A 576,716-nucleotide genomic window follows, 5' to 3' on the forward strand; every position below is an offset into this window, starting at 1 on the left:
TGGGCAGGGAGCACACTCACACTTGTAAATTATAGAATACAGTGATACCTCGGTTTTCGTCGATAATCGGTCCGAAAACAATCAGCGAAATCCAAAACCGACGAAAACCGAGGCAATTATTTCTGAGCAGGAGAACGCATGGGTCGCCCTTTGTTTTTGCAAAACTAGCAACGAGGTCACATGGGCACGCCGACGAAATCCGAGACAAATTTTTCGCGGAAAAAATCGACGAAAACCAAAACTGACAATAACTGAAGTCAACGAAAACCGAGGTATTACTGTACTTTAATCTACATATGTATCTCCCCAAGCTAAGTGTAAATTTTTACACCAGCTCTATGGTTGGCATAAGTGCTCGCACTTAGGGGCCCTTTTACGAGAGGGCAATAGGGCTACTGCTGGGTTTGCACACAGCAAATCGGCCCTACCACCGGGATTGCCCAGGAACCTGGTGGTAATTCCGGGTCTACCATGCACCATTTCTGGCATTAGAAAATATATTTTTCTTATCTAGCGCCACTGGGTTACCGCCAGAGCCCTCATCACCTCCTAAATAGGAGGTGGTAAACGCTCCAGCAGCAAATGGCTACACAACAATTTTTGAAGTACCACACAGCCATTTACTGCCTCTTTAAAAATACCCCTTTTACCTGTGGTGGTTAAAGGTGGCCTTGGCACAAGGCAATCCTGTGCGCTGACGCTACCACAGGCCACCTTTTACCATTGCTTGGCGAAAGGGCCCCTTAGAGACATACATATGTATAAACCTGGTTATTCTATAAAGAAAAAGCAGGCATTTACTTCTTGGTGCCTAAAAATAGACATGCTTTTATGGAATCACCCTCATTGTACCTACATCTTCATTTAGTGCCATACATTCTAACGTTCTAGCCTTTTTTTTTTTCAAAACTTCTGGGATTGATATGCAATTTGTTGATTGCCTATCTATATTTCTAAGTCATTTACAACACAAGATAATACAATTTGACAAAAAATAAAAAATGTTTTTAGTGTATATTCATAACTTGCCTAGCAGTTGATGGGGATAATTTGGAATCACTTATCTCTCTCTGTTCTTTATTTAAATGTGTCTGGGTTACTTCAATCCTTATTAAAAAAAATCTAACCAGCATTTTGACATCATTTCAAAGTACTTTAATCTGAATCATGTACAGACCTTCTGAATGACATTCAGTTTACCCCTTGATCTAGCAATTCTATCCCCTTTTTAAACATTTGCACCAGCAGCTTGATCCTACCTGCAAAGGTGGAGCCTGGCTCTTCAGAATAGGCTCTTTTCTCCAAAATGTCGCCTAGTTCCTAAAAAATCTAAGGGTCCCTTTTACAAAGGCATGTAAGGCCCTACATGCATCCAGCATGCACCAAATCCGCATTAACACCTGGGTACCATGTGCCCCGGGCGGTAATTCTGAATTTGTTGCATGTTGAAGACACATGGTAGAAAATATTTTCTATTTTCTACTGCGTGGCGCTTACCCTTCCAGGCAAGATCAGACAACATCTTAACCATTTTTGGATGCACCTATTTTTTAGACGCCATTTACAGAATCTGGTCCAGTGTGCCTTTTACAGCAAAAATGAAAGGGTGATAAGTGCAAAGGCTGTGCGCTAATTGTTGAGGGAAGGCCCAGCATGTCTTTAGCAAATACCACACTGTCAAGTTCATTAGCACATGTAAACTTTGTTTCAGTTAGCATGAAGGGCACTTAATGCCTCCTATTGAGGAGGTTCTAAGTAAACCTGCACTAACAGTAAGTGACAACATGTAGAAAGTGCCACTGTTCTGTGATGTCTCTGCCCATTCTCCACCTACTTCCCACCCCCTATGATATGTGGTTAACGTGCAAATTTGTGCACAATAATCAGCATGACACTGCGCTAACAGTTGGTGTGCTTGTGTGGTAGCAGTTAGTGTGCACAAATTCACATGGGTTGCTGAGTGATCAAACAAAAGGGAGTAGGGGTGGCCCAACAGACTCCAGCAGGCAAAAGTAAATCAAAGCAAGTTTCATTTATAAGCACCTCTCATGGAACAGACCCACCCAATAAGGCACCGTGTTTCAATGATGTAGTGCCTGCTTCAGGGGTCATGTACACTGTCTTTTGCTGCAAACTGTTCTTGCAGGAAAGAGTAGTGCTAAGCCAACAAAAAACACCCATAAAGAGCTTTCTTGAAGCACGAGTGGGCTCTCTTATGCGTTGCTGCAAAAGACAGTGTACACGACCCCTGAGGAATGTGCTACATTACTGAAACACAGTGCCATGTCGGGTCTTGCTTTGACTTACATTTGCCTGCTGGAGTCTGTTGGCCCCACTCCTATTCCCTTCTGTTTGGACATTATTTTTGTGTAGCGTTTTTTGTTTCCTTTTTTTGGCATTTGCTGAACATATAGATCACTAAAAAAAAATCTCTCTTAAAATGTTTAAAAAGAACCATTTGATCAGCAAAAAGTTAGTCTTGTTCTATATAATGAAAAATGTCATTTCAAGAAAAAAATGCTGCAATGTGGCATAAGAGTAATGGAATAACCCTTTTTACTTTCAACTGGCTTTTATTACACATGTATTTAATTTGACAGATCTAACTGACATGGTCACTGAGGTAACAGTATTAGGTAAGTGCAGAAGATGGTGATTCATTTTAAAGAAAATCACTCACCAACTTTTCTTATTTCCTTATACTTTTCATCTTACAACAGAATCTAGGGAATAATGAAACTAAATAAAGTGCTGGAACAAAGGGAATGACTTTCTAACAAATGTCAAGAGTGTTTTTAATCATTCATTTTTTCCCTCCTAGCAGCCTTTTTCAGTAGGTCACTCAGCTTAAATTTAGCTGGCTATATTTTTTCAGCTATGTTTTGTTAAACCTTTAGTTACAACTTAACTGGGTACAGCTGAAAATTATTTTAATTGAACTTCACTAGTTATAATATAGCTGTCTCAATTTAAACTATGCACCCTACTGAAAATGTATTTTGATTCCAAATCCACAATCTTCTTCCTCTGCCCCATGCTAGATTTAAGGGTCTATGAATGAACTCCCCCACCAAATAGCAATCCCTTCTTCACCTCACCCAATGTCAAATATCCAGCTGCCAGTACACCTTAGATTCCATGTCGTGTCAAGCAGCAAAGAGCCCAGTGATCACCCTTCCTCTATCCAATGTCAAAACAGACTAAGGTCCTCAAAGCCCCCCCTCTCTTCCTACCTGATATAAAACAGAACACAGCTCCACAAAATTCTAATTGTATTACCTGACATACAGGGCATTTAATTTTGGTACAATCAGAAAATAAAAGTCAAAGCAATCCAAAAAGCTCAACATGTAGTCACTTGAAGGAAACCTGCATACATCAGGGGTTTCTTCATCACTACCACTAGCCAAAGCGTTCTTTGGAGATACATTCCCTGGGATTTACCTTTCTGGTACCCAATTCCAGATGCAGTTCACTTGTAAGTACAGATCACTCTGGTACTTGACAAAAAGGGTGAGCCTGGCTGACTCCTTAGGTGAGCATCAACTTGGTTGTAGAGTTCCAAAATGGTACTCCTTCCACTGACCCTAGCAAAATCTCCACTTTTTCCAATCAGTTAAAAAGATTTCTTAAGATAAATGAGAAGTATAAGACTAACACCCCTCTATTTATTGGGTCCTTCCAATCCTCAGCAGTGCACACAAGGACCCCACAAAATCTTTGTCTTAAAGAGGAACTGGATATACACAAACCCCCCAGATTGTATATATGGTGCCTAGATTTGCGTGCCCAAATTCATGCATGTGCTCAAGAGGGGTGTGCAGTTTAATTCTGTTACAAGCCCTTAACTATCAATAATTGAGTGCTAACAATCAATTATTGAAGTTAATTTGCACTCATTAAAATTTACGTGGGCATCTGGTTGCATTCTAGTCTATAAGGCATAGCCCCAAGCACTGAATTCTGTAATTTTCATATATTAGCAGAGTAGGCACTTTTTTCCCCTTTTTCTGTACTTCTTTATGGAATCATCAGAATGCACTGCATCAGCGCTGCTTGCTGCAATTTCATAAGGCAGTGATGTGCAAATCGTCATCGATCCACAATTTCCCTGTGAGTTCCCTTTACTTCAAACACCTTCTTATTGACATTAAGGCTCAATTTCTTAATATTACTTAACTGGCAGCAGTTTTCAGTGTAGAGAAAACCTCCACCAACATGGCCAGGTTTCGAATCTTTGTCAGGGAAGAGGTTTAATATCTAACTGCAACATCATTCTCTCATGCAGAGAAAATGACCGCCCATTTCATTGCATGAGAGAACAATGTTGCAGGGGCAAGGGGAGAGATGCTGGATGGGGAAAGAGGCAGCAAGGGGAGATGCTGGATGGGAGTGCAGGGGCAAGGGGAGAGATGCTGGATGGGGAGAGAGGGGGCAAGGGGAGAGATACTGGATTGAGAGAAAGGCGCAAAGGGAGAGATTCTGAATGTGGAGAGAGGGAGCAAGGGAGAAAATGCTGAATGGGGAGAGAGGAGGCAAGGGGAGATGCTGGATGGGAGAGAAGGGGCAAGGGGAGGGATGCTGGATGGGGAAATAGGGGGTAAGAGGAGAGGTACTGGATGGGAGAGAGGGGCAAAGGGAGAGATGTTGAATGTGGAGAGAGGGATCAAGGGTGAAAATGCTGAATGGGGAGAGAGGAGGCAAGGGGAGATGTTGGATGGGAGAGAAGGGGCAAGGGGAGAGATGCTGGATGGGGAGAGAGGAGGCAAGGAGAATAATGCTGGATAGGGAAAGAGAGGGCAAGGGGAGAAATGCTTAATGGGGACAGAGGGGGGTAAGTAGAGATAAGCCAGATTGGGATAGAGGGGGCAAGGAGATTAATGCCAGATGGAAGGGGGGGGGGCAAGGGGAGAAATGCTTGATGGGAACAGAGGGGGTAAGTAGAGAAGCCAGATTGGGATAGAGGGGACAAGGAGATTAATGTGAGATGGGAGAGGGGGTCAAGAGGACAAATGCTGGATGGGGAGAGAGGGGTCAAGGGGAGAACTGCAGTATTAGGAGAGAGGAGGCATGCAGAGAAATGCTGGATAGGGAGAGATGGCACATGGGGAGACATGGGGAGAGAGGGAAAAAGAAGAGAAATGCCAGATCGAAGTGGGGAGTAGAGAGGAGACAAATGCTGGATGGAAGTGAGGAGAAGAGAAAGGGGGAAATGCTGGTTGGGAGTGGGGAGGTGAGAGTGGGGGCAAATGCTGGATGGATGTGTGGAGGAGAGAGAGAAGGGCAAATTCTGTATGGAAGTGGGGCGGAGAGAGAGAAGGGCAGATGTTGAAAGTGAGGAGGAGAGAGGGGGTAATGCTGGATGTAAGTGGGGAAGAGAGAGGGGCAAGCTGTAGGTAGGCACAATCAAAAGAGGGGGAAATGTTAGATGGAAGGCCACAAGCAGCGTATGTGCAACATTGCCATATTGACTGGTACCCAATTAACCTCCGAGTTGCAGCACAGAAGTGTCGGCTGCCCCACTTTTCTGTATCTCATCCCACCCCTCAGGAACCATAGCACCCCTCTTCCCATCCCAATCCCTCCTCCCTCCTGAAAAAATAAGATGGCAAGCCTGATTCCCCCCCCCCCCCCCCAACACCATCACTGCAGAGCCAAAGTGTCTGTCACCTAGATATCCAGGAGCCTGTAGGTGTTTACCTCCAAATTGAATCTTCATAACGGTTAATATCTGCTTAATCTTATCAGTAAAGTGAATTTTGCAAGCCAAGTCCTCACCAATCTGGTGAGTTGCTTTGATTGACAAAGAGAATAATGAGGAACTGTTTCTAATTTTTTATGCTTGATTGGAGGAGAGGAGAACATATAGCTGGCCATGTATTTTAAGAATTTTGAAGCTGTACCCTCATCAGTTGAAGAAAGTAAAGGTTCTAGTTTTCAGCAAAAGAACCGGTATGGTCACCATATCTGTGTGAAGTGTGAAATCTGGCGCAGAGCTTGTTCAGCCTCTTAGGTACATTCCAGTCCCGCCCTGGTTCCAACCAATTAAATAATAATGTACACCACTGTTGTCCACCTTTCCCCAGGCCTAGTCTAGGCAGCTGGTGCCCAGGGCCGCCGAGAGGGGGGGACAGGGGGGACAAAAGTCCCCGGGCCCGGGCCTCCGGAGGAGGCCCAGCGTCACTGCAGTCAGGCCCGGCCGCCGTCGCTCCCAAACTAACCTTAAATGCCTCCTTCCTTTCCAAGTTTCACCAGCTTCGCGGCAAGCAGCAGTAGGGCAGGCCACCCTTCCTTCCGTGTCCCGCCCTCGCCTGACGTAACGTCCGCAAGGGCGGAGCATGGAAGGAAGGAGAGGTCTGCCCTGCTGCTGCTTGCCGCGAAGGTGGTGAAAGGAAAGGAGGGAGGCGTTTAAGGTTAGTTCAGGGCCCGGTAGCGGGTGGGGGGTGGGGGCCCGGCGGCGACGACGACGATGACCTCGGGTGGGTGGGTGGGCCCGGGGGCGGCCTTGTCCCGGGCCCGGCTCTGGCTCTCAGCGGCCCTGCTGGTGCCTAAACAGCAGGAACACAAACGGTGCCTGAACAACAGGAACCTAAAGCAAGCTGAAAGAAGAAGTAAAAACCACACCTCTGAACCAGAAGGAGTTTGTTTGCCTAATTAAACCTTTTGGATTATAAATCTTGGAGCTGGAGCAGAGTTTACCCTATGTGGCCATTGGGACTGTTCTTTCTGGCAGGGTACAGGTGAAGGAGCAGCCAGTATGCCTTGAACTGATACCACCTGCTGAGATGCAGTGTAAGGAGCAAACTGTATTTTGGAGATGCTGTTGATAATTTCCCTGTTTTTCAGGGATTCTGAATTCAAATCCTAGTCTTACCCTGGTCCCAACCAATAAATAATAGTTTGCACCCCTGTTGTCTACCCTTCCCGGGCATAGTCTAGGCAGCTGCCTAGACCACTTTAACCAAGGGCTTACACTAATGTGGAAACAAACTACCAAAAGGATTGAAAACAGCTGTATTGATCATAAAAAGGAATAGACCTACAAAGGCCTATTTTAAGTCCTTAAATAGAAAATATGCAAAGACCTATTTTAGGTCCTCAAATAAAAAATGTTCAATAGAAGGACTCGACACAGTGCCATGTATCGGCACAAACACCTGCATCAGGAGTCACAAATATCAAAAGGGTTTTGAACACATCTATAAACTACACAAGTTCAATCCAGAATGAAGATAATTTTGACTGCAGTTTTTTTTTCCTGTCAAACACACCAGTTTTTCTTTTCCTGTCAAAAACACCAGATGTGTTCAAAACCTTTTTGATATTTGTGATTTCTGATGTAGGTATTTGTGCCCAAACACGACACCCTTTCAAGTCCTTCTTTTGCATATTTTCTGAGGACCTAAAATAGGCCCTTGTAGGTCTATTCCTTTTTATGACTAATACATTTTGGCTGTTTTTCACATCCTTTTGGTGGTTTGTTTCCACATTAGGTTTCTTCATAATAACACAAAACAAAGAAGGAGAAAAAACCCTCCACGGAAGGAATGATCCAAAGATGAAACAAAAAACTGGAGCCATCTAGTCAAATATAGGAACTAGATGATTCTTTAATTGCCAATGTACAAAATATTCAAAGAACCCGACACTGCTGTGTTTCAGCATAAGAATATGCCTGCATCAGGGGCCAAAGGTCAATCTTGTCTACAGACGACAGTAGAAGAAATCAATAACTGGTTCTCAGTTCTAATGCTCTTCAGCAAAGAAGTTTAAATATAACTCAATGTGCCGCTCTAACAGAATGCCAAGCTAGCAAAGTGATGTTGCGAGCATGGTGTTCTTTTAGAGTGGCACATTGAATGACATTTAAAGTACTTTGCTGAAGAGCATTAGAACTGAGAACCAGTTATTGATTCATTCTACTATCACCTGTGGACAAGACTTTCTCCATAATAAGCCATTTGGGTCACTCCTACGTTTGTGCACCTGATTGAAGAGTAAATGAAAACAAAAGTCTGTTTCCCATTGAGTGATAACAGATTAAGGGGCCAATATTCAGCAGGAGTTAGTACACAAGTACATAAGTAATGCCATACTGGGAAAAGACCAAGGGTCCATCGAGCCCAGCATCCTGTCCACGACAGCGGCCAATCCAGGCCAAGGGCACCTGGCAAGCTTCCCAAACGTACAAACATTCTATACATGTTATTCCCGGAATTGTGGATTTTTCCCAAGTCCATTTAGTAGCGGTTTATGGACTTGTCCTTTAGGAAACAGTCCAACCCCTTTTTAAACTCTGCTAAGCTAACCGCCTTCACCACTTTCTCTGGCAACGAATTCCAGAGTTTAATTATATGTTGGGTGAAGAAACATTTTCTCTGATTTGTTTTAAATTTACTACACTGCAGTTTCATCGCATGCCCCCTAGTCCTATTATTTTTGGAAAGTGTGAACAGACGCTTCACATCCACCTGTTCCACTCCACTCATTATTTTATATACCTCTATCATGTCTCCCCTCAGTCGTCTCTTCTCCAAGCTGAATAGCCCTAACCTCCTTAATCTTTCTTCATAGGGAAGTCGTCCCATCCCCGCTATCATTTTAGTTGCCCTTCGCTGCAGCTTTTCCAATTCTACTATATCTTTCTTGAGATGTGGCGACCAGAATTGAACACAATACTCAAGGTGCGGCCGCACCATGGAGCGATACAACGGCATTATAACATCCTCACACCTGTTTTCCATACCTTTCCTAATAATACCCAACATTCTCCCGGTAGGACTGGTTCCTATCTGTTTAAATCCGGCTGACTGGGCCATACCTGGATTTTCAGCATCACTAACCTGATTAGTGCTGCTGAAAATCCAGTGAAACCACATCAGCACTATCCAGGCAATCCCAGGACAGTCTGGGGGTGGAGTATGGGCGTGGCTGCGAGTCATCTAGTTAGCAGCAATATTCATAATTACCCGATGCTAGGGTCCACCTTAGGTGTCAGCATCCAAGAAAAAGATCTAGATGTCATTGTAGACCATATGCAGAAATCTCTGCCCAGTGTGCGGCGGCAGCCAAAAAAGCAAAACGATGCTAGGAATTATTAGGAAAGGGTTGGAAAATATGACCAAGAATATTATAATGCCTTAGTATCTCTCTATGGTGCAACCTCACCTCGAGTATTGTGTTCAGTTCAGTTCTGGTCGTCGTATCTCAAAAAAGATATTGCAGAATTAGAAAATGTTAAAAACAGAGAGACCAAAATTATTAAGAGGATGGAATGCTTCTCATATAAGGAAAGGCTAAATCCTGAGTGGTGTAGAACAGGTAACATAGTAACGTGGAGGGGCATAATCGAACGTCGCCGGCAAAATAGATCACCATCGATCTATTTTGGCGGCGGCGCAACAGCTGGCCGGAACCGTATTATCGAAAAAGGTAGCCGGCCATCTTTTTTTCGATAATATGGTTTAGCCCGGCCAAATGCCAGAGTTCGCCGGGTTGAGATCGCCAGCTTTGTTTTTCAGCGATAATGGAAAAAAGTGCCGGCCATCTCAACCCTGGTGAAATCCAAGGCATTTGGTCATGGGAGGAGCCAGCATTTGTAGTGCACTGGTCCCCCCGACATGCCAGGACACCAACCGGGCACCCTAGGGGGCATTTCTAAAAAAATTTTAAAAATACCAAAAAAGCTCCCAGGTGCATAGCTCCCTTACCTTGGGTGCTGAGCCCCCAAAATCCCCCCAAACCCACTTCCCACAACTCTACACCATTACCATAGCCCTTATGGGTGAAGGGGGGCACCTACATGTGGGTACAGTGGGTTTTGGGGGGTTTGGAGGGCTTAACATTTACCACCACAAGTGTAACAGGTAGGGGTGGGGGGTGGACCTGGGTCTGCCTGCCTGAAGTGCACTGCACCCATTAAAAACTGCTCTAGGAACCTGCATACTGCTGTCAGGGAGCTGGGTATGAAATTTGAGGCTGGCATACAGGCTGGTAAAAAAAGGTTTTGATTTGTATTTTTTTTAGTGTGGGAGGGGTTGGTGACCACTGGGGGAGTACGGGGAGGTCATCCCCCATTCCCTCCGGTAGACATCTGGTCAGTTGGGGGCACCTTTTTGAGGCTTGGTCGTGAAAATAAAAGGACCAAGTAAACCCGGGGAAATACTGCTTAATGCCGCTTTTTTTTCCCATTATCCGTGAAAGCTGGCCATCTGGTAGCCACGCCCATGCCCGTCCATGACCCGCCTTTGCTACGCCGCTGGCATGCCCCCTTGAACTTTCGCTGGCAAGGCGACGGAAAAGCGGCAATGGTGTCAAAAAAGCAGCTTTCGATTATACCGATTTCACCGCTTTGAGAGATTGCCAGCCATCTTCCAATTTATGTCGGGAAATGGCCGGCGATCACTTTCGAAAATAAGCCTGATAGTAACATAGTAGATGATGGCAGAAAAAACCTGCACGGTCCATCTAGTCTGCCCAACAAGATAAACTCACTCTTTCAAAAAGTACAAGACCAAGGGACACTCGATGAAATTACATGGAAATACTTTTAGGAAATATTTTTTCAGTCAATGAAGAGTTAAGCTTTGGAACTCATTGCAGGAGAAGGTGGTAACAGGGGTTAGTATATCTGGGTTTAAAAAAGGTTTGGACAAGTTCCTGGAAGAAAAGTCCATAGTCTGCTATGGCGTAGACACAAGGGAAACCATTGCTTGCCCTGGGATTGGTAGCATGGAATATTGCTACTATTTGGGTTTCTGCCAGGTATTTGTGACCTGCCTTGGCCACTGTTGGAAGCAGGATACTGGGCTAGATAGACCATTGGTCTGACCTAGTATGGGAATCCTTATGTTCTTAAAGATGAATTAGTTCCCCCTCTCCCCCCCCCCCCCCCCCCAACACCAAAAGTGTGTTCCACTGCTCTTAACAGGATTTACAAAAGCATAAAAAGTATTTTTTCTTTTCTCTTTTGTTCTGAGAACCCCTGTAATGGTCTCGTGCATCCCAGGAGTCCAAAGACCACAGGTCGGGAACCATTGCACTAAATTATTCAATTTCTACATTCCGTCTCCTAGGTTACAAAGACTGATGTTCAAAAATCTAACACTGTTTCATTTTTCATTTATTAGCATTTATATTCCGCTCTTATCCAGAGTTGAGTACAATGTATCACATATAATTAAAAATACATCAAACAAAAAACATATGCATGAAAACAAAGCTAGACTTATCACACAACTGTGTCCTCATTATACTGTTTATGCCATAACAAAATTGCTTGTTAATCCTCACCTCTGAAAACAATATAGTCCAAAATAAACTAAATGTTTATGTTTATTTTAAAATTTGCTATACCACTTTAGCTAATAAAAGGTCAAAACGGTTTGCAATAATATATAACTGAATAGAAATGGAAAGCAACTCCAATTAAGATAGAATAGATCGCATGCATACAAAGGTACATACATTCTGAAAATAGATTTAAAAAACCAATATTAAATACTAAAAGCAGGCTGTATCTCTAAAGAACCGTGTGGGCTATACATCGCAACCAGTGACGCAGGGGCGTAGCTACGGGTGCATCCAATTTCGGCTCAGGCCTGCCCACCCAAGCGCACACACTGCAGCAGCCTTTTTTCACATGTTTTCTACTGTGTGAGTCATCGCGTAGCGTACCACGGCAGACTGCACCCGCTCAGCTGATCTCCAGGCTCCACCTTTCTGGCTTGCAGAGGCAGACTCGGCAGTCGGCACTGCAATGGAGTGGAGGAGTGGCCTAGTGGTTAGGGTGGTGGACTTTGGTCCTGGGGAACTGCAGAACTGAGTTCAATTCCCACTTCAGGCAGAGCAGCTCCTTGTGACTCTGGGCAAGTCACTTAACCCTTCATTGCCCCATGTAAGCTGCATTGAGCCTGCCATGAGTGGGAAAGCGCAGGGTACAAATGTAACAAAAAAAAATGCAGGTTGCGTTGCGCAGCTCGTTGTTCCATCCTACGCGGTATGACCATATGACGTGGCTGTGCACGGCAGCATGCTCAGCCTCGCTCTGCTCCAGTGTCTAGCAGCAGTGGTTCAGGAACAGTGTTGTCGGCTGCCCAAGAAGTAAGCTCGTTTGGCGGGAAGGAGGTCTTCAACTGGCGAGTGCTTGGGGATACCCATCAGCTCAGGTATTCCATTTGCTTTGGGAGGGAGAGAGAGAGGGCACTGGGAGGGGAGGCGGAAGTTAAATCTGGGATTTACTTTGGGAGAGTGGAGGCAGCAGCAGCAGACATGAAATTTTTGGCCCACTGAACTTCTATAATCCAATGGGTTGCAAGATCCAAGGCAGCATGCTTTTAGCAAAGGAAGATCATTCCAAATGAATCACTGGGTGACTAGAAACCTAGATCAAGGGTATGTGGTAGATGCTATTTACTTAGATATCATAGCCTACATAGATATCATAGCCTTTGATATTATTCCTCATAGAAGTCTAATGAATAACCTGAGCAGCCTGAGGCTGAGACCAAGGTAGTGAAGTCGATCAAAAATTGACTGACAGATGACAGAGGGTAGTGGTAAAGGGAATTTACTTGGAAGAAAAGTGAGTAGTGGAGTTCAAGGATAAGTCCTGGGACCTAGTCTGTTCTATATCTTTGTGAGCGATGTTACCAAGGAGAAAGAAAGGTTTGTCTTTCTATGGATGGCTTGAAGATTTGCAACAAAGTGGACACCCCAGAGACAGTAAACAGTATGAGAAGTGATCTACAAAAATTGGAAGCATTGGCTAATGCTTAGCAGCTGAGCTTTATTGTGAGGAAGTGCAGAATGATGCATTTTGGGTGCAGGAATCCAAAGAAGCTATCTGGGGAAAGGGTGACAGGCTAATGTGCATGGACCAGGAAAGGGACCTCATGATGATAGCAGCTAAGGATCACAAAGTTGCAAAATAATGGTACAAGGCAGTGGCCAAAGACAGAAGGATGTCTGGCTGCATTCAGAGGGGCACAACTAGCAGAAAGGATGATGTACTAATGCCCCTGTACAAAGTCATTGGTGACGCCTCACTTCGAGTAAGGTGTTCACTTTTAGAGGCCATATCTTACTAAAGATTATTATTATTATTAGCATTTGTATAGCACTACCAGACGCATGCAGCATTGAACACCTGACACAGAGAGACAGTCCCTGCTCAATAGAGCTTACAATCTAAAAATACAGACAGACAAGACAATTAAGGGCAAGGGAAGTACTGGGTGAGAAGGAACAAGGGGAGGGCAATTGAGTAGTGGCTAGGAGCCAAAAGCAGTGGTAAAAAGGTGGGTTTTCAGCATAGATTTGAAAACAGGTAGAGATGGAGCTAGACGTACTGTAATTCATTTGGAATTTAAGATTAGTATCTAAAGTGTTTAACCAATTATGAAAATCTTTCAAATCACTTTCTGTTCCCTTCCAAATCATTCGCACCATCTATTGCCAACCTATATGTAGCAGGGTTTGAAAAAAACATTTTACCAGGAAATAAATATATGGCTAATGTATTTCTGTGGAAAAGATATATAGATGACATCTTAATGATTTGGAAGGGAACAGAAAGTGATTTGAAAGATTTTCATAATTGGTTAAACACTTTAGATACTAATCTTAAATTCCAAATGAATTACAGTAATAGAACCATCCCTTTCCTGGACATCAATATACATATCAAACAGAATAAATTTACTACAGATGTCTACCGTAAACCAACAGATGTTAATAAATATCTACATTATACAAGCTGTCACAGTAAGAGTTTAAAAACCAATCTACCTTATAGCCAGTTTCTGAGACTGAGACGATTATGCTCAGACTCAGGAACATATGTACAAAGATCTAAAGATATGTCTAAACGGTTTATAGAAAAGGGTTATCCACAGAAGTGCATAAGAGAAGGTTTTCAGAAAGCCTCGAAATTCACAAGAGAAGCACTACTTAGACCAAGTCCTAAAGGAAACAAAGATAAGATTGTATGCACACTACCTTTTACCAACATGTCCTATTCTATTGTCAGTATAATTAAAAAGCACTGGCATTTATTGGAAAGTTTAGAAACATTTGACCAAAAAAAACTTATTGTTGCTTATAAACGAGAGAAGAATCTGAGAGATCTTCTCGTTCCATCTACACTACCAGGTACAGATGCATCATTAAGTAATCTTCCTAAAGGACATTTTCGGTGTGGTAAATGCTCTGTATGTAATGTAAATATTAAAACTAAAAGTCTGTACATACAATCAGCTAATAAAGAAATCAATTTATACCATTTTTCAAATTGCCAAACAAGTAAAGTGATATATATTGCTATATGTCCCTGTGGACTAGCCTATATAGGCAAAACCAAAAGAAAACTTAACACTAGAATTATAGAACATAGGAGCGCTCTAAAGAATAAATCATTAGAAAAACCACTAGTAGCACATTCACTGGCTTTTGACCATAAATTTGAAGAGTATAAATTTTGTGCTATTTATGTATATAAGAACAAGTGGAGAGGTGGTTCAGCAGATACATTTTTGTTACGAAAAGAGCAAGAATTTATCTATAACTTAAATACCCTTCACCCACATGGCTTAAATGCTGACACAGATTTGTCTGTTTTTCTATAACCTCTTATGATAGCTGCCTTCTAAGAATTAATATTATATTATATGTAAGATAGGCATCTAAGACATCCACCATACATCTATTTTTTACTTAGTGTATTCGCTATGTCATTCAGACCTTTTATTCAAAATCCATTCATTTTATATTTATATGAATATTTATCACTTTTTAAATTAAAAGGAAAAGTATATTAGTAACACGCCGCTGACAACTGGTGCTCTTTCAATAAAGGTGGCACGTCGCTATTTATTTAATTATTTTTTTGCTCCGTTTGAAACAGTGACGTTTTTTTTGACCTTTGACCTTTTTAGTTTCGTTTCGCCGGCTATTTAACCTTTCCCTTTTTATATATAAAAAATAGAGATATAGGCAAGATTAATCCATTAAAAGGATAATATTTTACATTATCCCTTAGCCATCCAAATTCTTTTTAAGTAAGCTAGAGTAACGAATATTGTGATGTCATCAGCTATCAACGATACTCTTATATCTATATGTTTTAATATATTCCGTTGTTGAATATACTTCACTTTACATGGTCCACTCTTCCCTCGGTTGTCATTATATATTATTGATCCCAAATACAAAATACTGCGGGACCATCGCGTCCTTGAGGTTGACCTATGACCCCCTGCTTCCTGTTTTAAGCTTCCTCTGTTTGCTGTGAGCTTTTTTTCAGCAAACTCAGAGATACGCGACCGAAGCGCTGGCTTTATGTAAGTAGAATCCTTGTTTTAATGCTCTTTCAACGGCGAATTTGAAATTGAGTTAAACAAATAAGCTAACACTATCGATCTTTTTATAAACCATGCACAGAATTACGTTATTGATTATACATAGAGACAAATACATTACTGTCTCCACCTCTTTTTAGATCAGTGGACCATGTTTTGAAATCTCTGACTCAGCTGTTTTTTTCCAAACCAAACCTTGATGAATGTGAGTCCAATATATATTTTTTATAACAAGTCTGGCTCTTCACTTTAGTATATAACAGTGATACTCACTCATACAAATCTTTTTAAATTAACAGGATTTCTACAGTTTGCCTTAGATTTGGCAACAAAGGATTTTCTGTATAGGTGGGTGTCTTAGCCTATGTTAATCTAATTTACTCTTATGTATACATAGGGTATAGCTGTTCCTTTTCTTTTGATTTCTTTTGAGTTCTGTTTTATCAATATTTGATATAATTTTAGATGATGTTCTCTATATATGTATTGCCCAAGCGATAAGTATTATATATAGGGCATGTTTTATGAGATACATATGATTATGTATGTATATACATGATATATCTGTTGTACGTGCATATACATGTATGTGTATATATTTTATATATTTTATATATGTTACCTAGATATGTAATATTATAGCAGATTACTCACCAATTTTATTTATTTTTTTAAATATCTTTTATAGCCCCTGAAGCAGCCCAGTTGGGCGAAACACGGCCTGTGTCGGGCTGTTTGTACTCATATAAATATTGTTGTATTGTTTAAATAAATTGTATTTCATTTCCACACGATCTGCTCTTTTTGTTTTCCATCTTGGAGTTTGCAGACCGTCTGCCTTCGTGCTTTCTTGGACCCTAGCTTTAGATACATAAAGATATGTATTTTTAAACGGTTCAGAGGAAAGTTCCCAAAAATGTCATGGGGTCTAAATCAGAAGGCATATGAGAAAAGACTTGAAGACCTGAATATGCATACTCTAGAGGAGTGAAGGGATGGGGAAATATGCTACAAATGTATAATGCCTTGAAATATGTTAAATAAATGAACCTTTTCCAAATACAGAAAAGGTATAAAAATAGATGACATGAAATGAATGTGCAATGGAGATAAACAAAAGCAGTAGTCACAGAAAGAGTGTTGGATGCCAGTGGAAGTGGGGATAAAAACAGTGATGGAATTCAAGGATTAAGACAGAGCAGGGCCGTGCTGACACGGTAAGCGAGGTAAGCAATGCAGGGGGGCGCAGACCTCTAGAGGGCGCCACTCACTTGCAAAATCTTTTACCTGAAGTTGTGATTCTCCTCTCTCCCCGCATCAGGAAGTGAAGGTAGCCCAGCAGTGCTGAGACAGACACTCTGCTAAAGCTACTTCAAAAGATACAACCAGCAGCTATTTATGGCTTTGGTGTGTGAACAACTTTCATTCAGGGTGAGCTGGAACAACATTCATATTAAAGAGAAGAGGTTTGGAAGCAGGTGTGCAAGTGAGACTGGGGAGAAATAAAAAAATAAACAGTGTAATTGTTATCTGTAAGTGGTTCAAAGTTTTTGTTTTTTGAGCATGTACACTGAGAGGAGGGCATGACTGCAATGATGTGTACATAATTATCATAGCTACAGCTAAAATCCATTTAATTGGCTGAGGAAGTTTAGCTGACGTATAGTCTAGAATAGCTGGTAAGTAAAAATCTGATTGCTTTTTTTGTGTGTGTGTTTGTTTTTATATAAAACATTCTGCTTGGATAGGGAGAGTTTGTGATATTTGAAAATACATTTTGCTTTAATGAAATTGCTAAACTTTAGAGTCAGAGACTTATCAATGAGGGATACATACAGTGGAAAGGAAGCCCTGGAAACAGAGTTAAGAGGACAGATACCAGCAACAGAATCAGATACTGGGCCAACATGATCAGAAAAAGAAAGTCACCAGCCAACAAAGGTAGAAAAAAATCGTTTTATTTTCATTTTAGTGTTTGGAATATGTCCACTTTGAGAATTTACATCTGCTATCTTATTTTGCAATGTATAGCAGTCTCCAAGAGACTGGGCTCCCAGTGAGCCAGGGAGGTCAGACTGTGTAAATGAGATGAAGAGACCCCCCCCCCCCCCCCCCCACTGTAACAAAGACAGGAACATGCATAATCAAAGCTTAGGTCTCTGCAGTTACAAGGGCTGGTCATTCCTAATTATGCTAATAGTTTTTAATAGGCTAAGTCCCACTGAAAAGCCTCTTTATAAAGGCAGTGCTTTCTCTGGAGAGCAGTGTTAAGAAACAGCAGGAATTGTGTTTATTTTTTTAAACTGCTTTCCTGTGTAAGCTAATTTACAGTTTTCTAGTATATGCTTGACATTGAAGGGCCTGGTAGACCCTTTTGTCAGGTCTGGCTGGGCCTGTAGTTTTCAGTCTAAAGGAAAGACAGGTAGCAATGGAGAAACATCTAATGAAGAAGCGAGATGGGGGGGGGGGGGGCACCAACTGATAGTCTGCAGGGGGGCACCAGAGACCCTTGGCAGGGCCCTGAGACAGAGGATCTATATACTGTATAGCAAGAGGATGGAATCAGTGTATAGAACATTTCCATATAAAGCAAAACCTAAATGACTTTTACACTATAAAAACAGGGCAGAAGAGAGTGGAAGGTACAACCCTAAAAACAAAGGCACAGAAGGAGGAGAGGAAAATGCATGGAGTGGCAATTACAGCTCTAAACAAAAGGCATAGAGGGGTAACTTGCACAGAGTGGCGGGTACAACCACAGCCACCATACTGGGCAGACTGGCCATGGTGGTCTTTATCTGTCATCATTTATGTGGTTACTATTTACAATTCTTGATTTATCACAGAATGCAACCAGAAAATGGCAATTAGTGCTAAAGAAGGTGTGATTGGTGGCAGCTCTGCTGGCAGGGGCTGTATGACTAAAGGATGCACTGTTTATTCTCGGTCACATAAACATGTCATGATTTTCAGCCCACTGCCACTGTTTTGTTCTCCAAACCGATAGTTTTATTTGCTAACTCTTTTCACTTAAATGTGCAGTGACTAGAACTATGTATTCAAAGAAGGTCTGAGAAGTAAATCAATGTGATTTGTCAAGGAGTCGGTCAGCTTTTTAGAAGAAACTGATAGCACAGTGTTTGTCCTGTCACTTCACAAGCATAAGATAATCACTGTACTATGATTATTGCATTGGAAGGAAACAAGGCTTATGCGATCACAGTACTGATATATGTCTCAATAACTTTTGTGTTTAGTATGTTATCTATACCAAATTGCCAGTGCTTGTCAGAAGATCCATAGCAATCCTAACAGGGTATTTCTTTTAACCCATTTATACACATTGACGTGTGCAAGCATCGTTAGTTCTGCATTCTTGTTTTTATCTGAAAAAAAAATCCAATGAAAGCTGAGAATATGACCTAGCCTTTTCAGTTTTAGGTGCCTAAAGTTGAGTGAATTGTCAGCCAAATCATAGATGCATAACTTTTTTGGATGAAAATTTAATAAGATCCTAAAGTTAAGTCTGTTTAATTTCTTGGATGTTGGCATAGAAAATTAGATACCTAGCACAGGAAAATCAATGCAAGACAATTATCATGTTTCACACAACTAGGCCTGTCTCCTAGTCCTGTCCATATTTTAGGCACCTAATATCTAGGGACCTAAATTTAGGTACTTAAAAAGGAATTTTCATTCAGGAAATTCTAGGAGCCTAACTCCTAAAGGGGTCCTTTTACAAAGCTGTGGTAAAAAGTGGCCTGTGGTAGTGTGAGCACATTTTTACACGCGCGCTGGGCCACTTTTTAGCTCAGCTGGGAAAAAGAACATTTTTTAATGGGCTGGAAAATGGGTGTGCAGAAAAATTAAAACTAGTGCACGCCTATATTTGGCCGGAGTCCTTACCGCCAGCCATTGACTTACTATTACTTATCACTTCTATAACGCTACAAGGCATACACAGTGCTGTACACCATACATGAAAAGACAGCCCCTGCTTAAAGAGCTCACAATCTAAATAGGACAGACAAACAGACAGAACAACTAAGAGGTAAGGGAATTAAAGAGGTGGAGATAAAAGGGTACAGGGCAAGTGAGTAGTGGTTAGGAGTCAAAAGCAGCGTTAAAGAGGTGGGCTTTTAGCCTGGATTTGAAGACGGGGCTAGACGTACAGGCTCGGGAAGTCTATTCCAGGCGTGAGGTGCAGCGAGGTAAAAGGAACGGAGTCTGGAATTAGCAGTAGAGGAGAAGGGGACAAACAAGAGAGATTTATCCACAGAATGGAGTACCCGAGGGGGGGCGTAGGGAGAGACAAGAGTGGAGAGGTTCTGGGGAGCAGTAGAGTGAATGCGCTTATAGGTCAGTAAGAGAAGTTTGAATTGAATGCGGAAATGGATAGGGAGCCAGTGAAGTGGCTTGAAGAGAGGGCTAATGTGAGCATAGCGACTTTGGCAGTAAGGGCTCACGTTCTACCCATGCGGTAACCGTGCAGCACATGCCAATGTGACTGTGCTGCTGATTACCACCGGGAACTCCTCCTGTGGTAGAAAATAGAAACATATTGTGCTGCTGATTACCACCGGGAACTCCCCCTGTGATAGAAAATAGAAACATATTTTCTACCGTTGGATTCGGTGCATGCCACACTTGGACTTGCAACTGGGCGCATGCGCTACCCCGGCGGTAGAGGTGATTTGAATTACCCGTACCTTAACCCTTCTGCAGCTTTGTAAAAGGGCCCCTATATAAGGTGCCCACATCTTTTGATTATCAGCCCATATGCTTACAAATCAGGCTATCTTGGTTCAATATTTGAACCTCTTCGCTCAATGTACCTGAATATTCAGAGGCCAGTATTGAAAAGTACTTATATACGTAGTTAACAGTAACATGAAGAACAAATAACGGATGGCCACTTAGAGGGCAATTCTATAACTGGGGCCTCCTTTTAGGCATTATGAGGTCGTGCAGTATGGAAATGTATGTATGTTTTATATTGTAATCCACCTAGGTTGTAGGCAGAATATAAGTGAGTAAATAAACATTCTATAATAGAATCAAGGAACTAGGCTGTGTTATACAATAATATCATAACCTAGTATCATCGCACCTAACATGTAGGTGCCCACACTTATGCCAGCCATAGAACTGGTATAGTGCAAGTACCAAATGCTGAAAGGACATGCTTAACTTACAGTATTCTGTAAATTACATGGGTAAGAGGGAGTTCTACATCTTTGCATACCTTCCTTGCAAATGCATACTATGTAAGTTTAGTGGGTATTTACAGAATACTGTTTTTGTAGAATATTGGAATTTTTACACACATGTGTGTGCACAGATGTGCATATTTGCCATTATTCGAAACATTTACATAGGTAGTGTGCAAATAAATGTGAGCATCTGGTTTGACCTTCCCTTTTTTTTATAAAGCCAAGATAGCAGCTGCTGGTGCGGTAGTGGCGACACAGCTTATTCAAAGTGAATAGGCTGTGTCGGTATTGCCGTGCGGCTTTGTAAAAGAGGAGGTTAGAGAACTACCACTTTTAGAGGGTAATTTTATAAAAGGGTGCCTAGGATAGAGAGCAAGAAAATGCTTATTTTGGCACTATTTTATGAAGACCTGTACAGTATAGTTTGTGTGCATTTGTAAATCAGTAAAGCAGATCAACAGCCACCATGCCTATATTCAAGGTGCAGAAAACAGACTGGTAAGCAGTCTATAAATTCCAAAAGGAATGAAGGCGTCTGAACATACATAGTGGTGATAGCAAGAGAGACTTTACTGCTAAACAAATTATTAAAAAACAAAATGTAACACTTTGGCTAAGTGGGAAGCCATTTGGGATCCATTTCTGAAGCATTGTTCTTATTAAATGATGGTAGGGGGTTAGGAAGATTTGGTTTATACTGGGGGTGGGGGTGGGGGGGGTTCTTGAAGGATGATGTTGGGGTGGGGTCAAGGGGGAGGGGGATGGGGGTAGGGGGTAGGGGGTTCATGTTTGGAGAGAGGGGGGAATACTGGGGGAAACATTTATAAACTCTAGAAGTTATAGGTTTTTTCCACTTTGTTAAATGGTCAAGCTGTAGCAAGTTGCACACATTGTGTTTATCTTCATGTGTTTGATGAATGGTAAGTGGTTGCATCAATATCTAATAAAGACTTTATTAGATATTGATGCAATGAAAAAATTTAAAATTAAAATTTTTTTTTAATTAAATTTTTTTTTTTTAAACGCCCAGGTTACATCATCTCTTATTAGCCACAATAGGCCAGATTTTATATTTGGTACAGAAAAGGATCAGTGCAGATGGAAAAATGCACCGCATATTCTAGAAACCACACCTAAAGGCACAGTTTATAGAATACACGTAGTGTCGTCCACACAATTCAAATTTAGGCACAGCCTTTTACACCAATGAAAAGCTGGTGTAAATGATCACGCCTAACTTTAGGCACAGAATGGGTTATTCTGTAACACTGCATGTAAATTTTAGGATCACCCACACCCACCCATGCTCCTCCAATAGCCATACCTACTTTTGAGATCCATGCGGTAGAATTTATGTGAATTACTTTAAAGAATACACTTAGCGAGTAGTGTGCATAAATTCTAATTAGTGCCGATAATTGTTTATTAACATCCAGTTATCAGTGATGATTGTCTTGTTAACCAATTGAGTTGCATGTGCAAATCAGAATACGACGAGATTTGCGCGCAACTCTATTCATACTGTATAGAATTTGCAGGAATCAGTCTCGTATTGTTAAAGTGATCTAGATGGCTGTATAATGTACCAGTGCTTTCTGATGATCTTATTGATGTCACTTGAAAGATGTGTAAATGGGAGAGTAGGTACGTAAAGAGCAAAAAACATGAACGCGAACCTTCCACAAACAATCAATAATCAAACAAAGGAATGGAAGACACCATGAAAAAGTACCAGGGCGGCCAATGGCTCAATTTATTCTTCAGATCCATAAAGTATGTTCATAATTTAGTCTTCAGATACAATATGCAAGATGCGCTGAAAAGAGATACCCAACGCAGGCCATGTTTCAGCACATAGGCCTTCGTCAGGGGTCCACATCAGTGGCGTAGCAAGGGGGGGCGGGAGGGGTGGTCCGCCCCAGGTGTCAGCTCGGGGGGGGGGGGTGCTCTCTGCCAGCTCCCCCCCTCGGCAAATCGACACCCCCTCACCTTTAAAAAGAATATCGGGAGTCGCGCCTGCCCTGCACGTACAAGAAATGTGGACCATCGGGTCTTCCCTCGCTCTGTCTGTCCCGCCCTTGCGGAAATAGGAAGTTGCGTCAGTGGAGGGCGGGACAGACAGAGCGAGAGAAGACCCGGTCCACATTTCTTGTACGTGCAGGGCAGGCGCGACTCCCGATATTCTTTTTAAAGGTAGGGTGCGGGAGCTGGTCGTTGGGGGGGGGGGGTGTCATCGTGCTGCACCCGGGGGGGGGGGGGGGTGCAACGGTGAACCGCCCCGCCCCGGGTGGCAGCCCCCCCTGCTACGCCACTGGTCCACATGAAAGAATATAACAAAATATAAATCTCACAGCGTAACATGAACAAAATATATGAAAGAAATATGAGAAAATATAAGATCTATGTTATGTGATGTATGAGGGAATAAAATTAACATAAATAAAAAAGTGACATAGTTAAAAACATGCATAATTGTCTAATAATAAACAAATAATAAAATATTATCAATAGTGTACATAGGGGCTCTTTTACAAAAGCATATTAATTTTTAGTTCAAGCTAATGATTAGAGCACACTAACCTGCTTATAATCGAAAGAGAAAAACGCCTATATTGCGACCCAGATCGGGAGATGGGCGTCTTTCTCCCGTGGGCGCCCAAATCGGTATAATCGAAAGCCGATTTTGGGCGTTTCCAACTGCAATCCGTCGCGGAAACGGGTAAAGTTGACGGGGGCGTGTCGGAGGCGTGGTGAAGGCAGAACTGGGGCGTGGTTATCGGCCGAGGAGAGATGGGCATCTTTAGCTGATAATCGAAAAAAAAAGGTGTTTTTACCGCAATTTTGGGTCACTTTTTGGACCCTTTTTTTTCACGAACAAGTCCCAAAAAAGTGCCACAACTGCCCAGATGACCACCGGAGGGAATCGGGGATGACCTCCCCGGACTCCCCCAGTGGTCACTAACCCCCTCCCACCCAAGAAAACCCACTTTAATAACTTTTTTTCCAGCCTCAAATGCCGTACCTACCTCTATGACAGCAGAATGTGTTCTATCCTCTGACAGCCTTTCCCTGGTTCTGATGTGGCTCTCGGGTGAGCGTGACACCTTTTCTGTTATGCGCACTGCAGAGTCACATCAGCAATGCATTGTGGTGGGTGTAGGGTATTGGGCTCCGTGATTCCACTAGCTTGTGGCAAATGCTCACGATGTTGGTAGTTGGTAGGCTCTACTCCCATGGTGCTTTCCCCCCTGCTTACTGGGTCAGAGTGTGCCCTGTTTTGTTTCCGGTAGTCCATGAGGTAGTGGCCATTTTTGTAAGCCAGTTTTAGATCCCTTTCACATGTTAGCCACATTACAGAACTTAGTTCTTACCTTGAATGTGGCTGAAAGAGGGCATTGTACACCATTCTGCCAGCTCTGACCTACTGCTAATCTCAGTACCAGCGAGACTCGTTGCCAGTGGGGCACAACCTCTGATCTGCAGTTAACTGTGAGTAAGCATGCCTATTCCAATAAAGGACGTTTTCGGAAAGATTAGTCTTCAGGTGTCAACTGCTGTGCCAATGTTATATAGCAGCAACAAGTCCTAGAGGCCTGCGTGTATGCAGGTCCCTGGAGCACTTTTAGTGGGTACCGCAGTGCACTTCAGCCAGGTGGACCCAGGCCCATCCCCCCCCACCTGTAACACTTGTGCTGGTAAATGGGAGGCCTCCAAAACCCACTGTACCCACATGTAGGTGCCCCCTTCACCCCTAAGAGCTATGGTAGTGTTGTACATTTGTGGGTAGTGGGTTTTGGGGGGGGGGGGGTTGGGGGCTCAGCACCCGTGGTAAGGGAGCTATGCATGTGGGAGCATTGTCTGCAGTCCACCGCACTAACCTCTAGGGTGCCCAGTTGGTGTCCTGGCATGTCAGGGGGGACGAGTGTACTATGAATCGTGGCCCCTCCCACGACCAAATGGCTCGGATTAGGACGTTTTTGAGCTGCGCGTTTTTAGTTTCCATTATCGCTAAAAAAACAAACGCCCAGCTGAAAAACGTCCATTTTTTCGAAAATACGGTCTGTCCCGCCTCTTCACGTACCCGTTTTCGGACATAGACGCCCATGGAGATAGGCGTTCGCGTTCGATTATGCCCCTCCACATGCTAGAGATGCCTATAGGAATATATGGGCATCTCTAGCATTTAATGCATACTTATTTTTAGTGTGCACTAAAATTGCTAGCACGCCTTTGTAAAAGGTCCCCATAGTGTGAAAAAGGTATATGTGTATACATTTCAGTGAAGGCAGAAAAAAAGTGCATGTACACATTTAACAGAGGCACAGAATTAAAAAGTGTACATCAAAAAGCTTGAAATTTAAACAATGTGTTATGTGAAAAAAAGGGGATAATGAGTATAGAATCCTGTACTACCTATCAATTCTGCAATCCAATCTTAAGATCCTACTATATATAAACTGATACTGGATGCAATGAGTGTGGGCATAGCATGCACCACACTATAGGAATGAACCATAAATATAATTGATGAATATAAACATCAGCTGTTTCAACTGGATAAAAAGTGTCAGTCTTGGGAGTAGGCAAAGGAACAAGTACCCAATATTAGTAATATGAATAAACCCTGAAGACACATGTAACATTTTATATAACTTGATTATAAAGAGATAAACCAACTAGCAAAATGTCATTCAAAATGGATGCAGTGGCCGATGCGCCTAATGATAAATAATCTACCGATAAACTTACTTTTCAAACAGGTTAAAAATAAGTTCTGACATAACTGACAGCATAAATGCTGTTAGGACAAACATCAAAGAACTACGAAGAGCTACAATTACCATACCTTAAACTATAGAGAATAGTATCTTCAAGAGCGAAGTGGCATTTCAACATAAAAAAGCACACCAGCATAAATGCGATCGAACACGAACACCAAAAATACTATTACCATACCTTAAACTGTAGAAAATAATGGAATTAGCAGGAGCCAAGTGGCGTCATGCCTTTAGCAAACAGCAGCTTAAATATCCAATTGTATCCTTGTAACATAAAACATTGTGTGTAAAGATACATCATTCTCATCCATATGTAAAATAGATGAGTGACGTACAGGATGCACCAGGCAGGGAGGGAAGCCGCCATTTTGGGAAGGTGTTCGAAGAGGAGGAAGGGAGTGCTAGTCCCTCCCTCCGCCACTTACTACTACCATGAACAGGCAAGGCTGCCGGGGGGAGGAAGGGCGGGATAGTTAGTTAGTAGTCCCATTGGACCATCAGGACGTTTTTGTTCGATGTGGGTGGAGGGAATCTAGTGGTCCCACTGGATCACCAGGTTATTTTGTTTTTGGGGTGGGGGGGCCTGGAGGTTTGATGTGTAAATGTGTCAAACAACTTCTGCGGGAGGAGTGTGCCTTGGGCGCATACCCAGGCACAATCCTCCCACAAAAGTACCCCTATGATCAGAGCTAATAGCACGCATAAATTTGCATGCTATCAGCTTTGATCATAGGGGTGTTATAGCCCCGCGCTGTTCCGGCACTATTTGGAACAGCGCAGGGCTTCTGATCACTGGCCCATCTGCTAACTGGCTAAGTAAGAAGATAAAATTACTACAGCAGAAAAGCTGTCCTTACCTTATCTGCCAAGTTAACTGGGCCACTGTTTATCTCTAGCTGCTTTATGGGATCTTATCAGGTATTAGTGACTTGGATTGGCCACTGTTGGAAACAAGATACTGGACTTGATGGACCTTTTGTCTGATCCAGGATGATGATTCTTATGCTCTTACTGCTGAAGACTCTAGAGCCTCAAGATTAGCGTGATCTCCAAATTATCCACCGAGACCTGTGAAGCCTTCACTGAAGCCCATTTTCCTCCTGTGGAAACACCCTAAATACTTTTTAGGTAGTAGATAAAAACACATACAATGGTGCTTTTTTTAAACACCAGCTGTGGCATTCAAAACATTATCTAGATAGTAGGGTTGAGCAAGCCAAAAAGTGTTTGTTTTGTTTAGTTTTCAATGCCCATTTATGGAAATTTTCATTTTGTTTTATGTGTGTGTGTGCGCGCGTGCGTGTGTGTCATTTCGGGCAACCTCATATATAGTGCACCCTTTTTGTTAAGAGTGCACACTCTATTTTTGAACAGATGTACATACTTTTTTCAATAATACATACTCTTTAATTCTATTAAAGAGCACACACTATGTAAGATAGGAAAAAAATCTTACATTTTAGGGCTTTTTTCTTTTGTATTGCAATAAAAAGGACATGGGTTCTCTCAAACAAATTCACACCCCTAACAGACAGTGGCCACTGCTGACTATTAAGATAATGTGATCAGCAGCCGAACCTATCCAGATAATGACAATAGAGGACTGTCATAAGCTATCTGGACAGTGGTCAGAATATTGCCATTATCTGGATAAATTCCAAGACTGCCTTCCCCTACCCAAGCTCTGGCCCAACATGAGACCCAGTACTGGTGTGCCTAATGTTCATGCACTCACAGATCTGGCATAATTGTAGCCTTGTAAGTGTGGCAAGGACACACATAATTTCCAGCATTCTGTAAGTTAAGTGCATAAGTGGAGCCCTGCCATTATCTATCTATATATAGGTCTGCCTGCATTTACATTCTATGTAGGTTTGTGTGCAGTTGTAGAACAGTACTTAGGTGCCCTTCTGGCACTTTCATGGGTGAGTGTATACTTATGCACACAAGTACTAGTGTTCTATACATTTTTTGAACATAAATACAGGCACCTAGACTATAGAACTTCCCCCATTCTCTATTTCTGACGACAACACGCTCATTCTTCCTGTCTCGTCTGCTCGCAACCTTGGGGTCATCTTCGACTCCTCCCTCTCCTTCTCTGCCCATATTCAACAGATTGCTAAAACCTGTCGTTTCTTCCTTTATAACATCGCCAGAATTCGCCCTTTCCTTTCTGAACACACTATCAGAACCCTCATCCAAACTCTCATGACCTCTCGCTTAGACTACTGCAACTTGCTTCTCTCAGGTCTTCCACTCAGCCATCTCTCTCCTCTTCAATCTGTTCAAAACTCTGCCGCACGACTAATATTTCGCCAAAGTCGTTATGCCCATATCAGCCCTCTCCTGAAATCACTTCACTGGCTCCCTATCCGTTTCCGTATACAATTTAAGCTACTCACGTCGACCTATAGGTGCATTCATTCTGCAGCCCCTCACTACCTCTCCACCCTCATCTCTCCCTACACTCCTTCCCTATAACTCCGTTCACTAGGCAAATCTCTCCTAATTGCACCCTTCTCCTCCATCGCTAACTCCAGACTCCGCTCCTTCTATCTTGCCGCACCTTATGCCTGGAATAGGCTTCCTGAGCCATTATGTCTAGCTCTATCCCTGGCTGCCTTCAAATCCGGGCTAAAGGCCTACCTGATTGATGCTGCTTTCGACTCCTGACTTGTAACTTTTATCTTATCCTTATGTGTCCTTCTGTCTGTCCTTCCCTTCTCCTTTTTGGTCCTGTCTGTTTGTCCTGATTTAGATTGTAAGCTCTTTTGAGCAGGGACTGTCTTCTTCATGTTCAATTGTAAAGCGCTGCGTACGACTGGTAGCGCTATAGAAGTGATTTATAGTAGTAGTAGTAGAACTGTCCTTCACATGCTGATGGTGGCTGGCATTTAACAAAACACTGAACATCATGGACTGAAAACTGACTTGTTTCTTTTTAAAGCTTTCCTCTGGACTCTCAGTTTATTTACGATAGGTCAACATTTGTATATGGGAACTATTAAATCTAGTATGAATCATCATGTTCTATAAGTGTCATGAAAAGTGTTTCTCTGTCAGTTAAGATTGTCTTTGAAAAACCTGTATGACAGAATACTTTTTAACAATTCCCAAGTGATTACCCTGGCTGATAGAATGTAAGTGTATCATATTGATATCCCCTTCTCTAAAGGCCTGTCAATGCCGAATTCTATCAAAAGAAGTCATGTACTAATAGAAAAGCAGCAGTAAGGGAGTTTCAGTGGGCCTTTGGCCTTGTGGGCAGAATTCACAATAATCTCAACTCCTCAGTGTATCTCCAGCCAGAACTGCTGTGTTATTCATGCTAAGCTGCTATGAAACTCCCATGTGTTCCACTGAATGATGTGTCTGAACAAGGGCTATAAATATTTTATGGGATAGCCAGGGCACTATTAGTTGCCTCTGTGCGCAGAGCCCTTGCTTATTCAGTGAATCAATTTAAAGTATAGCTGCCATAAATTTACATTATCAGTACACACTATTTCTTTCACAAAAACTTGCTTAAATTCTCATTTCAGATTTTCATCTATCTTCTTTTGGCTTAAATTCCAGGAACTTTATTATTACTTCTTCTTCTAATAAGACCTCTGTCCCTAATGGTCGTCCACTGGGATCAGTCTATTGCTTTCTTCTTCATTCTGATGGGACCTCAATTTCATTTCTCTGCCTGGTGGGTTGATCACATCATCCAACTCAGATTCTTGCTTTTCCCCATGGGCTCTAGTGCTAATCTATGATTCCTTTTCCTGGATTTTTCCTTTTTAGACCCTGCCCATCTCTCCTGAGTACCAGGGGTTCCAGTAACCTCTCTACTACTACCAATCAAATCTGGTCTTTGCCACCCAGCTACTTCTAATTTGATATAGATTTTGGGTACTTATAAGAGTGTCCATTTACACATTGTACCTTGAGCACCTCATTATGCAAAGCTTCTCTTCAGCCCAGCCATCTTCTGCCACTAAAGTCTGATTACTCCAAGTACCTATTATGGTCCTTGCCATCACCATGACTCTAAATACAATCTGTATGTACATGTTATCCTCCTAGATGTATAGATTACCTGAGTTCAACTAGTGTCTGTTTGGAATATACCATCAGAGGGGAAAGAGTGACTAGGGGTTACTCCTGCTCTGTTTGAACCATTAGATAGTATAAGACAGGAGGCATGGGATATAGCAGGGGGAGGGAGAGGGCAATTTATTTTCACATGTTAGATAGGCAGGACACTATTTTCTTTGCATTTTGTTTTGAAAAATAAAAAAATACCCAACAAATTAACAAAACAGGAAAAAAAGGAAACTGTTTCCAGTATTTACACATTGGCAGAAAAGAAAAAGTAGATGAAAAAAGTGAGACAGCAAAATGTCACTTTTTCATTAGAGCTTATCTATCCATTTTGTCCTCTTCTGAAACTTATCTTCAGTTTAATTGGATCTTATTATGAAAGGATAAAGGTACAAGTTCCATTTCCTAACATATCTGGGGCATTTTACCTCAGTAAACAACTTACATAAAGTGCATTAAAAGCTTTAGATAAAACCTTTAAAAGCCCTAAAGATTTTCTCACTGCAGGTAATTTTAAAAAAGTTATAGTTAAAAAATAACTCTGTTCTTCTATTAATACTTACATATTCAGTCAGCTTAGGTCTACCCTTTTAATCATGCATATATAATTTGACCAGTTACCCAATGTACCAGCTCTATAAAAGGAGTTTCAGCAGACAGAAAACTTAAGTTGCTAACAATGCCATCGTGGGGATGGTTTTCAAACTATCCATTTCAGGACAAAGCCTCTGGGTGCATTTTACTCAGAGTCTTTGCATCAGTTTCCAAAGAGAGAGTACATATAGGGCTATATTATATATATATGGCACCAAAAAATCAGCGCCAAAAGAGCGCTATTCTTTAAGCCATGCTTAAAGTTAGAAGCGGTTTATAGAATAGCGCTTATACCTAGGAATCATGCCTAACTTTAGGTGTGGCCATTCACACCAACTGAAATGAGAGGCAAATGTACGTGCCTACATTTGGTGTATATCCCCGTTATTCTGTAACATCGTGTGTAACTTTCTGTAACATTACTCCCATGAACCTCCCATTTCTGATCATGTGCATATTTTAGGTGAGGATTCTGTGTCTAAATGCCAACAAAATCTAATTAATGCCAATAATTGCTTGTTAAAGTCAATTATTGACACTAATCAGCTCATTATTCAATTAAATTGTGCAACAAATCTGGTGTGCACTCAAATTTGCATATCCAGTTTTTGGTGACTTTTATAGAATTAGGGGGATACTGTCCTTTCCAACTTTGCCATGGTTACAAAATATCCAAGGACTAGGGATGTGGATTTGTTAGCATACATTTGGTTCATTAGCACACTTTAAAAAAAATGATAGTACATGCAAAATTAATTTAACACATTAACCTTGGAATTAACACATATGCAATCAAAGAGTGCATGTTAAAAAGTTCTAAGACATTAAAAACTTTATTAAAATGAATGAAAAAAAATCAAAGAAAAATCGAGAAAAACTCTCCAAATCTTTAGAAGACAAGTCCAACTTTTTTTTCCTATTCACATCTCTACTGAGGACATTTGCACCTGTTTTCTGCTGTTAGTTTTTCTAATGCAAAATAATGTACATATACTTGAAAATGCATTGTTTCCCTCACACTCCTGGGAGTATGTCTTCAAAGCAGCTGAAAGCACACATTGTGGAACAATATGCATACCTTTAGCAATAATTGGCATAATTCTATAAAGGTAGGTGCTAACATTTACAGGTGTTTGAAGAACATTTTGAAGCCATTTTACTAAGTTACATTAATACAACATGTTCTTGCATTGTTTTATTATACAAAAATTTCCCACAGGATTTATTACACTGCAATACATTGAGTTCTGGTTTTAATAGTACCATAAGCCCCTGTTGAATTCCCTTTCACCCCATTCCCCATGTTCAAATAAGCTACAGTGAGTGATCCATGATGCCATATCTGTCCTGCCCCTCAGCCTGATCTGCACCAAGAATTAACCTCACCCTTTTCATCAATCCCTTCTCCAGCTGCCATAACTGGTTCCACTTTCAAGCCATACCATCAGCTTACCACAAGATGCAGGGAGTGATTCTTACTGGTGCTGAATTTCAAAATTGCATCAACTGACCTGCTGCTCCTTTGCCCTACATAACAGGAGCAAATGGGGATTGCTTCTGCCCCATGTGAACCCAAAGCACTCAGGTAAATTGGAAGGGAGGAGAGTCATAGGGATGAAGGTGGTGTTTTGAGAAGACCATTTTTGAGGCAAGGGGTGGAGATAATGGCCAGTAGGGATGGGCAGTCATGGTCAATAACATATCCAATGTCATTACATGTTGTTAACAAATGAAAGAGAGCAAAAAAAAAAAGATTTTGTGGTTTACCTTTTGCTGATTATCGTGCACACTCTTTCAAAACAGTGCACATATTTTCAAGGAGGGAACACTCTTTTTGAAAGTGTCCACACTTTTCCTCATAGTGTACCCATTCAAATCACTGTGCATATGCAAACCATCACACATGCACCACTGCATGTTCCCAAATAGGGCACATTATCTGGTATGGGCCTTAATAGATACTATACTTGGCAAGGGTAATGTGGTAGCAGGGTAGGAGAAAGTGTTTGCATTGAACTAGAAATGTCGAAAGTGGGTGTGATCTATGTTCTGCAAAATGAAGAAAAAGAGATTACATTCTCAGTTTGAAGTAGAGAAGCAAATGTCAGAAAGACACGTTTGCACTGTTAGAAATAGTGCATATTCATTTGCAAAAACACACACTCATAAACACAGCAGGTTTAAATGCGAAGCCAAACAATTTATTAAGATGAAGGGAAAAGAGGTGACCTATTCTTTTCACATGCAAGGAGAAATCAACAAAAAAGTCTGTCCTTGCTCTAAAAACTCTTACCTAAAGAACCCTCTTCTGTGGCATGCTCCCACAGAGCCATAGCATGCACTAGTCTGTCTCTCAAAAGGCAGCACAAACAACTTGTCTCTGGTCGGGAGTCCCAGAGTTAAAGTTAGCTCTGTCTCTAGTCAACACAAATGGGCTAGACTTGGACCTGAGTTCCCAAGATACAGTTTCAGCAGGGTTCTAAGACAAACTTGGCCTACATGAGTAGAGCTTCTGCAGCTTACACTTCTGTGGTGAGTCATAGGATGGAAGGCTTCACTCCTCCGGGCCTCCCTGACCCAGAGACACCAAGGGTAGCCCATCCCAAAGCAGACTTACCACTGCAATGCTGGAGATTTAAGGCCAATGAGTGAGATTTCTCTCATGGGCCCCTGCCAAGCTTTAAACTGTTCTAGCATATGTACATTCCAAAAACTGGCATATTCTAATCAATATATAGAAACACCACCACCACTCCCTTTTTCTACCTTTGTTGAATGGTAATTTTACTATTCTAATTGTGTTGGTTCCAGGCTCTGGTTTCTGCTTTCCTCTGTCTTTTCTGAGTCCCACCCCATGGGCCCAGTATGTCTCCCTCTTCCCCGCAGATCCTGACATCATTTGGCTCTCTCCCCTTGTGGTGTGGTATGGCAGCTCTCTCCTTTCCCCTTTCTCTCTCCTCTAGTATAGCAGCTCAGTTCTTTCCCTCCCCTCTCCTCCCTTACCTTCATAGTATGACAGCTCAGTCCTTTCCTTTTCCCCCTTCCTTGTTGTAAGGCAGCACTCTCCCTTCCCCAGTTCAGCAACACATTCTCTCCCTCCACCCCCGGTCCTTTAAGTGTCTCACCTTATTTCACCAGCAGCAGCACTGAGAACAGGCTACATTAGCCAGCTCGCGGGATCTTCCCTCTGCCGGTCCCACCTCTTCCGATTATACTTCCTGTTTCAGGAGGAGGTGGGACCAGCAGAGGGAAGGTCCCGCAAGCTGGCTGATGTAGCCCGTTCTCAGCGCTCCTGCTACTGCTGCTGCCGGCAGTCTAGGAGATATGCTTAAAGGATTGAGGGGGAGGAAGCCAGAGAGAGTGACAGTGTTGCCAAACAGGGGAAGGGAGATTGCTGTCTTACCGCAAGGGGAGGGGGAAAGCAAAGCACCAATGCTTGAGAAAAGGGCACTTGTGCATGTGAGCTGGAGAAAGGGGTCCAATGCATGTGTTACACACCTGATATGTGTGACTTGGCATGTGTGCTGACCAAGCTGTGCTGTGGGGTTTTATCCTGCCTGACCACACCCTATCTGCTCTCTTCCTGCTGAGCCATTTTTTCTCTGCTCTGTAGCTTATGAGAGGGTGCTGTTAAGTCGGAGTGGTAACTTCCTATAGACTCCCTCACAATGGCCAAATGAAAACAGATAACAAATGCTCCCAGAATTAGGCTTTCCAGCTGCCAATCCCTAATAGCCAGGAATGGGGTTATTTATTTATCTCATTTGTACCCCACAGTTTCCCAACAGTGTCAGGCTCAATGTGGCTTACAACGGACCACAGAGGCAGGCGCCAATGCAGTAAAATGAAGCTAATACAGCAGAAAAACCTACAAGAGATATTGGGGAAGAGTAGGAATGGACGGAAGGATTAGGGAAACCTGGAGGGAAGAGGGAAGGGGAAAGTGTCCAAAATGTCTCTAAATCGATGTGCTTCCAACAGTGGAGACACATGCAGTGACATTGGGATAAGCACTTCCAAATAACATGGTCTTTAGAGATTTCCTGAAAGTTAGATGGTTGGTGATGGTTTTAATGGTCTTCGGCAAAGAGTTCCAAAGCTGAGTGCTGATAAAAGAGAAGGAGGTAGCATACGTGGATTTGTACTTGATGCTGTTGCATTTTGGATAATGAAGGGTAAGATATGAACGGGAGAGTCTAAATGTATTCCGGAGAGGTAGGATGATGAGATCTATCAAGTAGCCAGGTACTTCACCATATAGGATTTTGTGAACTAGAGAGCAGAGTTTAAAGGCGATTCGATCTTTGACAGGTAGCCAATGTAGTTTCTCTCATAGGGGCGTGGCACTTTCAAACTTTAACTTTCCACAAACCAATCTTGCCGCTGTATTTTGGGCCATCTGCAGTTTCTTAATTAGTTGCTGCTTACATCCAGCATAGACTCCGTTACAGTAATCCAGATTACTCTACTGATTATTCATATGCCAGCCAGGTGGGGTGGGGGATGTTGCATCATATGCTATCAGGGCTTCTTTGGAAATGAGGGAGATGGAAGGGAGATTTAAAGGGACCACAAGGTCCTATTCAGCTTGAAAGTCCTGGAAACATTTCAACTTAATGTCATCTGGCAATACACCAGGGCAGTATTATCTACATCTCTTGAAATATGGCTACCTTTTTCAGAGTAGCACAGTGATCAAAATTTTCTACAGCCAGGCTAGTTCATAGCTATTGTAATCAGCTACTTTGTATGAATTTGTATACAATGGAGCTCATTAATTTTAACTCAGGTTGCGCTTGATTTCATTTAGAGTTCAGCTGTGAAATCCCCAAATAATGCATGTTACAACAAATAGTTCACATTAATTGAAAAATAATGTTTGTTATTGGCTGGCCGCACAAGTTATTGAGATTTCACAGTTTAGTAAAACAGCTATGCTGTCTTAATACTGACAAATTTGGCCTCAGGAATCCTAATAACAATAAATAAACTGTTAATCAACATATAATGAGGCATTTGGGGTCTAGCCAACTCTGAGTTGCAGAATACTATTTCGGCTTGATTAAAATAAGAATATATTTCATTGTTCTTTCGGCAAGAAAAGAGATCTCAGATAGAGGAAAACAGACAAGGATATATAGTTAAGTTGAAATAGGTGGAAAAAATTATCAGGATGACAAAGGTGTACGTAGAAAAAAAGAGCTAAAGTGAAGAAAACTGACAAGCCTTTTTTTCAGGGATGTCACTGAAAAGTAGAGTTGATTTTGTGAGACTAAGATAAAAGGAGACATGTGGAAAGGAATGAGAAAAAAATATAGAAATGATAAATAAATACTGCTGTTTGATATCCACTAAAGAGAGAAATAGGACTGTAGACAGTGGTCTATTTAGCAACACCGGATATGAAGTAAAGTGTCTTAACATTTGGTATCTTGCATTATTAGTGAATAGGCCACCGTGCCAATAGTTGGAACCAGGTAAGTAGTGCACTTTACCCTAAGCTAATATGTGTTTTTACTGTACCACAGGCTAGTAATGTAACAAAAATAAATAAATAAAATAAGTATTTGTATAGAACTAGAAATGCTTAAAGTAGTGGAGATTTTATATATGATAGATAATCACCACTAGAGGTTGCCTAACACGCACCCCAGTGACAATGACGATCCTGGCAGAGATGACTGGACTTGAAGGCATGTGAAGCAGATTTGGAGGATGGTGTGAAAGAACTGTAGCTTCCCCCACTACTCTGTCTCTCTCTCCCTTCCCCACCCAATCCAGCCTGACACTGCCTTATATGAGGTTTCCTCCAAATAACCCTCCACCCCTGTGGGTGGGCTTTGTTGATAATAGCGAGAGAAAAGAAATCCTGGTAAACTGCTTTAAAACAGGTTTATTCTTTCTGAGTTCATAACTGCCAGTTTGCTTGCCATAATAGAGCTGCACATGAATATGGCTGTTTGAACATTGTTACATTGCAGGAGGGGGATGGGTCCCATAGCTCTGCCTGCATGTAAATAGAGACATAGGCAGAATGCTGGGAACTTGTTTACACATTATGAGTGGATTAATTCAGTGAAGGGAATAAAGCTTGTGGGATCCATGATGCACAAACACTGAATAGAGAAAACTGGATGAGAGGAAGGGAGTAGCTCAGGCACTGCATTTATTTGGCTGGCGGGGCCTCGGCATCCCTGCTAGCAAAAGTATAGCACGCATAGATGGGGAGGTGGAATAAGAGGAAGGAGGAATGTATTGCCTCCCCATCCCATCCCCGGGCACCCCCAAAATTGGAGGGCTGGCTACATCCTTTAAATATGTGCTTCTACAGTATTTTCTGCCTCTGCATAGTATCTGGGGTCACCATGGGGACACAAAGGAGTTAATTTATGTATCTGTCTTTCTATATCTATAGATTATGGCAATCATTTTGGAAGAACTATTCGTGTTTACAACGTGGATATTCTGGCACATTGATGTCTAAAGTGCAATCTCAGAATAGGTTGGAGCAAAAACGGATTCAGCAAAAATGTAGAAAATGGTCAAAGGTGTGTTGAGGCAGTTCAGGGGTTTGTCATGTTCAATGTGGCATCATAAACCAGATATTCAATGCTGAAGCGTAGACACAGCCCAGCATTGAATATCTGGGTAGAACCCCAGCAGCAATCAGCAAATTGCTGATCACCGCCGGTTGAATACTAACCCCTAAATTTATACCGCTAATTTAGCCTCCTAAATTTGTGCCCTATTTTCAGCCAAACTTAGGAGCATAACTTCTCAGTTGAAAATTCATCTTAATTTAGGAGCTTAAAATTTATGCTCATAAATTAAGGCTTGGCATATATTTGCCTAGATTTATGAGGCTAATACTGGAAATCAATGCTAAGCTCCTAACTTCTTTTCCTCACGCTAAATCCACCCCTGTTGCCACCCACATTTTTGCACCTAAATTTAAGAGTTTAGTGAAATTTTGACTATAAAGTTAGGCACTCAGCCCTAGTACATTTTCAAAGAGGCCAATTTATGAGCATAACTCTCAATAGGGTTCTTTTACTAAACTGTGGTAAAAAGTGGCCTTGGTGGACCCTTAAGTAGGTCTTTTCCCACACGGTGCCATTTTTACCACAACCATAAAAATGTTCTTTTAAAACATTTTTTTCTATTAATGGCCATGTGCTAATGTTCCCAGTAACACATGTCAAAATTCGGAACCAGAGTGTAGTGAAGTGGAAACAAAATATAGATAGAAGATTGACCCCACACTTAGAAAACAAATAACTAACAACTTTTTAAATAGATTTGGAGAGTTCTCAGAGTATTAACTCACCCAAGCGAGATTACACGCAAGTGATTTATATCTCTAAGGGTGGCTGAGCATCTCAATCATAGAACTTCTCCGTGGTTTTTATATTTATATATTGTGTTTACAAATCTTTCACAAAACCACACAGTAGTGCTCAAATCACATAATAGTGAATAACTAAATAAAGATTTTTCCAAAATAACCAAAAAGTATAAAAGTCAATCACTTCTATCTATTGTTCCACTCAACCTCAATCTCAAATATTTCAAAAGTATATATGACCTAGAAGAGGTCTAATAAACTTATAATTCACAATGAGGCACTTATCGTATTATGTCAGATATTATGTCAGATGACTCTCCTTCAGAATGTTCAAAGGGTTGCTCGTATATTTTCATCCATCTTGCTTTGCACAAAAACACCGGATCTTTGTCGCTTTGTTCTCAACTTTTTCACGGTGTATCCTGATCCTTGTGAGGGCTATCAATCAGCCTCACAAAAGTGTACTTATATTCTCTCCTTAAATCATAAAGAGTCCGACTCTGCAGGGTTTCGTGAAAAACTTCCTCAGGAACTCCAATATGATTTCTAATAACAAAAGTAAAGCAAAGAAAGGTGCCTCTGCTATAGTGAAACCCTGCAGAGTCGGACTCTTTATGATCCGATTTTTGATATTTGATGATTTTTACCAGGGAGTTAATTCTGGGATCAATTTTTGATTACCCAGTAACACATGGCCATTTAGAAAAATTACTGCGTACACTTATAACTACTCATTTTGTAGACAGTAAGGGCTCATGCGCTATCTATGCTCAAAGCAGTTAGCATATGGTAATGTAGCTGCACTGTGGGGTCCTTTTACCAAGCTGTGTGAAAAATGGCCCTGTAGTAGCGGTGGGGGCCATTTTTCCCACGCACCAGGGTAAAAAGCCCCCAAAGCAAAATGGCCATGTGGTAAGAAAACTCTTATTACGTGGCCATGCAGCAAGGAGCCCTTATTGCCACCCACTGAGGTGTAGGTAAGAGCTCCAGTGGTAACCAGGCAGTACGTGGCAATACCCGGGTTTTCCCCCAGAAATGGTGAGCGCTTGACCCGGAACTGCTGCCAGCAGCTGCGTTGGGCCAGTGGTAGTCCAGGAATAGTGGACTTACTGTCGCTCTGAAAAGGGCCCCTAACTGATTAGCATAGGAATGCCTAATCTCCACCACCTGACACGCCCCCTCAAAAAATACATTTTGTAGCATGCAGTTAGCATGTGCATGTTTGGCAGGTACTGTAGGATGCCAGAGCGCATCTCATGGTACACCATTTATGCTGTGTTAGGTGTACTTTAGCACCTAATGCAGCTTAGTAAAAAGACGCCAATGTTAGGAGCATAAATTCTTTGAATATCAGGCCCACAATCCAGCTTGTTTTCGAAAGAGAAAGATGCCCATATTTCGACCCAAATCGGGAGATGGGCGTCCGTATCCCGTGGGCGCCCAAATCAGTATAATCGAAACCCGATTTTTGGCGTCCTCAACTGCAGTCCATCATGGAGATGAACAAAGATCACGGGGGCGTGTCGGAGGCGTGGCGAAGGTGGGACTGGGGCGTGGTTATCGACCGAGGAGAGATGTGGGTCTTTAGCTGATAATTGAAACAAGAAGGGCGTTTTTGACGAGAATTTGATCCGCTTTATTTGGACCCTTTTTTTTCAGGTCCAAGTCCCAAAAAAGGGCCCAAACTGACCAGATGACCACCGGAGGGAATCAGGAATCACCTCCCCTGACTCCCTCAGTGGTCACTAACCCCCTCCCACAAAAAAAAACCACTTTACAAACTTTTTTTCCCAGCCTGTATGCCAGCCTCAAATGCAGTACCCACCTCCTTGACAGCAGAATGTGTTCTATCCTCTGACAGCCTTTCCCTCGTTCTGATGTGGGTCTCGGGTGAGTGTGACACCTTATCTGTTAAGGGCACTGCAGAGTCACATCAGCAATGCATTGTGGTGGGTGTAGGGTATTGGGCTCCGTGATTCCACTAGCTTGTGTTAAATGCTCACGATGTTGGTAGTTGGTAGGCTCTACTCCCATGGTGCTTTTCCCTCTCCTTACTGGGTCAGAGTGTGCCCTGTTTTGTTTCTGGTAGTCCATGAGGTAGTGGCCATTTGTGTAAGACACTTTTAGATCCTTTCATGTGTTAGCCACGTTACAGCACTTAGTTCTTACCTTGAATGTTGCTGAAAGAGGGCATTGTACACCATTCTGCCAGCTCGGACCTACTGCTAATCTCAGTACCAGTGAGACTTGTTGCCAGTGGGGCACAACCACTGATCTGCAGTTAACTGTGTGTAAACGTGCTTATTCAAATAAAGGACGTTTTCAGCGAGATTAGTCTTCAGGTGTGAACTGCTGTGCCAAGGTTATACAGCAGCAATAAGTCCTGTCCCTGGAGCACTTTTAGTGGGTACTGCAGTGCACTTCAGGCAGGCAGACCCAGGCCCATCCCCCCCCACACCCGTACCACTTGTGGTGGTAAATGGGAGGCCTCTAAAACCCACTGTACCCACATGTAGTTGCCCCCTTCACCCCTAAGAGCCATGGTAGTGTTGTACATTTGTCCCTCCCACGACCAAATGGCTTGGATTAGGACGTTTCTGAGCTGGGCATTTTTAGTTTCCATTATCGCTAAAAAAAAAAAAATGCCCATCTCAGAAAGGACCAAATCCATGGCATTTGGTCTGTCCAAACCGTATTTTTGAAACAAAAGATGGACGCCCATCTTTTTCGATAATATGGTCTGTCCCGCCTCTTCACATACCCGTTTTCGGACATAGACGCCCATGGAGATGGGCGTTCGCGTTCGATTATGCCCCTCAATTTCTCCCTTCAGCAGCCATACCTTCTTTCTTGTGGAGTCAAGGATTAAAGACAAACTCTGCCTTGTACCTCTTTTACTGGAGGACAAAATGCGCAAACTCTGCCTTCAACGGCTGTACAAGTCCACTAGTTCTTTCCATTTTGCCATCTAACCACCTGCTTCTGTTGCCACTAAACAGAATATAGAATCCCCACAGTAGCTGCACATGTGCAACAGTTTTTTGCAAGAGCATGTCAGAGAGAAACGGAGAGTATGTCGCCCAAGGCATTTTGTTCCAAGATAATATTCTCATGATTGTTGGAAAAACGCCTACATCTATATGAAGCAAGTTCTATACTGTTATTTAATATATGTGAAAAATACAAGTATTTATCTTTGCATTGTTTGCAGAATTTTTTAGTGCCATAATTTTGAATTTTTTGACACCTATTTCCTTGGGGTGTAATTATTAGTCACCTGAAGAACCAAAATACGGAGCATGAATTGACTTCTGTGTAACTAGTCATATTCTACTGTGGTTTCTGCTTCTGAGATGACTATCCTATCTTGTGCTAAGTGCCAATCAAAAATCTTTTAGCAGATTCTCAGTTGACTGCATTCACAAAGTTGTGTTTCTAAGGATATCTTAGGTTTCAATGAAGTGACTGCTATTATAAACATCTGCTTCTTTATAGTTCTGAACAGCATAAACCAAACTGGATAAACATACAATTAAATGCAGTAGCTAATTTTAATTTTATAAGCTTAAAAAATGCAAGTCAGAGGGATACTACATCATTTTTCCACTGTTCTAAACTGTGTATGGCAATGGCTCATACTTTGTAAGTGAACTTGTATTTGCCAGAAGAGCTCAGTGATTTTTCAGCTTTTACTAAACTGACTGTTTACACCTTCTAGTAGGTTCACGTTTCCCAAAATCAGGATTTATTTTACAGAATGTAATACCTCATTTTAGCCATTCTAGTTAACTAATCCTTCCCCATAAAGGAATACGGCATGAGTAAAGACAAAAAAACATATACGGCAGTAGTGAGACAGCTGGCTTCACTCCTGTGGAAGCGATGGAATAGGTGCTTTTCCTTCCTTGGTCCTCTCTTTCTTTTAGCAGTATTGGAGTATGTTGTCCCTCCTCTCTGGCTTGTGTTTGGGAGGATGGTGGGGAGAGGAAGTTTCACTTGTTCTTGGCTCCTCCCTTTGAAAATTTCCTACTGGGTGTGCATTTACAAAGTAACTATGTGCTTTTGCCATTTCACTGCAACATGGATTATCTGGTGAACTGTGAGGCTGTCCTCAATGATGCTTTTACCACATTTTCAATATGCACCTGTTTTAACTTCTGAATGGATTCTATGGCTCATTGCTAGACCAGTCCACCAGACAATCCATGCTGCAGTGAAACAGTGTACATGCCCTGAGTGTGGTAAAGGCTTTAGGCAGAAGGCAGACCTCACAATATACAAGCAAATCCACAACAGAGTGAAACCATTTACATGTTCTGAGTGTGGTAAAAGCTTTGGTTAGAAAGAAAGCCTCACATGGCATCAGAGAATCCACACAGGGATGAAACCATTTACATGCACTGAGGAGGTAAAAGCTTCAGTTGCATTGGGACAGGTAATTAGGGAATGTACACTCTTGCTATGAAGTATGGAAAAATAGCACTCTGGTATTTAGATATATGTAATGAGACCTCCTTTTTGCTATAGATCTGAATTCAAAGCCCAAATCTACCGATAAACGATAGACACAAGGCTCAGGTGTTATAAAAAATAGAAAGCTTGGCATCAGGTAGAATAATGGAAAAGTGACATCCCAGGAAAGCAATAAGGCACCCTAGGAGGCACTGCAGTGGATGTCATAAAATGCTCCTAGGTATACATCTCACCATTGCTCCCTTACCTTGTCTGTTAAGCCCCCAAAACCCACCTAAAACCCACTACTCCCAACTGTACACCACTACCATAGCCCTTACTGATGAAGGGGGCACCTATATGTGGGTTTCTGGTGAGTTTTGGAGGGTTCACAGTTTCCTCTACAAGTGTAACAGGTAGGGGGAGGTAGGAACCTGGGTCCACCTGACTACAGTGCATTGCACCCACCACTAAACTACCCCAGGGACATGCATGCTATTCTGATGGACCTGAGTATAATATCTGAGGGTGGCACAGAAGCTGGCAAGTAATGCTTTCATCACATTTTTTGGGGGGTGGGATGGGGGTTAGTGACCACTGGGGAAATAAGGGGAGGTCATTCCTGATTCCCTCCAGTGGTCATCTGGTTATTTGTACCTTATTCATTATAAAAACAGGTCTAGCTCTGGACGGTTTTGTTTTGTTCCATTATGTCTGAAAAACATCTAAGTCTTAGGAATGCCCAAATTATACCCTGAACGTGCCCCGGCACACTCTCTTGAGATTTGGATGCAGTTCTGAAGGACTTCAGAGAAAAAAAAAACATCTAAAAATATGTTTCGAAAATGCTGATTTGGACATTTTTGTGAGAGAAACGTCCAAATGCAGACATGCCACTTTTTGGACATTTTTCTCTTTTCAAAATGAGCCCAAAAAGCACACAGTCACGTTCTGACTCAGAAAACTCATCAGATTCTGAGCAATCACGTTCCTGTATGCCAGAGTCTAATTCACCCGAAAGAAACAAGCTTAAGGTAAAGCACACTACAGAGGCAACCCGCCACCACAGTGATCCACATGCTCCCATACAAAGAGATGCACTACCATGGGTTCTCACTTCAGGAAAATGTACAAAGAGAAATGCTTCCTTTCAGAGCTACCCAGGAACTGGGCTGACAAAAGTTGAGCAGGTACGCCCTGCAAAACACCCTGTGATTAAGCAACAGCTACCTGAACATCCACCCTCCTTGCCTGACTTCAGACAAACCCCAGCAAACAGCCAGTCATAAGCACCTACTGCCAATGTGCTGGAAAGTTCAGAAAAGGAAGATCTAGCAACATACATGGCACTCAAAAATATGGCAAATATGAGGCTTTCAAGCTCATTTTCAAAGCACTTAGCCTCCCAAAGTTCCATAGAAACCTATGGAACTTAGCCTCCCAAAGTGCTTTGAAAATATGCCTCCATACCAGTTCAAAGACTGCCCAGAAAAGTATAGATGATGGAAATCAAACTTTAAGGATACCATGGCAATCATGAAGCCCACCCCAAATCAAGAAGTAAACCTGATAATAAAATGGCTGGGAACAGAGTCAGTCAAGCGTGTTCAGGGTTTACCAGATGCATATTTGCACGACGCCTCCAGAGGATTGAAAAAAAATGTAGGAGAGACTTGACCAGTGCTATGGCAGCCCAGAAGCTAACCAACAGGCCTTGTTGAAAAGAATAATGAGTTTCCCAAAGGTGATGAAGATAATAACAAGTTACAGGGATTGGGAGACTTTCACGGAGAGAGTAGTGGATGCTTGGAATGCCCTCCCGCGGGAGGTGGTGGAAATGAAAACGGTAACGGAATTCAAACATGCGTGGGATAAGCATAAAGGAATCCTGTGCTGAAGGAATGGATCCTCAGGAGCTTAGTCAAGATCGGGAGGCGGGGCTGGTGGTTGGGAGGCGGGGATAGGGCTGGGCAGACTTATACGGTCTGTGCCAGAGCCGGTGGTGGGAAGCGGGACTGGTGGTTGGGAGGCGGGGATAGTGCTGGACAGACTTGTACGGTCTGTGCCAGAGCCGGGGTTGGGAGGCAGGGCTGGGGAGGCGAGGATAGTGCTGGGCAGACTTATACGGTCTGTGCCTGTGCCTGAGCCGGTGGTTGGGAGGCGGGGATAGTGCGGGGCAGACTTATACGGTCTGTGCCCTGAAGAGCATAGGTACAAATCAAAGTAGGGTATACACAAAAAGCAGCAAATATGAGTTATCTTGTTGGGCAGACTGGATGGACCGTGCAGGTCTTTTTCTGCCGTCATCTACTATGTTACTATGTTACAGGAACTGGAAGCACTTAAAGCTGATCCGAATCTTCCTTTACTGTACTACTTGAATATAGTTTAGGGAATAAATGAGATTATGAGCGGTTTCCTCCCTTCACAGTCTCTGTGAAGTTCATCTGAGATTTGGCAAAGAGGAGAAACAATCCCAGCTTCATGTCTGATGTACCTGGAGCACTCAAGAAAGGCTGCTTCCTGAGTGCCTGGAAACAAACATCGCGTGCACCAACCTCCACCCCCCCATCCCTGCCCTCCTCCGCATCGGGCCCCCTGCACTGACCTGACAGCGTCTCTCACCTCCGTGTGGAAGCGCTGCAGGCAGCAGCAAAGCGATCTACTGCTGCCTGCAGTGCTTTCACACGGAGGTGAGAGGCGCTGTCAGGTCAGTGCAGGGGGCCTGGCATGGAGGGGGAGGGAGCGACGGCGAGGAGGGTAGCTGGAAATCTCGCCTGTTTTTACGGGCTTAACGGCTAGTCTTATCAATAAAGAACTTTTAATCTTCACTTTTGGATCCCCTCTTCCTTTATCTGCATTGTCTGTGGATTTGTAGAGCCTCTTTCTACTTACTACAGTTAAATCGTTTGTTCAGGGATATCCAGTGGCATTGCTACGGGGGGGGGGGGGGGGGGGGGGGGGCAATGGGAGCCTAGGCCCCTCCCCCCAAATTGGCTCTGGGGCTCTTGGTTTTGTCCCACTCTGGTCTCATCGTATTGCCTGCCCTGCTCTTCTCAGTCACGCTGTGCACACTCGTTTTAGTGAAACTGAGCATGCACAACTCTTTGCATATAATCAGTTTCATTAAAACGAGCATGCATGGTGCGACTGAAAAGAGCAGGGCAGGCAATGCAAGACCAGCGTGGGACAAACACTTCAGCTGGAGGAGGTTGGGGACCCCTACAGGTCAAGGAATGATGATGCAGCTGAGGCGGCAGCGCTGGGGTGGGGTGTGGCGGAGGGTGCGGCAGGGAGGTGGGCCAAAATGTGCCCCCCACCTTGGGCTCTGGCTTCCCCCCCCCCCCCCCCCCCCCCCCCCCCCCATGGTGAGGTCTGGCTACGCCACTGGGGATAACTAGTCATATTCAACAACACTTAACCAGACTGTGCCGCTGAAAATGCTCGGTTCACGCCCAGCTCAAAACCGGCTATTTTTACTGGCTCCGTATCCCTGGAAATACAGTGTCGGAGCCTGGACGTGGCCCGGCACTAAATTTCTGGGGATAATGCCAGCGGCAGTCAGCAAAATGCTGATCGCCCCTGGCTGAATATCAGGCCCAATGTGTCTAAAACATGTATTTACTTGTGAACATTTATGACTATTCCCATTCTCAAGCAGGCATAATAGTTTGCTATTCTAATTTAGATTTAATTCCAGCTGCCTTACTTTAATTTTTTTTATAAAGAGACGTGGAGGGGCATTTTTGATAGAACGTCTAAATCTGAATTTAGACATTTTACAGAAAACATCCAAATTCTGAACAGGAAAGAAGGTCATTTTCGAAAAAGAAAACGTCTATCTTTTGTTTTTGAAAATACTATGGATGTTTTGGTTTTTGGATGTTTTGTGATTTGGATATGGGTTTTTTTTTTTGGACCATTTAAAAAAAAAAAAAAAACGTCCAAGTGCAAAACGTCCAAAATCAAGCCATTGGGACATAGGAGGAGCCATTGGGACGTAGGAGGATGTCCCCTTGACATCCCAGGACAGCAATAGGGCACCCTAGGGGGGCACTGCAGTGGACTTCCTAAAATGCTCCCAGGTACACATCTGACCATTGCTCCCTTACCTTGTGTGCTGAGCCCCCCAAAACCCACCCCAAACCCACTACCCCCAACTGTACACCACTATCATAGACCTTATGGGTGAAGGGGGCACCTATATGTGGGTATAGTGGGTTTATGGTGAGTTTTGGAGGGCTCACAGTTTCCTCCACAAGTTTAACAGGTAGGGGGGGGATAGGAGCCTGGGTCCACCTGTCTAAAGTGCACTGCACCTACTACTAAACTACTTCAGGGACCTGCATGCTGCTGCAATGGACCTGAGTATGATATCTGAGGCTGGCATAGAGGTTGGCAAGTAATGTTCTTAATCACAATTTTTTGAGGTGGGGGGTGGGCTTAGTGACCACTAGGGGAGTAAGGGGAGGTCATCCCTGATTCCCTCCAGTGGTCATCTGGTCATTTGGAGCACATTTTTGTGCCTTATTCGTAATAAAAACAGGTCTAGCTCAAAACGTCTAAGTTTTAGTCCTGGACGTTTTTGTTTTGTTCTATTACAGCTGAAAAACATCTAAGTCTTAGGAACACTCAAGTCCCACCTTGAACACGCCCCTGGCTCTCCCCCTTGAGATTTAGACATACTTCTGATGGACTTCAGAGAAAAAAACATCTAAAAAGAGGTTTTGAAAGTACTGATATGGATGTTTTTGTGAGATAAATGTCCAAATGCAGACATGCCACTTTTTGGATATTTTTCTCTTTTGAAAATGAGCCCTATAGTGTATTTTCAAAGCACTTAGATTTGCAAAGTTCCATAGTAAGTCTAAGTGCTTTGAAAATGAGCCCTAAGACACTTACATGTCTTTATAAAACAGGTACCTACATAGGCAAACTATTATATTATCCTCCACTAATGTTGATTACTTTAGGTTCTTCCAGTGAATGCCTGTGTGGTTTGACTGATTCTGGGGTTCTGAAATCTTATCCTTGATGTCTCTTTATGACCTCTCTTCCTTTAGCTCCTTCTCATTGTTGGAATGGGGGGTCATACTTTCCTGCTGTAGTACTGGATGGGCACTTTTCTCCTTGCCTTCAAGATTTGTCTGGATAACAGAGGAATTACTGACTGTGCAAACCTGAAACTGCAGCTGCAAGTTCCCGACTACATTACTGGAAAGCTTCCAACAACACAAAAATCTCTAAAAATAAAAAAGAACAATAAACTCGGAGGACAAAGGATTTCTTCCAAGTTTCAAACACAAAAGGAGGTTCAATTGGGAAGCCTTTAATCCTTAAACAAAGGATTTGTAGCTGTAATTCCAGTTCAAGGGTAGAAAAGTGAATAGTTTACCTCTCCCAAGCAAAAGTTCTCAACCCAATCCTCGAGACACATCAAGCCAGTCTGATTGTTTTAGATATCCACAATGAATATGAATGAGCTAAATTTGCATGCACTGCCTCTCTTGTATGCAAATCTGCCTCATGCATATTCATTGTGTTTGTCCTGAAAACTTGATGTGGACTAGGTTTAGGACCTATGCTCTTGACAGTAAAAGGTCATAATTCAAAGCGATTTAACTGGCCAGAAATATCCCGGCACTGAATTTCCAGGGATAATGCCGATGGCACTCGGCAAAACACTGATCACTGCTGGCTAAATATCGAGCCCTAAGATAAAAGTTAGTTGCCGAATAGACCTCTTAATGCATTGATTCAACCCTGGAGGGTACTACTGGAAATGGCTCTGTTCTTTGGGATCTATCAGGTACTTCTTAGTGACATGGACTGACTACTGTTGAAGACAGGATTCTGGGGTCAATGGATCTTTTGCACTGTTCCCATGTGGGCACCAGAACTGATTTACATGGCTGCTCTGCTTCCTTGAAGCACAGAAAACGATAATGGAATACTATTATGGAATGTTCCACTAGAAATTAAACCATGGGTAACAGGCACAAATCCCCAGATTCTAAAAATATGCATGAGCTAAGAAAAGCTTAGTGGAGAACTTTGCATACACATGTTACAGAATAAGGGCATTTACATACACAAATACATTTAATTGGCTTTAACAAGCAATGCCACTAATGAGCAGCAGTTGACATTTTGACATGTACATGCCCTTGGTCATTATTCTATAAAGTCTACATCCTAATACAATGCGCTCAATGACAGGGTGGGATTAGCAGTAGGAGGGGACATGAACAGGCTGGGAGTATGCTGGGAATTAGCATGTGGACGTGGACTTTATGGAACAGTAGCTTATGTGCAGCTAACTGGCATCAGTTAGCTGCTGCCATTTAGACCTACCCTAGAACAAGCATAAGTGGGAGCACCTAAACTTATGCATGCTAAACCACACGTATTGTAGTACTCCATAAGGTCAATTTCAAATGCAATTCATGCTTACTGCGTTCTGTCCTATCACTTAACTTTAGGTGTCCTTCTGAGAACTTACCCCAAAGAAGGTCATTTGATAAACTCTTTCATGTTCCCAAGCCAACAATTTAGGTGCTTTTCCTAAAGGATTTATGCTAGCATTTTATAAAGATGTATGGGTGTCTATGACACTCATTTTCAAAGCAGATGGATGTCTCAACATGCCCGAAAAAAAGGCCACCTGCCAAAAAACATCCAAACTGCGATTTTTCAACAGGAAACCCTGATGTTTTTCCTGTTCGAAAATGGCTATGAGATGGATGCTTTTTTATTTGGATGTTATGAGTGGGATGTCCCAATTCTGACTTGGTTCAAAGAAACAAATAGGCAAGCGATCCGCAATATCCAGAACGGAGCAAAAAAGGAGCAGATCACAGGAAAGCCAAAATGTCCAATTTATTCACCACACATAAAAAAAAATCAAATCATAAGTGCAAAGCCCAACAAGATCTTTATTTATTTATTTATTTGGATTTTGCTCACACCTTTTGCAGTAGCAGCTCAAGGTGAGTTACATTCAGGTACACTAGGTATGTCTCTGTCCCAGGAGGGCTTACAATCTAAGTTTGTACCTGAGGCAATAGAGGGTTAAGTGACTTGCCCAAGATTACAAGGAACAGCGGTGGGATCTGAACCAGCCGCTGCTGGATGTGAAGACTGGTGCTCTAACTACTAGGCCACTCCTCTACTTGTTTGACTCTAACCAAGGCTGCGTCAGGGGCTTCAATAACAATCTGAAGGTGGTCCCACAAAGTATCACCTACAGGTTAAAACAGCTTTACTTCCAGAGAAGCAACAAAAAGTCCAGTGGTGAATCCCCGGATGCAGCCCTGGTTAGGGTGAAACAAGATCTTGTTGGACTTTTCATTTATGATTTGATTTTTATATGTGTGGTGAACAAATTGGACATTTTCAGGCTTATATTCGAAAGAGAAGGGCGCCCATCTTTCGACACAAATCAGGAGATGGGCGTTTTTCTCTCAGGGTCGCCCAAATCGGCATAATCGAAAGCCAATTTTGGGTGTCCTCAACCGCTTCCCATCGTGGGGACAACCAAAGTTCCCGGGGGCGTGTTGGAGGCGGGATTGGGGGTGCCTAACAGATGGGCATCCTCGAGCGATAATGGAAAAAAGAAGGGCGTCCCTGATGAGCACTTGGCCGACTTTACTTGGTCCATTTTTTCTTATGACCAAGCCTCAAAAGGGTACCCGAACTGACCAGAGGATCACCGGAGGGAATCGGGGATGACCTCCCCTGACTCCCCCAGTGGTGACTAACCCCCTCCCACCCTGAAAAAAACAACTTTAAAAACTTTTTTTGCCAGCCTCAAATATCCAGTCTGCGCAACCATGCCATCTATAATCCTTTCCTCTCCCTTAGAGATCCTATGTACTTGCCCCAAGCTTGCTTGAACTCAGATACAGTCTTTGTCTCCATCACTGCCACAGAGAGGCCATTTCATGAATTTTCATCACCCTTTCTGTGAAGAAGTATTTCCTTAGGTTATTCCTGAGTCTGTCCCCTTTCACCTTCATTCTATGCTATGTCCCCTCAATTCAGAACTTTCTTGAAACTGAAAGAGACTCGCTTCCTGTGCATTTATATATCAGAGGTATGTAATTGTCTCTATTATATCTCCTCTCTCTATCTTCCTTTCATTACTCTCATAAAGGGGTTTAACTTGCAAAGTTTGAAACTTGTGAGAGGAAATGCTTGTCATCAAGGATAAGGCAGATGCCTTGAAGATTGGCACTGCTGCTCACAAATTTAAACCAGTGATAATTGAACCCCTTTTTATGTCTGTTTTTGGCTCTGCAGCATTTGCTTCGGGATCACCCCGCCCTTTCCTTCCTGGTCCCTACAAAAGAATAATGGAGATAACAGAGGACAAGATAGGATGGACATGGGAACAGAGTGGCTGTTCTGTGTTCTGCTCCAGGCTCACTCCCTGTTTTTTACAACTCTCCAGATTGCCCGGAAGGGAAAGGTAAAAGCAGAGAACCTCTGCTGTTCTAGCTGTGGAATCTGAAAAGAAGTGGTGGAACTTTTTTTTCCAGACCATTCCTTGAAAAATTAAGCCCTGCTTCCACTCTGTTTTATTTTCTCCTATCTTTCCAATCATTTTGTGTCCCATCCTCTTATTCCTCCGTCTGTGCCAGCAGACGTTTCAAAACAAATGTACAGGACTTCTTGACAGCTGACCTCATGCAGGGATTGTAGTTTCTTCATAATACAGATGAAAGGTTTCTGTTCAAGCCATTTTCTCTTGTGACAAAGGATCCTATTTGAACTTTTTGAGTCCATGTAATGGCACCTAAGCTGTGTTTGCGTTCCTTGATTTACCAAGGGCTAGGATTATCTCTCAGTTGGAAGATGCAGAAAATTTACTTGCAGGGTTTACTGATTTTTGGCTTAGTCCCCAGACAGTAGATCTTTCACATCTGAAAGTAAACCCTCTAGTGCCCTTTATTCAGTTTGTTTTAAAATGTTTCAAAAGCAATTGAAAGGGTCCAACAGCTCTAGGAGTAGCCAAGTGCCATTTTTCAGGCAGGACTGTCTTATTATTATTATTTCTTTTTTTAAATAAATTATCCAATGCCATGCTTAGGCAGGAGAAGAATGAACAATTGCTCTGCTTTTTTGTCTGGTCATAAGTACATTACATAAGTATTGCCATATTGGGACAGACCAAAAGGTCCATCAAGCCCAGCATCCTGTTTCCAACAGTGGCCGATCCAGGTCACAAATACCTGGCAAGAAACCAAAAAGTACAAAACATTTTAAACTGCTTATCCTAGAAATAGTGGATTTTCCCCAAGTCCAATTTAATAATGATCTATGGACTCTTCCTTTAGGAAGCCGTCCAAACCATTTTAAACCCCGCTATGCTAACCACCTTTACCACATTCTCTGGCAACGAATTCCAGACATTAATTACTCGTTGAATGAAGAAACTTTTTCTCTGAATCATTTTTAATTTACTCCCTTGTAGCTTCATTGAATGCCACCTAGGCCTAGTATTTTTGGAAAAAGTAAACAGACACTTCACGTCTACCCTTTCCACTCCACTCATTATTTTATAGCCTTCTATCATATCTCCCCTCAGCCGTCTTTTCTCCAAGCTGAAGAGCCCTAGCCACTTTAGCCTTTCCTTATAGAGAAGTCGTCCCATTCACTTTATCATTTTCGTTGCCCTTCTCTGCACCTTTTCTAGTTCCACTATATCTTTTTTGAGATGCGTTGACCAGAATTGAACACAATATTCAAGGTTCGGTCGCACCATGGAGCGATACAAGGTCATACTAGAAAAGAAAAGTAATGTCATATATGGGACATCTGTTCAGACTGAGGATTTTGAAAAGGGACACTAATGATAGTATCCTTCATCATTCCCCTACTACACATTGCCCTCTATCTTTTTCTTACTGATACTCACCCCCTCCCCATACACATACACATTTCTTCCATCTTCTATCCTCACTCTTATATTGAGTTCTGTCCTTCCCCAGGAAACTGTCCTTTTCTCCCTTCCTTTACTACTTGTGCCTCTTTCTATCTTCCCATACATTGTATATTCTGGGGATGTGTCATTTGCCGTTCTACCCACCTCAAAAGTATTATTCACCCATTTAGGCACAAACTTTAATACAACTCATCGAAGTCTCTACTGTAGTGCTTCCTAATCTTTTTGTGGCTGTGACCCCATGATTTTGGCCAAATAAAACTGTGTGACCCCCTGCAGGTGCAAAATAATGATGCACCTATGGAGAGCCTACCTAGTTTATGACCCAAAGGCAGGTTTGGTGACCCCATTTGGAGTCCCAACCCATAGTTTGGGAAGCTCTGCTCTACCGTGAAAAGACTCTTGCTCTGAGCATACAAATAGCTAATTTATGCACACTTAAATATTTTGGGCACAATATTCAGAAGCAATATTGCTTCTGCATCAGATGCTGATGACATAAGTGTTTATATCTGTATTTCCAGCAGCAGCAGCCATTGGATAGAATTTGATCATATACATCTCTATATGTGCAAATTGTATCCATTTACAAGAGGCAACATTCGAGGTGGACCAGGTCTAGAAAATGTCTGCTTAGTGGCAATATTCAGCTGCTGAAGGGCTAAGCTACCTGTTTCAGTTGAGTCCAAGAAAAAGCAGAACTAACTTAAAAGAATACCAAATACATGCCCCTGCCCTTCCCCTCACTTCTCTATGGTGTGCAAAATATATATTTTTTAATTGTCCTGTAGTCCTCTTCCTTTTCTTGTATTTATTCTGAGGTGGAAAGTAGTTTAAAAAAATTAAGGGGTCCTTACACTAAGGTGTGCTAATGCATTTAGCATGTGCTAACGATTATTGCGCTAAATGCTAAGAAGCCCATAGGTATAAAATGGGCTTCTTAGCATTTAGTGCATGCTAATTGTTAGCATGGCCCAAAATCCATTGGCACACTTTAGTAAAAGGACCCCTAACTTCCTTTTCTCTCCCTTCCTATGATGTGTAAAATATTTCTAAAAATTGGCCCCAGCACAGTCTTAGGCTGTCACCTTTTTTTCAGCAGGCAGTCAGCTGTACTGCAAAATCATCATGCATCCAGTACATCTTGATGAAGGAGTAAAAGATTCAAATAAAACGTTCTCTAAGGTGCTTAAGGGGTCCTTTTACTAAGCTGCAGTCAAAGATAGCCTGAGCATATCCTTACACAGGTTTTTCCTGCATGCTAAGGCCATTTTTACCGTGAAGGTAAAGTAGCCGGTTTTCCATTTTTTCAATTAATGGCCATGCGCTAATGTTGCCATTAATGCACAGCCATTTCAAAAAGTGTGTGTGCACTTACCAACATCTATTTTGTAGGTGATAAGGGCTCATACACTAAACCTGCATAAGAAGATAAGCATTGCCATACTGAGACAGACCAAAAGTTCATCAAGCCCAGTATCTTGTTTCCAACAGTGGCCAATCCAGTTCACAAGTACCTGGCAAGATCCTAAAAAAGTAAAACAGATTTTATGCTGTATGACTGGTAGTGCTATAGAAATGATTTGTGGTAGTAGTTATCCTAGAAATAAGCAGTGGGTTTTCTCTAGTCCATCTTAATAATGTCTTATGGACCTTTCTCTTAGGAAATTATTGAAACCTTTTTTAAACCCTGCTAAGCTAACTGCAGAATCTGCAGATGTTTGTGGCACCAGTTTTTTCTCTGTTTGCTGTAAACCATCCATAATCTGCTGTCCTGGGCTGCAACTATCAATCACTCATCCTTAGGTTTCAATTAATCTCTCCTTAACCATTCATATGTTCAGTGTTATCAATGAATGGTTCCTGGAGTAACACTTTGTATTTCTTGCTGTACTTATACATCTGTCACTTGTTGTTCCTCACCTGTTGATTCTGTTCCTTGAAGAGTTTTTTTCTCCTTCCCTCACAAATTCTGTCACTTTCTTCCCTTTTGGTACTGGTGGATTCTCACTCATTCCTTTCACTTGTCTGAACATTTGTCCAAGTTTAATGATGGAGATGGATTCTGGAAGTTTCCTTTCATTTTTCAGCACCTATTGTGCATTTGGATCTGATGATGCTGTTAAATAAGCCTAGAGGCCTATGATAGTAGCGCAATAGGTATAATCTATTTCTCTGAGACCCATTCCTCCTTCATCTCTGGAAATATACAGTCTTGTCTTACACTGATTCTTATAAATAACCTCATGGGCATGGAGGAGTTTTCTCATTTGCACATCCAATTTTTCAAGATCTTTAAGAGGCCAGACCACAGTTCTAAAGCTGTATGAGAGTGCAGGAATTGCCATCTGATTAATGGCCTTTATCTTATTCTGTGATGTTAATGTACTCTTCAATGCCAATTTTAATCTTCTATAATATGCTTTACTGATTTTATCTGTCAGGGATTTCTGCTTGATTGTTGCTCCTTCCTCCATTACTAGATATTTATACACACCTTCCTATTCAAGTTCCTTTATCTCACAGTCATCAATCAGAGGGATATTTCAGTTTTGCTCAACTTTCCCCTAAAGAAAGTTGGCCTTGCACATTTGTCCAAAGTCATTTTGATGTAATCTGCAAAGCTTTTCATTATTCAAAGTTGTGCTGCTAATTTCTGGTCACTGGAACTATAGAGCTTCAGGTCATCCACAAACAGTAAGTGTGACATAACCTCTGGAAGGTTGGAATCATATGCCGATGGGAATAGTTTAGGTGTGTATCTGTGGCAATGTGGTATGTATAAATGTGTGTGTGTGTGTGTGTGTGTGTGTGTGTGTGTGCATATATATATATATATATATATATATATATATGTGGAGAGGGTACATCCTTATGTCAGGGAGTTCTGTGAGTGTGTTGAGAGCGATGTCAGGTGTTTGTGTAATTTGTGTGTATGTGTTGTGGTGGTGGTGGGGGGGGGGAGGGGGAGGGGGTTGGACATTGTGATAGGGCTGGTAACCGAGGCCCTAGGGAGAAGCAATAACCCCCAGAACTACAATACCCAGAACCAGTGGCGTACCAAGGGGGGGGGGGCGGGGGGGGGGCGGTCCGCCCTGGGTGCACGCCGTTGGGGGGGTGCCAAGCGCCAGTCAGCGTCGTTGGGTTCCATGCTCCCTCTGCCCCGGAACAGGAAGTAACCTGTTCCGGGGCAGAGGGAGCATGGAAACCGACGACGCTGACCGGCGTGCGGCACCCCCCCCCAGCAGTGTGTACCCGGGGGGTTCTTACGCCGGGGTGGGGGGGTGTCCCTTCACCGGGGGGGGTCACACTGCATGGGGGGGTGCTGCACCTGGGGGGGCGGGGTGCATCAGCGATCCGCCCCGGGTGTCAGCGCCCCTCGGAACGCCACTGCCCAGAACCCCTTGGGAGACTGAAAGAGAAGGGCAGGCCCGAAACCAGGAGAGGAAGTAGCTCAGGGAAAGGTGGACCATTTACCCCATTCACCAGTAGGGGGGGGGCAGAAGAGAAGGAGCCCAATTCCCGTGGCTGCGAAAGCAATATATAATTCCACCCAACTGTGAAAAGAGCAGGGTGGATTTTTTTGAAAGCTCCCAGAAGCCAGAGAAGGGAGAATACATACTCAGAGGAAAGGGAATCCATGGAGTACATGGAGAAGGGAAAGGACCTGCCTCCAGAACTTCCCGACCTAGAGGAGCAAGCAATCATTGCTTGGGAAAATACAAATCCAGACCTCTCCAGCACTTAAAGGCAGTGTGGGAGGCCACAGAAGTTTTGTTGCTGTGAAGTGGGAGATGAACTGCCTGCCCTGATTGTTGTAGGGCACCTGAAGTGCACTGGAGAAGGAAAGGTGATTTAATTGTTTTTTTTTCCTTGATGAACGTTCTGAGTTGAATTGTCTAAACTGTCTGGGACACAGAGAAGGGGGAGAACTGGTAATAAGCCCTTTTCAGGGGCTCCTCTTGGAAAGGTGGTTGGGGGTGTGTGGGGAGAACACCACACTGAATTCTTAGAGTGCTTTTGAACTGAGTTTTGAATTAAGTTTTTGAACTGAGCTGGAACCCTGTGAGTGGAACAGGCTTTCCGTGGACAACCCCTAGTGGCATCAGAAGACCCCCCCCCCCCCCTTACACCATTCAGGCTTATTTTCTTTAGTTGCTGGTGAATACCTCCACCAGTATTACTGTTCTTCTACTCTTCTTGTCCTGGTAGGACTTAGGTCCCCACTGGCATGTTACTCTATTTTTCACTGTGGCTCTTCTTCTTGTCCTATGCCATTAAGGTCTAGATAGCTGCTAGCTTACTACTCCATTCTTCATGGTGCCCATAGATCTGATCATATTCCTTTGTCAATAGGGGTTGGTTCCCTATTGGTACACTGCTCAATTCTTCACCATGATCATGTCTCTGTTCTTCAGGTGGCACAACCTGACTTGCTCACCATCCACCTGCATTTATTCTTATGCATTGATTTAATTGCACTTACAGGAACAAATTTATGCATACAGTTGAATAGATAGAGAAAAACAGTCAGAACCTGTTCAACAGATGTTATCACTTTAGCAAAATGCTTCCAAAAAAAGATAGAGAGAAATGGAACGGAGAATGAGAAAAGAAAGAGTAGCACAGCATAAATCAAAACTAGAGAAACTATTTCTGAAGGAGAAAATTAATTAAATAGTAAAGAATCTGAGGATCACATTTAGCGGGGCATTTTTGATACGGTGTCCAAATCCGATTTTAGACATTTCAAAAAAGAAAAAAAAGTCCAAAAATCCAGTGCCAAACATGGTCATTTTTGAACCAGAAAAAATGTCTATCTTTTTGGTTCAAAAATCTCCCTATTTTAGTTGTTTTTGTGCTCATCATGTCTTTCTTTAAGGGCCATTTTCAAACAAAAAATATCCAAGGAAAAAAGCACAAAAACAAGCCATTGGGATGTCTGGGAGCCAGTAGTCTTACTAGACTGGCCACACAGACATCCCAGCAGAGCAGTGAGGTAGCCTAGAGGCTACTGCGGTGAACTTCACAAAAAAGGTACTAGGTACACATCACATCATAACCCCCGTATGTTGTATAGTGAGCCCTCCAGGAATTGCAAAAAATGTACTGTACCCAACTGCATAGGAGCCAACTTTTCAAAATTATTGGGGGTGCTAGGCCCAATGAAAATAACCCCTCCCTGGAAACATATAAGGAATTTTTTCAATATTGGGGGTGCTCAAGCACCCCCAGCACCCACAGAGTCGGCTCCTATGCCCAACTGTACACCATTACAATAGTCTTTATGCCTGCAGGTGTCATCCATATGGGAGATCAGTAGGTATTTTGTGGTTTTTGGGGCATTCACACTTTCTACCACAAGTGTAACAATTGGAGTGGGATGGGCCTGTGGCCCCTTCTCTGCAGTCCACTGCTCTGACCACTAGACTACTCCAGGGACCTGCTTGCTGATCTAAGAGGAATGGCCATTATATTGGCAGCTGTCAAAGTGTGTTACTTTTACCTCTTTGGGAGGTGGGAGGGGTTCAGTGACCACTAATGGATTAAAGGAGGGGAGTCATGCCTTTATCCCTTCAGTGGTCATCTGGTCAGTTTGGACACCTTTTTGGCCCTTAGTTGTTATTGAAACATGTCTAGCCAAAAACATCTGATTTTTTTTAGAACATAAGAATATAAGAGTAGCCATACTGGATCAGACTAATGGTCCATCTAGCCCAGTATCCCGTTTTCCAAACAGTGTCCAAGCCAGGTCACAAGTACCTAGCAGAAACTCAATTAGCAGCAACATTCCATGCTACCAATCCTTGGGCAAGCAGTTGCTTCCCCATGTCTGTCTCAATAGCAGGCTATGGACTTTGCCTCCAGGAATTTGTCCAAACCTTTTTTAAACCCAGATACGCTAACCGCTGTTACCACATCCTCTGGCAAAGAGTTCCAGAGCTTAACTATTCATTGAGTGAGTGAAAAAATATTTCCTCTTATTTGTTTTGAAAGTATTTCCATGTACCTTCCTCCAGTGTCACCTATTCTTTGTACTTTTGGAACGAGTAAAAAATTGATTTACTCATTCTACACTACTCAGGATTTTGTAGACCTCAATCCTATCTCTACTCATCCATCTCTTTTCCAAGCTGAAGAACCTTAACCTCTTTAGCCTTTCTTCATATGAGAGGAGTTCCATCTCCTTTATCATTTTGGTCGCTTTCTTTGAACCTTTTCTAATTCCGCTATATCTTTTTTGAGATACAGCAACCAGAACTGAATTGAATTTTCAAGGTGCAGTTGCATCAAGAAGCGATACAAAGACATTATAGCATTTTCAGTCTTATTCACCACCCCTTTCCTAATAATTCCTAGCATTCTGTTTACTTTTATGTCCACCACAGCACACTGAGCTGAAGATTTCATCATATTATCTATGACGACACCTAAATCTTTTTCTTGAGTGCTGCCCCTCTTCCCCCCCCCCCCCCCCCCCCAAGGTGAACCCTAGTATCAGGGAACTATGATTCGGTTTAGTCTTTCCAATATGCATCACTTTGCATCTGTCCACATTAAATTTCATCTGCCATTTGGATGCCTAGTCTTCCAATTTCCTAAGGTCTTCTTGCAATTTTTCACAGTCAGCACATGTTTTAACAACCTTGAATAGTTTTGTGTTATCTGCAAATGTAATCACCTCACTTGTCCCGATTTCCATATAATTTATAAATATGTTAAATAGCACCGGCCCCAATATAGATCCCTGTGGTACGCCACTGTTCACCCTGCTCTATTGAAAGAAATGACCATTTAGCCCTACCCTCTGTTTCATGTCTAATAACCAATTCCTAATCCACACCGGAACCTTGTCTTCTGTCCCATGACTCTAATTTTCTCAGAAGTCTCTCATGAGGAACTTTATCAAAAGCTTTCTGAAAATCTAGATATACTACGTCAACAGGCTCACCTTTAGCCACATGTTTATTCATGCCTTCAAAGAAATGAAGCACATTGGTGAGGCAAGACTTCCCTCGGTTGAACCCATGCTGAGTCTGTCCCATTAAACCATGTTTGTCTACATGTTATGTAATTTTATTCTTTATAATAGTTTCCACTATTTTGCCTGGCACCGACATCAGGCTTACTAGCCTGTAATTTCCAGGATCACCCCTAGAACCCTTTTTAAAAATCGGCGTCACATTGGCCACACTCCAATCTTCAGGTACTATGGATGATTTTAGCGACAGGTTAAATATTACTAACAGCAGATCAGCAATTTCATGCTTTAGTTCTTTGAGTACCCTTGGATGAATGCCATCCAGTCTAGGTGATTTACTACTCTATTTGTGAATTTGGCTCAGTATATCTTCCAGGTTCACTGAGATTTCTTTCAGTTCCTCCGCATCATCATACTTGAAAATCATTTCTGGTACAGGCAGATCTCTTACATCTTCTGTAAAGACAGAAGCAAAGAATTCATTCAGTTTCTACACTATTACCTTGTCCTCCCTAAGTGCCCCTTTTGATCCTTTGTGAGCTAATGGTCCCACAGGTTTCCTCACAGACTTTCTGCTTCAGATGTACCTGAACCTTACTATGAGTTTTAGCATCTGTGGCAAGTTTCTCTTCATAGTCTTTTTTAGCCTTCTTTATTAATGCTTTGCATCTGACTCAGTGGCATAGCAAGGGGGGCTGCCACCCAGGGCGGGGCGGTTCGCCGTTGCACCCCTCCCCCGGGTGCAGCACGATGACACCCCCCCTTGGTGCATCGACACCCCCCTCCCGACCCAGTGCCTACCCTCCTCCGTGCAACCAGCTCCCTACCTTTAAAAAAATATTGGAATCCGAGGCGAGGTGCAGTGCCTCGTGCCTGCACGTAAAAGAAATGTGGACCGTCTCATCGGACCTTCTCTCGCTCTGTCTGTCCCACCCTTGCGGAAATAGGAAGTTGCATCAGCAGAGCAAGGGTGGGACAGATAGAGCGAGGGAAGGCCCGATGAGACGGTCCTCATTTCTCTTACGTGCAGGCGCGAGGCGCTGCGCCTCGCCTCGGATTCCGATATTTTTTTAAAGGTAGGGAGCTGGTCCCTGTTCCCTTCTCCACTACTGCCAACTCCAGACTTTGCGCCTTCTGTCTCGCTGCACCCTACGCCTGGAATAAACTTCCTGAGCCCCTACGTCTTGCCCCATCCTTGGCCACCTTTAAATCTAGACTGAAAGCCCACCTCTTTAACATTGCTTTTGACTCGTAACCACTTGTAACCACTCGCCTCCACCTACCCTCCTCTCCTCCTTCCTGTACACATTAATTGATTTGATTACTTTATTTTTTTGTCTATTAGATTGTAAGCTCTTTGAGCAGGGACTGTCTTTCTTCTAAGTTTGTGCAGCGCTGCGTACGCCTTGTAGCGCTATAGAAATGCTAAATAGTAGTAGTAGTAGTACTGGTTGGACGGAGGAGGGTAGGCACTGGGTCGGGGGGTGTCATCGTGCTGCACCTGGGGGGGGGAGCTGGCAGGGAGCACCCCCCTGAGCTGGCACCCAGGGCGGACAGCCCCTCCCGCCCCCCCTTGCTACGCTACTGATCTGACTTGCCAGTGCTTATGTTGCTTCTTATTTTCTTCATTTGGATCCTTTTTCCATTCTTTGAAGGACAATTGCTTTAGCTGTAATAGCCTCTTTTACTTCACCTTTTAACCACGCTGGCTGTCATTTTCTTTCCACCTTTGCAAATATGTGGAATGCATCTGGACTGGGCTTCCACAATGGTTTTTTGAATAACATCCACACCTGATTTAGTGTCCTAACCTTAGCAGCCAATCTTTTTAGTTTCTTTTTAGCCATTTTCCTCATTTTGCTATAATTACCCTTTCGAAAATTAAATGCAACTACAGTAGATTTCCTTTGTGGGTTCATCCTAGATAGTAGCTCAAACTCGATCATGTTATTTCCCAGGGGACCCAACACTGCTGCCTCTCACTATGCCCTGCATGCTACCAAACACCAGATCCAAAATGGCTCCATCTCTTGTCAGTTCCTGGACCAGTTGCTCCAAGAAGCAGTTGTTTATTACATTTAGAAATTTTATCTCCCTGGTACTCCCTGATGTAATATTTATCCATTCAATATTGGTGTAATTGAAATTACCCATTATTATAGCCTTGCCCAATTTGCCAGCTTTCCTAATCTCTGTAAATATTTTTTCATCTGTCTGTTCGTTCTTTCCTGGCAGATGGTAGTACAGCCCTACAAGAATACTCCTTCCCTTCGCACATGGAATTTCTATCCATAATGATTCCACACTGCTATCTGTGTCATGTGGAACGTTTATTTTATTTGGCTCAATTCCCCCTTTAACATATAGCATAAACCTCCCACCCTCCAATTTGATCCTCTCTATCACTGAGATACAATTTGTACCCTGTTAACACATTGTCCCATTAATTGTCCTCTTTCCATCAAGTCTCTGAGATGCCTATTATATCTGTCTCATCATTTAGTGCTTTATACTCTAACTCTCCCATCTTATTTTTTAGGCTTCTAGCATTTGTATACAGGCACATCAAATTGTGTTTTTTCCTGTTATCTATAAGCTACTTAGAAGTTGAAGGGAATAATTCGTATCCTTTATCTTGCTCTCTCATTAAGCATATCTGGCTTACTTCCAGCATTGTTGAAACCTCTCTACTGGGGTTCCCTAAATGTCCTATTTCAATAGTATCCTTCAAGGATACTCCACACCAAACCATGCGCTCCTGGGCGATTCTTGGCTTCCCCCCCATTCTAGTTTAAAAGTTGGTGTATCTCCTTTTTAAAAGTTAGCGCCTTGGATGTTTTTACAAAGTTCCATCTCAGATAACGTTCAAATCATAAGCCTGCTCTAGTCCCAACCAAAACACACCTCCAACATGCCTCCCTGGTGACTTAGATGAACTACATAGAAAAAGATCTTAAAAATGAGTTTCAAAATATCAGTTTGGATGTTTTTGCGAAAATGTCTATCTGCCACTTTGTGCTGTTTTTTGGACGTTTTTCTATTTTGAAAATGAGCCCCTTAGGTCTACACCTATGCTGAATTTTACAGAGGCATTCAAAACAAAAGCGGGGGGGGGGGGGGGGAGGTTCTACAATTAACAAACTGAACATAGCATCATCTTTAATCTCTTGTCAATAAATGTGCTTATATTTGTTCATGATTTTAATGGTTTTATACATTCAAAATAGTAAAAATCTACACTTATTTATTTATTCTTTAGAGGTTATCAATTATTATATTTTCTACAGATTAGTTCAAAGGACTACCATATGGTGGAATATTCTCTTAGTTCATATCAGCTCTCATATGTTCAATCATCTGCTCTTACTCTTCTTAAAAATTCATACCAGTGCTCCTTTACCAGTTGTTCTTCTATAATGTCCTGTAGACAGCTTTTTATATTGCTGTCTCATGCACATATATATTTCTCTAGTCTCTATTGTGATTAATTACTCGTAGTTATTTATATTGGGGAATTGTGCAGTTGGCTGTAGTTTGTGAGATGTGCAGCTTCTCATTCAACAACAAAATATAGGAAATGGCATTTTCCGTAGAAAAGAAACTCAAAGAAAAAGGGTTGTGATATGATGTTGCAGAGAGAGAGAACCTCAAAGGAGGCATGTGGGAATACTTATTTGCTGAAAGAGTAGAAAACATGAGGAATAAGTTGTCAGCAAAGGTAGTAGTAATGAAAACTGTAACATTTTATGAGTGCTTGGGATTTATGAAGAGGGCAGTCAGAAGGTTAAAGCAGTAGTTAATAATAATAAGGGGACTGATTGTTAAACTACATAGAGAACATAGATGCTAACCTACCTGGAGTGAACAAGAGTCAAAAAAGAAAGATAGCAAAGCCTATTTGCAGGAGCAGGGGTACAGGTGACTTTGAGGTTCCGAGAAAAGGAGGCAAGGTCAACTGACAGAATGTTCTCAGATCTAGGTGTCATCGTTGATGATATGTTGAAATCTTCTGCTCGATGTGCCGCGGTGGCTAAGAAATCAAATAAAATGTTAAGTATTATTAGGAAAGGAATGGAAAACAAAATGAGAATGTTATAATGCTTTTTGATGCTGCTTTTAACTCCTAACCCTTATTTACTTGTTCAGAACCCTTATTTTATCACCCTCACTTTAATATTCCCTTATCTCTTGTTTGTCCTGTTTGTCTGCCCTAATTAGATTGTAAGCTCTGTCGAGCAGGGACTGTCTCTTCATGTTCAAGTGTACAGCGCTGCGTATGTCTAGTAGCGCTATAGAAATGATAAGTAGTAGTAGTACATCTCAAAAAAGATATGGAGGGGCATAATTGAACGAAAACGCCTATCTCCATGGGCGTTTATCTCCAAGAACGGGTCCGTGAAGGGGTGGACCGAACCGTATTTTGGGAAAAAATAGACGCCCATGTTTTATTCAACAATGTGTGAGCTGGGCGTTTTTGTTTTTCAGTGATAATGAAAAATGAAAGCGCCCAGCTCAAAAACGAATAAATCCAAGGCATTTGTTCGTGGGAGGGGCCAGGATTCGTAGTGCACTGGTCCCCCTCACATGTCAGGACATCAACCGGGCACCCTAGGGGGCACTTTTACAAACAAAAAAAAAAGGTAAAAGAGCTCCCAGGTGCATAGCACCCTTCCCTTGTGTGTTGAGCCCCCCAATCCCCCTCACAACCCACTGCCCACAAGTCTACACCATTACTATAGCCCTAAGGGGTGAAGGGGGGCACCTACATGTGGGTACAGTGGGTTTGGGGGGGTTGGACGACTAATAAGCATTAAGCAGCACAATTGTAACAGGTAGGGGGGATGGGCCTGGGTCCACCTGCCTGAAGTCCACTGCACCCCCTAACAACTCCTCCAGTGACCTGCATACTGCTGTCAGGGAGCTGGGTATGACATTTGAGGGTGAAAATAAAAAGTTGTGAAACATCATTTTTTGTGGTGGGAGGGGGTTAGTGACCACTGGGGGAGTCAGGGGAGGTCATCCCCGATTCCCTCCAGTGGTCATCTGGTCATTTAGGGCACTTTTTGGGGCCTTATTCGTGAAAAAACACGGTCCAGGAAAAGTGTCCTAAATTCTAGCTTAAAACGCATACTTTTTTCCCATTATTGGTGAAATGCGCCCATCTTTGTTCGGCAGATAACCACGCCCCAGTTCCGCCTTCGCCACACCTCTGACACGCCCCCATCAACTTTGTCCGCATCCGCGACGGAGTGCAGTTGAAAACGTCCAAAAATCGGCTTTCGATTATACCGCTTTATTCGTTTTTGTGAGATAAACGTCCATCTCCCGATTTAGGTCGGAACTTGGGCGTTTTTCTCGTTCGATTATAAGCAGGATAGTGGAATTAAAAAAGGTTCAGAGAAGGGTGACAAAAATGATAAAGGGGATGGGATGACTTCCCTATGAGGAAAGGCTAAAGCAGATAGGGCTGTTCAGCTTGGAGAAAAGATGGCTCACGTGGAGATATAATAGAGATCTATAGAATGATGAGTGGAGTGGAATGGGTAAACATTAATCGTTGGTTTACTCTTTCCAAAAATACTAGGACTAGGGTTCACGCAATAAAGGCACAAAGTAGTAAATTAAAAATGAATCAAAGAAAATATTTCTTCACTCAATGTGTAATTAATCTCTGGAATTCATTGCCAGAGAATGTAGTAAAAGCAGTTAGCTTAGTGGGGCTTAAAAAAGGTTTGGATAGCTCCCTAAAAAAAAGTCCATAAGCCATTATTAAAATGGACTTGGGGAAAATCCACTTCTTATTTCTAGGATAAGCAGCATAAAATGTATTGTACTGTTTTAGGATCTTGCCAGGTGCTTGTAACTTGGATTGGCCAGTGTTGGAAACAGGATGCTGGACTTGATGGAACTTCGGTCTGCCCAGTATGGCAATACTTATGTTCTTAGATGTGTCTTATCATTTAGCACATGGTAATCTTTAATGCACACTAAGGGCCCTGTTCACTAAGCTGTGCCATAGGTGTGCTAGCATTTTATCTCATGCTAATGCTAGAGACACCCATAGGAATATATGGATGTCTCTAGTGTTAGCATGCGCTAGAAACGCTAGCGCACCTTAGTAAACAGGGCCCTAAATCTGTTAGTGTACCTTAGTAAAAGGACCCCTAAATGTGAACTTCCAATTCAAAGTCGAGCTTCTAGCACACTGAATTCAACAGCGGAATGCTTAAAAGCCAAAATCACCATAGTGGAGGCTTGAAAAACCAAGATCACCAATGTGATCACATATCAAGCAATCTGTTCCTCTGCTTCAGGGTGAAAGCATATCTTGAAGCATAGCTGGAAAGCTCTATTTAAAGATATATTCTTTGAAAGTGAATTTTGCTTCTTAATATGATGGTACTTAATAAATAAATATTGGAGAGAGAGTTCATTTGGGGATATTTTATAAAGGCAACATACACCGGTGTGTGTCTTTGAAAAAATATGCTCCTAGAATAATCTCCAGTAGCACACAGACGCTCCTGTGCACAATCAGAATTCTGCTCAGGGGCGGACTGACCATTCGGGTAACCAGGCAGTTCCTAAGGGCCCAGTGGCTCTAGGGGTCCCAGAGGTTCTGCCCGGATGCTCGCCACACACTACAGCCCTCCCCCTAAAGGCGTGCCACTGGTGATCTACTGGTCTCTGCGGGAGGGGGGAACATGTTCTTTCCTGCCTATTGTGCTGCCACTATTCCCCCTACCTGGAACCGCTGTAATTTAAAAATGGCAGCCAAGACTCCCTGCAGAAGTCTCTCCAGACTGTTGATACCCACGAGACTACTGTAGGAAGTCTTAGCCACCATTTTGAAAGCATGGCAACGCTGGCAGGTGGGGGAATAGCGGCAGCATAGCAGGCAGGAAAGAACATGCTCCTTCCTCCGCAGAGACCACTAGCACACCAGGGCCCTTCAGGCAGGACCGGGACAGCAGGGGCATTGGCTGCGGTGGTAGGGGGATGTTGGGCAGCAGTCAGGCAGGGGGCCCAGTCTACCCTCTGTGCTAGGGGGCCCAGACCACTGTCAGTCCGCCCCTGCCCCAGTGTTTCCCAAGCTATAATGTACTTCCAACAATGCCTACTTATGGTCCATGTAAAAGTATGCATGATATTGTAAGCCATGTACCAGGGGCGTAGCCACGGGTGGGCCTGGGTGGGCCCAGGCCCACCCAGTTTTGGTTCAGGCCCACCCAGCAGTGGAGGCAGCGGAGCGGAGGGAGCAGGCTGAGCTCCGATCCCGCATCTGCCTCCCCAGCCTGCCACTGCCCCGCCGCCGCCGCCCGCCGTACCTTTAAATATTACAGTTTTGCTGGAGTCGTGGGCAGCCGGCATTGAAGACATCGGCAGGCTTACGCCGGTTCCAGCAGCCTTCCCTCTTCCCTCGTTGCAAGTCGGATGATGGCTCCGCCCTCTTCTGACGTATTTCCTGTATCTACAAGGGCGGAGCCATCATCCGACTTGCAACGAGGGAAGAGGGAAGGCTGCTAGAACCGGCGTAAGCCTGCCGATGTCTTCAATGCCGGCTGCCCGCGACTCCAGCAAAACTGTAATATTTAAAGGTACGGCGGGGGGGGGGGGGGGGGCAGGAAGGAAACAGGGCAGACGGGAGAGGAGGGTTGCTGCACATGGTGGAAGAAGGGGAGAGGAGGGTTGCTGGATGGAGGGAAGGGGAGAGGAGGGTTGCTGGACATGGTGGAAGAAGAGGAGAGGGCAGGGGAGAGGAGGGTTGCTGGATGGAGGGAAGGAAGGGGAGAGGAGGTTTGCTGGACATGGTGGAAGAAGGGCAGAGGGCAGGGGAGAGGAGAGTTGCTGGACATGGGTGGATGGAGGGGAGGGTAGGGGGGAGAGGAGGGTTGCTGGACATGGAGGGGGAGGGAGGAGTGAGGAAGGAGATGAGATAACATAAAAGGAAGAGAGTAGAAAAACTGCACATGGATGAAGAAAATAGGCAAAAGCTGGATCCACTGGACAGTCAAGTTTGCGGAGGACCCAGCTTTTACTTACGGATGTAGGACAATAAATGAAGAAGAAAGGCGGAAAGTAAACAAATAAATGGAAAGGAAGCCCTGGAAACGGAGTTAAGAGGACAGATAGCAGCAGAATCGGATACTGGGCCAGCACAATCAGAAAAACAAAGTCACCAGACAACAAAGGTAGAAAAGATAATTTTATTTTCATTATAGTGTTTGGAATATGTCCACTTTGAGAATTAGGTGTTCAACATTAAAAGTTTATTTACTTATTTATGACATTTTATCCCACATTAAACATGAATTAGGATGTTTTGTGGCTCTACATGAGAATTGTGATATTATGATCCCTTATTTCAATATTGTTGACGGTCTGCATTTTCCGTATGGGTGGTATATTGGTGTATTAGGTTCTGCCCAGTGGAATATTTATGGTACAGTAAGGTTCTGAGTGTGTTTTTGCACAAAGTTGTGCATAGTGTTTTGCAGTTGAGCGATTGTGGTTAGTATATGCTTTGAGCAACCACTTTATTCTTTGACATATGATACATAGCTAATATCTAAATTTAATAAAAGGTATTAATTGTGACATTTATTTATTTATTTTTTCTGTGTGTGATCAGACAATTATGGATTTAAGCTCCACCCCTGGCCCCACCCCTAACCCCGCCCCTTTAGCCTCCCCAAACAGTTGGGCCACCGACCGCCTATGCACGGCAGCGCTTCCCAAACGCTGCCCACCGCCGCCACGATCGCAGGATTTACCTCCCTCCGTCTCAGCACTCAGCAGTAGCGGTAGCGAATCATACACGCTGCCTCCTTCTAACCCGGAAGCGGCAGAGGAGACGCTTCCAGGTTAGAAGGAGGCAGCGTGTATGATTCGCTACCGCTGCTGCTGAGTGCTTGGACAGAGGGAGGTAGATCCTGCGATCGTGGCGGTGGTGAGCAGCATTTGGGAAGTGCTGCCGTGAGAGTGAGGGAGGCAGATGCGGGAACGGAGCTCAACCTGCACTGTAAATTTTTTTTTGGGGGGAGAAGAGGGCTCCGGGCGGGCAGGTAGAATCGCAGGACATGGATGGGAGCGGGAGGGGCGAGAGGAGAATCTCTGATGGCTGGAGGGAGGGGACAGGGGAGAAAAGAGAATTGCTGGGTAGGGTATAGATGGATAGAGGGGGGCAGGGGCAAGAACAGAATTGCTGGGTATGGCTGGATAGGGGCAGGGCAGAGAGGAGAATTGCTGGGTATGGATGAATGGAGGGGGGCAGGGGAGGGAAGAGAATTGCTGGGGATGGATGGATGGAGGGGACAAGGGGAGAGAGAAGAGAATTGCTGGGTATGGATGGATAGAGGGGGGCAGGGGAGAGAAAAGAAGGAAAGTAAAGAAATAAATGGAAAGGAAGCCCTGGAAACGGAGTTAAGAGGACAGATAGCAGCAGAATCGGATACTGGGCCAGCATGATCAGTAAAACAGTCACCAGACAACAAAGGTAGAAAAAAATCATTTTATTTTCATTATAGTGTTTGGAATATGTCCACTTTGAGAATCAGGTGCTCAACATTAAAAGTTTATATTTATTTACTTATTTATGGCATTTTATCCCACATTAAACATGAATTAAATTGGAACCTGGGATCATTTAATTTTTTTTTCCTGGAGACAGTAATGCATTTCCCCCCCCCCCCTCCCCCAGGCTCTCTCCCCGGCTATAGCCAGCTCTGCAATTTTGAGGGGAGGTGGACGGGGGGAGGGGGGGGCGCAGAGGTGGACCGGGGAGAGAGCCTGTTGTTAAACATTTACCAGCACACCACTGTCTAGTGCCCACCCATCCAACCTGTTGGCCCACCCAAAAATTGACTTCTGGCTACGCCACTGCCATGTACTAATACATAGGGATTGCCAGCTGAAACTTTTTCATTTCATATTGTTTACTCTTCATTTTTGTTTTGGGTGCAATGTTGTTAAGAATGCACCCTCTTTCCAAATAGTGTGTGCATGCGTGAACCATGGTGTGCTATCAGTAAAGAGGGCAGATTATTATTGGCAAGTGAAAAACACAAAGTATCATGTTTTTCCTGCTTTGTCATTTGTTAATGGCCTGTAACAATATGGGATAGATCATTGACATTTCCTATGTCATTGCAAACAACAGCCCATCCCTGCTAGTTCAGGTACATAATCTCTTATCTGAAATTCTGAAATCCGAAAGGCTCGAGGTTACCTATATACCAAAGCTCACATTTGATGCCGAACATGCCCCAATATGACACACACTCAACCAAAAGAGCTGCAGATTCCCCTATGGGTAATAGTGAGAAGTAGAAAAAGAACAATACTTTCTAATTAGTACTGACAGCTGTGCAATACTTTCACTAAACTCCTAATCCCTAATCTTCCTGATTACCATTGCGAAATACAAAAAATTCCAAATCTGAAATGCGTCCAGCTGCAAGGATTTTGGATAAAGAATTGTGTAGCCGTACATGCATGCTTTACTAGTGGATAATGAATTATTCCCACAGTGAACAATCAGTGCAGTTGGTGAGTAGGGAATATAGGAAAGCTATTTTAGAGGATGGAGTTTGGGACAAGAGGAAGCAGTTTCTAAAATTCAGGAGACCTTACACCTTTCCCTTCTCTTCTCTAAGCCTTGACCTCTTCTTTTCCTTCTGCCAAGGTGTAGTTGTTCTTCTGCCCCCTATATGCCAGATTCAGGTGAGGTAGATACTGGTCTGAACCTGGACTCCCTAGTGTATTGGTTCCCAAACCTGGTCCTGGAGGCTCCCCAGCCAGCCTGGTTTTCAGGATATCCACAATGAATATTCTTGAGAGAGATTTGCATGCAGTAGAGGCAGTATATATATATATATATATATATATATATATATATATATATATATATATATATATATATATATACACACACACAATGCAATCCACTTAAGTGCAAGGGTCTGGGACCAAAGAAAATGCATGCAGTTAATCGGATCGTGCACTTAACCGTTGTGACCCAAAGAAGCTTGACATATGTACAGTACTGTTTATTATTATACATACAGTATACAGTCTCCATTAACTGAAGTTATACAGTCTCCGTTAACTGACGTTAGGCTTACTTGAAGTAATCAGTTATAGTCCTCTACACTATTGGGTCTGTGAGTTCCATAGACTACATCTGCCAGACGGTAAAAACTGTCATAGCACTGACATGTGGCCTCCAGATAGGCCTGCAAGGTGTTGAGACTCTCCAACGCTCCTGCAAAAGTGACAGGAGGAGGTTGTTAATTTCGTCAGCATGTGCCTCGCTGCTCATTTCATCATGATCTACAAACAGCTGACGACAGCACTGATGTTGAGATATGCGCCTACACGCAGGCAACGGCTGATGATGAAACAGATGATGAAAATGTTGCACATCATGGGGGTCTCGTTTACTTCTGAGCCCCGATCCCAGCCGTTGGTTTTCGCCTGCCTTACCTGTCTTGTTCGGCGGTGTCCGCTTTCCAGTCAGCTGTTTTAATTTGCAGAAGACTATGAGTGGCGGATGAAGAGAGCAGAATCGGTACCAGAATCAGTCACAATGAGTCAACACTTGCTTCATAGCATATAAATGGACAATTTTGGTCTCCTTTCTTTCTTTCTTTCTTTCTTTCTTTCTTTCTTTCTTTCTTTCTTTCTTTCTTTCTTATTCTCCCCTCTGTTTACTTATCTATTTAAATATTGTAGTTGTATATTCACTGGTTTGGCGATAGCCTTTCCAGTCTGTTGTAAGCCACTTTGAGCCTGCATCCTGTGGGAAAAGGTGGCGTATAAATGCAATAAATAAATAAATTAATTAATTAAGCTTCTTTGGGTCACAATGGTTAAGTGCACGCTCCGGTTAATTGCATGCATTTCTTAGGTCCCAGACCCTTGCACTTAAGCGGATTGCACTGTATATGTATGTGTGTGTGTACATATGTTTGTGTGTATATCTATCTATCTATCTATCTATCTATCTATCTATCTATCTATCTATCTATCTATCTATCTATCTATCTATCTATCTATAAGCAGGCACAGCAAGCAGACTGTGTGCAGAGAAACTGGATTGTTCCAATACATCTTCCTCTAGGACCATGAAAAAGCCTCTTGCTCATTACTGTCAAGCGACCAGTGGCTGTCCTCATCTCCCACTTATACATGGTTCCAGCTCCTTTCTCTCCCCGTCTCTTTTTCTTTGCTTCTCTCCCTCCCTCATGGACGGATTACTACGGATTATATATATATATGTTATTTCCCAGTTGTCAGGACCGAGCAGGCACAGCAAGCAGACTGTGTGCAGAGAAACTGGATTGTTCCAATACATCTTTCTCTAGGACCATGAAGAAGCCTCTGGCTCATTACTGTCAAGCGACCAGTGGCTGCCCTCATGCCCCACTTATACATGGTTCCAGCTCCTCTTTCTCTCTGCCCATCTCTTTTTCTTTGCTTCTCTCCCTCCCTCATGGACGGATTACTGCTGAGCTATGTGAAGGGCAGCAGATTTACTAAGAGCAAGGGTGCAGCAGAGGAAAAGTTGTCTCATTCTTGCCGTGCAGTGTTTTTGAGTCATCCTGCTAGTTCTCCAATACTAGGTTGCAGTCAAGTCTGAAGGCGTGCAGAAAGACCCTGCCAGGGCATTTTTGAAAAGAAAACAATATACATCCAGCCATTTTCAAAGTTTTATTTTTTTTTCTTTCACTTTTTATCTTTTGCTTTCCTCTTATTACTTGTCAGATCAATTGGTGGATCCGTTTCCCCCCATTGCCTGCTCGTTGTGTTTTAGTTGCATACAGCGTGGGTACAGTACTGTGTGCTGGTGTGCTTGTGACAGGCACAAGAAGAAAGAGCCTTGGGGGGATAATATGGACCATACATTCTTCACTAGTTAATGAAAAGGAAAAAAAAGAGAACCCCTCAACTCTGCCTGATTTTGATCGTTTCACCGTGGAAAAGGTAAGTTTCTTTACATTATTGATAATCCAATCACGAGCTTCTGCTGTACTCTGCAAATATGCACCAAAGAGCGTTCACAATGGAAAATCAAACGGATTTAATAGCAACGGGTTAGGTTTTATTCGTGCATAGTAAGTTTGGCATACGGGATCTTCTTAATCCTTAATATGCTGTGTTGTTGAATTGAACCTAGATTGCATTTTTGAATATTGATCCTTGGTTTTTATTTTTTTTTTTCGACACAGCCTTCTCAATTCACTGTGTAGTAGCTAGACAGCGTGGCGGAATGCAATACCAATCTGCCAGAGCTGTCTATACGAGCGAGATCGTTAAAGCAGGGGGAGGGAGAAGAAAATGATGTCTTTGCTTCTGCTTGACATATTTGGGTTTTCAAGGGAATGTGGACACAAGTCATCCTCAAGCTTTACAGAGCTGTCATCTGTAAGATTGCGATTTGTTGAATGTTTTTCATCAGATCTCGGAGTGCATTCGCTAGTGTTTGGGATCGTGGGTCAAAACGAGAGTAGCAGCTGGCAGGCTGGTGTCCTTGCTTTTGATGCAGAATGTGCATTCTCAGCGTGCCATGATACTTGGTTTTCTTGCAGAGTCCCCTGCCCTGTGTGACCAGAATTGTTATGCAGCAGGAGGTTTAGTATTCATAGCTGTCTCTGCCATGGATGGTCTTCTTCCTAACAAAGTTTGTCATTTTTCCTCTGTCCGGGGGAGATAAAAATAATAAATTGACAGAACACTATAGACCAGACCTCTGGGGTATATATAGAAAGCAGAGTAGTTAAGAGCCCAGAATATAGTGGGGTCCAGTCCAAGGCACATGCAAGTGTGGTTGAATTTGGACTGCTATTAGGAAGTCTAGATGAGACAGACCTGAAGAGAGACAAAAGGAGTAAAAGGTACAAGAGTGTGAAGGAAGAAGAGAGAGAATTTTGGTGAGTGAGGACTAGTAAGAAGAGAATAGAGAAACACAAACAGAGGAAAAGAAGGGATGAATGGAAAGAAACTAGATAGACTAAAGGAAAGAGAATGGAGAGAATGCAGGTGAGTGATGAACAGACAGAAAACCAAATGTAAGGAACAGGAAAAATTTAGATCAAAAAGTACAAAGCCTCAGCAAGCCAGTTTGCCAGTTTAATGTGAAACAGCTAATCTTTCAACCAAGACTTGAAATTTTTAAAACTTTCTAAAGGAAAAAAATGCACAAAATAAAAAAGAACTACGAACAAAACATACAAAAAAAAAAAAAAAAACCTACACTATTCCTAAAGTTTAACCCTGAGACATGAAGGAAAGCATCCTGTTGGGAAATGAGGAGTAGGAGGAATAAGAGACAAATCAAAGATATGGGAAGTGATGCAAGGAGTGGAAATGGTGAAGAAATGGTGGTAAGGAAGAGAGGTAGAAAAGAAAGAGTTGGGGTGAAGTGACAAAAAAGATAAAAATTGCTGTTAAGAAAGCAGATTCATATGGAGATATTGAGACTAGAGAAAAAGAAACACACAGAAATATAAAGATAATAAGAAAAAAGGAATATGGAAAACCAGGTAAGATGAAAGGTAAAAGAGAGAATGAGAACAGAATGACAAGATAAAGGAGAACAAAGGTAGAAAAACATATATTTTAACAATTTTTTGATGAGATTTGAAGGATTTGTATCATTGTCCCAGGTTTCTAAAGGTGGCCAAAATGGGTGTCAGCATTAATTAGATACATGACACATTTTTCAGATATACCAGGCCATGCCTCTAAATATCTAAGACATCTAACTGCCTGGGGTCTGATTAACTCAACCGTTGTCCCATAGACTCAGAATCAGGTAAAAGCCTCAGTTAATCTAGTATAGAGGGTAATCTGAAGATATATTTTTCCTTTACACATATAGATGCCATTTACAGAATACTGAACAGCTATATGCGATTGCATTTACATGTTTAAACCTACACCACTATTAAAGAGACAGGCTGGCAGGGTGTTTTTCCTTAAAAGATTTTTTGTTTAGATTTCTTGCTCTGGAATACACCATTTTAGATAAAATAGTATCCCACTGTTTACAAATCCGCACTAGTGGCTGCTGTGTGCTAATGCCGACAATTTGAATGGGCGCTGCTTAGTAAGCAAGGGCGTTTGTTTGCACTGATTGTATAGATTTTGTATATATATACTTTATGGCATTAAAAGAAAATAAAGACACAATGAGGGCAGTTCTACCTAAATGCCTGAGATATGTACATAGGGCCAGATTCTATGTACGGCACAAAAAAAAAAAACCCTAGCACATAGCGGCATTCTATAAACCTTACCTAAAGTTAGGCACAGTTTACAGAATACGCATAGCGGCCATCCCATGACTAAAATTTCAGCTCAGGCATTTACGCCAACTAAAACCTGGTGTAAATGTACACATCTTATTTAGATATGGATTGGTCATATTCTGTACCAGGGCACGTACATTTTTGGAGTGCCCAATACCTGCCCATGACCCTCCCATGGCCATGCCCCCCTTTGAGATCCACATGGTCCAATTTATGCCAATGACTGTATAGAATACGCTTAGCGAGCTATGCGTGTAAATCCTAATTAGTGCAAATTAGTACTGATAATTGCTTGTTAACATCCAATTGGCACTGATTGGCTTGTTAACCAATTAAGTTCCATGTGCAAATTAGCTATGAATGCTGATTTGTGTGTGGAACTTTAGTTGCCGTTATAGAATCTGGAGGATAACTTATAGTATAGTATTCCATACATTATGTGCATGTGGGCCCTGCCAGTGCTCCACCCAGACTCCGCCCATGTGTGTGCCTACTTGAGTTCAATTCCCACTTCAGGCACAGGCAGCTCCTTGTGACTCTGGGCAAGTCACTTAACCCTCCATTGCCCCATGTAAGCCGCGCTGAGCCTGCCATGAGTGGGAAAGCGCGGGGTACAAATATAACAAAAATAAATAAAAAATATGTAAGGTATGTGTATATTTACTGAATAGTGCTTAGGCCAGTGTTCTTAGATGCAAGGACTGCATGAAAATGGCAGCCCCTGCCATCATTCAGCTTTTTTTTTCGCCATTGGCTTCAGGCTGCGGACCTTGCACTGAAGAACATTGTCAGTTCACTTCCTCCACCAGCCAACATGCAGCAGGTGTGGCTGCAGGCCAGGCTCTTCCTCTGCTGTGCCTGGAAAAATTATTATCCCTCTACTTCTATATAGAGCGCTCAAACTTGCATGCTCAAAATTTTGCATTCACCCAAATTGTGCAATTTAATTGCTTAATGAGCCATTGGTGCTGATAATTGGGTGCTAATAATTGGCACTAATTGGCAATAATTGGAGTTTATGCATGCATCTTTATAATCACTATTCTACAAAGATATGTGCATAATTTTTTCTGTGCAGATCTGAAAATGGGGCACAGCCATGGGAGGGACAGGGCATTTCTAGCATTTGCATATAGTGTTTTAGAATTCAGTAGATCTGCACCTAATTTAGGCACAGGGATTTACACCAGGGTTTAGTTGGTGTAAATCCTCACACCTAAAATTCGGCATGTATCCCAGCGCTAAGCGCTTTCTACTCGGAGCTATGCAGAAATGAACTTCCTTCTGTCTGCTTGGTGTGTTCACAATGCATGTTGTGCCTGAGGTTCCTTCTTTGAGGCGTTCTCTCCCTGCTCCTGCTCCCCTGTCCTTGTGGTCAGTATCTCTCGTTCTCTCTCTTTCCTCTCTTCCTGTGACTCTGGCATCTCTCCCTACCTCCCTCCTTACTTCTCTTCCTCCCATGGACCTCCAAACTTTTCTAGCACTGTGTAGGGTTGGTCGTGAGCCCTTGGGTCCTGGCCAAGGCCAGCAGGGCACCGACCCAGGCCAAGGGGAGACCGACCCACCACCGCACACCCCAGCTACACAATACCCCCTAAGCTACCCCTCCCCACAGTCCCTCAGGAAGAAGGGAAATAGGCATACAGGCGGGCCTCGCGGCCGAACCAGAACCCACGCAGACAGAGCCACTCGTGCGAGCCTCACGGCTGAACTGGAACCCAATCACACACAGGGAGGGGTGAAAGAACCCAGAGGGCCCCAAGATGCCAGACACGCGCTGAACACCAGCAATAGGGCAGAGGGGGAAACAAAGGACCAGAGCGGGCCACGCCCACGCAGGGGACTAGCGCAGGACAGGGGAACTAACAGAGCAACCCCCCCCCCCCCACCAGGGTAGGAGCCCCAGGCAGAAGCCAGAGGAAGAGAGATCAGAGAGGAGAATGTGGACTCAAGAAGGGACAGAAACTCAACAAGGAGGACAGAGAGGGGGCATAGGGAAAGGGACTCAGTGGGGCAATCCTGGGAAAAAAGGAGATGGGGGACTGAGGGGTAATGCTGAATGGAGGGGAAAGGAAGAAAAGAGAAGATAAAGGGGTAAATGCTGCTCATGGATGGAAGGGAAGAGGAGAAAGAGGAAATGTTGTACATGGATGGAGGAGAGGGGAAGAGAGAGAGGGAGGAGTTGCTGCACATGGATGGAGGGGAGGGATGGAAATTTAGATAAAGAAGAAAGCTGAACATAAAAGATTAGTGTCAAAGATGGATGTAGGGCAGGAAGTGAAGAAGGAAGAAAGATAGAAAAGAAATAGCAAATGGACAGGAGGCCCTGTAAACAAGAGTTAATGCATTTTTTTCTATTTCTCTGATGATGCACTGCATACAGAGTCTGGCATCTTAAGGTTTCAGTTTAATTTTTGCTTGCATTTGTACTTTGTTTGTGAACATTTACCCAATATCTGCATGTTTGACTCAGGTGAGCTGCTCTGGTGCAAAGAGATGTCATCACACATTGGTTCATGTCATGGCCCTGAATAGAAAGATATTTGTTAGCTCTTTTGGACCCAACTTAAAAATTAGCAAAGACCACTGGCTTAGGTGGATTTTCAGCATTTAAATAAGTATGTGCGCATATATGCTGGTATTCTCATCCAGTATTTCTCAACCCTTTCCTAGAGGCACACCTAGCCAGTCTGGTTTTCAAGGATTACCATACTGAATATGCACAAAATATGCTTGCATTTCTTTGAAGGCATGAATAAACAAGTCAATAAAGGTGAGCAGGTTGAGGAATTTTGTCAAAAGCTTTCTGAAAATCTAGATACACTACGAGAGACTCCTGAGAAAATTAAGGAGTCATGGGATAGGAGTCAGAGTGCTTCTGTGGATTAAGAATTGGTTATTGGACAGAAAACAGAGGGTAGGGTTAAATGGCCATTTTTCTCAGTGGAGAAGGTAAATAGTAGACTGCTGCAGTGATCTGTACTGGGACCGGTGTTATTTAACAAGTTTATAAATGATCTGGAAATTGAAACGATGAGTGAGGGTGATTAAATTTGCAGATGACACAAAACTATTCAAAGTTGTCAAACCACATGCGGAAAGTGAAAATCTTAAGAAACTGGAAGACTAGGCATCCAAATGGCAGATTCAATTTAATGTAGACAAATGCAAAGTGATACATATTGGGAAGAATAGCTCAAATCATAGTTATCTGATGCTAGGGTCCACTCTAGGAGTCAGTACATGAGAAAAAACCCAGCTGTTATTGTAGACAATATGCTGAAATCTTCTGCCCAGTGAGCGGTTCCAGCCAAAAAAGCAAACAGGATGCTAGGAATTATTAGGAGAGGGATGCAAAATAAGACCAAAAATATTATAATGCCTCTTTATCACTCAATTGTGTAATCTCACCTTGTGTATTTTGTTCAATTGTGGTCACCATATCTCAAAAAAGATATAGGAGAATTAGAAAAGGTTCAAAGAAGAGCGACCAAAATGATAGAGGGGATAGAAAGGCTAAAGAGGTTAGGGCTCTTCACCTTGGAAAAGAGACAGCTGAGGGGGAATATGATTGAGGTCTTCAAAATCCTGAGTGGTGTGGAGCGGGTGGAGGTTCAAAAAGTACAAAGACCAGGGAACACTCAATGAAATTACATGAAATACTTTAAAAACAAATAGGAAGGATCTGCCAGAGGATATGGTAAGGGCAGTTAATATATCTAGGTTTAAAAAAAAGGTTTGGATAAGTTCCTGGAGGAAAAATCCATAGTCTGTTATTGAGATGGACATGGGGGAAGCCACTGCTTGCCCTGGGATTGGTAGTATGGAATGGTGCTACTAACTGGGTTTCTGCCAGGTACTTGTGACTTGGATTGACCACTGCTGATAGCAAGACACAGGGCTAGATGGACCATTGGTCTGACCCAGTATGGCTATTCTTATGTTCTTATACAAGGGGTTCCCAATATATACAAATGGGTCTCATGCATATTCATTGTGGTAAGCTTGAAAATCTGATTGGCTGGATGTGCCTTTAGGAGAGGATTGAGAATCACTGTTCTAATCATTTATGTGTGTAATTGCTAAGTAAATGTTAATACAGTGATACCTCGGTTTTCGTCGATAATCTGTCCGAAAACAATCGGCGAAATCCGAAACCGACGAAAACTGAGGCAATTATTTCCATATGGAATTGGTTGGCTAGACGCGCGGGGTAATGCTCACACAACGAGAAACAACATCACACTGAGCAGGAGAACACATGGGTCGCCCTTTGTTTTCGCAAAATTAGCAGCGAGCTCATGTGGGCACGTCGACGAAATCCGAGGCAACTGACGAAATCAGAGACAAATTTTTCATGGAAAAAATCGACGAAAACTGAAACCGACGATAACCCAAGTCAACGAAAACCGAGATATTACTGTACCCTCTTTATAGAATTACTGCCAATGGGGGTATAGGCCAAGTGATAATGCAACTGCATTGCAATTGATATTTGTTGCTATATGGAATTTTTGGATACAGCCTATAGATTAGATGAATGATTTATACCATAAAAAATAGTTTGTAGTAAAGAAGTCTGTTTAAGGGCTGTTCACTATTAAATTCACTACTAAAAAGAAGATAAAACATTCTTTAAAGAACTGATGAATATATTTTTTAGTGAAGATAAGCTTTTGAAGTGGGCTGCTCTAAGTGATTTCCTTTATATGATGGCACTAATCTAACATTAAGTATTAATATAATAATAATAGTTACGGCTGCCATTCATCTTTTCAATATCAGTGAAGTGTTTGAATCAGGGGCGTAGCCAGATAGCCAAATTTGGGTGGGCCTGAGCCCAAGGTGGGTGGGCATGGAATTCCCCCCTCCCCGGCCCCTCGAGTTTGCTCTTCTCTCTACCCCTCCCTGCCCACAAACCCCAAATATTAAATACTTGAGCTGGTGGGGTCCCTAAACTCTGCCAGCTAAAGATTTCCTACTACTGCTTGAGCAGCCAGCACTCTTCCAAATGGTAGCCGGCAGCACTTGCCTCAAATTGATGCTGCTGCTGGCAGGCCATGCATGCTCAGTGCTTTTGCATGTGTGAAAACTGAGCATGTGCAGAAGGGCCGGTCTTAGCGTCAGCTCAAGGCAAGTGCTGCTGGCTAACATTTGGAAGAGCACTGGCTGCCCAAGGACAGAAACTCTTCAGCTGGCAAGGTTTGGGAATACCCACCAGCCATAGCAAGAGTGTCACAATTTTGGGTGGGCCTGAGCCCAAAGTGGGTGGGCCCTGGCCCACCCAGGCCCACCTGTGGCTACGCCACTGGTTTGAATGGTGACAATTTTAAATTGATGGAATTTTTTTAAAACTTCTTTCACTAACTGGGTTCTTTGGTAATATTATAAAATCATTTTCATGTGTATGTGGGTCAGACTAATGGTCCATCTAGTCCAGTATCCTTTTTCCAAACAGTGGCCAATCCAGCTCACATGTACCTGGCAGAAGTCATTGTTCAGCAACTACTAGCATGTCCCCTAGGCTTTGTACTTTTGGAACGAGTAAAAAATGGAGTTACTCCTACTCATTCTACACCACTCAGGGTTTTTTAGACCTCAATCATATCTCCCCTCATCCATCTCATTTCCAAGCTGAACAGCCCTAACCTCTTTAGTCTTTGCTCATATGAGAGGAGTTCCATCCCCTTTATCATTTTGGTCACTCTTCTTTGAACCTTTTCTAATTGTTGGTAGTAACATTTCTTCCCATGTTCACAAAAGGGTCTAGCAGTTTGATCACAGTATGTTCTGAAATAGACTGGTCAGCAGGTTGGTGATTGTCTTTACCTAAGTATGAGAAGCTGTTCAAAAGGCTTTTGGGTTTGGAGACTGCTGCAAGTCCGTATTTGATTCCACATTTATCAAGTTTGCATTCCATATACTGGATAAATGAACACCTTGTTTTAAGAAGAAAAAGCTGCTTGTAGATCATCATGTTTTCTGCTAGATTGTAGCAAGCAATGCAATTCTCAGTGAAACTAATGGAGATATAGCTGTCTTCCACCTAACTGATTTAGTTGACTTTAAGTCAAACCACACATCATAAAATTTCCTGGAATCTATTTTGTAGCATAGAGTCAGGGAAAAATCTTTGTCCCCATACAGTTAACCAAAGGCTTTCCACAGAAAGGCCATTTGCATTGTAGATGCTAAGGGCATATAAAATTACAATGAAGGCATCAAGTTCCTTGCAAGAAATTGTCCAGTTCTTATCTCGGAGCTGCTACATTTTCAGTACACTTTTTTTAATATGGCAGAGGATAGCTTCATCTTTAAGCAACCGCCAGATACTTTCCATGCCTTCTTTTATTTCAGGTTTGGGATAGGGCATTAGTCTAGGAGTTTTTTTTTTGAAGTACATTTTGTTGGGCCTGTCTTCCCAGAGCAGAAGTGCTGTCGATTACTTGCCCTACCATTCCATCAGAACCAGTTGACATTTCACTGACTAGAGAGGGATTTTATATGTTATGTCATCTTCCAGGCCATCCTTGAACTTGCAAAGATTGTCCTAGATCTTGCAAATATTGTTTTAGACTCGTTCTCTTAGATGCATGGGATGGCTGACTGTGTTCGCACACACCTGTCATGCTCATTGATGAAGACCTTGAATCATATCACTTGCTTTCCAAAAGACTGTCATATTATTGAATGTTGTCACTTGCCAAAATGTTTGGGTTAGGCGTATATTCCTCATGACTCTTGGAATCTGATCTACTACTGTTTGTGCTTTCTTTGTACAATTCTTCATCCAGATCTTGAGGTTGTTTTAGAAAATTCTTCAACCATAAATCGATGTCCATGAGGCATGTTTACCAAAAAATAAGTGGGCATGATATTGGTCAAGCACTATAGAGTATAGAAAGTTCTTTAAAAAAACCTGATAACTAATAGGATAAAAGGGTGCATGACAGAATTTCTAGAAGAAACTAGAAATTGCTGGTGTCCATTTTTAGTCTAAGCAGAAAGCATCAAAGGTCTCCACATAGAAAAAAGTCTGGCAACCACTCATACAAAAGGAAAATCAATACCCAGTACCAACAACCTCATCTGCACTTCAAAGTTCAAATTATTTAGGCTCCGATGCTCTAAAGCAAATGCGGGTGCTAGAGGCATTAGCACTGGGCTAGCACCTGCATTTGCTCCTGTGGAATGCTCAGAGCCAATGAAAACGTCAAACAACGAGTTTGCCAGCTCTAGGTGCAATGAGCATGCAAATGCATGCAAAAGAGGGCCTCCCACATTTCTCCCCAATGCTCAGTGGGCAGCGTGCCAAACAAGGGAGTTCCTCCCGCGGTAAACCCTACACCAGCTCAGAGCTGGTGTTAGGGTTGTGTCAAGCAGGGGAGGAAGAGGGAGACCGATGCTACTGTATGTCACTAGCCCTGGTGATCCAGTGAACCCCAGACCCGGACATCTCTAAAATAAATAAAACCCTAGTGGTCCAGTGGGATGCACTGGTTGGGGTATAACTACCATGTAATGGAGAAACATGTGTTTACAGGGTGGGGGTTCTGGGATCCACCGGACCACCAAGCCCTTACATGTTTAGGGGGATGGGGGTCTGGGGTCCACCATACCACCAGGGCCTTTGGCATTTGGGGGGGGGGTTGGGGGTCTGGGTTCCATTGGACCACTAGGTTTGCTTGGACATGCATGCAAGAGCTGTGCTTAACACACAGCTCTTGAGTGCATGCCCAGGCACAATTCTCCCACAGAACTCAAAACAGCTCAGTAATGCTTAGCGCTGACATCACGCCTAAATTTGCATGTCATTAGTGCTCAGCATTAGGGAGCTGTGTTGCAGTGCTGTTGTGGCAGTATTTTTCCAGCACTATACTGAACAATGCCAAAGTTTTGAGTATCTGCCCCTTAGTGATCAATAGTTAACTGAATAAAGACCCCCTCCCTTCCTTTTCCTTCAGAGATCAATGACTTTTCCCACATCAAACTTTAAACATCAAACAAAATTCAACTAGTGTGTGCTAAGCTTTAGTAAAGGGACCCTATCAGGGGCATTTTCAAAACAGAAGGACGCCCATCTTTTGACACAAATCGGGAGATGGGCATCCTTCTGTCAGGGTCGCCCAAATCGGCATAATCAAAAGCCGATTTTGGGCGTCCCCAACTGTAGTCCATCGCGAGGAGGACCAAAGGTCCTAGGGGCATGTCGGAGGCATAGCGAAGGTAGGACTGGGGCGTGCTTAAGAGATGGGCGTCCTCGGCCGATAATGGAAAAAAGAAGGGTGTCCCTGATGAGCATTTGATCGACTTGGTCTATTTGTTTTCACGACAAAGCTTCAAAAAGGTGCACACACTGACTACATGACCACCGGAAGGAATCGGGGATGACCACCGGAAGGAATCGGGGATGACCTCCCCTTACTCCCCCAGTGGTCATCATGATTTGGGCGTCCCCGACTGTATTATCGAAATGAAAGATGGACGTCCATCTTGTTTTGATAAAACGGGTTGCCCCGCCCCTTTACGGGGTCGTCCAGCGAGGACGCCCTCATGAAAACTTGAGTGCCCCGTTCGATTATGCCCCTCCACGTAAATTAAAGGTAAATAATTTAGTTTCCTTAGTGTCAAGATTACCTCTGTGGTTGTTACTAGTGTTAACTGCCACTCTCTGTAAGTTACTCCCCTCACCCCATGCCTTCCAATCCAATCAATAAACATAAGTAAAACAACAAAAACTACCTGTTAGTAATCTCACAAATTCATTAGATGTTTCAGTTACCTGCAAAGTTCACTGAAAGATTAATGCATTAGGGGACTAGTTATTAATATAGGCCACATTTAAGACATGCCATTTTACTAGTAAGATAACACATCTTAATGGTAACACACGTTTGACAACGTCCCCCTTAATCTTTCTTCTAAATTTTAGCGAATCTTCTTCCAAATGCAGCTCTGATGGCACAGTATTCCACAGATATAGAGCAGCACTTGAGCGTACCCACAAATGGTTTTCAGCCTTCTGTAAAGATTTATAGTAGCAACATGCAACAGACCTTGATTTCAAGAATGATAAATGTGAAGTGACATAATCATATTTATGAATTCCAAAAATCAACCTTACAGCTGTATTTTGCAGAAGCTGCAGAACCCTCAGGGAACTTCTTGGAAGACCTAATAAAGGGGCCTTTTAACTAAGGCACATAGGTGCCTACGTGCGTCCAATGTGCATCAGTTTGGAACTACCGCCTGGCTACTGTGAGCCCCAGGCAGTAATTCTATTTTTTACGTATGACCGATACGCGCGGCAGAAAATACTTTTTATTTTCTACCACGTGGTGCTAACTGGGCGGTAATCAGCAGTGTATATGTGCTGATGATTACTGCCCAGTTAACACGTGAGATCTTACCGCTAATGGGTGGCGGTGAGGTCTCAGGCCCAAAATGGACACGCGCCAATTTTTATTTTGCCGCAAGTCCATTTGCGGCCAAAAAAGGCCTTTTTTTGCTGGTGCACTGAAAAATGGACCTGGGTATGTCCAATACATGCGTCTGCAACAGCGCAGGCCATTTTCAGCGCACCTTAGTAAAAGGACCACAAAGAGAATTACAATAATCCAGCAATGACAGAAAATGTGATTGCACATATGAAAATCAGTATCCAATAAATAAGGCTTCTCTGTCCAGATTCATATATTTCATAAATATATGCAACATTTTCATCCCCTATTTTTTTTCTTTTGCGTTGATTTTCATCTGATCCATACCAACCTTTTACCTCATGTCCAGGGGCCCATGATGATAATGACAGAGAATTTTGAGGTGGAGCCACAAATTCAAAGAATACCTGCTAATAACCTTTGGGTTTTCATTCCAAGCCAGTTCTACATCAGATTTTCAGGACATATAAAGGGTCTGCGAGAATCATAAGAGGGATATTTTTTGTTGAGCGAGTCACATATCCAGTGAATACACACACACACACACACACACACACACACAATCACGTCAGCCAATAATTCTTTAGTGCCTGCATCTGATCCACAGCAAATTTCAGGAGATGTCAGTGGGGAAGAGAAATACAGCCATTTTTTTCCCAGAGCCTATGAATGTACCAAGATAAAGTTCTCTTTTTAAATATTTCAAGAATCAGTGATGTGTAACAGAAGTGCACATAAAGGGTTAATCAAAGATCCTGCTGAGGCTTCTGAGCTGAGCTAGAGAGGAGCTAGGGGTAGTGGAATCAGTGCCTGCCTATGAAAGAGGGGGTGCTGAGAAAGGGTAGAAGTTATGTGAGGGAGTATGAAGAAGGGCTAGCAGGAAGCATAAACCTTTTATATGATGCCAGCTGGGAGTAAGAGAAATTTGCTGAGCGACTGCATGAGCAGCAGCACAGAATTAGATAGCCTGTGTGTCTGTCTTTCTGAGAAGTATGTGTGTCAGTGTGTATGGAGGGAGAATATGTGCAGCGTTAACCCTCTGGTGGGCAAATCACATGGGGCCTCTCACCAACAGCATATGTATTCCCACTCTGGGGAGGGGATATATAATAATTAATTCCCTCTCAGTGAATAGACTTCTGAGTTGGTGTCCCTGAAATGAGTACAGGTATCCTAGTAGTTAAATCAGCCCTTTTACTTGTCAAGTCAGTGAACTCACCAAGGTAAAATAACATTATTTAGATACCAGGGTTTCAGTATGAGAACTATCTAGGAAAGGTTATAACCGTAGCCAAGTATGATTTATGTAACTTTATACTGCCAAGTATGATTTATGTAACTGTATCTGCTGATACCAACACATGGTATATTTTTAAATTATCAGTGAGCTCATTATAATTCTATCATCATAACAGTATATACCGGTATAAACACACAGAATTGCATTCTGAGGAAAATTGTTGTAATATATATGGAGAGGCATTTTCAATACTATGTCTAAGTTGGACTTTGGACATTTTGCGGTAAATTTACCAAATCTGAATAGGAAATATACCCATTTTTGAAAAAAGAAAAACGTCTCCTTTTTTTTTTTTTTTTAAATACTGTTTTGAACAAGGTTTTGCGCTTTGTGTGTTTTTCTTTTTAGGCCATTAAACACACACACACACACACACACACACACACACACACACACACACACACACACACACACACAAAATCAAGCCATTGGGATGTAGGTGGGGCCAGCATTTTCAGCAGACTGGTCCCCCCCAGACATTCCAGGAGAGTAATAGGGCACCTATTGTCAGCAAGGTGGCTTTCCTGGGTCTACGTACTCCTGTATCTAGTCCTGCTGTAGTAATGCAACTTGCAAGGCCTAGGAAATTCACTCCCACAGCAATATAAAAGTCAGCAATCACTGGCAGGAGTGCCATGTGCTCGATAGTTCTGAATTGCCTTGGTTCTCTGCACTGGGTTTCTGTAGAATCTGTCCTTTTGTTGCACTATTAGCTAGGCAACACCTTGTTTTCAGTAATCCAAACAATGAGGCATAGGAGCCAACTTTTCAAAATGATTGGGGGTGCTAAGCCCAATGAAAATAACCCCTCCCTGGACACATACAAGGAATTTTCTCAATATTGGGGGTGCTCAAGCACCCACAGAGTCGGCTCCAATGCAATGAGGCTTGGGTACAAGTAACTATGTATTGTTCCAATGAGCCATGCCTTATGCTTCTTTAAGTTTATAAGCATGCAAATAAAAGTTCAAAAAATACTTGCTCTTCATCTAAGGACTCCAGATCATTTCCTCCATGATCCTGAACAGTCTTTAGAAAGGTGTTCAGTTTATCACACAAATCCAAAAGAAAACGCAGACATCCCTGGCTTTCCAGGTCATAGCCAAGGGCTGCTGCACACGCTTCCCTTGAAGTGTTCCGTAGCACAATAACCCTTCTACTGCTGCTTACCAAAAAAAAAAAAAACAAACAAACCACACACCTTCAAGTAAAGCCTTTCTCTGACTACGACAATCTCAGATACTGAAGTTAAAAAAAGGACTTGTTTCCATACTATCTTGTTTCTCCAGGACAGGAATGTTCTCCAAATTTATTGAGTTTGCACTGGCTTCTTCCATCTCCATGGGTTGTATCGGATCATTTGAGTTTGACTCAGTTGCCTCCACCTCCATGGGTTGGGCAGAGTCTTCTACAGCAGGTATTCTCAATCCAGTCCTCAGGGCACTCCTAGCCACAGGTTTTCCGGATATCCACAATGAATATGCATGAGATAGATTTGCATACCAAGGAGGGTATGTTGATATACAGTTATGCTAGTATTCTATACAGGAACATAAGTGCCTATGTTCTTTGATAGAATAGGCTCCTATCATGCTTTGTTTGGATGCCTAATTCTAGGTACCCTGTTATAACATTTCCCTCTTACCATGTCCTGATGAGATATATAGCCAGTAGACAAAAGAAAATTGAAATCTCCCATTATGATTATTCTCTCCTGCCTGCTTAAATTGCTTCCCGTTGCCTAAATGGTGATATTCAGCGGTAGTTAACCAGAGAGTGGCATTGAATATCCTCACAGATGCATGACAAAAAATGGGCAGATCAGGGGTGATGTTGGGTAGGAGCCAGGGGTTATGTAGGTGCCAGCAATATATTTTTTTGTTATATTTGTACCCTGCGCTTTCCCACTCATGGCAGGCTCAATGCGGCTTACATATTGTATACAGGTACTTATTTGTACCTGGGGCAATGGAGGGTTAAGTGACTTGCCCAGAGTCACAAGGAGCTGCCTGTGCCTGAAGTGAGAATTGAACTCACTTCCTCAGTTCCCCAGGACCAAAGTCCACCACCCTAACCACTAGGCCACTCCTCCACTCCACTCCACTCAGTGCTGGTACCTATATAACTAAGTGGCTTAATTTAGGATAGCTCGAGAGCTGTCTTAAATTAACCCACTTAACTATGTAGGCCCCAGCACTGAATATTGGCTGGGAACCACATAACAATCTGATGCCTCTAAAGTCTCCTTGATTCCTTTCCCCTCCTACCCCCTACCCCAATCCTGCCAGATTGAAAGTGCTCCTGCCCCCTGAGCCTACCTCATGTCCCTGGTGGTCTGTGGGGATCACTGGGGGCAGGTGCAAATTCCCTCACTCCTCCCCCTTGTGGCAGGCCTCTGCATAATGGCTACCATGACCTCTCACGGGCAGCTCTCCTTATGCCTCGAGAGTTCATGGCAGCCACTTTGCAGAGGCCTGCTGCAAGGAGCAGGGGCAAAGGGGACTCACTCCTGCCCCCAACAAACCCACGGACCATGAAAGACATAAGGTTAGGCCCAGAGGGGCCTACCTTGACACTGGGGGGGGGGGGGGGGGGGAAGGGCTAATTCCAGAGGTGAGGGGCAGGAGCACTTTCAGTCTGGCGACCCTCAGGGGGAGGAATGCTGGCTTCGGCCTAACCCCTGGTAAGCTTTTCCTCAGCTGAGAGGTGCCCAGCTCTACCACCGGCTGCCTTTCGGGTGCTGTGGAGGACTTGCAGCTTATCTGCATATCCTTACAGCCTTCTCCGGGGTGACACCCAGGTCCACTCAGGGCCTCCGCTCTAGGTGCCCAGCGCTCCCACCAGGTGCTATGGAGGACTTGCAGTCCTTCTGCATTTCCTCAAAGCTGTATCTGGGGTGACTCCAGGTCCACCCCGATCTTCCCAGGGCCCTCACTTCAAGTGCACAGAGTTTCCAGGTGCTTTTTGGCTAGGATCAGGTGACCCTCAGGGGGAGGAATGCTGGCTTCGGCCTAACCCCTGGTAAGCCTTTCCTCAGCTGAGAGGTGCCCAGCTCTACCACCGGCTGCCTTTCAGGTGCTGTGGAGGACTTGCAGCTCATCTGCATATCCTTACAGCCTTCTCCGGGGTGACACCCAGGTCCACTCCGATCCACTCAGGGCATCTGCTCTAGGTGCTGCGCGCCAGGGCATTTTTCTCTTTACATCTAATCTTCTTCCCGGTTGCTAAAGTACCTCAGTCGTTTATGGCCCCTATTCACATTCTCTTCCTAGCCCTGTCCCTTCCTAATCTTTTCCCTCACCCCCTACCTCTCTCCGCTACAGGAACTCACTGCCCATCCATTGACTTCATCACCTCACCTTCTCTCCTACTCTCTTCCTCCCTCTTGGCTTTTAATCTCCGTCTCTTTCTTCCCTCCATTTTGCCTTCCCCATTCCACCTAAATACCTCTCGCCTTCGACGCCTTCGTGGCCACACCTCTCCTACTCTCCTCTACTCTCTCTTTTACTCCTTCTCTTACTCTCAGACGGTGACATCAATCCCAATCCTGGCCCTCCTCACCAACTATTATCCCAACCCTACAGATCTCACCGCGACCTCTCTAACCTCATCTCTATTCCTCTACTCCCCTCCTCTTCACTGCCCTTCTCTTGTGCCCTATGGAATGCCCGCTCTATCTGTAACAAACTCCCCTATATCCAGGACCTCTTTATCTCGCATCACCTCCATCTGCTTGCCATAACAGAAACCTGGCTCTGCCCTGATAACTCTGCTTCAGTCGCAGTCCTCTGCCATGGTGGTTATCTTTTTTCACATACTCCTCGCCCTGCTGGTCACGGGGGCGGTGTTGGACTACTTCTCTTTCCCTCCTCCAGATTTCAACCCCTTCTTACACCTCAATCTCACTGTTTTTCCTCCTTTGAAGTCCACTCTATCCGCCTTTTCTCTCCTCTGCCTCTTCGAATAGTGGTCATTTATTGTCCCCCTGATAAGTCCCTTTTATCCTTTCTCAGTGACTTTGATGCCTGGCTTGCCTTTTTCCATGATCCTTCCTCCCCCTCTCTCATCCTTGGTGACTTTAATATTCCTGCTAATGATCCTTCCAACTCTTATATTTCCAAGTTACTCGCTTTAACATCCTCCTTTAATCTCCAACTATGCTCCACCTCCCCCACTCATCAAAATGGTCACTGTCTTGATCTCATCTTCTCCTCCAACTGTTCACCCTCTAGTTTCCTTGCCTCTGATCTTCCCCTCTCTGATCACCATCTTATAGCTTTCACACTTAAATCTCCTCCCTCCCAGTCCCGTCCTATCTTATCTAATTTATCTAGGAATCTTCACGATATTGACCCTTCATCTCTATCCTCCCATGTTTCAAACCTCAGGGTTCTGTTCTTGGTCCCCTCCTCTTTTCTATCTACACTTCTTCCCTTGGTTCATTAATCTCATCCCATGGCTTTTCCTACCATCTCTATGCTGATGACTCCCAAATCTACCTTTCTACCCCTGATATCTCACCTTGCATCCAAACCAAAGTTTCAGTGTGCTTGTCTGACATTGCTGTCTGGATGTCTCAACGCCACCTGAAATTAAACATGACCAAAACCGAGCTTCTCATTTTTCACCCCAAACCCACCTCCCCACTCCCCCCGTTTTCTATTTCTGTTGATGGCTCTCTCATTCTCCCTGTCTCCTCAGCTCGAAACCTTGGGGTCATCTTTGACTCTTCTCTCTCCTTCTCTTCTTATATCCAGCAGATCGCCAAGACCTGTCATTTCTTTCTTTACAACATCCTTAAAACCCGCCCCTTTCTTTCCGAGCAGTCTACCAAAACCCTCATCCACACCCTTGTCACCTCTCGTTTAGACTACTGCAATCTGCTTCTTGCTGGCCTCCCACTTAGTCACCTCTCCCCTCTCCAATTGGTTCAAAACTCTGCTGCCCATCTCGTCTTCCGCCAGGGTCGCTTTACTCATACTACCCCTCTCCTCAAGTCGCTTCACTGGCTCCCTATCCGTTTTCGCATCCTGTTCAAACTTCTTCTACTAACCTATAAATGTACTCACTCTGCTGCTCCCCAGTATCTCTCCACACTCGTCCATCCCTACACCCCTTCCCGTGCACTCCGCTCCATGTATAAATCCTTCTTATCTGTTCCCTTCTCCACTACTACCAACTCCAGACTTCGCGCCTTCTGTCTCGCTGCACCCTATGCCTGGAATAAACTTCCTGAGCCCCTACGTCTTGCCCCATCCTTGGCCACCTTTAAATCTAGACTGAAAGCCCACCTCTTTAACATTGCTTTTGACTCGTAACCACTAGTAACCACTCGCCTCCACCTACCCTCCTCTCCTCCTTCCTGTACACATTAATTGATTTGATTTGCTTACTTTATTTTTTGTCTATTAGATTGTAAGCTCTTTGAGCAGGGATTGTCTTTCTTCTATGTTTGTGCAGCGCTGCGTATGCCTTGTAGCGCTATAGAAATGCTAAATAGTAGTAGTAGTAGTAGTAGGAAGGAGGGGAGCTATGAGAGGGGCTGGGAAGGGGATCAGGGGGACTTTATAAGCATATTCACCCAGGACCACATAACTGTCCTATGTGGACCCTGGCTGAATGTCATGCACTGACATGCACTGAATATTGGGGGCTGTTCTAGCCAACAATGGTAAGCGTTAAAAAATAATGTTGACCGCTGCCAGGTGAATATTGGGGGGAAGTTCTATATTTCTTGATATACTGCCTATCAAAATAATATCTAATTGGTTGACAAGCAATGTTATATGCAAATAAAAATGCAGAAATAAGTTACATAACCAATAAAAATAAACAGATAAATTAGCTTCATAAAGTGTAAGCAGGCTCAAACCCCCTTTAGGCACCCTAATGTCATGCAGTGAGAGCATATTCCAGAACAGTTATCCATTATAGAATACCATCATAATCTGACATTGGCGTGCTTAAAATGTAGGTGCTCACAGTTACAGCAGCCATAGACCTGATGTAATTGTGCGTATCTAACAGCGGCAAAGGCATGCGTAACTGACAGTATTTTGTAAGTTGGCGTGTAAATGGCCGCCCTGACTTTGCCCTACCCAACTCTACCTATGTAAATGCTCCCCTTGCATTTATGTGTATTGCCACTTACCTTTACCCTTACAAAATAGCATTTGTGTGTGTGTGTGGGTGGGGGGTGGGGGGGGGGGATTATCAATGTAGGCTACTGTTAAGATAGGTTATTTTAGCACAGGGTCCTATTTTATTGCAATGAGACCCTGTGCTAAAATAACCAGTCTTAGTGATAGCTCACATTGATAACTATGGGGTCCTTTTACTAAGCCGTGATAAAAAGTGATAGTGTGAGCGTGTGTTTTGAGATCAGTGTAATAGAAACAAGATAAGTCTAGTTATATTTAAAATATACCCTTTGCATATGGAGATTGATTTGTCATTCACCTACCCAGGGCTTTTTTGAGGGGGTTCTTGGGGGTACTGAGTACCGGCACCTTTTCCATTGTCTGCTAAAATTGACCCACGGACCCCAAGTTTTAATGAAAGAGCTCAGGCTCTACATACCAATTCTGCCTTGCTATAGATTCTATGACTGGTTGCAGGGGGCCTGGCAATTATGGGTTGGGTCCCTCAGTGATCACTCCACCCCTGAAGGGTGGTCTAGCATTTGAGTACCGGCACCTTTTTTACTAGAAAAAATGCACTGCACCTACCTGACCTATATATTATAGGTGGCTTGCTATTAGGCAGGGAGTAGCCTAGTGATTAGTGCAGCTGCCTGAAAAACCTAGGGAACTGGGTTCCATTCCTACTGCAGCTCCTTGTGACTCTGGGCAAGTCACTTAACCCACCATTGCCCCAGGTTAAAAAAAAAATAGGTACCTGTGGGGCCCTTTTACTAAGCTGTGTAAGCATCTATGCATGGCAAAATGGAGTTCCTGCATGGCTCTTACAGCAATTTCATTTTTGGTGCGCGTCTGATACGTGTGGGTGAGAAAAAGATTTTTCTGCCGCCTGTATCGGACGTGTGCCAAGTGGCATTTGGTGCGCATAGGTCATTACTGCCTGGTTACCATGTGAGACTTTACCACTAGGTCAATGGCTAGCGGTAAGGTCTCAGTCCCAAAATGGCTACGCGGCAATTTTGATTTTGCTGCACGCCCAGTTTCTGCAAAAATTTTAAAAGGGCCTTTTTTACGGGTGCGTTGAAAAATGATTCTGCGAGCACCCAAAGCCCACGCCTACACTACCGCAGGCCATTTTCAGTGCACCTTAATAAAAGGACCCCTGTATAAAATATGTAAACTGCTTTGATTGTAACCACAGAAATGCTGTATATCAAGTCATATCCCCAATCCTTAAAACAAAGGAGCCACAGGAGATTGATGTGTTTCCACAGATTCGCTCGAAGTCTGAGTCAAGTTCAGGGCTGGCAATAGTTTTCCTAATGTCATATTTTTTTATGTTTGTTACATTTGTACCTCGCGCTTTCCCACTCATGGCAGGCTCAATGCGGCGGGCAATGGAGGGTTAAGTGACTTGCCAGCTGCCTGTGCCCGGAATCGAACTCAAAGCATATTTATTTCAAAAATATTACTGAAGACTCATTATGGCTATGATATTTGATTATATCAGATGTGAACGATCGTCTGTTGTAAAGCTTTGTTATCATAATCTATATATATAAAAGGCACCTCCAGCGTTCCAATGAAGCCTCAAGCCGGAAACCTGAGGCGCTAGAGATATCCGGTTTGGCCTGCAGTAAGTGTTGCTCCGCCCTCGTGTCAAAACACGATGATGTAGAGGGCGGGGCGGGCCTGCAGTCACTGTACCTCCGCCCTCGTGTCAAAACGCGATGACGTAGAGGGCATGGCGGGGAAGGCACAACGCACGAGTTCCACAGATTCTGTGACAGCAGCGGGGAGAGCGCTGCAAACTTTAATCACAAACTCGCAACCAAGTGACTGAGGGACGGAGGAAGGGAGAGGGGGGTGAGGAAATCGGAAGGGAGGGACGGGGGGGGGGGGGTCTGGAACTCGGGAGGGAGGGAGGATGTTGGGAGGGGGGGATTACCTTGCTAGCACCCGTTTCATTTTTATCCGAAACGGGCATTTCTCACTAGTTAGATATAACTTTTATTACATGTTTAGCTTTCCATTGATTTAATTTTGTCTTTTGTTTTTTATGATTATATTGTATATGAATGTTTTTTCTTACCCTTTTAGATTATTTGGATAGTATGGGCTATAAAATTGATAAATAAATAAATAGACTGTAGAGGCTATGATTTATTCTCGTGTGTGACCTCTATCTGTTGCAATCTTAGCCTGGTTTCACTGGTTTGAATGTTGTTTTAAGTTTATATGAGATACCTGAAGTGAAGCAATTCACTTATTTCTATAGCAACAATGGAAAAATTCTGGTTATATTAATCCTACACTGAATGAGAAATTTATGTGCTATTATTTTAAACTAAATAAGTAATCCTGATGCTTAGTGATCATTCGGCATGTTAAGATGTTGCCAATACCTATGCTGGCTTGATTTTAATATTACAGCAAATGTGGTATAGATCTGTGATGTAAATGTCTGCTGAATAGAGTCGAATATGCTATCCCACAAATTTTATAAATGGCACTTTAAGGTCTGTGCACTACTTTGGCCACACAGCCAATTTATGTGTACAACTTAATTGATTAACAAGCCAATCAGCGCCGATAATTGGTACTTAACAACCAAGTAGGAGCATTAATTGGCTTTAATTAGAATTTTATATGTACAGCTTTCTAGGCGCATTCTATAACGCGGTGCATGTAAATTCTAATACGCACAGCCAATAAAGGGGACGTGGATATAGGCTTGGAATGGGCGTGTTGTGGGCATTTTAAAAAACTATGTGCACTATTACAGAATACACCTGATCTGTGCCTAACTTGCATGTGGAGAGGCATTTTACAAAAGACATCCAGCTCAGAATATGGATGTCCAAATCAGAACTTCACACATAGACATCCATCTCACATGTATGCTAGAACAGGATATAGCCTGTTCTAAAATACATGTGAGATAAATGTCCTGCATGAATATCCATTTTACAAAATGAAATATTCAGATTAAGAATGGGGGAAAACAAGAGATATGGATGTCTGTGTGGCAGCATAGGACTGTCCATCTTATAATATTGCCATACAGACTTCTATGCAGAGCAGAGGGGTAACCTAATTGTTAGCAGTGGGTTGAGACTTGGAGGGGGGGGGGGGGGGGCTCAGGTTCAAATCTCACTTCAGCTGTTTGTGGGGTTTTTTTCCTTTTAAATTGTGAGCCTTCTTGAAACAGGAAAATACTGTACCTGAATATACACCACTTCAATAGCCTTCAAGCTTGCAGGTGTCTTATATATTCAGGTACAGTAGGTATTTTTCTGTCTCTCGAGGGCTTATAATAATAAAACAACAAAAAAAGCTGACTTTGAACCCAGGCCCCTTGGGTCTTAGTCCACTGCACTAACCATTAGGCTACTCCTCATATCTGCATGTTGTTTTGTTAAGAATGTACATAATACCTGGTATACCTTGCCAGTTTCAGATGTAGGGGAGAGGAAGTGGGATAGCATTTGTTACGATTTGGGTCGTGACCCCTCTCAAACTTACCTTATTTCTGGTGGTCATCTTCTTAGCTGGCTTCGGTCTGTTCTTCCTGAGTTAGCTCAGTCTCTGTGTGCTGGTTGCTTCCAGCGTGACTCTGATTGCTTCACTATACTACACCTGTGTGTGTTGCCTGAGTTAGCTCTGCCTCTGTCTCTGTGTGCTGGCTGCTTCCAGCGTGGCTTTAATTACTCCACTCTACTGCACCTGTGTGGGTTAAGCCTCTCAGTGCTTTAGTATGCTTGCTGCCTGTGTCCAGGAGTTGTGACATCATCAGTCAGGGCCTTGATAAGGAAGTGGTGTTCTTCCTTTCAATGCCTTTGCAAACGCTAAAGGTCCAGGTTAGTGTTTGGTGCAGTTAGCACTTCTGCGTTGTTTTGCTTAGCCTTGCTTTATAGTCTTGCTCTAGTTTGGATTCCTTGTTGTTTGTCTCCTGTTTCCTTTCTGGAATCCAGTTCAGTTGGTTCCCTTTCCTTTCTGTCTGAGTTCCCTGAACCCCTTGTGCTGTTAGCACTGCAGCCCTGCTTTTGCCTAGGTGCCTGTGGGCACTTCTGAATCCTGTCTGCGTTTGGCTTCCTTTCCCTCCTGTCTGAGAACCCTGAACCCCTTGTGCAGTTAGCACTGCAGCTGTGCTTTTGCCTAGGTGCCTGTGGGCACTTCTGAACCCTGTCTGCTTTTGGCTTCCTTTCCCTTCTGTCTGAGAACCTGATTCCCCAGTGCAGGTTGCACTTCAGCCTTGCTTTTGTCTGGGTGCCTGTGGGCACTTCTGTATCCTGGTTCCCTGTTCACCTTGGGCTTCTACCCTACCCTGGTTAGTCAAGCTTGTCTGTTGTCCTTTACCCTGTATAGTATCTGTCCTTCCTCTGTTTGTGGCTGGCTGTCTTCAGCTTCAGTTCCCCTCCTGCTTGTGTCTGCCCTGCTTGCTTTCAGTTTCCTTCCAGTCTGATCTGTTGGGAAATCCTGTATCTTGATTCCTATCCTGACCCCTGTTTTGGCCAAGCTTGTTTGTGTACCTTCTTGTGTGAGTTTTCTGGTGTTCCAGCCTGCTAGTTCCAGTACCAGTTTTCCTTCAAGTCCTGCCAGCTGCCTGCACCCAGGGGCTCAACCCCTGGGGAATGGCGGCTAAGTGTAGGTGAAGCTTGATTCTAGCCCCGTGTGTTCCAGTCCAGTGCATACCAGTCCGGTGCGTTCCAGTCCAGTGTGTTCCAGCTCGTTGGTCTGCGTCTGCAGTCCTAGCCTTGCCGGTGTGCTAGCCCAGTGTTGGTTGGTGGGTTTTGCCTGCTGCTGCCACTCCTCAACAGCAGCCCAAGGGCTCACAATTGCTCCAGAGTCCGTGCCTGCGTGCTCTGAACCTGAGAACCTAACAGCATCCACTGGGGGATTAAGGAGGTGTCATGTCTTAATTCCTCCAGTGGACAACTCTTCATTCAGAGCAACTTTCTGTAACCTGGATGCAACAAGTACCAGGTCTAAATATGGCAGGGCTGCCGAGAGGGGGGGGGGCAGGGGGGACAAAATTCCGCAGGCCCGGGCCTCCAAGGGGGGCCCGACGCCGCAGTCCCCGGTCTCACCCACCCGCCCTCAGCTCCGTCGACCATCTGCCACTGGGCCAGGCCTCCTGCATTCAAATCACAGTGCCTCACCTCTGCGTGAAAGCGCAGTAGTGGCAGATCGCCTCCCTTCGGGCCTTCCCTACACAGGGAGGGAAGGCCCGAAGGGAGGCGATCTGCTACTGCTGCGTTTTCACATGGAGGTGAGGCGCTATGATTTGAATGCAGGGGGCCCAGCCCAGTGGAGGAAGGAGGGGGGCTGTCGACGTGGCTGGGGGTGGGCGAGTGGAGACTAGGGACTGCGGCGGCCTGGGGGGGGGGCATGGTGGGGGCGGTGCCCCGGGGGCAGTCTTGCCCCTGGCCCAGTCCAGTCTCTCAGTGTCCCTAAAATATGGATGTCCATCTTTTTAGACTTGGATACCCCTTACCCTTCTGTGATTGAGTTGGTAGTCCATATTTTGGGTCCTCCCTAGTCCTACCCAAAACATGCCCAGATAATGCCCCTTGCTATATGGATGTATTGCAGTGTTAGATTTCCATATCCTACTTTGTAAAACTGAGATTTGGATGTCCCTGCAATATGAATATCTAAATGCCATTTTTCATATATCCAAAATAAGAATAGAGCTTCACAATAACCACCATAGGTAACTATGTGATTTTATAAAATAGCCTCAAAATGGGCAAATTGGCCTTCATTCATAAGCAGCCTGTTATAAAATTAACCTCTGAATCAACCATGTGTTTGTTTACACCTTCTAACAAATTTAGTAAATTGGCATGAGAAAGACTTCCCTTTGCTAAACCCATGATGACTCATTAAGATGTATCTATACAGTCAATAATTTTTATTTTATTATTATTTTATTTTTGCTTAGAATAGCTTCAACCATTTTGCCCCAACTGATTTAAGGCTTATTGGTCTATATTTTTCCAGATTACCCCGAGCCCTTTTTAAAAATATTGATATTACATTGACCATTACCACTTTTCAGGTACTGTGCCTGTTTTAATTGATAGGTCACACATTATTTGTAACAGCTTAGCAATTTCATTTTTGAGCTCCTTCAGAATTCTGGTGTGAATACCACGTGGTCTTATCTGTTTCTTGATTTTCTCTATTATAGCTCCTAGTTTTACAGTGGTTTACATACATTTTTCTTCATCAATACTATTTACAGAGGAGCACGTGAAAAGAATGCTCCTCACAACCTATGAGACCCTTTTACTCAAGGGCATTAAGCCCTTATAACACAGGGTTAATGCGCACAAACAGGCTACTGTGTGACCACATTAAGGGGTTATGCACTAGTTTGCCTGTTTCCTTGTGTTAAACTGCGTATTGCAGGATTTTATTGAAATTTTCTGTCAGAAAGCGTGGCATGGGCAGCGAGTGGGTGTGGAACAGTTAGTCAGCTAGTGCCTTACACTTATCACGTACTAAGGGCTAGATTCTATATATAGTGCTTGAAAATCCACGCAATAAAAATCTATGCCTAGGCATGTTCTCTAAAGTACGGCTACATTTTATAGAATAGGCATAAACTTCCATGCAGTATATAGAATACGCCGAGCGCCTCTGCACATGACCAAATCTGGTTGCGTCCATTTAGGCCATGTTTTATTTGGGGTAAATCCCGATGCCTATATTAGGTGCAGACTGCTGGATTCTATATAGCGTACCTAGAGTTATACGATGTTCTGCACGTAAATCTAGGCATATTCTATAACAATGTGCGTAGATTAATTGTTTTAACAAGCTGTTAAGTGTTGTTAACAACTCTTAACAAGCAATAACAAGCACTAACAAAAATTAGAATTTATGTGCGTACATTGCTAAGCATATTCTGTAATGTACTGTGCATAAATTCTAATGCATGCAGGCATAAAGGAGCATGCGTAAGGGCATAGAAATGGGCATTTTGTGGGCGTTCCAAAATCTACATGCATTGTTATAAAATATGGGCAGTGCACAGGGATTTACACCAGTTTTTAATTGATGTAAATGGATGCGCATAGATTTAATTGCATGAAATTTGCCTAAGCATATTCTAAATACCGCATATAGATTTACGTGAGGTATTTAGAATACACTTAGGCGTAATTGCCTAATGTGCATTAAATTTAGGCGCCATATATAGAACCAGCCCCAGAGCAGTTATATTCTATAATGTGCATAGATTTCAGAAACACCCATTCCACATCCTTCAACACGTCCATTTTCAACTGTGCTACTTGGAATTTACGCGCACCATGTTACAGAATGCGCGTAGTGAGTTGTGCATGCGTAAATTGTAACTAATGCCAATTAGTGCTGATAATTGCTTGTTAACATTCAATTGACAGCGTTGATTAGCTAATTAACCAATTACGATAGTGCATTGTTATAGAATACGTTTCAATTTCCATACAGAAATTAAGGAGCAATATATAGAATTTAGGGGTAACTGACTAATGTACAGTTAATGCAGGAGCAGTTAGTGAATGTTTAGTAGAAGGCAGCAAGTAAGTTTTCCTACATTAATATTGCATTAGTGCTGGGTGTTAATGTCAGCATTAACACATTACTACTACTACTACTATTTAACATTTCTAGAGCGCTACAAAGTGTACGCAGCGCTGTACAAACACAGAAGAAAGACAGTCCCTGCTCAAAGAGCTTACAATCTAATAGACAAAAAGTAAAGCATTTAAATTTGCCTGAAATTTGACAAAAAGTAAAGCATTTAAATTTGCCTGAATAGCAAAAACTAGGGAACATCCCTTCTAGTGCTGCACTAGATATGGGCTTTGTGCATGGTAAAATCCTGCATTACAGCACGTTAAGCCAGATCTTAGCACACTTTTGTATTTCAGGCAATGGAGGGTTAAGTGACTTGCTCAAAGTCATAAGAAGCCACAGTGAGATTTGAACTGGGCTCTCTTTGAACTAGGCTACTCTTGGTGTCTGGCTTGTTTGTAAATTAGAAGAAAATATGGAGAAAATATTTGTACTGTAATATCATTCTCCACAGAAATGTCTTCTACATGATCTCAATAAGACAAGGAAGATCTCAGTTCAACTACTTTAACAGGGTAAGAATAATGTCTGTATAGGAACTATTGTAGTTTGGGAAGCCAAGTTAAAAGATGAAACTAAACCTAAAAAATCTGAGAAAATTTGGGATCTCTGTGGACCAGATTCAGTAAATGGTGCTCAAATTTAGGTGCCGGGCAAATGTTTTACTAAGTGTGACACTATAAAGGGCTCTCCAGAATAACGCTTAGAGCGGATTCCTCTGCCCAACCTTGGGTGTGAGGATTTACACCAGATGAAATCTGGCATAAATCCAGGTGTGCAAGTTGGGTGCTTAACCCAGTATTCTATAGCACCGCTCCTAAATATTTAGAATGCCTCTGACTTTCCATGGCCATACCACCTGTTGGGCTGCATGCAAGACATTTCGGGCTCACAGCATTATAGCATGTAAGTAGATGCATGCATAAATCCAAATTAATGCCAGATTAATGCTAATTGTAGCACCCAATTAGCTAATTAGTTTACACATGCATCTGGACTTCGTGCCCTAATTTGGGTGACCTCTATAGAATCTGAAGGTATGTGTTTCTCTATCAGGTCCTGTTGTACAATTTTTATATGTTGCACATAGTATGATCTGGGTGCCAGTTAAACTATATAAAGTAGGTAAGGATTCAGATAATAAATATTGCTCTTGTAAAATAGTATCTGGTACATTTGAGCTTATGCCATTTTGAGATCATTGTCTGGAATCATATTTGGTATTCTACATCTTCAGGTAATGTTTTTATAAAAATCAATAGCTATTCCGGCGCCACTGTCTACTGTTGAAGATTAGTTACTTGACTTATTGCTTTCAATGGATATAAAGTTAATTTAAATAATTTGAGTGATAATACAGTTTTAGAGTTGAACATGCAGTGGAATCTAATATGCATTATTCATTGGTATGAAAAGGTGGCTGCAGGAAAAAAAGGAGATTGTAAATATGTTGTCTAGTCTGGGTACTCCTAGGGTATAGATATCAATGTGGGCTACTGTTAAGGTGGGTTATTTTACCCCTAACTCATGCTATTATAGCACAGACCCCAATTTTATGCAATGGAACCTAGTTACTAATAACCAAGATTAACAGTAAAACAGTACATTTTAATGGTAGCTCACATTGATAACTTTCCCTTTTATCCACTGAATTCGATATATGGCACATTGAGTCACACACATTAAACTGTGTGCGTGGCCAATTTATGTGCGCTACTCAATTAGTTAATGAGCTTATATTAGTGTTGATAATGACCAACTATCAACATTAATTGGCAATAATTGGAATTTACGCACGCATCTTTTTAGGCATTCTAAAAAGAAGCATATATAAATTCCAGTGCATATAACCAAAAAGGGGGTGCAGCAATGGGAGGCGTTATGGGCATGTCAGAGCAATCAATCAAATTTATGCGCATGGTTATAGAATTTGGTGAAGCCTGCCTGGATTTAAGCACAGGCATTTACACTAGCTTTCCAGTGGCATAATTGACTATGCCTATATCTAAGTGCATCCACCTGTGCTATGCGCTATTCTATAAACCTCATCCGAATTTAGACATGGCTTAAAGAATACTGCTAGCCACATAATAAGACGTGCCAAGATTTTACTTGCCATATATAGAATCTAGCCCTAAGGACTAGATTCTATATATCACACCTAAAATATTGGTGCCTACATTTAGGCATACTTTATAGAATAAGGCCTAAATTTCCATGTAGTTTATAGAAGACGCTGAGTGCCCATTCACGCGACTAAATGTAGTCATGGGTTAAATGTTGGTGCCTAAATTAAGCGTGGATGAGGTGTATTCTATAACAATGCACATATATTTTAGAAATGCCCTCAACCTGCCCATTCCATGGCCACGCCCCTTTTTAACTGAATTTACGCGCATCATGTTATAGAATACGCTTAGACAGTTCTGTGCATAAATTCTAATTAATGCCAATTAGTGTTAATGCTTGTTAAGTGGCAATTATTGGCTCTGACTGGACTGGATTTACGCACAACTTAAGTTGCGCTATATAGAATACGGGCTATAAGTATAAAAAGGGTATCGCTTAACTTACATGTTAAGTGCCAACACTTAGATGTGTTTATCTGCCAGTTTAAAAATCTACACATGTAAATGTCCTTAATTAAGTACAGAGGCTGCAATCTTTCTGCACTTTTGTGGGGTTAAATCCCAGTGGGGAATTAAGGAGGAGACCTTCCTTACTCACTGCTGTAAAGGGCTGCCCAAAATGAGCACTTTTATTAAAAAAAATTCATAAAATTGGTATAACTTATGTGCGTACTGCTATACAAGGTAGGTGAATCCTAGCTGTACTAAAGTCATACTACTACTACTACTACTACTAGGGGGATGGGTGCCACTTTGAATCTGGGTGCCCATGGAGCAGGAGGAGCTGACAATCATTCCTGCCCAACCATTTTCAAATGGAGAAACACCAGTAGGTGCCGGCATGGTTCAGGTGTGGGAAGACTCAACAATTAGGCTATCCAGAAGGTGTGTGTGTGGGGGAGGGGGGGGGGGTGGGGGGGGATAGGTAGTTTGTGGATCTTGTACCAGCATTGAATATTTGGGGATAACTGGCTGTATCGTATGATATAGTCTATTATCTCCTAGGCGCTAACCGGTAATATTCAGTGGAGGGATAACTGGCTATCTCCAAATAGTCAATTTATATCCGGCTATCGTAAGTGGCCACATGGAGCCACTTAACTAGCTGGTATATCTTTAGCCGGTTTAATGTTATCTGGCTATATTTGAACATCGACGTAGCTGGAATGGAATCCAATTTTAGTCAGCTGACTGTCAGTAATCAAGGTTAAAATTCAATAGTAGTCAATAAGTCAGTCATAAAAGTCCAGCCAATATTGGTTAACAGTAAATATAATACAGCTTACACATATATACTGAATTCTGATTACATATGCAATGTTCTCAGGGTCAAAGATATGTAGGTTAAAATGCATAAAGAACTCTTAGTTCCTTGTTCTTTGTTCTTGCCTGCATAAGAAATGCTTACAATTTTAGACAATTTCTAACATCTGCACCGCATATTAGCTACATGGCGAAACTTACAAATCTGCAATGTATAACAGAAATGCTTGCCCTCTTTAGTTCCGCTGTCCTTGCATTTAACCCTTGATATTCTTCTCTAGAAAGGGGGATCTTATTCTTATAAATAATTTCAGGGTCATCAGATAAGTACATAAGTACATAAGTACATAAGTAGTGCCATACTGGGAAAGACCAAAGGTCCATCTAGCCCAGCATCCTGTCACCGACAGTGGCCAATCCAGGTCAAGGGCACCTGGCACGCTCCCCAAACGTAAAAACATTCCAGACAAGTTATACCTAAAAATGCGGAATTTTTCCAAGTCCATTTAATAGCGGTCTATGGACTTGTCCTTTAGGAATCTATCTAACCCCTTTTTAAACTCCGTCAAGCTAACCGCCCGTACCACGTTCTCCGGCAATGAATTCCAGAGTCTAATTACACGTTGGGTGAAGAAAAATTTTCTCCGATTCGTTTTAAATTTACCACACTGTAGCTTCAACTCATGCCCTCTAGTCCTAGTATTTTTGGATAGCGTGAACAGTCGCTTCACATCCACCCGATCCATTCCACTCATTATTTTATACACTTCTATCATATCTCCCCTCAGCCGTCTCTTCTCCAAGCTGAAAAGCCCTAGCCTTCTCAGCCTCTCTTCATAGGAAAGTCGTCCCATCCCCACTATCATTTTCGTCGCCCTTCGCTGTACCTTTTCCAATTCTACTATATCTTTTTTGAGATACGGAGACCAGTACTGAACACAATACTCCAGGTGCGGTCGCACCATGGAGCGATACAACGGCATTATAACATCCGCACACCTGGACTCCATACCCTTCCTAATAACACCCAACATTCTATTCGCTTTCCTAGCCGCAGCAGCACACTGAGCAGAAGGTTTCAGCGTATCATCGACGACGACACCCAGATCCCTTTCTTGATCCGTAACTCCTAACGCGGAACCTTGCAAGACGTAGCTATAATTCGGGTTCCTCTTACCCACATGCATCACTTTGCACTTGTCAACATTGAACTTCATCTGCCACTTGCACGCCCATTCTCCCAGTCTCGCAAGGTCCTCCTGTAATCGTTCACATTCCTCCTGCGACTTGACGACCCTGAATAATTTTGTGTCATCGGCGAATTTAATTACCTCACTAGTTATTCCCATCTCTAGGTCATTTATAAATACATTAAAAAGCAACGGACCCAGCACAGACCCCTGCGGGACCCCACTAACTACCCTCCTCCACTGAGAATACTGGCCACGCAATCCTACTCTCTGCTTCCTATCTTTCAACCAGTTGTTAATCCATAATAATACCCTACCTCCGATTCCATGACTCTGCAATTTCTTCAGGAGTCTTTCGTGCGGCACTTTGTCAAACGCCTTCTGAAAATCCAGATATACAATATCAACCGGCTCCCCATTGTCCACATGTTTGCTTACCCCCTCAAAAAAATGCATTAGATTGGTGAGGCAAGACTTCCCTTCACTAAATCCGTGCTGACTTTGTCTCATCAGTCCATGTTTTTGTATATGCTCTGCAATTTTATTCTTAATAATAGCCTCCACCATCTTGCCTGGCACCGACGTCAGACTCACCGGTCTATAATTTCCCGGATCTCCTCTGGAACCTTTCTTAAAAATCGGAGTAACATTGGCTACCCTCCAGTCTTCCGGTATTACACTCGATTTTAGGGACAGATTGCATATTTCTAACAGTAGCTCCGCAAGTTCATTTTTTAGTTCTATTAATACTCTGGGATGAATACCATCAGGTCCCGGTGATTTACTACTCTTCAGCTTGCTGAACTGACCCATTACATCCTCCAAGGTTACAGAGAATTTGTTTAGTTTCTCCGACTCCCCCGCTTCAAATATTCTTTCCGGCACCGGTGTCCCCCCCAAATCCTCCTCGGTGAAGACCGAAGCAAAGAATTCATTTAATTTCTCCGCTACGGCTTTGTCCTCCTTGATCGCCCCTTTAACACCATTTTCGTCCAGCGGCCCAACCGACTCTTTGGCCGGTTTCCTGCTTTTAATGTATCTAAAAAAGTTTTTACTATGTATTTTTGCTTCCAACGCTAATTTCTTCTCAAAGTCCTTTTTTGCCCTCCTTATCTCCGCTTTGCATTTGGCTTGGCATTCCTTATGATCTATCCTGTTACTTTCAGTTGGTTCTCTTCTCCACTTTCTGAAGGATTGTTTTTTGGCTCTAATGATTTCCTTTATCTTACTGTTTAGCCACGCCGGCTGACGTTTAGTCTTTTTTCCCTTTTTTCTAATACGTGGAATATATTTGTCCTGAACCTCCAGGATGGTGTTTTTAAACAGCATCCACGCCTGATGCAAGTTTTTTACTCTGCGAGCTGCTCCTTTCAGTCTTTTTTTCACCATTTTTCTCATTTTGTCGTAATCACCTTTTCTATAGTTAAACGCTAGCGTACTTGATTTCCTAGTTTCACTTCCTTCAATGCCAATATCAAAACCGATCATATTATGATCACTGTTATCAAGCGGCCCTCGTATCGTTACCCCCTGCACTAGATCATGAGCACCACTAAGGACTAAGTCTAGTATTTTTCCTTCTCTTGTCGGCTCCTGAACTAGCTGTTCCATGAAGCTGTCCTTGATTTCATCAAGAAATCTTATGTCCCTTACGTGTACAGATGTTACATTAACCCAGTCTATATGCGGGTAATTGAAATCCCCCATTATTATTGTGTTGCCCAGTTTGTTTGCGTCCCTGATTTCCTTTAACATTTCCGCATCCGTCTGTTCGTCCTGGCCAGGCGGACGGTAGTACACTCCTATCACTATCCTTTTCCCCTTTGCACATGGAATTTCAATCCACAGTGATTCCAAGGAGTGTTTTGCTTCCTGCAGAATTTTCAATCTATTTGATTCAAGGCTCTCGTTAATATACAATGCTACCCCTCCACCAATCCGATTCACCCTATCACTACGATATAATTTGTACCCCGGTATGACAGTGTCCCACTGGTTATCCTCCTTCCACCAGGTCTCAGAGATGCCTATTATATCTAATTTTTCATTTAGTGCAATATATTCTAACTCCCCCATCTTATTTCTTAGGCTCCTGGCATTCGCATATAGACATTTCAAACTATGTTTGTTGTTCCTAAGTACATCATGCTTAGTACTTGACAGTATTAACTGGCAATCTTTTGTCTGATTTTTATTGTTATTTAAAGATACCCGATCTACTACAAAAGTAAAAAAGTTTATATCATGTAAATCATTTGTAAGATGTCTAACGTAATAGTTTGGGATATAAGACAAAGAAGGAGAAGCAAACCTCATAAGTGTGCAACAGCAAGAAAAAAGAATGAGGCACCAAAGGCAAGGATTCAGATAGTTCTAAGTCAAGTGAGTTTTCATTGAAGAGTCTCAATTCCACTTGTTGAGAGGACTCAACAAGGCCATATTTCGGCAACACTGCCTGTGTCAGGAGTCTTTTAACCTTGTAAATAACATAAAAATAAATAAAAAGTAATAAAATCTACTATAATAAAACTCACCCTCAACGTTCTGAAGACAACGTTCTGAAGTCACTCAGTCACTCCCTGAAGGGTTCGTTACTTCATGGTGGTGAAGCCACCTCACTGACCATGTCTGCCCCGCCCTCGCGTCATGACGTCGAGGGCGGAAAACCTACAGAAAACTGAAAGAAGGGATCGCACCCAGGCAGGGGGAGGAGTCCGCGTGTTTCCCTACTCCTCCCCCTGCCTAGGAAACGCTGGCTACCAACCTCCCGACCCACCTGTGGACAAACTGTGCAGGGAAACCACTTCCAAAGCTCCGGAGTCCCAATGAAGCCCCGCCCACAGAATGTTCCAGGTCCACAACCCACCCCCGCGCCGCACCCCCCCAAACCACCCACAAAAGCTCCGGAGATCAAAAGAAGCCCCGCCCATAGAATGCTGGAGGTGCAACACCCACCCCCCGCGCCGCCCCCCCCAAGCCACCCACCGTCGCGTTGCTTTGCTAGTGGGGGACCCGAAACCCCGCCAGCACAAGTCCTTTCTTCTGACTACGGCGTGATCTTCGGCATTGCTGGCCTCTGCAGGCCTCTGCAGGCAGGGCTTCTGTGCGTCTGACGTCCTAATGGGGAAACAGATCTGAAATTGTATATCTGTGGAGCGGCAGCAGTGCTAGATTGACATCTTCAGTGTGTGATAATGTCAGGAGACAATGTGATGAAAAAAATGGAACTTAGCATCTTACAGTCTGATTCTGAGGGATTGTTCCAGTCCTTCTAGTGGACTCCTGGAAAATGGGGTGGGGGAAGAGGATTACAAGTTTGAAGTTTCTGTATTGATTATACAAGTTGGAAATGTATGTTGAAAATCTAAAACTGCAAATAAATTAAAAAAAAAAGCTACATCATCATTACTTGTAAGATGGTCAGTGTTAATTTATAGATCTTTATTGTATTACCAGTTGGACCCTGTAGCAGGGCATGCTTTTATTCTTATCAAGCTTCTCACTATGGAGTCTGTTCTGCTCCATGTTGCCTGACTTTTCTCTGGCATGCAAACTTAAGAGTAGGAAGGAGCATTTGTTAGTGCACATTTTGATTCTTTAGTGTACCATAAAATGTTAATGTGATCTAAATTGATTTAATTTGGACTGATGAATTAATGCAAATTTGATTAGTGCACATTAAAAAGCTATAGCAAGTGTCAAAAATTTTATGTTAAGACAAATGTGTGAAATTAACTGAAAAAAACAGTGTAAAATCATAAAAAATTAATGAACCTAAAATGAACTGAAAAATGTTTAACTGTGTACATCCGTATTAAGAAGTGCTGAGCCCCTGTATAAGAGGGCCCTGCGCTCTTTTCTTTCTTTCTGTCTGTCCCTAAACTTGATAATTTTCACCTTTTTTACCACCTGAAGCACCTTCCTAACACAATCAGATCGGGCCCTACCATTGAGTGAGTATGCTTTTCACATAAGACCTTATTTTTCTGTCCTGCTTTTCAGCACCTTATTGCCTTAGGCAAATAAGGTGCTGCAATAAATCTTTGCACATGTTCCTGCATCCCTCTGCATTCCCATGTGCCTGAACACAAGCTTCTCTCCCTATGAACTATGAGAAATGGCAAGAAAATGTTGCTAGTTTTAGATTCATGATGGCAACATCAGCCATGGGATATGCAATAAGTGAGGCTAGGATAGGCTTGTTTGGCAAACCATTTCAACACGATCAGGTAATTCCTAAATTTTCCTTATCCCTTCCCAAGGGTGACCCCCCTCCCAAAAAAAAAAAAAAAAATTAAACTATTGAAAAACAGCTGGTAGTTGCCCAGGAGTTAAACTACATTTTCAGAAGTTAATTACTATGTAGTTTAGCTACATTTTAATTAACAAAAAAAATAAAAAAAAACTCAGTTGTGTTCTGTTCACTAGGATGCCAAAGAAAAGGGAAACCATACAGAACAAAAACATTGTTGAAGATTTCAATATGGTAATTTTCTCCCATATGTTATGTAAGCAAAAGACATTCTCATTACAGAGGTAAATGCACTACTCCCCTCCCCGTTTAGCTTTCCCCATTTAGTCAGACAAGGAAGACCGATGCATTGTAAAAACCTTCCTGGAAAAAAATTACAAGTTCTTTATAGAATGTTGTTTAAACCTAAGCACTGGTACTTTGTTAGGTTCCTCCTCTACCTATCTGATTAAATCCTTTCTCAAATATCTACATCCTTCATGCTTTTCTGGCAACCATTGTATGGCATTGGGGTATTGTCCGTAATGGAGATTATGGTGGTATTAAGTTCTTCTGCACTGCTTGCTTACAGACCACCCCAGCTAGTGTAGATCTCTTGTGGTATAATATCTTTGGTTCTGGAGCAAATGATTGGATAAAATGAGAAACAACACTGGGATTGGATGGATAGGGAAGAAGCATTGTGATTGGATAAAATGAGAAACTGCATTGGGGTATTTCTTTTCTTTTGTGTTATGGAATAGCTAGTGTTTGTTATTGATTTAGGGATCAATTAATGTTTAAATAAGCCAGTTTAGTAGTGAAAGAAGTTTATGAGAAACCAAGATTGAAAAGTGATAAATTGAATGAGAAACATTTTGTGTATTAAACTGTAAACTCTGGGAGATTGGTGGCAATATCACTTCAAGCACCAACATCATCAAGCATCTCAAGGTGAGTATTGTAGGCTACTGATGCACTGATTGTCCATTTGTTAGTGTCTCATTTTCATATAATTTTCATTTATATGGTGCTTGTTTGGCGACAGCGCATATTTCACCAACTGCCACAATTTGTTAAAATGTTTTTGTGATTTATAACTATCTGACAAATGATTTAAAAATCTAAGTCTAATCCTGCTGCAATTCAGTTATGTAAAAATTTATGTAAAAATGAAATTTAAAATCACTTAATCTGAGCCTTAATTGCATTCCTTCATGTATGCATTATGTTCTCTTCAGTGAGACTAAGGATGTGTGGAGGCTCATTTTCAAAGCACAGACTTACAAAGCTACATAGGTTACTATCAGGCTTATTTTCGAAAGTGATCGCCGGCCATTTCCCGACATAAATCGGGAGATGGCCGGCGATCTTTCAAAAGCGGTGAAATTGGTATAATCGAAAGCGCCGTTTTGGACAGCATCGCCACTTTCCTGTCGCCGTGCCAGCGAAAGTGCAAGGGGGCGTGTCAGCGGCAAAGCGAAGGCGCGGCATGGGCGGGCATGGGCGTGGCTACCAGATGGCTGGCTTTTGCGGATAATGGAAAACAAAAAAGCGGCATTAAGCAGTATTTCACCAGGTTTACTTGGTCCTTTAATTTTCACAACCAAGCCTCAAAAAGGTGCCCCAATTGACCAGATGACCACCGGAAGGAATGGGGGATGATCTCCCCATACTCCCCCAGTGGTCACCAACCCCCTCCCACACTAAAAAAATAAAAATAAAACACTTTTTTGCCAGCCTCTATGCCAGCCTCAAATGTCATACCCAGCTCCATGACAGCAGTATGCAGGTCTCTGGAGAGGTTTTAATGGGTGCAGTGCACTTCAGGCAGGCAGGCAGACCCAGGTCCATCCCCCCCTACCTGTTACACTTGTGGTGCTAAGTTTTGAGCCCTCCAAACTCCCCCCCCCAAAACCCACTGTACCCACATGTAGGTGCCCCCCTTTGCCCATAACAGCTATAGTAATGGTGTAGAGTTGTGGGGAGTGGGTTTTGTGGGGATTTGGGGGGCTCAGCACCCAAGGCAAGGGAGCTATGGACCTGGGAGCTATTTGTATATATTTTATTAATTTTTTGAAGTGCCCCTTAGGGTACCCGGCTGGTGTCCTGGCATGTCAGGGGGACCAGTGCACTACAAATGCTGGCTCCTCCCACGACCAAATGCCTTGGATTTCGCCGGGTTTGAGATGGCCGGCATTTTTTTCCATTATTGCTGAAAAACAAAACCGGCGATCTCAAACCCGGCGAACTCTGGCATTTGGCTGGCCTAAACCGTATTATCGAAAAAAAAGATGGCCGGCCATCTTTTTCGAACATACGGTTCCGGCCAGCTGTTGCGCCGCCGCCAAAATAGTTCGCCGTTTGATTATGCCCCTCTATGGGTCTCATTTTCAAAAGAGAAAAACATTTTGAAGGGCGGGCTTAGGGCATGCCTAACACTTGGACAGTTTACAGCTATAATGGAACAAAATGAAAATGTCTAGGGCAAAAACTTCCAACATTTTGGTCTAGACCTGTTTTCAGAATGAATACGGAACAAAAAAGGTGCCCTAAATGAACAGATGATCACTGGAGGGAATCGGGGATGACTACCTCCCACCTTCAAAAAAATGTGAATAAAAATAGTACTTACCAGCCTCTATGACAGTCTCAGATGCTATAGCCATGTCCATTAGAGCAGCATGCAGGTCCCTGGAGTAGTATAATGGTGGGTGCACTGCACTGTAGACAGGTGAACCCAGGCCCATGCCTCTCCCTACCTATTACACTTGTGGTGGAAACTGTGAACCCTCCAAAACTCACCGGAAACCCACTGTACCCACATATATTTGCCCCTTTCATTCATAAAGGCTATTGTAGTGGTGTACAGTTGGGAGTTGGAAGTTTTGGGTGTGTTTTGGAGGGCTCAGCAGACAAGATACAGGAGCAACGGTGATGTGTGTACCTGCGAGCATATATATGAAGTCCATAGCAATGCCCATTAGGGAGCCCCATTGTTCTCTTGGGAGGTCTGGGGGACAAGCAGTGGCGTAGCCACAGGTGGGCCTGGGTGGGCTCAGGCCCACCCAACAGTAGCACACGTTTGGTGGTAGCTGTGGGATCCCAAGCTCGGCCAGCTGAAGACTTCCTCCCGATGGTAACAAAAACGCTACTCTCCATGATACCGGCACCTGCGTATGTTCAGTTTTCAGCACATGCCTGCTGCAGACTGCCAAGGTGGAAAGAAGCGTTTTCCCACTAGCTGAGATATTTTTTGGGTGGTGGTTGGGGGGGGGGGGGGGGGAGAACAATTGGTGCCCACCCACTTCTTCCCTAGGCCCACCCAAAATCTGTTGTCTGGCTACACCCTTGGGGACAAGTCTGCTAAAAATGCTGGCCCCCTCCTACATCCCAATGGCTTGATTTTCTACATTTTGCACAGATGAACACAGAGAGCACAAAACCTTGTTACAAATGGTATTTCGAAAAAAGAAGAAGATGTTTTGTGGTTTCAAAAATGGTCATGCTTGCTGTTCAGATTTGGGATGTTTAGTGCAAAATGTCCAAAGTCATATCGAATATGCCCCTCTATGTAACTTTGTAAGTATATGTGCTTTGAAAATGAGCACATTAGTCTAACTTCCATAAATTAACTTATATGCAAAACATTGCATTAAAACAGGAACAACATCCTAGTTATCATGCAAGATTCAAGGCCATGAAGTCAACAATTCTAACAAAGAACAGCAAGAAGCAGAAGGAGGTGATCAATCCAAGAAACCAGAGCCACAAGTGAAAAAATGTATCCAAGTTGCACTCAACAGTACTCTGCCCAGAGAAGGAAATATTTCACAGAAAGGTGCCCTTTTACTAAGGTGCACTGAAAAATGGGCTGCGCTAGTTTAGGTGCATATTTGGGTGCGTGCAGATCCATTTTTCAGTGTGTCTGTAAAAACGGTCTTTTCAAAATTTTTGGCAAAAATGGACATACGGCAAAATAAAAATTGGTGTACGTCCATTTTAGGTCTGAGACCTTACCGCCACCCATTGACTTAGCAATAAGGTCTCACGTGGTAACTGTGGTAACGCACGTAAAAACAAATTACCGCCTCAGCCAAGCGGTAGCTCCAAACTGATGCCCCTAGGGTTTGGGTACACACCTATGCAGCTTAGTAAAAGGGCCCCAAAGTTTGATCATGAAGTCTTGTTCATGATTGCAAAAGATATGATGCCGCGCTGAATGAAGTGCCTTCAGAAAGTTTTGCCAGTGATGTATGTTTGCTGTCCAACTTCCAAGTAGATGCAATCTAATATGAAGCTTAGGCAAACTGTATGACATTCACAAGAACTTGCTTATTACAGAACTAGAACAGGTGGAATATGTTTCTGTAACAGCAGATCTTTGAAGCAGCCACGAGCACAGCTTTTTTGGAATGTCCATTCATTATATAAGCAAGGAGACACTATTGTGTGATTTCCACACTTTGGCTATTCAAAGGTTTAAACATTTCCACATTGGGGAGAAGAGTGCTCAAATGATGGATGAACTGTTCACAGAATTCCACATAGCAACTAAGATTATCTTCTGTGTTACTGACAATGCAGCAAATATTACAAAAGCCTTGCATCTTCTGAACAACATTTGCACTTGTGGCAATGAAGAGAATGGAAGTTCATGCTCAATAGAGTCCAACAGCCAGTCACTTTCGAGTCAGAGGTGATCAAAGATGTTGATGTCGGATCTCTGTTTGTTGCAGTTGAAGATGAATCATGCTTTGATGACATTGACTCCAACTGATTTCATCACACACTCAATCTTGAAGTAGCTGTTGATAGCCGTGAAGCACAAAAAGATTTGCACTACAAGCGAATGTTTGACAAGGCCACGGGGAAAGTACCAGTTCTTAGCAATGCAGTCAATCGGAGTACCAAATATGCAGATGTTGAAGAGGTGGCTGGTCTTACATTCCTCAATCCAGCCTGCACAAGGTGGGTTTCAGATTACTTAGCTGTCAGTCGATTGGTTACAGTTGGAGTGGAGAAGACAAGAGAATGTCACAAAAAATTGGACTAAAACTGATGGACTACATCAGTGTCATGAAGCCTCACGATAATGGGAATTCAGTCAAAATGACAGGGATTGGCTGATGATGTCAACTTGGATAAGACAATGTAGCCACTAAAAGAATTGCTTCAAGGTTTGGGCCAGTGTTTGACTATCTTATTGCAATGATGCTTGCTCCGAAGTTCAAGTTGAGATATTTACCAGAACAAAATGGTATGAGAAGATGCAACTACTCGTTTGTGCTGTGGCTGCAACAAAAACTAAAGTCAGAGCTAGTGGTGTAGTTCCACTTTCATTGTGCAGGAGTTACAGTCAGAATTCAAGGAAAGACTGCTTCTGGAGGTGAAAACTTATTTGATTTTCTGCTCACTGCAAAGAATAACCTTCCAGCAGCTGACCTTGGAAGAGGTTGAGCTGACATTACCTGGAATGTTCAAACACGTCTACAGACAGCTTGCTTGCATTTACCAAAATGGCAAAAGCTTTTATCAAGTTCAATGCTGCACCTCCCAGCAGTGCAGCAATAGAACGGTTATTTAGTTGCTCAGGACAAATCTTAGTGCCATGACAATGCTCTCTTAGTGATGATAACTTTGAGAAACTGTTTTTAATGTGGTATAAACTGAAGTGACACATTGGGAATTGAGACTTTAACCATAAAGCAGAGTAATCCATAAAAATTTAACATTAATTAATTAGGACTTCCTTTAACAAAGTGGCGCTACTGATTAGTGGCATACTGAATGTGAAGAAGCCCATTCAATTCCCATGGACTTCTTCGCCATTCAGCACACGCTGATTGGTAGTGACACTTTGTAAAAGGAGCCCTTAGTGATTTGCTGAGAATTTATCAATTCTGCTTTAAACACTAAGCACATTTTTTCCTAAGTGCAATGGTTTTTCAATTGGTTTTAAGGCAAATTAAAATGCCATTCAAGTAATCTACTTTTGCAGTAGAGATGGTCGACCTAAATGTTGAGATGGTCGGCCCGGTTTTCGCCGATAATGGAAACCGAGGACGCCCATCTCAAAAACGACCAAATCCACGGCATTTGGTCATGGGAGGAGCCAGAATTCATAGTGCACTGGTCCTCCTCACATGCCAGGACACCAACCGGGCACCCTAGGGGGCACTGCAGTAGACTTCAGAAATTGCTCCCAGATGCATAGCTCCCTTACCTTCGGTGCTGAGCCCCCCAACCCCACTCCCCACAACTGTACACCACTACCATAGCCCTTAGGGATGAAGGGGGGCACCTACATGTGGGTACAGTGGGTTTCGGGTGGGTTTTGGAGGGCTCACATTTACCATCACAAGTGTAACAGGTGTGGGGGGGATGGGCCTGGGTCCGCCTGCAAGAAGTGCACTGCACCCACTAAAAACTGCTCCAGGGACCTGCATACTGCTGTGATGGAGCTGGGTATGACATTTGAGGCTGGCTTAGAGGATGGAAAAATGTTTTAAAATTTTTTGGGGGGGTGGGGGGTGGGAGGGGGTTGGTGACCACTGTGGGCGTAAGGGGAGGTCATCCCTGATTCCCTCCAGTGGCCATATGGTCAGTTTGGGCACCTTTTCGAGGCTTGGTCGTGAAAAATAATGGGCCAAGTAAAGTCGGCCAAATGCTCGTCAGGGACGCCCTTCTTTTTTTCCATTATTGGCCGAAGACACCCATCTCTTAACCACGCCCCCGTCTTGCCTTCGCTACGCTGCCAACACGCCCCCGTGAACTTTGGTCGTCCCCTGCGACGGAAAGCAGTTGAGGATGCCCAAAATCGGCTTTCAATTAAGCCGATTTGGGCGACCCTAAGAGAAGGACGCCCATCTCCCGATTTGTGTCAAAAGATGGGCGCCCTTCTCTTTCAATTATGCCCCTAATAGTGTCTCCTATATAGGAGGTAATAAGTGCTTCCACATTAACCCCTAAGTATACATACAATGTCCCAAACACTTAACTCTAGAAATACTTGTCAAATAGTTTCACATCCACAAGCAGTTTTTATCAGTATAGATGAGTACAATTTTTTTAGAAGAGGATCATCAGAGTATACTGCAACATTTTGTTCCTTTGAAGTAATGGTTGTGGCACAAATTGTCATTGATCCACTTTTTTATTTTGTTAATTTTTAAATTGCTTTCTGTGTATTTAAACTTCATTTCCAAAATCATGCCAAAATTATACTATTAGCGTATAACATCACTTAACTGGCAGCAAATTTTCACCAGAGGAGAACCTCCACCAACTTGGCTAGGTTTCGATTACTTCTTCAGGGAAGATGTTCTCTGGAGAAAAAGATGAAATAAGTAAAAATGTTATAACTCCATATTACATGTCATACTCCTTAGCAGATTACCAAAAGTCGAGCAACACTTACAAATGCATCTTGTATATCGCTCCTACATAGGGAGAAAAATGGCTGCGGCGTCTAAGCGCAGGCTTATTCTTTAAATAGCATATAGCTGATCGTAAAACCACACTCCTGATTGGACCACATCATTGCGGTTGCAGCCAATCAGATCAGAGACCACCAATCGATTTCAGAATTCAATCCCGAAGGTTGCAATGATTGTAGTTGGAAAATCCAACGTTGTTCCTTATAGCTTAGTAACTGTCCAATGTTCCCACTGTCCCACCCTAGTTGGACACAATCTAGAATTCTCAATTTATATCATTCAATTGATGGTGAAGATCCAGCCAGTGTTGAACTAACGGCGCTGTTAGTACCCGATTCTTAATTCTAGATTTATGTTTGTTGAGGCGAGCCTTGACAGGGCAGCTCAATCGTCCTATGTAAATTAATTGACAAGGGCAAATGATGACAGACTTCATTATTAGTCGAACAGATGGTACAAGAATGAGCATAAATAGGACGTGAAGTAATAGGATGTTTCCACATTTAAAGTGACCCAAGGCTCCTGGTGGAATCTGGTTATAGTCCAGGTGCTTGTAGCATCTCACCTATGGTTTTATTCCATCTGAAAGCACAGATTGGGTGGTCAGAAAAACATTCATAAATTTGCAACATCCTCCAATGAGAGTGAACACTCTTGTCAATTCTAGAGTTTAGAGGAGAGTAGGGAATTACCAACGTCAATTTTTCTTCTTCCATTTTTATCGATATTGTAATAGCCATTCTCTCTGAGAGAATTTTGCTCTCAGGTAAGCTTTTCTGACAATAGTCCTGAAATAGTCTCTTTCCAGGAAACGTGTGGTCATCCTAGATGCTTGGGTCTCAAAGGATGTATCATTAGAACAGATCCTCTTCAGTTGCAGAAATTGATAGGCAAGCTAGCCTTAAGGTGGTAGAGATGAGAGCTAGAAAAGTGGAGTAAGGTGTTCCATGTGGTAGGCTTCTGAAAAAGAGTGGTGTGTATCTGGTTATCAACACTGTATACCCAAACACCTAAAAATTCTAAACCTTGAGAATGGTAATGTGACGTGAAATTCAGATTTGATTGAAAAGAGTTCAATTTCTCCATAAATTGCAGCAAGGTTTGAGAAGGTCCATTCCAGATAAAAAAAAGATGTGGGACATCGGGGACAGGGACTTGAGGGGGGGAGAGGAGGAAGGGTGGAGATACAGGGAGGGGGAGAGGAGGAATGAGGGGGGAGGATAAAGGGGGGAGGGGGATTCCATAAGGGTTGGCTACATGTTATGACTTGCAGATATCGATGGGGAGGCAGTTTGAATTTGATCCTTGCAAGAAGCTTGGAAGATAATAAAAAAAAGGGGTGGGTTGGGGATAAAAAGCTAAAAGATTGGTGCCGGTAAGCAATGACACATAATTGCGCAGTGTACTTTAATATAGGAATTTTTCTTGTGTATCATCAGACTGTGGATCTTGTAAATCTCAGTATGTCACCAATAAAAATGTTGAAACATAAAAAAAGATGTCATCTAGGTAGCATTTCCAGAGGAAACTGTGTTGAAATTCCTCAGACCCATACACATAAGTTTCTTCAAATTTCGCCAGGTAAAGCATTGCTAACGAGGGGGCAAGGGGCGCCCCCATAGCAACACCTTGTATTTGTTCATAAAAATCCTTTTGGAAAATAGCAGGTTTTTTGATAATTTTGGGGGGGATATGTTGTGACGGAGGACATTTTTCAAGTACCTCAGCAATTATTTGCAGGGCTTCATTTTGCGGAATGACAGTGTAAAGCAAAGTAACATCAACTGTCACAAAAAATGGACTTCTCTGAAAGAACCACAAGATTGGTGGCTGGTTTCAAGAAAAAAATCTAAAAGGTATCATCTTATTTTCTTTTCCATGTTTTATTTTGTTTTATTGATTACCTCAAAAAGTGGACTAACACGGCTACCACATCTCTCTACTCAAGAAAAAATCTAAGAATTTGGACAGCGGCTCCAGGATCGTATTACACAGAGCCACTATGGGGTGACCTGGAGGGTCCTGGACATTCTTATGAACCTTCGGAAGGAAGTAAATTCTGGGTGTGTTTGGATGTTCAAGAACTAGAAAACGTGCTTCCCTAGAGGTTAATATCAAATTAGTCGTGGCCTCCAGTGTGAGTTCTTTAATCATAGCTTGTAATTCAGAGGTAGGGTCCATAGATAATTTCTTATAGGTTGTCTCATCCTGCAGCTACCTCTGGCCTTCTAAAAGATATTTTTGTTTGTCCCATAATGTCACCGCTCCCCCTTTATCTGCTCGGAGAATCAAAACTTCCAATTGGTTTTGTAGAGATACAAGTGCATCCCGCTGTACTTTGGATAAATTTTGTATGGTAAATTCCAGCTCATGGTGTTTTTCAAGTTGCTCTAAATTGTATAATATACACTGCTGTAACACAAGAATGGAAGGATCAAGATTTTCAAAGGGCATCCAGGTATATTTAGGCTGCATTATAGAGATGTCTAGAGAGGATGGATGAGTCAAAAATACCTTTTCAGATGCAACTTTCTGAAGAATTTAAATAATGCTACTTGCATAGCGAAGGAATCGTATTTAGATGTTGGTACAAAACTTAAACCAAGATTAAGGAGTTGTTCCTGAGCCGCTGTTAAAGCATATGTAGATATATTAATTATTGCTGATTCTGTGTTGAGTGAGCCCGTGTTTGATAATGGCACCCTGATGTTGATGGGTCGCTGTAATTTTCTTGTGGTTGGAATCTCACTTGTTGGGTATGTCTTCCCCGATTGTACAGATGACTATTTTCTAAAAACGCCTTGTGGTCATGATGAAACAGGTGGCCTGGGTCTCCTAGTGTCTTCCCCATTTGAATCGCTGTCGCTCATTGTGCCACTGAATACAGTATCAGATGTATACTTTTGCATCCAGTAGTATACTTGATTGGTCGCATAGTCTCTCTCATCTCTTTTGAATATGTTGACTTTGAATTGTCGTATGGATTTCCGGGCAGCTTTCAACTTATTAGATAACTCAATCTGAAGCTTTGAGTAATCATCTGGAGGGACATTCTGTTGGAGCTGGTCAGAAATCTCTGTCGCCTTATATTAACCCCAGCAGGTAGCATGCATGCCAATTTATTTATTACATTTGTACCCCGCACTTTCCCACACACGGCAGGCTCAATGCGGCTTACATAGTAAAAAAACATTACAAAGGACATGTAAGAAGAATATTATAAACTGTGATAAAACATAGTGGCAACAGTGCCCAATAATATATGAATTGGAATATGGGGAGGTAGACAAGGATAGGATAGGTAAAAGGGGAAGGAAATTGGGAGGGGACAAGGATAGGATTGGTAAGAGGGGAATGAAATTGGGAGGGATATGGTATAAAGGATGGAGAAGAAAAGATTAGAGGTTATATAACATAGTGGCAACAGTGCCCAAGAATATATGAATTGCAATATGGGGAGGTAGAAGAGGATAGGATAGGTAAAATGGGAATGGCTACATTAGCGAACATCCTGAATAAAAATATTTGTTAAAAGTCTAAAACATGCTGCATAAAATTTAGGTTTAGTGCATGAGAAAATCCCATGTTAAAAAGAACTCAGCCCAGATTTCAGCGCACTGTGGGGTCCTTTTACTATGGTGTGCTGAAAAATGGCTTGCAGTAGTGTAGGCGCAGGTTTTGGGCACGCACCAATCCATTTTTTAGCACGCCTGTAAAAAAGGCCTTTTTTTCTTTTGCCCAAAATGGATGTGCAGCAAAATCATTTCTTAGGCACATTATAGTTCAGGAATAGAACTGTTTTAAGGCTTTTCTAATTAAAAAAATAATAATTTAGGGGGTCTTTTACAAAGCATCAGTAAGCCCAACGCAGGTTTACTGAACGCTAAATTGGGACTACCGCTGGCCCAACGTGGCCTCCGGCGGTAGCTCTGCCCTGAGTGCATGCCATTTCCAGGGGAAAAGGCATGCGTGGCGGTAACCCGGCGGTAACTGATACTGCCCGTTTACCACTGGGTGATTGCGGGAGCCCTTATCGCCATCTCAATGAGTGGCCATGCGGTAAGAGTTCTCTTATCACATGGCCATGTTTGTCTGGGGTTTTTTTTTACCTGTTTCCTGCAGCTTGGTATGAGGACCCCTTAGTTCTGAAGTTACCTTTGTGAAAAAAGAATTCCATGTCTTTGAGCTTAAAATATTCCATCGTTCACACAGGAGTAAGCACCTCCTGGCTGTAGTGGGACTGGAGCATTAATGACTTCAATCCTGCTCAACCAAAAAAGTCAAAAATCAAGATATTGATACAGGAAAAATATATTATCATATGAAACATATCTGAAATTAAATCCAATGTGCTCCACTGCAGTAGGTACTCACAATTCTGCACAAAGTCTGAACTGGCCATTAGTTTCAACACATACAGAGGCTTTCTCAGATTGTTTAAAACATAGGGGTTGATATTTAAAGCGATTTAACCGGCCAGAAATGGCTTTTGGCCAGTTAAATCACCTGTTCAGGGATAACTGGCCATTTTCAGTGGCACTTAATCGGTTAGTGCTGTTGAAAAGCACCGGTTAATGCTTAAAGCAAAACCGACTATTTTGGTGGGGTGCCAGGGATGGTGTCAGCACTTGGCTAGTTAAGTGACGATATTCTGCACTTAACAAGCAAAGGTCACTGCATAAACAGGACCACATGAAATTCAGTCCTATCTTTATCGCTCTTAGGGGTCCTTTTACAAAGGTGCGCTAGTGTTTATAGCACAAATTAAAAATAAGCGTGCGCTAAACGCTAGAGATTCCCATATATTTCTATGGGGGTCTCTAGTGTTTAGTGCATGCTGATCATTAGCATGCGTTAAAAATACTAGTGCACCTTTCTAAAAGGACCACTTAACCAGCTATGGTGTAGCTGGTTCAGTGAACCCCAAAATTTAGGAGTCCTTTTACAAAAGCATGGTACAAAGTGGCCTGCTGTAGTGTGGGTGTGTCTTTTTGGAGCGCGCTGGTCCACTTTTTACCGCGGCTTTGAAAAAGGCCATTTTTAATGGGCCGGGAAATGGGCGTGCGCAAAAATGAAAACTAGCGTATGCCTATTTCCGGTCTGAGCCCTTACCACCAACCACCGAACTAGCAGTAAGGGCTCACGCGCTACCCGCGTGGTAACAGTGCAGCACGCACCAACATGGCTGCCACAGTAGAAAATAGATTTGGCACGTTCTAGCCAGGTGGTGGCTTTGTAAAACGGCCCCTCAATGCTGAAATCCAGATATGGCCCGGCATTGAATTTCTAAGCATAAAGCTAAGCTGCGCCGGCTGAATATCGACCCCATAGGATTTTGAAAAATGCATATCAGTCAAGATAATGCATATTTCAAGAAATAAAATTACTCTCAGGACATCCACACATTCACATGCATACAATATGTGACAATTTCTTCCTTAAAGTAGGTATAACTTTATGCAGGAGTTTTCAGGTAGGCTGTTTTATAAAGCCACGTGGGCACATATGTTGCTTTTATAAAATAGGTGCGACAATTGTGCCTATGTGCCTTCCTTCCCTTTTTATCCAGTTATAAAACTACACACCACATTTTGAGACGTTTATCCCCATTTTGTGTATAGGCTGAAATTGGTTTGAAAATAGGCTCTCTAAAATATGCAAATATATTGCAAAAAATAAATATGTGGGATGTTGCATAAATATTCAATATCTTAGACTGCCAACTCCATAGTTATTTTTTTGTTATGTGACATAATATAGTAAAATAAACCATTAATTACCTTCTGGCATTATCTCTTTTACCAAAATAAAAACTGAGGCCTGATCCTAGATAGAATTATCTGCCCTACAGATGGAAAATTTCAGCTGTCACCTATCCTTAGACGGCTTTAATTAGTCTAATTGTTTTATTCAAGATTTTCATTTGTGTAACTGAATTTTTTAATTTGCATCTGAATTTATGCTTTGCAAGATATAATACAATTCAAAATATGACATTTTTGCAATCTCTATGCATCCCGGAACACTTTCAATCATGGTAAAAAAAAAGTCACATTATTCTTGTTTATTTCAGAAGCCCTATTCACGTTTTTAGATGTGCATAAACTGGCATTTAGATGTACATATTGCATACATGTCTAAATCTCAATTTTAAAAAGGTGGGATATACATACCCAAACTTCAATACATGCGTTTGATGAGAAGGTGTGGTTTGGGTGTGTTTTGGGCAGGACTGTGGCAAATCTACTACTATTCAGCATTTCTATAGCGCTATAAGGCGTACGCAGCGCTGCACAAACATAGAAGAAAGACAGTCCCTGCTCAAAGAGCTTACAATCTAATAGACAAAAAGTAAAGTAAGCAAATCAAATCAATTAATGTGTACAGGAAGGAGGAGAGGAGGGTAGGTGGAGGCGAGTGGTTACAAGTGGTTACGAGTCAAAAGCAATGTTAAAGAGGTGGGCTTTCAGTCTAGATTTAAAGGTGGCCAAGGATGGGGCAAGACGTAGGAAGTTTATTCCAGGCGTAGGGTGCAGCGAGACAGAAGGCGCGAAGTCTGGAGTTGGCAGTAGTGGAGAAGGGAACAGATAAGAAGGATTTATCCATGGAGCAGAGTGCATGGGAAGGGGTGTAGGGAAGGACGAGTGTGGAGAGATACATGTATGTTCCCCTTTTCAGAAGGGGAATGCATGTTTACGTCCTGGTTTTAGAAAGTTGCTTGTTTTGTTCAGTGCTGTACTGGAGGATTAAGGGGGGGGGGGGGGTCATCCCTAATCTTCTAGTGTTATTTGTATGTTATCAGCAAGGAATATCAGGATCTGTGACACTGTTGGGAAAAAATACATGTACATTTCAAAATTGGCTGACAGAATGGATGTGGAGTGCACATTGCAGTTAGTGCATAATGCCTAATGTATGCTAGCTGTCAATTGTGCAGTCAGCCTGGCTGCACACTGCCTCCTCAAACAGGTAGATACATGAGTCTTCACTGAGTCCTGTTGAGACAATTTAGTAACTGCCTCTTGTGAAAAAGAGGAAACCTGTTGAAGAAAGTCTTGCAGCACAGTATAAATACCAGAAACAATTGTCCAAATGTCTTTAAAAGAAACTTCAGACCCAGCTGTACTCTCAGAATGAACTCATGTAATCCCTGTGGTCCCAAGGAAAGAATCTGAGGAGGGGAATACTTCCACTGGATGAGGTATTGACAATGTAAGTAGATGTTGTGGCAATACTGGGAGAGTTCTGACCCAAAGTTGGGAACAATTCCTCAATCACTCCCTGAAGGATGCACCATAGGGGAGGGAGATTCCTTCAAGTGGGTCTTAAATAACCCCTCTGAGAGTGAAGGAGAAACTTCTGTCCCTTGGTCAAGGAAGCATTAGGCAATGAGGACACAGATCAAACATGCTTATCCATTTGACTGCTAATCATAGTACTTGCAATGACACCGGAGTCCTTGTTCTTTAACTTTCAATTAACCCATACTAACTCAACCATATGCTGACGGACCCCAGACACCTGGTGGCACCTCAGTTGCACCAAAGGGGCACTCCCCTTTGGTAATGTCCCCTCAGTCATGAGCCTGTGGTCATGCAGCTGTGCCACGAGAGACTAGATTTCTTTTATTATCTATGCCAGCACTTTTCTAAAGATATCAGAGAGGGGGTGCACTCTACCCAGCAGACCCAGTCACATTCCTGTCAACTCTGCCAAGCTCCAGAAACCATGCTGACTGGCTCTTATTCGGTGTTCAGGATCCACTAGCAGGCCAGGCATCTCCTCTTGTAATTGTCAGATGGATTTTTTTTAAGATCTCTCTCTCTCTATATATATATATATTGGAAGAAAGGCGGGAGAGGGGGATATGATGGAGGCATTTAAATACCTATGCAGCATAAATGCACAGGAGGCGAGTCTCTTTCAATTGAAAGGAAGTTCTGGAACAAGAAGGCATAGGATGAAAGTGAAAGAGGATAGACTCAGAAGTAATCTGAGGAAATACTTCTTAACGGAAAGGGTGGTAAATTCATGGAACAGCTTCCCGGTGGAAGTAGTGGAGATGAAAAGAGTATCTGAATTCAAGAGAGCATGAGACAAGTAGATAGGATCTCTAAGAGAGTGATAGGAAGAGTAGATGGCATGGATGGAAAGCCTGGATAAGCCGTATGGTCTTTATCTGCCTACATTTTTCTCTGTTTTATATTTTGGTTTAGAGTGTCACAGATGCCATTGTCAAGTTAGTGCCCTGACCAGCAGATGGAAGACTAGAAATACAAAAGTTTGCACATTGTTGTAGTCTCCCCCAGAAATACCTCACTAAAGTGAGCATAATCCACCACATTCTATAAATGGTGCCTAATGATAGAAACTCAAGAGTGCCCCTTTATAGAATAGGGCCAGTTATGTATAGCATAATTAGGGGCCCTTATACTAAAGCTTAGAGTGTGCTAATCTGTAGTAAAAGGGCCCCTTAGTTAATTGGCATTAAATTGGCACTTGGAGATGGTATGAATAATTGGCCTTAACAAGCACTAATTGTCAGCTGCATGTGTCACTTACTTACATCTTTATTCTGTAAACCGAGCATATAACTTCTCTTGAGTTCAATTGCAAAGGGAGTATGGCCTTGGGATGGCAGGTCAGCATTACACCAGGTTTTAGCAGGTGTAAATCTAGTGCCCAAAGTTAGGTGTGAAAATCATGCTAACTTGTATTCTGCAAAGGATGCTTTGCGCAGCACACCCTTTGCAGAATACAAGTTTAGCACAGATGTTCCCAGTGCAATGTTTGGGTGCCATTCACTGACTTCCTCCCAATACGTGCACTGATGTACTGTGCACATAGTAGTTTTATATGCATACAGGCTGAACACTTTTCAGAAAGCCAGTGCACATGGTGAAATTATACCTGCGGAATTTTCTTTGAAAACTGTCTTATCTTGTATCCCAGTAGGCATCTGGTCCAGCTCCATCACCATATTAAGTTTCAAGTTTGCCAGTTTCATGCCAAATCTCTCTTCTCTATATGGAGTGGCATCCCTGCACTGCCCTGCACACCTCTCAATTATCCATGATCTTTCTTCAATCATTTCCCTGGTGAACACTGAACTAAGCTATTTGTATGATGTGTGTGCCTTTAACTTGTCACTCTCCTCACTTCACATTGTCCTTCCAACTCACATGTTCTTAATCCCAGCTTTGCCAGGCATCTTTTGATTGGCATACCTGAAATAGGTTTTGCCAGCTTGATTTATATCCTTAGCTGTTTTTCTTCTGCTCATGCTTTTGCACTCCTAATTATATTTTTGAGTTTATTTTCCTATATAGGTGTTCCAAAGGCTGCCAAGCCTGTTTTTCTTAGCTTTCTCAGATCTCCTACTTTCTGTCTTCCTCTGAGGCTCCATGTACTTTTTTGAATGGTAATCTTTTTGTCTTTACTGTTTTTTTTTTAGTTATTTAACTATACTGATACTCTGAATTCTGATCTGTCAAATGCACTGGGGATTGCTTTGTAAAGCAATTCTATTTTTCTTACCTCAACAATCACCCCATAATCTTGACACTTTATGAGATTCCTGATAGGGATGATTCTATTGTTAGAATTCAAAATTTCACATTTTTAGGGATGAAGATAAACTGTCCTTATTTAGTGTGATCACTCTCCCCCCTTTGGCTATGTCTTCTAACCTGTATCAACCACTCTCTCCCCTATTTACTGCCATAGTTGTGGTCTCTGTATATATTTTCATCTAATGTTGGATTTCCTTCTGCACTATCCTTCGTGGTGTACTTTGTGAGGATGCTTTACTTATTAGTTCTAAAATTAGAGCATTCCCTGATGTTGCAAAGGCAACATGAAAAAGCAGAGATTTGTTTTTCTTTTTGCAGCTTTTGATCCAGAGCCTTGCAATTTCTTTCCAATTGTAAATTAAAATGTCATTATAAATGTGTTCTAATTTCAGAGAATTCAGTGTATTTTCTTTGAGCCCTCATGTTTTATTTGATAAGGTATTTTAATCAGCCCCTCTAATCCTGTTAACTTTCTTACCAGCCTGTTCACTGTTATCACTCCATTTATGTTAGAGTATAAAATGATAGTATTTAAAAGGAAAAAAACACACACACACACACATACTCAGAGTCAATGCAGAAAGCTAGTGCAGAGGGAAGTGCGTGGTTAGCAAGATGTCTGCCTGCATTTTTATGGCTGCACGATGCAGAGAAGTGTCTCGCACAGAAATAATGCTGAACAAATCCATTCATAGGACATTGGGGCACAACATATTAAAATAAATGGTAGTGAGGTTTTTAGAAAGTCAGACGTAGTGCAGAGAAGTAGACAAGAAGACTTTAAGGTAAGCACAATGCAGAACTTGGACACCAGGTCTAAGGAGGTGTAGAAGGTTTAGTTCATTCTTCTGCAGTAGGGTTTCAGAGAGAGTTCAATGTCAGTTTTTTTTTGTTTTGTTTTTTTGCTGCAAGCGTAACAGTGCTAGCGACTTTTAAGATAGGGTTCATATTTCAGTATAAGTGGTAGTACTGCAAGACTACTGCTAAAGGTGCCATTTTGGAGACAACATGGCCAGGGCAGGAAATTTGGGGGAGTCAACGTTAAAAAGAATGTATGTGATTGGCCCCAGTGTCAACTACATAGTCAGAGCATCTGAATACATACTAGTCAATATTTACCCACTAGTGGTCGGCTTTTTTTTTTTAACACTGATCACCATAGGCTGAATTAGACCTGAATATATATAGTGCTAGCACCTATCCAGGTATCACACTGAACATACACGTTTTTTGCAGCAGACAGAAGTTATTAAGGTGCGGCCAATATTCACTCCTGCTATGATTAATTTTTTTGCAGTCCTGCTTGCTTGGATAATTATTGAGCACTGGCATGAGTATCAGTGGTGCCTGGATAACTTAAAGGTCTACCCCGACTTAAACCCTGGAATTAGCCTGAAGAGTGCCACAGAACCTCCCCTGAGACTCCTCCAGCACAGGAGCCAGCCGGGACCACGGTGCGGCTCGGACAACGGCGCTTTCCTCTGCCCCTGACATCACAGGCTGGAGGTGGCGCCCCTCCGCACGTTGGGAGGTGAGCGAACGGCCCGAACCCTCCTAGCGACCCGATACGAGAAGGGCCGGGCGGGCAGATCTCCAGCGTGTCCAGCACTGCCGCCACATTCCCCGTCCGGAACGGCCCGGGCATGGCCTCGCTGGCCACGGATCGTGGCGCCCACGCTGCTCGTCCTGCCGCGGCCTGCCCCCCATCGTATGGCTGAGTCCTTGAGATCGGGGCAGTCGTAGTGGGGCATTGTGGATCCCAGCGGGGCAGACTTCTGCGGTGCCTTCACGGTGCTTTTGCTTGCTGCTCTGAAGGCAGTGTGTGTAGCTGCCCAACTATTCCAGCCTGCACGGTCCACTCGCTCCAGCTTCTCCCTCACTCCAGCTTCTCCCTCGCTCCAGCTTATCCCTGCTTGCCCGCTCCAGCCTCTCCATGCTTGCCTGCTCCAGCTCGTTCCAGCTCTCCTGATCCCTGCTTGTTCCAGTCCGCATTATCCAGCTTCCTACCTGCTTGTTCCAGTCTATCGGCTCCTGTGTGTCCCAGCCTGATCCCAGGCAAGCTCCAGCTTCTCCCTGCTTGCTCCAGTCCGCTGATCCAGCGTCTCCCTGCTTGCTCCAGTCCATTGGCTCCAGCGTGTTCCAGCTTGTTCCAGTCCGCCTGATCCAGTTTTCCCCCTGCTTGTTCCAGTCTATCGGCTCCACTGTGTTCCAGTCCGCCTGATCCAGCTTCTCCCTGTTTGTTCCAGTCCACTGGTTCCAGCATGTTCCAGCTCATTCCAGTCCGCCTGATCCAGCTTCTCCGTGTTTGCTCCAGTCCACTGGCTCCAGCATATTCCAGCTTGTTCCAGTCCGCCTGATCCAGCTTGTTCCAGTCCGCCGATCCAGCCTTCCCCCTGCCTGTTCCAGTCCATTGGCTCCAGTGTGTCCCGGTCCGCCTGATCCAGCTTCTCCCTGCTTGCTCCAGTCAATCCGCTCCAGCGTGTTCAAGCTTGTTCCAGTCCTCCTGATCCCAGTTTGTTCCAGTTTGCCTGACCCAGCTTCCCCCTCTTGTTCCAGTCCATCGGCTCCAGCATGTTCCAGCCCGCTTGTTCCAGTCCATTGGCTCCAGCGTGTTGCAGCCCGCCTGATCCAGCCAGCGTGTTCCAGCTCATTCCAGTTCTCCTGAGCCCAGCTTGTTCCAGCCCGCCTGATCCTGTATCGGCTCCAGAGTGTTCCAGTCCACCTGATTCAACTTCTTCCTGCTTGCCCCAGTTCACTGGATCCAGCGTGTCCAGCTAGTTCCAGTCCACCGATCCAGCCTTCCCCCTGCTGTCCATCGGCTTCAGTGTGTTCCAGCCTACCTGACCCAGCCTCGCCTTGCCTACTTTCAGTTCTTCTGCTCCAGCGTGTTCCAGCTCTCTCCAGTCTTCCTGATCCCAGCTCGTTCCAGTCTTCCTGATCCCAGCCTGTCCATCTGCTCATCCTGACACAGTTCATCTGTTCCTGCTTGTTCCAGCTTGTCCATCTGTTCCTGCCTGTTCCGGCTTGTTCCAGCTTGTTTCAGCTTGTCCCGGCTTGCTCCAATCCATCTGCCTGTTAACACATCGAGTAATCAGCCTGCCTGCTTGCGAGCCTCTCAGCCATTGACTTACCTAGTCGCCAACCCAAAACCTAGCTTCAAGCCCTAGCTATCTGCTTAACACTTCAGTCATTACATAGTCACCTATTAACACCTGTTAACTGCTTAACACCTCAGTCACTACATAGTCACCTGTTACACCTCAGTCACCACCTATGGCCCCTGTCCATGTTCTCTTCCTTGCCCTGTCCCTTCCTAATCTTCTTTCCCCCCCACTCCCACTGTCTACCATTAGAACCCGCTGCCCTCCCACCCTGCCCACCACCGCAATACCCTATTCACCTCCATCCCTCACCTCACCATCCCTCTTGCCCCCTCCTTCCTGGCGCTCAACCTTCGGCACTTCCTCCCTGCCATTAACCCATCCCCATTCCTCCTAAGTACACCCCGTCTTCGTCGCCCGACCTCCCCCACCCTCCTCCCACTCTCTTGCTCCTCCTCCTGCTATCCACGGGAGACATTAACCCTAATCCAGGTCCCCCTCACCTGTCCCCGTCCTATCCTTGCGTACGATCCCGGGATGTCTCCAATCTCGTCTCTATTCCCCTCCTTCCCCCCTCCTCCCTCCCCTTCTCATGCGCCTTGTGGAATGCCCACTCAGTCTGCAACAAACTGTCTCTCACCCACGATCTCTTTATCTCTCGCTCCCTTCAACTGCTCGCCCTAACCGAAACCTGGATCTCCCCGGAAGACTCTGCCTCAGTTGCAGCCCTCTGCCATGGAGGCTATCTCTTCTCCCACACGCCCCGCCCAGTTGGCCGCGGCGGAGGCGTTGGGCTACTACTCTCACCCTCCTGTAGTTTCCAACCCCTCCACCTACCGCAGTCTCACTGCTTCTCATCCTTTGAAGCCCATTCCATCCGGCTATTCTACCTGCTACCACTCAGAGTGGCAGTCATTTACCGCCCCCCTGATAAATCCTTCCCTTTCTTCCTCACCAACTTTGATGCTTGGCTCTCCGTCTTTCTTGACCCTTCATCTCCGTCCCTCATTCTCGGAGACTTTAACGTACACGCTGACGACCTATCTGACCCCCATGCTTCTAAGTTCCTCACCCTAACATTCTCCTTCAACCTCCAGCTGTGTTCCACCACCCCTACTCACCGTGACTGCCATTGTCTTGACCTCGTCCTCTCCTCCTCCGGCTCACCCTCCAATTTCCACGTCTCAGCTCTTCCTCTCTCCGTTCATCACCTGATCACATTCACACTTCTTCACCCCCCCCCTCCACCCCGTCCAACTTTAACCACCACCTCCAGGAACCTCCAGGCTATTGACCCCTCCACCTTATCATCTACTATCTCCAATCTCCTCCCCTCCATCACGTCCTCCGAAACTGTCGACAAAGCGGTCTCCGCTTACAACACTGCTCTCTCCTCTGCTTTGGACACCCTCGCACCATCCATCTCCCGTCCCACAAAGCGCACCGATCCCCAGCCCTGGCTGACTCCTTGCATCCGTTACCTTCGCTCCTGCACCCGATCCGCTGAGCGCCTCTGGAGGAAATCTCGTACCCTTTCAGACTTCCTCCACTACAAATTCATGCTATCCTCCCTCCACTCCTCCCTATTCCGTGCAAAACAGGACTATTACACCCAATTGACCAATTCTCTCAGCTCCAACCCTCGTCGTCTTTTCACCACCCTTAACTCCCTCCTAAAAGTGCCCCCCACTCCTACTCCCCCTTCTCTCTCTCCTCAATCACTGGCCGACTATTTCCGCGACAAAGTGCAAAAGATCAACCTTAAGTTCACGACCAAGCCACCACCTCCTCTTCACCCTTTAACCCTCTCCCTCAACCAACCTACCCAGGCCTCTTTCTCCTCTTTTCCTGAGATCACCGAGGATGAAACTTCCCGCCTTCTTTCCTCCTCGAAATGCACCACCTGTTCCTCTGATCCCATCCCCACCAACCTACTCAACACCATCTCCCATACTGTCACCCCCTCCATCTGTCGCATCCTCAACCTTTCTCTCTCCATTGCAACTGTCCCTGACACCTTCAAGCACGCCGTTGTCACACCTCTCCTCAAAAAACCTTCACTTGACCCTACCTGCCCCTCCAACTACCGCCCCATCTCTCTTTTACCCTTCCTCTCCAAAATACTTGAGCGCGCCGTTCACAGCCGCTGCCTTGATTTTCTCTCCTCTCATGCCATCCTCGATCCACTTCAATCCGGTTTTCGCCCTCTGCACTCGACAGAAACGGCACTCTCTAAAGTTTGCAACGACCTGCTCCTGGCCAAATTCAGAGGTCACTACTCCATCCTCATCCTCCTCGATCTTTCCGCCGCGTTTGACACTGTCAATCATGATTTACTTCTTGCCACGCTGTCCTCTTTTGGGTTCCAAGGCCCTGTCCTCTTCTGGTTCTCCTCTTATCTCTCCCACCGCACCTTCAGGGTACACTCCCATGGATCTTCCTCCACTCCCATCCCACTATCTGTTGGAGTTCCCCAGGGATCTGTCCTTGGACCCCTTCTCTTCTCAATCTACACCTCTTCCCTGGGCTCACTGATCTCGTCTCATGGTTTTCAGTATCATCTTTATGCTGATGACACCCAGCTATACCTCTCCACACCTGACATCACCGTGGAGACCCAGGCCAAGGTATCGGCCTGTTTATCCGATATTGCGGCATGGATGTCCAACCGCCACCTGAAGCTGAACATGTCCAAGACCGAGCTCCTCGTCTTTCCTCCTAAACCCACTTCTCCTCTTCCTCCACTCTCTATCTCAGTTGATAACACCCTCATCCTCCCCGTCCCATCTGCCCGCAACCTCGGAGTCATCTTCGACTCCTCCCTCTCCTTCGCTGCGCATATCCAACAGACTGCCAAGACCTGTCGCTTCTTCCTCTTCAACATCAGCAAAATTCGCCCTTTCCTCTCTGAGCACACCACCAGAACTCTCGTCCACGCTCTCATTACCTCTCGCCTTGATTACTGCAACTTACTCCTCACCGGCCTCCCACTCAGCCATCTATCCCCCCTTCAATCCGTTCAGAATGCTGCTGCACGTCTTATATTCCGCCAGAACCGATATACTCATATCACCCCTCTCCTCAAATCACTTCATTGGCTTCCGATCAGATATAGCATACAATTCAAGCTCCTCCTCCTTACCTACAAATGCACTCAGTCTGTGGCTCCTCACTATCTCTCCACCCTCATCTCCCCCTATGTTCCCGCCCGTAACCTCCGCTCACAGGACAAAGCCCTTCTCTCAGTAACCTTCTCCACCACTGCCAACTCCAGGCTCCGCTCATTCTGCCTTGCCTCACCCTATGCCTGGAACAATCTTCCTTTACCCATACGCCTTGCCCCCTCCCTACCCATCTTCAAATCTCTGCTTAAAACTCACCTCTTTAATGCTGCCTTCGGCGCCTAACCGCTTGAGAAATATAGAATGCCCCAATCTATTCACCCTATCAGATTAACTCGTCCTCTAGATTGTACACTTGTCTTTAGATTGTTCTCTTGTCTTTTAGATTGTAAGCTCTTTGAGCAGGGACTGTCCTTCTATGTTTAAATTGTACAGTGCTGCGTAACCCTAGTAGCGCTTTAGAAATGTTAGTTAGTAGTAGTAGTAGTAGTAGACCAGATGTTCAGATAGGTACCATTTGTTCTAGGTTCCTGGAGTCTCTCCTGCCCAGTTAAACCATGCTGAATATCTATTTCATAATTCTGGAAATCTGCACTGCCTAAATGGATAGTGTCATTGAATATATATATATATATATATATATATATATATATATATATATATATATATATATATATATATATATATTTCATTGTTTCAAACTATATGCTGACCAGCCTGCTGAATGTTGGCCTTTTCAGATCAGTGAGATTGCCTATCCCCCCCCCCCCTTTTTTTTTCTTCAGTTTGTAGAAGCATGAGCCATGATTTGGTTCTCAAAGAAACTGGACACGTAACATCACCCTCTTATCTCTGGGCTCAATTATCAATAAGGATTGGGAGTGTGTGTGTGTTCTCTATTCCACCTAAACTTCCTACAGTCCCTGATACCGGAGCATAAGCAAGCACATCCCACTGAGATCACTCAGTTTTGGTCTCGCACATTATTGGCAAATTCCTGACAGAGGCCCCTGAGGTAGACCTTCCCCATATCCCACTACTGACACAATAAGAAAAAGTTCACCTCATAGCTATGCATTTGTTCCATAACCTCTGGACTCCCATTACAAGGCCACATTCTTCATTTCTAATAGATGGCCCAGGGTACAGATGGCATTAACATCACCATTCTGGAAACAAAGCTGTGATCCATGAATTGTTCTGATGAACTTGGCTCATGGTATCAAATGGTTAGATATATAGAGCAGGTTTGTATTTATTTATTTACGTCAATTTATATACTGTATCTTATTGCTACTGCAAGACAGAACGGTTTACAATTTATAAAAAAGAAGCAATACAATATGTACAGGTTGGACAAACATTAGAACTCCAGTCATTACAGGAAAGCACAGCAAACCCACAAACTAGCTACATAAGATGAAAAACAGTATAACTCATTATTTAGTATACAGGAGAACACCGCAAATACAAGATTAAATACATAATATAATCTACACAGACAAACAATACAGTTTTGATTTAATATATATTACAGATGCCCATTTATAACCTTTCTTCCATTATTCTAAATTCTGTTCTACATAATTGATAAAGTAGAAGGTTTTCGAAAGTTTCCGAAAATGAAAGTAAGATTTCTCAAGTCTGAGCTCTTTTGGAAGGCCATTCCAAAGAGAGGGAGACAAACAGAAAAAAGCCGAATTCTGTGTAGATTCCCATCTAGCCCTAGCGAGAGGAGGAATCACTAACCTGTTGATTTTTTTTTGGAGGGGGGGGGTGACAGTAAGATGTAGAGTACAAAGAACGCAAGGCAGCAAGATAATCAACACTCCAACAATGGCGAAATAGCTACTCCTGCCCATTGATGCCTACACAGTGTGAGTTCCCAAGAAAGCAAAAAATAATATTGGGGTCGATATTCAAAGTAATTTAGCTGTGGCTCCTGACCAGTTAAATTGCTTGCTTGGGGCTCACTACTGATATTCAGCAACACTTAATCAGTTAGAAAAATATTCAATAGATTATGCAAAATGCTCACTATTACCAAAAGGAAAAGTTGTCTTCAAACTTAAAGAGAAAGCCAGTAAGGCTCCATCCAGTTTCATATTTCAATCACTGTATCAAATTTCTCCAATTTATGAATTTAAAAAATTGTATGTGAAAAAAATGGACTGTCCAATATTATCAAATTCATAGCTCATATATTGTAAAAGCCAACTTATATATAAGCCAACTTATCTTTTGCTGGAGCTGAACTTGGGTGTGAGACTCAGTGTTAGAAATCTAATAAATGAAAAATCTTTGCCTTGAAGCCACTTGTAAACACTTCAAAGCTAGAAAACCGGAACAGCTCTTGCATCCAAAGCCAGTACTGGTTTTGTAAGCACTGTTTCAGGGATCAGTGTTCCTTATGATTAATAGAAAAACCTTGTCATCCTGCTTCGACAAATAGAACAACATAGTACACGGTGGCATGATGGCATATAAACACCAACAAACCCCATCTGGTCTGCCCTTATTGAGTAGGCTGGATGGGCTGAAGATGCAGCAGGTGCCTTGGCATGGTAGATTTTACATTAAACAAGACAGGCTGGAAGGACTCAGTGAACAGTGTAATCATCCCAAATATGTAGAAGTAAGATGATTAAAAAAGACACTGCCGTATCACTCCAGCAACTGAACGGGTTTCATCTGCTGGAATGTAATAGGTCTCCTGGAAATGACTCGCAGCACATTTCTCCTTTTTCAGTACAAATATCTGGAGTCATCCTCCATCAGCTATAACTCTACAAGGGCCCCTTTTACAAAGGCGTGCTAGCGTTTTTAGGTCACACTAAAAGTAAGCCTGTGCTAAACATTAGAAATGCCCATATATTCCTATGGATGTCTCCAGTGGTGTAGCTAGGTGGGGTGCCAGGGGACCGGCTGCTTCCCCAAACGGAGTTCTGCCGGTGCCAGCACCTATTTTTTTTCTCGTCGTGTTGCATTGAAAATGTGTGCCAGCGCCGGCGGAAGTCCACTCTCGCACCGCTTTCGCTCCCCTGCGCCGTCAACCTGGCTCCGCTTCTGGGTGTCTCTAGCACTTAGCATGCGCTAATGATTAGTGTGCACTAAAAACGCTAGTGCGCCTTTGTAAAAGACCCCCCCCTCAACAAGTGTCTTATTTAAGGGGTCTCCCATAGAGACATGTTTGCCTGTGCTGAATATTAAACTTGACAGTTTCCCCACTAAGGACTAGATTCTGTAGGTGGCGCTGAAAAATCAGCACTGAAAAATTTAAGCACTGAGTGCTATTCTATAAAGGATCAGTGCCATTTATAAAATAGGCATTTTGTTTATCTGCTTAGCGCTATCTTTAGGTGCCAGCAATTATGCCTGCTGAAAGCAGGTGTATAAATGCTGGTGCCTAAGTAACAATGTGTGTAAATTCTGGGAACGCCCCTGTCCATGCCCCTTGAAATTACGTGCTATAGGAATTCCATGCACAGCATTATAGAATATGATGTGTATGTAACTCCCAATTAAGGCCAATTAACCCAAATAATTGGTTGTTAGCAGCCAATTATCGGAGCTGATTGGCTTATTAATCAATTAAGTTGCGTGTGCAAATCGGCAATGTGTGCTGATATACACACACAAATTTACTTGCCATATATAGAATGGGGAGAATTGCTCAGACTAAGCATTAAAACTGTGTTAGTGTAGGGTCCCCTCTAAAAAAAGAAAAGAAGGGTCTCCAGTGCCAGAATGATAGTCTCTCTAAAGTTGCAGAGGCTGTATTATCTACAGACCTGCTGTGAGGTCATTCATCATCTCCTGTCTCCTCAGTACTCAGGATTTTAAAGTCCTATCCATATGGTGAGAGAGACATCCTCCTTAAGTTTGATTTTAATGGTCCCTGGGATGGTGTGCTGAAAGTGGAAGGATCTCTTCTGTGATAGAAGTAGAAACATAAGAACATAAGAATAGCCGTACTGGGTCACACCAATGGTCCATCTAGCTTGTTTTCAATTCGGTGTCACTTTCCCTGAAGGTACTGATCATTGCTTTTTAACTAGGATCACTTTGAGTCTGTGTGACCATCAGAGCCTTCCCATGGAAAAGCAAGATGATGGCAAAGGTATTGTTGGATAATTAGAAATTTGTTTTTATTGTGTGTTTTACTGCCTAATAGATTGTGTATGTTTTTTTTTTATCTGCAATAATCATAGATTGTGCAGACTATACATTTTTTTAATAAATACATTTCTTTGTCCATAGGAAAGGTAATTTTATAACATGGCACGTGAGGCTGTCAAGGCACCTTCACATGGTTGCCTCCACTTAGAATTCTGGAAGTAATTTTGGATAGTTACCTTACTTTTGAATTACAGATATCTGCCATATCTATTAATGTTTTCTGTCTGTTATGGAAATTAAGAAGAATCAGAGTCTGTCTATATCAGTCTTCTTTCAGGCTGATCATACAATCCATGTTGCTTACTCACCTGGACTATTATAACTTGATTTTTATAGAGGTAAAAGATTAAATTTAAAAAAATGCAAACATTGCAAAATACAACTGCTCACTTCATTTATAGATCCTCCAAATTTGAAAGGGTAACACCATTGTCTTTGAAACTCCATTGGTTACTAGTTAGAGCCTGTGTTGTTTTTAAAGTTTGTTCTCTGGTTCATTGGATAGTATCCGGGCTAGCCCCTAGTGTTTCAACTGATTGATTTACCAGCCAGAAATTCTAAGTTTTTTGCAAGATCTTAAATGATGCTACACTATCCTCATTCCAAGAAGGTCAGATATAAAATAACTTTTGCATCTTGTTTTTCCTACCAAGCTACCTTTTGGTTTAATTCTTTACCTCTGACCTTAAGATCTTAGCAGAATCATAATCGACGTAGAAAAACTGTTAAATATTTTTGTTATTAAGTAAGTTCTTATAATGAATTTCAGTTTAGGAATTTTTCTTTGTCACCAAAATGTCTGTAAAAACATTATCTATCTGTCATTTTTCTCTTTGGTGATATATTTTGCTGGGTATGCCTGGCTTTTCTTGTTGTAAACCACATTGAACCCTTTGGGACAAATCGTGGGTTAGAAATATTAAATTGTATTGTATCACCTGTATGTATAAAACATTAAAAAGTGAGCTTTGTGTCAGTAGCACATAGTTTTATATCTACATACCTCCACCCCCAGACAATTTTATGAGAACCTATTTCTGAATGAAAAGTGCTCTTTTACACACACAATAGACTATACAATTAAGCCCGTAAGGTGGATTCCACAAGAGAGCTGGTCTCCATGGTTATATCTGGAACTTCTGATGTGTGTGAAGATTCCATCTTCTCTGCCATTTCTATCTGCCATCTGTCTCTGAAGTCACTTCTGTAATCTCTATTTTAAGGGTCTGGCCTAGTTCCATTTCCTTGTCATGCATCAGTTCTAAAGAAATCTCTCCCTCCTCTATAACTGCCTAAGGATCGGTGATCTAAGGTTAGCCCGTGGTGAATGGGAAGGAGGAGGAAAGGCTACCTTTGCACCTGTAACTTGAGGAGACATCTCTATCCCAAATATATGCTTAAAGAGAAGAAAGGAGGTTGGAAAAATAAGTCATCTGGAGAACTGGATTCTCCCAAATGTTTGTCTGGGCATTGAACCTCCAGTGAATTCTGCCTTTCTGTTAAGATTCTGAATTCAGGATCACTATAGCAGGAAGACCTGGCCCTTATGATTCAGACACCAGTTCTGATCCAAATTGGTTGACCTTTTTAGGACTACAAACCTCCCCACTTGGAGCAAGATGGGTTTGGCCCTCTCATGTTTTTTTTTTTTTTTTTTTTGCACAACTGCCTCCTCCTGATTGTTGATCACATCTATTCTTTCTCTGTTAGGTCTCTTCTCTCCAACAATCTTGGCCTCTCCCCAGAGATACAGTAATGGAAAACACAGGGCCTGGGCAGGGAAATTCAATTTAAAACTTATGGAGAGTGCAAGTTTGTGTGTGTCAGTCTGGTGGAGGGTGAGATTTAAAATCCTGGCACCCATAGACAGAGTTGGAGAGCAATGGGGAGGGACAGTTTCTCTCACAGAGATTATAGACCACAATTCTGAAGCAGTTGGAATTAGGCTCCTTTTTAGTGCAAGAGCAACTCTGTAGCACTACATCCATATTTACAGTACTGGATAGTGGTACTTTTGAAATATACACTTACGCATATAAATGACAGCAAAGCAACTAAACACTATTCTGTAAAGTTGGATATATGTTTCATAGGGCATAAATGGAAAGAGGGCATCCTGTGGGTGGAGCCTAGGAGGGACATGGGCAGTGCTGTCACTTATTCATGCAACTTATCGAGTACCATAAGTTACATGTCCTTGCCACATTAACATGATTGCAGTTATGATGGGTCTGTGGCTGATGTAACTACGATTGCTTAAATGTTAGGTGTGCCAATGCCGAGGTTGTGCTAGTATTCTATGACGGAATCTGGGCATGAAGGTGCCTTTCTAGAATAGGCTTTTACCATAAGGCATTGGGGTGCCTAAAAGATGGCACCCACTAATGGAATTGCCCCCGTATTGCCTTCAAAACTTGGAACCCTAGCAGTTGCCTGTGCCTAAGTACTTGCTTTGGCAGTTGGAGGAAAGATAAAGGGCAGGATCTACCACTCACAAACAATTTTTCAACCAACCTGTTCTGTTTTTGTTGTTGTTGTTGTTGTTGCTACTGTTGTTTTTTGTTTGTTGGTGTGCTTCTGTTATACCCTGGAAGTTTTTGAGTCAGCTGTGTATAGAATTTCAGAGACTCATTACCCATAGGCTGAAATGGTTCCTGTTTAAAAAAAAAAAAAACGTCTCAGGCAGTTATACAGAAGCTCACAACACACTTTAGAAAAGAATAGGGGCTCGGCTTGTTTACCATTTGAGTTCTTACTGTGCTACTAAGGGGAATAGATATTAATGTGGGCTACCATTATGACATGTTATTTTACCACTATCTCATGCTATTTTAGCACTGGTCCCATTTTATGCAATGAGTACTAGTTATTAATAACTGGGATTAACAGTAAAATAGCACATTTTAACAGTAGCCCACATCAATAACTTTCCTCCTGAGTCATTAAGCTCAAAGCTCAGCTCTTGCTTGGGGTGTATTTTCTGCTGGGACAATATTAAAAGTCGTTTATGCATTCACCAACATCTAGGAAATGCATAATTACACTCTTTGTGTATTTTTAAAAGTAATACAATAGCATCAGCCATTTAAATCATTGAATAACTCAATACTATCCATAGAAAAAGAGGTCAGGTTAGGGATGGGGTGAGGGCAGGAGAAATAATTATCTGAATAGCAGTGGTGCAGATAAGCGATGCATTTATTTTAGGTCTGCTGAAAAGCAGGAATAAATTAGATAATGCCCGCAAGGTTTCCATTATAGCTGTATATTCAGTGCTGGTTCTTATATGAATAGCGGTGCTGAATATACATACTAAGTTAAGTGCCAGAGCCTGCTCTTAAGCTAGGATGGCCATCATGCTGGCTGAAAACCTGGTACTTATTTTCTATATGAATTGTAAGCCACATTGAGCCTGCAAAGAGGTGGGATAATGTGGGATACAAATGCAATAAATAATAATAATAATATATATGTGTAATATGCAGCATATTTTACTGTGTATCTGTCAGTGTCACTTCACTATTATAGTGACAGAATAGCCCTAAGAACAAACAGCCCAATCACAGTTCATGTTTTAAATATGAAAATCTATATGATAATGATCATGTTCATGGATGTTGTTTAGGGACTGAGGGGTGGCATTGCTGTCCCTCAAACACTGTAGGATGGGGTGCCTCCTTCTCTCTCCCTTTCTTATATAGTCCAGCATTTGTTCCTCTTTTTCCCATGCCTATCCAGAATCTCACCCCATGGTCCACCCCTTCCCTCAAACCTGCTCTTGTACTATGGCTCCTTTCCATTGCCACAACCATCAGCACTAAAAAAAAAAGAAGCAAAAAAACAAAAGAGCAACCATGAATTTTGTGCTCATGCAGTCAGCCAGGCTCTCCTGTTCTCACGCCCTCTGATACACATGTCCTGCTGTCATGGGGGCAGGACCAACAGATCCCGACTGAATGCTTGAGGACAATGCTCAAGGCCAATTGCTCATTTTTTCTTTTTTTTTTTTGCTTTTGTTTTATAATGCTGACAGTCACAGCAATAGAAAGGAACCACAGGATGAGGGGAGGCAGCAAGAGGTTGTGAGGAGTGAGGGCAAAAGGAGGTAATGCTAGAAGAGGAGAGAGAAGGGAAGATGATGGACCACATGGGGAGGCGGGGAAAAGAAAAATGCTGGACCATTTTGGGGTGGGAAATCAGAGATGCTAGACATGGGAGAGGAGAATAGGGAAATGGGGAGATGCTAGATTGTGGGAGTCAAGGGGAAGTCACAAGAAAGCTGACATTAACACATGATAGGGTAGAAAAAAGGTCCGATATGGGGGCTGGGAGAAGGAGTGACTGGCAAATGCTGGGGTGGGCAGAAGAGGCCAGATGCTGGTGTTCAGGGCTGAGCTGGGTGAAAGGGGCAGATTTAAGGAGAAGGATCTGATGTTGGGGCTGGGAGAAGAGGACTGATGGCAGACATAGAGGCTGAGGATTGGATTCAGAGAGAAGGCAGAAGATGTAACAGTGGGAAAAAGAAAGAAGCAGAGGACAGACAGTGTGATGGGGGCATTGCAAGGTCATATGCTGAAGAAAAATTTGATGAAGGAGCAGATGAATGGATGGATGGATGCTGGGACAATGATTATTGGAGGAGGGGTAGATAGGAGGATGCTGGGGAAGGAGGTATGTGGGAAGAGATGGGGGAATGGATGCTAGAGTTGGGAGAGAGGTGGGACAATAGATGGGAGAAAAGAAGAGAAAGAGAGAACTATGAAGAGGGTGAGGTACAAAAGAAGAGACAGGTTTTTAAAGAAGATGAGAGAGGGTAAAAAGGTGGAATGGGAGCCTGTATAAGGGGATAAGATATAAGAAAGGGCCTGTAGTGGAGAGGAGATGATTAACAGGGAAGGGACAGGGTTGGTGAGGGGATGTGAAGCAGATGTAGATAAGGCTGGGTAGGCTATGAGTACAGAGGATGGAAATGGGGATCTAGAAGGTACTGAAAGATAAATGAGAGACTTAGGTGAAAATAGGACTAGAGAAGTAAGCATAGAAAGTAGAGGGACATAGAGTTGGAAGAGGGAAAGGAGGAATAAAAGCTAGCAAAATGAAGATAAAAAGGAAGATAAGAGAAATGGAAGGAAAAGCTGAAACAAAAGGATTAGTGTCAGATACAGATGAAAGATGAGTGAAAAAATAGAAATGAGATCCTGAAAAAGGACTTGAGCAAAAACAAGAGGAAGTGCTAAGGATAGATCAGGACCAACCCAGCTAGAAACATTAAATGATGAAAAGGTACAAAATACATATTTTCAATTTTTAAAGCATAAAAAATATCAACATTAAAAATGTGGTATTACTTATATTTTGTTCTGTATAGGAGGAAACACATTTCTCTTTTTCTTTTCTTCAGTGTTCCACTGTTGGCAGAGTTTTGGCATTTCTAGCAGTTTCTATATATCTGTATATTTTTTTCTAATTTGCAGTTTCTTATTCTTTAGTTGGTGATGCTCTGTGTTTTGCCTGTGTAACTGCAGTGAGGGATTCTGTTAACATGTAGGTTGGGTATAAGGAATAGTCCAACTTATCCTCTTTTCGAACAGGAGGTGTACTGCTGACATATCATTGGTATGGTTGTTGCAGTCTGAGTTCTTGGACTTGGTGCTGTTAATGTATGGTAAGCTTCTGAGTGTCCATTTGCAGAGATTTATGATACTCTACATATTGTCTGACAGTGGAAAGAGAAGGAAAGCATGCTGGGAGAGGGGAAGAGAACAAGAGTATAGGCAGCAGAATTGATCATGACCTTACTAATTTTTTCTGTAGACATCGGTATGGGGGGAGGGGCAGGAAAAGAGCTTGATTTATTTGGCCCTCCCAAGTAAAAAGATGTCCCACTGCTCTTGAGGAAGAATGCCAGTAGAATAGAGGAAAAGAAAGTGTTCTGCCCCCATATTCATGGAGGCAGGGTGCATTGAATTCAGATATATTTAATATATCTATATTCAATAGCATTATCTGGGTAATAGCACTGTGTATTAGGACTGATTTTCCTATAGTTTGCAGAATGCTGTGATTGACTCCTGGGGAGCTTTCCCAATTGGCTGTTAGCTCTGAGCTAGGGTCAGCCTTCACTCTCTGCCCCTGTGGACTATGTGAAAAAGCCCAGTCTTCCTAGCATGCTTTGTGATCAGCAGCTGTTCTAGGGCTGATTCCTCCTTAACCTACTGTAATTCCATCAAGATTTTTCACGATCTTCCCAAGTTATTCCATTTTTATTTACCCTGAGTTTCTCCCCTTTATTTTCTTAGACTTAAAGCTTTTCCTCTCAGCTGGGCTGAGGTTCTAGCCAACTCCTTGCGTCTGGATTGGCTAGATGCAGACTCTGTGCAGAAGGCAACAATTCTGTCTAAGCAACTGAACTGTAAATTGGATTTTCGTTGTTTATTCTGAGTACTACCATAAAGAAGATTTGCTTAAGAATTGAGAGTCTACTGGTAAAGCTTCTACTTGGGGATGGTTTAAGCTAGCTGTTGAATCTACTCTATACTTTGCCTAGAATAGCATAGAAAGAGAGGAGGAGTGTAACATGGGGTTAGGGAAAGAAGAAAAAACAAAGTTGTAAAATGGGGATTTACTTGTGCTGGTGAACATTCTGCTGGTCAGCAATGTAGCTTGGAATTTTGAGAAGGGTTTGGAATGGGAAGCTAAGGAGGGGTTTCCTGGGAGATGGGGCTGGTTGGCAGTTGCAGAGAGGATCTGACAGCTAAATAGAGTGGGTGTGCTGTTCGGTGTGGGAGAGGCAGTGTGGGATTGAATGAAATTAAAAGTTTTTGAAGTGAAATTGGCTGGCAGTGAAAGCATTGAGGTGAGAGTGGTAGTAAAGGTGAGATTGAGAAGGGAGTAGATTAAGGTTTCACAATTTTTGGGAATTTTGTGTGTAAATGTGGAGTGAATGGTGAAGAGAGAAAATGCTTAAGAGACAAGGTAACTGTGGCAGGGGAATATTTAAAGTAACAGAAAACGGGAAGCTGTGAAAGCAGGTTGATTGGTTAGGAAAACATTTGGAAAGTAATGGAAAAGAAGGTGATAAGTTAAAATAGGGAGCTGTGCATGGAATGTTGAGAGTGTTGTGCATATGACTGAAGGGTTGTCAGTCACTCTCAGCTTAGGGAACTAAAAAATATCAGTACAGGCCTGGAAAGAAAAGGGAATTTTGCTTAATTTTATTTTAATAGATTAATTTGGCCACAGTTTTTGTAATATTTCCCAGTAGCAGTTTAGGAAGAAGCTTCGACTGAATAAGACTGCCAGACTTACAGAAAGCAACAAGGGCCCCTCCGCAAGAAAGTCTACGCTGCCAACGAGTGGGAACCGGTATCAGCTAAGTGACTTTTGAGAACGCAGGGAAAACTTAAGTAGAGAAAGACATTTAGGAAAAGAAAAGGAAAAAACATACTTACCTTGTTCCTTAGGAATAGTGAACAGAGTACCTATGAAAACAATGAAAAGGGATACACAAAGAATCAATTCTTAAAGGTTATTAAAAAATAAATAATATATTTTATATCTAATTTGAGGAATTGATTATTGCTAAAGGGAGATACTTATCTGAAAAGTGCTCTGTAAAGACGAAGGTGGTTTCTGTGAAAAGAATACAAGTAAAATAAGGTTATTATTGGGAGACCAGGTTGGAAGGAAACAAAGTTAATATTTAAGGGGGAAGGGGAAATCCTGGTGTGCCATGTAATTGATTTGTTGCTCTTTCCATAAGTAAAAGAATGTTTTAATAAAATTGTTATATTGTTTCTGAAGATCTAATCCCTCCTTATTGCCACCCAAGAAGTTAAAGGAAATCCTGAATTTAATTTATTTTCCTCCTTGGTTTCTAGGGAGCCAAGGACGTGGTTAGTTTTTGTTACTCCCTCCTCCTTCCTGAGAACTGAATTCCGGAAAGGTTGCCACGACTACCTACATCCGACCAACCAGAACCCAGGTCATCATACTCAGGCAGGAGGGGCGGAGTCACAGGAGATTAGCAGTGAGGAGAAAAGGCTAGAAGGAGAGAGAGAGCCAGGGAGGATGGAGGGAAGAGAATGTGCCAAAAGGAGCAAGTCAGAGAGAGAGAGAGAGAGAGAGAGAGAGAGAGAGAGAGTATGTGGTCCTGGGGAGGGGGGAAGCTGAGAGATGGGAGAGATATAAGGTGAGTATACTAGGAGTGAGAAGGAAAGAGACATAAAGGAGGGAGAGAAGGTGGAGGGAAGAGAGAGAGAATAAAGCAAGATAGGGAGGGTAAGGAAGGGGGAAAGAAGAGAGATGAGAAGGACTGAACTTCTAGTGAATTGGAAGGCCAAAAATGGAGAGAAAGAAGGAGGAAGAGGATAGTGTAGAGAAGAAAAACAGGAAGGGAACTGGAAAGAAAAATGAAGGAAAAAGGTGAAAGATAAGGAAATTATGGAGAGGTGAGGAAGAAGAATGTGTGGGGGGGGGGGGGTGTGAGGAGGAGGAGGAGAAGAAGTGAATGAAAGATATATGTGGGATAAAGGGAAACACAAGCAAAAGCTGAAAACAAAAGAAATGGAATCTATATATAAGGTAAAGAAAGATGACGAGAAAATGAGAGAATCTAAAGAGAATGCTGAGAGAATAAGATGGGTGATAGAAGAAAAAAACTTAGAAATGAGAGGGGAGAGGAAATATGGAAAAAGAAAAAAAATGCTAATCAATGGCTGGAGGGAGAGAGGGAGGGAAATTCACCCTCTGTCTCTAAGCTGAGCCCCCTCCCGCTTTCCTCCTGCAAACAAATGAGACAAACTACACCTATGACCCTGCACACTGTCTTTGCTCTGTCTTTTCCTCTATGTTTCAGAGAAACAGCACTGCAGCAGACAATCAACTCAGGAGATATTTTTTATAAAGCTTTACTGCAGATAAACAGTGTTTTCCATACTAAAATAGGCACTTATGAAATTGCCTGGGGGATATACACAAGCAAAAGGACATGTTAATGAGCACAGTCATTTCTGGGGGAGTTGAGTGCAGTTGGAGCAGAGTTTCAAGATATAAAATACAAATATATCTGTGCAACTTAGGCACATTATTTATACCTGTCTTTAACAGGTGTGCATATCTGTGCCTGCTTTTTTTTAATAGGGGAGGGGACTATTTATAATGGCATGGAAGCACCTGTGTGACATTTCTGTAAGTGTTGCCCTGTTATATATTTTCCCTTTCAGCACTCAGTTGGAAGTAGAGGGCAGTGTGCTTCTAAAGACAACTAGTAGACAGGGCCGTGCCTAGGGTCTCTGGTGCCCCCCTGCAGACTATCAGTTGGTGCCCCCCCTCCGTCTAGCAGAGCAGGAACAGGACGCAGGCAAGTAAGCCAGACCTCAGGAAAAAATAGCACTGTATGTATCCCTCATTGATAAGTCTCTGACTCTAATGTTTAGCAATTTCATTAAAGCGAAATGTATTTTCATAACACTTCAAAGATTTCCAACTCAAAATAGGAATGCTAATTCAAAATGTGAGCAAAGTCCTCTTAGTTTCCAAAGATTCTTTTTCTAATCTCCTTTGCACCAAAGGATATAATTCAGATCAAACATTTATCTCTGATCAACTATCTCAGATCAAATATTTATTTCAGATCAAATATTAAGGTTTCCTTGCTTACAGTCACTTAAATCTACCTAGCCTTTATATAGCTTATAGGATTTAAACACTCTTAAACTGAAATTCACCCTTTTCTATTCTTCATAAACTTCAAGTAATCCTGAAATATTCAGATCCTTTTCTCACTAGAGATACCTCAACCTTCAATCTCCACCAAACTCTTTTCATTCATATTTTCTCATTTACCACATAATCAGGCACTCTTTTATAATTTCAGTCAACACACATAGGAACTCACAGCTACATGTCTCTCTTGGCCAAACCAACGGTCAGTTACTGTCTCACTCTGTTCCCTTCCCTGCAGATTGCTAACAGAAGCTGATCATCCAATCAGTGAGCTCTATTTGAATGCAGGTTAACATACAGACACTGTAATGGGAAGTTTTAGTCAAAAACACTAGATAAACCCTTCGTTTTTGGATAAAACTTCACACTTTTGATCAGAGCCATGACCTAACATTAAGGCTGTAAACATTTCCATCATTTTTTAATCCTTAAATATGCAAATGAGAACTTCCCAAAAACGGACTAATTTGCATATGATTTAAACAAATCTGAGCATATGACAACCAAGTACAGACTCCCAGCACCTGAATTCTGCAATTAGATTTAATGCAAATACTTTTAAAACTTATTTTTAGCACTTTTAAAATTTCAGGTTCTCTTTAATTTGAATGCTGTTCAAGCTCCTTTTTAATTCATCAATCATATGCCTCAAAGCTAATGGTGCAAATTCAATTTTTGTACAATTTCATTTCATTCAAAATAATAGAACAGCTAAAAAATAATAAAATGTCAAAAGATAGCAGTTACTTATTTCAAAACCGCAAACAGCGATTACAGTGCTGTAAGGTATTTAAAAAGCTCCTGACGCCCTCTGCAGTGGAACAAGGCGTTTCAGACTAAATCAACCTGCCTTGGGGGATCAAAAGGAGCCACAAAACATCATCTTTAAGGCTCACTAATGAGCAACATCACGGCAGGCTTCCTAAAAAATTCATTGGGCAGTGTTTTTTTGTTTTCCCCTTTTCATCCACAGAAACCCAAATAGTAGCAACATTCCATGCAAACAATCCCAAGGTGAGCACTGGCTTCCCCGTGTCTGTCTCAATAGAAAGCTATGGACTTTTTCTCCAGGAACTTGTCCAAACCTTTTTTAAACTCAGGTACACTAACCGCTGTTACTGCATCCTCCAACAAAGAGTTTCAGAGCTTAACTATTTTTGGGGTGAAAAAATATTTTCTCCTATTTGTTTTTAAAGTATTTCTATGTAACTTCATTGAGTGTCCTCTAGTCTTTGTACTTTTTGAAAGAGTAAAAAATCACTTCTATTCGTTCTACATCACTCAGGATTTTGTAGACTTCAATCATATCTCCTCTCAGCCATTTCTTTTCCACTCATATGAGAGGAGTTCCATACTCTTTATCATTTTGTTTACTCTTCTTTGAACCTTTTCTAATTCCGCTATAACTTTTTTGAGATACAGCGACCAGAACTGAATGCAATACTCAAGGTGAGGTCGCACCATGGAGCGATACAAAGACATTATAGTATTTTTAGTTTTATTTATCATCCCTTTCCTAATAATTCCTAGCATCCTGTTTGCTTCTTTGGTTGCTGCCGCACACTGGGCAGAAGATTTCAGTGAATTGTCTTCAACAACACCTAGATCTTTTTCTTGGGTGCTGACCTCCAAGGTGGACCCTAGCATCAGGTAACTATGATTCAGATTATTCTTCTCAATGTGCATCGTTTTGCATTTGTCCACATTAAATTTCATCTGCCATTTGCACTTGCTTTATCTTGGCCAGTGTAAGATTCTTAGTGGATCACACCCAGAGACTTGCAACTGAAGTCAAAGAAGCTACATGGTCAAAGTAATAGCTAGTGAATAGTACTAGGCATCAGGAGAGAAGACTATTCATTGCATTCTCCCTTGTAAATCTCCAGCCTCTGTTATAGTGTATCATGTAACCACCTCCTATTGAGCCTGGCAATCAAACAAATTGAGCTATCTTGGAATGGGGCAATGAAGAAGCAGGAGTTATGTGACCTACTGCACTGAAACGTTTTGCCAAACATACTTCGCCCCAGACTCAATTCTTTCAAATCTCACAGCTGATGTTATCACAAATCTAAAACTGGTAAATTATCTTTGCCATTTCTTTCTTAGATTTCAGAGGGAGAGTAGCTTGTGTTTAGAAAGTGTAGTATTCAGAGAGAAAAGGGGTGAAAAAGATCAGGCTTTGAGACACAGGGAAAACAGAGAAGCACTCGGAGGGCTTGGAAACAGAGAGACTAGGCACTGAGTCTGTGTGTCAGAGAAAGTCAGACGTTGTGATGAAGAACACACACATTCCATAGTGAGAAGTTGATAAAAAATAAATAAACTGAAAAGAGCACAGCAGAGATAGAGCCAGGGATATTCAGTGGCACTCCTGGTTAAGTGCCACTCAATATCTTCTCTCAACCCTCTCTGTGCGATGTAGCGAGGAAGGAGCCTCTCCTGCCTCGTTCAGTCGTTTGAATATTGGGCCCTCAATTTTTTGGCTCGTGTTTGACTTCAAACAAAGAAAGATTATATACTAAAGTTTATTTGGCTGAATATTAAAATAACCTTAACATGATTGATTTATACAGCTAATATGGTTTGCAGCATGACTGCAGTTTTGACTGCAATTTCTGAAGTTTCTACGTCTTTAAAAGACCATAGCCATAGTTTCTTTATTATATGGGGGTTGATATTCAAAGTAATGAGGAGGGGCATTTTTGATATGACGTCTAAATTCGATTTTGGATGTTTGGCAGAATCCCAAATAGTAGTAGTAATTATAGAAACGTGGCAAAATTGGCTCAATATGACTAACACATAAATATTCAATATGCATCATTGCATATAAAAACTATTTTGTTCATTGATAAACTCCCAAATGGGGCTGGGAGGAATCAGGCATTCAAACCACAACAAGCTATTGGATCACCTATAGTGCAAAGCTATTCCAGATCCGGAGCTTCAAACCACCGTCAATTATTTGCCTCAGATAGCCTAACTTAATCTTTAAAACAATGGGAGAAGTATTCCAAAAAATAATAGTGAAAAATAATGAAATAAACAATAAAAAATACTCTTTGAAGATGGCACTGTGCAGACCCCCTTTTGCCGCAGCTTAGTAAAAGGACCCCTAAGTGTGGCTGAATATCTGCGGGTCAGACAGAAGGGTTTAGCTAGGCAGCAGCCTCTCCTGTCTGGTTAAACCCCTTTGAATATTGACCCAGTGTGTCTATCCCATACTTCGATTTATCTGGTAATTAATCAGTGTCCACTTCTCTAAATCTATATCGTGAATTTATACCCTAATGATTTTCAGAAACTGAACAAAAGTTTGTTAAACATGGCATCTCTCTGTATGTTTTCATTGGTGGTACAGTTGCATTTGGATATTTGCTCTGAATTCCTTAATGGTTGAAAAATGACTTTAGGTTACTGTTGTAGTCAGTGTTTAGCATAATATTGAAAGCACTAGCTACTCTGTTTTCTATGTGTGGTTGCAAATTCTTTTAGTAAATTGAACAGCATACTGTGACTTGCTTTGAGGGATTTTTACACTGTGGCATTATTCATGTCTTCATAATCAAATTATACAGTTTCAGCATGTGCTGGTGGAATCTCTTGGGTTTTGAACACTCTTTACCGTGTTGTGGACTGATGACATGAATGTGCTTTTATTCTGCTACTCCATATGCTGTTCTTCATTGTGGGCAATCTACTCTTTTTTTTCCTCTCAAAATCTATTATTGTTATTTGGTCAGCAGCTAATGTCCAAGTTTTAGCAAATGGCAGAATATGTGATGCCGTGTAGCAAGCATCACATTCAACATTTGCAGAGTACTTTGGCAGACTTTGGATGTTGTGGAAGATTGTTTAAATTCCATTTGGAGTTTAATGAAGGTGATAGAATACTAGTTTTCATGGGTTTGCTCTTAGCCTTGCTATTTCCTTTGCTGAGGCATCTGTAGGGCTTAGGGGCAAAAAGCAGGTGTGAAATTCTTTTAGCAGATAGTCTTAAGGAGCTATGTGCTCTTGTTTATGACACATAGAGGACTGCTCTAGACATTAGTTTTAGATAGACTATTATGGTGCTATAAGTTCCACCTTGGTTCTTATGATCAGAATTCTTTCCACTAAAATGAGAGGATATTGGCACTCGGTTACTTGCAAGCTGCCAGTTTTTCTTCTGTGAAGGACATGAGTGGTTGTGTCTACCAATGAAACACAGAAGAACAAAGTCCTTCGCAAGGCACAGAAGTAACAAACACTGCAAAGGTGACACCAAAAGAGAGAGAGACTAGATAATGTTAATAAACAAATACAGCTTTAATAAAAACATCCAAAGACTCAACACAAATCGTGTTTTGACCACACAGCCTGCCTCAAGAGTCTTAAGAAAGGATGAGTTCAAATGCTCTACTTCTTAATTCTCATGTGGTAATGTAATGCACCTTGAAAACAATTGAAAAATGCACCAATGGTTCTCTCTGTTTACTATAAAGTAAGTTTTTGTTACTTTATAGTAAACAGAGAGACGACCACCAGTGTGATTTAAGAAGTAGAGCATTTGAACGCATCCTTTCTTAAGACTCCTGAGGCAGGCCATGTGGCCAAAACACGATTTGTGTCAAGTCTTTTGACATGTCTACCAGTGTCTGTGAGCTTGGAAACATTTCTTAGTATCTATTGTAGTAGCATTTTATATGCTTTTTCTCCTACATGAGACCCAATGTAACATGATTTTTTATTATCCAATGGTCTCTGAATTGTATTTTCCTTAGCCTTTCTTTATGTATTGCATCATTGACCAGGCCATCACTAGCATCTAAATCTGGGATGTCCACCCTTGATTTTCAAGGGCCACAACCCATTAAGTTTTCAGGATTTCCCCAGTGAATGTCTATTTGCTTTCACTGCCTGTATTGTCTGCAAATAGATCTCGTGCATAGTCACTGTGGAGCTCCTGAAAACCCAACTGGGAGAGAGCCAAGATTAGACACCCCTGATATATATTGTTCAGTATCATCTACTTCGCTGCTATTTTAATAAGATGGAGGTCCGTAATCCCTATATTTCAGTGACTTTTTTAAAATTGTGCCTTGTTCCAAAGCAATCTGAAATGAATTTGCATTATATAACTTTACTGCCATTTTGGGCTCCTGGGGAAGGTTTGGGGTTGTAGAGCAAAGTGATATGTGACTTGATTAATATACTATCAACAGGGGCCCAATATTCCAAAATGATTTAAATGGCCAGAAGATGCTCCTGGCTACTTAAACCATCTGTCCGGGACTAGTTGGGCATTTTCAGTGGCACTTAATTGGATAGTACTGCTGAAAATGCCCAGTTAGCACTCAAGTCGAAACTGGCTATTTTGGGTATGTTTTGGAGCAGAGTTGGCACTTAGCTAGTTAATTTGAGATTTTCAGCACTTAACCAGATAAGATGACCAAATAATAGGACCGCATAAAATGCAGTCCTAGCTTTATGTGGTTTTCCGTAAGCAGTTACGTGTCAAATATTGCACTTAATTGGTTATGTTTTTGCCAACTTCCTATAATTGGAAATTCAATACCAAAGTCCAGACATGACCTGGCATTGAATTTCTGGATATAATGCTGGCATAGTTTAGCAGAAAGCTGATCACTGCCATCTGAATATTTGGCCCTATGTTAATGGTATGTTATCATTTTGATTCATATTTCCATTAGTTCATATATTTTAATCATTTCATAAAACAAAAGGTTGCCCTGGTAATTGGCCTGGGACATCTGACGAGCTGGGTTTGAAGATGAGATTTTTCCCCTCCTGGTGGAAGGTATCTAAAATGTCAAAGAAAAAAAAAATGATAAATCCTAGAAATGTTTCTTTATTTCTAATATGGTTTACAGATATTGATATTGTGGTGTAGCATTCATGGACCTTCCATGGATAGCTCATCAGTAATTATGGCTTTTGTCTTCACAATTGTGACTGCTAGAATATTTGATAAACCTGCAGAGAGGTATACAATTTTCCTAGGAGGATGATTCTGTATGCAATGTCATCCATTCAATATTGTAGGCGGCTAGTTGGTGCATACTTTGATTTCATGAGGATGTGTGCTATTTTTTTATGATGATTATTATTATAGAAGTCAAAGAGATTGACTGATGGAATAAAACAGTTTCTCAACTGATCAACTAATGATAGGCTTGAGAAAGCCAACTCCTGATTTCAATTCAAATTCAATTCAAATCAATTCTTGTATACCGCTAATTTCCCCTTCCCAGGGCTCAGTGCAGTTTATATTCTAGATGAGACAAAAGCAAATAGTGTTAGTGTGAGGTATGAGAAACATTAGATCCCATTGGATTACTGCATGAGACTAAAAACATTAAGGAAAGGATAATGGATGATACTACAGTAGGAGGTAGAAGTCATGATGGATTGTTATAACCATCTGACTTACAGATCATGCATGCAGGCAGGGAGCTGTATGGAGAGGTTGAGAGGACCCTGACTTCGCGGGGAGGGGGGGGGGAGAGGGGAGGTGGGACCCGGACCTCACGGAGGGGGGGGGGGAGATGAACCCATGAAGAAGCTGGATCTCGCAGGGGTGAGAGAGAGGGACCTGGGGAAGAAGATGGACCTCATCAAGGGAGGGATGGTGACTGGGAAAGGGACAGACTTTGCCAAAGGGGGGAGGGAGACCCAGGGAAGAAGATGGACCTCACCGGGGGTGGGGGGAGGAGGAGGATTTACTGGTAGTGTCTGGGCAGGCAGGAGCATGTGTCTGGGCCGGGCAGCAAGAACAGCAGAGTCCAGTGGGCGGGTAGGCAGTAGCAGTGGCATCAAACGGTGATCAGAGGAGAAGCCTGTAGGGAGCATGTGCTGATATGTAGCACACTCCCCAGTAGGGACGCTCCTCATTGGCTCCCTGTGCAAAGAGGCAATCAGGAGTGCTGAGTGGAGAGGAAGGGTAGGAACTAGGAAGGAAAGGGGAACATAATGTCAGCTGCTATGAAGCTAATGCACTGGGTAGATTAATTTTATTAGTCACTATTTTTTTTTAATCACCATGAATGAATCTCCATTAATCGCGGCATTTGTTGTGATTAATGTGCAGCCTTACTTCTTATAGAACACTAGCATAATTCAGCATCAATGCACCAACATTTAGGTGCAAGAGTGGCATTATTATTAAAAAAAGGTGTTACATTTCATATTGATTTGGATCTCTTTCTCATCCAAGATTGTATGGTAGTCTGGTATCTATTTTTCAGTTCTGTAGAAAATTCACTCTTGGAGACTTTTACTGACTGGAAATAAGCTAAAACTTCTTGTCCATGCGTTAGTCTTAAAGAAGCTTGACTACTGTTACTTACTTTACTGAGGACTAAGACAGATGTCTCTAAAAAGAATACAGAGAGAGAAGACAGTGGGAATGACCAGACAGGAATCAGGAATTCATCAAGAGATGTCTTTTATTCAGTAGTGGCGCACAATTAACATACGTTCAGGATAATATATGGTGGAGAGACATGGAGGGGCATTTTCGATATGACATCTAAATCCAACTTTGGACGTTTTGTAAAAAAAAGTCCCAAATCCAAATAGGAAAAAAGGTCATTTTCAAAAAAGAAAAAAGTTTATCTTTTGTTTTCGAAAATTCTGTTGCGAACAAGGTTTTGTGATTTGGACGTTTTGTTTTTTGGTCCATTTTCGAAAAAAAAAAAAAAAACGTCCAAGTGCAAAACATACAAAATCAAGCCATTGGGATGTAGGAGGAGCCAACATTTTTAGTAGACTGGTCCCCCTGACATCCCAGGACAGCAATAGGGCACCCTAGGGGGCACTGCAGTGGACTTCATAAAATGCTCCCAGGTACACATCTCACCATTGCTCCTTTACCTTGTGTGCTGAGCCCCCCAAAACCCACTACCACCCACTGTACACCACTACTAAAGCCCTTACAGGTGAAGGGTGCACCTATATGTGGGTACAGTGGGTTTCTGGTGAGTTTGGGAGGGCTCACATTCCTCCACAAGTGTAACAGGTAGGGGGAGGTAGTAGGGGGAGGTAGGAGCCTGGGTCCACCTGTCTGCAGTGCACTGCACCCAACACTAGACTACTCCAGGGACTTGTATGCTGTTCTAATGGACCAGAGTATAACATCTGAGGCTGGCAGGTAATGTTTTTCATCACATTTTTGGTGGATGGGAGGGGTTAGTGAGTACTGAGGGAATAAGGGGAGGTCATCCCTGATTCCCTCCAGTGGCCATCTGGTTAATTAGGGCACCTTTTTGTGCATTATTCATTATAAAAACAGGCTAGCTCAAAACATCTTAGTTTTAGTCCTGGACGGTTTGGTTTTGTTCCATTATGGCTGAAAACCATCTAAGTCTAGGAATGCCCAAGTCCCAGTCTGAACATGCCCCTGACATGTCCCCTTGAGAAAATCCTGCTTGATGTCCCTTCATTCCATCACATTAGACTGGAAGAGTCCCCTGCCTCAATAGTTTATGTTGCTGGTCTATTGTAGAGCTCACTTCCTTTTGCGATTTGCTATACTACAAACTATCAGCTCCATTGTAGACAGGTCATAGAGGCAGGAATTGAAATGTGCAGATTAGAGTGTGTCGTTTCACTAGCATTTTAGAACAGAATCTGCTGACATGGAACCTGTTCTAAAATACAGCATAAATATCTATTTTAGAAAAATAAACATATATAATATTGACATGTTCAAAGCCCGCACATAACCGGTTATGTGCCAGCACATACTTGGCTCTGTTGTACAATGGCTACATAACTGGGTATATATATATTAACACATAATTGGTTATCTCATTTGAGGGGCATAAAAACCTCTAGGGGATTAAGGGGGCAACCACTCCCCCCCCCCTGTCTCTCCAGCGGAACACTGCTCAATAGCAGCTGTTTCTAAATCCTAACCATGCATGGTAGCAGGTGTTAATGCCTGACGTCGATCGTTTAGGACCCAGACATTTAGTTCCCTTCTAAAGTAAGGAATAAACATCAGTGATGTTGCCATGCCCTTGTTCTGCCCAAAATGCACCCAGACTTTAGAAAATGGAAACTTAGACATGTACGCAAGATAAACGTTTAAGTGTCGGTTTATGCATGTATCCAATACAATTAGGGCTTGTAAAATGAGGGCCAATATCCATTTTAGAAAGCAATTAAAGGCTTCTTATTCAGAAACACTTTTAACTAATAATCCTGCTGTTTACTGTTCATATCATGAAGATTGGTGGCATTTACTCTTGTATGTCCTGTTTTTCTATCTTCTCGTTGGAGTTGTCTGTATATTGTTTTTGATTTTAATTTGTATGAGGTCAATAGTCAAAGCAATTTAACCGGGCAGGCGAAGCTCTCACCTGAATAAATCACTTGGGCGGGGCTTTACGCTGATATTCAGCAGCACTTAATTGGTTAGTGCCACTGAACAGGGGCAGCCCAAGGCAAGATGCCACCTGAGGCAGGGCTGAGATGCTGCCGCCAACTCCTTCCCGCCACCCCAGGCCATGATCTGGCATCTCCTCCTTCATTCCTCCACCCCCTTCCCCGAGTTTACCTTCTTTTCCCATTTTCCAAAAGAAGGTGGTGGCAGGAATTTCCATGCGCTGCCGTGCCGCCCAATGGCACCAGCCTCTTCTCTACTGCGGCCTGCCTCTGATGAAACAAGAAGTTATATTATGGAGGCGAGCTACAGTAAAGAGAACAGACTGATGCCGGCAGCAGGGCAGTGTATGGGAGCCACCGCCGCCGTCTTTTGGAAAATGGACAAAGAAGGTAAATTTGGGGAATGGGGTGGAGGAAGGAAGGGGGAGATGCTGCCCCAGGAAGAGTGCTGCAGGTAGCCTAAACTCAAACGCGTGAAACCATTCTTCCTGAGGGAAACATTTCACAACCTGATACAATCAATGGTTCTAAGCCATGTAGACTATTGCAATGGAATTAATGCGGGATGTAAAGAACAACTCATAAAGAAACTTCAGACCGCTCAAAACACGGCAGCCAGGCTTATATTTTGAAAAATGCAATTCGAAGGCGCCAAACTCCTCCGAGAAAAATTGCACTGGCTCCCAATCGAAGAACGTATTGCTTTCAAACTCTGCACACTGGTTCATAAAATTATCTACGGTGAGGCCCTGGGATACATGACAGACTTCATCGACCTACCAATCAGAAATACAACCGGATCAACATGAACAAAACTAAACCTCCACTACCCAAGCTGCAAATCAACTTATGCATCCAGCTTTTCCTACATAAGCACACAACTATGGAACGTATTACCAAAAGCCGTGAAAACAACGTATAACCACCTAAACTTCCGGAAATCACTGAAAATTTACCTGTTCAAAAAGGCATACCCTACCGACCCTACTTAAATACCTGAACCTTGCAACACTACGAAACCAAAGAACGTAATGGACATAACTTAACTCTTCCTCTATACGATTCCCTAATATGTTTGTTCCACATGAATCCTATTCTACCATAACATCACTGTGTAACTGTTTATACTGGAATTGGCAAACGCCTTTACGGTACTATGTAAGCCACATTGAGCCTGCAAATAGGTGGGAATATGTGGGATACAAATGTAACAAATAAATAAATAAATATCATTTTGCTGGTTCACAATGTACTGGTCTACCCTTATATCTCTCCAGGCTCCTTATCCCATATACGTCTGTTTGGGTACTTAGATCCTCTCAAGGCAATCTCCTTGCCATCCATCCTCCCCCCCCCCCCCCCCCACCGCCTCCATTCATTTGAAAATGAAATGGAGAACTTGCTTCACATATCTCTCTGTGGAATAAGCTTAGATTCCAGGGTTCTTAACTATATTTCAAAGCAGGTTTCAGGACCTGGAACTTTGCACAAATCTTCTCTCCTTCAACCATCCCAAATGGTTGCCCTGCTTTAGGAGGAATTGAGGTGGACAGCTACTGTTCTCTCTTCTGTGATACTTTGATTCTCTCTGGTATCATGTCTGTGTGGCCCTGCCTAGTATCTAATCAAGTGTCCTACGTATTGATTGTCTAGCCTAATTATTTGCGCTTCTATGTTATTGAACACCACCTTGCTGTTGTATTGAAAGGAGATTAATTAAATCTTGTAAACATGTGGAAAGTAATTCTATAACAGAGCACCTAGTAAAGGCACAGCTTATGGCGCCTATTTTAAGCCTATTGTATTAAAATAAATTAGGTGTATTAACTCAAGTGGCCAAAACCATGCATATTTTTAAGGCACAAGCACTTACTTCAGCCCAACAGTGTAAGAGCCCGAGCTTAATTGTGCCTAATTGTGAACTAGAAAGTGCATACATTGGTTGCTAGTGGAGGCATGGGCGAAGGTTAAAATTTGCATGATTATATTTAAAATTTTGCACAGTGTGGCTCCAGAACATATGAAGTCTATGATTCAAATATTATCAGGGGGAAATAAATGTGGTCTCCAAAATCAAATAATTGTAAGTTTTCCTAGTTCATCAAAGAAGTCTAAGAAACTATTTTTCTGTGTCCATATGATATCAAGAGGTCAGGACCCGGAATGTGCTGCCTTCTTCTATATGTGCAATATATGACTATAGTGTTTTTAGAAGAGCAGTGAAAACTTTCTTATTTCATATAAGCTCTTGACTGGGCATGATCAGTGACTTTTATTTGTGATTTTATGATTATATATGTTTTTCTTTTCTTATACTCCCATCTAGTTGTAGGCAGCTTAGAAATGTTTAAATAAATAATAGTAAAGGTTAGTTCCTTGTTATTATGGATTCCAGTGGGTATTGAGGATAAAGGGTCAATATGTATCAATGTGTTTCCCTGGTATTGTCCAGGTCTTCATGGGTGTAATCAGCACTGAACCCAATTAGGGAAGTAGCAGGCTATAAGAATTGTAAAAATGTAATGTAATAATAATGTAACACATAGAGGGGCATAATCAAACTGGGCGCCCAAGTTTTCCTGAAGACGTCCTCGCAGGATGTCCCGGCGTAGGGGCGTGGAAACCTGTATTATCAAAACAAGATGGGCGGCCATCTTTTGTTTCAATAATGGAAATGGAAATGGGACTTGATATACTGCCTTTCTGTGGTATTTTTGCAACTACATTCAAAGTGGTTTACATATATACAGGTACTTATTTTGTATCTGGGGCAATGGAGGATTAAGTGACTTGCCCACAGTCACAAGGAGCTGCAGGGGGAATTGAACTCAGTTCCCCAGGATCAAAGTCCACTGCACTAACCACTAGGCTACGCCCAAATCTCAACATTTAGGTCGACCTTAGAGATGGTCGTCCTTAGAGATGGTTGACCCCGATTTTCGGCCATAATGGAAACCGAGGACGTCCATCTCAGAAATGACCAACTCTAAGCCATTTGGTCGTGGGAGGAGCCAGCATTCATAGTGCACGAGTCTTCCTCACATGCCAGGACACCAATCGGGCACCCTAGGGGGCACTGCAGTGGACTTCATAAAAAGCTCTCAGGTGCATAGCTCCCTTACCTTGTGTGCTGAGCCCCCCAACCCCCACCCCCAAAACCCACTCCCCACAACTGTACACCACTACCATAGCCCTTATGGGTGAAGGGGTGCATCTAGATGTGGGTACAGTGGGTTTGTGGTGGGTTTTGGAGGGCTTACATTTACCACCACAAGTGTAACAGGTGGGGGGGGGGGGGGGGGGGGGGGATGGGCCTCGGTCTGCCTGCCTGAAGTGCATTGCAGTACCCACTAAAACTGCTCCAGGGACCTGCATACTGCTGTCATGGAGCTGGGTATGATATTTGAGGCTCGCATAGAGGCTGGAAAAATATTATTTTTTTTTTAGGGTGGGAGGGGGTTAGTGACCAATGGGGGAGTAAGGGGAGGTCATCCCCGATTCCCTCCTGTTGTCATCTGGTCATTTAGGGCACATTTTTGTGGCTTGGTCGTAAAAAAAAAGGACCAAGTAAAGTCACCCAAGTGTTCGTCAGGGACGCCCTTCTTTTTTCCATTATCAGCCAAGGATGCTCATGCGTTAAACACTACTACTACTGCCATGGGCGTAGACTGGGGGGGCAAGGGGGGCAATGCCTCCCCAAATGACGACGAGGCGCCGCCGTGCCAGTAGTAAAAAAAAAAAAAAAAAAAAAAAGCAGGCACGCGCTCCTCTCCGTCCGCTTGGCTTCCCTGCCTTCTCTGTTTGCGTCCCGCCTTCCTCTGATGTCATTTCCTTTCGGGCGGGACGCAGACAGAGAGGGCAGGGAAGCCAAGCGGATGGAGAGGAGCGTGTCCGTCTACCCCCCTCTCTTCCTCCCTCCCTCCATCCGGGGCAGGCAGCAGTCTTTTTCAGCGTTCCTGGCAGCGGTAGCGATGTACACACTGCCTTCGGCTCTGCCCCGAAGCCTTCTCTTCAAGTTCCTGTTCCCGCATAGGTGGGAACAGGAACTTGAAGAGAAGCTTCCGGGGCAGACCGAAGGCAGCATGTACATCGCTACCGCTGCCAGGAACGCTGAAAAAGACTGCTGCCTGCGCCGGAGGGAGGGAGGGAGGAAGAGAGGGGGGTAGACGGAGACACGATCTTGGACCTCGCGGGGGGGGCAGCAGAAGGAAGATGGATGGAACTGGGAGGGGTGGGGAGCAGAGGGAAGGAGCAAGAGATGGATGGGACTGGGAGGGGTGGGGAGCAGAGGGAAGATGGATGGGACTGGGAGGGGTGGGGATCAGGGAATGAGCAAGAGATGGTTGGGACTGGGAGGGGTGGGGAGCAGAGGGAAGATGGATGGGACTTGGAGGGGTGGGGAGCAGAGGGATGGACCAGGAGATGGATGGGATTGGGAGAGGTCAGGCACAGCAGAGGGAAGGAGCAGAAGATGGATGTGACGGAGGGATGGTGAGCAGAGGGAAGGAACAGAAGATGGATGGGAATGGGAGGGGTGGGGAGCAGAGGGAAGGAGCAAGAGATGGATGGGACTGGGAGGGTGGGGAGCAGAGGGAAGCCTACTGGAAAGAAGACACTGCATAAAACAGAAGACACTGGGACCAAAGCGAATAGAAAAACTAAATGATCAGACAACAAAGGTAGATAAAAGTATTTTATTCAGAATTTATTAATTGAAATATGTCAGCTTTTTGAAATGTGCATCTGTGATATTTTGCCTGTAAATTTCAATTCCTTCCTCCATATTAGCATATTCATTTGCATATGTATATATGCAAATGAATATGCTAATATGCTCCGCCCATCCTTTGCCCCCCCAAATGAAACAGTCAAACTACGCCTATGACTACTGCTACTTATCATTTCACGCCCCAGTCCCGCCTTCGCTATGCTTCTGACACGCCCCCTAAAATTAATGCATGTAGTTATAGAATAAGGGGGAAATGTGCCTAATTTAGACACAAAGATTTGCACCATTTTTTAGTGTGTGCACACGGCCGCACCTAAAGTTAGGCACAATTCCCAGGCATAAGCACTGTTCTATAAACTATGCCTAACTTTAAGTGTGGCTTATAGAATAGAACTTTTTTCAGCACTGATTTTTTTTTCGCCACCATGTATAGAATTCACCCCTATATGCATTACAGCATATTTAATAATACATGCATAAAGATTGCTCTTCTCCTACACATGGCCCAGATTCTGCCCCAGAACACTTCTAAACTACAGTCATGTACAAGTATCACAAAGTACTGCTAGAGGTGACATCAGCCAGTTTGAAGAGGCAGCCATGATGAGCAGGAGCGAGTAGGCATCACTTCTGCATGTTCCTCGCTAGACCACCAGGGATCAGGCAGGTAGGCCGGGGGTGAGGGAGGGGGAGGTTGTTGATGTTCTGAGAGGGGTGGGAGGGGGAACATAAGGGGGGCTTTCTTCATGTTCTGGAGTGGGGAGAGGGGATCAGAATCTTAGCGGTGTCGGAACCTGGCAAGATACCCTTATATGGATCCTGGCTGATTTTCAGCCAGGAGCTACATAAATGTCTTATTGTAGGTCCCAGTTGGATATTGTCCTGGACCTGCATAAGACCCAGTGCCTAGCACTTGCCAAATTAGCCCCAGATGGGGCCTGGACATTGCCTAGCATTGAATAGCCAAAGATAATTCTGCCTGCAGCACTCAGGATTAAAAAAAAATACTGATCACTGCAGTCTGAATATAGACAATTCACATAAATAACAAACACCAAAAAAAATCAATAAACAACATGTTCAGGCAAAGTTCTTCAATAAGAAAAATAGATAATTACAATTATGTTCCAAAAGGTCCATACTTCCCAGGCAGCCTAGGTATACCCATCAGGGACGTGATAAGCCAAGCATAAGTGAGCTTTCAAGCGATGCTTGAATATCAATAAGTGAAGTTCATTTTTCAGTCCACAGGGCAGTTTGTTCCATTCAGTTGGTGCAGTTATTGAAAAAGTCCCCTTCCTTGTTACATCCAAACACAATTGATTCAAGGCAGCCACTACTAAATCACAAGCCACCATTGACCTCAACTCTCGTGATGAAACATACTTTTGAACTGCGTGAGGAATCAGCATACAATGGATCATCAATAACAACTTGAATTTCATACGATATGCAATGGGCAACCATCTCAATCTCTTCAGATAGTCAGATCTTAAGCCTTCCAGGGATAGGGAAATTCCTAGTGTAGCGATATGTTGCTTGTCTTGAACTATTTCTAAAAGAGCATGTGCTCAATCAATCCCTATATATTGTCATTTAGCTCCCTACCTATTAGCATGGCACAGTGTAGGCACTTTTTTTCTCAAAGAGGAGGATGACAGTTTTCAAGCTCTCATTTTACTCAGGAGACTGCTTAGTTATCCAGTTAAAATCATTTGAAAATGTCCTTTCTTTGGGCATAAATAGTGCACAAGAGGCAAATCTATTCCAGTGCTCTAAGAGGGTATGTTCAAGGGTAACATATTATTTCACAGAGACCACTATAGATATATGAAATGGCCTTCTGGAAGCACTATGTATAGCACAGTATGGAAAGGATGGGATAGACACAGAAGATAGCAGGGAAGTGCATTCATAAAACCCCCAGATTCTCTATCAGGCTTATTTTTGAAAGAGAAGGGCGCCCATCTTTTGACACAAATCGCAAGATGGACGTCCTTCTCACAGGGTCACCCAAATCTGCATAATCAAAAGCCAATTTTGGGCATCCTCAACTGCTTTCTGTCGCGGGGATGACCAAAGTTCACGGGGGCATGTCGGAAGCATAGCGAAGGCGGGACTGGGGCGTGCCTAACACATGGGCGTGCTCGACCGATAATGGAAAAAAGAAGGGCGTCCCTGATGAACACTTGGACAACTTTACCTGGTCCTTCTTTTCTTATGACCAAGCCACAAAAATGTGCCCTAAATGAACAGATGACCTCCCCTTAGTCCCCTAGTGGTCACTAACCCCCTCCCACCCTCAAAAGAAGTTTTTTAAAATATTTTTTCCAGCCTCTATGCGAGCCTCAAATAACATACCCAGCTCCATGACAGCAGTATGCAGGTCCCTGGAATAGTTTTAATGGGTACTGCAGTGCGCTTCAGTTAGGCGGACACAGGCCCTTCAAAACCCACCTGAAAACCCACTGTACCCACATCTAGGTGCCCCCCTAGATGTGGGTACAGTGGTGTACATTTGTGGGGAGTGGGTTTTGTGGGGCTCAGCACACAAGGTAAGGGAACTATGCACCTGGGAGCAATTTATGAAGTCCACTGCGGTGCCCCCTAGGGTGCCCGGTTGGTGTCTTGGTATGTCAGGGGGACCAGTGCACTATGAATGCTGACTCCTCCCACAACCAAATGGCTTGGATTTGGTCGTTTCTGAGATGGGCGTCCTCGGTTTCCATTATGGCCAAAAATTGGGGACGACCATCTCTAAAGATGACCATCTCTAAAGTCGACCTAAATGTTGAGATTTGGGCATCCCCGACTGTATTATCGAAATGAAAGATGGCCGCCCATCTTGTTTTGATAATACGGGTTTACCCGTCCCTTCGCCGGGACGGCCTGCGAGGACGTCCTCAGCAAAACTTGGGCGCCCCTTTCGATTATGCCCCTCCATGTGATACTTTGAGTTGCATGCATGAATTCAGACGTGATCCCAATTTGTGCACGCAACTGAATTGAATAACAAGCCAGTGAATGCTGATATTTGGCTGATAACAAGCAATTATCACTGGCAATAATTAGAATTTATGCATGCATGCATGCATATTTTTAGGCGTACTGTATAAAGAGGTGTGCTTAAATTCTAGTGCTCGGACCCCAAAAGGGGACATGGCCATGGGAAAAGCATGGGTGGGTTGGGGATGTTCTTGCAATTTATGCGTGCTGCAACTTTAAGCGCGGTTTATAGAATAGCATAAAGCGCTATTTTTTTTTTGTTCCGATTTTTAGGCCCATTTATAGAATCTAGTCCAACGTGTGCATTATTCAGTTCATTAACATGCATTAGAAGTTTTAGTGCATGCAAAATTAATCTAATGCATATTAACCTCTGAATTAGCATGCATACAATCAATTTTCAAGTAACAATTATTTAAATGAATGAAACATAAAAAGTCTGAACATTGGGAAAAATCAGAAAACACATTTATTTAGAGGCCCTGTTACTAAAGCTTAACATGTGCTAACGGACATTAGCATATACTAAATGTCACATGGTCCATAGGTATAAAATAGGACATGCAGCTTTTAGCACATGCTAATATTCGTTAGTGCATGCTAAGCTTTAGTAAAAGGGCACCTTATGTATGTACTCATTCACTCATTACATTTGATTACTTGCCTCAGCAAAAAAGTCTGAAATGTGATACAGAGCAACAAATATAAAGTGCAATAATCCCCCCTTACCTTCTCCCCAACCAACACCAAAACCTCAGTCACCTCCTATCCGAAAACCCTGTACAAAAGCCATCCCTTAGTCCTTTTCTGGAAGTCTGGGTAGTCTGTATACGATTGCAGTTCCAGTGGAGGTACACAACTGAATGGCACGTCAATGAGTACACTGAAGGCACACCCTATTGAGCATCTGCAAGAGAGCTTAGTCATAAAGAAGGAAAGGATAACTTCAGTTAAAGAGCTGTAAATTGTACATAGCCTTGCAGTCCTTATCTGTCATCACATTCTATGTTTGAAGAAACCAGACAGCAACAATTAAAATACTTCCTGAAACAGCTCTTGATGGGTTTCAGTCATGCTTAAACACAGTAACACACATCATGAAACATTGTGGGATTCACTCTTTTGCATGATATACATTGGCTGCTAGAATTTCAATAACAGTAGATTTAATTACATCAGGGGAAAATATTACATTTTGCGTGGCCTAACCAAGGAATTAATGAGGTTGTTAAGTCAGAGATGCATGGGAAGAAACACACAGAAATGAAAACAAGCCTGATGTATGACCTTTACTACATGTCAACATGTCCAATAGCTGTGTAGAGCTGTGTAACAGGGTCGATATTCAAAGCAATTTAACTGGTCAGAAATGGTTCTTGGCTGGTTAAATCACTTGTTCGGGGGCTAACTGGTCATATTCAGCAGCACTTAATTGGACGGTGTCGCTGAAAATGCCCAGTCAGTGTCTAACAGAAAACCAACTATTTGTGGGGTTTCTATGGGCAGAGTTAGCACTTGGCCAATTAAGTACCGATATTCAGCACTTAACCAGTCAAGATAATTGCATAAATTGGACTGTATAAAAGTCAGTCATATCTTTATGCTGTTTGCCATAGCCGGTAAACTGAATATGGCCCTTTACGGCTTTGTTTTTGCTGGCTCTGTAAACCCAGAAATTCAATGCCAGAACCCACACATATCCTGGCATTAAATTTCTGGGGATATCGCTGCCAGCTAAATATCGGACCCAACATACATTTCATAAAATCATTCACTACAGGTTCAGTTAAACTCCCATCTAGTTGTGCATTGTATTCACCTATAATCAATAATCTGTAAAAATTACTATTGATACCCACTACTATAACTAACATTTGCTAAATATCTGACTCATTATTTCCATAGGATAGTATATAACACTGAGGCTGTGTGATACGGATATTTACCAACAGAAACTGAAAATCAGATTGTACATCAGGTCTCATCTCTTGCATGGTGCCCCTTGATTTATTAGTACCAGTATTCCATTCCCTTTTCCATGAATGGACCACTGAAGGATGAGTAAGAGGGAGGGAATATCTAATTCAGGACAGCATCAATAGGAAGCACCAGAATTTGATTTTAAAAAAATCAAATCAGACATCACGTACATAATAAGTAAAAAATCAATGTTGTCTTATTGCATCATGATCTGGCATTAATTAAATAGAAAGAAGTAGACTGGCAGGCAATCCATCATATACAAAGGTAACAAATGACCAAGTTGTGTTTGAATTCTCTCTCTTCATTACTGGAGCAATCCCACCAGCCCATCCATGTTGGCCACATCCCCAAACTTTTGGAATGCTAAAAGGATTCACACAATAGAAATTCTAGAGTGTCATTAAAATTGGTTCAGAGTAAGAAAAGCTAGTCCCATTGTCATGAACTCAGGGAAGGTGAGCCATTGGGCCACCAGCAGGTACCAGCTACCAGCAGGCGAATCACCTGGGCTAGATTCAACACAAGGCAAGGAAATAGGTTAGGCTGGCTCGGACTCAAGACAAGCAAGGCAAGCACTTCCTACTTCTAGCTCTTTAACCTGGGGCCATGGCATGCATGCTCATAAGGAAGCAGGCTGTGTGGCCACCCCAACGGGCTCGAGGAAGACCTGAGGTCCTGGCAAGGCCTGCGGGAACTGAGCCCAGTGCTTCTCTTGGGAGCGGTGGCCATGACAGTACCCCTTCCTCAATGGACCTCCTATCCTAAGTCCTGGGTAGATTCTGAAGTGATGGAGGCATCTCAGAAGTAATGGAATGGGACAGTGGCTAGCAGGCTTCCAAGATTCATCCTTTGAACCATAGGCCTTCCTGGAATTGGGTTCTGAACCACACTCTCATGGTCCAGTCTTCAGGCATGGTACATGATGTTGGCAGTTCCTTTGGTATATCTCTAGTCATGGAGCCAAGCATGGCCAGGTCTGGGATGCTAGGAGCATGCAAGCTTTACTTCAAAGGAGCCTCCCTCCTGGTATTAGATCCACAGCACCCTTGTTCTCCTGGCAAGGACATATCTCAGCTTGCTGCTTGGGGTATGCCTTGGCCAGAATACCAATGGTCTGGAGCAAGTCAGCAGGGATACTAACAGTGGCTAAAGCGACAGCAGATGTCACAAAATCCAAACACTGTTGGTGACAGCTATCACTCCAGGTGGTAATTTCACCTCTCTTCCAGTCTAAATAAGGTTGTGTTTCTGTAGCCAGGGCAACCCTAAGATGATGGGCCTCATGTATGTCTAGAGGACATATAGAGTGATGTCCTCCCTATGATCATCAATGCACAGGAGTACTGGAACTATCTGGGTTTTCAAATGTCCTTGAATGTTTGCATAGACTGAGGAGACCGGAATGGTCTTAGATAAATCCTGGGTAGGAGTTTTGAAATGCCAGACAAGGGTTTCATCTATGAAGTTCCCGCCTGCTCCAGAATCCAAGAAGATCTTGACACTTTTCTTTCCTTGATCTAGATCAAGCACTTCTGGAATTAGAAATTGAGTACTAGAAGCCCCGGGGGTTGGATCCAGCATCACACCCTCCGACCAGGACTAGGCTTGAAGACCCTTACTTGTTGGGGCACTTTAGTATACAGTGTCCTTTTTCCCCCACAGTAGAGGTATAATCCAATGCCTGTGTCTTCTGAATAGAAATAGGAGTGTGATCCACCTACATGGGTTCTTCAGGATCAGGGGGTGGGGGTACAGGTAGCTAGACACCTTCAAAGGTGTCTTCTCTGAGGAGCACTGTTCTTGAGCTCACTCCTGGAAACAGATATCAATCATGTTACAGAGACCGATAGTCATCCAATGTAGTAGGGAGGTCTTGCCCAGCCAGTTCATCCTTGATTTGTGCTGCCAACCCCTGCCAAAAAACTGTGATAAGGCTCTCATTATTCTAACTCAATTCAGAAGCTAAAGTACGGAACTGTATAGCATAATTGCCCAAAGTCTGTGTCCACTGCATTAGTCTAAGAAGCTTGGAAGCTGCAGATGTGATTCTTCAGGTTCTTCAAAGACCCTCTTGAACTGTCCCAAGAAACTGTGGAGGTCATTGAGCACTGAGTCATTCCATTCCCAGAGTAGAGATGTCCATGACAGGGCTTGGCCAGCCAGCATGGAAATAATATAGGGCACCAGAGCCCTATTGGAGGGGAAGTCTCTAGCTTGAAGCTCAAAAATTATTCAACACTGGTTAATAATTCCTCTAAAGTCTTTAGGGTTCCCATTGTCCCTTGGGGGAGCCACGAGATCATTGCCTTGAATTGTGGACATGGGCACCGAAGCAAGGTCTGAAGAAGAAGAGGCCGAGGTCTGGGATTCCGCAGACATCTGGTGGTCCAAGTGATTGGACAGGGCCTGAACAATGCCTGCAAGTTTTTGGAACTGGTCCATACAAGAAGCTAAGCCCTGTACAGAACTAGACAGGTGCTGCAGCTGTTGAGCTAGTTGCTGGAGCAGTCGCAAGGTGGGTGACTCGTCTGAGCTCAATGCCTTTGCAATCTGTCACAAACTCGCAAGTGGGTGACTCGTCTGAGCTCAATGCCTTTGCAATCTGTCACAAACTCAGGGAAGGTGTATATGATAATGATGCTAACTAGCATGTGACAGAGTACAGCTAGTCTTTCAGCTCCCATGGCCCCAATGGAAACAAAAGCACTGGAGCACAAAGCATTCACTTCCAAAAGGTAGAATGATCCAAATTAGTGTGTGACATCAGTGAATGGGCAAATCTAGACTTTCAGCTCCCACATCACCAAAGGGAATGACAGCACTGAAGTACAAAGCATTCACAACTGTCTCTCAGTTTTCTTATCAGTACAATTTCTTTTTTTACCTCTACAACTCTTTAATTGCAGGTCTGACGTTCACAAATGCTAAATAGCTGTATTTCATATAGAATACAGCAGTGAATCTTCTGTACAGTACTAAAATATTTGAATATGTAACCCCATTACTTAAGGAGCAGCATTGGCTGACCATAAGTGACAGAGAACGCAAGGATGCACAGAGATCACAGAAGTTGACTAAGAACACATCTTATAATTCTGTGTAAAGCTGGTGAACTGCTGTGCATCCCTGAAGATAAGAGAAAAAGCTGTTCTTGTCAAGTCTTGTTAAGTACCTTCATGTGGCAACCACTACAATCCAAGTATGACAGGAAGCAAAAAGAAATATTTACATTGGCTGCATATCTTCCAGAATAAAAATGTACCCTCTCCTAGCTTAAGCACTACAGGGGCTGATGCCATAAGACTGTTAGAACCATGTACTGATGACTTTGTATACAGTTTCCTAATGTTATTCTGTGTATAAAAGTTTTGCAATACTAATATTTATGCATAGACCACTGTTCTCTCTAAGCTGAGCAGGAGTCCTCCACCTACAGTTCTGCCAGAAGGGGGGTGATGTTGCACAATCAAATTTTCAGCAGTAAGGGACAGGCAAGCTCTGCAGGACCCCAGGGAACCTGCTTGTCCCTAGCAATTGAAAATATAATATTGAAGCACCAACCCCCACTGGCAGCAATGCAGTTTCAGAACTCTTGCTCAGCTTAGAGGGAACAGTGATATAGAGGTTCCAGCACAGAGGCAGTTGGGTGCCAATATAATTTTTTTGTGCTCAGCTGGTAAAGCAGAACTGCATGATTGCAGAAAAATGAGCATATATCCCCTTCAGTTGTCATTTTTTTTTTGTTACTGTGCTTTTAAGTTGCTAGTATTATACGTTGGCAGTAAAGAGAGGAAACAGACATGAAATTCCCACTAACATGACTGTAGAAGAATAAGCTAAATCTTTTAAACCACTCCAAACTTGAGGGTCCTTTTACAAAGGTGCACTGAAAAATGGCCTGCGGTAGTGTAGATGTGTGTTTTGGGTGCGCGCAGAATTATTTTTTTTAGCACACCTACAAAAAATGCCTTTAAAGTTTTGCAAAAAATGGATTTGCGGCAAAATGAAAATTGCCGCATGTCCGTTTTGGGTCTGAGACCTTACCGCAAGCCATTGCCCTAGCGGTAATGTCTCATGCGGTAACTGGGTGGTGATGGTCTATGCATTATTTTTTCAATGAGCATAGCGGACGCGTGCCAAAATTGAAATTACCACAAGAGCCACATGGTAACCGGTGGTAACTTCAATTTGGCATGTGTTGGACGCACGTAGGCACCTATGCAGCTTAGTAAAATGGCCCCTTAGTGTTAAAACCCCGGTTGGTCTCAGCCTTTGAATCTTCCACGCACTTCTCTGCATCTGGGCAGAAAAGCTAATAAAGACCATCACACAACATATTAAAATCAATGGTAATGAGGCTAACGCAGGGCTTTGCACAGGGTTAGCTTCTATGCAAAACCCTTGTCTGCATCTCTGTACCCATAACATTTTACACTAAATCACCCTGCGCAAACCCTCTGCAAAGCCTTACACACTTTACTGCATCATTCTCTAGGGCAGAGCTTCCCAAACTGTGGGTTAGGACCCAAAATGGGGTAACAAAAGCCACATTTGGGATCATGACCTGGGTGGGCTTCTCCAGTGGTTTTCTGGGCCTTTTTTATTGCCCTCCATGACTTTCTTTGATGATGTGGGATACTGTTTATCTGGCGATTGCCGATTTGGTGACTAATTTCAGGGATGATCTAATTTTGGAAGATTTTAATATTCAATATGATAGGGACATTAATCCTTGCACTGTTAGTTTTAAATCATATGTTAGGGAGCCTGGTTTAAAACATATGGATTAAGAGTCCCACTGATATAGGAGGGCATATTTTGGATCTTATTCTAACTGATGTACACAGTAATTTTGATCTTGTGGATTTTACCATATTCTTGGACAGATCATTTAAAATAAAATTTTTGTTGGGTTTTAAGCAAGTAGAACGATGATTGGTTTATGATATAGTTTATACGAGGGGGGTTAAGTAATATTGATCCAGAAACTCTACCACCACTCTGCAGTCTATTTCCAGAGGATCTCTTTATGAATCCTGAGTGGTGTAGAATGGATAAAACTTATCGTTTTTTCACTCTTTCAAAACCTATAGACTAGAGGACACTCAATGAAATTACATGGAAATACTTTTAAAACAAATAGGAGGAAATATTTTTTCACTCAAAGAATAGTTAAGCTCTGGAACTTGTTGCTGAAGGATGTGGTATCAGCTGTTAGTGTGTCTGGATTTAAAAAAGGTTTAGACAATTTCCTGGAGGAAAAGTCCATAGTCTGCTATTGAGATAGACTTGGGGAAGCCACTGATTGCCCTGGATTGGTAGCATGGAATGTTGCTGCTGATTGGGTTTCTGCCAGGTACTTGTGATCTGGATTGGCCCACTGTTGGAAACAGGATACTGGGCTAAATGGACCATTGGTTCTGACCCAGTATGGCTACTCTTATGTTCTAATTCACTTGAATCTCAAACGGAGGATAGGTTTAAGATTTTAAATGCAGAGATGAATGTAATGGCTCCTAGAATACAAGTTATATAAAAATGAGGAATTTAAATGGGTGGTACCATAAGGGTCTACAAGTATTAAAAAGATAGTATAGACATTATGAGAGAATTTGGCATAAAAAGAGAACATTGGAGGCATATCAGGTATGTAAATCTCATAGGAGATATTATAATCAGAAGATTAGGATGGCTAAGGAGACATGTTATGGTAAATTAATTAGTACTAGTGATAACTCAGCACATTGTTTCAAATTTTTAATACTCCTATGGAAAAAATCCTAGAAAATTAAAAATTGCAGCAGCAGATGAATCAGGTTGTTTCTTTTTTTTTTTTTTCAGCAGAAAATAGAGGTGTTAACATCAAGTATGGTGATAGTGAATCGGAAACCTATAGTGGATGAGTCTGTAGGACAAGATATACAAAATGTAGCAATGGGCAGGAATATTCTTTGGTTGTGTTTTCTAAGCTGTTAAAAACTAAGAATCTTGATCCTATTTTTGATCCAATCCCATTGATATGGATTAAAATTAATAAACATGGGTTTATCTCATTGTTGCTTTTTTCTGGTAAATCAGTTTGAGTACTTGGGTGGTGCCATCAGTTTGGAAACATGTTGGTTTACATCCAGTCCTAAAATCCCCTTTGGGGGATATTGAGGGTAAATTATAGGCCTAATTCTAATCTACCTCTTCCAGCTAAATTGGCAGCTGTCTTAGAACAGCTAGTGGAATTTATAGAAAGAATGAATGTTTTCCATCCACGTCAAGCGGGTTTCAGGGCAAGCCACAGTACAAAAACAATAATAACTTTGCTTTTGAGTGAGACACATGAAATTCTTGATCAAGGAGATGTCACATTGGCAATCTCATTTGATTTAGCTTCTTCCGTTCGTCTGGTGGATAAGCTTCTGATTCAAAGATTGAGATCTGTTGGGGTTAAGGATGTAGCCTTATCATGGTTTTCATCCTTTCTCACTCAGAGAACATTTCAGGTCTTTGTTGAATCTAAAAGGTCAAAACATTTTAATGTAAAATGTGGACTGCCACAGGGGTCAGCACTTTCACCACTTTTATTCAACCTATTTCTTAATCTATTAATTGAGATCATTCAAAATTTTGGGCTTAATGTATATTGTTATGTGTCCGATATACTTATTGTTGCTAAGGTGAATGTGTTGAAGCCAAGTTTGTTAAATCTGCAGTTAAGATTGTTGGCAGTGGCCAACTGGCTACAGGAGTATAGGTTGATTTTGAATATTGAAAAAAAAATAAAACTTTGTTGGATTACTGGGCGGTTACAACCTCCCAACATTAGTGTTTTGTTTGGTAAAGCTATGACTCCAGTGTGTGGTTTTAAATATCGGGGGGGGGGGGGGGGGGTCACTGTGGATGCTAATTTCAGTTTTGGTGAGCAAATGTCAAGTATGGTTAAAAAGGGTTTTTATGCCTTTAGGCAATTAAGATCAGTGAAGCATTATTTGGATGAAGGCCATTGCACACATTAATCCATGCTTTTGTAGTTTCTAGGATCGATTATGCAAATATAGAATATGCATGATTGTCTCAGGTGAATTTGAAGAAACTTCGATAGGGATCTCAGTTCCATCAAAGGAGAAATAATCAGGAAAATCTGGAGTCCTGAAACCTGACAAAAAAGAAATTGTATTTTTGCTTTGTTTAAACTAAATTTATTATAGCCAGGTTTTCACTATACACAGGCAAAGACTCAAGAAAGTGCAAGTATTGAAAAGCGTGTTTTTAAACAATATTGCAGAAAGAGATGATCCTTGAGGTACTCCTGATTGAATTATTTTCCATGATGATGTTTTAAAGTCAATCCATGATTTTCATAGTGCCTTTTTAACAAAATGTATGCAATTTTAACATACATATCACAAGTATTCACTTAAGAAATACAGAAAGAAAAAGCTTTCAAAAAAACTTGAAAATCTTCTTTAGACCACAATAAATGGGAAAGTGACAACTAGAAAGATAAGGAGATCAAATTATGCAAAAGAAAAGAAAGAAAGGACTTAACATGAATTATTATTTGCAACCAAAAATCCAACATACAGTCCAATTATAATATCTTCTACATCTCAGTGAATGCCTTGAGCTGCTCAAGAACAAAAAATACGTTTAGTCTCTACTACTACTATTTATCATTTCTAAAGCGCTACTAGACGTTCGCAGCACTGTACACTTGAACATGAAGAGACAGTCCCTGTTCGATAAAGCTTACAATCTAATTAGGACAGACAAACAGGACAAACAAAAGATAAGGGAATATTAAAGTGAATAACAAGTTCTGAACAAGTGAATAAGGGTTAGGAGTTAAAAGCAGCATCAAAAAGGTGGGCTTTTAGCTTAGATTTGAAGACGGCCAGAGATGGAACTTGACGTACCGGCTCAGGAAGTCTACTCCAGGCATATGGTGCAGCAAGATAAAAGGAACAGAGTCTGGAGTTAGCGGTGGAGGAGAAGGGTGCAGATAAGAGAGATTTACCCAGTGAACGGAGTTCCCGGGGAGGAATGTAGGGAGAGATGAGAGTGGAGAGGTACTGAGGAGCTGCAGAGTGAATGCACTTATAAGTCGATAAGAGGAGTTTGAACTGTGTACGGAAACGGATAGGAAGCCAGTGAAGTGACTTGAGGAGAGGGCTAATATGAGCATAACGACTCTGGCGGAATATTAGTCGTGCAGCAGAATTTGACTTATAGGTCAATAAGAGGAGTTTGAACTGTATGCGGAAATGGATGGGAAACCAATGAAGTGACTTGAAGAGAGGACTAATATGAGCATAACGACACTGGTGGAATATTAGTCGTACAGTAGAATTTTGAACAGCTTGACGAGGAGAGAGATGGCTAAGTGGGAGACCTGTGAGAAGCAAGTTGCAATAGTCTAAGCGAGAAGTGATAAGAGTGTGGATGAGGGTTCTGGTAGTGTGCTCAGAAAGGAAAGGGCAGATAGATTTTGGTGATATTATAGAGAATGAAATGACAGGTTTTAGCAGTCTGCTGAATATGTGCAGAGAAGGAGAGGGAGGAGTCAAAGATGATCCCAAGGTTATGAGCTGATGAGACAGGAAGGATGAGAGTATGGGGGAGGAGGAGAGGTTGGTTTAGGGGGAAAGATATGAAGCTCAGTCTTGGTCATGTTTAGTTTCAGATTGCCCTGGGACATCCAGGCAGCAATGTCAGACAGGCAGGCTGATACTTTTGCCTGGACTTTGGCTGAGATTTCTGGTGTGGAGAGGTAGATCTGGGAGTCATCAGCGTAAAGGTGATACTGAAAACCATGGGATGAGATCAGAGTGCCAAGGGAAGAAGTATAGATGGAGAAAAGAAGAGGTCCCAGGATAGATCCGTGAGGTATACCAACTGACAGTGGGATAGAAGTAGAGGAGGATTCACTGGTGGAATATTAGTCGTACAGTAGAATTTTGAACAGCTTGACGAGGAGAGAGATGGCTCTAAACTCTAAAGGTACACTGGGAGAGATAAGAAGAAAACCAGGAAAGAACAGAGCCCTGAAATCCAAGTGAGGACACCGTATCAAGGAGTAGGCTGTGATCAACAGTGTCAAAAGCAGCAGACAGATCGAGAAGGATGAGGATAGAATAGAGACCTTTGGATCTGGCCAGGAACAGATCATTGGAGACTTTAGCAAGTGCTGTTTCAGTTGAATGAAGGGGGTGAAAGCCAGATTGAACTGGATCAAGAATAGCTTGAGATGAAAGAAAGTCAAGGCAAAGGCGGTGAACAGCACGTTCAAGTATCTTGGATAGGAAAGGGAGGAGGGAGATGGGGCGATAGTTGGAAGGACAGGTAGGGTCAAATGAAGGCTTTTTAAGGAGTGGTGTGACTACAGCATGTTTGAAGGCATCAGGAACAGTCGCAGTGGACAGTGAAAGATTGAGGATATGACAGATAAAAGGAATGACAGTAGGAGAGATAGTGTTAAGTATATGGGTGGGAATAGGATCAGAGGAACAGGTAGTTAGTTTTGAGGAGGAAATAAGATGTGTAGTTTCCTCTTCAGTGATTTCAGAAAAGGAAGAAAAGGAGGCAGGGGTTGGAGGGTTGAGAGAATGGACTAAGGCAAGGAGAGGTGGAGGTGACCTGGTTGAGAATTCAAGTTTAATCTTGTGAACCTTATCATGGAAGTACTCAGCCAGAGTCTGGGGGAAGTGAAGGGGGGGGGGGGGGGGGTTGGAGGTGAAGGTTTTTTTTGAGGAGAGAGTTCAGTGTGGCAAAGAGACATCGAGGGTTTGAGCCAAGATAATTTGTCAACTGGATGCAATAGTCCTGTTTGGCAAGTAAAAGAGCAGACTGGAAGGAGGTCAGCAAGAATTTGAAATGTATGAAGTCTGCATGGGCACGGGATTTCAGCCAAAGAGTGGGCACAGGAACATAGGTAGTGGATTCTAGAGGTCAGCCAAGGCTGGGGTTTGGTATGTTTTACAGAACGGTGAATGGGAGGAGTGAAAGTATCCAGAGCAGAGGAGAGAATAGTATTATAGGAAGAGATAGCCTCATTGACATTGATAGTGGTAGAGAAGAGATTTGAAACACTGGAGGACAGAGTAGAAGGGTCAATAGCCTGAAGATTTCTAAATGTATTGGTTAAGATTGGACGGGACTGGGGAGGAGGGTGTTTAAGTGTGAAAGTTATCAGATGATGGTCAGAGAGGGGAAGAGTTGAGGCACAGTAACTGGAGAATGAGCAGTTGAGAAGAGGATAAGATCAAGACAGTGGCCTTTCTGGTGAGTGGGGCAGTGGAGCACAGTTGAAGATTGAAAGAGGATGTTAAAGCAAGAAACTGAGAAGCATAAGAGTCAGAGGGATCATTAGCATGAATGTTAAAATCCCCAAGAATGGGGAAGGAGATGAAGGTTCAAGGAAGAAGGAAAGCCAGGCATTAAAGTCGGTGAGAAAGGAAGAAAGGGACTTATCAGAGGGTCGATAAATGACTGCTACTCGGAGAGGCAGAGGACCAAATACACGGATGGAGTGGACTTCGAAGGAAGAAAAACAGTGAGACTGAGGTAGAAGAAGAGGTTGAAATCTACAAGAGGGTGAAAGTAGTAACCAGACACCACCTCCGCAGCCAACCGGGCGAGGAGTATGGGAGAAAAGATAACCTCCATGACATAGGGCCACGACTGAAGCAGAGTTTTCAGGGTAAAGCCAAGTTTCAGTTAAGGCAAGCAGATGGAGAGTAAGAGAGATAAAGAGGTCATGAATGTAGGAAAGTTTGTTACAGACAGAGCGGGCATTCCACAGAGCGCATGAGAAAGGCAGGGAAGAAGGGGGGAGGAGAGGAACAGAAATTAGATTGGAGATATCACGGTGTGACCTGCACAAATAGGATGAGAGCTGATGTGGGGGGCTAGGATTGGGATTAATGTCCCCAGCGGAGAGCAGGAGAAGGAGTAAGAGAGTATGGAGAAGAGTAGGAGAGGTATGACGACAGCGACGAAGGTGAGATGTACTCAGATAGAAAGGAGATGGATGAATGGAAGGAAGGAAATGTTGAAGGTTGAGAGCTGAAAAAAAGGAAGATGAAAAAAGAGATGGTGATAGGATGAATACAATGTGTTCCTGCAGTGTACAGTGGTTTCAGATGGAGAAACAGATTAGGAAGGGACAGTACCAAAAAGAAAAAGTGTACTGGAGCCATAAGTAGTAACTGGGAGAGAAATAAATGTAAAGAAAAAAATGCACCGTGCGCCTGACGGCGTGCGGAACCTAGAGCACAGGCCCTGAGTGGATCGGAGTGGACCTGGGAGTCACCCCAGAGAAGGCTGTAAAGGATATGCAGATGAGCTGCAAGTCTTCCACAGCACCTGAAATGCAGTCTCACCAAGTCTGAGCAGACATTTACCTCATAGTGCCTTATTAGCCTCAAATGGTTCTCTCTTCTCAAAAGGTTAGCTGTTCTACCTCCTTGCATGCTATTCCAATTCCCAGTGCTGCTAACTCAACAAGAGGGCTGTCTTATTCATCCAGACCTGAAGTCTCTGGCACTCATAGTCTGGAAATTGAGCAGTCTCTGTTCTCTTCTTTCAATGTTCTACAGCCTATCCAGGACATCTTCATAGATGCTGAAAACTTCTACCAGGTGAACGTATGCTTTCAAGTAGAAGATATTTTGAAACTCGTGCACTACTAATGGTCATGGCCATTTCTCATGTCCTTCTGTAATGATACCACAGTATTTATGCCATTTTCATTAACTTAATATTTTCAGCACCCTAGGACGTTCACACAGGAGGGGGTAAACATATATCACATTAACATACCCAGCTCCCTACATACTATTCATTCAACACAGTAGCAAAGAAATGTTATTGGATTCGTCAGAATCGCATGCTACCACCAAATTGGCATTATACTTAAGCCACAACACTGATCTAGGTGGGCATGTGAATTCTGACAGATCCAAAAAACATTTCTTTGCTACTGTGTTGAATGAGTAGTACGTAGGGAGCTGGGTATGTTAATGTGATAGCTTGGCATTCAAACCTTTTCTATTCAAGAACATCTCAGTATGTGGTCAGCTATCATGCTCCACTGGATAACCTTCAACATCACAATTGCTTATGTGGCTTATTTCATGTATAGTCTGCTTTCTGGCAAAGCCTCCACTGCGAAAACCACCTGTGCCTTGGGATCTAAAATTTAGCTTTCACTTTGCTCGTGAAGATTCTTTCTGAATCTCTAGATGTAAAGTCTCTGAAATTTCTAACTTAGAATGTAGAACTTAGAATGTACTCTTCCTAGTAGCAATCACTTTAGCTAGAAGAATAAGTGAACTCCAAGCATTGGTAACATACAAACTATATAGCCAATAACGTTATTACAAAGTTGTTCTTTGGATACATTCCAAGTTCTTGCCTCAAACTGTCATACTTGTTCATCTAAATGAAGAAATAGTGATTCCTACCTTCTGCCCATTTATCCAAAGTCCCATTCAGATCCCGGTGAGAAAGCCCTGCATATGCTAGACTATAAATGGCTCTTGCCTGATACTTAAAAATAACTCAATCATTTAAAAAAATGACTCAACTTTCCATCTTATTTGGTTCTTATAGAACTAGTGTGCCAATTGCAAAAAAAAAAAAAAAAAGGAAAAAAACCCAAGCAAATTTGCTGGCTTCTTGTTTACAATTCTGCTATGAACAAGTAGATATTCCTCTCAGCTATAAGGTCAAGTCTCATCAGAATAGATCTACTGCAGTTAAAGTGGCCCTCCTGAAGTCTGTCTTGCTGAGCTCTGCAAAGCAGCTGCACGGTCCTCTCGTCATTCTTTCACTGCACAGAACTATTTGAACAAGGCTTCAGCACAGGACAGTACCTTTGGTCAAGCGGTGCTTGCCAATCTGTTCCTATAATCTAACAACTTTTGCTTTTAATTGTGCCGGTTGCTCAGAAGACTACAATTTAAGACCGAGCATCCCTAAGCTTGGAAGTCACTAACTTGTGTGTCTTATTCAATCTTTGTTGAAGAACAAGCAATGTTGGTCACATATAACAGATATTTTCTGTTAACAGCAGGATTGATATAGCACACAATCCCACCCACTTCCCCAAAGGTTGCTTACACTGAGCTTTAGAACCAATGGAGAGCTGAGGAGGCCAATGTGCATAGGAAGGACTGCACATGCTCAGAGGTTTTCATTGAGCTCTCAGCTCTGGGATAGCAGTTCCAATCCTGGCACCATTGGATGGTGTCATCTATTTTGTGCCTCATCAGTCCTGCTGTCTATGAAAACATATGTTACAGCAAACATCACTCTGGGGTCCTTTTGCTAAGCTGCACTGAAAAATGGCTTGCGGTAGTGTAGGCACAGGTTCTGGGCGCGCACCAATCCGCTTTTCAGCGCACCTGTAAAAAAAAAACCCTTTTTAAAATTTTTGCCGAAAATGAACGTGCAGCAAAATAAAAATTGCCGTGTGTCCATTTTGGGTCTGAGACCTTACCGCCAGCCTTTGACCTAGTGGCAAAGTCTTACGCGGTAACCGGGCGGTAATGATCTACGCAAACCAGAAAATAAAAAACATTTTTGGGGGGCTAGCGTAGCGGATTCACGCCAAAAATGAAATTACCGCAAAGGTCACGTGAGAGCTGTGCAGTAGCTCCATTTTGGCGCTCACTGGGCACGCATTGACCCTTATGCCGCTTAGCAAAATGGCCCCTCTATTACCAATCTACTGTCGGCTGCACAATGGCAGAAGAGCTTCAAATACGAAAGGGGCTATTCTTTTGTCTTATGACATTTATAATATGTTTTGAATGTTTATGTACTGCTAGAAACCTAATGAGGGCTCTGGAATAGCTTTCGGATGAGGTAGGTTTCATGTGTATTGTATTAAAGTAATCATGCTGAGGCTAAGAATTCAAATTCCTGCTTTGCCTAAGCACTCTTCAAGTCATTGAAATTAATGAGAAACAGTGTGTCTCCTTTCATGTATTTAGTCAATTAGCAACAAAATCACTTAGCTTTCATGTACTGTATCATGAAAGGGCATCATTTCCAAAATAAATTGCTAAAAGACAGAGATAAGCAGTTAATTAGAGGAAATGAATAACCCTCTAGCTTCACACTGGTTAAATATGCTGCTTTTGTGCAAGATAATTGCAAAGATTACAAGTTTGCTAAACCATTTCCGATTTTAGTTTTACTGTAACTAAATAGTTTTGCCCATGACAGAATTATCATAAAATAAAATTCAGTTTGGTCTCATGACTTGGTTTACTTTTGATTTTGAAGACTTAGGCCCATGTAAGCTGTCATAGCTATTATTATAACACAGGAATCACAGCATTAACAGTGAAGTGCCACATAAACAGTTAACATAATGCACAATTTGCCACATTAAACAGGTAATTCAGAAAACACTATTCAGCACCTTGCAATTGACAAACATCCTTACTGCTTATTAATTGCTAACATGGCAGATAAAGCGATGTGGTTAACTGCACCTCAAGAGTTGTAACTGCCTGCATTCTGCATCATCTGCCATGCATTAGCAATCTTTGTCTTGGGTTAATTACATGGCAACCCTCCAAAAACCGCTAGGCATGCTCCGACAGTTACTGTAGTTATTTGGCAGTTACTGTGCATTAATTTTGACTATTACCATGCAGGAACTGGAAAAGCTTAGCACACCTTAGTAAATAAGGCCCTAAATATTTTTGTATATTGTAGACATGGGGGGAAATACACCAAAGTCCCGGTAAAGCACCGATCACTATTTCCACCTCAGTAAAAATTACTGAGCTGGAAATAGCGAGAGATGCTCAAAATAATCGGCATGCAGAAACTGTGAGCAGCTTGGCAGGGGGGAAGCCAATCAGTCACCTGAACATGCGCACATGCTACAGACATCTTTCATACACGCATACAAACTGAGTGTTTGAATGCAGTGTTTTTTTTAAAAAAAATTTCAGAAGTTTTTTTTTAAATCACCATTAGACCCTTGGCAGCAGTACAGGCAGGGAGGGAAGCATGAGAGAGCGAGGTGACGGAGAGAGTGAAGGGATGCTCAAAAGAATCGGCATGCAAATGAGCTGCTCGCAAAAACAGTGAGCAGCTCAGCATGGGGGGAAGCCAATCCGTCACCAGAACATGCACACATGCTACAGACGTCTTTCATGCATGCGTACAAGCTGAGTGTATGAAAGCTGTTTTTTTCTTTTTCAAACTTGTATTATCACTGCCAGACCCCCGGCAGCAGCACAGGCAAGGAGGGAAGCAAGGGAGAGCAAGGCGAAGGAGAGAGTGAAGGGCTGCCGTGCATGCTTGGCGAGCAGGGATGAGGGTGATCTCTACAGATGCTGCAGCTCCCCTTAGCCATCAGACAGCTGCTATTTCAGTGGAAATGGGAAGGAAAAAGCAGTACTGGCAGCTCCTGACCACCCATAAAAATTTCATCATAAAGGTAGGCGGTCCTCTCTGTGCATTGCTAGGAAAATGGCTATGCATCACACAGAATACACATTTGAATAGTAATTAGCTCATTAAAATAGCTTTGCATGCAATTTTTGTTAGCTGCTACCATGACAGGAAAAAAGGCTGCAGAACCCTTTTATGCATGTCTCGCTGAACTCCGTGCTCACTAAACTGGCTAGAACCATTATAAAAAGCACGTTGCCAGATCATTAAGTTTTGTCCATCTGGTTCATGGAGGCAATTCTATAAGTGGGTGCCTCATCCTGATGCTGCATGGTGACAGCCTATTCTACAATGGTATCTGGGCACCCAGATTCCATTATAGAAGACTAGCTTAACCCAGTACTGGCGTGCCTAGCATTTACACGCCTGCAGTTACATCAGCCAGACACCGGGCATAATTGCAGGCACCTAAATGCATCAAATTCATGTGTCATGTACTGCATTCTGTAAGTTGCAGTTCGCCCATGCCCTCCTATGCTCCACCCATATGAACACCCCTTGCTTTCAAGTGCTAAGCCACTTACATGTGCCCTTATAGAATTGCAAACAGTTGATTTACTGCAACTTACGTGCATAAGTACATTTACATACACAAGCGACATAACTGAAAGCATAGGCACCGACTCCGTGGGTGCTGTGGGTGCTCAAGCACCCCCAATAATTGAGGCAGTGGCATGTGGGCATAAAGTGCCTATCCCTCCCGCTCCCTGCACCGTCCCAACTCCCACTCCCTGCCCTGCACCGCTGTCCGCACTCCGCTGTCCTTCAATGTATCCGGGCCGCCATGCTGTCAGAGACTCAGTGTCAGTGGAGTAAGCATACTGCCTTCGGCAGTCCCTCTGTTACAGTTTCCTGTCCCGCATAGGCAGGATGCTGCAACAGAGGGAGAGCTTCCGGAGCCAACGAAGGTAGTGTGTGCTTAGTGCTTACCGCCCAATAATTGAGGCAGCAGTGGTGGCGAGAGGGCATAAAGTGCCTGTCCCTCCCGCTCCAGTCCCTACACCGTCCCGCTCCCTGCCCTGCACCAATGTCCGCTGTACTTCAATGTTCCGAGCCACCGGCAGTGTCAATGCAGTAAGCACACTGCCTTCGGCAGCCCGGAAGCTTTCCCTATGTTACAGTTTCCTGTCCTTTACAGGCGAGATGCTGCAACAGAGGGAGAGCTTCCGGAGTCGCCGAAGGTAGTGTGTGCTTACCGTGTTGATGCTGCCAGCGGCCTGGAACATTGAAGAAGGGCAGACAGTGAGCCATAGAGGTACAGGTTAGGGAGCCAGCCCACCCTAGAACAGAGCCAGCCAGTCAGCCACCAGACAACGTTAAAAAGCTGAAGAAGGTAACTTTTCCTTAATTCCCTCTCCTCCGCGCAGCTGTTGGGTCAAAGTTTGTTTTCAGGCCAAAAAGCACTTGCTGTTTATAGCTTTATTTAAAGTAAGCTTGCTTCACTCTGAAATGTGGAATTTTTTGTAAAGCAAAAATGTAGGAACGTGCTCCTTTTTGTTTTATGGAATGCAATGGTTATTATAAAAATGCACTTGCCTTTTTTTATTACTGCTGTTTCACAGAGAGATATTGAATAATGAGGTAGGGGGAGGAGGGGAGGAGGGTGGGAGGTGGGAGGAGGGGGATGGGGGGAAATGCACTACCTGTAAAAAAAAATTCTGCACCCCCAATCATTTTGAAAAGTTGGCTTCTATGACTGCAAGCACCCTGTTATAGAACTGCCGTTCAAATGTGTGGAATCAAACGTATTCATTCTGTCTGTGAATGTTAAATGCATAATTCATTGTTTTCCTGTCCTGCTTGCTTACTCTTCATTTTATTTCCAATTCAAGATTCTATTTCATGTGTTAAATTACAAAATGCCCCTAACTATAAAATTTAACTTAATATGTAATATTTTGATTTGCTTTGTTTTCTTAGTCTCCACTGTTCTGAAACCCCATTCTTCCTTGTCAGTACTGCACAAAGCACACAACATGAAGTGTGAGAAATTACCTGGTCTCATAGGAAAGCAAAATAAATTTTAAAAATGAAGAAAATGGTTCCTAAGCCATTTGCTTTATTTATGACTAAGTGGGACCCTGGACATGAAAGCAAATTCCTTCCTCATCTCTGGAATATGCTTCATCTTTGTCTCAGCAAAGCATCTTAGGAGGAGGAGAAGGAACTGGAAGAGAAAGCAAGATATTATTTTACTTTTTAATGTAAATAAAAAGAAGTTACTGGCTAGACCAGTGGGGCAGAAAATTGTCCTCTGCTGAATGGATAAATATAGCTGCCTGGTTTTATTATATTTAGCTGCTTAAGAAATGGACATTGGTTGAAACAGAATGCTAGGAATTATTAGGAAAGGGATAGAAAATAAAGACAAAGAATACTATAATGCCCTTGAGTATTGTGTGCAATTCTGGTCACCGTATCTCAAAAAAGATAAAGCAGAATTCGAAAAGGTTCAAAGAGTGACCAAAAAGATACAGGGCATGGTACTTCTCTCACATGAGGAAAGGCTAAAGAGGTCATGGCTCTTCAGCTTGGCAAAGAGACGGCTAAGGGGGGATAAGATAGAGGTGTACAAAATCCTGAGTGGTGTAGAACAGGTAAACATGATTCTTTCAAAAAGTAGGGGATGCTCGATGAAGTACATAAGACGAATAGGAGGAATTGTTTTTTTCACTCAATGATTAGTTAAACTCTGGAACTCATTGCCGGAGGATGTGGTAACCATGGTTAGTGTATGTGGGTTTAAAGAAGGTTTGCACAATTTCCTGGAGGAAAAGTCCATAGTCTGCTATTGAGATAGACATTTCACTGCTTGCCCTGGGATTGGTAGCTTGGGATTTTGCCAGGTACTTGTGACCTTGATTAGCCACTGTTGGAAGCAGGATACTGGGCTAGATGGACCATCGGTCTGCCCCAGTATGTCTATTCTTAAGTATGTCTAGCAGAGGTGGTTGATGCAGATGTTTGAACAGCTGAGAGATGCTGAAGAACAGAACAGTGATCTTGAATTATGTCCATTGTCTCCTGGAGTTATTAACTCTCTGTATACAATCTACTAGGAAAGTCACCTTTGTGGTTTACAATGATCAATAATAACATAGTCATAGGAGAAAGGAGAGGAGGAAATATGTGGTTGAGCATGAGGAACAAATGTACAATATGTAAGGGGGCAGACTAGAGAGAGGGGGGAAGGGAACTAAGAAGTAATTTGCTGTGTATTCCAGATCCAGGCTCCCCATCCAGCTTATAATTGAAAAAGAAAAACGCCTATATTGCGACCCAAATTGGGAGATAGACGTTTATCTCACAAAAATGAATAAAGTGGTGTAATCGAAAGCCGAATTTGGACGTTTTCAACTGCACTCCGTCGTGGATGCAGACAAAGTTGATGGGGGCGTGTCGAAGGCGTGGTGAAGGTGGAACTGGGGCGTGGTTATCGGCCGATCAGAGATGGGCGCCTTTCGCCGATAATGGAAAAAAAATATGCATTTTTAGCGAGAATTTAGGGCACTTTTCCTGGACCCTGTTTTTCCACGAATAAGGCCCCAAAAAGTGCCCTAAATGACCAGATGACCACTGGAGGGAATCGGGGATGACCTCCCCTGACTCCCCCAGTGGTCACAAACCCCCTCCCACCACAAAATATGCCGTTTCACAACTTTTTATTTTCACCCTCAAATGTCATACCCACCTCCCTGGCAGCAGTATGCAGGTCACTGGAGCAGTTATTAGGGGGTGCAGTGGACTTCAGGCAGGTGGACCCAGGCCCATCCCCCCCACCTGTTACACTTGTGCTGGTAAATGGGAGCCCTCCGAACCGCCCCCCAAACCCACTGTACCCACATGTAGGTGCCCCCCTTCACCCCTTAGGGCTATAGTAATGGTGTAGACTTGTGGGCGGTGGGTTTTGAGGGGGATTTGGGGGGCTCAACACCCAAGGGAAGGGTGCTATGCACCTGGGAGCTCTTTTATCTTTTTTTTTTGTTTTTGTAAAAGTGCCCCCTAGGGTGCCCGGTTGGTGTCCTGGCATGTGAGGGGGACCAGTGCACTACGACTCCTGGCCCCTCCCACGAACAAATGCCTTGGATTTATTCGTTTTTGAGCTGGGCGCTTTCATTTTCCATTATCACTGAAAAACAAAAACGCCCAGCTCACAAATTGTCGAATAAAACATGGACGTCTATTTTTTCCGAAAATTCAGTTCGGTCCGCCCCTTCACAGACCCGTTCTCGGAGATAAACGCCCATGGAGATAGACGTTTTTGTTCAATTATGCCCCTCCATGTCACTTCATAGCAGCTAGAAAAAGGGGAACAATTATGTTCAAAAGGATTTTTTGAAGAAGTATATTTTCAAGCCTATGTTAAGTTTCTTGAAAGGATGTTTCAAGTTGTTTGATATGGATGAATCAATGAAGATAGAATTGCAGATTAAGTCTAGTTGGATTTGCCATAATGAGAGGATTACTAGTAGGTTTTGTTGGGTAGATCTGAGAGTCCTGGAGAGCACATATGGAATTAGAGGACATGATAGTGGAAAGCTTGTATAGTGTATCTCAGGGGTGAGAAACCTGCAGCTCAAGAGCCAAATGTGGCCTGCCATTGAATTTTATGTGGCCCCCAAGACCATAGGAAGTATTCACAAAACTTCCAGATTCTAGATAGTGTGACCTAAGTTGCATGTGCAAATCCGGTCATATTCTGTATTTGCGCATGCAACTTAATTAGCTAACAAGCCAATTACTGCGGCACTTATTGACATTAATTAGAATTTACAGCACAACTGTCTAAAAGTATTCTGTAAAGTGATGCACGTATAAATTCTAAGGTTCATAGCTGAAAAATGGACATGGAATGGGCAGATCATGGGCATTTCTAAAATCTATGGGCATTGTTAAAGAATACACTCGGTCTGCATTTAATTTAGGTGTCGGCATTTACACCAAGTTTTACTTGGAGTAACTGCCCATGACTACATTTAATCGCATGGACAAGTGCTAGGTGTATTCTATAAACTGCGCCAAAATTTAGGCATATTCTATAAAGTATGCCTAAATTTAGGTGTATTTTAAACAGATCATACCATGAATCAAATAACACACTAGTAGACCACTTCTATTGTTTGTGTCAAAATGAGAGGAAAAGCCTCATACTACCGTGGCTCAACTCAGTATTTTGACCGGACTTGTTGCATAACACTTGCAAAGTGAGGTCCCGACGGACCCGTTTCGCTCAGGCTTCTTCAAGAGTCCTCACCGTTTTACCCTGGAACAGCAACCAAAATGTATACTTCTTTGCCAGATAAGTTTTTCAACAAAACAACTTCGGTATACAAATGTGTATGAACGCCAATCTCCTATACCTTGAGAGATGCAATTCTTTGACTTGTAAAGCCAACAAACAGACTGAGAAAATGGCGCCCAGGCAATTTATAGGCACCTGTTTCTAAATACACATCATTGCATCATGATGTCCTTACGTTGTTCTTACACAAACAAAACAAAACAAAAGCAGAAACAAAACCAAGACGTGGAAGCTCCGTCTGTGATTTCTGATCTCCCAAAAAGACTTCCATAAGATCAAGATTACCCATGGAAAATAAAACGTTGTTATATTGTTGATTGTAAGTTTTTTATTTTTTATTTTTATTTTCTGTTTTTTATTTCCCATGAATGAGACCACATAGGGCCCTGAAAAAATATATATTCTTGATTTCTTGAAATTTCTTTTAGTTCTTTTATCAGTGAAATATCTGTTGATACTCTTTATTAATAAAAAGCAGACCAATATATCAGAGAATTTAGTTCCTTGGGTTCAAGGGTGTCCAGTCTAAAGATCCACCATTGTTCACACTAGCATTACCCCGATCCCCCCCCCCCTCATTTATCAGGCTGGACATTGTCAATTATCCAACCCTTAAACTCATTAAAAGAATGTCCCCGATCTCTACAATGGGCCACCAGTGGTGCTTCAAATTTGTTATTAGATATACATGATTTGTGTTCACTCAAGCGCACAGAAAATTTATGCTTTGTCTTCCCTACATACCACATCCAACATGGACATTGCAGTATGTAAACCATATATTCTGACGAGCAAGTTGTGGAAAACCGCAACTTGTACACTTTGCCATCTCTGAAATTGGTGAATTCTGTGCGTTCTATGGACATCTCACAAAATCGACAGCAGCCGCACTTGGAATGGCCTCCGGAACATCCCACATCATGCTTCACTAAGTCAGCTGGACCCACAATTTCCTTCAGATTACGATCACGAGAAAATGCTATACACAGGGTGGAGGAGTGGCCTAATGGTTAGGGTGGTGGACTTTGGTCCTGAGTAACTGAGTTCAATTCCCACTTCAGGCACAGGCAGCTCCTTGTGACTCTGGGCAAGTCACTTAACCCTCCATTGCCCCATGTAAGCCGCATTGAGCCTGCCATGAGTGGGAAAGCATGGGGTACAAATGTAACAAAAAAAATGTTGCTGGAATAACTTATTTGATTGGATGATGTCCCTGTTTTTTCGAATGATACCAGCCACCTCTTCTCCTCCTGTCATGTATCACACCACAAAAGTCTCACACAGGTCCCCCAGGTTAGATTGGCTGTTGGTATTAAGCAAAAGGTCCCGGTTGTTATATTTTGCTCTAGTATATGAATGTCTGAGAATGTGGGTGGGATATCCCCAAGTGACCAATGATTTTAACAGTTCTCCAGCCTGCGCTTTATAGTCGTCCATATTACTGCAAATTCGTCGATGCCTTAGAAATTGTGAAAAAGGCAGACTACACTTTAAAGGAACTGAATGATTGCTGTGAAATTGCAGCAATGTATTCCGGTCAGTCGGGTTCTTAAACACCTTTGTTCTGATAGCATTAGAATGTTTGATGACCAATACGTCTAAAAAGGTTATCTGTTCTTTAGATGCTTCATATGTAAATTGAATGGAGGGCTTCCTGGTGTTCAACCATTCGAAAAACTCTGTCAGGACTCCCTGATCATGATCCCGAAGTAGGAAAACATCGTCTATGTAACGTTTCCATAGTAAGATGTGGGACTGAAAAGGATAGAAGTACCCACAGGATTTCTATTGGAATTAACCAAGTTGGCTTTGAAACGGAACTTTTTTTGGTTCCAAGATGAACTTTTTTGGCAAATATCTGGGGTAGCAATGGGAGCAACCTTTGCTCCTTCTATTGCCAATCTTTTCATGATGGACTTTGAGAACAAAAAGGGGTTGAAGACTTATTTATTCATGAAGGTGTTTCCTGACTGATTTTTGTGTCATGGAGTGGCTTGGTTGGTGCTTGACTACCCCAGTATTCTGTATCTTTTATCTTTATCTTTACCTTTGTCTTTCTATACTCTGGTCTTTTCCTTGTCTACACTGCTTTATTTCTTCTTTCCTATTAATTATTGTATTTCTTTTCTTGGCTTCTATGATTTGTTATTGTAAACCACTCAGAAGGATTGCCAGTGGTGTGGTATATCAAATTTTAATAAGCTTGGTATCAACACAACTTTACCCCTTCAAACCTAGCCAAGCCAGTCAAATGCCAACCATTTGACAGCCCAATGTACTCCTGTAGGCTGAAGTCAAATATCCACCAACCCAGCCCAAATATATTTTTGTAGCATAATAAAAAAATGCAATGATTGGATTATCTCTAGCTATTTGCAATGCACATTGAGGACTGTGTACATATGCAGTACTGTTTTTCTGTCAGTACTAGGGCAGACCTGATTGACACTTTATGCTCAAGTGCCTTTATCTGTCTGATAAAACTTGAGGCAGGCATCAGCTGAAACACAGGACGTGTTGGGTCTATTAATAAACATTGTTTTCTGCACTCTCCTTGTGGCTGACCATGCTCTTTTTGTGAAAAAGACTGATGTCGGCCACGTGACCCAAATTTATTTGCTGTGTCTTGGGATGTGGAACTGTGTTGCAAAGGAACTGCAGGGAGAGGAAACTATTTAAGGTTTCAACTAAACTGCAAGCCTGTGGATAAGAATTCAATTAGAACAATGGCTGTCTAGTAACTAAGAAAACTGGGGCTTTTCTTAAACCAAGTGATATCATTTGCATTAGGACCAATGCTGACTTTGAAAATCTGGTGTTCTTTATTAAGTTACAGGATTACATGAGGGCACTGGGAAATTAGAGTTAAAATTTGAAAGGAGAGGTTTGGGGTTTATAAATGTTACTTTGATGCAAGGAATTAAAATAGCTAGTAGACCTTTTTGCTATTTAGGCTATACATTTCAAATGACTTGTTATTTTATACAGATTTACCACTTTGATGCTTATAGTTCTGAGATGAATTAAAAAATGAAATGAAAGAAAACAAATAATAAATTACAGCTAGAGTTACTAAGGTGTGCTACAAGATGTTATAAGTAACCAGGTCACACTGCCTAAATGGGACATGTGGTAACATAATGTGCTTGAATGGCATTATTGTCTTAATGTAATAGTGCACATCAGTCACTCTAGCTGTTAAATAATCAGAAATTTGTCCCAATGATTTTATGGGGGTATCCTGAACAGGAGGAGGTAGAAGGACTTCAGCGCTGCCAAATTACCCAATTCCAGTAGAGAGACTTTTTGGCCAGTCCTGGTTTGAACTTAATGCTAAAGCATAAGTACACAAGTATTGCCATACTGGGACAGACCAAAGGTTCATCAAGCCCAGCATCCTGTTTCCAACAGTGGCCAATCCAGGTCACAAGTACCTGGCAAGATCCCAAAAAAGTACAAAACATTTTATACTGCTTATCCACAGAAACAGTGCATTTTCCCCAAGTCCAGTTTAATAATGGTCTATGGACTTTTCCTTTAGGAAGGCGTCCAAACCTTTTTAAAAGTCTGCTAAGCTAACCTCCTTTACCACATTCTCTGACAACGAATTCCAGAGTTTAATTACACGTTAAGTGAAGAAACATTTTCTCCGATTAGTTTTAAATTTAGTACTTTGTAGCTTCATTGCATGCTCCCTAGTCCTGGTATTTTTAGAAAGCATAAACAGACTACCCGTTCAACTCCACTCATTATTTTATAGACCTCTATCATATCTCCCCTCAGCCAACTTTTCTCCAAGCTGAAGAGCCCTAGTCACTTTAGCCTTTCCTCATAGGGAAGTGGTCCCATCCCCTTTATCATTTTCGTTGCCCTTTTCTGCACCTTTTCTAATTCCACTATATCTTTTTTGAGATGTGGCGACTAGAATTGAACACAATATTTGAGGTTCGGTCGCACCATGTAGCAATACAAAGGCATTATAACATCCTCATTTTTGTTTTCCATTCCTTTCCTAATAATACCTAACATTCTATTTGCTTTCTTAGCCGCAGCAGCACACCGAGCAGAAGGTCTCAACGTATCATTAACAATGACACCTCGATCCCTTTCTTGGTCAGTGACTCCAAACGTGGAACCATGACATAGCTATAATTCGGGTTCCTCTTTTTCACAAGCATCACTTTGCACTTGCTCACATTAAACATCATCTGCCATTTAGACTCCCAGTCTCCCAGTCTTGTAAGGTCCTCTTGTAATTTTTCAGAATCCTCCCGTGATTTAACGACTTTGAATAACTCCCATCTCTAGGTTATTTATAAAAGTCCCAGCACTGACCCCTGGGGAACCCCACTAGCTAACCTTCTCCATTGAGAATACTGACCATTTAACCCTACTCTCTGTTTTCTTTTAACCAGTTTTTAATCCACAATAGGACACTACCTCCTATCCCATGACTCTCCAATTTCTTCTCGAGTCTTACATGAGGAACTTTGTCAAACACCTTCATAAAATCCAGATACACAATATCAACCGGGTCACCTTTAGCCACATGTTTGTTCACCCCTTCAAAGAAATGTAATAGATTGGTGAGGCAAGATTTCCCTTCACTAAATCCATGTTGACTTTGTCTCATTAATCCATGCTTTTGAATATGCTCTGTAATTTTGTTCTTTATAATAGTCTCTATCATTTTGCCCAGCACCTACGTCAGATGCACCGGTCTATAATTTCCCGGATCTCCTCTGGAAACCTTTTTAAAAATCGGTGTTGGGGTATTTGCAGTCTGATTTTAGACACTGGAATTTCTTTTAATGTCATATAAATATTTATAGTTTCTGCTCTTTAACCCTGTAGGAAATATAGGGTGAATTACTACAACATAAATGCAATGCATTAAAATTGTGAACAACACATAACACTACAACAGAAATTAGAATTTATAATACAAATAAAGCAGAAAATCTCAGGCACCTTAAATCTGTCCAACACTAAACACAATTTTGAGAGAAATGGGCAAAAAAAAAATCTCATATAATTTGATTCTTCAATTCCAATTTCAGTTCAATAAGAAGTATATTCCTGAAGCTTCATATACCACCGCTGAAGGAATGACATAGGAGGTCTTTTGCTAAAGATTAGCTTGTGTTATCTGTAGCAGGGCCCATTAGAATAAAATGGGCCTTGCTGCAGATAACTCGAGCTAATCTTTAGTAAAAGACCCCCCATAGTAGTGATTTTACAATAATCCTTTCAACATGGTGCAACCAAGCTAAAAGCTTGAAATGAACACAAAGACTGAGTACAAATAAATTTAATAAGTCTTGTCTTCAGACAAGTAGGCCCAGTGCCTTGTAGGGTACAAAACAACCAACATAGCAATTTATAAGAAATATGTATGCTGACTGGTGTTCAATGCAAGGCATACAACAAAAGAGAGACACTATCCCAACAGGCGCTAAGAATAACAGTCTAAACAGCAAGATTTTGAATTCTTTCAAGGTACCCACCATGTTTTGAAATAAGCCTAGACACAGAGCGTTACAATAATCCAGATGGCTAATTACAGCAGCCTGATTTAAAATTTTGAAAAGCTGAAGATTCAAGACTGACTGCAAATGATTGACCAGACTCAATTGAACAAAAGGAGTGGGCCGTGGACCAAAGCTGATGAACCACAGGGAATTTGGTCCATGGTTCTTTCCTTTTGTTCCAGTGATTGTTCATCTTTGGGTGTTGTATCCCTCTCGTCTGTAACTGCAAGCCTCAACCGAAGCCAGAATTTTTTTTTTTCAAATAATCTAGAACTCTATATTCAAGGAGGAGTCTAGTACAACCCTAAGACACACATTGAATTATAGTAGGAGGAAAAGCTCACTTATCTGCATGGTTGCCAAATCCACTGGCATAGGAGAAATTTGTACCCATATCATCTCAGTTTTCTCTATGTTTACTTGCAAGCCAAGTGCCCCAGCCATTTATGCAGTGTCATCAAACAGGCAGAAACCGGAGTAGTAATATATGAAACATCCTTGTTAAAAGACCAAAACTCTGAATATTGTCTGCATAAATGAATAGTTGAAGGTCAAAAGAATGGATCACATCTCCTATTGAATGATTATAAATATTAAAAAGAATGGGTGGCAGAGAGGACTTCTTCAATAAAACAGAATCAAATTGCTGCCCTGATAAAACAAGGCCGCAGTGTTCCCCCGGATGCCAATAGATAAAGTCCATCCAACAGGATAGCATGATTTACAGTGTTGAAAGCAGCTGAGAGATTGAGGAGGATCAAAAAATGTTTTCCTCAATCCAACAAACATTGCATATCATCCACTAGCACCAACACCGTCTCAGTAATATTCATGGAAAGAAATCCAGACCATACTTGGTCAAGAGCCTGCATCATTTCCAGATAACCTGCAATTGAAATAATATACAACCCTCAATTATCTTGTGAAATCTTTGATGCAAGTGCCATAATGCATCAGGATAGGGCTGTTACAAATCCAGGACTGTTTCAAAATCTCCCTCTTAGATCTGATTAAATTGGCAGCTGTAGGACTTGTGTAATATCATTGTATTGCCAAATATTTTTGAAAATAAGTAAAATTATTTCAGCTATAGATGTGTGCTGCTGATTTTTGGTGAATGTATTTAACTCCCTTCCCCCACCAAAACACCAAGAAAGATATCAAAAAACAGAAAACACTTGGCAATAATTAACACTACACTGAAATTAACAAAATATATGACAGATTTCATGAGCTCCTTGAGGGAAAAATGAACAAATCTGACAGCTTGTCACATAGGAAGTTGAGGGGGAAAAAAGAACAGTGAAAGAAAAATAAATAATGCCTAATTTATATATAAAACAGTTCGTACTCTTTTCCAACAGGCAGGGAGTATTTTAAGGCTTTGACAATATAGCAGTAAGGGGCATTACTATTTTTGCTTTCATTACTAGCACACCTTAGTTTAATTTTAGTGTACAGGTTTAATTAAAGTGTCTTTTTACTTGTCATGATGTTGTTAAACTTTCATGTGAAACATGGATGAGTCAAAAGGGTATCCAGCTATTTCCCATAGACAAATATGGTATCAACGCTTATAAATAATTCATATTTATAAAGCAGAATTATTCACAGGTTGCCATGGAAGTCCATTATGACTCCATCAGTAACAGGCTGCAAGTTTAGAATTGGCCTAAAGAAATGCTAAGTGGTGCATATAGATGTAGCAATATAAAGACTATTTCTGAAAAAAAACAACCCCAAAACCATGGAATGCCTTTCAAAATATTGATTCCAATGGCAATGGTCTGCTCTTTTGGCTCTTGAATTATATAATATATGCAAACCCCCTCATTCTATAATATATGCCCACCTGTGCTCTAGAATTATAGAATACCAACACTTATGCATGTGAATGTAACATTCAAATGCATAAGTGCTATGTGCAAGCTCAGAGGTATTCTATAATAGTGAGTGCACAATTCGCATTGGGCCAGATTCAGTAAATGATGTCGAAAGGTAGATGTTGGGAAAAATTTGCGCTCAGCACTGTTCTATAAAGGACACTCTGGGCTGAGCAGTATTAATAGAACTAGTGCTTACCCCGAAATTCTATATATTGTGTCTTAATTTCTGTGTGGAAATCGAAGCGTATTATATAACTGTGCTCATAACTTAATTGGTTAACTATCTAATCCAGAGGTTCCCAAACCTGCTCCTGGCAGTGCATGCAAATCTATCTCCTGAATATTCATTGTGCATATCCTGAAAATCTGACTGGCTAGAGTGCCGCCAGGACAAAGTTTGGGAACCACCGAGCTAATCATTGCTATCAATTGGATGCTAACAAGCAATTATCAGCACTAATTGGCATTAAGATTTATGTGCACAATTCACTAAGTGTATTCTGTACTGTACAAGCAATTATCAGCACTAATTGGCATTAAGATTTATGTGCACAATTCACTAAGTGTATTCTGTACTGTGGTATGCGTAAATTCCAAGTTCCATGGCTAAAAAGGGGGTGTTTCTAAAATCTATGAGTATTATTATAGAATACATTGCTCTGCGCCTAATATAGACATCAGGATTTATGCCAAGTAAAACATGGTCTAAATGAATGCAACTAAATTCAGTCGGCAGACTGAACGGAGTAATACTTGACCAGTGGTTTTGATGCAGCAGTGGCAAAATGGAGGCCAACGTTGACCACGGTCTAAATAACGGAGGAGTTTCAGAGAAGATCAGCGTTTCTCAAGTTAAGCACCTCCTCTATTCATCAACATAAGAAAAAGCTCAGTAAATTAGCAAGTATATTTTCTGAATTTGTTATTTAATTGATGTTTTGATAAGAAGGCAAGCTAAGAACACCAGGAGGTTTTTTTCCGATGGTGAAGAAGCCCTAGCCCTTTACCCGCCTTTTTAGTGGGATAAAGGTGCTTCTTGAGGTTTTTTCCTCCTGATATACTCACACATTTGCTTACTATATTACTTGTTTCCAAGTGTTATACTAAAAGGATTTTCCTGTATATGGAAACTAGCCTTATATTAATTTGGTTTATAAATGATGACATACACTATTATTCTATAATAGAATCTGGGCACCTAAATGCTATTATAGAATTCATGCTCAGCTGTTGCATTTAGGCACAGGGCTAGATTCTGTATATGGCGACTAAAATCTAGGTGTGTCCGATTTACGTGCCTAGCCGTGTCTACATTCAGGATGTGCCTAGATTTAGAAGCAGCCATTTATGCCAGTGCAAAGCTGGTGTAAATTCCTGCGCCTAAATCTAGGCATATTCCACCAAATTCTATAACCACGCGTGTAGATTTGATGGCCCTGACACACCAACACTCCTCTCATTGCTGTGCCCTCTTTTTGGCAACGCGCACTGCAATTTACATGCACCTCTTTTTAGAATATGCCTAAAATGATGTGTGCGTAAATTCCAGTTATTGCCAATTAGTGTTGATAATTGGTCATGATCAGCCAATTATCAACACTAATACGCTTAGTAACTAATAAGCGTGTGTAAATTGGCCATGTGCACAATTTAACACGCGCTACTCGACTCACCATATATAGAATCCAGAGGATAACTTTTGGTGCTGTTTATTGAATTGCCACCTTTAGCTTTGCATTACTGCAAAACTAAATCATGTGGTCATGTACAGATAAAAACAAAATCACACAGAAATCTGTAGGGTATGGCACACCACACAATGAACAAATGTCTTCCAAAGTCTATTAATATGACACTGAATTATTTATCCAAAAGCCATAAGCACATGGTCCTGACCTTATATTGTGCCATACTGTACATGTAAGATAAATTTGTGCCTAGATGTTTATAACAAAGAATAAATACATTTTAATCACCCAGAGGAAATTTTGAAGACATGTTTCTTCTTCCTGTAGGGTAAATTATGATATTTCCTTCTACCGTCATCTAAAAGTTGGAACCTCCATCTTGGATACAGTTTTAAATTTATATGGGCGAATTTTCAAACTGTTCACATTAGGACATAGGACTAAATTTACTAAAGTGGCTGCCATTTTATTGCATGCTAAAGCTGTTAATGTGCATTATTAGCAAATAGATCCCGTTTCAGAATATGGGACCTGTGGTAAATAAGATTTGTTAATTGTGTTAGTGAATGGTAATATAGTAGCACACATTAGTAGACCTAGCCAAATTCCACAGGTAGATTTTACTCTCTAAAGGGCTTTTTTTTTTTTTTTACAAAGCCACACTAATGATTCCCATGCATCAAATGAGAGGAAGCCCATAGGAATTGAATGGGCTTCCTCTCATTTGCTGCACCGGGAATCGGTAGCACAGCTTTGTAAAAGAGGCCCTAATTTTGCACTGATTTTCAAAGGGGTCCTTTTACTAAGACATGCTAAAAAGTGGCCAGTGATAGTTTTAGCGCATGGGTTTCCCACTCACTCTAGCCACTTTTTACCACGGGTGTAAAACCCCTTGTTTTCAATGGAGGCAATGAATGGATGTGTGCTAATAAAAACTTTGGTGCATGGCCATTTACTGCCTGAGCCCCTTACCGCCTCCTATTTAGGAGGCGGTAAGGGCTCATGCGCTACTCATACCATTACTGCTGGGCACACCCTCCCCCCACCCGCACTAGAAAATAAAATTAACTTTTTGTGGGCATGGGAAACAGCACACGCTGAACACAGTACTACTGCTGGGTACCTGGGTGTGCCCAGCAGCAGTGCTGTTTTCCTGTGTGCTACCCCCACTGCCCTTTAATAAAAGGGCCTCAAAGTGAACACACATTGATACCTTTCACTTTGAAACTTGCTATAGGAGTGAAGAGTATCCATGGATATTTACACCTGCTGTCTGGGCAGGTATTCTTTTTATGGAAAATAATGCATGCAGATTTTTAAAATCAGTTTACACATGTTCCTTTCTTCCTCTATGTAAAATATATCTGAAGGCACTCTTTTCTAAATGATACCTAAGAGCACTATGATTACCGTTATACTCAATGAGGGAGGGCAGTTTTCAGTCAGTCCATTTATACATAGAAAATGGCTTTGAAAAACTATCCTCAAACTCCAACCAGCCCAGGCAGTCCCTTATTCCAGGTACTTGTACTGTGTATGAAGTATGGACACCCCTGCCATTATTTATGTAAGAAATCCATCCCATGCTCCCTGCTACAGTTCGTGCAGCAAGACAGCGAAGATGACACAAAAATGGGCGGATGACGTTCCAGTCAATCAAAACGTTTATTGCAGATAGTTCTAGATTAAACAGCTACAATTCCCCAGATCTCGCTAGGATATGGCAGTTGGATTACTAAGCTGAAAATTAGCTTCTCTTTCTCATCCTGCTGTTTCTTAAAGTCCCTGCTGCTCTACCTCCCAATATTCTTCAGCTGGAACCTAACTAAAGACTAGCTGTTCACACTAGTCTTTAATTCCTCTTTCCGTTTTTTTCCTTTACCAACTGATCCTAGTCTTCTTAAAGCATACACATGCTATAGTATCCAGGCAGTATAACCTTAGCACATCAGCACACACAAGAAGTCTCTGTTCTTTTCTAAAATTTACTTTATTGAATAAATGTAGCTAATTTACTCACAGTTTGTAGATTCTCAGAACTTATTGTCATAAGTCAAGAGACTTCATAGTTCTGAATGCCTCAGCAGTGGGTGGAGGTGGATTTCTGAAGAGAAAGGCTTTATGGCAGAGGTGGGAGAGTTGGAAGGCAGACGGAAGCAGTTTCAAGGTGCTGAGTTGTGCAGTATTGGTAAAAAGGCAAGTTCACTCCAGGGGAGCAGAGAAGAATATGTTTCTGAGGCAAGATGGAAGTGTCTGAGTTCACAGGAACAGAGGGACCAAGAAGAACACCCACAAGGCCAGAGGGCGAGGTAAAGGGACCAATAGGGATAGAGCCTGAGACCAGGCTACAGAGGAGGTCATAGAGGGTAGTCCTTGATTGGAAAGAGAGGTCAAACACTTGATGATCCATCAGAACAAAGATAGTAGAGATAATCAGGAAATAACAGCAGGTAGACAAAGGACTCAATCTCGGCTTAAAAAAAGAGGAGGCCTGTGCAGGAGAAAAGGCCACTAGTAGTAAAGCTTATACGGATAAGCAGAGGTGGCTGCAGTACGTGTGAGACGCAAAACCGAAGTTGTAGGAAAATTCCATTAAACCTAAACCCGTGTACCCACACTATAAACAAAAAGTGGAAATCACTGGTAAATACCTGAAAAAATATTTGTTTGTTTTTATTTATAATTGTGTAATGTTCCACAAAAGGCAAAATTTTGAGGAGGAAAAAGACCTCAGCGGGTTTTAGGCAAATGGGATTGTGGTCCTATAAATCACTTACACAACCCCTATTTATAATCATAGGTCTAAAACCACCAAACAATATATGTGTATTCTAAAATGTCTGCAACAAAAACCTCTCTAATAGAAACATAAAAAAAAAAAAACTTTAACAGTAATTCTTCACCCAAGGACCTTACATAGTACTTCTGGCCAGCAATCAGCCTTCTCTTAGCAAGTTTCTTTGACAAACTGTCTTTTAACCAGAGTCCAACTTGAACCTTTATGTTTAAACACAGATTGCAATCACAGACCTGTGATTCAACAAATGGAGCGACTTTGCATTTCTGAAGCAACCTTAGTAATACAGCTTCGGCACGTAGGCAAATCCCAATGGGGACCTTCATTTCACAAAGGCTTCTTCAGGAGATATATAAGTGCAACAATCCTGCCACCAAATCTAGGCTACACAGCATGACACAATGCCGCTATTTCCTCTTCGCAGCCTGGATTTAGCTCGCACATTTTCCGTAGTAATTCAAGGTAAGTTACATTCAGATATAGTAGGTATTTCCCTGTCCTTGCAATCTAAGGAGCCCTTTTACTAAGCCCTTAATGTGGGGTTAACATGTAGAAATAGGCTACTACATGACCGCATTAAGGGACTTTGTGGTATATAAAACACTTAAGGCCCTGTTTACTAAGGTGTGCTAGCGTTTTTAGCGCATGCACAAAATTAGCTCATGCTAACTGTGTAGGCGCCCATAGGAATATTGTGGGTGCCTACACTGCGCAATAGTGGTTAGTGTGCACTAAAAGCACTAACGCGCCTCTAGCCTGGCTTAGTAAACGGGGCCCTTAAATTTATAACTGTTTGAGGTTTGTGTGGATGGAATCAGACAGAGCTTGCAGGGTTGAGGATGGGATGGGGACAAACTTTGTCCCTGTGTCATTTGCTACTCTGCACAGTTTAGGTAAATGTGTATATAAGCTTTATGCACATAAGTTTACATACACCCATATCAAGAAGTCAGTTTTATGAATACCTATTTCTATGTGCTATATAACATACTATCATAGTAGATGACAGACTTTCCAGCAATTTGCTAGGGATGCCAGGTGAGGTCGTATTTCAGATAGCAGTCAACCTAAATGCATCATCTTTATTTTCTCATTCATAAAATTCAAAACATGGTTTTCAATGTAGGCGTGACATAAGCAACAGAAGTGGAGGAGCAGCCTAATGGTTAGTGCAGCAGGCTTTGATCCTTTTGATATGGGTTTGATTTCCACTGCAGCTGCTTGTGACCTTGGGCAAATCACTCAACCCTCCAATGCCCCAGGTACAATAACTTAGGGGCCCTTTTTCAAAGGTGTGCTAGCATTTTTACTGCACACTAATGATTAGCACACACTAAATGCTAGAGACACCCATAGAAATATATAGGCATCTCTAATGTTTAGCGCATGTTTATTTTTAGTGCGCACTAAAAATGCTAGCGCACCTTTGTAAAAGGACCCCTTAGATTATGAGCCCTGTAGGGACAAACTACCTACATATAATGTATACAGCACTGTGTACATCTAGTAGTGCTATACAAATAATTATTAATAGTAAAATAGCAGGAAGGCTGACAAAGGACACTAGATAATTCAACCAGACATTAAAAAAACTAAAATAATTGAAGTCTCCATTTTGTGTTTGTTTTCTTTTTCCTGCAGAGTGTTTTTAAAGTACTAGTCTTTTTTTATCACCTCCCCAAATTAGTACTCACCAACCACCCGCAATTTAGAGAGATAAAAGACTAGGAAGGCCATGTTTTATGAGAAAAGCAATTCTTTAATTTCTTACCAAGAGAAGGTTACAATTACAAATGCCAGTTTCTCATGTGGAGAGCAGGGGATACAAACATGTGGTCTGCCTCTGCCTCTCCAACGTAATGCTCTGATTCAATTGTTTATATACCTTTTGTGTTAAGCAAGGCTTCACATACTTCAGCACTTATCTTCCTGAGAGATCATTCTGTTCTCTGTTCTCACAATATATTTTTCCCTTAGGTTGCTAAATCACATTCTTCTGTCCATCCATAATTGCACCTTTCCCACGCCAGCTTGCCCGTAATGATATCATAATAGATCATAAATTCCTGAGTTTACACAGGCTTATGTTCTTTAATAAATTATAGACTTCTCAATCTCTGATAGATTCTAGAGTCGCACTGGCTTGTCAGCCTCTGCCCTTTTTGACCTGTGCTGGGGTGCTGACCTGTGCTCATGATTCTACAAGAGCTATTAATGTTTAAAGTTTCTGCCAATTTCCACTTCTTAGCCTCATTCCCCATTATGATTCAAGGGGTTTCCTTTTTCTAACATGTATTAAATGGTTAGTATGCATTCATTTGAGTTACGTGCATAGTTAGTAATTAGGGCCTATTGAAAGTAATGGGGACTGAATTATTTCATTTATATTAAATTACATTAATGAGCATTTGTATTTTTTGCTTTGTTAAAACATTGCTGATAACCGAATTCTGCATTACGTGGAGAAGGAAGGTGGAGGGAGTTTGGGTTTACCTTGCACCTTTTTCAGTACCAGTAGAAGGTATTGCCTTGTCCCCACAGAGCCAGCAATTTAAGCTGCCCTTTTACTAAAGCTTAGCGTGTGCTACCAGACATTAGCGCTTGCTAAATGCTATGTCTCCTATTTTATACTTATGAGCGACGTGACACTTAGCGCACACTAATGTGCTAAGCTTTAGTAAAAGGGCCCCTAAGTGTGCACCTGAGGTAGTGGAAGGTTAACTAACGTACTGAAGATCAGAAGGAATGTTGGTGGAGGTTCAACCCAGGCTTTCCAGGTTCTCAGTAGGGATGTGTATTTATTTGAAACAACATAAGAAATGTCACCATGTCATTTCATGTTATTAGCAAACAAAAAACAGGCAGAAAAATAAATGAAATTTTTTGGGTGTGGGTGTGTGGGAAGGTGTTTCATGCGCCATAAATAGTGTGCATTGTTTTGAAAGAGTCTGTACTATTCACAAAGATGTTTGGCTTAGTGGTTTGGTTTCAAAAGAAAGAGTCTGTACTATTCACGAAGAGTATGTACTCTTTCCTGATGGTTTGCGCACGTGTAAACCATTATGCATATGCAAATAATGTGTGCATGAAAGCACTATTTGGAAAGAGTGTGCACTGTTTTGAAAGAGTATGCACTCTTTCAAAAGTGCATGCATTCTTTCTGAAAGAGTACACATTGCTTCGTTCATGATATAATAAAACAAACAAACAAACAAACAAAATGGGCATTCCTGGAACACAAAATTAAACTTCTCTGGCTGCACACTTCTAGTTCTCAGCCCAGAGCCCATTAGACTGTCCCTCCTGCTGAGTCTCCTTTTAAGCCACTTTTATTTACTTTGCTTCTACTGACCTCCATTATACTTGTCTTACAAGTAGATATCATTGAATGTAAATCTCAGCCAAGGCTGAATATATGCCAGGAAAATCTAAAATAAACTAAACCTTTGAAGCTCACCTTTGTATTATGGTGATGTCACATTCCAAGATATTACTGCATGGTTTCAGTTGAGACTTTTGTCCATTCCCCTTATTTGTCACCAATAGTCTAGTACTACAGAAATTCTGAATGTCTTTAAAAAATCAATTTTTCCCGATGTGTTAATATTGTTATGTTATGATGGTCAATCCACAGAATACGCAATCAAAAATATCCTTGTCTCTGGTAACATACAATAGAACGTAGCCACCAAAATTGTACTATATATGTCACACAGTATAACTATTTGCAAAAGATGACATATAATATAATATTTTTTGAGTACCCTCAGATATAACCCACTGTTCAGTGCAGACAATCAACTTTTTTGGGAGGGTATTTCTTGTGTGTAATTCATACACCATCACCCAAGTGCTATAAATGTCATTAAACCACTTTGCAATAATGAATATCGTGAAATATAGTGTACTTAGAATTGTCTCGCTGAGAGTAGAATCTAACAAAAGATTTCCAACAGACGCCTTCCCCTGAAACCGTCCGACTCCGTGGGTTTCAAACACTTTCATCAGGGACGAGGGTTAAGGCCATGATCTCTCTTCATATGAATCCTTTAGAAGCGCTGGTCTCGCTCATTATCACATCATCTTTACACATATTAAAGCTCTGAATTAATGTGTTTAGTTGATTTAGCATGTGCACATTTAATTTTACACATTTTAACCAAACTTTAAGTGCAGTAAGAATGAAAAATTTAATTTAATTTGAACGCTTATATTTTGCTTTATTGCAAGCAGAAATACCCTCCCAAAAAAAGCTCACAAGTAACCCGATGAAAGAAGTGCTATACCACTGATTAGCAGCTTGATTGTCTGCACTGAACAGTGGGTTATATCTGAGGGTACTCAAAAATATTATATTATATTATATGTCATCTTTTGCAAATAGTTATACTGTGTGACATATATAGTACAATTTTGGTGGCTACAGTCCTGGTTTTTGTAGTAGTTATGATGTTCCATCCAGCATATCTGTTTAAAAAAAAAGAACAGCTTCTGGGCATTTGTTATTTCTTCATGTTTTCAGCAGTGCACTTTAAAAAAGAAAAAAAAAATCTTCAAAGTCAATTTAATGGATGCCATGTTTTCTTCCACCAGTGCTTTGATGTACAATTTAGAAAGCATACACAGTCCCTTGTTTTCTCATTTGCTACTGCTGCTTTTTGGCAAAAGCATTTCACTTGTTGGCTACATGCCTTCATGTCTAAAGGAAAGTGTCATTAATATAGTCAATGACTCTCATACTCTCTCAACAACAACAAAAAAACTATTCATGTTGGGAGCCTTAAGTCAAGCCTGGTTTCTCATGGGTCTAGCTAAAAATATCTCATTGCCTTATACCGCCTATAGTCATATTTCCCCAGATTCTACATAGCATGCCTAGAGATCCGCGCCAAAATCCAAGCCGATTGTATAACAATGCACACAACTTAACAAGCTTAGAGGTATGTTTACTAAGGTGCATTAGCATTTCTAATGCACCTTTAAATTTAAGGCGCGTTAAACGCTAATGTGCCTATACATTTCTATGGGCGCATTAGCGTTTAATGTGCGTAAACCATTTACACATGTTAAAAATGCTAATGCACCATAGCGCATCTTAGTAAACCATAGGCATTAATAAGCTAATGAGCACTGATAATAGCACTTAATAAGCAATAATAAGCATTAATTGGCACAAGTTAGAATTTACGTGCACAACTCACTAATCATATTCTGTAACAAAGTAAGCCAAACTTCTAACATGCACAGGCAAAAATGGGTGTGGTTGTAGGTGGGGAAATGGGCATTCTGTGGGCATTCCAAAATTTACATGCGTAGTTATAGAATATGGCCCAGTGCACATAAATTTGGTAAATCCGGATTTGACCGCATCAAACCCCTACGAGAAAAATTGCATTGGCTCCCTATCAAAGAATGTATTACTTTCAAAATCTGCACCCTGGTCCACAAGATTATCTATGATGATGCCCCGAGTTACATGGCTGATTTCATAGACCTACCAACCAGAAACACAATTAGAACATTACGAACATACCTAAATCTTAACTACCCTAGCTGCAAGGGACTCAAGTACAAATCAATTTATGGATCCAGCTTCTCCTATATAAGCACGCAACTATGGAACGCAGGATCACCTCAGTTTCCGGAAATCACTAAAGACTGATCTGTTCGAAAAGGCATACACTACTGATCCAACTTAAATAACTGAACTCAGCAACACAACAAAGCCATAACCTGCAATGAACAATATATCACTCTTCTTCTCTTGATTCTCTAATGTTCTGTAACAACATCACTCTGTATTAGTTTCACCACCAGAGGTGGCTAACACCTCATGGTATTATGTAAGCTACATTGAGCCTGCAAAGAGGTTGGAAAATGTGGGGTACAAATGCACAAATAAATAAATAAATGTACTTGCCAGGATTTATGCCATGTTTTCGTTGGTGTAAATAGATGCATATAGTTTTAGGCGCTAAAATATCAACTCAGTGTATTCTATATACTGCGCCTAAATTTAGGCACCGATTATAGTATATGCTTAGTTAGCACTGATTTCAGTGCTGATTTTTTAGGCACCACATAAAGAATTTCTCCCATTATGCTAGGGATTCAAGGACTAATAATAGTAAAACCAGCGATAATTCACAGCTGACATAAGTGTTTAAACCAAAATAATAATATGCATATTGCAGTAAGTGTCCTTCTTATAGAGTATAAGAACATATTGGTAAATATTTCTTTAAACTAATATACCATCTCTGAGAAAGACACTGCCTGTACAAGTTGGACCTGCTGCCATACCTCTTCTCACCTCGCTGCCTTAAATTGGATATTTTCCTTTTTCTGGTGGGCTCTACTAGATCTACAGCTGACCTCACTTCCTGGCCAAACACAATTTCCCAAAGTTCAACTCTTAAACGGCAAACTTTTAACGAGCACCCATACCCATTTGACTGCCCCTTAGAGAGCCATTAGAGTGGAGGAGTAGTCTAGTGGTTAGTGCAGCGGACTTTGATCCTGGGGAACTGGGTTCAATTCCCACTGCAGTTCTTTGTGACTGTGGGCAAGTCACTTAACCCTCCATTGTCCCAGGTACAAAATAAGTACCTGTATATATGTAAACCGCTTTGAATGTAGTTGCAAAATACCACAGAAAGGCAGTATATCAAGTCCCATTTCCCTTCCTTAATTAATAAAATTTAGACACAGTAAGTTACACCTTCCAAACTGGATTACTTTAATTTGTTTCTCCTGTCCCCTCGAAAACAGCAATTTTAGGGAGTAATTTTTTTAACAGATTTTCCGTGTGGAAAGTCTTTTTATAAGGAAAAAGGAAAAAGCCTTCTACAAAATTGTGTGGTGATATGCCCATGTATATGTATGCACAATGACAAGATAGAAAGTACTTATTTGGGCATGCCAATTATATCTTTCTCCTTTGTACTCCACCATCATAGATAGGTTATTGTCTCTTCTGATGACTTACTAGCCGCTTGAAGTAAAATTTTCTTCAAGACAATGAAAGGAGTGAGGGCTTTATCCTTTAATTCTCTTTGTCCAAATACACAGAATAATGTGGTGATGCTCCAAACTGAAAGCCCTGAATTTTGGGAAGAAGGCCCTTTCACCTCTGTAGATCTCTTACTTCACAGATGAATATCACTAGTCCAGCCCCTGTGGTACAAAGATAATTTGTTCATATGGCAGAGGCCATTTACTCCCAGGCTAGCACAGCTTTCCTACAGCAACCAAAACAGTCCTTTCCATGATGCTCTGCAGAGCAGCTTTGGTCCCAAATCATCTGATATGAAAATAGCCCATGGTGGTAACCTGACTTGCAGCTGGCTAGGACCTCACAGGCAAAGGGCAGTATAAAGTCAAAGAAAAAACTTTATTGGTGAACAAGTAATCAAAGCATGACCTGTTCGTCTAGTTGTTCCACTAAGTGCCTGCCTCAGGGGTTTTGAGACACTGATGTATCGAAAAAAAAAAATGTATAACTATAACACAGGGTAATGTTTCGATAATAGCCAAATGGTCTTTAAAAAGACCTTAGTGAGGGCGAAGCACCTGTAACAAACTGCAGTATAAACACTTCATACATGACCCCTGAGGCAGGCACTGAGTATACGCAATCAAGTGTTTTTGCTGTTGATGACCATCCAGCATCCCTGTGTTTTTCTCAAGTCTTCTCCACCTTCCCTACTTTTCAGTGCCATTTACTAAATCTGGCCCATAGAGATGAATATTGCCAGTTATCTGTATAGAGATGAGACATGCTGCTGTTCACGCATTTTCAGCATTGCCACTAAGGATTGTGGCACTGAAAATACATAAAACATTTCAATGCTGCAACCAGTGTTTTAAATAGATGGTGACTATGGTGTTTGAATATTGGCTTGAAAGCATTTAATAATCTAACTACTGACATAAGCAATAACTAGTGTTACCTTGGATTTTACGATCCAGCTGACCATGGCAGTGATTTATGGACCATACTGCTCTATCTATGGAATAATACAGTATTTAAAAAAAGATTCATAATTGTATTGCAGCTGTTTTCCTTATTCTGATTCTTTACTCAGACAATCCTGTTGCCTGTGGCCATATTGCCTGAATGTGTTCTATTATCAAATCTGACCTGTACTGTTACTGAAAGGGTCTTTTCTATCTTAATTATCAGAATTCTGCTTTGTAATGGGGGGGGGGGGGGGGGTAATTGTAACAATCTATTGAGCTTGTTCAGCCATAGAAGGGTAATTTTTTAGGTAACTTGGGATGTATAACACTGGGGTTTATGCACTCAAGTGTCCTTTTTCCAAGCTGCAGGAAAAATGGCTCTGTGTTAGCAGCAGGGGCTCTTTTTGCCATGCACCAAGGCTCTTTTTAGTGCAGAGGGTTAAAAAAAACCCAGACACACATGGCCATGCAGCGGGGAGCCCTTACCGCCACCCATTGAGGTGGCGATGAGGGTTCTCGCGCTAACCCGGTGGTGATGCCCAATTACCGCCGGGTTATCGCTGCGTAAGCCATTTCTGGGAGTTTTCTTTTCCCCCGGAAATGGCACGCACTTCGGGCGGGACTACCCCTTGTGGCCATGTTGGGCCAGCAGTAGTCCCAGAAAAGCGAGCTGTAAGCCCACGTTAGGCTTACTGCCACTCTGTAAAAGGGCCTCTCAAGTAGGAATTTCTAAGATTGTGTACACATAAAAGTAGATGCACAGGAAATGTAGCAATTACTTTCATACAATATACATATAGGTTCTGGATTTCAATTTACCCCTAAAATCTTAAATTTAGGGGAGCAGCTGTTAAGGTACAGTAAATGTCAAGCTTTTACCACACCTTAGTTTACTGCAGGTTAGTGACTCCCATGGCATATGAATAACACAGCTTGCCATCAGTCCGGTGTACCCTTACATAGTATGAATTGCACAACTTCCATCAGTCTTGGAAGTGGTATGAACTGCACAATGTAAGGGTGCACTAAGGCCAGATTTTCTTCTGTGAACACTGAACAGAACTATCCTGTTTGTTATGTTTTCCTAGTAAGAGACGTGTTGATATTCTAGGGACTAATGTAATATTTTTCAATGATGCCTTTTTATATGCTTCATGGCTGGTAAAAGGGGTGTGGCTATTGTAGGGGCAGGGCTATATATAGTGGCCTTGCCCCTAAGGTTCCCCTATATGAGTACTGGTACCTTTTTTTCCTACAAAAAAAAATCACTGTATACAAAAAAATCTTAGATTGGGACCTTTATGTCAAAAATTGATCTACTGGCACAAATGGAAACATAAGCATCCCGATTTTCCTGTGCAAGAGTAAGCAGGTACTTGCATTGGGCAGCCTTCAATTGTTCAAATAAAGCCAGAAACTGATGGTCCTGTTCTTTATACTCATAACTAACATAAGAAATAATGCAGCCCCCACAGGACAACCTTAGCTGTCTCCCAGTGGGTAATAGGGCTAACCTGGCCGTATAGTTTAATTGTAAGAAATCCTGCCACTCCTTCCTCAAAAAGGCCAAAGGTTTTTATTATGATACAAGAAAGAATTAAATTTCCAGATCCCAGAATGACACCCATCTGCAAGCTGAAGAGTGATCTCCACCACTGCATAGTTTGACCATCATGGTTCTATAGTAGCCTGTTGCAGATGGAAAAAGCAGCGCACTGGAATCAAGAAATAATCCAACCTGGCATAGACCTGGTGGATCTGGAAAAAATAAGTACATTTTGTATCAACTGGGTTCAAAGTGTGCCAGGTATTGAGGAGACCCAACTGCTGCAAATCTGCACTTCCCAAGCTGCAAAGGACTTACAAAACAACTTACGCATCTAGTTTTTCCTACATAAGCACACAACTGTGGAACACATTATCAAAAGCCTTGAAAATGACATATGACCACCTAAAATTCCGGAAGTCACTAAAACTCAACCTGTTTAAAAAGGCATACCCTACCGATCCAACTTAAATGCCTAATCTCTGCAACACAACCAAACTAAAGCACGTAATGGACATAACACAACTCTTCCGTTCTCTGATTCCCTAATGTGGCTGTGCCACATGAACTTGATCTTACCACAACATCACCCTGTATTTGTTCACACCGGAGCCTGCAAAGGCCTCTCTGGTACTATGTAAGCCACATCGAACCTACGAATAGGTGGGAAAATGTGGGATACAAATGTAACAAATAAATCATAAAATTAATCCCTTTATGTCCATGATCTATACCTGGTGATTTAGGTGGCTTACAATCAATAAGGGGATCAGAAGTAATATTAAAATAACCACCCAACAACTGGTAATCCTGATATTGCATCATCAGTGCCACTAACAGGGGAAAAAAGCTATGCTCATAAATATTAGGGGCATACATACTACACAGCAGGACCTTACAGCCCATATGTACCCCCAGCGCTGTAACCATCTGTCCCTGAAGGTCTTTGATGACCTTATGTAACTGTTCAAGACTGTAAATAAACATGAACAGTCCAAATAATAATAATGTCCACCAAGTTTATTCTGTGGTTTAATAGGTGATAAAGTTTCTTTTTATTCATCTGTGCAAGGATTTAGATAGACCCCTGAAGAAGGCTTCCACACCAAAACACAGCCCGTGTTGGGCCTTATTCCTGTTATTGAATTGAGGTTTTACCAACTATGGATGAATAAATTTGATGGACATGATTATTAATTGGACTGTTTATGTTTATTTACAGTCTTGAGCAGCAAAACCACCAAGGTGGAAAAGAACAATGATATTCAACTGGTAATCTCAGGAGCAGAGGAGGAGTGAGAACAGAACCAGGTTCTTCAAAGAACAGACCAAGACATCCAATGTTTGAAGTTTAAGTTTATTGAGGGAAGACTCTACAAGTTACCCTGTTTCGGCACAAGGAGTGCCTTCTTCAGGAGTCTTGGTACATTATTGCCAAGAGTTAGTAGAAAGAACTTCTGGGGATAGAGTCTCTGGTGAATGATGTTCTGGTCTTGGTACATAGTTGAAAATGTGGCTACTAGATGCCGCTAGCTAGTAGTAGAAGTCTTCCCTCAATAAATTTAAACTTCAAACATTGGACGTCTTTGGTCTGTTCTTTGAAGAGCCTGTTTCTGTTCCCACTTATTTACAGTCTTGAACATTTACATTTGGATGACTTCTATTTTTGTTTTGTTTGTCTTTTTGTGGCAGATTTTGGTTTTCCTTCTTTTTTTGTGAACTTATGTAACTGCCAGTCCAGTTGTTTTTTAAATTAGAATGGCCACCCCCTCTCTGATGATTATTGAAAGTAGAAGAAAGCACGTCACCCACCCAGAGTCTGCACAGTTTACCATGCTCCACCTCAGACACATATGTCTCTTGCATAAAAGCTACAGCTGCTCCATGCTGTCATAAATATGTCAAACGTTTAGTGCACTTAATCAGAGAATGAATACCATTAACATTTAAGGAAATGACCTTAATATCACCCACAGTCCCATATCAGAATATAGCCCAACCACAAGATAATCCAGCATATGCTGTGGAGCAGAGGAGTCCCAGCCTGCCCCCCACCCCACTCACTGCAAAACACACCCAGGACACCACCATATATCTTTTCATTTCTACAGTGGCGTACCTAGGGTAGTTGACACCCGGGGCCGGTCATTTTTTAACACCCCCCCCCCCCAAATCCAGTACTAGGCATACCGAGAATACAAAACATCAGGACCTATAGAGCGATTCTACCATACCATAAGCAGTAATTTCTACGAGTCACACAAGGAAAAGGAAAGCATCTTAAACACTACAGTGAGCACTAGAACATCAATTCACCTATTGTAAAACGAAACCAGACAGAATAATACAGATCGTCGATCCTGCACAGTCAATGCCAACTGAAAGCCATGTCTTTTTCACAAACACAGATACACCCTAATCCACTATAGAATAAGTAGTAATATTTAAACTTTCTATTTAGACAAAAATTAAACTGAACCCCCAAGATGCCAGACTGTGCATACAATGCAACACCACAGAAACAGAAAACGTCCCCTAGTACTGTGCAAAATATAAAGACAGCAGATGTAAATTTGAAAAAACTAACAAATACCAATCACCACTTTACAAATTAACAAATAGAAATAAAACAAATAATATAATTTTATTGGACTAATACATTTAGCTTTCAGAGACCAAAATCTCCTTCCTCAGGTCAATACAGTATAGTGCTGTTACATTATTCTATCCTGACCTGAGGAAGGGGGTTTTGTTCTCTGAAACTTAAGTCAAAATGTATTAAAATTAGTCCAATAAAAAGATGACCTTATTTACATGTTCTACTTATAAACATTTATTAACACACCTACAATACTATATCCTAAAGCAAAATAATTAAAATATATATTTACAGTTTGTTGTCTCTGGTTTCTGCTTTCCTCATCTTGTTTTCACTGTCTTCCTTCCATCCAGCATGTCTTCGTTCACTCTCTGCCATCCAGTGTCTGCCCTCTCTAATGTCCCTTCCATCCAGTGTCTGCCCTCTCTCTCTGCCCCTTCCATCCACCATCTGCCCCAGTCTGCCATCTCTCTCTCCCTTCCATCCACATCTGCCCTCTATCTCTGCCCCTTCCATCCACCATTTACCCCAGTCTGCCCTCTTTCTCTCTCCCCCTTCCACCCACCATCTGCCCTTTCTCTCTGCCCCTTCAATCCGTCTGCCCTCCCTCTCCCATCCATCCAAGGTCTGCCCTCCCTCACTCTCCCCACTTCCATCCAGGGTCTGTCCCTCTCTCTCTGCCCCTCTTTTCAGCCCCCTTATTCCACCTGCCCCTAGTTCCAGCCCCAGCCCACATCTCCCACCTGCCCCCCTTTTCAGCCCCACTATCCCACCAGTCCCCAGCCCTTTTCTCCCATCAGTCCTGAGCTTCAGCCCCAGCCAGTTCTCCCTGTCCCCTTTAAAGCCCCCAGTTTCAGCCCCTGCCCCGTTTCAGCCCCCAGTTCCAGTACTAGCCCCCTTATCCCAAATACCCTCCTTTTCAGCCCCCAGTTCCAGCCCCCTTCATCCACCACATGCCTTGCATCCCCCCTTTTCAGTCCCAGACCATTCTCCCACCTGCCCCAGGCATGGACCCATTTTCCCTCCTGCCCCCTTGTCAGACCCCCAGACCCCTTCTCCCATCTGAGCACTCCCCTCCCCAATCCCCTTCTCCCCTATGACCACCCCCACCCTCCCCAATCCCCTTCTTCCCTCTGAGCACCCTCACCCTCCCCAATCCCCTTCTCCCCTCTGAGCTCACCAATCCCCTTCTCCCCTCTAAACACCCTCCCCAATCCCCTTCTCCCCTATGAGCAACCCCCACCCTCCCCAATCCCCTTCTCCCTATGACCACCCTCCCCAATCCCCTTCTCCCCTATGAGCACCCCCACCCTCTCCAATCCCCTTCTCCCCTATGAGCACCCTCCCCAATCCCCTCTCCCCTACGGTATGAGCACCCCCACCCTCTCCAATCCCCTTCTCCCCTCTGAGCACCCTCCCCAATCCCCTTCTCCCCTATGAGCACCCCCACCCTCCCCAATCCCCTTCTCCCCTACGGTATGAGCACCCCCACCCTCTCCAATCCCCTTGTCCCCTATGAGCACCCCCACCCTCCCCAATCCCCTTCTCCCTTATGACCACCCTCCCCAATCCCCTTCTCCCCTATGAGTACCCCCACCCTCTCCAATCCCCTTCTCCCCTCTGAGCACCCTCCCCAATCCCCTTCTCCCCTATGAGCACCCCCACCCTCCCCAATCCCCTTCTCCCCTATGACCACCCTCCCCAATCCCTTCTCCCCTATGAGCACCCCCACCCTCTCCAATCCCCTTCTCCCCTATGACCACCCTCCCCAATCCCCTTCTTCCCTCTGAGCACCTCACCAATCCCCTTCTCCCCTCTGAGCCCCCCCTCCGTCGAGAGGCCTGAGCCCTCGTCACCCTAAAGCCACCACCCTGCTTTTTTTTTTTTAAATCCGTGCAGCGATGCAGGCAGCGCCTCGCGTCTGCCCTGCATGAACTGAAAAAGAGGAAATCGCTTTGCTGACGTCGGGCCTTCCCTCGCTTGTTGTCCCGCACTCTTTTGAGGTAACTTCCTATTTCCTCGAGGGCGGGACAACAAGCGAGGGAAGGCCCGACGTCAGCAAAGCGATTTCCTCTTTTCAGTTCATGCAGGGCAGACGCGAGGCGCTGCCTGCATCGGCGATCGCGTGCATGGATTAAAAAAAACTGTCGGCTCTCGCGGAGCACCCCCCACCCGCTGACAACCCGGGCGGACCGCCCCCACCGCCCCCCCCCCCTTGGTACGCCACCTGCATTCTAGCCATTTTTTACTTCCACCTGTGCTTTTGCTAACCATATTAGTCTCTATTGGCTATCACCATGTACATGGCTATTTCAAGAAATTTTATCTAATTAGGTTATCATTTATATAATTTTTATTTATATTTACTATAAATAAAACTTAGGATTGAGTTTCCAATGGTTTGTGATAATTGGTTTTTTTTCCCCATCTGTAATCTGCCTTGACCTGCTTGAGATAAAGCAAAATATAAAAGTTCAAATTAAATTGTTTCATTCTTACTGCACTTAAAGTTTGGTTAAAACGTGTAAAATTAAATGTACACATGCTAAATCTAAACACATTAATTCAGAGCTTTAATATGTGTAAAGATGATGTGATAATGAGCATTCTTTAAACAGAAAAAAAACTAATGAACTGAATATATATAAACAAATGCACATCCAAATTAATTTAATGCAATTAATGTTCTGTAAAAGGCCCTAACTTGGTTAGCCATTCTTCATAACAGAGCCATTCCATTTCCTTAATCATTTGTGCTGCCTTTCTCTGATTTTCTTTCTAATTTTCTTGTATCCTTTTGCAATGTGATGACTAGAACAGAACACAATGCTCAGGGTGTAGTTGTGGTGCAAGAGCGAGGGAGTAGCGAGATCAACAGGACTCTTCCAAAGACCAAAGGAGATGGGAAGATGATATATAAAAGGATCTTTTGTTGAAGTAGACTCGACACGGCACTGTGTTTCGGCAGCACTGCCTGCCTCAGGAGTCTGAATGTTGTGGTTCAAGGACAAATGTAAAATCCAGGCACGAATCTTTAAAAAGACTGACAATGCCCCAGTAAAGTGTGAGAAATAATCAAAAACACCAGCAAGCTGAAGTCTTAAAATACTGGGTAGATTGTGAGGTACCAAAGTGGAGTGCTGTGTGAAGTCTACTTCATTAAAGGACCCTTTTATATTTCATCTACCCATCTCTTTTGGTCATTGGAAGAGTCCTGTTGATCTTGCTACTTTCTCGCTCTTGCACAGGGTGTAGTTGCAACATGGATTAATACAGTGGTGTTATGATTCTCCCTGGGGTGCCTTTTAGAACAATCTGTAGCATTCCACTCGTGCTGTTTACCCCATTTTACCCTCACCAATGTCCATTTGTTGCATCACTCTACTACTAGACTTTTACATTCATCAATATTAATACATGTCATTCCTCCCCTATAAAACTTTCAAATTCCTTTCCATTCATTCAATATCATATGGCTTTTTTCTTTCTAACTATGATTCTGGTAGATATATTTTTCTCATCAATTCAAAGACTGTTGAATTGATTTTGCAAACAAAATCAAATGAGACAAAAAGAGCCTCAATGTTCTAGAAATCTTTGGGGGTCAGTATTCAAAAACACATCCTTAGAGCAGCAGCTGCAGTAAGGGTAAGTGCCCTGTGGATTTTTAGCAACGGTATCTAGACTTTGCCGCTGAAAATTCTTACAGACTGCGTCAGCACTATCTGGATACTGCTGGGGCAGAGCATAGGTATTCCACCTAACTCTACATATAGTCAATAATATTCAGCCACTGTGAGGGTAACTCTATAACAGGATGACTGGTAGAAGCCTATTCTATAAAGATATCTAGGGGCCTATTTTCCTTTATAAAATACTAGCTTAACTGAGTATATATATGTGCATAAAAATTAGGTGTGAGCACTTATAGCAGCCATTGTAAGTGTTAGGTGGCAAGACTAGAAAGTTCAAGTTGCTGTTTATTTGATATACTGCCAAGGTTCAAGGTATCATAGCAGTTTACAATTCAATAAAGGAAGCAAATAATAGAAAGGAACTGCATTATATACAGGACAGAGGAAAAGAGAAGTATACAAAGCAGTATGGGAGGGAGAGGAGAGGGGATATGAAGGGTCAATGGACAGAAAGGGAAAGGAGATAAAAGAGTAGCAAGTCATGCACTAGCAATAACCTCTCCAACAGAGGCACCAAACAATGTTCTAGCCATCTCATACACCTCTCTAAACAAATAGGTCTTAAGAACTATTCTAAATTCAGAATGGGAGGGCTGCAATCGAAGATCCTCGGGATGGCTATTCCAAAGGGTACATCATCCTTTGAAGGGAGGCCAACAGAATCTGTTGACTAGTGGGAATCACCAAGAGGTGCTGATTGGAGGAGTGAATATAGGCACCAAAAGGGATACCCTATAGTGACATTAGGGTGCGTCTAACTCATTAGAAAATATTAGCATAAAGTGGCCTTGGAACGCGAATATCTAGGTGTGACTGCTTATGCCATGTCAATGGCAGGAGTAAGTTGCCATGTGTAGTGTTCCTTGCAGTGTATACACTCACAGCATTCTATATTTTGGGGCCGTTGTCAAGCAGAACACCCATGACACACCCAGCCTACTTGCAGTTGCACTTTAAGTGACATGAATGCCATATTTACCGAATAGCACCTAGCACTTAAGTGCATATTTTCAAATTAAAGGCACCAATCTCATGCATAAGTGCTAGTGTTACGCAAACAGCACAAAACTGTCATCTTAATTTAGGCATGCCATATAGAATTGTCCTTTTAGCACCTATTCTATAAGTTATCCCCTAAATTCTATAAATAGCACCTTGAGTTCCACGTATTGGATGTGTGCCCAATTTACGTGCATAACGTAACTGAAAAACAAGCCAATCAGCTCTGATAATTGGGTGGTAACAACCAATTAGCACTAATTGGGTTTAATTAGGTGTTAGGCACACATCAGATCTGTGCCTATAATTTTACAAATGCATCAGATCTGCGCCTAACTTCTATCATGTGTAACTATATGGAGGCATGGTTAGGCGTTCTAGGGATGTTCCTAAAATTTGCATATAAATATAGAATCACGCCTAAATTTAGGCGTCTGTATTTAGGCTTGGTCAGAGCAGGCCTAATTCCAGATGCCTACATTTAGGCATGGTTAGATGCTAAGCTCGATTCTGTAAAGGATGCATACCCCTTATAGAATCGCAGAAAGTACGGGTTTTTGGGGGTGATTTATAAAATTTGGACCTATGTGTGTAAGTTTGAGCCCTGTCTATGCTGCACCCAAGCTTAACTCCTGTTCACACCCCTTTTCAAATACATGCTATGCAGGTTAAGGGGCATTTACAGAATAGCACCGAAGCAGAATTTTAGCAGGTATTTGCATATTTGAACATTAGGAATGGTTGTCTTTTGCAGCAGGATGTCATTTACCAATAATATTGCTCACTCTTCTTAAAGAGTGTGTGTTGTGTGCAAAGAGGGCACTATCTTCTTAAGAAGTGTGTCCTCATTCCTGACAGTGTGTGCATGCACATGCATGTGTGATGGGTTCAGCATGCATGCTCATGCTCTGTATGAAGAGTGCATCCTTTTAATATAGTGCACAATTTTGAAAAAGAGTGTGTCCTCTTGCACCTACTGCAAAGAGTGTGCACGCTTGACAACATTTGTTCCAGAATGAAGCCCCCACCCCCCCCAAATAAAAACAAATGACACAAATAGTTTTTTGGCTGCCCATCCCTAGTGCACATATACATGCATACATGCCATTATTCTAAATATTTTGGAAAATCAGTATGTAAATTCTATAATGTAGGTGCTGTCCCCCTGATTCTATAAAGGTTACCAAAAATTGTGCATGCAAATTTAGCACATTCCAATCTGAGTGCATAATTTAATAGAATAGTGAGCCAATTAGTGCCAATAATTGGCTTTTTAACAAGCAATTATTGACACTGATTAGATTTAATTGGGACTTACATGCTTAAAGTGAGGCATGGAATCCATGCCTAAAATTTACACAGGATCCAAAAAAGGAGGCACAGAAATGGGAGGGTTATGGGCATTTTGGGGCAGAACGGGGCATGGTTTTAAATTACACATGTAATTACAGAATAAGGGTGCTCTGAGTGTAAATTTAGGCGTGGGTATTAGCTGCACTGTCTACTTTCATTTTAGAAAATGGTCTTTCCTCAAAAATCAAACTTTTTATTAATTCTACTTTGCATGTACAGACACCACTAAAGTTTCAAATGAACTATACATGGACAGATAAAATATGCAAACACATATAAAGTATAAATACTTTCATGTTCGAAAATCAAAAAAAAGATTTGCTCCGCTGTTTTATTTAAATATTTTATGGTAGCAGGAGGAGAGGGCTAGGTCAGTCAGGGAGACAGGCTTCAGTTTGTCTCTATATTCTGATTGAAAGGTAATACATAGAAAATAAAACAAAACATAGAAAAGAAAATAGGATGATAACTCTTTTAGTGGACTAACAATACATTCTTGAATTAGCAACACCTTTTTCAGATCAGAAATGAGCAAATGTTGACAAACATCAGAACATATGAAACATAAAAACATTACAATGACAGTCTCACAGGAAAGGGTGAGGTCGGTTAGGTGAGAAACAGGGAGAGCCAGGAGGGTAAGAGATAGGGAGAAACAGATAGGTAATAAGAGGGTGATAAGGCAGTATAATTTTATAGTTTATAATGGGATAGAAAACCCAGATCTTTGTTAAATCCTGTTTGGTGACTGTCGAAATATTTCATCATTTTGACTTCAAAGGTCTTACATTCCTGAATTGTCTTAAAATTTCCTTTAAGTATCCTTACCATAAAATCATTGATGCAGTGTTCTGGTTTTGCAAAGTGTCATCCCACAGAGGTGGCATCCTGGTTGGCAATATGTGTAATATGGTGTCCGTATACTGATTGAAAAGGAAACTGCTGGGTCCATTCCTGTTGAAAGAACGCTGTCAACAAGCACAGGGCCTGTGAAAGAAAACATCTACTTTTTACTTCCTTACTAAGGGCCTCTTTTACTAAGGCGCACTAGCGTTTTTAGTGCATGCTAAAATTTAGGAATATATGGACCTCGCTAATGTTTAGTGCACACTAAATATTAGTGATCACTAAAAATACTAGTGTGCCTTAGTAAAAGACCCCCTAAGACCCAGGCCAGCCTAGATCGAGCCCTGAGTAGAAGTCAATGATATTCCCTCTCTCAAGCTCATAGTTCACTGGCATTACACAGAAATACTTATTAAGAAAATATTTCAGGCAGATCAAGCACAGATAAACTGAAACAGAAACTAAAGTATGGAAAACAACAGAATTAAACTTTGTTTATTAATTTGATAGAAGTTTTACAAGAGCAGAATACATCTTCAAGAAACAAATACTTTTTCTTCATTGTAATCTCTAGTATGCAGGCAATGATATTTTGTTTCAAGTTACACTGAACATATTTTGTACAAACAGATTCTATTTTTGGCACATTCCATTGCTGCTCCACACAGACGTTATTATCTAAGAAATGTAGATGGAAAATCTGTGCTTTATGAGGACATTTTCGAATGCCTATGCAATAAACCTTAGTAAAATCTAATCATACAGTCAAAATAAGATTTAACAGCTATTTCAAGAGTTGAACTAATGTTACTAACATTTGTCCTCAACAGAGGGGCATTGGTAAGAAACAAAGTGTACAACATCCATGCTGAGAAAGTCTTCATGCTATCCAGGTTGATGAAAGGGGGGAGGGGGAGTTAGAAGGAGGAGTTCCAAGCCTCAAACTCTTCCTACAAAATCTTTGCCAACTCCTGGGTCCCCCAACTGCAAAACATGCGCATGTTAATTGGTGTGTCATGTGTGTGTGTGTGTGTGGGGGGGGGGGGGGGCAGTATGTAGGTACGGAAGATGTTTACAATGTATTTGTAATGAAATCCACCCCTGTGAAATGAAGAAGCAACCCCCCCCCCCCCCCCACACACACACACACTTTGAGGACAGTAGGGTTGTATACAGACAAGGAAAATGTGGTTTGTTTTCATATTTTTCACAAATGTTTTCAGGCTTTCAGGTGTTCCTGTTGAAGTACCCTTGTACATTCTAGTTGAAGTACCCTTGTAGATGTGTTGTTAAGTTTAAAGATAAGAAATATGTATCCTTTGAGTCATCGCAATTGGCTTTCTTTCTTGCTGATGAGTCTCCTGTTGAGACATCTACAGTGGGCTAGCAGGGTATTGTTTTGCATATTTTGAGTGCTAGGGTTTACAATGTCCTGATGGTGTGACCGGCAGAAGGATAGTGGTTAGTCCTTTCTTCCCTTTTTTCTTTTAGGTTTATACCCTCAGGCTTAATGTATACTCCTCTTTCCCGTTGATGGTGGACTTTAATATGGGAAGGGAAGTTAATTTTTTTTTCTTTCGTATATTGTAAGGATGTTACCTCTATTTGTTCTGTTACATACTCTCATGTTCTTTTCAAAATGTTATATTATAACTAATTCTGAAATTTCATAAATAAAATTTTTTTTTTAATGTGTTTTAACCGTTAAGATGGGGTTATTTTACCACTGAACGGTGCTATTTTAGCATAGGTTCCATTTTATGCAATGGTATCTAGTTACTAATAACGGGTTAACAATACTTTCCCTTATAGAACACTAGTGCAACGGACCAGATATGTACCAGTAGCTTAGGTGAGCACTTAAAGCAGCCATACAGCTGTAAGTGTAAGTACGGGCCAGTGGCGTAGCTAGGTGGGGCCATGGGAACCTGGGCCCCCCAAATTTGTTCTGGGCCCCTGGTTGTCAGGAGGGGGTCCCCAACCTCCTCCAGCTGAAGACTTTGTCCAGTGCTGGTCTGCGGTGGCAGTGCCGCATTGCCTGCCCTGCTCTCTTAATTTCACTAAAAGAAGCGTGCTCAACATGAGAGGAAGAGAGAGCAGGGCAGGCAATGCGGCAGCGCCGGAGACCAGCGCTGGACGAAGTATTCAGCTGGCAGGGGTTTGGGACCCCTGCCAGCCAAGATGTTAAAGTGGGGCAGTGAGGCGGGGGGCGGTGGCAGGGCCAAAATGTGCCCCCCCCCACTTGGGCTCTGGCCCCCTTCCACCTCGAGGTCTGGCTACGTCCTTGGTAAGTTCTAGGCAATAACTGATACTATTCTAAAAGTTACACATGTAACTTTATCCAGACTCTGCCTATGTGTATGTCCCCTTCTCAATACTACTACTACTACTACTTAACATTTCTAGAGTGCTACTAGGGTTACGCAGCGCTGTACAATTTTAACAAAGAGAGACAGTCCCTGCTCAAAGAGCTTACAATCTAATAGAATAAGCTATTGAGGATAGAGGTTGTGGTATTATTTTGAACTTGGAGCAGCACAGGCCAGCAGCGACTGGGGAGTTCTGCTTTCTGTCCTAGCCTAGACCACCAGAAACTTCCTTCATGTAGGGCCAATGGATTACAGTGGGGTTGGGAGGAGAAGTCCTTAGGAGGAGGACTGGTTAGCAGATTGAATATCACTGCTAATCAGGTAACTCTTAGCTCTGACTTAGCTCTGGAGTGTCCTAGTACTATCAGGATAGCACCAGGCAGGTCAGTGGTATTATTAGCTAATGCTGCTGAAAATTAGTGGCTGGACCAGGTGAGTTGCACTTTATTCAGATAGGACCAACTCCTACAGGGGGTAAATGTATCTGAATAGTGACTCCTAAGTTAAAGCTAGAATCAATCCACTTCTGTGTTGCAGAATTACTGGTAATTTTTAAATATTGAATATATTTTTTCATCAAAACATTCTGATAGTATATTACTACTGTTGTTGGATTTGAAATTGCTCATTGCTATTTTCATGTTCTCACAAAATTGGTTTTCCACTTTAAATGTTGTATGGATCTATAGCCATGAAATGCAATCAGGCTATTGATTTGTCTGAGGGATATGCAAATTATGTGTTGCTAACGTCACAACAGGCAAAACAGTCTGGAGTTTGATAGATAATGCATTTTCTCAAGATATGCTGTATAGATGGGAACCTAGAGAATGTTCATGAGTCTTTTTCATTGTGATTTTTAAATTTTCTAATAAATGTCATTAATAGCATGCCTCTTCTAAGAGTGAGTTTGCAGATGTGGCCTAGGGGACAAAGAGTTTGCATTCTGCTGGATTCTATATATCGCACCTAGCGTTTTGCGCCTAAATCTAAGCATATTCCATAAACATGTACTTTTTAATTGGATTAACAAGCCAATCAGTGTTGTTAATGGCACTTAACAAGCAATAACGAGCACTAATTGGCAATAATTTACACGCATAACTTGCTAAGCTTATGCTGTAACTCACTGTGCCTAAATTCTAATGCGTGCAGGCAAAAAGGGGTATGTTATAGGCGGGGAAATGTGTTGTTCTATGTGTTGTTATAGAATATGGCCCAGTCCGCCTAAATCTATGTGCAGAGATTTACACAACATGTTCGTTTGTATAAATGGATGTGCGTAGTTTCAGGCGCTGGGATACCAACTAAACGTATTCTATATACTGTGCCTAAATCTTATAGAATATGCTTAGGTGAAAATGACTCCCGTGTGGATTTTCTAGACACTATATAAAGAATCTCGCCCATTATGTGCAAAGAGGGCACACTGTATAGACATAGGACCAGATTCAGTAAATGGCACTCAAAATTGGGTGTAAAAAAAAAATCGATTTTAAGCTCGATTCTATAAAGGGCACCCTTTATAGAATTGCTCATAGCGCCAATTGCCATGCTTAACTTCAGGCGCCAGACTTACACCTGCTGAAATCTGGTTGTAAATGCTGGCACCCAAGAGGCCCTTTACTAAGCCTAGTAGGCACTTATGTGTGCCCAGTGCGTGCCAAGGCCCTGGCGGTAATTTTGATTTTTATGCGCGTCCACTATGCGTGCCGGAAAATAATTTTTATTTTCTGGCATGCGGCAGAACCTGGGCGGTAATTGTCATTCTACGTGCGTAGAACATTACTGCCTGGTTAATGCGTGAGACCTTACCGCTAAATGGTGGTAAGGTCTCAGGCCCAAAATGGATGCTTGCCAATTTTTATTTTGCCACACGTCCGTTTTTGGCAAAAAAAGAGGCATGTACACTGAAAAATGGACCTGCGCACGTCCAATACATGTGTCTACACCAGTGCAGGCCATTTTTCAGCGCACTTTAGTAAAAGGACCCCTTAGGTGCACTGAGATCATATTCTCTAATTATGCATGAAACTTTTCAGAATGCCCTCAACACGCTCATGGTCATGCCCCCTTTTGAGTTACATGCAAGTAAAGTTGGGTACTATGCTCTATAGAATAGCATGCAGCCAGGTGAGTGCACACATTTTAATCAGTGCCAATTAACTCCAATAATTGGTTGCTAGCACCTGATTATTGATAGTTAAGGGCTCAAGACTCAATTAAATTGCATATGCATCTTGGGCGCATAGACAAATTTGGGCACCATATATAGAATCTGGGTGATAGTGCACACCATTTAAGAACAGGGCATACTATTAGCACCACACAACATTTGTTTCAAACAATAGTCTATCCCTAATATGCCGTTGACATCTCTTCCTGCTGGTCTTGCAGAAACTGTCTGTTAAAACTGAATGAAGAGCTAGCAATTTGCAAAATTCAGGGCAGGATTTATATAGATCTATGAAAATATAGAAACACTTACCCGTGAAGGACAGATAAAGCTGTTTCAGGAGCTCTGTGCTGAATATGCCCTGCCGTCCTCCGATGAGTTCTATTATGCACAGCTAAAGCATTATATACGTTCCTTGTCCTGGGAGGCGCTGGCGGAGGAAGTCCAGGAAGAGTTGGCAACAGCATTCTCTTTAGAGGCACAGCAAAAAGTGCCCCTCATGTTCCATCACAGGCACATCAGGGACACAGTTACCGAACTGGACTATGCCAAGTTACTGGCTGCCTGGAAACGAGATATCCCCAAGGCCCTTACATTGCCTCAGTTCAAGTCCCATGTGCTTACAATGTGCAAAACAATGAACATGACACAGCACTGGGAGCTACAATACAAATTTGCTCTTTGACTCTACATTTCTCCCAGAAGAGCCTTTCACATGGGACTCTCGCCTTGGGGAGAGTGCCTCAAATGCAGGGATCAGGGGGCCACCCTGGGCACATGTTTTGGTCCTGCAAGGGCATAGTCCGATTTTGGAAGGAGCTAGTACAATATGTTTCTGAGATGTGGAAGGCGGGTTGGAAGTATGACTCGGCACTGCTCCTGGACCATCCTGTTCTCATACACCCTGTCCCATCAGGATTTACCGCTTTTGTACGCAAAGCTATTGTAGTGGCTAAAAAAGCAATACTGTCAGAATGGCTTACATACAACTACCCTACAGTATCGCAGTGGCGTGTGCATATGATAACGTTACTGCGGGTAGAGACGGTGGGAATTACTTTAAAACGAAGACTGGAGTGCATTTCCAACTCACTTGGACTCCCTTTTGGAATACTCTGACTCTAACTGCCAGGAGTAGACTGTTAAACTTCTAGATATTGCCCTGTACCCTGCGTTATTATGTTCATTTGATGCCATAGCAAGGGAAACAAAGGGGGGGGGGGGGGAAGGGGAAGGGAATGGGAGAGAAGGTTAAGTCCTATTTGTTGGGGTAGAAGTACTATGTGTTAGTTTAGCCACATGGGGGGAAAATATCAGTCGTTCATACATGATGATGTTAACTTTTCTTCTTAAGTTTTGAATAAAAATGATTGAAACGAAAATATAGAAACATAGAACATGATGGCAGAAAGGCCTTACGGCCATCCGTACTGCCTGTCCACACCAGTTGCTTAATCCTCAGGCCCCCCATTTCCCTCAGAGATCCTTGGTGCTTGTCCTTTACTAATTTGAATTCAGATGTTATGTTATATTGTACTTATGATACCACCTTCTTTAAGGCAGACTTCATCCTAAGCCAGTTTACAAACTAATCAAATACATGAAAAATACAGGGGCCCTCTTACAAAGGTATGCTGAAAAATGGCCTGTGGTAGTATAGACGCGTGTTTTGGGTGCGCGCAGAATCATTTTTCAGTGCACCTGTAAAAAATGCCTTTTTATATTTTGCCGAAAATGGATGTGCGGCAAAATGAAAATTGTTGCGCTTCCATTTTGGATCTGGGACCTTACTGCCAGCCATTGACCAAGCGGTAAGGTCTCACGCGGTAACAGGGCAGTAATGGTCTACATGTGTAAAATGCTGATTACCGCTTGAGCGCCAGAAAATAAAAATATTTTGCAGCGTGCGTAGCGGACACGCGTCAAAAATGAAATTAAGGCCATGCGGTAACTCAAAATTGATGCATGTTGGGCGCATGTAGGCACCTACGCAGCTTAGTAAAAGGGCCCCACAATAAATTGCAGGAAAGCCAGAGCTCAAATTCCACTGCTGTACCTTGTGATCTTCTGCAAATTAGTTAACCTTTCATTGCCTCAGATACAAACAGGGAAATACTTACTATACCTGAATGTAACTCATCTTGAAAAAAAAAGGTGTGAACTAAATCCAAATGAAATCAAATTACATCAAAAAAGGACATCCTATTCCTCCAGACATCTGGAGTAGCCATGGCAGCCACCTTTGCCCCGTCTTTGGCTAACTTGTTTATGGGTGAGTTTGAACAACAGTGGCTCCTACATTCTCCTTTTAAAGATTTGATTTTTTTATGGTGCCATTGTATTGATGACATTTTCCTGCTGTGGAAGGGCTCAGAATCTGATTTACATAAATTTGTTAATTGGCTTAATAATTGTGATACTGCCATACAATTTACCTTTGACTATTCCTTTCATTCAATACATTTTTTAGATGTACGTATTGAACAAAAAGGGCATTTATTCATGACAGAAGCATACATGAAATCTATAGATTGTAGCACCTTATTAGAGTACAGCAGCTGTCATCCCAAGACTCTTAAGAAACGTTTACCTTTTTCACAGTTTTTAAGATATCAGTAGAATCTGTTCTGATGATGAAGATTTCAAGAAACATGCTAGTAAATTATTTAATGATTTATTATTGAGGGGTTATCCCCATAAATGTTTGAAATCAGCATACAAACAAGCCAAATACAACAACAGGAGTTTGTTATTAACTTCTACAAACAAGTCTCCTGATAATTCAAAAGAAGTGTGCATGGTATGATATATGAAGGGTGACGATGTAGTGGCCAAGATTTTACATATGAATTGGGAGATTATGAAGATGCATCTATTATTCATTCTACAAGATCTTTTGATTGCTTTTTCCAGAGGAAGCAAAATGAAGGAAATTCTGAGTCCAGCTATGTTATTCATGAATTCTATGCTTCGGTCTTCACCGAGGAAGATTTGGGAGAGAGACTGATGTCAGAAATGTTTTTCAAAGCTGACGAGTCGAAAAAACTGAATGAAATCTCTATAAACCTGGAGGATGTAATTGGGCAATTTGACAAATTGAACAGTAGCAAATCTCCTAAACCGGATGGTATTCATTCCAGAGTACTGATAGAATTAAAAAATGAACTGGCGGAACTATTGTTAGTAATTTGTAATTAATCTTTAAAATCAAGCATGGTACCGGAAGATTGGAGGTTGGCCAATGTAAGGCCGATTTTTATAAAAGGTTCCAGAGGAGATCCGTGAAATTATAGACCGGTGAGCCTGACGTCGGTGCTGGGCAAAATGGTAGAGACTATTAGGAGTGGAGGAGTGGCCTAATGGTTAGGGTGGTGGACTTTGGTCCTGGGGAACTGAGTTCAATTCCCACTTCAGGCACAAGCAGCTCCTTGTGACTCTGGGCAAGTCACTTAACCCTCCATTGCCTCATGTAAGCCGCATTGAGCCTGCCATGAGTGGGAAAGCGCGGGGTACAAATGTAACAAAAAAAGAACAAAATTACAGATCATATTCAAAAGCATGGATTAATGAGACAAAGCCAACATGGATTTTGTGAAATCTTGCTTCACCAATTTATTACATTTCTTTGAAGGGGTGAACAAACATGTGGATAAAGGTGAGTTGGTAGATATAGAGGGGCATAATCGAACACGAACGCCCATCTCCATGGGCGTCTATCTCCGAGGACAGGTCCGCGAAGGGGCAGGCCAGATCGTATTTTCGAAAAAGATGGGCGTCCATCTTTTGTTTCGATAATACTATTGGTGCTGGGCAAATGCATCGGATTTGGGCGGATTTGAGCTGGGCGGTATCGGTTTTCAGCAATAATGGAAATCGAAGACACCCAGCTCAAAAACGAACAACTCCAAGGCATCTGGTCATGGGAGGGGCCAGGATTTGTAGTGCACTGGTCCCCCTCACATGCCAGGACACCAACCGGGCACCCTAGGGGGCACTTGTAACAATTAAAAAAAATGTAAAATACCTCCGAAGTCCATAACTCCCTTACCTTGGGTGCTGAGCCCCCTCAACTCCCCCCCAAAACCCACTCCTCAGAACTCTACACCATTGCCATAGCACTTATGGGTGAAGGGAGGGCACCTAGATGTGGGTACATTGGGTTTTGGGGGCGGTTTGGAGAGCTCCTATTTACCAGCACAAGTGTAACAGGTAGGGGGGGATGGGCCTGGGTCCACCTGCCTGAAGTCCACTGCACCCACTAACAACTGCTCCAGCGACCTGCATACTGCTGTGATGGAGCTGGGTATGACATTTGAGGCTGGCATACAGGCTGGAAAAAAAAAGTTTTTAAAGTTCTTTTTTTTTTGGTGGGAGGGGGTTAGTGACCACTGGGGGAGTCAGGGGAGGTCATCCCCTATTCCCTACGGTGGTCATCTGGGCAGTTGGGGCACTTTTTGGGGACTTGTTCGTGAAAAAAAAGGGTGCAAAAAAGTGGTCCAAATTCTCGCTTCTGCCGCCCTTCTTTTTTCCATTATCGGCCGAGCGCTCCCATCTCTCCTTGGCCAATAAACATGCCCCAGTCCCGCCTTCACCACGCCTCCGACACGCCCCCGTCAACTTTGTCCGTTCCCACGACAGACTGCAGTTGGAGGCGCCCAAAATCGGCTTTCGATTATATCGATTTGGGCGCCCATGAGAGAAAGGCGCCCATCTCCCGATTTGGGTCGAAATATGGGCGTCTTTCTCTTTCGAAAATAAACCTGATTGTGTATCTAGATTTTCAAAAGGCAATTGACAAAGTACCTCATGAAAGACTCCGGAGGAAATTGGAAAGTCATGAGATAGAAGGTAGTTTCCTTTTGTGGACTAAAGACTGGTTAAAAGATAGAAAACAGGAAGTAGGGTTAAATGGACTGTATTCTCAATAGAGAAGGGTAGTTATCGGGGTTCCCCAGGGGTCTGTGCTGGGGCCTCTGCTTTTTAACATACTGTATTTATAAATGATCTAAAGATGGGAGTAACTAGTGAGGTAATGAAACTTGCTGACGACACAAAGTTATTCAAAGTTAAATTGCAAGAGGATTGTGAAAGAGGACCTTACGAGACTTGGAGACTGGGCATCTAAATGGCAGCTGGCGTTTAATGTGCGCAAGTGCAAAGTGATGCATGTGGGAAAGAGGAACCTGAATTATAGCTATGTAATGCAAGGTTTCATGTTAGGAGTCACTGACCAGGAAAGGGATCTAGGCGTCATCATTGATATGTTGAAACCCTATGCTCAGTGTGCTGCAGCGGCTAATAAAGCAAATAGAATGTTAGGCATTATTAGGAAAGGAATAGAAAACAAAAATGATGATGTTATAAAGCCTTTGTATCGCTCCATGGTGCGACAGCACCTTGAATATTGTATTCAATTCTGGTCGCCGCATCTCAAAAAAGTGATAGTGGAATTAGAAAAGGTACAGAGAAGGGCGACAAAAAATGGTAAAGGGGATGGGATGACTTCCCTATGAGGAAAGGCTGAAACAGCTAGGGCTCTTCAGCTTGGAGAAAAGATGGCTGAGGGGAGATATGATAAAGGTCTATAAAATAATGAGTGGAGTGGAACAGGTAGACGTGAATCGCTTGTTTACTCTTTCCAATGAAGCTACAAAGTAGTAAATTTAAAATGAATTGGAGAAAACTTTTCTTCACTCAATGTGTACTTAAATTCTGGAATTCATTGCCAGAGAATGTGGTAAAGGCAGTTAGCTCAGTGGGGTTTCAAAAAGGTTTGAATAGCTTCCTAAAGGAAAAGTCCATTATTAAAATGGACTTGGGGAATATCCACTGCTTATTTCTAGGAAAAGTAGCATATAATGTTTTGTACGTTTTGGGGATCTTGTCAGGTACTTGTGACCTGGATTGGCCAGTGTTGGAAACAGGGTACTGGGCTTGTTGGACCTTTGGCAAAACTTACGTACTTATGTACTTATATGCAGAATATGGCACTGAGAAGTGGTGACAATTTAAAGTAACTAAATATAATCAGACAACTTAAACACTGTGGTCAGCATTTAAAACAATTGCTGACTGCATCATTTTAATACTGACCCATTATTTTTTAGTTTATAAACCATAGTGAAAATTCCAAACTCAGATGAATAATAACCCACAGTCTGAAATGTCATGAAATAAACTAATGTTAGATTTGGATGGATGCCTGTTCTAAATCTAAGTCTACATTTCAGACATCTGCTTCTCTTCTGGCTTGTAAACAGTAGCAATATAGCTCCATACTTTAACAATTTTTATAATCTAGAGGCTTATTCACAATTTTGATGAGCAGGTGCATTATATTAATCACTGAGAATAATTATTTTTAAATGATGGATTTTCATAGCAACATGGAAGATTTAGGTTGCTTTTAACAAAAGCTTTAATGTTAAGGTCTTTTAGTTACATTGATCCTGGAAAAAAAATGATTCTTTGTAGGCTGGATCAGCATGTGGACAATTCAAAGATGTTACAGTTAAGAGGCCTTGAGGACCACATAGAATGTAAATTGTAAGACTATAAATTTGGGACAGCAAGGGGGCTGCTCATATGACAGCAAGATGATTGGTGCAATTTCTTGGAAGCAGCAGATGAGCAATAAGAGAGAGCAAGAGGTTAAAAAAAAAGTTTGAAAAAGGAGAAAGGGAATTGGATTTAGCTCACATATTTCTTAGAAGTTCAAGGTGAATTACATTCAGGTACTGTGGGTATTTTTCCTGAGCCTATGTTGCTTAAGGGCGTAGTTGTCAATGTGGGTCACCAATAAGACATGTCATTTTACTACTAACTCATGATACTTTAGCACAGGTTTCATTTTCAAAAGAGAAAAATGTCCAAAAAGTGTCCTAAAGCACCATTCGGATGGATCTCTTTTCAAAATGTCCAAATTGGTATTTTCAAAACCTATTTTGCATTTATCTATACAATTCATCTGCAGTGTGTCCAAATCACAAAGGGGGGGGGGGGGGGCATGTCAGGGGTGTTTCAAGATGGGATTAGGGTGTGCCTAAGACTTGGAATTTTACAGCCATAATGGAATAAAACAAAAATGTCCAGGGCTAAAATTGGTCTAGACCTGTTTTCAGAATAAATAAGGCACAAAAAGATACACTAAATGACCAGATGACCACTGGAAGGAATCAAGGGTGACCCCCAGTGGTGTGCTGGAGCAGGCTCTCACAGGCTCGCAAGAGCTGGTTGTTAAGTTTTTAAGAATTTTGGGAGCCGGTTGTTAAAGTAAGGCCCTCCATGGCTACTTTAACAACTGGCTCCCAAAATGTGGGCTTGGGCCCACTGCTGAATTATCTTTTACTTTGCTGGTGGGGATGCTGAGCCCTGCCAGACAAGTAAATAGACTACTGCTGCTCCCTGCTCCTTGTTTCCAGCTCTGGGCAGCAGGCTGAGACTTCTCGAGCATGTGAGAGAAGTTCCAGCATGCTGCTCAGAGCAAGACGTTGGGAGTGGTGGCTGCCAGCAAAGGTATGCCTAGCGTGCCCGCACGAAGGGAGGGAGGAGAGAGAGGCAAGTGTTGCTCCCCCCCCCCCCCCCCCGGCCACCCCTGGCCCTTCCAACTGCAGAGCTGGCTACGTCCGGAGAAAGAGCCTGTTGTTAAAAATTTACCAGCACACCCCTGGTGACCCCCAATACCCCCCCCCCAGTGGTCACTGACCCCCTCCCACCCCCCCAAAATGTAATAAAATGTGATCATATTGGTATGCTGTAGTAGTAAACTTCATCTTACCTTATTATATTTTGGACATTTTTGGAAATTACCAGCCTCTGTGACAAACCTAACTTGGCTATTAGAGCATTCAGGTCTCTGGAGTAGTGTAATGGTTGGTGCAGTGCACTATCTCCCTCTCCCTGTCTCACTTGTGGTGGAAACTGTGACCCCTCCCAAAGTCACCAGAACCCTACTGTACCCACATATAGGTGCCCCCATCATCCATAAGGGCTACTGTAGTGGTGTATAGTGAGACAGTATGTTTTGAGTGAGGTCTGTAGGGTTTATGGGACAAGATAAGGGAGCAAAACTCTGTTGCCCGTCTCGTCTTCCGCCAGGGCCGCTTTACTCATACTACCCCTCTCCTCAAGACCCTTCACTGGCTCCCTATTCATTTTCGCATCCTGTTCAAACTTCTTCTACTAACCTATAAATGTACTCACTCTGCTGCTCCCCAGTATCTCTCCACACTCGTCCTTCCCTACACCCCTTCCCGTGCACTCCGCTCCATGGATAAATCCTTCTTATCTGTTCCCTTCTCCACTACTGCCAACTCCAGACTTCGCGCCTTCTGTCTCGCTGCACCCTACGCCTGGAATAAACTTCCTGAGCCCCTACGTCTTGCCCCATCCTTGGCCACCTTTAAATCTAGACTGAAAGCCCACCTCTTTAACATTGCTTTTGACTCGTAACCACTTGTAACCACTCGCCTCCACCTACCCTCCTCTCTTCCTTCCCGTTCACATTAATTGATTTGATTTGCTTACTTTATTTATTTTTTGTCTATTAGATTGTAAGCTCTTTGAGCAGGGACTGTCTTTCTTCTATGTTTGTGCAGCGCTGCGAACGCCTTGTAGCACTATAGAAATGCTAAATAGTAGTAGTAGTAGATATGCATCTGGGAGAATTTTTCGTGAAGTTCACAGAAGTGCCATCTAGAGTGCCTCATTGCTCTCCTGGGATGTCTGAGTCTAGTAAAATTGCTGGCTCCTCCTACATCCCAATGGCCTGAATCTCTACGTTTTGTACTTTTTTTCTCGAAAATGGACCAAACAACAAAACGTCCAAAGCACAAAACCTTGTTTGAAACAGTATTTTTGAAAAATAAAAAAGACATTTTTCTTTTTCGAAAATGACATTTCATATTCAGATTTTGGAAATTTTGTGCAAAATGTCCAAAGCTGGATTTAGACGTCATATCAAAAATGCCCCTCCATGTAACTATATAAATCTAAATGCTTTGAAAATATGCCTCCATATTTCCTATTCCTAATTTTTTTTGTTTAAACCTTATGCATTGTTCTTCATATTTAAAAGTCTTTAACATAAAGAATGTACTTTAAGCCACGCTTGTAGATCATTGCAATAGTACTTTTAAGTATAAAAATCTAATCTATGCAATAGTGTTTTTACATATTATAGTGTATACATATGACTTCCGGAAACACAGGGGCCCTTTTACTAAGCTGCGTAAGCATCCACGCATGCCCAATGCACGCCAAACTGGAGTTACCGCCCAACTACAGCATGGCTCTTACGGTAATTTCATTTTTGGCACGGGTCCGATACGCGCATCTGAAAAATATTTTTTATTTTTGGGCGCGTGTAACAGACGCGCGCCAAGTGGCATTTGGCATGTGTAGGTCATTTCCGCCCGGTTACCACATGAGTCTTTACCGCTAGGTCAATGGCTGCCAGTAAGGTCTCAGACCCCAAATGGACACGCGGCAATTTTCATTTTGCTGCACCTCCATTTTTGGCAAAAATTAAAAAGAGGCTTTTTTTTTTACAGGTGCACTAAAAAAATGGATCGTTGCGTGCCCAAAACCCGCGCCTACACTATCACAAGCCATTTTTCAGCTCACCTTTGTAAAAGGACCCCACAAACTCTATACTGTCTGAATGTAATGATCATCCAAGATCATTTTAACATCAGCAAATTGGAAAACACATGCTCCTAAAACATTCCACTGATTGTCAGGGATCTGACAAAAATGACAGCAGGAAAGATATCAAATAATGTTGTGACTGTTTGCAACTTCCTCTTTATGGAAAGAAAATAAACAGATTTTTTTTTCTTTTTCAAAAAAGCAAGACAGCTCCTGGAGTGGTGGTTGTTTTTTCATTGCTGAAAGGGATGACTATCTCCTTATGGCAATTGAAATTTTACCTTGAAGATGAAGAGCCATTGCTTTAAGCATACTTCAGCACAGATCACCTCCTTTGAACATTGCTACCACTTTGCTTCTTTCCTGTTTAGTTAGAAATCAAGGTTAGATGAATTAAATAGAAAAGTATCTCAGGAGCCTCACAGTTCTGAATTGATGATATTGTATGAAATGTTAAAAACAGCAAGGCAAGGGAAAGCATTAGCTGCCAAGAAGAAGAGAGAAAAGAAAAGAGATGGAATAAATATAGAAGGGTGTGGAACAGAAAAGTTGAAGCAAACTCAAAAGTTAGTGGCCCTTTTACTAAGCCACGTAGGCGCCTACGCGCGCCCAATGCACATCAGTTTGGTATTACCCCTTGGCTAACGCTTGGCCCGGGTGGTAATTTCATTTTTTACACACATCCACTACACGCGCTGGAAAATAATTTTTATATTCTGGCACGTGGTGCTAACTGGGTGGTAAAAGGCATTCTATGCGCATTGACCATTACCGCCAGGTTAATGCACGAGAGCTTACCGCTAAGTCAAAGGGTGGCGGCAAGGTCTCAGACCTAAAATGGGCGCGCCAATTTTCATTTTGCCGCATGTCCATTTTCAGTCAAAAATTTTAAAAGACATTTTTTACAGGTGCGCTGAAAAATGGATCTGCACACGTCCAATGGTGCGCGCCTACACTAGCACACGCCATTTTTCAGTGTGACTTTGTAAAAGGACCCCTCAGTTTGATTGGCCAGTATATGTGCACAAAGGGGGTAATTCTATGAAGCAGGCACCAAGATTTAGTACCAAGAATACACATAAATAACCCCAATACTGGCATTTATGTACATTAGCCCTCAGATTCTATATAAGGCACCTAGATTCTGAGATGTGCATGCAACTGAATTGGTTAACAAGCTATTAGTCATCGATAATTGGATGGGAACAACTAATTATTGATGTTATTGTGTAGGCGTCTATTCCCATAGCAAGCAACCCCAAAGGGTGTGTGGCCATGAGAGGTCAGGAGTGTTCCAAAAAGTTGCACACAGTGTTATAGGATAATGGGTCTCCACTCTTAATTTGTGCACCGGGACTTATAGGTTTGAGCAGGTGTAAGTCTGGTGCCCAGAGCTGGATGAAGGAACCAGCGCTAAGTGCTATCCTATAAAAGACATGCAACCTTTACAGATCTTTTCTGGTGCCTATTCACATTCCTGTTATGCACCCTTCCGTAAAATACCACATAAATGTAATGACATATAGTTTGGGCAGCGTTTGAGCACAGCATGGGCAGGGCACACATTTAGATTATAGAATTCTATAACTTATGTGTGTTCTTGGCATGTTACACTGGTATTCTATATGGAAAAGTAGGCATCATCTTTTCTTTATAGAATAAGCTTCAAGTAAGCATGTTAAAGCATCTAAATGTAGGTGCTTCTTTATAGATGGACAAGCTGGGTTGGAAAAACTCACTGGGATAATAGACAGATGGTTAAATTGAAGGCAATTTATATGTACAGTTGATTAAGGTATGAGGGACTGTTTTAGTTACTGGGCTGTGGCTAGTCCAGATGTGGAGTGGACAGTCATTTGCCACATGTAATAAAGGCCTGGGAGAAGAACCAGGTTTTCACCTGCTTCCTGAGTTAGAGGTAGTCATGGGTTAAGTGTAGCTCCTCTGCAAGTGAGTTCCAGAGTGTGGGAGCTAATCCTGAGTAGGATCACTAGAGGGTATCGCATTAAGTGGTTTCTTTTGATGAGGGTACAGATAGTGAGGCTCCACGAGAGGACCTTAGAGGCCTTAAAGTGTGTCTGCAGACATGCTGCTTGCAGCCCTTTATCAGTTGTGCAGCAGAATTATAAATTAGTTGTAGCTGGTGCAAAATCTTTTTGGATTGACCTATTTTATTTATTTATTTTATTTATTAGGATTTATTTACCGTCTTTTTGAAGGAATTCACTCAAGGTGGTGTACAATAAGAATAGATCAAACATGAGCAGGAGGCAATTAGAGCAGTAAAAATATTTGAACAACAATACAAAGTATGGCATGGTATACTACTTGCAATGATAACACAATCTAGCTTATTTTCGAAGAAGGACGCCCATCTTCCGACACAAATCGGGAGATGGGCGTCCTTCTCCCGAGGTCGCAAAATTGGCATAATCGAAAGCCGATTTTTTGCGTCCTCAACTGCTTTCTGTCACGGGGATGACCACAGTTACCTGGGGCATGTCGGCAGTGTACCAAAGGCAGGACAGGGTGTGGTTAAGAGATGGGCGTCCTTGGCCAATAATGGAAAACAGAAGGGTGTCCCTCACAACCATTTGGTTGACTTTACTTGGTCCCATTTTTTTCACAACCAAGCCTTGAAAAGGTGCCCGAACTGACCAGATGACCACCGGAGGGAATCAGGGATGACCTCCCCTTACTACCCCAGTGGTCACCAACTCCCTCCCATCCTAAAAAAAAATTAAAAAACATTTTTTCCAGCCTCTATGCCAGCCTCAAATGTCATACCCATCTCCATCACAGCAGTATGCAGGTCCCTGGAGCAGTTTTTAGGGGGTGCAGTGCACTTTAGGCAGGAGGACCCAGGCCCATCCCCCCTGCTGTTACACTTGTGGTGGCAAATGTGAGCCCTCCAAAACCCACCCGAAACCCATTGTACCCACATGTAGGTATCCCCCTTCATCCCTAAGGGTTATGGTAGTGGTGTACAGTTGTGGGGAGTGGGTTTTAGGGGGGGTTGGGGGGCTCAGCACCCAAGGTAAGGGAGCTATGCACCTGGGAGCAATTTGTGAAATCCACTGCAGTGCCCCCTAGGGTGCCCGGTTGGTGTCCTGGCATGTGAGGAGGACCAGTGTACTATGAATACTGGCTCCTCCCATATCCAAAGGTTTTGGATTTGGTCGTTTTTGAGATGGGTGTCCTCGGTTTCCATTATGGCCGAAAACCGGGGACGACCATCTTTAAGGTCGACCATCTCAACATTTAGGTCGACCATCTCTAAGGTCGACCTAAATGTTGAGATTTGGGTGTCCTCGACCGTATTATCGAAATGAAAGATGGACGTCCATCTTCTTTCGATAATATGGGTTTCCCCGCCCCTTCGCCGGAACGTCCTTAGAGATGGATGCCCTTAGAGATGGTTGTCCCCGTTTGATTATGTCCCTCTATATGTACTAGAACATTATAATTGGTAGTGAAGGGTAAGGCAAAGTTGTAACATATAGATGAGTAAGAAAGTAGGAAGGATTAGAAAGTAAGGTGATTGATTTGAAGAAAGTTGCATGTGAGGTCAGAGAGATGGTTAAATATTATCTCAGCTAGGGTAGGAGTGGATAAACATGTCCTGCTGCAGTATGTGCAATGTACAGTTATTCTCAAGATGTCTAGGTGGTATTCACTGATGGTATCATGAATAATAGGAAGTTTTTTGTTGGCTGAGCTGCGATTTACTGGACCCAGGTTTCCTAGTAGTTAACTGTTAGTGGTAGGGGTAACTAGATGGTGGTACACAGGCAGTCATGTGGGTATGGTTAGGTAGGTGTTTTGCCTCTTGGTTTCTGTGCACTTTGTAGATAGGGAAGCTATAGTTTCCTCTTCCCCAAACTACTAGGATGTATGAGGATCTTTGCGTTACTGGGCCGAAGCAAATTCTTGTTGATAAGATAGATGAAGGATGTTTCACTGTGTACAGAGACATCTTGGGAATAACAGACTTAGTTGGATGAAAGCGGAGGAGTACCATTGGCTAGGAGTGGAGGAGTGGCCTAGTGGTTAGGGTGGTGGACTTTGGTCCTGGGGAACTGAGGAACTGAGTTCGATTCTCGGCACAGGCAGCTCCTTGTGACTCTGGGCAAGTCACTTAACCCTCCATTGCCCGCCGCATTGAGCCTGACATGAGTGGGAAAGCGCGGGGTACAAATATAACAAAAATAATAAATAAATAAATAAAATAAACTATGCCCCACAGGATTTACTATCCTGCACCAACCAAGACAAGGGAAGCGGGGTGGAGGGGTAGCAGTCCTGTTCCGAGAGACAATCAAACTGTGCAGAATCTCTATCCTCCATCTATCTGAGACAGAATGCCTGCTAATTCAGCTGGAAGACAAGGAACCAATGTGGCTGCTTGTGGTCTACAGAGCACTTTGCAACACCACATCATCTGTGGAAGAACTGCTGAATCTGGTGACTGAGGTAAGCCTGAGCTACCCTAGCTTACGGATCATGGGAGACTTTAACCTACACATCAAAATTCCAGACACCACTATTGCTGCCTTCTTTGATTCGAGGACAGCTCTAGGATTCATTCAGGTGATCAAATCTCCAACCAACTTGGTGTTCTGCAAAGGGGTCGACATCTTGGAACTCAAGGCTGGTGTTCCATGATGACTGATCATCGACTGATCATTTCCTAATCAAATTTTCTATTAAGGACTACATAAAACAGATAGGCCCAATCAAAGTTTGGAAGAAAATCCAAGACATGAGAAATCTGACTGCTGAAAACTTCCTAGAGGCCTTGTCCTGCCCCCATATAGATGAAAAGATGATGACATTGTCAGAACAGGTTGATATCTGGAATGCATGCTTAGCAATGGCATTAGAAAAAATGGCCCCTCTAAAGAAGGTCCTTTGCTCCACAATCAAATGTTCCCCGTGGTTCTCCCCAAAACTATGGATCCTTAAGAGTCAAGGATGTCAACTTGAAAGAAAATGGAAAAAAATCTCGCCTAGATGAAGACAGGCACAACTGTAAGAAATGCATGGCAATGTACTTCCAGGCCATTACAGCAACCAAAAAACAATATTCTCAACACATAGAATAAGCTGCAAATTCAACAAAGCAGCTATTTAAAATGATAAACAGCCTACTGCAAACCCCACAACAGAACCAGCCTTCCCAGTCACAACTAACCAACAATGACTTTGCCATTTACTATGCCAACATAATTAAAGGTCTTCATCAGGACCTACATATAGTCCCATCAAAACTCCTACCAGCTAATGAAGAGAACACTTATTGCTTTATCAAATTGTTTTGTTATCAACCTGAATATCATCAGCCAATGAGAATTTTGTCATTGAGACAGCCATTGGGCTTTATTGGGCTTCTCCTGAAGAAGCGGAAGTGAAACAGGTTCCCCGCTGGGACAGCCCAGACATAAGTTAAGTTTTTCTCAGTCTTTTTCAAGCTCGCTTTATGCTATTTTGAGTATTGTGATTCAAATTATGGCTAAGTAATAATGAACATTGTTATGATGCCAATCATATCGGCTGGTGATATTCAGGTTGATAAGAAAACAATTTGATAAAGTAAAAAGAAAAAAGTAAAAAAGAACATTTCTGTTCATTTCAATAAATCCAAATGTGGAGGTTTTTATGAGCCAATGATAGAATCCAGCTGATTGAAGGAATTTTTCAACAAGATTGTTATCCCTGATCTCTGCACCAACTGAGGCTCTTTTTCCTCCTTTCTAGGATGTGGTTGTTTATCTCCTGAGTATGCTAGCTGGTATTTTGATCACTATTTTTTGTTTTGAGGGGGAACTATTTGTAAGGGATCTTTTTCTTCGTCAATTATTGTTTGACAGAGCCAATATTCAGCAACACTACCCATTTAAAAGCACATCAGCTGATGGTCTGCTCACTGCGGTTTAAGTGAGCAGGAGCCTCTCCTCCTCCAATATCATGGATTGCTGGTATATCACTTGAGAAGTAGACTGAGGTTCCATGGTCAAAAATTGAAGCCTGTCTTCCTAAAAGTCAGTATCAACTTGAAAGCTCTTGTAATAGTATGCTGAAATATTTTGTTTGAAAGATAAAAGTCTTCTGCTTGGACTCATAATGCAATAATCTAATTATTTAAATAGTATGAGATTGAGCAATTTTCCAGAAGTGCATACTTTTCCAGTTTATTTTCAACTGACCTTCTGTGATCTTAGCAATCATCATTGTGTGGCCTAAAAGATTTAGAATGGAGCATTTGAGTGCTTTAGTTCTCAGTAAAAAGGAATATATCACTCTTACTGGCGTTCAATAGGGGTCATGAACCTAAGCAACCATTTACTAAACCACATTAAGCGCTAATGTGTGCTTAATGCGGAGACGAAAGGCTTACCACAAAACACGTTAAAGATTTTTTGCAGTAGTTTGCCTGTCAGCACATGCTAACTTGCCCATTAGCTTTTTTTTTTTTTTGCTGGAGGCATGTTGTGGGCAGAGAATGGGCATACAAGCGTTAACCAGCGTTCGCATTAGCATGTGCTAACAGGTTAGTGCAGAGTTAACACAGGGGCGCTGAAGAGTCCTTTTACTAAAGGGTTGCCTTGCGGCAACCCGGAACTACTGCTGGCCCAATGCGGCCTCCAGAGGTAGTTCCGCCTTGAGCGTGCACCATTTCTGATGTAATGAAAAATATTTTTGTAATTTTTACTGCAGTGCTAACCTGGATTACTGCCACCTCAGTGGGTTGGCGGTAAGTGCTCTCCGCTTCATGGCCATGTGGTAAGAATAATCTTGCCTCATGGCCATTTTTTTTAAAGAGGCTTTTTACCCACTGAGGGAAAAAGGGCCCTGATGTGCAGGGAAAATGGCCCCCGCTGCTACCATAGGGACCTTTTTACTGTATCTTGGTAAAGGACACCTTAGTGCCTCCAGAATAGAAGGCAGTAAATGCTCCTGCGTAACTTTTTTCAGATAGTGCGCGCTAATGCAAACGTTGACGTATGACTGGGAAAAAATAATTTTAAAATGTCTGCAATACTGCTACATTAGAAATGGGCCTAGCGCTTGGGAAAATCTTTCATTAAAATGTGCTAAGCCTATATTCTAATGTGGCTTAGTAAAAGGATCCATGAAAGTTATGAGAAAATATCTTTGGGCCAACATTGAACCAGCAGTGGTGTTTTTCATTACTGCTGGTTAATTTAGACCTGGATATTCAGTACCAGACATGTCCAACACCAGCACTGAATATCCAAGTTGGTGGCAGTACTCAGAAGCTATGTGGGTACAGCTTATATTCAGTTTAATACCAGCCTAGCTAACTGGGCAGTTAGGACTGCTATTAAAGTGGTCCTATTTGCCCAGTTAGCTAGGCAGGTACTGGCACTGAATATTGCTTTTGCCGCCTAACACCTAGGATGGCCCTGACTCCGGCCCAGACTGTCCCATCCCAGCTCAGCCCAGCCCATACAGTGCCATGGTGGTCAGAGGGAATATTCAGTAGCATTGCCCAGATAATTGCTACTGAATATTCCATCTTGATCCAATCAGTGCCATTTATTCAGGCTGGAACCTCTCCTGACTGGTTAAAATTGTTTTGAATATTGGACCCTTCTCTTTTGGGGTTAATCTGCTGCTTGTGCTTCCTCAGAAACTTCCTCTCTGCCGATTCCACCAAGAGAAGACTATACTGGCATTGTCAAATCTTTTCAGGTAACCTTAATTTTCCCCTAAATCAGTTCTTGGCTTTGTAAATCCTTAGTAATGTGAACCAATGTCCCTATTTATTTATAGCTGAAACAAAGAGTACCCAAATTCCAGAGTGTCTCTGTCTGTCTCTCTCTCAGGACTGCTTTTAGTTACTACAGCTGCAAAGTCCAAGCATACAGTACCTTTTCCTTGCAGTTATAAACAGTATTTTCCTCTCCAACAAAATAAACACAGCACCAGGAATTTTATTCCAGCAAAGCTTCCTTTAATTTGAAACAGCTGCAAAGTTCCAGCTAATCGTGCCTTTTCTTTTTCTTGCTGTTTGAAACACTAATTTTGTCTTGCAGTTTTAAATAGTGCTTTTAGCTTACAGCTTCCCAGCCAAATAAACAAGGCAGAACTGACCTGAAGTTTTCTGTCACTAGCCATTTGTGGTATGTTTCTTTCTTCTCCTCTTTCTGGAGTCATGTTAGATAAATTGCACTTTGCCTTTCTTTACTTTCTTAAATCAACTACATAAGGAAAAAACCCATATCACTTCCACCCATGGTGGATTCTTCACCTGATTCTCTTTTCTCCTACTGTTGTTAACAGCTCCTTGTAGCTCTGATCTATTCCACTTTAATTCAGTCTAAACTCGCATTTTTGTTTCCATCTGTTGTACTAATGAGGTATCCATATCAGACAGGGAATCTCCACCTTCCCTTCTCTTACAGATTTCTCCACCTGCAAAACCCCCTCACCCATTGTTGGTAGATCTAATTTCTTCCTTCTGTTCTTTTCCTCATTCTGGAGGCATTTCCCCTTTCCGACTTTCCCTGTTTTTAAGAATTTTTCTTCTCCCTTTGATAGAATATAAATTTCATCACAGCACAGTAAGGAATGTTCTCTAAACATACATTTTTTACCACATGATGGGCAATTCTATAACTAGGAGCTCACATTTATATACCACTTGTGTGCATACATTTATAGAATACTAGCATGGTCGTGGATAATTGTTAGCAAGGTGCTATTCTGTAAGGGCATGCGTGAGCTACATAGTGCATGAATGCAAAGTGGTGTACACAGGGGCAGAGCATGGGAGGGACAATGGGCGGGGCTCCCACTTATATAAATAACTTACAGAATACTGTAAGTTATGCACATCCCTGCTGCATTTACACGACTGCAGTAACACTAGCTCTATGGCTGGTGTAAAGGTAAGGCACACCGGATGCTGGGTTATGGCGTGGAGGACTGGCCTAGTGGTTAGAGCACCAGTCTTGAAATCCAGAGGAGGCCGGTTCAAATCTCACTGCCACTCCTTGTGATCTTGGGCAAGTCACTTAACCCTCCATTGCCTCAGGTACAAACCTAGATTGTGAGCCCTCCTGGGACAGAGAAATATCCAGTGTACCTGAATGTAACTCACCTCGAGCTACTGCTGAAAAAGTACGTAAGTAATGCCACACTGGGAAAAGACTAAGGGTCCATCAAGCCCAGCATCCTGTCCATGACAGCAGCCAATCCAGGCCAAGGGCACCTGGCAAGCTTCCCAAACGTACAAGGATTCTATACATGTTATTCCTGGAATTGTGGATTTTTCCCAAGTCCATAGATGGTCGGTGGCCCAACTGTTTGGGGAGGTTAAAGGGGGCGGGGTTAGGGGTGGAGCCATGGGTGGAGCTTAAATCCATAATTGTCTGATAACACACAGAAAAAATAAATAAATAAAAATAAGTCACAATTAATACCTTTTATTAAATATAGATATTAGATATGTATCATATGTCAAAGAATAAAGTGGTTGCTCAAAGCATATACTAACCACAATCACTCACCTGCAAAACACTATGCACAACTTTGTGCAAAAACACACTCAGAACCTTACTGTACCATAAATATTACACTGGGCAGAACCTAATACACCAATATACCACCCATACGGAAAATGCAGACCGTCAACAATATGAAACAAGGTGATAGGGTGAATCGGATTGGTGGAGGGGTAGCATTGTATATTAACGAGAGCCTTGAATCAAATAGATTGAAAATTCTGCAGGAAACAAAACAATCCTTGGAATCACTGTGGATTGAAATTCCATGTGCAAAGGGGAAAAGGATAGTGATAGGAGTGTACTACCGTCCGCCTGGCCAGGACGAACAGACGGATGCGGAAATGTTAAAGGAAATCAGGGACGCAAACAAACTGGGCAACACAATAATAATGGGGGATTTCAATTACCCGCATATAGACTGGGTTAATGTAACATCTGTACACGCAAGGGACATAGGATTTCTTGATGAAATCAAGGACAGCTTCATGGAACAGCTAGTTCAGGAGCCGACAAGAGAAGGAAAAATACTAGACTTAGTCCTTAGTGGTGCTCATGATCTAGTGCAGGGGGTAACGATACGAGGGCCGCTTGATAACAGTGATCATAATATGATCGGTTTTGATATTGGCATTGAAGGAAGTGAAACTAGGAAATCAAGTACGCTAGCGTTTAACTATAGAAAAGGTGATTACGACAAAATGAGAAAAATGGTGAAAAAAAGACTGAAAGGAGCAGCTCGCAGAGTAAAAAACTTGCATCAGGCGTGGATGCTGTTTAAAAACACCATCCTGGAGGTTCAGGACAAATATATTCCACGTATTAGAAAAAAGGGAAAAAAAGACTAAACGTCAGCCGGCGTGGCTAAACAGTAAGATAAAGGAAATCATTAGAGCCAAAAAACAATCCTTCAGAAAGTGGAGAAGAGAACCAACTGAAAGTAACAGGATAGATCATAAGGAATGCCAAGCCAAATGCAAAGCGGAGATAAGGAGGGCAAAAAAGGACTTTGAGAAGAAATTAGCGTTGGAAGCAAAAATACATAGTAAAAATTTTTTTAGATACATTAAAAGCAGGAAACCGGCCAAAGAGTCGGTTGGGGCCGCTGGACGAAAATGGTGTTAAAGGGGCGATCAAGGAGGACAAAGCCGTAGCGGAGAAATTAAATGAATTCTTTGCTTCGGTCTTCACCGAGGAGGATTTGGGGGGGACACCGGTGCCAGAAAGAATATTTGAAGCGGGGGAGTCGGAGAAACTAAACAAATTCTCTGTAACCTTGGAGGATGTAATGGGTCAGTTCAGCAAGCTGAAGAGTAGTAAATCACCGGGACCTGATGGTATTCATCCCAGAGTATTAATAGAACTAAAAAATGAACTTGCGGAGCTACTGTTAGAAATATGCAATCTGTCCCTAAAATCGAGTGTAGTACCGGAAGACTGGAGGGTAGCCAATGTTACTCCGATTTTTAAGAAGGGTTACAGAGGAGATCCGGGAAATTATAGACCGGTGAGTCTGACGTCGGTGCCGGGCAAGATGGTGGAGGCTATTATTAAGAATAAAATTGCAGAGCATATACAAAAACATGGACTGATGAGACAAAGTCAGCACGGATTTAGTGAAGGGAAGTCTTGCCTCACCAATCTAATGCATTTTTTTGAGGGGGTAAGCAAACATGTGGACAATGGGGAGCCGGTTGATATTGTATATCTGGATTTTCAGAAGGCGTTTGACAAAGTGCCGCACGAAAGACTCCTGAAGAAATTGCAGAGTCATGGAATCGGAGGTAGGGTATTATTATGGATTAAGAACTGGTTGAAAGATAGGAAGCAGAGAGTAGGATTGCGTGGCCAGTATTCTCAGTGGAGGAGGGTAGTTAGTGGGGTCCTGCAGGGGTCTGTGCTGGGTCCGTTGCTTTTTAATGTATTTATAAATGACCTAGAGATGGGAATAACTAGTGAGGTAATTAAATTCGCCGATGACACAAAATTATTCAGGGTCGTCAAGTCGCAGGAGGAATGTGAACGATTACAGGAGGACCTTGCGAGACTGGGAGAATGGGCGTGCAAGTGGCAGATGAAGTTCAATGTTGACAAGTGCAAAGTGATGCATGTGGGTAAGAGGAACCCGAATTATAGCTACGTCTTGCAAGGTTCCGCGTTAGGAGTTACGGATCAAGAAAGGGATCTGGGTGTCGTCGTCGATGATACGCTGAAACCTTCTGCTCAGTGTGCTGCTGCGGCTAGGAAAGCGAATAGAATGTTGGGTGTTATTAGGAAGGGTATGGAGTCCAGGTGTGCAGATGTTATAATGCCGTTGTATCGCTCCATGGTGCGACCGCACCTGGAGTATTGTGTTCAGTACTGGTCTCCGTATCTCAAAAAAGATATAGTAGAATTGGAAAAGGTACAGCGAAGGGCGACGAAAATGATAGTGGGGATGGGATGACTTTCCTATGAAGAGAGGCTGAGAAGGCTAGGGCTTTTCAGCTTGGAGAAGAGACGGCTGAGGGGAGATATGATAGAAGTGTATAAAATAATGAGTGGAATGGATCGGGTGGATGTGAAGCGACTGTTCACGCTATCCAAAAATACTAGGACTAGAGGGCATGAGTTGAAGCTACAGTGTGGTAAATTTAAAACGAATCGGAGAAAATTTTTCTTCACCCAACGTGTAATTAGACTCTGGAATTCGTTGCCGGAGAACGTGGTACGGGCGGTTAGCTTGACGGAGTTTAAAAAGGGGTTAGATAGATTCCTAAAGGACAAGTCCATAGACCGCTATTAAATGGACTTGGAAAAATTCCGCATTTTTAGGTATAACTTGTCTGGAATGTTTTTACGTTTGGGGAGCGTGCCAGGTGCCCTTGACCTGGTTTGGCCACTGTCGGTGACAGGATGCTGGGCTAGATGGACCTTTGGTCTTTCCCAGTATGGCACTACTTATGTACTTATGTACTTATATCATCACAATTCTCATGCAGAGCCACAAAACACCCTAATTCATGTTTAATGTGCAATAAAATGCCATAAATAAGTAAATAAATATAAACTTTTAATGTTGAGCACCTGATTCTCAAAGTGGACATATTCCAAACACTAAAATGAAAATAAAATTATTTTTTCTACCTTTGTTGTCTGGTAACTGTTTTTCTGATCATGCTGGCCCAGTATCCGATTCTGCTGCTATCTGTCCTCTTAACTCCGTTTCCAGGGCTTCCTTTCCATTTCTTTCTTTCCTTTCCTCCTTTCTTCTTCATTTCTGGTCCTCAGCTTCTGCCTATTTTCTTCATCCATGTGTTTTTCTCCTCTCATCTCCTTCCTCACTCTTCCCTTCCCTCTATCCATGTCCAGCATTTCTTCTCTCTCCCCTCCTCTCCCCTCCTCTCCCCTGCCCTCCATGCACCCATGTCCAGTAGTGATCCTCCTCTCCCCTGCCCTGCATGCACCCATACCCGGTGACCCTCCTTCCCCTGCCCTCCATCCACCCATGTCTAGCAGTGACCCTCCTCTCCCCTGCCCTGCATGAACCCATTATATTATACCCAGCGACCTTTCTCTCCCCTCCATCCACAAATGCCCTGCAACTCCCTTCTCTCCCCTGCCACCCCCTCCCGAGTTCTACGGTGAATTCTCTCTCTCCCTCCCTCCCGATCCGGTCCCTCACACCAACCTGACTCTTCGAATTCTTCGGGGCAGGCAATCTTGCCTGCCCACTGGCGCTGCCGGTGTTCGCGCTTCAAAATGGCCACCGAGACTTTCAGTGCGGCCTCCAAGACTTCAGCAGAAGTCTTGCGAGGCCGCCTCTGGAAGTCTCGGCGGCCATTTTTAAAGCACGAATGCCAGCAGCGCCAGCAGGGGAGAGATAGCGCTGACAGCTGAGCTCCGAAGAGTCGGGTCGGTAACGTGAGGGACAGGACGGGACCAGATCCGGAGGGAGGGGGAGGAGCTGGCTCGCTGCGGCTGGTGAGGCTTAGCCTCCCCAAGCCTTCGATACCGGGCGCCTATGCCCAAGTCCATTTAGTAGTGGTGTATGGACTTGTTCTTTAGGAAACCGTCTAACCCCTTTTTAAACTCTGCTAAGCTAACCGCCTTCACTACGTTCTCCAGCAACGAATTCCAGAGTTTAATTATGCATTGGGTGAAGAAAAATTTTCTCCGAATTGTTTTAAATTTACTACACTGTAGTTTCATCACATGCCCCCTAGTCCTAGTATTTTTGGAAAGCATGAACAGACGCTTCACATAAGGAAGTCGTCCCATCCCCGCTATCATTTTAGTTGCCCTTGGCTGCACCTTTTCCAATTCTACTATATCTTTCTTGAGATGCAGCAACGAGAATTGAACACAATACTCAAGGTGCAGTCGCACCATGGAGTGATACAACGGCATTATAACATCCTCACACCTGTTTTCCATACCTTTCCTAATAATACCCAACATTCTATTCGCTTTCGTAGCCACAGCAGCACACTGAGCAGAAGGTTTCAGTGTATTATCGACGACGACACCCAGATCCCTTTCTTGGTCCGTAACTCCTAACGTGGAACCTTGAATGACGTAGCTATAATTCAGGTTCTTTTTTCCCACATGCATCACCTTGCACTTGCTCACATTAAACGTCATCTGCCATTTAGCCGCCCAGTCTTCCAGTCTCGTAAGGTCCTTCTGTAATTTTTCACAATCCTGTCGCGAGTTAACAACTTTGAATAACTTTGTGTCATCAGCAAATTTAATTACCTTGCTAGTTACTCCCATCTCTAAATCATCTACTATAATAAAACTCACCCTCAACGTTCTGAGGACACTGATGTCAGTGAAGCCAAGCCCTGACTTCCTTCAAAAAGGTTTGAAGGTTCGTGGTGGTGAAGCCACCAAAACCGCTCCGGGCCCCGCCCTCGAGGGTGGAGCAATGGCAGAACAACGAACGGGTTGGCAGGGAGGGAGGCAGGGAGGTGGGGGTGGGTGGGAAATCACTCCGGGCCCCGCCCTCGCGTCAAACGTCATGACGTTGGGGGCGGAGCAATGGCAGAACAACGAAGGGGTTGGCCAGGGAGGGAGGGGGGGGGTGTTGGCGACGAAAACCTTGCTAGCGCCCATTTCATTTGCTCTGAAACGGGCCTCTTTTACTAGTTTATAAATATATTAAAAAGCAGCAGTCCTAGCACAGACCCCTGAGGAACCCCACTAACTATCCTTCTCCATTGTGAATACTGCCCATTTAACCCCACTCTCTGTTCCCTATCCTTCAACCAGTTTTTAATCCACAGTAGGCCATTTCCTCCTATCCCATGACCCTCCAATTTCCTCTGTAGCCTTTCAGGTGTGAGCAAAATCTAAATAATAAATAAATAAATAGTATTCTATAATGGAATCTGTGTGCCCAGATTCTATTCTAGAATAGGATCTCAGCCAGTTATAGAATTGCTCCTATGAGGTATTGAGATGCATGTGTGCAATAAAAAGTGCATTAATACAAGAAAAATATGTGCTACATAAGTACATAACTAATGCCACACTGGGAAAAGACCAAGGGTCCATCGAGCCCAGCATCCCGTCCACGACAGCGGCCACTCCAGGCCAAGGGCACCTGGCAAGCTTCCCAAACGTACAAACATTCTATACATGTTATTCCTGGAATTGTGGATTTTTCCCAAGTCCATTTAGTAGTGGTTTATAGACTTGTCCTTTAGGAAACTGTCTAACCCCTTTTTAAACTCTGCTAAGCTAACCACCTTCACCACGTTCTCCGGCAATGAATTCCAGAGTTTAATTATGCATTGGGTGAAGAAATATTTTCTCCGATTTGTTTTAAATTTACTACCCTGTAGTTTCATCGCATGCCCCCTAGTCCTAGTATTTTTGGAAAGCGTGAACAGACGCTTCACATCCACCTGTTCCATTCCACTCATTATTTTATATATCTCTATCATGTCTCCTCTCAGCCCTTTCTTCTCCAAGCTGAAAAGCCCTAGCCTCCTCAGTCTTTCTTCATAGGGAAGTCGTCCCTCCCTGCTATTATTTTAGTCGCCCTTCGCTGCACCTTTTCAAATTCTACTATATCTTTCTTGAGATGCGGCGACCAGAATTGATCACAATACTCCAGGTGCGGTCGCTAGACTTAGAGCAGTTATAGTATAGCATATGTTAAGACCGTTTCCTGGAGCATGCATGTGCCAAAGTCTGTGAAAACCAGGAGAGTGGAACAGTCCGTGGTAAGCCTTGGGCAACACTCTCCATAGCTAGTGTAAGCCCCGCCCCCTCTCAGGCAGTTTGAATCAGATGAATCAGAGTACTCTGTATCAGTAGTCCTGCCAATGACTCTGAATCCTCTGCTGGAGTAGGGCGAGGGATACAAAAAAAAAAACCTAGAAAAATGGAGCTGATTTTAAGGTTTTTTATTATTTAGGACAATTATTAACCCAACATTTCAATCATTTTTAACATACACACTAAATGGTATTTTACTGCTTGTTCTCTATGCTTAAAATTGTAAAAGTCACTTAAGCTACTATGTTTCCATTTCTCAATTCAATTTTGTTTCTTTTAACAACTCTTAACCTTTTCCAGAATAAACACTGTGACTATTAACATATCAGTTAAATATCAGGTAAGTATTTCTTCTTTTTCTTTCCTCTTTAATGGTGAGGCAGATGTCACTTAGCTGTGAAGAACTCAGTCTCGCAGTCGGTATAAGTAGAAAACTTTCTTGCATGGGGGCCCAGACTGTCTTCAACCGCCAGCTCCTTTGGAACTTTTTCTTCTCCCTAAAACTTCCCTTAAATAAATAAATGGGAGGCAACACCCTCTCTCCCCATCTGAAAATAGTGTTTCCCTGCCAGTGACATTACATTTACTTGATCAACACTGGGGCCTCTTGCTAATCAAAAGAAAATTCAAATAAAGTACCCTTGCTTGCAAATCCTGATCTCACTTTGTTACCCTATTCTTACAGAAGCAGGACTGAAGCATATTCACACTGTTTCTGCTGCAGCATTCACCTTCTACATTCCTGCTCCCATAACATTCTATTACAGTCCCCACTACTTTTCCCATGCACAGACACAGCAGCCCTGGTGTAACCTTTAAATACACCTGAGACCAGATTTAGGTCTATACAGTTAATTCCCCACCAATTTACATTCAATCCCTCCTATTATTCTTATTCTGTCACCCCTCAGACATGCAGAACTTAATATTACTAATTCTCAATCCAAACAAAAATAATAACCCCAAACCCTCAGAGAACTGGAACTCACACTCTCACCACAACCCCTTTTGCTCACTCCAAATTCCTATTACTGTCAATTAGTGACTTAAACACTCCTACAAGAGCCAGTCAGTCTCAGCCACACTGCAGCACACAACCTCTCCCTCTTCTGCTTCAACTGCTTCTCCTGCTCAACTCTCAACTGAACAGCAAGCTGTTGCCAAGGCAACCAGGACTCAGCTTGCTCAGCTGTTGTCCCATAGTGATGTCACTTTAGAACCATTATTTTTTCTTCTGGAGGAGCACAGGTAAGATTATTTTAACTCCTTAGGGTTACACTAGGCCCAAGACAGTCTAAGCGAAATTTAGTTGAAATCTATTTTATTGATATAATAACTACTACTACTACTACTATTTAGCATTTCTATAGTGCTACAAGGCGTACACAGCGCTGCACAAACATAGAAGAAAGACAGTCCCTGTTCAAAGAGACTAATAATAAATAATAATAATAAAACAAAGAACATCAATATCCAAAGCAAAATACATAGTCAAATCTTAAAAACAAACGTGTTCCTTCATTTTATAGAGCATACCACAAGTTTTGTGTTTAGTAATCTCCTTAACCTAACTATGAACTTAGGGGCCCTCTTATTAAGCCACATAAGCGTCTATGTGCGCCCAACGCGCACCAAAATGGAGTTACCGCCCAACTACAGCGTGGCTCTTGTGGTAATTTCATTTTTGGCGTGCGTCTGATACGCGTATCTGAAAAATATTTTTTATTTTCAGGCACACGTAATGAACGCGCGCAGGTCATTACCTCCCGGATTCTTTACCGCTAGGTCAATGGCTGGCGGTAAGGTCTCAGACCCAAAATGGATGCGTGGCAATTTTGATTTTGCCGCACGTCCATTTTCGGCAAAAAAAGGCATTTTTTAAATGGATCGGTGCATGCCCAAAACCCGCGTCTACACTAACATAAGCCATTTTTCAGTGCGCCTTTGTAAAAGGACCCCTTAGGCGGGAGAAAGAGCAAGGGTGGTGCTCACCCAGCAGCCATCCATCCACATACCTGTCAGCCTCAGAAGGAAAAGGCTGAGTGTGACAGGCAGATACCTCATGGCAAAGCATTGCATTCAGAATGTGTATGTGCACATCACTGTGAGGGAGTCTATAGCATACTGCCACTTCTTAAGGATACTCCCTTACCGTTTCAAAACCACCTTAAAATTCATAGTCCTGCTCAAAGGGGAAATGACAAGAGATGGGTGGAGTCAGGAAGGCATGATCCCGGAAGTAAAAATGTTCAGGGCACAGCTATGTTAAGGAGGTCCAGAGGGAAGCAGCGATGCCCAACGGCACATATCCCTCAACTTTACTTTATAAGACATATAAAATACCTGTATTAATAAAAATAAGTCTTCTTGTCCCTTCCTCTGGTTCTATTGCTTACTCTGCTTTCTGAAGCTGACATGAACCAGTTCAAGTCCCTGGCAGTGTTCCTTCCACACCCTTCTCCTTATGAAAGAGCAGACAAATAAAGGATTGTGTACCAAATTGCTTGGTGAAGTAACACTAAATCCTGCAAAGAAGCTTCTCAGAGCCTATGTAGCAAGCTTAACAGCACCAATTCTGAACACACAAATATCAGTAACTGTATCTTTAAAAAGGCAGCAGTGAATATACAGAACCACAATATGCTTCCTATTGGAAAAGCCAGACAAATCAGACTCCTATGGATCTACGCACAAATTACATGCCACTTTGGTCACTCACAGAACACAGACCAATCCTCACCAATTACAGAATAAAGGACCAAACTTAGAAAAGGAAACACTGAGAAATCACATTCTCTGTAAGCAGTACAGCACAGGAGAAATAAAAATAAAAAGGGATTATCTACTGTATGGAGCTTTCTACCCCAAAATAAAACCCACAAATAAATTATCTGGATACCTAATAAAAGTTAAAAATTTGTGGGACAACAGTGACTCCAGCCAATTTATGAGTGAAACATAACCAGACAGGCATGGTATGGTCACATTTTTAATATGGTAAGAAACAGGTTATTTTGAGTTAGTTTTCACTGGACCAAACTTGCTTTCCTTGTGCCATCACCATCCAGCTGGATAAACAGTGTCTTAAAAGGTGGAGGATAAAGGATTTTTTTTTTTTTTTTTACATTTATATTCCATATTATCCCAAGCAAACTCTGGTTCAATGTGGCTTACATTTGAAAATACAGCGAAACAGAATAATAGAGTGGAGGAGTGGCCTAGTGGTTAGGGTGGTGGAATCTGGTCCTGGGGAGCTGAGGAACTGAGTTCGATTCCCACTTCAGGCACAGCTCCTTGTGACTCTGGGCAAGTCACTTAACCCTCCATTGCCCCAGGTACAAATAAGTACCTGTATATGTAAGCCACATTGAGCCTGCTGTGAGTGGGAAAGCGCGGGGTACAAATGTAACTAAAATAAAAATAAATTATATCAGGATATGTCTGAAACATTTAACAAAGATGAGGTTAGCATATATACCCAACTGGGCATTTAAGAGTCTGTCCCTTAATGATGCCACATGTACAGAATCATAGCCATATGTATAAACACACACACACACCAGAACAAGCATCTATACACATACTGCAAAAGTAAACAACTTCTAAAGAGTACATCCAAAGCTTAATTTCTATCCCATTATAAACCATAAAATTATAGTGATTTGTCACGTCTCTCCCCCACCTAGCTCTCCCTGTTTCTCACCTAACCCACCCCACCCTCTTCCTGTGAGACTATCATTGGAATGCTTTTGTGTTTCACTTATATATTCTGATATTTGTCAACATTTGCTTATTTCTGATTGAAGAAGGGCTACCTTTGAAAGCTAATAAAAAAAATGCATTGTTAGCCCAATAAAAAAGGTATCATGTTATTTTATTTTATGTATTTTGATTTATTTCTATTTATTACTGTTAAACATCAAAATCCCTTTTTTGCCTTTTGTCTTGGTGTCTTATTTGTCTTGACTAGACTGTAAGCTCCACACTGAATGAAGAATGTTGTAACTGTGCAGCGCTGTTGTAGATAAGTATTCCTTTTGAAACATTTATAATGGAATATTGATTTAGTGTTGTGAAGCTTTATGGAAAGTGGACTCATAATTACTTTCTGGAATTACCATTAAAGGAAGATTATGACTGTTGTCTAGATTTTATTGTGAGAGTCATAGCGGGATTATGGACTGGTGAGGCAAATCATTATTTTTTTTTCTTTTAAGAGAACTGTTGGTGTGTTTTAAGAGTATTTGATTGAGTCTACACATATAAGTAAACTCTAGACAGTTTGAAATGAGAGCTTCAGTAGGTCTTGTGAACTTAGAAATCAATATTTCTGATACCCTTCAATATATCTTTATATTAAATATGTTTTGAGTGATTTTTAAAGTAGTACAAATGCCATGAAAATCCTGAAGTTGGTGACTATAACTTTTGAAAGGCATATTTATGTATATATGACAGTATACAGACAAAATTTCTTCCCACATAGTTGTGTACAAGTATACACTAGAGCAGTGGTCCCCAAACCTGGTCTTGGATGTACCCCAGCCAGTCAGGTTTTCAGTATATCCACAATGAATATTCATGAGATAGATATGCATGCAGTGGTGCCGGGAAGGCAGTTCATGCAACTCTGTCTCATAATATTCATTGTGGGTACCCTGAAAACCTGACTGACTGGGGTGCCTCCAGAACCAGGTTTGGGAACCACTGCACTAGAGTCAAATATTTCTACATGACTCTAATATAGGTATATTCAAGTGAGGGTTTTGGGTGGAATATGGGCGGAGTCTCTGTTTATATGAATACTTATTAACTACATGCATTTGCGCTTATTTTACAGCCATGGGGGGTTGAGGGGTCTACCTCCCCCCCCCCCCCCCCCCACCACTTTGGCCTCAGGTTCCCTCAAAATTGTTACATTGTTGTTATGGCTGGTGGGGATCCCCAAGCCCTATCAGTGGAAGAGGTCTTTCTCCGGCAACTGGAAACTCCCAAACATTTGTAGTTGGCAGCACTTTATTTAGTCACACCAGCCCCCCCCCCCATGCATGCCCAGTTTTCATGCATACACAAACACTGAGCATGTGTGTGGGGGAGAAGTGGGGGTAGGCATGGTGGCAGCCCATGGAAAGTGCCACCGACTGGCAGGATAAGGGAAGTTTTTGGCCACTGGAGGAAGACCTCTTCAGATGGCGGGGCTTGGGGATCCCTGCCAGCTCAGGTATTTAATGGTTCAGTTAGGGGTTGTGTGCAGGAAGGGTTGACACAGATCAGGGAAGGGGCAGAGGGTGGGGCAAAATTTTGTGACCCATGTCCACTCTACCTTGGCCTCAGGCCCCTCCAAAATTGAACATCTGTCTTTGCCATTGCCTGCTCCAGAGTTGTTGTAAATGACCATGACTTCATTTTAGCCACTATTTCTGTAGCTTTTCAGAACAAATTTTATAAATATACATAGGTGCTCATATGTCTTTATAAACTTGGCTAAAATAGATGCTCACTTGCCTTCTCAGCCTAGGCAACCTATTCTAGCAATATTTTCCATTTTTATATTTTTAAGTTGATTTATTGTTTATATTTTTAGGTTGATCTATTGTGTGCATTGTTTTCTTATGTTAACTTGTATTGTGCCCGATATTCAGCTAGCAGCAATCAGCGTTTTGCTGACCACGGCTGGTGTAAACCCAGAAATTCAATACCAGGCTGGATAAGGGGCCCTTTTACCAAACAGTGGTAAAAAGTGGCCTTTATGAGCCTTTAAGCAGGTCATTAACATACGTTAAGACCATTTTTACTGCTGGGGTCAAATGGCTGATTTTTCTATTTTTCTTAATAATGGTCACATGCTAATTTTCCCATTAGAGAGTGACCATTAGTGCATGAGCCCTACTGCCAGCCATTATGTAGGTGGTAAGGACTCACATACTAAGCACATGCTAATAGGTTAGCACACAGCAATATAGCTGCACTAACTGATTAGTGTAGATCACACCAACTCTCTGGCGCTAGACCTGCCCCCAGCACTAAAATATTTAGCATGTGGGTAGTGTGTGCTGATCCTAAAATTACCACAGGACACCTGAACGTGTCCAGCAGTAAGGCATTTTTTTCTGCGATAAGCACTCGTTAGAGCAGCAGAGATTATGAAATGAGTATTTTATTGAAAAATGGTTAACTAACTAGGCAACACACATTACAAATTCAGGTCACTGTGACTGGCATACAGACCAAGACACAGTTGGCATGATCTGTTATATTTCAGTCTAATATAAACTGTTTGACCCCTTGACAGGTGGTGTGTAATTCTTACAAGCTGAATAAAAATGAAAAATGAGACTATTATTTATAAAAACAGGAGAAAAGTTCTTCACAAAAGTGACCAGTCCAGTTTCATCTTTTCTATGGAAAAATGAAACAAGAAATTTGATTGGTCACTATGGGCAAGTTCTTCACTTTTGTGAAGTACATTTGCTTCCTTTTGTTTTTTATAAATAGGCCCTAATGAATCAAGGCACCTGTCTATGCATATACCAAATGAAAATGAAAATTAAATAGCATATAGTAATGAAATATAACTACACGTTCTTGCTTTTACAGTTTTAATGGGAGATCTGGGGGGGGGGGGGGGTTGGATGAAATTAGCATTCTGAATCTTGGTTTCAGAGAACTGGTTTCCACAATCAAGTCTCTTTACAGACATAAGTGATATCTCATTTTACCTTGGAGAGCTATTAAATGGGAGAAGTTGTTTTCATATAAGTACAGTACACTGAAGCAAAAGGAAGAAGTTCTGTAAGAGCTATTTTTGTTAGCTGTGGATATTCCCTTTTCTGCATCTGCCAAAATATTCTAATATTTTCCAGGTTCTCATTTTACAGTTTTTTTTCAGTGCGGCAGAGGAAAGGCATCATAGTCTTTGGAGGTAGTAATTGAATTAAAGAGGATTGAAAAAAGTGTTCCTAGATGATGCCTACACCTCCATTGAGGCCTGCAGCCAGTCTGTCCCTCTCTCTCTCTCTCTCTCTTCCTCACATTTCACCTGCCTTCAGCCAATCTGCCCTTTCTCTCTCACATTTTGCCTGCCCTCAGCCGGTCTGTCCCTCTTTCTCTCTCTCTCTCTCTTTGAGAATCCGAGCCCTACAGCCTTAGAAGCATTTAGAATGCAACAGCAGTTCACATAAACAGTCTATTCTAAGCCGACAGGAGAGGAGGAAGTGACCCGATGTGCAGCGGTTCACTTCCTCCTCCTCCTCCTGCCATGTGATCTCTCTGGGGGGAGGAGAGAGGTCCAGTGCCGGCACTGAACAGAATTCTGCACAATAATTGCAGAAGTTTGTGTATTTTGTGGAACAGGGGAATTCTGTGTACATTCTGTGCTGTGCAGTTGCACAGAATTCCCCCAGGAGTAAGTTTGTTTAATACTCACATGTAATGCTCTGGAAGCAAAATCCAAAAGGTGAACTGGAGTGAAAGCTCAAGTGAATTAAACCTTGGAAAGTATTTAAGTGGTTATCCAAGGAGAATAAAAACCCCAGTACCATGCTCTTCATTACCCCCATGGCAACATTTTAGCAGTAGTCCATTTTGATAACTTCCTCCTTAAATGGCAAGATCTTATTGCAGTTTACTAAATAGGCAACTTAGGCGCTCTTTTATTAAACAACTAGTAAAAAAGGCCCGTTTCTGAGACAAATGAAACGGGCGCTAGCAAGGTTTTCCTCGGAGTGTGTATGTTTGGGAGAGTGTATGTGAGAGTGACTGTTTGAGAGTCAGAGTGAAAGTGTGAGTGTGTGAGAGAGAGTGAGTCTGGGTGTGAGTGTGAGAATGAGAGTGTGTGCAAGTGTGTATGTGAGACACAGTGTGATAGAGAGTGTGTGTGTGTGGCCATCCATGCTCCTCTGTCCCCTGCCCCCTCCATTCATCCCTTTCCAGCATTTCCCCTCTTTGCCTGAGGCCTGCCCTGCAATCCATATCCATCCATGCCCATCTGTCCCCTCCATTCATCCCTATCCAGCAATTCCCCTTTCCCTGAGCCCTGCCGTCCCAATCCATGGCCATCCATGTTACTCTGTCACCTGCCGCCTCCATTCATCCCTATCCAGCATTTGCCCTCTCTGCCTGAGGCCTGCCCTGCAATCCATGCTCCTCTGTCCCCTGCCCCCTGCATTCATCCTTTTCCAGCATTTCCCCTCTCTGCCTGAGGCCTGTCCTGCAATCCATATCCATCCATGGCCATCTGTCCCCTTCATTCATCCTTATCCAGCAATTCGCCTTTCCCTGAGCCCTGCCCTCCCAATCCATGGCCATCCATGTTACTCTGTCCCCTGCCCCCTCCATTCATCCCTTTCCAGCATTTCCCCTCTGTGCCTGAGGCCTGCCCTGCAATCCATATCCATCCATGCCCATCTGTCCCCTCCATTCATCCGTATCCAGCAATTTCCCTTTCCCTGAGCCCTGCCGTCCCAATCCATGGCCATCTATGTTACTCTGTCACCTGCCCCCTCCATTCATCCCTATCCAGCATTTCCCCTCTCTGCCTGAGGCCTGCCCTGCAATCCATGCTCCTCTGTCCCCTGCCCCCTCCATTCATCCCTTTCCAGCATTTCCCCTCTCTGCCTGAGGCCTGGCCTGCAATCCATATCCATCCATGCCCATCTGTCCCCTCCATTCATCCCTATCCAGCAATTCCCCTTTCCCTGAGCCCTGCCGTCCCAATCCATGGCCATCCATGTTACTCTGTCACCTGGCCCCTCCATTCATCCCTATCCAGCATTTCCCCTCTCTGCCTGAGGCCTGCCCTGCAATCCATGCTCCTCTGTCCCCTGCCCCCTCCATTCATCCCTTTCCAGCATTTCCCCTCTCTGCCTGAGGCCTGTCCTGCAATCCATATCCATCCATGCCCATCTGTCCCCTTCATTCATCCCTATCCAGCAATTCCCCTTTCCCTGAGCCCTGCCCTCCCAATCCATGGCCATCCATGTTACTCTGTCCCCTGCCCCCTCCATTCATCCCTTTCCAGCATTTCCCCTCTCTGCCTGAGGCCTGCCCTGCAATCCATATCCATCCATGCCCATCTGTCCCCTCCATTCATCCCTATCCAGCAATTCCCCTTTCCCTGAGCCCTGCCGTCCCAATCCATGGCCATCCATGTTACTCTGTCACCTGCCCCCTCCATTCATCCCTATCCAGCATTTCCCCTCTCTGCCTGAGGCCTGCCCTGCAATCCATGCTCCTCTGTCCCCTGCCGCCTCCATTCATCCTTTTCCAGCAAGTCCCCTCTCTCCCTTCCATGACCCCCCCCTCGCATCCATGCTCCTCTCTCTCCCATGTCCCAGCCTGGCCCGCCCTCTTCTTCTTCCCCCCCCCCCCCCCCCTTCGTATCCATGCATCCGTTTTTTTTTTCTTCTTTTAAAATGTACCTCCGTGGCGGTTCCGGCAGCGAAGCGTCAGGGAAGGAGGCGGCGCTCCCGATGTCTAGGTTTCCCTTCGCTGTGTTCCGCCTTCTTTTGACGTCATCCTTGACGTCAGAAGAAGGCGGAACACAGCGAAGGGAAGGCTAGACGTCGAGAGCGCCGCCTCCTTCCCTGACGCTTCGCTGCCGAGCGATGCGATTGGTTGAGTGTCATTGCTCCGCCCTCGACGTCATCACGTTTGACGCGTGGGCGGGGCAGACACAATGCGATCTCACCCCCTTCACTTTTGGCTAAAAGAGGCTTCATAGAACGTTGGAGGTGCGTTTTATATAGAGAGATGTTAAGTGCTAATGTGTGCTTAATGAGGGAAAAATGGCCTAACACAGGACATGTTAGAGTTTTGTGCTAGTTTTGCCATCTGTGTGTACTAGCCTTGTAGTATTTGTTTAAAAAAAATTTTTGGAACAGGTGTGTCAGGCACTGGTGTAGCTACGTGGGGCCATGGGGGCCTAGACCACCTCAAATTTCCTCTGGGCCCCTGTTTTTGCTGGCGGGGGTCCCCAACCCCTGCCAGTTGAAGCCTTGTTCAGCGCCAGTCTCTGGCACCACTGCGTTGGCTGTCCTGCTCTTTCTTTCCCCTCATGTCCCAAACGCTTCATTTAATGAAATAGAGCATGCTCAGTTTCACTAAAAGGAGCATACAGGACATGAGGGGGAAGAGAAAGCAGGCAGGAAACGTGGCGGCGCTGGAGAAGGCTTCAGCTGGTGGGGGTTAGGGACCCCCGCCAGCCAATGTATTTGCTGTAGCAATGGGTGGGGAGTGGCGGGGGGCAGCAGTGGGGCAGACCAAAAATTGCCCCCCTACCTCAGGCTCTGGCCCCCTTCCACCGCAAGGTCTGGCTATGCCCCTGGTGTCAAGGGCAAAGAATGGGCGTGAAAGTGCTATTCAGAGAACACCTATTAATGTCAGCATGCTAACTGAATAATGCTGGCTTAGGATGGGAGCTCTTAACACCTCCTAAATAGAAGGTAGTAAGGGCTCCAGTGTTAATTTTTTTTTCAGCGGCCCCTGCTAATGATAACAGTGCAGAAAAAGAAATAATTGAAAGGCCGAATTTATGGCTGCATTAGAAATGAGCTTAGGGCTAGGTTCTATATATGGTGCCTGAAAAACTCCACATGGAAAAAAAATGGGAGCCCTTACTGCCAATAATACTATCACACTCCTACCAGTTATGCAACGTGTTTGAGGGACACTTTAATAAAACAACAAAAAAGGAACAAAAAAGTGGAGAAAAAAAGACATGTACAAGTGTTAGCCCTTACTGCCACCCATTGAGATAAGTGTGCGGTGCTGCCCGATTATCGCCATGTTAGCACCACGCTAGAAAATAGCCAGCTATTTTCCCTAGCGCGTCACATGGTGAGTGTTGGGGCTGGAGCTACCACGGCGCCCTCATTGGACCTATGCAATTCTCTAAAATATGCCAAAATTTTATAGAATAGGCATAAATTTCTGTGTGATATATAAAATATGCTGAGCGCCTCTCCACTTGACCAAAATTGGTCACATCCATTTAGGCCATGTTTTCCTTGGCGTAAATCCCGATGCCTACGTTAGGCACAGAGCGAGTGTTCTCTAATAATGTGCATAGATTTTAGAAATGCCCATTCCATGCCATTAACCATGCCTCCTTTTTCAACTGTGTAACTTGGAATTTACGTGCACCATGTTACAGAATACGCTTAGCGAGTTGTGCATGTAAATCATAATTAATGCGTTAATGCTGCTAATTGCTTTTTAACTTTCAATTGACAGCACTAATTAGCTAAAACCAATTGTTATAGATTAAGACACGATATATAGAATTTGGGGGTTAGTGCACAGGAAAGTCCTGCAGTAGGACGAGCTAAGCACTGATACTAGTACAGCTTAGTAAAAGGTCCTTTAGTGAATTAAGGGAAAACAAGTTTTTTCTTTTTTTTCCCCATTTCATCTGTTTCTTGTACTTGGAATTATTGTCTGATCTTATTGAGGAAGACCTGTTTAAAGTATTGAGTTTATTGGGTTAAACTTATTTGAGCCTGATATTCAAAAGAGTTTAGCTGACCTAGCCTATTAAATTGCTTGGTTGGGGCTAGTTACTAATATTCAGTGGTGCTTAACCAGCTAAGGGGCCCTTTTACTAAGATGGATAGGCACCTACGCGTGTATAACGTGCATCAATTTAGAACTATCACCTGGCTACCAGGAGGAAATTCTAATTTTGATGCGCGGCAGAAAATAATTTCTATTTTCTTCCCTGTGGCGCTAACCGGGCAGTAATTGGCAGTGTACATGCGCTGATGATTACCACCTGGATAACGCGTGAGACCTTACTGCTTACCCAATGGGTGACGGTAAGGTCTCAGGCCCAAAATAGATTAGCGCGCTGATTTTTTATTTTGCCACACAGCCATTTTCGGCAAAAAAAGGCTTTGTTTGCAGGTGCACTGAAAAATGGACTTGCATGCGTCCATTACACGTGCCTACACCCATGCAGGCCATTTTTCGACATGCCTTAGTAAAGGGGCCCCTAAGTGTAAGCATTGGGTAAGCAGTAAGGTCTCATGCGTTATCTAAGTGGTAATCGTCAGTGCATGTACAAGTGTTGCTGAATATTGTGGTTAGTGCCGAACACAAAGCCAGATACCTTGGGGGCATTCTGGGGGCGGAGTCAGCACTTGGCTGTTTAAGTGCTGATCTTCAGAACTGAAGCAGCCAGGATTAGCGCATAAATGGGACTACATGAATGTCCATCCTATTTTTATGTGGTAAGCAAACATGTGGACAATGGGGAGCCGGTTGATATTGTATATCTGGATTTTCAGAAGGCGTTTGACAAAGTGCCGCACGAAAGACTCCTGAAGAAATTGCAGAGTCATGGAATCGGAGGTAGGGTATTATTATGGATTAAGAACTGGTTGAAAGATAGGAAGCAGAGAGTAGGATTGCGTGGCCAGTATTCTCAGTGGAGGAGGGTAGTTAGTGGGGTCCCGCAGGGGTCTGTGCTGGGTCCGTTGCTTTTTAATGTATTTATAAATGACCTAGAGATGGGAATAACTAGTGAGGTAATTAAATTCGCCGATGACACAAAATTATTCAGGGTCGTCAAGTCGCAGGAGGAATGTGAACGATTACAGGAGGACCTTGCGAGACTGGGAGAATGGGCGTGCAAATGGCAGATGAAGTTCAATGTTGACAAGTGCAAAGTGATGCATGTGGGTAAGAGGAACCCGAATTATAGCTACGTCTTGCAAGGTTCCGCGTTAGGAGTTACGGATCAAGAAAGGGATCTGGGTGTCGTCGTCGATGATACGCTGAAACCTTCTGCTCAGTGTGCTGCTGCGGCTAGGAAAGCGAATAGAATGTTGGGTGTTATTAGGAAGGGTATGGAGTCCAGGTGTGCGGATGTTATAATGCCGTTGTATCGCTCCATGGTGCGACCGCACCTGGAGTATTGTGTTCAGTACTGGTCTCCGTATCTCAAAAAAGATATAGTAGAATTGGAAAAGGTACAGCGAAGGGCGACGAAAATGATAGTGGGGATGGGACGACTTTCCTATGAAGAGAGGCTGAGAAGGCTAGGGCTTTTCAGCTTGGAGAAGAGACGGCTGAGGGGAGATATGATAGAAGTGTATAAAATAATGAGTGGAATGGATCGGGTGGATGTGAAGCGACTGTTCACGCTATCCAAAAATACTAGGACTAGAGGGCATGAGTTGAAGCTACAGTGTGGTAAATTTAAAACGAATCGAAGAAAATTTTTCTTCACCCAACGTGTAATTAGACTCTGGAATTCATTGCCGGAGAACGTGGTATGGGCGGTTAGCTTGACGGAGTTTAAAAAGGGGTTAGATAGATTCCTAAAGGACAAGTCCATAGACCGCTATTAAATGGACTGGAAAAATTCCTCATTTTTAGGTATAACTTGTCTGGAATGTTTTTACGTTTGGGGAGCGTGCCAGGTGCCCTTGACCTGGATTGGCCACTGTCGGTGACAGGATGCTGGGCTAGATGGACCTTTGGTCTTTCCCAGTATGGCACTACTTATGTACTTATGTACTTATGACCATTTAAGTGATGATTAGCCACTTATGTGACTATGGAGTCCTTTTAATAAGCTGCAGTAAAAAGGGCCCTGCGCTAGTGGCGGGGGCCATTTTTGCTGTGCACTGCGGCCATTTTTACTGCAGAGGGTAAAAGTGCCTGAAAATAGCCACGGCCGTGCAGGAACATTGCTCTTACTGCGTGGCCATGCGAGGGAGAGCACTTACTGCCACCTACTGAGGTGGCGGTAAGGGCTTCCGCAGTAACCAGGTAGTATGCGGTGCTGCCTGATTACTGCCACATTAGCGCCACGCTAGAAAATAGCTGGCTATTTTCCCTAGTGAGGAAAATGGTGCGCGCTAGGGCTGGAAATACCGTCACAGCTCACGTTGGCCCGGAGGTAGTTCCAGATTAGCAGTGGTATGCCTGCGATGGGCTTACCACCACTTTGTAAAAGGTCCCTTTTTGTGTTAACCAGCTTAAGAATAACCGAATATTCAAAGCCGAAACCCGCACAGGTTTCTGCTTTGAATATCCGGGAATAACGTTCACTGCCAACGGTGTTTAATGACGTTCTTGAACTATATAATACCAGGTTTCACTTTTGTTCCTTCACTTGAGATAACATTTTGCTCAGTTCTTTATTGTTTGTCATTTTTTTTCTAATATTGCTTTTTTCTGTTTTCAGAAAATGGGAACCATTAGGCAAATGTGACCTGCATTTCCAACTTACTAACACTCCAGGAAGAAGAAAAGCAATATGGATGGTTTAATTGAACAGAACACTGTACTAATGCATAATAAAATCAGTGAAGCCAGCAAAAGAAATGGCTTGATCAACACAAGGAACATCATGACAGAAAACAGAGATGGTATGGTATCAGTTTACCCAACTCCGCAATATCAGAGCCATATAGTGGGAAATATTGCCTCTCAGACCTGCCTGGATAATAATAGAAATGACCCTGTACAACAACTGCTTGATCCAAACATGCTTCAACAAACTGTGGAGTCCCACTATCGCCCTAATATTATCCTGTACTCGGAAAACATGCTGCATTCTTGGGGGGAGAACCTGAGCTCTGAATGCTGTGAAACTACTTTCATTGAAGATAGGTCACCCACCAAAGACAGCCTGGAGTACCCTGATGGAAAATTCATCGACTTATCAGCTGATGATATTAAAATTCACACGCTGTCTTATGATGTGGAAGAGGAGGAAGATTTCCAAGAGTTAGAGGTCTGAGATTTATTTTTAAATGATTTGCCATTTTAGTAGTAGGCCATGAAAGTTGATGAAAGTCTGCCTTGGGTTAATTGGGTTCAATAAAGAATGTTTCACTGTGAAATGTAAGAAGGTATTAATGATAAAGGGTGAATGGCTTAGATGTTTCATAATATCATTTGCCATGCCTAGCACTTAGGCGAGTGTTGTATATTCTTACAGTATGAAGCTCTTGAAGGCCAAGATACTAACCTATAATATTTCCTGCAGCCTTGTTCATGTGCAAGTCTGCTACCCATATAAATGATAGGAATGTGTTGTCATCTAATGTGGAAAAAGGAAATGTCAGACAGCATGTTTTTCTTGTTGTTTTTTTGTTTTTGAAATGAAAAGATAGAAAACCAAACCGGCTGATATTCAGCCTGCGGCAGTTAGCGAACGTTGACTGTGGCAGGCTAAATTAGCACCAGATATTCAGTGCCAGGCCATGTTTGAGCCCTAGCACTAAATATCTGGGGCTAGATGCTGGCCGCTCAGTTTTATGTGAGTCCTGTCCATTATTCAGCTGAGGCCCACATAAGCCCCCTTCCCTAATCCCCTGCCTAGACTCTGAATAATCTCCCCTCCTTCCCTTCCCTTCCCGCTGCCATTTAGAACACCCACCCTCCTGAACATTCCCCAACAGCCCCCCCCCCCCCCCCCGCAGTCTAGGTAGGCACCTGCAGGGCCTATCTGATATCCCTGGTGGTCCAAGAAGGGTTGATGGGGGGGGGGGGGGTAGCCTTTGTGGCTGCCATAGGAAAATGGCTACCGCAACCTCTCACGTTCATTTTCCAATGGCAGCCACAAGAGGCGAGTGGTCTTCACTTCTGCCCCAACCACCCCACTTAAACCACCAAAGATATCAGGTAGGCCTGGGTTAGGGGGATTCTAAATGGTTGCAGACTGAGATAGGGGAGAGGAGAGAACAGGGGGGGGGGGGGGGGTGAACTGGGAATGGGATTTGGGGACTTTTTAAAGGAAAAATAGTTGTGCTGTCCTACCATGGCTGGGCTAGCTATGCAGGTCCCGGCACTGAATAATGCTGGCGCCCACATAACTGCTGGCTCCTCCTCAGTGGCGTAGGAAGGGGGGGCGGTGGGGCGGTCTGCCCCAGGTGCACGCCGCTGGGGGGGTGTTGGCTCACTGGTTCCCTGCTCTTTCTGCCCCGGAACAGGTTACTTCCTGTTCCAGGGCAGAGAAAGCAGGGAAGCAGCAGAGCCGACGCAGCTCCCAGTGACGTGCACTGGGGCGGATCGGCCCTCCCGCCTGCCCCCGCTGCAAGGTAAGAGTGTGTTTCGGGGGGAGGGTGCATTTCGGGGGGGTGCGCTCTGGAGGGGGGGGGGGGGTGCGCCTTGCCCTGCACCCGGGGGGGGGGGGGGGTGCACAGCGGCAACCCGCCCGGGTGTCAGGCACCCTCGCTACGGCACTGCTCCTCCCCAGTGCCACCGCTGACCTGCCCACAATTAACATGGGTGGTCAGAGACGATATTCAGCTGCATTGCCCGGTTTAGTGCTGCAGAGTTTCGGTGATTGAGTTGCTCAAGGATATAGCCTTTTCTGCCTGCTCAAATCGCTCTGAATATTGACTGGAAAGTTTTTTCTTGGGGTGGTGGTGGGGGGGGGGGGGGGGGTTGATGCAGTTTTGTTTCATTATAGATGTCCACCATTTGTAAAAATTTACTCAAGCCACATCTCATAGGCTGTCCCCACTACGTAACTTAGCATTGCTTCTATGAGGTCCACGGGCCTTCTATTGACAGGAGCCATTCTGAATTGCTCCTGCCCCACTGATATTAGCTTTAAAAATAATATTGGGCCTTAGGTCAGCTGGTAAACTAATAGTGGTGGGGTAGGAGCGATGGGGGATCACTTTTTGTTTGTACAAGACCCATAGGCTACATCACATCAGAGACAGAGTATGTACTACAATGGATGAATCAAAGAGGGATGGGGGGAGGGAATATTTTTTAATATTGCTGATGGGAGATATTTAGTCATTTTCATTTTTTTTTTCTTTGTTGTTAAATGGAACAAAACAATCAATAATAACAACCCCTAGCAAATGTGGTGGGCAACACACTGATACCCACTGAGGCATGTTTTTGTTTTTATAAAAACTGGTCTGTGAAGCCTGTGAGTAGCTCATGAATAATACATTTAAAGAAATTTTTGTGCATAATGCATAATACATGAAATTTTGCTTTTGCTACAAGAAACAGGTGAAAACTTTTTCAAAAAGGATGCTAAAGGATTTCAGGATTCGCCTGTACTTCAGTGCACAAATTCCCTTTCAGAGACATTTCAGCATCAGCATCTAGAGTTTAAAAAATAATGAATGTTGTGCTTTTTTTAAAATAAACCTTTGAGTTTCTACAGGTTTTTTCTTCTAGATAAATTAAAAAGGACTGACCCCAGTTAAGGGAGTCTAGCCCTATTCTTCGACAAATACCCATGATTGGCCTTGATTTGGGAGGGGAAGAGGCGCCTTAAACTTTAAAAAGCAATACTGTAACAGGGTGCCTGCAGTTACTTATGCCTTGTCAGCAAACAAGCAGACCAACAGTTCTGAGGTGTTGTTTTATTTATTCAAACAGTATCCCCGATATGGGCACATTTTACCCTCAGGCTGTGTCAGGGGTAATAACTAATAAAAACAAACAACGTTTAAATATCTCGGTGGCGTTAATGCACAGGAGGTGAGCCTTTTCCAAATTAAGGAAAACTCTGGAATGAGAGGGCATAGGATGAAGTTAAGAGGAAATAGGTTTAGGAAGAATCTAAGAAAACACTAGTTCATGGAAAGGGTGGTGGATACGTGCAATGGCCTCCCGTTGGAGGTTGTGGAGACGAGGACTGTGTTGGAATTTAAGAAACCGTGGGACAGGCACCTGGGATCCCTTAGGAAAAGGAGGAACTAGTGGTTATTGAGGAAGGGCAGACTGGATGGGCCATTTGGCCATTATTTGCCATCATGATTCTATGTTTCTGTGTTTCTATGTTGCTATGTTTCTAAAATCATATAGCAAACAAAATCACAAAGCATAATAAATAATAACTAAAACAACTTAATAAAACACATAGTGGAACGCCAATACAGTGGCTTAAAATAAGTGACCACTATCAGGCTCATTTTCGAAAGAGAAGGACGCCCATCTACCGACACAAATCGAGAGATGGTGTCCTTCTCTCAAGGTCGCCCAAATCGGCATAATCGAAAGCTGATTTTGGGCATCCGCAACTGCTTTCCGTCGCGGGGGTGACCAAAATTCACGGGGGCGTGTCGGCACTGTACCGAAGGTGGGATTGGGGCGTGATTTAGAGATGGGCGTCCTCGGCGGATAATGGAAAAAAGAAGGGCATCCCTGATGAGCATTTGGCCGACTTTACTTGGTCCATTTATTTCACGACCAAGCCTCGAAAAGGTGCCTGAACTGACCAGATGACCACCAGAGGGAAAGGAGGATGATCTCCCCTTACTCCCCCAGTGGTCACCAGTCCCCTCCCACCCCAAAAATATGTAAAAACATTTTTTCCAGCCTCTATGCCAGCCTCAAATGTCATACCCAGCTCCATCACAGCAGTATACAGGTCCCTGGAGCAGTTTTTAGTGGGTGCAGTGCACTTCAGGCAGGCAGACCCAGGCCCATCCCCCTGATATCTCTTACACTTGTGGTGGTAAATGTTGAGCCCTCCAACCCCCCCCCCCAAAAAAACCCACTGTACCCACATGTAGGTGCCCCCTTCACCCCTTAGGGCTATGGTAGTGGTGCACAGTTGTGGGGAGTGGGTTTGGGGGGGGGGGGTGGGGGGCTCAGCACTGAAGGTAAGGGAGCTATGCAGCTGGGAGCAATTTGTGAAGTCCACTGCAGTGCCCCCTAGGGTGCCCGGTTGGTGTCCTGGCATGTGAGGGGGACCAGTGCACTACAAATACTGGCTCCTCCCATGACCAAATAGCTTGGATTTAGTCATTTTTGAGATGGGCATCCTCGGTTTCCATTATGGTCGAAAACCGGGGACGACCATCTCAAAAATGACCTAAGGACGACCATCTCTAAGGTCGACCTAAATTTCATGATTTAGGTGTCCCCGACTGTATTATTGAAATGAAAGATGGATGCCCATCTTGTTTCGATAATATGGGTATCCCCGCCCCTTTACGGGGCCATTCTGCGAGGACGCCCTCATTACAACTTGGGTGCCCCGTTCGATTATGCCCCTCTATATGTCACTTATTTTAAGCCTCTATATTGGTGTTCCACTATGTGTTTTATTAAGTTGTTTTAGTTATTATTTATTATGGTTTGTGATTTTGTTTGTTATATGATTTTAATTGGGTTGTTTGTTTTTATCAGTTATTACCCCTGAAGCAGCCTGAGGGCGAAACATGTCAGGATACTGTTTGAATAAATATAGTAAGTTAGCATAGTAACAGAACTGTTGGTTTGCTTGTTTGCTGACATCTATTTCTGATTGTGGAGCATTGCCTCTTTTTCTGTCTGTTACATGTGTCTTGTGTACGTAAGTGTTGAAAAATTGGCACTATGAGCTATTTAGAACAGAGCACGTAAACATCTTAGCGTGTAACTGCATGGGCAGAATATCCTGGCACACAGATGCTATTATAGAATTGGTGCTCAGCAAACAGCATTGGCGCACCTAACAGTGTCACATTATAGAATTACCCCCTTACTCTCAGATTCTATAGAGGGTGTGAATCCCAGATTGGCACCCAAAATAATTGATTAATGGGCTTCAATGATTTTATTATTGGTGTTAACCAGCACTTAATTTGCACTAATTATGATTTGGGCACCAATCTGGCATGCGCTACACCTAAATTGGATCACGTGCAACTCAAAATGGGATGTGGCCATGGGAGAGGCATGGGTGATTTAGGGATGTCCACAAAGATGCATGCAGTGTTACAGAATAGCAGGGATCTGAGCCTAACATGCACATCTGGATTTACCAGAGCAAGCAAAAGTAGAAGCTGATCAAAGACGAGTCAACACTGGAGATGTGAATCCCCCAGTCTTTAATATAACAAATGACTAAAAGACCCGACACAGGCCATGTTTCGACGCACACAAGCGTTTACATCAGGAGTCAAACAGTAAACTCTAAACGAGGATGAAGGAAGACAGCAATATGCGAAATTATAGCTGTACAAACGTGCCAGAATGTTTATATATTCAAAGCTAATAGAACAAACTTCTTGCATCGACTGTGGAAGCAAAAAACAAAAAAAAAGCTTGTGTACGTCGAAACACGACCTGTGTCGGGTCTTTTAGTCATTTGTTATATTAAAGACTGGTGGATTCATATCTTCAGTGTTGACTCGTCTTTGATCAGCCTCTACTTTTGCTTGCTCTGGTTTGTTGACGTAGAGGATTTTTCCTGTTGTGTACCTTGCCTCTGGATTTAAACCAGGTTTCAGCTGGTGCAAGCCCTTGTGCCCAAAGTTGAGTGTGGAGTTTGTCCCTATTCTATAAAGAGTGTTCATCTCAGAGCGCTCTTTATAGAACATTGACCCCTGGATTCTATATAGCACACCTAGTGTTCCGCTCCAAAATGCAAGCAGATTCTATAGCAGCGCACGTAATTTAATTGGCTTCACAAATCAATCAGCATTGTTAACAGCACTTAAAAAGCAATAATGAGCACTAATTGATAATAATTAGAATTTACACGCACAAATTCCTAAGCATATTCTGTAACGCAGAACGCGTAAATTTTAATGCGTGCAGACAAAAGGGGTGTAGTTATGGATTGGGAAATGGGTGTTTCGTGGGCGATCCAAAATTTACATGCACTGTTATAGAATATGGCCCTCTGCATCAAAAACTTACTTATTAAGATCATCTCTCATTAACAAAAGCAAATAATTTACTGTTAAGTCTTTTGCATTCTATTATTGTTGTTAGATTGTATTCACATAAGTTTCTGTCTTTATAACTAATGTAACCTGGATTTGTTATCACATATTCTACTTTTAAGGTGAGCCACTATTAGGTTTTCAAGGCAGAAACTAGGTTCGTGAGCCGTTGGGCCACTGCCGAGGAGCGGCAGTGGCAGGCAAAACCACCCCACACCAGCGACAAGGCAGAACTCTGACTGAAACAGCTAGACTTCACCTGCACTTGACCGCCCTTCCCCAGGAGTTGAGCCCCTGGGTGCAGGCGGCCGGCAGGACTTACCGGACAGGGCAGGAACCGAATACCAACTAGGCTGAACAGGGACTGAGGGTCAGAGGGGAAAGGAATAAACATGGGCAGCAAGGCAGGAAACTGAGCTAGCAGTCACAGACAGACAAAACTACACAAAGCAGGAAATGGACACGCTAAAGGACAGGAACTGAAAGCTGACAAGCAGCCACTGAAACAGGGTACAAACACTGACAGAAAAGAGACAGGACTGAAAGCTGCAGAGCAGCCACTAAGCAAGAGACACATACAAACAGAAACTAGACCAAGAATACAAACCAGAAACAAGACTAAGAAATAAGAAATAAACCTAAGCTAAACTACACACAGACTAACTAGAATCAGACAAGGAACTCTACAAGAAACCAGACTAGGCAGAAGTGCAACAAAGCACCAACAAACCAGGGACCTTAGATGATGCAAAGGCAAACACAGAAGTTTCTAGGTGATTAATAAAGCCCCTCAGCTGCTAAAGTTCAGCTGCAGGAATCACAAAGCAGCTACGGGTGCTGTTCAGGCACAAACAAGAGAAGCAAGTCTGGCAGCCCGGAAGATCCAGACCGGACTGGGCTAAAGTCTGAAATGGGTTCACAGCAGCCACCGGTTCTGGCCACCAGAGGGCGAGGTGAGCACAGACAAGGAAACATTCACCTATGTGACAGCCACATTAAACCCGAACTTGTTTGGGATAATTCTGGGATACAAATGCCATAAATAAATAAATAAATCTGATTATTATCTATCTATGCGCCAGGATTTATGCAATGTTTTCATTGGTGTAAATGGAGGTGTTTAGATTTAGGCACTGGGATATCAACTAAGCATATTCTATATACCGCGCCTAAAAGTAGGTGCCACCTATAGAATACGCTTACAGATTTTTTAGGTGTCATATATAGAATCTGGCCCTGAGCACCTATTTTTTATCACTGCCTAATTCTCTGTGCCATTTATAGAATTTCTCCTTTAATAGAATTTATAACTGTTAAAAAAACTCTGTTATCACTTTCAGGTCAATATTCATTGGCGTAGCCACCGGTTAATTTTAAACTTATGAGATATACGTTAAAGTAATATTTATTTTCAGTGTCAGAAAAATGTGTGTGTTGCTTTGAAAATACATGTATAACTTGAAATAGGTAATGTTATGCCTGTTTAATTTATCCATCAGCATTTATCCATGTAATTTTGTAAAGGTTTCCACATCTAGGGTTAGATTCTCTGTATTTGGCACCTAAAAAATTGGTGCTGAAAAAAGTGCTATTCTGTAAGCTGAGCTTAAAGGGGTCCTTTTACCAAGCTGATGGAAAGGGGCCCTGCGGTAGCGGCGGTGGCCTTTTTTCCGTGTGCTGAGGCTCTTATTACTGAAGTAGGTAAAAGGGACCATCAAAGAAATGACCATGCGTAAGACTGCACTTACCGTGTGGCCATGTGGGAGGGGAGCACTTACTGCCACCCATTGAGGTGGCCGTAAGGGCTCCCAAGCTATCAGGGCCGTCAAGAGACTGGGCCAGGCCTGGCCCCTGCCCCCGCCGACCCCCCGAGGTCGCTGCCGCCACTCCCCCTCCCCCCGCCCCCCTCCGTCCGCCACCGGGATGGGCCCCCTGCATTGAAATCACAGCACCTCTCACCTCCGTGTGAAAGCGCTGCAGGCAGCAGGGCAACAGATTGCCTCCCTTTGGCCCTCCTTCCTTCCTTGTGTCCTGCCCTCGCGGAAGTTACGTCAGATGAGGGCGGGACACAGGGAGGGAAGGAGGCCCAAAGGGAGGCAATCTGCTGCCCTGATGCCTGCAGCGCTTTCTCACGGAGGTGAGAGGCACTGTGATTTCAATGCAGGGGGCCCGGCCTGGTGGCAGACGGTTGATGACGGAGGGCAGGTGGGACTGCAACACCGGGCCCCCCTTGGAGGCCCGGGGAATTTTGTCCCCCCTGCTACCCCCTCTCAGCAGCTATGCAAGCTATTACCACCAGGTAACTGCAGCACTAAAAAATAGGGACATATTTTCCCTAGCACGGGAAATGCCATGCGCTGGGGCTGGAACTACCACCGGCACCCACATTGGGCAGGCGGTAACTCCAGATTGGCGCATGGTATGCCCACAGTGGGTTTACTGACACTTTGTAAAAGGACTCCAAAGCTAGGCACAGTTTATAGAATAGCACTTACGCCCTGGAGTCATTCCTAAGTTTAGGCTTGGTCATTTACACCAACTAAAATGTGGTGGAAATGTGCGCACCTATATTACCTGTGTATCCTCGTTATTCTAAAACAAAGTGCCTTCATTTTAGGAACACCCCCATGTCCATCCCATTTCCACACCCTGTTTTTCAGATCACGCCAAAATTATAGGTGCATGCGGATCCTGCGCCTAAATTTATACACGTAAATGCCAATTAAATATAATTAGTGCCAATAATTGCTTGTTAAGCCCATTATTGGAACTAATTGGCTCGTTATTCAGTTAAATTATTGTATACAAGCAAATTGGGCACATGACCAAATTTGCACAAGCAATTTTTGACAACATTTATAGAAATAGTGGCATAAGGGACTTTTGTAAAATTGCAAAACAGCATACATGTGTAAAAAGTAAGCATACAGGAAAGTGTGCACTTTGATGTGAGCTGCGCATCAGTGCTCCTGGGGTGCAGTTATGGATGAGCAGAGGTAGGGTTGTAACATACATGAATATTTTATATATGCTCTAGTACATGCATAGTGCACTTACACACACATTTATACCTTCCTTGAATCAGATCTAAATTTGTGCATTGGCAGTTTTGTGTTATGGGAACCTAGAGACGAATATTCATAAAAGCTGATCTCCTAAATTTGGACTCCTATGTTAGGCTCCAAAATTTGTGCCCAATAGGAAGCCAAACTGTGAATCTGCAGTGGTTGGCGATTGCTACAGCACTAGCCAACGCAAAGAGAACATAACTTGATTTTCAGTGCTTGGCCTAATTCAGCAACTGGCATTGAATATCCAGGTCTTTGGCAGCTGCCAAAAGTTATCCAGCTACTGGCTGATATTCAGACTGGCACTCAGATAACAATCTGGATAAAGTTAGGAAAGCCTTTTTTGCTGTCCTAACTTTATCTGGGCACTTACCCAGTTAGCAGAGTGAAAATTGCTGCTAACCGGTAAATCCCAGCTCCACCCTGCCTCTGCTCTGGGCCTCTCTGGCAATCTGGAGATAGCCCAGTTCCTGCATATCTCCCTATCAATATCAGCCCCTAAGCTTTATGCTAAAATATTATCTTAATGTAGGAGTTAAAAGTTACACTTATAAATCCAGGACTGCCATATCTTTGTCTGCATTTATAAGCATAATTTATAATCCTAGTGCTGAAATTAGTGTAAAGCTCATAACCCTTTTCCTGCCCTAAATCCACTCCTGTTGCCACCAATTTTTTATGCTACTAAATTTAAGAGTTCAGTGATATTTTGGGCATAAATTTAGGAACACACAGTCCTAATAAATTTTCAAAGAGGCCAATTTAGGAGCATAACTCTCAAAGATGGAAACATAAATCTTTTAATATTAGGCATTTGTTTTATAAAGGCACATAGATGTGCTTTAAATAGGTACTATTTTGGACTTCTCACATAGGCAGTCCTGTTTCTAAATTGAGCCTTTCAGTTCTCTGTTTAGTGGCTGAAGTTTGCTGCTGAACATACTAAGGAGGGCCCTGAGAATTATCTGAGGGCTAATAACCTTGGCTGAAGGTGTCGCTAGGGGGGAGGGGGAAAGGAGGATAGAGGATGAATAGGCAGAGGATGATTTGATAGGTCAGGTAAATGTGAGGAATACAAGTGTAATCCCCCATTATATGGAGATTACTGAGTGGTGACAGTTTTTCTCTGTGGGAAGAGTATGGGATTCCTTAGGTAAGAATAAAGCCCAGTCCAAGGAGTGTGTTGTGGAAATAAACTGCAGGGAGAACAAACAGCAGGGAGAAAGTGGGTTTGTTATTTGATTGACAAGGTAGGTGGAGCTGGAGGTAATAAAGGATCTGACTTGTGGAGGCAAGGGGTCTTTGGTTGCCTGTACCTCCGCCAGGCAGGGCCGCTGAGAGACTGAGCCGGGCCTGGGGCAGGACCACCGCTGCTGCCCCCCCCCCCCCGGATGCCGCGTAGCCAGACTTTAAAAAGGGGGGGGAGCTCAAAGTGTATATTTGGGGGGGGGGCACATTTTGCCCCACCTCCCTACCCCCCGCCTCTGGTTCAGCTTGGGGACCCCCACCAACCAAACCAGAGGCCCCCGAAGCCAAACCAAATTTGTAATCCTGTGTCTGCTCCTCACCAACCTTCAAGGGGGGCCCGGTTCCAGAGTCTATCTCTCTACTGCTCCTGTTGGGACCCGGGTGTTGGCGTTTATGATCAGGAGTAGGAGAGAGACGGACCCCGGCGCTGGATCCCCTTGGAGGCTGGGCCCAGTGGAATCTTGCCCCCCTCTCAGCGGCCCTGCCGCCAAGACCCTTGGAAGAGGGGGATACCAAGGTGGCTACATAAACAGGCTGAATTGAGGAGTAGTTGCTTCCCCATAAAGTGGCAGTTGTGAAGGTGTGAGAACTTAGGGTGGGTAAAGCAGGAACCAGGACAGGGAAAACTTGTTCAAGGCCAGGCTGCAGCTCAAAAAGTGCATTGCTGGAAGAAGGACAGCCTAAAGGGACTGTGCTTGAGGGAAGTGGATTGTGATCAGAGGAGTTCAGGAACAGCCTTGGATTATTAATAGCCTCTGGGACGGGTAAAGGAGAGCTGGTGTGTGTAAATGTGGTCACCGCATCTCAAAAAAGATATAGTGGAATTAGAAAAGGTGCAGAGAAGGGCGACGAAAATGATAAAGGGGATGGGATGACTTTCCTATGAGGAAAGGCTAAAGCGGCTAGGGCTCTTCAGCTTGGAGAAAAGGCAGCTGAGGGGAAATATGATAGAGGTCTATAAAATAACGAGTGGAGTTGAACGGGTAGATGTGAAGCGTCTGTTCACGCTTTCCAAATATACTAGGATTAGGGGGCATGCAATGAAGCTACAATGTAGTAAATTTAAAATGATTCAGAGAAAATGTTTCTTCACTCAAGGTGTAATTAAACTCTGGAATTCGTTGCCAGAGAATGTGGTAAAGGCGGTTAGCTTAGTGGAGTTTATAAAAGGTTTGGATGGCTTCCTAATGGAAAAGTCCATACACCATTATTAAATGGACTTGGGGAAAATCCACTATTTCTGGGATAAGCAGTATAAAATGTTTTGTACTTTTTGGGGATCTTGCCAGGTATTTGTGACCTGGATTGGCCACTGTTGGAAACAGGATGCTGGGCTTGATGGACCTTTGGTCTTTCCCAGTATGGCAATACTGATGTACTTATGCAGAGAAGATCAGGCTTGAAAAGGGTTGAGGTTGTAATACACAATCTTGAATGGAAAGAAGGAGCCTACAGTACAGACGGAGTTATAAAGTTTGTTTCACCTGCCATTTGCAGAAAGTTTAGTAAAAATCCTTGGAGTACTGTGTGGTTCTTTGAAGCAGGAGTAAAGATGTTTGCTCACCGGACTGGTAAGACCTTACAGTGAAGCCTCACTTGATTTCCTAATACCCTGGATCTCTGTTCCAGACCTTGACCAACATCCAAGCTTGAACTGGAAAGACTATGCTGAATGGAATGTGCAGAATAAGTGAATGTGGAGGTTAGAGGACTTATCCCTGTGACCCAGGTCAGAGGTGGGAACTGAGCTAGTGGTAGCGTTGTGGCAAGACCTGGATTACATAGGGATGGAAGTTGCTAGGGGATAGGGGAGAGAGTGGACTAGACTGGTGATTTGGGGGGAAATAGGAGGAGGGCAAGGGAAAAGGAGTTTTTGTAGTTAGGGTTTGCCGGTTTAGGTGGTGTGGGTGGCAGGAGCAGTGGACTGAGGGAGTTTTTCTAAGGGAAGGTGTGGGAATTGACTTTTGTTTATTGTAATTGGGTTTTGGTTTTGTGCAGTTCATGTTGTTGTTGGTACCTGTTTGCAGGACCTGAGATGCACACTGAAACAATCAGTCTGGTGTGGCAGCTCAGTTAGCAGGTCTGTCTGTGATGTGGCTTGGTGATAGTGTTGTGTCCCGCATGGCAGCACGGCTCTACCTGTGGGCTAGTTCCATATTGGATGGGTTTGCACCAAGCTCAGTGATCCTGGGGGGGGGGGGGGGGGGGGAGTAAGTGAGCGGGAGCAGTTGCTTTCTGTTACATACTCGATGTCTTCAGTCTCCCAGAATTGTTGGGGCCTTGTTTTTCTGGTGGGTCGGGTACTTGGGGCCTTATTTTACAGCTTGCTGGCTGTGGGATCCTGCTCTGAGATTGGCTGCATGTGTGCCTGTTCTTGGGGGCGTGTTCTGTTATTATTCCCATGCTATTTTGGGTACTTTTAGGATGGCTCCCCATAAAGGTCTAGATAGGCAGGCAAAGGAGGTTCTCAGGTGGACAAGGGACAACGTGAGGGAAAAAAAGCAAAAGGTGGGGGGGGGGGGGAGCAGGGGGTGTGGGGGTTTGTGGCCCAAAATAGAGAAACTCCAGAGTCAGGAGTTTGGTCCAAGGCTCTGGGTGTCAAGCATTGGGCTAAGGCAAGCGGCTCAGGCTTGCCTGCAAGACCTGGTAGGACACCAGTGAGTGCGATCGGTGAATTGATGCCAATTTGCCAGGTCTATGCCGGAGGGAGCCCACTGCTACTGTACCTGTTCTAGAGTGTCTTGGTGAGATGGGGACAGATGTGTTTGATTTTCTGGGTGGGTCAGGTTTTGAGGGTTGTGAAATGCAGGGGTTCAAGTGGGTGCGCCTGGGGTGGGAAAATCTAAATCTTTGGGTTGCCACTTGAGGGATTGCAAATTTTTACAGTGTTTGCAACATGTTGTGAAGCATATGTCAACGGGTGCCCCTTTATAGGTGTAGGAGTCATCAGATTCATGGGACTCCTCTTTGTCTTCTTCTTCCATGTGCTCTTTGGATGACATGCTGGAAGGTGCTGGCATAAGCTCAGCACCTGTGGTGTTGAGGCAATCAGGGAGTTCTATGTCAGTGGTGTGTCAGGTGCATATGCTTTGTGAGTTTGCCCCAGTGAGCTCTCTCAGAAGCTGCATCAGAGGATACTGGTGGTGTAGATATGTGGATTTGTTTTTTTTATTAGAAGGGGAGAGGAGTGAGCACAGGAAATGGAAAGAATCTAAGGGAGAAGGGAAGAAGAAAAAAGGACATGTATGCCATACTATCTTATTTGGCTGTTGGCATTTAATATCTATGTGAGTTCCTTGGGAAAAGTTGGTCTTATATCTGGGTTTATTGTGTCACATGGATTTGATTTTTCGTGCATATTTCAATTTCAGTTTCAATTTATTAGTGCTTCTACACCACATTATACAACCAAGTCATTTCAATGTGGAGGGGCATATTCGAAAGGGGCACCCAAGTTTTCCTGAGGATGTCCTCGCAGGACGTCCCAGCGAAGGGACGGGGAAACCCGTATTATCGAAACAAGATGGGCGTCCATCTTTTGTTTCGATAATACGGTCGGGGACGCCCAATTCTTGAAATTTAGGTCGTCCCTAGAGATGGTCATCCTTAGACTTGGTTGTTTCTGATTTTCGGTAATAATGGAAACTAAGGACGCCCATCTCAGAAACGACCAAATGCAAGCCCTTTGGTCGTGGGAAGAGCCAGCATTCATAGTGTACTGGCCCCCTTGACATGCCAGGATATCAACCGGGCACCCTAGTGGGCACTGCAGTGGACATCAGAAAAAGCTCCCAGGTACATAGCTCCCTTACCTTGTGTGCTGAGCCTTCCAAAACCCACTCCCTACAACTGTACACCACTACCATAGCCCTTAGGGGTGAAGGGGGGCACCTATGGTAGCGCTATAGAAATGATTTGTAGTAGTAGTAGTAGATTTGGGTACAGTGGGTTTCTGGTGGGTATTGAAGGGCTCACATTTACCACAACAAGTGTAACAGATAGGGGGGTGGGCCTGGGTCCGCCTGCCTGAAGTGCACTGCACCCATTAAAACTGCTCCAGGGACCTGCATACTGCTGTCATGGAGCTGGGTATGATATATGAGGCTGACATAGAGGCTGGCAAAAAATATTTTTTTAATTTTTTTTGAGGGTGGGAGGGGGTTAGTGACCACTGGGGTAGTAAGGGGAGGTCATCCCCAATTCCCTCTGGTGGTCATCTGGTCAGTTCAGGCACCTTTTTGTGGCTTGGCCGTAAGAAAAAAAGGACCAAGTAAAGTTGTTCAAGTGTTTGTCAAGGACGCTCTTTTTTTCCATTATGGGTCGAAGACGCCCATGTGTTAGGCACGCCCAAGTCCTGCCTTCACTACGCCTCCGACACGCCCCCGGGAACTTTGGTCGTCCCTGCAATGGAAAGCAGTTGGGGACGCCCAAAATCTGATCAATGTGCCAAGCTCATGGTGGTTTTTCATAGTGTGGCACAAGAGCTTGGGATACCATTGACTGAGGAGAAGAAAGAAGGCCATTGCTCTAAGCTGGTTTTCTTGGGGGTGGAATTGGATTCTGTGAATATGGAGTCTTGGTTACCAGGTGACAAGGTAAGGGCATTGAGGAAAACCTATTTAGAGGGCTTGCAGGAGAAAGAAGTTAACTTTGCATGATATCCAATCTTTAGTCAGTAGTTTTAATTTTGCTTTGAGGTCATATCCCTGGCTAAAGTGTTTTCCCGTCGATTGGCATTGCTAACCAATGGCTTGCGGAAGAAGTGTTATCTCCATATTCCTCAGGAGGTGAAGGATGATCTAGATTTGTGGCAGACTTTTTTGGCTCAGCTCAGTGGTGTGTGGTTCTGTCCATAGTCTCTGGTGTCTAACATAGATTTGTAGTTGTTCACTGATGCTGAAGGAAGTAAAGAGATTTCTATTTTCAGGGTTTGTAGTGTGCCCAGGTGTGTGTGTGTGTGTGGGGGGGGGGGGGGGGGGAGGGGCTGGTGTCAAAATGTGGCATTGCTTGAGCTCTTTCCAATCTGGGTGGCTCTTGTCCTCTGGGATAAGAGTCTCTGTAAGAGAAGGTTGATTTTATATTCTAACATTGTGGTGTTACATGCAGTTAACAGGCAGTCTGCATGGTGTCCACTGCTGGTAGAGTTGCTGCACCTGGTCGTGTTATACTGTCTGCAGTTGAATCTGTCATGGAGGGCTAGGCACGCCCCTGGTATCAATAATGGAATTGCTGATACCATCTTTTGGCTTTTAGTGGGCTCATATTGTGGCATTGGTTCCTGAGGCAGATTGTGCATCGGCAGAGATGCCAGCAGAATTGTGGCAGCGTTTGTGAAGACCTCCTTGGCTTCCAGTATTTGGAAAGCACATCAGGCTGGTTGGTGCCAAATTCAGACTTTTGCTATTACAGCATAAAGTTCAGGCTTCTCTGCCAGTGGAGGAGCTAGGGTGGCAGTTTGATTTGCATGCCAAGGCCTTTGGTTGGTCCCATGGAGTAGTGACACGGGCCTTGGCCAGACTGGCCTTTTTTTCTCCAAGCTGCATGGATTTTGGAATCCCTACCTATCCTTATTCCACCCAAAACTGTGCCCCACTTAAAAATGTATAATAAGAATATGCATTCATTAATCTGCATGTGTCAACAGCATGCACAAACTTTGACTTCATGTATATTAACTTACAATGTATGTAGCAACCAATTTCTGCATATGTAACAGGCTTGATGTGCATTAAAAAAAGGTTTAAACTTAAAAAGTTTTAACTATGTATTTTTTGTTACATTTGTACCCTGCGCTTTCCCACTCATGGCAGGCTCAATGGGGCTTACATATTATATACAGGTACTTATTTGTACCTGGGGCAATGGAGGGTTAAGTGACTTGCCCAGAGTCACAAGGAGCTGCCTGTGCCTGAAGTGGGAATTAAACTCACTTCCTCAGGACCAGAGTCCACCACCCTAACCACTAGGCCACTCCTCCTAACTAAACCAAAAATGTTTGGAAATTTGCTAAAAAGATAATGATCCGAGAACAGAACAAAAATGTTTCTATAAAGATTCATAAAGTATATAACTGCAACAAATGTTTTTGAAAAAACATTCTTTCATTTGGCCCTGTCACCAACTCCATAAATACTTTAGTAAATTGACCTCTGAGATTTTTTAGAAAGGAAGAAACTGCAAAAATGAGAAATTGATTGTTATAATGCCACAGACTCTGACTGTATATTTGCTCTAGGGGGAGATGCAGAAATCATTCTTTTCAGATAGCAATTTGCATCTATTTGCATATAAAGGAATTTTGAGTAATTGGAACTGTAATTCATTGTGAAGTTAGTTTTTGAAATTGTTCTCTCTCGTGTTCCAACATATAATTGCATTGCTTTTTTATTCTATAATTGCACATGTAATAAGAAGCCTGAAATAGTTCTGGATTTAAGAGCGTTCCTCCTCAAAAAACATTCTACGAGATAAGGAGCCAGCTGCAATCAGCACTGTTAGATACAGGACAATACTTATATGTGACTTTATGTTAAAGGTTTGGGCATTCCAGATGGAAGTAGACCATCAGAAGTAAACATATTCTGCCCAATATTTAAAGTAAAATGGCCGCTAAAATGGCACTTAGGTGGCTATCTGACACTGAATATTACCAGTTAGTGGCTTAAAGATAGCCGGTTATATTGCCCAATTTAACTGGTTATCCTCTGATTTTTAAAAGTGGGCAGGCCAAGTTTGGCATCCATATTTGGCCGCCACAATAGGTACAATAACTTTAGCTGGTCTGACTTTAACCGGCCAGTGCTGAATATCAGTTAAAGTCAGACTGACCAAAGCTAAACCGAATATTCAATGCAGAAGTCCAGAAATGGCTCGGCATTGAATAACCAGGTTTAGCGGGGACTGCGAGAGACAGCTCGGTTATCTCCCATGATCTGAATATTGGGCGGATTGGGCCCAATATTCAGCTAGCGGGAGGCAATCCACATAAGTGCCGTTGTCGATGCTGACCCCACACATTCAATGCTAGACAATTTCCAGTGACTGGCATTGAGTATCCAGGTATTTTTTGGGCCAGTTTTAACATAACCAGCTATGATAATATTCAGCGTTGGCCAGTTAAGTTAATAGCAGGCAAAGATAAGACTGTTATTTATGAAGTCTGATTTGTCCACTAAACTTAGCTGGCCAGCACTTGAATATTCATGGATAGCCTTCTATATCGCGTGATATAGCCAGTTAGCTGCTATGCACTAACCGCAAATATATAGTGCAGATAACTGTCTATCTCCTGCTGAATTTCAGTGGTTAGCCGACTAAACACTATTTAACTGGCCAGGAGCTGTTTCTGGCTGGTTAAATTGCACTAAATATCAAGGGAACTGATAGCAAGTAAAAAAAGGTGTCTTAGACTAAAAAAAAGTTTTTGAAAGCAGTTACAGGGCTTGAATTTATAATAGAATTCAGAGGTGAGAAGTCCTAAAAGGTACCTATTTTATGAAAAGAACATAGGTATCTGTATTACATATAGAACAAACTCCCAGAATGAGCCCCAATAATGCACATGCCAATACCTGTTTTCTTAACAATTGATATTCATGATATATTCCACCTTTTCTTCCCCCCCCCCCCCCATCTACAGACCTTTTGTTGTCTAATGAATCTGCTTTTGATTTTTGTCTGTTTTTTAATCCTATGTTACTTTAGTATAATTATGGATTGTATTTCTCAATCAAGTGGATGCTTGTAAGATCATTTTTGCAAATAATAAAAAGAAAATAAAAAAAAAAGAAAATTTAATTAATCCTACTAAATCTGAAGTCATTTATTTCTCTAGTCCTGTTTTCTATATTATTCTTTCCTATCAAGTCTTCTGTAAAAGTTTTGGAGATCATCTTTGATAACAGATTGACCTTTAAGGCCCATATCTCAGAACTAACCAAAAAATCTTTTCTTGCTCTGTGAAATATTCGTGCTTTAAAACTCTATTTAGCTGTCACTTATTCTTGCCTTTGTAATTTCTCATCTTGATTATTGTAATTTTCTATTCATTCGTCTCCTTCCTTTTGAAACGGCTCCAATTGATTCAAAATACTGCAGTTAAACTTATCTGTAATGCAAAGAAATGGGATCATGCCATTCTTCTCTTGCTTAATGAGCGTTGACTTTCTAGTTCTTCCTAGAATTTGCTTTAAAAATTTGGGGCCCTTTTACTAAGCAACAGTAAGCACTAACACATGCTTACTGCAGAGTAAAAACCACTACTGCAGGGCACACTTAGGTGTCCTACAGTAGTTTCAAGTTTGACGCTCACTTCCCATTTGCTAAAAAAGACCTTTTTTTAACACTGGGGGCATGTGTGTGGGCACAGAGTAGACATGTACTGTGCTAAACGGTTAGGTCAGCTACATTGCCATACGCTAACCCCTGGATTCTATATAATGCACTTAGATTTAGGTGCCAAATTGGCACAGATTCTATAACACCACACATAACTTAATTGGTTTAACAAACTAATGAGTGCTGACAACAGCAATTGACAAGCAATAATGAGCACCAATTGGCACTGATTAGAATTTAGGCACACAACTCGCTAAGCGTATTTTGTAATGATGTGCGCCAAAATTCTAACGCATGCAGGCAAAAAGGGGCATGGTTGTGGGCAGGGAAATGGGCATTTCATGGGTGTTCCAAAATTTAGGTGCCTAATTATAGAATACTAGTAAAAAAGGCCCGTATCTGAAAGTGTGTATGTTTGAGGAGTGTGTGCGAGAGTGACTGTGTGAGAGAGTGAGAGAGTGAATGTGCGAGTGTGTGTGTGTGTGACAGAGAGTGAGAGAGACTGGGTGCGAGTGTGTCTGTGAGAGAGAGAGAGTGTGTGCCGCCACCCCCTCCCTCCCTCCCTTCGAGTTCCAGGGTCATCCCCTCCCTCCCTCCGAGTTCCAGGGTCCCCCTTCCCTCCCTCCCAGTTCCAGAGTCATCGTCCTTCCCTTCCTCCCTCCCTCCCTCCCTTCCAGTTCCAGGCCCCCTCCCTACGAAGTTTGAAAGTCATCTTGACTTACCTCGTTGGGCTTATGGCGGCCACCAGCAGCAGTAAAAGGCGTGCAGGCTCGGCCCTTTTCTCTCTCTCAGCTGTGGTCCCGCCCTCATTTCCTGTTTCCTCAAGGGCGGGACCACAGCTGAAAGAGAGAAAAGGGCTGAGCCTGCACGCCTTTTACCGCTGCTGGCGGCCGCCATAACCCTGACTTGGTAAGTGAAGATGGAATGACCGGCACCGATACCTGAGCGGGAAGTGAGAGGGACGTGGGGTTGAGGAGGAGAGTGGCAGCGATTCAGAGTCTGAAGACAGTGAGACAGAGGCGACCACAGTAACATCTCCTGATGTCAGGCATGCAGGCATCTACTGCGGGAGAGTGACATCAGAAGATGGTTACGAACCCAGTGAGACACATTGGAATGTTGAAGGAGCAAATTATTATATTAGATGGCCCAGTGCACCTAAATCTATGCGCTGAGATTTACACCAGGTTTTTGTTAGCGTAAATGGATATGTGCCTAGGTGCCGATTACAGAATATGCTTAGTGGGCACTGATTTCAGTGCCAATTTTTAGGCGGACAACTTAACCAGCTTTCGCAAATCTTTGAAGACACATCTCTTCAACAAGGCCTACAAAAGTCATTCATAATGAAACAAATCACTCCTTATACCACCCAAGTGCTTTAAAACACCTCTCACACGACCTTACCTAACACCTTTCCATCTAAATCCTCATCTACCTTCAGCTTATTATCGACTGTATCTAAGATTGTGTAATGACTATATCATATTAACACCCTGTAAGCCACATTGAGCCTGCAAAAAGGTGGGATAATGTGGGGTACAAATGCAATAAATAATAATCTCCTCCTAATGATTAGCGCATGATTAGCACGTAAACCCTTACCACCTAGAAAGTAGGTGTAAGTAACAGCTCAGGTGCTCATGGGGAAATTAGTGCATGGCCATTAATAGGGAAAATGGGGCCATTGTACTGCAAACTAAAAGTGGCCTGAGCATGCAAGAAAGCCCCACACTGGGGATAGCGCTGGCCACTTTTATTTTTAGCACAGTTTAATAAAAGGACCCCTGAATTATTAGCACTTTGGGCTTACTATACTGGTTTCCCTATTTATCTGAATATTGTTCTGACTTCCTGTGTACCTACGTGCTCTTTTCAGCCTTCCCAGGATAGGGAATAGGCTTAGGAGTAACCTAAGGAAGCATTATTTCACAGAAAGGTTGGTGGAGGCGTGGAATGGCCTCCCAGTGGAAGTGGTGGAGTTGAGGACTGTTCCAGAATTTAAAAAGGCATGGGATCAGCATGTGGGATCACTTAGGAACAGGAAGAATTAGAGGTTACAGAGGATGGGCAGACTGAATGGGCCATATGGCCTATATCTGCCGTCATGTTTCTATGTTTCTTTCTTGTCTGTTCCACCCTCATGTATTAGATTTGACTACACTGGTTATTCAGCTATTTCTTTCATTGTGCTAGTTCTGTGGAGTTCTCCTCCTTTGCATTTCTGTAATGAATTTTAAAAATTTCCTAAGGCATGGTTCTTTTCTTTAGCTTTTGGAAATTATTAGTCACTCCCCATGGTTGCAATTGCTTATTTGTTGTTTTTTTGGCATCTGTTTATTACCAAATAGTAAGTTTGTTATGATCCTTGATTAATTTTATACTATTATTAATGTGTTTTTGTTTCTGCTACTAATTATCTGGTTTAACTGTAAACCACCATAATATACTTTGGATGGCAGTATATCAAGTACTATAAATAAATAAATAGCATAGCAACATAGTAGATGACAGCCAATAAAGACCTGAATGGTCAGTCTTGTCTGCCCAGCAGTCACATTCATTATCAGATCATGATTAAACCAACAATAAGGGGGAGGTTATCAACATGGGCTACCACGTCAGGGTATTTTTACCGCCAAGTCATGCTATTTTGTCGCAGGGTCTCATTGCATAAAATGGGATCTTCTGCTAAAATAGCCTGACTTGTGGTAAAATAACTGATATTAATATTAGCCTACATTGACAACTTCCCCTTGAATGTGGTATACAATAAGTACATTTGATTTTGATCTTTCTTTGCCATTTTCAGGACATAGAATGTAGAAGTCCACCTGGTACTGTCCTTACGTTCCAACTACTGGAGTTGCCATCGAAGCCCACTCCAATGCATCCTGATTTGTCTTGCCGTTTATGGGACAGAGTCTATAGAAATCTGCCAGGCAATGGCCTTAGCTCCTCACAGCTGCAGTTGTCATCTAAGCACCAATCCTGCCCATCATAACATATCAACATCCATGTACATTTTGATACGATACCATCTTCTTTCTATTTAGGGATCCTCTGTTTTCTTCTCATGCCTTTTTGAATTTCATCACTGTTTTTGCCTCCATCACCTCCACTGGGAGGGCATTCAAGGCATTGCCCACCTTCTTCGTGAAAAAGTATTTCCTGACATTACTCCTAAGTCTACCACCTCACAACCTCGGTTCATGTCCTCCATTCTAAAAGACTGCTCAGATCCTTTTAGGACTTTAGTGGAAAACTAAATAGTGTTTGGAAAAAGAAGTAGTGCTTTTATTTTTCTTCATTTTGCTCCAAAACAAGACACAGAACAGATGGCCAGATGCACAAAACTTACCATGCCAGCAATGTGCAGTCTTTACTGGTTCTAGCTGATTTAGCAAGCATGGTATTCAGCGAGAAATGCACAAAGGGGTTCTGCGTGCTTTTTACTGTTTGCGGTAGCAGACAATGAGAATCCTAGGCAAACGTATTATAATTAGCTGATTTGTATTCCAATGTGCATTCTGAGCCATGCACAGCTGTTTCTGAGCAACGCACAGAAAAGAATGTCCACCCTTAATGAGAGAAATTTTACAGGAGGTCAAGTGCTTCCATAGCATGACGGTGGCTTCCCGTCGGAGCAGTCTGCTTTCATGTTTGCACATGTGTGTTGAAGAAGTTGTCTTGGAACAAACAAATAAGCTGTAGTATGTTGTGGAGGCATGTCCACGGCACCCGCAAAGCTTTCCTACACAGCTTTTACACATGGCCTTTGTACACAGCTTTTACACTTGGCTTTCATACGTGCACATAAAATCAATAAAGCCCCTGGGGTGTGAAAGTTGCCATGAAACCCTACAAAAAGAAATCACCATGGAACACTCTGGAGATGTGTCCACAACACATGCTGTTCTCGGTATGCGCATAGCATCAACGTTTTTTGAGTTACTGTTCTATGCATGTGCTAGAACGTTCCCTACCAGGCTGCTTGTTGAAATGATGTGCAGCTCATTTGTATGTGATTTCCTTCCAGCATCACTCACTATTTAGAAATCAGTAACTCTTACTGAGGATTGAAAAGCACGGGTTTTTTTTTTGGGGGGGGGGGGGGGGCTTTTGTGCATCGGCACTAGAGTCCTTTTCTGCACATACATTGCTGCAACATAATTCTCAAACAGAAAGATACACTCAGCTTTTTCACCATAGTCCTTTTCTTTTTCCCAGTCTGCCTTTTGAAAGCTCAGCACCTTTCTGGGATTCTGCCACTTTGCATGGGGTTTCTTTCACCTCCAATTACCTAGTACCCATAAACAATTTCATGCTGGCTTTAAATCATCAGGGTTTTAATACCTTCCCCCAACAGACTTGCTGGGGCATTAACCATAACATCTAGAAAACTGTTAAACTTTTGCTTTGAAGCACACAGTCATAGTAACCTTTCCTCTTCAGCCCACCTCTGGTTCTTGTGACTCTAGGCAAGTCACTTAACCCTCCATTTTGCCAGGTACAAAATACGTACTTGTATATACTATGTAAACCAGTTTGATTGTAAGAACAGAAAGGTGATATATCAAATTCTAGGGTTACTATACGTCCGGATTTACCCGGATATGTCCTCTTTTTGAGGACATGTCTGGGCGTCCGGGCGGGTTTTGCCAGTCTGCCCGTTTGTCCGGATTTCTGGATAAACGGGTGGCCAGGCAGCGGGGCGGACCTGTCCTAGTCTCCCCTTCCCTTACTTACTATCTACTGCCCTGGTGGTCTAGTGACCTCTTCGGGGCAGGAAAGATCCCCCCCTTTCCTGCCCGGAGCACTGCCCTTGCCCTGCATCCTGTTGCTGTGTAACGGTCTTGGGATTCAAAATGGCTGCCGAGAGTTGAAGCGGCCTTGTGAGACTTCAACTCTCGGTGGCCATTTTGAATCCCAAGACTGTCACAGCAACAGGATGCAGGGCAAGGGCAGGAAAGAGGGGGCTCTTTCCTGCCCCAAAGAGGTCATTAGACCACCAGGGCAGTAGATAGTAAGTAAGGGGAGGGGAGGGAAGGTGACGGGGGCAGGGGAGGGGAATATGTGATCTTGGGGAGGGGAATATGTGACAGGGGGAGGGGTGAGAGCGAGAAAGGGCAGGGTGAGGATGTGAAAGGGGCGTGGTGTGGGCGGGCAGGGGTATGGTGTGGGCGGAGCAGAGGCGTGACATGTGGCCTCTTTTTCAGAGGACAAAATAGGGTAACCCTATCAAATTCCATCCCCCCTTCTTCCCTTCCCCCCTTCTTCCCTGGTAAGTGTGCAGCTTCCAGCGTTTCTCCAGTTTCAATTCCCAACTCTCAGGCCCAGGAAAAACCAACCTATGGTTCATTTCTGTAGGGCGCTACAAACCTTGCCTGCTGGCTGGAGGATACACCCTTCCTCGTGGCTGGCTTTCATAGGGTCTGTTTCCAAAAAGCCTTGCTCCAGCTCTAGAGATACGTATTAACAAAGTACTTGTACTTTTTTACAGTACTTAAGTACAATTAGCAGTACTTTTACTTGTAACAAAGTACAAATTTGGAAAGTAGTTTTTTAAAAATAAAAGTATTTTCCATTGCTCTGCTTCCCCCTCTCTACAGGTTTTCCAAGCGATGTCAGATGCAGCTTGCAGCTGATTGGGCCCAAACCTCTGGTCCGGAAAACAGCTGACCAGAAAGTTCCGACCCGCCTCCTCTGATGTAAACTCTCGGGACTAGCATAGGAAGCACTAGCAGCACTGCAGATAGCCAAGTCCCGCATGCCTCCCATGATAGTTTAGTAATGCGGGCCTGGTGGAGGTGCACAGGAGGGAGCAAGACTATTCTGCAGGGCAACAGTGGATGGGAGGGAAGAGAGAGAGAGAGAGAGGGAGAGAGAAATTAGCACGATTGGATGGGTGGGGAGAGAGAAAGAGTGACAAAGAGAGATGGGGCGATACTGGATAAAAAGGGAAAGAGACAGAGGCTATGGGCTGGGGGGAGACAGAAATTGGAAAAGACTGGATAGGTGGGGAGGGAGAGAGAAATGGACAAGACTGGAAGGGAGGGGAGGGAGAAAGAGAATGAGAGATGGGGCGATACTGGATAAAGGGGGGAAGAGACAGAGGCTATGGGCTGTGGGAGAGAGAAATTAGGCGAGACTGGATAGGTGGGGAAGGAGAGAAAAATGAGGCAAGACTGGATGGGAGGGGAGGGAGAGAGAGAGAGTGACAGAGAGAGATGGGTTGATACTGGATAAAGAGGGGAAGACACAGTGGCTATGGGCTGGGGGAGAGAGAAATTGGGCAAGACTGAATAGGTGGGGACATAGAAGTCAACTTTTCAAAATGATTGGGGATGCTAAACCCAATAGAAATTACCCCTACCTGAATACAGCTAAAGGATTTGCTCAATATTGGGGGTGCTCAAGCACCCACCGAGCTGGAACAGATCAGTGTTGGAGTTGGTTATAGTAGAAGAGGTGAAGAAGACAGAAGAGAAAAAAATGACACATGCACTGTAGACCCTTGGAAAGAGAGTTAAAAGGAGATAGGAAAAGAGAGTTAAAAGGAGACAGGAAAGTAGTAACCCGAGACTGGAACCAACACAATTAGAAAAATTAAATGGCCAGACAGCAAAGGTAGAAAAAATAATTTAGGATGAAGTAATGCGGTAGCCCTCTTAGTCCAGTTTAAAAGGTAATAAATATAAAGAAAAGAAAAAAAATAAGGTGACATCTTTATATTGGACTATATACATTTTCTGACTAAATTTCAGAGATCAAAACTTACTTCTTCAGGTCGGGACAGAATACTGCTGCTGTATGCTTGTCCTGACTTAAGGAAGGAGGTTTTTGCTTTCAAAAACTAGTCAAAAATGTATCATTAGTCCAATAAAAATATGTCACTTATTTTTTTGTTTTTGTTTTATTTTGTTAATTTTTAATGTAGCAATTGGAATATATAAGTTTTTGAAATTTACATCTGCTCTGTTTATATTTTATGTGGTACAAAGGGTCAGGGACATGTTTGGCGATAGTTTCTTTTTAGCGAGCAGAAAGCCCGGTTTGGGCTTAACATCGCTTTGTAAAATTGGCCCTATGAGAACACGGATGGGCTTACCACGGATGCACTGAGGCATCCCGTGATAAGTTCCAAATGTGCTTGCACAAACCACAGCACTAAATAATTTTTCAGAATTTTTCTTGGAGGGGGTGTGTCTAGGGGATCAGAGAGTGGTCATGACAGTGCAAATCAGTTAGAGCAGCTACATTACTGCGCACTAACTAAGGGCGGCTTTTACTAAGGCACACTCATGTTTTTAGTGCACGCTAAAATTGTGGGCGCTCTAAATGTTAGAGACACCCATAGGCATGACCATTAATTTAAAAAATGAAAATGCAGCCATTTTCCAGCAGTGGTAAAAATAGCCTTAGCACATGGGGAAAGACCCGTGTGAGGGCACATTGAGGCCACTTTTAACGCAGCTTGGTAAAAGGATCCTTAATTGTTAATTGCTGCATGCTAAAGGAAACATTAGCGCATTAATTCAAAAAAGTGGCCATTTTCTGGCAGCAGTAAAAAGGGCCTTAGTGTTTGGAAAAAAACTGCATAAGGGCATGCTAAGGCCACTTTTTACTGCAGCTTCTTAGAAGGACCCCTAAATCAATAGTTCCTAAAGTTGTCCTTGGGGAACTCCAGCCAGTCAGATTTTCAGGATATCCACAATGAATATTCATGAATTAGATTTGCATTAAATGGAGACAGTGCATGTAAATCTAACTCATTCCCCAGGACAGATTTGGGAACCACTTCTCTAAATAAATAGAATTCTGCCTCCTGAGAATCTGGTCCTAGGTAGCTCATTCCTAGGTGTGTCTTGATTTTCTGGTAATCTTAGTTCCTGTTTCCTGATTGGCGCAATGTGAACCAGCCCAAGGTAGGTTTGGATAATTCTGCCCTGCCTCTGATCTTGTTCCCTGCTCATTCATTGCATTTGGTTCCTGTTCTTGCCTTGCTTCCTGTAACCTCAGCATTCCAGCTTCTTGTCAAGGTCTTTGTTTCCAGTAATCCTTGTTTGTCCTTTTGTCTTGGATGTATTTCTTGGGGACACAGTAGCACTAACACTTGCCTTGAACAATATTAATTCTCATATTGCTCTTGTCTAGTTGTCAAGCTTTGGGAGTCCCTGTCCAGTAACTGCCCACTCCCCAGGTAGGGACTCTGTGACACAATGAAACAGCTAAAGTAAAGGTACCGATAGATTGACTTAGGGGGGTAGTTATCAAGGTACGGTGAATGTTGAACTTTTACAGCACTTTATTCTACCGAGGGAATCACCAACCAGCTCAATACCTGCGGTACAAGAATAGCACAACTTGTGATCAAACTTGCAAGCAGCATTATTCTTCTTAAAGGAGCCAATGCTCAGCTTCTCCTCACAAATGACATCCCCCTCCCTGAAACCCCCAAGTACTTCTTCCCACCCCAAAAACAAGAATGTACCATTACCCTCTCTTAGGTTCTCCTGGGCTTATCATTTTTTTTTTGAAATATTTTTTATTGGCATAACATAGAACATAACAAAGTACCAAAGTCACAAAACATTCCACCAAATGATAACAAAACAGTATCTGTTCTGTACAATGAAAAATGCCAAACAATAAGTTTTTCGTTTTTATTTACCCCCCCTCCCCCCCTACTACTCCCGTGTGAACCCACCCCACCTATGCCCCCCCTAAACCTCCCCCCTCCCCTATCATTTTAATACCTAGTTTCTAGTGCGTTTGAGGCAGGAGCAATGCCTACTCGCGCATGCCCCTTCCAGTTCAAGGTTCAAAATGGTTCTGGTGATCAACATTGATAGTCTCATGTTACTTTTCCCCTTATAAGGCAGCTTGACACCTAGCAGTACCACAAGACTATCACTAGGGGTCACTGGTGCTAATTTGAAGCTATTGCCAGAAGGGGGAGGAGTGAGTGGAGAGTGTTACTGCCTCAAACTCACTAGATACAAGGAATTTAAAATTAAGCCTTTGGGCACCTAATGGAGTGTGGGGGATGCTTTGCCTGTACGTGGAGTGTCTTCAGTGTGAGGGGGGAAGTACTTGGGGGTGGCTTTGGTGGTGGGGGGGGGGGGATGCCATTAGGGGGTAAGGAGAATGGGAGCAGATCCTCCTTCCTGAGCACCAGTTCTTTTAAAAAGCAGCCTGGGAGCATTGGGCTGCAGCTTTGCGAACTGATGCTCATGAGATGAAAAAAGACTGTCAGCTCTTTGCTGGTGGTATCTGTCCAGGAGTAACGCAGTGTTCAGTACAAGCTGTGTCATTGAATTTACATAATAATGAGCTATTTTGCATGCATTTACAAATGTTGCATCTCATTCCTATGTAACCTGCAGCAAGTTAAACTATAGTGCATTACACTAATATAACGTTGCATTAATGCCCTTTAACATGTGTAAACGGGCAAATAACATGTGTTATTGCTGTAACACATCTTGCAATTACCTTCCATAGTCACATAAATAAAAAAACCTGGTAGAAGGACTGAGCTGAATTTAGTTACCCAAAGCAGCTTAATCAGCGTAGTTCCTGGAAGGAGACTTTTTGTCCAGTCCTGGCTTTAAACTTACATTCCAAAAAAGCAGTGTGATATTTGTAGCCCCCGATTTTACCCATTGAAATAAGTGCTGCAGGTTCCATAGCATATCAGGATGAGGTTGTCAGAAATCCAGGACTGGCTTGAAATCTTCTGGAACTAGGCAACTTAGAAGCTCTGGTTACAGAGGAAAAGAAACTCAGTTGCCTGGAGTTTTCTTTTTCTCTCCCTCTAGGTAGTTTGCTGTTCTAGCTACCTGATTGCTAATCAGCTTGCTTGCAGTTTGTATACCAAAGTTTCCCCGTCTGGTCTTGAGATCTGTTGAAATTAAAACCCTACCTGAATTTCTACAGCAGGCGTCAACAGATTCAAAAGGAAGCACTTACTCCAAAGACTTTTCTTGTACAATTTACCTAGCCCTGTAAGTTTTAGAGTACATTTTCTGTAACTCTTGTTAAAATATTTTTGTTGTTTATTTATTTATTTATTTATTTATTTATTTTATTTTGCTGCATTTATATCCCACATTTTCCCACCTATTTGCAGGCTCAATGTGGCTTACAATATAATGCAACTACAATCACAATGATGGAATAGAGAATCAGAGTAAATGTAACAGATAAGGTGCATAGGAATATTATGGCAATCATATTAACGGAAAAGAATTTCAGAATTATTGCTATTAAGGTTCATACAAAAATTATGTTGATTAAGAAGTGGGTAAGTGGATAACAACATAATATAATGATATCAGGACAAGGTATAATTGTCAGTAATTAGGATAAATGGATAACAACATAACATAATGATATCAGGACAGGGTATGATTATCCGTAATTAGGGTGTAAATAAAATAGGCAAAATAAAAGAGTTCCAATATAAAATTGTGTCTGGTGTAGTTTAGGAGTCAGATCGTTATGAGGGCTCCATTTTGTATGCTTTTTTGAACAAGTAAGTCTTCAGTAGTTTCCGGAAGGTCATCAAGTCACGTGTTTTTCTTCTAGTGGTTGGTAATTCATTCCATCGTTATGTACAGATGTATGTTGAATTATTGGACTGACAATCCTAAATTCTTGTGTGAAATTTCTAGTTAATATTATACTACTGGAGACATTTACCAAGGCTGCACCAGATCCTGATTGCCCAATTACTGATCCAGTTCAGAAATTCTGTGAAATCATGTCTAAACTACAAGCTACAAATAGTCCCTGCCTCTGGAAACCTTTAGCAAGCTTTGAGGAATCTTCTGAGCCCTTTCCTTGAAAAGTGTGATGGCACCCAACAAACAGTAGCAGAGCTGCCAAGTTAACTATCTCTAAGAGGGAGGTTTTAGGCCAGTCCTGGTTTTCTGATTGCCCTATCATGATTAATTCCTTGCCGAAAAGTATAAGATCCCAAAATGATTATTTGGTTTTTCGTAAGTTTCTAAAATCTTTTCTTTTCAAAAAATTTCTGTCAATTGATCCTGGTGCCTAATCTCCCTCTTCTATTACTACTACTATTTAACATCTATTCTACCCGTTATGCTTTTTTATTGAAATATTTATATATTTACGATTCTTTCTTTATTGATATATGTGGGTTTATGTATATTGTTTCATATTTTGTAATGACTTCTTTTTAGCTTGCTAGCCACATTGAACTCAAAGTTGTACGGGAAAATGTGGGGTATAAATGTCATAAATAAATAATGTATTTTGACATTTATACCCCACATTATCCAGAACATTCTCAAGTTCAATGTGGCTAACAGTAAATAAACAACAGATAAGGTTCACAAAGCCATAAACAAAATATCAAATATAAAACATACTTCATCAATGGATAGAATCCTCTAAAAAAGGAGAGTTTTTACGAAATGCCAAGTAATCAGGCTGATCCTTGATTGCTATTGGCAGTGAATTCCACCACTTAGCACCCTGGTATCTAAAGTCTGCAGAGAGAAATTACTTATAACACATTCTCTTGCAATCTAGAAGATGAAGTCTAAGGTAGTCCCTAGAACCAGCGGTTATATTACGTAGGGGAATAGTTATTAAGGGCTGCATATAATCCAGTGTCATGCCATGTAATATTTGAAATGACAAAAACACATAATTTAAAAATAATCCTGGCTTTAATGGGCAACCAGTGCAGCTTACAAAATAATCGAGTGGCTCCATCAAAACATGATATCTTGAGGACAAGCCTAGCTGCAGTATTTTGGGCTGTTTGTAGCCTTTTTAGGACACCCTCCTTACATTCAGCATAGATGGTGTTACACGAAAATGGAATTGCAGTAATCAAACTGAGTTAAAACCAAGGATTGAACTAGCAGTCTTAAGATGTCTGGTGAGAAATGTGATCTGATTCGCCTCAGCTTTCAAAGAGACCTGAAGGATTTTTTTCACTACTGGAAACCTGAGGCTCGAATATGAGGTGACTGTTCATTAATACACCCAGTACTCTAAACGTAGAGTCTAAGGGGTACGACAAGTTGTCAATAGTAAAATTATTATGTACAGTACGGTCAAAGGGTTTGGTTACCACAAGAAATTTAGTCTTATCTCTATTTAACTTAAATTCAGAAGCCCAGGATTCCAACAAATCCAGACCAGGCCTAATCTTAGGGACCATAAAATCCACACTGCTTTAACATATAACTTCAAAACCAGGATTGGCCAAAGAGTATCTCTTCTGGAATTTATTTTATTTTATTTAGATTTTGCTCACATCTTTTCAGTAGTAGCGCAAGGTGAGTTACATTCAGGTACACTGGGTATTTTGGGCAGCTGGGCATCTTTGTATTAAAGTGTTTCCTTGGAGTGCTTCCAGTGGTTCCTGGCACACCCAAGGAGTTTCTGACAGAAGAGGCCCAGAGGGGCTTTATTTGCTTCTTTCTCAAAGAAAAAAAAAACCTTATACTTGGTTACTCCCTCTGTTGGATGACAGGAGTCCAGTTCTGTGCAATCTGAAAGATTTTGTCATAACCCTCAGGTTTGGAATGCTCTCACTTGCTCTAACTATGGTACTTACCTATGAAAAAGTTAATATAAAAGTACATAGTGGGATATGAGCTTAGAAGCTTATTATCACTTTTTTTTTAGTTCACATGGAGGGGAATAATCGAATGTTGCCGGCGAAATAGATCGCCGGCGATCTATTTTGGCGGCGGCGCAACAGCTGGCCGGAACCGTATTTTCAAAAAAGATGGCCGGCCATCTTTTTTTCGATAATACGGTGTGGGCCGGCGAAATGCCTTGGATTTCGCAGGGTTTGAGATCGCCACTCTTGTTTTTCCGCGATAATGGAAAAAACTGCCGGCGATCTCAAACCCGGCGAAATCCAAGGCATTTGGTCGTGGGAGGAGTCAGCATTTGTAGTGCAATGGTCCCCCTCACATGCCAGGACACCAACCGGGCACCCTAGGGGGCACTTCAAACATCTTTTATAAACAACCAAATTAGCTTCCAGGTGCATAGCACCCTTCCCTTGTGTGCTGAGTCCCCTAAATCCCCTCCAAAACCCACTGCTCACAAGTGTGCACCATTACCCTAGCCCTAAGGGCTGAAGGGGGGCACCTACATGTGGGTACAGTGGGTTTTGGGGGGTTTGGGAGGGCTCAACATTACCCACCACAAGTGGAACAGGTAGGGGGGGATGGGCCTGGCTCTGCCTTTCTGCAGTCCACTGCAACCAACAACAACTGTTCCAGGGACCTGCATACTGCTGTCAGGGTGCTGGGTATGCCATTTGAGGCTGGCATACAGGCTGGCAAAAAAGGTTTGTATTTTAATAATTTTAGTGTGGGAGGGGGTTGGCGACCACTGGGGGAGTAAGGAGAGGTCATCCCCCATTCTCTCCGGTGGTCATCTGGTCAGTTGGGGCACCTTTTTGAGGCTTGGTCGTGAAAATAAAAGGACCAAGTAAACCCGGCGAAATACTGCTTATCGCCGGGATTTATTTTTCCATTATCCGCGAAAGCCGGCCATCTGGTAGCCACGGCCAAGCCTGCCCATGTCCCGCCTTCGCTTCACCGCCAACACGCCCCTTTAAACTTTCGCCAGCGCGGCGAAGGGAAAGCGGCAAAGCTATCACAAATGTAGCTTTTGATTATACGCTTTTTGCCGCTTTTGCGAAATCGCCGGCCATATCCCGATTTGTGTCGGGAAATAGCCGACGATTACTTTCGATTATAAGCTGGATACTTTGTTAATATTTTTATATTTTCAAAAATAACGGCAAATAATTCAGAATAGAATGTTCAATATTAATATATACAATAAACAGTACGTCGAGATGAGAGGTTATATTATGCTTACATTTCAGTCAGAATAGTACCTGATAGAAATACATGAGAAAAAAATTCATATGTACTAGTATTTCAAAATTTGACATGAACATGCTGAAATAAAAATATGATTATAAAAGTAAATGGCCTAATAGGGATGCCTATGAATTGTCAAGCTATATTTTGAAAGGAAAGGAGGCAATTTTATCAACAGATTTGTAGCTGTTAGTACATTCAGCAGCTCTGCATTAAATCTATGAATCATGAGAATAGTATGCCACCAAAAGGTGATATTTAGTAAAAATGCATTTTTCCAATTTGAAAAAAATCATTTGTATGGTAATGGCTACAACAATATTTAGTAAGCAAGATTGCCATATAACTAAGGGATTAGACAGAGCTATTGATCTAAACATAATCATATGAAAAGTCAAATCTTCTGCCCAAACCAATGTCCAAAAAGAATAAAGGCACAAGAATATAATCATATGTTTTAGGTCTCCACTAGGAGAGGAACAATGGCAGCAATTATCACTTAGTAGTTGACCAGCTTTAAACATTTTTCTCCTGCTTTTATAAAGGTTGCCAAAAATTGCAGGCACAAATGTAGGCATGATCCCAATTTGTGCATGCAATTTAATAGAACAATGAGCCAATTAGTGCCAATAATTGGCTTTTTAGCAAGCAATTAATGGCACTAATTAGATTTAATTGGGGACTATGGGGCCCTTTTACTAAGGTGTATAGAAAATATTTTTTATTTTCTACCGTGTGGCGCTAACCGGACGGTAATCAACAGTGTACGTGCGCTGATGATTACCGCCCATTTAATGCATGAGACCTTACCACTGAGTCAATGGGTAGTGGTAAGGTCTCAGGCCAAAAATGGATGTACACCAATTTTTATTTTGCCGCACATCCATATTCGGCCAAAAAAAGACCTTTTTTGTAGGCACCATGAAAAAGGGACCTGTGTGCATAAATACACGTGTCTACTCTAGTGCAGGCCATTTTTCAGCACACCTTAGTGAAAGGGCCTTTATGTGCGTAAAGTTAGGTGCAGCATCTGCGCCTAAAATTTACACATGGCCTGAAAAAGGGAGTGTGGAAATGGGAGGATCATGGGTGTTTCAGAGAGGATAGGGGATTTAGCTTTGAGTTATGCATGTAATTATAGAATAACAGTACTCCGTGCGTAAATTTAGGTGTGGGTATTTGCACCATGTTTTCGTTGGTGCAAATGGCAGTGCCTAAATTTATGCACAATTTGTCTGCTTAAGCGTTTATTCTATAAACCATGCCAAACTTTCAGGCACAGCTTATAGAATACCGCTTAAGCAGGGCTTTTTCTCGGTGCTGATTTTTTAGGCTGTACATATAGAATCTGATCCCTTATTTGGAGTCCATGGTGCTCTATGGAGTAACATATAATATATGGATTTAATATATTAATTATGATAAAGCTGCAGTGTTGTGTAGTAGAGTACATGTGTTTAGAGTACTTCATATTAGAACCCCTGATGAAGGCAACTCCTTGCCGAAACACTGCAGTGCTGTATACTACTTTTTATGTACACTCATATTAGATATTGTTCCTAGAAGACTGTTTTTGTTTCTTCCTTCAATAAATTGAGCCATTTTGTATCATCCTGATGTGTGGTTTTGGCTCCTTCCATTCCTTTTTTCTCTTGGTTTGTTTTATGGGAGGACTTTGTTCCCCTTTTTGTTTGGCTCTATGGATTAAAAAATACAATGTTTGTGTAAGGCTAGTGGAAAGAGTGGGCCTGTTAATACATTGAAAATAAGTGTGCCATTCTACTTCAGTACTATTCCAGTTGGAGTTTGTTTCCCAAGTTGTTCTCAAGGATGAACTGAAGGGAAATAGTTTAGTTCTCATTTTCTTGTAGAAAAAAGAGGTAGGATGACCAAATACAATAGCCAGGTTGCAATCTCTTTCTAGATCTGAAATCAGTTTAAAGATTGTTATATTAGGGAAACCTCTTTTAACGCAATGTTGTAATTGTACCCAATTATAAAATTATCTGGTAGGAAGTTTGTATTTCTCCATTAAAAACTGAAAAGATACAAATGAATTCACAATTATGATATGATTTTAAGGACCATATTCCAAGTGTATATCAAGAATGCCAATATAGGGTTTTATTGTCTATCATTATATTTGCATTACACTAAATGGGTGCAGTCAAGGATTACCAACAAGGGAGAAAGGTTGAGAGTCGAGTATATGGTAGACATTTAAGAGGCACAGTAAATAAAAGTGCCTCTTCTATTAGGAACCAGTCAGGTCTATGAATTTGGTCATTGTTAGAAATCCACTGGGCTCCATATCGTAGAAGGTGAACAAGGTGAAAGGTATAGAAATCCGGCAATCCAACTCCCCCATCTTCTTTAGCTTTAAGTGTTTTTAGTGCGATTCTGGGCTATTTATCTTTCCATAAATATTTAGTAAGTTTTATAATTAATTTTTTTATAAAAAGAGGAACATTGAAAGCATACTAATTTAGTAGTTAATGGCAGGCATAAGTATAATTTTTATTGTTTCAAGTTGACCCTGTTTTTTTAAGATTTATCCTTATTTAATTCCATCAATTGTTCTCTATCTCTATAAAAGAGTATTGCCAAGATATTTAATGCATAACGAAGACCAACAAAAATTAGTATAACCCATATCTGTCTGTGTTGTATGGACATTCATAGGTATGGCTTCAGATTTATCCCAGTTTACTTGATATCCAGACAAAGAAGAAAAACGATTCACTAAGTTTAAGAGAGATGAGATTGACATCAGGAGATGTGTTTTAAAATATCATGAGGCCATCAGCATATACCAGCAGATTGTATTCATGCTTATCAGTAACAATACCAGATATATTAGATTTGTTTCTAATGGCAATCAATAGGGGTTCCAAAGATAAATTGAACAAGAAAGGGGTTAATGGGCATTTCTAATGGGTTCCCCTAGCAAGAGTGACATTATGAGAAAGTTCACCATTTATCTGGGTTCTAGAACATGGTTTAGTATATAATAATTGTTCCCATTTAACAAACTCATTTGGATACAGAAAGTGAAAGTGCCTTGGTGCTTTGTAGCTTTTACTATATGAGACGTGGGGTAAGGAATAATATATTGTAGAGGAATATATTCGAGTTATTCCCCAAGTTTTCCACGTCATCACTGTGACCCCTGACGCAGGTGCTAGTCACCGAAACACGGCCCGTGTCGGGTCTTTTTGTCAAGGCTCATTCATTAAAGAACTGTGTTCCATTTTTAAAGGCCCGTGGTGCTGTTTTTTTTTGTTTGGACTTTAGTTTGTACTTCGTTCCCTCTCTTTTGTTATATTATGAGAAAGTTCACCATTTATCTGGGTTCTAGAACATGGTTTAGTATATAATAATTGTTCCCATTTAACAAACTCAGAGCCACATCCAACTCAATCAAGAATCCTAATTAAATAGGGCCATTCGGCCATGTCAAAAGCCTTTTCTGCATGCAAAGAGCCAAAGTGGAAGAATAGAGTTTGGTATTAATAAAACTGAAAAGGTCATGAAATGTTTTAGCATTGTCTCAAATAAATCTTCCAGACACAAATCCAACTTGATTGGTGTGAATTAAAGAGCCAAGTATAATTCTAGTCTTGACGCTAGCAATGTATCAAGATTGCATTTTTGAATAACCACAATCTCTTTAGTCACCTGGATCCACTCCAAATGATATATCAAAAGTTCTTGACCTGTAAAAAAGGTCCCCAACTGACTTATTTATACATTTGATTCTGATGAGTGCAAAATGTTTTTCTAAGAAATTTTTCTATATATGATCTACTGATAAAATTTGTATGTATGGATAAAGGTATTTAGATATTTGTAGACCGATGACGAGGTGGGTGCAAAAATCTCATTGGTATTAAGAAAGCTGTACCTTGAGTGGTACTGCTGAGGTCTTAAAGGTCAAGAACTTTTGATATATTTTTAAGTGGAATGGATCTGGGTGACTAAAATGATTGTGGTTATTGAGAAATCCCTGGATGATTTGCTTTAATACAAGCCTAGAGTGGTGAAGACTGCATTTTTTAGCCTGATTGAAAACTTTTTAAGAGTTTAGTCGGATGATTCAGTCCACTGACATGCCATGGGTTATTTTGCAGAAGGATTGCATCATATCATAACAAAGAATAATTTTTTTAAAAGTAGCATATTTCTTAAAGCTTATCATCATTAGATATGCATGAGATAGCAATAAATGTATACAAAAACTTGAAAATTTAATACTCCCATCATCACAATTATTGACATAAGAATTAAGAAAAAACAATGACATTCTATCAGCCATTTTGAGCATATGCAGGCTTAAGTTGTTCTCACTCAGTTAACTTTACCTGTCAACCCATATATGAGAGAAAATGTGAATTAATCAAAATGTGTATTATACAGTAGAAAAATAGATTAAAACATATCGCCAATGACATTATAAATTACCCAGGAGCCCTTTAATGAAGCAGCGATAGTCTTACTGCCGCATTGCCATGTGCTAAATCAACCCTACCGCCAGGCTCACTCAGAAGCCCAGTGGTAGTTCTTGCTTCCGGCACATGGCAATTAAGGCACTAGAAAATATATGTTTGTATATTTTAGGGCAGGGGGCATGCCTGGCAGTAATCAGGCAGCACTGCGCGCTGCCCGGTTACTGCCGGTTACTGCTGGAGCGCCTACCACCTCCTAAAATAGGAGGCGTAAGGCATCCCCCAGGAAATAGCTGCATAGCAAGTATTTAACTTACTACATGGCCATTTCCTATATATATATTAAAAGCCTTTTATTGGCCGCGAGAAAAGGTGCCTCAATGTGTGGCAAACCTGCATTCCGATGCCACCACAAGGCCTCTTACCACCATTTGGTAAAAGCCCCCCCTCCCCCAAGATAGTAGAGTACTGTTTTTTTCAAATCACATTTTAATAAGATTGTAAGATGCCTAGATGATTCCCCTGTAAGGCGGGATGGTAAGTATTGGAGTGGAGGAGTAGCCTAGTGGTTAGTGCAGCAGACCTTGATCTTAGGGAACTGGGTTTGATTTCCACTGCAGATCCTTGTGACTTTGGGCAAGTCACTTAACCCTCCATTGCCCCAAGTACAAAATAAGCACCTGTATATAATTTGTAAACTGCCTTGAACATAGTTGCAAAAGCCACAGAAAGGCAGTATATCAAGTCTCATTCCCTCCTAATGAAACTTGGAGAGGCATCATCTAAACATGAAAACTATCAACCTAAGTAATCAAATAAGATGTCTTTTGAAAATGAATGTAGTTTTCACATTTGATGGAAGGGAGAGAATATAAAATCTCATGTCATGTAAGGAGATAATAACCAGAATATTTATTTATGAGTATTCACTACCAAGTCCATTCACTCATGAAGATATCTGAATGGAGGAAAAAAAAGAATTCAGATGCTCAGTATTCTGTCCTGCTTTCAACTTGCTGGACTAGCGGCTGAGCAGCTAACTCACAAGTTTTAAAAACTCCTTTCTTTTAATGCTTCATGATTGTGATTATGATTACCAATCCTTTCCATAAACGTTTCTGGCTATTTTTAATATAAGATACAAAACATTTCCGATCCAGAACTTCTGTGAGTATTATATACAACAGGCACTTATCTTTGTGTCATTGATGGTTTGCTCTACAGTACATCACTGTTTCACTCTAGGCTTCTTCAGGAGCGACACCCATACTCGGCACCAACAGTCCCTTATATAAAAAAAAAAACTTAGGGCCCTGTTTACTAAGGTGCGCTAGCATTTTCAGTGCGCACTAAAAATTGGTGCACACTAATGTTAGAGAAAACCTATGAGTGTCTCTAGCATTAGCGCTCACTAATTTTTAGTGCGCATGATATACCATCTTAACTAACATATAGACCTAGGCAGTTTGCAATCTAAAACAATAGCAAAAAATAATAGAAAAAGAAAGGAACTACAATGTTCTGATAGGAAATTCACGCTCGTTAAAGCCAATTATGGATAGTTAGCACCAATGAAGTGCCAATTTAGAACAATTAAATCATTAAGGGCCCCTTTTGCCAAGTGGCGGTAAAAGGGGCCCTGCAGTGGCCATCCAGAAAAATGAAATTCTCAATGGGGAGCAGAAATGGCCGTGCGGCCATTTCCTGGGGGAATCCCTTACAGCCACCTATTAAGGAGGCAGGAAGCACTCCAACACTACCCCGGTGCAAAAAAAACCAAAAACTGATACACCGGAAATGGCATGCATTGGGGGCAGGCATTACTGCTGGGTGCATGGAAAAGAAGCGGTACCATTTATAGAATTTGGGGGAAGGTGTATATCTCTCACCAGCTGCTATGGTGCTATGCTACTGTCTTGAGTTTTATTTAATTAGTTTAGTCTTAACCTGAGTAGCATTAGCTGCAAGTCACTGTTTCTCCAGGAATGAAAGAATATGATATTGGAAGAAACTGAGTAATTTAGTTAGCTAAGAGTTTTCTATTTTCTTGTAATTTATACTTTATAATGAAGAACAGGGCACTTGAGGTGTTTCTAATACATATGTTAATAGGAGTTCATGAGCAAGAGTGATCACAGTGAATACAATGACACTGGGCAGTACGGAAGCAATCAAAGGTTGACTTATCTGGTTTGTTAATTGCATGAAAATGTTTTCTGGCTTCAAAACTGAAAAGGTGAATGACACAGTAGGTGCTATGTGAATTAATATTTCCAGCAAATAATTGAAGACTGAAAAGCAATTTTCTCTACTAAATTACATATAACAATATCTAACAATTATTTTCTATTGTTTATGTTATGCTGTAATTATAACTTTTCAAGTTTGATTTATAGGGTTGTGCATTCATTAGTGTGCATTTGGTATATTAGTATGCCTTTAAAAAATTAGTGTACAAAAATTACACAGATGTGGGACTGAGAGAGGAGATTATGAGGCTCATTTGCAAAGCACATAGACTTACAAAGATATGTAGGTTACGATCTAGCTTATTTTCGATGGAGAAGGGTGGCCATCTTCCGACACAAATTGGGAGATGGGCGCCCTTTTCCTAAGGGTGGCCAAATCGGTATAATCGAAAGCCAATATTGGCCATCCTCAACTGCTTTCCGTCACAGGGATGGCCAAAGTTCAAGGGGGCGTGTCGGCAGTGTACCGAAGGCGGGACGGGGGCGTGGTTAAGAGATGGCCGTCCTTGGCCGATAATGGAAAAAAAGAAGGACAGCCCTGACAAGCATTTGGCCGATTTTACTTGGTCCCTTTTTGTTCACAACCAAGCCTTTAAAAGGTGCCCAAACTGACCAGATGACCACCAGAGGGAATCAGGGATGACCTCCCACTACTCCCACAGTGGTCACCAACCCCCTCCCACCCTAAAAAATTTTTTTTAATATTTATTCCAGCCTCTATGCCAGCCTCAAATGTCATACCCAGCTCCATCACAGCAGTATGCAGGTCCCTGGAGCAGTTTTAGTGGGTGCAGTGCACTTCAGGCAGGCGGACCCAGGCCCATCCCCCCCTACCTGTTACACTTGTGGTGGTAAATGGGAGCCCTCCAAAACCCACCAGAAACCCACTGTACCCACATGTAGGTGCCCCCTTTACATTTTAAGAGCTATGGTAGTGTTGTACAGTTGTGGGGAGTGGGTTTTGGGGGGGGAGTTGGGGGGCCCAGCACCCAAGGTAAGGGAGCTATGCACCAGGGAGCAATTTGTGAAGTCCACTGCAGTGCCCCCTAGGGTGCCCAGTTGGTGTCCTGGCATGTTAGGGGGACCAGTGCCCTATGAATGCTGGCTCCTCCCATGACCAAATGGCTTGGATTTGGTAATTTCTGAGATGGGCGTCCTCACTTTCCATTATCGCTGAAAACCGGGGACGACCATCTCTAAGGACGACCTAAGGACGACCATCTCTAAGGTCAACCTAAATGTTGAGATTTGGGCGTCCCTGACCGTATTATCGAAGCGAAAGATGGACACCCATCTTGTTTCGATAATATGGGTTTCCCCGCCCCGTCACAGAGCCGTCCTGTGAGGACGGCCCCAGGAAAACTTGGGCGCCCCGTTCGATTATGCCCCTTCACATGCTTAGGCAATTGTGCATGTAAATTCTAACTAATGTCAATCAGTGCTGATAATTGTTTGTTAACATCCAGTTATCAGTGCAGATTAGCTAATTATGCGCATTGTTATGGAATACTCTTTGATTTCCATGTGGAAATCTCGGCACAATATATAGAATCCCTGGGTAAATGTGTACATTCAGAAGTTTTGCCTAAACAGATAGCATTGTTAAATATATGTATAATTTGAAACAAAGAGATCCTTTTACTGAAGCTTAGCACATGCTAACAAACATTAGTGCTTAGGCATAAAATAGGATGTGCAGCATTTAACATGCACTAATGTCTGTTACTGTACGTTAAGCTTTAGTAAAAGGGCCCTTAAGAAAGGTGTTTCAAATTATACATTGATAACACAGTTGAATATTGATCTCTGCATGTCACCATACCTGGAATTTCCTCTTCCAGTTTCCCCATCCCAGCCAGGCTGAGAAACACAAGCTTCATCCTTTTGGGAATCAAACAGATATTTCCTGCATGGCAGTGTGCAGCATCACAGGAGTCATTAGGCTGGTAATGTGGGCTTTATGAACACTCAGCTTTGAAAGTCTACAAAGATTTCTTCTGATCTATTGCGGAATCTTTGGCTAAAGCTGAGACTGATTTTTCTGCTTGTATTTCATGCCAATATCCTTGCTTAATTTCATATTTCTCTCTGTCTGTAACTCTTTGCCAGCATCTTCTCTATCACTGGGGTCTGCTCAGGAAATTTACACTTTGGTAGCTATTCTGAAACTGAGATGGAAACTGGCACAAGCATGAGCAGAATATGTTGCAGGAATAATGTTTCATTTACAATCACGATACAAAACTAATGCAGTCCACATTTGTGATTTGCAGATCTAAGGTATGATAATCTACCTCTTTCTGTGTTATTCTTAGGATATGGAAAATTCAATTCTGTTTCAACTAAAAATAAAGAGATTATATCAATTATGCCTACAGCACTACTGAGAATTTTAACCCATTTACAAAAAAATTATCTGTTGAGATGTTTGCCTAAAGATTCTTCTACCTTGGCGAGCTTTCCTAAACATATAAAAAAACCAATTGTTACAGGGAAAATACTATTTATTCTGGGACAATTATGTATAGCCCAACTCCATACCAAGCTTTTAAAGCTGAAAACAGGCAAGGAAAGAACAGAGTAAAGAGGAAGAAAAAAACATACCCCCCTTGCGCTAGCAGCTGCCATGCGGCAATGCTGACACAGCCCGTTCAAAGTGAATGGGCTGTGTCAGCATTAGCGCACTGGCAGCCGCTAGTGTGGCTAAGTAAACAGGATAAAGCAGTCCCACAATAGTTATGAGATCAGCATGCACTTCCCATGCACTAAAATTAGAATTAATTTGCACCGCTGGGGGCGTGTCAGGGGCGGAGAATAAGTACGTTCTGCACTAATTGATTCGAGCGGCTACATCACCATGCGCTAACCAATTAATGTGTGGTTAGCGTAGGAGCCCTTACCGCCTAGAAAATAGGTGTCGGTAAATGCTCACAGACTAATGGCCACATGCTAATGGGGAAATTAGCACGTGGCCATTAATAGGAATAATGGAAAATGAGGCCATTTTACCACCATGCTAAAAGTGGCCTTAGCGTAGGAAAGGCCTGCACTGGGGTGAACATTGGTATGAGCTTCTCTTCCTCCCCCTCCCCCAAGGTACAGTGGTGGAAATAAGTATTTGATCCCTTGCTGATTTTGTAAGTTTGCCCACTGACAAAGACATGAGCAGCCCATAATTGAAGGGTAGGTTATTGGTAACAGTGAGAGATAGCACATCACAAATTAAATCCGGAAAATCACATTGTGGAAAGTATATGAATTTATTTGCATTCTGCAGAGGGAAATAAGTATTTAATCCCTCTGGCAAACAAGACCTAATACTTGGTGGCAAAACCCTTGTTGGCAAGCACAGCGGTCAGACGTCTTCTGTAGTTGATGATGAGGTTTGCACACATGTCAGGAGGAATTTTGGTCCACTCCTCTTTGCAGATCATCTCTAAATCATTAAGAGTTCTGGGCTGTCGCTTGGCAACTCGCAGCTTCAGCTCCCTCCATAAGTTTTCAATGGGATTAAGGTCTGGTGACTGGCTAGGCCACTCCATGACCCTAATGTGCTTCTTCCTGAGCCACTCCTTTGTTGCCTTGGCTATATGTTTTGGGTCATTGTCGTGCTGGAAGACCCAGCCACGACCCATTTTTAAGGCCCTGGCGGAGGGAAGGAGGTTGTCACTCAGAATTGTACGGTACATGGCCCCATCCATTCTCCCATTGATGCGGTGAAGTAGTCCTGTGCCCTTAGCAGAGAAACACCCCCAAAACATAACATTTCCACCTCCATGCTTGACAGTGGGGACGGTGTTCTTTGGGTCATAGGCAGCATTTCTCTTCCTCCAAACACGGCGAGTTGAGTTCATGCCAAAGAGCTCAATTTTTGTCTCATCTGACCACAGCACCTTCTCCCAATCACTCTCGGCATCATCCAGGTGTTCACTGGCAAACTTCAGACGGGCCGTCACATGTGCCTTCCGGAGCAGGGGGACCTTGCGGGCACTGCAGGATTGCAATCCGTTATGTCGTAATGTGTTACCAATGGTTTTCGTGGTGACAGTGGTCCCAGCTGCCTTGAGATCATTGACAAGTTCCCCCCTTGTAGTTGTAGGCTGATTTCTAACCTTCCTCATGATCAAGGATACCCCACGAGGTGAGATTTTGCGTGGAGCCCCAGATCTTTGTCGATTGACAGTCATTTTGTACTTCTTCCATTTTCTTACTATGGCACCAACAGTTGTCTCCTTCTCGCCCAGCGTCTTACTGATGGTTTTGTAGCCCATTCCAGCCTTGTGCAGGTGTATGATCTTGTCCCTGACATCCTTAGACAGCTCCTTGCTCTTGGCCATTTTGTAGAGGTTAGAGTCTGACTGATTCACTGAGTCTGTGGACAGGTGTCTTCCATACAGGTGACCATTGCCGACAGCTGTCTGTCATGCAGGTAACGAGTTGATTTGGAGCATCTACCTGGTCTGTAGGGACCAGATCTCTTACTGGTTGGTGGGGGATCAAATACTTATTTCCCTCTGCAGAATGCAAATAAATTCATATACTTTCCACAATGTGATTTTCCGGATTTAATTTGTGATGTGCTATCTCTCACTGTTACCAATAACCTACCCTTCAATTATGGGCTGCTCATGTCTTTGTCAGTGGGCAAACTTACAAAATCAGCAAGGGATCAAATACTTATTTCCACCACTGTACATGCCCATCTTCTTCTTCCTCCTCCTCCTCTATTTCCCAGGGACCATAGGGCCTTACTGATTGACATGGGTTGTTATTCTTCCTCTCTCTGCTATCAAACCCCTGCTCCCATCTTGGTCTTGGGATTTTCGGTGAAGAAGGGCTTTCATTTTTTTTTCCTGCTTTTGAAGTGGAACTCAGTGTCCCCTTCATAGTTACTCACCTATCAACAGCATTTAAGGTTAGATCTCTGACCAAAGACTTTTATCATCAATAAGGACATTGGTATATTCTTAATATATTTTTATAATTAATTTTCATCAGATTGCTTCAGTACCAACAAGACAAACATATGTGTATACCTTACCTTGATTTGTACCTGCCTTATTCAGGGCACAGACCGTACAAGTCTGCCCAGCAGTACTTCCCGCCTCCCAACCACCAGTCCCGCCTCCCATCACCGGCTCTGGCACAGACCGTATAAGTCTGCCCTCCACTATTCTCGCCTCCCAACCACCAACCCCTCTTCCCCCCACCTGCTCCGCCACCCAATTTCGGCTAAGCTTCTGAGGATCCATTCCTTCTGCACAGGATTCCTTAATGCATATCCCACGCATGTTTGAATTCCGTTACCGTTTTCATCTCCACCACCTCCCGCGGGAGGGCATTCCAAGCATCCACCACCCTCTCCGTGAAAAAATACTTCCTGACATCTTTCCTGAGGCTGCCCCCCTTCAATCTCATTTCATGTTCTCTCGTTCTACTGCCTTCCCATCTCCGGAAAAGATTTGTTTGCGGATTAATACCTTTCAAATATTTGAACGTCTGTATCATATCACCCCTGTTCCTCCTTTCCTCCAGGGTATACATGTTCAGGTCAGCAAGTCTCTCTTCATATGTCTTGGAACGCAAATCCCGTACCAAAGCATCCCCACTTTTCTATCATTTTTCTTCCCCTCTCGTCATTTAGCATCTCCTGCCTTTCTCTCCACGCACTCCCCGTTCTCCTTCCCCTTGTATCTTCTCCTGATGAGCAACAGTGGCAGCAAAACAACAGAAAGCAAGCACAGAGCCACAGCCTTCAGGCATGCACTGTCGACTCTGCCGGCCCTCTGCCCCGGAATGGGAGGTTGACATCAGCAGGACTGTCAGCGCATGCTTGAAGGGTGCAGCTCCTCGCTTGCTTTCTGTTGTTTTGCTACTGCTGCTGCTCATGGGGAGAGGCAGCAATGGTGGTGAGGTGGTGGCAGTCTGTCTCAGCACCAGCAGGAGTATTTCTCACTTTGGCAGGAGTGTGGGAGATGACCCGCCAAAGCAGGAGTCTCCCACTCAATGGGGAAGACTTGGCAGGTTTGGACAATTACATAATATTACTTCAGCATTCTGTCTAGCAAGCTTCTACCTCTCCCTTCAGGGGTCTGAGAACTAACTGCTCCCTCAGTCCACCTCTTGTTTTTCTTTTTGTAATCCCCTGGTATTACAAATTTGGGAATTTCCTCAGGGGATTGCTAGACCTGCTTTAGAACTCTCCAGATTCACTGGGTGAGGAGGGGGGGGGGGAGAACAGTGGGAAATGTTTCTGGTTGTTGAATGACAGAGGATGTCATTGAGGGTGGTGTTAGGAGTTAATAAAACTATTGTCTTACTGAGCACATGGTCTTTGGTTGCCTTCACCCCCGCCATCCATAGTTGGGGACCCGTGAGCAGAGGGGGTGTCCTGGATAGGCCCAATAACCTAAGGCTGAATAAAGAGAAAGTTTTTGCCGATAACAGCATTAACTTTGAGGAGTGCTTCAGGTGGGTAGAAAAGGGTTAACCCAACCCAGGAGCAGAACAGGGGATCCAGAGGCAGAAACATCCGGAGGAAAAGGACAGGCAGGGAAGTCCAATCCTTAGTGAGTGGGACACAAGAGCAGCAGGCACAACCTTGGATTGTTCTGCCAGAAAGGGATGGGTATTGAAGGACTGGTGGATACTATCAAGTATATAAATACCCTAGGATTTATAGAGAGACTATTAACTTTCACCAAAAGTCTTGGATTGGCACAAAACCTCTTTTAGCAAGTTGAACTGTTTTGATATCAAGTGAACTGTATATTACAAGAAAAGTATTAAGATGAATTATCTGCTTGTTGTAGCATTCCAGTAAAGCTGAGTTTGCATTTCATACAAAACCTGGAGTAGAGCGTTTTTCTTTGAAGAGAGAGTGAAGTCATTTTACTCACAGATTGATAGAGAAAGTACACTAAATAAAAGTGAGGCTTAAAACCCTACGGCCTACCGGAATTATTCCGGCCCCGGCCTGCGCCCAGCTCAGAGAAATAAAACTTTTGTTTGTGGCTCTGGTTTAGGTTCCTGACCCAAAGAGCTAGCTGGTGCCCAGAACTTTGTGGTGAGACCAGGATTACATTCTGTGCCAACTTTTTCTCTCTGCAAAGTTTGACTTTCCTTGAGTTCACTGGGAGGTTCTCTAACTAGTTCCAGGGGCTTGATTGTCTGCTGTGAGCTCACTTCCTTTAAGTTCAGTATTCCCTGGAACTACATCTCCCAAAATTCCAATGGCATTTCCATCTCTCAGAGTTGACCTGTGCTCAATGGAGCTCTCTCTAGCATCAGACCGATATGAACATTGTGGTAAGTATTCCAGCTTACCCAAACCTACATCTAAAGCCATTTGCATGTAGAAATTCTAAAGTGAATTATTTTTAGAAAATGGCATGTTCATTCAAGGCACCAAATATACAGGCTTCATAGTGGCACTACACATAGGGTTACCATATGGCTCCAGAAAAAGGAGGACATATTGATCCAGTCTGGGTTTTGCTTCCATTGAAAGCAATGGAAGTAAAACCCAGACTGGCTCAATCTGTCCTCTTTTTTTTTGGAGCTATATGGTAACCCCAAACTACACATATCTTGGAAAAGGCTTCAAATTCACCAAGGCTTTTCTAAAATACTATGAGAGCAATATTCAGCCGCAGAGGACAGTAGATATTGAAACTGGAGCCATACTTGGATTCTGGTGCTGGATATCCCAGTATTCACACTTATCCAAGTCCCAGCAATGTGTCTTTTTAGGATAGGCTGTATTGAGGTGCCTTCTCCACCTTGAGTTCACTGCACCATATACCTGGTGCATGTTCAAGTGTACAGCACTGCGTACATCTAGTAGCGCTAAAGAAATGATAAGTAGTGGAAGTAGTAGTTCTCTACCTCCAAATGTTGACATCTTGTTATAAAATAACCCCTGTACTATTTGATCACTATTCCACTATCTCTTCCTTATCCCATGCCCTTATGAAGTTTGTTATCATTTTAACTGCAACTACTCATTTTGAGAAGGAGCTTAATGCATCTACTATTGTTTCCTGGAAAATATTGTCTGATGTTGATCCTGCGTCACCCTTCATTTATCAAGTTATTTCAAAATAGTTTTAGACTATCTTGCAGGTGCAGCCCTTTTTCAAGAATGTCTCTTTGATGAAAAAGGTTTAAGTTCTGTGCATCATTAATACTGTACATTTCAGCTATTTAAATATTTTATCAACTTCCCCCTGTATTTTCTCTCCTGTAGAGGATATATATTTAAATATTAAAGTTTCATTTCATCAGTCTTTTGGGGTAGACCAGTTTTCATTTTGATAGTTCTTCTCAAGAGGATCTCTAATCTGTCTATAACGTGTCCAGAACTACAGTCTCAAGACCTGGATTCAAAACTTCATGTGAGAATGCAGATCAATATTAAGTGATTTAACCAGCTGGAAATGGCTTCTGTCTGGTTAAATTGCTTGCTTGGGGCTAACCAGTCATTTTTAGTGACAACTGGTTAGTGCAATTGAAAATCTTGGTTAGCACCTATCTCAAAACTGGCTATTTTGGTGGTGTTCTGGGGGCAGAATTTTTCCCACGCGCCAGGGCCCTTTTTACATAAGTATTGCCATACTGGAACAGACCAAAGGTCCATCAAGCTCAGTATCCTGTTTCCAGCAGTGCCCAATGCAAATCCCAAAAAAGTACATTTTATGCTGCTTATCCTAGAAATAAGAAGTGGATTTTTCCAAAGTCCAATTTAATAATGGTCTATGGACTTTTCCTTTAGGAAGCTAGCCAAACCTTTTTTAAACCCTGCTAATCTAACTGCTTTTGCTACATTCTCTGGCAATGAATTTCAGAGTATAATTACACATGAGTGAAGAAAAATTCTCTCTGATTTGTTTTAAATTTACTACTTGTGTAGCTTCATTGCGTGCCCCCTAGTAGAGAATGACACGGGGACCCACGGTAACTGTGCAGATAGGAATGGGGAAAGAACCCGCGGGTACAGGGCAAGGACAAATCCCACAGGGACAGGGTGGGAATGGGAACAGATCCCCCGGGGATTGGGGACAAAGCCCGTGAGGATGGGAACAAACTTTGTCCCTGTGTCACTTTCTACTTTGAAGCCTGTTAATGAACTAGACTGTTACTTACGTTTGATTGATGGAGACGACAATATTTTAATTTTTTTGGGAAAAACAAGCAAACATGCTGGCCACAGCTAGCAAAATTTGCATGGGGGATCCTGTACATCCTGCTACCAGCACATCTTCTAAGAACAAATCTTCTATTGCAGGAGAGAATGTGGAAGACTGGAGAGCTAGACTGAATCCTTAGATTTTTGATGACTTATTCATCCACAGATATAAAAAATCATAACAGTGCTTTATTAGAGCATATTTCTTCCCTCTAGGCTATACAGAATGGGTTGTATTTTGTACCCCTGGACATTTGAACAGGGTGGATTAGGATTCCTTGGGGTAGTAGAAGTCAGCTGTTGTTGGGGAAGGAAGAATAGAGGGTGGTGGTGGGAAGGTTATTAAAGTTTCTCATTGTTATTATTGTTTTCTATTTGTAATTTATACATAGCAGTTGCACAGCATATTGTTCCATTTTATACTTTAATAAAAAGAATTAAATATAAAATCATAAGTGTTTGAGGCTTCTGCAGATAAGAACAGAGCCCACGGGGATGGGGACAGAACCTGCGGGGATGGGGTGGGGATGGGGACAGAACCTGTGGGGATGGGGGGAGGATGGAGATGGAGACGGGGCCTGCGGGCATGGAGATAGAACCCACAGAGATGGGTCAGGAACAGGGACAAATTTTATCCCTGTGTCATTCTCTGCCCCCTAGTTCTAGTATTTTTGGAAAGAGTAAACAAGCGATTCACATCTACTTGTTCCTCTCCACTCATTATTTTATAGACCTCTATTATATCTCCCCTCAGCCAGTGGCATACCAAGGGGGGGGGGGGGGGGCGGTGGGGGCAGTCCGCCCCGGGTGCACGCCGGTCAGCTTTGTTCATTTCCATGCTCCCTCTGTCCCAGAACAGGAAGTAACCTGTTCCGGGGCAGAGGGAGCATGGAAACGAACGAAGCTGACCGGCGCGTGGCACCCCCCCCCCCCCAGCGGCGTGCACCTGGGGGGGGGTTCTTTCACAAGGGGGGGGTCGCTGCACCTGGGGTGCGGGGCGCATCGGCGATCCACCCCGGGTGTCAGCCCCCCTAGGAACGCCACTGCCCTCAGCCATCTTTTCTCCAAGCTGAAGAGCCCTAACCGCTTTAGCCTTTTCTCATAGGGAAGTTATCCCATCCCCTTTATCATTTTCATCACTCTTCTCTGTACCTTTTCTAATTCCACTATATCTTTTTTGAGATGCGGTGACCAGAATTGAACACAATATTCAAGGTGCGGTCACACCCTGGAGTGATACAAAGGTTTTATAACATCCTCATTTTTGTTTTCCATTCCTTTCCTAATAATACCTAACATTCTATTTGCTTTCTTAGCTGCCACCACTCATTGAGCAGAGGGTTTCAACGTATCATCAACGATGATGCCAGATCCCTTTCCTGGTTGATGACTCCTAATGTGGAACCTTGCATTGCATAGCTAAAGTTCAGGTTCCTATTTCCCACATGCATCACTTTGCACTTGCTCACATTAATACCTATGTTTACTAAGGTGCACTATGGGCATGTTAGCATGTTTAATGTGCGTAAATGGTTTACGCGCATTAAATGCTAAAACACCCATAGAAATGTATAGACGCTTTAGCGTTTAACATGCCTTAAATTTAAGGGCACTTTAGAAATGATAACACACCTTAGTAAACATACCCCTAAACGTCATCTGTCATTTAGATGCCCATTGAGGTGGCGGTAAGGGCTCCCGCGGTAACCTGGCGGTAACTGGTCATCGATTACTACCTGGTTACTGCTGCGCTAACCATTTCTGAGGGTTTTTTTCCACGGAAATGGCACGCGGTCAACCCAGAACTACCTCCGGTGGTCACATTGAGCCGGTGGCAGTCCTGGAATAGGGAGCCCGCGTTGGGCTTACTGTCGCTCTGTAAATGGGCCCCTCAATTTGCTAACTGGGTAAGCAAGTGGATAAATTTAGAACAGCAAAAAGGCTGTCCTAACTTTATTCACCAGTCTGAATATTGGTTAGTGCTTGGGTTACTTTTGGGTAGTCAAACATACCTGGATATTCAAAGTTGGTACCCAAACATGGTTTGGTACTGGATATCCAGAGTTATTTCAGCCTGCAGCTGTCAGGGGCTTAAAAATCACTGATCTCTGTGAGCTGAATGTTGGTCGTCTTCTATCAAAGGTGGCAGCTGTGTGGTAGAGAGCAGAGGAGGGATTCTATGGCATCATAAATCAGTAGAGTCTGCATTTCGAGCTGAGTGCATATGTTAGATATAGGGTTGCATACATCTTATTAGTATTCCACAACAGCTGAAGCCATACGTCTCTGCATGTGTTTACTAATCATGAAAGGAATATTTAGAACCATTTGTACAGATCACATGATTAGATGATTTGCCTCATTTTAATTGTAATGTATTGCATGTTTTGTCTATGATCACTATTTATGTTCAGCTGTGCTCTGCCGATAACTGTACTGGATGAGATGATTATAAATGTTTTAACTAACTAAACAAATTAATAATGCATGCATTAGCAATGCTTTGTGCATTTTATTAAAGGCTGTGAAGCCATTAGTGAATTGTAAGCTAAAAGCAGCACTTTATGCTAAGTAATGTATCGACTTTAAAGGTGCACTTATGTTTTTGTGTTAATGGCAGTGTTAATGCTGCTGTGTTAGTAACGCAAAGTGCACAATGTTTAAATGAACTGATTTGCACATTTTAAATCTCTCATTTAATAAGAACATAAGCGTTGTCATACTGGGATGGATCGAAGGTCCATCAAGCCTATTATCCTGTTTCTAACAGTGGCCAATCCAGGCCACAAGTACCTGGCAAGATCCCAAAAGAGTAAAGCAGATTTTATGCTGCCTTATCCTATAAATATACAACCAATAAATGGTAGAATAAAGTTCAAATAGTGCCAAATGGTCACAAGGTTGATGTGTTTTGGGGAAGTCTCATACAGTCACAAAGGCAAATAATTTATCACCAATCTGGTGTGCCTGATCAATGTGACAATTATAATCATAGACAGCACCCTATGATTATAATTGTCACATTGATCAGACACAATTATTTGCCTTTGTGACTGTATGAGACTTCCCCAAAACACATCAACCTTGTGACCATTTGGCACTATTTGAATTTTATTCTACCATTTATTGGTTGTATATGGTGTATATCTTTGGTAGATTACCGCCACCACAATTTTGACAATGTATCCTATAAATAAGCAGTGGATTTTCCCAAGTCCATCTTAATAATGGCTTATGGAAAAAAAAAAAAATTTTTTTTTTGGGGGGGGGGGGGGGGAAATTATCCAAACTTTTTTTAAACCCCACTAAGCTATATGTTATTTAAAGCATGGATCTAGATTAATATTGAAAAGTAGGGGTGTGCAGCCTGAAATATTTTGTTTTGTAGTGTTTTCCATGTTGTTTATAGGAATTTTCTTTATGCTCAGGTTTTTGTTTTTTATTATTTTATTATTATGTTTCATCATGGGAGCAATATCATTAAGAGTATGCACTGTTTTTTGAAAAGCTCACACTCTTTCCTGATAGTGCATGCACTCGTGCATTATTCACACGTGCACAGTGATTCACACATAGGGAAGAAGTGTTCACTCTTTCCAAAGGCATATGCCCTCTTTTCACTCAAAAGATTGTGCACTATTAATGCCAGATGGGAAAAACCCAACATTTTGTGAATAATAAACATTAACAGGTCAATATTTAGCAGGCAGCAGTGAGTATTTTGCTGCCATCTGCCAAAGTTATTCCTGGATATTCAATGCCAGGCCCTGCCTGGGCTTTGGCTTTGAATATTTGTTTGTTTGTTTATTTTTTAGCTGGCTCGCACATAACCCATTAAGTCAATATTTGGAACTTAAGGAGGTGGAGGTGTGGCCTAGTGGTTAGGGTGGTGGACTTTGGTTCTGAGGAACTGAGTTCGATTCCCAGCACAGGCAGCTCCTTGTGACTCTGGGCAAGTCACTTAACCCTCCATTGCCTGCCGCATTGAGCCTACCATGAGTGGGAAAGCACAGGGTACAAATGTAAAAAAAAAAAAAAACAGCCATAGTCTAGCACTTAAAGATAAGACTTTGATTTCTGTGGTCACATTTATGCACTAAACCTGGCTGGTTAAGTTCTGAATATTGGAATTTAAGCAGCTAAATGCTGACTGTGCCCCCAGAATGCCCCAACATAGCGGGTTTTCACGTAGGCGCTAACTGGTCATTTCCGCAAAGATAACCAATTAAGTGCTACTGAAAATGACTGGATAGCTGCAAACAAGTGATGTAACTGGTCAGTGGCTGTTTCTGGCCAGTTAAATCATTTTTAATATTGACCAGGTGATGACATGGAAAATGTCATTTCATATGAATGCACATCCCTATGGAGAAGGGGTTTTAATATGAATATAAACCCATTATTGTCACCCATTAATGCCGGATGAACACTTTTAACACACGTTTGGCTAGATTCAGTAAATGGCGCATAAAAATTGGCGCAAAAAAAAACAGCACTCAATGCTGTTCTATAAGGGCCACTCAAAGATGAGCGGCCATTATGGAATAGTATTGAGTGCCGATTTCAGCGCATGAATCTTGATGCCAGGACTTGCGCCTCCTGAAACCACATGTAATTCCTGGTGCCCAATGTGGGCACACATCCCCAACATTCTATAAATTTGATGAACACTTCTGACCCGCCCATGCACCTCCCATGACCACATCCCCTTTGGGTTAAGCACTATGGGATTTAGGTGCACTTTTTTTAAAAAAATAACACATAGCAAGATGCGTACACAAATTGAAATTGGTGCCAATTAGCATCCAATTGGCACTAATTGGCTCATTAGCCAATTTAGTTGGGCGCATATCTTGGATTAGCGCTCAGTTTTTGCTCTCAGTTATAAGCAGGTCTCTAAGTCTAAAAATGTATGTATAGTGCTCTTTATTTGAGGGTAAGTAGCAGTAGGATAATAGACCTCTTAAGTGAAAATACTAGTTTTAGGTCAGCATTGTGGAGCAAGGATTAAAGAAGTCATTTTAGAACAGCTGTATGGCATCTACACACATACCTCTGGATTCTATATATCATGCCTAGTGTTCCTTGCCAAAATCCAAGTGTATTCTATAACAACGTGTGCAACTTAATTGGCCTAACAAGCATTAATGAGCACTAATAATTAGAATTTACATGCACAACTCGCCAAGTCTGTTCTGTAATGCAGATGTCTAAATTTAATGTGCACAACCAAAAAGGGGCATGGCTTTGGGCAGGGAAATGGATGTCTCGTGGGAGTTCCAAAATTTACACGCACTCTTATAGAATATGCCCCTCTGTGCCTAACTCTACATGCCGGTATTTACACCACATTTCCCTTGGTGTAAATGGATGTGCATAGTTTTAAGTGCTGTGATATCGACTATGTGTATTCTATATACTGTGCTTAAATCTAGGTGCCACTTATAGATTACATTTAGGTGGAAATTTATTCTGCGCAGAGTTTTCAGGTGCCATATACAGAATCTGGTCTATAATGACATTTACTCATGTAGATGCCATAGGATGAGTACATTCTAAGAAGGGGTGTTCTGATAAACCCACATTCCCAATTTTGCATAGAAATACACATATAGGGGGAGATTCTACATATGACGCCTAAAAAATCCGCACAAAAAAATTCCAACTAATCATCAAACATATAAATTGCGAGTGACCGTACTCACCCGCAAATGCACAGTACAGACTTTCCCTCTCTGTCCCGCCCCCGCGTCAATACGTGATGACGGGGGCGGGACAGAGAGGGAAACTGCGCAAAGGGGAGGGAACCACCAAGGTCACTACCGCTCCCCCCCCCAACCGGAGTCACCACCGCTGCCGCCCCCCTCCACCCGGCCTGGGCCCTCTCTTCGCAATTCAACTTACAGCACCGAAAATGCAGCAGGCATATCAGCTGAGCTGCCGTCGGCGTTCCTTCCCTGCCTCTGTCCCGCCCTCGCCGACGTTACGTCACATGAGGGCGGGACACAGGCAGAGATGGAAGGCCGACGGCAGCTCAGCTGATCTGCCTGCTGCGTTTTCGGCGCTGTAAGTTGAATTGCGAAGAGAGGGCCCGGGCCGGCGACTCTGGGGGGGGGGGCGGCGGTGGCGGCGATGACGACCTGGCGAGGAGGGTAGCTGGAAATCTCGCCTGTTTTAACGGGCATAACGGCTAGTATTCTATAAACGGTGCCTAGATTTAGGTGCGGTATATAGAATATGCTTTGTTGATATTACAGCACCTAAAACTACGCATCTCCATTTACACCAGCTAAAACATGGCATAAATCCAAGCGCATAGATTTATGCGCACTGGACCATATTCGATAATTACATGTGTAAATTTCAGAACACCTAGAAAACACCCATTTCCCCACCCATAGCCATACCACTTTTACCCTGCACATATTAAAATTTAGGCACAGTGCTTTACAGTATATTCTTAGGAAGTTGTGTGCATAAATTCTAATTAATGCTAATTAGTGCTCATTATTGCTTAAGTGCTGTTAACAATGCTGATTGGCTTGTTAAGCCAATTAACTTGTGTGTGCTATTACAGAATACGCTTGGGTTTTGGTGCAGATCTCTAGGCGCGCTATATAGAATCCAGGGGATACTGTTTAACCTCCTGTTGGCTTTTGATCCTCTTCCAAGGCATGCATAAGTGCTCATCTCAGACAGAAATGTAGAAGAGTGATTGAGGGGACAATTGTATCTAACCTTTTCTATTTAAAATGTCCTTAACATTTTGAAACATTAATGGCAATACTATAAATTAGTGCGCCTCATTTTAGGTGCCACAAAGGAGCAGCAATTCTATGCTGGCTTAAGGATGTGCCAAAAGTTAAGCATGCCTACTTATGAAAAGTCAATGCCTGGCATAAGGAAGAGTGCCTGAGTGTGCCATGCAATGTGCACAAGTGATGGTATTCTATAAATTACAGACATTGCTTGGCAACACACTCGTGACACACTCATGCTTACCCATGTGTTTGCCCCCATGTCAATCGCATGCAAACAGACTTAGGCACAGGGGCGGCCCAACCATTAGGCCACCTGAGGCAGGGGGCTCAAGCAGCACTCTTTCAGGAGCGGCATCTACCCCTTCCTTCCTCTACCCCGTTCCCTGAGTTTACCTTCTTTCTTCATGTTCCAAAAGCCGGCGGTGGCAGGCACGCTTTCCATATGTTGCCCTGCCGAGGCACCAGCCTCTTTTCTTTACTGCGGCCGCCTCTCTGATGTTTCCTCAGAGGCGGCCACAGTAGAGAAGAGGCCGGTGCCAATGGCAGGGTAGCATATGGGAATCGCTGCTACTGCAGCCTTTACAAAAATGGGAAAAGAAGGTAAACTTTGGGAAGAGGATGGAGGAAGCAAGGAGGGAGATGCCAGAACTTGCCTGGGGGGGGGGGGGGGGGGGGGGGGGAGGTGGCATCTCAGCCCTGCTTCAGGCAGAATCTTGCCTTGGGTCACCCCTGCTTAGCCACACTGGGCCTGATATTCAAAGTGTTTTGATGAGGCAAGAGAGGCTCCTGCCTGGTTAAATCACTTCTGACCACCTAAGTGCCAATATTCAGCTGTGCAGCTGAACATCGGTACAGACCTCCCCTGCACTGCACACATACCCCATGACCCCAATCTCCCCCCCTTCCACCCTTCAAGTATTCTAAGGTGGCCCTAGGCTTCCCCAGGCCTACTTTTGAAAATCTGGTGGCTCAGTGGGGTCTTATAGGTAGGGTCGATGCCCAGTCTATTGTAAAATGACTGCTACAACCTCTAGCTTATACATTGGTCACGTAAAAGTACACTTCTTGTAAACACACCTAATTTTACTCACATATACCATAATGTAATTTTCTGAAAGCCATGGAAAAACTTTTATAAAATTACCACTTATGTAGGCTGTATTAAAATGTAGTGGCATTAACACTGGATAGTACTGCAACATTATTATAAAGTAAGGATTTTATAGCATTTTATTTTAATAGCATTAGCACTTTGGGTGAAAATTAGTGTTGCCTTGTTAGCAGGACTAACACAAACATTGAGACTTTAATATATGGATGATTTCTAGGGCACATGTTTAATTTAAATTTTCGCAGTAACTGTCATTAGCACATAAACCCCTAAGTTGCTTGTTGTCAGTATGAGTCTACGGCTGCAACTATTATGTCTCTATTAATGTACATGGCTCACTCTGGTGCAATTAGAGTCAATAAATGGGTTATATCTTTACACAAACGATTATTTTTTTTTCTAAGTTGGATTTTTCTCTGATATCGTTTCCACTGTTGTTACCTTGAAAAGCAAACTTGGCAGTGTTAATTTACTTACACATGAATTTTCAAGGGAAAATCACAAAAACTCTTTTTACGTTGGTGCAATGCATCAGGATCTCATGACAGTGTTATTAGTACAAAAAATATCACAAGAGAAGTAAATAAATCAGTTATGAGATTTCTGGAAATTCCAGGGATTACAATTAACCATCATTAGCAGTCCATATTAGCCTGCATTCTCCGAGCTGTCTGAAATGCATATTTATTGAGCTCAATCAGGTCGGGTTTCAAAAATTCTCATGTGGTTGGCAGCGGGTCCTTAGCTGAAAAGAGCATCGGCAGTCAGCACTTAACCTTTGGCTTTATTAATTGTTATGGGGGCAATTCACTACAGGTCATCTAAAGCAGGGGCGTAGGCAGACAACAGATTTTGGGTGGGCCTAGACAAGAAGTGGGTGGGCACCAAGTGTTCTCCCCTTCACCCACCACCAAAAAAAAAATCTCAGCTGGCGGGAAAACGCTTCATTCCTCCTTAGCAGTCTGCAGCAGGCCCGCGCTGAAAACTGAGCATGCGCAGGTGCTGGTATTCTGGAGAATAGAGTTTTCATTACCATCAGAGGGAAGTCTTCTGCTGGCGGAGCTTAGGAACTCCACCTACTACCGCTAATACGTGTGCTGCTGTTGGGTGGGCCTGAGCCCTAATTGAGTGGGACCCGGCCCACCTGTGGCTACGCCACTGACCTAAAGTTAGGTGTCGGGATGCTGTATGCTAAGTGCAAATTCTGTCTGTAATTGCATGCATATTTGCTGTCATAGAATACTAGTGTAAGTCAGCATTTACATGCAAATGTCTAGGTACAGCTACTTACGCCATGCCAATGGCTGGAGTAAATGTCCACGACTAAATGTTACAGTTGCATGTGTATATGTTGATATTCTATAGTCTTAGGGGCCCTTTTACTAAGCTGCGGTAAAAGGAGCCCTACACTAGCGGAAGCAATCGTTTTTGCCATGCGCTGAGGCCCTTTTTACTGCAGTGGATAAAAAGCCCCAAAAAAGAAATGGCCATGCAATAAGTTTGCACTTACCGTATGGCCATTTCTGGGGGAGCACTTACCACCACCCATTGAGTTGGTGTTATGGGATCCCTCGCTAACCCGGCGGTAACTGGGCAGTGCTCGGAGCTGCCCGATTACCGCCAGATAACTCCCTATGGTAATATTTTTCTAGAATTTCCAGTTGCACCAGAAATGCTGCACACTGGGGGGTGGAACTACTGCCGGAGGCCATGTTAAACTTGCAGTAGTTCCAATTTGCCGTGCGGCAAGCCCGTTATCACACAGCATCGCCTTAGTAAAAGGGCTCCTTAGCGCACAAGTGCTGGGCTTGCCCTGACCTGCCCATGACCCTCCCATGTCCATACCCCCTTGCAATTACAAGCTTTAGAATTTGTATGCTAAAGTTATAGAATACCAGTTAGTGCAGTTACACGCATGACTGCAAATTAATGCCATTTAGCATCAATTAATTCTGATTGTTACCAATAATTGGTTCTTAGTGCCAATTAGTAGCTAATTTGTCAATTAAGTTACAAATGTTACTGTAGGTATTCTATAACCTGCAATTTTGTATACTATTCCCCAGATTCTATATATTGCAGACAAATTTCCGCATCCAACTTTGTGCACACATTGGAGAAGTGCATGCAAATAAATTGACTAATGAGCTTGGAAACATCAATAATTGGGTTCTAACAGCCAATTATTGATGTGAGTCAGCAGTCTTAAAAATTTGCATGCACATCTCGTTGCCCGCTGTTCTATAAAGCACGGTGCTTAACTTCAGTCGCATGTATCTGAAAAGGGGGTGGGTTTGGGGCTTTCCAATTAGTTGCACACAGATTTACATAATTTGGCTAAACGTACACCTGCTTTTTGCAGGCATAAGTACAGCACCCAAACGTTAGACAGCAGATCCACACCGAATGCTATTCTATAAAGGACACACCTCCTTTGTAAAACAGCGCTTAGGGCCAGATTCTATAAATGGTGCCTGAAATCTCTTTGTGGAATAACTTTCTGCCTAAGTGTATTCTATAAGCAGCACCTAGATTTAGGTGTGGTATATAGAATACGCTTAGGTGCTATCACAGTGCTTAAAACTATGCACATCCATTTACGCCAAAGGAAATGTGGCATAAATACCAGCACTTAGATTTAGGAGCACAGTGGCATATTCTATAACAGTGCCCATGAAATGCCCATTTCTCCACCCATAAACATGTCCTTTTTGGCTGCGCGCATTAGAATTTAGATGCTTTGTGTTACAGAATATGCTTAGCAAGTTGTGCGCATATATTCTAATGCCAATTAGTGCTCATTATTGCTCGTTAAAACCTGTTATGAATGCTGATTAGCTTGTTAAGCCATTCACGTTATGCGTGTTGTTATAGAATACACTTGAATTTTGGCGCGGAACACTAGGCATGATATATAAAATCCAGGGGTTAATGTTCAATTTTTGGCACCACATTTTCAGCGCCATTTATTGAATTCCTTCCTAAATATAAAATTATAGAATAAGGGGCTATTTGATCAAAACATACACAGGTTAATTTAGGCGAGATTTTGGTATAGGGCTTAACATTAAACTGACAGTGGCGAAATTCATTCATTCTCTGTATAACTAATACATTCAAGTTTGAATGCATGAAAACTAGCCTGAAAAATGTATATTCTGCTATGATTTTGTAGCATTAATTTTCAGCTTTTGCAAGCTGATCACATTTTTATAGCAACTAAATTTAATTCAGCAAGCATATACATTATTCTGAATTCAGTCAATCTGCATATTACTTAGTTAAATAAAAATCATGCTCAAGCCTGACATTTAAGGGTTGTTTACCTCTTCTGTCACTATAAATACCATACATTTGCTTATTTGAAAAGTCACTTGCATACAAAATGAAATGAATATCAGGTTTGCAGGAAGAAAAAGATTATAGTCAATCACATTTTTCCATGTGATTTTAATATCATTGTGATGGAATAATAATTAAAGTAATTCAGTAACTGGTAAAAATGTTATGCAGTAATTTATTAATCTCTCAGAGTTCCTGAAAGTAAGATAATGTATAAAAATATATATATTTCCAAATATCCTTACTCAGTGTAATTCCATAGGAGGAGGAGTAGCCTAGTGGTTAGTGCAGTGGACCTTGATTCTGGGGAATTGAGTTCAATTCCCACTGCAGCTCCTTGTGACTCTGGGCAAGTCACTTAACCCTCCATTGCCCTGGTACAAAATAAGTACCTGAATATATGTAAACCACTTTGAATGTAGTTGCAAAAACCTCAGAAAGGCAGTATATTAAGTCCCAGTTCCCTTCCCTTTAAATTTTACTCTTGCTGCCAAAAATACAATTGAAAGGATTATCACTAAATAAATATAAGAAGATTCTAATATCATCTGGATATGCAATCTTAATTTTTTGCACAGCATTCAAACAATTTTATCACTGGTCCTCAATAAAAGTCTCTTATATTTTTAATTATTTTAATCAATGTTGCTACCATTAAGATGGGTTATTTTACCACTAACTCGTGGTATTTAAGCACAGGTCTCATTTTATGCGATGAGGCCTAGTAACTAAGAAACCAGGTTAACAGTAAAATAATCTGACAAAGTAGCCCATGTTGATAACTTCCCCCTAAAAATCTTAATCATAATGCCTCTATATCGCTCCATGGTATGACCGCATCTTGAATACTATGTACAATTCTCACTGCATCTCAAGAAAGATATAGCTGAATTATAAAAGGTACACAGAAGGGCAACCAACATGATAAAGGTAAAGGGGCTGAAATAGCTCACTTATGAGGAAAGTCTAAAGAGGTTGGCTCTCTTCAACTTGGAGAAGAAATAGCTGGGGGGGGGGGGGGGTATGATAGAGGTCTATAAAATCATGAGTACAGTGGAATGGGTTAGTTTACTTTTTGTTTAGTTTATTAAGCTTTTTAATATAACGCTATTCCATCCTAATGGACGAAGGATAGAAAATGCAAAAAAAAAAAAAAAAGCAGAAACTTCAGCTCATATGATCAACTCAGATTATCTTCCAGAAATACCTTGTCAAGCAACAGAGTAGCCAACCCAGTTGCTTGACAACTTGAATCGAGGCCTAGAGAGTCATTCCATCCTCTTTATGCTGTAGTATCAAATCAGATTACCTTATGACTGGAAGCGATAGTGATTTTTTACTTGAAATGCAGAGGGCGATTGGTGGAAAAAGGAGCTAGAAGGTCTGCTAGATATACAGAAGTAACTGTAAAAAAAGGATATATATACCAAAAGCATGATTTTAAGTTGGACTGTAATATTAACAGGCAGCCAAGAAATCTTGTAAGAAGTGGCATAATGTTTTCATATCTACTTACATTGAAGAGTAAACGTGCGGCAGTGTTCTGGACTCATTACAAGCAGCGAAATGAAATATGGTTAATGCCACAGTAAAAAAAAATCCAACAAAATAACCAAAAATAGGGAATACTCAACTAAGTAAAACACAAAAATCCCCTTTGTGGAGGAATGGCAGGGGATGTACACATTGGAAATAAAAAATTCCTCAAAGAATAATTGTGAAAAGGTAATGGTTGCTTTCAGTTATCTAAGCCATGGTGGCCCCACACTTCAAGCTTCTTAGGCAAACAAGAACTATGAGCCTTTTGTATAGGGTTCTATGCCGAGATACATCCCCGAGCAAACCAAAATCTTAAAAGAAATCACCAAATATAAAGTGTATACATCCACTGCCAATCAAAAACACAGGTGTCCCCTGCAAATAAGTAAAGTGCATAGAATAAACTTTCTTGTGAAAAAAAAATGTATTTCAAAATTCTTGTGCCAAATAGCCCAACACTGGCTCTACAGAGCTCCATTTCGCAATCTTCATCAGGAGCCCCGGTCTTGAAGAGCTGATACAAACAGCATTCAAAGCAAACACGCCATCCAAAATGGCGACTGGATCAGGGGAATCCCAACTCAATTTCCTTGGGATCAGTGGATCAATCTTTCTGCTGCAGTATGCAGTGCTGCCGGTTGCATCACCGGTCTGCACTCTAGTGATCACCTGTGTTTGTGATTGGCAGTGAATGTATACACTTTTTATTTGGTGATTTCATTTAAGATTTTGGTTTGCTCGGGGATGTATCTAGGCAGCAAATGAGAGCCCCATATAAAAGGCTCATAATTCTTGTTTGCCTTAGAAGCTTAAAGTTCGGGGGCACCATGGCTTAGGTAACAGAGAGCAACCGTTATCTTTTCACAATTATTCTTTGAGGAATGTTTTGTTTCCAATGTGTACATCCCCTGCCATTCCTTCACGTAGATGATTTTTGTATTTTACACAGTAAAAAGCATTGCAGTAGTCTAAAGGGCTGAGAAGGGCAAAAAGTAAAATATGAAGGTCTGAGAAGTTGAAAAAAGACCAGACTCCAAAAATTTATCTAAGGGCATAAAAAGATGATTTTACAACAGAAAAAAATATAAGGTTCAAAAGTCAAGAAGGGTCAAAGTAAACACTCAGAATTGTAAGGATGTCACAAAGGACAATTGGTGTCTCTATGATAGAAAGATCAAAAGAAAGAACTGGAGGTTTCCTAATAACCCACATTACTTCCGTTTTAGAACTATTGGTCTATATTGAACAATCCCCATTCTACCTATGACAGAAACTTCCTCTCTTATTTCCAATCTTAATCTCACTCAGCACATTCCTTTCCCAACTCATGCTGTTACACTCTAAACCTTGTTCTTTCAGCCTTCAGGCAGAATATGTTTATTTTAGCTGATTTCTGGTCAACCTCTTTATCTTGGTCTGATAATCTCTTAATTTCCTTTACCCTTCATATTCTCCAAACTTCCACTGCAGATGGACCCCCAAAAGCTCTTTTCGGTTCTGCAAAAGCTCACCAATACAGGGCTTGTAAATACACCATTGAGCTCCCTTTCTCCTGATGCTCTAGCATCAGCCTTCATTGACAAAGTAGACCAGTTCAAATCTAAGTTTCAACCCGCTTCCCAACGCTTTGATCCTGTCTCCTTACCTTATTCTACCCCCACCTCAACACTGCCTACACAATTGACTTTTACCACTACCTCAGATAGCACTAGCTTACTGATTAGCTGTTGGCATTCCTTTTTCATTCCTAGTCTTATTCACTAAACTTCTCAATTCTTTTAGACTCACTAATTGCTCTCTTGACCCTATTCCCTCACCATGGCTCATTATTCCCCAACACTGCCTTATACCTTTTCCTTTACAAATGGTCACTAACAGTCTCTCTACTGGAGAATTTCCATTTAACTATAAACATGCAGTCATTAAATTAGTTCTAAAAAAACCAAGACTAAACACTGACCTTGCCTCCAGTTACCATCCTATCGCAAATCTCTGCATTGTTTTGAAGATTATTGTACATATTGTTTTCAAGCAACTTCTTAGTCACATTGAAGCTACCAACCTCTTGAATCCACAACAGTCAGGCTTCTGACCTGGTAATAGCTGCGAGACTATCCTCATCGCCCTTCTGAGTGAACCCCACAAGACTTTGGATACTGGTAACATCACTCTCTTAATTTCTCTAAATCTTACAACAGCATTCTACCTTGTGGATCACAATCTTTTAGTCTCTAGGTTAGAAACTCTGAACATCTCTGGTACAATTTACTTATGGCTCTCGGTATTTCCTAAGGATCATTCTTTCCATGTTTCCCATGTCTCCTCATCTTCCAAAATCTATCCTTGTCCTGTGGTGTTCCCTAGCGTTCTGTGATGGCCCCTCTCCTATTTAATATTTTCATTAGTCCACTGACCCACTTAATCCAAAAACTGGGCATGCACGCTTTCTATTATGCCATTGATATTCTACTGCTTTATGAGATTGATTGTACTAACCCTGACCTAACTAACCTCAATACAGCTTTATGCCTCATGGCTTAACAAAAATTGTCTTATTCGTAACCCAACAAAGACAGTTGCCTGCTGGATTACAGGTAGTCCCACTTCTCCATCACTCTGTCCAAGATTCTCAGGGGCCGATATTCAGTCTGCGGTAGTTAGACCAACTAATTCCCATGGTCGGCGCTGAGCCCAAATATTCAGTGCCACGCCATTTCCAGTGACCAGCACTGAATATCTGGTTTATTTTTGGCCAGTTTAAAGATAACTATGATATTTAGATGGTACTGGTTATCTTTAAACCGGCCAAAGATAACCCACGTTTTCACATGGCCAAATATGGCTACTAAACCGTTTTTAAAAATCATGGATAGCCAGTTATATCGGGCAATATAACCAGCTATCTGCTAACTGGGATATTCAGCAGGGGGATGGCTGGTTATCCCCCACTGAATACTAGCAAATTTCTGGTTAAGCACTATTTAACCGGTCAGCAGCCATTCTGGCCGGTTAAATAGCACTGAATATTGGGGGAGGAGGGGTTCAGAATCTGCTTTTCAATTAGTGCATCATTTTAAGTATCTTGGGATTATTTTGGATCAAGAACTATGCATTACTCAGAAAATTTCTGCCTTGTCACAAGCCTGTCTTTTGACCCTACGTCAACTTAAATGTCAGATCTTATTTAGACTCATCATCACAAATGACAAAGTTTTACTCATATCAAGATTAGATTAATGTAACACTATCTACTCTGGTCTCCCTCAACACTCTATTTGTCATCTTCAAACAATTCAAAATACTGTTATCTGTCTCTACACGCATGCTACTAGATTTGACTGTATAATTCCGCTACTCATCCAACACCACTGGCTTTGTTTTCCTACTGTATCCAATACAAACTTTTAGGCCTTACTCACAAAGCCCTTCACGCTGGTATCTTTTTGTACTTGTCTTTCCTAATTACCTCCTATACCCCAATTAGAGTTCTCCATTCCCTCCATGACAATCGACTTTGCATTCCACCCCCAAAAGAGGCCCATGTTAAGACCACCATGCACCAAGCTTTCTTATGAATTGCTCCATCACTCTGGAATGCTCTCCTCTCTCCTATTCAACTCGAACACTCTTACCCTATATTCAAATCTCTGTTAAAGACACACCTATTTTGAAAATCCTACTTGATCCAGCTGGGGAGGGGGGGGGGTCAGCCACCTATTTTGAAAATCCTACTTGATCCAGCTGGGGAGGGGGGGGGGGTTAGCCTTCTGGGGATTTACTAGTCTACAATCTACTATACTTATCCTTTATACCTATGATCAGCTCTCTTGATACTACTCTTCTCTTCTCTCCTCTTTCCTATTATAATGTACATAAGTACATAAGTATTGCCATACTGGGAAAGACCAAAGGTCCATCAAGCCCAGCATCCTGTTTCCAACAGTGGCCAATCCAGGTCACAAATACCTGGCAAGATCCCAAAAAAGTATAAAACATTTTATATTGCTTATCCCAGAAATAGTGGATTTTCCCCAATACAACAGTCTACGCACACCTCCTTGAGTGTCTAGACCCAATACCCGGGAAACTCCCAGCAGAACGATCATGGACTAACTTTGACACACTCTCGATAGACAGCGTCGCCCAACTGCTAAAGATATGCTAAATCGCAATGCAAACTAAACACCTGCCCTATAAACCTTTATAAAATCTGCCCCTCAACGACTCAAAACAGACCTCACGAAGCACCTAAATTACATGCTACAAAATGGCTTCTTCCCTAAGGATAAAGGAAACATTCTACTTACCCCTTTACCTAAAGATGCAAAGAAAAATACAAGTGACCTAACCAATTATCGCCCAATAGCATCTATCCCACTAATAACCAAACACATGGAAGGCGTAGTGACAAAACAACTCATGAACTACCTAAATAAATACTCAATTCTACACGAATCTCAATCAGGATTCCGTTCAAATCACAGTACTGAAACTGTACTAGTGACTTTAATGAACTCATTTAAACAAACAATCGCAACTGGTAATAACATACTCCTCCTACAATTTGACATGTCCAGTGCCTTCGACATGGTCAACCACGGAATATTACTAAACATTCTTGAATACTTTGGAGTTGGAGGTAATGTCCTCAACTGGTTCAGAGGATTCCTGACCACAAGATCATATCAAGTAATAGCGAATGAAGATATTTCAGCCCCATGGACACCTGAATGTGGAGTCCCCCAAGGATCCCCCCTCTCACCAACCCTCTTCAACCTAATGATGACACCCTTAGCCAAGTTACTAGCCAACCATAACCTCAACCCTTCTGATGTCATTCTGACGTCATTTCCTTTTTCCATGAAGGCGGGACTGAGGGAACGAACTCAACATGAAGCAAACAGGGAAGGCTAGAGATGGGCAGCAGGGCTTTAAATAAAGCGGCACTTCAACGGACGTAATAAAAAGAATCACTGGACATGGATGGGAGCGGGAGGGGAGGGCAGGGGAGGGAGGAGAATCACTCAGTATGGATCGGTAGAGGGGGCAGGGGAGAGAAGAGAATTGTTGGGAATGGATGGATAGAGGGGGTCAGGGGAGGGAGGAGAGTTTCAGGACATGGATGGAGGGGAGGGCAAGAGAAATTCTGGACATGGATGGAGGGTAGGGAAGGGAGAGAGAAGAAATGCTGGACATGGAGGGAAGATAGAGGAAGGAGATTAGATGAGGGAAAAGGAAATGAGGAGAGAAACTGCACATGGATGGAGAAAATAGGCAGAAGCTGGATCCACTGTACAGTCAAGTCTGCGGAGGACCAGAAATGAAGAAGAAAGGAGGAAAGAAAAGAAATAAATGGAAAGGAAGCCCTGGAAACGGAGTCAAGGGAACAGATAGAGAGCAGCAGAATCAGATACTGGGCCAGCATGATCAGAGAAACTATATTTTCATTATAGTGTTTGGAATATGTTCACTTTGAGAATCAGGTGCTGAACGTTAAAAGTTTATATTTATTTACTTATTTATGGCATTTTATCCCATATTAAACATGAATTAGATTGGATCCTGGGATCATTTAATTTTTTTTTCCTGGAGAGAGTAATGCATTGCCCCCCCCCCCCCCCGGCTAAAGCCAGCTCTGCAATTTTGGGGGGGCGCAGAGGTGGATGGGGGGGGGGCGCCGAGGTGGACCGGGGAGAGAGCCTGTTGTTAAAAATTTACCAGCACACCACTGTATACGCAGACGATGTCACGATTTAACATGATGTAAAGGAAATTACCAACGAGATCAATCAAAGCCTCCAAATCATGCACTCCTGGGCTGATGCATTCCAGCTAAAACTCAACGCAGAAAAAACACAATGTCTTATACTCACCTTGCAACATAACACAAGTAACTTCACCACCATATCCACACCAAACGTTTCTCTTCCAGTCTCAAACAATCTGAAAATTCTGGGAGTTACCATTGACCGAATCCTCACACTCGAAACCCACGTGAAGAATACCACGAAAAAGATGATCCACTCCATGTGGAAACTCAAACGAGATCCATTTTCCGTAACCTGGTACAGCCAATGGTGCTAAGTCAACTGGACTATTGCAATGCATTATACGCAGGCTGCAAAGAACAGACTACTAACTTCAAACAGCCTAGAATACCGCAGCCAGACTCATATTTGGCAAAGCAAAATATGAAAGTGCAAAACCCCTAAGAGAAAGACTTCACTGGCTCCCAGTCAAAGAGCATATTGCATTCAAGATCTGCACGATTGTTCACAAAATCATCCACGGAGATGCCCCGAGCTACATGCTAGACCTCGTGGACCTCCCTCCTAGAAATGCCAAAAAATCAGCCCGCAAATTCCTTGATTTGCACTTCCCCTACTGCAAAGGATTAAAGTACAAGCTAACACATGCAACTTGCTTCTCCTACATGAGCACGCAGCTATGGAATGCACTACCAACTAACTTGAGAACGATTAATGAAATAACAAACTTTCGTAAATCATTGAAAACCTATCTCTTCAACAAGGCCTACAATGAGAATTCATAGCCTATTATAACACCTAACCACTTCACCCTATTCTGATAGCCACTTTTATATAACTTTGCTCAGCCCCTTTTTTCCTCTTCCATGATATACATAGTAACGGTCCATCCAGTCTGCCCATCTTGTTATAACACCAATTGTACCTGTCTCCTGGAATGGCGATGCCATAACAGATTTTGTAAGCCACATTGAGCCTGCAAATAGGTGGGAAAATGTGGGATACAAATGCAATAAATAATAATAATAATCTCTAGGTCATTTATAAATGTGTTAAAAGAACAGCGGTCCCAGGAAAGACCCCTGGGGAACCCCACTAACTACCCTTCTCCATGGAGAATACTGACCATTTAACCCTACTCTCTGTTTTCTATCTTTTAACCAGTTTTTAATCCACAATAGAACACTACCTCCTATCCCATGACTCTCCAATTTCCTCTGGAGTCTTTCATGAGGTACTTTTAAAACGCCTTCTGAAAATCCAGAAACACAATATCAACTGGCTCACCTTTATCCACATGTTTGTTCACCCCTTCAAAGAAATGAAGTAGATTTGTGAAGCAAGATTTCCCTTCACTAAATCCATGTTGACATAGAGGGGCATAATCGAACGGGGGCGCCCATCTCTAATGATGGACCTGTAAAGCAGCATACACGACTGTATTATCGAAACAAGATGAGTGGCCATCTTCGTTTCGATAATACGGTTGGCGCTGGCCAAATCTCAACATTTGGGCTGCATTTAGAGATTGCCGCCCTTAGAGATGGCTGACATTGATTTTCGCCGATAATGGAAACTAATGGAGGCCATCTCAAAACCGGCTAAATCCAAGCCATTTGGTCGTGGGAGGAGCCAGCATTGTAGTGCACTGGTCCCCCTCATATGCCAGGACACCAACTGGGCACCCTAGGGGGCACTGCAGTGGACTTCATAAATTGCTCCCAGGTACATAGCTCCCTTACCTTGTGTGCTGAGCCCCCCAACCCCCCCCCCCAAAAAACTCCCCCAAACCTCCCCCAAACCCACTCCCCACCATTGTACACCACTACCATAGCTCTTAAAGGGTAACGGGGGGCACCTAGATGTGAGTACAGTGGGTTTCGGGTGGGTTTTGGAGGGCTCCCATTTTCCACCACAAGTGTAACAGGTAAGGGGGGATGGGCCTGGGTCCACCTGCCTGAAGTGCACTGCACTACCCACTAAAAACTGCTCCAGGGACCTGCATAGTGCTGTGATGGAGCTGTTTTTGTTTTTGAGTGGGAGGGGGTTGGTGACCACTGGGGGCGTAAGGGGAGGTGATCCCCCATTCCCTCAGGTGGTCATCTGGTCAGTTCGGGCAACTTTTCAAGGCTTGGTCGTGAACAAAAAGGGACCAAGTAAAGTCAGCCAAATGCTCGTCAGGGCCGGCCTTTTTTCCATTATGGCCAAGGCCGGCCATCTCTTAACCACACCCCCGTCCCGCCTTCAGTACATTACCGAAACGCCCCTTTGAACTTTGGCTGGCCCTGTGACAGAAAGCAGTTGAAGCCAGCCAAAATCAGCTTTTGATTATACCGATTTGGCCAGCCTTAGGAGAAGGCCGGCCATCTCCCGATTTGTGTCAGAAGATGGCCACCCTTCTCCTTCGAAAATAAGCTGGATAGTCTCATTAATCCATGCTTTTGAAATGGTGTTCCTTCTTTTTACCTTATTTGATTTTAATGTGCGTTACCTTTATTTCTTGAGGAATGACGATTCACTAAATTTTAACAACCCATAAACCATAACAAGCCAGACAGCTTCTGCCCAGTTAAACCATGCTGAATGGGCAGTGCCACTGAATATCTCCTCTGATTGCTATCTCACTGTCCAAGCAGTGCCAGTTTGGTCCAGAGCTGAAGCCAGATCAATCCCAGAAGTTATGTGTGGACCAGCAATATTCAGTGCTGGTGCCCATGTAGCTAATCTGGCAAGTAGGGCCGCTGAAATAGTGCTCTTAGCTTTGTCCTGTTTAGCTATGTGAGTACATATCAACCATAATTGCAGAATTTCTGGGTATTGTTGCTTACCCCGATATTTAATTCTGGTGCCTGCACATGGTCCGGCATTGAATATCTGGGTCTAATTGTCCATCTATAGTGATCATTTTAAAAAAATGCTCAGAGTCCCCAGCTGAATATGAAACTGTATATATGTTTATATTTATTTGAATGTAATACACACCTTTCATGCAAAGGCAGATCAAGGTGGTTTACAAACAAAAATGAAGCGAGGAGGAAATGGAACTCCACCATTCAATATTTTCTTCTTCTCATTCAAGTATTTCCATTCTCTTTGAGCACATCTCACCTTCCCCACTCTTGTAATGCCTCCCCTATTCCTCTCCGTACTCTCCTGCCCCTTCTCTCAGCTAGTCCTCCAAGCTCTTCCCCCACCTGTGCAGGTCAAGATACCGTCCCTCCAGTATTATTCCTATGCCGTTCCTTCCTCCTCTTATTCTCTATTTCTCATGTGCCCTGTGGAATATCTCATCTGTCTCCACATGCTCACCCACATTCACAACCTCTTTATCTTTTATACTGTGCATCTTCTTGTTCTAACTGGGACTTGGCTTTTTCTCGAAGACTCTGCTTCAGTATTTACTCCCAATAATAGATGCAGACATTGGTGATTTAACGATGTGGTCAATTGCTTTAGAATGCTTCAGAAGTTGCTGACTTTGTGTGCTTGTTTCTTCTACATATGTATTTGAACAATTGCTATGTGCATGCTGATAAATACACATTGCCTCCCTGCCCATACACTACTTTTACAAAAGGTTTCATATTTGGCAAAACCTTTGTATAAAATACTGCTGGAAATGAGCACATCCCAACCTGATTGTCTGATCTCAGCATTATTTATTAATTTACTCAAACAACCTGAAGCAATTTTCACCCAGTAACTTCCATCTGCCACTCTATCATTCCCACCATACCCCAACCTCTATAAAAGAAAAATACAATAGTACAGTTACAAAACTAAATATAAATAAAGCTCCAGATACCCCTTCCCTTTCTACGTCCTATGCTAAATGTGACTTTCTATGACACAGAAATTATTAATGTTAATTTATTAACAGTTTTTTTTTGTCTGTTTATATTTTAGAGTGACTACTCAAGTGACACAGAGAGTGAAGACAATTTTCTCATGATGCCACCACGAGATCATCTTGGCCTCAGTGTGTTCTCTATGCTGTGTTGCTTCTGGCCATTGGGAATTGCTGCATTTTATTTGTCTCATGAGGTAATTTGAATTATAATATAGTAACTCAGTACATATGTTTGCTATGAAGTTGGCTTTTACTCAGTTGAACTTGGCCATGATTTTTACAATAATATCTTGATATACAGTATTCTGTTTGAAAGCAATTCAATGAGTTAAACATAATTAAGCTACTTCATTTGAATTGTTTGTGATGTTCCAAAGAGCTGTGTTCATGCAATCTAAATTTAATTTAGTAAGGAAATGATTAGTTGGGAAGAAATTAAAAAGTAAAAGTGTTTTTCAGATGTTAAACATTTGGGGAATCAGGGAAGGAATGCTAATAGCAGATATTGTCCTGCTGGTGGGTAAGCGGGACTAATTACTGGTCTGCTGGGAAACTTTTAAATATTGCAAAAGAAGAAAAACTGTGGATTAAAGTAATTCTTTGGTTGTTCTCACCAATAGAGAAGTCTCAAAAACAGTGCTGGGTCCACAGACTGGTTCCTCACAGGGCATGGTATCCTGGATTCAAAGTAATTTTTTTTTCCAATGTAAACGCTTCTGGACCCCGGGGCACTCAGGGCCCGATGCACAATGCTTACCGTGCTGGTTGTAGCCAGTCTAAAGCAAATGTTATTTAGCGAGTAATGCACAAAAGGGTTTTCCATGGTTCTAATGTGTGCCGTTAGCAGCTACTTAAAACCCTATGCAAATGTATTACAAGGAACACATTAGTATTAAAATGAGCATTCCGAGTAATACATAGACAGTTCCATGCATGGAGCACCAACATTTAATGTACAAAATTTTACGGCAGGTCTGGACCTGTTGTTATGGGCAGCAGTCTGCTTGCACTGTATAGTAGTGGAAGCAGACTGCCCCCCATAAGGTAGGCACTTGACAGGGCTGCGTAAACCTAGTAGCGCTTTAGAAATGTTAATTAGTAGTAGTAGTAGTAGTAGTAGCATTGACTCCCCCACCCCCTGAACCTTTTGGCATCCCTGGTGCTCCAGTGGATTGCCTCTTGACCCTCCAGGCACTCCCTCACACTTCCTGACCCCCCCGCTAAAATGCCCTGAGGATATCAGTAGACCTGATCCCCCTCATACCCACAAATCCCTCCCTGGCCCCCCCAAAGCAAGAAAGGCCCTGGTCTAGTGACTCTGAGCCCCCCCCATGTCCACTTCCTGACCCTCACAAAAGCAACAGTGGCCTGATAGTTTAGTAACCCTCTCCCCTTCTCCCAACCCCCCATATCTGAAGAAACAGTGGGGCAGGAGGGTAGGAGCAACACCTCCCACCCTCCTGCCTCAGGGCTGGGCCTGCATAAAATGATGGTGCCCTGCCTGGTGCATCTTCGGCGCAGCCTCAGCAGGGGGAACATGTTCTTTCCTGCCCGGTCTGCTGGGCTGCCGCTATTTACCCCTGCCCGGCACCACCATATTTTAAAAATGGGGTGAGACTCTCTGCAGAAGTTTCACAAGACTATCGAGACTCGCAAGACTATCGCAGGAAGTCTCGGCCACAATTTTGAAAACACGGTGGTGCCAGGAGGCAGGGAAATAGCGGCAGAGCAGCAGGCAGGAAAGAACATCCCTCCACCACCACCACCACCACCACAGAGACCACCAGGACCTCTCAGGTAGGATTGGGGCAGCGGGGGCATCATCTGCGGCAGCAGGTGGGTGTTAGGCAGCAGCCAAGTGGGGGGGGGGGGCAGACCACCCTCAGTCCACCCCTGTCGCACTTAATTGGATAAGTTTTATCCAGTCACATGTGCCTGGATATTCAATACAAATGACATGACCCGACATTGAATATCTGGGGATAAAGCAAGCAGCAGTGAGCAAAACACTGAGTGCCACTGACTGAATATTGGGCCTATACTGCCATACTCAACAGAAAATGGAGGAATGAGGAAATATATCAAAGGAAAAGCTTTACAAGGTAACCAATGCCAATCTAAAATCCTCGATTGGACAAATTAAAGAATGGTACCTGAGTGGGGAAATTTTGAAACAGCTGAGTGATGCAGAAGAAAGGGAAACAGAAAGAGATAAAGTGGGTTCAATAAGGAATGCAGAAGAAGAGATGCCATAGCAGCCACAGCATTTGGAGGAAGCAGCAGGGAAGGTATCTGTGATAGATGAGGTGGAGGTAAAGATGGAGATGGAGAGAAGAGCTTCAGAAACACAAGATAACATGATAGAGGAAGAACAACTGAGGAGGAAGAAGAAATGCAGGAGAAAGACCCAGAGGTAGAGGAATTAGCAGCTGAGTTGCTGGCCTATATAGACATAGATAAATATGCTAGATTCCAGGAGAGGGAAAGGTTACCCAAGTTGAATTTAATCTAAAGAGTATGATAAGTAAGATGAATAAGGCAATAATCTGTATAAAAGGACAACCTATTGTTATTACAGAAATTAGCCAAATACAATACTGTGCAGACAAAATTATTTCCGAGACAGTTTTACCAATGAGGATGCAGGGCCAGAAGAAAAAGAGAAAGACAACAACGCCTCCTTTGAAAACTCGCATTGATGGAAAAATACAATTTTTGAGATCAAAGGTGTCCTTGATAGATGGGTACATAAAAGGATCAAGATCACCAAAGATATTGAGGAAGATCCAAAGTATCAAACTGAAATATGCTGTGTTAATGGAGAAAGATTTTATATTCATATGCTCCAATAATAAGTTGAAAGCAACAGCTGAAACACAAAAATTGCCAGATTTGATACCACATTGGCTAATATCAGCAAGAATGCTTTTGTTCCCAAAGAGAGATGCAAGCAACCTTCTTAAAAATTACAGGCCATTAACTTGTCTACCTATGATTTATAAGTTGTTTGTAATAGATGCTGTCCCAAAATGTGCAGCCTGGTATCTCTGCATAGGTAGGAGTGTGTCTGAGAGGGGCAGGCCCTTATTGCAGACTTGAATGGGGGGGGGGGGGGGTGTCTCTGGGCACGAGGGATATGTTTTTGCATTTTCAGCAGGGGAGGGGGCCTACTGGAGTGGAGGAGTAGCCTAATGGTTAATGCCAATGGTCTTTGATCCTGGTGAACTGGATTTAGTTCCCACTGCAGCTCCTTGTGACTCCGAGTAAGTCACTTAACCCTCCATTGCTCCAGGTACACAATAAGTACCTGTATATAATATGTAAACCACTTTGATTGTAACCACAGAAAGACAGTATATCAAGTCCATCCTTTATCCCGTTCCCTGATGGCCTTCCTACTAACTAAGCGCATGTGATGCTGGCAAGATGTAGTGTTTGCACATGGCTGATGCTGGGTTCCTAGCAGCACTGCAGAGAACTCACTATGCCTGGATCCTATGAATGAGCCTCCGGGCCCTCATGGCAATGTTGTGTGATGGCAGGTGGTGATACCTCTTCATTATTTCCCTCCAGCATCTGAGGCACAAGAGGACACGGAGCCTTAACTCTTCAGCTGAAAAATTAGGCTCTCTCCTCAGAAACATGGTTGAGGCAGTATGGAAAACGCCCTTCCATGTGCAGCACCATATAAACATGAAGAGGACATCCTGACATTGGCAGACAATCAGGCTTATTTTTGAAAGAGAAGGGCGCCCATCTTTAGACACAAATCCATAGATGGGCGTCCTTCTCTCAGGGTATCCCAAATCGGCATAAACAAAAAGCCGATTTTGGGTGTCCCCAACTGCTTCCCATCGCAGGGACGACCAAAGTTCCCGGGGGCATGTTGGAGGTGTAGCGAAGGCGGGACGGGGGTGTGCCTAACAGATGGGCATCCTCAAGCGATAATGGAAAAAAGTACGGCATCCCTGACGAACACTTGGCCAACTTTACTTGGTCCTTTTTTTTACGACCAAGCCACAAAAATGTGCCCTAAATGACCAGATGACCACCGGAGGGAATCAGGGATGACCTCCCCTGACTCCCCCAGTGGTCACTAACCACCTCCCACCCTGAAAAAAACAACTTTAAAAACTTTCGTCTTTTTTTTTTTAGAGCATAGGTGAAGGACCTCCTTCGCTATGCCTCTGTCCCTGCAACGGCAGTTGAGGACGTCTTCGCTATTTATTTATTTAGATTTTGCTCACACCTTTTTAAGTAGTAGCTCAAGGTGAGTTACATTCGGTTTCCATTATCGCCAAAAACTGGGGACGAGCATCTCTAAGGTCGAGCTAAATGTTTAGATTTGGGCGTCCCTGACCGTATTATCGAAACGCAAGATGGACGCCCATCTTGTTTTGATAATATGAGTTTCCCCGCCCCTTCGCAGGGACGTCCTGTGAGGACGCCCTCAGGAAAACTTGGGCGCCCTGTTCGATTATGCCCCTCAATCTTTTTCAGCGCGGGACCAATTTCACATGTGGACATTTCCTGAGGGTTATTTTCCATTGGCGGACACAACTGTCTGATGACGTCTAAGTCAGTTTGCAGTGCATCTTTATTTTGGGTGGTTCTTGGGGGTATTTTCTCAAGGTGGCCAAACAGGTAGAAAAGTTGTTGGTCAAAGCCAGAAGGATGCTCAGGTGCACAGGGAGAGGAATAGTCATCAGAAGAAAAGAGGTTATAGTGCCTTTTTATAAGTGTCTTGTGAGGCCTCATTTAGAATACTGTGTGCAATTCTGGAGACCACACCTATGTAAACATATAAATAGGATGAGTCGGTCCAAAGGGCAGCTATAAAATTGGTCAGTGGTCTCTGTCAAAAAGCATATGGGGACAGAGCTAAGGCTCTCAATATGTATACTTTGGAAGAAAGGCAGGAGAGAAAGGATATGATAGAGACATTTAAATATCTCTGTGACATTAATGTACAGGAGGTGAGCTCTTTCAAATGAAGGAAAACTCTGGAATGAGAGGACATAGGATGAAGTTAAGAGATTATAGGCTCAGGGGTAATCTAAGGAAATACTTTTCATGGAAAGGGTGGTGGCTGCATGGAATCTCTTCCCGGTGGAGATGGTGGAAACAAGGACTGAGAAAAAGCGTGGGACAGGTACTTGGGATCCATTAGGAAAAGGAGGAGTTAGTGATTGCTGTAGATTGGATAGGCAGACTGGATGGGACATTTGGCTCTTATCTGCCATCATGTTTCTGTGTTTCTCTGTCTTTCTGGACATTCCGTTTTACCAGTGATTTTCTGGTCATTTTCAGATAGGTGTTTACTTTGGGATTTTGGCATCATATCGAAAATGCTTATGTACATAGCCGTTCATAGCATATGCTTTTACTATTTATAGTAATGTAAATTCATATAATATGGAGAAGGCATTGAAACAGAGATTTCATATTGGTTGGTTACTATAGCAACCATCAGTCATGGGAATCCTGATTTTAAAGGCCACATCTATAGCATAAAAGTATTTAATTGTGCAATTGAGGTTCAGCACTAGAACGTCAGTGTTTTCAACACTTCATTTATCTTGCCTGGTAATAAAAGGTAACATTTCTCATCTCTTCATTTCTAAATTTAAGATTAGCTTACTTTTCAAACATCCAAACTATTAATGTGACATCAAGATATATAGGGTCTTTCAGTATATACGATCACTCACACACAATTATAGTTTAGACCATGAGGGTTCTTTTTTTTTTTTTTTTTACTTAAGTTTAACACATGACACATTGTTTATAATGTCCTGTTTCAAATAGATTGTTTTGCAATTGTTTGGTCTTTGAGAGTATTGAAACTGTGGTCTGAAAATGGCCATTGCCAGTAGTAATTGCTAATAGATACGTATGCAGGAATCCTGTTTAACACAGCAAATGCAAGCACAACGGTGCTGTGTTTTGTGTGGTTCTTTCTAAGCGCCAGTTTTAAATATTTAGTTATGCTGCTGATTCATGATAATGCAATATCATCCTGCTTTGCATTTACCTAATCTGTAACTAGTTGGATTTCTGTGCCTTGAAATTCGCAGCTGTTAGATGAGTCATACAGTATCTTGCAGCATACAAAAATGCTTCTAGACTTTAGGAGCTTAGGGGGAATTCTATATATACAGCACCAAAACCCCAACCTTTATAAAATACTAGCATAACGCGCAGGTCGTGCCTAACTTTGGGAGCCGGACTTATGCCTGATTAAAAACAGCTGTACGTCTGGTGCCCAAAGTTAGGTGCAGATTGGCCTTATTCTATAATTTGGCACCTAACTTTTGGGAACACCCATGATCTGCCTATGACCCTCCCAAGGGCACATCCCCTTTTGGGTTGTGTGCAGGAAAAGTTAGGCACCAAGGGATTTATTCTATAAAGGTTATACTCCTTAGTTTATGCTCCTAAACTTTATGCTCCTAAATTACGAGTGTAATCTGTGCTCTAAAATAGAATAGTCTCGTAATTTAGGAGCATAAATTATGCTCGTAAATTTAGAAGCGTAAATTTAGGAGCATAACCTTTATAGAATAAGGCCCAAGTTGTAGAATAGCATATAGGGGAGATCCATGGGCAACTTCAATCAAGCACCAGTTAAGTGGTCAATTAGTGCCCATTTAACTCTTTAAGTTGTGTGCGGATCTTGGATCCACAGGCAAATTCAGGTGCCCAACTTTGGTTGACCTATATAGAATCCAGGGGTTAGAGTATGAGGTTTACCCTATCTAGTATCAGTTTTGCTAGCTAATAGGTTTCTATGCAGTTGTCACAAATAACTGGTCTAGGTACCTTTATCAGTCTTCTTCCTATCATTTTACTAAAAAAAAAAAAAAAATTCCCGGCTTAGTTTGTAACTGCAGTGCTCATTTGGTCATATTTCAAAGGGCTTATCAACGACACTTTAGCAATATTTGAAAAAAAAAATTTGAAAATCAGATTTATTGTGATTCTAGTAGGATTTATATTTTACAAAATATTTGTTTGGAATACTTTATTTTGTAATGATGATTTATTGAAAGTTAATAAGTGTATATATGACATACATGTTGGTAGTTTTCTCAAATTGATATTCTCAGATTGACAATACCCTAAATTCTATAAAGTTGTGTGCTCAAATTTCTGATTAGCGCTCAAATTTGGACATGCAAGTTAAAGAATAGTGCCAGTTGTGTTAAATTAGGCACCAATTGACCTTAAGTATCAATAATAGCCCTTAAGTGGCATTAATTGGTGCTAATTAGCACTAATTTGTAGTTATGTATGAAACCAGACTTCAGCGCTATTCTATAAACATATTATTCAAAATGATTTAACTGGCCAGAAATGGACCCTGGCTGGTTAAATCACTTGTTCGTTGCTAAATGGTCATATCCAGCGGCATTTAACGGGATAGTGCTGCTGAAAATGTCCAGTCAGTGCCCAACACAGAACTGGCTATTTGGAGGGACACTCTTCCCTCTACACTAAACTGGAGCTCTCCAACTTCATTGCTGTCAGTGGGGAGGATGGTGCATCAGTATTGCATTTTCAATCACTAGGGGCAGGTATTACGTTACATTACAATATACTTCTATACCGCTGATAACTTCAGGTTCTTAGTAGCTTATAATAATTTAAAAAAACAATACAGTCTCTTGGGAAGCAAAAAACAGAGGGCCCTGTTTACTAAAGTTCATTAGTGTTTTTAATACGCCTACAATTATAGCATTCTAATCATGTAGGTGCCTATAGAGATATTATAGACGCATACACTGTTAAAATGCGTACATGGTTTACGTGTATTAAAAACGCTAATGCGCCTATAACACAGTTTAATAAACAAGGCCCAGAGAATCTTATTCAAGAATTAATTTTAACAAATTTTTTGAATATAAAAGATAACTGAGCAGTAAAACAAATTAAAATTACTCCAAGACCTTGATGCTTGAACTGCAAGAGGTCTATCAAACATTTTAAATCTCTTTACTCCCTTAATTGATGGAAGGACAAAAAGTGAATTGTGAAATGACCTTCTATCCCTATTATTGGAAATAAATTCTATATGATCTATTATATATATTGGGCATTCACCATTTAGGATCTAATATAGAATATAAAAAAATCTGAACATAATCCTCACCTCTATAGGCAACCAATGTAATTCAACAAAATATGAAGTAATTTTATCCTGCTTCTATAGTGAAAAAATTAATCAGATTGCAGTGTTCTGGATTGTGTTTGCAATCACTGGATAGCTTGTCTAGGAGCACCCAAATAGTTAATATTATAATAGTCCAATTTGGATAATAATCGGAACTGCTCAAATTCAAAATACTTTCTTATGTGTCTTAAATTCTTCAAAAGAAAAAAAAAAGAGCTCTTAGACAGAGCATTGAGTTGAGAGTCAAGGGATAAATTCTGGTCAACATAAACCCCCAGTATCTTTATAACAGAAGAAAGTGAATATCTAGTTTGATCCTCCATTATCCTTTATAATAGTCTCTACTATTTTGCACAGCAGTGGTGTACAGTTGTGGGGAGTGGGTTTTTGGGGGGGGGGTTGGGGGGCTCAGCACCCAAGGTAAGGGAGCTATGCACTTGGGAGCAATTTGTGAAGTCCACTGCAGTACCCCCTAGGGTGCCCAGTTGGTGTCCTGGCATGTGAGGGAGACCAGTGCACTACGAATGCTGGCTCCTTCCACGACCAAAGGGCTTGCATTTGGTCGTTTTTGAGATGGGCGTCCTCGGTTTCCATTATTGGCAAAAACCGAGGTTGTCCATCTCTAAGGTCGACCTAAATGTTGAGATTTGGGCGTCCCCGACTGTATTATCGAAATGAAAGATGAGCGCCCATCTTGTTTCGATAATACGGGTTTCCCCGCCCCTTCGCGGGGCCATCCTGCGAGGACGCCCTCATGAAAACTTGGGCTCCCCGTTCGATTATGCCCCTCCATGGCACCTTGCTTCAATTATAATGCTTTTCCATGCTAAAAACTTGGCGCAGAAATAACGCATCATGCTAGGCACCATATATAGAATTCTGTGGATAATGTCACTCCTCCTCCTTTTCTTTGTACCTTCCATTACTGAATAGATTATAGCCCAATAAAATATTTCTCTATGAATCACATCTGTCATAAGTACATAAGTATTGCCATACTGTGAGAGACCAAAGGTCCATCAAGCCAAGCATCCTGTTTCCAACAGTGGCTAATCTAGGTTATAAGTACCTGGCAAGATCCCAAAACAGTACAATACATTTTATGCTGCTTATCCCAGAAATAAGTAGGGGATTTTCTCCAAGTCCATTTTAATAATGGCCTATGGACTTTTCCTTTAGGAAGCCAGTACCATGGCTCCTGGAATGTTCAGGAGTTCATTAGTCTGGTTAAATGAAAGTGGATTTTACTATTCTGAAAAGGAACAATTAGACGTAGCATTGCTGCAAGAAACTAAACAAACTTCAGAAGAAACAGTTACATTACGGACTGGGGAATGGGGGGAACTAATCTTTCCTCAGGTGGCTCCAAGAAAAGGGGAGTGGTTATCTTGGTTAAGAAATTCTTATCTTTAGTAGTGACAGAGACTAAGGCAGATGCAGAGGGCAGGACAATTTGGCTCAAAGGCAGAGTGAATGATTTAAATATTACTATTCTTAATGTATACTCCCCAATAAGGGTGAAAAAGCAATTCTTTTATAAGGTGTGTGGGCAAATTTTACCCCAGATAGTAGTATATTTCTAATCGCTGGAGATTTTAATTGGACTTTGGGGGGCTCTGGATTCCACTGGTGAGCGGAACAGAGAAAACTCACAGGATAGTAAGAATCTTAGATCTCTCTTACATAAATGGAATTTGGTGGACCTTTGGCAGGAACAACACATAACTTGAAAAGAGTATACCTATTACTCAGCCGTGCACAACTCTTATTCTCATTTAGACTACATGATTAGTACTGTGTCCCAGTTGGGGAACTGGACTGGCATGGACATACACCCTATAATTCAATCAGATCATGCTTTAGTGGTCGGTACATGGACTAGAAAGGATATGACTAGTAATACACAGACCTGGAGAGTGAATGTTCAATATTTAGCCCAGCCTGAAGCCAAAAGATGGCTCCAACAGGAATGGACCAAATATCAGCAATTAAATGACACTGGTGAGATCTCTCTAAATACGATATGGGAAGTAGGAGAGGCCTATATGAGAGGGGTGTCGATTCAAAAGGGAGCCCGTATGAACAAGGAAAGGGAACAATAGAGGCAGATGTTAATGGCAGAAATAACTGCTTCAAACTAAGCATATGAACACTGGATGTCCAAAAATTCTGAAACAGCTGAAGCAAAAAAAGACCCAATTAGACTTATTAGAGACAAATCAGGTGGAATTTTTGCTGGCTTGCTCCAGATGTAAATATTTGGAGCATAACAATAAGGCTGGTAAGCTGTTAGCATGGCAGCTCAAAAAATAAAGAGAGTCTAAGTGGGTGCATTCATTAAAAAGTTTGGCGAGGGAAACTTTACTTTCTAATAAAGCGATAGGGACAGAATTTCGTTATTTTTATGAGCACTTATATACCTCTGAATCCGATGTAGCGATAGAGGCAGTAGAAAAATACTTAGATCGGTTATCTTTCCCAGCTCTAGATGACCAAGATTGCCTTTGGCTACACAGAGATATTCAGAGTGAGGAGATGAGAGTGAGCCTGCTATTACGAAGCTTAAGACTGGGAAAGCTGCAGAGGAGAATGGCTTCCCAGTAGAATACTATAAGGTGCTACCTCATACTGTTTGTGTGCTTGGATCTCTTTCTATTGTGGACTGGTATATTGGTTAAAATAGAAATATTATGTTAAACTATTTTCATGATTCAATTTAAATGTGACATTTCACTAATTTTCTGTAAGGACTAGTTCCTATAATTGTACTTAAATTCAATTAAAAAACAAATGAAAAGGTCTCTGCCACATTACAAGGGACCCTACGTCAGGTTAAGGTCAAATGGGCTCGGGTACTTTGTTAATAGGAGTTTTGTTTTTGAGGGTTTTTTTTTTTTTTTAGATGGGAGCTGTACTACTCTAATTTTAATTTTTTACTTTAAGTTAGCTTTTCTCAGCTATCTTCAGTTCTATTTTTAGGAGGGTAATGCTGTACTTTGGGACAGACACTAAGCACATTCCTATCCACGTGAATCCCAAATATGATATTGATGTTTATATAGTGATGCTTATACAGTGATGCCTATTCAAGTATAACTGTAGCTTGCTTTCTGAACACAGAATGAAGGTGGGAGGAGGGGGTGGGTTTGGGGGAAGGGGAGGAGTGGACTATAGTATAACTAGTAAAAAAGGCCCGTTTCTGTTTGTAAGGAAACAGGCGCTAGCAATGTTTTTTTTTTTTTTTTTTTTTGGTATCTGTAGAGTTGTTAGTAAAGTGTGTGTGTTTGAGTGTGTGTCACAGTGAGACACAGAGAGTGGAAAAGAGTGTGTGTGTGTGTGACACAGAGCTACAGTGTGCCAGAGTATGTGTCTGCGTGTGTGCATGACCCCTTCATTCTGTCCGATGTGCAGTTACCCCCACCTTTTGTGTTTGAAGTTCTGGGACCACAGGGGCGGGCAGTGAGTCTGAGTGTGAGTGTATGTGTGAGTGTGTGTGTATGAGAGAGTGTGTCTGTCTCTGTGTGTGTGTATTTGTGTGTGTGCATGACCCCTTCCTTCTGTCCGTGTTGCAGGGTCGTCCCCTCCCCCCCATGTGTTTGTATTTTCAGTAACTTTTCCTTGTTTAAATCCTGCGATTGTGCTCTTTTGTCCATGCCCTCCATCCATCCATGTGTAACATTTGTCCTCTCCCCTTTCCCTCTCATTCTGTTCTCTCCCCCCGCTCCATGTGTTTTTGTCTGTCTCCCCTTGAAGTTCCAGGCCCCTCTCTTTTCCTCCCCCCCTCCCTGCATGTGAGAGAGAACATGTGTGTGTGTCAGACAGAGAGTGTGTGTGTTTGAGAGTGTGTGTCACACAAAGAGTGAAAGACTGTGTTGTGTGTGTGTGTCATATTGTCTTTATTGAAACTTGCAACAAGACAAACCAAGCATACAAACAAGCGATAAAACAAGCAATAAAACCCGCTAACTAATACATAAATAAAACCTTACTGGCCAATACCCCTGCCCCTCAACAAACCCTCCCACTCAGGGAGGCTGAAACGAAAAACCCCTCCAATGCCTTGCCCACTGTAGTCCAGAACAATGCTCCTTCTCCCTCACTGCCAGCTGCTGGACAAAATGTACCACATCCCCTGCCACCTCCTGTACAGACAGCCACTTCCGATATAATGAAGCTTGGCAGCGTGCCTGCCACAGGAAGTAACAAAGGGCTGCAGCGATGATATACAGTGTCTCCCTACACCACCCCTTTCCTTTTGGAAACCCTCCATAGGCCCATTCTGCATAAGATAGCTGGTGGAAGAAAGGAATCCCTAATTGGCGGGCTACTGCCTGACAGACTTGTTGATTGAACGGGCACTTGAGGAGGAAGTGGTCCATTGTTTCATCCTCCGTCACGCACTCCCCCCTCGGGCACTTACGATCATTGCTGTTTCTATTTTTCATGTTAGCTCGAACATAAAGCCGGCTGTGGAAAGTCAGCCAGGCCATGTCCGCAATCTTCCGGGGGAGGCGTGATGAATTGAGGAAAGCCAGACCTTCCTCCTGTAGTGGACCTGGGCAGTCCCTCAAGGCTAGACGTGTTGAAAAGTGTGTCTGAATAATGCGGTGTTGTAGCTGCCTCCTGTCCTCCTTCTGGATTTCCTGTACTGTGATACCCCATCTCTTCACCAATCTCAACAGAGGTGAGATGTACTGTGGCAAGTATCCCGCCTTCCCTCGCAGGGGCATTGCCTGACCTCCCCTCACCCAATCCCTCAAGTACCGCTGAAGCCAGGAGGCCATGCAGTCTGCCCAAGCCGGCCTCCCTTCCCGCAAGACCCCTCCCAGATTTTGTTGGAAAAAGAAACAACTAAAATGTACCACAGGGTTGACCATTCCCAACCCCCCCTCCCTTTTGGGCAAATAGGTCACCTCCCTCCGGATAATATTCATCCTGTTCCCCCATAGCTGTTGGAAAAACAAGCTGTATACTCTGGCATGTAACGATATAGGCAATAAACAGACCTTGGATATGAACAGGAGAAGGGGTATCAGATAGGTCTTAATGACATGCAGTTTTTCCACAAACCGCAACTTATATGATTTCCACTGGGCCACCCTTTCCTCGACTCTCCCCAGCCCCTTCTCCCAGTTGATCGTATCATAGTCCTGTCTGCCTACCCAGAGACCCAGGATCCGTACTTCATCCCTTGCTACTGGGTACTGACTGGGAAGTTTGAAAGCTGGTCTGCCCTGTCCTACCCAAATTGCGGAGCTCTTATCCTGGTTTATCTGGGCCCCCCGCAGCCTGTGTGTATTCTGCCATCCAGGTCTGAACTCGCTCGGCTTCCTCCTTGCTACTGATTACTACTGTGACATCATCTGCGTAGGCGACACATCGCCATGTGTGTGAACCCAAAGAGATGCCCTCTAGTTGACCGCTAAACCCTCCACTCAACCTTCTGAGGAAAGGATCTAAGGAAAGGACGTACAGCAAGGGGCTGAGGGGACACCCCTGCCGTACCCCTGACCTCACTGCAAAGCTCTTGCCCACCCAACCATTTATTAGAGTGCTACTCCTTGCATTGCGATACAAAGTCTGGATCCACCCTATAAACTGGTCGGGTATCCCATAGCACCGAAGCACTAGCCATAGGTACTCCTGGGACACCCTGTCAAAAGCCTTAGACTGATCAAGGGTCAGCAAATACTTTCCCTTTGTCCCACCTTGACTCCTTTCCACTATTTCACGGATGGTACAAACTGCTTCCACTGCCCCTTTCCCCTTCACCGAGCAAAACTGTGCTGAGGACAAGAGACCACCCACTGCCCCAGCCAGGCGGTTGTAAATAATCCTGGCCATTATTTTCCTATCTACATTCAGAAGACTTATGGGTCTCCAGTTCTCGATAAGTTCCAGATTTCCCTTCTTTGCGAGGAGAACCAAAATAGAACACTGCTGTGAAGGGGCCAAACGCCCGTTCTGCAAACAATTATTAAAAATTGCAGCTAACACTGGAATCAGGACCACACGGAATTTTTTGTAGAACTCTGGGGTCAGCCCATCGGGACCCGGAGTTGTACGTGCTGATAGCGTATCAATAGCATCATCTACCTCTCCTGTGGTAATGGGCCTAAGCAGTTGTTCCATCTCCCCCTCCGAAACCTTTTCCAAGCCTGGGGCACTCTGCACGTATGATAGCATGAAGTTAGAAACCAAGCTCTCTTTCCCCCACAATTGGGTGTAAAACCGAATGACCCTGGCCTCGATTGAACGTTGGTTCGTCAATCGCTGCCCTGCTTCATCTCTCATAGCATAAATGACCTTGTGTCCTACTGCTACCTTGCAATTCTGGAAAGGATCCGGGGAATACCGATGCCCATATTCCCTTTCCAGAAGCAAAGCAGCGTATCGATCATATTGCAACAGCCTCAACTGGGCCTGCAAAGCTTCTATCTCTCCCTTCTCTAGATGGTTGGAGACCGCGTGGTCCAATTGCTTACGAAGACGACAGCACTGTGCCTGTAACCCCAGACTCTGCTTCCTGGCTAGGGACCGGAAAAGGGCCTTGACTCGCCCCTTTACCATGTCCCACCAGGCTCCCTTATCATCCATCACCTCCCATAGTGTTTCTTGGTCTGCTAAAAAACCCTCAAATATTTGTCTGTTTTCCTCTACTTCTAATAACTTTGCACTCAGTTTCCAAAATCCTGGGCCTTTCTGCGCCCCTTCGCATATTGTTAAGACTGTGGAAACTAAGGCATGATCTGAATATTCCGTCCATCTATTCGGCTGCCCCTGAAACTTAGCCAACCCGCCTACAAAGAGCCAGTCAATACGGCTCTCCGTGTCTCCCCTTCTAAAAGTGAACCCCTTCCCTCCCGCCACCTCCAGTCTTGCCTGTTTTACAATTGCTGCCAGCTGGAGGCTGTCATAACCCACCTGACGCCTGGACCCCTTTCTATCTGCTTGCTGTAAGACCATATTAAAGTCTCCTCCAAATACCACCAATTTGCTTGTATATAAATACGGTTTCACCCGGAGCAACAGCTGCTTGCGTTCCCAACTAATCTGGGGCCCATAAAAGTTAATGATTCGCACTGCTACCCCTCTAATGAAAACGTCTAAGACAACACACCTCCCTATCTCCACCTCTATTTCCCTCGTAATCTCCACTTCTCGGGTGGCAAAAAGAATAGCCACCCCTGCGCATCTTTCTTTGGCCAGAGACCAGAATGAGGGCCCCCCTTTCCAATCTCTCTTGGCCCGGTGCAGGAGCTGCAAAGAATCCAAATGAGTCTCCTGCAACAGGATGCAGTCTACCTTGCACTGGGTCAAATCGCTAAAGGCGACAAATCTAGTTCTCTCTGCCTTTATGCTGGCTACATTCAGAGTTGCAAAGATTAAGGACAAGGCAGCCATGGTTTATTTCTTAAATTTCTTACCCCTCCTCATCTCTTCACCGCAATCCCTCTTCACAGATATTCCTGCCCCCATCATTTCTTCAGGATCCTCTATAATTTCTTCTAATTCCAAATCCTCCCACTCTGAGTCATCTTCCCCGGCTTTCTTTCTACCCTTTTTTTTCTTGGTTTCCTCTGGACCAGCCCTTTCCCCTTTCATCCCTTCCTTACCCTCCTCTATTTCCTGCATGAGGCCCTTCGTTAAACTAGTAGGATGTGATGTTAGACTTGGGGGGTAACACTGCTGGCTCCTCTCTGTTAAGTCTTTCAGATGATTCATTCCTTGCTCCCCTCCCCTCCCTCCTCTTCTCCTCCAAAACCTCCCTTTGGGGTGGATTCATCTCAAGATCACCCTCTCCTTCACCTGAAACCTGAAACACTGCATATCGATTACTCTGGCTCTTCTCCAGAATATCTGTTCTCCCCGCTCGGGCTAGCCCCCTCCCCTCCTTCCTCCGACCCCCCTTCCCTCCATGTTTCCCTACCAGGGTCCATGCTTCCCCTTCTTCTCCCCCCTTCTCCCCACCTCCTTCTTCCATCCTTTCACAAATACCCCTTCTTTGAATGTGATCCAAACCTGATGCCCTTTTCTCCCCCTTTCCCTTTCCCTTAGTGCCTGCCTCTGTATGAATAGTGGTATTTGATTTATCCATTAATCCCTTTAATGCTTCCCGCTTCTGTCCTTGTATCCTTGTAGTTTCTGCTTGTGCCCCTTCCTCCCCCCTCCTCTCTTCCTCTACCTGATTGTGCGATGCTTGTGGGCACTTGCTAAAAGGGTGCCCCAAGCCTCCACACAGGTTACAGCGTATGGTAGTGCAGTCGCTGGTGTCATGATCTGTACTACCACATCGCGAGCACTTTAACACTGTACATGACATGCTTAAGTGACGGAAAGATCCGCACCTGTAGCACTGTCTGGGTTGTCCTGCATAAAAGCATTGAATTCGATCCCTTCCAATGTATGCGGCTGAAGGTATATGTTGGGTGACATAGCCTGCCTGTTTTAATTTTACAAGGGCACTCCACCCCCCCGCCCACACACGACTCTGGTCTGGTATTTTGCTTAATGGGGTCCTAATTTCGGCATACCGTCCCAACCAGTATGACAGGTCTGCAGCCATAAGAGATTCATTACGTACCAAAATGGTAATCTGGACTGCGTCCTGTCTACTGATGGGGACAGCCTTAAAATCCACCCATCTACCCTGATGCTGCACCTCTGTGTACTTTTCCCAAACAGGTCCAAACCTCTCCCTGTTAAGAAACTAATATCATATTCAGGGATTCCCACAGGGTGTATGCATGCATACAAATCTTCAGGGATAAAGCCAAGGGAGAATACCATTCTTAAAACAACCTCTCTAGGTGGTGCTACCCCTGTGCCCACCCAACGCAGCTGGACAACATTTCGACGTTTTGGGGTAACACCGCTCCCGGGACCCCACAACGGACCAGAAAATGGATTTCCCCTTGTCTCCATGTCTGACTCCTGCCTCCCCTCCTCCTTCCCTGTCTCTGCCCCTCCTCCCCGTACTACTGCTGCAAAGGATAAAGGGGCTGATACCAGTATGCTCCCCCCTTCCCCACTCCCTTCCTGCCTTCCTCCCCTCCCCCTCTCTTCCCCTCCCTCCTCTCCCATGTCCACTAACCCCACTATGTTCAGTTCACTTGTGCTGTTTCTGTCTCTTCCCCCTCTGCAATATTCTACTTCCAGTCCTTTGCCAGTTGCTGCTGTTCCCAACCAGCACTCGTTCCCTTGCTCTGCAACTGTCCCACTCAGACCAGGTCTGGGATCTGTCTCCTCTTGTAGCTGACACTCTCCTCCATGCACTTTCTCTGTTTCTGACACTGTCATACTCAGTCTGAGTCTTGGCTCCGCCTCCTGGTGCAGCTGACACTCTCCTTCATGTACTCTCTCTGTATCTGGCACTGTCTTACTCAGTCTGGGTCTTGGCTCTGCCTCCTGGTGCAGCTGACACTCTCCTCCATGCTCTGTCTTACTGGGTCTGGGACTTGGCTCCGCCCCCTGGTGCAACTGACACTCTCCTTCATGTACTCTCTCTGTCTCTGGCAATGTCTTACTCAGTCTGGGTCTTGGCTCCACCTCCTGGTGCAGCTGACACTCTCCTCCATGCCCTGTCTCACTCGATCTGGGTCTTGGCTCCGCCTCCTGGTGCAGCTGACACTCTCCACAATTCTCTCTCTCCTTTCTGGGACTCCTGCTTTGATGGGCATGAGTTTCTGAGAAGCTCCCTTCTGCTCTTTCTTCTTGTTTCTGAGTGGCAGAATCTATTGGGAGCCCCTGCCTGTCACTGAGCTTCCCCCATGATGTCATCAGCACTTCTGATTGAGATTGGATGGCAGCTCTTGGACAGCCCTGCTCAGAGGTCTGCCCTATCAATTCTGTCCATGAGTGACTGTGGTGTTCCCACGATGTTCCCGCCCTCTGTCCACCATATTTGCTCTCAGCTTCTTCCATCTCTTGTAGTACTCCACTACTCCATTCCTGTACTTTCCCATCCTCTTTAGTCTCTGTCTCCATCTGCAAAACCCCTTGTTTTTGCTCTACTTTCCCTCCCGTTGTTCCTGGTAACTTCTGTACTTGCTCAGTGTGTAGTGATTCTTCTCCTACCTCAGCATTCAAACTGTTCTGATTCTCCTCAGCATTCAAACTGTTCTGATTCTCCAGGCTGTCTTTCTTCTCTGTCTCTCCCAGCAAACCTGAGCTCTTCTCTGTGGGTTCGGCTATGCCCTGCCAGCTCTCTAAGTATAAGGGACGTTTTTGAATTTTTTTCAGTTTCATAGCTCTTTTGTGTTCCAAACTTGCCAGGCTCTCTTGCTGCATGCAGTGCTGGAGCCCCTCCTTATCCACAGTACCTGCCACAACTGGACTAGGAGCCTCTGTTCTACAAGGCTGATAAGTGGATGGAGCACCTAGCTCTTGGGAATCCTGTAGGAAATAAAATACTGGTGATAACTGGGAATTATTTGTGTCAGTCTTGTCTTTTCCTCCTTCTGGCTGCTGCTGTTTCACTTCCCCTGCTGTCCCTTCCAGCATAGCCTCTGGGGTGTCTGGAACCACGGAGTCCTGTGTGTCTCTGGGTTCTGCTTCCTGCTGGATCTGGGACTGCGTCTGGGTCTGCTGCACGCGCTCCCTGTTCAGGAAAACCTCACGAAGGGGATTATCTCTGCAGTTCTTTAGTTTTTGCAGCTGCCTTTGTTTTGCTGTAAGCCGCTTCTGGAGCGCTTCAACTCCCTTAACATACTTGTCTCGTGGGCCAGTGGAAGCCAGGTTACACATAGTTTTTGCTAGCTTCAGCCGCTTCCTCAGTACCTCTATTTCACCTTCTACTCGATTCATTTTCTTCACTGATCTAATAACCTCTTCAGGAGTCATATGCTGGGCCTCTTTCTTCTGCCAGGCCCTAGGCCTGGATTCCTTCTCCTCCTCTTCTTCCTCACTAACGTCCTCTTCAGACTCTCCGCTATTCTCTTCCACCACCTCTCCTCTGATACTGGATGCAGAGAACCCTGCTCTGGAACCCGGGCCCTGCCTTCTTGCCCCCTGTTCTTCACCCAGCTTAGGAATGTTATGGCCAGGACTTACAGTCAGGGTGAGCTGGCTCCTCAGCAAGCGCTGCTGGGCTCTGGTCCTTCCTCCGTCCACAGGCCTGGGCTCTCCTGGTTCTCCTGGTTGCATGCTTGGGGCTTGGGTGGAGGAAGCCTCCCCTTCATGGTGTTTCTCAGCTCCAAGTGTGCTAGGCCTTTCAGCCTGGGGCCCTCCTGCAGGGGGGCCCCCTCCCCTCTGCATTGTTCAGCAGCCACAGGGTACAGCAGCTCTCCTTTCAGCACCTCTTCACCACAGGTCTGTACTCTGTGTGTGTGTGTGTGTGTGTGTGTGTGTGTGTGTATGACCCCTTCCTTCTGTCTGAGGTGCAGGGTAGGTGTCCCCCCCCCCCTCCTTTGGTTTTTCAGTTCCTTTTCTTTTTTTTTTTTTAATCTCGTGATTGTGCTCTTTTTTTTTCCTGCCCTTTCTCTCCCATAAGTGTACCTGCTGTTAGGAAAGTTGGTCCGTCTGCTAGTCTTCATGCAGCTTGCGTTATAGTCGACGTCCCCTGCTGATGCGCCGGAGGCTGTGTCTTCACCTTTGTTTTTGTTTTGTTAGTGGGGGTCCAGAGGGCTGTTCAGCTTCCTGCTGCTTGCTGAGGTGCCCGGAGCCTGTGTGTTCACTTTTTTTTTTTGGTTAGTGCAGGACTGGAGGGCGATTCAGCTTCCTGCAGCTTGCAGTGTGGTCCAGATCCCCTGCTGAGTTGCCCGGAGGCTCTCTCTTCACCCTTTTGGGTTTTTTTTTTTTTGTTACTGTGGGTCTGGTGCCTTTTTTTTTCTTTTTTTTTGCACGTGCCAGCAGCCAGTTCCTGCATTCAGCTGTGTTTGTTGACGTCATTGAGTTCGATGCTGCCTAGCAGACCACCTCCGTGCTGAGGGAGCCACGGTCCCAAGCATTAGAACGTTGGAGGTGAGTTTTATTATATAGGATAGTATAATATGTTAATTCTGATAATGGTGTAACGTTTTACCATTATGATTCTTGGTGGCCGAGTTTTGTTGATGTTGTAAATTGTTGCACTGTTTCAATTAAAATTGAATGCTAACCACAGATATTAAGTGGAGGTTAGCCGGTTATCCCCCGCTGAATATTGACCGATAGCCAGTTAAGCGCTATTTAACCAGTCAGCAGCTATTCTGACTGGTTAAATAGCACTAAATATCAGACAGAGTGTCTTTTACACATTCAGTTGTGTACATTTACACATGGCGTAAGTGGGCATGCCTAAATGTTGGCACATAAATGCCACCTTACACTAGTATTCTACAACAGAATCTAGGTACCCAGATCCCATGATAGAATTTGAACTTAGCACCTAGCATTTTGATGCTTAACTTTTAACACACTTTATAGAGTTGCCCCCATAGTACCTACTGTATGTGTCTTTATTAAATACTTGGGGTAAACTGGCAAAACTCATGGCTAGATTGAAGATGCATAGGCATGATTGTTTATAAACTATGCATGTAAATCATAATTCCACCCTTACTTGACCTCAGAACACACCTAAACGTGCATGCTGTTCTGTCACCGTAAGATACTTTTATGTGTGCAACCCTCAGGGTAATTGTATTGAAGTCCTTTTGAAATTACCCCCAAACTGCACAGGAGTCTGAAACTCTGCACATTGCAAGTGTATCAGTTTAGGATCCTACTGAATCAAATGACCAGACCTTTCCTGGTATCGGCATTTAAAGTAGCACAAAGAAATTACTAGACCTATCATGAAAATATTAAAAGATGAAATAATTTTTAAAAAATGAATCCAATTCCCTTTCAGTCTAGAAAGTTCTTAGAAAATCAAACTCCTCAATTGACTGGATGGGGTGAGCTATAAAAGTTGATCTGAAAAATTGTAAGTGTTGATGAGATCTATTCAAATCCAAGTTCACAATCCACACAAATTGTATTCTCTGGATATTTCCATGATTCTACGAATGTTCAGATCACTTCCCCTTCTCTTTTTTTATAAAATCATAGCGGAGAAGGTCAGGGTCTTCAGCTTTTTGTACTTGAGTAAATGAGGTCTAGGAAAGAGCTAGTGACAATCGGGAAGGTAGCAAAAGGGCATTCACTGACTGTGAAAAATGACTGCAAAGACAATGACATTTGAAAACTGTTACATAAGTAAAAATCAAGACATAGAAGAGATAGAGGAGTTAAAATTGGCTTCAGAGATACACTCAAATCAAGCATGCCTATTCTCAGAGCCAAAACAGGGGTGAAGGGAGAGGATACACTTTATTGGTGCCCAAGAAGTCAAAGGATCTAATCCAACTTGCAACCTTATTACTATAAGGGAATATATATGGAAATTTATGTGCAGCCTACATGGGGTGTCCAATTTGTTTTAAAAATGTCCCACTGTGAATTCCTGCCTAACCCAAAGCCTTTATTTAGTTATTTATTTCCTTAAAATATTTCTAGGCCACTCACTGTCCAAGGTTTGAGGAGTTTTATACTACATTAAGGGGCCCTTTTACTAGTGCACTCCAGCGGCGTAGCCAGACCTCATGGGAGGGGGGCCAGAGCCCGAGGTGGGGTTGCACTGTTTAGCCACCTCTCCCCCGCCGCCGACCCCCCTCCCCCCGCCCGCCACTGCCGCCAGTTTGGACCTCCCTGCCTAGTACGACCCTCTTGAACCCCCCTCCCGCCACCAACCCTCCCCCTCCGTCACTGCCCGCCCTGCTGCCACATGAGGTACCTTGTTTGCTGGCGGGGGTCCCCAAACCCCGCCAGCCGAAGAGTCTTCTTCAGTGCCGGAGATAGTAGACTCCGGCGCCTTCGTTCAACGAAGTTTGTGTGAAGATCAGCTGTTTTTGACGCCTTACGTCCTGCACGGGGCTACATGCACGGTGCAGGACATAAGGCATCAAAAACAGCTGATCTTCACACGAACTTCGTTGAATGAAGGCACACCGGAGTCTACTAACTCCGGCACTAAAGAAGACTTTTCGGCTGGCGGGGTTTGGGGACCCCCGCCAGCAAACAAGGTACCTCATGCGGCGGCGGGGCGGACGGCGGGGGAGGGTTAGTGGTGGGAGGGGGGTTCAAGAGGGTCGTAAGCAGGGGGCCAGGGCTGAATCTTCGGGAGCCCAGGCCCCCCAGGCTCCATTTAGCTACGCCACTGGTGCACTCTTACTACAGCTTAAAATGGCTTAACGTAGGATGCACTCAGGTGTCCTGCATTAAGTTCCAAACCTGAAACTTAGTGCTAACCATACACTAAAAACTAATTTAAAATTTTTATTGGAGGGGCATGTCTGGGGCAGAGAGTGGGTATTCCTGCATTACTTACAGGCTTATTTTTGAAAAAGAAGGGTGCCCATCTTCCGACACAAATCGGGAGAAGGGCGTCCTTCTCCCAAGGTCACCCAAATCGACATAATTGAAAGCCGATTTTGGGCGTCCTCAACTGATTTCCGTCTCAGGGACGACCAAAGTTCATGGGGGCGTGTTGGAAGCATAGCGAAGGCGGGACTGTGGCATGCCTAACACATGGGCGTCCTCGACTGATAATGGAAAAAAGAAGGGCGTCCCTGACGAGCACTTGGCCGACTTTACTTTGTCCTTTTTTTTCTTGCAACCAAGCCTCAAAAAGGTGACCGAACTGACCAGATGACCATCAGATGGAATAGGGGATGACCTCCCCTTACTCCCCCAGTGGTCACTAACCCCCTCCCACCCTAAAAAATAAACTTTTTAAATATTTTTTGCCAGCCTCTATGCCATCCTCAAATATCATACCCAGCTCCATCACAGCAGTATGCAGGTCCCTGGAACAGTTTTAGTGGGTGTAGTGCACTTCAGCCAGGCGGACCCAGGCCCATCCCCCCGTACCTGTTACACTTGTGGTGGTAAATGTGAGCCCTTAAAAACCCACCAGAAACCCACTGTACCCACATGTAGGTGCCCCCATTCACCCCTTAGGGCTATGGTAGTGGTGTACAGTTGTGGGGAGTGGGTTTTGGGGGGGCTCAGCACCCAAGGTAAGGGAGGTATGCACCTGGGAGAACTTTGTGAAGTTCACTGCAGTGCCCCCTAGGGTGCACGATTTGTGTCCTGGCATGTCAGGGGGACCAGTGCACTACGAATGCTGGCACCTCCCACGACCAAATGGCTTGGTCGTTTCTGGAGATGGGCGTCCTCGGTTTCCATTATCGGCGAAAATCGGGGACGACCATCTCTAAGGACGCCCATCTCTAAGGTCGACCTAAATTTCCCGATTTGGGCGCCCACGATTGTATTATCAAAACAAAAGATGGACGCCCATCTTGTTTCAATAATACGGGTTTCCCCGCCTCTTCACTGGGACGTCCTGCGAGGACGTCCTCAGGAAAACTTGGGCGCCCCTTTCGATTATGCCCCTCCACGTGTAGCTACATTACCACATGCTGACTGGTTAGGGCAGGATTACTGTGTAAGCCCTTACCACTTACAAAATAGTTGTCAAGTGCTCAGTTGGTAATCCTTTTTAATGGACATGCACTAATGGCAACATTAATAGGAAAAATAGAAAATCAGTCATTTTTCAGCTGCGGTAAAAATGGCCTTAGCATGCAGGAGAAACCCATGTAAGGGCATGCTAAGGCCACCTTTTACTGCAGTTTAGTTAAAGGACCCCTAAGTGAGATGTACTGTCATGAACTACAACTCCCAGAGTTCTTTGTGCACGTGCAGGGCAATTCTATAAAGAAGGTGCCTACATGTAGGCATCCTGTTACACACATAAGATAATAGAATACCGGCATACATTCATACATACATGCAAATATCACATTTCCACAATGCATAGTTTGAGGGAGGGTGTACACACAAGTAGAGTCTAAGTGGAATGTGAGCAGGATGCATAGCTACACACATAACATATAGAATGCTCTAAGTTATGCACATACCTCTGGAACTTAGGCTTCCTTCCTTCCTTCCTTATCTGATCAGTCGAGTATGGCTCTCGGTCAGGGCCGTCGAGAGACTAGGCCGGGCCCGGGGCAAGGCCGCCCTGTCTCCGCACCCCGCTGTCCCGCCTCCTCCCCCCATCGCTCCCCTCGCTGCTGCCGCTCCCCGTCGCTCTCCCCCCACCAATGCAGTCCACGGTCTCACCTGCCTGCCTCCACGGCTCTGGGCCCCCTTCATTCAAAGCAGGAGTTGCAGATCGCGTCTCTTCTGGCCTTCCCTCCCTGTGTCCCGCCCTCATCTGATGTAACTTCCAGTTTCCACGAGGGCGGGACACAGGGAGAGAAGGCCAGAAGAGAGGCGATCTGCGACTGCCGCTTTGAATGAAGGGGGCCCAGAGCCTTGGAGGCAGGCAGGTGAGACTGGGAACTGTAGCGCCAGCGCTGGGCCCCCCTTGGAGGCCCGGGCCCGGGGAACTTTGCCCCCTGCCCCTCCTGCCCCCTCCTCTCAGCGGCCCTGCTCTCGATCACTCTATAGATCAGTGTTCGCAATGCCTTCCGATCTCTTACAGCTTCTTTGAGGTCAGCTATGTTCATTCCAGTATCTTCCTTGATAGTATCTATTCTTGGGCAGCCTCTTTTTCTTTTGCCACTAACCATTCTAAGCATGATGTCTTTTTCAAAGGACTTGTTCTGCATGATGTAACCAAAATAGGACAGCTTTTGTTTTGCTATGTTGGCTCCAACGAGATTTTTGATTTGATATGTTACAGAACTGCTTGGTTTTATTATTTTGGTTGTCCATGGGATGCGTAACAGTTGTCTCCAGCACCATAATTCAAATACATCAATTTGTCACCTGCCTGCCTTTCTCAGTGTCCAAGATTCACATGGATATGTTGCTATTAGGAAGATGATTGCACTGACTAATCTATATTTGGTTGCCAGGTTGATGTCCTTGCTCTTCCAGATATTGTTCGTGCTGACCATTGAACTTCTTCCAAGTGTCAGCTGTCTCTTGATCTCAGTGATGCATTCACCATTGTGATTAATTTTGGAGCCAAGAAAGATGAAATCTTTGTCAACTTCAATTTCTTCATTGATGATCTTGATGTCAACATTCACATTTTTTGCTGATGTCATGATCTTTGTCTTTTTGATGTTCAGGTACAGTCCAATCTTCTAACTTTTTTCTTTGACTTTCCTGATCAGATGTTCAAGATACTTCTTATTTTCAGCCAGTGGAGTGGTGTTATCAGCATATCGGAGGTTGTTGATGTTTCTGCCACCTATTTTCATGCCAATCTTGGACTCATCCAGGCCTGCTTGTCACATGATGGTTTCAGGACATGATGCATCCTTGTCATGTGCCCTTTCCAATCTTGAACAAATCTGTGTCTCCATATGGCGTTTGGTCTATAGCTTCTTGATCTTGATAGAGTGATCTTGAGTTCAACCAGATGTGGTGGTGTATCCATCTCCTTCAGGCAGGTCCAGAGCTTGTTATGCTCAAGCACATCAAATACTTTCAAATAATCAATAAAATACATGTAGAGATCTTTCTTGTACTCCCCCATCCTTTTCCATACTCCATCAAAGGTTGGCAATATGATCACGAGTGCCTCTGCCTTTCCTGAAGCCAGCTTGCACACCTGACAAGTCCTTGTTGATGGTTATACTTAAGCGCTGTTGAAAGATCTTCAGCAGGATTTTGCTTGCATGTGGTATCAGAGCTATGGTGCAGTAATTTGTGAAGTCCTTTGTATCCCCACATCTTTGGAACTGGAATGAAAACTGATCTTTTTCCATTCTTTTGGCCATTCACATGTGTTACATATACATTGGCATAATGCTGTTCATGCTACCACTGGTATGGGCTTGAGCAATTCTGTTGGTATACCATCATTTCCTGGGGCTTTTTGGTTGGCTAATAAGATGGTAAGTGCTCAAGGCAGAAGTTCTACACAGTTATCTCAGTTGTTACACTAGTATTTATAAATTAAAGCATTATTTTACTAAGTTGCATGGGATGTCCTGGTGTCCTGTGGTAACTTTGAAATCTGCACACTAAGGGCCCCTTTTACAAAGGGTCTACACACGTATAGTGAATGCCAGATCAGCACCATCACCTGTCTAGGTGTGAGCCAGGAGATAATTCTGAATTTAGCATGCGCCAAATCCCATGGTAGAAAAGTTGGTGCACACTGCATGCTTACCGCGCGGGTAGCACGGGAGACCTTACCACTAGGCCAATGGGTGGCAGTAAGGTCTCAGGCCAAAAATGGACATGTGCTGGTTTCAATTTTAGTACACATCCATTTTCTGGCCCCTTAAAAAAGGCCCTTGTTCTTAGACATGGTAAAAAATGGACCAGCGCGCCCAAAAGATGTGCTCGCACTACAGCAGACCACTTTTTACCACTGCTTAGTAAAAGGAGTCCTAAGTGCACACTAAAAAATTTCTGATTTTTGAGGAAGTGTGTCGGGGGCAGAAAGTGGGTGCATCTGTGCTGAACAGTTAGTGCATCTACATTACTGCATGCTAACATTTAAATGCATAGATACCCCGGATCCCTTATCACTACAAAATAGGTGGTAGTAAGAGCTCACAAGGTAATTTTTTAAAATGGCCATGCACTAATGGCAACATTAAGAAATGAAAAGAGCAAAACAGAGGAGGCTCTACAGATCCGCAGATGGTGCAGATGAAAGAAAAAAGCAGAACTCAGAGTAAAGCTCTCACATACAAATATTCTTTATTGATAAAAACATCTGATGTGGTCCACGTTTTGCCCACTATTGAGTTTACCTCATGGGTATGGCAATGCAACGGTCAGATATACTAAAATTGGCAGATCCCTTTCAAGCTAATGTCACACCACTTCTGAACAAAAACCAAGAGGGACAAAAAAATTGGGGGAAGACTAATCAATTTCCAACACAAGGGCAAATGTTTATTGAAATGTACAATATCAGTATGGACTCAACGCAGTCATGGGTTTCGGCGCAAGAAGTGCCTGCTTCAGGAGTCACACAATTCACTTTGATGAACAATTCAAAAATAAATGAAAATCCTGCAATCCACTAAAATGATTGTCAATATACCACCATCCAAAGATTCCAAAATCAGAACAGTGCATTGAAGTGTCATAGCATCAGTATAGGCAAAGCCAGCAGGCAGTAACCAACAGCTCAGAGGACACACAAGATTATGTGAGAACTGCACTCTGGGATCTGCTCTCTTTTTTTTTTTTTCATCTTTAGCGCATGGCCATCAATGCAGAAAATAGAAAAAAAAAAGGCATTTTTTCGGCTGCAGTAGCATGTGGGAAAAACTTGTGTAAGGGCGCACTAAGGCCACTTTTTTACTGCAGCTTAGTAAAAGCACCCCAAAAGTAGATGCCTATGTCAGAATAGAGACGTCCATCTCATAACGTCCAAAATGGACGTTCATCTCACATGTATTTTCCAATAGGAAATATGTCAGGATTCCTTGTTTGAAACATATGAGATGGATGTCTGTGTGCTGAGGATGTCCAGCATGAACAGCCATTTTACAAACTAGAATGTCCAACATATGAATGGAAAAAAAGGATGGAGAAGGACATCTGTCTGGCAGCATTCTTAGAAGAATGGTCATACAAACATCCCTGAAGAACATCAGGTATTATAGGCATTCTTAGCAAAGCTGATAGCAAGTCTGAGGGGTAGCCTAGTGCAATGGACTTTAAACCAAGGGATACAGGTTCAATACCCACTTTAACTCTTTTTGTGTATGTGTATGAGTGTGTGTAATTGTGAGCCCTCCAGGAACAGAAATATGCCAACTATAGCTGAATGTATGCCACACTGAAAGAACTCAAGCATGAAATTGCTGATCTGCTGTTAGTAATATGTAACCTGTCATTAAAATCGTCTGTAGTACCTGAAGATTGGAGGGTGACCAACGTGATGCCGATTTTTTAAAAGGGTTCCAGGAGTGATCCGAGAGATTACAGACCGGTAAGCCTGGCGTCAGTGCTGGGCAAAATAGTGGAAACTATTATAAAGAATAAAATTACAGAACACATAGACAAACGTGGTTTAATAGGACAGAATCAGAATGGGTTCAGCCAAGGGAAGTCTAGCCTCACCAGTTTGCTTCATTTCTTTGAAGGTGTGAATAAATCTGTGGATAAAGGTGAACCAGTTGATGTAGTGTATCTAGATTTTCAGAAACCTTTTGATAAAGTTCCTCATGAGAGACTCCTGTGAAAATTAGAGTCATGGGATAAGAGGCAAGGTTCTGGTGTGGATTAGGAATTGGTTATTAGACAGAAAACATAGGGTAGGGTTAAATGATCATTTCTCTCAATGGAGGAGGATGAACAGTTAAGTGCTAAAGGGATCAGTACAGGAACCAGTGCTATTAACATATTTATAAATGATATGGAATCGAAACAACTAGTGAGGTGATTACATTTGCAGATGACACAAAACTATTCAAGGTTGTTAAAACACGAGCAGACTGTGAAATATTGCAGGAAGATCTTAGGAAATTGGAAAACTAGGCATCCAAATGGCAGATGAAATTTAATGTGGACAAATGCAAGGTGATCTTCTGATGAGAGAACAGACGCTTATCTTTCATCTCATCTCAACACCTTGATTCCCTCTGGTCTGAACAGTGAAATAAATTATTGCCCTTTTCTGTAACATGCCCTGTTACCATTAGATACATTTACAACTGGATGGGTTCACAGACCATATTGTTCCACTTTTTTGAACCTACGGTCATTGACCTTTTCATGGTGTTGCATTTTATTTTATTTTTATTTATTTATTTATAATATTTCAAACCTTATTCACAAGATATATCTTGTACAAGAAACACAGAGATATTATCTGAAATAACAAAAAAATATTCTAAAGTAAATATTCCTTTTTTCTTAGACCACTAATTTAGGGGGGGGGGGGGGGTCAGTAAAGTTGAGGAGAACATATATCATATTAGTTCATAAAAGGCAATAAGGCCTGGACCTAAACCATGGGCTATTTTACAATTACTTTACTCAACACTAGTCCCGAAAGTCATTTGATAATTTTCTTTAAAGCAATAAAGCTTTTCAGCAGATCCGGTTCGTAGAAAACATATTTGTTACCCACATATCTTATCATACATTTGCACGGGTATGCCAGTAAAAAACTGGCCCCCAGTGCTTTAGTATCTTCTCTTAATGCAAGAAACTTTCTCCGTTTTTCCTGAGTTGCTCTTGTAACATCTGGGTAAATCCAGATTTGTGCGCCCAAGAATTCTTTTAAAGCATTTTTAAAATATAACTTCATTATTGAGTTCAAGTCTTGCTCGAAGACTAAAGAAACCAACAACGTAGAGCGAGTATGGATTTCGGGTAAGGATTGCTCTAGGAATGCAGTCAAATTTTATAATCCAGAAGCTTGTTGCATTTGATTCTCTGGTTTTCTCTTTTCCTCCTCTCTCCTTTTTTGCGGTATTGGAAGATAATAGATTTTGTTTACTGGGGGAATATGGTCAGAGGAGAAATTGAGAATATCAGACAAATATTTTTTAAACAATTCAAGAGCACTCAGTTCTACCATTTTAGGAAATTTCAATATTCGCAAATTGAACCGCCTGTTAAAGTTTTCAAGCTGATCGATTTTGTTATGGATAATAACTTTATCCTTAATCAGGCACTCAGTTGTAGTTTTTAATGAACTTAGTTCTTGTTGGAAAAGTATTTTCTGGCTATCAGTATCTTGCTTGATTTTTTCTACAGAGTCAGACAAAAGATCAACTTTAATCACCAAAGAGGCAGTGTCCGAAGCAGCTTTTGTAATTGTCTTATTCAAATGCTGTAACATTATCCAAATGCTTCCTAGGGTTACCTCTGTGGGAGCTAATAGCTCCTGCTGTAAATCATCTGCAGGCTTCTCGGGCGAGGCTCCGTCCCTCGAGGATTCCTCAGCCCCCCCTTCGGAGGCTTCTGAAAACTCTGCCTCACCTCTTGTGCTTGCAGGACACAGAGGAGGGTTAAGATCTGGTGAGGAAAGAGTTGTTACTAGCCCCAGGGGAGTCATCGCTCCTCCAGACGCTCCCACAGCAGGGCTCCTCGCCTCCTTCTCCCGTGGCGTGCTTGTAGTAAAACTATCGAGGGTCGACTGGACTAACTGGGTGGTTCCTGCCACGGATGGTAAGCTTTTTACCACCCCTTTCCTTTTTGTATAAGGCATCTTTCAGAGAAAACTATTATGTTTAAGACAGAAAAGGAAAAAAAATCCAGAGAGCCTCGATGCATGCTAACAGGCAACATCCGCCATCTTGAAACGCCCCTCGTGTTGCATTTTATTTAAAGACTCCTGGTGCAGGCTACCAGCCGAAACATGGTACTGTGTCAAGTCCTCACCAATAAAGTGTCCCAAATTGACTAAAGTCTCTTCTTTTGTCTCTGGATTGCCTAGTCTATTTCCCATTTCCCTGTTTTCTGCAAATACAAGGTGATGCACATTGGAAAGAATAATCCGAATCTTAGTTACCTGATGTTAGGATCCACCATGGGGGTCAGCACTCAAGAAAAAATATCTAGTTGTCATTGTAGATAATACGCTGAAATCTTCTGCTCAATGTGTGGCGATGGCCAAAAAAGCAAATAGGATGTTAAGAATTATTAGGAAAGGGATGGTGAATAAGATTGAAAATATTATAATGCCTCTGTATCACTCCATGGTGCGACCACACCTTGAGTATTGCATTCAGTTCTGGTCACTGTATCTCATAAAAGATACATCGGAATTAGAAAAGGTTCAAAGAAGAGAGACCAAAATGATAAAGGGGATGGAACTTCTCTCATACGAGGAAAGGCTAAAGAGGTTAGGGCTCTTCAGTTTGGAAAAGAGATGGATGATGGGAAATATAATTGAGGTCTACAAGATCCTGAGTGGTGTATAATGAGTACAAGTAAATCAATTTTTTACTTGTTCCAAAAGTACAAAGACTAGGGGACTCTCAAGGAAGTTACATGGAAATACTTTTAAAACAAATAGGAGGAAATATATTTTCACTCAACAAATAGTTAAGCTCTGGAACTCATACCAGAGGATACGGTAACAGTGGTTAGCGTATCTGGGTTTTAAAAAGGTTTCGACAAGTTCCTGGAGGAAAATTCTGTAGTCTGCTATTGATACAGACATGGGGAAGCAACTGCTTGCCCTAGGATTTGTAGCATGGAATGTTTCCACGATCTGGGTTTCTGCCAGGTACTTGAGATCTGGCTTGGCTACTGTTGGAAACAGGATACTGGGCTAGATGGACCATTGGTCTGACCCAGTATGGCTACTCTTATATTCCTATACTCAATCAGAGCACTTCTTTGTTCCCTAGGTGTGCCTGAAACAGGTCTAACTTACAGTAGGACATCCTTCTTTTTAGGCTTGGATGTTTCTTCCCATTCATTAATCACTGGTGGAAGTCCTGATATTGGGCCCTCCTTAGTTCTGTCCAAAACATGCCTACAACATGCCCCCTTGCTATTTGGACATACTGCAGTTTGGACATTCTTTTTCTGCCTTTGCAGAATTGGGATTTGGATGTTTCAAGCACGTGGATGTCCATATGCTTTGAAAATAAGCTATGTAGTCTCCTGCCAGGTGTATAGTTATAGAGGGACCATTCAAACATGTATTCACTTGATTAAAGGCATTGTAGGATTGTGTAGGTTAATAACTGAGGCACTTTTTCATTTCTACTTTCATATATTTGTATACTCGATGAGATGGTGACCCATACATGGCACACAGTTATAGTTATTCTTGCAATCAATTGAATACATTTTTTAATTACAAGATAATATAGGCATTCGAGATCCCAATCAATGGACAGAGATATTGAACTTGTACAAGAAGTTAATTAGATTTACATGAAGATACTCTTATAGACCATTGTAAAACTGAATTAAAAGTCTTGATTTTAAAGAATGTCACCATTCCAAATCTTGGCTATCTTTGCAAACTTACATCCTAAAAGTGTTATTTAGCTAAAGAAATTTCCAAGCAGTACTGCAGTTGGCAAAAAAAAAAAGTATTATGAATTTTCCTTTGGTCAGCCTGAGGGATGATGTGACTTGTTTATATGAACAAAATAGAACAATGCCTGCCAAAATGAGAGCTTGCATTTTGCAATCTGCAGTATCTTTATGAGGATAGCACAGATGGACAGGAGGGTAAAATGTGCTTGTGTGAAGATGATATAAAAATCTATAACAGGGCAGATATCCTAGGGGTGATGGAAAAATGAAGAAAAAGAAGACTAGACAAAAAAATGTTCAAGGGTTTCAAAATTGTGTTTCAGTGCAAACATCAGGGTAAAATCATTCATCTGCAGTACAAAAATCTATTAACCATTTGCCAGTTAAAAGGACATGAACCTACAGCTGTTATTTATGAAATGACCTGGGATAATTGTTTCACATGACCTGAAGATGGTAAGTCAATATATTAAAACAAGATGAAAAGCTAACAATATGCTTGGGTGCACACATATATATGGGAGCAGTCATTTTAAAAAGCCCTTGGGGCTTGCAGATTCAAGGGAACTCTGTATCCACAGGCCTGCAAGCTGATTTTCAAAGGGCAACTTCCCATGGAGTTTCTCTTTGAAAATGTGGGTAGCTACAAGAATTTACGCACCCTGTACTCTTGGACTTTAGCACCTGCCTGGAAGCAGGTAAAAAATATTTACACGAGAGTGTGCATGGGTGTCACAGTTCTGCCATGACTCCCGCCCCGATGTACCTGTTTTCCCGTTGGCTTCTGTGGCTTCTAGGCACCGAACTGGCTTTCTGGTGTTGTGTACCACTGTTACAACTCCCGGATTGGTCCATTGGCTTGATGGGCCACTCAGTTCTCTGTTGCTTCTGGCAGTGGCACCCTCTAGGCAGGCATGCGCGCAGGGGGGCCTCATTTTGAAGATCCTACAGTGTGAATTCCTGGGGTGCACCAGAAGTGACATCACGGGCCTGGGTGCATTTAAGGAAGGCCCAGACCCTCCTCCTGCACCTTCGCAACGAGGTCTTTTCTTGTGTGTGTTCCAGCCAAGGTCCTGCTTTGTCTTCGTGTTCCAGCCGAGCTTTTCCTTGTCTCCAAGTTCCTGCCAAGCTCCAGTCCTGTCTTGTCTCCAAGTCCCTGCCAAGCCCCAGTTATGCCTTGTCTTTGAGTTCCTTTCCTGCCTTGTCCAGTCTTAGCTTTGTCTCTCTTGTCCCGTGTTCCATTCTTTGTCCTGCTTATCTTGTCCAGCCTTGTCTTGCCTGTTTCTAGCTTCTGCCTCGTCCCTTGCCTTGTCTGGATTCAGTTCTAGCCTTGTTTGCCTTGTCCTTTCCAGTCTTGTCTGCCTTGCCCAGTTCAAGCCCTCCCTGCCTTGTCTTCTGCCAAGCCTGGCCTAGTACTTTGCCTAGCTTGATTGACTCGCCTGCCGTAGTCAGACCTGGATACGGTCCAAGGGCTCACCATCCCTTGAACTGTGACAATGGGGCATTCAAAATGAAGTTGCTGTATGTTCTTTCCCTTTGCAAACCTAATCCCTCCTTTCTATTGACTTGGGGAAAGTACCCATGCCGTACCTTTTACCACTGTGAAAGGAGCCATTTTCAAACTCCCTATTGTCCCAGGCAAAGCACTACTTTAGCCACATAAATGACTTTAAACAATTCCCCTTTCTATATGTGCAAAGCAGTTTTATGGTTGAGCCAGTGGTGTTTGCATGTTTGCACCAGCTTCTGCTCTTTGAATATGCTAGAGGACAATAGTACATTAGGTTAGCTCCACATGCACTGCACTTAATTAGAACATCCTAGCTGCAATTAGCATGCTTTAATGGCACTGAACATGAACAATAGAGTGGAAAAGTCCATAAACCTTTATTAAGGTAGACCTTGGAAGAGCAACCCCTTATCCTTGGGATTAAGCAGCATGGAATCTTGCTAGTGCTTGAGATTCTGCAAGGTACTCATGTCCTGGACTGGCCACTTTTGGAAACAGGATACTGGGCTGGGCTAGATGGAATCTTGTCTGACCCAGTATGTGTTATTCTGGACGTGAGCCCTTGAGCCCAGTATAGGATTTTGGCCAAGACCTAGGGTGGACCGAACAGGCCCTACACACCACCCCACCCACCAAATCCCGTACACTCACAACAACCAACAGGCACCACCAGAAAATGGGAGATAGAGCATTCAGGCGGGCCTCACGGCCAATCGGGAACCCACTCACGCAGAGACCAAGCAAGTGAGCCTAATGGCCGACCGGGAACCGAGTCACACTCTGGGAAGGGAGAAAGAACAACAAGGGTTCCACACGGAACTGGGCCATAAGCAGCGCACACAGTGCAGAGTAGAGTCGCAAAGGAAAGGAGGAGAGGCAGAAGCCTCTAAAGGTATACAAGGCTGTGTCACAGGCAAACAAGAACACAGGAAGCCCCAGAAGGAAACACTCTAGGCTTATACAACATGGCACTCAAGGAAAAAGGAAACCAACTATAGGAATACACTCTAGGCTGAACCATTCAGCACACAAGGGAATTAGGCTGTACCTACAGCATACAACAATATAGAGAAAGGGGATGCCACTCATAGGTACACTCTAGGCCAGTGATGGCGAAACTATGGCATGCGTGCCAGAGAGGGCACACAGAGCCCTCTCTGTTGGCACGCGCGCCTGGTCCGCCCGCCCGACCGTCTGCGCTGTCGCTGGTCCGCCCACACTCCCTCCCTCCGAGCACAAGGCCGGCCTCCCTCCCTCCCACAACCAACCAAACAAACAAGCATCAGGCCGCCCGCCCGTCCTCCCTCCCTCCCAGCACCAGGGCCCCCCTCCTCCTCCTCCTCTGAAATTTAAAAGGCATACCTCGGTTAAGGCGGCATCGGCAGCGAAAAGCATGTTCTTCGCTCGGCGCGCCTTCGGCCTTCCCTTCTGTCTCTGAAGCTCTGGTCCTGCCCTCATAGGCGGGACCAGAGCTTGAGATACAGAAGGGAAGGCCCGAAGGTGCGCCGAGCGAAGAACACGCTTTTCGCTGCCGACGCCGCCTTAACCCCGAGGTACGCCTTTTAAATTTCAGAGGAGGAGGAGGAGGGGGGCCCTGGTGCTGGGAGGGAGGGAGGACGGGCGGGCAGCCTGATGCTTGTTTGGTTGGAGGGAGGGAGGCCTGGTGCTTGGTGCTGGTGGGAGGGAGGCCTGGTGCTGGGTGCTGCTGCATGCTGGGTGGGAGGGCGGGCTGGTGCTGGGAGGGAGGGCGGGCAGGGGGGAGAGGAGGGTGGCTGGATATTTGTGGCTGGAGGGGAGAGGAGGGTTGCCGGACATGGATGGAGGGCAAGAAATTAAGAAGAAAGGAGGAAAGTAAAGAAATAAATGGAAAGGAAGCCCTGGAAACGGAGTTAAGAGAACAGATAGAGAGCAGCAGAATCAGCGACAAGGACCAATATGAATAGAAAAACAAAATCACCAGACAACAAAGGTAGAAAAAATCATTTTATTTTCATTTTAGTGTTTGGAATATGTCCAATTTGAGAATTTACATCTGTTGTCTTATTTTGCACTGGGTGTACTGGAACTGTAACAGCTTACAGAAATGATTTATAATGAAAGAAAATCATGTTATTTTTTTCTCCTATACTAGTATAATATTTTCAATGATGTCTGTTTATATGTGCCATGGCTGGTGTAAGGGGTGTGGCTATCATAGGGGTGGAGTCATATGTGGTGACCCCGCCCATAATGAGTACCGACACTTTGCGATAAATAATTAGATTTTGGGTTGCTGTTTGGGCACTCGGTCTCTGAAAGGTTCGCCATCACTGCTCTAGGCTGTACCTTACAGCACTCATGGAAAGGGAAAGCCACTCAAGGAATACTCTAGACTGTACCTTACAGCACTCAGGGGAACTAGGCTGTACCTACAGCACTCAGGGGAAAAGGGGAAGGAAAACCACCTATAGGAATACACTCTAGGCTGAACCATTCAGCACACAAGGGAACTAGGCTGTACCTACAGCATATAACAATACAGGGAAAGGGGAGAACTATCTAAGGAATATAAAAAGCTGGCCCCAGAACCCCCAAGGGAAAAAACAGGGCAGAGCTACTCAGCAGACAAAGATAAAATGGAGAGACAGCAAACAAAGGAAGCTGCCTTGACACACACACAGACCAGAAAAGAAACGCTGCTCCCCGTACACAGGAGACAGCTACAACAAAGAGAACTCAAACAAACAACAGCAAAATACAAGGACAGGGGGAGGCAGCAGGGCTGCCGAGAGCCGGAGCCAGGCCCGGGACAAGGCCGCCCCCGGGCCCCCCCACCCGAGGTCGCCACCCACCCGAGATCGCCGGGCCCTGCCCACCCGAGGTCGCCGCCCACCTGAAATCGCTGGGCCCCCCCGCCGCCCACCCACCTGAGGTTGCCGGGCCCCCCTCCACCCGCTATCGGGCCGGGCCCTCGGAACTAACCTTAAGCCTCCTTTCACTTTGCAGCAAGCAGCGGCAGGGCAGACCTCTCCTCCTTCCTTCCGTGCCCCGCCCTCGCGGATGTTACGTTAGGCGAGGGTGGGACATGGAAGGAAGGAGTGGCCTGACCTGCTGCTGCTTGCTGCGAAGTGAAAGGAGGCTTAAGGTTAGTTCCGGGAGTGACAGAGGGCAGGCCAGACGGTGACAGAGGGCGGGCCAGGCGGCGGTACCAGGCCACCCTGGAGGCCCGGGACCTGGGACTTTTGTCCCCCCTGTCCCCCCCTCTCGGCGGCCCTGGGAGGCAGAACCACAGGTAGCAGAGCAGAAGCTCAGCACAACAAAGGGAACACCTAGGGACAGAATGTTAAACAAACAAACAGTCACATGCTTACCCCAGACAGCACTACCTTAGAAAAGGAGAAAGCAAACCAGGTGTGGGGAGTGAGGCAATCAGGCTCATGGTGGGAGTACCCAGCACACACACACACACACACAGAATAAGCAAGCACTAGGAGAAAGGCTACACTCCAAGGTGAACACAAGCGACCAAGCGCAGACTGGCTTCAGCAAAGCAATCAGAGCAATCAACACCAAAGCAATGATTGCAGGGGAAAGGAAGGCTTAAATACATCAGGCTTCTGACCTGTGCTGGCTTAGCCCCTAACAAGCCAATCAGGAAAGAGTTCAAAACATTCCCCTGCCGATCCAGCAGAATCATAACAGTATGGCCATAAGTTCTTATCTGTTGTTAATATTTTCATTTATCTGGACCATCTTTCTTTCTTTTTTTTTTTTACTTTTGGTTCTTTGTAATTTTGATATTAAGTTTTTGTTGTGTATGGCTTCATTGATCCCCTCATTTTGAGCTACATTATGTTGTATTTGTTTTTCTTAATTTCTTTGTGTGTTATTCTAAAATATTAAAAAGCAAAAAAAGAATAGTTGATTGCAATACTGTTTTGAGTATGCAAAGTAAGCCTGGCATGCTTTTCATTGATGTAAATAAATGCTTTTGCCTTTTGTTCTGAACCTGAGCTTGGCTGGCCTTATTTATATCCACAAGACTCACCACAGGCCTAGTACCTCAGCCGCTTATTCACACTTCTACAAAGCTAAAGCTAAAGCAAAAGAACAGAAGTAGGAGTGGAAATTTAGGACTAGGTTCTGTAAATTACACGCAAATTTGGGCACAAAAAAAAAAATGAGCCCTAAGCACTATACTATAAACAGCACTCTGAGTTGAGTGCTGTTTATAGAATAGAACTTAACATCAGGATCCTTGCCCAATTTTGAACATGAGGATTTATACCAACTGCGGTAAAAGGGGGCCTCGGTGCATGTGTAAAACATGAGCTGATGCCAGCGCTGGCCCCCTTTTGCCGCAGCTTGGTAAAAGGTGCCATTTATGCGGACAGTTAACCAGGTACTGGTCTGAATATTGGCTGGTGCCCAGTTAACTTCTGGGTTGGCAGACATACCAGGATATTCAGTGCCCCAGCATTGAATAACCAGGGTTACTTCAACCCACAGCCAAATGTGACTTACCAACCACTTAATTTCGACCCTTAAATTCTGACGTTTTAAATGCTATGCACAATATTGAGAAGCTGAGGAAAACTACCTCCTTAATCACTCATTTCCAAGCTCTAACTGAAACAAGTACTTTGCAGTTTGTGCATACCTCAGAGGAGGTGTAAAAGCTGATGTGAAGATGTTGCATTAACCCCGATTCTATTAAAGTCGCCAAAAATTGTGCATGCAAATTTGGGGGCGGGTCTAATTTGATCTTGCAAATTAATTGAATGAGCTAATTAGCACAAATAATTGACTTAACAAGCAATTATTGGTATGAATTAGATTAAATTGGCATTTATGTGTGTAAATTTAGGTGTGGGATCTGTGCTTAAATTTTACAGATGATCTGAAAAAGGAGGAGAGGAAACGGGAGGGTCATGGGCATAATGAGGGCATTCCTAAAATTAACACACGTTGTTATAGAATAACGTGGAAATGCACTTAATGTAAGTGTGTACATTTGCACCACGTTTCAGTTGGTGTAAATGGCCATGCCTAAAATTAGATGTGAATCCCGGGCATATGCTCTATTCTATAAACTGTGCTGAACTTTAAGCGCAGCTTCTAGAATAGCACTTTTTTGGTGCCATATATAGAATCCTACCCTATCCCCCGGATTCTATATAGCACACAGAGGGTTCCGCGCTAAAATCCAAGCATATTCTGTAATGGCACATGTAACTTAATTGGCTTAACAAGCCAATCAGCGCTTAACAAGCAATAGTGAGCACTAATTGGTGATAATGAGATTCTACACGTACAACTCCCTAAGCGTATTCTGTAATGCACTGTGCCTAAATTTTAATGCGTGCAAGCAAAAACGGGCGTGATTATGGGTGGGAAAATGGATGTTTCATGGGCATTCCAAAATTTACTCATGTTATTATAGAATATGGCTCACTGCGCCTAAATCTATGTGCCAGGAATTACACCACATTTTTTGTTGGTGTAAATGGAAGCATGTAGTTTTAGGTGCTAGAATATCAACTAAGCGTATTCTATTTACTGTGCCTGCATATAGGTGCTGCTTATAGAATACGCTTAGGCGGAAATGTTTTCTGCGCAGATTTTCTAGGCACCTTATATAGAATTTAGCCCTATTTGTGTATTCCTATTGCAAAATAAGAAATACATGTATAATTTTTGTAACCAAGATGCACCCAGTTTAAGGGATGTAGTTATCAACATGGCTGCTGTTAAAACTGGTTATTTTACCACTAACATGCTAGTTTAGCACAGCTCCCATTTTATGCAATGAGACCTAGTTACTAATTACTGGGGTAAACATCTTAACATCCTAACACGTCTTAATGGTAACCCATGTTAATAACTCCCCCCCCCCCCCCCCTAAATCCAGGCCCTCTAGATGTGTAAACAGTGGCATTTTGTAATTGCCATTTGCATGAGCATCTGCACATGTAAATACTACTTTTTATATGAGTACATATCACACAAGGCTTCTAAAATGCCCTCCTTGTTTTAATAAAACTTTTAAAAAACTACTACTACTACTACTATTTAGCATTTCTATAGCGCTACAAGGCATACGCAGCGCTGCACAAACATAGAAGAAAGACAGTCCCTGCTCAAAGAGCTTACAATCTAACAGACAAAAAATAAAGTAAGCAAATCAAATCAATTATTGTGTACAGGAAGGAGGAGGGTAGGTGGAGGCAGGTGGTTACAAGTGGTTACGAGTCAAAAGCAATGTTAAAGAGGTGGGCTTTCAGTCTAGATTTAAAGGTGGCCAAGGAAGGGGCAAGACGTAGGGGCTCAGGAAGTTTATTCCAGGCGTAGGGTGCAGCGAGACAGAAGGCGCGAAGTCTGGAGTTGGCAGTAGTGGAGAAGGGAACAGATAAGAAGGATTTATCCATGGAGCGGAGTGCACGGGAAGGGGTGTAGGGAAGGACGAGTGTGGAGAGATACTGGGGAGCAGCAGAGTGAGTACATTTATAGGTTAGTAGAAGAAGTTTGAACAGGATACGAAAATGGATAGGGAGCCAGTGAAGCGACTTGAGGAGAGGGGTAGTATGAGTAAAGCGACCCTGGCGGAAGACGAGACGGGCAGCAGAGTTTTGAACCGATTGGAGAGGGGAGAGGTGACTAAGTGGGAGGCCAGCAAGAAGCAGATTGCAGTAGTCTAAACGAGAGGTGACAAGGGTGTGGATGAGGGTTTTGGTAGACTGCTCGGAAAGAAAGGGGCGGATTTTACGGATGTTGTAAAGAAAGAAAGGTCTTGGCGGTCTGCTGGATGTGAGCAGAGAAGGAGAGAGAAGAGTCAAAGATGACCCCAAGGTTTTGAGCCGAGGAGACAGGGAGAATGAGACAGCCATCAACAGAAATAGAAAACGGGGGGAGTGGGGAGGTGGGTTTGGGGGGGAAAATGAGAAGTTCGGTTTTGGTCATGTTCAATTTCAGGTGGCATTGAGACATCCAGATAGCAATGTCAGACAAGCACGCTGAAACTTTGATTTGGATGCAAGGTGAGATATCAGGGGTTGAAAGGTAGATTTGGGAGTCATCAGCATAGAGATGGTAGGAAAAGCCATGGGATGAGATTAATGAACCAAGGGAAGAAGTGTAGATAGAAAAGAGGAGGGGACCAAGAACAGAACCCTGAGGTACGCCGACAGGCAGAGGGATAGAAGTAGAAGAGGATCCACCAGAGTGAACACTAAAGGTGCGGAGGGAGAGGTAGGAAGAGAACCAGGAAAGGACAGAGCCCTGGAATCCAAGTGAAGACAGGATATCGAGGAGTATGCTATGATCGACAGTGTCAAAAGCAGCGGAAAGATCAAGAAGAATGAGGATGGAATAGAGACCTCTGGATTTAGCCAGTAATAGGTCATTGGAGACTTTAGTAAGAGCAGTTTCGGTTGAGTGGAGAGGGCGAAAACCAGATTGTAGTGGGTCAAGAATAGCATGTGAGGAGAGAAAATCAAGGCAGTGGCGGTGAACAGCACGCTCAAGTAATTTAGAGAGAAAAGGGAAGAGGGAGATGGGTCGGTAATTAGAGGGACAAGTAGGGTCGAGTGAAGGCTTCTTAAGGAGAGGTGTGACCACAGCATGTTTAAAGGCAGTAGGGACAGTTGCAGTAGAAAGTGAGAGGTTGAGAATGTGACAGATAAAAGGAATAAGAGCAGGTGAGATGGCATTAAGAAGGTGGGTGGGAATGGGATCAGAGGAACAGGTGGTACATTTTGAGGAAGAAAGGAGAAGTGTAGTTTCCTCTATAGTAACTTCAGGAAAGGAGGAAAAAGAATGTGGGGAAGGAGAGAGAGGGGAATGGACTAGTGGAGGAAGAGGTGGCGAGGTAGAGAATTCAAGGTTTATCTTTTGAACCTTGTCGTGAAAGAATTCAGCAAGGGTCTGAGGAGATAATGAAGGGGGAGTTGGGGGAGGGGGCACCTTGAGGAGAGAGTTCAATGTGGTGAAGAGAAGTCGAGGGTTAGAGCCAAGAGAGTTGGTCAGTTGGATATAATAATCCTCTTTGGCGCGTAAAAGAGCAGATTGGAAGGAGGTCAGCATGAACTTAAAGTGTAGGAAATCAGCAAGGGCCCGAGATTTCCGCCAGAGGCGTTCGGCGGAGCGGGTACAGGAACGTAGGTAGCGGATATTAGAAGTCAGCCAAGGTTGGGGTTTTGTGCGCCTTATAGGCGGTTCATCAAAGGTGCAAGAGTGTCTAAGGCAGAGGATAGAGTATTGTTGTAAGAAGAAACAGCCTCATTGACAGACGTGGATGGTGCCACAGTAGAGAGGAGGTTTGAAACATGGGAGGATAGAGATGAAGGGTCAATATCGTGAAGATTCCTAGATAAATTAGATATAATAGGACGGGACTGGGAGGGAGGAGATTTAAGTATGAAAGTTATAAGATGGTGATCAGAGAGGGGAAGATCAGAGGCAAGGAAACTAGAGGGTGAACAGTTGGAGGAGAAGATGAGATCAAGACAGTGACCATTTTGATGAGTGGGGGAGGTGGAGCATAGTTGGAGATTAAAGGAGGATGTTAAAGCGAGTAACTTGGAAATATAAGAGTTGGAAGGATCATTAGCAGGAATATTAAAGTCACCAAGGATGAGAGAGGGGGAGGAAGGATCATGGAAGAAGGCAAGCCAGGCATCAAAGTCACTGAGAAAGGATGAAAAAAACATATTAGAATTTATGTGAAAACTGATTGTAAGCATGTTATTTCATGTGTTAACATGCATTAAATCAAATTTTTTATGTCAAGCTAACAAATGCACATCCCAGCAGAAAATATTTCTTTACTGAGGGTGTGGATGCCTGAAATAACTTAAACAGCTGAGGTGGACGAAAAATATACTGCTTCACAGGATGGCACATAAGTACATCAGTACATAAGTATTGCCATACTGGGAAAGACCAAAGGTCCATCGAGCCCAGCATCCTGTTTCCAACAGTGGCCAATCCAGGTCAGAAATACATGGCAGATCCCAAAAAAGTACAAAACATTTTATACTGCTTATCCCTGAAATAGTGGATTTTCCTCCAAGTCCACTTAATAACGGTCTATGGACTTTTCCTTTAGGAAGCCGTCCAAACCTTTTTTAAACTCTGCTAAGCTAACCGCCTTTACCACATTCTCTGGCAATGAATTCCAGAGTTTAATTACACGTTGAGTGAAGAAAAAAATTTTCTCTGATTCGTTTTAAATTTACTACATTGTAGCTTCATCCCATGCCACCTAGTCCTAGTATTTTTGGAAAGCGTGAACAGATGCTTCACATCTACATTTAGGGCTGGATTCAGTAAATGGCACTGAAAATTCAGCACTGAATGGTATTTTATAATGGGCATTCCAGGATGGTTGCCCTTTATAGAAGAGTGCGTAGCCCTGGGATCTGCGGTCAACTGTGGGTGCGAGGATTTACAACAACTGAAACCAAGTATAAGTCCTGGCATGCAAGTTGGGCGCAGATCTGCACTATTCTATAACATTGAACGCATCTTAAGGGAACACGCCTGACTTACCCATGTCCCTTCCATCGTTGTGCCCTCTTTGCAGATCCACACGGAAACATTTAGGTGCTATTAGAAAAATGGGCGTGAAAGTGTGTTTTCACGCAGATCTGCCATTCCTGCTCTGTTTCAGTGCCTTGTATCTGTTAGAACGCTTTTCTGCGCAAAAAACTCAGCATGGCACTAACGCCTAACATTAGGCACCATATTTAGAATTCCCCCGTTAATGTGTTATTAACATATGCATTAATTTAACTTGATCAATGCATTAGGCTACCTGCTGCCTTGCATCACAGTCTAGCATCTCCCTCTCTTCCTTTCCTCACCCCTTCATGCCATTCAGCATTTCTCATTCCATCACCACCCCTGCAGCCCTCCACACTTGTGTTTCTGGCCAGCAGCACAAAAGACACGCTGCTTCTGGCCAGCCCGGAACCTTCCATCTGCCACATTTTGCCTTCTCTGATACAACTTACTGTTTTCAGTGGGCTAGATGTGAGAGGGAAAACTAGAGGCAGCTAGATGGACCTTTGTTGTGACTCAGGATGGCAATTCTTATGTTCCTATGGCATGGGTGATAGGGCTTGTTTGTAAGTGTTGGTCTGAATATGGGAACTTCATTTCCTCATGTGCCCAGGATGGTAGAATAATAAGGAACGAAAGCAACCAAACTGACATAAGCAGGGAGTGATAACTTGTGTGTGGCCAAGCTTTTATAGGTGACAGGCTGGAGAAATATCGATGGGAATAAGCAGGCAGATTGGATGGGCTATTTGGTCTTCATCTTTACTGTGTACAGCTAACAGGATATTTTCCCAAATAAAGCTGCAGTCTTATTGAGCAATATAAGCCTCCTGTGACCTCTTGAAACTACAGAGGACTGTCAGGCATTTAAATATCTGCAGATACACATGGTTTTAATGCACTCTTGGTAATAAAACTAATGGAATATTTTATACACTCTGCAAATAGCATCACTGACCTTTTCTCTGAGCGTGAAACCCATTATTTTAGTTCTGGCTGCATTGAAATTCTGCTCAGCTGGGTACTGATTCATTTGGCATTAGTTATCAAGCAATGCACTTAGAGCTTTGAGGTTTGATACTTGCTTTTCAACTTTTGCAAGTATCCATATCTCCCTGGACTTGATTTACTAAAGTGAACTGCAGTGTTAGCTTGCGCTAATGCTGTTAATGTGTGCTATTAATAATGATATTATGGTAGCGTTTTTTTTAGTAAATATAGCCCTCTCCCTTTCTCAAATCTCTTTCTGTTCTGAAAATCACTCAGATCAAACTTGAATACATTTAAAGTACATATTTTGGCAAGCACAATGGACTGAAAATTGTTTTGCATGGGCAATTTATAATTTGGCATGTACACTAAAAGGCTACTTCCCAGCCCTTGCAAAAATATTGCCCTCAGAGTGATCAAAGTCATTAGCATGAATGCAAACTGAAAAGGTTGACAATAGGAATTTGGATTCTTCAAATCATGCTCAAGACACTATTAGTAAAAAAGGATAAGTCTCTTCCCCAAAGCCCTTACAATCTAACGAGGTTATTTTAAAAAGATTTTTCAACATTCAAATTCTATTTTATGCACAGAAAAGGCTTTTTATACAAGTCTGTGGCTGTATACACATACCCTTAGATTCTATGTAGCACGACTAGAGATCTGTGCTGATTACAATGTGCCTAACTTAACAAGCTGATGAGCACTGATAACAGCACTTAACAAGCAATAATGAGCACTAATTGGCACTGATTAGAATTTAGGTGCAGAAGTTGCTAAGCGTATTATGTAACGATGTGCGCCAAACTTCTAACACATGCAGGCAAAGGGGGCATGGTTATGGGTGGGGAAATGGGAGTTTCATGGGCATTCCAAAATTTATATGCCTAGTTATAGAATATGGTTCAGTGCTCCTAAATCTATGTGCTGGGATTTATGACTTGTTTACACTGGTGTAAATGGGTGCACATTGATTTAAGCGCTGAAATATCAACTAGGCATATTCTATAATCATTGCCTAAATCTAGGCTCCGATTATAGAATATGCTTAGTCAGCACTGATTTGTGGGCTGATTTTTTTTAGGTGCCATATATAGAATCTCCCCCATAGCGGGGGATTCTATATATGGCGCCTTGAAAATCGGTCCAAACAAAAAAAACAGCACCACGGGCCTTTAAAAATGGAACACAGTTCTTTAATGAATGAGCCTTGACAAAAAGACCCGACACGGGCCGTGTTTCGGTGACTAGCACCTGCGTCAGGGGTCACAGTGATGACGTGGAAAACTTGGGGAATAACTCGAATATATTCCTCTACAATATATTATTCCTTACCCCACGTCTCATGTAGTAAAAGCTACAAAGCACCAAGGCACTTTCACTTTCTGTATCAAAATGGATGTTACATGAGACGTGGGGTAAGGAATAATATATTGTAGAGGAATATATTCGAGTTATTCCCCAAGTTTTCCACGTCATCACTGTGACCCCTGACGCAGGTGCTAGTCACCGAAACACGGCCCGTGTCGGGTCTTTTTGTCAAGGCTCATTCATTAAAGAACTGTGTTCCATTTTTAAAGGCCCGTGGTGCTGTTTTTTTTTGTTTGGACTTTAGTTTGTACTTTGTTCCCTCTCTTTTGTTACAGCCTTGAAAATCGGTGCCATAAAACTACACGGTTAGTGTGCTTCCATAAAGTATGTCTAAAGTTGCATGTAGTTTACTGGATACACTCATGCACTATTCTTGTAACTAAAATTTAGGCGCACCCATTTAAGCCACCTAAAACCAGCCCTAAATACCTGTGCCTAAGTTAGGCACAGATCGGGTTCCATAATAGTCTTCATAGTTTTTTGAAAGCCCACAACCCACCCATTCCATGCCCATGGCCATGCCTCCTTTTTGACTGTGTGCATTAGAATTTACGCACACCATGTTATAGAATATGACTAGAAAGTTGTGCACATTAATTCTAATTAAAGCCAATTGTTCTGCTAATTGGTTAAGTACTAATTACCAGTGCTGATAGGCTTGTAAAATCAATTAAGTTGTGTGCACAATTTGCTATGCGGCCAAATTAGCATGTACAATTTAAGGCGCTATATATAGAATTTGGGGGATATAAAATATATACACATTGAAGAATAATGCACAGTGTGTTGCAAAGGGTGTAGTTTTGTCACGCTGGTCAGGAATAGTGAGCCCTTGGACCACTACTGAGGAGCGGCAGCGGCAGGCGAATCACCCAAACAGGAGGCAAGGCAGAACAGACTGGTACCACCAGAACTGGAACAGCCGGACTGAAGCTGCTGGACTGGAACAGAAGCAATAAGCAGTAAGCAGGAGAATAGTCCACGAGCCAAGCAGAGTCTTACTGGCAGGCAGCAAAGCAGAAGGGAAACAGGAATCAAACAGCGTCTATAGGCTTGCGGCAATCAGTAGTAAACCAGGAATCAAGCAGGGACTTGGGCAGGCAGCAAACAGGAGAATAAGCCAGGAATCAAGCAGGGTCTTGGGCAGGCAGCAAACAGTAGAATAAACCAGGAAACAAGCAGGGTCAAAGGCAGGCAGCAATCAGTAGAATAATCCAGGAAAACAAGCAGGGTCAAGCTGACAAAGAAAGCTTTTAGGGCAGGAACCACAACAGACCAACAGGGAGAGGAACACAACTCAAGAGCTCTGTTGCCAAGGCAAAGTAGAAAGTTTCCAGGTGGTTAATAAAGGCAACATACAAGGGAGGTCACCAGATAAGGGTGCTGCTTAGTTCCAAAAATCCCAAGACAGTTTGGAAGGCTGGAAAATCCAGACTGAACCGACATGACTTCTGGAACATGGGAAACAGCAAACAGACAGTCCATCAGGTCTAACCACCAGGTGGTGAGATGCATGAGAGCATGAAACATGGGCACAATCGTGACAAGTTTGGGCAGAACAGAGCAGAATTGCAATGTACATGCTTATTTTAATAAAATACTTGGGTATGCTGCTAGAAAACATTCACAAATTTGCACCAGGTAATATATACAGTATGTGCATCTTGCAACAGGTACATATATGTGTATTATTGGGACTGGTTCTGGATACATGATTTTTCACGCCTTCAAAAAGTAGAAAGACCAGAGGACATTCAATGAAGTTACATGAAAATACTCTTAAAATAAATAGAAGGAAATATTTTTTCACTCAAAGAATAGTTAAGCTCTGGAACTCTTTGCCAGAGGATGTGGTGTAACAGCGATTAACATATCTTGGTTTAAAAAAAGGTTTAGACAAGTTCCTGGAGGAAACGTCCATAGTCTGCTATTGAGATAGACAAGGGGGAAGCCACTGCTTGCCCCAGGATTGGTAGCATGGAATGGTGCTACTATTTGGGTTTCTGCCAGGTACTTGTGACCTGGATTGGCCACTGTTGGAAGCAAGATACTGGGCTAGATGACCATTGGTCTGATGCAGTATAGCTATTCTTATGTCTTATAAAATCACATAGGTGTCTGTCTTGCTTTTATGGAATAGAGAGACAGAGAACCAAAGAAGGAACAAACGCTCCACAAGTAGGATAAATGAAGACAAAACAACAGTTGAGCACACAATCTAACTAGGGCAGGGCATCTGAACCCTCTCTTGGAGGCCCACCTAGACAGCCAGATTTTCAGGATTACCACAACGAATATTCATGACACAGATTTGCATGTACTGGTGACCCATTATATGTAAATCTGTTCTTTGTGGTAATCCTGAAAATCCGACTTGCTAGGTGGGCCTCCAGGGGCGAACATAAGCATTGCCATACTGAGACAGACTAAAAGTCCATAAAGCCTAGTATCCTGTTTCCAACAGTGACCAATCCATGTCCAAGAAACTGGCAAGATCCCAAAAGTGAAACCAGATTTTATGCTGTTCATCCTAGAAATAAGCAGTGGATTTTCCTCAAGTTCATCTTAATAAAAATAATAGTTTATGGACTTTTGTTTTAGGAAATTGTTCAAACCATTTTTAAACTTTGCTAAGCTTTTACCACATTATGAATTCCAGATCTTAATTACACATTGAGTGACCTGTAAAAGCAGACACCTGGGTTATTTAAACCCATGATGCAGCTTTCCTACCATCTGATCATCTTTACGCATACTACTGCAATGCTGCCTTGCCAGAGAATTTCCATCTGAGCTGGTATGTTTACCACCATGCCAGTACTCCTTGGACAGTCTCATTCGGGCATGGGAGCAAGCTCCACCCTGTGATGTCAGATTCCCAGGTTATTTACCATGGCACCTAGCAGTGTGCTGACGCACACCTTTGCACAGTGACTGGCGCAGTGACTAGGGTAGCAGTGAGTAATAAATGCATGGACATATTTATTTGATTGGTGTTTTATATTGGTTAGTGGATCAAAATGAAGCTATTTTAGTGGTTATTTTAATGCGTATGTCGAGGGAGGGGGTATGGTTTTAATGATTTTACTGGTTTTGAGGATACTAGAGAGAATTTTTATTATGTATTGACAACTCATTTTAGCATGCACAGAATGAGAGTTGGGGGAAACAAGATGAAGTTAATGTACTTCCTAATTTTGACATTTGCCAATAGAAGGAATTATTGGCAATAAGCTTCATAAAAGTAAAGGACATGAGAGGGAAAACAGTTGTAGGGTTTCTAGTTTGAAAAAGGTGGTAACAGACAGTACAAAGTTGTTTAAGGGTTCAACCAGTACTTTGTTGTTATTTTAATGCAAATATTAATAGTTAGACAACTATATTGAGATAGTTAATAGAAGAACTTGGCATTTATAACCGAATGGGATGTAGATTAGAATAGTCCGATTATAGTTAGTCTGTGCCCACCTGGTTATAAAACAGTGCATTGCCTAAGGCCTAAGAAAATCAGAGGAAGTTTGGGCTTAGTTTATAAATCCTATACCCCTATACCCAAAGACACAAAGAAAAGCGCAAGGGAAATAACCAACTACAGACCAGTAGCATCCATACCGCTAATAACCAAAATAACCGAAGGAATGGTAACTAAACAACTCACTAACTATTTAAACAAATACTCAATACTACATGATGCCCAATCAGGATTCCGATCGAATCACAGCACGGAAACAGTATTAATTACCCTCATGACTAAATTCAAACAAATGATTGCAACCGGCAACAATATACTCCTCCTACAATTTGACATGTCTAGTGCCTTCGACATGGTAGACCACGGAATCCTATTACACATACTTGAATATTTTGGCATGGGAGGAAATGTCCTAAACTGGTTCAAGGGGTTCCTAACCCAACGTTCATACCAAGTCACATCAAATTCAGCCACGTCTGCCGCATGGACACCTGAATGTGGGGTACCGCAAGGATCACCTCTCTCACCAACCATCTTCAACCTAATGATGACCCCCTTGGCAAAAATCCTATCAAACCATAACCTCAACCCATATATCTACGCCAATGATATAACAATATACATCCCTTTCAAACAAGACATCAAAGAAATCTTCAATGAAATCAACCAAAGTCTACGCATCATGAACACCTGGGCAGATGCATTTCGTTTGAAACTAAATGCAGAAAAAACTCAATGCCTGATACTTACCTCCCAATACAACACGAATGAATTTACCGCCATAAATACACCTAACCTAAGCCTTCCAATCTCAGAAACGTTAAAAATCCTTGGAGTTACTATCGACCGACACCTAACACTCCAAACCCATGCAAACAACACAACCAAAAAGATGTTCTACTGAATGTGGAAACTGAAAAGAATAAGACCATTCTTCCCAAGATCCGTCTTCCGCAGCCTAGTACAATCCCTCATACTCAGCCATCTGGATTACTGCAACTCACTGTACGCAGGCTGCAAAGAGCAAATCTTGAGGAAACGTCAAACAGCCCAGAATACAGCAGCCAGACTCATCTTCAGAATACCAAAATATGAAAGTGCAAAACCCTTACGAGAGAAGCTACACTGGCTCCCACTCAAGGAACGCATTACTTTCAAAGTATGCACATTAGTCCACAAAATCATTCACGGCGAAGCCCCAGCCTACATGTCTGAGTTAATCGACTTACCACCCAGAAACGCTAAAAGATCATCCCGAACTTTCCTCAACCTCCACTTCCCTAACTGCAAGGGCCTGAAATACAAGATGCTGCACGCATCAACCTTTACTTACATGAGCACGCAGTTCTGGAACAAACTGCTGCGGAACATGAAAACGATCTACGAACAAACCAACTTCCGTAAATCACTGAAGACACAAATTTTTGATAAAATTTACGGAAAGAACCAAAACACATAAAGCTCACACTCACTGTTCAGTAATACATCAATACATCCACTTATGAATTCTCAACCCCTAATCTCACCACACCCATACCTCTACTCACAGAAAAATGTATACCATATGCTTCATATAGCGCCCCTTAATTTCCTGTTGTCTCCTTCCAATGTCTCAATGTTCTTTTCAATTGATTTATTCCTTAACGATTTTGATTTTGTCTCGTTTAACTCTTCACAATGTAATCCATAACCTGAATTGTAACAAATTGTATTTCCATTATTCATAATGTATTGTAAGCCACACTGAGCCCGCAAAAAGGTGGGAAAATGTGGAATACAAATGCAATAAATAAATAAATAAAAATTAAGTTTATAGACTCCATTGCTATTTCAGGGTTGGTTTGGCAATTAGAGGATGACTCATTGGAGAGCTCTTTTAATATATAGACCACGTGAGAACTGGTTGTCATTCCAGGACCAAGTGTTAGATTTGATTATGCAATATTCTACTTTCTTTTCCCAAGTGTTGTTGCTGGGGGATATAAATTTACATCTTGAAGATAAGACAGATTGTACTGTTACTAATTTTCTAGGATTCTTAGAATCCTTGCAGTATCAGTTTGAAGTTGGTGTTCCAACCCATGAGAAAGGTCACACATTAGATCTAGTATCCACATTAACCACACCCGGGATGAATCCAATTAGGTCTGACATAGGTCACCTGTGCAATGGTCGGATCATTATATAGCTAATTTTACTTTGTACTTTTCTTATAGTAAGCAATTGAGTACTCAAAGAGTTAAGAACTTGTGTCCTAGAAGAAAGATTGCAGCTGACCAGTTTTGGTCTTACATTAGTGGAAATTTAGAGCTTAGTATGGTTTCTACTGATGTAATGCTAAAAGCATGGAATAGGATAGTGGGTGATGCTTTAAATCAATTTCCAGAGGAAAGTACAAAAACACACAATAGAGTACTTAAATCTTCTTGGCATACTGATTCACTTAGAGATTGAAAAGATCTTGCCATAAATTAGAAAGAGCTTGGAAGAAGTCTCAAGATCTATGGAAGACAAAATTATGGTACGCTACGATTAAAACTTATCAATTGACAGTATCTGAGGCTGAAAAATTGTACTATAAAAAGCTGATAGCTGAGGGGAATTCAAATTTGAAGATGCTCTTTAGAATTGTTTTATATTCTTACTAGATCTTTGTAAACAAAGTTGAGAAAATTAGATCATCCTTATCAGGTTCATATCTGGATCATCCTACTATTATTATGAGAGCCGATGCAGATGAAACCAATAATATTCCTGTTGATTGAGTTTGGTCCACTTTTAAAGAGGTTCAAGAAAACAAGATTTTATTAAATTAAAAACATTAGCTATTAAATCTTGTTTATTAGATTGATGTCCATCATGTTTGCTAAATTATATCCCCAAGCAAACAGTTAGTTGGCTGACTAGTTTTGTGAATGTGTTATATAAGGATGGAAATTTACCTTCAGATATGGGAGATATAATTTTAACACTAATCCTCAAATCGGAAGGAGCTGACTTATCTGTTGCTTCAAACTTTCGCCCTGTAGCTAGTATTCCCTGGCTGCCCAAACATATTGAGCCTTTGGTTGCATCTCAAACTGTGAGTTTTTTAAAGATAGTTTTTAAGTTCTACACAGTTTTCAATATGGCTATAGATCTATGCATAGTACAGAGTCATTACTTTTAACATTGATCTCCAAGATAAAATTATTACTGAGTCGGAAGGTTTCATCTGTACTTCTGCAGTTCAACGTCTCAATTTTTTCGACATAGTAGATCACGCTTTGTTGTTGGGAAGATTGAGTGGCCTTGGACTTACTGGAGTAGTTTTGAAATGGTTTAAAGAGTTCTTACAGAATAGGAAATAATGTGTGAAGAAGAATAATATTTTTTCAAAATGTTGGACTCCAAATTATGATGTTCCACAAGGGTCACCATTGTCACTAATTTTTTTTATTATCTTTGAGTACATTGTGGGGTTTTTTTTAATTGGAGTCCTCTTTGTTTATGTATTATCCTATGCAGATGATATTTTTCTTATAGTGTCTTTAGAGTTTGGTTATGAGGAAGGTCATAAATTGATTTTAGATTGTATTGACAAGACTTATTTCTGGGCTTCTCAGAATTTATTGAAGTTAAACACTACTAAAACTTGATTGTTATATTTTAGTCCAACTTTGCTAGATGTTCCTAAGGCCAATACTTTAAGGACAGGGGGAAAATGGAATTTTGATACCTCTGCCAGGGTTCAAGGAGCAATACTTGATTCTCAGCTGAATGTGAAATATCAAATAATCAATTTGAGTAAAAATATTTACTTCAAGTTGTGTCAGTTGAGAGCCATTAGTGCAAATGATTATTATTTCTCAAATTGATTATTGCATTGTTCTATATGCAGGAATTCATTAAAAACTGCTGAATAGCATACTGCAGTGAAAATGATCCATAAAGCAAAAAAACTTGATCAAGCAACACCTTTATTAAAAGACTAGTAAAAAAGCCCCGTTTCTGATGCAAATGAAACGGGGGCTAGCAATGTTTTCTTCTGTGTGCATGTGGGAGTGTGTGTGTCCCTGCCCTCTGGCCTCTCTCCCCTCCCCCCTCTGAGTCCTTCACTGTTACAGAGCCAGCGATTTGATTTCGTGCTCTGCTGTTTTCCTTCACTGACTGTGTTACAGAGAGGGCGGTGCAGACACTCATAGGGAAACCGGATATCTCGCCCCCTTCACACTTCCGGCTGGAGGCTTCATAGAACGTTGGTGTTGCTTTTTATATAGAGAGATTTGCATTGGTTGCTGGTTGGTGACTGAATTGAATTTAAAGTGGCATGTCTTGTTTTCAAGATTATTAATGGTTTTTGCCCACACTTTCTTGCCCAATTGTTATCCATTCCTTCTATTCAGTCTTCATTTCATTTTTGTTCTACACTGAGACTAATCTTTCCTACTGTTAGAGATGTCATGTTTAAGCGTTTCCATGATAGTTGATTTAGTTATCATTCCATTAGGATTTGGAATTTGATACCTATATCAATATAGACTGTATTTAACTGTTTACCATTCAGAAAATTATTGAAAATGGAATGGAAGAAATATTTTCTCCAATTTGTTTTAAATGTACTACTTAATAGCGTCATTGCATGTCCGTAGGCCATGTATTTCTGGAAAGAGTAAACAAGTGATTCACTTCAATCATATTTCCCCTCAGCTGACTCTTTTCCAAGCTGAAGGCCCCTAGCTTTTTTAGCCTTTCCTCATAGGGAAGTTGTCCTATCCCTTCTATAATTTTTGTCAGCCTTCTCTGTGCCTTTTCTTACTCTGCTATATCTTTTTTTTAGATGCAGTGACCAGAACTGTGCACAATATTCGAGGTGTGGTCACATCATGGAGCAGTACAAAGCATAATAATATTCTCAGTTTTGTTCTCCATTCATTTTCTAATAATTCCTAGCATTCTATTTGATTTCTTAGCCACCTCTGCACACTGAGCAAAGTGTCTCAATGTGTCATCAACGATGACACCTAGATTCTTTTCCTGAGCAGTGATTCCCAATTTGCAACCTTGCATCATGTACATTTCTCTTTCCTACATGCTTCACTTTGCACTTGCTCACATTAGATGTCATCTGCCATTTGAATACCCAGACTCCCAATCTAGTGAGGTCCTCTTGCAATTTTTCACAAGCCTCTTGTGATTTAACAACTTTGGATAACTTTGTGTCATCAGCAAATTTAATCACCTGACTCATCTTTGTTTCTAAATCATTTATAAATATGTTTAAAAGCAGCGGTCCCAGCACAGAGCCCTGGGGAATCCCACTATTTATGCTTCTCAATTGAGAATATTGAACATTTAACCCTACTCTCTGTTTTCTTTTGACCAGTTCTCAATCCAAAATAGGACACTGCCTCTTATCCCATGAATTTCTAATTTTCCTCAGGAGTCATTCATGAGGTACCTTGTCAAATGCTTTCTGAAAATTCAGATACACAATATCAACTGGCTAATCCATATGTTTATTAACCCCTTCAAAGAAATGTAGCAGATTGGTGAGGCAAGATTTCCCTTCACTAAATCCATGTTGGCTTTGTCCCATTAATCCATGCCTTTGTATACGCTCAGTAATTTTGTTCTTTATAATAGTCTCTACCATTTTTCCTGGCACTGAAGTACTACTACTACTACTTAGCATTTCTATAGCACTGCCAGGGTTACGCAGCGCTGTACAAGTTTAGACAAGGGGAAGGACAGTCCCTGCTCAAGAGAACTTACAATCTAAAGTCAGGTTCACCAGTCTATAATTTCCCATATTACCCCTTCTGCTGTTACATTAGCCATCCTCCAATCCTCGGGTATCATGCTTGATTTTAAATATAAAATATATATTACTAATAATAGCTCTGAAAGTTCATTTTTAAGTTATATCACTACTCTGGGATGTATACCATCTGATCCAGATGATTTGCTACTCTTTAGTTTATCAAATTTGGTTGAGAAACAATGAACTAGGGAGACTCTTTTGCCAGAAGACAAACACAAATTGGAAAGGAAGTGTGGTGGACTATAGAAGGAAGGGATCCTCAGGAGCTTAGCCTAGAATGGGTGGCAGAGCTGGTGGTCAGGAGGCGGGGCTAGTGCTGGGCAGACTTATACGGTCTGTGCCGGGGCTGGTGGTTGGGCAGCGGGGATAGTGCTGGGCAGACTTATACGGTCTGTGCCAGAGCTGGTGGTGGGAGGCGGGACTGGTAGTTGGGAGGCGAGGATAGTGCTGGGCAGACTTATACAGTATGTGCCAGAGCTGGTGGTGGGAGGCAGGGTTGGTGGTTGGGAGGCGGGGATAGGGCTGGCCAGACTTATACGGTCTGTGCCCTGAAGAGGACAGTACAAATAAAAAGTAGCACATATGAATTTATCTTCTTGGGCAGACTGGATGGACCATGCAGGTCTTTTTCTGCCGTCATCTACTATGTTACTATGTTACTACTACTACTACTTAACATTTCTAAAGCGCTACTAGGGTTACACAGCGCTGTACAGTTTAACAAAGAAGGACGGTCCCTGCTCAAAGGAGCTTACAATCTAATGGACAGCATGTGCAGACAGTCAAATTGGGGCAGTCCAGATTTCCTGGATAGAGGTGAAATGGTTAGGTGCTGAAGGTGACATTGAAGAGATGGGCTTTGAGCAAAGATTTGAAGATGGACAAGGAGGGGGTGTATGGGCTCAGAAAGTTTGTTCCAAGCATAGGGAGAGGCAAGGCAGAAAGGGCGGAGCCTGGAGTTGGCGATGGTGGAGAAGGGGACAGAGAGGAGGGATTTGCCCTGTGAGCGGAGGTTTCGGGTAGGAGCGTACGGGGAGATAAGGGTAGAGAGGTATTGAGGGGCTGCAGATTGAGTGCATTTGTAGGTTAGTAGGAGAAGCTTGAACTGTATGCGGTACCTGATTGGAAGCCAGTGAAGTGACTTGAGGAGAGGGGTGATATGGTTCAGGCAGAAGCTAAGACGTGCAGCAGAGTTCTGAATGGATTGAAGGGAGGATAGATGGCTACGTGGGAGGCCAGTGAGGAGTAGGTTGCAATAGTCAAAGTATACCTTGAACAATTCTCAGAAGAGTATGTTAGTGAAGGGCTAGCTAAACTAAAGGTGCTCAAAGGGATGGGGCCAGATGGGATACATCCAAGGGTACTGAAAAACTTAGGGAAGCTCTGGTGCTCCACTGTCTGACCTTTTCAATGATGGGAGTGTTCACAGAGGACTGGAAAAGGGCAGAGATGATCCCTCTCCACAAAAGTAGAAATACAGAGGCGGTTGGGAACTACAGATTGGTTAACCTGAACTTTGTGGTGGTAGGTCTTGTCAGACAAATCTGATTAATTTTTTAAATGGGTGACCAGATAGTTGGCTCAAGGGTGAATGCTAGATATCATTTACTTAAATTTTAGTAAATCCTTTGACACAGTTCCACATAGGTAACATAAATAAACTGAATGTTCTTGGTATGGGCCCTAAAGTGGCCGACTAGATTAGAAACTTGTTGCGAGGAAGGCAAAAAATGATAGTGGTAAATGGAGTTCACTCTGAGGAAAAGAACATTATCAGTGGTGTGCCATAAGGATCGGATCTTGCTCCCATTCTTTTAAACATTTTTGTAAGTTATATTGCAGAAGTGCTATCTGGTAAGATTTGCTTCTTTGCAGATAATACCAAAATCAGCAATGTGGGAGACACCCCTGATGATGTGGACAACATAAGGATGTATCTAGTGAAGCTTGAAGAATATTATTGATCTAGAATTTTGCAGCTAAGAATTAGTGCTAAAAAATTCAGGGTCATACATTTGGGCTGCAAAAGCCTGAGGAAGCAGTATAGTATAGGGCATGGGTACTCAAAGGGGTTCACAAGCCAGTTGGGTTTTCAGGCTATCCCTAATGAATATGCATTTATTTACATCTACTGAATACTAACTAGTGTCTAGTTACAATATTTATCTAATAATTAACTATTATAAGATTCTTTATCAATACAAAATACTTTATTAAATATCCAAAACAGATTAAAACAATCTCCTTTCCTCCGCATCAATCATGCACTCTCCACAATACAAAATACTTTATTTTGAGTTTGTACCTCATATCTGTTGGATTATTTGTAGTAAATAATTAGCAGATTTTAGTACACACAGCTTCAGCTTTAGAAATGTTAATTTCTTTCTTCATCTCTCTCTCATTCACCCCTGAATAATTCACTGCTGAGTCACTTTAAAGTTGAAGTAACAAAACATCTGTTTACTCACAGTTTGTAGTTAGATTATAATCAGACAGGCTTATATATACATATTACTATACATTTGTATTATCAGCTCCTTCCATGTGCTTAGATGGTAATGGATGCTCACACCACCATAGATCCTCTCAGGTTAGGAGAGATCATGAGCTCCATGTGCTCCATGTGCTTCATGTGCTGCATCTAACCCCCACAGGAAGTTGCATAGCTGTGTGACCTCTCTAAGTAATTCACATCAGAGGTCACAGAGTAATCACAGAGAAAAATTGGTGACAGGCAATGCATGTAAAATTACAATTACATTCCAACAAAACCCCTTCTCATGCATAACTGTCATGCAATTATTTATTCATACAAAGTCCAAGCTTTATACGCAGATTCACAAAATGTTCTCTGGGTAACGGTTTGGTCATGATGTCAGCTGTCATCTCACTGGTGTGACAATAGTGTAGACTGATGACCCCTTCTTTCGCCAACTCTCGCACGTTGTGGTATTTCGTTGCGATGTGCTTGGTGCGTGACTGAACCTTGTCATTCTGTGACAGTCGGATGCAGCTCTGATTATCTTCCATTATCTGGATTGGTCTCTTTTCAGCTATTCCAAAATCCAGCAAAAGTTTTTCAATCCACATCAGTTCTCTGCACGCTTCCGATACGGCCACGTATTCAGCTTCTGTAGAAGACAAACTCACAATACTTTGTTTATGACTGGCCCATGAAATTTGTACATTTCCATACATAAACACATATCCACTTGTGGATTTATAATCAGAATGATCCCCTGCCCAATCTGAATCACAGTAACATATTAGTTTTGGATTACTATTGGCTGAAATCTTTAATTTACAATCAATGGTACCCTTTAAATACCTTACCATCCTTTTAACTGCAGTCCAATCTGATTTGGTAGGTGAGCTGACCCTTCTGCTCAAAATTCCTACTGCATTTGCTATATCAGCCCTGTATGTGGTAGCTAGATATAAAAGCTTACCTATGGCTGATCTATATTGGATGTTATCTGGTAAAGGTTCTCTTACTGTTTCATCCTTCAGAAAATCAGTGATCATGGGAGTGCTTACAACTTGGGCATCTTGCATACCTAAACTTTCAATAAGCTCATTTATTTTCTGCTTCTGGCTTAGAAGATAAGAACCATCATTTTGTTTCTCAATTTCTATACCAAGATAGTATGACACATTACCAAGTTCTTTTATCTCAACATTCTGGTTTAAACACTTTACAATGTCCTTGTACTCTTGCTCACTTTTGCTTGCAATGAGCAGATCATCAACAAAAGCTAAAATGTATGCATATTGTCCATTTCTGCACCTAGTGTACAAGCATTTATCTGCTTCACCTTGCTTAAATCCTAAATTTGTCAATATTTCATGCAATTTATCATTCCAACATTCTGCACTTTGCTTTAATCCATAAAGACCTTTGTTTAATTTACACACTAGCTGTCTTTGTTTTGTATTTATGAAACCTGTTGGCTGTTCCATGTACAAATCTTCAGTTATTTCTCCATGAAGAAACGCTGTTTTCACATCAATGTGGTTGACTTGCATGCCTTTTGAGACTGCAATGCTCAGAAGTGTTCTTATTGTCGTGTGTTTCACTACAGGTGCAAACACTTCATCAAAATCTTCTCCATATTTTTGAAGATATCCCTTTGCCACTAATCTGGCTTTATACCTTTCCACTTTTCCTTGTGCATTCCTTTTTAACTTGAATACCCATTTGCATCCTATAGCTTTCTTGCCAGGAGGTAATTTTGTAAGAATCCAAGTATTATTTTTATCCAATGCATCAATTTCTTCTTGTGCAGCTTTATGCCATTCAGCAGCTTCTTCTGCTGGCATTTTCTCAATCTCATCCCATGTTGAGGGCTCTTGAGCTTCTGCTGACTTTGTTAGGTAAGACAGTCTTGGGGGTGGAACACCTTTGTTTTCCCTGGATGAGCGTCTGACAACAGGTTGGTCCGACCTTTCTGCATCCTCTATATCTGAGAGTCCTTCTCCAATTGATTCCCCTTCTCCAACTGTACTGTCTTCTTCAATGATCCTTTCTGTGTCTGCTTCCTCTGCCTGTTCCTCGTTAGATACAGATGAGTTGCTTTCAGACATCTGCCTTGGTATGGCATTTATATACACTGGCATGTCTATTATGGTTCTAGTTTCATATTCTGGATGATAAGGCTCATCTGGGATAATCCAGCCTTTATCAACCCTTTTGTTTTCATCAAAATATGTAACATGTCTTATGCCAACAATGCCAGTTTTCAGATTCAAAATTCTATATCCTTTGTGTCCTGGAGCATAGCCAACTAAAATGCCCCTTTCTGTTGTGGAATCCAGCTTATGCCTTCTTTGCTTTGGTACATGAGCATATGCTGTACTTCCAAATGTTCTTATGTGTGACAGGTTTGGCTTCCTACCATGCCATGTCTCATGTGGTGTGCGCTCAGCGCCTTTAGTTGGCATTCTGTTTTGTAGGTACACTGCTGTGAGAATGGCTTCCCCCCATAGTCTTTTAGGGAGATTGCTATCTGACAGCATACATCTGGTCATTTCCACAAGTGACCTAAATTTTCTCTCTGCAACAGAATTTTGCTCTGGTGTATAAGCTACTGTTGTGATATGTTGAATGCCTTCTTGTTCTATAAATGTGCGCATGCTTTGTGAAGTGAACTCACCACCATTGTCGGTCTGAAGAACCTTTGGTTTTCTTTCAAATTTATTGCTCACCATGGCTACGTATTTCTTCAGCATGTCTGTGACTTGACTTTTCTCTTTCAGCAAATAGGCCACACAATATCTAGAGAAATCATCCAAGAATATTAGCACAAATCTGTTATTTCCCAATGATGGGATATTAAACGGTCCACATAAGTCACTGTGTATTAAGTCCAGCACTTTATTACTCCTATTTCCTGTGTATGCAGGAAATGAGGGTCTCACACCTTTTTGAGTAACACAGTCTATGCATTTCTCCATTTTACCAGCATCTGCACTTATCTGAATGCCGGTGGCCAGTTGCTTACTGTAAAGATCCTGGATCACCTTAGAATCACGATGTCCCAGGCGGCGATGCCAGATTTCCAGACTACATTTACCATCATTCTTCCTTACTTGCGCCATATGTGAGGCTTCACCTGAAATGCTCAGTTTATAAACATCATTATGCATAAAAGCTTCAGCATACACTTCATCATTTTTAGAGATTGTGCACTTACTGTTTTCAAAATGAATCACAAATCCCTTCTTATCTAATGTAGATACACTAAGCATATTGCAAACTGCTTGGGGAATATACAAGACATCACTTACAGGAATTTCTTTAACTTCATTAGACACTTTGCATTTTAAGAATCCAATACCTTTTGCTTGGATCTTAGCAGTCCCTGCGTTTGCAGTTTTAAGAATTCCTTCTTCTGGACACATTTCCTGAAAGAAATCTTTACAATTGGTTAAATGGCATGTGCTCCCTGAATCCAAAATCCAAGTACTTTCATTTGAATTATTATTTACCATAGTCAAAGATTTTTCTGCCATTAGAAAGCCCTTGTGTTTATCTTTGTCCTTCATACATTTCCTGGTTTGAAAATTCTTTAGTTCCATTGGCTTAGGTGAGCTAGAGGGAGTGTTTTGTGTTTCCTTACACCATTTAGATACATGTCCCTCCTTTCCACATGAGTAGCAAATCAGCTTGCCCTTGGGTGGAGTTTTTCCATAGCTCCGCCTTCCTCTGTTCTTTGCCAAGAAATTTGTTTCATTTCTCTCTGACTGACTTTGAGAACACATCTCCTCAGAATCATTTATTATGCATTCCTGCCTTAGTTTTGATGTTGTCTGTTCAAAAGATTGCCCTTCAATGGCCTCATTTACAGACCTAAAAACATCAAACTTCTTTGATAGTGAGGTAAAAAGAAATGCTCTTTTCAATGCATCACACATGGGAATTCCAGAAAGTTCTAGCTTTTGAAATGAAGACATAAGATACATAATGTGATCATTACATTTACTTTTATCCCTTAATTTGGTTTCATTCAACTCTGCCAGCCAAATTGGTTGCTGCTTTGCATATGTAGTTGCATACATAGTTCTCAGTTTATATAAAATGTCCTTTGGTGTATCTTTTCCCTCCACTAATATGGCTTGTTTCTCTGAGAGAGCTTCCAAAAGCATGCACTTCACATAATAGTTTGCATTGTCCCATTCAGCCATATTTTCAGCTGTTCTGTCTTGGTCTAAGCATATATTTAATCTTTTTGCTCGAAGGAGACATATGAATCTTAGTTCCCACTGCTGATAATTAAACTCATTTAATTTAGGCACCTTGAGAGAATAGAACAATGGTGAATTTCTTCCCTCAGCCATTTTGTTAGCCTTCTGTCTGCTGTGTGGGGGGGGGGGGAGAGAGACAGACTGAATCTTTCCTTTAAAACTTAAGAGAAAAAATGTGGCCTTTTTTTCTGCCTGGTAATATTTCTCTTCTTTTTCAATTCCTGGACCCTGGGCCCATAACCCTTTTGTTGGATTATTTGTAGTAAATAATTAGCAGATTTTAGTACACACAGCTTCAGCTTTAGAAATGTTAATTTCTTTCTTCATCTCTCTCTCATTCACCCCTGAATAATTCACTGCTGAGTCACTTTAAAGTTGAAGTAACAAAACATCTGTTTACTCACAGTTTGTAGTTAGATTATAATCAGACAGGCTTATATATACATATTACTATACATTTGTATTATCAGCTCCTTCCATGTGCTTAGATGGTAATGGATGCTCACACCACCATAGATCCTCTCAGGTTAGGAGAGATCATGAGCTCCATGTGCTCCATGTGCTTCATGTGCTGCATCTAACCCCCACAGGAAGTTGCATAGCTGTGTGACCTCTCTAAGTAATTCACATCAGAGGTCACAGAGTAATCACAGAGAAAAATTGGTGACAGGCAATGCATGTAAAAATACAATTACATTCCAACAATATCCAGCTATTTTATTTATTCAGTCATGCCCATCCCCATTCGGACGTCTTACAGGGACATAGTAAAAAGGTGAACGGGGACATAATTCTAAGTTATCTAAGGAAATATTTCTTTACAGATAGGGTAGTGGATGCATGGGAACAGCATCACATTGGACATGGTGATAATGAAGACTGTATCTAAATTGAAGAAAGCATGAGACAAGCAAATAGGATCTCTAAGGAAGAAGAGGAAGGGATAGTAGATGGCATGAAAGGGAAAAGTGGATAGGCAATAGTGCTCATTTTTGAAACAGAAAAACATCTAAAAAAGTGGCACAGTGCAACAGCTGGACTTTTTTCACAAAAATGGCCAAATCACTATTTTTAAAACTCATTTTAAGGTGTTTTTCTATGACCCCTAACCATCACCCTAAGAGGTGAAAGCGACAGTACATACCAGGCTCTATGAAGGCTGCAGTTATAATGGCCAGTCCTCTTAGAGCAGCAAGCAAGTCCCTGGAGAAACCTAGTGGTCAGTGCAGTGGACTATAGAGAAGGGGACTCAGGCCCATATCCCACTCTAGCTAGTACAGTTGTGGTGGAAAGTGTGGGCATTCCAAAAAACACAAAATACCAACTGAACCCACCTATAGGTGACACCTGCAGGTATTAGGGCTATTGTAATGGTGTACAGTTGGGTACAGTACAATTTTGGTATTCCTGGAGGCCTCACCATACAATATAAGTGGCATTACCGTATGATGCGTACCTTGAACCTTTTGTGTAATATTCACTGCAGTGCCTTCTAGGCTGCCCCACTGCTCTGCTGGGATGTCTGTGTGGCCAGTCTAGTAAGAATGCGGACCACCAGACATCCCAACGGCTTGTTTTTGTGCATTTTCCCCTTGGATGGTTTTTTTGTTTGAAAATGGCCCTTAAAGAAAGACACTGAGCACAAAAACATCTAAAATAGGTTGATTTTAGAACCAAAAAGATAGATATTTTTCTGTTTGAAAAAGACCATGTTTGGCACTGGATGTTTGGACATTTTTTGGAAAATGTCCAGTATTGAAAATGCCCCTCTATATCGTTTTTTATCTGAAGTCCTTTAACAAAAATATTCTATGTTTCTGTGTTTTAAGAATCAAAGCTAATAGTTTTTTTTCCAGAACTTGCCAGTCAAAAACAATGGTTGCCCTAATTTTCCCATATATACAACTCAGTGCCTTCTAATGCGTCCACAGAGCCCAGGAGGATGAGGAACCCTTTAGCAAGAGGGGTAGTGAATAGAGGATGAGAGTGAGAGAACTGAGGAGCTGGAGAAATAAAGAGGTTGAACTGAGTGGGGATGCATTTGCTTCTTTCCCATGTGAGGTTTTGGCTATCTGATAGCATCCTTAGAATAGAAGATACTAGCCCTTTGTAGAAGCTGCTTCATGTTGCACTTTCACTGCAGATGCATTTCAGGCAACTTTTCAAGAGGGGCAAGCCTTTTTCTTATCGGGAACTAACAATTTTGCATTTCTAGAATGGGATAATGAGGATTAAGCATATTATAATGAGGCTTATAATACATTCTGCAGCTCAGAGCCAGCTGAGTTTCAAATGCCTCGTTATTTGCTTATTATGTGCCAGATTACCTCTGTTAAGCCTTCCATGGAGCTCTGAATCCCATTTCCTTATTGTCCTATACTTCCAGAATAACTATTCACAATAGCCTCCTTTGCAATCTCAGACTGGGTGAATTGACGCTTAGGTTATTAGATTTGATCAATATGTGGATTTAAAATAGCAAACTAGGCTATTTTCTTAGTCATGTAATACTATAATGTAGTTTAACACCAGTAAAATTGAATCTCAATAAAAACACAAGATGCCCAAAATATAGCTTTTTATTCATATGCTCTGATTTAAGGAAAAGTGCTAGTAAATATTTGGAAGGCAAGTGGGGAGGGGGTCTGGTTTGTATAGGGGTAGGGATACCCTGGGTATTCTGTGCTGAGCAGTAGGGTGAGGACGGAAGCTTGTGTCATGGAGGGGAGCGAGAGGGTTCATAGGTTGGGAAATTAGCACGTGGCCATTAGTGGAAAAAATAAATTGCAGCAATTTCATAGGGCCACCAGGGGGAGGGGAGGCAGAATGTGATTAATGCATTAAAATGATCAACATAAGTTAACAGTTTAATGCAATAAGTGTGCAGCCCTAATTCTAATTCATAATAAAATGCACCCCAAGACCTGAGAAGAAGGTAGCAGATCTGATAGTGGAGAGGGGTGATGCTTTTAAATAATTTTGGAGCACTTTATTTCTGTATTCTGGTGTAAAATAGTGAGCTCTAAAAACAAAACTTAAAAGCATAAGAACATAAAAAGTGCCATGCTGGTTCAATCCAAGGTCACAGGGGCCAATCTAGATTACAACTACCCAGTAGGATCCCAAAAAGTAGATCCATTTCTTATTGCCCACTTCCATAGATAAGTAGTGATTTTCTGAAGTCTATTTGGTTTAAGGACTTTTCCTGCAGTAACTTGTCCAAAACCTTTTTAAGCCCAGCTATGCTAGATGCCATGACCATAACCATCAGCAACATATTCTATAACTTTATAGTGCCCCTTCTCAGATTTGTTTTAGGCCTGCTTCCAGTTAGTTGTCTTAGTATTATCTGAACAGGCAAATTACTCTCCTCTATTTCCTGTTCTACTACTCATGATTATATAAATCACTACCATATCCTCTCTATCCACCAGATTCTATTTAGGTCACCCAAAGTTGGCCATAATCCCAGATCCAGATGTAAACTAATTAGTTAATGAGCTGCTAACAATCAATAAATAGTGTTAATGGGCAGTCATTTGCGTTTATTCACAGATCTGCCCTATACCCTATTCTATAAAATGTGAGTATATATATATGGATTTGGTGAACAGAATTGCATACAATTCTCAAGGTGATGTCTCATTGTGGAACTATACATAAGCATTGTGATATTCTTTGATTCATTCTCTATTCCTTTCCGAATAATTCCTAACATTCTCTTTGCTTTTTTTGACCATTTAACCCTACTCTCTCTTTTCTATCTTTTAACCAGTTCTTAATCCACAACAGAACATTCCCTCCTATCCCATGATTTATTAATTTTCTCAGAATTCTCTGATGAGGGATTTTGTCAAAAGCCTTCTGAAAATCTAGATGCAATACATCAACTGGCTCACCTTTATCTACATGTTTAAAAACAAAATCCCTGTTGATTCTGTCTCGTTGAACCATGTTTGCTTACATGTTCAGTAATTTTATTCTTTACAATAATTTCTTTATAATTTGCCTGACACTAATGTCAGGGTTATGGGCTTTTAGTTTCCCAGATCACCCCTTTAGTTCTTTTTAATAATTTGCATTGCATTGACCACCTTCCAATCTTCGGGTACCATGGATGATTTTAATGACAGGTTACAGATTACCAGTAGTAGCTCTACAATTTCATTTCTTTCAGTACTCTGGGATATAAAGCATCCAGGTCAGGTGATTTGCCGCCCTTTAACTTGTCGATTTAGTTCACCGAGATTTGCTTCAGTTAGAAACATAGAAACATAAAAAAAAGGAAGGCAGATAAAGACCATGTGGCCTATCCATTCTGCCCATCCATGCCATCTACTATTCCTCTGTATCATCACCCTCAAATATCATTTCTGGCACAGATAGCTTCCGTACATCCTCCTCAGAGTTCTGGTCTGACTACAATACTCAAGATGCAGTCATATCATGGATCTATACAGAGACAGTATGATATTTTCTATTTTATTCTCAATTCCTTTCAAAATAATTCTAAACTTTATATTTACTTTTTGATTACTGTACACACTAAGCTGAGAATTTCAGTGTATTGTCTGACTCTAAGATCCTTTTCCAGAGTAGTGACTCCTAATGTATAGTCCAGTATTGTATAATTTTGGACAGTGTTCCCTATGTGCATCACTCTGCTCATCTTCACATTAAATTTCATCTTCTATTTAGATGCCTTTTGTCACCCAGTCTCACAATGTCCTCATGCAACTCCTCACAACCTACTCAAATTTTAAATGAAAAATGTCATCAATGAAAGAAAAATAGTCTATAATTCCCTGGTCTATTTCTTGCTGGCTCTAACATGAACCTTAACAATGTTTAGTTAGATTGCATTGGACACTATGACCAATGTCTATTTTCCAATGTGAATCAATATCATATCTGTCAACATGAATCAAAAAGGTCAGATAGAAATAAAATGGAAAGAAATCAATACTGAGCAGAATTCTAAATCACAAATCCATGGTTATGAAATTTGAATCTTTTCATCCTGAATACAGAAGGCAACTTTCAAACAATGTGTATATATGTGAAGTGTGTGAGTACTTTTCAGCCACAGACTTTACAGGAGTTTTTGAAGAGGAAAAAAATATCATTTGAAAAATGACTCAGGTGAAGTGTGCACACAAACCTGTGGAAACTTAAGTGCATACGTTTTGGAAATTCAAGTGTAAGTGTGGGTGTACATGCACTGTCTTTCCAACCCCACTCTGAGGAGGCTTCTCTATATGAATGTAAAAATATATGAATATCAGCCATTACACATTGTATATGCATATGTGGTAAGCAGTTTTCTCATATGACGAATTGTAAGCCACATTGAACCTGCAAAGAGGTGGGATAATGTGGAATACAAATGCAATAAATAAAATAAAAATAAAAGTATTCTATTCTATGTGTAGAAATGCCTTTGAATCTTGCTCTCACAAATTATGGTTTGTGTTCTGTATGATCACAAACTTTTACTAAGCCACGGTAGGGTTACTGCGCGGGTAATACTTGCCAAATTGACCCTCCAGCAGGGGTAGCACTGGCGCCCTGCGGTAGTTGCAAGGTTGGTGCATGCAGTTTCTCATGATAGAAAATAATTTTCTACCATGGGGGGCGTTCCTGGCGGTAATCAACAGTGCAGCCACATTGCCTCTGCTGCCTGGCTACTGCAGGAGTAGCATGTGAGCCCTTACCACCAAGTAAATAGCACACTTGGTGGTATGGGCACACTACCAGATCCCTTATCCACTCTGTTATCACCTCTCACTTAGACTATTGCAATTTACTTCTCACAGGTCTCACACTTAGCCATCTCTCTCCGTTTCAATCTGTTCAAAATTCTGCCGCACGATTTATATTCCGCCAGTGTTGCTTTGCTCATATTAGCCCTTTCCTCAAGTCACTTCACTGGCTTCCTATCCATTTCCGCATACAGTTCAAACTCCTCTTATTTACTTATAAGTGCATTCACTCTGCAGCTCCTCAGTACCTCTCCACTCTCATCTCTCCCTACACTCCTCCCCGGGAACTCCGCTCACTGGGCAAATCTCTCTTATCTACACCCTTCTCCTCCACCTCTAACTCCAGACTCCGTTCCTTTCATCTTGCTGCACCATATGCCTGGAATAAACTTCCTGAGCTGGTCCGTCAAGCTCCATCTCTGGCCGTCTTCAAATCTAGGCTAAAAGCCCACCTTTTTGATGCTGCTTTTAACTCCTAACCCTTACTCACTTGTTCAGTACCCTTATTTTTATCATCCCCACTTTAGTAATTCCCTTAACTCTTATTTGTCCTGTTTGTCTGTCCTAATTAGATTGTAAGCTCTGTTGAGCAGGGACTGTCTCTTCATGTTCAAGTGTACAGCGCTGCGTATATCTAATAGCACTATAGAAATGATAAGTAGTAATAGTAGTGTTAAGGGCTCAGACAGTAAACAGCTGTATGCTACTTTTCCTTTTCCCAAACAGCCTTTTACTGCCCATTAAAAAAGTCCTTTTCCCAGCTGCAGTAAAAAAAAATGACCCAGTGTGCGCCAATTTCACGCACTCACACTAGTGCAGGCCACTTTTTACCACGGCTTAGTAAAAGGACCCCTTAGTTATTTATTAATTTAAGGGTGAATTCTATACATGCCCTAAAAGATAGGTGCCAAAAAGCTAGTACTCTATAATGACAGATTTGTGTGCCAAATCTGTTATAGAATTACTAGTGTAAGTCTGCAGTTATGCACCAAACTTTAGGCCAGACTTTATGCCATGTCTATGGATGGTATAAATGGTGGCACCTAAATGGGGCAGTTGGGCACATAAATGCAATTATTCTATAAAGTGCATGCAAGAATAGTTACAATGCCTGTGGCATGCCCATACACTCCCACATTAATGCCCCCATTGCATTTGTGCATGAGAAAAGTTAAGAATAATGACAGAAATCTGTTACATGCACAACTGCAAATTAGTACATAAGTATTGCCATATTGGGACAGACCGAAGGTCCATCAAGCCCATCATCCCGTTTCCAACAGTGGCCAATCCTGGTCACAAGTACCTGGCAAGATCCTAAGACAGTACAATATATGTTATACTGCTTAATCTAGAAAAAAGCAGTGGATTGTCCCCATGTCCATTTTAATAATGGTCTATGGACGTTTCCTTTAGGAAGCCATCCAAACCTTTTTTAAACCCCACTAAGCTAACTGCTTTTACTACATTCTGTGGCAATGAATTCCAGAGTTTAATTACACGTTGAGTGATGAAATATTTTCTCTGATTTGCTTTAAATTTGCTACTTTGTAGCTTCATTGCGTGCCCCCTAGTCCTAGTATTTTTGGAAAGCGTAAAGAAACGATTCACGCCTACTCATTCCTCTCCAGTTGTTATTTTATCAGTGCTTTTTTTGTTGAAAAAAAGGTGCTGGTACTCATTATGGGCGGAGTCACCACATATGGCCCCACCCATATGATAGCCACACCCACGTTAGCCACACCCCTTTTACCAGCCATGGCGCATATAAACAGACATCATTGAAAATATACTGGTATAGTAGAAAAACAATAACTTGTGATTTTTTTTCATTATAAATCATTTCTGTAAGATGTTACAGCTCCAGTATACCCAGTGCAAAATAAGACAGCAGATGTAAATTCTCAAATTGGACAAATTCCAAACACTAAAATGAAAATAAAATGATTTTTTTCTACCTTTGTTGTCTGATGACTGTTTTCTATCCATACTGGTCCAAGTGTCTGATTCTGCTGCTCTCTATCTGTTCTCTTAACTCCGTTTCCAGGGCTTCCTTTCCATTTATTTCATTACTTTCCTCCTTTATTCTTCCATGTACAGCATTTCGCCTCTCTCCCCGCCAACCCCTCCATCCATCCATGTCCAGCAATTCTCCTCTATCTCCTGCTCTCCTCTCTATCCATTTCCAGCATTTCTCCTTCCTCCCCTGCCATCTCATCCATGTGCATCTCCTTCCTATCTTACCTCCCCTCCATCCATGTCCAGCATGTCTCCTCTTTCCCCTGCCCTCCCATGTCCAGCGATTCTCCTCTGTCCCGTCCTCACCTGCCATCCATGTCCAGCGATTCTTCTCTGCCTCCTGCCATCCATGTCCAACGATTCTCTCTTCCTTGCCCTTCCCTCCCAGCAATGTCCAGCAATTCTCTGTTCCCTGCCCTCCCCTTCCAGCAATGTCCAGCAATTCTCCGTTCCCTGCCCTCCCCTCCCCTCCCCGCCATGTCCAGCAATTCTCCATTCCCTGCCCTCCCCTCCCCTCCCACCAATGTCCACCACCAATTCTCCGTTCCCTGCCCTCCCCTCCCAGCAATGTCCACCACCAATTCTCCGTTCCTTCCCCTCCCAGCAATGTCCACCACCAATTCTCCGTTCCCTCCCCTCTCAGCAATGTCCAGCAATTCTCCGTTCCCTCCCCTCCCCTCCCAGCAATGTCCACAACCAATTCTCCATTCCCTCCCCTCCCAGCAATGTCCAGCAATTCTCCGTTCCCTCCCCTCCCAGCAATGTCCACCACCAATTCTCCGTTCCCTGTCCTCTCCTCTCCCATGTCCAGCAATTCTTGGACCTTTTTTTTTGCCCCCTCCCCCCCCCCCGGCGACATTCCCGGCGAGTCCTGACCTTACTTTTTTTTTTTAAGACTCAGAACGCGCGAACGATGCAGCCGGCAGCGATTGAAAGAGGCTGTCTGGCGTCTGCGTTGGAGCTTCCCTCAAACTCTGCGAGTCCCATCTTCGTTGTTACAACTTCCTGTTTCCGCATAGGCGGGACTCGCAGAGGGTGAGGGAAGCTCCGACGCAGACGCCAGACAGCCTCTTTCAATTGCTGCCAGCTGCATCGTTCGCGCGTTCTGAGTCTTAAAAAAAAAGTAAGTGCAGGACTCACCCGGAGTGTCGCGGGGGGGGGGGAGGGGCAAAAAAAAGGTGCCGGTACGCAGTACCGTTGCGTACCAGCACAAAAAAAGCACTGTATTTTATACACCTCTATCGTATCTCCCCTCAGCAGTCTTTTCTCCAGGCTGAAGATCCCTAGCAGCTTTAGCATTTCCTCATAGGGAAGTACCAATTAGTGTTTGTTAATGTCAGTTACTGGTGTTTAACACCAATTATTTACCAATTTAGTACCAATTAATTATGTTAGGCACATAAGTGGCCCTATTTTATAACTGCGTACCCAACTGCATGCATAACTTTGGATGCCATTTATACAATTTAGGGGATAGCCCTGTCCTCAGTTAACAGACCTATGTATGTTATAATGTCAAACAAAGCAATTCTATAAAGTTGCACCTAATTTTCAGGTGCCACAAAAGGGCACACTTAGTGCCAATTCTATAACAGCTTTGGGGCACACCCAAGCCATTATATGTATTTATTCATTCAGAACTTGCTATACCGCTTGGACTAACAAGTAGGACTAAGCAGTTTACAGACTAAAAATTAAATAGGGGAAAAGACCTCTATCAATTATAGGATAGTACAGAACCAAAAGAAGAATATACACACAGTCACCAGATAATGCCCAACCTGATCCCTCTTAAGACTCATAAGCTTGTAAAAAAAAAAAAAAAGCCCTGTTTTTAATTTTTGTTTTTAAACACTTTTAAAGATAATTCACTGTGAATCTCAAGGGGAATCGAATTCCAAAGTCCTGGAGTAGTGAATTTCAGCAGTTGACTGAAATTGAGCTATACATGGCCCTGGCAGGACCATCCTTTGATCATTTAGGGACCTGATAACATGCAACGGGGATTAAGGAATAGTAAGAGATGCTAGATACGGTGGCACTCCCATCCTAAAAGCATGGAATGCCAATAATAGAATTTTAAACTTAACCTGATAGGCAACTGGGAGCCAGTGATGACTTTTAAGTAAAGAAGAAACAGGATCAGACTGACATAAATAACAGGCGAGTCAAATGGCCGAATTCTGCAAAGTTTGAAGTCTGCGAATGGAGGACTGATGTATGCCAGAATAAATGATGTTTACAGTAGTCAAGTCTGGTCATAAATAAGGCCAGCAAAGGAGATTGAAAGGCATTGTGTCTGAAAAATGAGTGACTGGAACGTAATTAATGGAATATCAGAAAGCCAGTTTTACACACAGCCGAAACTTGGACAAAGGACAAATGGGAGTCAACAAGAACACCTAGGTATTGAAAACTTTCAATAGGGGATATAATAGTGTCAAACAGAGAGAGGCACCACCAGAATAGAATAGTGGCCTGAGAGCCATCATGCCACTGTTGTTTTTTTTTTTTTTTTTTGGGGGGGGGGTTGCAGTTCAATACCAGACTGTTATTGGATAGCCATTGAGCAGTGACATCTAAACAGCGCTGTAGAGAAGAAAGATCTGGGTTGGACAGACAGGTATGTTACAGAAGTACAGTAGAGTCTCCTTTATCTGACGTAACTGGGATTGGCCCATTGTCAGATAAGTGAAAAGTTGGATAACAATGGTAACCCCTCAAACAATGCAGAAACAAAGGCAGTAAAATCAGGGTCCCGGCCCACAATAGTGGAAAAAGTAGTGTCCCGGGTTTGGAAAACGTAAAGAGAAGTCGCCTGATGTCACCGAGGATCTGTTGGATATGGCAGATGGTCGGATCAGCAAAGGTTGGATAATTAAGACTGTACTGTAATATATTATCAGCATTTATATGGAAAGAAATATTCAAACTCTGGATAACCATGGCGAATGGAGCTAAGAAAAGATTAAAAGCAGTGGTAACAGAATGGAACCTTGCGGAACACCACACAGAAGAGGTTTACTAGAAGATTCCAAAATAGCAGTAAATACCCGAAAAGAACTTTCTGTAAGAAAAGAGTGAATCCAATTAAGCATTGTACCTGATAGGCTGAAGAGTGTAATCTGGAAAGAAGACATGTATAATCAAAAGATGAAAAGCAGCGGATAAGTTGAGCGAAATTGCCAAAGCCACCTGTCCTGTATCTAAATAGGAATGGACTTCACTTAAAATTGATGTAATAATGCTACACAGAGGATGAAGCCCTGACTAATGTAAGTCCACTTTGGCACGCCTAATGGTAGTGCAGTCACTTACGCCATGTCAATGTCAGGTATAACTGAGCACGCCTAAGTGTGCCTTGCAATGCGTGCAAATGATAGTATTTTATAAGTTGCACGTGTCATCAGGTGAAACACCTATGATATGCATATGCTTCTCTCATATCAATGCCCCCTTGTAGTTACACACTACAAATTAGGCACACGTTTTATAGACTAGCACCTAACACTTACACACGTAAATGTTTGTGATGACATTCACACGCCTAAGTGCACCTATTCAATAAACTAGTGCATGCAATTGGTGTCTAAATTTAGGTGCCCTTTATAGAATTGTCCTTAAAATCATCAGATTGGTTAAATGCTTGAGCTGTAACCGTAATTCACACTATAATTTTCTAGACAATTACTACATTATTGCCACAGTGTTTATCTGAAAAATGATATAGAGGCTTATTTTCAAAGCACTTAGCCTCCCAAAGTTCCATAGAAACCTATGGAACTTAGCCTCCCAAAGTGCTTTGAAAATATGCCTCATACTGAATTGCACTGAAAAAAAGTAGTAAATTCATTCTGGCTACCACTGTAGACCAAAGAAAGGAGGAGACAGGGCAGTTAATATAGAAAGAGGAGAACTCATTTTTATGAAATAAGCCCAAGTTCAATTTCCAGAGGCCATATGTTACAATAAATTACCACCATTGTTGTCTTTCTCAGAGGAGTTCAGTAATTGAATTGGAATGGAAACTGAATGATCATCTCGCTCATTAAGAGGATTGTTTCAGGAAATTGCTCACTTGCATAAGTAGGGACTGTACTGGTAATCTTGCACTGTCAAAGGCTATACTCTGCTTGCTCATTTGATAAAAACCCAAATGCTATCAGTCTAATATCTTTAGAAAATGGAAATTCTTATCAATAAATAAAAAAGATCAATAGAACTACTTGTGGAAGCAGCAGCCATCACTGCTTGTCCTTTTGTTGGGAGGATATGAAATGAGCTAGAGTTTTGATCTGCTGAATTTCTTAAACTCAAGGTCAAATCACTTATATTATACTGTTTGCCTGTGTTTTTAAGCAAGTCACTATTAGACTTACTAAGATTGGATGTGTTAACATGAATTAAACACTAACCCCCAGATTCTACATATTGTGCCCAATTTGGGGTGTCGATTCAAGATGTGCGTCCAACTAAATGGCGCCATTTACTGATTCTAGCCCTAGGATCACAGCTCGGTTTCTTCTCCTTATTGATCTGATAGGAAATATTAGGCTCAAGTGACAAAAATTAATGAGCTGTCCTGCATTAATGTAGATCACAATAAGTACTGTGTCCTGCATTAAGCTGAAGGAATAGTTAATTATCATCAGGAATGTCGGCACACTAACCTGCCTGTTGATGCAATCAATGGTACTAAGCCATGCAGACTACTGCAATGGAATCTATGCGGGTTGCAAAGAACAAATAATAAAGAAACTTCAAACCACTCAAAACACCGCAGCCAGGCTTATATTTGGAAAAACACGTTTTGAAAGCGCCAAACCCCTCCGAGAAAAACTGCATTGGCTCCCAATCAAAGAACGTATTGCCTTCAAAATCTGCACCCTGATTCATAAAATTATCTATGGCGAAGCCCCAGGTTACATGAATGACCTCATAGACCTGCCAACCAGAAACACAACTACTAGTTCCTTATCCAGGCCTGCTTTCTGAATCCAGATGCAGGCCTGCTGTTACAGTTCACTTCCAGTCTTCTGACTTGCTAGCTGTCTCCAGTTCAAGACTTGCAGCCCCAGTCCAACTCTAGATTAGATCCAGCTCTTACTACCTGCAAGTTCCAAATCCAGGCCTCTGTCTATTGAGTATAGCTCCTGACTCCTGAGCATTTCTTAGTCCTTTCCAAGCCTTTCCTGAGCACCCATGCCTAGGGGTTAGCTACACTTCAAGTTCTGTGAAAAAAAAAAGGCAGATGTAAATGCATTCTTTAAGAAAGGTAAGTTGATAGATTTCAACTGGCAGAATGACCAAGAAGAGCCCGTTAGAGGGAAGCACAGATACTAAACCAAATGAGGATTTATATGTTATGGCTGGTATTTAATAATTTGAATTTGACAGTCAGTTAGTGTAGCTGGGTTTTAAAATGATTTGGATACATTCCTGGAGGAAAAGCCCATAAACTGTTATTAAGACAGACCCATGGAAAGCCATTGATTATCCCTGAGATTCACTAACATGTTTAATTTTATGTTTTATTAAAACTTGATATGCTACAAAATCTTTACAGTATCATGCTACTCTTCAGGATTCTGCCAGATACTTGTGACCCGGCTTGGCCACTGTTGGAAGCAGGTTACTGGGCTAGATGGACCTCTGGTCTGTCCCAATATGGCAATTCTTAACTTATGTTAAGGTATTGTAGAGACAGGTACTTCCCAGTCAGAGAGATGAGTCCAAAGTAATTGAGTTTCAAACATTTCACAAAATTGAATGGGAGGTGGGGGCTATCTCATAACACACATAACAGCACAATGTTTCATTTGCTAATTAGATATTACAATCATGTTATGACTATTTTATTATTCATATATAATAAAGTCATTACATTTTCTTTATGAATTATTTTTGTTATAAAGCAGGGGCGTAGCCAGACCTCGCTGGGAGCGGGGGCCACAGTCCTAGTTAGGGGGGCACTGTTTAGCCCCCCATCCCACCGCCGCCCCCCCAGCCGCCACTGCCGCCACATTGAACCCTCCCAATGATCCCCTTGAACCCCCCTCCCGCCACCAACCCTCCCCCGCCGTCGCCGCCCGCCCCGCCACTTCAAATACCTTGTTGTTTGCTGGCCCCGCCAAAGAGAATCTAGTTCTTCGGCGCCGGAGTAGCGCCTTCATTCAATGCAGTTTCTGGTGTGATCAGCTGTTTCTGATGCCGTACATGACGTATGGCGTCAGAAACAGCTGATCACGCCAGGAACTGCATTGAATGAAGGTGCTACTCCGGCGCCGAAGAACTAGATTCTCGGCTGGCGGGGCCAGCAAACAACAAGGTATTTGAAGCGGCGGGGTGGGCGGCGATGGCGGGGGAGGGTTGGTGGCGGGAGGGGGGTTCAAGGGGATCATCGGGAGGGGGCCAGGGCCAAATCTACGGGGGCCCAGGCCCCCTTGGGCCCCATGTAGCTATGCCACTGTTATAAAGGTAGTGTGAGGAAGGTTGCTTAATCATAAGCAGTGCACAATGAGTTACTGCTAAAATTCACTGTTCACATAGAATTCACAAATAAAATAAATGTTTAATTATAAATCCTTTTTCCACTTTCTCTGTAATTTGTCACGTTGGAATACAGTAACTATGGGAGATTTCAAATAACCCCAATATCAATTAGTTTAAGGTCTCCTCAGGAAGCATCAGAGATGTTAGGGTCGTTTCATAACATGTCATCCAACTTGTCCAGCGGGAATGTGCATAAGTTCACCATTCTTTATTTAGTCTTTATTTCTATGAATTCAAGAAGGCATTGGTCAAGTACTGAGGGAAAGAAAGGGAGTGTAGAGCTTAGTAGCTGGTGTTGATAGAAAGAGTGGATAAGCTGTATGATCTCCTTGTTTCTATATTGTAAAATAAATAATCCAGGAAATATGTGAATGCCCTATAGCTGGTGTAAATATGTACACATATTTCCATGGGGTAATATGTTCATAGTTTCTCTTTAAAATCAAAACAAAATAAGTGATATCTTTTTATTGGGGCCCTTTTACTAAGCAGCGGTAAGCCCACTGCAGGCTTACTGCGCACCAATACGGAACTACCGAAAGGCTGCCGCATGAGCCCGGCAGTATTTTCCACCCCTAGCATGGGTTTAGCGTGGAAGCCCTTACCGTCATCTCAATGGGTGGCAGTAATGGCTTCCCCACCGAATTGGCTGTGTGGTAAGTGGTTCACTTACCGCACAGCCATTTCTTTTTCACAAAAACGGACAGCCTTTTAACTGATGCGGTAAAAGGGGGCCTCTGCACACATCAAAAACGGTCCTGGCTGTGTTAGGGCAAGACAATCTGTGTTAGTCGCGTTAAGGGGCAAACAATGTGGATTATTGCCAAAATGGAGCTTAATAACTGTCCCCCTTAGTGTTTTAAAACTAAGAAAAATATATTCTAATCTTTTCCTTTTCTTTGTTCTACCATTTCATTTCCAAGCAGCTGCATCTCTTTTTTATGCACATTTAATACATCACTGCATGACTGCACTTTGACATCACACCTTAATTTAAATCTTTTCCAGCACACTTTAATGCTCTATTAAGCTTTTTTCATTGTTTCTTTTAAAGACATCCTGATCCTGTGAAACCAACTAATTTCCACATAGGGATGAATTATAATGCAGCATGCAGTTATAGCTATAAACCAGATTGCCAGTGTTCTGGCATGCTGCTATTGGGTATTTTTGTCTTGAGGCAGTTAAGTAACATCACACACAATCTCTTGGGAAGCAGATGGCCTTATAAATGTTTAAAATATGTCAGGACCAGTCTTTACTGGCTTACTCTTCCTTGTGACAAAGAATGAAATATATGAAACCACAAAATATGCAAGACACATGCAAAAGGAAGGCAAGAATTAATGAGATCTGACTCGGGGCCACTGAGCACCCCTGTTAGCAATTTAAATCAGCAATAAAGTAATGAGGTTGCTGTGCTTGCAGACCTAAGGTAGGCAGCATGGTTCTCAAAAGCTAGAGGGAGGGAGAGATACTGGATGGGAGGGCAGTTGGGAAATGAAAGGAAGAGATGATGGACTTGGGGGGGGTGAAAAGGGAGGGAGGGAAATAAATGGAATGGGAGGGCAGTTCAGAAGAAAAAGGAGAGATAGTGGATCTAGGGGTGGTGGGGAGGGAGGGAGAGATGCTGGATGGGAGGTCAGTCTGGATGAAAGTGAGAGAAGTTGGACCTGTGGATGGGAGGAAGGGAGGGAAAAGACAGGGAGAAATGTTGGGTCTGGGAGTGGAAGCGAGGGAAAGGTCCTGAACAGTGGGATGGAGGGAGGAAAGAGATGATGCATCAAGGGGGGAGTAAAAAAGAAGAACAGAGAAGAGGGAGTAATGTTGGACCATGGGGATGGGGAGAGAGAGGATGATAAACAAAACAAAATTCATTGTCAGATAATGGATGGGTCATTCAATATCAAGCATAAAAATAAGTGGATGAATCATTCACTTATCTTTAAGCAACAGCCAGGGCTCTGAACTTAACCCCAATTATATTAGATTAATCCAAAAGCATAGCCTACAACTTGTTTGTTGACCCTAATTCATTAATAAGAAATACTTTTTCAGTTTAGCACAGAAACATTGCCACCAGAAGGGGAATATATCAAAAATTTGCAAGTCCACAATATTTATAAGCAAGTGTGTATATATACCCATTTACTTTTCCAAAACCCAATGCCTAAAACATATATTCTTCTTCACTCAAGGTACGTACTAAAAACAAGTCACTCAATAAACTTTACCATGGACAGTATTTCACACAAGGACACAGCATCGTGACTTGCTGATTTAATCATTGGTCCCACTAAATCATATTTTGTCTTTTTTACATCTCATTTCATCTTTTTTTCCTAAACAATATTTTTTATCCACAATCTTAGCCTCTCATTGATAAAACTTTAGAAATTTAGGGACCCTTTTACTAAGCCACATAAGCGTCTATACGCACCTAACATGCATCAGTTTTGAACTACTGCCCGGCTACCGGAAAATATATTTTATTTTCCATCACACGGGCGATAATCGACATTGTACACCCGCTGACAATTACCACCTGGTTAATGCATGAGACCTTTCCGCTAAGTGAATGGATGGCAGTAAGGTCTGAGACCCAAAATGGACATGCACTAATTTTCATTTTGCTGTACAACCATTTTCGCCCCCCCAAGGCATTTTTTATAGGTGCACTAAAAAATGGACCTGCACACGTCCAAAACACGCACCTACAGTAGCGTAGGCCATTTTTTAGCACACCTTAGTAAAAGAACCCCTCAATGCTTATCTTTTATATGCTATGAACAACTAACAGGACCCTAGCCAACCATTAAGGAGGCTAACAAACTGAGGAACACAATAATAATGGATGATTTCAATTATCCTGATATTGACTGGGTAAATGTAACAGGGCATGCTGTGGAGGTAAAATTCCTTGCTAAAATCAAGGACTGCTTTATGGAGCAGCTGGTTCAGGAACCAACAAGAGGGGGAAGAATTCCAGACCTAGTCCTTAGTGGAGCACATGATCTGGTGCAGGAGGTAATGGTCCTGGGGCCACTTGATAACATTGATCATAATATGATCAGATTTGATATCAGCTCTAGAGTAAATAGACACAGGAAACCCAATTCATTAGCATTTAACTTTCAAAAAGGAGATTATGAGAAAACAAGGAAAATGGTTAAAAAATATATACTTAGAGGAGCAGCTGCAAAGGTCGAAAATTTACATCAGGTGTGGATGCTGTTCAAAAATACCATCCTGGAAGCGCGGGTCAGATATATAGCAAAACAACAGAGGAAAAAGATTTGCAATCTAGGCGAAATGACAAAAGACATGCAGACCAGCAGTCTGGAAAGATGTGCAGCTTTATTTTATATAATAACCCAACGTGGCCACGTTTTACCCACAGGCTGCGTCAAGGGTAGGATCTACTACTACTACTACTACTACTATTTAGCATTTCTATAGCGCTATAAGGCATACGCAGCGCTGATCTAATATTTAAATAACCAACATAATTAAAATCATATAAATAATAAAATTAAACAGCTATACAAATATTAAAATCAGATGAAATATGCATATTATCTTAAAAACTGAAAAACTAGAACTTATGCATCCAAACCAATGAAATGTATGATCATACATACAAACAAAAGTACTTTAAGGAGTATAGGTGCACGTGAAAATCATCATACAGACTGTACAATCAGTGATAATAGTCAAATAACAGCAATCCCAACTTTATATCAGTTTATGTGCATAGTATCCAAGTAAACCATGCTAGTATATAATGTTTAACATATATTTTTGTAGAAGACATCAGAAATGAAACACTGAAAGAGAATACATACTTATAGGGGAATGAAACTCACTCTCCTCAAATAGAATGTTAAGTATTATTAGGAAGGAATGGAAAGCAAAAATGAGAATGTTATAATGCCTTTGTATTGCTTCATGGTGCAACTGCACCTCAAATACTGTGTGCAATTCTGGTCACCACATCTCAAAAAAGATATAGTGGATGGGAGGTCAGTCTGGATGAAAGTGAGAGAAGTTGGACCTTAGTTCATTGTAAGCCACTTTGAGGCTGCTTTAGGTGGTATAAAGCGGGGTATAAATGTTCTGAATAAATAAATAAATGGTACCAAAGAAGGGCAACAAAAATGATAAAGGGGGAGGACAACTTCCCTATGAGGAAAGGCTAAAGCGGATAGGGTTTTTCAGCTTGGTGAAGAGACGACTGAGGGGAGATAAGATAGAGGTCTATAAAATAATGAGTGGAGTGGAACAGGTAGACTAGAATCTCTTGTTTACTGTTTCCAAAAATAATAGGAGGGGGGACTAGGGGGCCCGCAATGAAGCTATTAAGAATTAAATTTAAAACAAATCGGAGAAAATATTTCTTCACTCAGGGGTCCTTTTGCAAAGGTGCGCTAGGGATTTTAGGACACTCTATTCATTAGCGCACACTAAACGCTAGCGATGCCCATAGAAATATATGTGCATCTTTAACGTTTAGTGCATTCTTATTTTTATCACATGCTAAAAAACACTAACGCACCTTTGTAAAAGGATGCCTTAATGTATATTGAAACACTGGAATTCATTGCCAGAGAATGTGCTAAAAAAACAGTTAGCTTAGCAGGGTTTTAAAAAAGGTTTGGATAATTTCCTAAAAGAAAAGTCTATAAGCCATTATTAAAATGGACTTGGGGAAAATCCACTGCTTATTTCTAGGATATACAGAGGGGCATAATCGAACGCGAACGCCTATCTCCATGGGTGTCTATGTCCAAAAATGGGTACATGAAGAGGCGGGACAGACCGTATTTTCGAAAAAAATGGACGTTTTTCAGCTGGGTGTTTGTTTTTTTTAGTGATAATGGAAACTAAAAATGCCCAGCTCAAAAACGTCCTAATCTGAGCCATTTGGTTGTGGGAGGGGCCACGATTCATAGTACACTCGCCCCCCCCCCCCTGACATGCCAGGACACCAACTGGGCACCCTAGAAGTCAGTGCGGTGGACTTCAGATAATGCTCCCACATGCATAGCTCCCTTACCATGGGTGCTGTGCACCCAACCCCCTCCCCCAAAACCCACTACCCACAACTGTACAACACTACCATAGCTCTTAGGGGTGAGGGGGCACCTACATGTGGGTACAGTGGGTTTTGGAGACCTCCCATATACCAGCACAAGTGTTACAGGTACGGGGGGATGGGCCTGGGTCCACCTGGCTGAAGTGCACTGCGGTACCCACTAAAAGTGCTCCAGGGACCTGCATACACGCAGGCCTCTAGGACTTGTTGCTGCTATATAACATTGGCACACCAGTTGACACCTGAAGACTAATCTCTCCGAAAACGTCCTTTATTGGAATAAGCACGCTTACTCACAGTTAACTGCAGATCAGAGGTTGTGCCCCACTGGCAAAGAGTTTCCCTGGTACTGAGATGAGCAGTAGGTCAGATATGGCAGAATGCTGTACAATGCCCTCTTTCAGCCACATTCAAGGGAAGAACTAAGTTCTGTAACGTGGCTAACACGTGAAAGGGATCTAAAACTGGCTTACAAAAATGGCCACTACCTCATGGACTACCGGAAACAAAACAGGGCACACTCTGACCCAGTCAGCAGGGGGAAAAGCACCATGGGAGTAGAGCGTACCAACTACCAACATCGTGAGCATTTGCCACAAGCTAGTGGAATCACGGAGCCCAATACCCTACACCCACCACAATGCATTGCTGATGTGACTCTGCAGTGCGCATAACAGAAAAGGTGTCACACTCACCCGAGAGCCACATCAGAACCAGGGAAAGGCTGTCACAGGATAGAACACATTCTGCTATCATGGAGGTGGGTACGGCATTTGAGGCTGGCATAGAGGCTGGAAAAAAAGTTTTTAAAGTGGGGTTTTTTTGGTGGGAGGGGGTTAGTGACCACTGAGGGAGTCCGGGGAGGTCATCCCCGATTCCCTCCAGTGGTCATCTGGTCATTGGGGCACTTTTTTTGGACCTGTTCGTGAAAAAAAAGGGTCCAAAAAAAGTGACCCAAAATCACGGTAAAAACGCCTTTTTCTTTTTCGATTATCAGCTAAAGATGCCCATCTCTCCTCAGCTGATAACCACGCCCCAGTTCCGCCTTCACCACGCCTCCAACACGCCCCCATCAACTTTACCTGTTTCCGCGACGAATTGCAGTTGGAAACGCCCAAAATCGGCTTTCGATTATACCGATTTGGGTGCCCACGGGAGAAAGACGCCCATCTCCCGATTTGGATCGCAATATAGGCGTTTTTCTCTTTCGATTATAAGCAGGACAGTCTGCTAGTGATGGCACTGTTCCACTGTACCCCGATAACAATACCTCACACACTTATCAGTCGAACACAAAAAGTAATGCAGTTAGTAAAGGGTATATTTTAAAGTAGGGAAGTCTCATAAGTCGCTAGGGTTACCATTTCTGTAATACCCTTGTTTTGCGACAGTTGTAATCATCGACATACCCTACTACTACTACTACTATTTAGCATTTCTATAGCGCTACAAGGCATACGCAGCGCTGTACAAACATAGAAGAAAGACAGTCCCTGCTCAAAGAGCTTACAATCTAATAGACAAAAAATAAAGTAAGCAAATCAAATCAATTATTGTGTACAGGAAGGAGGAGGGTAGGTGGAGGCAGGTGGTTACAAGTGGTTACGAGTCAAAAGCAATGTTAAAGAGGTGGGTTTTCAGTCTAGATTTAAAGGTGGCCAAGGATGGGGCAAGACGTAGGGGCTCAGGAAGTTTATTCCAGGCGTAGGGTGCAGCGAGATAGAAGGCGCGAAGTCTGGAGTTGGCAGTAGTGGAGAAGGGAACAGATAAGAAGGATTTATCCATGGAGCGGAGTGCACGGGAAGGGGTGTAGGGAAGGACGAGTGTGGAGAGATACTGGGGAGCAGCAGAGTGAATACATTTATAGGTTAGTAGAAGAAGTTTGAACAGGATGCGAAAACGGATAGGGAGCCAGTGAAGGGTCTTGAGGAGAGGGGTAGTATGAGTAAAGCGACCCTGGCGGAAGATGAGACGGGCAGCAGAGTTTTGAACCGACTGGAGAGGGGAGAGGTGACTAAGTGGGAGGCCAGCAAGAAGCAGATTGCAGTAGTCTAAACGAGAGGTGACAAGGGTGTGGATGAGGGTTTTGGTAGAGTGCTCGGAAAGAAAGGGGCGGATTTTACGGATGTTGTAAAGAAAGAAACGACAGGTCTTGGCGGTCTGCTGGATATGAGCAGAGAAGGAGAGAGAAGAGTCAAAGATGACCCCAAGGTTTCGAGCTGAGGAGACAGGGAGAATGAGAGAGCCATCAACAGAAATAGAAAACGGGGGGAGCGGGGAGGTGGGTTTGGGGGGGAAAATGAGAAGCTCGGTTTTGGTCATATTTAATTTCAGGTGGCGTTGAGACATCCAGGCAGCAATGTCAGACAAGCACGCTGAAACTTTGGTTTGGATGCAAGGTGAGATATCAGGGGTAGAAAGGTAGATTTGGGAGTCATCAGCATAGAGATGGTAGGAAAAGCCATGGGATGAGATTAATGAACCAAGGGAAGAAGTGTAGATAGAAAAGAGGAGGGGACCAAGAACAGAACCCTGAGGTACACCGACAGGCAGAGGGATAGAAGTAGAAGAGGATCCACCAGAGTGAACACTGAAGGTGCGGAGGGAGAGGTAGGAAGAGAACCAGGAAAGGACAGAGCCCTGGAATCCAAGTGAGGACAGGGTATCGAGAAGTATGCTGTGATCGACAGTGTCAAAAGCAGCGGAAAGATCAAGAAGAATGAGGATGGAATATTGACCTCTGGATTTAGCCAGTAATAGGTCATTGGAGACTTTAGTAAGCGCAGTTTCAGTTGAGTGGAGAGGGCGAAAACCAGATTGTAATGGGTCAAGAATAGCATGTGAGGAGAGAAAATCAAGGCAGCGGCGGTGAACAGCACGCTCAAGTAATTTGGAGAGAAAAGGAAGGAGGGAGATGGGTCGGTAATTAGAGGGACAAGTAGGGTCAAGTGAAGGCTTCTTAAGGAGAGGTGTGACCACAGCATGTTTAAAGGAAGCAGGGACAGTCGCAGTGGAAAGTGAGAGGTTGAGAATGTGACAGATAAAAGGAATAAGAGTAGGAGAGATGGCATTAAGAAGGTGGGTGGGAATGGGATCAGAGGAACAGGTGGTACATTTTGAGGAAGAAAGGAGAAGTGTAGTTTCCTCAATAGTAACTTCAGGAAAGGAGGAAAGGGAATGAGGGGAAGGAGAGAGAGGGGAACGGACTAGTGGAGGGAGAGCTGGTGAGGTAGAGAAAGCAAGGTTTATCTTTTGAACCTTGTTGTGAAAGAATTCAGCAAGGGTCTGAGGAGATAATGAAGGGGGAGTTGGGGGAGGGGGCACCTTGAGGAGAGAGTTCAATGTGGTGAAGAGAAGTCGAGGATTAGAGCCAAGAGAGTTGGTCAGTTGGATATAATAATCCTGTTTGGCACGTAAAAGAGCAGATTGGAAGGAGGTCAGCATGAACTTAAAGTGTAAGAAATCAGCAAGGGCCCGAGATTTCCGCCAGAGGCGTTCGGCGGAGCGGGTACAGGAACGTAGGTAGCGGATATTAGAAGTCAGCCAAGGTTGGGGTTTTGTACGCCTTACAGGGCGGGTCATCAAAGGTGCAAGAGTGTCTAAGGCAGAGGATAGAGTATTGTTGTAAGAAGAAACAGCCTCGTTGACAGACGTGGATGGTGCCACAGTAGAGAGGAGGTTTGAAACATGGGAGGATAGAGATGAAGGGTCAATGTCGTGAAGATTCCTAGATAAATTAGATAGGATAGGACGGGACTGGGAGGGAGGAGATTTAAGTGTGAAAGTTATAAGATGGTGATCAGAGAGGGGAAGATCGGAGGCAAGGAAACTAGAGGGTGAACAGTTGGAGGAGAAGATGAGATCAAGACAGTGACCATTTTGATGAGTGGGGGAGGTGGAGCATAGTTGGAGATTAAAGGACGACGTTAAAGCGAGTAACTTGGAAATATAAGAGTTGGAAGGATCATTAGCAGGAATATTAAAGTCACCAAGGATGAGAGAGGGGGAGGAAGGATCATGGAAGAAGGCAAGCCAGGCATCAAAGTCACTGAGAAAGGATGAAAGGGACTTATCAGGGGGACGATAAATGACCGCTATTCGAAGACTTTTTTTATATTTGTACTTTTTATCTTAGTTTTACCCTTAGTAACGCTGTAAATGTATAAATAGCTCAACTTAGCTTTAAATATGCTGTGCGGGACTTTGAATAAAAGCAAGTTTAGGTTTTCAAAGTGTGCAAACAGTCACCCAAGAGCACATGGTTCGGTGTGGAGTATCCTTGAAGGATACTATTAAAATAGGATATTTAGGGGGTCTTTTACTAAAGCTTAGCTTGAGTTATCTGCAGCAAGGCCCATGGGCATAAAATAGGCCATGCTGTAGATAACTTGAGCTAAGCTTTAGTAAAAGACCCCCTTAGGAAAATAGTCTTTGGTCCTCTAAAGTCCTGTGGTAGACAGGACTTCCCCCTCCTGCCCCCTCTGCACTAATGGGAATCCTAATTGGTCAGGTCCCCCGCGACCTCCCACATAGTCTTCCCTGACTGACTGTAACCACCCACAGCAGGGTCCCAGTCTAGTCACCCTAACTGTACAGGTGGGCTATGAGACACATATTTACATACAGACACACACTCTTCTATAAATACCCACAATCTTACATTGCAAGTAGTTTGAGGGTGAGCATACATATGGGCAGATTCTGGGTGGAGCATGGGTAGGGCACAAAGTTACACATGTAACTTATGGAAAACTATGAGCTATACATGCATATCTGGATATTAGGGGGCATATATGTATGCCATAGGGTGTGTCTCACCTGTTATGATAGTATTCTGTAAAAGAAAGTAAGTACCTATATTCCTTTATAGGATAGACTGCTATCAAGCACCTTCAAGGCAGTGATATATAGGAGTCCAATTATAGGAAATCTCCTTATTTGAGCACAAGGGTGCACTATTTTGCAATAACAAGCACTCTTTCAAAATAGTATATACTATTGCAAAATAGTGTCTGATTATGTGAGACATTACCCCAAATTTAAAAAAAAAGGAAGAAAAAACAGAAATCACAAAATCAATGTGGGAAACTAAACAAAATGAAAGCTCTTGCCCATCCTGCGCAGCCCTAGTGCATATTCTCATTTACACCTGCATTGGGACTGGTAAATTTCTGTGAGAGCATTTGTGCACTACATAGAGTCATTTTATAAAGGTACACAGGCACCTATGTGGCCTTTACTACATAAGCATAACATAAAGCTATTTCATAGCTAGAGCTATTTGCCTGAGAGTCCTATTGTAAAGTTAGTTCTTGATGTGTATATCTTCTAACAATTTCCAGAGAATAACTATCCAATAGTTTACCCTTGAGAAATAGGTGCAATGTCTACATAGAAAATAAATATATATGGCTGCTATGCAGGCTATTGACAATTGCCTGATTCATAAGTAGGAATAACAGGAGAGTTATGTGGGAAAGTAGCATGCTATGTTTTGGAAACTAATTTTTAAAGATGACATTGATCATCCCTTTACTATTTTATCTCAGTAACCATAAAATATTGTCTTTCCTTCATAATGAAGGATAGGTGGAATATGTCTTTGGGTTGCCAGTATAAATTGACCTTTCCGTATTCACTGCTTCCTATAAATCACTTAAATCTACCTCCAGAAATCATGATTCATACAGCTGGAGATTGCACTTGCACACAATGTTTGCAGACGCTAGGACACTTTGTTCCAGAATTAGCAAGAACTAGGAAAAACATTACATACTAAGGTACATTGTATATTTGGTAAACCTACAAACTACAAACAAATAAATAAATAAACCTCTTAAAGAAAGCACAAGAAATAAACTATTGCTGGTACACTGAACTGCAAGAGTTTTAAAGAAGACTTTAATAAACAAATATGGCTGCTTTATTAGGTCATATAAATATGTACAGCTCAAGGTCAAATAGGGTGATGTCTTTTTGTTGAATTATCTTAATATATTTGTGACTAGCTTTTAAGAGATATGCTTTGTTCATCATGTTGGTGGAAAACAAAGTAAAGACGATGTCTGAATATAGACCTATTCATTCAATTACATTATGTTTCTATGCTCAGATCTCATTCTTAGCTCAGTTTACATTAAACTAAAGCACAAATCATGGTTAGTGAACACTATAGAGATAAACAAGAGAGAAGATCTGCGAGGCAAGAACAGCAGAACAAACGGCATGCCAGCACACATTAGAAGCAGTAGCAAGTTCTTCCAACTACTTCCAATGTGTGTTGGTCTGCTGTTTGTTCTGTTGTGAACACTATATACATATCTATTAATCGGTCCAATACAGATGTATTATTTATAACTCCTTTATCAATATATTTACACTCCTTCACGCATTCCTTAAACTGATTGATTGTGGTGGATAATACTTGATAGGATTATTTAAAATTGACCAAACATCTGACATTCTGTAAAATTCTGATGAGATTGCACTTTGGTATTATGAAATGTTGCAATCTAACAGGAAGCAACAATGCATTGGCTACTGACCTCAACGTATACCTCAATCTAAAACTGAAGGACAGTGTAGTTGGGTCAACAAGATCAGTCTGTTAGTCTTGAGGGCCAACTCCCACACCTTCAAATTGTACCTACCAACTCCATTCAAGGTGTCATCAGCAGCAGTGTTCCCTTTAAATTCTGAATTTGCTACAGTGCATAGTCACAACTGTGTATTAGTTTTGTTAGTGTTATCTGTTCATTTGCCTTTGCTTGTTAGGTCTTTTTTTCTTTGTTTTCCCTGTTGCAGTTGTGTTAGTAACCTCTGCCTGCTAGCCTTGACAGCTGCCTGCCTTCCATGACTTTAAGCTCCACTCACCTGTGCTACCCAAGGTGACATCAATAACAGTGTCTCTTTAAATGCTGAATGTACGTATTCCTCATTTCATTGGACTTTTCATGGACATTTTAGATTTGAGCCTTCTGCTGTTTTCCTTCTGTTCGTTCCATGGGCTCCACAGGATTTTAACACAGTGTATCTTTGGTGCCATTTTTAGGTAGGCTTGCTGAATTGTCATGAATTAATTTTAAAGAATAACCGCCAATTACTCTTCATTACAGAGACTTGGCTATTCCAAGACTGACGCCTCCTCCCCTCCCCCCCCCCACCTTTACCTATTTTCACAGAGAAAGAGTGAGTAGGTAAAGTAAATCACTCACCACGCAGCCATTTCGGGGAGATCCCTACCGCCACCTATTGAGGTGGTGGTAAGGGCTTCTGTGCTAATCTGGCAGTAACTAGATTACTGCTGGGCACATCTTGGCACTACAAAAATAAATATATTTTTTTAGCGCCAGATATGACAGCATGCTGGGGGTGGGAAGTACTGCCAGGCTGCTGCGGTAACCCAGTGGTATTTCCTGTTTAGCGAACAGTAAGCCCGCATTGGATTTACTGCCGCTTTGTAATAGGGGCCCTGAATTTTTTTCCCAGGTGGATTGGAATTCTCAGTCATCAGCTCACCTCACAATAGTTTGTTCTGTCTCTGGCAACTCCATTCTAGCATCCACACTCTTTACCTTTTCCTTCTCCCTGTCTTTATACTTATCCAGAGCTGTGCTATCACCAGTTTTTCATATGCAACGATAGTCAGATATTTAGTAGTGTGAATCCTTATCTCCAGATATTCATTCTCTCAGCACTTGTCTTGATACTGTTTGTTTATTTATTCCTTTGTTTATTTATTGGAATGTTATCAATCACCTTTATAAAGTGATTTACCCAAGGCGGTGTACAGCAAGTACAGCTTGACGTAAAACTTACAATTTTGTTAGCAGCATAACAATAGTAAAATGGCGAAATATAAGCATAAATACAATCAATGAGGTAAACTTGGAGATGGCAAATCAAATTCCATTAAGGACTAACATGATACAGCATGAGAAATATAAACATTTAACAGAACTGAAACATAATCCTATAACAAAAATACAGCTGTCAGCAGAATACAAATGATACTATAATAGGTAGTAAGGAAGAACATTCATATAACAGATATGATACTCCCAACGTGAGCACAATACGAATAAAGCGCCTTAATATGTACTCAGTAGAATATTCAGATAATATGAATATGATGCAAACGCTGTTTGTATAATACAATGAAACATTTAACAGTTAGCTGAGGGGGCAAGTGCAGTTGAAATATATAGACGGGACCAGATGGGTAGCACAGTCATTGAGATAAATAGATGGATGGCTAAGCTGACGGCAAAAATATACATATATTTGGAGAAGTTACATGGTGTGCAGCAAACCAGTCTAGGTGCAGAGTGAATGGATAGTCAGTCACTATTTGTATTAAAAGCTTGGGAGAAGAGCCAGGCCTTCACCTGCTTCCTGTCTGTCTCAAGAAGCACTGACAGAAGTTAAACGCTGGCAAGTAAGAAAGTAAATAAAAGGAAGAAGAAAAGGAAACCAAATAAGTGGCTGAAAAAAAAAGAAGGCAAACGAGGAAGCATTAATAAAATACAGAAGAATGCATTAAAAAAAACCACAGAAAAAATAGCTATGGGTCAGGAGGGGAGACACTATTCAAACTGTAAATCAAATTTGTAGTCTTGGAAGTATCATTATTCTGTCTTGTTATTTTAAGCCCAGACTTGTGCTGTAATTCATGACTCCTTGTTCAAATTGTGTTTCCTTAGAAAAATTAAATCCTTGATTCCACCTAAGGACTTTAGGACAGTTCTGCAAAACATGACATTATCAAGACTTGATTATTGTAATTCTGTATATCTTGAATTGATGTCAGCTAGTCTTTATTTTTACAGGCGATGTGAACCAAAATGCTGCTGTGTGGTTGCTTCTAGGGGCACCACAAACATCGTATCATCCCTATTTGGCCAGATTTGATTGGCTGCAGATCAAATATCAAATTAGGTTTCAGATTTTGCTTTTAATTCATAAAGTTGTACAAGACACTCCTTTTTACATCACAAGTGTTTTGAAAGTCTATAAACCCTCAAGGTCATTATGCACTGAAGGTATGATGCTGCTGACAAAACCTGCGTTACATAAGATACATTTTGAAGTACTGTAACTAGGGTCAGCGTGTTTTCGATTGCGGGCCCCAGGGTGTGAAACTAATTATCAATTACTATTAGAAAAATAATAGAGACTAATCGGCAGATATACAAAACCATTTAATCGTCCAGGAACAGCACTTGACTGGTTTATATAGTCTCCTGCTGAATATTGACGGTTAGCGTCTAACAGATAGCCAGTTATATCCTGCGATATAACTGGTTATCCACTTATTTCCATCACACTGCAAGCCAAGTTTGATGGCCAAATATGGCTGTGTCAATACCTGAAATATCCTGTTATCTGTTTGGCTGTCAGGGCCGGTCTTAGCAAGTGCGGGGCCCTATGCAGACCAATTTGGTGGGGCCCCATCCTAGCCCCGCCCCCACCCCCGCCCCAGCTCCACCCAATTGATTATTAAATTTTTAGAGCATTTTTTATTTATGAAATTTCAAATAAAGACAAATGAAGCTAAATTTGTACAGAAAAAATGATTGAAATAATAAGCACAATGCTATCATGAAAACCCCCCTCACCAGAAATTATTCAGTTCAAGTCCACTACAATTAGTAGTTCCAATTCTCATAACCCCGGGGGGTCAGAGGTGCAGACACACAATCTCTCCACTGCAAAACACTATACACAAACTTGTGCAAAAACACACTCATAACCTTACCAAGCCATAACAGCACTAAATCCAAGGACAGGACAAGCTACAACCTTATGCGTGGAAAGGCAGAACTGTAATTACACCAGGCTCTAAAATACCAATATACTACCTAGTGAAAAAAAGCAAAACAAAAAGGGCTGCAAATACTACACACTAGCAGGATACTGCACCTTGATCACACATGAAAAACACGTGACACAACAGATATGAAGGCAAAATACTGAACTGGAAAGTTACCTCAAGAAGTCAGACTCAGCATGCAGAAATACTAGAAAAATTGAAACTTACATGCAAAATACCACAGATGCACATTTCCAAAATCTGACATATTCCAATTAATAAATTCTGAATAAAATACTTTTTTCTACCTTTGTTGTCTGATCATTTAGTTTTTCTATTCGCTTTGGTCCCGGTGTCTTCCGTTTTATGCAGTGTCTTCTTTCCATTTGATATTTCTTCTCTCACCATGTCCACCATCCTCCTGTGTCCTTATGTGTTCTGTCTACCATCTGTAAATCCTCTCTCCCTGGGCCCTGGCCTCCCATCCATGTCCATCCTTGTTCCTCTCTCCCCTTCCCTCCTCTATCTGTCCATATCCAGCAATTCTCCTCCCTCCCCTCCATATCCAGCAATTAATCCTCTCTCCCTAGGCCCTGCCCAGTCCCATCCATATCCATCCATGCCCATCTGGCCCCGAACCCCTGCATTCATCCCTATCCAGCAATGCCCCTCTCTCCCTGAGTCCTACCCTCCCATCCATTCATGCTCATCTGTCCCCTGCCCCCTCCATTCATCCCTATCCAGCAATTTCCCTCTCTCCCTGAGCCCTGCCCAGTCCCATCCATATCCATCCATGCCCATCTGGCCCCTGCCCCCTCCATTCATCCCTATCCAGCAATGCCCCTCTCTCCCTGAGCCCTACCCTCCCATCCATCCATGCCCATCTGTCCCCTGCCCCCTCCATTCATCCCTATCCAGCAATTCCTCTCTCTCCCTTCTATGAACCCTGCCCTCCCATCCATGCTCCTCTCTCCCCTGCCCTCCCGCTCCCATGTCCCAACTGCCCACCCGCCCTCTTCTCCCCCCCTAGATCCCTTTCCTTTTTTGTTTCTTTTAAATTTACCTCCGTCCGGCAGCACAGCGTCAGTGAAGGAGGTGGTGCTTCCGAGTCCCGACGTCTCTAGCCTTCCCTTCACTCAGGGGCCCGCCTTCTTCTGACGTAATTTCCTTGACGTCAGAAGAAGGCGGAACACTGAGCGAAGGGAAGGGGGAAGGCTAGAGACGTCGGGACTCGGTAGCGCCGCCTCCTTCACTGACGCTGCGCTGCCGGACAGAGGTAAATTGAAAAGGAAGGTAAATTTAAATAGCGCTGGGAATTGGAAGCGGAGGAGGCTGACTGAGGCACACCGCGCTGGGCCCCCTTAAGCGCGGGGCCCTATGCGACCGCCTCGGTCGCCTCCCCTTAAGACCGGCCCTGTTGGCTGGTTAAGTTGGAACTGGTGAAAAATAAACCAGATGTTTATTTATTTATTTATTTATTTATTACATTTGTACCCCGCGCTTTCCCACACAATGCAGGCTCAATGCGGCTTACATAGTAATTTGAAATACAAAGTTATATAGTAGAAATTTCAAAAACAGTAGTGAAACATTGTAAAGTTGGGCTTGGTAGTGTATGATAAGTTGAGCTTGATAATGTATGATTAGGATAAGAGAGGGTAGACAGGATAGGATAGTATGAATTGGGAGAAAAGGGGTAAGGAGGGACAAAATTAAGGGGAGATGGAGAAGAGAAGGATGGGAGGTCGGTATCGAACAGAATTGGGAGTGGAGGTTGGTAAGATTAGGTTTGGACATTAGGGTAGGCTTGCTTAAAGAGATGAGCTTTCAGCATTTTTCTAAAGGGCAAGTAGTCGTTAATTAATCGTTAATTAATATTCAACTCTGGTCACTGGAAATGGCCTGACATTGAATATCCGGGCTCAGCGCTGACTGCGGGAAGCAGCTCAGCTACATTCCACAGTCTGAATATCGGCCCCTAAGACCTTTAGGGTAAAATTGAAATGTCATTTCTTTTCTGCAACATTTGGGAGCATTTGCAGGGTAGGGGACAGTGAGAGCATTTGATCAATTGATCATTCATGTCAGCTGGTAGACAATGCAGTTGCAAGCATTTATAAATAAAGGGAAGAGAATTTAGTCATAAGTGTAAGAACATTAGCTGAGCTGTGTTATTATGTTTTATCCCTTGGATTCTATATATCACGCCTAGTGTTCTATGCTGAAATCCAAACGTATTCTATAATGACACATGTAGCTTAATTGGCTTAACAAGCTAATCAGCGTTGATAACAAGTCTTAACGAGCAATAATGAGCACTAATTGGCAATAATTAAAATGTATATACACAACTCGCTAAGGGGTCCTTTTACTAAGGTGCGCAAAAAAATGGTCTTCACTGGTGTTAGACGTGTGTATTGGATGTGCACAGGTCCATTTTTCAGCGCACCTGCAAAAAAGGCCCCTTTTTTGGCTGAAAATGGACATACGGCAAAATGAAAATTGGCCGCATCCATTTTGGGCCTGAGACCTTACCGCCACCCATTGACTTAGGGGTAAGGTCTCACAAATTAACCGGGCAGTAATCATCAGCACACGTACGATGGCGATTACCGCCTGGTTAGCGCCACATGCCAGAAACATTTCTGGCGTGTGTAGCGGATGCGCATAAAAATGAAATTACCACCTGGACCACATGGTAGCCGGGCGCTAGTTCAGGACTCATGACCATAGGATGCGCGTACGCACCTACATGGCTAAGTAAAAGGGCCCCTAAGTGTATTCTGTAATGCAGAGCACCTAAATTCTAGTGCGCACAGCCAAAAAGGGGTGTGGTTGTAGGCAGGGAAATGGGCGTTTTGTGGGTGTTACAAAATTTATGCGCACTGTTATAGAATATGCCCCTGTGTGCCTAATATCTACGTGCCACATTTTTGTTGGTATAAATGGAATGCGCATAGTTTTAGGCGCTATGATATCAACTAAGCATATTCTATATACCATGCCTAAATATAGGTGCTGTTTACAGAATATGCTTAGGCAGAAATTTATTCTGCACGGAGTTTTTAGGTGTCATATATAGAATCTGTCCCTATATGTCTGTTTTATTAGTTGGGTCAATATTCAAAGCCAGGAGAGGGACTTGACTGTTTAAATCGCTTCTCTGGGGCTAACTAAGGGGCCCTTTTACTAAGCCATGGTAAAAAGTGGCCTACGGTAGTATAGGCACAAGTATTGGGTACGCATCAGGCCAGTTCTGCATCTACAAGAAATGGCTTTTTTTTAATGGGACGGGAAAAGGGCCTGTGGTAAAAATGAAACCAGCTTGTGCCCAAAACCAGCCTGAGTCCTTAACACTACCCATTGATCTAGTGGTAAAGGCTCATGCACTGCACGGGCGGTGACCAGTCGTCGCACGCCAAGTGCCGATTACCACCAGAACCAGCCTGTATAGGAGGAAATAAATACATAATTCACCCACGCTTTAAGGGCACACACCAAATCTGAAATTACCACTAGGAGGGCACGCTTGCCTGGCGGAAGTCTCATTTGGGCACACGCTGCACAGGCATAGAGCCTACCGTGGCTTAGTAAAAGGACTCCTAAGTGTATTCAGTAGCATTTAACCCAGACAGTGTCGCTGAATATGGCCGGTTAGCGCCTAAGCCAAAACTGATTATTTTGTGGGCAGTCTGGGTATGGATTTGGCACTTATGCAGTTCAGTGCCAATATTCAGTGCTTAACTGCATAAGACAATCACATAAATAAAACCACATAAAACACATTCTTATCTTTACATTGTTCACCTTATGTGGTTAAGTGCTGAATATAGCACTTAACTATATATGTGTTGGCTGGATATTCAGTGATGGTGCCCAGACATGACCCAGCATTGAATATCAGGGTATAAAGCCAGCAGTAACCAAAAAATACAATGGCTAGTGCTGGATCTATATCTACCACTGTGTTTTTAATGAGTCCAATGTTCAAAAAGAGTCAAGCTCCTAAATTTATGCTCCCAAGTTATGCTCCTAAATTTGTGCCTTATTTTCAGCCAAACTTAGGAGCAGAACTTTTCAGCTGAAAATTATTTTAATTTAAGAGCTTAAAAATTATGCTCATTGGGTCGATATTCAATGCAATTTCACCAGCCAGAAAGGTCTATAAGATAATGAGTGGAATGGAAAGGGTCGATGTGGAGCGTCTGTTTACACTTTCCAAAAATACTAGGACAAGGGGGCATACGATGAAGCTGCAGTGTAGTAAATTTAGAACGAATCGGAGGAAATTTTTCTTCACTCAACGCATAGTTAGACTCTGGAATTCGTTTCCGGAAAAAGTGGTTAAGGCAGTTGACTTAGCAGAATTTAAAAAAGGGTTTGGGCGGCTTCCTGGAGGAAAAAGCCATAGAATGTTATTGAATGGATGTGGGGAAAATCCACTATTTCTGGGATGGGCGGGACCAGCGGCGCATTAAGGGCAGGGCGGTGGGGGCGGTCCACCCTGGGTGCACGCCGCTGGAGGGGTGCAGAGAGTAGCCACGTGCCTGTCGGCTCCGCTGGTTCCCTGCTCCCTTTGCCCCAGAACAGGTTACTTCCTGTTCCGGGGCAGAGGGAGCAGGGAGCCAGAGGAGCCGAGAGCAGCATAGCTGCTCCCAGCAGCCAACAATGCACCCGGTGGGGGGGTGTTGATGCGCTGGAGGGGGGTGTTGTGCTGCACCCAGAGGTGGGGTGCGCATCGGCGATCAGCCCTGGGTGGCAGCCGACCTAGGATCGTCACTGGGCGGGACAAATTGTTTGTTCTTTTGGTCGCTGCCAAGTCCACCTTTTACTGCCACTGGTAAAAAATTTCTGCACCGCCCGATTATTGCTGGGCACCCCCCCCCCCCCCCCCCCCCCCCTCCGGCACTAGAAAATACAAAGGCTCACAATCTACGTCAAAGTGCATTCAATATTGACAACTGTAAGTTTAAACCTGTGGATCACTTTACAGATTGATACTGGGATTGATTCGGTAGATGAGTGGTTCTTTGTCTTTCAGGAAGGCATGTGTGATTGCTATATTGTTCATAGACTTGATTTCTATGGATGTATCAGATGTACATTCTTTTTATCTCAACATAAAAGCAACAGTTGGCTGGTTTTATTAAGATAGGCAAAACTGGTATGTAAAACACCTAGCCACAATGAATTCCATGCCTAGATACCAAATATGAATAGTTTCTAATTGAGATACAGCTGCTTTTTCAGTGAGAGTCACAGTTCCATCATTAGCCTATTTGTATACATGTATTAACTGAACCTTGTCTTCTAAACATCTGTTTTAAACTGTAATTCAGAGTACAACAGAGAAATTTCAGATAGAGAACATTAGAGATTTTAAGAAATATTTAACAATATTAAGAACTACAGTGGGGGAAATAAGTATTTGATCCCTTGCTGATTTTGTAAGTTTGCCCACTGACAAAGACATGAGCAGCCCATAATTGAAGGGTAGGTTATTGGTAACAGTGAGAGATAGCACATCACAAATTAAATCCGGAAAATCACATTATGGAAAGTATATGAATTTATTTGCATTCTGCAGAGGGAAATAAGTATTTGATCCCCCACCAACCAGTAAGAGATCTGGCCCCTACAGACCAGGTAGATGCTCCAAATCAACTCGTTACCTGCATGACAGACAGCTGTCGGCAATGGTCACCTGTATGAAAGACACCTGTCCACAGACTCAGTGAATCAGTCAGACTCTAACCTCTACAAAATGGCCAAGAGCAAGGAGCTGTCTAAGGATGTCAGGGACAAGATCATACACCTGCACAAGGCTGGAATGGGCTACAAAACCATCAGTAAGACGCTGGGCGAGAAGGAGACAACTGTTGGTGCCATAGTAAGAAAATGGAAGAAGTACAAAATGACTGTCAATCGACAAAGATCTGGGGCTCCACGCAAAATCTCACCTCGTGGGGTATCCTTGATCATGAGGAAGGTTAGAAATCAGCCTACAACTACAAGGGGGGAACTTGTCAATGATCTCAAGGCAGCTGGGACCACTGTCACCACGAAAACCATTGGTAACACATTACGACATAACGGATTGCAATCCTGCAGTGCCCGCAAGGTCCCCCTGCTCCGGAAGGCACATGTGACGGCCCGTCTGAAGTTTGCCAGTGAACACCTGGATGATGCCGAGAGTGATTGGGAGAAGGTGCTGTGGTCAGATGAGACAAAAATTGAGCTCTTTGGCATGAACTCAACTCGCCGTGTTTGGAGGAAGAGAAATGCTGTCTATGACCCAAAGAACACCGTCCCCACTGTCAAGCATGGAGGCGGAAATGTTATGTTTTGGGGGTGTTTCTCTGCTAAGGGCACAGGACTACTTCACCGCATCAATGGGAGAATGGATGGGGCCATGTACCGTACAATTCTGAGTGACAACCTCCTTCCCTCCGCCAGGGCCTTAAAAATGGGTCGTGGCTGGGTCTTCCAGCACGACAATGACCCAAAACATACAGCCAAGGCAACAAAGGAGTGGCTCAGGAAGAAGCACATTAGGGTCATGGAGTGGCCTAGCCAGTCACCAGACCTTAATCCCATTGAAAACTTATGGAGGGAGCTGAAGCTGCGAGTTGCCAAGCGACAGCCCAGAACTCTTAATGATTTAGAGATGATCTGCAAAGAGGAGTGGACCAAAATTCCTCCTGACATGTGTGTAAACCTCATCATCAACTACAGAAGACGTCTGACCGCTGTGCTTGCCAACAAGGGTTTTGCCACCAAGTATTAGGTCTTGTTTGCCAGAGGGATCAAATACTTATTTCCCTCTGCAGAATGCAAATAAATTCATATACTTTCCACAATGTGATTTTCCGGATTTAATTTGTGATGTGCTATCTCTCACTGTTACCAATAACCTACCCTTCAATTATGGGCTGCTCATGTCTTTGTCAGTGGGCAAACTTACAAAATCAGCAAGGGATCAAATACTTATTTCCCCCACTGTATGTACATGGCATCCAGTCAAAAACTATTTCCTATGGCTCTCACACTCCTTTCCTGATTCTAACCTCCCCAGTCATATTCTGCATTTCAAATCACTACAGACCTGAAGACCACACTACCTATTCTCTGCATTTTTCACCTCACCACCCATTTTGTCTTCTACTCTCTCCTTTGCTCATACACTTCTGTGTTCCTCTCATTTGGCCATCTCTATTCTTCTTGAGAGCATACATATCATCCTCATCACTGTCATTATAACTCTCCTTCACCATAGTCTTTTGTTCTTCCTTCTTCTTTCAGCTAGGGATATCAATTCCAGTCTTGGCCCTCCAAGACAACTCTCACACCATTTGTGCTGATCAAACTGGTACCCCTCCGATCGTATTCCTATCCCTCTTCTGCCTCCCTTTACTCTCCCTTTCCCATGCTCTCTGTGGAATGCCTGCCCTATCTTCAACAAAGTTGCTTACCTGGTTGGCCACAGCAGTGGTATTGAGCACCTACTCTCCCATCCTGTAGCTTTTAACTACTTCTACCTTACTCTTGCTCCTTTTCTTCCTCTGAAGTTCGCTTATTCTATCCACCTATTCACTCCATTTCCTTTTTGGGTAGCTGTTATTTATCAATTCCCTGATTGGTCTTTCTCTTCGTTTCTCACTGACTTTGCTGGCTTTATGTTTTTTTTTAACCATCTTCACCTTCTCTCATTTTGCGCCCTTGCTCTATGTTCCTCATTCAACTTCCAACCATGCTCTACAATGACCATTACTACTACTATTTAGCATTTCTATAGCGCTACAAGGCATACGCAGCGCTGTACAAACATATTTCTGGGATAAGCAGTATAAAATGTTTTGTACTTTTTTGGGATCTTGCCAATTTGTGACCTGGATTGGCTACTGTTGGAAACAGGATGCTGGGCTTGATAGATCTTTGGTCTTTCCCAGTACGGCAATACTTATGTACTTATGTAAAACCTGCATAGCCACTGCCTCAGTCTTGTCCTTCTCTCCAATTGCTCTCTTTCAAACTTCTCCACCTCATTTCCTCCCTTGTCTGGCAAAGTAGTCTAATAGTTAGAGCAGTAGACTGAGAACTAGGGGACCTGGGTCAAATCCTACAGCAGCTTCTTGTGATCTTATGCAAGTCACTTAACCTTTCATTGTCTCAGGTACATAAGCCCTCTGAGGACAGAAAAAATATCTAGTGTATCTGAATGTAACTCACCTTGAGCTACAATTGAAAAGGGCATGAGCTAAATCTACAATCCCTTTCCTTTCTTCACAGCCATGTTTAATCACAAATAATGCATTTATGAATCATCAGGCTAATCTTTGCACTCTCTCGACTACTGTCTCATACACATATGAGTTTATCGGTATACACATATGAGTTTATCGTGGGCAGACTAGATGGACCATGCAGGTCTTTTTCTGCCGTCATCTCTTCTCTCATCCGCTGTGTTATCAGTTTGTTGATGAGGAAGTTTTTCTATAACACAACATTCTCCTCTTCTTTGGACACTCTTGCTCCTCCCAATCCCCATCCTATAAGGTGTATCAAACCCCAGCCTTGGCTGTGATCCAAAATTTACTCCCTCTGTTCTGATGCCCTCTCTGCATGAGTACCTCTGACTAAAACTATATGCTCATTCTGAACTTCTGTTATTTCCCTCATGAAACAAAACTACTATGTCCTTTTGACAAACTCTCTTGCCCCCAACCCTCATGGTCTCTTGAATTCACTCAACTCCCTTCTTAGAATGCCTCCATAACCAGTCCCCTTTTACTCTCTGTACAGACTGTGGCTTACTACTTCCACAACAAGATTTGCAACGGTAATCTTAAGTTCTCCACCAGGTCAGCTTCATCTCTTTTCCTTCATTCTGGCACCTTTCTTTCCATCCCTTCCTCCCTTTCTTCCTTTCTAAAATCACAGAAGAGGACTCTGCACATCTTCTCTCCTCCTCCAAACATCCAATGTTGTAGCAGCATTAACAGTTAATCACATTGGGGTTAAATCTACAAGGAACCACCTAGTTTTGACTTGGAAATCTTGGCGCCTGTGTTTGTGATGTCACTTATAGTGTTTGGTACAGACTCCTGAGGCAGGCCATATGGCCGAAACATGATTTGTGTTGAGTCTTTTGTGCCAAATAATAAAGCTTTTATATCACACCACTTGATTTGGAACTTTTCTTTTTTTCCTTGACTGTCTTCGCTTTTGTTGTTGTGGTGCAAAGGCTTGTTCTGACTCAGGAAAGATGTCAGGAAGTATTTTTTCACAGAGAGGGTGGTGGACGCTTGGAATGCCCTCCCGCGGGAGGTGGTAGAGATGAAAACGGTAACGGAATTCAAACATGCGTGGGATATGCATAAAGGAATCCTGTGCAGAAGGAATGGATCCTCAGAAGCTTAGCTGAAATTGGGTGGTGGAGCAGGTGGGAGGAAGAGGGGTTGGTGGTTGGAAGGCTAGGATAGGGGAGGGCAGACTTATACGGTCTGTACCAGAGCCGGTGATGGGAGGCGGGACTGGTGGTTGGGAGGCGGGAAATACTGCTGGGCAGACTTATACGGTCTGTGCCCTGAAAAAGACAGGTACAAATTCAAGGTAAGGTATACACATATGAGTTTATCTTGGGCAGACTGGATGGACCATGCAGGTCTTTTTCTGCCGTCATCTACTATGTTACTATGTTACTATGTGTCCGTGATAGGAGAGTTTGCCATTTGAATATTTGACAGATATCTTGTCTATTAAAAACTATACCCTTGGTCTTTTCAGGATTAAGTTTCATTTATGTGTAACTAACCAGGTATCAATTATATGAAGTTTTGAGTTTAGAGATGTGTTCTAATGTATATTCTGAAAGTTGACACTAATGAGAATCTGAAAATCATCTGCATACACAAATGGCATTAGTTGCAGTGATTGAATCAATTCTAAGAGTGGGGCCATGAATATATTAAAGGAAATTGGGGTTAAAAGGGATCCCTGAGGAACCCCACAAGATAAGGAATAAGGGTCTGAATAGGAACCGTGATTGAATCAACTCTAACAGTGGGGCCATAAATATATTAAAGAAAATTGGGGCTAAAAGGGATCCCTGAGGACCCCCACAAAATAGGGAATATGGGTCTGAGTAGGAGCCATTGCAGAGTACTGAATACTGTCATTCAAGATAGGATTTTAATAATACGGTATCAGAGATACTAATAGCAGAGAAAGGCCATTTAAAAACTGCCTGAAACCATCACCAGGGAACGAAATGAGGATCAGACTGGACCTAAAAAATCAAGCACAGAGATTTTATTTAGAAATCCCACACCTGCTTTTCATGTTTTCAACTGCATATTTAGGGGGTCTTTTATAATGGTGCACTAGCATTTTTAGCATGCACTAATGATTAGTGTGCACTAGTGATGCCCATCAGAATATATAGGCATCTGTAACATTTAGTGCATGCTTATTTTTAGCGTGCACTAAAAACACTAGTGTGCCTTTGTAAAAAGGGACCCTTAATGGATTAAAAAGAAACTGGCTGGTACTGTAGGACACTGTATTTTCAAACAGAAAACAGCCTGGAGACCTATGCTGAACATTGCCCTCATTGCGGATTATTTAATAAGGAATTTCAGTATGGAAAACAGAAATTTCCAATGAGAAATGACAAATCATAAAATTGCCAGGGGTATATACTCATAAACACCCTGTATACGCGTACATTTTCCAATCTGAACAAACGCATTGCTAAGGGCAGGGTTGTGATGGATCTTGGATTTGCATACATAAGCCTAGAAATTTGAAAATATTTCATAGCAGGTATAAATGTGTTCCCTTGTGCATACTTTCCCTTTTTGAAACTGGAGTACTTTGTGCGCATCTGCCATATATATTAAACAGGCTTTTATAAAATGACTGTTCCTATGCCTATATCTTCATTTAATATCATACATTCTAACTCTTAAATCTTACTGTTAGACATCTTGCATTTCCATATGTACATCTAAATATTATTTTTATAGTTATCCATGACCTACTTATTATTGCAGTTTGAAATCGTTCATTATTTGCCTGCTCTTTATTTAAATCCAACTGAGCTAAGTCAGCTAGTTCCGTTCCCTGCCAATAAAGATATTCTAAATCCCCAGTTTTAACAGTATCTTTTAAGGAAGAGGAGAAAGGAAAGGCTTCAGATCTTCAGGTTGAATGACAGTCTAGGAGCTTAGCTTTTCTACCATTGTTTTAAGAGCTTCATTTTACACCTGTTTTCTATGAAGCTTCCTAACTCTAAAAATATTGTTGGCTTATTGGCACTAAAAGCAGCAAGTCTGAAGTGACTTTTCCCAATTTTTCTGGACATAAACAAACAAGCCGGTATCCCTGGGGGAAAAATGCCTGCTCCTTGGCGGGGATTTGACCAAACACTAACCTCTGTAATGGAAGAAGTAAAGTGCTTGATGACCATGATTCGAGCCTACAGCAATACAGCAAAGGAATTTAAACCTGATATTGCTAAGGTTGCTATGAACAGGTAGTTTAAAAATAGAGACTGATTAAACTTGAAAATTCCCTCCAGCATATAGTCACATTACAGTGATACAATGTGAGGCTGAGGGTCTCTCTAACCATACTCATAGAAATAATTTTTGTATGTTGGGAGTTCCTTAATGAGCTAGAGGCACTAATATAGCAACTCCATCAGGTAAAAGAGAGTATTCGCTATCAAGGTAGGGGTTATCTGGCAGAAGACCTACTGTATGCCTCCCCCAGTTCATTAGTCCAGGCGAAGATATGATAAAAGCAGGGGGTTCTCATCTGTAAGGGTGTCAGACAATATTTAAAATTTCTTCCAATCTAGGCCCCAGATTGCCCCAGTGTGCTTTATGTAGATTATTCCTGGGATCCAAATAGATACTGGCATCAATAAACTGCACATCAGGATAAGCGAATAGTGGCTATGGGAGGGTCAGTTGTGTGCTGTGTTTCAGAATTTGGCAGAAGCATGCCCATCTTGTGCATCAGGCTTTAGGTTTCAGCTGGCATAAGTCCTCACAACCAAAGTTGAGCATAGGAATCGGCATTCTGCACTATTCTATAAATAGCACTCATCCCAGAGTCAGGGCCGGTGTGTGGGGGGGGGGGAGGGGGCGGAGGGCAAACAGGACAGCTGCCCTGGGCTCCACAGCTCCAGGGGGCCCTCGTGGGCCAGTATGTCTTACCCTTCTCTCTACCCCCATCCGGCGTCTCTCTCACCTTCCTGGTCTAACTTTAAAAAAAAACATTTCTAAGCAGAGGGGTTTTGGCGCAGGAGCGATTGAAACAAGCTGCCTTTGGTGAAATTTGGCCTCCTTAGCACTCTTCCACTGCAGTCATGGTCTGCTCAAGTGGAAACAGGAAATTGTGTCAGAGATGGGGCATACCACGGCTGCAGAGGGAGAGTGCCGAGGAGGCCGAATTTCACCGAAGGCAAAATGTTTCAATCATTCCCGTGCTGGAAACCCTCTGCTTAGAAAAAAAACATTTTTAAGTTAGACCAGGAAGGTGAGGGAGAACGCCGGACCGAGGTGGAGAGAAGGGGAAGACATGCGGCCCACAGGGGTCACACTGGAGCAGCTGTTTTTGAACTAAACTGGGGGTGAGGTATGGTTCAAAGAGAGGGAGAGATGCCAGAATGAAGGTGGTGGGGGGAGGTGAATGGGAAGAAATAATGGGCTTAGAAACAGAAGAGAGATGGTGGACAGTAGCATGGAGGGAGGCAAGAGAAAGGGAGATACATCGGACCCGGAGTGTGGAGGGAGGGGGTCAGAGATACTGGATGGGAGGGCAGTTGAGAAGAGAAAGGAAGAGATGGTGGACCTGGGGGTAGTGCGGAGGGAGGGAGAAAGAGATACTAGATAGGAGGGCAGTTGCAAAGAGAAAGGGAGAGATGTTGGATGGGGTGCTGTGAAAGAAAGGAGAGATGCTGAATGGGAGGGCATTCTGGAAGAAAGAGAAAGAAACTGGATCTATGGATGGGAGGGAGGGAAAAGAATGGGAGAAATGTTGAGTCTGGGGGAGGAAAGGAGGGATAGGTGCTGAACAATGGGATGGAGGGAGGAAAGAGATGCTACATAAAGGGGAAGGGAAGAAGAACAGAAAAGAGAGGCAGTAATGTTGGACTATGGGGTGGGGGGAGAGAGGAGGAGAGATGACCCATGGAGGGGGACAGAAGGGAAAAGAGATGGGAGAGAAAAATGCTAGGGGGTGAAGGGAAGGGATAGGGACTGGGATGGGTTACAGGAATGGAGAGAGGGAGGGGAGATTCTGGAAATAGTGGAATTATGTGGAAGAAGTCAAAGGGGGGGGGGGGGCAAGAGAGGTGAATAGTCAGTACAGAGGTAGAAATGTGGTAATGGGGAGTAGATAGAAGGCTGGGAAAGGAGTGAGATAGGAAATGGGAGAGCTAGGGCCTGAAAGGAGATGGAAAATTGTTAGGTAGCTGAAAATTAAAAGAAGAAGGGTGAGCTAGAGATAGTGAAATTTGAGTGGTCAGAGACAGAAAAGGGAAAAAAAAGGGAAGAAATAGCAAAAAAGAGAAAAATCAATATGTTAGAGACAGGTGTAGTAAGGGAATGGAACAAGAGAGGAGAAAATAAAAATGGTCAGCAGACACTGGAAAGAGAATTAGAAGACAGACAAGAAAACAAAAAAAGAGAGACTGGGACCAAGATGAATTTATTAACTGGAATATGTTAACTTTGGGATATGTGCATCACAGATGGTTTTTGTATTGTATTCTATGGCATAGCCAGATGGCTTATCTGGGGAAAGGAGGGGGCTTGAGCCCAAAATGGATTGGCATCAAATTTTCTCCCCACCAGAATGCAAAATATAAATACTTGAGCTGGTGGGGATCCCCCAAGCTCCACCAACTGAAACCAACTCCTCCAATCTGGCAGCCAGAAATCTCTAAGCTCTGCAGTTGGTAGCAGTATCCCCAAATTGCTACTGCCCCCCACCCCACCCCACCACCACGCATGTTCAGATTTCATTAATGTGTGAAAGACGAGCAGGTGTGAGCAGGGGCGTAGCCAGACCTCACGGTGGGAGGGGGACAGGGCCCAAGGTTGAGGGCCCCGCCGCCCACCCTCACTGCCTTGCCTCCTCGCCCCTCCCCCCCCCCGCCGCTTCCCCTCACTGCTCCCCCTGCAGAAACAAATACCTTCGCTGGTGGGGGTCCCCAACCCCCCGCCAGCCGAAGCCTTCTTCAGCGCCGGTCTCCGGCATAGCCGCGTTCGCTGCCCTGCTCTTCTTTCTTCTTGCTCCTCCTGTCAGCGTCACAGGAGAAGCAAGAAGAAAGAAGAGCAGGGCAGCGAATGCGGCTGCACCAGAGACCGAAGGCTTTAGCTGGCGGGGCTTGGAGACCCCGCCAGTCAAACCAGGGGCCCGGATGAAATTTGCAGGGGCCTAGGCCCCCGTGGCCCCCCTTAGCTATGCCCCTGGGTATGAGGGAGGGGGCAGCTAGCTACGGAGCTTGGAGAGTTCTGGTCGCTGGACCTGAGGAAGGGAAGGAGGTGCTCATCAGCTGATGAGACTTGGGGAGCCCCAGCAAGGGAGACATTAATTTGGGGGAGGGTCTAAGTTCTCTCCACCCCCCCCCCCCCCCATCATGGTTATGCCACTATTGTGTTCAATAGAAAATGAAGTGCATTTCTATTTTTATTTCTCCAGTGTTGCAGTTCTTGCTGAGTTTAACTTCTCGGGGTTCCTAGTTCCATTTTGGTCTTCGTATTTCTAATTTATGATTCCATGTTCTGTATTTGGTGAAGAAGTCATTTAAGGTTGTTTTATGTGTGGTAGTAATGATGGGTAGGGAAATCGAGGGAGGAGACAGGGATGTGAGAGGATTGGGGGCCCCCTCCGTAATTTCTGCCCTGGGTCCCAGCATGTCTAACATCAGCCCTACCCAGAGCACCCTCCTTATGATCCACTGCCTTCCGCTATATTGGCCCCAGATTATGGAACGAACTGCCACTTCACACTATGAATCAACCCACTCTCTCGGGATTCAAGAAATTACTCAAATCTCATCAGTTTACTCAATCTTTTGGTCCAGATGTTAACTAGCTCTTTATTTTTCTCCTTTCATTACGGTCTCTCATTTCTCTCTCATGATCTTTTTTTTAATTAATTTAAATTATTTTATTTTTATTAATTGTAAACTGCTTTAAAGCCTAGCACAGTTTAGTTTTGTTAATTTAATCTTGATATACCGCCCTTCATGAAATCAGAGCAGTTTACAATTTAATAAAATCACCAATCAACGGAAAAGGAAAGGAACTACAACTTAAATAGGAAAGGAAAGAGGCCATGTGGTGGTATAGCAAATGGAAGTAAATAAATAAAATAACACTGAGCATTGATTTTCCCCAGCATCTAATTTTTGGCATCATTATCTGACCAAAATATTCTGCACTTAGGGACCCTTTTACTAAGCAGCGGTAAGCCAGCCAATCCGGAACTACTGCAGGAGCCCAGCAATAGTTCCCACTCCTAGCGTGTGCCATTTCCAGCACTACAAAAATATGATCTATTTTTGCAGCACCGGAACTTAACTGGCGGTAATCGGTTACCACCAGTTTCGTGTAGAAGCCCTTACCACCATCTCAGTGGGTGGTGGTAGGGTTTTCCCCCTGAAATGGCCACGTGTAAGTGTTTCACTTACCACATGGCTATTTCTTTTCCTCAAAAAGAGACAGCCTTTTACTCGCTGTGGTAAAAGGGGGCATCAGCGAGCATCCAAAACACACATTGATGCTAGCGCAGGCCCACTTTTATCGCAGCTTAGTAAAAGGGCCCCTTGGACTCATACAGCAACTGTATGGTAAATATTTAAATGATGGTGGTGGTGCCCTCAGAACATTATCTCTCCTGCTGCACAGCCTTAATATTTGCAGCCGTTTTTGGGGTGATTACGTCTGCTCGCATTCACAGGGCTATCTCAGTGTGCATAACATTAAATTAAATACTTTCTACTCAGTGTCCAGCAACTCAAACCATATGTACCTATATGTCAAATAGTGCCTTAAAATGATTTTATAAATAAAAACCAGTGGTGCCAAAGATAAACGTACTTATCTGCTTCAAAATGCCAGCAACATCCATCTAGTCAAATTGAAACAGCTCCTCTCAGTACTTGACGCCACAGTTTTCATCTTCACATCTACTTCAGGGGCTTGAGTGAGCACAGCCTCTTATATCCAAGAAATTTAAATTAGCTGGTTCCATTGCTCTTCAATATGGCATGATAGCATTCTGGCTCTTGATGAATTTTAAGATTTCCTAAAAAGTGACGTCAACAAGATTGAATAATTAAACTTTATTGAGACAAACAGTTTCCTGAACTAAAGTTGCAATTTGCAATACAAAAAAGCTAAGATTTTTTTTTACTAAGCCACGGTAATGTTTTTAGTTCGCGGTAGATATCAGCTGGCAGTAAACGCTGAAATGCCCATAGGAATGTAATGGGCGTCTCAGCGTTTATCGCCAGCTGATTTCTACCGTGACTTAGAAATGCTACTGTGGCTTAATAAAAGACCCCCTAAGAACTGAGCCGCTTGAAAAATGAAGATAACATAATTGATGATCGAAAAAGTAATGTATATTAAAATACAATAAAAAGTCATGAACAATAAAAAATTTATTGAGAATTAATTAATGAAAAAATTCTCCTGCCGTGCCTGAAACATATTGAAATAATACATTATAGGACTGACAACCCTAAATGATAGAACTCTATTCCAATCATTCATTTAAGCCCAGAGAGGTTACAGTTTGTACTTTAAAAATTCAGAACTGTTATCAGTGAGCTAATAACAAAGCTCATACTGTAAAGACTGTCCAATGTGATCATTTAAAACTGAGAGTACCTGCTGGTCGCGTAAATTGCAACCCTGGTTATAATCTATTCAAGAACGTTTTTGGAATACTTCATGAAAAGTTTAAACTTCCAGTGTTTGAAAATAATTTTTGCTATTTGAGGAGCCAAATCAGAATAATTTAAAGTGTACACAAATTTATTCTAAGATTCACATGGTTTATCCAGCAGCAAAAGAGATCTTTGCATGAACCTGGTGTGTTTATAAGCCTGACAAATGAGTCTGTGTGGGTATTCCCAATCCTACAACCTGGAGAACATAAAAAATGCATGGACACTGTGGCAAGCTTATCTTTCTATATATGGGGATAATATGTCCTACCTATAAAGAGGAGATGAGGAAAATAAGTTCCTGGAGTACATGACACCATTTGTGCCACATCCAAAAAAAATATGAAGACCAGGATCAGAAAATGAACACTGCACATCAGCATGCCACAGCCCCATCCTATCAAGTTTGCCAATGCCTGGCTTGTGAGATTCCTTATTTTGGCAGGTAATATCCTATACCTAGTTTGAGGCTGGCAAAGAACCCAGATGGTGAGGTGGGACAAGTGACAATATCCGATTAATAAGCATGTTCTCTCCTCCTCCAAGCAATTCTGAATTCAGGGGGGACCTTTAAGCTCTAAAATCATGCTTCAGGGCCCTCCAAACTACCCAGTCCAAAATGCTGCAGTGGCTAAGAGAACAACTGGCAGAGGAAGAGTGTAAGTAGGAGCCCTACAAGCATCCATACCAGAACCTGGTTGACCCTCATTCACTGATGCCAGACAAGTATGAACACATTTAAGAGACCAGTGCATCGTCATACTAAGCAGCTAGTGTACATACCCTACAGAGGATGTGCACATAGCCACAATCTTGGCAAACACTCATTTGAGGGAGATGCTAAACAATGGGACGGAGGAGAGGAAAGATATGCTGTTTCAAAGGGAAGAACAGAATAGAGAGGGTGTAATGTTGGACCATAGCGGGTGGGGAGAAAGAGAGGAGGAAAGATGGACCATGGGGGAGGGAAAAGAGGTGGTATAGAAAGATGCTAGGGGATGGAGGGAAAGGACAGGAAGATGTCAGGCAATAAGAGTGGGTGGGCTATAAGAGTGGAGACATGGAGAGGGGCTTCTGGAAATTGTGGATCCATGTGGGAGAGGTCAAAAGGGGGGTGGCAAGAAGATGATTAAGAGGAAAATAGTGAATACAAGGTAGAAATGTGGTAATGGGGAGCAGATGGAAGAAAATAGGTTAAAAATAAGATTTGGACAAGTTCCTGGAGGAAAAGTCCATAGTCTGTTATTGAGATGGACATGGGGGAATCCACTGCTTGCCCTGGGATTGGTAACATAGAATAGTGATACTAATTGGGTTTCTTCCAGGTACTTGTAACCTGGATTGGCCACTGCTGGAAGCAGATTACTGGGCTAGATGGTCCATTGGTCTGACCCAGTATGGCTATTCTTATGTTCTTATATAAAAGGAGGCTGGGAAAGGAGTTAAATGGGAAATGGGAGAGCTAGGGACTGAGAAGAGATGGAAAACTGATAGGTAGCTAAACAAATGTTAAAGGAAGAAGGGTGAGAAAGAGGGTGAAATTTGCTTGGACAGAGGCAGAAAAGAAAAATAAAGGGAGTAAAGTGCTGAAAAGGAAAAAAATCTATACATTAGAGACAGACATAGTGAGGGAATTGAACAAGAGAGGAGAAAAAGAAAAATGGACCAGAGACACTGGAAAGAGAATTAGCAGGGAAGAGACAAAAAAGCAGAAAAGAGAAACTAGGACCAAGATGATGCAAAAACAAAATGTTCAGTCAACAAAGGTAGAAAAAAGTGTTTTATTTTGAATTTATTAACTGGAATATGTTAGCTTTGGGATATGTTCATCACAGATGTTTTTGTATTGTATTCACTGGCACAGATAGACAGATGTTTATTGGATGGGAGTGGAGGTTGAGCCCAAAATGGGTGGGCATCAAATTTTCTCCCTGCCCGCATGCAAAATTTAAATACCTGAGCTGGCAGGAATCCCCAAAGTCCTGCCAACTGAAGATCTCCTCCTCTGATCTGGCAGCCAGAAATCTCTAAGCTCTAAATGCATGATGCAAGGTTCCACATTAGGAGTCACAGCCCAGGTAGAAGGATCCATGTGTCACTGTTGATCATATGTTGAAACCCTTTGCTTAGTGTGCAGCAGCAGCTAAGAAAGCAAATAGAATGTTAGGAATTATTAAGAAAGGAATGGAAAACAAAACTGAGAATATTATAATGCCTTTGTATCGCTCCATGGTGCAACTGCATCTCGAATATTGTGTGCAGTTCTGGTCACCAAATTTCAAAAAAATGGAGCAGAATTAGAAAAGGTACAGCGAAGCATGATGAAAATCATAAAGGGGATGAGATGACTTCCTATGAAGAAAGGCTAAAGAAACAAGGACTCTTCAGCATGGCAAAGAGATGGCTGAGGGGGGATATGATAGAGGTCTATAAAACACTGAGTGGAGTGGAACAAGTAGATGTGAATCACTTGTTTACTGTTTCCAAAAATACAAAGAGTAGGGGGCATGCAGTGAAACTACTAAGCAGTAAATGTAAAATAAATTGGAGAAAATATTTCTTCATTCAACATATAATTAAACTCTGGAATTCATTGCCACAGAATGTGGTAAAAGCAGTTTGCATAGCAGGGTTTAAAAGTTCCTAAAAGAAAAGTCTATGAGCCATTATTAATTTTTAATATTTTGGGATCTTGCCAGGTACTTGTGACCTGGATTGCCACAGTTAGAAACAGGATACTGGGCTTGATGCACTGTTGATTTGTCCCAGTATAGCAATGCTTATGTTCTTATGATGTTCAGTCATAGGGTAGCCTTTTAAAGATAAACAAATTTAAAAATGTAGGGTCTTTTTTACTAATGTTAATGCATGCTAATATATGAAAAAAGGTCTACTACAAGAGGCTTTAAAAGTGTTTTTCAGTAGTTTGTATATTAACACACGCTAATCCCACACTATTTGTTTTTTAAAAATATTTTTTGGGTGGGGGCATGACCTGAAAGCACTAATACTTTGTAATCCCAATTACTATGTAAGCTGCATTGAACCTGCTTTGAGTGGGAAAGCGTGGGGTACAAATGTAATAAATAAATAAATAAATAACCAGCTAGCATACTCAGGTTAGTGTACACTAACTAGCTAAAGTGGAGTTAACCTGGGAGCACTAAGTAGGAAGTGGTAAGCACTCCCGGATTATTTTTTTTTCAGATACCACATGCCAATACAAGCACAGTACACAACCTGCAAAATAAAAAATAGAAAAAGCTGTAAAATAAAAAATGTCAAAAGCTTTAAAAATAGGTCCCACTCGCACAGTTCACAGGCATTGGCTAAGCTCTATGGGTTGGACAGCCCCAGGACCAAGATGTAGAAAAACAAAGTTCAAGATGTCAAGGTGGGCACAGGCTGGGGCCAGGCTAAATTCTAGTAGGCCGAAGGGTACTGTTTTCTGGACATTGTATTTCATTCACAGCCAAAATGGGCAGCAGTCTCTGTGTTTCTGTTGGATTATTTGTAGTAAATAATTAGCAGATTTTATACACACAGCTTCAGCTTTAGAAATGTTAATTTCTTTTCTTCATCTCTCTCACATACACCCCAGAATAATTCACTGCTGAGTCACTTTAAAGTTGAAGTAACAAAACATCTGTTTACTCACAGTTTGTAGTTAGATTTATATTCAGACAGGCTTATATATACATAATACTATACTGTATTATTTGGATTATCAGCTCTTTCCATGTGCTTAGATGGTAATGGATGCTCACACCATAGATCCTCAGCTAGGAGAGACCCTTTGAGCTCCATGTGCTGTGCCTAACCCCCACAGGAAGTTGCATAGGTGTGACCTCTCTAGGCAATTCACATCAGAGGTCACAGAGTAATCACAGAGAAAAAATTGGTGACAGGCAATGCATGTAAAATACAATACATTATTCCAACAAACCCCTTCTCATGCATAACTGTCATGCAATTATTAATTCACACAAAGTCCAAGCTTTATTCGCAGATTCTCAAAACGTTCTCTGGGTAACGGTTTGGTCATGATGTCAGCTGTCATCTCACTGGTGTGACAATAGTCTAGACTGATGACCCCTTCTTTCGCCAGTGCTCGCACGTTGTGATATTTCGTTGCGATGTGCTTGGTGCGTGACTGAACCTTGTCATTCTGTGACAGTCTGATGCAGCTCTGATTATCTTCCATTATCTGGATTGGTCTCTGTTCAGCTATTCCAAAATCCAGCAAAAGTTTTTCAATCCACATCAGTTCTCTGCATGCTTCTGATACAGCCACATATTCAGCTTCTGTAGAAGACAGACTCACAATACTTTGTTTATGACTGGCCCAAGAAATTTGTACATTTCCATACATAAACACATATCCACTTGTGGATTTATAATCAGAATGATCCCCTGCCCAATCTGAATCACAGTAACATATTAGTTTTGGATTACTATTGGCTGAAATCTTTAATTTACAATCAATGGTACCTTTTAAATACCTTACCATCCTTTTAACTGCAGTCCAATCTGATTTGGTAGGTGAGCTGACCCTTCTGCTCAAAATTCCTACTGCATTTGCTATATCAGCCCTGTATGTAGTAGTCAGATATAAAAGCTTACCTATGGCTGATCTATATTGGATGTTATCTGGTAAAGGTTCTCTTACTGTTTCATCCTTCAGAAAATCAGTGATCATGGGAGTGCTTACAACTTGGGCATCTTGCATACCTAAACTTTCAATAAGCTCATTTATTTTCTGCTTCTGGCTTAGAAGATAAGAACCATCATTTTGTTTCTCAATTTCTATACCAAGATAGTATGACACATTACCAAGTTCTTTTATCTCAACATTCAGGTTTAAATATTTTACAATGTCCTTGTACTCTTGCTCACTTTCGCTTGCAATGAGCAGATCATCAACAAAAGCTAAAATGTATGCATATTGTCCATTTCTGCACCTAGTGTACAAGCATTTATCTGCTTCACCTTGCTTAAATCCTAAATTTGTCAATATTTCATGCAATTTGTCATTCCAACATTTTGCACTTTGCTTTAATCCATAAAGACCTTTGTTTAATTTACACACTAGCTGTCTTTGTTTTGTATTTATGAAACCTGTTGGCTGTTCCATGTACAAGTCTTCAGTTATATCTCCATGAAAAAATGCTGTTTTCACATCAATGTGGTTGACTTGCATGCCTTTTGAGACTGCAATGCTCAGAAGTGTTCTAATTGTTGTGTGTTTCACTACAGGTGCAAACACTTCATCAAAATCTTCTCCATATTTTTGAAGATATCCCTTTGCGACTAATCTGGCTTTATACCTTTCCACTTTTCCTTGTGCATTCCTTTTTAACTTGAATACCCATTTGCATCCTATAGCTTTCTTGCCAGGAGGTAATTTTGTAAGAATCCAAGTATTATTTTTATGCAATGCATCAATTTCTTCTTGTGCAGCTTTACGCCATTCAGCAGCTTCTTCTGCTGGCATTTTCTCAATCTGATCCCATGTTAAGGGCTCTTGAGCTTCTGCTGACTTTGTTAGGTAAGACAGTCTTGGGGGTGGAACACCTTTGTTTTCCCTGGATGAGCGTCTGACAACAGGTTGGTCTGACCTTTCCGCATCCTCTAAATCTGAAAGTCCTTCTCCAATTGATTCCCCTTCTCCAACTGTACTGTCTTCTGCAATGATCCTTTCTGTGTCTGCTTCCTCTGCCTGTTCCTCGTTAGATACAGATGAGTTGCTTTCAGACATCTGCCTTGGTATGGCATTTATATACACTGGCATGTCTATTATGGTTCTAGTTTCATATTCTGGATGATAAGGCTCATCTGGGATAATCCAGCCTTTATCAACCCTTTTGTTTTCATCAAAATATGTAACATGTCTTATTCCAACAATGCCAGTTTTCAGATTCAAAATTCTATATCCTTTGTGTCCTGGAGCATAGCCAACTAAAATGCCCCTTTCTGTTGTGGAATCCAGCTTATGCCTTCTTTGCTTTGGTACATGAGCATATGCTGTACTTCCAAATGTTCTTATGTGTGACAGGTTTGGCTTCCTACCATGCCATGTCTCATGTGGTGTGCGCTCAGCGCCTTTAGTTGGCATTCTGTTTTGTAGGTACACTGCTGTGAGAATGGCTTCCCCCCATAGTCTTTTAGGGAGATTGCTATCTGACAGCATACATCTGGTCATTTCCACAAGTGACCTAAATTTTCTCTCTGCAACAGAATTTTGCTCTGGTGTATAAGCTACTGTTGTGATATGCTGAATGCCTTCTTGTTCTAGAAATGTGCACATGCTTTGTGAAGTGAACTCACCACCATTGTCGGTCTGAAGAACCTTTGGTTTTCTTTCAAATTTATTGCTCACCATGGCTACGTATTTCTTCAGCATGTCTGTGACTTGACTTTTTTCTTTCAGCAAATAGGCCACACAGTATCTAGAGAAATCATCCAAGAATATTAGCACAAATCTGTTATTTCCCAATGATGGGATATTAAACGGTCCACATAAGTCACTGTGTATTAAGTCCAGTACTTTATTACTCCTATTTCCTGTGTATGCAGGAAATGAGGGTCTCACACCTTTTTGAGTAACACAGTCTATGCATTTCTCCATTTTACCAGTATCTGCATTTATTTCAATGCCTGTAGCAAGTTGCTTACTGTAAAGATCCTGGATCACCTTAAAATCACGATGTCCCAGGCGGCGGTGCCAGATTTCCAGACTACATTTACCATCATTCTTCCTTACTTGCGCCATATGTGAGGCTTCACCTGAAATGCTCAGTTTATAAATATCATTATGCATAAAAGCTTCAGCATACACTTCATCATTTTTAGAGATTGTGCACTTACTGTTTTCAAAATGAATCACAAATCCCTTCTTATCTAATGTAGATACACTAAGCATATTGCAAACTACTTGGGGAATATACAAGACATCACTTACAGGAATTTCTTTAACTTCATTAGACACTTTGCATTTTAAGAATCCAATGCCTTTTGCTTGGATCTGAGTAGTCCCTGCGTTTGCAGTTTGAAGAATACCTTCTTCTGGACACATTTCCTGAAAGAAATCCTTACAATTGGTTAAATGGCATGTGCTCCCCGAATCCAAAATCCAAGTACTTTCATTTGAATTATTATTTACCATAGTCAAAGATTTTTCTACCATTAGAAAACTCTTATGTTTATCATTGCTTGGAAAATTCTTTTGTTCCATTGGCTTAGGTGAGCTAGAGGGGGTGTTTTGTGTTTCCTTACACCATTTAGATACATGTCCCTCCTTTCCACATGAATAGCAAATCAGCTTGCCCTTAGGTGGAGTTTTCCCATAGCTCCGCCTTCCTCTGTTCTTTGCCAAGAGATTTGTTTCATTTCTCTCTGACTGTCTTTGAGAACACATCTCCTCAGAATCATTTATTATGCATTCCTGCCTCAGCTCTGATGCTGCCTGTTCAAAAGATTGCCCTTCAATGGCTTCATTTATAGACCTAAAAACATCAAACTTCTTTGATAGTGAGGTAAAAAGAAATGCTCTTTTCAATGCATCACACATGGGAATTCCAGAAAGTTCTAACTTTTGAAATGAAGACATAAGATGCATAATGTGATCATTACATTTACTTTTATCCCTTAATTTGGTTTCATTCAACTCTGCTAACCAAATTGGTTGCTGTTTTGCATATGTAGTTGCATACATAGTTCTCAGTTTATCTAAAATGTCGTTTGCTGTATCTTTTGCCTCCACCAATATGGCTTGTTTCTCTGAGAGAGCTTCCAAAAACATGCACTTCACATAATAGTTTGCATTGTCCCATTCAGCCATATTTTCAGCTGTTCTGTTTTGGTCTAAACATATACTTAATTTCTTTGCTTGAAGGAGACATCTGAATCTTAGTTCCCACTGCTGATAATTAAATTCAGTTAATTTAGGCACCTTGAGAGAGTAGAAAAATGGTGAATTTCCTCCCTCAGCCATTTCTTAGCCTTGCCTTCTGTTTAGTGTGTGTGGGGGAGAGAGAGACAGACTGAATCTTTCTTTTAAAACTTAAGAGAAAAATTTGGCTTTTTCACTGCCTGGTAATATTTCTCCCTTTTCAATTCCTGGGCTGGGCCCATAACCCTTTTGTTGGATTATTTGTAGTAAATAATTAGCAGATTTTATACACACAGCTTCAGCTTTAGAAATGTTAATTTCTTTTCTTCATCTCTCTCACATACACCCCAGAATAATTCACTGCTGAGTCACTTTAAAGTTGAAGTAACAAAACATCTGTTTACTCACAGTTTGTAGTTAGATTTATATTCAGACAGGCTTATATATACATAATACTATACATTTGGATTATCAGCTCTTTCCATGTGCTTAGATGGTAATGGATGCTCACACCATAGATCCTCAGCTAGGAGAGACCCTTTGAGCTCCATGTGCTGTGCCTAACCCCCACAGGAAGTTGCATAGGTGTGACCTCTCTAGGCAATTCACATCAGAGGTCACAGAGTAATCACAGAGAAAAAATTGGTGACAGGCAATGCATGTAAAATACAATACATTATTCCAACAGTTTCAACTTCAACTTGCTTTACTAAAAATAACTTAAAAAACAGTTTAGAAATTTGTTAACTTGGTCTGTACATTTCAGGTTCTTTCAGATGGGTCACCACAACTTCAGACTTAATCTCCAAATAATATCAGGGCATTCAAAATCACTGTTCAGTTCTATGTCAAATCTCCTCTATTTGCAAACCAGAACAAAGTTCTTGATAATCTCCTCTTGGCTTTCTTACAGTCCACGGTCATCTCCACATGATTATCTCAGTTCTTTCTCTCCCAACCCAGAATAGGGATCATTCACATGTGCAATAAAAGATCTGCCAGAGTGAGGCGCTCCCACTCCCACTCCTTCTATCTGGGGTGGCTTTTTTCCCCAAGCAATCCCAATCATTCCCAAATTGGGAACACTCCACAAACACTCTCTGCTCTATAGCAGGGGCTTCAATCACCACCCACAGTAAATTCCTCCTGCTTTGTTTCCCAGGGGACTTCCCCTCAGTGCTTAGTCTCAGTGTGGATGGGCTACCAAAGACCAGAATTTTCTCCATGCAGTGCCCTTCATTGGCCCTTCACAAAACCTCCCACCAGGCTGGCAGTCCCAGTCCCTGTTGTCTTAGTGACCTCCCTAAAAATCCTCCCACCTTCTGCCTGCAGCAGAGGCAATTTTCAGGGGGAGGGGGTCACATAGGCCACAGTAAATGTTTATGTCTATGTTTATTAAAAGACTTGATATCCCTCCATTTCTGAGCACAGGTCATGACAGCTCACAATAAAATACAAACTACATGAAATAGGAAAAAAATATTCCATTGGGTACATGAAAAGGAAAGAACAATCACAGAAACTAAGATAGGGAAAGTCCTGCATTAGGATGCGCTAAGCCCAGATTTTGCTGTGGTATAGTTAAAGAGGCTGTTATCCAGTTTAGTCTTCAGTCTAACTTAGAGGGGTAGTTACTAAGATACACTAAAATGCAGAATAAATTTAGCTATGGTGAAATACAATTAAGTCACTAACCTACAGTACTTCAGTATCACAATTTTGTGACTTGTGTGTTAAATATAACTTTGTGTTGCCACAGTTAGGAACATCATGCATTATGATGAGGACCTTCTATCTCTTAAAGAGGCCAATGTGAGATAAAACCCACCCAATCCCTGATATTCAAGATTACCTTCCCCACTCCCGATACGCCATGCATGTCAAGGCCCCAACCTACATCCCCCGATACCCATAACATTCTGAAGAGTCAAGGCCCCACCTCCCAACACCCCTACATGAGACTTATATTAAGGGTTGACCATTTCCATTTTGAACCCAGGCACTTGACAGGGCTGAATGACTGTGGATTGAAACTGACTGTCCACTAGAGACCCTTGAAACCCCCAGTAGATGCCAAAAAGAAGGGGGGAGGTGGAAGCTCAATTCTGTGGGGCAATAGCCCCTTTCGGAGGCTTCCTGGGAGCATCAAGCCACATATTTGCGGTTTAATGCTCCCATGCCCCGATGCTCAGAAGCAAATCTGGTCACTAAAGGCCATTAGCACTGGACTGGCACCCGCATTTACAAGCACATAGCTCAGAGCTGGCATTAGGGTGTCTGAAATGCATTCAGTTGGTCCCTTTTAATCAGATGTAGCCTGACCCCCTTGATGCACCAAAACAAGAAGTTCCTTGGCTGTTTCCAGCAGTGGTGTAGCCACAGGTGGGCTTGGGTGGGCCAGGGCCCACCCAACAGTAGCACATGTTTAGTGGTAACTGGTGGGAATCCCAAGCTCCGCCAGCTGAAGATTTCCCCCTGATGGTAACGAAAACACTACTCTCCACAACACTGGCACCTGCGCATGCTCAGTTTTCAGTGCATTCCTGCTGCCAAGGTGGAAAGAAGCGTTTTCCCCACCAGCTGAGATTTATTTTTTTTTGGGGGGGGGGGAACACTTGGTGCCCACCCAATTCTTGCCTAGGCCCACCCAAAATCTGTTGTCTGGCCAGTGGTGATCCTACCCTGCATGACACCTGGGGCGGATCGCCGATGTGCCCCCCCGGGTGCAGCGCGGCCCCCCCGCCCCGGTGAAATGACACCTCCCCCCCCCCGGCGAAATGACACCCCCCCGGGTGCACGCCGCTGGGGGGGGGGGGTGCAGCGGCACGTGCCTGTCAGCTGAGTTCGCTGACTTCGCTGCAGCTCCCTCTGCCCCAGCCGGAACAGGAAGTAACCTGTTCCGGGGCAGAGGGAGCTGCAGCGAAGTTAGCGAAGTCAGCTAACTCAGCTGACAGGCGTGCGCCGCGGCACCCCCCAGCGGCGTGCACCCGGGGCGTACCGCCCCCACCGTCCCGTCCCCCCCTTGGTACGCCACTGTGTCTGGCTATGCCCCTGGTTTCCAGGGGTATGACACTCTGGAAGAAGTAGGACTTTCTGTTGTCTCTGCAGGAAGATCAGACAGTGTTGTCAGTTGCACTCCTCCATTGAAAGCCTCCGTCTCTCCACCACCCAATTCCACCTTCCCCCTTTCCCTGCCGCCTAGGTGAAAGTTATGGGAAAAATCCCAATGTGAGCATCTTTCTTATTAGCTGTCACTATCATCTTGTAATACCACACAATATAAATCCCATCCCACTCGTCCAGACACAATCCTCCCCCTTAGGTTCCTAATGCTCAACACTAACAGCGCACAGATGATTTGCATATTATTAGCGTTTAGCATCAGGAACTTTTTTTCTGCGCTGTTCAGACGCTATTTTCCGGTGCTGTTTTGTACAGTGCTGGACTTTTGAGCATCAGGGCCCCAGAGAGGTAGGGTAATGCTAACTCAAAGCTAGCATTATCTATCCACTAATAGCACAGCTTATGAGGTTAAATACAAGCTCCTTTATTTAGTTTACATATTAATGAAGCATTTATATGCTTTGCACCTCATTATTATTTAGCTCACATTGCACTACAAAATGTGCATTAAGGGCACAATTTTGCCATATATTTATATTTGATCTCTTTATACCTGATTGCTTAATTCTACTATGTTACTCATGTTCTTTATGTAATACCACTTGTATCTCTCACTTTGGAATGGCGATCGCCATGATGGAACAGTGTAAGCCACATTGAGCCTTCAAATAGGTGGGAAAATGTGGGATACAAATGCAACAAATAAATAATAAATAAATAAATAAATAAATAAATAAATAAATATAACATTTGATATTTAGCTAAAACTGTGTGTTATTCTATAGGAGTGCCTTCTTCTCTGGGTCAAACCGTGAATTCATTTTTCAAGCCAATAGGAAACCATTAAAAACAGTGAACCAGAGAAGCGTCAATTTAAGCACAGCAGGAGGGACTATTATTTCCATGCTGTATTTTTCCACATTGATGCTGTAAATAAACCTCCTAGTACTGTAGAGTTGGGGTCGTCATGTAGGGGCATAAATAGATCTGAGTATGAAGATATCTGCAATGACTTTGTATCAAATGTAGTCACATGCATGTGGCCTAAAATGAAGGCTGATTTGCAGTTTGAAAACTATACTGCATAGTCCTCAGGATCTGATTAGGGAACTCCTGCAGCCAGCATTAAAAAGAGCATCATGGTTTTAAGTTGTAAATGCTTTTGTTTTGTTTTACTTTTTCATTCATCCAGGGCATGATAATTTCCAATAGCCTTATCATTTGTGCTTATACAACTCTTGTCAGGAGAAATCATAAATTGATCATCTCACACCTTTGTAATGAGGTGATCAATTTATGATGATCTTAATTGAAATGCAGTTCTAGATTAATATCTCTTGCTTTCATTCCACTTATGAAGTTATCATGAGGTTGTCTATGACAATAGTTTTCAACCAGTTCCTCAGAACACACCCAGCCAAGCAGGCTTTTAGGACACTCACTAGGACACAGTGCATGCAAATCTACCTCGTGCATATTTATTTATTTATTTGTTGCATTTGTACCCCACATTTTCCCACCTATTTGCAGGCTCAATGTGACTTACATAGTACCGTCAAAGGCGTTTGCCCAGTCAGTGGTTAACAAATACAAAGTTGTATAGTGATCGTATAAGGTATAAGTGGAGGGTCGGAATGGATGAAGATTGTGTGTTGTCCTGTTCAATCATAGTCATGCTATGTTGGTAGGTGAAGAGGGTTACGTGGGGTCGTTGGGGTAGGCCTTTTTGAAGAGGTTAGTTTTTAGTGATTTCCTGAAGTTCAAGTGGTAGTAGACTGTTTTCACAGCTTGTTTCCCCCATATTCATTGGGGATAGCCTGAAAACTTGATTTGTTGGATTTGCCCTGAGAACTGTGTTGAGAATCACTGATCCATAGGACAAGCATATTAAATTATGCTGATTATATTTGCCATTATTCATTTTAAATACAGTACCAGAACAAGGGCTCAAGATCCACTTCTATTCTAGCGGATTTCATTTCAGTTTGGGTACTGAGAATAGAAACTGGTCTGAAAATTAATCAGATCAGCAAAACTAGAATTAAAACATAATAAAATATGCCATGATATGAGCTACCATGTTGAAAAAGTAGACCTAAGAGATGTTCAGGCAGAACACTTTTATCTCCCTTAGAGTATTATATTTTTTCAGCTTTAATATATAAACCATTATAGTGATGCGGTTCAAGCTGAACTAGTACAGTCTATTTCAAGCAGCTTCAGGGGATTGCTTCACACCATCACTAGTTTCCCATTGCAAAATGTATCAAATCGTAAGCAATAATGCCCACAGATAAGATGCAGAAAAGTCAATCCTGAAAGCAAAATCAAAAAGCTAAAAATTCCACAATTTGGCAGAAAATGATGCTGCTTTAATCAATGAAAATGAAGGAAATTATTGATAACATCTTTTTTTGACCAAGATGAAGAAAAGTTTTAAGTAGTATCCATCTTTGAGCATCTATATGGGAAACCAAGATACAGAGACTTGTAGGGTATCTCGCTGCACATTTATTCATTAGTTGTCATGTCTGCTATGAAAAGTTTCTCTCCCTTATGTTTGAAAAAGAGAACTAAAACTGTTGTGATTTGAAGCACTTTGAACTATAACGGTCCACTTTAAACTGCAGCAAACAATCAAAAGTCAAACCCAACAAAGCCGTGACAGGCAATTTTATAAGCTGGAGCCTAAACTTAAGCATCAATAGTAAGCCCAGTTTATGGAATAGTAGCACCAATGGAATTTACATTTGCAAGTGCTAGGCACTATTCTATAAACCAGGGGTGTCCAACCTCAACCCTCACTGGGTCGGGCTTTCAGAATTTCCACAATGTATATTCATGAGATCTATTTGCGTACATTGGAGATAGTGCATGCAAATAGATTTCATGCATATTCTTTGTCTTTCAAACAACCGTTAATTTGTTTATTATCAATCTTTATTATTCTTTATATTAATCATTATATCTGTAAACATCTTTCCATTTAATGCTGTTTTCATCAAATAAGAGCAGAGGTTGATTTTCCAGTGGAATATGGTTATCCCTTATGGCCTCAATAAGGAGATCGAGTGGTTGAACCTGTGAGAGTGGGTATTTAAAGCACCAAATCCATGACGCACTATGCGTAAGCGTGGGCATTGTTTTGATGTCCCACGACGTTATGATGTGGTGTGAGTACCCAGCGGCTTTCTGGCAGCCAGTAAGCATTGCATTGTGTGGTAAAAGTTATTTTAATGTGTGGTAAGAAAGGAATAGTTGAATTGGAATATACTTTCTGCTGTTTCATTTAGAAATACTGACCCCTGAAGACGCTAATTAAGCGAAACACGTGCGTGTAGGGTCACAGCACGAAAAGGGTTACAGCAGGAAAACCCAGTATGGGTAAATTGGTGGTATCAACACATATAAAGAAGTCAACAAGAAAATGAAGACACAGTAGCATGGTTCTTGTTTTGAATGTGATTGAAAACTTGACATAAATAGTTGTCCATGGTAGTGTCATTTGGTTGAAGAACAGAGCAATTAATGCAATTTAAATATGGAGGATGGACTGTGAAAGTAAAACGGGACATTGAAACTGAACATTGAACTTTGTCAGCTTCAACTGGATGAAGTAAAGATCTATGGACTAACTTATGAAGTCAACCTCTATAGGTGGTGGATAGAAATGACAGTGAAGAATGTTTGCAAGACTGTATTAGGAATGTGGACTGTTATCTTCATTAGAGACCTGTAAAAGAGAATTGTATTAATGTGGGTATAAATGAGGTGGAATGAGTGAGATATGAATGTGGATAGTATGAATGGTTTTATTTGATGAAAACAGCATTAAATGGAAAGATATTTACAGATATAATGATTAATATAAAGAATAATAAAGATTGATAATAAACAAATTAACGGTTGTTTGAAAGATGAATGTATTACATTAAATACAATTAATTACTAAAAAATGTGTCCATGTTAGAATAGTGGTTAGATGCATATTCTTTGGGGAAATTCTGAAAAACTGACTGGACTGTGGCCCTCAAGGATCGAGGTTGGACACCCCTGCTATAAACAGTCCAGCCAATATTCAAAGCAATTTAACCAGCTATTGAGCGGTTACATCGCTTGGTTGGGGCTAGCTGCTAATTTTCAGTGGCACTTGCCGCTGAAATTCCCAGTTAGCACCTAACTCAAAGCCGGCTATGTTAGGGGTATTCTAGGGGTGGAGTCAGCACTTAGCCACTTAAGTTCTGATATTCAGCCCTTAAGAAGCCAGCACATAAATGGGACCGTGCAAATGTTCATCCTATTTTTATGTGCCACTCCATGGCCACTTAAGTGCTTAATATCGACTTAAGCAGCTATATGTTAGCTGGCTCAAAAATAACCTGGCATTCAGATACAAATTCGGGACAGTGCCCAGCTTTGAACATTCAGGAATAACTCCATTTGTGCTCAGCAAAACTCCACCAGCTGAATATCAGGCCCAGTGCACCTAGATTGCTTAGTGCACATCAGTCAGGGGGTGTACACATGAGCATTTCATGGGCATTTTGTTAAATAACACACGGAACCTTTAGAATGCTAACAGTTAGTGCTTTGCATGGCGTACTTAGGCATGCACTCTTACACTGCATGCAAATTTCTCTCATGCATATTCAGTGCTGATATCTAGAAATCCGGACTGGCTGGGGTTCCCCCAGGACAGAAGTTCTGGTTTAGACATTTACGATTCCAAAATGGGTGCTCCTGTCACACATAACCGGCACATAAACGCCCATTCCTCGATGTATTTTTCTACTCCATGTAATCACTGTTTAAGTGCTATGAAGGTGGTGATTTGATTCTTCTGATGCCTTTGTAGCAAGCTGCCACAATGAGCTTTCCTATGTAGTTCCAGGAAGAACATTCTGGGCCACTGCTTCAGAAAGGTGCCAATCAAACCTGAATAGTGGGGGAGAGAGGGAGGGAGAGAGGGGGGAGAGGGAAGAGAAGTGTGATTGCGGCACAAAAGATCTGTTTGTTCTTATGGACTATTTGCTTGCTTAATTATTTTTCTATCAGTTTTTATATTTATTTGTACATTTTGGATAGTCCAATAAATGGGATTTTTTAAATGTAATTTTTATTTTGTTTTTCCAGTTGTCTACACTCCATAAATATGTACAAAAGTTATATAGATTGATGGGGAAATTCTCTAGAAAATGATGACACAAAGGACATCAAACCCTCACATAAAGCAAAAACAAGATTGACAAATATTGTTTGTTTAAAGTGCTAACAGAATGATGCAGACACAATTTATCGTTTGACGCTGGTATGTTTTATTGAGTAAATGGTAATTTCCTTATGTTCAGAACAGCCTCCCTGCTACTTCCTTTCTAGTACTTTGCAGTGCCTATCTGATATTATCTTTACTTTTAAAGCCTTTGACAGTCTGTGTGTGTTTGGAGGACAGTTATGAGGAGATGGGTATATTTTAGCCATAGACCTCACTGAAATTGTTTATGTACCTGCCTCTGGGGTCAGCCCCATTATATGAGAGGTCTGCTACACTTAAAAGCATTTTATTTTGCCTCAGGAATGTCTTTGATTTAAAGTACAATATCACACCACTCCTGAACGTTGAATTAAAAGCATCATTTATTGTACTGGACTACAGTGCTGCTCATAGTTTCCTAATCACTACAACAGTAGGAACATGTTGGGGTTCATTAATGGGGATATTTGTTGGTTTGTTACTGGTGAACTTTTCAATCTCAAAAATCAATATCATGAAGATATAAAGGCTGGAAATTAATGTGATAGTCAAAGACTTGGATATACAGTGGTGGAAATAAGTATTTGATCCCTTGCTGATTTTGTAAGTTTGCCCACTGACAAAGACATGAGCAGCCCATAATTGAAGGGTAGGTTATTGGTAACAGTGAGAGATAGCACATCACAAATTAAATCCGGAAAATCACATTGTGGAAAGTATATGAATTTATTTGCATTCTGCAGAGGGAAATAAGTATTTGATCCCCCACCAACCAGTAAGAGATCTGGCCCCTACAGACCAGGTAGATGCTCCAAATCAACTCGTTACCTGCATGACAGACAGCTGTCGGCAATGGTCACCTGTATGAAAGACACCTGTCCACAGACTCAGTGAATCAGTCAGACTCTAACCTCTACAAAATGGCCAAGAGCAAGGAGCTGTCTAAGGATGTCAGGGACAAGATCATACACCTGCACAAGGCTGGAATGGGCTACAAAACCATCAGTAAGACGCTGGGCGAGAAGGAGACAACTGTTGGTGCCATAGTAAGAAAATGGAAGAAGTACAAAATGACTGTCAATCGACAAAGATCTGGGGCTCCACGCAAAATCTCACCTCGTGGGGTATCTTTGATCATGAGGAAGGTTAGAAATCAGCCTACAACTACAAGGGGGGAACTTGTCAATGATCTCAAGGCAGCTGGGACCACTGTCACCACGAAAACCATTGGTAACACATTACGACATAACGGATTGCAATCCTGCAGTGCCCGCAAGGTCCCCCTGCTCCGGAAGGCACATGTGACGGCCCGTCTGAAGTTTGCCAGTGAACACCTGGATGATGCCGAGAGTGATTGGGAGAAGGTGCTGTGGTCAGATGAGACAAAAATTGAGCTCTTTGGCATGAACTCAACTCGCCGTGTTTGGAGGAAGAGAAATGCTGCCTATGACCCAAAGAACACCGTCCCCACTGTCAAGCATGGAGGTGGAAATGTTATGTTTTGGGGGTGTTTCTCTGCTAAGGGCACAGGACTACTTCACCGCATCAATGGGAGAATGGATGGGGCCATGTACCGTACAATTCTGAGTGACAACCTCCTTCCCTCCGCCAGGGCCTTAAAAATGGGTCGTGGCTGGGTCTTCCAGCACGACAATGACCCAAAACATACAGCCAAGGCAACAAAGGAGTGGCTCAGGAAGAAGCACATTAGGGTCATGGAGTGGCCTAGCCAGTCACCAGACCTTAATCCCATTGAAAACTTATGGAGGGAGCTGAAGCTGCGAGTTGCCAAGCGACAGCCCAGAACTCTTAATGATTTAGAAATGATCTGCAAAGAGGAGTGGACCAAAATTCCTCCTGACATGTGTGCAAACCTCATCATCAACTACAGAAGACGTCTGACCGCTGTGCTTGCCAACAAGGGTTTTGCCACCAAGTATTAGGTCTTGTTTGCCAGAGGGATTAAATACTTATTTCCCTCTGCAGAATGCAAATAAATTCATATACTTTCCACAATGTGATTTTCCGGATTTAATTTGTGATGTGCTATCTCTCACTGTTACCAATAACCTACCCTTCAATTATGGGCTGCTCATGTCTTTGTCAGTGGGCAAACTTACAAAATCAGCAAGGGATCAAATACTTATTTCCACCACTGTAGTTCCTGACTCAGACTTGTTTTCTTCTGGGGCTAATGGAGTTGGTAATTCTGCTGATGTGGAGAAGATTGAGCCAGAAAATAGATAGTGGCTGCCAAAGAGCAGCAGTGGAAGTGTCTGCTCTCTCAAACACAGGATGTCGCACCTAGAATTTGTTTACAAATGACATGGAAAGCAGGAAGACAAATAGGAATGTAGGACACCTCTGTATAGCAGTACCCTAATGAGAACCAAACAGAATTTGCAACAGAAAAGGCCCTTGAAGACCAAAATAGTTTGAGACTAAACATGAAAAGCAGTATACAAGATTAAATCCTAACAGAAATAAATCAGCTATTAGAGTTGATTTTATCACCATTCACTTTGAAATGTTTATAGGATGTAGAATATCAAGTACTGGGGGGGGGGGGGGGGGGGGGGAGAATGGAAATTACATCTCTGAGTATGTCAAAAAAACAGGATTTGGCTAAATGCTTCAGTTGCTTAGTTCCATCTTAATGAACTGATTATTAATAATGTTCCTGAACACTAATTTGCATAATCATGCATTAAGTGGAAGTGCTCAAGTTAACCAGATGGCCCGTAAAGTACTTAAGTTACATGTATTGTCTATGAATTAGAAAAATTTCACTAGTTATAAGGAAGGATGTGCGTGGGATAAATATAAAGGAATCCTGTTCAGAAGGAAAGGATCCTCAGGAGCTTAACCGAGATTGGATAGCAGAGCCGGTAGTGGGAGGCGGGGCTGGAGGTTGGGAGGCGGGGATAGTGCGGGGCAGACTTATACGGTCTGTGCCAGAGCCAGTGGTGGGAGGCGGGACTGGAGGTTGGGAGGCAGGGATAGCGCTGGGCAGACTTATACGGTCTGTGCCAGAGCCGGTGGTGGGAGGCGGGGATAGTGCTGGGCAGACTTCTACGGTCTATGCCAGAGCCGGTGGTTGGGAGGCGGGGCTAGTGCTGGGCAGACTTATACGGTCTGTGCCCTGAAGAGCACAGGTACAAATCAAAGTAGGGTATACACAAAAGTAGCACACATGAGTTGTCTTGTTGGGCAGACTGGATGGACCGTGCAGGTCTTTTTCTGCCGTCATCTACTATGTTACTATGTTACTATATAAGAAAACAATTGATAACTATTAGGGAGACTATGGGATGGCATGGGAATTTGTTATCAATTTCCCCACTTTATTATGGGACTCTATTTTTAAAACTTCTAACATGCTTACAACCTAAGCGGCCACCATAAAAACATACATATTAAGGACCAATACACAGACATCAGTCAAAAAGAACTGCCATATACTTTTCCATCACAGTGCTGCCATATACTCTCTCCGTTAATACAGTCCCTCTTAAGCAAAAAAGGCCTGAACACAAAAAACTTTGGGGCCCTTTTACTAAGGCACACCTAAAAGTGGCCTGCACTGGTGTAGGCGCATGTTTTGGACGCTCGCAGGTCAATTTTTCAGCCTGCCTGGAAAAAAAGGCATTTTTTTGTGACCGAAACATTGACTTAGCAGTAAGGTCTCATGCACTAACCGGGCAGTAAGCAGCCAGCATGCGTTAACTGCCGATTACCACCGGGTAAGCACCATGCAGCAGAAAATTGAAAATATTTTCTACCATGTGTTTTGGGCACGCGTCAAAAATGAAATTACTGCCCGGGGCACGCGGTAGCCAGGTGGTAGTTCCATTTTGGCACTTGTTGGAAGTGCATAGGTGACTACATGCCTTAGTAAAAGGGCCCCCCTGTGTTTTTAACATTTTCTTAAAATGTGAGATACTAGCTGTCAAGCGCAGCTGACCAGGTAATGCATTCCACATAAGTGGTCCAGCAATTGAAAAAGCTGAAAATCTTGTCACAGAATATGCATAGTGGTAACTAAATCCAAGGCTAATTGTTTAGTGAAGTCAGATTTTTAACACTCTACCAAAAAAGGACAAAGTGATAACAGTCTTAAAATACTTTGGCATCTTAGAGGTACAAAACTTGATGGATAAGAGTCAACACTTTCTACTGCACCCTGTATTTTACTGGCAGCCAATGGAGTTCTCTCAGCACTGGTGTAATGTGGTCAAATTTTGAAACACCAACAACTAACCTTGCAGCAGCATTCTGTACAATTTGTAATAGTTTAGTCCTATATTCTGGGATACTCAAATAAAGGGCATTACAGTAAAATCCATAGCTTTTACCACACTCCTAAAATCAGCTAAACTTATAGGCTTCAATCAAAGCAACAGGCACAATTGATAAAAAGCTGAGGCCCCCTTTTACTAAGGCGCGCTTACGTTTTTAGCATGCATTAAAATTGTGGGTACACTAAACGTTAGAGACGCCAATGCATTCCAATGGGTGTCTCTAATGTTTAGCGTACCTACAATTTTAGCGCACGCTAAAAACGTGAGCGCGCCTTAGTAAAAGGGGGCCTGACCGAACTGCATGCACAATCTGTGCTTTCATAAGTTGAGCATCCAAGATCACACCTAGCAACTTTTATTTCCTTTTTCACAAGTATATCAATTTCACTGACATGGATAGACTAACATAGTAAATGATGGCAGATAAAGACCTGAACGGTCCATCCAGTCTGCCCAACAATCTGAGGCCAACAATCATCTAGTACTCTCCCCACAAGCAGAATCTCTGTCTTCTCAACATTCAAAGCAAGTTTATTAGAGGTTATCCATTAACCAATCTCATTCATATATGTTGTAATTTGCACAGACAATTCCTTTCCCCATGATGTTATCAGGAAAAAAAGAATTGAACATCGTCTGCATACAGACTGTACTCGGCTCCCAACAAACCAAGAATCTTACACAAAGGAGCCATATAGATATTAAACAGGAGCACCAATGGGGCAGAACTTTGTGGTACCCCTCTTAACAAGGAAATGGATTTTGACACCCCACCTCCACTCTGAACACACATTACACATCCTGAGAGGTAAGAGGCAAACCAATCATATACCTTGCCCCCTATACCTAGGTACAAAAATGACCACATCAACAGACTCAAAGGCAGATGAAACATCTAATGAAATCAAACAAAATCACCAATTCTTATCCATTCCCCTTCTTAAAGTGTCAAGAGTAGAAACCAACAAAGTCTCCACACTATCCCCTGTATTCTATATAGTGCAACTGAAACTGTGTGCACAAATCCAGTCATATTCTGGATTTGTGTATGCAATTTAATTACTTTAACAAGCCAATCAGCATCAATAATTATCAACACTAATTGGCATTAATTAGAATTTACTCACACAACTCGCTAAATGTATTCTGTAAAGTGGTGCGTGTAAATTCTAATGCACGCTGCCAAAAAGGGGGCATGGCCATGGGCATTCTGAAAAATTACATGCAGGGTTATAGAATACACCTGCTCCATGCCTAACCTAGGCACCAGTATTGTCAGACTTGTGAGTTCTTGTACCAAGTAGAGCATTGCTGAGCCTGGTACTCGGACCAGGTTCTGCTTGGCGGCCGGACAACCCCGGGTTTCACCTGCGATGACTCAATCAAAGCCACAGTGTTAATACAGAGTTCCTTCCAGCGCAGGGAAATAGGGACGGAGACAAGATTATCCGGAAGAGGTGAAAAACAACCCAGGGCCACCCCCTTCAGTGACCCTGGGTCATGGCATTTCCCGGTTTATTCAGACAATGTCTTAGGAAGTGGCCGGCCTGCCCACAGTAGAGGCAAAGTTGACTGTCCCGACAATGAGCCCTCTTCTTCTCAGAGAGGCGATGCCGTCCGATAACCATTGGCTCTTCAGGGACTCCAGAAGTAGAGCTTACCACACCTTTGGGAGAAGAAGGGCGCGGTGTCCGAGGAGATGATCTCTGAGAGCGGCGCTGAGTAGAGCATTCCAGTGACCTTTCTTGAAACCGTACGTCGTTACAGATGCAGAGGATGATCAGAGCATCCAAAGCATTCAGAAGTTCCCGGCTGGCTAGTTCATCTTTAATTCGGTCGTTGAGACCTTGCTAGAAAATGGCCGTAAGGGCATCTTGGTTCCATCTTACCTCTGAAGCTAGGGTTTGAAAGCGAACGGCATAAGCACCAACAGAACAATTGCCTTGTTGAATTCATAGAAGTTCTGCGGCTGCAGAGGAGAGCCGTCCCGGCACATCAAAAACTAACTGGAAGCGGTAAAGAAATTCTCCAAGATCAGTGAGTAAAGGGTCCTGTTGCTCCCAAAGAGGAGAGGCCCAAGCCAAGGTGGATCCAGAGAGTATAGCTGATATAGGTTATCTTGAGTCTATCCATAGAAAAGACTGCTGGTTGCATTTCAAATAGCATAAGACATTGGTTGAGGAACCCTCGGCAAGCAGAAGGGGTGCGGTCGAATCGGGGAGGCTCAGGAAGCCGCAACCCTGGATGAAGGGTTGACATCTGGGAACACACATCCTGTAGAACTCTGGACAGACGGTTTAGCTGGGTCTGTTGCTGCTGAAGAACCTGGGCCAACTCAGACAGGTTGGTTTTGTCCGGCGAACTCATGGCTTCGGCTTACTGTCAGACTTGTGAGTTCTTGTACCAAGTAGAGTGCTGCTGAGCCCGGTACTTGGACCAGGTTCTGCTTGGCTGCTGGACAACCCCGGGTTTCACCTGCGCTGACCGCCGTTCCCCAGAGGTTGAGCCCCTAGGTGCGGGCAGCCTGCAGGCCTTACGAGACGGAGCTGGAAGCGGGGTGCTGAACGTATTGGCCAAGCAGGCAGCAGGTCAAGAGAGTAATCCAGGTACAGGCAAAGTTGGTAGGCAGGCAGCAGGTCAAGAGAGTAATCCAGGTACAGGCAAGTCAGTAGGCAGGCAGCAGGCAAGAGAGTAATCCAGGCACAGGCAAAGTCAGCAACGAGGGATAAGTAGAGAAGAAGCAAACTACTGAGCTAGTAACATCTACAAAAGTAGAAGCCAAAGCATGGAGTCCAGGAAGAGCTCAGCTGATAAAGTGTTGGCGTCTGACATCAGCAGGGACCAGCAGGGAGAAGGAGCACAGCCATAGGACAAGAGCAAGGGAAGGAGGAACCGGAAGACCAATAGGAGAGAAGCAAGGGAAGCCAGGCAGAGAGAGAGCAGAGTCAGGTGTGTGGAAGCAAAGCAATCAAGGAGCCTGGAAGCCAGGCAGAGAGAGAGCAGACCCAGATTCATGGAAGCAAAGCAATCAAGAAGCCTGCAGCCAGAGAAGAACTACACACACATGACTCAGGGCTGTGCCAGTCAAGTGTGCATGTTGACGGGACCCCACGCAGCCCAAGGATGCCGCTTGCGTTGGGGTAGGGAACATGACAGGTATTTACACATAGCTTTACTTGGAGAAAATGGATGCACCTAGATTTAGGTGCAGGCATGGTCGCAAGGTGTATTCTATAAACCTGCTAGGTGAATTCTATAAACTGCACCTAGATTTAGGCACGGTTTAAAAAATACATCTAGTTGTAAAATTATTTTGTGCTGATTCTTTAGGCACCATATATAGAATCTTGTCCTATGCGCTTTTCTAAAGCCATACTGGAAATCATCCAAATATTTTCCTCCATAAACACTTCTAGTTGTTTTAAAACAGTCTGTTCAATCACTTTTCCCACAAATGGAACAACAGATATAGGTCTGTAACTTCCCATATTGGGATCCAATTTCTCATTCTTTATCAATGGTTTCACAGTTGCTTGTTTACAAATGGCCAGAAGCTCACCTTCTGTATGAGACTTATTAACAATACAAGTCAATGGTAGTGCAATCTTATCAGAAAAGTGCTGAATGACCCCAAAGGATCAAGGGTCAGATAAAGATTGAGTAATAGCAAAAACTATCCTTTCAATCTCTTGCACACCAACCTCCTCAAAATCAACCCACTCCAACTGCAATTCCTGCATATTCTGCTCCTCCTCCCTAAACTCATAAACTCTCACCTTCTTCTCCAAACTAACCATCTTAGCCATCAAAAAGATCAGCATAAGCCAATGCATCAGAACCTCCCAAATTCTTTTTCTATAATATTCATTTTTTTTCAGCTCACAAGGATTAAGATACTCAACCAAACACAGTTAATAGCTATCATGAATCATCCTGATCACATGATTTTCTTCACTTTCTTTCAGCTTGTCTTAACTCCCTCCTTACTTGTGACATTGGTTCTGTCCTCCAAGGACAGGGTCTATGTCTAATACTTCCAACCACTGTCCTCATAGGAGCTACTTTATCTAAAGCATCACCTAAAGTCCTATTCCACTTCTCCACCACTTCACCAACTCTCATCATCAATATATAAATTAAGCAAACATTAGTTATCCAGTTCCATAATCTCAAACTGGGAACGAACATGTAACACAACAAAACAAAACTTAGTATTTCCACCTGTCTTAAGACATTAAAAAGCAAATGATATTAAGAAACGATCTGACCAAGCAACAACTCTCACAGCTGGCGACTGACAAAGAGCCTGCATCAAACCTGGGCATAAAAAAAAGAAGATCCAATACACGAGCTGCCCTATGAGTGTCTTCATTAACAACCTGCTTCAAAGACAAAGCTGATAATGTACAAAAAAAGAATATGATTCCTTCTCATAAACGACTCCTCTAACGGATCAAATGAATTATTAAAATCCCCCAATTACTACTACTACTACTACTTAACATTTCTAGAGCACTACTAGGGTTGCGCAGCACTGTACAGATTAATAAAAGGACAGTCCCTGCTCCAAGAAGCTTACAATCTAATGGGAGAAATGTCAAATAGGGGCAGTCTAGATTTCCTGCATAGAGGTCTGGTGGTTAGGTGCCGAAGGCGACATTGAAGAGGTGGACTCTTTGAAGATGGGCAGGGAGGGAGTCTGGCGTATGGGCTCAGGGAGTTTATTCCAGGCATGGGGTGAGGCAAGGCAGAAAGGGCGGAGCCTGGAGTTGGCGGTGCTGGAGAAGGGTATTGAAAGGAGGGATTTGTCTTGAGAACGGAGGTTACGGGTAGGAATGTAAGGGGAGATGAGGGTAGAGAGGTAGGGAGGGGCTGTAAATCATCACACCAACACAACAAAAATTCCAACAAAAAAGAACAATCCACATTCATCACTCCCAGAGGACAATACGAAACACATATCATCACTCATTCTTTAAAACCAAAAACTCTTCAAAACTATCCACTTCCACACATACAACTTGAACATGCAGACACTCTTTAAAACAATAACCACACCCCCCTCCTGATATCTACAAGCCCATTCCCATTTATTTATTTATAACATTTGTATCCCACATTTTCCCACCTATTTGCAGGCTCAATATGGCTTACATAGCTCCGTAAGTGGTGATTACCAGTTCCGGATAGGAGAAATACATAGTTGAGGTAGAGGCACAGATTAAGTTAGGTTACAGGAGGAAAGTTCGTCCTATGATAAGAACTAAAGGTAATAGGTTAAACTTCATTCATGACAAAAATAGCTTGAACAATTAGGATCATTAGACTGGAAATCAAGATAATTAGCAAAAACAATTGAGATATAGAAAATACAAGTTGTGTAGTTGCGTTTTGTTAATCTGCATTTAGGATAAGTTGTTATTGTATGCTTTCTTAAATAAATAAGTTTTCAAAAGTTTACGGAAGGTCACTGTGTCGTGTGTTATTTTTATGGATTTTGGTAATGTATTCCAAATTTGCGTGCATATGTAGGAGAACCCAAAAGGACAGCACTGCCTTACTGTAACTAAGTCAGATTTCAACAACCAAGACTCAGTTACACATAATATATCATAATTATCCTCCTGCAGCAGATCGTAAATTAATGCAACCTTATCCTTAACAGATCTAGCATTTATTTATTTTTTTTTTGTTACATTCATACCCCATGCTTTCCCACTCATGGCAGGCTCTATGCAGTAGGCAATGGAGGGTTAAGTGACTTGCCCAGAGTCACAAGGAGCTGCCTGTGCTGGGGATCGAACTCAGTTCCTCAGGACCAAAGTCCACCACCCTAACCACTAGGCCACTCCTCCACTCATTAAACCAACCTTCTGAATATCCATACTCCCAGCACCAGCCCCACTTATTACATTTTTCAAACAGCTAGTCACACCCGGGCAGTCCAGCTTACAATTCCTAACCGAATGTTCATTATGATTCTACAGAGATCCCAAGAGAAGTACGTACCTCTTCTTCTTCCTCACTATGGGGTTAGTCCACTGTGTTAGATTTGCAGCTACCACATGTTAATTGTGTGTTTTAATCTGTAGAAACTGCAGCATCTAATGCATTTTATTAAAAGGCTTCCTATATGTAGATGACAGCTTTATCTTTCTAACATTTATCATATGACCAAAACCGAGCTTCTCATTTTCCCCCCCAAACCCACCTCCCCGCTCCCCCCGTTTTCTATTTCTGTTGATGGCTCTCTCATTCTCCCTGTCTCCTCAGCTCGAAACCTTGGGGTCATCTTTGACTCTTCTCTCTCCTTCTCTGCTCATATCCAGCAGACCGCCAAGACCTGTCGTTTCTTTCTTTACAACATCCGTAAAATCCGCCCCTTTCTTTCCGAGCACTCTACCAAAACCTTCATCCACACCCTTGTCACCTCTCGTTTAGACTACTGCAATCTGCTTCTTGCTGGCCTCCCACTTAGTCACCTCTCCCCTCTCCAGTCGGTTCAAAACTCTGCTGCCCGTCTCATCTTCCGCCAGGGTCGCTTTACTCATACTACCCCTCTCCTCAAGACCCTTCACTGGCTCCCTATCCGTTTTCGCATCCTGTTCAAACTTCTTCTACTAACCTATAAATGTATTCACTCTGCTGCTCCCCAGTATCTCTCCACACTCGTCCTTCCCTACACCCCTTCCCGTGCACTCCGCTCCATGGATAAATCCTTCTTATCTGTTCCCTTCTCCACTACTGCCAACTCCAGACTTCGCGCCTTCTATCTCGCTGCACCCTACGCCTGGAATAAACTTCCTGAGCCCCTACGTCTTGCCCCATCCTTGGCCACCTTTAAATCTAGACTGAAAACCCACCTCTTTAACATTGCTTTTGACTCGTAACCACTTGTAACCACTCGCCTCCACCTACCCTCCTCTCTTCCTTCCCGTTCACATTAATTTGATTTGATTTGCTTACTTTATTTATTTTTTGTCTATTAGATTGTAAGCTCTTTGAGCAGGGACTGTCTTTCTTCTATGTTTGTACAGCGCTGCGTATGCCTTGTAGCGCTATAGAAATGCTAAATAGTAGTAGTAGTAGTAGTAGTAGTGCTAATGCTAACCTTGCAAATATGGTACTTAACCTGGACTATTTTAAGTTGGTTACAGTGAGGGGTACAGTGAGGGAGGTACAAGACAAGTTGATTGGGATTAAAGCTATATCATGCTAGTTCATGAAGGTAGGGCATGCAAATCTCTCTCTTGCATATTCATTGTGGGTATCCTAAAAACCTAACTGGTTAGGTGTGTCCCGAGGACAGGATTGAGAACCCGTGTGCTAGTCTGCTCCAGTTCCCATGAGCTTCTTGAAAGAATGTTAATTTGAATAGCTCCCTTCTTGACTTGCTTGGTTAATTGCTGTTTGTCACAGGGTATGCTGTCTAAGGGGCCCTTTTATTAAAGGGTTGGCACTTGGCAGTGGGCTTGCCATGTGCCAATCCGGAACTACCGCCGGGCTACAGCAGGAGCCCGGTGGTAGTTCCCACCCCAGCGTGCACCATTTCTGGTGCTACAAAAACATTTTCTATTTTTATAGTGCTGGTGCTTACCTAGTGGTAATTGCTGCCCAGTTACCACCAGGTTAGTGCGGGAGCCCTTATCGCCACCTCAATGGGTGGCAGTAAGTGCTCCCCCTCGAAATGACCATACCATCCAGAAATTTCTTTTTTTTTTTTTTTAAAGAGGCAGCCTTTTACCTGCTGTGGTAAATGGTGGCCTCAGCGTGTGCTGATGTTGGCACAGGCCTCCTTTTGCCACAGCTTAGTGAAAGGACTCCTAAGTTTTTGAAACATGCTGCTGTTCAGCCTATTTTTACAGGGAGTAATCCTCTCAACTGCCATTTCTTAGTAATTTTATTGAATACTGTGTTTATCAATAACTGCTAGATTATGTGAAGTTAACTGGAGCCTTGAACAGTAGACAATAGGGATGGGCTATCATTAGAAATGAATGTCATTTGCCGATAATAATGTACACTACCCCCCAGATTCTATATAGGGTGCCCATCCAAGAGGAGCAGCCAACTAAGTTGGATAATGAGCCAATTAGTGCCAATAATTGGGTGCAAATTGGCAGTAATTGGCACCAATTTGGATTTGCACTCACATTTTGCTGTGCGCTATTCTATAACGATGTGCATCTAAATCTCATAGCGTGCAACCCAAAATGGGATGTGGCCATGGGAGGTCCATGGGCGGGTCAGGAATGTTCATAAAATGTGCGCACAGTGTTCTAGAATACTGGGGATGTGTGCCCACATTGGTTGCTGGGAATTACACCTAATTTCAGCAGGTGTAAGTCCTGGTGCCCAAATTTGGATGCCGAGATTGGCACTCAATGCTATTCTATAATGGCTGCTCATTGGGCACCAATTTTTGAGCATCATTTACTGAATCTAGCCCTTTGTGCACGTAGGGCCAAATTCTATATAGTTGCATGCCCAAATTTCCAACTAGAACGTAAATACAAGTTTTAGAATAGTGCCAGTTGTGTGCCTCACTTAATTGTTAAATTACACACCACTTGACTTTAAATACCAATAATAACCTTGTGTTAATTGGCACTAATTTGTAGTCATGCTCCTAACTGCACCTAAATGTTATTGCATGCTACTACAAAGGGTGTGTGCAGATGGGCAGATCAGGGGTGTGCCTTGCAGATGCGCATTTCAGGATACTATCTTTTAATGCGTGCAACTGCCAACCTTAAGCACAATTATTTACACCATCCTTTGACAAGGCACAAGTGCCTGCACCTAAAGTTTGGCGTGTGCATGGCAATTTTGCAAACAATTGCCACTATAGAATTGGGGTTTAGTGCCCATATTTGTGAGTCTAATTTTTGGCACACTTTCTTGAATTTACTCCATACTGTGCACTATTTCTTGATTGTGCATGTTTGCATGATGGTTCACATATGCACCCACTATCAAGAAAGTGCGCACACTATGGGCCCAATTCTATATAAGGTGCCTAAAAAATCTGCGTGTAAACATTTGCGCCTAAGCGTATTCTATAAGCAACACCTAGATTTAGGTGCAGTATATGGAATAAGCTTAGTTGATATCCCAGCTCCTAAAACTACACACCTCCATTTACACCAACAAAAACATGGTGTAAATCCCTACATGTAGACTTAAATGCACAGGTCAATATTATATAACTACGCACGTAAATTTGGGAATGCCCATGAAACGCCCATTTCCCCACCTATAACCACGCCCCTTTTGAACTATACACAACTGACAGTATTCTATATGTTGCACTTAACCACATAAGAGATAGCTGGCTGCATAAACCCAGATACACAATGCAGGTGCCTGGACATGTCCTGACATTAAATATCAGGGCATAAAGCTAATGACAGCTAAGAAAAAGCTCACCATCACCAGCTGACTATCAGCCCCTAAGAATTTGAATATTGGATTGGTACAGCTTTCTGGTATTAGGACAGAAAAATGGTTATTCTGTACATTTGCCCTCTACTGAGGTGGTTTATAATAATGACCATTGAACCAAAGATTCCTAAATATGCAAAACAGTTCTTTTTGAATACATTTGATACGTTACATTTTATATTCAAGTTCACTCAATGATATATATACATTTTTCTTTTTGACTTATAGACCAACAAGGCAGTAGCCAAAGGAGACTTTCACCAAGCAAGCTCAAGTTCCAGACGAGCACTCTTCCTGGCTGTGCTATCCATCACCATTGGAACTGGGATATACGTAGGGGTTGCTGTGGCCCTCATTGCGTACCTTTCAAAAAACAATCACTTATGAACTTTAATAGAAAAGAAAACACACTTCAGTGAGAAAGAAAAGAAAACTATGCAGAACTGAGCCTGCAGTACCAGAACTAAGAATGAGATCTTCTGGGAAAAAGGCCGACGTTACAAGGAATATTATCAATGTGACATTGCTCAAATTGTGACAACACTTCTACTAAGACAAGGTGACCATATAGCTCCATATCAGAAGGTACAGATTGAATCAGTCCTGCATTTGCCCTCAAGTATTTATTTATTGAAGCTTGATTGTACACTCCACCACTGAGCATGGATAAATATAATTTTGATCTCTCTAAGAAAAACAAGACAACGTCTCCATGCATATGATTGGGTAAACCCAGAGCTCGCTCGACCTGCGTCTTCTGATATAGAGCTATTTCACTGAATTAATGAAGCTCTGATGTTTTCTAAGCACCCAAGGTCTGTTCTTTTCAACGTGCTTGAGCACTTTATTTATCCAAAATCTGTAATCTTTCATACATTTTTAAAGATTCTGCAACAGCCGTGGGTTGTTACAACAGGCTTGCTAATGAATACTTCAGTTTGTAGTACACTCTAGAGGACTGTTTATAAGTACCAGATCTGACTTATATAGAAATGCATAAACAAGGGAATACATTTATTTTTACTGAATGGGGAATTAAGTCAACAGAGCTGAAATTAATGGGATTGCATATGTCCGTTTCTGTATTCGTAGACTAACAAAAGAACAAGTGTGTGTGTGTTTTTTTTATATAATTATTATTTAATGGTTTTTCTTTTATTATGGATTTAGCATCTCCTGCCTTCACTTTATAGGTCTTTGGTGAAAAGAAAAGAAAAAGGGAACAACAAATGGTGAATGAACATTCACAATTAAGATGGAATAATTAAGGAGTTTTGTACTCTTGGATTTGTTATGGGAGAGAGAACATGGGACCCTAATGGATATTCTGCAATTGCTATATCAGCTGTGTATCAACCAACCTGAAATAAACATCATGAGGGATACAACTTACTCAAACTTCCTCTTCTACGCTAAGAAACATCAACTACTGACTGCAACAAAAGAAATCTCACTAAATTATAACTGAGTGCAGCTGCCGGGTTGCAGGTGCAGTGTAAAGAAATGGAATGCTTCATGCCATGCTGGGTTACAAGTGCATGTACAGTACTGTAAATACTTGTTCAAGAAGCAAATGTGAACATTTGCACTGTTACTTTTTAGACACACCATTGTTCATCCTCAGGATCTAAATAACAGCTGTTGATAGAACAAAAAAAATTCAATAAAGCTTGACATTTTCTCTCACTATCATGCTCCGTGAGTATACCAACACATTGTGTACGGAATGAAGTATCCTCATACCACATTACAAAATAGATTTTTTTAAACTTACGGTTTTGGTTATTTTTGTTTTATTTCTTCTCTTTGTCATCAATTGTAAAGATGGGTATAAAAAAAATTGGTTAGTAGAAAGTTAAATAGTTGCATACATTCTTTGAATATTGAGGCCACTATTCAAGGATTGTATGCAACTAACCTTAGGCTCCTTTTACTAAGGTACACTAATGTAATTAGCACGTTAATGATTAATGTGCACTAAGAGCCTTATTCTATAAAGGTTATGTTCCTAAATTTATGCTCCTAATTTACGCTCCTAAATTAGGAGCATAATCTATTTTGGAGCATAGAGTATGTTCATAGTTTAGGAGCATAACTTTTATTGAATAAGGCTTCTTAGCATTTAGTGTGCGCTAATCATTAGTGCACACTAAATCCATTAGTGCACCTTAGTAAAAGGAGCCCTTTGAGAGTTAATCTTCACAATTGTGCTCTTTGAAAATTTACTATTGCTGAGTTCCTAAATTTATGCTCAAAATTCACTAAACTCTAAAACTTTAGGAGCCTAAAAAGTGAGTGGCATCAAGGGTGGGTTTAAGGCAGGGAAAAATGGACCTTAGCCGCGATTTTCAGCACTAGGCACTGAAATGAAGCGCCTAAATCTAGGCAAATGAATAGCCATCCTAATTATAGGAATAGAGAGCACAATTCTATAGAGGGCACTGACAGACACCAAAAATCTAAGCGATAAGGTAGTATTCTATAATGGCAAACTTATGTGCCAAATCTGTAATTGAGTAATAGCATAAGCTGGCAATTACATACTTACGCCATGTTAATAATAGGCAGAAATGCATGCCCCTAAATGTGACATCCTCATAAGGTCATAAGTGGTAGTATTGTCATACTGGGAAAGACCAAAGGTCCATTAAGCCCAGCATCCTGTTTCCAGCAGTGGCCAATCCAGGTCACAAATACCTGGCAATATCCCAAAAAAGTGCAAAACATTTTATACTGCTTATCCCAGAAATAGTGGATTTTCCCAAAGTCCATTTAATAACGGTCTATGGACTTTTCCTTTAGGAAGCAGTCCAAACCTTTTTTAAACTCCGCTAAGATAACTGCCTTTACCCCATTCTCTGGCAACAAATTCCAGAGTTTAATTACTGACAGTATTCTATATGTTGCATGCATTACTTCACAACACATCTTTGGGCTACCTATGCTCCTCCCATGTGAACACCCTCCTTGCAGTTACACACTAGAACACCCAGGTGCCAAGTCACAGAATAGCACCTAAATGCATTTATGCGCATACCTCGCAAACAAAGGAAGAAGAAAGTCCAGCAAGAGAGTCAGCCAAAGCAGGGTAGTGAAATGGACCTTCCAAATAAAACCACAAAGAGAGGGATCCAAAGAGAGCCATCTTTTTTATGCATCAATTCAATCAAGGACTCAACATGGATCCATGTTTCAGGATGGAACGTCTACTTCAGGAGTCACGTTAACTATATAGAAACATAGCAGAATACAATCCAAGTAGTTTTTTAAAAAGCAATAAATGCATAAACTAACCTGTATAGGTCACCTTTATATATTTATTTATTTATTTATTTTTATATCTGCATTTATCATTGGTGATTATTTTATTGCCATTATTCACATTTTAATTTTCCATAAATATATTTAGCGCTGGCTGTTTGTTCTTTTTATTGGTATCATCTGCTTTGTTTTTAGATGCTTATTGTAATCTATTTATTTATCAAGTCTTGTATTTGTACGTAGTTAATGTTACTCCTGAAGCAGGTGTTCCATGCCGAAACATGAATCCATTTTGAGTCCTTGACTGAATTGATGCCTAATAAAGACGATTTTCTTTGAATCCCTCTCTTTGTGATTCTATTTGGAAGATCCATTGTACCACCCTACTTTGACTGACCTTCTTATGCACAAACCTGCCATCTCACCCCATTTTGGCATGCAACTGCCACTGCAGAGAGCAAGTTATAAGCCAAATTAGCACCTAGCTTGTGGTGCACTATATGGAATGATTAAGTTCCTAAATTTAATAAGAATAATAAACAAGTCCTTCCTTCATGTGGAAGCCACATCAAAGTCAATAACCCCCAATCTGGAAATTGCTGCCTTCAAACTCCACAATGGTATCCTGCAAGGCCAACTCTGCTGTATCCTCCTCTATAGACCGCCAGGAAATTGGACAGAAGCCCAGACCGAATGTATGGATTTCATTTCTACCCTATGCGTATGTTCTGCTCATCAGAAATATCAATCTTCACTTAGAAAACAAAGAGACAATCCCTACACCAGATACTTCAAAGAATTCCTCCAACTCTGTGATCTCCAATCACTACCACCTACCTCAACTCAAACAAAAGGCCATGCCCTAGACCTAGTAGCATTCAGATTCCTCCCAAACCAAGATTTCAAATTAGGAAATCACAAATGGGAAGAGTCCCCCTGGTCTGACCATTCTAAACTGCATCTAACTCTCTATTGGAAAGAAAGCAAAGGGCCAGAGAAAAAAGCACACCCCACTTGTGTATCCCATGGAAGGATAGAACGAGAAACATTTTGGGATATACTATACAGCAATTATTGGACTTCAACTCCGGAATCCACCAACTTTCTTATAGAATGGGATGAAAGATGTAGAACCACATCAGATGCAATAGCCCTAATGAAAATGAGGAAAAGTCCTAGACAAAAAATAGCCCCCAGTTCTACAAAGAATTATGCGAACTGAAAAACAAATGTAGAAGGAAAGAAAGAATATGGACAAAACAAAACAGACAACACCAGAAAAGAATGGTAAAAAGTTATAAAGCATTACAAACAAAAAATAAGGCAGGACAAGTTGAAGTTCTACAAAGAACTAGGTCCAGATCATCCAAATATTAAAAAGTTATATAGACTGGTCAACAATATGTTAAACATATACTCCATTACATCAACAAATGACCCACACCTGACAGCAAGAAAACTGGCCAAATACTTCAAAACCATGATAATTGAGATAAAAAAGGATCTCAAGAACTCGAACACCACACTCAAGGCTTTTATTGAAGATCTCAATAACTCTCATGAACATATCATGGCAGATAGACTATGGTCAACATTTCACCCACCAACAAACCATAGGCTAAATAAGGCTATCAAAGAATCATCCAACATACACTGTATGCTAGACGCCTGTCCAATCTACCTACTGGAAGTCACTCTGACCATATTCCTGGAACAAGTCACACACCACATGAAAAACATAGTAACATAATGTTAACACCCATACCCAAAAATGAGAACCTAAGCGCAAACGTAATCACGAACTACAGGCCATGGCCTTCATATTCCATATGATCAAAATCATGGAGGATATAGTTGCCAAACAATTAATGTGTTACCTCCTGTTTTAATTCTAGTCTTTTTACCACCACCCCAAAACAATTACCGTATTTTTCGGACTATAAGACGCACTTTTTTCCCCCAAAATTTGGGAGGAAAATGGGGGGTGCGTCTTATAGTCCGAAGGTAGCGTTTTTTGACCTCCGTTCCATACTTACAGGATTCCATGTTCCCTGGTGGTCTAGTGACGTCGGGGCAGGAAAGAGCCCCCTCTTTCCTGCCCATCGCGCTGCTCTCCGTGCTTCTCAATGCTTTCCGACGGTCTCGGCGAGATTCAAAATGGCCGCCGAGATTCTCGGCGGCCATTTTGAATCTCGCCGAGACCGTCGGAAAGCATTGAGAAGCACGGAGAGCAGCGCGATGGGCAGGAAAGAGGGGGCTCTTTCCTGCCCCGACGTCACTAGACCACCAGGGAACACGGAATCCTGTAAGTACGGGACGGAGGTCCAAACCCGGACAAGACGCACCGGAGCACCTAGGTTTTAGAGGAGGGAAAGAGGAAAAAATTTTTTTTCCTCTTTCCCTCCTCTAAAACCTAGGTGCGTCTTATGGTCCGGTGCGTCTTATAGTCCGAAAAATACGGTATGTACCAGCCACAATATTTTGAAGTGATAAAAGACTAGGAAGGCTATGTATGAGAAAAGCAATTTTTATTACTTACCAAAATACAAAATTAATAGTTTCTCATGGGAAAACTGCAGCTGCTACACATAAGTGTTCTCTGCCACTGTCTCTCCGAAGTAATACAGTGCGTCAACTGTTTATATATCCTTTATTTTAAACAATGCTTCACATAGGTTTAACAACTTATCTTTCTCAAAGATCATTCTGTTTTCTTTCAGTACCATCTGTTTCCCTTCAAGTTGCTAAACCACATTTTCTTGTTTATTGTGATTGCTCTTTTCCCATGCCTGCTTGCACGCAGGAATGTCTTATCAGATCATGAGTCTCCAGCTCACATGCTTATCAGCTTTTGCCTTTTTGCCTTGTTTCAAGGTGCCTTTTCGCTCTGTTTCAAGGTGCACACCCATGCTCATTATCTACACTCCAAAACTTCTTAATCCTTCACAAATCCCAATCAGGATTCAGGCCAGGCTACAGCACTGAAACAATACTCATGGTACTAATTGTGAACTTCAGATGAGAAATTAAAGGCAAAAATATTCTCCTACTTCAATTCGACATATCGAGCACCTTTGACATGGTAGTTCACACGATACTACTCTGACTGCTAGACAAATTTGGCATCAGAGGCATCATACTAAACTGGCTAAAAGGCTTCATAACATCTCAATTATACCATTTAAAAATGGGAGCCACAACATCCCCTCCCTGGAAAGCTGAATATGGAGTACCACAAGGCTCTATTATTCAACATAATGATGGCACCTCTCGCCAACACACTAGTAAAAATGGATACAACCCATTCATCTATGCAAACGATGTTTCAATCTACGTCCCATTTGAAAAGGATTTATCTGAAATTAAACCCAAAATCCAATCAGGAATGAGGATGGAATTATGGGCAACAACTTTAAAGCTCAACTTCAATAAAGACAAAACGCAATGCCTTGTACTTACATCACCTCACTGCAAGGACAACATAACATCATTAGTTCTAGATGGAGTGAAATTACCAATAGCAGATCACTCGCAAATCCTAGGAGTCATCCTAGATCGTAATCTGAGTCTCGAAAAACAGGCCACGAAAGTCACAAAATGCATGTTCCACACAATGTGGAAATTGAAATGGATAAGAAACTGTTTTCCCACAACATCTTCCGCATGTTGGTCCAGACCATGGTATTAACCTACATAGATTATTGCAATGAAGTATACACAGGTTGCAAGGACTCAACCCTCAAAAAACTACAAACAGTTCAAAACACTGCCACTAGACTCATTTACGGCAAACCCACATTTGTCAGAGCACACCTGCTGATGAAAAAACTCCATTGGCAACCAAAGCATGGCTGGCCTTCAAACTATGTACCCTAGTTCACAAAATAGTCTACAGATTGGCACCTGACTACATGACATATTTAATTGACCTCCTGACACAAAACTCAGATCAAAAGTCTCGCATCTACCTGACTCTCCACCTCTCACAGTGCCAGGGCATCAAATACAAAACCACACATGTAGCAAACTTCACCTACATAGGCACACAACTCTGGAACTCATTACCAAAAGACATAAGGTCAGATTCCGGAAACACCTAAAAAAAACCTTCTTCAAGAAACATTTCCCCAAGGAATCTACTTAAATGAAAGAGACAACACCAAAACCAATCTACTGATGCCATACCCAAACCCCTCGCTCCAAACAGAAACTCATCCTTCTAAGGAAACTTATCCTACTAAAGGAGCAACTTATCGATCTTAATATCAATTCATCTCCACAACTAAATTTTTTCCATCATTTAATTTCACATAGTGTCTGAAGTCCTCAATTAGTAACTCAGACAAAATGCGCTCGCTCTGTAATCGATCGACACTCAAGACACATCTATCAGTTCAACTATTTCTTATTTGTAACCACACACCATGATTGTAAGTCACATTGAAACACTTGTTTATTGTATAATGTGGGATATAAATGACACTAAATAAATAAAATAAAATAAATAAAGATGTTTGTATACCATTGAATCCCTATAGCACAGTACAGTTTACAGTCAAAAAAGAGAAAGAATGGGCAGGATTACGATCCTGAAACATAACCAAATAATTATACATAATAATTTAACATAAATTTCTAGCAGAAGAGAACATCTCTTGACTTATAAAGGTAAAGAGTTCCATAAGCCAGGAAGAGTAGTTTCATATAAGATGAGACAAGGTGGGTATAAGATACAGTAGGAAGTTCACACATATAAATGCATTAAGCACTGAGAGACTAGATTTAGTCTGACCCTTCGTAACAGTAGAAGATATGATGCACTGCCTCCAGGCAATATCTTGAAAGCAAAAATTCAATATGAACAACCAGTGGTACCCAACGTAAGCTGCCATATTCATCAAGAGTTGTAGCCTTGATAATAAAGTTTTAGAAAGACTCAAATTAAAAGAATTACAGTAATCTAGTCATGAAAAAATAAAAGCATGCACCAGGTTCTGTAAATCATCCATAGAGAAAAATTGCCCTAATTTGATGTCAAATACGTAGCTTATAAAATCTGGCAGACACCAAATGCCAGACTTGAGTTTTTCCATTTAACGCAGAATCTTTCCAAATTCCTAAACTTTGAACCTGATGTACCATCTAATCTGGGACCAAACAATGGGCAAGGTATGCTTTTACTTCCTACCCAAAGGACTGTTGTATTTTCTCAATTTAACTTAGGGCCTCTTTTATCAAGCTGTGCTAGCAGCTTCCAGTGCGGTAATGCCGACAAAACCCATTTACTTTGAATGGGCTCCATCAGCATTGCCAAATGGGAACTACTAGCACAGCTTGATAAAAGAGTTCCTTGAGCAAATCATTTGTCATCCATTTAGAAATGCATTGGAAGCAGTGAGCCATGAACTGGTAGGTTTCATCGAGTGATGTAACCACAGGAAAGATAATTTGCACATCATCAGCATAAATGTAGTAATGCAAACCCACAGATTCCTGTTCATTTCACAAAGAACTGAAAAAAACATGGAGTTGGGACCCAAGTAGGAGAAATATCATTGTGTCCTTTTATTGCATAACTGCCATTCTTCAAAAATGCAGAAATTCATGATAAGACTGAGACAACAATACTAATCATATCTAGTTTTTTCAACAGTAAATTGTGATTGACTTTTCACTAAAAAACTTGGGCTCCTATGTCTGACTGAAAATAAGGGACAAATTTAGGAACCTAACTTAGTTGTCTAAATTTAGGCATGTGCCAATCAATATTCAGCAGGTGGCGGTCAGTGTTTTTTTAAAATGCTGACCGTCGCCGGCTAAATTAGCTCCAGATACTCAATGTGAGGCCATGTGCGGGGCACCAGCATTGACTATCCAGGCCTGACCAGACTGCTACTGGCCACTAAAACTTAAGCGGGTCCTAGCTGAATATTGGCTGAGACCTTCATTGGTGGAGTTCACATATCCCAAAGCAGCTCTAACCCCCACCCCCACCCAAAGCACCTCCAACACCCTTCTGCCCCCCCTCTCGAATCAGATCAAATCCCCCCACACCCGAAGCAGTACTGATCCTCCCCTGTTCTCTTAAGCAGCTCTGACACCCTGCCTACCGGCAATCATGTTCAATTAGGCACTATGAGGGGCAGGAGTGAGTGGAGTTCTCTCCTGCCTCAAGGACCACTGGACCAACACGGCCAGTATGTAGGCTCGAGAGAGCCTTCCGGGGCTCGGGGGGATGGGGCTGCTTCAGAGGGGCAGGAGAGGGATCAGAAGTGCTTGGTGTAAAAGGAGGGGGAAATATAAGCTACAGTCCAACTGACAGCTGTGTAGTGCTAGCCGATATTCAGTGCTGGCACCTGCATACCTAAGGGGCCCTTTTACTAAGCTGCGTAAGCATCTATGCACGCCCAACACGCACCAAAATGGAGTTACCACCCGGTTACCGCATGGCTCTTGCGGTAATTTCATTTTGGCATGTGTCAATGGCTGGCAGTAAAGTCTCAGACCCAAAAGGGACGTGTACCAATTTTGATTTTGCTGCATGTCCATTTTCGGCAAAAATTTGAAAAGGCATTTTTTGCAGGCGCGCTGAAAAATGGATCTGCGTACACCCAAAACACACGTCTACACTATCGCAGGCCATTTTTCAGCACACCTTAGTAAAAGGACCCCTAAAGGAACAAAGTTAGAACTAGTATTTATGTAGACCTATTTGGTCTCCTATGCAGGCACTAGTACTGAATAGTGCTTACACTTGTATAACTGCCAGCTGACCTCTGACTCCACCCTTGGAACAGCCCACTTCAAAAACGGCTGGTTAGAGCTGATATTCAGGTGTTTTTTTTAAAACATCAGGCTCTTTATTAGGTCTGGTGTAAGGGTATTAGGCACCCTAGGTAACCCTTCAGCCTAATGCCTCCTCACAATTATCTTCTAGGCCACCAGCGCCCCCCCCCCCCAAAAAAAAAAAAAAGATTTTCATAATTAAAGTCAATAAATCATTATCATCTCAATCCCATCTCTTCTAGAACAATTCTATAAAAAAAAAGCTTATTTGGACATCATATTTTTAAATATTAAACTGTGTTTTGTAAATATATACATAATGAGGAGAATTTTTAAAACCCATTAACAAGAGTAAATGAACTATTTGAAAATTGCCCATGCTTCCTGCAAGTAAAAGTAGGTGCTGTTAGTGTGGTGTCAGGGACACATTGTTTTTCTTTGACTGCAGCTGCTATTTACTGCCCTCCAGAAGTTGCTTCCTAGGCATCCGCCTTGCATGCATAACGCCTGGGCTACCACTTCCATTGTGTTCTCTGACTGCCTGTCATCTATGGGTGCCTTTGATTGGTTTTCAAAGCAAATTTTTCATTTGCTAGAGAAGGCAAACTAGGCATCTCTGAAAGTTCTAGAGTGCACTGTCCCCCTGATTCTATAAAGGTCGTCAAAAGTTGAGTGTGAAAATTTAGGTGCACTCCCAATTTGCATGTAACTTAAATTAATGTGTGTTGTCGTAATGCTATTGACTTGTAACACATATTAAGGGGCAATAACATGCTTTATGGCTATAAGACTTCTTAATAAGTACCCCTCATAATTTTAAGGTTCATTTGAACCACATACTGAACACATCCCTTTCAAATCTGTGTGCTGACGTTTCATAAATCACTATTTACACATGAATGCCCATTTACTCATGTACATCACCACTACATACACATGTAGATTGTTCATAACCCTTCTAAGATCACCTCCTACCTTTGTGAAGAATAAGGACAGAAGTAGAAAAAAAGTAGATGCATGAAATGAGGAAGGGTCCAGCTGCTGTCTGGCTTCCCTTCACTTCTTTGTATGAATGAATCCTCTGTGCCCCTCTCCAGTTTTCATGAACTCTGCTACCATTACTATCTATATCATTTCCTATAATAGGCCAACTATCCTTTCCATGAACATAGTAACACAGAAAATATTGTTTATAAAAGGTCATCCAGATTGCCCAGTTGTTGGCCACTTAATTCCCTCCAGCATCCACCTTTCTCTTTCCTATATATAGCTGCTTCCGAGTCTGCCACCTTGAAAACTCTTCCCTCTCAGAGATAGGGATCAAAATGGTTATAGTACTGGAGAAGGGCCTGCCAGACCTGGGACATCTGGCTCTGCTTCCACCTGATGATGGTAGGTGGAAAGAGGTGATCTTTCTCTACCATAATTTACTGTGGAGGTAAAATTGAGTTTCCTCACTCAGTGAGCTATGTTGCTCAAGTGGAAGTGTATGCATTTAACTTATGGGCATATACATTATGTGCATAATATACATAATGGTGCTATTATGGGAGTAATTTCATAAAGTATTTTCCATTGGTAAAGTCTATTTTATATATTTTAAAATTGCACATCTGTACACGTGCATAAAATGTACCTTTACCTTTATGCAATCTGCATATCGGTGTTTCCAAGGACACAGTTGGGATGGAGAGGAGGTAGAATGGCGAGGTAAAATACATAGGTACATGCACAGAGTACATGCACACATTTACACCTTTTACAGAATGTGCAGGCAAAATATTTCATTATTTTTAGTTTCCTGTGTTGTTTGCAATTTTATTTATTTTTTTCTATAAATTTTAATTTTGTTTTTATATATGTTTGTTTCATGGCAATTTTGTTAATTAAGAGGTAGCCACTGCTACCTTAAGCAAACAAGCAAAAAGACAGCTTATGACAAACCACCCCAACCCCCCTGCTCGAACTCCCAATAACATCCCCCCCACCACCACCACCAAAGGATCCCATCGAACCCCCCTGGTACCAACATTAGGCAAAGTATCATCGCTCACCAAGGAGGCAGCTGATCACCCCTACCTCTTACCAGATATATCGATGGTACAGTGTCAGGACAAGAGCAATCCCCCTTCACTCCAAGCCCCAGTGCACTGGAGCAAAAATAGCTGTGGCCTCTCAACAGGAATATTGGGAGCTGGAGTCCTGGAAGCAGGAAACACTTAAGCAAAGGTAGGTGTAACCTGGGGTGGAATACCAGGAGTTGGAGTTTAAAGTAGGTGGCTTAGAAACACAGCTTAAAGCCAGATATTTAGGAATCTTCAGAGCTGGTGAAAGCATCCAAACTATCATGACAGCAATGATGAATTTCATACAAGGATTCAGAATTATAAATCAAAGAATTCAAGGAGGAAAACATTTTATCAGAGGATCCAGAATATTTTCCTCAGAATTTACAGTGCTAGAAACTGTAGTACAAGGAAAGTCTTTGAAGAAAATCTCTAGAGCAGTACCAGGAGGGAGACTGTAGGTCAATCCCGGATTTCTGACAAACTCATTCTGGTACATTATGGAACCAGCTGTACTGGTTTCAGTGGGTAGAATTAAGAACTAAAAATCCCACAGTGCTTTGGAATGTAAGTTTAAATGTTTAAAACCAGAACTGGCCAAAAAGTCTCCTTCCAGGGACACAGCAACTTGGCAGTTCTGCTTAAGCTGCTGTGGGCACTCAAATTTAGTAGCTTCTATCGGGTTTTTTATTTTGCTGACTGACCTGCTTAGAATCGAAAGAGAAAAACGCCTATATTGCGACCCAAATCGGGAGATTGGCGTCTTTCTCCCGTGGGCGCCCAAATCGGTATAATCGAAAGCCGATTTTGGGCGTTTCCAACTTCAATCCGTCTCGGAAATGGGTAAAATTGACGGGGCGTATCGGAGGTGTGGTGAAGGCGGAACGGGGGCATGGTTATCAGCCGAGGAGAGATGGGCGTCTTTAGCTGATAATCGAAAAAAAAAGGTGTTTTTACCGCGATTTTGGGTCACTTTTTGTGGACCCATTTTTTCACGAACAAGTCCCAAAAAAGTGCCGCAACTGACCAGATGACCACCGGAGGGAATCGGGGATAACCTCCCCGGACTCCCCCAGTGGTCACTAACCCCCTCCCACCAAAAAAACCCCACTTAAAAAAAATTTTTTCCAGCCTGTATGCCAGCCTCAAATGCCGTACCCACCTCCATGACAGCAGAATGTGTTCTATCCTGTGACAGCCTTTCCCTGGTTCTGATGTGGCTCTCGGGTGAGTGTGACACCTTTTCTGTTATGCGCACTGCAGAGTCACATCAGCAATGCATTGTGGTGGGTGTAGGGTATTGGGCTCCGTGATTCCACTAGCTTGTGTTAAATGCTCACGATGTTGGTAGTTGGTAGGCTCTACTCCCATGGTGCTCTTCCCCCTGCTTACTGGGTCAGAGTGTGCCCTGTTTTGTTTCTGGTAGTCCATGAGGTAGTGGCCATTTTTGTAAGCCAGTTTTAGATCCCTTTCACGTGTTAGCCACGTTACAGAACTTAGTTCTTACCTTGAATGTGGCTGAAAGAGGGCATTCTACACCATTCTGCCAGCTCTGACCTACTGCTAATCTCAGTACCAGGGAGACTCGTTGCCAGTGGGGCACAACCTCTGATCTGCAGTTAACTGTGAGTAAGCGTGCTTCTTCCAATAAAGGACGTTTTCGGAGTGATTAGTCTTCAGGTGTCAACTGGTGTGCCAATGTTATATAGCAGCAACAAGTCCTAGAGGCCTGCGTGTATGCAGGTCCCTGGAGCACTTTTAGTGGGTACCGCAGTGCACTTCAGCCAAGTGGACCCAGGCCCATCCCCCCTACCTGTAACACTTGTGCTGGTAAATGGGAGCCCTCCAAAACCCACTGTACCCACATGTAGGTGCCCCCTTCACCCCTAAGAGCTATGGTAGTGTTGTACATTTGTGGGTAGTGGGTTTTGGGGGAGGGGGGTTGGGTGCTCAGCACCCGTGGTAAGGGAGCTATGCATGTGGGAGCGTTGTCTGAAGTCCACCGCACTGACCTCTACGGTGTCCAGTTGGTGTCCTGGCATGTCAGGGGGCGAGTGTACTACGAATTGTGGCCCCTCCCACGACCAAATGGCTCGGATTAGGACGTTTTTGAGCTGGGCGTGTTTAGTTTCCATTATCGCTAAAAATAACAAACGCCCAGCTGAAAAACGTCCATTTTTTTGAAAATACGGTCTGTCCCGCCTCTTCACGTACCTGTTTTCGGACATAGAGGCCCATGGAGATAGGCGTTCGCGTTCGATTAAGCCCCTCCACATCAACAAATTGCACTTCTGGACAAGAAAACAAATGGAAGCAGCAGGGACCACCGCCAGAGGTGAGGCAAAAATATCCAAGAAACAGGAATAACTAAAATTACCAGAAACACGACACAGGAATTCAGGGAATGTTTCCTGTCATTTTGGATTAGAAATGACATGAGACAAAATATTGTTGACATTTTCCCATGTTTATTTCAAAGAGTACACGTCCCTAATGTAAATGTGTGTATTGTTATTTGCATGCTATTAGAGCTGGTAATGTGAGTCTATATTGAATCTGTGAAACAAATTGGAATCAGAAGACCCTTTTATGTTTTTTTTTTAAAATTAGATATTCTGTAGATCAAGTTCAGGGAAGAGATATCCAATCCTTCTCCACAGCGAACCGTATCCAGCTAGTCTTCGCTTCCTTGCAACATTGGTAATTGCAGTATCTAAAGGGCAAGTCTGAAACACCATAGGAGTATTGCCCTGCACTCTAGAACTGATTATTCATTCCATTTAGAATTGCAAAAAAAAAAAAGAAAATGCCTGAAATAGTACTACTTGTTTCATAAACCTCCCCTCTCCCCAGTACCTCAAGGAATGAAATTATCAGTAATTCTATTGCTGCCGCGCTAAAGTGTTTCACCTCCACACAACAGTCAGACATTAATATGGATGCACTGTCAGTACTGTCTGTCAGCCAGCCAGGAGTCTAACAAGCTTTATAATCAGAGTATCACAGAAACATACGGTATGTGTCATTACTTCTCTGCGGGATAGCTTTCCAAAACGATTCTGACGTGTGGATTGAAGCTAAGAAAAAAAAATGGTCTACACTTTTTCTGAATTTAGAAAGGAGAAAATAAACTATGGTAGTTGAAAGAACACTGCACTGCAGTCATTTTCAAAGAATGTTTAAGTGTATATCCTTTCATGATAAAGAGGCATTCATTTCAAAGTTGCAAATATGGGACTGGCTAGCTACCTCAATACAACATTACAATGTAGAAAAGATACAGGGAAAGGGGGTGGGGTTTGATATACTGCCTTTCTGTGGTTACAATCACTGCGGTTTATATATTATATACAGGCACTTATTTTGTACCTGAGGCAATGGAGGAGTTGCAGTGGGAATCAAACCCAGTTCTGCAGGTTCTCAGGCCATGGCACTAACTGCTAGGCTACGAAAATGATAAAGGGGATGGGGCGACTTCCTTGTGAGGAAAGGGTAAAGCAGCTAGGTCTCTTAATCTTGAAAAAGAGATTGCTGAGGAGAGCTATGATAGAGGTCTATAAAATAGTGAGTGGAGTGGAATGGGTAGACGTGAATCACTTGTTTACTCTTACCAAAATACTAGGACTAGAGGGCACACAATGAAGCTACTAAGTAGTAAATTAAAAACAAACTGGAGAAAATATTTCTTCACTGACGGGGTCTTTTACTAAGCAATGGTAGCATTTTTAGTTTGCAGTACAAATCAGCTGGTGGTGTCTCAGCGTTTATCTCCAGCTGATTTCAACCACAAGCTAAAAACACTACCGCAGCTTAGTAAAAGACCCCCTCAATGTGTAATTAAACTCTGGAATTCATTTCCAGAGAATGTGATAAAAGCAGTTAACTTAGCAGGGTTTAAAAAAGGTTTGGATAGTTTCCTAAAAGAAAAGTCCACAAGCCATTATTAAGATGGACTTGGAGAAATCCACTTCATATTTCTAGGACAAGCAGCATAAAATCAGTTTTACTCTTTGGGATCTTGTCGGGTACTTGTGACCTTGACTGCCACTGTTGGAAACAGGATATACTGGGCTTCATGGACCTTCAGTCTGTTCCAGTATAGCAATACTTCTGTTCTTATATTCTTCAATTTAATATATACCATCTAAACTTAAGGTGATTATTTTAGAAATGCTATTCGACTTTTAGACATGCATAAACTGGCAACAGCACATTTATATTGCATAAACAATTAAATCCTGATTTTATAAAACTGGAATATACATGTCTAAAACTGGAAAATGTACATATTGCAAGAGGATATAGTCTGGGTGTGTTTGGGGCGAGATTAGGGCAGGCCAAAAAAAATAAACATGTATTCCACTTTTCAGCAGGGGAATCCATGTCTATGTCCAAAAAGATCAACGTTGGAATTTATATCTGCTACCCAAGATGTTCACTGGATGGGTTAGGGGGAGGTCACCATCTTAATCCCTCTTTGGTTGCTGTTCCACCTTAAAGTGAAACTTGCAAGGGATATTGGAATCTGACAGTTAAGGTACACTGAATGTTTACAGTATGTTTCTAAAATGGTTAGCATCAAGGTTTAAGTTCCATCACAGAAAGCATATGGGTTGGCATTTCAGAACATAAGCATTTATGTGCCCATTTTAGCCCTGTTGATATTTGGACATTTATGGAGCTTGGACAAAAGACGGCTGAGGGGAGATATGATAGAGGTCTATAAAATACCGAGTGGAGCGGCATGGCTAGACATGAATCACTTGTTTACTCTTTCCAAAAAAACTAGGACTAGGGGCCATGCAATGAAGCTACAAAGTAAAATTTTGACACCCCTATGCCCCGCCCATGGCCATCCCTGTGAATGTCCCCCTTGTATTTGCTCCCTATGAGACTTGCATGCTCGCATCATAGAATACCGCTGAGCATGCGTGTAGCATGCATGTGAATGTTACATTAACCCATATAAGTGCTGTTATTCTATTAATCAGTGCACAAATGGCACATCCATTTGGGGTCTAAGATTCTAGAACTGGGGATTAATGTCTAGGTAGGCCACACAAATAGCAGATATAACTTGAACATTCTAGTTTGGATGTTTCAGTTTATTGTGAGTATTCAGCAGTGCTAACTAAATAGATGGAGAAGCACTTTCAAAAGAGTGTCCTAGTCAGAATTGTGAATGAATGCCATGGTGTCACTGAACATATGATTTGAAACTGTCTAAATTTGGCATGTATCCCTGAATATTGACCCCTACCTGGATACATTTAGACCAGAGGCATAGCCAGACTTAGTATTTTGGATGGGCCCAGAGATATATTGGATGGGCTCTTCCACGTGTATATGCCTCCCCCCCCCCAACCACACACCAAAAATATCTTCCCGGATATGTTATATAAGAACGTAAGAGGGGGGTTTTCACCTAACCCACATCTTCTCCCTCTTCTCTGTGGCGTCCTGGCATCTGCACTCCTGTCTCTGAACTCCATCCCTCCCCGATGTCGGTACAGGTACCATCGGCACCTGCAGTAATTCATTCTGGCTGCTTGCGCTGGCCCCACAGGCTTCCATCTGCTATGTCAACCCTCGCTGACATCATTGCCTGTTTCCTGTCTGGTGAAATGTGACCGGCACAAGCAGCAAGAATGAATCGCTGCAGGCACCGAGGATACCTGTACTGGGAGGGAAGGGGTTCAGAGTCCAGACTGCAGATGCCAGGATGCCACGGAGGAGAGGGGGGAAGAGAGCAGTGTGGCGCTGCAGTTGGGTGGGCCTGAGCCAAGATTAGGTGGGCCTGTGCCCACCCATGCCCACCCATAGCTATGTCACTGATTTAGACAGTCAAATTCTTACAGGTCTGGAATTGCATTGGGGGTTGGGTGAGAAAGTTAGGAAACCAGCACTAATTTGGCATTTGGTTTGAATGTGGAATACTGTATGCAGCTGACTGAATGTTTTTATTGAAACACTTTACAGTGATGGACATTTTTACTTGCATTATAAAATCAATTAAGAAATAGAAGCACAGCAACTAAGAACTGCTAATAAAAAAAAGAACTTGTGGGACTAATGATTTTTTTTATTAGCAATTCTTCAATACAATTGTAAACAGAAAAAGTAAGGCAGAAAAATGGCATTGAAGAGAAACAAAACCGAACATAAAGAAGGAAAAAGAAGTCTATCACTAATGTCATACCTAGTCCATATAAATTGGGGAAACTGGAGCCACAAATGAAGAAAACAAATTAAATAAATAAAGTTAGGAAAATACAATCCAAAAATTTTTGTCAGTGTATTTCATCTGATATAAAACTATAAACCTCCTAACGTGGTCAGCCTTTCCATTATAGGTTTTCCAAATGAAGCAGGATCCATAAGCTGAAATAAGAATCTAGAAACTTAACTAAATATTTACACTGAAATTTAACTTCTCAAAGACAGACTACTTTCAAAAACAGAAATGCCTTACAATGGGCTTGCATTACTTAGACATATAAAATAGCTGAATGCATTGGCTACAAAAAGGTAAATCTCAACTGATAAAAGATAGCAAACTGGAAAATTTAAAAATCTTACATTCCATGATCTCAACTGGTTCTCCATTGTCTCCATTTCTGGTGTAAGGTAAGATTGTCTTTAATATCTGTTACGCAGTAAATTTTAGAGTTGATATCTGCTGTTCTGCTTGGGACACTGATCCTTCTACTCCACTAACTCTACTATCAAGTACCATCAACTGTGTCAACAGTTTCCAAAATTGTGCAAGCTGAGTTACCAATGGCTTCAAGATAGTCTCTGTCCTGGTTGCAACTGACTAGATGTCAGCAATGGGAAACCTCACAATGAACCCCTGAAGAGAATGGAGTCTCTTGTCATTAAACCGGGTCTTGAACACTGATTGGACCACAGCCACAGGCTCAAAGCAGAAGGGCTGAAAGAGGCCCCTGAGAAAGTAAAATCATTAACATCAATAGTGGCTTCCAGAAAAGGTTTGGAGATAACTATGGGGTCCTTTTAAACAAGCTGTGGGTAAAAAGATCCTAAAAAAATATATATATGGGTACGCGGTAAGATTTTCCTTACTGCATGGCTATGTGGGGGGGGGGGGGGAGTACTTAACGCCACTCATCGAGGTAGCAGTAAGGGCTCGCCGCAGTAACCCAGTGTAACCAGACAGAGTGTGTGGCGCTGCCAATTACAGCCAGGTTAGTACAGAGCTAGAAGTTAGCAGAATTATTTTCCATAGTGAGGGAAATGGCATGTGCTCAGGTGGAACTACTGCTGGCGGCCTCGTTGGGCTGGCGGTAGTTTCCCTTGCCACACAGCAACCTTTTAGTAAAAGGGCCCCGCTTTGTTTATCCGTAGGATCCTGTGGATCAACAAAAACTACAAAGGGGTTTCTCCCTTACTTTTCCTTTGAATGATGCTCATCGATAAAAAGGAAAAAATAGTACATTAAGGAACTCCAGTGCAGACTGACCACTGTACCAACAAACCACTCAGCTCTGCCGCAGCTCACCTCTTCAGGCCGGTCCCTTCAGGCACATGCCAAAGGCTGCATGTCTATGGTTGTACAACAGACAGGGATTCCTTTTGCAGTCAGCTAACCCTAAAGATGGCATCATAGATTAGCCTCAAAAATTTTCCCAACTGCAGATCACCCTTTTCAGGTGGGTCCTCACAGGCACAATTGTACCATCTCCCTGAGACTGATCATTTTAACTGTGGGTGAAAGTGTACAGCAGTGAGTGAATTGTTGCTATTCACTTCTGAAGGCTGGTGGTTCCCTTTAACACATTTATGGTATATCTTTGTTATCTGGACAATAGCAAAGTGTATCTTGCCATTTTTCTATAGGACGGGATTGGGTTTCTTGATGTACCATTGCATTAAAGTTCCACTTCTGTTCTGGTATTGCTCCCCCTGATATTCAGGGCCGGTGGCGATCAGTGTTCTTTTATGCATTGCTGGCTGAAGTAACCCAGATATTCGATGGTCTGGCCATGTCTGGGCACCAGCAATGAATATTTGAAGCTTTCCAGGTGTGTGATGACCACTGGCTTTTATGTGGGTCCCAGCTGATATTCATGCCAGGATCCACATAAGAGAATGTCAGAATTCCCCTCCCCCCTTCATTTTGATCCTTCTCTTGTTGTGAAGATTACCACACACCATCATTCAGATGCCGTCCCTCTCATTACAATCTATCCCTCCCCCTGGACTCCCTTATACTCCTTAGACTTGACATGGAAGGTGATCCATGATGTCTAGTGGGACGGACTGAAGTGGTGGTCCCATGTCCACTGGCATGGGAGGAACTCACAACCTAGCAGAATGATGGCATAGAGTGGAGAGCAGAACTAGAAGGGGATCGTATCAGGTTGGGGACTGTAACTGGGAGAGCGGTTGGGAGTAAATACCTGTTCGTCCTGCAAAAAAAAAAAAATTTTACCAAGAACGTGACATTATAAAAATGATCAACTATCCATCCATCGTTGATGACTCAAACAACTCTATTCAAACATATAGATCTTAAGCACGTGAATTGTTTGACTCGCATACAATAATCAACAAGGGCATTTTACTAGAAAGATCACTCACTTAAAATCTCAAAATTCGTTTACCTAGAAAACATGATATTTTTTCCACTTTGTAGAGGAAACATACTCCCACTGAATGCTTGAGGGCACAGTGAACATTAACTACATAAATAATGGCCTGACAGCACTGACTGTGAAACTTATGTCAACAAAATGTGCACCAGTGAATATAAAATTAGAGGGATCTGTGGAAAATAGAGTAAAGATCTACAATAACATATCATAGAATAATTTTGACTAAATAAGTACATAAGTACATAAGTAGTGCCATACTGGGAAAGACCAAAGGTCCATCTAGCCCAGCATCCTGTCACCGACAGTGGCCAATCCAGGTCAAGGGCACCTGGCACGCTCCCAAACGTAAAAAACATTCAGACAAGTTATACCTAAAAATGCGGAATTTTTCCAAGTCCATTTAATAGCGGTCTATGGACTTGTCCTTTAGGAATCTATCTAACCCCTTTTTAAACTCCGTCAAGCTAACCGCCCGTACCACGTTCTCCGGCAACGAATTCCATAGTCTAATTACACGTTGGGTGAAGAAAATTTTCTCCGATTCGTTTTAAATTTACCACACTGTAGCTTCAACTCATGCCCTCTAGTCCTAGTATTTTTGGATAGCGTGAACAGGTCGCTTCACATCCACCCGATCCATTCCACTCATTATTTTATACACTTCTATCATATCTCCCCTCAGCCGTCCTCTTCTCCAAGCTGAAAAGCCTAGCCTTCTCAGCCTCTCTTCGTAGAAAGTCGTCCCATCCCCACTATCATTTTCGTCGCCCTTCGCTGTACCTTTTCCAATTCTACTATATCTTTTTGAGATACGGAGACCAGTACTGAACACAATATTCCAGGTGCGGTCGCACCATGGAGCGATACAACGGCATTATAACATCCGCACACCTGGACTCCATACCCTTCCTAATAACACCCAACATTCTATTCGCTTTCCTAGCCGCAGCAGCACACTGAGCAGAAGGTTTCAGCGTATCATCGACGACGACACCCAGATCCCTTTCTTGATCCGTACTCCTAACGCGGAACCTTGCAAGACGTAGCTATAATTCGGGTTCCTCTTACCCACATGCATCACTTTGCACTTGTCAACATTGAACTTCATCTGCCACTTGCACGCCCATTCTCCCAGTCTCGCAAGGTCCTCCTGTAATCGTTCACATTCCTCCTGCGACTTGACGACCCTGAATAATTTTGTGTCATCGGCGAATTTAATTACCTCACTAGTTATTCCCATCTCTAGGTCATTTATAAATACATTAAAAAGCAACGGACCCAGCACAGACCCCTGCGGGACCCCACTAACTACCCTCCTCCACTGAGAATACTGGCCACGCAATCCTACTCTCTGCTTCCTATCTTTCAACCAGTTCTTAATCCATAATAATACCCTACCTCCGATTCCATGACTCTGCAATTTCTTCAGGAGTCTTTCGTGCGGCACTTTGTCAAACGCCTTCTGAAAATCCAGATATACAATATCAACCGGCTCCCCATTGTCCACATGTTTGCTTACCCCCTCAAAAAAATGCATTAGATTGGTGAGGCAAGACTTCCCTTCACTAAATCCGTGCTGACTTTGTCTCATCAGTCCATGTTTTTGTATATGCTCTGCAATTTTATTCTTAATAATAGCCTCCACCATCTTGCCCGGCACCGACGTCAGACTCACCGGTCTATAATTTCCCGGATCTCCTCTGGAACCCTTCTTAACATCCAAACCAAAAGGTAAGATGCACACAATCCTTTCTTCAGAGCTGTAGGTCCTGTGGATCACATACCAGTGAAGGCATATGCTCTGATGCAATGATTATGTGCACGTTACCTTTTGGATTGGATGTTTATTTAGATATTGTGAATCTTCACTCCATCTCTACAGATCCCCCTCGTGCACATTTTGTTGAGATAAGTTGCACAGTAACATATACATTTGTAAAATCCAATTTTAAAATGCCAGCCTTTACATACGTAGATTGCAAGGGAATATGGTTTGGGCACAGCTTGGGCAGAACTAAAATCTACAAGTGTATTCCCCAATATATCAATATCTGCTCCCTTGCATGTGTAGGTTTGTAGTGTTTGTTTGGAACAGGCTTTTATTTCCCCCTCTAATTGGAAAATAAATAAGGATCAAGGTCTCTGTTGTTAATTAGCAGCATGTTCACTTGTTGGTTTGCAAAATGGCAGGCATGCACGTGCAATTGTTGAATAGCTTAATGCTTAGAGCAGTATGTTAAGAACCAAGGGAGCCAAGATGAAATCCCTCAGTGGCTCCTTCTGATTACAGATAAGTCACATAAGGGGTCTAGCATTTTCATCTCATGCTGAAAATCAGCTGGCGCTCTGAAATGCAATTCGGAATATAATGGACGTCTCAGTGTTTAGTGCCGTCTTATTTTTAGCATGAGCTAAAAACGCTAGTGCAGCTTAGTAAAAGACCCCTCCCTAAACCCTTTATTGCCTCAGATAAAAACTTTGATTGTAAGCACTCTGGGAACATGAAAATACCTATTGTATCTGAATGCAGCTAAAAAATGTGTAGACACTTAGACGGTGTAGATTGTGGAATACCATCTTGGGCATGTAATGTGCTTTCTCCAATCAGGTTTTCAATAAGTATTTCTAAATTAATGGCTGTTTTTTTACAATACGTGTGCTTGGGAAAAGGCTTTATATTGGAAGACCTTTTTCTAAAATACTACTACTACTATTTAGCATTTCTATCGCGCTACAAAGCGTACACATCACTGCACAAACATAGAAGAAAGACAGTCCCTGCTCAAAGAGCTTACAATCTAATAGACAAAAATAAAGCAAGCAAATCAATTAATGTACTACCTGGACATATCAATTCTCATTGCTACATTCCATCTAAAATTGAGCTGCATATTAACAGGAATCAATAGCAATTCCCTGTTTCTATATATTTCTTACAGGCATTTCCAATAATTGAAGAAAGGTAACTAGGTATGTTAAACTATGCAACCATATCTCTAACTTGCATTTTAAAATCATTGGGGCCAATATTCAGACCACGGGAATTAGCCAGGGTGCCTCCCACATTCGACAGTGGACCCGAAATTCAATGCCAGGCAGTATCCAGCAACTGGCATTGAATCTTTTTGGGGGGGGTAGGGAGGTTGGTTGCTATGCACCATCTGCTGACCAGCTAAGTTATAGCGGCCACAGATAGACCTGCTATTTATGCAGGTCTATCTGGCCACTAAACTTAGCCAGTCAGCCAATGAATATTGGCACTAACCAGCTATGTCAGTGACCGGGCTATCAGCTAACCACTAATATTCATGCTTAGCTGGCTTAAGGCTATTTAACCAACCAGGAGCCATTCCTGGCCAGTTAAATAGCCTGAATATCAGGCGTATTTTCTAGCATACCTAGGGTGGGGTGGTGGGGATGGTCCATTCCAGGTGCCGACAGTGAGTAGGTGCGCAGAGCAGATGCACGGCTGTCAGCTCTGCCGGTCCAGGAAGTTGATGTCAGAGGGGGCAAGGGACCAGCAGAGCCGGTGAACAGAGGCACAGAAGGTGCCTGAATGGTAGATTCTTTTTTAAGACGTTGTGGAAGGAAACTTGAAAAATGTAACAAAGGTATTCCTATCCAAAGGTTTCCCAAAAATAGAAAGCCCAAAATGCCCAGTTTCCAAGGCAATGATAATAATGGCTTGCACAATGAGTCAACTTGAGGTTGGTATTAACCCCCAAATTCTATAAAAGTTGCTAAAAATTGTGAGAGCAAATTTGGACACATGCACAATTTACGCATTCAATGTAACTGAATAAGAAGCCAATTGGTGGCAATAATTGAATGCAATCAATTATCATTGCTAATTGGCATTGGATAAAATTTACACGTGTTAATTTACATGGCCGGATCTGCATGTAAATTTTACATGCAGATTCAAAAAGGGGCACAGCCATGGGAGGGTCATGGGTGGATCGTTGTATTCCCACAATTTATGTATGCTGTTATAGAATAATGGGGATCTAAGCCTAATTTAGGTGCAGGGATTTACACCAGGGTTTTATTGGTGTAAATGGTCACTGGTCACACCTCTTTTTTTCGCACATTTTGCTTACAGCAGCAGCAAGGAGCTTTGTGGTTATGTTCACGGTGATTTAATGACATTTATATTACCAGCATTTTCCAGCAGTTCGTTCATCCACAGCAGCACTTATAGCAGTATTGTTACCCAGAGACCAGTGTTTCCTCTAAGGAGTGGCCTGGTGTGTGCAAATATTTTTTCGTATGAGCAACAATTGTTAAAAACCAATTTTTGAGCGTCAGTATTAGCAATGCATTTCTATATATAGCACAAAAAAACACCTTTGTGAGCAACCATGTAAAATCTGTGAGCGACACTCCTAAAATGTATACGCTTCGCTTAGAGGGAACATTGCCCGAGACCCCTGATGTAGTGGCGTTGTCTGCTGAAACACAAACCCGTATCAGGTCATGTTTTGGTGCTTATCAATAAAGTTTATTTGTTCTCCTTTGATGTGTGGAGTCATGCGTCATCCTCTACTCCTTTGTTTCACACCTAAAAGTAGTCACTGTTTCCGGCGCTAAGTTCTAATCTATAAACGGCCCCTAACTTTGAGCACCATGTATAGAATAACGCTAAGCGCTATTTTTTGTTGCTGATTTTTTTAGGCGCCATATATTAAATGTAGTCCTAAGTGTATTAAGCCAAACAAAAAAAAATGTTGAGATCATCAGTGCCATCCTGAAATCACAACAAATACCATCAATATACCTGCACCATAATAAAGTCTTTTAACATTGAGGCCACCGAGTTCTCTCAAATTAGCTGACATGCAAATTAGCCACATCATGGCTGCCACGGCAGTGCCTTTAATCTGAAAAAAAAAGTAGTGCCACAGAAGCCAAAGTACATAGAAAAGAGATAGGACCTCTCATCAGCACTGTTCTTCGGTCCAGCGTTTCTTGTATAATTGAAAAAGCAGCAGCATGTGGCACATTATTATACAGAGAGTCAATGTCAGTCATTACAGAAATAAATCCTGCAAGAACTGAAGCAAAACCTTCAGACACGATAATAATGTGAACTGAATTCCAAACATAGGATGGTGCTAGGTGAACAAATACCCAACAAACAGTCTTTGGCAGAAATAATAGGATGGCTAGGTGAATTTTTCACCTCGTAAACAAGACATTTTTAAAAAATAATTCTTTATTAGGCCACATTAGACATAGCAACACGAAAATACAAAACATGCACATGCTCAAGCCCCTTATAACCCACACCCCAGCCCATTCACCCAACCTCTCTATTTCTACTTCTCCTGGCCATAATGTCCTTCAGACTTATGATGACTCACTGGGTACTCTTCACTGAGTTCCCACATTTTCCCATAACATGAAATCAATTTCTGTCTTCATTGCTTAGTGGAATCACATGTATATTTTGAAAAACAAAGTAGGAATGGAAAGATATGATACAGATATTTAGATACTTCCATATTATAAGTGCACAGGAGGTAGGTCTCTTTCTAGTGAAAACTGGAATGAAAGATCTTAAGGTGAAGGGAGGTAGGTAGACTCAGTAGTAAGCTATGGATATATTTCTTTATGTAAAGAGTGGTGGATGCATGGAACAGCCTCTCAAGGTGATGGAAATGAGAATGGTTACTGAATTTAAGGAAGCATGAGACAAGAACAGCAGATCTCTGAGGAAAAGGAAGGGATGGGAAAAGCCATATGTTCATTATGTGACATCATTTTCTCTTTCTAGAATCCCAGAAGAATTAAGGGGCCTTTTTACTAAGCAGCTATCCCCAGCCAGTAAATGGCTGAATTTCATATTTCTGCAAATAATGTTCATGCGCTAATTTTCCCATTACTCTGTGCCATCGCCAATATTTATTAGGCAATAAGGACTCACATGAAAATCCTGCATTAATCAACATGCAGCAGTGGCGAAGCCAGGAATTTTCAATAGGGGGTGCATCTGTAGCCCGGCCTGCAAAGCTCTCACAATTCCCTCTCCCCCCCCCCCCCCAAATTACAGTCTAGTATCTCTCCGTTCCCTTCCCGCCCCATGAAGCTCTCATAATTTCCACCCATGGAGGGGCATTTTAGAATGGACATCCAACTCAGAATGTGGACATCCCAGTCTGTACATCACAACTGGACGTTCATCTCACATCAGGATACAGCCTGTTGTAAAATACATGCGAGATGGATATCCATGTGCTGGAAACATCCAGCATGAACATCCATTTTTAGAAACTGAAATGCCCAAATTATGAGCAGGACAAGACACAACAAGGAGCACGGGCATCTTTGTGACAGCAAAGGAACATCCATATTTTAAAATGGCCATACAGATACCCAAGTGGAGGAGTTGTCTAGTGGTTAAAGTGATCAATATATCAATTAGGGATCAAGACTAAGTAACCTGGTGTTGGATATTAAACTAAGTATATCAGTTACACCAGAAATTCACTATTAAGTCAAATATTTATGTTATTTCTTAATTTTTATAATTTTTAACTTGCAGTGCTCAGTAATGCTGTAGTGCCTTTTCAGCCATATGTTATGGAGTAGGTACTCAGCCGCCAAACATCACAGCACTTGCCATTCCTTCCTTCCTTCCTTCCTTCCTTCCTTGCTCAACAAGACATGTTGTATCTTGAGCTAACAATCATAAATGATATAATAGTGAATTTCTGATGTAACTGATATACATAGTGGTTAAAGTGGCCAACTGAATGCCAGAGTAGAAATCTGGAGGTTACTGGTTCAAGTCCCACTACAGGTTTTCTGTAATTTTTGAGCATTCCAAGGACAGAAAAATACCTGCTATGACTTCCTTTATCTGCATTCAGTGGATAGCTGCTCAATTAGAGCACCTTTCTGTAATCTGGATCTTTTAAACATGGATGTCACTTCCCCTTCTGCAATTAGAGTTAGATGTTCATCTGTTGACCCCTTCCTATTCCTACCCAAAACATGCCCAGACCACTCCCCCTTACCATATGGATGTACTGCAGTGTTAGACATTCGTATACTCTAGGTTCTCAAACCCTTTTCCTGATTCAGTCTACCAGTGCTACCTATCAGGCCTATACCATGATCTGTGAGCCCCTGTGCCAAACAACGTCTGGCAGCCAGACAGTTCTGATCTTACCTGGAGAATCAGGACAGGAACTTCCTAAGGAAGGCAGGACTGGACGCAGGGTGGACAGCAGACAGATGGCAAAAGGCAAGGTCCAGGTCCAAACAAAGGTTCAAGGCAGGCGGCAGGCAAAAGCAAGGTCCAGGTCCAGACAAAGGTTCAAGGCAGGCGGCAGGCAAAAGCAAAGTCCAGGTCCAAACAGGTTCAAGGCGGGCGGCAGGCAAAAGGCAAATCCAGGTCCAAACAGAGGTTCAAGGCGGGCGGCAGGCCAAAGCAAATCCAGGTCCAAACAGAGGTTCAAGGCGGGCGGCAGGCAAAAGCAAATCCAGGTCCAAACAGAGGTTCAAGGCGGGCGGCAGGCAAAAGCAAAGTCCAGGTCCAAACAAGTTCAAGGCCGGTAAACAATTCAATAACACAGAACTCAGGAAACCACACTAGCAGAAGCCGAAGCAAAGTGTTCTGCCAGCGTCTGTACTTAAATAGCCCCCTCCATCAGGAAGACAACCATCAGCTGTCCGGGGGGTGGAGCCTACAACCAGCCCAAGGGCTCTGGATAGGCTGGTCACAGAGAGAGGGCGGAGTCCAGCCGCGACCAGCCAATCCGGACCCAGAAGGGGCGTTCTCCATGCTCCCGGGTCCAGCGCCCGGAAGAGACTCGCCAGCTTGTGAGCGCCGGCGCTGCCAAAATGGCCGGCGCTCTCCAGCCGCCACTGATCCATAGCGGCGAACCGGCACCGTCCAGGAGGCAGGCAAGATTCCCCTAACACGCCGCCCGTAGCCAGCGATACCCCGCTCTCTCCTGCTCGCGGAGCGAGGCATCACTACGGGCAGAGCGGCACAGGTAAGGGACGTGACACTACCTCCCTTAGGTGGCAAAGCACTGCAAGAAGAGGCTTCTCCCTTCTTCCTCTCTGTGCATCCAACATGTACTGCTCTTAATTCTTTGCACTGCTGTAATCCTTCACCATGCACTTCCAGCCATATCCTTTTGCTATTGCCAAAGGAACTAACGAGCCATCTAACTCAGCTGGAGAGAAACTAGCTCCTGGACTACCTATCCCAAGAGGCTTTGCTCTCTGTCCCCAGGTGGCTGCTGATGTACCTTCTGTGTGCCACTTCCTGCTGCTACCCCTCTCCCATGCATTCTGCTTTGCCTGATTACGGGGAGTTGTTTGGGAGTAGACTGAGAACCATACAGGTAAGGATATGTTGCTGAAAGTTTTCCTTTTGGTTTTCTTGGAAATAGAGGGTCTCCCAGGTGATAACAAGGTTTAAATCCTAATCTCCTTCTTGTTCCTGATCCAGCTTGTTGGTCACACCTGCTACAGTGTTGTTTAAATTCAGTTGCTCAACGGCTTTGGGATCACCACCTCAAACTCAGCTGCTCAAAGACAACAGTATGCTTCTGAATGCCCTATTCTTACTCCCTATGTATTTCATTCTTTTATTGCCCCGGTTGACTCTGCACTGTCTTTTGGCCCTCACATTTCCAATCTAGTCAGATCTGGATGTTTTGCCAAACGACAGCTGCAGGCTGTGCATGGTTATTTTTGTAGTGATACTATGCTTATACTGATTCATGCTTTCATGCTTTTGAATTTGGATTATTGTAACGTAGTGTACGCTGGTGTCTTTGCATAGCGGTTAAAAGGCTTATAAACTTTGCAGAACACTGCTGCGCACATTCTCTGCCAGGCTCGCCAGTTTGATCACATTCATCCTCTTTTATATCACTTACATTAGCTGCCTATTGCATACTGGTTTCAATTTGAATTGCTTCTGCTGGTTTTTAAAGCATTGTGTGACAATCCACCGAGCTATCTGACTTCCCTGATTATTCCATATCAACCTTCCCAAACGCTTGCTTAATAAAAGTGCCCAGCGCATCCCTCGCCAGCCTTTGCTCATCTTAACATTATAAGCATAGGCGGTCGGTGGCCCAACTGTTTGGGGAGGCTAAATGGGGTGGGGTTAGGGGTGGAGCCAGGGGCGGAGCTTATAGCCACAATTAACAGAAAAAAAATAAGTAAAAATAAGTCACAATTTATACGTTTTATTAAATTTAGATATTAGATATGTATCATACGTCAAAGAATAAAGTGGTTGCTCAAAGCATGTACTAACCAGAAGCGCTGAACTGTAAAACACTATGCACAAATTGTGCAAAAACACACAGAACCTTACTGTACCATAACACTAGGCAGACCCTAATACACCAATATACCACCCATATGGAAAATGCAGACCGTCAACCATATGAAACAAGGGATCATAACATCACAATTCTCATGTAGAGCCACAAAACACCCTTTTAGGGTGGATAGTGTTCACAATGAGCTCCTTTTATTAAAGAGGTAGTGTGTCATGATGTAGGCTCTAAAACCCTTTCTGATGTTTTGGTGCCACCTCAGTAAGGCCAATACACAATCTCTCCACTGCAAAACACTATACACAAACTTGTGCAAAAACACACTCATAACCTTACTAAACCATAACAGCACTAATTCCAAGGACAGGACGAGCTACAACTTTATGTGTGGAAAGGCAGCACTGTAATTACACCGGGCTCTAAAACACCAGTACACAACCCAGTGAAACAAAAAAAAAACCCAAAAGGGCTGTAAATACTACACACTAGTAGAATACTGCACCTTGATTACACATGAAAAACACATGACACAACAGGTATGAAGGCAAAACTGGAAAGTTACCTCAGGGAGTCAGACTCATCATGCAGCAATACTAGAAAAATTGAAACTTACATGCAAAATATCACAGATGCACATTTCCAAAAGCTGACATTCCCCTCCATCCATGTCCAGATTTCTCCTCTCTTCCCTCCCCTTCCTCCATCCATCCATGTCCTGCACCTTCCCTCTTTCTCTCCTACCCTTCCATCCAGTGTCATCCCTCTTTCTTTCTTTCTCCATCCTTCTACCCATTACCCTCTCCCAATCCTTCCATCTATTGTCTCCTTCTCCTTTCATCCATTATCTCCCTCTATCTCCCCTTCCTTCTAAACAGTTCTCTCTCTCCACCCTTTCCATTCAGCATGCCCTCTCTATCCCCATCCTTCCAGTGTCTTTCCTCTTTCCCTCCCTACCCTTACGCCCAGTGTCTTCCCTCTTTCTGCCCCCTTCTTCCAGCATTTTCCCTTTCTCCCTCCTTTCATTCCGCATTTCTCCATCTGACAGCTAGGGTCTCCCCAAGTTTCTCCCCAGCAGCTTCTCTATCTCGCTTGCCCATGTCCCTGCTTTCTCTCCCCATCTTTCCACTCATCTCTCTCTCTCTCTCTCTGTACCCCTCTTCCATCCAGCATCTTCTCTCTGGCTCTCCCCTGCTCTTTTCCATGTCCCCTTTTCTCTCCCCATCTCTCTCCGGCTCTCCCCTGCTCTCTTCCATGTCCCCTCTTTCTCTCCCCATCTCTCTCTGGCTCTTCCCTGCTCTTTTGCATGTCCCTGGCTCTCCCCTGCACTTTCCCACTTTCTCTCTCTCTCCTCCAGCGTCCTCACTTGAACTGTAAGCTCTTTAAGGCAGAAAAAGGGTAGTACTGTAAGGTACGTTAAACATTTGGGAAGGTCAGCTACAAGTCCAATTAAATGATGCAAATTACTTTGGGGGAACAACACAGCAAAAAAACAAACCGGCTGTTTCAAGACTATCTGGTGTGGGGGATGTGTCCATCGGTTCTACTGTGGTTCACTGTATTACTGCTGCCCAGCAAGGAATCTGCGCCCCCTGCCCCCCCCCCCCCCCCTCGAGGAACCAAGATTTCAAAATGACTGGGGATGCTAAAGCCAATGGAAATTAACTCTCCCTGGGCAGTTTAGCAGCTTGCTTAATATTTGGCAATTGGCGCCCCGCCTCACCTTTCCTCGTATATTCCGCCAAGACAGCCAAATTTTCTAAATAACTGGGAGTGCTAAACCCAACGGAAAATACCCATCCCTGGACACCTCTCTGGCCCGGCTCGAACAAAAGCAGACGGTACTCACGCTCATAGTGCTGGAGAACTCGAGAGCCTACTGCAGAGAGGGAAAAGCTGCACGGGAGCACACCTGAAGTCCAAGGGAAGAGCCAAGTCCTTTAACAACAGCTGAATCCAGGGTAAAGCAACCCGTAGCAGCAGCAGCGATGTAAGCGCTGCTTTCAGCCTGCCCCGGAAGCACTCTGTACAGCTTCCCGCGTAGGTGGGATGCTGTCCAGAGAAGGCTTCCGGGGCAGGCTGAAAGCAGCGCTTACATCATTGCTGCTGCTGCTGCTACGAAGCCTCAAATTTGAAAGACGTGACAGGAGCGGAGGGGAGAGCGATGTCGCGCTGGTCGGAGGGGGGGGGGGGGAGAAGGACAGCCCCAGCATCGATCGCACGTTCTGCATGCACCAGTCTACTACTACTACTACTACTATTTAGCATTTCTATAGCGCTACAAGGCATACGCAGCGCTGCACAAACATAGAAGAAAGACAGTCCCTGCTCAAAGAGCTTACAATCTAATAGACAAAAAATAAATAAAGTAATCAAATCAATTAATGTGAATGGGAAGGAAGAGAGGAGGGTAGGTGGAGGCGAGTGGTTACAAGTGGTTATGAGTCAAAAGCAATGTTAAAGAGGTGGGCTTTCAGTCTAGATTTAAAGGTGGCCAGGATGGGGCAAGACGTAGGGGCTCAGGAAGTTTATTCCAGGCGTAGGGTGCAGCGAGACAGAAGGCGCGAAGTCTGGAGTTGGCAGTAGTGGAGAAGGGAACAGATAAGAAGGATTTATCCATGGAGTGGAGTGCACGGGAAGGGGTGTAGGGAAGGACGAGTGTAGGGAAGGGAGATGTTCAATGCAGCACCCCTCACGAGCTGCACCCGGGGCGGTCCGCCCCCACCGCCACGCCCTTGCTGCACTTGTGGCTGGGGAGGCTTGGAGGCATATTTTCAAAGCACTTTGGGAGGCTAAGTTCCATAGGTTTCTATGGAACTTTGGGAGGCTAAGTGCTTTGAAAATATGCCTCTTAGCCTCCCCAAGCCTCTTATACCGGGCGCCTATGATTATAAGACAAAGTGCATTTTTCATTTTGGCCCCGTGGTTATAGAACAGCCTTCCACGAGAGCTCGACGCTGAGGAATCCCTTAGTAGGTTTAGGTTTCTACTGAAAGTTCATTTCTTTTGCTTAGCTTTTGGACAGGTGGAATAGGGAGACCTTACAGTGGTTGTGAGTATTTTTTTTTCTTTTCTCTACTCTTTTTGAATGCATGATTCCTTTTCTTATACTGTATTGTAGTTCCTTTCATATTTGTTTGTTTATTTGCTATTGTAAACCGCTTTGGTCTGTGAGACAGTGAATGGCAGTATTTCAAGAATAAATAACAAGCTATAAGTTTGATAAATTAGGGCCACAAGCTGAGAATTTGCTGTTAAACTTATAGACTGCAGTTTGTGCAAGAGAGAGGGCCTAATAAATACTATAGTTTGAGGAATGCACTTGCATAAATTCTGCAAGTGGCAATATTGAACTGTATGCTAACTGTGGTCTTATATGTTAGCTTGACTACTGCTAGGAGTCAACCATTGTCATTTTGAATCCTGCACCATAAAGGTCAACAGTTACTCGGGATCATAGGAGAGAGAGGTGGGAGAAAGACCACAGACTCCAGAGACACAGGTCCTCATTGTCCGTTTTAAAGATCTTTCTCAAGACCATCAGATTGAAATATATCAATTCTGAAGATTTATTTATTTATTACATTTGTACCCCACATTATCCCACCTATAGAAATCTTTTGATCTAAAAGACTCCTGATGCAGGCCTTTTTGGGCCGAAACACAGCATTGTGTCAAGTCCTTGATCAATACATTTTCTTAAGTACAAGATTGTCCTTTTCGTCTCTGGAGTTCGTGGTCTCTCTCCCGCCTCTCTCTCCTGTTTGTGTACTTTCTGTGGGTTCTTTGAGTGCTCCACTTTTGCGTTTGTTTGCTGTTTTGCCTCCATTGGACATCAGAGAGATCCCCTGCTAGGGTGAGGGGAGGGTCAGAGGTAGGAGGTCTTTGTTGAGAGTGCTTATGTATACTGTCAGGCAGGTTCTGGGAAGGGGGAATTATTAATGCTAATGCTGTCAGGTGAGGGGAGATCATTTTAATGCTGTTGGATAGTCAGGGAATTGGGGAATGGGATCATTTCTAATGCTGTTAGGGAATTTGGGGAGGGAGGGTTGGGGATGAAAGGAAGATTGATGCTGCAGGATGTAGAACTTTAAAAAGCTGCATATATGGACATTTGGGAAGAGCAGGATGCTCTTTTTCTCTACATGCATCTTTTTAAAATAGCTGTTCCTGAAAGACAAGTTAGCAGATACCTATGTGCTCTTGCACATCATTATAGTATTTTACAAAGTGAACTGTGTTTGGCAAAGCATTTGTTAAAATACCAGAGGAACTGTGAACATCAGGCAGAGGCATAGCCACCAGGCCCATCCACTTTCACTCAAAGCCCACTCAGAAATGGTGAACCCCAGCGACATAGTGTAAAGGGTTAAAAAAATATAAAAATTAAAGCATGTCCCCTTTAAAGGGGCTTACTTGTGATCCTGGGCTGCTCCGGGGTATTTTGGGGCACTCCGGGCTCTTGCTAGTTCTTTGGGGGGTTTGTGAATGTGCCCCGGGGTTCTTCTGACCCTCGTGTGGGTCCGACTGATTTTCGGGCCGTTTTTGGCCCATCCAGAGTGGTGGCCGCGTTTTTGGTGTTCCTCAGGCTTGCTCCGATGTTCTGGAGTCCCATTTCGGGACCAGAGCAAGTCCTGGGGCAGAAGAGAGACAGGAGCAGCAACGAAAAACGCGGTTGGCGCGAGTGGTGCGCCACCGTGATTTCAGCAGGAGCTGGGGAGAGGGAAAAGCCAGCTGTCTCCGGTGCGCGCGCATGCGCGATCAGAGCCTGGAGCTCCCAGTAGGCCGCAAAATGAAGCCTGAGCCTCGATTTAGATTTTTGGCCCGAAGAAAGCAGAGGAGGCGTCGGAGGACCGTCGGGGCACCGGAGAAGTGGATTGACTCCAGGGTGCACGTTAGAGGGCCAAGGTAATAGGTCCTATGGCCTTGTTTTAATTTAATTTGATCGAATTTTGAGTTTTTAAAGGTGTTTTGTTGTCGGGCCTTCCATGAATTTTTTTAAATTATTATTTTTATGGTCGGGGGGTCTGGGGGGTCTGTTTAGATGAGTTGAGTACTTTAAAATTTTTAAAAGTAATTTTAAAGGGATTTTGGGGGGTTTTCCAGTGCGGAGCGTCGTGCGCTGCTCTGGAAGTGTTTTTTAAAATTTCGACGATGGGGTTTAGGAGCGCACATGTGACTTTATACATGTGGAAATTTTGGTAATTTTGTGGTAAAGTTTTTATTGGGTTTTTGGGTGAAAATAGGTTAAAATGGTGTATATTAATGGTTTTAAAAAGAGAAAACATGGACTGGATTCAGTAAAATGTGACTGGGATGGTGGTACAATTTTTGTTAAAGTATAATGTGATTTACTATGTATTTTGTACGGAAATCCATTTTTCCCATATACTTTAATGGGAAAAATGTATTTCAAGATAGAGAATGTGCCTAGATTCTCAACTGAAAAAGTTAGCTGACATTCTGAAAGCCAGCAGCTGATTGGTCCGTATGGGTCAGATGGCCAAGCTGTGATGCTGTTGCTAGGGGAGACGAGGCTGTAAGCAGTGTTGCCAGGTGGGCGGATTTACCGCCCAATTGGGTGGTTTTCCGCGACCCGCTGCGGGAAATTTTTGCCCACGGCGGGTTGCGGTTTTTTGGGCTTCTTTTGGGTCTTTTGGGCGGTTTTTAAAGCGTTTTTTAAAGGGAAACACAGTGAGATCAGAGTAGAGAAAGGGAATAATACTTAACTGTTACTTTGAAATTAGTGAATTGGCCACCAGTTTTGACTTAAATTCCCAGAATTTCTCCTTATATTCATCAGGGAGCCAGGGTTTTTGTTCCTTTTTATTTAATTAAAGATCAGGTATCATCCACTCCATAATAACCTGGACCGGGAAAGCGAGCTCCATCGCAAGAAAGAGAAGAAGGCTGAGGAAGGTTTGCAGCTGTCTTGCAGCTAAGTACTTACCAGCACGAGCTTTGGACAAAAGGTTTAATTCAATTAAAAGATTACATGCATACTTACTTTTGGGTTCTTGACTGTGAGACCTGGAAAGAAACAACACAAAGAATCAGTCCTTTACATAGAAAAAAATAATCTTAACATTATTGTTCAATATTTTAGGTTAAACAAGTTGAATACTTATCTGATGTATTGTGTGAACGTAGTTCCAAGCTGTTGTTCATTGCTATTAAAGAAAAGAAATTGAATTTCTGTTAACACCTGAAAGAAATTGAAATGCTGAAATAATTTGAAATTAGTTTAAATAAATTTTGATTTGTAACAATTTCCTTGGTTTGGTAAAGGCTCTGATCATTTTGCGGGGAAAACACTGTGACATCTTACAGATCCTGTTTCTTCAAGTGAGCGCACTTATCACTCCTCTCTCCTCCCCCCCTCCCCAGTTCAGCAGCGGTGCTCTTCCTTTCCCTCCCTCAACCCCCGCCATGGTTCTTTCAATTTTATAATACTGGTGTTGCCTGGCAGTGATTCAACATAGGCCTGCTCTGGAGCCTTCCTTCTGCTATGTCCTGCCCCAGAGCAGGCCTGTGCACTGGCATTGTGAAATTGAATGTGCCGTGGCAGAGGTTGAGGAACGGAAAGGAATAGCAAGAGTATCGCTGCCAGATCTGCATAGGGCGGGGTTGGAGGAGGGCTGGAGAGAGGTGCAGGACCTGCAAGGGGGGTTGGAGAGAGGTGCTGGATCTGCAGCAAAGGTGGATTGGAGAGAGATGCTGGACCTGCAGGGGGAGGGGGGGCTGGAAGTGTAGGGAAGGGAGAGAGGTGTTGGACCTGCAGAGAGGGGTGGGCTGGAGGGAAGGGAGAGAGGTGCTGGACTAAGGGGATGATTACCTAAGAGGGAATTAAATGCTGAATCCATAGTGGGAGAAAGAACCAGATGCTGGAAGGGGGAGGGGGAAGAGAGAGAGAATTTGGGTGGGGTTAGAAAAGAGAGGGAAACATTGGTGTGGGGAGAGAGATGGGGAGAAGCTGGACACAGGGTGGTATATAGAAACAGAGGGGAGATGATGGGCATTGAGTGGGAGCATAGGGACTGAGAGACAAAAGGGGGTGCTGTATGGGGACTGCATATGGGCACAGAGGGGCAATACCTGATATGGGAGGGGGATATGCAAAAAGAGAGACAATGCTGAACACTTGGGGGTATATGGACACAGAGAGGAGATACTAGACATAGGGAAGAATAGGAAAACAGAAGGGAAATGCTGGACATGGGAGGGGAGCATAGGGACACAGAGGGATGAGGATGGATGTGAGAATATGAACACAGGAGATGTTGGACAGGAAATATAGGGACGTAGATGGAAGATGGATGGTGGACATGGAAAGAGAAGAAATGTCAAATGGACAGAAGACCCTGGTGCATGAGTTAAGAGAAGACAGAGGGAAAGAGAAGCTAGACACTGGGACCAAAATGATTTGAAAAATAAAATGACCAAACAAAAAAAGTAGAAAAAAATCATTTTAGTTTCTATTTTGTGAATTGAATGTGTCTGATTTGGAATGTACATCTTGCCAGAGCTGGTGTTAATCATGGCTGGGGCACAAGGCAGAAATTTGGGAAGGGTTCCTAAAGCCTATTACTAGGCTATGCTGTATTCGGCTTCCAGCAGGCTTGGGGGTCTCTGTGGCTAGTGAGCCAAGGATAATTGCCCTAGTTGCCCCCCTCCCCCCTAACACCATCCCTGGCATGTGCTAGCATTATATTTGCATAGGAAGAAATGCCTTTCTTTCTTGTTTCTCTGATGTTGTACTACATACAAGGTCTGACTTCTTGGGGTTTTGGTCTAATTTTGTTTCTAGTTTGTGGTCACTTATTCTGTATTTGGCATTTTGTGTTCTGTGTGTAAAGTGTGTTTTTTCTAGCAAAAAAGGTGCCCGTACTCAAATGCCAGGCCACCCTTTAGGGGTGGGGTGATCACTGAGGGACCCACCCCACAATAGCCAGGCCCCCTGCAACCAGTCACAGAATCTATAAAAAGACAGAATTGGTGTGTAGAGCCTGAACTCTGTCATTAAAACTTGAGGTCCATGGGTCAATTTTACCAGACAATAGAAAAGGTGCTGGTACTCAGTACCCCCAAGTACCCCCTCAAAAAAAGCCCTGTGTGTGTGTGACTGAAGCATTCTGTTAACATGAATTTTTTATGTAGCATTCTGTAGTAATTTGGCTTGTTCAGTTTTCCCAATAAATGTATTGATATTTTAGGGCCTCACTATAATATTTATCTCCCTGTTTATTAAGCCGCACGTCAGCATTAGCGTGGCTTAGTAAACAGGGAGGTTAGGTAGGCATCGTAGTTAGTGCTGGCATGGTAGATTTGCTGTAGGTTCCGAGTGACGTTTGTTTTAAAGACTTTTTTTAAAAAATTACTTTACAATATGTCTGTTATTGCAATTGCACTAAAGTAGAGGAGTGTCTCTCTTTGTTAAATTGTACAACGCTGCGTAACCCTAGTAGCGCTCTAGAAATGTTAAGTAGTAGTAATAGTAGTAGTAGTGGTAGCCGTGTTATTCCACTCTTAAGGTTATCAATAGAAATCAAACAAAATAAAACATGGAAAAGAAAATAAGATGATACCTTTTTTTTTGGACATAACTTAATACATTTCTTGCAATTGCACTAGAAACCAAAATTTGTTTTGAGAGTTTTATGGGAAAATGTCATAGCTCTGCTCTATATCTATTGTTGGGAGGGCTAGGGGATTCTGTGGATACCGAATGTATTTGGCTTCAATACTATATGGGGGGAAGCATATGTGTTGGGGGACTGTGACTACATGGGGACTGAAGATTGCATCCCTTGTACTTTCCCTAGCCCTCAATATGACCTGAAGCCTGCACTGCTACTACCTTCATTGAAGTTATTGGGAGTGGGGTAGAGGTGGAGTATGGTTGGATCAGGTGATGCTTTTTTCTTGCAGCCCTAGTGCTCACTCATCCAACCTGTTGGCCCACCCAAAAACTGCCTTCTGCCTATGCCACTGACATATCTCAACAGTCTAAGTAAAACTGAGCTTTAGTACTCCAAGACTTTTCGATTCTCTTATAACTTGCATTATCCCTTTTACGCATGTGGGGTTTTTCTTAATTGAACCTCTTTTCTGAATTCTGGAATATATTAGCAGCAGCTTTTTCAATAAGTGTGATGCTCATTATTCCTCTTCTGATGAGCAGAATTACTCTCTTAATGTGACTAATATCTGCAGTAGCAAAGGAATTATAATAAGCATTTTCACGCCATTCTATAAGTTTGAATGAAGAATAAGAACTTACAAAAGCTTCCCCATGCATCAGTCAGCAAACTCTCTCATTTAAATATGCTCCAGAGCACTTAAGCAATCCAACTCCATAGGAACCAATGAAACCAATTATGCAGTTATTGTACAAACCATGCAAGCATTTTATCTGCTTCCCTGAAGAGAAATGGGAGCTTAATTAATGAAAAGCAACACTAAGAAAGGAACCTCTTTTTTTGATGTCAGTGCCCAGAGCTGTGGAAACAATGCAAGAATTTCTAAAGTATTAATCAATAGGGGCATATCAATGGATCCATGCCTCTTCCACCAGATTACAGCCTCTTTTATTGCTCAGACCAGGCTTCCTACTGAGCAGCAAGGAGTCTACAAATCTGCTGTGGAAAAAATAGACAATATTATGATAATCATGTGAAAAGATCCCCTGATTAGGGAGAGGCTGAAGGAGATACTCCTGCAGACCTAGGGTTAATGACTCTTAGCCAGATGCACTAAACAATCGTTAGAGCCCTTCCCTTACCGATTCCCTTAGCGAATTGGTAAGGAACGGGCATGCATTAAGGAAAGGGAATGCAAATGAGCTGCTCGTTGTAGCTCACTTGCATTCTCTATTCCATCGTTAAACAGTTGGCCAATTGGCCGGTCAAGCATGCGCAGAGCAGCCAAGCGTTATGCTGGCTGCTTTGCGCATGCCAAATACGCCTCCCTGTGCCGCCCGAAGACGCCATGCTGCTCACCCCCTCCGATGCGGCTCGATCCAGAGGACAGTGCAGTTGAGGACGCCCATCCAAAAAAAAGTCCATTTTGGCCGTCATTCCCCCCCCCCCTGCAATAATAAACATAACATAGTAGATGATGGCATAAAAAGACCTGCACGGTCCATCCAGTCTGCCCAACAAGACAACTCATATGTCCTACTTTTTGTGTATACCCTACTTTGATTTGTACCTGTGCTTTTCAGGGCACAGACCGTATAAGTCTGCCCAGCACTATCCCCGCCTCCCAACCACCAGCCCTGCCCCCCAACCACCAGCTCTGGCACAGACCGTATAAGTCTGCCCAGCACTATCCCTGCCTCCCAACCACCAGTCCCGCCTCCCACCACCGGCTCTGGCACAGACCGTATAAGTCTACCCAGCATTATCCCCGCCTCCCAACCACCAGCCCCGCCTCCCGATCTCGACTTTTTTGGCAGGGCTTCACTCAGCTGAGAGACCAGGAAGTATCTGAGCCAATCACAACGTGTTTAGCTCGGCTGAATGCGTTGTGATTGGCTCAGGGACTTCCAGGTCTCAGCTGAGTGAAGCACTGCCATATTATTGCAGGGGGGGGGGGGATGACGACCAAAATGGATGCCCATCCAAAAAAATGTCCATTTTGGCCGTCATCCCTCCACCCATCCCCCCACTCCCCCCCCCCCTCCCGCAATAATAAAAACATTTTTTTTGGCAGTGCATCACTCAGCTGAGAGACCAGGAAGTCTCTGAGCCAATCACAGCGCGTTTGATGGCAAAATGGACGTTTTTTTTGGATGGGCGTCCTCAACTGCACTGTTCTCTGGATAGAGCCGCATCAGAGGAGGTGAGCAGCGTGGGTGGGAGGGGGGAATGACGGCCAAAATTGACATTTTTTTTAAAGCGGAGCACTATTTTTTTTTTTGTTATTACTTTTGTTGCAGTTTTTCAATCCCACGCAGCCCAACGAGAGGTACAGACCTCTTGTTAGATTTTCCAGCGTTAAGGCAATCGGAAAAGGTTAGTGCATCTCATTACAATAGGGTTTCTACACAATTTGCTCATCTGCATTCCGTTTTCGTTAGCTGCTACCGTCATCGGAAAAAAAGTCTTTAGTGCATGCCAGGGTTTACTACTTGCTCGCTAATGGCTCATTAAGTTTAGTGCATCTGGCCCCAGTCTTCACCTAGTCCTGATGCTCAAATGTAAACATGGGCATTAGAAGCCATCAGCCCCGTACTAACACTCGCATTTACCTGCTGTAAGTGGGTCTTCTGATGCAGCTATGGGTTGTCCACGGAAAGCCTGTTCCACTCACAGGGTTCCAGCTCAGTTCAAAAGCTTAATTCAAAACTCAGTTCAAAAGCATTCTCCTAAAAATTCAGTGTGGGGGGGTTCTCCCCCTCCCCTTTCCAAGGGGGACCCCCCCCCCCGAAAAGGGCTTATTACCAGTTCTCCCCCTTCTCTTTGTCCAAGACAGTTCAGACAATTCAACTTAGAAAGTTCATCAAGAAGAAAAACAACAACAACAACAATTAAATCACCTTTGCTTCTCCAGTTCACTTCAGGTACCCTGCAACAATCGGGGCAAACAGTTCACCTCCCACTTCACAGTAACAAAGCTTCTGTGGCCTCCCACACTACCTTTAAGTGCTGGAAAGGTCTGGATTTGTATTTTTCCAATCCATGGTTGTTTGCTTCTCTAGGTTGAGAAGTTCTGGAGGCAGGTCCTTTCCCTCCTCCACGTACTCCATGGATTCCCTTTCCTCTGAGTAGGTATTCTCTGCTCTGGCTTCTGGGAGCTTTCAAAACGTCCACCCTGCTCTCTTCACAGCTGGGTGGAATGAGATATTGCTTTCGCAGCCACAGGAATTGGGCTTCTTCCCTTCTTCTCCCCCTACTGGTGAATGGGGTAAATGGCCCACCTTTCCCTGAGCTACTCCCCCTCCTGTCAGTGCTGCGAAAGCACACATTGGTGTCTGTTTCCTGCATCTAAATATAAGCGTCCAAGCTAAAAAAAAAAAAAAAAATTAAAAACGCTTATATTTAGGCCACAGAAAACAGATACTAATGTCTGCTTCATGTTCAGGTTTTAAGAGGCACATGTGCACAGGAGTCGAGCTTACCATGGAACTCTTCTGTGCATGTGCCAAACACAATCCTTCCGCCGAACTCTGTAATGCTCAATGCAATGAGTATGTTCTTCCCAGTTGGTAAGTTAGACATAGTTATTTCATGTTGCACAGCTATGGTGACAGACTGTCTCTATAAGCCCAGTGTATTGATGGGTCTGTGTTGGTATGGAAATTACTGGATGACCTTTCTAAATGTAATGTTATATACTGGTGGTGTTTTCTAGAATTGAGTTCAGAAGGCTTGAGGATAGATAATCAGCAGTTAGTTTCATTGAATTTAAAAGATCTATCTCATCCATTAAAACAAAAGATCCTCCTTTATCTGAAGCATTTGAACACAGACATTTTTTTTACAAGAGACACGTCTTTCAAAAAGCAAAAAACTGATGGGAGGATGGGGAAGATAATGCCACTGCATACAATCTAAGAAATGGAAAAATGGGGTATTCATGAGCTTTAAAAAGGGAATAGATTTGGAAGTAATATCATAAATACCCAGCTCAGAGAATGGGTGGCTTTTTGTCACTGACATGCAAGGCTTTTTTTGTGCTGGTACGCACCTTTCCCCCTGGCGAGTCCTGCACCCTTCCTCTCACTCCCCTACTTACTGTTTTTCTAGGACTCAGCAGCGCGAACAGTGCAGGCAGCGATTAAGAGAGGCTGGCAGCGTCGGAGCTTCCCTCTGCGAGTCCCGCCTACATTGTTTCAACTTCCTGTTTCCGCATAGGCATGACTCGCAGAGGGAAGCTCCGACGCTGCCAGCCTCTCTCAATCACTGCACCATTTGCACTGCTGAGTCTGACGCTGGCAGCCTTTCTATCACTTCGCTGGCAGGCAGTGAGAAAGAGGATGGGCTGGGAGAAGAAGAATCTCTGGATATGGGAGAGGGGAGGGCAGGGCAGGGGAGAGAGGAGAATCACTGGAAATCGATGGGAGGGGAGGGCATGGAAGAGAGAATTCCTGGACATGGATGGGAGAGGAGGGCAGGGAAGAGAGAATTGCTGGACATGGATGGGAGAGGAGGGCAGGGCAGGGGAGAGAGGAGGATCGTTGGACATGGATGGGAGGGGAGGGCAGGGAAGAGAGAATTGCTGGACATGGATGGGAGGGCAGAGCAGGGAAGAGAGAATTGCTGGACATGGATGGGAGGGGAGGGCAGGGGAGAGAGGAGAATCGCTGGACAGGGATGGAAGGGGAGAGCTGGGGTGAGAGGAGAATTGCTGGACATGAATGGAAGGGGAGGACAGGGAAGAGAGATTCATTAGACATTGATGGAAGGGGAGGGCAGGGGAGAGAGGAGAATCACTGGACATGGATGGCAGGGGAGGACAGGGGACAGAGGAGAATCGCTGGACATGGGAGGGGAGGACAGGGGAGAGAGGAGACATGCTGGACATGGATGGAGGTGAGGGAAGAAAGGAAGGAGATGCATATGGATGGGAGGGCAGGGAAGACTATTACTACTACTACAAATCATTTCTATAGCGCTACAGAGGAGAATTGCTGGACATGGATGGAGGGGAGGAGTTGGCGGAGAGAGAGGAGAAATGCTGGACATGGATGGAGGGGAGGAGACAGGAGAAGTGCTGGACATGGATGGAGGGAAAGAAAGAAAAAAGAAGAAGATGCACATAGATGGAGATGAGGGAAAGGGAAGAGAGGAGAAAAAAAGCACATGGATGGAGAAAATAGGCAAAAGCTGGATTCACACATTATACCTCCTCCAGTCAATTCCACAGAGGAGAACCCAGCTTTTACTTATGAATGTATGACAAGAAATGAAGAAGAAAGGAGGAAAGTAAAGAAATAAATGGAAAGGAAGCCCTGGAAATGGAGTTAAGGGAACAGATAGAGAGCAGGAGAATCAGAGATTGGGACCAATATGGATAGAAAAACAAAGTCACGAGACAACAAAGGTAGAAAAAAATCATTTTATTTTCATTTTAGTGTTTGGAATATGTCCAATTTGAGGATTTACATCTGCTGTCTTATTTTGCACTGGGTATACTAGAGCTGTAACAGCTTACAGAAATTATTTATAATGAAAAAAAAATCACGTTATTTTTTCTCCTATACTAGCATAATATTTTCAATGATGTCTGTTTATATGCACCATGGCTGGTATAATGGGTGTGGCTAATGTGGGTGTGGCTATCATAGGCGATGGAGCCATATGTGATGACCCCGCCTATAATGAGTACCGGCATCTTTTTTCTACAAAAAAAGTACTGCTGACAATAAGACAGATGTTAGTCGCCCTGGTTAATGTGTGTGCTCCAAATTCATAATTTTTCCATGAGTTTGGGGAGACTTGAATGTTAATACCATCACATGTCACTTTCCAAAACAAAACTCATGCAGCCTTTATGGCCTCGATTAACACGCATGGCTTGGTAGATCCTTGGTAGAATCAACACCAAATGGTAAAGGACTTCACTTTTTCTTCTGTACCACATCTTACATATTCCAAAATAGATTTTTATAACCTTCTAGAGATCCGTTACCGATAAGTTTGGATTCCAGCATTTAAAACATAGTAATTTCAGATCACACAGCAACATCAATAGTTTTTAAGCAATAACAGGCTCAAGTGGTTGCTCAACTGACTGAGATCCAGGAACTCGAGTGCAACCTTGCACTTGAATATGATCACTCCTTTTTTTAGTGAAATTGCAAAAGCTTACATGGAAGTATAAGCAAAAGATTAGTCGGCTTCTGGTATAAAATCTTAGAGCAATTTACAAATGTTTTTTTCTCCCTTTTTAAATCTGACATATGACATTTCTTTGAAAGTGTAAATAAACATATGGATATAGGTGAGCTGGTTGATGTAGTGTATCTAGATTTTCAGAAATATTTTGACAAAAGTTCCTGATGAGACACTGCTGATGGGATAGGAGGTAATGTACTGTTTTGTATTAGGAACTGGTTAATGGATTGAAAACAGAGGGTAAGGTTAAATAGCCATTTTTCTCAGTGAAGGAGGATGACTGTTGGAGTGCCATAGGAATCTGTACTGGGACTGGTGCTATATAACATTTATAAATTATCTGGAAACTGGAACGACAAATGAGGTGATTAAATTTGCAGATGACACTAAAGTATTCAACATTATTAAAACACATGCAAACTGTGAAATATTACAGGAAGACCTTAGAAAATTGGAAGACTGGGCATCCAAATGGCAGATGAAATTTAATGTGGACAAATGCAAAGTGAGGCACATTGGAAAGAATAATCCAAATCATAGCTACTTGATGCTAGGGTCCACCTTAGGAGTCAGCTCCCAAGAAAAAGATCTAGGTGTCATTGCAGACAACACTCTGAAATCTTCTGCCCAGTGTGCAGTGGCAGTCAAAAAAGCAAACAGGATGCTAGGAATTATTAGGAAAGGGAAGGTAAATAAGACCAAGAATATTATAGTGCCTCTGTATTGTTCCATAGTGTGACCTCACCTTGAGTATTGTATACAATCCTGGTTGCCAACATCTCAAAAATTATATAATGGAATTAGAAAAGGTTCAAAGAAGAGCGACCCATATGGTAAAGGGGATGAAACTGTTCTCATATGAGGAAAGGCTAAAGAGGTTAGGACTCTTCAACTTTGAAAGGAGACCGCTGAGGGAAAATATGATTGAGGTCAACAAAATCCTGAGTGGTGTACAACAGGTATAAGAGAATTGATTTTGTTTTTACTGTTTCAAAAATTACAAAAACTAAGGGCACTCAATGAAGTTACATGGAAATACTTTTAAAACAAATAGGAGGAAATATTTTTTCACTGAACGAATAGTTAAGCACTGGAACTCATTGTTGGAGGATGTGGTAACAGTGGTTAGTGTATCTAGGTTTAAAGAAAGGTTTGGACAAGGTCCTGGAGGAAAAATCGAGTCTTATTAAGATGGACATGGGAGAACATGGGAGAAGCCACTGCTTACCCAGGATTGGTAGAATCAATGGCGTAGCCAGAAGTCAATTTTTGGGTGGGCCAACAGGTTGGATGGGTGGGCACTAGACAGTGGTTTGCTGGTAAATGTTTAACAACAGGCTGTCTCCCTGGTCCACCTCTGCGCCCCACCCCCTGTCCACCTCCCCTCAAAATTGCAGAGCTGGCTATAGCCGGGGAGAGAGCCTGGGGGGGGGGGGGGGGAGGCAATGCATTACTCTCTCCAGGAAAAAAAAATTTAAATGATCCCAGGTTCCAATCTAATTCATGTTTAATGAGGGATAATATGCCATAAATAAGTAAATAAATAAATATAAACTTTTAATGTTGAGCACCTGATTCTCGAAGTGGACATATTCCAAACACTATAATGAAAATAAAATGATTTTTTTCTACCTTTGTTGTCTGGTGACTTTGTTTTTCTGATCATGCTGGCCCAGTATCTGATTCTGCTGCTATCTGTCCTCTTAACTCCGTTTCCAGGGCTTCCTTTCAATTTATTTCTTTACTTTCCTCCTTTCTTCTTCATTTCTTGCTCTACATCCGTAAGTAAAAGCTGGGTCCTCCGCAGATTTGACTGTCCAGTGGATCCAGCTTCTGCCTATTTTCTCCATCCATGTGCTATTTTTCTCCTCTCTTCCTTTTCCCTCATATATCCTTCCTCTCTCTTCCCTCCCCTCCATCCATGTCAGCATTTCTTCTCTCTCCCTTCCCCTCCATCCATGTGCATCTCCTTCCTCTGTCTTCCCTCCCTGCCATCCATGTCCAGAATTTCTTCTTTCTCCACTCCATCCATGTGCATCTCCTTCCTGTCTTCCCTTCCTTCCCCTCCATCCATGTCCAACAATTCTCTCCCTGCCCTCCCCTCCATCCACCCATGTCCAGCAACCATCCTCTCTCCACTGCCCTACCCTCCATCCATGTCCAGCAACTCTCTTCTACCCTCTCCTCCACCCACCTATGGCCAGCAACTCTCCTCTCCCCTGCCCTCCCCTCTATCCACCCATGTCCAGCAACTCCCCTGCCCTCCATCCATCTATCCATCCATATCCAGAAATTCTCCTCTCTCCCCTGCCCTCCCCTCCATGTCCAGCAATTTCTCCTCTCTCCCTGGTCCTTGTCCTCCCATCCATGTCCATCGATGCTCCTCTCTCCCCTTTGACCATCTCCCTCTCATTCCCTCTCCAGCACTCCCATTCCCCCCTCTGTCTCTCCCTTACCCAGTCTCCTAAATTCCTCCCCCATCTCTCACCTACTTCATTAGCCCCCCATTCCCCATACTCTGTACTTAACACCCCTCCCAGTCCCATCTATCTCCTGCTCCTTCCTTCAGCTCACTACCCCTCCCAGTCCCATCCTTCCCTCTGCTCACCACCCTCTGCTGAATAAAGAAGACAACGTGGATGCAGGCAGCACAGCAGCTCACTGGTTTGCTTGCTGTGTTTTAAGTGAATGGCGACGGCTGCGCAGGGGAGTAGAAACACAGATTTTAAATGGCTTCCTCCTGTAGTTGCAGCAGCGAACTGGCTGGCGGCGGCACTAAAAACATAAAGCAGCGAAGCTCTTCGATTCCGTCCTTTGCTTTCCGTTTCCTGCCCTCTCAGCGTCCCGCCTTCCTTTGATGTAATTTCCTTTTGGGCGGGCGGGACGCTGAGAGGGCAGGAAACGGAAAGCAAAGGACGGAATCGAAGAGCTTCCCTGCTTTATGCTTTTAGTGCTGCCGCCCGCCAGATCGCCCCTGCTGCGAGTCTGGAGAGATCAGCTGGGTGGGCGGGCCTGAGCTGAAATTGGGTGGGCCCAGGCCCACCCGTAGCTACGCCCCTGGGTAGAATGGAATGTTACTACTATTTGCCAGGTACTTGTGACCTGGATTGGCCAGTGTTGAAAACGGGATACTGGGCTAGATGGACCATTGGTCTGACCCAGTATTGCTATTCTTATGTTCTTAATACTGACGAGTGTGCACCTAGCATACTGGATTGGCCACTGTTGTGGACAGGATGCTGGGCTCGATGGACCCTTGGTCTTTTCCCAGTGTGGCATTACTTATGTACTTATGTACTTATACATAACTGTTACTGTTAAACACATAAATGCTAGTAGTTTATAACTTATTTGCACAATTACAGGGGAATTCTATAACTAGAGCTTAAAATTGTGCATGCAAATTTGGGCACAAGCCCTACACAATTTAATTGAGTAACAAGCCTATTAGCACCAATAATTGGGCATTAACAATCAATTACTGGCGTTAATTGGAGGCAATTTGGATTTAGGCGAACATCTCGCTAAGAGCTATTCTGTAAAGTTAAGTGCACAAATCCTTTAGTGTGCAACTGAAAGGGTTGTGGCCATGGGATGGGCATAGGCAGGTCAGGGCTGTTCATTAAAGATGCAGCAATATTATAGAATTCGGGAGATCTGTGTTTAATTTACATGTGGGGATTTACACCAGGTGTCAGTCCCCTGTGCCTAAAGGTTGGGCGCAGATCCATTTATTGGATAGCGCTCGGCGTGCATTTTTGTCGGTTGACATTTACTGAGTTTAGTCCTTAATGCCTAAAATGAGGTGATCTGTTATAGAATAATGTGGCATGTGCCAGTTCCCCTATGCTTGGAATAAACTCCCTGAGCCCATAAGCCAAGCCCCCCTCCCTGCCCTTCTTCAAATCCTTGCTCAAAGCCCACCTCTGCAATGTCGCTTTCGGCACCTAACCATTGTACCTCTATCCAGGAAATCTAGACTGCCCCCCAATTTGATTGACTGCACTTTTTGTCCTTTAGATTGTAAGCTCCTTTGAGCAGGGACTGTCCTTCTTTGTTAGATTGTACAGCGCTGCGTAACCCTGGTAGCGCTTTAGAAATGTTAAATAGTAGTAGTAGTAGTATGACTTCAGTACTCTTCTCTAACCCAAAGACCTCTACCTGTTTTTATAAAATAGTATTTATGTAGCACTCTGCAGGTACCTATCCATGGTGTCCTGTTATAAATTTACTCTCTTAATTTGTATTGCTGGTATATATATTTTATAAAATGTTATTTAGTAATTCTTGGCTTCATACAATCTATTATCATAATAAAGCATGCCACAAATATGCAGATCTTGCTATAATCTGTACATGAGAGATATTTTTTTTTTTGCACCTCTTTTGTAATCTGCTTTGTAGCAGTTAAACTCATGGATTAGAAATTTAAATTTAATTAAATGTTCTTCTCTGCCTACTGTGTCATAACAGCTCAGATTTAGATGGATTAAGCCTTAATTTATGATGATGAAGCCACCCTACCGTGGCTGTCAAACCAGTGTTTTAAGTTCTGCACAACGGAAAGTCAGTCTCTCTCATCTATTGCACATAGCTTTATGTCACCTGCAAACAAATGACACTTGACATGGTAACTTCTAATGATATTTATGTATTTATTATTAGGATGTGACTCATTTCATATTTCAGTTGTAGCTCACGGAGACTTACATTCAGATATAGTAGATATTTCCCTGCCCTGGAGGATTTGTAATCTCAGGGCCCAATCAGGGCCGGATTAACACTATATTGGGTCCTAGGTAAACATATGCTTGTGCCTCCCTCACCCCCTACCAGGGACTTCCTCCCCCACTATCATTTCACCTCTCCAGAAGTAGCAGGGGAAAGTGCATGGCCTAACTGTGGGTATGATAGCAGTAATAGTTATTTTTTATTTTTGTTACATTTGTACCCCGCGCTTTCCCACTCATGGCAGGCTCAATGTGGCTTACATGGGGCAATGGAGGGTTAAGTGACTTGCCCAGAGTCACAAGGAGGTGCCTGTGCCTGAAGTGGGAATCAAACTCAGTTCTTCAGTTCCCCAGAACCAAAGTCCACCACCCTAACCACTAGGCCACTCCTCCAGAGGCTTAATGGGTAGAGATGGCAGGTCTTAATTTCTGGAGGAACTGCCTGGAACACAGTTCTTCCACTTCTTTTCCTACTGGAGTTTTCTGCTCCAGCCTCTCACTTCCAGGCAGCCTGCAGGGAATAAGGTGATGAGCAGAGCAGGAAAGTCACTTTGCTCCATAATTCAGCCCCTCTTCTCTCCTTATTCCTGCCCACTATTCCAGCTCCACTTCCTTTTTGTCTAGAAATGAAGCCCTGAGAAATGGAGAGCTGCCAAGTTACCTACTTCCAGGAGGGAACAGCGTGGTTTTTAAAAATCAGATTGCTACTCAGTAAGGAACCTTTTTACTGTTTTAGCTTTTTGAGTATTAAATCATTTTTTTCATTATCAGCCATCTTAACTACTGTAATGCACCATACTTGGGTTTACGAGCCATCGACGTTAAATGACTTCATATACTCTAAAACATGGCCGTAAAATATGACTATGTGATTCCACTACTCAAAGCAGAACACTGGCTTCCTACCAATTACCATATAACTTTTAAGATCTTGTCCTTGGTCTATAAGGTTTATCTTACAGGTATTCCACATTATCTGTCTAGATTATTAATTCTTTATTCACCAGAAAGATCTTTGTGATCTGCATCACAGACCCAGTTGGTAGAGCCATTACTGCATGTTCTTGGGTTGAACTCAGTTAGACAGAGGATTTTTAGTGTTATAGGGCCTTCACTCTGGAACGCTATACACCATTGTCATTTCGTCAAGCTGATTCACTGGAACATTTTAAGAGACAGCTAAAATCATTTTTATTTTATGAAGCTTATGGCAGATGATTTTTATTTTGTTTTGTTGATAGGTATTAGTAGGGTTACCATGTGTCTTCTTTTTGAACATCTTCAGATATGTCTTCCAGGATTTTCAATTTTTAGGGAAATGTCCTCTTTTTCTTTTATGTGCCTATGACTAACACACCTACCCACATAATGAGAGAAACCATCTCTGGCCTATTAATCGGTGGGAGTGCTAAAGTGAGAGGGGTCCTTTTATTAAGGTGTGCTGAAAAATGGCTTGCGGTAGTGTAGACGTGGGTTTTGGACATGCGCCAATGCATTTATCAGCGCGCTTTTTAAAAATTTTTGCCGAAAATGGGTGTGCAGTAAAATCGAAATTGCTGCGCATCTATTTTGGGTCTGAGACCTTACCTCCAGCCATTGATCCAGCAGTAAAGTCTCATGCAGTAACTGGGCAGTAATGACCTACGCACGTCAAATGCCACTTGGCGCGCATCAGATACGCGTGTCCAAAAATTATTTTTCGGCCACGTGCATCGGACACTTTCCAAAAATGAAATTACCGCAAAAGCCATGCGGTAGCCACATTTTGGCGCGCATAGACTCTTATGTGGTTTAGTAAAAGGGCTCCAGAGAGAGGCATTGTTGATCCCCTCTCTATTCCCCTGCTGGTTGAATCTGTCAAAGGAATTTTGTTCGTGCAGCACAACTTTAAGCATACGCTTGGGCTCAGACTTGGTCAAACTTAAATCCAGAAGTTCTTGAAAAGTAGTTTGTTTACTGCTGTACTGTAAGTAAGTTTGATGTATGTTCATTAACTAAGGCTATGATTAAATATTTCTTTAGCAAAGGTAGCAACCATTTTTAATTTTTCTGTCCTCTTTTTTTTTTTTTTGTTACAAATATGGTAACTCTAGCTATTAGCCTTTGAGTCCTGGTTTTTAGGTTCTGGGCTAGAGGCTTGGCCTGGTTAACACCAGATATGTTTTTGTGTGCTTTTTGCATTTTTTATGAGTGCTTGTATAAGACTGCTTGAAAAGTGAATATTTAATCTGTTCATCTGTGTCTTTGTGTGGTTTACTGTTTTTAATTCTTCCACTGTCCTAATGTAGTACAACAGGACAGGGTAAATTCCCTGAACTGAACATTTCTTTTCACTTGAACTTCTTCATTGCAGCCCAGATTTTCAGTAGGAAGCTTTATGTTTAAATCTTCTTTATTCATATATCCAAAGGCAAATGCAATACAAATAGACAATATTTCTAACAAAGATAACCTCCCTTACCAGACCCCTCCCTCTCTCCCCCTCCCTCCCCGCCCAGTGCCCCCTTTCCCTCCCCTTCCCCCCTCCCCCCAGTCTCCCCAACTCCCTTCCCCTTCCCGCCCTTCAGCACAGATATTATTTATATGAAACTGTCCTCACCTGATATACAGAAGCATACACAAGTACATGCACTTTCTAGGTCTCTTTTCTAGTGCTGTCCTGCTGCTCATGTGCTCATTCAGGAAGCGCCCCTTCCCCCCACCAGGTGGGCACACCATCAAATAAAATGCTAGTATTTGCTGCCAGTCATTTTCCTCAACTGACAACAGACACTTCACACTTTCCACCATTCTTCAGTCCTACTTTTTTGCAATCAACATTCACTGGTTCCACTGGGGTTCTCTCCAAAGAGGTCAGCTTCCTCCATATCCCTTGCAACTCAGCCCCACCTTCCTGAGACTAGAAGCCTTCCCAATGGCTGGATCCTACCACAGCCTGTGCACTGGAAGAGGGTATATTGGAGAGCTGAAGTGGGCTTAAACTCTGATAAATATCTACACACTTAGCCACTGACAGAATTGAAAAATGAACTTGAAGAACTATTGTTAGTAATATATAATTTATCTTTAAAATCAAGCATCGTTCCAGAACATTGGAGGGTGACCAATGTAACACCAATTTTTTTAAAGGTTCTAGAGGTGATCTGGGAAATTATAGACCATTGAGCCTAATGTCGGTGCTAGGCAAAATGGTAGAGACTAATAAAGAACAAAATTACAGAGCATATTCAAAAGCATGGATTAATGAGACAAAGCCAACAAGGATTTAGTGAACGGAAATCTTGCCTCACCAATCTACTACATTTCTTTGAACAAACGTGGATAAAGGTGAGCCGGTCGATATTGTGTATCTGGATTTTCAAAAGGCGTTTGACAATTATCTCATGAAACACTCCAGAAGTTATTGGAGAGTCATGGGATAGGAGGTAGTGTTCTATTATTTTATTTTAGTTACATTTGTACCCCGCGCTTTCCCACTCATGGCAGGCTCAATGCGGCTTACATATACAGGTACTTATTTGTACCTGGGGCAATGGAGGGTTAAGTGCCTTGCCCAGAGTCACAAGGAGCTGCCTGTGCCTGAAGTGGGAATCGAACTCAGTTCCTCAGTTCCCCAGGACCAGAGTCCACCACCCTAACCACTAAGATAGAAAACGGAGAGTAGGGTTAAATGGTCAGTATTCTCAACAGAGAAGGGTAGATAGTGGGATTCCGCTGGGATCTGTGTTGGGACCACTGCTTTTTAACATATTTATAAATGATCTAAAGATGGGAGTAACTAGTGAGGTAATTAAATTTACTGATGCCACAAAGTTATTCAAAGTTGTAAAATCACAAGAGGATTGTGAAAAATTACAAGAGGACCTTGTAAGACTGGGAGACTGAGCATCCAAAAGGCAAATGACATTTATTGTGAGCAAGTGCAAAGTGATGCATGTAGGAAAGAGGAACCCAAACTATAGCTACATAATGCAAGGCTCCACTTTAGGAGGCAGCGGCTAAGAAAGCAAATAGAATGTTAAGTAATATTAGGAAAGGAATGAAAAACAACAATGAGGACATTATAATGCCTTTGTATCGCTCCATGATGGGACTGCACCTCAAATATTGTGTGCAGTTCTAGTCGCTGCATCTCAAAAAATATATAGTGGAATTAGAAAAGATATAGAGAAGGGCGACGAAAATGATAAAGGGGATGGGATGACTTCTCTATGAGGAAAGGCTAAAGCGGCTAGGGCTCTTCAGCTTGGAGAAAAAACAGTTGAGGGGAGATATGATAGAGGTCTATAAAATAATGAGTGGAGTGGACGGGTAGACGTGAATCGCTTGTTTACTCTTTCCAAAAATACTAGGACTAGGGGGCATGCAATGAAGCTGCAAAGTAGTAAATTTAAAATAAATTGGAGAAAACATTTTTTCACTCAACATGTAATTAAACTCTGGAATTTGTTCCCAGAGAATGTAGTAAAAGCAGCTAGCTTAAGGGGTTTAAAAAGGGTTTGAATAGCTTCCTAAAAGAAAAGTCGATAAGCCATTATTGAAATGGACTTGGGGAAAATCCACTGCTTATTTCTAAGATAAGCAGCATAAAATGTTTTGTACTTTTGTGGAATCTTGCCAGGTATTTGTGACCTGGAATGGTCACTGTTGGAAACAGGATGCTGGGCTTGATGGACCTTCGGTCTGTCCCAGTATGGCAATACTTAGGTTCTTATATTCTTATGAGACAGGTGATTTATAAATTTTTAGAATCCTAATAAAATCCTGACAGTTGGCAATCCTAGCCTCCTAAATCTTGAGCACATCTGACAGGGTTCTCTAAGCACATGCCTAATTTGCCTTTGCCTTAATCAGGCTCTGGGCCCAGTGTTCAGAAAATGCTATGTTCCTAATTTAGGCTCATAAATGTGTGCCCTATTTTCTGCCAAATTTAGGAGCATACATTTTCAGCTGAAAATTCATTTTAATGTAGGAGCTTAAAAGTTATACTCATAAATTTAAGCCTGCCATTCGTTTGACTAGATTTATGAGGATGTGATGGCTAGGGTGATGACAATGGTGTAATGGGCAGGCCTTTCATGAGCTATATCATGCATCTAGTCAGACATTGCCAGTGTCATATTGCTTGTATGCTACCATTATGCATTGCAGTCCAGATATAACCTTGGGACACTATCCACCACATCTGTTGATAGGGAGAGACACCAAGAGGGGCATAATCAAAAGGGACGCCCAGGTTTTGTTGAGGACGTCCTCGCAAAACGTCCCAGTGAAGGGGCGGGGAAACCCGTATTATCAAAACAAGATGGACGTCCATCTTTCGTTTCGATAATATGGTCGGGGACGCCCAAATCCTGAAATTTAAGTTGTCCTTAGAGATGTTCGTCCCTAGACTTGGTCATTTCTGATTATCGGCAATAATGGAAACCAAGGACACCCATCTCAGAAACGACCAAATGCAAGCCTTATGATTGTGGGAGGAGCCAAAATCTGTAGTGCACTGGTCCCCCTCACATGCCAGGACAAAAACCGGGCACCCTAGGGGGCACTGCAGTGGACTTCACAAATTGCTCCCAGGTGTATATCACCCTTACCTTCGGTGCTGACCTCCCCCCCCAAATCCCCCCAAAACCCACTACCCACAACTGTACACCACTACCATAGCCCTAAGGGGTGAAGGTGGGCACCTACATGTGGGTACAGTGGGTTTCGGGTGGGTTTTGGAGGACTCACATTTACCACCACAGGTAGGGGGGATGGGCCTGGGTCAGCCTGCCTGAAGTGCACTGCACCCACTAAAACTGCTCCAGGGACCTGCATACTGCTGTGCTGGAGCTGGGTATGACATTTCAGGCTGGCATAGAGGCTGGCAAAAAATATTTAAAAAGATTTTTTAGGGTGGGAGGGGGTTGGTAACCACTGGGGGAGTAAGGGGAGGTCATCCCCGATTCCCTCCGGTGGTCATCTGGTCACTTTGGGCACCTTTTCACGACTTGGTTGCAAGAAAAAATGGACCAAGTAAAGTCGGCCAAGTGCTCGTCAGGGACGCCCTTCTTTTTTTCCATTATCAGCAGAGGACACCCATCTCTTAATCACGCCCCAGTCCCGCCTTCACTACGGTGCCAACACGCCCTCGTGAACTTTGGTTGTCCCCGCAACAGAAAGCAGTTGAGGACGCCCAAAATCGGCTTTCGATTATGCCGATTTGTGCGACCCTGAGAGAAGGACGCCCATCTCCCGATTTGTGTCGGAAGATGGGCGCCCTTCTGTTTAGAAAATAAGCCTGTTAGTGTTCTAACCTTAACAGCCGATCCCCTTAGTTTAGTTTTAACCATTTAACTTATTTCCCTTTCATTCCCACATCAGTAATTCTTTCTACATGTACCATGTTGCAGTTCAGCAAATTATTGTGCGGCAAATCTTTGTCTACCACGGTTTTGATTTTATGGTCCCCCCCCCCCCCCCCCCCCCCCCCCCCCCCCCCAATCCATGGTTACGGGCAGATGATACTTTTGGCAGATATTCCAGTGTATCATGGCTGCTATTTTGTTGTGTCTTTACTTGTAGTCAGTCTGGGTGATATTTTTGTAGACCCACCTGGACATTGGCTTCAATCTCTTGAGCTTCTTTGCACAGACAGCACTTGCTATCCATGCATATTTAGCCATTATTGCATTTGTTCAAAGCCTTTGTTCTTATGCCACCATGACAAGTCCTTTGGTTTCTTTCTTCTTCTTCTTCCTATTATGATTTTTATACCAGGTGTATGCAGCAATTTACAGACACATAATTGAAACTGCCTCTGCCCACAACAGGAAACAAATAGGAAGCATTGCATTAGGGTCACAGATAAAGCTGCAAGAAATCAGGGCTCTGCCCCAAAAACAACCAATAAAAGAGTCAGGGAAAGGCTTGGTGATGGATGAGGGATATCTGATAAACTGCTCTGGGCAGAAACAGCTTTATCACCCTCATTAGCTCTTCCAAAAGGTCCCCTTGATTACTTTGCAAATGCAACTCACATAAGCTTCCCTTAACCTTGGATAACAGAGAAAAATCATGTGCTCAGTATCTGATTATAATAGAGAAATGTTTTATGTTTCACAAGGGCAAAAATCGCTCATGTTAATATAACTGATTTATATGATTTGGTATAATCTTATGAGTGTGATATTTGTTTTTAAATTATGTTCCTAATTTTCTTTTATATTGGTATGAATTGTGGTGTTGCAGAAGCTAAAGCTAGCTTGGAAATAAGTCTCATGTGGAGGCATATTTTCAAAGTACTTAGTCATACAAAGTTACATAGACTTACAAAGTTACGTAAATTTGTAAGTCTAAGCACTTTGAAAATACGTCTCATAGTAACATTCTTAGTTAATTCACAGGACAGAATAATTTATGTTGTCTTTGGGAAAAAAAAAAGCCCAAATTAAACACCTACGTAGTTGACCCATTATTAAAATAACCCTCTCAATGGCAGTACTCAGCTACTGAACATATAAGCAATATATTTAAGTTGTAATACCAAAATAGCATTTATAACTTTAAGGGGCTAATTTATAGAATACTAGTAAATAAGGCCCATTTCTGACACAAATGAAACGGGCGCTAGCAAGGTTTTCCTCGGAGTGTGTATGTTTAAGAGAGTTTTGTGAGAGTGACTGTGTGAGAGAGAGAGAGAGAGAGAGTGAATGTGCGAATGTGTGTGTGTGACAGAGAGAGAGAGAGTGAGTGTGGGTGCGAGTGTGTGTGTGAGAAAGAGAGTGTGTGTGTGTTTGAATGAGAGTGTGTGCGAGTGCGTATGTGAGACACAGTGACTGTGAGAGACAGTGTGTTTCACACAGATACACTGTGTGTGAGACAGTGTGTGTGAGACAGTCTGTGAGAGAGTATATGTGCGATACACAGAGTCTCTGTGAGACCGAGAGTGTATGAGACCGAGTGTGTGAGATTGAGAGTGTACAATGTGAGACGTGGTGTGAGAGTCTGTGTGAGAGTGAGAGAAAGACAGTGACTGTGAAAGAGAGTGTGTGAGAGAGTGTGTGTGACAGAGATACCGCCCCCTGTGGTCTGAGGCCCCCCTCCCCCCTGTGGTCTCAGGATCCCCTGCCCTCTGGTGTCAGGATCCCCTCCCCCCCTCTGAGTAACTTATCTGATTAGTTTGTTTCCATTAAAACCAAGTGGGCAAGCAATGTTTTACTCTAACATAGTTTTTTCATCCATTTTCAATGAAACGTAGGTGAGAGCAGAATGGAAGAACAACCTATTGGTTTGTGGAATCGGCTAAAAAAAAAAGCCAGAATTCGAATCCCACTGATGCTTTACTACTTTGAGGGGGTCTTTTACTAAAGCTTAGTTCAAGTTATCTGCAACAGGGCCCATTTTATTCCTTTGGGCCCTGCTGCAGATTACTCAAGCTAAGCTTTAGTAAAAGACCCCCCTGAGTGCAAGTTAAGATTTATTTCAAATAGTCATTTCCTGCTAATCACTGACAGTTCTAAGCAGAAAAATTAAAATAATATAAAGGGGACCTTTTAGTAAGCTGTGCTAAAAAGTGACCTGGGCTATGACTAGTGCGTGGGTTTTCTGTGCACTGAAGCCACTTTTAGCGTGGCTATAAAATGGTTGCATTTTCTATTTCCCGGAAATTACAGACTGGTAAGCCTGATGCCAGTGCTGGCTAGAATAGTGGAAACTATTATAAAGAATAAAATTACTGGAAACATGGTTTAATGGGACAGAGTCAGCATGAGTTCAGCCAAGGGAAGTCTTGCCTCACCGATTTACTTCATTTCTCTGAAGGTGTGGATAAACATGTGGATAAAGGTTAGCCAGTTGATGTAGTGCATCTAGATTTTCAGAAAGCTTTTGACAAAGTTCCTTATGAGAGGCTCCAGAGAAAAGTAAAGAGTCATGGGATAGGAGGCAATGTTCTGTTGTGGATTAGGAATTGGTTATTGGACAGAAAACAGAGGTTAGGGTTAAATGACCATTTCTTTCAATGGAAAAGGATGAATACTGGAGTGCCACAGGGATCTGAGACTGGTGCTATTTAACATATTTATAAATGATCTGGAAATTGGAATGACAAGTGAGGTGATTAAATTTGCAGAAGACACAAAACTATTCAAGGTTCTTAAAACACATGCAAACTGTAAAAACATTGCAGGAGGACCTTATGAACCTGGAAGAGTGGGTATCCAAATGGAAGATGGATTTTGTTTTACACCATACTGGGACAGACTAAAGGTCCAACAACCCAGTATCTTGGTTCCAACAGTGGCCAATCCAGGTCACAAGTAACTGGCAAGATCCCAGAACAGCAAAACAGATTTTATGCTGTGTATCTTAGAATATGCAGTGGATTTTCCCAGTTCCATCTTAATAATGGCTTATGGATTTTTCTTTTAGGAAATTATTCAAACCTTTTTTAAACCCTGCTAAGCTAACTGCTTTTACCACATTCTCTGGCAATGAATTCCAGAGTTTAATTACTCATTGAGTGAAGAAATATTTTCTCTGATTCATTTTAAATTTACTACTTAGTAGCTTCTTTGTGTGCCCCCTAGTCCTAGTATTTTTGGAAAGCGATTCACATCTACCTGTTCCATGACACTCAGTATTTTATAAACCTCTATTATATCTTCCTTCAGCCATCTTTTCTCCAAGCTGAAGAGCCCTAGTTGCTTTAGCCTTTCCTCATAGGGAAGTCTTCCAATCCCCTTTATCATTTTTGTCTCCCTTTTCTATACCTTTTCTAATTCCACTATATCTTTTTTGAGATGTGGTGACCAGAAGTGCATACAGTATTTGAGGTGTGGTCACACCATGGAGAGATACAGAGACATTATAATATTCTCAGTTTTGTTTTCCATTTCTTTCCTAATAATTCCTAACATTCTATTTGATGACACCTAGATCCTTTTCCTGGGTGGTGACTCCTAATGTGGAACCTTTCATCATGTAACTATGGTTTGGGTTCCTCTTTCCCGCACTCGTAAGGTTCTCTTGTAATTTTTCACAATCCTCTTGTGATTTAACAACTTTGAATAACTTTGTGTTATTAACAAATTTAATTACCTCACTAGTTATTCCCATCTCTAGATAATTTATAAATATGTTAAAAAGCAGCGGTCCCAGCACAGACTCCCGGGGAACCCCACTATCTGCCCTTCTCCATTGAGAATACTGACCATTTAACCCTACTTTCTGTTTTCTATCTTTTAACCAGTTTTTAATCCACAATAGAGCACTACTTCCTATCCTATGACTTTCTAATTTCCTGAGGAGCCTTTCATGAGGTACTTTGTCAAATGCCTTTTGAAAATCCAGATACACAATATTGACCAGCTCAGCTTTACCCTCATGCTTATTCTCCCCTTCAAAGAAATGTAATAGATTGGTGAGGTTAGATTTCCCTTGACTAAATCCATGTTGGCTTTGTCTCATGAATCCATGCTTATGTATATGCTCTGTAATTTTGTTCTTTATAATAGTCTTTACCATTTTGCCCAACACTGACGTTAAGCTCATCGGTCTATAATTTCCTGGATCACCTCTAAACCCTTTTTAAAAATCGGCTTTATATTTGCCACCCTCCAATCTTCTGGTATCATGCTTGATTTTAAAGATAAATTATAAATTAGTAACAATAGTTCTGCAAGTTCATCTATCATTTCTATCAGTGCTCTGGGATGTATACCACCTTGTCCAGGCTATTTGCTACTCTTCAATTTGTCAAATTGCTCCATTACATCTTCCATGTAGACAAATGCAAATTGCAGGAAGGCCTTAGAGAAGTGGAAGACTGGACATCCAAATGGCAGATGAAATTTAATGTGGACAAGAAAAGTGGAAGACAGCATCCAAATGGCAGATGAAATTTAATGTGGACAAATGCAAAGTGATGCACATATTGGAAAGAACAATCAAATCCTAGTTACCTGATGCAAGGGTCCACCTTGGGGGATCAGCACTCAAGAGAAAGACCTAGGTGTCATTGTAGATAATGCACTGAAGTCTTCTGCCCAGCGTGTGACGCTGGCCAAAAAAGTAAACGGGATGCTAGGAATTATTAGGAAAGGGATGGTAAATAAGACTGAGAATATTCTCTATCACTCCATGGTGTGACCCTCACCTAGAGTATTCTGTTCAGTTCTGGTCACCATATGTAAAAAAAGATATAGCCGAATTAGAAACGGTTCAAAGAAGGATGGCCAAAATGATAAAGGGGATGGAACTCCTCTCATATGAGGAAAGGCTAAAGAAGTTAGAGCTCTTGAGATGTGAAAAGATGGATGAGGGAATATATGATTGAGGTCTACAAAATCCTGAGTGGTGTAGAACAAGTAGAAGTGAATCTATTTTTTACTCTTTCAAAACGTACAAAAACTAGGGGATACTCAATGAAGTTACATGTAAATACTTTTAAAATAAATAGGAGGAAATATTTTTTTTCACCGAACAAATAGTTCAGCTCTGGAACTCTTTGCTGGAAGATGTATTAATGGCAGTTAGCATATCTGGAATTTAAAAAGTTTTGGAAACGTTCCTGGAGAAAAAGTCCCATAGTCTGTTTTGATACAGACAGCAAGAACAATTTTGCTAAGTACTCATCAATCATGGATGAAGTGGCTGTGCTCTCAGATCGATACAAGGATTCATAGAAATACTGGAATTCTGCTGTAATGTCTTTCTTAGTAACCTTCAGTGCGCCCCCCCCCCCCCCCACCCCTGGACCGTGAACTTGATGCACCCATCTGGAGTCTCGCCGCTTTTTCAATAGCCAGGCCAAAATTTTACCCGGCTTATTACCATGTTTCATGTAAGTTTGTTTTGTACAAGCCAAAAGAAATTCCATGTGCTGCGTCTCTAGTAAATCAAATTTATTCTTTGTCTTTTTAAACTGGCATACACTTTAGGATCTCTGGTTTGTTTGTGCATCACCTGTAAATCAGTTATCTCCTTAAGCCCTCTCTGTCATTTAGCAAGCAAGTTGCCCAATGAGCTGCTATCTCAAGTATATTCCCTGGAACAATGCATTGAAGATTCCATTGCTTCAAAGCACTGTTAAAATCCCCAGCCAAAAGGAGCACACTTTGGTCTGGAATGGTAATCTGTTTGAATACAGATTCAAAAAATTGACTTGTAGGGCCTACAGGAGCATAGATGTTGACAATAGCAAGCTCTATATCATCTACCAAACCTGGAGCCATAGCAAACAACCCTCATCGTCCTTTTGTGCTATCATACATTACAAAGGGTAGTGCTTTCTTGATTAAAACAACCACCTCCTTCTTTTTGGAGCCTCCTGGGGAGTAAAAACTTCTCCCAACCCTCAACCCCTTTGCAATTCTCACACACTGATGGAGTAAGCTTTTTCTTGGAATAAAGCAATGTCTATGTGTGCTTTCCTGAGATATGTTAATATCCTCTTTCATTTAATAGGACTGTTCAAGCTTCTAACATTCTAACATTTGCTCCACTGGCACGATTATTGAGAGAGGCATTTTTGATATGACATCTAAGTCTGAATTTGGACGTTTCACAAAAAACATCCAAATCCAGAACAGAAAAGAAGGTCATTTTCAACAACAACAACAAAAAGTCTATCTTTCCCTTTTGAAAATACTGTTTGGAAAAACATTTTGTGATTTGGACATTTTATTTTTTGGTCCATTTTCAAACAAAAAACGTCCAATGCAAATTGTCCAAAATAAAGGAGGAGTGGCTTAAAGGTTTCTGCAGTGGGCTTTGATCCTGGCAACATGGGTTTGATTCCCACTGCAGCTCTTTGTGACTTTGGACAAGTCAAATGCACAAGGGACATTTTTGGATATGATGTCTAAGTCTGAATTTGGACTGCCTGCCCCGAAGAATTCAAAAAACAAGCGGGCGGTGAGGGACCGGATCGGGAGGGCGGGAGGAGAAGAATTTGCGAAACAACTCGGGAGGGGGTGGCAGGGGGAAAAAGGGAGTCGCTGCTGGGCATGGGTGGATGGAGGGGGTCGCTGGGTATCGGTGCATGCAGGGCAGGGGAAAGGAGGGTTACTGCTGGACATGGGTGCATGCAGGGGAGAGGAGGGTCACTGCTGGACATCTGGGTGCATGCAGGGCAGGGCAGAGGAGGGTCGCTGGGTATCGGTGCATGCAGGGCAGGGGAAAGGAGGGTTACTGCTGGACATGGGTGCATGCAGGGGAGAGGAGGGTCACTGCTGGACATCTGGGTGCATGCAGGGCAGGGCAGAGGAGGGTCGCTGTGTATGGGTGCATGCAGGGCAGGAGAGAGGAGGGTCACTGCTGGACATCTGGGTGCATGCAGGGCGGGGCAGAGGAGGGGAGAGAGAAGAAATGCTTGACATGGATGGAGGGGAGAGAAGAGTGAGGAAGGAGATGAGATGAGGGAAAAGGAAGAGAGGAGAACAACTGCACATGGATGAAGAAAATAGGCAGAAGCTGAGGACCAGAAATGAAGAAGAAAGGAGGAAAGAAAGAAATAGAAAGGAAGCCCTGGAAACGGAGTTAAGAGGACAGATAGCAGCAGAATCGGATACTGGGCCAGCATGATCAGAAAAAAAGTCACCAGACAACAAAGGTAGAAAAAAAAATCATTTAATTTTCATTATAGTGTTTGGAATATGTTCACTTTGAGAATCAGGTGCTCAACATTAAAAGTTTATATTTATTTACTTATTTATGGCATTTTATCCCACATTAAACATGAATTAGATTGGAACCTGGGATCATTAAATTTTTTTTCCTGGAGAGGGTAATGCATTGCCCCCCCCCCCCCCCCCCCCCGGCTATAGCCAGCTCTGCAATTTTGGGGGGGGGGCGCAGAGGTGGATGGGGGGCGCAGAGGTGGACAGGGGGGGCGCCGAGGTGGACCGGGGAGAGAGCCTGTTGTTAAAAATTTACCAGCACACCACTGCCTGGAATGAATGTCTTTCCTGACACATATTGTAGTTCTTTTTCTAGAATTATGTTTGACTGTAAACCGCCTACACCTGCTAGTCAGATTAGTGTGGTATAGAGGGGCATGGGCGACTATCTCCGAGGACGGGTACGCGAAGGGGTGGGACAGACTGTATTTTCGAAAAAGATGGGCGTCCATCTTTTGTTTCGATAATATGGTTGTTGCCGGGCAAATGCATCAGATTTGGGCGGATTTGAGCTGGGCGGTTTCAGTTTTCAGCGATAATGGAAACCGAAGGCGCCCAACTCAAATATGAACACATCCAAGGCATTTGGTCATGGGAGGGGCCAGGATTCGTAGTGCACTGGTCCCCCTCACATGCCAGGACACCAACAGGGCACCCTAGGGGGCACTTGTAAAAAGTAAAATAAAAAATTAAAATACCTCCCAAGTCCATAGCTCCCTTACCTTAGGTGCTGAGCCCCCCCCCCCCCAAACCCCACTCCCCACAACTCTACACCATTACCATAGCACTTATGGGTGAAGGGGGTACTTAGGTGGGTACAGTGGGTTTTGGGGGCGGTTTGGATGGCTCCCATTTACCAGCACAAGTGTAACAGGTAGGGGGGATGGGTCTGGGTCCACCTGCCTGAAGTCCACTGCACCCACTAACAACTGCTCCAGGGACCTGCATACTGCTGTCATGGAGCTGGGTATGACATTTGAGGCTGGCATACAGGCTGGAAAAAAAAAGGTTTTAAAGTTCTTTTTTTGGTGGGAGGGGGTTAGTGACCACTGGGGGAGTCAGGGGAGGTCATCCCCGATTCCCTCGGGTGCTCATCTGGGCAGTTGGGGCACTTTTTGTGGACTTGTTCGTGAAAAAAAAGGGTCCAAAAAAAAGCAGCCCAAATTCTCGCTTCTGCCGCCCTTCTTTTTTCCATTAACGGCCGAGCGCGCCCATCTCTCCTCGGCTGATAAACACGCCCCAGTCCCACCTTCACCATGCCTCCGACACACCCCTGTCAACTTTGTTCGTTCCCGCGACAGACTGCAGTTGGAGGCACCCAAAATCGGCTTTCGATTATACTGATTTGAGCGCCCATGGGAGAAAGGCGCCCATCTCCCGATTTGGGTCGAAATATGGGCGTCTTTCTCTTTCGAAAATAAGCCTGATAGTAAATCCTGAATAAATAAATGTAAATATTTAATTTAAAAAAATGTCTTGTACAATTCCCTGTTTGGTGAGTTTAATTGGGAAGCTTGACTGACGAATTTAAAAATCTAATTTTCCACCTCATTCTACCACCAGGGTGCTGACAGTATGCTGGCCATCCTGTCAAAAATCCAGCTTCTAAAGATAAACAGCTGTACTGCTAAATATTTGACTTCACATAATTTTTCAGAACACACAAGCAAAATTCATTTAACCCATAATTTCTCAGCAAACCAATATATTCTTTCACAAGTGCAGCTCACCCACCAGTAGAGGTAGTTTTCATTCTTGACACTCCCTTAGGATAGAACATGTCTTGTAAACATGAATTGCAGAGAAATGGAGAGCAATGAATGGAGAATGTAGGACCAGGGTTTAAAAGTGAAGTACTTAATGCAACTATTGCATAAAGGGGATGTACATATCAGAAAGCACACAATGCAAGCAACGTACTTAGTATGTGCATTTGGAAAAGTTTAAACAGGAAAAACAGAGACTGGAGTAAATGGAAAATGCAGAAGCAGAATAAATAGTCTAAATGGAAATATAAAGATTGCCGAATGTGGAAAGTATACAGTTACTCATGGAAGCCCAAAGGTAGGGGGTTAATGGGTTTTATAGAGAGGTTTGTAAAATGTGCTGTTTAAAAGTAGAATTTAACTGTAAAACACGCATTGATGTGTAGCATTGCTTCTGCTTTATGAGCCCTCTCTCCCAGATGAAAAAGTGAAAAAAAGGTTTTCATGTTATTAATGGTCCATAAATGTGCAAATGTAATAAACTTTGGCATACATTTTTTCAGGTCTGAATTTTAAACTTTGGTGATAAAATTAATATGCAGAATGTGTCCCAGGCAATAATAAATCTTTGAATTTCTAATTTATACATTCAATAACTCTCTAAAAGTGGGTTGTACTGTAATTAAGTTATATTCCCTTGACACATACAAAGCCAGAATTTTAGTAACCTGACTTAATTTGCAATTACACCCACAGTAATTAGTTCTTCAATTAGAAAATGGCATGCTGCAGTTAAAAGAAAGGTTTGTAAACGTTCTAGAAATTTCAACAGTGCAGATGTAAGGAGAACAGTAGGTTAGGAAAATTCTTCTGTGAACATTTCAAAGGTGTTGCTTAAATTTGTCAAAAATGACTTCAACATGAGAACCGACCTTCCTGCAGTGAATTTGCTGAGCCCCGGGCCATGCTTGTATGCATTCGATAAAAGGCCAAATGACTTGAAAGGCAAGCACTTGTTCCAATAGTCATTTGATCAGCAAGTTCTCAGAAAGCCATAACATTTCAAGGTCAATGAACTAACAGAAAACAAGCTCAAACATCTGAACTAACAAATACGCGTTTGACTAGCTATGCAAACTACTATAGATTGCATTGAATACCATGAAAGTTAACTTACTATGATCACTTAGGTAGGTAGGGGTAGATAACACCAGTCCTTGAGTGTCTCAGACTGCTTGTATTTTAAAGATATCCCCTTTGAATATGCAGGAGATGCTGTATTGGCATTGCACACATATGTATCTCATGCACATTCATTGCCAATATCTTGAAACCTGACAGCTTGAGCACTCAAGGACTGAAGTTGTCTACCCCTTAACTTAGGTCTTGATTTACTAGGAGTTTCTCTACCCCCCCCCCCCCCCCAACCACAAACACACACACACGGCCGGTCCAAGAGAGAAATTAAGGAGGGGGCAGTGTTGTATTGTAACGAAGTAAAAGTGACGCATTACAATGTTTAAGTAAACATTTCATTATTTTTACTTGTTACTGAGTACAAGACAAGAATGAGCACTTTTACTTGTAACAATGTATTATCTGAGGCAGTTTTAAGTACTTTTACCTGGTTACTTGCTGCTTCATTACAAGTAAAAGGCTGAAGTACTTCATTTTCCTCTCCCCTCCTCCTTTTCACATTGCTCTGACATCTTCCCTCCCACTTTCTCCCCATGGGTTCCTTAAAATTTGCCTTCAGTCTCTAGCAGCTGGCAGAAGGCAAGGCTGCTTTGATCGCTGATGCCGCGCTGCCTAAAGTCAGAGGATTACAGCGTCAGGAGCGGGAACAGAAAGGAAAGAGACCCCAACCACGAAAGAAGGGAAGGGAGAGAGATACCAGATCGGGGGGGGGAGGGGTGTGTGCATGCTGTCTGATACCTGAGACAGCTAAAGGGGGGGGCCTGGGCCCCCAAGGCTCCACGTAGTTACGCCTCTGCCCTGAACAAGTGATTTATCCAGCCAGGAGCTGTTTCAGGACAGTTAAATTGCTTTGAACATCGACCTCTACATATGTACCTCTGACATTAGGCGCAAGCACTTACACCAACTTTATGGCTGGTGTAAGTGCTCACACCTAAATTCTAGGTGTGCAGTTTAGCTATTATGTTCCCTTATATAATAAGTACCACGTAGGTTCCCTCTAGCCTCCTAATTCTATAAGAAAGTGCTTAATTACGCACCAATATGTTCACAGAATACCAGCACAAACATGCACATGTACACTTATGGGTGTATTTGTGAGCTTGTGCTCAGTGTTATTCTATAAGATATGTGTACAAATGCCTTAGTGTGCAAATGCCTTCACTGGGAAGGAGCACGGGTAGGACATAGGCAGAGTCAACATTTACAATTGTAATTACAGAATACTGTAAGTTACATGTTAAAGAGCCCCATTTAGGTGCTAACATCTGTCTGGTAGGTTTAGAAAGGCAAGTAGGGCAGCAAATTTATGATTCTACTAGACTTTGAGCCCGTAAAAACGGGCTATTATAGGAAGGGGGGGTTGAAAGGCCCGCCCCCACCGCCGAGTTCGCCGCTGCCCCTCCCCCTCCGAGTTCGCTCCGCTATTGAAACAGCGAGGGTCCAGGAATGCAGCACTGAGCTCTGCTGAGCTGCCGACGTCGGCCTTCGTTCTTCTTCTCTGCCTGCAGCTGCCTGTCCCGCCCTCATGTGACGTAACGTCGTCGAGGGCGGGACAGAGGCAGAGAAGAAGAAGGAAGGGCGATGTCGGCAGCTCAGCAGAGCTCAGTGCTGCATTCCCGGACCCTCGCTGTTTCAATAGTGGAGCGAGGGCCCGACCGGGTAGAAGGTGGGTGGCGGCGGCGACTCGGGTGGGGGGAGCGTTAGATGGCGGTGTCCCTCCCTCAGCAATGCGCAGTACAGACCCTCTGTGTTCCGCCCCCCGTCATCATGTATTGATGTGGGGGCGGGGCAGAGAAGGTCTCTACTGCGCATTTGCGAGTGAGTACGGTCACTCGCCGTTTATATGTTTGATTACTGCTAACTTGCCTGTGGTCACCTTGGCAGTCAATTGTGCTAGTAGTATTTCAGCTTAGAATCTTAACTGGCATGGCAACAAATTATTGAAGTCTGAATAAGAAAGAGGGTTACAAAGGACAAAACCAGGGATGTCAGTTACAGACTGATGGGAAGAGCAAAATATCTTGTTAAAACTGGTATATTGAACATGAACTTGGTTGATGCGAGCAGGGATCTCATTATTATATATACTATTTTGAAATAACAATTTGAGGAAGGGATTTTAGCCCTTCTCTGATTTTTATAGAACCCTGCCAATGCCCAAAGAGAACAACTTGATTGAAGAACATAAGAATAGTCGTACTGGATCAGACCAATGGTTCATCTACACCAGTATCCTGCTTCCAATGGTGGCCAAGCCAGGTCACAAGTACCTGGCAGAAACCCAGAGAGTAGCAACATTCCATGCTACCAATCCTGCGGCAAGCAGTGGCTTCCCCTATGTCCATCTCAATAATAGACTATGCACTTTTTCTCCAGGAACTTGTCCAAGCTTTTTTTTTTTTAACCCAGATACACTAACCATCCTCTGGCAGCAAATTCCAGAGCTTAACTATTCTTTGAGTGAAAAATACTTTGTCCTATTTATTTTAAAAGTATTTCCACGTAATTTTATTGAGAGTCTCCTAGTCTTTGTCTTATTCATTAAGGATGAAAACTGATTACTTGAAATTAATAGATCTGTGAAATCTGTATTATGTGTATGATTTTTATTAATTTTTAGCTACATTTTATGGTTTGTAGGTTGTCTTGTGATGTCTTCACTTGATTAATTAGCAAGAGAAAGAGTCACGAACCAAGACAGCAAAAAAAAAAGCACAAAACAGCCTTCAAGACTGGAACAATAGTTAAATATTTAATGTAAACGACCTAACACAGGCCGTGTTTCAGCGCAGAATGATGTCTGCCTCAGGGGTCTCAAGATTGCAAGATCCGAGACAATATAGTTTTATCAAAGCTAAATCGTGCCAAATAAATCTGATTGAATTCTTTGACTGGATGACCAGAGAATTAGATTGAGGACGTGATCTAGGAATAATCTACTTAGATTTCAGCAAAGCCTTTGACACAGTTCCTCATAGGAGGCTCTTGAATAAACTTGACAGGCTGAAGTAAGGACCCAAAGTGGTGAACTGGATTAGGAACTGATTAACAAATGACAGACAGTGGTGGTTAATGGAATTCATTCTGAGGGAGGAATGGTGAGCAGTGGAGTGCCTCAAGGATCGGTGTTGGGGCCGATTCTGTTCAATATATTTGTGAGCGACATTGCTGAAGGGTTAGAAGGTAAGGTTTGCTTTTTTGCAGATGATACCAAGATTTGTAACAGAGTGAACGCACCGGACGGAGTGGAAAACATGAAAAAAGATCTGCAAAAGTTAGAATAGTCTAATGTTTGGCAATTAAAATTCAGTTGATACCAATCCTACTAATAGTGGATAATAAATCAATACCGGAATTATACCGATACCCTAACACACTAAAACCTCCAGTAATGTACCAAAAACCTTACTTTTTTTGTTACAACACTATGTTTTTACAAATCAGTTGACATAAGTCATCTGACTACACTCACATTACATTCATCAACATTCATTCACCACTCACCTTACTGCCTGCCCTTATCAATTTCAAATATCGGTAAACAATATAAACATACACACTTATAATATGGACATAGTATATCACATAATATACATGGCACAAATCACCAATATTGGCTTAAAAGCAGTAACTAATGAGGTAGTTGATTAACACTGTGTTGATAAAGTATGTACGGTATTTATATTAATAGCGATATTATCATTGTAATATTGTAGATGAAACGCTGGTTCCTCCTGAGGAGGTGTCGAAATGCGGTCCAGCCTCAGGGAACCGCTTTTGAATGTGAACAGTAGAGTGTGTCTGCCGTGATGGTAGCTTCAGCAGCCTCTCACCCAGGCCTTATATCAACTGTGATAGAGGAGAGTTGGCAGCATGCTGGCGGGAAGTATACTGGCTTCCAGCTCAAGTGCAAAGGACTTTTTCACATATATAAACTGTGAGGATTTTGTAACGGTTCAAACAATATAAAACAAGTGTTAAATCACTGGCTGTGTGAGTGGAGGCGCAGCTGAAGTGAATAGCTTGTTTGATCCCAGCAACGCTTGCAAAGACATTAGTTACTGCTTTGTAAGCCAATATTGGTGATTTGTGACATGTACAGTATATTATATGATATACTATGCCCATATTATATGTGTGTATGTTTATATTGTTTACCGATATTTGAAATTGATAAGGGCAGGCAGTAAGGGTGAGTGGTGAATGAATGTTGATGAATGTGAGTGTAGTCAGATGAATTATGTCAACTGATTTGTAAAAAACATAGTGTTGTAACAATAAAGGTTTTTGGTACATTACTGGAGTTTTTAGTGAATTAAAATTCAATGCAAAGAAGCAGGAAGTACAAATCGAACAGAGACATATGTGTTAGGCGGTAAGAGGCTGATATGTACAGACAGTAAGAGCGATCTTGGGGTGATAGTATCTGAGGATCTGAAAGTGACCGTAGCCAGAAAGATGCTCGGCTGTATAGGGAGAGGTGTAACCAGCAGAAGAAAAGAGGTGTTGATGCCCTTGTACAAGTCATTGGTGAGGCCCCACCTGGAGTATTGTGTTCTGTTTTGGAGGCCGTATCTTGGTAAAGATGTAAGAAGACTTGAAGCGGTCCATAGGAAGGTGACAAAAATGATGTGGGGCTTGTGGAGGAGTGACCTAGTGGTTAGGGTGGTGGACTTTGGTCCTGAGGAACTGAGTTTGATTCCCACGTCAGACACAGGCAGCTCCTTGTGACTCTGGGCAAGTCACTTAACCCTCTATTGCCCCAGGTACAAATAAGTACCTGTATATAATATGTAAGCCGCATTGAGCCTGCCATGAGTGGGAAAGTGCGGGGTACAAATGTAACAAAAAAAAAAGATGTATGAGAAGAGACTGGAAGACCTGAATATGTATACCCCAGAGGAGAGGAGGGACAGGGGACATATGATACAGACTTTTAAATATTTGAAAGGTATTAATATAGAAATAAATTATTTTCCAGAGAAGGGAAAGTGGTAAAACTAGAGGACATTAATTGAGGTTGTGGGGTGGTAGACTCAGAAGCAATGTCTAAAAATTCTTTTTCACGGAGAGGGTGGTTGATGCCAGGAATGCCCTACCGAGGGAGGTGGAGAAAAAAACTGTAACGGAATTCAAAAAGGTGTGAGATGAGCACAGAGTATCTCTAATTAGAAAATGAATGGTATAAAAAACAAAACTTGAGTTGCATATGTGTTTGCATGTCAAGTAGTGCTTAGATGGCAACTCTGGCTGTATCAACTAAGGCTGGTGCTGGGCTGGCTTGTACGGTCCAAGTCCCACATAAAGCAATCTGGTTGGTTGTAGGATGGACTGAAGAGAGACTTGACGGAAACTCCAGTAATTTGGAATGTGAGGATAGTGCCAGGCGGACTTTTACAGTCTGTGTCCCGCAAATGACAAGACGGATTCGGATAGACTGGAGTGGGCTTTGACAGCAACTCCAGCAGTTGGAACATAAGGAAGATCTGGACAGACTTCTAAGGTCTATGTCCCAGAAACACCAAATAAAGACCATGATCAAATATATGATATCACGTTCATTGTTGATTTAATCTTGAATTGATAATGAATGTGGCTGTTGGGAAGACTGGATGGACCACTGGGGTCTTTATCTGCCATCACTTATTATGTTACTATTGGGCTCATTTTCGAAAGAGAAGGACATCCATCTTTCGACATAAATCAGAACATGGACATCCATCTTTCGACATAAATCAGAACATGGACGTCCATCTCCCAGCCTCAGATGTCATACTCAGGTCCATGACAGCGCATGCAGGTCTCAGGAGCAGTTTTAGTGAGCACTGCAGTGCACTTCAGACAGGCGGACCCAGGCCCATACCCCCACCCTACCTGTTACATTTGTGGAGGAAACAGTGAGCCTTCCAAAACCCACCATAAACCCACTGTACCTATATATAGGTGCCTCCCTTCACCCGTAAGGGCTATGGTAGTGGTGTACAGTTGTGGGGAATGGGTTTTGGGGGGCTCAGCACACAAGATAAGGGAGCTATGTTCCTGGGATCATTTTATGAAGTCCACTGCAGTGCCCCCTAGGGTGCCCGGTTGATGTCCTGGCATGTCAGGGGGACCAGTGCACTACAAATGCTGTCTCCTCCCACGTCCAAATGGCTTGCATTTGGACATTTTTGACATGTCCATGTCTAGGGACGTCCAAATTTAAGGATTTGGATGTCTTTGGTGGTATTTTTGAAACAAAAGATGGACGTCCATCTTTTTTTTGAAAATACGGTTTTCCCTGCCCCTGGATTTCGCCATTTTGCAAGGACGTCCAAATCGCAACTTGGACGTTTCTTTCAAAAATGCCCCTCCATGTCTCAATTTTAGCAAGAGGACAAAGTCCACCCCGCTTATCTGCTCTCAATCTCTGCTACTAAGATTAATTACCAGTGCACAAAACCAAACTCTCCCGTCAGCTGACTATGCACGCTCCTGTTTTGTTACTGTGCATTTGTGACTCTGACTGTGTATGCTCCTGTTTTTAACATCTATTAGTTGGTTTATTATTATCAGAAGTTATAGAATTCTCAGAAATTTAATACTTGCATACTACAGGGACTCCTGAAGCAGGCCTCTGCAGCCAAAACGAGTCCAGTACTGTTTGTGAATTAAACTTCTGATGTGAACTCATTGAGTCCGTTGGTTGTTTTTTCATCTTTGCTGTCATCTTCGCTGTGTTTGCGTGCTTGTTTTGACCTGCATGAGGGTTCTGTGTTCTTCTGTGTTTTACGCAGGGCTTTTTTTGAGGGGGTACTTGGGGGTACTGAGTACTGGCACCTTTTCCATTCTCTGCTACAATTGACCCATGGACCCCACGTTTTAATGAAAGATCTCAGGCTCTACACACCAATTCTGCCTTGTCATAGGTTCTGTGACTGGTTGCAGGGGGCCTGGCTATTGTAGGTTGGGTCCCTCAGTGATCACCCCACTCCTGAAGGGTGGCCTGGCATTTGAGTACTGGCACCTTTTTCGTTAGAAAAATCACACTGGTTTTACGTATCCCACCTGGCCCCATAGCTTTGTCCACTACCAGATTTTCAAACTGCTTATAAACGCTTTCTTCCTTAAATGGTTCAATATCCACCCCATTTGCAGATATACCCTCGGCAGCCAACCACGGTCCTTCTCCAGAATTTTCTTCTGTGAACACAGAAGAGAAGTATTTGTTTAGCATGTTCGCTTTATGCTCATCACTCTCCACAAAGCCATTCTCAGCATCTTTCACTCTTACAGTTCTGTTCCTTCTCCTTTCCCCAATATGTCTGAAAAAGATCTTGTCACCTCTCTTTATGTCTTTAGCCATTTTTTTTTCTTTTGCTTGTGCTTTTATTAGCCGTATTTCCCTCTTAGCTTCTTTGAGTTTAAGCTGGTAATCTCTTCTTTGATTCTCCTGTTGTGTTCTTCTGTATTTCTTGAACAAAACCTTTTTTGCCCTTAATTTTTCCAGCCACTTCTTTGGAGAACATATAGAGGGGCATAATCGAACAGAAACGCCTATCTCCATGGGCGTTTATCTCCGAGAACGGGTCCGTGAAGGGGCGGACCCAAGCGTATTTTCGAAAAAATTAGACGTCCATGTTTTATTCGCCAAGTTATGAGCTGGGCGTTTTTGCTTTTCAGCGATAATGGACAATGAAATCGCCCAGCTCAAAAACGAATAAATCCAAGGCATTTGTTCGTGGGAGGGGCCAGGAGTCGTAGTGCACTGGTCCCCCTAACATGCCAGGACACCAACCAGGCACCCTAGGGGGCACTTTTACAAAAACAGAACAAAAGGTAAAAGAGCTCCCAGGTGCATAGCACCCTTCCCTTGTGTGTAGAGCCCCCCAAATCCCCCTCAAAACCCACTGCCCACAAGTCTACACCATTACTATAGCCCTAAGGAGTGAAGGGGGGCACCTACATGTGGGTACAGTGGGTTCGGGGGGGGGGGGGTTGGACGACTAAGCATTAAGCAGCACAATTGTAACAGGTAGGGGGGGGATGGGCCTGGGTCCACCTGCCTGAAGTCCACTGCACCCCCTAACAACTGCTCCAGGGACCTGCATACTGCTGCCAGGGAGGTGGGTATGACATTTGAGGGTCAAAATAAAAAGTTGTGAAACATCATTTTTTGAGGTGGGAGGGGGTTTATGACCACTGGGGGAGTCAGGGGAGGTCATCCCCGATTCCCTCCAGTGGTCATCTGGTCATTTAGGGCACTTTTTGGGGCCTTATTCGTGAAAAAACAGGGTCCAGGAAAAGTGCCCTAAATTCTAGCTAAAAACGCATACTTTTGTCCCATTATCTGTGAAATGCGCCCATCTCTGTTCGGCAGATAACCACGCCCCAGTTCCGCCTTCGCCACACCTCTGACACGCCCCCATCAACTTTGTCCGCATCCGCGACGGAGTGCAGTTGAAAACGCCCAAAAATCGGCTTTCGATTATACCGCTTTATTCGTTTTTGTGAGATAAACGTCCATCTCCCGATTTAGGTCGGAACTTGGGCGTTTTTCTCGTTCGATTATAAGCTGGATAGGCTTCGTTTTCCTCTGGTTTTTGTTTGCTTTCCTTGTGTAAAGATCAGTTGCCATACTTGTAGTAGCTTTCAGTTTGGACCACTACATTTCCACCTCTCCAATGCCTACCCATGCCATCAGCTCCTTCTTCAGGTAGTCCCCCATTTTACCAGAATCAGCACATCTGAAATCCAGTACTTTGAGTTTTGTGCAGCTTCACTCTGAAAAAAGTGTGTGGGGGGGGGGGGGGGGGAGGAAGGACCTCAAAAACCACCAGTGCAGAACATAAACATCTTCATCTGACAGCTTCTTGAGGTTCAAATTTCATTCATCGGTCCAAAAAACCCTTCTATTTTATGTTTTATTATTTTTGTCAAAATTTTCATCAAAGCATTTTTTATTTCTCAAAGAAATATGCACTTAACTTTGTGACCCAATGGGGCCCATTTCACCTGCTTAACAGGGCTTCTTTAGGGATTCTATCATAATGTTATATGACTGCATATTCATTCTTCGCTAATGCAGTGATTATCTATAAGAAAAACACCCGAACTGTGTAGTAACATAACTTATCCTTTTAGTTTAAAAAAAACAGCTGGTTAATTCATGTAGGGTTTTGTTTTTACTAAGGTGCACTAGCGTTTTTAATTTGCGATAAAAATCAGCTGGCACTAAACGCTGAGACACCCATTATATTCCTATGGTCATCTCAGCATTTAGTGCCAGCTTTTTTGTAGCACAAACTAAAAACACTTAGCAGTCCTTTTACTAAGCCGCGTAAGCGTCTATGTGCGCCCAGTGTGCACCAATATAGAGTTACCACCTGGCTACCGCATGGCTCTTCTAGTAATTTCATTTTTGGTGTGCGTCCTGATATGCACATCTCAAAAATAATTTTTATTTTCAGATGCACATATTGGACATGTGTCAAGTGGCTTTTGACGTGCTTAGGTCATTACCACCTGGTTACCACGTGAGATTTTACCTCTAGGTCAATGGCTGGTGGTAAGGTCTCGGACACAAAATGGACGCGCGACAATTTTCATTTTGGCACACAACCATTTTCGGCAAAAATTGTAAAAAAGGAAGTTTTTACAGGTGTGCTGAAAAATGATTCTGCGCATATCCAAAACACGTGTCTACATTACCGCAGGCCATTTTTCAGTGTGCCTTTGTAAAAGACCCCCTTATTGTCAAACTGAATCGGAGCCCAGTTCATACTTCAAAAGCTGCAGGCAGAAAATGGCGCTCATATTTAAGCAAGACGCTGCTGCGCATTATAAGTAGATAAGTATTGCCATACTGGGACAGACCAAAGGTCCGTCAAGCCCTGCATCCTGTTTCCAACAGTGGCCAATCCAGTTAACAAATACCTGGCAAGATCCCCCCCAAAAAGTACAAAACATTTTATACTGCTTATCCCAGAAATACAAAAAGAAAAATGAATGGCTATGCTCTACCTTAAAGTAATTGTAGCATACACAAATTGAAAAAGGAGAGCTAATTGGCTCAACAGCAATATCTTGAAAAAAGGGCGTCTCATCCAGTCACAGCGACACTTGTATGCGTCTGGCTTTTAATGAGCCTGTGTGCTCGTGACGAAATGTAATCATCGACTGCCCCCAACCTCCAGTGGTGCACTAGAATTATTTGCTGTGAAGTTCCTTATATTAAATTCTAAATATATATGCTTTGATATCGCATTCTAATCATCACTCTTTTTTTATTGTGATTTTTTCACTAGTGCATTCACGGGGTTTCAAGTCTTTCCTTACAATATTAGTTATACTGTTGAAGTCAAAATAAAGCGGTATGAAAAAGGACAAGTATAAACTTATCTCAATTATCCTTGGAAGCTGTGGGTTCTTGTGTTACTTTCAATCCAACGATTGTTGTACCCCTCAGGCTTCACTTATAGAACTTAATCCGGTCTCCGAGATTAATGCCCACCCGACAGGAGCCTGTTTCGCTATTGTTTGCTTTGTCAAGGGCGATAGGCATATATCTATAAAAAATGGAGAACATATATTTAATCTATAGAGCTGTAGTAATGTACTATATATTAGACATACCGTGTAAATTAATGGCGTCAGGTCTCACTTTGGCAGAGTTCTATGGCGGCAGTATCTGCTGGAAAAATGGCGCTGGTATTCAGTTTTTAAATACAAGGAGCTCCACCTCTCAATTATGACGTATGGATCAGCTGTGTATCTCCGATCTTAAAAGAAACATGCCCAATGCAAGAAAGCGTTGAGGCCATGAGGTTCTACTGTGTTGAGGCGGTATATCCATCGTGCCTCTCTTTGTATCCCAGAAATAAGCAGTGGAGTTTCCCCAAGTCCATTTTAATAATGGTCTATGGACATTTCCTTTAGAAAGCCATCCAAACCTTTTTTTAAACCCTTCTAAGCTAACTGTCTTTACCACATTCTCTGGCAACGAATTCCAGAGTTTAATTACATGTTGGGTGAAGAAATATTTTCTCTTATTCGTTTTAAATTTACTACTTTGTAGCTTCATTGAATGTCCCCTAGTCCTAGTATTTTTGGAAAAAGTAAACAGACGCTTCATGTCTACGCTTTCCACTCCACTCATTATTTTATAGACCTCTATCATATCTCCCCTTAGCCATCTTTTCTCCAAGCTGAAGAGCCCTAGCCGCTTTAGCCTTTCCTCATAGGGAAGCCATCCCATCCCCTTTATCATTTTTGCCGCCCTTCTCTGCACCTTTTCTAATTCCACTATATCTTTTTTGAGATGCGGTGACCAGAATTGGACACAATATTCGAGGTGCGGTTGCACTGTGGAGCAATACAAAGGCATTATAATGTCCTCATTTTTATCCATTCCTTTCCTAATAATACCTAACATTCTATTTGCTTTCTTAGCCGCCGCAACACACTGAGCAGAAGGTTTCAACGTATCATCAATGATGACACCTAGATCCCTTTCTCGGTCAATGACTCCTAACGTGGAACCGTTCATTACATAGCTATAATTCAGGTTCCTCTTTCCCACATACATCACTTTGCACTTGCTCACATTAAACGTCATCTGCCATTTAGACGCCCAGTCTCCCAGTCTTGTAAGGTCCTCTTGTAATTTTTCACAATCCTCTCGCGATTTAACAACTTTGAATAACTTTGTGTCGTCAGCAAATTTAATTACCTCAGTAGTTACTCCCATCTTTAGATCATTTATAAATATGTTAAAAAACAGTGGTCCCAACACAGATCCCAGGGGAATCCCACTATCTACCCTTCTCTGTTGAGAATACTGACCATTTAACCCTACTCTCTGTTTTATATCTTTTAACCAGTTTTTAATCCACAATAGGACACTACCTCCTATCCCATGTCTCTCCAATTTCCTCTGGAGACTTTCATGAGCCTTTTGAAAATCCAGATACACAAGCCACCTTATAATTGAAAGAGAAAAACGCCTAGATTTTGACCCAAATCGGGAGATAGACGTTTATCTCACAAAAACGAATAAATCGGTATAATGGAAAGCCGATTTTGGACGTTTTCAACTGCACTCCATCGCGGAAGCGTACAAAGTTGACTGGGGCGTGTCAGAGGCGTGGCAAAGGTGGAACTGGGGCGTGGTTATCGGCCGAGGAGAGATGGGCGCCTTTCGCCGATAATGGAAAAAAGTATGCGTTTGTAGCTAGAATTTAGGGCACTTTTCCTGGACCCTGTTTTTTCACGAATAAGGCCCCAAAAAGTGCCCTAAATGACCAGATTACCACCAGAGGGAATCGGGGATGACCTCCCCTGACTTCCCCAGTGGTCACTAACCCCCTCCCACCACAAAAAATGATGTTTCACAACTTTTTATTTTCACCCTCAAATGTCATACCCACCTCCCTGGCAGCAGTATGCAGGTCCCTGGAGCAGTTGTTAGGGGGTGCAGTGGACTTCAGGCAGGTGGACCCAGGCCCATCCCCCCCTACCTGTTACAATTGTGCTTCTTAATGCTTATTAGTCGTCCAACCCCCCCAAACCCACTGTACCCACATGTAGGTGCCCCCCTTCACCCCTTAGGGCTATAATAATGGTGTAGACTTGTGGGCAGTGGGTTTTGAGGGGGATTTGGGGAGCTCAACACACAAGGGAAGGGTGCTATGCACCTGGGAGCTCTTTTACCTTTTTTTTGTTTTGTAAAAGTGCCCCCTAGGGTGCCCAGTTGGTGTCCTGGCATGTGAGGGGGACCAGTGCCCTACGAATCCTGGTCCCTCCCACGAACAAATGACTTGGATTTATTCGTTTTTGAGCTGGGCACTTTCATTTTCCATTATCGCTGAAAAACAAAAACGCCCAGCTCACAAATTGTCGAATAAAACATGGGCGTCTATTTTTTTCGAAAATACGGTTCGGTCCGCCCCTTCACGGACCCGTTCTCAGAGATAAACGCCCATGGAGATAGACGTTTTCGTTCAATTATGCCCCTCCACATCAACCGGCTCACCTTTATCCTCATGTTTGTTCACCTCTTCAAAGCCATGTAATATATTGGTGAGGCAAGATTTCCCTTCACTAAATCCATGTTGGCTTTGTCTCATTAATCCATGCTTTTGAATATGCTATTAGCTAAATGGTGTCATATTGTACATCATTAAATATTCAAAGGAAACTGTTCCAATTAAAATACTAAATTGTAAAAACTAATTTTAGAAAAAAGCATTCCACTGTACCATACTGTTTAGACCTTTCTGTTCCAAAGAATTCATTTTGAAAATCCAGCAAGCTTCTCTTTGCTTTAAACACTATAAATGATCACCTCCTCTCATGTACACTGGCTCAATGTCAATAACACAACACTTGAAATTTATGTTGAAAATCCATACAGTGTAATACCAGTGGTTCACTTATCCTTGACGTTTTCAAATTAGATTTGTGCTCACTCATTCGTACTCTTAAACTCCTTGATGTCATGCCCACATAATTTGCCCTTGTATTAAAATCTATTGCATATATTACAAACTCAGTTTTACAGTTAAAGTGTTTTAAAGAATATATTTTACCATCTTATGGATTAATAAATTCTTTGCCTTGTAAAGCAATATCACAGATACCATATGAGCCACATTTATAGTGTCTATAAACCCGTGATTTGATGCCTGCTTCATTTCTGTGGTACTGCAGGACTGATAATTTCTTTTAAATTCTTTTCTCTTGCGAATGCTATCCTTAGAGCTTTATCTTGAAAAACTGGATGTAATTTCATAATATCCCAACTATGTTTAATGATCTTAGCAACTTGATTACCATTAGAAAGCAGCAAATCCCTGTTATTGAATATCACTCATCTGTATGCCCTTTTTAAGACATGTTTAGGATAACCTCTCTTTTGATTATACTCTGAACATCTCATCTTCAGAACAGCTCCAATGAATTCTTAAAAATTGAGAAAATGGTAAACTGTCTTTCAATTTTGTTGGATGACGGCTATCCTACTTCAAAAATGTGTTTCTATCAGTAGACTTCTTAAACACTCTTGTTTCAAAACTCTGGCATCCAAAAAACGTATACTGTCATTATAACTGTGCATTGTGAATGACAAAAATCATTACAAGAGTTTTCCCATTTAAAGAACATCTCGAACTCTTCCTTAGTACCTGTCCATAACTTGAAGATATTGTCTATAAAGCAATACCACCTGTAGATCTTATCTTTAAAAGGTGAAAAAGGGACCCTACTACTACTAATCATTTTTAAAATGCTACTAGATGTATGCAGTACTGTACACATTATATGCAGGTATCTCTGCCCCTAGTGGGCTTATAATCTTTGTACCTGGAGCAATAGAGGGTTAATTGACTTGCCTAAGGTCACAAGGAGCTGCAGTGGCAATCAAACCCAGTCTAAAAAAGGAAGCCACACGAAGTGTGGAGGTGCACTTAATCCCCACGAAACAATATAGAGAGAAAAGGAGAAGAGTGGGGGAAAATAGGTTCTTTCCAATCAATAGGGGAGACATATATATATATATATATATATATATATATATATATATATATATATATATATATATATATATATGTCTCCCCTATTGATTGGAAAGAACCTATTTTCCCCCACTCTTCTCCTTTTCAATTAAACCCAGTTCCCTGCACTAACCATTAGGCAACACCCCCACTCCATTGATTTTTAAAAGATGACATGTATAGATTGACAATATATGTTTGCCCCATCGCTACTCCTGACACCTGCAAGTACAATGTATTGTCAAATTGAAAAAGAAATTTCTTTCTTAGCTAACCTAGAGCTTCTTTTACGAAGCTGTGCTAGAAATTCCCATGCAGCAAATGAGAGGAAGTTCAAAGGAATTGAATTGGCTTCCTCTCATTTATCACACAGGAATCGCTAGCACGACTTTGTGAAAGAAGCCTTAGATAATTTTTAAATAATATCAGAAGGGATCAAATTCCAAAACTGTAAAAATGACAACGCATCATCTTGTGGGATGAAGGTATACAATGATGACACATCATGAGGGGCATAATCGAAAGGGGCGCCCAACTTTTCCTGAGGGCGTCCCCGCAGGACGGCCCCGTGAAGGGGCAGGGAAACCGCTATTATCAAAACAAGATGGGTGTCCATCTTTCGTTTCGATAATACGGTCAGGGATGCCCAAATCTCAACATTTAGGTCGACCTTAGAGATGGTCAACCTAAATGTTGAGATGGTCGACCTTAGAGATGGTCGTCCCCAGTTTTCGGCCATAATGGAATCCGAGGATGCCCATCTCAAAAGTGACCAAATCAAACCATTTGGACATGGGAGGAGCTAGCATTCATAGTGCACTGGTCCCCCTCACATGCCAGGACACCAACTGGGCACCCTAGGGGGCACTGCAGTGGACTTCAGAAATTACTCCCAGGTGCATAGCTCCCTTACCTTGGGTGCTGAGCCCCCCAACCCCTCCCAAAACCCACTCCCCACAACTGTACACCACTACCATAGCCCTAAGGGGTGAAGGGGGGCACCTACATGTGGGTACAGTGGGTTTCGGGTGGGTTTTGAAGGGCTCACATTTACCAGCAGAAGTGTAACGGGTAGGGGGGGGGGATGAGCCTGGGTCCGCCTCCTTGAAATGCACTGCACCCACTAAAACTGTCCAGAGACCTGCATACTGCTGCCATGGAGCTGGGTATGACATTTGAGGCTGGCAAAAAAAAATTTTTAGGGTGGGAGGGGGTTGGTGACCACTGGGGGAGTCAGGGGAGGTCATCTTCGATTCCCTCCGGTGGTCATCTAGTCAGTTGGGCTCCTTTTGTGGCTTGATCGTGAAAAAATTGGACCAAGTAAAGTCAACCAAATGCTCGTCAGGGATGCCCTTCTTTTTTCCATTATCAGCCGAGGATGCCCATCTCTTAAGCACGCCCCAGCCCCGCCTTCGCTATGCCTCCGACACACCCCGTGAACTTTGGTTGTCCCCACAACGGACTGCAGTTGAGGGCGCCCAAAATTGGCTTTTGATTATGCCGATTTGGGCGATCCTGAGAGAAGGATGCCCATCTAAGATGAGCGCCATTCTCTTTTGAAAATGCCTCTGCATGCGTTACCATCAAGAATGGAAAATCTACTCTATTTACTTCTTCCAATACTTTCAAAAAATGTGTGGTGTCTTTTTATATATGAAAAACTCTTTTTACTACTACTAATCATTTCTATAATGCTATGTTAAGTAGTAGTAGTATTAGACATATACAGTGCTGTACACATTATATACAGGTACTTTCTCTGTCCCTAGGGTGCTCACAATCTGTTTTTTGTACCTGGGGCAATGGAGGGTTAAGTGACTTGCCCAGGGTCCCAAGGAGCTGCAATGGGAATTGAACCCAAGTTACCAGGATCAAAGCCTGCTGTACTAACCATTAGGCAGCTACTCCACTCCACTTCATCTCTCAAATAATGATCTACAAATATGGAGAGTGGTTCCAAGAAGGATTTTCTAGAGGAAAGAATTGGTCTTCATCTGCTTATGAATCTTGGGCAAAAGATATAATGCGGCCATAATTGGATGTTTTACATTTTAAAAAAATGTTGATCTTTACTAGTTAGAAAACCTTCATCCATAGCAGATTTGGTCAACTTTCTTATGACTCCTTGTAACCTTTCAGTGCTTAAATATGAGCCCTGTTTTCTGCTTGCAGCTCTTTTGAAGTATGAACTGGGCTGTTTGATAGTAAGTGAATTAACCAGCTATAAATTATGTTACAGCACTGATTGGGTGTTTTTCTTATAGACAGTGGCGTACCAAGGGGGGGGGCGGTGGGGGCGGTCCGCCCCGGGTGCCAGTGGGTGGGGGGTGCTCCGCTCCCGCCGCCTCCTTTAAACAAAAATCGGCGAAGCAGCGTCGCAGGCAGCGCCTTGCCTGCCCTGCTTGTGAAAAAATCAAATCTCCTCCTCGTCTTGATGTCGACTCGGGCCTTCCAATCAATCACTATGTCCCGCCCTCCTCTAAGGTAAATTCCGCGAGGGCGGGCGGGACATAGTGATTGATTGGAAGGCCCGAGTCGACATCAAGACGAGGAGAAGAAGATTTGATTTTTACAAGCAGGGCAGACGAGGCGCTGCCTGCGATGCTGCTTCGCCGATTCAGACAGTAGTGAGAACAGGACTGAGGTGGGGAAGGAGAGGGGCGAAGGGTGGGGGTGTTCAGAGGGGAGAAGGGGACTGGGGTGGGGATCTCAGACAGGGGAGGGGGAGGGGAGAAGGGGACTGGGGTGGGGTCTCAGACAGGGGAGGGGGAGGGGAGAAGGGGACTGGAGTGGGGATCTCAGATGGGAGAAGGGGAGGGGAGAAGGGGACTGGGGTGGGGGTGTTCAGAGGGGAAAAGGGGAGGGGAGAAAGGGACTGGGGTGGGGGTCTGAGATGGGAGGGGAGGGGACTGGGGTGGGGGTCTCAGACGGGAGAAGGGGAGGGGAGAAGGGGACTGGGGTGGGGGTGTTCAGAGGGGAAAAGGGGAGGGGAGAAGGGGACTGGGGTGGGGATCTCAGACAGGGGGAGGGGAGAAGGGGACTGGGTTGGGGATCTCAGATGGGAGACGGGGAGGGGAGAAGGGGACTGGGGTGGGGGTCTCAGACAGGGGAGGGGAGAAGGGGACTGGAGTAGGGATCTCAGATGGGAGAAGGAAGGGAGGGGAGAAGGGGACTGCGGTGGGGATGTTCAGAGGGGAAAAGGGGAGGGGAGAAGGGGAATGGGGTGGGGGTCTCAGACAGGGGAGGGGGAGGGGAGAAGGGGACTGGGGTGGGGGTCTCAGACAGGAGAAGGGGAGGGGAGAAGGGGACTGGGGTGGGGGTGTTAAGAGGGGAGAAGAGGACTGGGGTGGGGGTCACAGATAGGAGAAGGGGAGGGGAGAAGGGGACTGGAGTGGGGATTTCAGATGGGAGAAGGAAGGGGAGGGGAGAAGGGGACTGGGGTGGGGGTGTTCAGAGGGGAAAAGGGGAGGGGAGAAGGGGACTGGGGTGGGGGTCTCAAGACAGGGGAGGGGGAGGGGAGAAGGGGACTGGGGTGGGGGTCTCAGACAGGAGAAGAGGAGGGGAGAAGGGGACTGTGGTGGGGGTGTTCAGAGGGGAGAAGAGGACTGGGGTGGGGGTCACAGACAGGAGAAGGGGAGGGGAGAAGGGGACTGGAACTGGGGGCTGAAAAAAGGGGCAGTTAGAGAGGGGACAGATCCTAGATGGAAGGGGGAGCGAGAGGGAGGGAAGATCCTGGATGGATGGGAGAAGGAGGGCAAAGGTGGATTGAAGGGGCAGAGAGAAAGGGCAGACAGTGGAGTGGATGGAAGGGAAAGAGCAGACAGTGAATGGAAGGGGCAGAGATAGAGGGCAGATGTGGATGGAAGGAGCAGGGTGAGAGGGCAGACATTGGATGGAGGGAACAGCAGAGAGGGCAGACACTGGATGGCAGAGAACGAAGACAGATGCTGGATGGAAGGAAGATGGTGAAAAGAAGATGAGGAAAGCAGAAACCAGAGACAACAAACTGTAAATAAAATATATATTTTTGTTTTTTGCTTTAGGATAAAGTAGTATTGTAGCTGTGTTAATAAATGTTTATAATAGAACATGTAAACAAGGTAATCTTTTTATTGGACTAATTTTAATACATTTTGACTAACTTTCGGAGAACAAAACCCCCTTCCTCAGGTCAGGATAGGATACTGTAACAGCACTATACTGTACTGACCCGAGGACGGAGGTTTTGGCCTCTGAAAGCTAAATGTATTAGTCCAATAAAATGGTATTATTTTACTTTCTATATTTGTTTTATTTCTATTTGTTAATTTGTAAAGTGGTGATTGGTACTTGTTAGTTTTTTTCAAATTTACATCTGCTGTTTTTATATTTTGCACAGTACTAGGGGACAGTTTCTGTTTCTGTGGTGTTGCATTGTATGCAGAGTCTGGCATTGGGGGTTCAGTTTAATTTTTGTCTAAATAGAAAGTTTATGATTACTTATCCTATAGTGGATTAGGGTGTATCTGTGTTTGTGAAAAAGACATGGCTTTCAGTTGGCATTGACTGTGCAGGATCTATGATCTGTACTATTCTGTCTGGTTTCGTTTTACAATAGGTGAATTGATGTTCTAGTGCTCACTGTAGTGTTTAAGATGCTTTCCTTTTCCTTGTGTGACTCGTAGAAATGACTGCTTATGGTATGGTAGAATTGCTCTAAAGGTCCTGAGTGTTTTGTATTCTCGGCATGCCTAGTACTGGATTTTTTTTTTTTGGGGGGGGGGGGGGTTAAAAAATGACCGGCCCCGGGTGTCAACTACCCTAGGTACGCCACTGCTTATAGATAATCACTACATTGGCGAGCAATGAATGTGCAGAGAAAACATTGTGATACAATCCCTGAAGAAGTCCTGTTAAGTGGGTGAAATGGGACCCGTTAGGTCACAAAGATAAATGCACATTTCTTTGAGAAATAAGCAATGCTTTGATGAAAATTTTGACAACAAAATGTATAAAACATAAAATAGAAGGGTTATTTGGACCGATGAATGAAATTGGAACCACACGAAGTTCTCAGATGAAGATGTTTATGTTCTGCAGTGGTGGTTTCTGAGGTCCTTTCCCCCTCTTTTTTTTCATAAAATAATTTGCATGTGTTGTTAATACACTTTCAAGAGTGACTAGACCCTATATATTTTGTCTTGTTGACCTTTTGGTCTATGCAACATCTAATTTTGTATTGAGACACCTCCTCCTTCACAGAGTAAACAGGAGTATAGCCCCCCCTCCACTTCTTGTGAGTCCGCTGGGGATTTCCCCTCCTACCACCATGTGCATTTACCGAATCTCCCCTCCAACAACAAAGTTTTTCACCTTTGCTTTCTGGAAGGAAGGAAACACTGCTCTGTATTGTGTGTGCATGGGGGGGTTATTCCTGGCTTCTTGTAGGACTGTCCTCTCACCTGCCCTCATGCGCCAACACCCTATTATTAAAATACAGGTGTACAAATTTGAAGTGTTGTCCAGTGCTTTTAATTGAGATTTATGTGTATTGTTTTTTTTAGGTTTCTGATTGATAATTTATATTGTCATTTTTTTTCTCCTGAAATTTTTATTGACTTTTATATAATAAGAACATACATTAGCACTGAAGAAAGATTGAAAGATCAGGTACATTGCAAAGACATAGTATAATTACTATACAAGGGTTACCAATATATTGGTCATAAGACAGGTTAATTAAGAAGCAGATTCTGCATTTCTAATATATAGTTGCACAGGTGGCCACAGTCTCTTCATGGTAAAAATAGTTCCATATTTCTGTGCAACTGAAAATTCGAGCATCTGATGATAAAGAATAGATCACCACCAAAAATGTACGTTTAAAAGTTTTGTTGACAGGATCGATTGTTATTATATTTGTATATGTGTATTCGCCCAAATTCTTTATATGACGTCTTAAGTTGTGCATGCTACATTAGCCGCATGGCCGTGCACAACTTAACATGCCAAGCAGTGCTGATAACTGGCACTCAACAACCAATTAGCAGCTCTAATTGGCTTTAATTAGAATTTACATGCGCAACTTTCAACGCATATTCTACAGCGCAGTGTGTGCGTAAATTCTAATGTGCACAGTCGAAAAGGAGGTATGGAATGGGTAGATTGTGGGCATTTCAAAAACTAATGTGCTGTCACTTATGTGAATGTTTCCTTGTTTGTGCTCATCTCACTCTCTGGTGGCCAGAACCGGTAGCTGCTATGGACTGTCCCCCGTTCCAGACTTCAGCCCAGTCCGGCCCGGATCTTCCGGGCTGCCAGACTTGCTTCTCTTGTTTGTGCCTGAACAGCACCCGTAGCTGCCTTGTGATTCTTGCAGCTGAGCTTCAGCAGCTGAGGGGCTTTATTAATCACCTGGAAACATCTGTGTTTGCCTTTGCATCGTCTAAGGTCCCTGGTTTATTGGTGCTTTGTTGCACTTCTGCCTAGTCTGGTTTCTTTTTATAGTTTCTTGTCTGATTCTAGTTAGTCTGTGTGTCGTTTAGCTTAAGTTTACTGCTTATTTCTTAGTCTTGTTTCTGGTTTGTATTCTTGGTCTAGTTTCTGTTTGTCTGTGTCTCTTGCTTAGTGGCTGCTCTGCAGCTTTCAGTCCTGTCTCTTTTCTGTCAGTGTCTGTACCCTTTTTCAGTGGCTGCTTGTCAGCTTTCAGTTCCTGTCCTTTAGCTTGTCCATTTCCTGCTTTGTGTAGTTTTGTCTGTCTGTGACTCCTAGCCCAGTTTCCTGCCTTGCTGCCCATGTATATTCCTTTCCTATCTGACCCTCAGTCTCTGTTCAGCCTAGTTGGTATTCAGTTCCTGCCCTGTCCAGTAAGTCCTGCCAGCCGCCTGCACCCAGGGGCTCAACTCCTGGGGAAGGGCGGTCAAGTGCAGGTGAAGTCTAGCTGTTTCAGTCAGAGTTCTGCCTTGTCTCCGCTCCTTGGCAGTGGCCCAAGGGCTCATGAACCTAGTTTCTGCCTTGAAAACCTGACATGTGCACTGTTATGGAATACACACCTGATCTGTGCCTAACTGAGGCGTAGGTATTAGGCCTGGTTTTAGGTTGCCTCAATGGGTGTGCCTAAATTTTAGTCACAAGGAATGGCATGTGAGCTAACTGCGTGGTTTTTCGGTGCCGACTTTTAAGGCATCATTTATAGAATTTGGCCCGTTGTGTGTGTATGTACAATCAGATTCATTTGTTTTATCTGCTTTATTAACTGTATGCTTTTACCCTTGATGCAGTCCTGTTGGGCCTTTATGATTTATTCTTTTTTATTTTACTCAAAGTATTTAACAGTTTTTTGATTGATGTGATGTCTTATCCTTTGTGGTTTTTTGCTTGTCTATGTATTTGTCTATTTTAAAAACCTACAGGCCCTTTTACTACGGTGCAGTAAGCACTAACACATGTTACCACAGCAAAAATGCCACAGGGCATGCTCAGGCTACATGCTAACCGATTAGCACGTGGTAAGCATGTGAGCCCTTACCGCCTACAAAGTAAGTGGTGATAGGGGCTCATGCGCTAATAGGAAAATTAGCACATAACCATTAATACTGGAGATAGAAAAATCATCAATTATGCCCCTGCAGTAAAAATGATCTTAGTATGCAGGAATAACCTGCTTAAGGATGCGCTAAGGCCACCTGTTACCACAGCTTAGTAAAAGCGCCTCCTATTTTATAAGTGCTGCCAATTAAGTAGTAAGGCCACAATTTTAGGTGCCCTTTCACTAAGCTGCACTAAAGATGCCTTGCGCTATGACTGGCACGTGGGTTTCCCTGCACGCTGAGGTCGCTTTTAACACGGCTGTAAAGTGGCCAATCCTTCATTTCCTCAATTAATGGCAATGTGCTAATTTCCCAATTAGTGGGCCCTTACAGACACCTATTTAGTAAGTGGAAAGGGCTCACCTGCTAACCATGCACTAATCGATTGGTGCATAGCAATGTAGCTGCGCTAACCGAATAGTGCTGGGCATGCCTACTCTCTGCCCTCCAAATATGCCCCCAGCACTAAAAAGTAAAAAATATTTTATAGCACATGGGAAGCCATACGGAGAAGCCTTGGCTAATGTTTATGGCTTATCACACTGGCAGGGACTTTTGGGCAAGCTTCTGACATCCTTCAACTGCTGCTGGAGAGGCTCGCTGGTATCCTGGCTTGAGCCTGGAACAGGGGCGTAGACAGACCTGCCATTTTGGGTGGGCCCGGAGTTAACCTGGGTGGGCCCTTCCTACCCCCTCCCCTACCCCTGTACATACATACAATCTATTTTTTTTTAATGACCTGACGTCTGCCCGTTTCTTTGAACCCTCTCCCCCGGTTCTACCTCAGAGCCGTTGCCCATCGCAATTCCTATAGTCAACCTGCGCCAGCCCTGGAGGCTTCTCTCTACCACGTCCCCGCCAAGAAAAACAAGAAGTGACTTCATTGAGGGCAGGACATGATAGAGAGATACCTGCAGGGCCGGCACACAATGCCTATAGGAATAGCCACCGGCATAGCCGCCGGCAGTAGCTCTGAGGTAGACCAGGAGAGGGGTTCCAGAGAAAGATGGGCAGATGCCAGGCCACGTCCTCCTTTAATCTCCAACTATGCTCCACCTCCCCCACTCATCAAAATGGTCACTGTCTTGATCTCATCTTCTCCTCCAACTGTTCACCCTCTAGTTTCCTTGCCTCTGATCTTCCCTCCTCTGATCACCATCTTATAACTTTCACACTTAAATCTCCTCCCTCCCAGTCCCGTCCTGTCTTATCTCATTTATCTAGGAATCTTCACGATATTGACCCTTCATCTCTATCCTCCCATGTTTCAAACCTCCTCTCTACTGTGGCACCATCCACGTCTGTCAACGAGGCTGTTTCTTCTTACAACAATACTCTATCCTCTGCCTTAGACACTCTTGCACCTTTGATGACCCTCCCTGTAAGGCGTACAAAACCCCAACCTTGGCTGACTTCTAATATCCGCTACCTACGTTCCTGTACCCGCTCTGCCGAATGCCTCTGGCGGAAATCTCGGGCCCTTGCTGATTTCTTACACTTTAAGTTCATGCTGACCTCCTTCCAATCTGCTCTTTTACGTGCCAAACAGGATTAGTATATCCAACTGACCAACTCTCTTGGCTCTAATCCTCGACTTCTCTTCACCACATTGAACTCTCTCCTCAAGGTGCCCCTCCCCCAACTCCCCCTTCATTATCTCCTCAGACCCTTGCTGAATTCTTTCACAACAAGGTTCAAAGATAAACCTTGCTTTCTCTACCTCACCACCTCTCCCTCCACTAGTCCGTTCCCCTCTCTCTCCTTCCCCTCATTCCCTTTCCTCCTTTCCTGAAGTTACTATTGAGGAAACTACACTTCTCCTTTCTTCCTCAAAATGTACCACCTGTTCCTCTGATCCCATTCCCACCCACCTTCTTAATGCCATCTCTCCTGCTCTTATTCCTTTTATCTGTCACATTCTCAACCTCTCACTTTCCACTGCGACTGTCCCTGCTGCCTTTAAACATGCTGTGGTCACACCTCTCCTTAAGAAGCCTTCACTCGACCCTACTTGTCCCTCTAATTACCGACCCATCTCCCTCCTTCCTTTTCTCTCCAAATTACTTGAGCGTGCTGTTCACCGCCGCTGCCTTGATTTTCTCTCCTCACATGCTATTCTTGACCCACTACAATCTGGTTTTCACCCTCTCCACTCAACCGAAACTGCGCTTACTAAACTCTCCAATGACCTATTACTGGCTAAATCCAGAGGTCAATATTCCATCCTCATTCTTCTTGATCTTTCCGCTGCTTTTGACACTGTCGATCACAGCATACTTCTCGATACCCTGTCCTCACTTGGATTCCAGGGCTCTGTCCTTTCCTGGTTCTCTTCCTACCTCTCCCTCCGCACCTTTAGTGTTCACTCTGGTGGATCCTCTTCTACTTCTATCCCTCTGCCTGTCGGCGTACCTCAGGGTTCTGTTCTTGGTCCCCTCCTCTTTTCTAACTACACTTCTTCCCTTGGTTCATTAATCTCATCCCATGGCTTTTCCTACCATCTCTATGCTGATGACTCCCAAATCTACCTTTCTACCCCTGATATCTCACCTTGCATCCAAATCAAAGTTTCAGCGTGCTTGTCTGACATTGCTGTCTGGATGTCTCAACGCCACCTGAAATTAAATATGACCAAAACTGAGCTTCTCATTTTCCCCCCCAAACTCACCTCCCCGCTCCCCCTGTTTTCTATTTCTGTTGATGGCTCTCTCATTCTCCCTGTCTCCTCAGCTCGAAACCTTGGGGTCATCTTTGACTCTTCTCTCTCCTTCTCTGCTCATATCCAGCAGATTGCCAAGACCTGTCGTTTCTTTCTTTACAACATCCGTAAAATCCGCCCCTTTCTTTCCGAGCACTCTACCAAAACCCTCATCCACACCCTTGTCACCTCTCGTTTAGACTACTGCAATCTGCTTCTTGCTGGCCTCCCACTTAGTCACCTCTCCCCTCTCCAGTCGGTTCAAAACTCTGCTGCCCGTCTCATCTTCCGCCAGGGTCGCTTTACTCATACTACCCCTCTCCTCAAGACCCTTCACTGGCTCCCTATCCGTTTTCGCATCCTGTTCAAACTTCTTCTACTAACCTATAAATGTACTCACTCTGCTGCTCCCCAGTATCTCTCCACACTCGTCCTTCCCTACACCCCTTCCCGTGCACTCCGCTCCATGGATAAATCCTTCTTATCTGTTCCTTTCTCCACTACTGCCAACTCCAGACTTCGCGCCTTCTGTTTCGCTGCACCCTACGCCTGGAATAAACTTCCTGAGCCCCTACGTCTTGCCCCATCCTTGGCCAACTTTAAATCTAGACTGAAAGCCCACCTCTTTAACATTGCTTTTGACTCGTAACCACTTGTAACCACTCGCCTCCACCTGCCCTCCTCTCTTCCTTCCCATTCACATTAATTGATTTGATTTGCTTACTTTATTTATTTTTTGTCTATTAGATTGTAAGCTCTTTGAGCAGGGACTGTCTTTCTTCTATGTTTGTGCAGCGCTGCGTACGCCTTGTAGCGCTATAGAAATGCTAAATAGTAGTAGTAGTAGTAGGTGCCACCACTGAAGAGTTTTGGGGGCCACATGGGCTGCTGACTGGGTGGGCCTGAGGCAAGAATGGGTGGGCCTGTGCCCACCCAGGCCCACCCTTAGCTACGCCACTGGCCTGGAAGGAAGAACCCCGTTCCTCACCATGTCGATGACGCTACAAAGGAAGCAGACGGGGCACTTCTAGAGTCAGGATTTAGTCTGTGTTTTAGCCTGCAAAGGACAGAATTAGTTTTCAGGTGCATGGTTTATTAGCTTAATATATTTGCTGCTTTTGCAATCTCGGGAATAATTCTTAGTACTGTAACAGAATATATGCAGACATCTATTATGTGTAATACTTAGCCAGTTCTTTGGTGTGATCCTATTCTAGTTAATTATTATTATTATTATAGTATATATATATATATATATATATATATATACACATATACATACACACACACTACTACTACTTATCATTTCTATAGCACTACTAGACATACACAGCGCTGTACACTTGAGCATGGCATATTTCTTCATTGGGGCACAACCACCACTGAGAACCTGTATGATCCCAAATATAGTGCTGTTCTCTTCTAGACACATGTCCAGAGGAATTGCTAAGCTGACTAATTTTCTGCCCCTTTCTTAATTTATATTGCACTACCAGGTTGATACTATTGAAAGAAGAGCCGGGGGGGGGGGGGGGGTTATACATGTTGAGGGCTTCTATTGCTAGGGTGGACAGGAGCGGGATCAGATTTAAAGACGGGGTGAGAGGACCTGCTATCCCCTTATGCTGGTCTAAGCCAATATTCAGCCAGGATCGACATAAGTATCTTATGCAGGTCCCAGCTAAATATTGAAAAGAACCCACATAAGTCTCCGTGGCCAGCACATGCCCAGTGAGAACTAAATGTTCAATACTGGTACCCAGACATGGTCCAGCGTTGAATGTCCAGGGCTAATTTAAGTGGCTATAGTCAGTGTTTAAAAAGTGCTGACCACTGCCAGCTGAATATTGGCTGGCCAGACGCTGGAATCCCAGGTTTCGGTGTTGCAGTCTACTGGGGGTTTCAAGGATTAAAAACAGTCTGAAGTTACATAAGAAGACTGAATCTGTGGAAAATCTGTGGAAATATAGGAACTACAATTTTTGAACTTTCCATTATTTGCTTTCTGTTGAAATATTGTTGAAGAATTATTTCAGGAGGATTCTTTGCCCTATTCAGATTTTTTAAATTAAATCTCTACTACTTATCTTCATCAGTGGTTAAAGAGTATGTTCAAGAGGAAGGCTTCCCAAACCATGGGCCTTAACCTCAAATGGAGTCACTAAACCCATCATGACCCGGGCAGGCTGTAAATAGAAATGTCATTGTCTTACACCTTTGAGGGTTGTGGGCATCTGTGGCCACAGAAAGTTTGATAAGTACTGATCAAGAGGGTGCTCTAGATATGGTTCAGTGTGGGGATGAGTTTAATCTTACTAATTTCTTAGAATCTTCCCAGGATATTATCACAACTAGAGCTATCCTGATTGAATAATTTAGCTCTGAGCAAGATACGGCATCATTTTGAAATCTTGCTTTAAAAACAAGGAGAAGTCACAGAGCACACACAAGTTTTTCCTTATATTTCCAGTTTCCAGAATAACTCAGGTTTTTACAATTGAAACCTAAGGCATTCGCCTTGGGTGCTTTTTTTTCCTTAAAATTTTCTTGCAAATATTTAGTTTCTGACCAAGTTGTTAATTACATTTTCCTTGATCCTTCTCAGTTAGAAAAGTGTCTTTTAGATAACCAAGTGGGAACTGAGGAACTAGGGGGTCCTTTTACTAAGGTGCGCTGAAAAATAGCCTGTGCTGTAGGCATGTGTATTGGATGCGCGCAGGACCAGGTCCATTTTTCAGTGCTCCTGCAAAAAAGGCCTTTTTTCAGGGGGTGGGGGGTGGCAAAAATATATATGCGGCAAAAATTGACGCGTGTCCATTTTGGGCCTGAGACCTTACTGCCACCCGTTGTCTTAGGGGTAAGGTCTCACGCATTAACCGGGCGGTGATCATCAGTGCGCATACACTGTCGATTACTGCCCAGTTTGTGCCACGTGGTAGAAAATAAAAAATATTTTCTGCCACGCATATCAGACGCGTAAAAATCAGAATTACCTCCTGGGGCTTGTGGTAACCAGGCGGTAGTTCCAAACTGACGTGCATTGGATGCACGTAGGCGCCTATGCGCTTTAGTAAAAGGGCCCCTAGGTGCAGTATCCTAGTTAGTGGGCTATGTGATAGCAAGTTTTTTGATAAATGTTCCTCCTTTTTTTATTACTGTTTATTTTGCCTTGTATGACTTCTTCTTTCCCTGGTACAAAATAAGTACCTGAATATATGTAAACCGCTTTGAATGTAGTTGCAAAAAACCTCAGAGAGGCAGTGTATCAAGTCCCATTTCCCTTTCCCCCTTTCCCTAATGATATGAACTAGAAAGGATTATTATTTTATTTTATAAGTGATGTTTTTGTGTTGATTATTTTGTCATTTTTTAAAAATTTCAGCATTGCCTTAGAACAAACCTTTACTCCTCATAGCCTCTACCCCTCCTCTTCAGTCCTCTCATTTTCACATTGTCCTATACCAACTTTTCTACTCATCTCCTCATAGCCCTTCTCCCTCATTCTATTTACTCCTCTCCCTACAGCAGGGGTTATCTATCAACCCAGTCATCGGGACACACCTAGTCAGTCAGGTTTTTAGGATACCCACAATGAATATGCATGAGGTAGATTTGCAAATTTATGTCATGCATATTCATTGTGGGTAGCCTGAAAACCTGACTGGCTTGGTATGTCCTGAGGACTGGGTTGAGATTCCCCTGCCCCATAGCTATCCTCCCCCTTTTCTCCCCATCTTCTCCCTAACCCCTTTCTCTCTTCTCTTCACCTTCTTGACAAGCACATTCCTATTTTTCTGTCCCATCCCAGACATCCCTTTGTAACCCCTCCTCTACTTCTCCAGCTCCCCTCCTTCTTCCTGCTTACACACCTCCCATTCTTCTTATAGGCAACCCCTCCTGTCCCTAAAGCCTTACTTTTCCTGGCCTCCCTTTTCAGTACTGTTCTCCTAGTTCCACCCTTCCTCCATTTTCACTTCCTATCAATGGAATCTTGCTGCCTTCTCTCTAGGTGGCAGGACCATAACTCTCCACTGTGGCCTCAGTCTCTGCTGGCCACACCTGTGGGATTTGTTTCTTGTGCACTTCTATTCACAATGCTGTTCACTGATATAGCTGCCAGGGCCCTTTTCTTCTTGAATCATGACATGGACGCTAAGGATCTTCTTTTCTTCTGCCATTGGGTTGTTATCCCAATTCACTTTTTTTTCTTTTTTTGGTGTGTGGTCCTGGCTTATCTTCAAGGGGTGATGCCTAGGCTGTCTGCCATCCAGTAGCTCACAGCTTCTTCCCTACCAAATGTTTAAACTCTGTAGGCATCTGTTTGCAAGCAAACAGATATGTACTGACAGACTGATCCTCAACAATAGATGCTTTTTCTTTTTTGAGAAATATGCCTTTAAAAGTATTTGGATGAGGAACGATATCTTACAAGCAGTCAATCTTCAACGATTTATAACTGGGACATATCCCGTGCAGTTCAGACTAGAAAACCTGAGCAGACTGGGTCGACCAAGTGGCCTTTACCTAAAGTCATCTACTGTTTTCTGGAGTAATGTACGTTTCATAATTAATGACTCGCATCCCAGTATTTGCAGCTAAACCGTTTCAGCTGAATTTCCGTGATAATATTGTTTACTTTATGCCAGACTTTCCATTAGCACCTTGTGTTGAATTCATTACTCTCAGTTACAGGTTTAGATTCCAGTCAGTGGAGACCAGGAACTGAAGTCATATATTTCAACTGATTGAAAAATTTGCAGCAAAAGGACTGTCTTCATTCAATAAATATATTAATATTGTACCTCGGGAGAACATCTATCATTCTGGTAAATTAACTTCATTCAGTCCCTGATATCAGCATACAAAAGAATATAAAACAAAGAATGCATGCTAACAATTAGCACAAAACATACCCCTTTTGACCTTTTCAAAAACATTTTCAGTCACACAGTCCCACAAGAAATGAAAGACTACAGAAGGTTTTGCTTTCTAAAGCACAAATTCATTTTGTACACAAAAATACAGTCACATTTAATATGATAATGGGCAAAATGTTTACAAAATAATTAAGATAACAAGCTCAATCTATAACTCAAGCTATAGCAATGCAGCAGAGATGATGTGCATTTAAAGCTGTTAAAAAAAAAAAAAGTTATTTCATTTCCAAATGAAGCAAAATAAAAGCAGCAGTAAAATATTTAGGGGTAGATTCTATATATGGTACCTGAAAAATCCACGCATTAAAAAGAATACGCCTAGTTGCATTCTCGAAAGTACATCTAAATTTTATAGAATAGGCTTAAATTTCCACACGGTATGTAGAATATCACTGAGCGCCTCTCCATGTGTCCAAATTTGGTCATGTCCATTTAGGCCATGTATTACTTGACATAAATCCAGATGCCTATGTTAAGCTCAGAGCGGGTGTATTCTATAATAACACGCATAACCGTTCCCCCTTTTCAAATGTGTGACTTTGAATTTAGGTGCACCACGTTACAGAATACACGTAGGGAGTTCCGCATGTAACTCATAATTAATGACAATTAGTGCTGATAATTGCTTGTTAACATCCAATTGACAACGCTGATTAGCTAGTTTACCAATTGAGTTATGTGCATTGTTATAGAATATGCTTCGATTTCCACATGGAAATTAAGGCACAATGAATAGAATTTGGGGGGTTATTGTGTTTCATTTTTGTTTTGTTTGCTACTGAAGTTAATGGGCCATTAAAGTCTATGACGAAATAGAAACATTGCATATTTACTTTTCAATTTGTTGAAAGGGGGAGAGCAGGACCAGTGCCTTGCAAGGAGGTTTCCAACTCTATAATCCCTGCTTGTCTCAAAGGGGGCCCTTTTACTAAGCTGCGATGAGCGCTAGCAAATAATTACCACATCTTAAAATGGCTTTTTGTGGGACACGTTCAGTCACCCATTGGTAATTTCCAAATCTGCACACGGTAACCACACACTGAAAAAATAGTTTTACATGGTTCATGGAGGGGGTGTGTCTGGGGAATGGAGATTGGGTGTTCTTGTGCTAATCAGTTAGCGCAGCTACATTACTATAGACTAATTAGTGCAGGATTAGCACGTGAGCCCATACCACTTACACAATAAGGGGGGAATTCTATATATGGCACCTTAAAAATCTAAGCAAGAAAACGTTTTCACCTAAGTATATTCTATAAGCAGCGCCTAGATTTAGGTGTGGTATAAAATTATGCTTAGTTGATATTCCAGCGCCTAAAACCATGTGCATCCATTTACACCAATGAAAACATGGTGTAAATCCCAGCATGTACATTTAGGTGCACTGGGCCATATTTTACAACTACGCGTGTAAATTTTGGAATGCCCACGAAATGCCCATAACCACACCCCTTTTTGACTGCACATGTTAGAAGTTGGGCATACTGCGTTACAGAATATGCTTAGCAAGTTATGCGCATAAGTTCTAATTATTGCTAATTAGTGCTCATTATTGCTTAAGTGCTATTATCAACTCTGATTGGCTTGTTAAGCCAATTAAGTTACATGTGTTGTTACAGAATACACTTAGATTTCGGCGCGGATCTCTAGGCGTGCTGTATAGTATCCAGGGGTAAGTGTTGGTAAGTGCTCAATAATCCATTAATAAAGATATAAATGAAACAAAATGCTTCTGGAATGCATGGGACGTATAAATAGATAAATCTACGTGTAGAATGTGTGAAATATTAAATTAAAATAAAAGGGACATAGAGGCACACTGACCTTATGAATAGATAGCTCTCAAAAAATCTTCAGAAATGAAGAAGTTTAAAATGAATCAAGTAAGATAGTCTATAAAATATCCACAATAAAATTTTCAGTGCATTGGCAACACAAGTCACTTGTGGAGAGATAAAAATGTACAAATCGGCAGGAAGATTCCAAGAAATTGGGAGAGAGGAAAGGTGGCATTGGCACTAGCCAGATGATCCCAAAGCAGCGGGTTTGTATTAAAGCAGTAGTAACCTCGGATGTCAGAGTGAGCACACAGGTTGATAAACTGCTTTCTTCTCAGAATTTGGAGACAGAGAAAATGTTTAAAATTATTTCAGGAAAGGGATGTCTCTTCCACTGCATTAGTGCACTTTTGTGCTGTGGCTGTTGCTTAGTATACACTATGGTGTACAGCAGGGGCGTAGCCACGGGTGGGCCTGGATGGGCCTAGGCCCACCCAGTTTGGGTTCAGGCCCACCCAGCAGCGGAGCGGAGGGAGCAGGGAGCGCTGATCCTGCATCTGCCTCCTTCTCTCTGGCGGCAGCGCTTCCCAGACGCTGCCTACCGCCGCCACGATCTACCTCCTCCCTCTGTCTCACTCTCAACAGCAGCGGTAGCGATTCAAACACGCTGCCTCCTGCCTCTAACCCGGAAGCGTCTCCTCTGCAGAGGAGACGCTTCCGGGTTAGAAGCAGGAGGTAGCGTGTTTGAATCGCTACCGCTGCTGTTGAGAGTGAGACAGAGGGAGGAGGTAGATCGTGGCGGCAGTAGGCAGCGTCTGGGAAGCGCTGCCGTCCGAGAGAGGGCGGGCAGGTGGAATGGGAGGGAAGGAAGCATGGGGGTGAAGGAGAATCGCTGGACACATGGATGGGAACGGGAGGGGAGGGGAGAGAGGAGAGTCACGGGATGGATGGATGGAGGTGGGGGTCAGGGGAGAGAGGAGAATTGCTGGGGATGGATGGATGGAGGTGGGGGTCAGGGGAGAGAGGAGAATTGCTGGGGATGATGGATGGATGGAGGTGGGGGGCAGGGGTGAGAGGAGAATTGCTGGGGATGATGGATGGATGGAGGTGGGGGGTCAGGGGAGAGAGGAGAATTGCTGGGGATGATGGATGGATGGATGGATGGATGGAGGTGGGGGGTCAGGGGAGAGAGGAGAATTGCTGGGGATGGTGGATGGATGGATGGAGGTGGGGGTCAGGGGAGAGAGGAGAATTGCTGGGGATGATGGATGGATGGAGATGGGGGCAGGGGAGAGAGGAAAATTGCTGGGGAAGGATGGATGGAGGTGGGGGGCAGGGGAGAGAGGAGAATTGCTGGGGATGATGGATGGATGGATGGAGGTGGGGGGTCAGGGGAGAGAGGAGAATTGCTGGGGATGATGGATGGATGGAGGTGGGGGCAGGGGAGAGAGGAGAATTGCTGGGAATGGATGGATGGAGGGGACAGGGGCAAGAACAGAATTGCTGGGGATGGATGGATATGGGCAGGGGAGAGAAGAGAATTGCTGGGTATGGATGGATGGAGGGGAGAGGAGAGTTGCTGGACATGGGTGGATGGAGGGGAGGGCAGAGGAGAGAGGAAGGTTGCTGGACATGGGTGGATGGAGGGGAGGGCAGGGGGCAGAGGAGGGTTGCTGGACATGGATGGATGAAGGGAAGGGCAGGAGAGAGGAGGCTGCTGGATATGGATGGAGGAGAGGGAAGGGAGAGAGAAGAAATGCTGGACATGGATGGAGGGAAAGAAAGAGTGAGGAAGGAGATGAGATGAGGGAAAAGGAAGAGAGGAGAAAATTGCACATGGATGAAGAAAATAGGCAGAAGCTGGATCCACTGGACAGTCAAGTCTACGGAGGACCCAGAGCAAGAAATGAAGAAGAAAGGCGGAAAGTAAAGAAATAAATGGAAAGGAAGCCCTGGAAACGGAGTAAAGAGGACAGATAGCAGCAGAATCAGATACTGGGCCAGTATGATCAGAAAAACAAAGTCACCAGACAGCAAAGGTAGAAAAAAATAATTTTATTTTCATTATAATGATTGGAACACGTCCACTTTGAGAATCAGGTGCTCAACATTAAAAGTTTATATTTATTTACTTATTATGGCATTTATCCCACATTAAACATGAATTAGATTGGAACCTGGGATCATTTAATGTTTTTTTTCCTGGAGAGAGTAATGCATTGCCTCCCCCACCCCCCCAGGCTCTCTCCCTGGCTATAGCCAGCTCTGCAATTTTGAGGGGAGGTGCACAGGTGGACGGGGGACGGGGGGGGGGGGGCGCAGAGGTGGACCAGGGAGAGAGCCTGTTAAACATTTACCAGCACACCACTGTCTAGTGCCCACCCATCCAACCTGTTGGCCCACCCAAAAATTGACTTCTTTTTGTTTTATCCTCAATCCAGTCCCTATCACATACTCAGCCACTCAGGTTTCAGGATATCCACAATGAGTTTGCATGAGATGGATTTTCATATACTGGAAGTAGTGCATCCAAATTCATTCAGAAAACCCTACTGGCTAGTTGTATCCAAAGACCTGGGTTGAGAACCACAGCTTTCAACTGATATAGTAAAACAGCAGGACGTCTGAGAACAGACACAGTCCTTGTTATATTATTCTAGGGTGTATATTTAAATACAGTCCATTGTCTGATAGCAATTTGGTTTCTGTTTTCACTATGTACTGTAAAAATTTGTTCTTTATCTTAGATAATATATCCAATAGAGATGCATGTGCCAAAAAGGTTTTTCCCTTTCCCCCTTGAAGTTTATGAGGTAATCAACTTTATAGTATAACAGTGAGGCTTTCTTTTCATTTTCAATGGGAAACATCTGTAATAGCGTAACAGCATTACAATGCATCAAGCGTGGCCTGAAGGCCACATAGCACTAAGCGAGGGGCAAAGGATATAACAGTGCCATAAAGACTTCAAGCCAATATGAGAAGGATAAAGTGGCAGAAAAAACAAAATGAAGACCCCAAGATACTGGAAGAGGGGCAAAGTACCACTAACAGAGACAGGAACACACCAAGGCACTTGTGGAAGGATAAACATTTACAAATTGTCAGGAATACTCCAAATAATCAATTTAACCCAAATGCTGGTACTTGCCTCTGAGGACTACTACTATAAAATAAAGGCAAGAAAGGGTATACAGAGTGCAATTGTTTTAAGGAGGAAAGACTTCAGAACTCTGTATTCACTAAATTTAACCGTGAATTACAGACTGTCATCAATCTCAAGCATATTTCACTTTAGAGATCATGATACAGGTTCCTCATTAGTCAAAACCTCTGCTAACTTAGTCCATACTTTAACTATGGTATTATATTATATCAAATACCAAATGACAACACCTATCTGGGCTATAGCATGGACTGGAGGGTGTGCTCGACAAAAAGCTTCTGTTTCCCAAATGCTTCATCGGGAGCTCCGCCCTCAAACGCCAGATTTTGCCCTTCAGGGAGCTGATCGGAACTTCTCCAACCCAGCTTTTTTGGATTACTGGCAGGTGGTCTCCTATGATATCAATAGTAATGATGATTTTTCTTTGTTTAGTATGATAAATTGTATTGTTTTGTTGTATTGTTTTTTTATGTTTTATTATGTATGTTTTATGATGTACACTGATTACTACAGTTGTTCAGAGTGGTTTAGAAATGTTTTAAATAAATAAGAGGACCAGAAGAGCAGTAAAATAGGATGAAAAAAAACTAAAAACCCAAACAGAAACACCTCACGGTACTAAAGAATCTCTTTCTAAGGCACGTTTAAAAGACTAAGAAAACCAGCAGTCTAGGAGTGGCAAAAACAACTTGGACAGTACAATAACAACTCTTAAAGAATAAAGCAGCAAGAAGAGTGGCATGAACTACCAAAGCTAGGAAAAGAGGGGCAAAGCGTACTACAGAAGTGACAGGAAGACCACAAGGCACTGCAAAACAGGCAAGCAGGCCAGGTAATGCCAGGGAAGGTGGTGTCGCAGGTGGCAACTTTGATCTAGGCAGCAGAAATGGAGGGGGGGGGGGTCTTTAAATTTTCTTTTTTTTTTAGTTTTTGGATGTGTGGCTACATGTACTCACTGGGAACTAGACAGCAGGCTTGACAGTTGCATGACAGGCAGTGATAAACTGCCAGCAGGCAGAGTGGAACTAGCAGCAATATAGAAGGGCACTCAATCAAAAGAGTAGGCTGGGCAATCGGAGAGTAGGCAGTGATGAAGCTGGCAGAATTGAACATAAGAATAGCCATACTGGGTGAGACCAATGGTCCATCTATCCAAGTATCCTTTTTCCAACAGTGGCCAATCCAGGTCACAAGTACATGGCAAAAAACAAAATAGTTACAACATTCCATGCCACCAATCCCAGGGTAAACAGTGGCTTTCCTATGTCTATCTGAGTAGCAGACTATGGAATTTTCATCCAGGAACTTGTCCAACCCTTTTTTAAACCCAGATATGCTAACACCAAATCCTCTGGCAACAAGTTCCCGAGCATAACTATTAGCTGAGTGATAAAAACATTTCCTCCTATTTGTTTTAAAAGTATCTCCATGTAATTTAATTGAGTGTCCCATAGTCTTTGTATTTTTTGAAAGAGTAAAAAATCAATTCACTTCTGCCCGTTCTAAACCACTCAGGATTTTGTAGTCCTCAATCAAACCCCTCTCAGCCATCTCTTTTCCAAGCTGAAGAGCCCTAACCTCTTTAGCCTTTCCTCATATGACAGGAATTCCATCCCTTTATCATTTTGATCACTCTCCTTTGAACCTTTTCTAACTCTGCAATATCTTTTCTGAGATTTGGCGACTAGAATTTAATGCAGTACTCAAGGTGAGGTTGCACCATAGAGTGATACAGAAGTATTCTTGGTTTTATTTACCATCCCTTTCCTAGTAATTCCTAGCATCATGTTTGCTTTTTTGGTCACCAATGCACACTGGGCAGAAGATTTCAGGGTATTGTCTACAACGACACCTAGATCATTTTATTGGGTGTAGACCCCCAAGGTGGACCCTAGCAGCAGATCACTGTGATTCAGATTATTCTTCCCAATGTGCATCACTTTGCATTTGTCCACATTAAATTTCATCGGCTATGTACCACTGAATATTGCGATCAGTGGCTAGCAGGTGATATGACAGCAGCATGTGCACGGTAGTCCTACCTTTGTCCTGTTTGATTTTGACCAGCCAGTACTGAATATCGGCTTAGCCGGTCAAAGTCAAAATGGCCAAAAGTAAACCGAATATTCAATGCCAATCACCAAAAATGGCACGGGATTGAATATCCAGTTTTTTCACCAACCACAGGAGTTAGATCAGCTGACTTCCTCGGTCTGAATATTATCCTCAAGAAGTTTTATCAGCAATTACATGTTTACTTTTTTCTTTCCACTTTATAGTTAGGTACTACTACTACTACTTATCATTTCTAAAGTGCTACTAGACGTACGCAGCGCTGTACACTTGAACATGAGGAGACAGTCCCTGCTCAACAGAGCTTACAATCTAATTAGGACAGACAGATAAGGAAATATTAAAGTGAGAATGATAAAATAAGGGTTCTGAACAAGTGAATAATGGTTAGGAGTTAAAAGCAGCATCAGAAAGGTTGGCTTTTAGCTTAGATTTGAAGATAGCCAGAGAAGGAGCTTGACGTACCGGCTCAGGAAGTCTATTCCAGGCATATGGTGCAGCAAGATAAAGGAACGGAGTCTGGAGTTAGCAGTGGAGGAGAAGGGTGCAGATAAGAGAGATTTGTTAGGTCTAACAAAAAATGATCTGACCAAATAATAGGATTCCAACATACTGAGTCAATCATGACATTTAATGATAAACTTTCAGTATATGCTAAAAGGTCTAGCTGATGAATTTTAGCATGTGTTTGTTTGATTGATTAGAATTAGGCCATCTAAAATTCAATGCGGTTGGACTATTAAAAAGCTCAACAACCTTAAAATTTGGATCATTTTTCCAAATGTAACTTAATATTTTCAACAAGTAAAACACTGTTAAAATTAGACGTGTGCTTAAACAAAAAAAAATTTCAAAAAAATCACACTGGGCCTCTAACCACTTAGGTGGAGGGCAATGAAATAGCAATATACATAATGAATCTGCTAAAGCGCTATCCAAAATTTCACAAGCAAACATGTGTAAAAACAGATTATTGACTGAATCAATCACCCTTACTTTAAAGAAATCCTTATAAATCAAAGCAACCCCCCCATCACGTTTATTCTTCCTAGCCTGATGTACTATTTTGTAGCCAGGAGAGCATATTACATGTAAAATTGGATTGTCAACAATAGGTTTTGTCAGTAAAACAAAACCTGGATGAGTTTTGATAATCTAATCCCGGATCACATCCCCTTTATTTACCACCTATATAGCACTAATATAATATAGTGGGATCGGGGTATATGTAAGTGAAGAAGAATTATTGCAATGGAATGGCAATAACTCTCTTTCCTTCAATTCAAATATAATTTGTCATGTCTCTTAGTTGAATTGATGTTATACCTGTGATATTTTATCACTGGTATTGTTTTATACATAACCTTGGAATACTCTATTAAGACAAAAGACTTATCAGAATAATTCAAAAATACATTTTTTTGACTGCTGGGGCCAAGCAGCCTCACCCATTTCAAGCCATCCCCAGTCCCACCCTCCCATTAAAAACAGGCTACAATTCAAAAACTGTATGAAAGCATAAGGAGTACAAATTGTGTTATTAATTTATAAGCTGTGATTAACATACTTAAATTAGAAATTGAAAACATTACAAGAACGAATTGTCAGTGGGTAACCCCCTCTGTAAATATTTTTTTTATATTTCTGCTTGTGCCGGAAATGCTGCACGCTGGGGTGGGACTACCTCTAGTGTCCGCGTTGGATCAATGGTAGCTCCAGATTGGCACACAGTAAGCCTATGGTGGACTTACCCACTGCTTAGTAAAAGGGCCCTTAAGTGCTTAGCAGTTAAAGATAGGCCTGGTATTTACGCGGCCTATTTTAACCGCTAAATATAGCTCATTTTTGAAAGAGATGGACGTCCAAAAAGTGACATAAATCGGCACTTGGATGTCCATCTCTCAGAGACGTCCAAATCGGTATAATCGAAACCCGATTTTGGATGTCTCTAACTGAAGTCCGTTGCAAGGATGTCCAAATTTTAAGGGGGCGTATCGGAGGCAAGGTGAAGTCAGGACTTGGGTGTTCCTAAGACTTGGACGTCTTTGACCCATAATCAAAAAAAGCAGAGACGTCCATGACTACAACTTGGACGTTTTTTATTACGAATAAGGCACAAAAATGTGCCCGGAATGACCAGATGACCACTGGAGGGAGTCGAGGATGACCTCCCCTTACTCCCCCAGTGGTAACTAACCCCCTCCCACCCTCAAAAAACATCTTTAAAAATATTACTTGCCAGCCTCTATGCCAATCTCAGATGTCATACTCAGGTCTATGACAGCGCATGCAGCCCTGGAGCAGTTTTAGTGGGTGTAGTGCACTTCAGACAGGTGGACCCAGACCCATACCCCCCCACCTGTTACATTTCTGGAGGAAACAACGAGCACTTCAAAACCCACCAGAAACCCTCTGTACCCACATCTAGGTGCCCCTTCACCCGTAAGGGCTATGGTAGTGGTGTACAGTTGAGGGTAAGGGGGTTGGGGGGCTCAGCACACAAGGTAAGGGAGCTATGTACCTTGGAGCATTTTATGAAGTCCACTGCAGTGCCCTCTAGGGTGCCTGATTGGTGTCCTGGCATGTCAGGGGGATCAGTCCACGACAAATGCTGGCTCCTCCCATGTCCAAATGGCTTGCATTTGCACGTTTTTGACTTGGACATCTTTGGTTTTGAAAATCATCGAATGTCAAAGACATCCATAACTAAGGACGTCCTTGGTATTTTCGAGACGAAAGATGGACATCCATCTTTTTTCGAAAATGAGCTTTTTCCTGCCTCCAGATTTAGACGTTTTAGAAAGACGTCCAAATCCCAACTTAGATGTTTCTTTTGAAAATGCCCCTCTATGTAAGGCTGGGTGGCTAAAGAGAGAGAATAATGATTACTTTGAGGAGGAGGAAATGGAGCATTATGGGTGGAGAGATGTGGGCTGAAGCTTTCTGATATTCATGAAAGGAAGAATGAATTTGGGAAGTGGGGATATAGTAAAACCATGGCTTTTTTTGAGGGGGTACTTGGGGATACTGAGTACTGGCACCTTTTCCGTTGTCTGCTAAAATTGACCCATGGACCCCAAGTTTTAATGAAAGAGCTGAGGTTCTACACACCAATTCTGCCTTGTCATACATTCAGTGACTGGTTGCAGGGGGCTTGGCTATTGTGGGATGGGTCCCTCAGTGATTACCCCACCCCTGAAGAGTGGCCTAGCATTTGAGTACCGGCACCTTTTTACTAGGAAATACCCACTGAGTAAAACACAGGAGGCAGGAGAAACTACCCAGGACAGGGGAAGGGATGCAAGGAGAAGCCACTTCTTGCCCTGGGATTGGCAGCATTGGATGTTGCTGCTATTTGGTTTCTGTCAAGTATTTGTGACCTGGATTAGCCACTGTTGGAAGCAGGATACTGGGCTAGATGGACCATTAGTCTGACTCAGTATGGCTATTCTTTACATATGTTTTGTATAAAATTTCCCTATTTTCCCAATTTTATTCAATTGTGAACCACTTAGATGCTGTTTCTATAAGCAGTATATCAAATAAAATTGAACATTGAACTAAGGTCACAGCTAGCCAGACAGATATGTAACCTCTTACATGTGGGCTGGGGAAGATATGCCAGGAAAGAATAAGAAAGACCTACCTCTTAGCTGTTCTCTGTCACCTTGCTGTGTACAGTACACTTCTGTGGAAGATGTGAGAAATGTAAAAGCTAGAGACTGTCTCAAGGACATGCTAGTGATAGTGGTACCATATGCTTTACCATGCCTGATATGAACTCTGTTATATATTTAGTCTGGACTTAATACCTTATGCAACTGTACTGCCATACCATGTACCTCATCTCTATGGTCTAATAAATCTGCACAGCTGGTCTGTTTTCCCAAATACCTATTAAAAATCCTGTTATATCAACTGGCACACCTCTATCCAACATGTTTATTAACACCTTCAATAAAAATCCTAACAGACTGGTAAGACAATATTCCCTTTTGTTTAATAGATTCTGCTTCTTAAATAATGGCTTCAATGATTTCTAAGTCATAGACTAAGCAGAAGTAGAAAATTATAGTGCAATTTCAAAGTCTAGCTTTTAAAAGATGTCTTCATACTGTGACACAAACAAAATGATTATCTCATTAAGAAGTGGAACAATATACAAGTATTAAAATAAACAATCCAATCTTACATAGAACAGTTTATAAAACATTCTAGATCCCCAGAACAGAAGATTGGGGACCTCCGAACCAAGAGCCAAAAATGACAGCAGTGCAGTTGCCTGGTCACTGCTGCATTAGTCACTCTTAAAATCATTGGTCCCACAGGCAAAATAAGTCTTTTCAATTTTTTATTCAGTTTTATTATGCAAATAAAACACTCACATAGACACATTAGCTCTCACAGACATAGTCCAATCTCTCATAGACACATTGGCTCATAAAGTATTCATCTGTTTTACTGTCACTTGGCTCTAGACTCTGAGATCCCTTATACTTATTAAAACAATCTTCTCTTGTTTGAGGGGGATCTGGAGTGTTTGATAAGCCCTTCCATTTAGGACTGGATTGCTTTTTATTTTACTGCTGTGATAGGTATGCTTTTTGGAGATATTTTTTCTTTCATGTTTTGTAAGCCAACTTCTATACATATTCTTTGATGTTTTGAAAATGTGTCAAAACATGGGTGCCCCTAGTGCTACTCTACTGCCCCAGGAGCTGTTTTGTATGTCACCACTGAGGAGACCCAAGTTCAGTTCCCATTCTCAAGTCCTACTTCCCTATCCAAGAGCACCTGTCAGTGCTGTGAAGGTAGTGCTCATAGCCCCTGGAGATGGGGGAGGTGGAAATATGAGTCCTAGTCATTGCTCAATAGTGATATCTACTAGCTAAATGAAAGAAGCATTTTTCCCCATATCTATGAAGGAGCTTGGTTTATATCCCTCAATTAGAGGATTACCACTGCAATAACTTAACCAAGGAGAGAGGAACTCAGAATTCAATATAGTCACAAAGGCCATTTATACTTCACCCTATGATCCCTCCTGCGCTCTCTGCTGTTCACTGGCATAAATGGAATCAATCAGGACAAGTTCTGAATGTGGTGAAATTCCAGGAGGCAAGAGGGGGTTAAATAAACAAAAAAAATCTTTCCTTAGAGTACTCTGTGAAATGACAGTCTGTGCCTGCATAGATACATGGAATAGCTGAAAGAATAATAGAAAAATATTCCAAGGCATTTTAAGAC

The 576,716-nt window shown here is 42.7% G+C and overlaps 1 protein-coding gene across 1 annotated transcript; it reads left to right on the forward strand.

The window, feature by feature from the left end:
- Positions 1 to 71,202: 71,202 nt before the first annotated feature.
- On the forward strand, positions 71,203 to 469,746 carry SYNDIG1 (synapse differentiation inducing 1). Its single transcript, XM_030196268.1, has 4 exons — positions 71,203 to 71,742; positions 259,495 to 260,046; positions 330,805 to 330,942; positions 468,768 to 469,746. The coding sequence occupies exons 2-4, from the start codon at positions 259,567 to 259,569 to the stop codon at positions 468,924 to 468,926; spliced, it is 777 nt and encodes a 258-aa protein (XP_030052128.1). The 5' UTR covers positions 71,203 to 71,742; positions 259,495 to 259,566; the 3' UTR covers positions 468,927 to 469,746.
- Positions 469,747 to 576,716: the final 106,970 nt, after the last annotated feature.

This window comes from Microcaecilia unicolor, chromosome 3 (assembly GCF_901765095.1).
Source record: "Microcaecilia unicolor chromosome 3, aMicUni1.1, whole genome shotgun sequence".
Taxonomy (NCBI): domain Eukaryota; kingdom Metazoa; phylum Chordata; class Amphibia; order Gymnophiona; family Siphonopidae; genus Microcaecilia; species Microcaecilia unicolor.

Excerpts from the sequence above, each read along its gene's own strand:
- SYNDIG1 (XM_030196268.1), top strand. The coding sequence starts at position 259,567 with ATGGATGGTTTAATTGAACAGAACACTGTACTAATGCATAATAAAATC. Across the intron at positions 260,047-330,804 it reads AAGATTTCCAAGAGTTAGAG|AGTGACTACTCAAGTGACAC; the intron begins GTCTGAGATTTA and ends TTTATATTTTAG. Across the intron at positions 330,943-468,767 it reads CATTTTATTTGTCTCATGAG|ACCAACAAGGCAGTAGCCAA; the intron begins GTAATTTGAATT and ends TTTGACTTATAG.